The sequence below is a fragment of the Urocitellus parryii genome, chromosome 1 (assembly GCF_045843805.1).
Source record: "Urocitellus parryii isolate mUroPar1 chromosome 1, mUroPar1.hap1, whole genome shotgun sequence".
NCBI lineage: Eukaryota > Metazoa > Chordata > Mammalia > Rodentia > Sciuridae > Urocitellus > Urocitellus parryii.
In genome coordinates this window covers 22210598-22787313 of record NC_135531.1, presented here as the reverse complement: position 1 = coordinate 22787313, position 576716 = coordinate 22210598, and the positions used below count along the sequence as shown (strand labels likewise).

General features: G+C 38.5%; 2 protein-coding genes across 2 annotated transcripts; one reads left to right on the top strand and one right to left on the bottom strand.

Moving 5' to 3' along the window:
- Positions 1–177075: 177075 nt before the first annotated feature.
- Tars1 (threonyl-tRNA synthetase 1) lies at positions 177076–201614 on the top strand. The gene is made up of 19 exons (XM_026390137.2): positions 177076–177263; positions 181015–181095; positions 184413–184603; positions 187741–187864; positions 189281–189402; positions 189900–190017; positions 190278–190342; positions 190418–190496; positions 191381–191527; positions 192518–192616; positions 193488–193654; positions 195388–195550; positions 195674–195811; positions 196145–196222; positions 196392–196492; positions 196587–196691; positions 198827–198899; positions 200490–200604; positions 201108–201614. The coding sequence occupies exons 1-19, from the start codon at positions 177210–177212 to the stop codon at positions 201254–201256; spliced, it is 2169 nt and encodes a 722-aa protein (XP_026245922.1). The 5' UTR covers positions 177076–177209; the 3' UTR covers positions 201257–201614.
- Positions 201615–230598: 28984 nt separating this feature from the next.
- Positions 230599–552019, bottom strand: Adamts12 (ADAM metallopeptidase with thrombospondin type 1 motif 12). Its single transcript, XM_026390159.2, has 24 exons — positions 551893–552019; positions 540498–540859; positions 437942–438083; positions 364575–364771; positions 363739–363822; positions 344401–344525; positions 339451–339600; positions 333132–333275; positions 332438–332582; positions 327963–328055; positions 326491–326636; positions 323245–323414; positions 317898–318031; positions 310399–310519; positions 300535–300779; positions 298994–299132; positions 291398–291524; positions 281432–281642; positions 269082–270200; positions 264447–264599; positions 256170–256349; positions 252771–252914; positions 245568–245718; positions 230599–230880 (listed from the first exon to the last, which is right to left on the bottom strand). Exons 1-24 carry the CDS (start codon positions 552017–552019, stop codon positions 230711–230713), a joined length of 4779 nt encoding a protein of 1592 aa, XP_026245944.2. The 3' UTR covers positions 230599–230710.
- Positions 552020–576716: the final 24697 nt, after the last annotated feature.

Below are 576716 nucleotides of genomic sequence, written 5' to 3'. Positions count from 1 at the left end.
GACAATCTTCCACCCCACAATAACCATTATATCAAAGCTAAATAGGAGCATAATATAATCTTTTTAAGGATATTTAAAGCAATAATTAGGTACCCAAATTTAAGATCATGCCACCATTGACAATGTATTTAACTAAGGTAACAATTGGGTAAAAGTTATCTTCTCTGATCACTCTTCCCTTCCCTATATGAAGGATGCCAAGTTTCTTTTCACACTAATTATAAGACAAATTCTGAATTTTGAAATATTGAAACACAGAAGTAACAATATGCTTTTGTACTAAATAATATATGCATCTTATTTAATATTGCATCTTATTTAACCTTCACAGCAACTCTATAAGTCTGTTATTAATAATACTCCATTTTGGTGAAACACTCAGACTTGTGGGTGGTAAGGAATTGTTTTTAAGGATCATATAATAATTGGTAAACCACAGAGTCAGAATTCAAACAGATCTTCTGTTCATTTTATACCACATTTTGCAATATCTTTCCCCAGTGTAATTTTCCTTAATAGGAGTTTTATAACTCACATACCAAACTTAGAAATTCTAGTATCAACACTACTATGTACCGATAAACAAATTCCTGGAACTATGTTAAACATTCTGAAGGACAGAGAATGATAAAGGCATACCAGCTTTTTTTTTTTTAAGAGAGAGAGAGAGAGAGAATATTTTTAATATTTATTTTTTAGTTTTCGGCGGACACAACATCTTTGGTTTTTTTTTTGTATGTGGTGCTGAGGATCGAACCCGGGCTGCACGCATGCCAGGCGAGTGTGCTACCGCTTGAGCCACATCCCCAGCCCGCATACCAGCTTTTAAGAAATGTGCAATCTTGCCTAAGAAACATTTATAAATGCAACTGAAAAAAAATACAAATCATCATTAAAATACTAAATTGTACATGGCCTCTGTAAAATTTTAGAGAAGGAAACGAGATCTGTAGCTAGAATTATTGAAGACTATCAGCAAATTGTCCCAAACTGCTAATGAGGACAATAATGATAGTATGAAACCAAGAATTCGATTGAGAGAAAAGAGTTAAATTTATTGAACTAAAATTTCCACTTTAGGGAACCTGGACATCTGAAGAGGGAAAGAACATTTAGTCTCAAATTATGGGCTGAATTATGTGACCCCTCACCCCCACTCACTCAATTCATATACTGAAGTTCCGGAAAATGTGATCAGTACCAGAGAATGTGATCATTTCAAGAGATGGGGACTTTAAAGAGGTAATTAGTTAAAATATGTTCACCATATGGATCCTATTCCATAAGACTAGTGTTATGGATACATACATGTACAGAAGGAAAATGATATGAAGACACAGGGATAAGACTGCCACTTTTAAGCCAAGGAAAAAGGTCTGAATATATCTTTCTTTCACCTTAAGAAAAAATTAACCCTGCCTATACTTGACCTTGAACTTCTGAAACCCTCTAGCACTTTAAGACAATATATTTCTTTTGTTTAATCCACCTCATCTGTGATAATCTGGTATGGCAGCCCTTGCAAATACAGTCTCCTCATAAAGTTCAGATTTTGCTAAATAAAATTGTGTATGTGAGGATAGTATAAACAACACTGATAAACTTACTTAAGCATTTTTCCCCAGACAAATTCCAACTAGACAATAACATTTGATACACACTGTCTGGTGAATCAGAAAATCTACTGAATGAAAAAAGTGCCTTCAATAACCAAAAGGGATAAAATGAGTCATCACCACTGCCTATGAATGAAAAATAACTACTCTCAGAAAATGCATGTAAAAAATGACACCATGTGGATTAAACAGGGAAACACAAGTATGCACAGATAAATTGGGTTGTTTCTCCTATATTGATTATACCTGTTCCATAAATCTCAGATTATAAATCTTTATTCTTACTTTTCTCTTAATCTAAGTATATAAACTATAATTCTTATCATTAAATACTATTTAATCTTCTTTCTCATAATTTCATATAGTAATTCCATTCTACATTTAAAAAATCTTTAAGGGCTGGGGTTGTGGCTCAGTGGTAGAGTGCCTGCTTCACATGTGTGAGGCACTGGGTTTGATTCTCAGCACTGCATATAAATAAAGAATAAAATAAGGTCCAACAACTAAAAAAAATCAAATCTTTGAAAGCACTTTTATTGGTGCAAAAAAGGCGTAACCCAACAGAGTTTCAACATCACATTATCAAAATATCAGCTCACCTAAACCTACATTCTATAACCCACCCTTCATTCTAATACAAGTTATTTTTCTAGAATCCAAATCTGATCATTTTCTTTCCCTGTTTAAAGACTAACATCAGTTACCTACCATCTATTAGCTGAAGCCCTCAAAATTGTCAGAATCTTTACAGTCTACACTCAGTTCCAACCTACCTACAGTCACCATCCAACCTTATGACCATATACATTATTTGCTAACAAACCTGACTGTGCTTCACCTTCCAGACTTTGTTGCGATAGCACTGTACGTGTAGCACATACTCAACATGTAATATGTCTGACTACATCCTCAGATTATGATCACTTATGATCAAAGGTCAGGTCTTTCCAACAGTATTCCTGATGGCAGTGGCACGGGGCCAGTAACATTTACTCATGTTTTGCCATCTCAGAGAGGCGTTCACTGACTTCTATTGCTAAGGCAGGAATTGCCTCCTCATGCAGCTTTCTGTTCCCTTACCCTACTTTATTTTCTTCTTAGCACTTACCAACATCAGACATGTAACATATTTATTTACATATTCACATCCTTTATAGTTTAATACTTCTCTTTCCCTACTTGAAAATAAACTCCAAAGCCAGGACTTTGGCCTATTCACTTCTGCTTCCCCAGTGCCCAGACATTTGGCACATTATATGCAAAAGAGCATTTTTAAGTAAGTGAATTCATTCATCAAATTTTTATTGGCAACCTAGTATGTTCCAAGAGATATTCTAAGCTAGGAATCCAAGAGTGAATAGAACAAAGTTCTTTCTCTCATAGAGCTCAGCACTCTGCATAAGAAGGCAATAAGTAAGAAAACAATGATCTTGTTTTATATAACTTCAGATTCTGAGAGTAGGTGCTCAATTACTGTTTCTATAAGCAATATATATATATATAATATATATATATATATTATATATATATAAAACACACACACACACATATATATATGTATTAGTTATAGTTATTTATTTTTTTGTGGTGCTGAGGATCAAACCCAGCACCTCACATGTGCTAGACGAGCACTCTACCACTGAGCCACAATCACAACCCTGATAGAACTTATATTGATTTCAAAATTTATAAATATTTTTGGAGAAAATTTTTTCAGGTGTAGTTATGTTTTACCAAAATGTAATATATGGATTTAAAAACTAAAGTCAATAAGAGATTTTAAAAAACTTATAAAAGAAAGCATCACAACATAATATTCATTTAGTAAAGAAAAATTATGTGTTCTGAAAGATAAAAATTTCAAATGTATTAGATGAAACAAGAGAAGCAAAATAAATTTATTATAAGCATTATATGAGGAAGTATATTATACTTTTATGAAGTATATTATATACACTATAAATATTTGCTCAAAATCAGCTTTGAGCTTTTAATATGACACATAAATCTATCAAATTAGGAAAAATTTCTATAATATATATTATCATTGTTTAACAAAAATGATAGTTGGCTTACATGCTATTTGGAGATCCACTAATGTAAGTGAAATTAACAATTTAAAGAGGCTAAGGATGTAGCACACGCACATACTCACACACACATACACACACAGAGAATTAATTTACTTCTAACCTTGAAAATCCAAGCTCTCCTGTATACTTAATATGCCAATCCTCATATTTGTCAGTTGGAATAGAAAATATGGTCTTTTATGTAGCACAAGGGGAATTAATTACATTATAAGATTTTAAAAATAACCCATAGCTATAATAGGAAAATTTTCTAACATAACCTATTAACTTGAAGCTGTCTGATCAGCTGGTTCAGAGGTTATGTTAGCTTTTCTATGTGTGACCAAAATACCTGACAAGAACAATTTACAGGAGGGGAATTTTATTTTGATTCATAGTTCCAGAGATTTCATCTATGGTCAGCTGAGTCCACTGCTCTGGGCCCATGGTGATTCAGAACATCATAGTGGAAGGGCGTAAAGAAGTGGTGCTCCATTCAAGGCAGCCAGGAAAGAGAGAGAGGGAGGGGCAAGAGGCTACAGGGAAGATAAACCCTTCTAGCGCAAGCCTGAAATGACTCACCTCCTCCATCCATGGTCCATCTGCTTACAATTACCATCAGTCAGTCCTTTCAAACTAGGTTATCTCATTATCCAATCATTTGGCCTCTGGATATTTCTACATTAATATAGTAGTTTGGGGGGGAGGATACCAACAATAACAGGGATAAAGGGATGTGTCCAATGTGGGTGGTAAGAATGGGGTTCCCTTTGGTGGAGAAATAAAATCTAAGAAAAATAAAACAAGGAAAGACCCATAGGACACAGAAAATGTTTTCAAAAGCAGAGGCAGGATGGGCAAGCTGATCATATAGATCGAGCTTCTATACTATGGCAAAATGGAGCCTGCACCTACTTATTTATATATGGGGAACATCAAAGAAGAATATGGATTCATAATTCAGATATGGACCTTATTAAAAAAAGAGAGAGCTTCAGTTTCCTAGGAGGAAATAGACTACTAGAATCTTGAAAGAGGGTTTCTGATGAAATATGATAGGTGAGAAAATTTAAGTGTATTAATCAGTTTTTCATAGCTACAACAAAATACCTGAGGCTGAGTATAAAGAAAAGAGTTTTGTTAAGTTTCCATTTTGAAGGTGGAAAGTCTGAAGTGCATAGTGCCACTGCTGGTGTGTGGGTCCCCCAAGTTGCATCACATCATAATAGAAAGTACCATGGTTAGACTATGGGAGAGAGCAGGGGTTCACATGGAAAGATAGGAAGACAAACTCCAGGATTTTTAAGTTTTAGTTTTATTTCTGAAGAAAGAGGAAAAGAAAAAAATTTATGAGAAAAAAATGTAATGAGTTTCCTCTAATAATAAAAATTTGGCAGAAGGATATAACCTCTACAATCTTTCTTAAATTTTGTCACAAGAAAATCACAGAAGCAGGAAAAACAATATTCTAAGCAATTCAAGAAAATAAACCATTTGAAACACAACTACTTTCAAGGAAAGCCAGGATAAACCAAAATCCATCTTGCATCATGAAAAGAATATCCTTATTTTCAATGTCTATAAATATACATTCAGAGATCTGTTTTCTTTACAAAAATAAAAATGATAAAAAAATATTTCAAATGCAAATAAGTAAATATTTTGAGAACTTTTATTTGGTACTTATGATGCCACCTTTTTGTAATTAACCATTATTTTATCTCTTTCTACTTCCTTCCCCTGCTTTCTTTCTACTCAGAGAAATCAAAACCACTCCAAGTTGGCTAATTTCAAACCTAGGAGATCAATTTGAGGATTGTTTCTAAAAAGAAGAGTTACTTGAAATGAGAGGGTGAAATCCAAAATTAATCAACAAGGTTCCAACATATGGTTGCCTTCTATTATTTATCAATATTGTTTCCATCCCAGAAACACTGTCATTGGCTTGGCATCCATCCTTCAGTGCTCCCCAATTCTGCCACAAGCATCACATATATTGAAAAGTTCTCACCTCTTCCAAAAACCTTAACCAAAAAAATATATTCACAAATATGGACTAATGAGAACTTCATGCTTTATTTTATTTTTCTAGTCCTCCTTGGTACTCTCTACTCCTGCCCCCCATCTAGTCTCCCATCTCCATTATTACTATTGGTATTATGGTTGTTGTTATGAAATAATGGAAAGAAATGATCCAAAGCAAAAAAAAAAAAAGAAAATTTGTTATATGAAAAAGCAGTCATTTTATTCCATATCTGAAATAGTCAGTTTTTATTTTTCTAATGATTCATGCTTCTTTCTTTCTGGCATCTCACTGTGGAAGTGGGGGTGAAGTAGGAAAACAACGTGTTTTGACCAAAAAAAGGAGGCAGAAGAGGAGATGAGGGAGGAGGAGGAGAAGAAGAGGAGAGGAAGGAAGGAAGGAAAGAAGGATATATATAACTTAAAAACTGTGACGATTCTATGGAGACCAAAAGTAAGGTTATGGTCTGAAAATGTAGAATTAGTCTAAGCACTCAGTAACTGGGTGTCTTCAGGCAGTCTCTCTTAACAGAATCTGTTTATATTTTTTAAAATGAAGGATAAAGAAAATATGACTTAAAATTATCAAACAATATACTGCAAAAATAAAAGAAAATTTGGTTGTTTCTTATGCAGAAACAAATATGGACAAGGGATTAATATCCAGAATATATAAAGAACTCAAAACTTTGGATTGTACAGAGGGAAGGGAGGGGATGAGGGGGGTGTAGGTATGAGAAAGATGGTGGAATGAGACAGACATTATTACGCTCATCAAGTTCTACTGATAATATCCTAACAGTTTTTAATGGAAAAACAAGAACTATACCTGTGAAAACTTGTGACCTGATAAACAACTCTAATGGATAGATCAGTATAGGCATGTACAATCATATCTGAGGACTTTTAAAAAACACTTGTATCAGAGAGCAGAGAATAAAATTTTTATTTTGGAAGAGAGGATTTACCATTTGGAGATCATGTGCTCATTCAAAAAATATTTAATGAACTCCTGCACCCCTTATTAGTCCTGAATTTATGGATTCATGTAATTTATGTTACAGATCATAAAAGGAAAAGCATGATCTCTAACTTTTGTCACTGACTTTTTAATAGGGAAGAATAATTATAAATTTTACTGAGAAACCAAGAGGAAAAGAATTATTAATGGAAACTAATAGGAGAGACTTACTTTAGATTGCATAGTGAAGAAGTTCTCTGTGGAAAAAATTATAAACTGAATTGCAAAGAATAATGAGAAAATTAAAAAAGGAGGAGGGAGTTCCGGCACCTCCCCCCGCCCCAATGGCCTTCAAAGAACTAAAATAGGTATGAGCAGATAGTACTAAAGAAGGGGAAAGTTTTAGGAAGTTGGAGAAGCAGTCGATGATTACATCACCTCTCTTGTATACTATGACAAAGAGTTAAAAATCTAAATATGCTTTAAATGATCGGAGATTCAAGAGTTTACAAAGATCTCTGTGGCTACTCATTTCATCCTAATATCTAAGATGTTTGTTTTTCTATTACTCATGTTTTTTTTTTTTCTTTCTGGCATCTTATATAGGACGGGGCAATAAGGGAATACCTTGTGTTTTGATGAGAGAGGTAGAGAGAGGATCAACTGAAGAAAGGAAAAGAGTAGAAGCAGGGAAACTGCAACATATTGAAATCTCTGGGATACTATGAAGGCAGTTCTAAGACGAAACTTCATTGCATGGAGTTCATTCCTTCAAAGAAGGAAAAGTCAACAAATAAATAACCTAACATTATATCTCATAGCCCTAGAAAAAGAACAAATCAACCCGAAAAGGAGTAGAAGACAGAAAATAATTAAAATCAGAGCTGAAATCAATGAAATTGAAACAAAAGAAGCAATTGAAAAAAACTGACAGAACAAAAAGTTGGTTCTTTGAAAAAATAAATAAAACTGACAGACCCTTAGTCACGCTAATAAAGAGAAGGAGAGAGAAAACCCAAATTAATAACATCTGTGATGAAAAGGAAAATATTATGATGGACACTACAGAAATATAGAAGATAATTAAAAATTAATTTGAAAACTTGTACTCCAATAAAATAGAAAATGTTGAAGGCATCGACAAATTTCTAGAGATATATGATATGCCCAAACTAAATCAGGATGATATTCACAATTTAAACTGATGAATTTCAAGCAAGGAAATAGAGGACACCATCAGAAGCCTACCAACCAAGAAAAGCCCAGATCTGGATGGATACAGAAAAGGTTCTATAGGACCTTTAGAGAAGAACACACACCAATATTCCTTAAACTATGTCATGAAAGAGATAAAGAGGGAATACTTCCAAAAACATTCTATGAGGCCAATATCACCCTGATTCCAAAACCAGACAAATACACATCGAAGAAAGAAAACTTAAGACCAATATCTCTAATAAATATAGACGCAAAAATTCTCAATAAAATTCTGGCAAATCAAATACAAAAACATATCAAAAAGATAGTGCACCACAATCAAGTAGGGTTCATCCCAGGGATGCAAGGGTGGTTCAAAATACAGAAATCAACAAATGTAATTCATCACATCAATAGATTCAAAGGTAAAAATCATAATATGATCATCTCAATAGATGCAGAGAAAGCATTTGACAAAATACAGTACCATTTCATGTTCAAAACACTACAAAAACTAGGGATAACAAGAACATATCTCAACATCATAAAAGCTATCTATATTAAGCCCCAGGCCAACATCATTCTAAGTGGAGAAAAATTGAAAGCATTCCCAAGAACTAGAACAAGACAGGAATGTCCTCTTTCACCACTTCTATTTAACATAGTTCTTGAAACTCTAGCCAAAGCAATTAGACAGATGAAAGAAATTAAAGGGTTACAGATAGGAAAAGAAGAACTTAAATTATCACTATTTGCTGATGATTTGATTCTACCTAGAAGACCCAAAAAATGCCACCAGAAATCTCCTAGAACTAAGAAATGAATTCATCAAAGTAGCAGGATACAAAATCAGCACCCATAAATCAAAGACATTTCTGTACATCAGTGAAAAATTCTCAGAAAGAGAAACTAGGAAAATCACCCCATTTACAATAACCTCAAAAATAAATAAATAAATAAATTGAATTCTTGGGAATCAATTTAACAAAGGAGGTGAAAGACCTCTACAATGAAAACTACAGAACACCAAAGAAAGAAATTAAAGAAGACTTTAGAATATGGAAAGATCTTCCTTGTTCTTGGATAGGCAGAATTAATATTGTCAAAATGACCACACTACCAAAAGCACTATACAGATTCAATGCAATCCCCATCAAAATCCCAATGACATTCATCATAGAAATAGAGAAAGCAATCATGAAATTCATCTGGAAAATAGGAAACCCAGAATAGCCAAAGCAATCCTTAGCAAGAAGAATGAAACTGGTGGCATCACTATACCAGACCTTAAACTATACCACAGAGCAATAGTAACAAAAACAGTATGGTATTGGCACCAAAATAGACCTGTAGACCAATGGTACAGAATAGAGAACACAGAGACAAACCCACACATAATTACAGTTATCTCATATTAGACACAGATGCCAAAAACATATATTGGAGAAAAGATAGCCACTTCAACAAATGGTGCTAGGAAAAGTGGAAATCCACATGTAACAAAATGAAATTAAATCTCTATTTCTCACCATGCACAAAACTCAACTCAAAGTGGATCAAGGACCTAGGAATTAAACCAGAGACCTTGTGCCTAATGGAAGAAAAACTAGGCCCAAATCTCCATTGTGTCGTATTAGGCCCTAAATTCCTTAATAAGACTCCTACAGTGCAAGAATTAAAACCAAGAATCAATAAATGGAATGGATTCAAACTAAAAAGCTTCTTTTCAGCAAAAGAAACAATCAGTGAGGTGATTCTAGCCTACAGAATAGGAGCACATCTATACCACAAGTACATCAGATAGAGCACTAATCTCTAGGATTTATAAAGAACTCAAAAACTTTTAACACCAAAAAAAAAAAAAAACCCAATCAATAAATGGGCCAGGGAATTGAACAGACACTTCTCAGAAGAGGGTATAAAATCAATGAACAAATATATAAAAAATGCTCAACATCTCCAGAAATTAGATGCAAATGCAAATCAAAACTACTCTAAGATTTCATTTCATCTCACTCCAGTCAGAATGGCAGCTATCAAGAATACAAACAAGGGCTGGGGATGTGGCTCAAGCTGTAGCATGCGTGTGGCCCGGGTTCGATCCTCAGCACCACATACAAAGATGTTGTGTCTGCCGAAAACTAAAAATTAAAAATTAAAATTAAAAATTCTCTCTCTCTCTTTAAAAAAAAAGAATACAAACCACAATAAGTGTTGGCAAGTGGGGAGAAAGGCACACTCATACACTGCTTGTGGGACTGCAAATTGGTGCAGCCAATATGGAAAGCAGTATAGAGATTCCTTGGAAAACTTGGAATGGAACCACCATTTGACCCAGCTATCGCACTCATCAGTTTATACCTAAAGGAATTAAAAACAATATACTACAGGGACATAGTCACATCAATGTTTATAGCAGCACAATTCACAATAGCTAAATTGTAGAGCCAACTCACTTCAGTAGATAAATGAATAGGGAAACTTTGGTATATATATACAATGTATTATTACTCAGCATTAAAATGAATAAAATCATGGCATTTGGATGTAAAGGGATGGAGTTGAGAATATAATGCTAAGTGAAGTAAGCCTATCCCCCAAAACCAAAGGCTGAATGTTTTCTTTGATATGAGGATGGAAATGCATAATGGCGATGTGGGGGAGGACAAATAGACAAATCCATAATCACAGCAGAATTTCTTCCTTACTTCTTACTAACAGAAAAAGGGCAAACAGGAAGAGAAAAATCTAAACAACTTAATTTAAAACTTGACCTAATACTTATATGAAATACTATTAATAAAAATTCATAATGTAAATGGCATGGTATCAAATTAAAAAGCTTCCACACCACAAAGGAATCAATTGGGAATGTGAAGAGAGAGCCTACGGAATGAGAGAAAATCTTTTTAGCTTTTCTGACAGAGATTTAATTTCTAGAGCATATAAAGAACTCAAAAACTTAACACAAAAGAAACAAATAACCCAATTAATAAATGGGTAAAAAAAAACAGACATTTCCCAAAAGAAGAAATACAAACAGCCAAAATGTATAGAAAATTTTCAACATCATGATCAATTAGAGAAATTTAAATCAAAACTCCACTGAGATTTCACCTCACACCAGTCAGAACAGCAGTCATCAAGAATAAAAGCACTAATCTTGAGGGTATATAAAGAACTCAAAAAAGCTAAGCACCAAAAACAAAACAAAACAAAACAAAACAAAAGAAAAAACAAACAAACAAACAAAACACCAAATAACCCAATCAACAAATGGGCCAAGGACCTAAACAGACACTTCTCAGAAGAGGATATACAATCAATCAACAAATATATGAAAAAAGTGTTCATCATCTCTAGCAATCAGAGAAATGCAAATCAAAACTACTCTAAGATATCATCTCACTCTAGTCAGAATGGCAGCTATTAGGAAGACAAACAACAAGTGTTGGCAAGGATGTGGGGAAAAAGGTACACCCATACATTGCTGGTGGTACTGCAAATTGGTGCAGCCAATATGGAAAGCAGTATGGAGATTACTTGGAAATCTGGGAGTGGAACCACCATTTGACCCAGCTATCCCTCTCCTCAGACTATACCCAAAGGACTTAAAAACAGCATACTACAGGGACATAGCCACATCAATGTTCATAGCAGCACAATTCACAATAGCTAAACTGTGGAGCCAAACTAGATACCTTTCAGCGAATGAATGGATTAAAAAAATGTGTCATATACACAATGGAATTTTACTCAGCATTAAAAGAGAATAAAATCATGACATTTGCGGGTAAATGGATGGAGTTGGAGAAGACAATGCTAAGTGAAGTTAGCCAATCCCCCCAAAATGAAATTATGTTATTTGCAGAAAAATGGATGAAACTAGAGACTGTATGTTAAGTGAAATAAACCAAACTCAGAATATCAAGGATCATGTTTTCACTCATATGTGGAAACTAGAGAGGAAAAAGCAAAAGAAAGTTTGGGGCATGGGGATCTCATGAAAATCAAAGGTAGATCAGTAGAGAAAAGGGACCAGAGAGTTGGAGGAGGGGAGGGAAGGGGAAGTACTGGGAAGTAATATTGACCAAATTATATTATATTGTGTACATGCACAGATGTGTAACAACAAATCTCATCATTATGTACACCTATAATGCATAAATAAAAAACGTGAGGGGAAAAAGTAAAGTACAATAAAAGTATTCTGAACTGGGCTGGGATTGTGGCTCAGAGTAGGGCGCAGGGCCCTAGGTTCGATCCTTAGCACCACATACAAATAAATGAATGGATTAAAGGTATTATATCCAACTACAACTAAAAAATAAATAAATATTAAAAATATTCTAAACTATTCATGCCAATAATTAGAAGTTTAGATGAAATAAATTCCTAGGAAAACAAACTCTTAGAAAATTAAATAACAAAGATAAAAATATGGATAGTCTGGTGTCCTTAAAGGAAATTCAATTCATAAATAAAAATCTTCCTCTCCCTGCACCTTACTGGCTTTACCAGAAAATTCTTCCAAATAATTGAAGATTTTGTAAAAACAGGAACATTTCAACAATTCAATTTTATAAATCCAGCATATTATTCATAAAATTGTTAACAAATTCATCAAGAACACGACAAAAAAGGAAAATAGGATGATTCTAAGTTATAAACATTCATATGAAATTCTTAATAAAAATGTTAGCAAAGATAATTCAGCAACTTGAAAAGAGGATGATAGACAAGAACTAACTGAATTTATTTATTTGAAGAATGCAAATTTGGTTTAAAATTTGAAAAATAATTTTTTTTCATTACTAGGGATTGAATCAAGGGCCTCACACATGCCAGGCAGGCAAGAGTTCTACCACTGAGCCACAATCCTTTGCCCCTAAAACATACTTTCATGTAATTTTCCTCATTAGAGAATAAAGTTCACTCAATAATAATCTTACTGAATGCAGAAAAAGCATATATAAAATTTAATATCTACTTATGATAATAATTTTCACTAACAGAGCAATAGGATACATAGTGCCAATGCTTGTATTTAAGAAACACTTAAATAAATTTTTGTTTCTGTTTAGTTTCATGTCTCTCCTACAGAATTTTTTCTGAAGCACACCAGACTAGCTGGCTGGAATAAAGCAAGGATGGGCCCATTGTTCCCATTACTTCAAAAGTTTCCTTGTGCAGAGTGCTGAAAAGTTAATACCTCTAGAGAAAACTAATCAGAAGCACAGCTGTTCAATAGGAATGAGAGGTTATGGAAAGCAGAGACCAGGAATAACAGCAGCCAGAAAATTATGGATGATTTTCCAATGGAGCACTATGTGAAATCAAGGCCAAGAACATTTGGTGTACTGGTCAAATGAATGTCTCATGTCACGTGTGAGACAGGCTCCTCACAATGATGTAATCACATTGTCGAGGATATAAGACTAGGTCCTAGAGGTAGTGGTTTGTCACTGTGGAATTAAGTGCTGATAAAAAGTAGACCTAGTTGTCACTGTATCTTATTTATAAGAAACAACCGACAGGGATCCTGGACACTAAACTGAGAGCAAAAAATGTTAACACTAAATCATACATTCTTTAACTAACTGACAACATTCTCACTCTCTACCCTAGCCTCATCCAAATCAAGGCTTTATGGCCCACATATAATGGAACATGATAGGGATGGGCCTGGGAGAATGACCCCATGGGACCATTTGGTCAAACACAGCTGCAGGAAACAAACCTCACTGTCTGGAAAAAGTGCTGATGGACAGAGAATTAAAAGAGCTGCTGAGAGAAATGGTGGATTCCTCACTAGAAACACTTGCTGCAGGGGCCATTCCGACACAGAAAGGGTATAACAGGCTTTTCCAGTAATGATTGATGTGACTTGTTCTTTAGGACCTCTCTCATACATTACTATGTGGAAGGTGAATGGTTAAAGCCATATAATTATTTCCATAGATCTATCTCCATACATTTTTTTAAATTAAGATTTTCTGACACAAAATTGGCCTCATGCAATTCCTGTAAATGTCAAAACAATTTGAAAGCTGGAAAGTGTAGGCAGAATAAACTATGGTTTCCAGACAAACCATAGTTTCTTTTTTCCATCAATTTCAAATAAAGGTAAAAGTAAAAACAAAAACAAAATGTCATCATCTTCCTAGCCAAGAGTAAGTGTGAAAAATAGTATACAGTAACTCCAAAGTTGTCACAGGAAGCCCTGAATGTCTGTGACTTATGTTTAAGAAAAGGAAACTGGAAACAAAAGCCAATTATAAAAACAAAGATATAATCTTCTTTTTCAAGACTTTATTTGGAGAAGGAAAAAATAAAAAATATATATAAGGCATAGGTTCTACACAAATGTATTTAAAAAGAACCTTTCCATTCTGTGTAAAAGAGTCTGAGGAGAAGGGAGGAGAGCTGAAGTTCTGAGTTTAGAATCTGCAAGTGAAGTTCTAATGCACATCAACATCTGTAAAGGTAAGAACAGACTGAAACAACTAAATGAAAAGGGTAAAACATGGAAACTCCTGGCCAAGACTTCCATTCATTCAAGGAAAATTTTAGGATATAGACATAAATTCAACTCAGAACAATGACTGGCCACCTACTGAAAGTCTGACATTGTGCTGAGCACTCTTTACGATACAAAGTAACAAAAGTACTTCTAAAAATGTATAAAACTCAGAAAGAAAAATTGTACACTTTATTATAAGATCTAGTCCTATTCACGGTTCACTATAGTAGGGCCTGGTCAAAAGGGCATATGGAAAGGGAAAAATTTGGAGTCACCATATCTGGGGTGAAATCCTAGCTGAACCATTTATATGTAATAGGATTTTACATAATTTCACTCATTATTTATGGTCTTACTTTTCTCACTTATTAAATAGAGCTAACATTGTTCCTTGCGTATAGAATTAAAACGGGGTGAGAACTGCAGAGTTCCTACACATTGTTGCTCATAAATGTGTCTCAATTCTACTACTTAACCATTTTGAATCTACTGTGCCTCTGCTTACAGTACCCTCTAATTTCTCCATTTGCCTTTTCTTCTCTTTGCTTACTTATCCCCTCACTAGCCTTTCCAGAACTCACTGCTCGGGCTACCTATCCATAGTAGTATTCCCTGACCCTAACCTCACCCTTAGAAAAAGATCTGTTTCTATGTGCTCCATGCCTGGTATATACCCTTATTATACCATTTACCACATTACATTGTAATTCTCTGTGTACTTCTCACTCATCGGACTATGAACTCTAATGGTTTAGGAACTGTGTCTTATTATCTTTGAATGCAGTAGTGAAATTTTTCTCTGTTGTGGTGAAGAATTTATTCTTGTTACACACACAAGATAGGAATAAGCTTTGTGACCATAAAAGAGAATAAATGACTTTTCTGCACATCTCTCCTCACCCTCAGGTTATTAGTAATATTGTTATTTAAACTACAGCCTGAGAGAATACAAAAGTGTGGGGGTCATTGTAAACACATAAAAAAGTGATCGCAGGTACCTAAGAGACTTATCTTACTGCTTAAAAACAACTTCTTTATTTGTAAGATAAGCAATATCAGTCTCAGCAAGTCAAATACTGTTAGAGGAATGATGAAGAAGATGCTGATGAGAAAGAATAAAGTCTTGTTCCTTATGAGAGTGCCTTAAGAATATACTCTCAGTGGCTAGCCCCTTGGTAACCTCTATTGTTAAAGTTCATGTTAAATGGAGCAAGTATTATCTAAAACTGAACTTTTTTTGCACTGTAATTTAATTTATAAAATTTCCTCTTCAGCAGAAAGAATTACAAATTGGAGATGATTAGTCATGTAACATACACCTTGATTTGTTACTGAGTATAGTAAAAGGCTGTGTAGTCTACTTCAGAGCTATTATCACTCAGTGCTTGGAATTAGAACAATGTATAATTAAAAGACCAATGGAAATTTGCTGAAATTAACTATCTTTCTGGATAACTAAAAGTACTTTTTTCTCTCCAACTTTAGATCTATAAAATATTTCAAAAATAATGTAGAAGTATGAAAATTGGTAGATGGCTCATTCATAAATTATCAGTATTTGTTTGATGTGTCTGTTTCTTAATCAGTAGACTTTTCTTGAATGAAAAGCAGCTACTACCCAATAATTTATTTAAAAACAAATGGCTTACCTCTTTATAGCTGAAGAAATGTTAAAGAGAAGTTTATTTTCTTGCTATCATGTATTCAGGCAATGTAGAAACTGAGTTCAGTGTTAAAGTGAACAGGATTTGGTTGGCCACGGCCACATTATTGCATGGCTATTCAAATAAAAGTATGGTCAGCACATTGTTACAAAGTGAATTATTTTACAATGTAAAAAAGAATTCACATGGGACATCAGAAAACAGCCATTATAGGGTACTGAGAAAGTCAAATTTAGCAGAAATATTATTTCTCTGAATTTTGAACTCTTGGTAGCATGAAATCTTCTTTTAAAGGGTCATTTGATGGTAAAAAGAGCTTTTAGGGCCATAAGCCTGAGTGTCCTAAAAATGTGAGAATACAAATTTATATGAAATGGAAACTAATATCAAATATTCAAATAAATAATATGTCATCCTGAAATAAAATATCTTAACATACTCTACCAGAATTTAATTGTTTTGTAGACAGGACATTGGAAATACCTTTATAAATAGGAAAATGTGCTAGGTATAAGAAGTAAAAATATTGGATTCTTCTCAATTTATTTATACTAAGGCTGCCTATAAACTGCATAGTATCCTCAAAAATGTTGTTTGGCACTGCTAGTAAAATATCTCTAGCATGTAACAAATCACACCAAACTGCTCTGCTACAGAATTTTAAAAATCAATATTTATTAGTTATTACTAAAAGTTCTATCATGAAAGAAGCATTTTACTCTTTGCCCAGCTAGTACTTTCTAGCAAAATCTTACTGATGTTAACTGAAAACCTTTTGTTTTCTCTTAAAATTCATCTTCAATTTCTTTCCCAAAATGAAAATAGAAAGATGGAACGTCTTTAATATTAGCTCATGAAGGAACCAAGCTGCAGAAAATAGGAATAAATCAATAAATCTTTTCAATAAGAAATGTCATTAAAATAAAATGTAGAATTATTGTTATATGTCACTAGTCAAAGTGAGTTTAAGAGCACTCTGTACTACTTTTGTAACTTCGACTGAATCTGAAATTATTTTAAAATAAAAAACTAAAAAGATACAGAATGATCTTTTTCCTATTTCCTACTTTAAAAATCCTGAGTACTTGTCCTTAGCCCCTTGTCATTCTAGATGTTCACCGAGGGCTTAGAGTTCATACATTTAGGATGCTATAGGGCACGTTGCTTCTGAATAGAAGAGAACAGTACCAGAATGACTAATAGTCATAACAATAATTCTTGTCAATTGCCAAAGGAAAAACTAACTATAAACAGTACTGACAGAATTATTAGTCATCCTCAGAAAATCCATCAGCAGGGTTTCTATGGATAATAAAGGATCATCTCAGGGCCTGTTGGAAGAAACTGGTATAAAGCTTTTGGAATAATGATTCTATCTTACCCATGGGGCAAGTCTAAACTGCTTTTGTTCACTAGTTTATACACCAGTGAATTTACTTTCACCCAAATTTTTAGCTATGTACAAAATTAAGCAAATGCAAGGTTTACTGGGACAGAAAGAAAATAGAAAATTTGTTTGTTCTGGGAGCTTTAATAATATTTTTCATAAGATATCCAGTGATTTTTTATTCTTTAGCCTATTAACAAATTAGTCACTCACAACATTATGGCACACTAAACTCTGTATCTTTGTGTTTTTTTCTTTTTAATAAATCAAGGTAACTACAGGAAATGGATGGCATACTTAGAGCAGGATTATTTGAGGATGATGTATTTACAAAGAGACTATAAACAAAGGTGTGGAAAGATGTGAGAGGAGGCGTAATTTGAAGCTCTTAATATCACAGTATCTGTTAATACTCCCAAACACCAAGGAGTAAGGTTGAGATAACCACAACCCAAGAGGAACTCCATTATGTTAGATGCCATCTGTGAAAAAGGGTCAAGCCATCCAAGGTAAATTTAGGTGGAGTGTACTAAATTCCAGCCAAACCTCCCATTTGTCAAAAGCATCTAGAAACTAGAAAAATCACTCTGTTTACTTGTCTATACCTGTAAAGTTTCCGGAGCCAAGAGCAGGGAGAAGCAGGTATGGATGGGAAGAGACAGATCTGGAGAGATGAATGCAGGCCATCCAGCACAGCTTTGACACAGTATAAGTAGCATTCTAAACCCATTCTTGTTTTCATGGCAGTAGAAATGAAAAGAATAATTTAAAATCACAAATATGAGGAATAACTAATGGAGAATCTATCTCTATTATAATCTACATATGGGCATTATCCAGGATATATTTATGTCTAAGATATTTGTGGAAGATAACTTCCAAGTCATAATTTAATGTGTGGGGAGAATATTTTAACATTATCCTAAATAAAGTAAATTAGTGAAGATATATCTGACTTCATATATATGTATATAATTGATTGTAAAAATTACTAAATGATTTAAATATTTTCTTTCATGTCATCTCATCCATTAAATTCTGATGTTACTATAAAAAATCAGCAATTTCTTTAATATATCCCTTTTTTAAAATCCAGTCTTCCATGTCATATCCTAAAGAAGCAGGAGAATGAGGCAATAAAATGAAAAACCAAGGAACCAAGGGTTGAATTCCACACCATAAACCATTCCTATGAAAGTGAACCAGGCCAACTACTATTGTTTTTCCATTTACAAATATAAACCAGGCCTTTCAGAGAAAGACTTGACAAGATGTGGTAAGAATCATTTTTTTGGTGGGGGGAGGATACTGGGATTGTACTCAGGGGCATTCAACCACCAAACCACATCCTCTACCCTATTTTGTATTTTATTTAGAGACAGGGTCTCAGTGAGTTGCTTAGCAGTACCTCACAGTTGTTGAGGCTGGCTTTGAACTTGCAATCCTCCTCCTGTCTCAGCCTCTCTAGGAATTTTTTGTTTGTTTGTTCTAATCAGTTATACATGATAGCAGAATACATTTTGATTCATTTGTTCACAAATGGAGCACAACTTTTCATTTCTCTGGTTGTACCCAATGTAGAGTCACACCACATATGCAGTAATACATGTACCTAGGGTAATGATATCCATCCCATTCTGCCATCATTCCTGCCCCCATATGCCCTCCCCTTCCCTCCATCCCATTGGTCCAAAGTTCCTCCATTCCTACCCTCCCCCCCCCATGGATCAGTATCCACTTATCAGAGAGGACATTCAGCCTGTGGTTTTGGGGGATTGGTTTACTTCACTTAGTATTATATTCTCCAACTCATCCATTTACCTACAAATGCCATAATTTTATTTTCTTTTAATGCTGAGTAATGTTCCATTGTGTATATGTACCACAGTTTCTTTATCCATTCATCTGTGAAGGATATCTAAGTTGGTTCCACAGTTTACATATTGTGAACTGAGCTTCTATGAACATTGATGTAGCTGTGTCACTACAATATGTGGATTTGAAGTCCTCTGGGTACAATATGTGGATTTGAAGTCCTCTGGGTATAGACCAAGGAGTGGAATAGCTGTGTCAAATGGTGGTTCCATTCCAAGTTTTCTAAGGAATCTCTATACTACTTTCAATAGTGGTTGCACCAATTTGCAGTATTAACAGCAACATATGAGTGTACCTTTTTATTATTATTGCTTTGTATTCTTGATAATTACCATTCTGACTGGTGTGAGATGAAATCTTAGAGTTGTTTTATTTGCATTTCTCTAATTAATAGTGAAATTGAACATTTTTCACATATTTGTCGATCAAAGATATTTGTATATCTTCTTCTGAGAAATATCTATTGAGTTCCTTAGCTCATTCATTGATTGTTGATTGGTTTTTTTTTTGGGGGGGGGTGTTGGTGTTAAGTTTTTTGAGTTCTTTATATATCCTGGAGATTAATGTTCTCTCTGATGTGCATGTAGTAACTTGTTCTCCTACTCTGGGGGCACTCTCTTCACATTATTGATTGTTTTCGTTGCTTTTTATTTTGAATCCATCCCATTTATTAATACTTGATTTTATTTCTTTAGTAATTGTTTAGTAATTGATCTTTTAATGATATATTAAACTCCATATGTATCAATTTGGTCATTTCTCCAAAACAATTATAAACCTCAAAAAAACCCAAGTTCCTTCTTGCATATTTTCTTTGGAACATTTTGCCTTTTGTCAAGATAAAATATTTGAAATAATAGGATCTAGTTCATCACCTAGTCTAGCACTATGCCTCCAAGGAAGTCTTCATAAATATATACTGAATGAATAAAAGAATGCCAGTTGACACAATTACATTTTTTGTGGCCTGCAACCAAGTACTTAACAATTAAATATCTGATATGATTTAAAACACCATCATGAATTCAACCTTCTTGTGCTTTAAAAATAGGAGGGCAGTGGGGAAAAAGATAAAATGCCTGCTAAATGCAAGAAATTTATACCAGGCTATACAAGAGGAAACATCAAAAGCTGTATCAAAAACCATACAGATAAAAACTATGAGACTCCATTTGTTATTACCATTTAATAAGAAAGCAGTAAATTCATTGTGAAAACCACAACTTGTACTGTCTTGTCATGATCTCCTCAAACATATGCAGAAGAGATTGCTAAAATGCTTTCCAGGCAATCCTGGAAAAAGAAAAAACATATCTGGATCATGCTCAAATACAGCAATGAACACACTTGTTCCCCAAACACAGAGATGTGAACCTAGTTTATTGTTGTGATGGTGGCATCAAGTTGGTGTCAAATTTCAAAAAGAGCTAAGGAAGTCCAAATATACTACCAAAATATGCAAAAGAAGACAGGTCGTCTGCTCTGGTTTGAAGCGACCTCATGAGGCTCTTACTGATATCCTATGATCCCCAGGGTTGAGGATTTCAGTATTAATTGCATAGTCATATTGGAGAGACCCTAGATATCTAACCATGTCAAATATATTCAAATTCATAATCACATGTTGGGAAAGTCTAAGTAGAGAACTTAAACAGAGGAGATGACTGAATCACCAAGCAAATAAGTATACAGCTGCCTGTTAAATCAAAATCATTACCCATAAGGAAAGGACACCTGAAATCTGGTAAACAGGAGCTTAAAGTTCTTCATTTTCACATTTTGGCCAGGAAGGACATAGTCATCAACAGGTGAAAGCATAAAGAAAATGAGGTGTGTGTGTTTGTGTGTGTGTGTGTGTGTGTGTGTTTGTGTGTGTGTGTATATATATATATATATATATATATATATATATATATATATATATATATATAAAGTTTTATTCAGTCATAAATAATAATGAAATTTTGGCATTTGATGGTAAATGATGAAACCAGAAAACATCATGCTAAGTGAAATAAGCTAGACTCAAAAAGATAAGGGTCAAATGTTTTTTCTCATATGTAGAAGCTAGAGAGAGAGAAAAGAAATTTAAAAAGGGATCTCATGAAAAAATAAGGGAGACCAACAGAAGAGGATTAAGAGAAAGAGAGAAGAGAAGGGTATGGGGAATGTTTTAGTCAGCTTTTGTGCTGCTGTGTCCAAAAGATCTCACAAGAACAATGGAGAGGAGGAAAAGTTTACTTTGGCTGATAGTTTCGGAGGGTCAGTTCATGGTCAGCCAACTTTATAGCTTTGGGACTGAGGTGAAGAAGAACATCACAGCAGAAGGGCCGAGGAAAGCAGCTGAAGACATGGCAACTGGACACAGACAGCTCCACTCACCACAGACAAAATATAAGCACCAAGGCACCCCTGCTAGTAACCTACCTCCTCCAGTCACACCCTGTCTGCCTACAGTTACTGCCCAGTTCATCCATATCTACTGATTAGGTTAAGGCTCTTGCAACCCAATCATTTCACTTCTGAACATTCTTGCTTTGTCTTACACATGAGTTTTGGGGACACCACATATCCAAACAATGACAGGGAAGTACTAGGGAATGAAATCTAGTAAATTATGCTATGTCGATGTATCACAATGATTTCCACTTCTATATGTAATTATAATGCAGTAATTTAAATAATAACAATAATAATATAAAGAAAACTAGTAGAGGGACTGGGGATGTGGCTCAAGCGGTAGCGAGCCCGCCTGGCATGCGTGCGGCCCAGGTTCGATCCTCAGCACCACATACAAACAAAGATGTTGTGTCCGCCAAAAAAACCTAAAAAATAAATATTAAAAATTCTCTCTCTCTCTCTCTCTCTCTCTCTCTCTCTCTCTCTTTAAAAAAAAAGACTAGTAGAGTAGAGCAAGCAGATTGGGGAAGCAGGAGAGAGGGAAAGGGAAGGTATTGGGGAATGAGATTAAACAAATTGTTATGTGCATGTATAAATATGGTTAATGAATCCTGCTACTATGTATAATTGTAATAAACCAATCAAAAAGAATTCTGAAGCAAAAACAAAATGAAAATGGATTAAGGACCCTTTGATTGTAGAAGTTCTATGATCTATATATATAAGACCTTAGTTAACTAGGTTATCCCATACATTGTGCAGGATATAAAATATGCTAAAATTTCACCACATTCTTTACATTAAAAAAAGAGCAGATAAGATACTGTTTGTCTCTAAACTGATGTACAAGATTCCATTAAAAATAAAATTTAGCAAACATATGGAAATGTTCCATTAAAAATAAAATTTAGCAAACACATAGAAATGTTCTTATCATTGACTCAAAGATTTATGATGACTGCAGTTTGCTATGCTGGAACACAATAGCTTATCATTTTCCCAGAAAGTTCTTAAGAATAGTCAGGTTTTGAACATAAAACTGGCCCACTAAGAAAAATTATAGGATAGTGTACAGTACACCACATTCTTTACATTAAAAAAAAAAAGAGCAGACAAGATAATGTTTGTCTCTAAACTGATGTGCAAGATTCCATTAAAAAATAAAATTTAGCAAACAATATGTATGAAAATACAAGACTTTATTCTTCTTAAGAGCAATGAACCCAAACTAAACTCTATAATCATTATAAATATTCTTCTTTGCTATGTGCTTTATCTTTGCCCTAAAGAAAACCTTCATCTATTTATATTCAGTCTGCTCCTATCATTTTGTTTATTTGGATTTAGATTAAAAAAGTCCTTTGCCTGCTTGTCTCTATCATTGCTCACCAGTTTAAAAGCCAAATTGCTATCAGAAATCCAAATTTCATCCATTCATTAATCTTTTGGCTCTACTTACTGGAAGTTCAATATCTGGTCAGGGACTTCAGTTTCTTGTGATATGCAATATTTGTATCACGTGAATCTGATCTAAATAACACAGTCTGGGAAGTCAGTTGGAGGTCATTTGGCTTACAAAAAATACTACTTGACCTACAGAATAAACACTAACCCAGCACACAGGAACTAACATTGCCTTTCATTTATCTCACGGACCTGACCATGGAAGAAAGTAATAGGTAGCTTTATCACTGCAGTATATTTGAGACTGTAATTTTTTACTCCAAATAGTAATTTTTACCAGTTCTCCCTGCTTGTCACTTTTCTTTTCTGTCTTGCATTCTTTTGTGTCTTGAAGATTTGGGGCTCTTCAGAAATTCTCCTCAAAATTAAAATGCCACAGAGGAACACAAGAATGGGTGGTGGATACATCATTGCAGCAGCTCAAAAGTTGAAGAATTGAAGAATCCAAGAAAGACAGACATATGTTAAAGGAAGATGTGAGAAATCACCCTAAATGAAGATTGCCTATCTCCTAATTTTCCCAAGAAATAAACTAACCCATCTCATGCTACTCATCTTTACAAAGAATTCAAACCTGATTGCCATCAAGAAATAGTAAATTTCTATGTTCAAACTATAAGGTATCTCGAAATTATAAAAGTTGAAGATACATCTTATTTTCTCCAAGCACATTTCTGAGATGACAATAAAAAGCCATTGTATTTGGCCAACCTTTTAGTTTTCCCCAGAAGTGTGACAACTAATACTAATTAGGAAAACTCGAATGGTGGCTGTTTGCAATCATCCTTTTCCTGATCCTGTTTATCATATATTTCATTCAACTCCCACGAGTGGTCTATGATAATTATATTTCAAGGTCTTTAAAAATACACACACACACCACACACACACACACACACTTTTTAGTTGTAGGGGAACACAGTACTTTTATTTTAGTTTTGTCTATGTGGTACTGGGGATCGAACCCAGTGCCTCACACATTCCAGGTGAGGGTTGTACCACTGAGCCACAACTCCAGCCATTTTCCAAGGCCTTTTTACTAAAGCTGATCTTCATGAGAATATGTCTGTATTGCTTTTTTATAATCCCCATCTTGCTCCTTATAAAAGATGAGACAATTAAACCCACCTGGAATCTTATCATGGTTTATGACTCATGCATGTAAAAAATTCTGGGGTACCCAAACAAAAATAACATTTTCAAGTATAAACATCAGTGTTGATAAAATGAATTACTGTAATGGCATGGTAACAAAACCTTTTGTAAATCAGATGGTTTCAAATTCTTTGCTTTTAGTGAAATTGGAGGGCCAAAATAAATTGTCAACTGATAGATCATTAAAATTAATCTTGAGAAAAGTTTACTATGTGAATTTTGGCATTTATTGCAGAAAAAAATCAAAGAATTGAGTAAATACTGTGACAACATCATACTGTATATCACTGCTATAGAAAACTTCTTCCATTCCATTTTCATGTACTTATTTGTATGAATAAAATTTATTAGAATTTATGCACTTAAAAATTAATAGAAATAAAACTGATACTAAGTATTGTTTAATCATAGAAATAAATAATATACTTGGACACATGAAATTGGAAAAGACCTCTCCCATCTATCTCATTTATACAATATATCTAAAATGATTTTTCTTTTTATGGTAATAATTATGAAAATTTATAACACATCTTTGCTTTGAACAATCATAAACTAACACTGTTATAATGATAATGCAATATAAGAAATGTTTTTAAATACTTTCAAGATTTTTAAAAATTTTATAACAATGAATACATGTCTTTTTAAAAGGTATATAACAAGTGATCTATAAAAGCATAAAGCTATTTATGATATGGCTTTTAAAAAGAAAAATGGAATGGAAACTTTCTAGAAGAAAAAGACATAAAATTTCCAAGTGTTATAAAGAGATTGTTCAAGTGTTTTTAACTTGATTGCATTTTTGTGGGTAACTGAATTTGTTTGCCATTGGCAGATTTTAAAATGATACAGTACTTTTATTAATATGTCAATATTCATGACACAATGATAAGTGCATCATTTGCAATAGAAAATTTGGGATGTCAATTTAAAAATGTGTAAACAGGTAAGTCATTTGTCAAAATTCTCTAAGCATTAAAAGAGAACAATTGATACTGCTGCCTTCTCCATGGTGAAGCAATTTGATAGCATGTTGAGCAGGTTATAAACAAGCCTGCAGAGGACAATAAGGTTTTAAGTCTCTGGCCCATTGAAACCATTTATTCTTTCACCACCCACCCTAATTGCCAGCATTGTTTCAGGAGCCTGACTGGAATCTAAAAGATTACATGTGAGTTACCTTTCAAGTACAGTACTGAATTCATATTTTCATTTCATTATCAAAGGATGAACATTATTTCACTAATACCTGAACTTATTTGTTAATTTTAATTTTTAAGCAGTGTTATCATCACTAACAATGTATCATTTAGAGACATGAACTCTAACCAGGAAGAAGAAACTCTCCAAAGAGTTGCTACCCCAACTCTGCCACTACTAGTTGAGTGAGCTTAGATAACTCTGTTAAACTCTACAATCTCAGTATTTCAGTCTGAAAAAGGAAGAAGTGATTTTTTGCCTTGCTATTTCACTGGAGCTTTGTGAAGAAAGATGTTGTATTACTTCTTACTAGACTGTAAAGATCTATGTGAAACTGAAGTACTTTCATCACTATTATTTAATAAAAATGATTATTATTTACTGGGCTTTCAGAAATGTGCCAGACACTACTAGAAAATAAACACAAGATCCCACTTTCATCCTTAAAGAATTTCCAAATTGGTGAGAGAATGTGAGGGTAAGAGTGACCTTGGTAGAGTAAGAATAAAATAGAAAGCGATTCTGCTGATCTGACATTAATATTGTCTATTTTATTCTTCAACAAAAGAGAATATTCTTCGACTGATTAAACCCTAGGAAACACATCCCATGAACTTTTTTTCTTCTTTTCAGCATTAATATGGATTGTAAGAAAAAGAGAGCTACATGATCTCTCACCATCTCAAATTCTTCAAAATTAAAGAGACTTAAATATAACAAGACTTGTGCTTTTCAGCTTGTGCATATTTTTAAATATTGTTTGGATAGTTTAAGATTTTTATGAAGAAAAAAGCTAAATGAAAATGAGGTGTTGTTTACAAAAAGTGTTCCTCTAAGATAAAATGATTTGTAATCCCAGCTACTCCAGAGGTTGAGGCAAGAGGATAACAAGTTTGAGGCCAGTCTGGATAACTTGATGAAACCCTGTCTCAAAATAAAAGGGCTAGGAATGTAGCTCAGTGATAGAGCAGTTGCCTAGCATGAGTGAGGTCCTCAGTTTCATCCCCAGCATCACAAAAAAAAAAAAAAGGAAACTGCAACAAAATGAAAATTTTCTCCATTTATTCATGCAATATATTTTTAGTGAATATAAGATAAGATAAACAATAAAAATAATAAAAACCCAAAATACTTATAGATTGATAGCTAGCAGTGGGTGACAAAGGTCTACTGAAAAAGTCAACAGGCAGAGGAAATACAAAAAGTTCAAAATACACGAGTCAGGAATATACTCAACATGTCCAAATAATAGAGAGAATGGCTGTATATTTAAAGCAGAAGGAGAACCATGGGAGACAGAGTCATAGAACAGATCTGAGCCAAATCAAGTAGACCTTTGCTGGCTGGACATAGAATTTGACTTTTATTCTAATCATACTGGGAAGACATTGAAATGTTTTAAGCAGGGAAAAAATATTATTTGGTCTATGTTTTCAAAAGATCATTTTGGCAACTTTGTATATATGGAAATTGTGAAGATATTCTGATTGATATGTCCTAAATAAAGAACAGCCTCAGCAAAAGGGAAGGCCCAGGTGAGAGATGGGTGGGAGGGTGAAGCAAGGGATTAAGTGCCAAGAGAACTGTGTTGAGATGGGCTACAGAGTGAGTCCATGGAACAATCGAAAAAGCAGTTACAAATGGATCTTCCTCTCTGTAGTACTCTTTCCCCCTTATCCTAGATTCTTTAGAATCTACCACCTAAATCTGTCTTCTAGCTGTCCAAATGTCCCTGCTACTCGTACCCAGTGTGCCAATTTAATCAATGATTCTTTACATAACTCTCATTTTTAAAAAAAATAAAGACTATTCACTCAATGAGACTAGGGTTATAAGGGAAGCAATCTGATTCTCCAAAGACCAAGAAGAGTTTTTATAACTACAGGTATATATACATTTTAAAAAACTTGTTAAAACACATGGATAACAACAAAAAAAGTTTTTACAACTATATAAGGAACTTCAGTCAATTGAATAATGGGAGGAATGGTCAAGAGTATGAGGGGGAGCATTCTCTCTGTATAATTCACCCCTGCAAATTACAGTATCTTAAATAATGCCTTTAATATAGATATTTAGTAACAAATGAATATTACACATAACAGAGTATTTTCTTTTTTGAAAAATAAGATCATTTATTTGTGTTATAATGTAATAAATCAATTCAGTTTATTCTTCTACTTTTGATACCAGATAACAGGTAACAGAAAACTATAATTAAGGAAATTAAATGTTCTACCAAAACAAAAGAAAGCTACCAATGTCTGAGTACCTCACATCAGTTCAATTAGCACTATTCTATGCCATTGAGAGCTAACCATAGTGACTCAATAAATATCAAGTTTAAAATATGAAAGCAAGCTGCAGTGCTACTACTTTTTTAAAAGTGAAGAAATAAATAAGGAGAGGGAGTTGGAATAAAAAAAATTTAATTAAATGATCACAGTAGTCTCCAATGTGCAAGACACTGCAGGGAAAAGAACATACTCCAAATTCATCTGGAGATTAACTGTATATTTAGTCAACACTGATCATCCTGCAATGACCTATTCAGGCAGCATTGAATTCTGAGAGACACGTAGATTCATATAACTATTTATCAGCCAGTTCCTGTCATAATTACAGACTCAAAACCTATACTTGTTATTTCCTACCAAGATGCTTTAAAATGTCACATAGTGCAAATCAATAGGAAACATTAGCTCATATTTGGAAATATTTCCAAAAATAACCACTCCTTATTTTCAGTATCATAAGGCAATAAGGAAAACCATACAAATACATTTTGACATACCTGAACTTGTTTAAATGCCAAAACATGTTTTATTTATTTTGTAAGACACTATAACATTTGACTGATCTCCAACAGAAGATATGATCATAGCTAGAGCTTTTCTTGATTTGAATCATAATTGTGAATATCATTTTTTTTCAGTGTAATATCCTCAGTGATGAAGTACAAGGATCAATTTGTTTCTGTACTCACCAGTACCAAAGTACCTTATCTTCTTATTCAAAATAGTTGTATTTTCCCCACCATTTAATTTGCTGCATTTACTCACCAATAAACTAAGAAACATGTTGCTACTAATATTTTAAGAGAAAATCATAAATACATACCATTATTTCCAATGCAATCTTTAACTTCTTTGGTTTTATGTTTTTCTTTCTCTTATGCTGAAAAAAATAGATTAGTAATAACATAACTTAAGATTTTATTAGTTTTATCCTACTGTATATTAAACACACATATGTGTATTCATATACAATAGGTTAAAAATAACAGTACTAGTGGCTGTGGTTGTAGCTTAGAGGTAGAGTGCTTGCCTAGCACATGTGAGGCACTGGGTTTGATCCTCAGTACCACATAAAAATAAATAAATAAAATGAAGGTATTGTGTATATCTACAACTAAAAAAACTTAAAAATAACAGTACTAATGTTATTAGGATTACTAAAAACAGTGGGAAAATATTTAAAGTGCATTTTTGGCTTTAGGATACATCCTAGTGGGGGCATACAGTTAAATTAACTGTTTTTAAATCACTTGACATATTTATTATTATAATAACTATAGCAGATATAGATATAGACATAGACATAGATATGGATATATCTTTGAGACATGTGAACTATGTAATTACTTATCAGCCAGTTCTTTTCATAATTGTAGACTCAGACTAGACACTTTTAAATAAAGAGATATGATACTTTGGAAGAAATAAGTACAGCGGGAAATCAACCATCATACTTCTTCCCCGAGGATAGTACCCTGAAATAAATGATTCTCATAATCATGATTTGAATCAAGAAAAGCTTTATTTATGACCACATGTTCTGTAGGAGAGCAGATAAATGTTTTTTAATATATTAGAAAATAAATAAAATGTTCCAGCATTTAAAGACAGAGTCAGAGACAGAGAGTCCTAATATTCAATAAACTTTAGTTTCTTGCTTCTCTTATAAAAGCAAATTAACACCGACTGTGGCAGTGCACACTTGTAATCCCAGATACTTAAGAAGTTAAGGTAGAAGGAAGACAAGTGTGAAACCAGTGTGGGCAATGCAGTAAAACTCTTTCTCAAAAATAAAACATACAAAAGAGGGCTGGGGTAATAGCTCAGTGGTAGAGCACTTATCGATCACATGTGAGGCACTAGGTCAATCCTAAGCACCACATAAAAATAAATAAATAAATAAAGATATTATGCCCATCTACAACTAAAAATATTTTTTTGAAAAATAAAAAGTAGCCCAGTGATACATTACTTTACCTAGCATGCGTGATACTCTGGGTTGAATCTTCAGTACCACAAAAACTAAAACACTAACAATATTGGAAATTACTTTCTTTAATTGCTCTTTCCAGAAGTTTTAAACTTGGGATACATAGATGGAATTCAGGAAAATCTGTGAATCTTGGTGGGGGAAAATTACATCTTTGTTTTCATTACCTTTTTAGCTGAAATTTAACATTCACTTTGATTATACTTGTAGGTTACAAATTACAGAAATATTGATAATATCTGCAAGTATACTACAATTATTGAATGTTATATACTCTAAGTTATATATAGAGATATTATGTATATGTATATGTGCAATTTTTATAGCATTGAATCCTTGTAAAACCCAATGAATCTAACAGGTGTAATGTATCTTGTCCATGATCAAACAGTTAATAAAAATATAGGGTCTGAAATCAAGGCCTGTATGATTTCCACTACATCAGGAAGCCAATACAGTAATACACAAGAAATGTATACATTTTAAAAGAGAAAGCTTAGAGAAAGCAATGTTAGTAAGGAGGAAGAGGGGGGAAGGGAAAAGGGGGAAAGGATTCCTTAGTGGTAAAATTTCATACAGAAGAAATGAGCCAGAAAGAATGTTCTTTTGGGGTGAATCTGCTCTTAAAATCCTCCAGCTGACCTTGCTGTTCCATCCATGTCTAAAACCAGCCTCATGTACCACCTCTGGCCAACTTCCAGGAGAATGGCTTGTGGATTGCCAACATTCCAAAAATATTTCAATCAAAAGAATGAAATACATCTTGAATAATGAGGTAGCTCTTGATGTTATCTCTCAATAATCACTGATATTATAATAGCTTTTATATACTAGGTTGTTCTTAACTGCTGTGTGAGTAGGATTATATAGGTAGAACTCAAGAGATCCGAAATGGTGAAACTTCAAGATCCAGCATCATAAAGCATAGACTAGATAAGCAGTGAGTGTTGGTATGCACCCTGTGATTAGTCCCATCCGTCTTTCCTTGTTATAGCTGATTCAGCACACACTCTGTCTCATCAACACAGGCACATCTCTACCCACAGCTCATGTTCCAGAAGTAAATGTCTGACACAAATGTCTCCCCTGGACAATTGAGCCAGCAAACTACTGTATGATGTAACATCACCTTCATCAAGCAATTAACACAAATCCCCCTTAGAACTGGTTTGTAAATTAATGTTGTTAATCCATTGAGCTAAAGCACCAAAGAGATCGTTTATTTTGCAAAACTCTAGTCTTCATTTTTTGTATTGCTTACAACATTATTATAGCAGCCAAAATATTTGCACAATAGCTATTTTTATAGGCTGATTCATTTCATATTTGAATTTTTTAAGTTCATGGGGTGCTTAGGATAGGAAAATCTTTTTTATCCCAGGCTGATTATGTATCCAGATTGAACTGAAGCCTGTTGATTTCAGTCTTTACTTTCAATAAGGGAAAAACTCTAGGGGAAAAAGTCTAGTTCTATCCATTCGCTGAATCAAAATGAGCAGTTCCTAGAGATGTCTAAATTCATCACAGAAGGTCTCCCTGCCAACTGCTTCACACTCTTTTTTTGGCTGCTGTTCACACCTTGCGTTTGTTCCAGGACATAAGACCCTGAGTCAGCAGCTCACCCTACCATTCTTCCTCATCAGCATTTGACTTCAGTCCCTTGTGGTAGGTCAACTGTTTTCAGAGACAGTGACAACTATTTCTCTCATCTCACCTGTTGTTTTCCACTATGACTTTGTATTTCTTCTCATTGAGAGTCTATTTCTCACCCACTTGAATTCAGCCTGGACTTGGGATTTGTAGGAGTAATACCAGGTAACTTCAAATTGGGGGTGGGTGGGTCATAAGAAGCCATATAGTTTACACCTTTCTCTCTTCTGGAATCCTGAGAACACCATGCTGTGAACAAGTCCAGTCTTGCTAAACATAGAATGAGAGGCCATGTGAAAGAGAACCAAGGTTCCCCAACTGACTGCCAGCATCAACTGCCAAAAGTATGAAGAAGGACATCCTGGGCCTCTGACCCCAGGAAAATCATCATTTGATTGTAAATCATGCAATCCCAGGAAAAATCAGCAAAAAATCATTTATAAGCCCAAAGCAGAGAACTGACATATATAATTGTGGTTTTTAAACTACTAACTGTTGGGGTTGTTTGTTACATAGCAATATGTAGCCCCTTTAGCAGCCTTTCCTAAGAATAATTTAGTATTTTATCTCAATCTTTGTTCAAGAGGGGAAAAACGGAAGTCTTTGCCAATACATTTTTTTTCCCAACCAATAAATGGTTGCATTTAATGCCAAATTTCAGTCTCCAAAACATATGGATGTGACCATAATATTATGATAAAACTATGATAAGACTCTTTCAACTGCTATCTGTTAATACACAGATTAGAAAATATTTACTGAGGGACTGGGGTTGTGGCTCAGTAGTAGAGTGTTCGCCTAGCATGCATGAGGCACTGGGTTAGATCCTCAGCACCACATAAAAACAAAATAATGTGTCCACCTAAAACTAAAAAAATACATAAATAAATACATATTTTTTAAAAAAGAAAGAAAATATTTACTGTGTGCTTAGAACAGGGCATCAAAAAATAAGAGTATGAGCCAGGTGTGGTGGCATATAATCCCAGTGACTTGGGAAGCTAAGGCAGGAGGATCACAAGTTCAAAGCCAGCCTCAGAAACTTAGCAAGTTCCTATCTTAAAGTAAAAAATAAAAAATTTTAAAAAAGACTGGGGATGTGGCTCCATGGTTAAGTGCCTCTGGTGTTCAATCCTTAATATCAAAAATAAAAATAAAAAGAGTATGAATACTGAATTAAGAAAGACTAGTTGGAATGGTAGTAGAACTTTTAAGAACTGTATTCCTTGTACCTAAGCTAACCAAATAGACTTTTGTAGAGTTGGGTTGTATGCATTGCTCAGCCTAAGTCATAGAAAGATCCCTGAGTATTGTACTTCCTAATCATTTTTTTTTTTTGGTCTTTTTCCATTCTTGGTGTTTTTTCAGCTTCACAGCTTATAGATTACAAATACTTAGGACAGATATTATTTACCAGAGTCATACATGCTATCTATGAAAACCCTAGACAGTAAGCAAAATTTGGGAGCAGAAGTTATATTGCTTTAATCAAATCACAAAAAGAGAATATGATATACTGATTTATAGTATAAGATGCCTCATGTTAGTACATATATTAATACACCACAGTGAATCCTTACATAAAAGAGAACTCATATAGAAAATAACCACTATACTGTAGCCAAACACCATAGCTACCCTCCAACACAACCATCACCAACAAGTGAGCATCCACCTCCCCAGGCTATAATAAGGTACCCAACATCCTCTACTATAGTAGTATCGGAGAAGTCAAGTAAGGATCACGGATATTCATTCTCACTGGGCAACAATGAGCCACATCTCCACATACCCATGGTGTTTGTGGATAACACGTAGAGAGCACAGACTCCTATCTCACCCATAAGTAATGAGAGTGGAGTCAGAAAAGCCCGAGGAGAGAATCAGGACTTCTGCTGTTCTCCAAGAAAAACAATGTCATTCCTCCTCTCCCTGTGGTGTCAGTAGTGGCAGGCAGAGAGCATTAAGGAGGTTTCCTACCTTTCCCAAGCAGAAAGATATTTGGGGAGACCAGGTGGGAGCTGGAACTCCCATTCGTTCTCAGTAGTAGCAAGAAGTGCCCTGCCTTGGGTATCAGTGGTACCAGACAGAGGCACCTGGATGGACTTCAACCCCCATCTGACAGTAAAAAGTGGCAACCCTTATTCTCTTAATGTTAGAAAAAAGTCATCTCAAAACAGACTAAACAAGATCTGGAGTCTCATAACATGTTCTGGTTAAAGATGTTACTTATTTATCATGCCAAGAAAGAAAATGATATAAAATTGAATGAAAAATTACAGTTAACAGATGCCAATAAGAAGGTGATAGAGAACCTGGAATTATCTAAGTCATCAGGAGAATCCAATTCCCCTTCCTATTTTAAAAAGATTTTAAAATAGTTACAATCAAAAATGTTTCAAGGAGCTAAGATCCCTGAAACAAAATAAAAGTCTCAGCAAAAAAGTTGAAGATATAAACCAAGACCAGATAGAAATTTCCAGACTGAGAAGGCAAACAAACAAAAAAGTAACTGAAATAAGCTCAGGGATAGGCTCCAGAGAATAACAGAGACAAAAGAATGAGTGAACCAGAAGACAGAAAAATAGTAATCACCCAATCTGAAACTGGAGAAAAACTAAATAAAAAAATTTAACAAAGTGTGAGAGACCTGTGGAACTATCACAAAAGATACAACGTTTATGTTTTGGAGTTTCTGAAGGAGTAAAGAAAGAGAATGAGTCTGGAAAATACTCCAAGAAATTATAGATGACCCAAAACCTTCTAAGTTCACAAAATACATAAACCTACAGACTCAAGAAGGTGGGCATAGCCAAAATGGATAAAGCCAAAGAAACCCAAATCATTACACATCTAATCAAATTTCAAAAACTAAAGAAAAAAATCTTGCAAACAGCAGAAGATAAGCACCTTACCTTACCACCAAAGGCAACTGGGTACAAGTCCATAAGATCTCTCTTATGGACTATTGCAGCTATAGTTATTTCAGTTTAATTGTAAAATTTCCACAATGGTGGGGAAAAAATATTTCCTGAAAAGTTACTATGGACTTCTATTTTACTTCTCTGAGCCAGAATTAACTTCACCATGTGAAAAATTCTGAGGTCCACAGAAAGATAATTAGGCTTACTTGACTAGAGTAACGATAAGACAGTAGCAAGCAAATTATAAAAACTCAGAATAAATTCTGTCTCTTCAAAGCTTTTTGAAATTTAAAAAATACTACTCTATTAAAAACAGATATTAGAAGTTTTGCCTCAGAAAGTAGTTCCAAGCACTGTTTTGAGGATTCTGATTAGGACTTTCCCTGTTTATTTGCTATCATAATCTATGTCTGGAAATAGTAAAGTGGTAATTACATTTCAGGCAAGTTATACCTGCCATTCCAACTCTTGGTTCAAGCCCTTTCTACCTCCAGTGAACCCAAAGCCATCAGGTAAATCTGATTTCCTACCTTCAAACTTAGCTACTGGAATTTATATAATATTTTTATTTATTATGCATTCATGAAAACTTTCAACAGCTTTCCACTTCCTACAGGAAAGGTACAAACATCTTAGTCTAGCACATAAGGCCACTACCTAGTCCCCATTCATTTCTCTAATTGATCTACTTCTCACCTAAAGACCATCCACTGTAACTAGGATGGTTTGTTCACTGATCTCAAACTTCTTTTTATCTTCTCGGCTCTATTTTTCTCATACTATTATTTTTTTCCTGGGAAATTTCCTACTCCTCCCTGCTTCCCCAAATTCTATTCTTTGAAGTCCCACCTCCATTCTGAAGCTTACCTTGGAGATGTATCTCTCCACTTCAATTTGATGAGGGGAAATACATTATTGTGATTCACATTAATATCTGAAATTCTTCAAACCAAGCTCAGATCTCTAATCTGCCACTAATCTTTCCTTTCTTCCACCACTCATCTCATTTCCCAACTTAGTATGAGTTATTTGTCATTCATATTTTTTGCCTAAGTCCTAGCTCCCTATTCAGATTACAAGTTATTTAACAGGTCCTTTCTCTCTACAGGTCTCGGCAAAAAGAAAAAAAAAATGTTTGTGTTAATAGTGATAGGGACTTTAACATTAGATCTGGTGTAGCAGTAACTTGTTCTCCCTTCTGTAACCCAAATTCCTCAAATACAAAATAAAAAAGGGGAATTAGATTAATGGTTCTTAACCAGAGATATACATTAAACTCACCTGAGGTCATCTTTAAAATTATGCATATCTATGTCCACCTACTTCCTCTACCTCTATTCAGTAGGTCTGTAATGGATTCTGGGAATTTGAATTTTAAAGCCACTAAATTGGTTCCCCACTCTACTTGAGAATCACAGTATGGGATGTTCTCTGAGGACCCTTCCAGGTTTATTACTATTACAAAACATTTTAGATTTTCCAGGAGCATTAAATTGGTAATCTATCTCTTTTTAGCTCTAATTGTGTGATTGATATAGGCATTAGAATGTGAATTATTGTTTGTGGGTATAATACATCATATTAATTGTGCAAGTGAAAAACAGATTTAAATTTGATGAGGGAAAATACATTATTGTGATTCACATTAATATCTGAAATCTTCAAACCAAGCTCAGATCTCTAATCTGCCACTTATTAGCTGTGTGACCTCAAAAAAGTGACTTAAACCCCCAAGGATTCTCTCTCTGCTTTGATAAAATGTAGACAAAGGTAGTACCTAGCTCATAGGGCTATTGTGAGAATTAGTTAATATGTGTAACACAATTTTGCATAGTGCCTGGACTATACTAGATTCCCAGTGCATTTCAGCTGCTGCTTAATATAAATTGCTAATCCCATGAACTTTTATTCTTCCCTCCCCACCCCTTATTATGTTAGCATCTAAATATCAGAGAGAACATTTGGCCTTTTGTGTTGGGGGACTGGCTAATTTCACTTAGCACGATCTCTCCAGTTCCATCCATTTACCAGCAAATGTCATAATTTCTTTTTTCTTTATGGCTGAGTATATTCCATTGTATATATATACCACATTTTCTTTATCTGTCATTTGTTGAGGCACCTATGCTTGTTCCCATAGCTTTGCTATTGTGAATTGAACTGCTAGAAACATTGAAGTGGCTGTGTCATTGTAGCATGCTGATTTTAAGTCCTTGGGTATATGCTGAAGGGTAGGATAACTGGGTCAAATGGTAGTTCCATTGCAAGTTTTCTGGGGAATCTCCATACTGCTTTCCAGGGTGGTTGAACCAATTTTCTATCTCCCTGGCAATTAGAAAAAGGGGAAAGGGAATGAAAGGAAGGAAGGGAAGATGAGATTAGGAAAGACAGTAGGAAGAATCAGACATAACTTTCCTATGTTCAGATATGAATACATGACCAGTGAAACTCCACATCATGAATAACAACAAATGGGATCCTAATTAGGATAGGTTATAATCCATGTATGTATAATATGTCAAAATACACTCTATTACCATGTATTCCTAAAAAGAACAAATATTTTAATTTTAAAAAAGAAAAAGAAAACACAATACAGTTCCAAGATGGCTTTTCTTTCTCTAATTTAAAGACACATTCAATTCCCTCTACAAAAAATATATATGAATTGTTAAAACTTGATTCATCTGGAGATGTTTATCACCTCCGGGCAATCACGTCCAACATACAGTTTGAGGAAGCTATAGAAAAATTGAGTCTAAATTCCTAGATGCATCTAGTAACTGACAACTAAACAAATCATATATTTTTATCACAAAAGTGTTCCCATTTTAAAAATATGTGTGTATTTTTTGTGACTAATAGCAATTTAGGAACACAGTGTCACTGAATTCATAGTTGCTTTTGTCATTATATATTTTACAGTCAATATATACTATAAATACAACTATTACCATGTAAAGTTTCTTCAATTTATTTTTTTCTCTTTAAAGGATTCAAACAGACTGAGAAATACTAGCCCCAGAATATTAAGTTACTATCAGAATTATTTCCTAAAATTATTTACCATCTTCATCTCAGAGATCTGGGTAAAGTAATTTGCAGTGATGACATAATACACAAGGACTTAAAGTTTTGTAAATAAAACCAAAAAAGGAAAAATACAAACTGCTGAATATTTAAATTTTATTTTGAAAGAGATAGATTTGAAAAATGGAGAGAAAAAAACTATTGCTACTGGATAATGTGCTGGCCAATAAAACTGCTACAGTCTTTGGGTAGATTTCTAAAACTGCTTGGAATTTACAATTCAATAACCAAACTCTTGAAAAAAGAAAAAAAAAACAAAAAAAATAGCAATACATTAGTGTATCACTCTTTCCATAAGTGTTTTATGTGGATATGGAAAAGGCCAAACAAATGACACTTTTTCACTTAAATCAACAAAAATAAATATGAAGAAGGAGGCACTCATTAAGTATGTTCTGCTAGCATTTTTCAAACTGGGGTGTCAGGAGCCATCCATGGGTTCCTTGTGGGGTCACCACACATGGAAGTCCCATGGATACAGACATCTGGTGTCTGGGAATGACCAGTGGACTTTTCCTCTGGTCAATTGCCCAGGGACAATGTGAATCTCTATCATGCTCTACTATGGCTCACATAGCACCTGAGATGAGTATGACCTGTCAAGATGTCAATCAACCTGCTGACTGTAAGACATCACAAAGCTGTAAGATGTCACAAAGCAAGACTCCGCCCTTGAAATCTTATCCCTGCCTTTGATGTACCCCCTTAAATAAACCACCAGAGGCATTATATCTTTGTCTAGTTCCAGAATCCATGCGGACTAGATCTATCAGGGGCTTTACTTTCTGTAAATATATTTCTGAGTATTTGTGCTTTGTTATTTACTAATTATTTGAGATTGTAAGTTTTAGGGTGGCTTGTATTATCCTGGACAGGAAGAAGAACCCCTTCATGAGACACTGGCCATTGCCGCCCCCCCCATACTGGGGGAAACTTTTTTTCTACATAATTAAGACCTAAATTTAAAAGGAGAAAAACTAACTAACTTCTTTGACAGAGAAATAATAACAAAAATGAGCCAGATTCTTATAACATTGTTTTAGAAAACTCCAAATTTTTACTCACATGGTTTTTCATTTCAGTATTGTTAGGCATGCAAAATACTATTTAAAATGCCTGTAAGAAATTGAGAACTTTAATAACAAAGTTCTGATTACACATGATTTCCCTGTTACCCAAATAACCCTTGTTCTAGAGCTCATGGTGATATGAGAGTTAGAAATTGTTTAAAATTCCATCCTGTTTATAGGGTTCAAATAACCTCTTGTGGGTAATTTTTGTTTTGTTTTCATTTTTTGTTTTTGATTTTTATATATGCAAAGCAACCCTGCAAAATTCCATTTAGTTGTAACACCCAAGAGGACGATGTAAATTTGTAGGGAAAAAAAAAAAAACAGCAACAGTACAGTGGAAAATCAAGGAAGGAAGTTTGGAGACTATTATACACTGCTTTTTGAGTAAACATGAACAAATCATTTAACCTCAGAATTTCATGTAGCTAGTTGTAAAATGCAGAAGTTGCCTTGTTCAAAGATTGCTTAAATGATTCTAATTTAGAGATGTGGTGTGTTGAGAAGGTTTTGCTTTTTTAGGGATACTCTGTCTTTACCACGTTATATGATAATAATTAGGCATGTCAGCATATTTTCTGGGGTACAGAAAAAGGCTTTGATGAAATTAGGTCAATTAAGACCTAAAGGATGATTACAATACAGTGGTTCTGTCCTCTACGAAAGACTAGCTTTTGGTTTTCTCAAAGACTTTGTGTTTTTCTGTGATGAATCTTCTATGAAGAGATCCATAGTGTCTCAAAGCAACATAGCTAAATTCATATAAATCTCAAGCCATATAAATGCTATTGTAAAGAAGTAAAGAAACAGCACATTCAATGCCCACTACAATTAATGTTGAATTATTGCAACAGAAATGTTAGAGGTGGTGGTGCCATCTAGCTGCTGCATGGTGAGACATTACTTAGTTTTATAAACTCCTATGATAAAGCAAATATTGTCATCATTTTAATTAGGCAGTGAAAGACGTAAGAGTTCTTTCGTATGTCATATCTCCACATACTGATAAGGAAACAGATGAGTGGTCAACTCATGGTGGTTTGTTTGTTGTAACAATTCAACAAATGAAGAGGTATTCCCAGGTGGGGGGAGATAAGTTTTCCTTCTCAATCCTATTCTCTTGACAAAATCAGTGTTAATAATTTTTTAATATATTTTTTAAAGAGAGAGAGAAAGAGAGAGAGAGAGATAGAGAGATAGAGAGAGAGAGAGAGAGAGAGAGAGAGAGAGAGAATTTTTTTAATATTTTTTTTTTAGTTTTCCGCAGACACAACATCTTTGTTTGTATGTGGTGCTGAGGATCGAACCCAGGTCGCACACATGCCAGGCAAGTGTGCTACCACTTGAGCCACATCCCCAGCCCCAGTGTTAATAATTTGGTATGTAAATTCTTTACAGTTATTTGTAAAGGTTACATATTTAAAGTGCTTTCTTTTTGTGAACATGAAATTAGACTAATTATTTTTCTCTTTAACTTGTTTTTTTTTTCAATTATCAGTATTTCATGTTGGTACATACATCTTTAAACTCAGTTTTAAATTTTTTTAAGTTTATTTTATCTGTCAATGGACCTTTATTTTACTTATTTATATGTGGTGCTGAGAATCAAATCCATTGCCTCACATGTGCTAGACAAGTGCTCTACCACTGAGCTACTAGCCCAGCTCACTTTAATTTTTTGGTGCCACTTTGTTTTTGCTTTGGGGGTGCAATGTAGTTGTACATAATAGTTGGGTTCATTTTGACATGATCACATACGCATGGTATTAATTTATTACATTTAATTCCCCAGTGCCCCTTTTACCATCACTTCCTCTCTCCCCCTATTTCCCTTCCTATTCTACCTTGCACTCATTTATGTATTTTTAATTGATGCTTTATAGAGATCCAAAATGGTGGAATTCACTGTGGTCTATTTATACATGCATATAGTGTCATTTTGTCAAATTAAGTCTGCGTTTCCTCTGCTTTTCCATTCTACTCCCTCTCCCTCAATATCCTTATATTCCACTGATCTTCCCTCTGTCTTTATGACACCCTCATTTTATCTCTTACTTTACATATGAGAGTCTGACCTGTGATTTTCTGTCTGACTTATTTCACTTAACATGATGTTCTCCAGATCCGTATGTTTACTGGTAAATGCCATAATTTTATTCTTCTTTATGGCCAAGTAAAACTCCATTGTGTATAAATACCAAATTTTCTTAATCCATTCATCTATTGACCTGCACCTGGGCTGGCTTTATAGCTTGGCTATTGTGAGTGGCACTTCTATAAACATTGATGTGACTGAATCCCTATAGTATGTTTTAGTTCTTTTAGATAAGAACTAAAATCCCTAAGGGGTGAGATAGTTGGGTAATATGATGGTTCCATTCCTAGTTTTTTTGAGGAATCTCCATACTGCTTTCTAGAGTTGCAGTCCCACCAACAATGTATGAGTGCACCTTTTTCCCTACATCCTCACCAGCATTTAGTATTATTTATATTCTTGATAAGTGCCATTCTGACTAGAGTGAGATAAACTCTGTGTAGCTTTGATTTGCATTTTCCAGATTGCTATGAATGCTGAATATTTTCTCATGAATGTGTTGACCATTTGAGTTTTCTCATTTGAGAAATGTCTGTTTAGTTCTTTTGCCCTTTACTGATTGGATTTTTTGGTTTGTTTGTTTTGTGGTGTAAAGCTTTTTGAGTTCTTTATATATTCTGTGTGTTAATCTCCTGTCAGAGAAGTAGCTGGAAAAAATTTTTCTTCCATTCTGTAGATTCTTTCTTCATTATTGTTTCTTTTGCTATACAAAGGCTTTAAATATATATATATATATATATATGTGTGTGTGTGTGTGTGTGTGTGTGTGTGTGTGTGTGTGTAGTGTCAATGGATCCTTATTTAATTTATTTATTTTTATGTGGTGCTGAGGATCAAACCAGTGCCTCACACATGCTAGTCAAGCACTTTACCACTGAGCTACATCTCCAGCCCCTATGCAAAAGCTTTCTAATTTGAAGCCTTTAATCAATTTAATTTAAACTGGTTCTTGGTTTTATTTCTTACATTTTTTGGAGTCTCTTTAAGGAAGTTGGGGCCTATGTTAACATGTTGGAGTGTTGACTCTGGTTTCTTCTAGCAGTTGCAAAGTTTCTGATCTAATTTCCAAGTCTTCATCAACTTTGATTTGGTTTTTATGCAAGGTAAAAGAAATCTATTTTTATTTTTCTACATATGACTATTTAGTTTTCCCAGCACCATTTGTTAAAAAGGCTATCTTTTCTCTAATGTATGTTTTGTGGCATCTTTGTCAGGTATCAGATAACTAACTATGTGGGTTTGACTCTGATTCTTCTCTTCTGTTCTATTCATTTTCATGTCTATTTTGATTCCAATACTATGATGGTTTTGTTACTATAGCTCTTCAGTATGATATGAGATCAGATTTTGCAATGACTCCAGCACTCTTTTTTTTTTAGTTTATTTTAATTAGGCATATATGACACAGAATGCATTTTGATTCATTGTACACAATTGCAGCACAACTTTTCTTTTCTCTGGTTGTATTCAATGTAGTGTTGCACCATATGTGCAGTCATACATGTGCCAAGGGTAATGATGTCCATCTCATTCCACCATCTTTCCCACCTCCATGACCACTACCCACCTCTCCCTCCCCTTTGCACCATCAAAGTTCCTCCATTTTCCCCATGTCCCCCCATTGTGGATTGGCATCCACTTATCAGAGAGAACATTTGGCCTTTGTTTTTTTAGGATTGACTTACTTTGCTTAGCATGATATTCTCCAATTCCATCCATTTACCTGCAAATGCCATAATTTTATTCTCTTTTAATGCTGAGTAACATTGCACTGTGTATATGTACCCCAGTTTCTTTATCCATTCATCTGTTGAAAGGCATCTAGATTGGTTCCACAGTTTACCAATTGTGAACTGAGCTGCTATGAACATTGATGTGGCTGTGTCACTACAGTATGCTGATTTGAAGTCCTTTGGGTATAGACCAAGGGGTGGAATAGCTGTGTCAAATGGTGGTTCCAAGTTTTCTAAGGAATCTCTATACTGCTTTCCATAGTGGTTGCACCAATTTGCAGTGTCACCAGCAATGTATAAGTGTACCTTTTTCTCCACATACTTGCCAACACTTATTATTGCTTGTATTCTTGATAACTGCCATTCTGACTGGTGTGAGATGAAATCTTAGAGTAGAGTGATTTGCGTTTCTCTAATTATTAGAGATGTTGAACATTTTTTCATATATTTGTAGATCAGATGTATATCTTATTCCGAGAACTGTCTGTTCAGCTCCTTAGTACATTTATTGATTGATTTTGGGGGGGTGTTAAGTTTTTTGAGTTCTTTATATATCCTGGAGGTTAGTGCTCTATCTGATGTGTGTGTGGCAAAAATTTGCTCTCAAAATGTAGGCTCTTTTCACCTCTTTGATTATTTCTTTTGCTGAGAAAAAGCTTTTTAGTTGGAATCCATCCCATTTATTAATTATTGATTTTATTTCTTGCACTGTATGAATCTTGTTAAGGAAATTGGGGCCTAATATGACATGATGACTATTTGGGCCTACTTTTTCCTCTATTAGGTACAGGGTATCTGGTCTAATTCCTAGGTCCTTGATCCACTTTGAGTTTTGTGCTTGATGAGGGATAGGGGTTTATTTTCATTTTTCCAGCATCACTCTTTTTACTCAAGATTGCTTTGGTTATTCTGGATCTCTTATTCTATCAAATAAATTTTAGGACTATTTTTTCTTAATTCTGTGAGAATTTCATTGATATTTTGATGGAGACTGCATTGAATCTATACAACACTTTTGATAGTATAGCCATTACTATATATACCATATAGCTATAATATTTGACAATATTACTTCTGTTTATCTAAGAACTTGGGAGGTTTTCATCTTCTAATGTCTTCTTCAATTTCATTCTTCAGTAAGCCATAATTTTCATTGTGGATGTCTTTCAGCACCTTGGTTAGATTAATTTCCAGGTATTTTCTTTTGTTTAATGCTATTGTGAATGGGATAGTTTTCCTGATTTCTTTCTCAGCAGATTAATTATTGGCATTAGAAAAGTTATTGATTTGTGAGTATTGAGCTTGTTTCCTACTACTTTTCTGAATTTATTTAGCAGTTTTAGAAATCTTTTGGTGGAGATTCTCTTGAGTCTTCTAGACATAGGATCATGTCATCAGAAAATAGAAATAATTTGACTTCTTCCTTTCCTATTTGTGTCCTTTTAATTTCCTTCTCTTGCCTAATTGTTCTAGCTAGAGTTTCAAGAACTGTATTGAATAGGAGTGGTACAAGTGGACATCCTTGTCTTGTTCTGTTTTTAAAGGAAATTCTTTCAGTTTTTCTCCATTCAATATGATGTTGGCTTTGGGTTTGTCATAGATAGCATTTATAATGTTGAGGTAGGTTTCTTCTATACCCATTTTTGAACGTTTTTATCATGAATGGTTGCTAAATATTATCAAAAGCTTTTTCTTCATCTAATGAGATCATGTGATTATTGTCCTTAATTTTATTTTTGTGGTGAATTACATTTATTGATTTGCTTGTGTTAAACCAATCTTGCATTCATGGGATGAAATCCACTTGATTATGGTTTACTATCTTCTTGATGAGTCTTTGAATGTAATTTGCTAATATTTTATTAAGGATTTTTGCATCCATGTTCATCAGAGATATTGATTTCCAGTTTTCTTTCCTTAAATATATTGGGGAGTGTTCCCTCCCTTTCTATTTTAAGGAATAATTTTTAAAAAAAATAGCTTTTGATTCTTGCTTAAATGTCTGGTAGAACTCAGCTGAAAATCTCTCTGATCCTTTTGTTGTAGTTGTCAGAAAGCCATTAATTGCTGTTTCAATTTCAGTTTTGATATTATTCTGTTTAGGTTCAATTTGGGCAGGACATATATATCTAAAATTTGTCAATGTATTCTATATTTTCCAATTTATTGTACTATAAATTTTCAAAATAATTTCTAATAATCCTCTGGATTTCAGATGGGTCTGTGATGATATCTTCTTTGTTACCTCTAATTTTGTTACTGTGAGTTTTTTTTTTCTCAGTCCATGGATGGCTGACTCCATCCCTCAGGGCCTGAGGTGAGGAGTGTGTGGCAAAGGAAAGCATCTGGGAACATGGCATAAGGAAGCCGAGAGAGCTCTCCTCACTTAGGTAATATATAAATCCCAAGGCATGCCTACCTCCTCCTGTCACAGTTTACCTGTTTATTGTTACCACTCAGTTAATCCCTACCAGGGGATTAATTCAATGATATAACCCAATCACCTGTTAACCTTCTTGCATTATCTCACACATGAGACACCACATATCTAAACCATAACAATTATGCAGATGAACTATTCTTTATTACTTATTTTGGGGGGTTCTGTAACCAGTGGGACAAGGTCTGGGGTTTTTAAGTCTCATTTCTTTATGTTTCTCCCCAAGTTGCTAGCCAAGAGCCAAAGCTAGTTGTGCTGGAGTACAGCTTCCCATCTTCCAGTAAAGGATGGGATAGCCTAGAAACTGGTATATTCCCTTAGCAGAGCTGGAGAAGAGTTCAACATTGAAAGTTTTAGTAGTTGGAGTTTGGTCTTGACTAACCTGTGGTTGTACTTAGATTTAGTTCACAACCTGGTATTTCTGGGGAGATGCTGATTTCTGCTGTATGTCTGGGTCTCAGGGGCCTCCTGAAATTTCTCTTTGGGGTGGGGAGTCTAAACCTTGACAGACTTCACATATTTCAACTCCATGGCTGTAAATTACCCAGAATAAGACCTGGAGTACATACATGCCTGTATGATATGCTACTGGCATTTCCCCTGATACTCATATGAGATGCCAGCACCAAAAGGAGCTCTCTCTCCTAGGTCCCCAGCCTATTTCACTATAGGCACCATCCTCTCTGCACATGTTTTAATGGCATTTGCCCAGATATACTCTGGACCCCACAATAGGTAACTACTAGGTCATGCTGGCAACTTACTTTATGAGTTCTCAATATCCAGCCTGTGCTTGCTACCTCAAGGTCACTAAAAAGTGGTTCCTGCCATCATGATGCTGATTCCAGCTGGATGCTTGGCTCCTATGTTGATTTGACTTTAATTGCTTTTCACTCAATAACTTCCTCCACTATTTATGGGTTAGCTAAGGTCAGTCTTGTGTTCCCCAAGCCAATTTTGTTTGCTGCATTTTCCTCTCTTTCTGCCTTTGCCTCCCTTCCCCTCCACAGTGAACCGATAGCCAAGTTGATGCATTTATAATGTATTATCTCTTAAATTATATTCAAAGTTTCTTATTTTCTGTGTCTCAATGATTATTTTGCGGTCTAGTGTTGAATTTTGGTGAATACCCTCAATCACCCACCTTGCTGAGGAGCAGTCTTCCCACTTTTTAAATCTTGAGCTGAGGAACTAATAGGAAGTGTATCCTTCCTCCAGTTCTCCTATTCCTCCATTTTAACTCATTTTTAATAGACAAATAAGTCCACAAGATAGCTATACAATATTTTTAACCATAATGTGCATAATAAACATTCAAGTTATTCCTAGCTTATTTTCTTTCTTCCTCACTTTTTTTTAATCATAAAGAACATTGCTATCAGCATCCCATATACATCTGTTCTTGTGTTCTGGTGTTCTTCTTTTTATAAGATTCATAAAAAGTGATGGTCTTGGTAACCAAATGTTCAGTAACAAATAACCTCCCAAAAGCTCATGAATTTAAAATTTGGGCAGAGATAGCAGAACAATTTATACAGCTTCATCTGGGGTAGTGGGCTGAAGCTTTCACTTTCAGTACAACCCACATAGCTGGCAATTTGTCACTGGGTGTTGGTTGGGGGTTCAGAGAGGGCTGTTAACCAAGAATTTCAATTCCTTCCTACTTAGGTCTACCCATAAACTACTTGGTTTTCTTTACAATGTGGCCGCTGGTCCTACAAGCAAATGTTCAAAAGACAGAAAATGGGAACTACCAGTCTTTTAAGGCTTGGTTTTGGAAACAAGTGTCTTTCCAACCATATTTTATTGATCAGTCAGTCACAAGCCTACCTAAATTCAAGAAGATGGACAAAAATGTCACTTCTCAATAAGTCTAGTAGCAAAAATGCATACAGCCCAATGTAATCTACAAGTATGATTGCTAAGTAAAAGTATACACATTTTTAGTATGAATAAATATTTCTAGATTCTTTTTAAAGGGTTTATTTAAGAATTCAGTAATTATTCAAAGTAGTACATTAATCAGTTCTGCATTGCTGTGACCAAAATTCCTGACAAAAACAAATTAGCAGAGGACAAGTTGATTTTGGACTCACAGTTTCAGAGGTTCAGTCCATGGTCTATCAACTCCATTCCTCTGAGCCCAAGATCAGTCAGAAAATGGCAGCAGAAGGGCATGGTGGAGGAAAACCACTCAGCTCCTAGCAGCCAGGAAGCAGCTGGGGAGATCAAGATACCAGTGATAAAATATACACCGCAAAGGCATACCTCCAGTGACCTACTTCCTCAAACCATACCCTACTGCCTATAGTTATCACCCAGCAGAGTAGATTTTTCAAATTATTTAATCATTCAAATAGATTAATCCACCGATTAGGTTGTATATTTTTTAATATAGTCAGCTCTAAGCATTCCTGCATTATTGCACATGAGTTTTTCAGGGACATCTCATATCCAAAACATAACAGGAATATTAGTTTCCAAGTACTGTTCTAGATAAAGAATAAGAGAAATAATCAAAGTAGATAAATACCTTTATCCTGATAGAGTTTAAGTTTTGTGGTGGTAGAGACAATTAATACCATGTCAAGAAAAGTAGAGCAGGAAGGAAAACTGGGTAGTATCTGGGAAGAGAGGGTGAAACTTTAAATAGAATAGTCAGGGAAGGCTTCACTCTCAACATAATTGAAAATAACAAGTTTAAGAACTGAAGGGAAACATGCCTGAAATGTTCAGAATGGCAGCAAAGCCTTTTGCAAGGAGGAGATTGAGCTTGGGGAAGACTAATCAAGGTCAAAAGGTAAAATTAGGTGGGTTGTATTGTGTTATGGTCATCCACCATCCCATACTCTTGACCTCCTAGTGATATATCCTAGAAACTATATGGGGTGGAGTTGGTTCAAGGACCCCCAACAAAATTTATAATCCCTTACATAATTTATAATTATATAATCCCTTACATAAAAAGCTATAGCACTTGAATATAACCTAGGCACATCATCCTAGTTAGTTTAGCTGGCTGTCTGCCTGCCTGCCTGACTTAGAGTGTATATAGTACTGGGGATCAAACCCAGGGTCTCCTATATGCTAAGAAGGTACATTACCACTGACCTTTATCCCCATCCCTTTATTACTTATACAATGTAATACAATATGAATGCTATGTAAATAGCTGTTTTACTATATTGGGATAATGACTGTAGCTGCTCAGTACAGCTATTTTGACCCTTGTTTGGTTGAATTTGAGTTTGTCGAACCTTTGGGTATAAATGCCAACTATATTTATTAGACATTTACATATTCTGTTTTATGAAATGCCTCTCAGGATGAAGTAAAATATTAAAGATGTGCTTTCAATGGGAATTAGAGAAAATTAATGAAACAATTTCCTATGAGGATGCTGAGAGAATAAGATTTAAAGCAAGCTATTTGAAAAAAGACAGACTGAGATATACCACTCAAAAATTTAGGTTTGGCATATTAATGTTCATGGTGTTGGGGTGAAAGGGCAGCCCTGGACACAGTTCACACTGTTCAGGGGCACACTTAAGGGCATGAGTCATCTGGAGTAAAGATACCAGAAGGTAGAGGGCCACAGAATGGAACAGGGACAGCAGGTCCAGAAGAGACACACTTCATCTTCTTAAAAATGTTTTATTAGGATCAGTTCTAATAAAAATTTTGCCTTTGATGGTTGAAGGTGACTGTTTTATAATTCCATAATAATTGTTTTCCAAAGGAAGTCTTTAAAATTCCCACGGGCCTTCTTCACTCACAGTAAAACTCCTATTCATCTTGCTGTGGTTAAAAAGGTCTTTTGGTTCTACACAACAAACCCTCTTTTGCTCAAGTCCATAACTCAGAAAATATTCACTTTTGTAGGAAAGTCTATAATAAAATCTCTTGTGTCAAAGGCCTCTGCCTACTAGAGTTCTCCAGAATGAAATGCAGTGAAAGTGTATTAGCAACTACCACAGTTTATCTGTAGCTTGCCAATAGTTTTCAGAAAATGGCATTCATGTCTCTTAGTCGGTTTAACAAGTGCTTTATTGTTTGGTGATATTTGGACTTCCGACATCTTCAGACCCTTGAGGTTGAAGTCAAAATGCTTAAAACAAAACAGTATTATTCAACTCATCCAGAGGCTTAAATAGCATTTTTTCTACTACAATAGGAAAATCAGTGGTCCTTTTCCTTGGTCTATTATAAATTACAGCTCGTAAAAGACTGACTAACCAAATACTTTACAATGGACTATTTCTATTGAACTTTTATCAGGAAGCTTCTTTGAGAAATTTTGTAACTCAAAAGTTAGGAATTCTGACAATATTCTTAGTGGTCATTAGGTGGTGGGAAAGCCATCAGATTTTTCTACAGAGAAAACCACTTCCTGGGAATTTTACATCACTCACAGAAGAGAATTAATTCACCCATCTAGACCTCCCAGAATCTTTTACTAAAATATTTCATCTGAGCTCCAAAAGCTTACAAGTTTCAAAGCTGGAAAAGTATGCCTTAGCAACAGCTATCTCCACTATACTCTGTTGAAACTCAATAATTATTGTTCTTATCATACTTAATAATTTTTTTGAATAACCTGATTAAAGACATAGAAAGCAATGTCTAAATCTATGATTCATGAAATTAGAAGGCTTTGAATAAAGGATCAAAATATGATAAACTATGAGCTGAATCTAAGAAGATAATATTAAATATGGTGAATGTAAACACCTGAATTAAAGTCTAAAGTATCAACTACAAATGTGGGGACTAGAAAAGATCTAGTTTAACATGGTTCCTGAGAAAAAAGGCCTAATTCATAAATTACAAACTTACTGTATGAAATAATGTGATATGAATGAGAAGTAAATTCCATCTTAGGCTTAATTAATAAAGAATAATAGTGTCCTGCTCCAAGAAAGTGATTTTCCTACTTGACCAGAATGCATCTATAAAATTTTATCCACTTCTTGGTGTCACATAAATATGATGTTGAAAACAATTACCTATTCAGTTACTGAAATATACAAATTAGTGTTCTCAAACTCTTCTGTATAATTATAATCACTTGGAACTAAATTCTGTTATCCAGGCTGCAACCCATACCACTTTATCAGATCTCAAGTGATGGCCCCAGGCAACAGTTTAAACACACATGCGCGCGCACACACACACACACACACACACACACACACACCTCCCCTGATTCTATGAATCTCCTCTATCTGTTGTCCACAGATAGAGGAGATTTCTCTTTCTCTTTCTCTTCCTCACCCACCACCTTATCAAGTCTATCCCCCCAACGGTTTTTCCTGAATTACTTCAGTAGCCCACATGGTCCAGGTGTGTTTTGCTTTAATGCTCTCCCTTTACCTGCTGCCAAGATAATCTTACTAAAATGCAAATATTATCAAGTTGCTCCCCTACTTATAATATTTCAATGACTGCTCCTAGTATTCAGCATACAGTTCAAACTTCCTCAGGTACACAGGACTCTATGATTCTTGCATATTTAAAACCTCAATAGTTTCCATTTGTGTTGAAAACCTCTATTGACAAGACTGTTGAAATCTAGAGTCTTCTTTCTCTTCTCAGGGAAGAAATACACTCCAACTGTGCTTTAGTAGTTCTGTTGAAAATAAGTTTGGAACTAACTAACCAATATTCCTCTTTCATGGGAATCATGTTAAAATCTCTTCTACTCCTCACATTTGCAATTGATATTTTAGACATAAATACAAGCCTTTACATTAAGTCATAGTTAATATTACCATCTAAGGATTCAGTGCATTGTTTACCAAATCCATCATCATACCTTGCACTACTTTCACTCCTGTCATATTTCACCTGAATGTGTCACAATGCTTCATATTTCTGTGCCTTTACTGTTGTTCAATCTAAATATCTTTTTTCCTTCAGGTCTCAACTTGGGTAACACTTTAAGAAAACAAAATGTCTTTGTTGCCTCTACTATGTACCCTATGGCATCTAGTATAAACTTTTATTTAATACTAATCATGCTGAACTTTTATTCTTGGCTTATTTATCTTTCCCATTATAATCTGAAGTTTTTGACTTTAGTGTCTAATTCTTTCTTACCCACTTTTGTAAACTCAGTGGGTAGTACAAGGCTGAGCACAGAATGGTCCTCAAAATTTTTTTGAGAATTGAAATAAAAAATGAAAAATAATAGACGCAGAACCATGTCATATCAATTGATCCTGAATGTTTCTCTGTGAGAAAACAGCCTTTATGAACCGAATAACCATCTGTAAATGCAAAAGAAACACACATTCCATTTGGTTACAGAATGTTAAGGTCTGTAAATAAGTCAAAAATAACACCTGGTATTTTGCCAGAGAAATGTTAGAGTTTGTAAACAAGTCTGGATGGTGCCTGGCAAAATGTCAGAGGGAGTGGTTTGAAAAGTAACAAAAGCTAGCCATTAAGTGTGGAGATTCCTTATTGGTTGATTGATGTATCTAGTTTATGCTAATTAAGATAAGCTGTGCAAAATGTATAAATAGCTCTGTTGCCCTACAATAAATGGCTCCCATTCCTGCTGTATCAACGTACACAACTTATTCGTCACCCCCCGGCTATTTTGCTGCAGCCGGACCCCGGCAACAGAAGACCATCTAGAATAAATTAATGGAAACTAGAGGGGGTATTTTTCTGCTCACTGTTACAATTAGAACTTTTACAAATGGGATATTTTCCATGAGCTAGGATGTTTGCTTTCAATAGAACTGTTCAATTTTAATGCATTTCTTCACCCACTAGGAGGTAGATAAATATTTCTAAGATTTCTTCCAACTCTAAAAATTCTTTCGTTCTAAAATAACATTTAGTAAACAATTAAATTTACTTTCAGAAGACTTTTTCAGTTAGAGAAACTATTGTCCAAGAAGAATGGAGGCTAACACTCCTAGAAGTCATCCATAAGAAAGCCACTACTGTCTATCTAGCATGAAAATAAAGACATATACATACCTAGTAAAAGATACATTACTATTACTATTTATTAGAATTATGCCACTAAAGTCCCATAATTCTAATAAAAATTCTTAGAGTAAGTGGATAGTAGAAAACAAACATCTAATATTTATACCAACCTCCTATCCTAATCCCGAAAAATGTAAAAAGAGACAATGACTGATTAAGAGGATTAAAATATTAAATCAAATCAATTACATTACAATTTCTTTGCTCACCAAGAATAGCCATCTTTCCCAGTGAAAATTTAATAAACACTTTTATAGACAGCAATTCAATCACACACATAGCTTCTGACTGCCACCAGAAAGATCAGAGGAAGTTATTACTAGAAACTTGGAAAAGGCACATTAGAAACCACATCAAAGGCCTGGATATTTAAAAACTCAAATAGTTTCCATCTGTATTTAAAAATCATATCCAAATTTGACCAAACACTGGACATACTGGGGAAGGAGAAAAATCAGATGCAAGATAAGTAAATAGGACTACATGGAAATAGAGACCTGTAATAAATGTAGATATAGATATTGAGGAATTAAAAGTGGAAGGTCAAGACAAAATTTTTACTAGTGAAACATGAACAGCTCACTTTTTTTCTGGGCAAAGTATGAATGTCTGTACACAGAATTTAAAGAACTTTCCTGTCAAATAAAGTAAAGCAGGAGCTAAAACTCAAAAAGGGCATTTTAAATAAGAAAATTGGAGAAACATCCTCAAAGATCCATGGAATATCTGTCAAAGTGTCTAGATGAGCCTGCATTTCTCCATTTGAGCTTGTTCTTGCCTTCAGTGACATGGCATTATTACCAAAGCCCAGAAGTTCTCTTCCAGGAAGATTTATTTCATAAATGTCAAAATTCTTACCATTTTCTGAGGAGTGTAGCATTCCTGCAACTCATCAAAATGTGCCTATTACAAGCCTAGCACATAGTCTGCTCTCAACAAATGTTGTACAATAAATGGATGAAGGAATAAACTTGCCTGACCTAAATGAATGCAACCAGACTTCAGTGCTCTGTCCTTTTAAACAAATTTGAAATTATTTAGGAACAAATACTTAGAAATTCAAATTGTTGTTCTCTAGCACACAATTATAATACAGTCCCTGGAATGTCACCATTGGCACATCTTTGAAAATTAATTCTTAAATCACTCAAAACAGAAATCATTAAAATATGGAGTTTTTACTCTGTTCTCAAGCTTGTTCTGAATTTTGTCCCAAATTCTATTCTCAACTTTTTGACAAATTCCCTATAACTGTAGATAATGCTACTGAGCCTATGCATGCATGCTTTTCCAAGTTTCCCCGTATTGATATGATGAATTTTCTTAATAAATTCAAACACTTCCCCCAGTAACAGGTCCTTTAATTTATCTGGTTTCTAACTAAGGTCCATGGCTATGAACGGACCTTTCTTCAGATCAATATAACTAACTTTTACAGTAACCAATGTTTTTACTAAATAAGTAGATTTTTTAAAGAAAATCTAGGAACTCCTCCCATAGCAGTATTACCACTAGATAGAAGATTGATTCTCCTTATATATACTGGGTCTCCTGCTTATGCCCTCCCAGTCATATAAACACCTTACTGAACTTCCATCACACCACTACGAAAAGGAAAGATGAGCTAGGTAGAACACATGAAATTCTTTTTAGGCTCATGACCTGGTTCTCATTATCTTCACATAGATTTCTATAAAGGCCTGGCTATTTCAAAGTATTTTGTTATAAAGTTTGGAGTGTGTCTTAAAATATAAATATTTATAGTGAAGAAAAGTCATACAGTTTTACAGTCAAAATTCTTCCCTAGATATTAAGGGTTTATTTGTAGCAAATGGAGTTTTCCTTATGGAAAAGAAAGGCAAAAGGGAATGAAAATATATCAGTAAAATATCTAAGAATAGATAGTCTGCTCTATATTATATTCACAGCACACTAGCACTGCTGCTCAGGGATACTTAACTCTTCACAGGCAGCTTTACCTTCCTATGGTACCTTTTTGTATAAGCTCCAGAACTACAATGGGATCCCAAGTTAGTTGATGATTAGATGGAAACTATAAGCAAATGAACTACAACTGAACTCCAAGAGTAGTAATCCCTTTACTCTGTCCCTCTCTAAGTCATTCTTTAACCACTGCCTTTGGTCATTGCCAAAGCTATTAAGTTAAACTTACACCATCCAGACAACCTCATTCCCTGAGCAACTAGTCTGGACAATTGTGTCCTGTTCTGCTTCAGCAACCTCAGCTCCCAGCATAACTCACTAACCATTAAACTCTTCCTCTAATATCTCTTCAGGGGCCAAGGCCCGGCTGCAAACAGTCTAAAGTCAGTCTACTGGAAGGAGTTGTATATAAGAGAATGCAAACTGGCTCAAGGTCAAGGAAAAAAAAACAAGAGCTATAAAAGACAGACTGAGTTCACTTATCATTTTTACAGTTCTTTTCAGACTTTTTTCCCCCAATTGCAAAGAAATATATTTAAAAACCTTCCAGGTTATGGTTCCCTTCACTTTTTCATTTGGAATCCTAGCTCCCTATGTTCAAAAACTATGATACAGTTATGAAATACACACACACACACACACACACACACACACACACACACACATCTATACATGGATAGCTGTACATATAAGGAGAGGGAGAGAGTATCCCTTATGTGAAATGTTTGGTACAAGAAGTGATTTTTTTTCATTTGAGTTGTAGATGGACACAATACCTTTGTTTATTCCTTTTTGTTGGGTGCTGATGATCAAACCCAGTGCCTCACACATGCTAGGCAAGTGCTCTACCACTGAGCCACATCTCCAGCCCCACAAGAAGTGTTTTGTATTTTGAAATATTTGCTTATACATAATGATTCATGTTGGGAATGAGACCCAAGTCTAATTATGAAATTCATTTATGGTTGATTTATAACTTAATACACATGACTTGAAGGTGATTTTATACAATAAGTTTAATAACTTCGTGAATTTTTATTGCAACCCATTACATGAGGTCAGGTGTGTAATTTGGATTTCAAAGTTTTGGATTAGAGATGCTCACTCTGTATGCTGTATATATAAGTAATATATACATAAAATATATTTTAACCCCAAATACATTTTAAGTAATCCCATAGGCAAAAGACACACTCTATTATGTTTATTGGGGAAAGGAACTTATCCATGATAAAGTGTCAAAGAACCTTTGCCAAAGCTAAAGATATTCTGGCAAACATCAGAGGAAATTTCTCTTATCAAACATACAGATGCCATGCTATCCAGATATGAACTAAAACTGAAAATATGGAATTATGCTTAAAGAACAGAAAAAATGTCTCAGATATATGATAGGAAGCTGGGCTAGAGATGTGACTCAATAGTAGAGACTTTGCCTAACATGTGTAAGGCTCATGGTTTGGGTTCCCAACACTGCTAAAAGAAAAGAAAAGAGACACCTATCATTACTATCTGAATTTTCTATCCCATTCTTCCTTTTATTGAATCAATTTTTGTTCATCACCATTAAGTCCTGATACTGATCAAACTTCTTCCAGAAGGCAATGTTTGACTGGACTGTATATGGCTCTCAGTTTTTGTTACAAACTTTTCCAATGTTTTCTGAGAGAAAAAAATTTCCTTTGTGAACCATCTATTTGTCTAGCACCCCACATCTGAGTTATAGAAGAGGATGCTGGTCCATTCTTATCAGGCTGTGATAAGATTACTTTTCTTTCACTGCTTTTGTGTTGACATCAGGAAACTCATCCCATAAAAGGAGCTGTAAAACATTGCCATGTTTTATTATGAAACAATTTGTAATTATATATAATTATATAAGCATATACTATTTAAGAATTTTTAAGGTTCAAGGAAGTGTTAACATGTAACAATGTAAAGTATACGCTATAGTGAAGAATGCTATGAAGAGTATATTCACTGAACTAGATTAACTGTACAGGCCCTAACCAAAACCAGGACAATGCATAGAAACAAAGAATCTAACCAGAAAATCCTCATATCCCAAGAAAAGGCAGTAGAATTAAATTTCCATTGTCAAAATACTCATTATTCTTCCCAGACACAGTTCCTCTCCAGTCTAAAAGCAAGAGAAGCTGAGAGAAGGCAGGTGGCTCTTCCAGTGTTCGGTTGACACCACACTGGTTTCTCAGAGTACAGTGCCAATGCCCTGGTTTTTGTTCCTATTAAATACAGAGGTTGGATCAGATTACCTCTAAAGTTCCTATTGCCAATTAAAGTCCATGGTATGCCTGTATTCTCTGATCTCTCCCACAGCCTCTCTGAATCCAAGATAGTGGGGATTCTCAGCTTCACCAAACTCATGGCAGAGCTAGAAACCATCTCAAGCAATCTCAGTTGGAACCAAGGTGAACTAAAGGAAAACAATGATGTGGGCTGGGGTTGTGGCTCAGCGGTAGAGTGCTCACCTAGCACATGGGGGCACTGGGTTTGATCTCAGTAACATATAGAAATAAAATAAAGGTATCGTGTCCAACTACAACTAAAAGAAAATATTTTTAAAAAGAAAGAAAAACAGTGATGTAAGCTAAGTCACTAAGAAAAAATTTTCTTAATGTTGGGAAATGAGCAGTTTTGCTTCCTTTATTTTAGCTTCCATTTGGGAAGAGCATACACTCAGTGTCTACTCATCCTTCAAATCTGAGTTGAAGCACCACTTTCTAAAAGGAAGTATCCTAATCTTCCTTAGCTCTGTCCAACTGCAGGCATGAAAAAGAAGGATATAGAGAGATAAAGGCCATACCCTCTCTTACTTTCGACCCTCACAGCTGGAATCTGATAACCAAGGTGCAGAGGTGACCAAGCTAAATCTCTATTAGCTAAATTCTCCCAGTCTGATACCACTCTTACATAGCATTTATTAAACACAGTTACAATTTTACACTTATTTAAATGACTATTCAACTGATATTTGTCTCTCCTTTCTAAATTTTAAGCCCTATTAAAACAAATACCACATTTGCCTTTTAAAGTACCTTATTCCCAATTACAATTAATTTTAAAATATAGCAGTTTCTTATCATTTTAAGTCTTTAAGCTACTTTCTTTCAAAACGATATTACTAATGTGACATAACTGAAATAAATGAACTCATTGGTAAGAAAAATTTGTGATTTTTTCTTTCAAAAGCAACAACAACAAAAACAAAACAAAGCATACCTAACAATGACAGACTCGGTGTCTCTCTTTCTCTCTCTCTCTCTCTCTCTCTCTTTTTCTCTCTCTGCGTGCACACAATATCTTTAATAGAACCTGGGTGTAAAGAATCAGAAAGGATTCCAAATTTGAGTTCAAGCTGCAGTTCCTCCATCACACCACTAGCTATATCCACGTGTATATAACCAAGAAAGCCTTCAGAGTCAGATAGAACTGGTTTTAAGTCCTGACTCCGACAAGTTAGTTGGATAACTTTGAATAAAATCAAGTTGTTTTTGTTTTGTTTGGTTTTGTTTGGTTTTGATTTTGTTTTGTTTTGCGCTGGGGACTGAACCCAGGGTCTTGTACATGATAAGCAAGCACTGAGCTATATATATCCCCAGCTCCAAATCAAGAATTTTGAATATCAGCCTTTTCCCTATAAAATTGAGAAAGTAAATTTTAATCCATTATAGTCTCAGCATGAATGAAATAAAATCCCCAAATAAGGTAAACGAGAATAATTTATTAAAGTTGCTGTTAACAAAGATGCTGGCAGGGTGAGGGACACTGATAAATAATGGTGGAGTATTCTAGAACTCCCCAAACAGGAAGCTATGACTGTCTTCCTCCAGGCTTTCTGTTCCCAGCCCGAAGTCTGATGAAGGATAGGAAGAGGTCACCTGATCACAGAGAGTTAAAGCTAATGCTGTAATCATAGCAAGGGGATCTCAATGTGGAAAGAAGACCTTGAGGGCAAACATAAAAGAGTTAACACAAATCCCTGACAATACTTCAAAAGACCGCAGAGCTGACACAGTGCAATGATATACATGGACATGTACAACACAATGCCTGCCACACAAAAAACACTCAGCATGTGTATCATACTCATTCTACCTAGCCTTTCAGGGCCTACATGTCACCAAGAGAAAAATGAGGATACTGAACTCAAAGGAAGTTCTGCTGTTCCTTCAAATTCTAATTTCTACAACTATGTCCCAACTCTTCTTTTATAAAAGTTAGACCTCATTTTGAGAAAGTTCTTCCTTGTGGCTATACAAGAGTCTTCATTTTGCTATTTAAGAATATTGGAGAAAACATCCTTTAAAGAAGCCCTCTAGTCCTAACAGAAAGCAATTATTTAGAAGTGAATGGAAAAAATAAAGATTGAAATAGAAACACAGATAATTCAGGAAAGATACCTCAGATGAAATGTACTGCTCAGAAAATACCTTTGCCTTTTCTACCTAAGCCTACCTCTCCCTTAACAGTGTGCTTTGACTCTAATGCCCTAGTAGAAGCTGAGTCACACAATGACTAAATCAGAATGGCTCATCTTAAGTGCATCAGCATGTATCAAGAATGACATGATTAGATGTATTCTATTAAAATAGTTTTGAGACCAGAAAAACTAAAAGGATGAGCATATAAGTACAAACTCTCAGGAAAGGATGGAGAGCAGAAGACACAAAGGGAAAAAAAGAATGGGTTTGTTTTGCTTTCATCAATAGAGGATATTTTGCTCCAGGATAAAACAGTTTTTTCCCCCTTTGTATATTTGTACTTAGTTCTTAAATTGTCCTGAGTGTCCTCTTGAGAGGTGACATTTGCTCTCAACAGTTTATGATGTCAGCCAAGCATGCTTCTTTGAAACTGTTGTTTCCACTGGGGAATTCTCTTCTCCCACCAGGGCCACTCTCATGCATATTCACAGAGCTAGTTTTCTTACTTCTTCAAATCTCTGCTCAAACTTCACTTTATCATGTAAGTCTTTCCTGACCGGCTGATCCAAATAGTTTTTCCACCCCAGTGCTATTTCTCTCTGATCTGATTTTTCTCCAAACAATTATTGCTCCATGACATACTATATAAATTTTGTCTGCTTCTACCTACGTAAGTCCCTGTTAAATCAGTCTGTTTCTTTTTCTTTCATGAAACCCTTTATAAGTCCCAATAAATGATGAATATGCAGAAAACTATTTGTATTGGCTGAAGATAGGCAAAGTATACCAAAGACAAAAGATTCTGTCCTTTCACTTGCAGTATATAAAGTATGATAATAAGATATGTGATTTATTTAATTTTATCAAACGTACACCCAAACCTATGCATACAAATGTGCATTGTTCTGTTTGATTCTTCAACTTTGATGCCCATAGACCTATTCTCATTATATTGTCATAATAACCCTAAATCACTCTGAGTAAAGAATGCCAAGTGAAGTAGATAAGAAGGTTTGGTGATACCAATTGTGGGCAAATATTAGGGATGATTATAAAGTAATAAGAGCTCAATTATTCAGAAGCTGAATCTGAAGTCAAACACTGAAAATGTGTTTGCATAGTGATGTATAATAATAACTGCACTGTCTTCAAGTATTCACCTGAGGAAAAACTTTTACTTCAGTGAAAAAAGTCTCAAAAATCAGCTCATAGCCTTCATATCATGAGTCTCAGATTTCTTCTATAAACAGTTAACTAAAATTTAAAACGAACAGTTTACATGAACTTCACTTCATTTGAACTCTTAGAAGTTATATTTTAAAGTGTACATCCTCATACCATTTTTTAAATTTATGGGACATTATTTTCCCTGAAGCCTAGAGTCACGTCAGGGGACTCTTGATTAGGTAATACAGTGAGAACTATCAGAGGAAAACATGTCCAAAAAAATGATCTCTTGTGTTTATAGCAATTCTCAGTTTATACAGGAACTTATAAAATGAAGGGAAAAAAATAAGTTTCCTGACCCTAAAATGTTTCTAGGAAATATCAGCATCTACTTAGATGAACCAAGCCAAAATGAAACATCTCAGCTGGTCAAAAATACACAGTATGTTGACCACAGAGTTGAGACAAAACCTAGGACAGCCTGAAACTTGAAAAGTTCATTCGATTGTGATGTCTTAAATTCCTGCCTTAGTTATTAAATATAGGAAAGAAGTCTAGTAATGTTTCCAGATGTTAGTCTAATGAGATTAAGAGGTCACTTGGTCCTTTTCCCTCAAATTTACTACTAAATGTAAACAACTTATGATAGATATAGCCTGTAAAAACATCTTTTGTAAAGAACACACTTAAAAAATATATAGGCCTTTCGGGTTTGTGGCAGGCTGAGTGATACCCTCAAAGACATCAGGTGCTTATCATTGAAAATTGCAAATGCTACTTTGTAAATGTTAAACAAGCATGAGGCCATTAGACTGATGCTGTTTCTGTGTTTTCAGTTCTTGCAATAAGAAATTACAACCTAATTTAGTAGTAAACAAACCAAAACCTGTAACAAACAACTGAACTTAAGCCAATTATAAACAAACTTCGGCCAGTCACAAGAAGTAGAGTGATCAGAATAAATGCAAATGAGGCAAATGCCTCATAAGGCAAACACAGAGCTGTTAGCCAATCAAGTGGTTTTCCACTTTGCTTCAGACTCACCACTCACATTGCTGTGTGGAATGAGTCTGAATCTCTCTCTGAATTTTTTTCTAAATCTCCTCTGGACCTGAGGACATTCATTATTCATTAATTGTTCAATTTATTAATCGTCCTTTGCTCAAATAAACTTTATTAAATCTGTCTAAATTTTTCTTTGAAAATAAGGAAAAAGGGTCTTTGCAGATGTAGTTATGTTAATAATTTTGAAATGGACTGGTTATCCTAGCCACATGTACCCTTTTAAGCAGAGGGAGATATAGGAAAGACACACACACAAGACGAGGCAATGTAACCATGGAAGCAGAGTTTGGAGTGATACAGCCACAAGCCAAAGGGGGCTAGCACCCACCAGAAGTTGGATGAGAGAAGAACAGATTTTTATCCAGAGCCTCTGAAGAGAGTGCAGCCCTACTAACTCCTTAAATTTCAGCCCAGTAAAACCCATTTTGGGCTTTCTGTTTTTTGAAACTGTGGAAGAGTAAGCCTCTTGGTTTTTTTTTTTTTTTCTGTTTGTTAGTTTTTGTTATAATTAGTTATACATGACAGTAGAATGCATCTGACACACCATACATAGATGGGAGTATAATTTCTCACTCTTCTGGTTGTACATGATGTAGGATCAAACTGGTCATTTAGTCATACATGCACATGGGTTACTAATGTCTGATTCATTCTACTATCCTTCTGACCGCTATACTCTCTCCCCTTCCTTCACTCCTCTCTGCCTAATCCAGAGTACCTCTATTCTTCTGTAGCCCCCCTCCCATTATTGTGAATTAGCATCTGTATATCAGAGAACACATTTGGCCTTTGGTTTTTGGGGACTGGCTTATTTTGCTTATCATTCCTATATTGCTGATGGGACTGCAAATTGGTGCATACTCTAGAAAGCAGTATGCAGATTCCTCAGAAAATTTGTAATGGAACCACCATTTCACCCAGTTATCCCACTGGTCAGCATATACCCAAAGGACTTAAAATCAGCATATTCTAGTGATGCAGCCACATCAATGTTTATCAACAGATGACTGAATAAAGGAACTGTGGTACATATACACAATGGAATATTACTCAGCCTCTTGTTTTAAGTCATCTGATGATTTGTTTCAGGAAACTCTATTTTCAGAATTTTGCAACTATTACCACAATCAATTTTAGAACACTCCATCACTTCAAAACAAAAATAAATGTAAAGAACTTCATAGCCATTAATCAGCTGCCATTTTCCCACAATCTTCAGCCCTATATAACCACGAATTTACTTTTTACCTCTATATGTTGCCTGTTCTAGACACTTACAATAACACAATAATACATATGTGTGGTTTTGTGACCATCTTCTTTCACTTAGCATGATTTTTTTAAGGTCAATTCATGTTGTAGTTCTTAGCAGTATTATACCACTTCTTATTGCCAAGTAATATTTTGTTATATGGATATACCAAACTTGATACATTCATCAATGGATGGATCTTGAGTTGTTATTTTTTAGCTATTATAAGTAATACTAACAATAAACATTCATATACAAGTTTCTATATGGACAATGTTTTCACTCCTCTTGGTTACATTAACATTTACAGAACTGCCAGGGTATTTTATGAAGTATATTCCCTCCAACAATATATGAGTTCCAATTTCTCTAGATTCTTGTCAACAGTTACTTATCTTTTTATTAGAACCATGCTAGTGGGTGGGTATTGTAGTTTCTGTTTGCGTTTTCTTTCTTTGTTTCCTTTTTTTTTTTTTTTTTTTTGGTACCAGGAATTGAACTCAGGGGCAACTAATTACAGAGCCTTATTCCTAGCCCTTTTTATATTTTATTTAGAGACAGGGTCTCACTCAGTTGCTTAGGGCCTCGCTTAGTTGCTGAGGCTGACTTTGAACCTGTGATCCTCCTGCTTCAGCCCCTTGAGCCACTGGGATTACAAGCTTGTGCTACCATACCGGGCTTCTATTTGCATTTTCATGCTGGTTAAGCATGTTAACCATTTTTCATGAGCTTATTGGTATCTGTATTTTGTTGGAGAAATGTCTATTCATATCCTTTGCCCATTTTTTATTTGAATTGTCTTTATTACTGAAGTATAAGAATCCCCTATATATTCTACATCCAACTTTTTTTATTAGATATATGTTTTGCAAATATTTTCTCTCATTCTGTGGGTTGTCTTTTCACATGCTGGAAGGTATCTTTTGAAGCACAAAAGGTTTTAATTTTGATAAAGTTCAATTTATCTGTTTTTCTTTTGTTATTAATGATTTTGTTATATCTAAGTAGGTTTTGCTTAATGAAGAATGCTATATATTTTATATTATAATTAGCACATATTAATTTTAAAAATAATGGGCTTGTGACATTTTCATGCATGCATATAATGTATTTTGATCATATCCACCTTCCTTATTACCTCTTTCCCCCTCTGACCTCCAATCTCCTTCCTTTTTCCTAACTCCAAAACTCCTATTTTTTCTTCTAAGTGTTTAATATGCTTTACAGTTCTCATATTTAGATCTATTATCCATTCTGAATTAATATTTTTTATGGTAAGAAGTAGAGGTCCATTTTTGTTTTGTTGCATATGTATATCTAGTTATCATAGCACCATTTGTTGAAAAGAATGCCCCCACCACCACTGAATTGCTTTGGCATACTTGTCAAAAATCAATTGACCATAGCCAGCTGTAGTGGTGCATTCCTGAAATCATAACAGTTTTGGGAGGCTAAGGCAGGAGGACTGCCAAGTTTAAGGCCAAGCTCAGCAACTTAGTGAGGCCTAAGTCACTTAGCAAGACCCTGTCTCAAACCAAAAAAAATGGAAAAATTAAAAAGGACTGAAGATATCGCTCAGTGATTAAGCATCTCTTCAATCCCCAGTACAAAAAAAAAAAAAAAAGAAAGAAAGAAAGAAAGAAAAGAAATAAATGACCATAAATATGTAATTGTTCATTTTGGCCTCTATTTCATCAACCTATATGTCTATTTTTATAGTGGTAATACCATATCTTAATTACTATAGCTTTTTGGTTAAGTCTTAAGATCAAGAATTTTCAACTCTTCAACTTTGTTAGTTTTCAAACTGTTTAGGTTATTGGGATCCCATGTGAATTTTGGGATAATTATCAATTTCTGAGAAGATGATTTTTGGTAGGGATTGCTCTGAATCTGTAAGTCAATTTGAAGAACATTACCATCTGAACAATATAAAGTCTTCATAACCAAGAATATTCATTTATAATTTAAGTAGATTTTAAAAGCTTATAATTAAATTTTTCCATTTATTTAGGTTTCAAAATTTTCTTTCAATAATGTTTTATAGTTAACAGTAAAATTTCATACTTTTTAAAATGAATTATGATTTTATTCCTTGTGTTGTGAATAGAAATAAAAATGTTTTCTTGATTTGTTTAAAATTTTTTTTCACTGCTATGGTACAGAAATGTAATTGATTTTGTATATTGATTTTGTACCCTGAACTCTTGCTGAACTCATTTTCTAGCTCTTAAAACTTTTTAGTGGATTCCTTGGGAGTTTCTATAAGAACATTTCATCTGCAAATTGAGTAGTTTTCCTTCTATGTTTTCAATCAGGATGTCTTTTATTCTTTCTTAATTAATCTTAAGTAAAATGTTAAATAGAAGTAACAAAACCAAATACTTTTGTCTTGTTTCTTTAGGGAAAATGCATTCAGTTTTTCAATATTAAGGATAATGTCAGCTGTGCATTTTTCATAAGTGCCTATATCAAAATAAGGATGTTCCTATCTATTCCTATTTTGTTGCGCATTTTTAACATGAAAGGCACTGCATTTTGACAAAAAAAAAAATTCTGCATCTATTGAGATAATCATATGATATTTGTCCTTACTCTAATACTATGGTATAGTACATTAATTAATTTTTATGTTAAGTCAACCTTGCATTCCTGGAAAAACATCCCACTTTATCATGATGTGTAATTTCTTATATATTATTGGATTTGACAAAATTTGTGGAGGAGTTTCACATGTATATTCATGAGACATATTGATTTGTAGTTTTCTTTTCTTGTGATGATTTTGTCTGTCCTTCCTTTTTTCTCAATTTTCTAACTACTGCTCTTATTTTTAAGTTCAATAAATATCTAAGTGCTTACTGATAGGACCTCGGTAATTAACAGAATATCCTTTCTTCCTCATTGAGTTATATAACTGATTAAAAATAGACATATAGTATTAGTCAGAAGGAGTTCATAATAGATATAAATTAGATCCTATTTTTATAATAAGTTTTTATTACAAATAAAATGCAATGGTGAGTGTGGTATGAAGCCAAAGGACCTGCTAATACTTCACCCAGAATCTGGCAGATTTACCTGCCTTCATTCCTCATCTTTGAAAAGTATTTCCTTCAGCTGCAGAGGCAGAGTCTCTTTTCCCAAGATAACATTAATTTTGCCCTGAGAAGATCCCAAAGACTAGAGAAAGAGAGCTTAAGACAAAAGATGTAACTTGTATAGCATCTACCATGAAATATTTCAGGTACTATGCCAGGTCCTCGAGGTAAAATAAAATACAAATAAGATAAAGCCTCAACCCTCAAAGAACTTCTGAGTCACAAAGAGTGCCCTACTACAGAAACTTACTTATCAGTTGTGATAAGATTTTATGCACCATGAGTGAGAGTTACATATGCACTGAACCACTGATTCTCCACATTCTCAGTGACAGGTCACATTTGACTGAATCCTGATCTATTGAAGCATCCCTAGTGTCCAAATTAGCTTCAAGAAACACATCAAATGTTCAGAGGTTAGAATAATCTGGTAATTCCCTGGAAGTACTTGGTCTTAATCCTTTAGACCTCAAAAATAACAACAAAAGCTATTTTTCAGATTTAATAAGATGATAGACATGATATTTGTCTCCATGAACAAAGACATGGGCTTATGCTATACTTGACATATTTTACATTAAATATGGGAATGGAGACACTTCTTGAAAGTATAGAGTGTTAATTTTATACTTTAGGACTGATGTTACCATAGATGTAAGCCTAATAAAGCTGATATCTTTCACTGATTAAAGCAAAAATTTGGAAAAAACACAAAAAAGGAAACAATTTAAAACTCTGAAAAGTAAACAAAAATACTTCTAAACAAAAGATGGTGTGTGGACTAGTACAAAAACTTGAAGAATATCCTATATGGGGACTCTGAAATTCCATTTTTTAAAAAAAATTTCTCCACTTATTTATCATGTACATTTAATGTGAAGGTAGAACTAAGTGGAGAAATAGTTTAGCAATGTCACAGAACACAAGTTCAATGAAGAAAATCAGCTGTGTTTCTATATACTTGCAATAGGCCACAGAAAATAAAATTAAAACAGTACCAAAAATTTCCATAAGTATAAACTAAGTATACCCTAACATATTCAGGATCTGTTTGCTGAAGATCATAAAACACTGATGTAAAAAGATCTATTAATGGAGATACATATATAAATTCTATATTCATTGATTGAAAGACTCACTGTTGATAAACTGACATTTTTTTTACCAGAATAAAATATAGATTCAATGTATCTACAATCAACACCATAATAATTTTCTAAAAACCTAGATAATCTGATTTTAAAATTTAGGTATAGCAGCAAAGGATTTGTAATAGGTAAAAAAAAATTTTAAAAGAACAAAGTTGGAAAATTCACATCATTTAATTTTAAAACTTATAAAACTAAAGTAAACATATTGCAATATTTCTGAAAGGAGGAAAACAGATTAATGGAACTCAAAGCCCAGAAATACATATACACAAATATGGTCAATTAAAATTTGACAAATATGTAAAAGCACCTCAATAGAAAAAGCATACATATTTTTCCAACAAATGGTTCTAAAACAACAGGGCATTATATGCAAAAAAAGTTGATGGAAATCTTATTTCTTATACATAAATTAACCCAAAATGTACCATATAACTAAATGTAAAACATGAAACTATTAACTTCTAAAGAAAATATAAAAGAAAACTTTTGTGACCTTAGGTTAAGCAACAAGTTCTTAGACAAAACCAAAAGCAGAATTAATTTTTAAAAGTTGGATAAATTGGACTTCATCAAAATTGAAATATTTTTGTTTCACAAGAGACAAAAAACACAAGCAACAGACTGGCAGACAATATCTTCAGATCATATTTATTTAAAAGCCACAGATGTAGAATATATAAAGAAGTTGCAAGACTCAACAATAAAATAACCCAACTTTTAAAAATGACAACAGAAATTGAACATATGTTTCACAAAAAAATAAATTATGTATAGCAAATACGAATATGAGATGTTCACCATAACTAATTATTAAGGAAATGTAAATAAAAGCTTCAATGTATATCATTATTTGCTTAATACTAAATCTACCACAAAAAAAATCTAATAATATCAATTCTTGACAGAAATAAGGAATGAAAACAACATTTCCAGTGGGTATGCAAAATGATACAACTACTTCAGAGAATAATTTGACCATTTCTTATGAACTGAAATACACACTATATGAGTCAGCATTCTCATCTCTGGATATTCATCCAAATGAAATGAAATCCTATACCAAGTATACGAATTCTTATAGTATAGAATCTCCAAAACCTGGAAACAATTCAAAACAGTTGTCTCTCCATGGCAGGGCTGGATAAATAAGCTGTGATATATCTGTATAATTGAATATTACTAAGCGATGAAAAGGAACAAATTATCAATTCAATAGCATAGATGAATCTCAAGTGCATTTTGTTAAGTGAAATAAGCCAGAATCAGAAAACTATGTACTGTGTGATGATATTTAATGACATTTTGGAAAATAACTATAGGAATACAGAACAGGTCTGTGGTTGCTAGGACCTGTGAAAGCGGAGAGCGAGCACAGCTACAGAGAAGAATGATGGCACTGTTTTGTATCTTTTAGTTACACAACTTTGTGCATTTGCTGAAACAGAACTACACACACACACACACACACATATTTTACTATAAGTAAATTTTAAAAATCTTAAAAAGAATGGGGGGGCAGGAAGATTTATGAAAATGTCATTTATAATGTTTAAGAAGAAAAGGGGTTATTAGCAGTCCTGAATGTTTTATGTAAATTCATGGACCTATGGAACTCTTTAGTTTAGCCCTTTACAATTTTTATGGTGCTTTAAAAACACTAGTTAACAAGAAGGATGTAGCTCTGGTTTTCATTTTATCCGTATTAAAGAGGTTGACAAAGCATTTCGAAAAGCATGTGTTCTTTTGCATTATCTTAAACAAAGCCTGATACAACAAAGCAGTTTCCATAGTAATGGCATTTTTTTATTCAACATCAAGACAAATAATTGTATAAAAAGGCATAGTCAGAATCATGCAGAATGTGTGCTCGCCAGGACCAGATGAGGCTTCTAGCCAAAGAATTTGTCACTTTAAAACATTCTTTTGTTTTTCTAAGAGATTTCAGTGTCTCACTCTTCCTCTTACTTTCCCCAAAGTGGGGAAGAGAAACCTTAAAGCCTTTCTCTATCTCTTATCTATCACTGAACACATATAATGGAGAGGGAGAGAGAGAGGGAGAGAGAGAGAGAGAGAGAGAGAGAGAGAGAGAGAGTCATTCAAACCATCTAGAAGTGAAAGGTTCTAATATCTGGGCATTGAATGTGTATACATATGGTTTTCATGGGGGTTTTTTGTTGGGGGGGGAGGAGAATGGAGAATACTTACAAATGAGTACTAAATGAGTTAGTAAGTACTATTCTGTTTTTGAGAAATCTCAAATGAACTCGGCATTGTACAGGATCTTAGAAACTACTTAATTAAATTGTGTTTCAGAAATGACAAAGAAGTGAGCCAATAACTGATCACAAAACTGAGTTACTGCAAGACCTATAAAATCTCAGAGACCCTGGTGCTTAAAAGGACCCTACTCTTGCCTTAGTGCTTTGCTGTTTCTGTCTTGGAATTCTTAGTAAGCTTTTAAGTTAAGGGCCCCATAATTTTTATTTTTCACTGGCCCCACAAATTATGTGGCTGATTCTGATCCTACCTTCACAAAGACTGTCTCATTGAAGGAAAACTTCATACTGCACCTAACAGAATGAAGAAGAATTCAAGAGACAAGAAATTTTTTAAAGGCAAATTCCATAAAAAAAGAAAAAAGAAAGACTTCTTGGCAAAGAAATCTTAGCACATTTTTGAGAATGTTGCATTAATTACATGAAATTACTACTCAATAAATGCTACTTCCATTTATGTTTCAAGATTTATAAAAGCTTATTTTTAAGTATTTTCTCACTCTTTCAAATGTCTTCCTCTTGATAACTTTTTCTTCCAGAACATACTCTCTGCTTCCTACTTAACCTCATGCTTATTGTTCCCATTTTATTGTTCAATGAAATTGTTCTAGATTTCATTGTGAAAAGAATCAAGATTATCACCTATACTCACTTTGTTAGGATAAATAACAGTGGACAAGTTCAAATTTCAGTTCTAAAATCAGTTTTCCTACTGTATGACTAGGTTTCTAAATTTCTGGGTCTCTCCAAAATAAGTGAAATGGAATGACTATAAGACAAAATAAAATTTTAAATCATTTGAAAACTGAAAGATTTCAGAAATTTCTGGCTTTCAGTCCAGCAATGTAAGGAGCTTAAAGTCATCATTCCCATCCATACAGGAAAAAAAAAAACAGCTGAACAAAGTGAAATCCACGAATTTTCTTAGCTTCATCAGAGAACTGAACATCCAAATTAGAAAGGAAGAAACAAAAAATCTCTATTTCCAGATGACATGATCCTCTGAGTAGAAAACTCCAAATAGTTCACAAAACTGTTATAGCTAATTAATGATTTCAGTTAAGTTACAAGATACAATATCAGTATTAAAAAAATCAGTAGTATTTCTATACACAATTACCTAGCTGAAAAGGAAATCAAGAAAACAATGCATGCATGATAGCATCCCCCTCCAAAAAGAATACTTACAAATAAATTAAATCAAGATAAAAGATTTATACACTGGAAAATATAAAATATTAATAATAAAATTTAAAAATGCGCAAATAAAGGGAAAGATTTTCCATGTTCTTGGATTAGAATCACTAATGTTTTTAAAAATATTCACACTACTCAAAGCAAATACAGAATACAATCCCTATCAAAATCTCAAAGACATTCATCACAAATATAAAAAAAATCTAAAAATGTCATAAAGAACTACAAAACATGCAAATCATCAAAGCCACACTGAGAAAGAAAGCAAAGTTGGAGACATCACAATTCCTAATTTAAAATTCTATGAAAAAGCTATGGTAGTCAAAATGGTATGATTGCTATTACTAACATTAACCAATTAAAATAGTATTGACATAAAATCAGACACACTAATGGACAAAATAGAGGACCTAGAAATAAATTTAAAATACAACTACCATATGACCTAGAAATCTCTCTTCTAGGTTTATAGCAAAAGGAGATAAAATCATTTTAAAGAGATCTGCACTCCCATGATCATTACAGCATTATTAAAACAACCTACATATAAAAACAACTTAAGCATATACCAATAGACAACTGGATAAAGAAAATGTAACACACATGTCTTAAATAACATTATAATAATTATAATATTTAATAATTAATATTTATTTTTTGTTACTACTCTGATTATCATATTATTATTATTATTTTATGGTACCACTGTCATTTATGTGGTCCAAGATTGATCAAAAATTATAAAGTAGAGCATGATATACAATGTAATATTATTAAAATATGTACATACAGTGTAATATTATTCAGTCCTAAATATGGAGGAGATTCTGGCATTGGCTACAATGTGGATAGATGTGGAATACATAGTAGTAAGTGAAATAAATAAGCCAGACACAGTAAGAAAATCATTATATAATCTCACTTATATGTGGAACTTAAAAAAAAGGCAAAAGAAAAACACACAGAGATGGAGGAAGGTAGAAATGTGGGTATGATATAAAGTAGCAGATATGAAGAATGAATAAGTCAAGAGATCTCATGAAGGACATGAAAAAAAGTTTTATTAAACAAATAGATTTTAGCTGTTCTTATCAACAAGAAAAATAACTACAGGAGTCCCCCTCATCTGTGATTTTATTTTCCACAGTTTCAGTTGTCAACTCCATTGAACTGCAGTCCAAAAATATTAAATGAAAAAATTCCAGAAATAATTCCAAGTTTTAAATTACACACTGTTCTGAGTAACATGATGAAATCTCATATCATCAAGCTCTGTCTTGCCCAGAATATAACTCATCACTTTTTCCAGTGTGTTCACACTGTATATTCTACTTGTCCATTAGTTACTTAGTAGCCATCTAGATAATGAGATCAACTGTTGTGGTATAACAGTGCTTTATATAAAATTAGGTACTACTTTTGGTGTTAGGCATTCATTGGGGGATTTTGGAACACATTCCCACAGATAAGGAAGGAGTATGTATGTACAATGAGATACTTTGTTTCCCTCTATTAACCATTTTACTGTCTGTATGTACCCTATAACACCGTGTTAGAAACACCAAACATAGACAAATCATTTGAGAATTATTTAAAATCTGAGAATCAAAAAGAATGAAGGTGAAATCAAAGTGGATCAGTGAACTAGAATCTTATAATATGCATTAGCTTGTTTCAGACTCATATCCTGATTAAAAATAAGTATAAACACCAGAAAAACATTTAAAATAATTATTTGAAGCCAATTGGACAGTGATAAATCAGGTAAAAAAAAAACTATATAGGAAAAAAACCTTTGAAACAAGGAAACACTAGATAAAATTTTTATTTTTATGACTTTTTGTGTGAGGGCACAATTAGAAATCACACAGAAATATAAAGACAGACTGGCAAAGTTTAATGACAAATTTTGAGGGTGCCAGAAGTTATGGTTTGGAATATGGTTTTCCCCAAGTTTTGGATATGAAGTGTCGTCCAAAATCTCCAGTGTTAGTACAGGAAAGTTTAGCAGTGAAATAATTGGATTATGCAAGCTATAACATAATCAACCCATCCTAGTTGAATGGACTGATAGGTGGTAACTGTAGGCATCTGGGGCATGGCTGAAGGAGGTGGGTCACTGAAAGGTTTCCTACTTCCTGGAGGAGCAGTGCTCCTCCAACATTCCCTTCCCTCAGGGGTATGCTGTACTGTGTTCCCCTCTTTCCTCTCTCTGCTTCCTGGCCACTATGTGGTGAGCAGTGCTTCTCCAACATACCCTTCCCTCAGGATGTTTGATTTCACCTTGAACCCAGTGCAGTGGACTCACTCACTATGAACTGAACCTCTGAAACCATAAGCCAAAATAAACTTTTTCTCCTCTAAGTTGTTCTTGTCAGGTATTTTGGCCTCAGTGATGCAAGCTAAAAAATTAGAAAAAAAAAGAATTTAGAAACAGGGGCCTCAAAATCTATGTAAAAACTCTGTCTACATTCTTAGATAATCTCTAAACTGCACATGCTCAGAGCAGATTCCAAGGTTACCAAAGAACAAATAAAAACCGATAGAAGTGAGCAGTTTAATTTGCAATCCATCAAGAAAGGATGGAATTTGAACTTTGATTGCAACTGAATCAACTGCACTTATGCTAGAATAAAAATCAATATTCTTTAGAGAGAGTAATAAGAATCCAGAATCTAAAGATGACATCTACCATATCCAAAATACAATTTTAATATTAGTAGATAAGCAAAAACAAAAACAAGAGGAAAGTGTGATCAATCAGAAAAGCAGCTTGTTAAATTTATACTAAAATAAATTAGAAAATCATAAAGTTATCAACAAATTTCCAAAGACATATGACATACCCAAATTGAACTAAAAGGATATAGAAAATGTAAACACCTCAGTTTCAAGTAATGAAGCTGAAGATGCCATCAAAAGCCTACCTGCTAGGAGCCACAGCAAAAGTATTATGATACGTGGCACCTTTGGTTTAGGTGACTGCCAGCTAGCCATTGAGATGATATGATTATGTTAAGCTTTACATTCATATGGAAATTGGACTCCTGTTGTTCACCTCGGCCTATTATGGGACTCATGTTAAGGGACTCCCGGAGAGTTCCCATTGGTTGGGGGAGGATAGTAGGAGGGTATTTCCGGGGGAGGTCCGGGCCCCCGGTTCCGGGGGGAAGACACAAGTGTGTCCACCGGCTTGCTAGCAGGGCGCACACGGGGACTGGCGGCCTTTTTAAAATAAAAGCTTTGTTCCTGCTTGAGCGGCTTGTGTTTCTGTGCCTAGCCGGGTTGCGGCACTACCAACAAAGAAAATCCCAGGACTGAAATGATTCTTAGACCTTTAAAGAAAAACAATTACCAATCCTCCTCAAATTATCCCATGAAATAGAAAAGGAGGGAATCCTTCCAAACTCATTATATGGAGCTAGTATAACCCTAATTTTAAAAAATCCATACAAAGACATATCAAGGAAAGAAAACTTCAGACCAACATCCCTCATGAACATAGATACAAAAATTCTTTAAAAATATACTGGTAAATAATATACAAGAACACATTAAAAAGATAGTCACCATGATCAAGTAGGTTTCATCCAAGGTACACAAGATTAGTTCAGTATATAGAAATCAATAAATGTAATTCATCATGTTAATAGACTTAAAGATAAGAATCACATGATTATCTCAATAGATACAGAAAAAGCACTTCACAAAATATAGCATGGATTCATGTTTAAAACACTAGAAAAACTTGGGATAGTAGGAACATACCTCAACATTGTAAAAGCTATATATGCTAAACCCAAGGCCAACATCATTCTACACAGAGAAAAACTAAAAGCATTTCCCCTGAAAACTATAACAAGGCAGGGACATCATCTTTCACCACTTCTATTCAACATATTTCTTCAAACTCTAGGCAGAGCAATTAAACAGGAGAAAGAAATTAAAGGAATACAAATAGGAAAAGAACTTGAATTTTCTGTTTGTCCATGACATGATGCTATATTTAGAAGATCCAAAAACCTTAACCAGAAAACTTCTAGAACTAAAAAATGAATTCATCAAATTGGCAAGATACAAAATTAACACCCATAAATCAACTTCATTCCTATACCCCAGTGATAAATCAACTGAAAGAGAAATTAGGACAGTTATCCTTTCACAATAGCCTGAAAAAAATACTTGGGAATCTATAACATATAGATTATATATATTAATATAACAAAAGAAGAGAAATACCTCTACAATGAAAACACTAACAAAAGAAATTGAAGAGAACCTTAGAAGATGGAACCATCACCCGTGTTCTTGGATAGGCAGAATTAATGTTGTCAAAATGACCATACTACCAAAAGCATTATACAGATTTAATGAAATTTATATTAAGGTTCCAATGACATTCTTCATAGAAATAGAAAAAAAAAAGAAATTAAATTCATTTGGAAAAATAAGAGGCCCAGAATAGCCAAAGCAATCCTTGGCCAGAAGAGTGAAGCAGGAGGTATCACAACGCTAGACCTTAAACTATACTACAGAACTATAGTAACAAACATGGCATAGTACTAGCACCAAAACAGACATGAATACCAATGGTACAGAAGAGAAGACAGAGAATCAACCCACATAAATATAGTTATTTCACAGTAGACAAAGGTGCCATAAACATACATTGGAGAAAAGATAGCTTCTTCAACAAATGGTACTGGGAAAACTGGAAAACTATATGTAGAAAAATGAAATGGAACCTCTCTCTCTCACTCTGCACAAAACTCAACTCAAGATGAATCAAAGACCTAGGTATTAGACCGGAGACCCTGTGCCTACTAGAAGAAAAAGCAGACCCAATTCTCCATCACGTGGGCTTAGGAGCTGAATTCCTCAACAAGACTCCTAAAGCACAAGAAGTAAAATAAAAAATCAATAAATGGGAGGATATCAAACTAAAAAGCTTTTTCACAACAAGAGAAATAATGAAGAATATGAAGAAAAAGTCTACAGAATGGGAGAAAATCTTCGTCACTTGTACCTCAGATAGAGCATTAATATCCAGGTTATACAAAAAACTCAAAAACTTAACACCAAAAAAAAAATAATAATAACCCAGTCGATAAACTGGCAAAAGAACTGAACAGACACTTCACAGAAGAAAAAATATGAATGGTCAACAAATATATAAAAAATGCTAGCAATTACAGAAATGCAAATGAAATCTCTATTAAGAGATTTCATCTTTCTCCAATCAGAATGGCATTTATCAAGAATATAAGTAACAATAAATGCTGGAAGGGATGTGAGGAAAAGTGTACAGTCATACATTGTTGGTGGGACTGAAAATTGGTGCATCCACTCTGGAAAGCAGTAGGGAGATTGCTCAAAAAAGTAGGAATGGATCCACCATTTGACCTAGTTATCCCACTCCTTAGTATATATTCATAGGAGTTAAAATCAGCATGCTACAGTGACACAGCCACACCAATGTTTACAGCAGCTCAATTCACAATAACTAAGCTATAGAAACAACATAGATGGTCTAACAACAAATGGATAAAGAAATTGCATTCTTTACACATGGAATATTACTCACCCATAAAGAAGAATGACTTTATGACATTTGCCCATAAATGGATGCATCTGGGACTATCATTCTAAGTGCAATAAGCCAATCCACAAAAATCAAAAGTCAAATGTTCTCTCTGATGTGTGGATGCTAACACATAGGGGAGGGGAGGGAAAGAACAGAAGTTCAGTGGATTAGACAAAGAGGAATAGAAGGAAGGGAGGGGAGATAGTAATAGTAAAGTCAGTGGAATAACTTTCCTATGTATATATATGAATACACCACAGTGAATCTTGTATAAATATATCAAAATACATTCTACTGTTCTATACAACTAAAACAAACAAATAAAAAAATAATAGATTAAAAAATAAAGAAAAGCAGTTCATTAAAAACACAGAACAGCTATACTGTTGCAAAATTCTTACACTTAATGTAACATGTACAGTGTTGAATTTAAGTATACTCGGTTTAAGTCAGAGATGTATATTATGACCCTTAAAAAGAATACTAAGCAAAGCCAAATAAAAACAAAAACAAATAAACAAACAAAACCCAAAAAACATCCAATTAACTGAAATGAATTCCAGAAAGCAGAAAAATACATAGATGAGAAAAATAGAAAACAAACAGAAAAATCATAAACACAAATCTAAGTGTATCGATTAAACTACATTATATAAAAATGGATAAACCCTTGATTAGAAGACAGAGACCATCTGAATGGCTAAACAAGATTTGAATATATGCTGTTCTTCAAGAAGATATACTTTAAAAACATGAATTATTATAAAGAGACTAAAAATAAAGGATAAAAATGTCATATAATCAAGAAACATAAGAAAACTGCTAAGACTATATTAAAGTTATGCTCAAATCATACATTAAATCAATCCTATTTGTATTATGAATCAGAAAGTAAAAGGAAAAACAATTGGGCTTTTAGAAAATAACGTGAATTTGTTCCTGATGTCAAAGTATAAAAAGATTCTAAAATTAAATGAGTTTGTATATGTGTATGCAAACACAAAACACCGTATGCCATCAAAGAAAAGATTAATAGTTTTTTATGGTATTGGAAAAAGGATAGCAAAATAGGTACAAAATGGGAGAAGATATTAGCAACAGGGGAACTCCAAATCAGTAAAAAGACACACTGCTCATCAGAATAGAGAAAAAAATGTGAGAGAAACTAAACAGAAAAATCATGAAAAAAGATATCCAATTGATTAATAAATGCATGTTAATATGTTTATCCACATTTCTAGTGAAACAAATACAAGTTAAAACCACAACTAGATACTATTCTACTCCAAGCCATTTTTTAAAATTGAAAAGTGTTAAAATATCATGTGTTAAGTGAGGAAATGAAGAAAATGGAAACTACTACTGTTTTGCTGGGGGTATAGATTGGTAGAAACACTTTAGAAGAGCAAGTGGGCAGGATCTAAGATTGCATGGTTGGGGGCTTGGGTTGTGGTCAGTGGTATAGTGCTTGCCTCGCATGTGTGAGGCCCTGGGTTCGATCCTCAGCACCACATAAAAGTAAACAAATAAAAATAAAGATATTTTATCCATCTACAACTAAAAAAAATTAAGGAAAAAAGAAGATTGCATGTTTGCACGTCCTATCTATCAAGACTACCCCTGTGTCCATTCCCTAGAGAAATTCTTTCATATTTGCATTGTTACCATATACAAGTGTTTCTTACTATGGTGTCCTTTAACAGTCTAAAATTGAAATTCTTGAAACAACAATGTCCATCAACAATAGAATGGATAAATTTTGGTATATACTTTCAATATAATATTACACAACAATAACTTTGATTGGGCAAGGCGGTGGAGGGTAGAGGAGGGGGTATAGGGGCAAGAAAGGTGGTGAAATGAAATGGACATCATTACCCTAGGTACATTTTTTGTCTACACATATGGTGGGACGCTACATTGTGTACAACCAGAGAAAGGAAAAGTTCTGCTGCAATTGTGTACAATGAATTAAAGTGCATTGTGCTGTCATATATACCTAATTAGAATAAAATAAATAAATAAATAATTTGTTAAAGTATATTATAGGAAATACAAAAAATTACACAGCAATAAACGTGGTTGAAGAAAACTATAAAGATAGCCGGCTCTTACAGACAAACGACTAAGTAAAAGAAGAAAAGATGATAAGAAGATAACTATAATACAAATCCATTTCAACATTAAAAAATGATTGGTAAAAAACACATTGTTTAGTGGCATCTACCATTAAAATGAAGGTTTTCAGAATACTTACAAGTAGTTAACAGACTTTCTTTTTTAAAAATACTTTTACACATTTAGGAAAAGATATCTATAGACCTATTTATTTTTTAAATATTTTTAGTCGTCCATATCTTTATTTTATTTATTTATATGTGGTGTTGAGAATCAAACCCTGTGCCTCACAGGCTAAGCAAGCACTCTACCACTGAGCTACAACCCCAGCTCTCTATACACCTATTTAAATAGTTATTCCTCAGAGGTACACTTAGAAGAAAAAAGAATCATTAGATAGCAATTTTTTGTTTAGATATCCAAAGAATGAGTCTAATTATTGCAACTGAAAGCCAAATTGATGGATGAGTAATTAACATTCAGAAAAAAACTTAATTTCACTCAAATTCATAAAAAAAAATAATTCAGGCACTTTCTTGGGAATGTTAGTCTTGCCTGGTACTGTGGTGTATGTCTGTAATCTCAGGAACTGAGGGTCACAAGTTCAAGACCAGCCTTGTCAACTTTAGCAAGAGACCTTATTTCAAAATGAAAAAAAAATTTATTTTTAAAGGACTGTATGTGTAGCTGAGTGGTAGATCACCTCTGGGTTCAATCCCCAAGAGGACTGACAAGGGGGAAAATGTTAGTCTTATCCGAAAAAGTTGCACATTCTATCACACAGAAAGATTCTATTGTAGATGAGACTTGAACGCCTCGGCTTTTACTACATAGAACACAAAACTAAAAGGAAAAGCAAGGAAAGAAAACTGTGCAGGGCAGTGATTACCTGGCAGTAGGGGGGAGGGGTAGTGCTTGGGAGAAGGAGTTTCTAGAGCACTGTCCAAGTTCTCTTGCATAGTTATGATTATACGTGTGGCTTTCTTCTGTTTATTCATTAAAGTGTGTGTACACTTATTTGAGAGGTAATTAAGTATTCTATTTCTCGATTTAAAAAAAAAAGGTGACAAAGGGTAGACAGATTGATTAAGTGCTTTGTATTTTTCACACTCATGGGAAATATGTTACATTGATGCAAAACTTGATAAGATAGAGTCTTAGGATAGCGCCAAACTCTCTAGTCCTCCAAAAAGCCTTCACAAGCTTCTCCATCCCACAGCAAACGCTTCTTCTTCTGTTCTCACAGAACTTATTGTTTAGAAATCTCACTGGCTGGCAATTCACTGTGAACTGCCTCACAATCATTCCTATACTGTCAGATAATCTTTCACATTTATATACTTTTTCTTCCAGCTCAAGGCTTGGCACACAGTATTTCCTTGATAGATATTAATTGATAAAAACAGTGCAGAGTCTCAGTGTGAACCCTGTACCAGAACACACTAAAACAATGTTCCAGTATTGGTCATCATCATTTCTAAAATACTCCAGTCCAGTCCTAATGTTGGACCTGAAGTCTCACATGCCTCTTCCTTTGTGAAGGATGGACTTAATTCTGACTGTGAAATGCTTTACTAATGTGAATTCACTTTGCAGTTTCCATTGAAACCACAAAATTTAATCATTCTTTCATCAAATATTATTAAGTATTTACCTCATGTGAATCACCATGCCAAAACATAATGATATAAGACATCCTGAGTTTTCTTTTTTCTCCCTGCCAAACACATTGTTTATTTATTGATATCCATTAGCAAGAAAGAAATACACAATTTATCAATTAGCAAAAAGCCCTTCCCTTTGTAACATGATGTTGCAACCAAGGCATCAGAATATAATAGCTATGACACTGCAGGGTGAAGTGCCAGACTAAGACACAAATTTTCAAAGGTGTCACTGTTGAAAACAATGATCACAGAACACCTCACTTGCATCTAGGACATAAAAAATGGAAGACTAGTAGGGCTTGGAGAAAAAGATTTTCTTAGAGAATTCTGAGCTTTCTCCTAACTTTTTTCCTCCAAGAATGAAGTGTGGGAGACATATACAAAAACAGTCTAAGGAGAAGAACTTCAAGGATATTATCTGCACAATTTCTGAAGAGAATTTCTGGGGAGAAAATTCTTGTTGTTCCATAAGTCTCTCTCCCTTAGAAAGGGAAAAGCAAGTGCTTCATTCTTGACCCCAGTCATGAGAAATCACACCACAAAGAGCACTCAGAGAATGGATCATTAATCTCCTTCTGTTAGACTGGAGCTGTGTGAACTGGGGTCTGACTCCTGCCTGGGAACTCCAAAAAGCAAGGACTGCCTTGCAGCTTTGGCAGCCAGAGAAAAGGAGAAGTTGATGGTGCATCTACTCTGCTTACTGAGGCAAAATGAAGGAGGAATTCCATGAACTAGATATGGGGTATATGCTAGCGAGAATCAGAAATTCAGGTCTGGAAAAGAGCTACTGGAAGAAACTGAAAATACACTCTCCAATTCCCAGGTGGCTTGTGAATTTGTCTCCCTGCTTTTGTCCTTGCTGGTTCAATGAATTTCACCACAAAAGTCAAATATTTCTGTTAAAACATAAGTCAGGCCAAGCATAGTGATGCACTCCTGTAATCCCAGCTGAAGCAGAAGGATGGCAAATTTGAGGCCAGCCTGGGCAATTTGGCAAGATCCTATCTCAAAATAAAAATTTTTTAAAGTTTGTAGGTATAGCTCAGAGAATGCTCCTGGATTCAATACCTACTACTAAAACAAAACAATACAAACAAACAAACATAAAATAAAATCTCAAGTCAGATGATACAATGCCTCTCCTCAAAACCTTCCAGTGGCTTTCCATATTACATGAAGAAGAAGCCAAACTTACTATGACTTACAAAATCCTACACAAAGGAACTCCATGATATCTCACCCTTCTATCTCCTTTTTTCTGTTCTTTGTACCTTAAGGACACTGGCTTCCTTCTGCTCATCAAACTCCTCAAGGTCTCTGCATCTGCAATTCCCTGGATGCCTTTAAGTCCTTAGTTACCTTCTTAATAAGGCCTTCCTCTGATCCTCATTTAAAATTAAACACTCCCCCTTTCAACAACTTTTCATTTTTTCTCTTGTGCTTTAACCCTAATTCACATGAATATTATATGTGTATGTATTCTATTCATGCATGCATTATGTATATATGTATATTAAGTATCTATATATATACAGTAGATATCTAGAGTAGAATCATACCTATGCATATGTGTGTGCATACATAGAGATGAGTGTCCATGTATATTTATGTATGTCTCCCTCTTTGGAAACATAATTTCCATAAAGGTAGGAATTTTTGTTTGTTTTGTTCACTGCTATATACTCAGTGCCTGGCACAGAACCACTATTCAACAATTGGGGAAGTCAAAGGGGAAAAAACAGAAAACCCCAAAGAAGGTAGCCAGCAAATCCACATACACATTTGCTGGAAGCAATATGTCTTGGGGCTTTCACAGGCCCAGTGCACAGATTTCATTCAGCATTGATTATGATCTATGCTTTTCCCTCGTTTCCCTTTTGTTCTCGGTGTTTAATAAAGAAATCCGCAACTCCGTCAGTAGAACATCATAAATCATCCATATTACGCAGTCTGCTTAGGCAGCTCTGATAGGAACCTCCTGGGTTGGATGAGAACTCAAACAAGCCAGGAAACGATTCAATGGACATAAAAGCTGAGGAAAAAAAAAAATCCTAGGGCATGAATCATGTGAAATTTCAATTTCCCTGATGCTATGATAACTTTCACGGATTCTAAGCAGTTTTGAGAATACATGGGGGTTTTCTGGACTCTAAAATTTTCTATTGTGTGTCCCCACTTTTAAAAATCCTGGGTCCAGAATTCAAACGTTATAGGAGCAAACTTACCAGGTGGTAAGATAATGAAGAGCAGGAAGACTACAATGTTCATGTTGTCTTCTTACCTCCTCTTCTGCATGATTTCTACATCTCCTTTCAAGATAACCAAGAAATCTCAAGGTTTGAAGTAAAAAGGAGCACAGAACAAAAAGTGAACTGGAGAATAAATAACATCTCACATCCAAATTAACTGCTTACAAATGAATAAACATACACACATGCATACAAATGAACACATATGGCATGCACACACACACACACACATACACAAGAATGGTCTGAGTGTCCCTTATTCCAATAGGCCACAGAGAAACATGGCCCTAAAGCTCTCAAATGATTATGCATTATTATACAATGGAGTTCATTCACTCTGTTATGTTCCCTTCTCAACCCGTTTCTGCACAGTGATGCCAGAAAAAGTTGAAATTAAAAATGAAGATAATGTTGGTATACCCAAGTCCACTGTTCATGTCTTTATCCATGCTGTTCCTTTTACTGATAAATTTCTCCACCCAGCTTCAGCTATGAAAATTCCATCTACCTTACAGATTCTACCTACTTCTCTTTCAATATGCCTTCCATAACTGGTGTGGTTAAGGCTATCCCTTTCTGTTACCCCAGGAAAAAAAAAAAAAAAACTCTGAGATTAGAAAAAAAAAATTCCTTTTGCATAATTACAGAGTTAACTACTCCTGAGTCAATGTTTTACAAACTGTGCTCCACAGAAAAAATGCTTTATGATTTTTCTAAAAGTCAAAACCAAACAAACAAAACAGAGTTCCTGATCCAAATGGGTTAGAAAATCCCATGCACTCACTTTATCCCTTGGAGATCCACAGAGCATATTTGTACAGTAAAGGCTCTGAGAATTCTGCAGTGAAGAAATGTGATAAATTTGATTTAACCTACTATTTTCCAAACTTATTTGACCAAAATTTTCAGTTCACATACATCAATAAACCTTTCTCAGAAAGTTCCTCTTACATGGAACACAGTCTAGGAAATATGGATCTAATAAAACTTCTTCAAGGGAAGAGATGATGCATTTGAGCTGTGCGGAAATAAAATAACTGAAGGAAGTCCACAAGTTAATTTGCTGAAGAGCCAGCAGTACATTCCAGGCTTCCTATCTTCCAACCCAATGCTTCTTCACTGCGGCATTATAATCAAATTATGTTATAGTAAGAAATCGTAGATTTGGAATTTCTGGTTTGTATCTCACCAAATGTGTTAGACACTATAAAACTTCTGGCAGTACTTCTGGCAGAATACATTATCGGCACAAAATAAAGCCTTTCTTCAACCCAATAAAAATCACAATATATAAAAAAAATGGTCAGTGAAGTTAATTTCTGTATATTTCACAAGGATCAGAATTCATAGCAACATAAACTCAAAATTCCAGGATACCCTACAAAGTGTTTAAAAAGACAAGTTCAGTATCACACAATGCAACAGAGACAAAGATTAAAACATAAATAAACAAACTCTTTCCATGGTTTGCTATACAGTATTTATTTCTTTATCACAGGTCTTTGACAAAAGCAAAAACAAAAGGAATATTTTTGTTGAATGAGATCTCAGCTGTGGTTATCACTTATGACAATTATTATTGAGTACCCTTCAACAGCTTCCTCTCTTATTTTTCCTTCCTGATTGAGACAGAGAGTAGGCAATCATGTGCTCAGAAAAGGTAAGCTCCTCTCCTGTGTCCAAAAAGATATCTTGATTATGCTAGCTGCATTTTCCAGTAAATTTAAAAGTGGAACTATGACTGATACATCAGGAAAGTATATAGGGATTTCTGGAAAAGAAGTCCAACCCCAATAAGAAAGAAGGGAATGGACTAAGCCTGCTTTTTATACCTTCCTATAACTCTGCAGTTGAAATGAAGAAGTGATATCTGAAACCACAGAAAACACCCTGACACTAAGGAATAAGCCACAAGAAAAAAGCTAGTAGGATAAGGCTGAAAGGACAGCAGAATGGGAAGGGCTGGCCTGGGCCCTTGAACACATCACTGAGGCAATGAATTAACCTGTGGTATCTCCTACTCCACACTTACAATGTGAGACTGTAGAAAGCCCACTCTGACTGATGCCATTTATAATTATGCTCCCCTTATTCTCCTCACTCCAGTTCAAGACAGAGCTTCATCTTCCTTTCACTTAAGGAGCATCAAGATTTGTTCTTCTTGGTCGCAAATCCATCTGATTTCTTAATTTGGGGGTTGAAATCTCTGTGTTGAAGTTCTGGGCTTTGCAGTCCCCTGGTGCTACATCAAAAACAAGTCCTTTAATTTTTTTTCCTCAGTTATAAACACCTTCTTAGTGTTCCTGTGCTTCCTAGGACTCTCTACACTCACTCAATGCTGTTTTTCTCTCTTTTCTCTTCTTTACATTCCTTCAGAACATGCCTTTCCCCTTTGTTTCACTATGCCTTCACTAAGGAAACCAAGAATTCTAATGCAAGTCCATTGTGTAACCCTAATGAAAATATTTAAACACTTAAGATCACACATCTGCATTAGGCAGGCAGGTAAACACCTGTAATCCCAGCAACTTCAGAAGCTGAGACAGTAAGACTGCAAGTTTTCAACAAGCTTGAGTAACTTAGTGAGACCCTGTATCAAAATTTAAAAAAGAAAAAGAAAAAAACAGGTTGACGATGTAGTTCAGTAGTAGAGCACCATTGGGTTCAACCCTAGTGCTGCAAAGGAAAAAAAGAAATCATGCATTTGTGACATACACCAATAATCACCACTCTTCTCTAGCCTCTCAGGATGGAGAGCTCTCTCTCTCCAGATCAATTCCTTTTGGTAAGAATACTTCAATGAAGCAGCAAAGGCAAATCCACAGCCCAACTCCTTGCCACCCTGCCTTCTTGAGACTCCTTGGTGAAAAACAGTGTTCCAAGATTTCCTTGTATCCACTGGGGTGCTGAGTGGTATATTTATCTAATCAATTTACCAAAAAGTAGGTTAATTTGTTAATTCATTTCAAGAAAAAGAAAAAAAACATCAGGAAGAGTCATTTGGTTAATTGAAAGATATTTGGTTAATTTGCCTAAGTAAAATATCACAGAATTAGATTCTATGGATGCAAAGGTATTTCAACAATGATTTCAGAACCGACTTGTTAAAAACAGGAGGATCTTATTTCTAACAAATAATATTTGTACGATGTTTATGACCTACTAAACAGCCTTTGTGTCTTTTATTTATCCAACATTTCTCATGTGATAGAAATCTTTCTTTTAGTTTGTACAATGACATTGGTAAACAATTTGATAGACAGATCATCAGAAGTTACTCATGAACACATATTTCAAGTATATGTTAATCTGAAGTTAAAAAAAGAAATAAACCAAAAATCTAGATTAAACTCTCAAGAACAGAACTCAATGTATTATTCAGGCCAAATGTAGGTCACTGGACACTGTTTATTTCTGAATGCTGTGTTGTAAAATGGACACTGTCAAAACAATGTATCCAGACAAAGGAACCAAGACATATCTGGAATCCATTTCAATGACAAATGAGAGAACTGAAACTGTTTAGCCTATAAAATAATAAATTTCAAAGATGAATTCACAGATGTCTTTATATTCAAAAGTTCTCAAGTATAAAGGTGGTAGGATTCTTCCTATTGTGCTTCTGATGGCAGAACTAGTGCCAATGAGCAGAAATTGAAGAGGGAAAGAGTCAACATAAGACCACAGAGAATTTCCCAATTCCCACCTCTACCACTGTTCCCCAACCTTCTATGCTTCTCAGTACAATAAAGAAATTTACTAAAAAATTAAAGATAATAACAGACAAGACTCCAAGGGAATTATAAATATCTAAAGTGTTTGATACTCTCCCTTAGAAATGCCGTGAGAGGAAGTCTTACATTGACAAGAATTGGATAACCTCTAGAAACCCTTTCAATTTAGAGACTCAGTGATTTCATGTTTTGAGAACAGCCCAGTAGTCATTGATCAAGTCTAACTCAATTTGTTTGGTAATCAATATTATATTTCAAAGTAGCAAGACAATTAAATATATAGTTTACTGAAATATGAATAGACAAGTAAAACTTAACCTACAATGATTGGCATTGAGTATTCTCAGCACCTAGACCAATAACCAGGCACAACACAGGAGCTCTGACAAATTTCTAAACGCTTTCACATATATCAGCTCTTCCATTTTTAAAACTGAGATTGAACCCAGGGGTACTCAACCACTGAGCCACATCCCCAGCCCATTTTTATTTTTTATTTTGAGACAGGGTCTCACTAAGTTGTTTAGGGCCTCACTAAATTGCTGAGGCTGACATCAATCTTGTGAACCTCCTGCTTCAGCCTGGCAAATCACTGAGATTAAGGTATATACCACCACACCTGGCATACTAGCTCTTTTGAATTTTTAGCAACAACCCAGGAGGAAGGTTAGGCATTTGGTATGCCTGTTTTATACATCGTGTTTTGTTTCCCTCTTCCAAGAATGCTATTCATTTTAACATTTATGGCTTTAAGTTTCATTAGAGGTCATCAGGAAAACTCAATCATAAGAATATCTTAAGTAAAACCATGATTGAAACTATCACTGTCCATGATGTCCCTTATATGAGAAGCATACTAAATTCCTCCTGCACTCAATTCCAGGGGAAAAAATGCTTTTCCATACTCATCTGTCTGCTCTGTCCTCTCTCTCCCCTACTTCTTCCCTTCCTTTCCTGAACAAGATAATAAGAACTCTATAAACACTATAATAAATACATGAAAGAGGTATTTAGATTATCAGGAAATGTAGTTCCTTTTCTGCCTCCAGAAGCTGTTAAGAAATTCAGTCAACCTTGTGGTTCTAACATTGACATCCTGAGTTTCTCACACAAATCTTCCCAACCTTATAACAAATCAAATCTTATAAACATATTTTTGATAAGTAATGGTTTGTAAAACCCAAAGAATTTGAAAAATTATATTACTTTGGAACACTGATATGTATAACAGTTAAAAGTACAGCAATTGAGAATAGAGCTCAGAGCACTTTCAACCAATATCCCTCTGTCACTCAAAAGTAGCCCTAGATCCCTAATGTCCTAGTAATTATCATTGGAAAACTGCTTTATAATATTCTTTAAAATTTAGTCTTTTGCTATATTTTTATTACAGTTTTATAAAATATTTTATTATGAAACTTTTTCAGTGTTAGGCATGTGAAAAATCTGCATTTCCATACATGTCTACATGTGAGAAAAGTAACATCAAGGTCTTGACAAGTAGCAAGTAAGAGGAGTTAAGATTAAAACCCAAAACTGACTTTACATTCAAGCAGTATTTAGGTTAAACTCTCTGAGATGCAATTTATGAATATATACAAATGGTCATAATAGTTATCTGTCTTTGCAACACGTTGCTTTATAAGGTGTAAAAATACTCATATGTAGTACTTGTCACATAGTATATACTTACTATTATGTTCATTAATTTTTTACTTCTCCCATTCTGATTTGACCAATATGTTATTACAAAAATAACTTTTAAAAAAGAGAGAGACACAGTAAGACCTAATCCTGGAAAACAGGGACAATAGAAAACACTGGAAAGCAAATTCAAGATGGCCAGGAGAAGGAGTCAGCCTGTTATTCATCAGTAATGTGGAGACAAAGATAGCACTGTCAAACTCTGCCAACAAAAGAAACTGGGTCATCTTCAAAGCTGAAAATGAGGCACAGACTGAGACTAACAGAAGTAAGTAAAGGTTTATCACTAACCTGATAACCATCAAATCCCACTGATATAAGCAAGTGTTCGTTTTTATTGAGCCATATTACAGCCATTTAACTTCCAAAGAAATATATTAACTCACTTGTATGTGAAGAATTACAACTTTAGCAGAGCCTTTGGGAATAGTGTTGAAGAATATTTAGTGTCCCAGTCCAGAGAAACTGTCCTCCAGCTCTTCTGTCAGATCCTCTAACAGGAAATCTTTCAAGCAATGTTTTAGCTCTACCACTGACATCTCCCTATAAACTATGTGATGTTTGGCACAGAAGCTGTTTATTTAGGTGTGTGAAGGTTCTGGCTGTTAACTTGGGGGAAAAGTTATTTCTTTACCTCCCTTCAGAGACCATCCAAGTACTTGTTTGACAGAGTGAACACCCACTACACATAAAAGAAAGGTTAGGCCTGACTTCTGCAAAACTTAACTTGTGAATTTGTCTGTGACACTTCCCTCCCACATTTTGTGGCCATAAGCCTGTTTCCCTACCACCAGCTGTCCTCCTGAAAATACAGGTATCTACCCTTAGCGCTTTTGTCAATATTTTGCTGTCATCTAATGACCTCTTTGACAGATAACTTTTCTGTTTTTCCCATCCTTTCAAGTAAAGTTAAACCCATAAGTATTCCAAGGAATGTATAAATTTTAATTTATGCATCATTAAGAATGGTGAAACATCTTCAGATTATAAAGGAATGAAACTGAACTGATTAGACTACGAGGTTCTACAATAAATCTGAAGGAAATGTTTATAGGCTCACACATTGGTCAGTCACCCCACAGACCTCACCACCTGCTATCCCTATAATCAAGACTGACCTAGGAGGAGATGGACTTTTCCTCCAGAGGCATCTAGGAGAAGGATTTATAAGATATGTAATATGTTACCTATATAACTGTATATTTATAGGGTGGGTAGGTGACTGGCTAGACAGATAGATAGGATGTGTATGTGCATGTGCATGCATGCATGTGTTTCATGTACACCCAGGCTCAGTAAGTTCTCTTCAAATATTACGAATATGTATTGGGGGTTTTCTTAAGATCAAAATTGCACTTTACTTTCAAGTTAACTTGAATAAAATTTACCTTGTTTTTTGTACAGTTTCATGTTTTAACACATGTAGCAATTTATGACGTGCTTTAACAATCAGGATACATGGCAGCTCTATCTAAGGGGATATATTTTGAAGGTAACACAATGTTTCCATAGTCACATTTTGGCTGGCTATCAAGTCATTCTACATTATTAATTAATACTGTTTATGTACTAATAGTTCATTTCTGATAAGAATCTTCCAGTCATCCAGGGGAACTCTAAAGACCAGATTCTTAGATCCCATGAATCCAGTTCACAAAGATGAATTTTCAGAAACAGCAAGTCCTGAATCTAGGCTGCCCACTTTTCTCTTTATCCTAAGAAGTGTAAGATACCCCATAAGTCACAGTCACAGGTCCAGTTCCCCAGATAAATTCAACATTATAAGTTCAAATCATTCAAGTCCAGTAAAGTAGATATCTTGATGAAGAGAGAGAATAGGTGACATGGAGAAATGGGAAAAAATAAAAGAAAAGATGGAAAATGAAGAGGACTGGATATCAAGCACATAGATGAAAGAGGAGAAGAAAAGATGACATTCAATTTTTTTCATATTTAACTGTCACAAGAAGCTGACTTCTGGTACTTTTGTAAAAGCTTAAAAGTAGAGGATCTTTAAAGCAGAGGATCTTAGGTCAGAATATTTGTAGAACTGAAGAAAAAGGCCAATAATACAGAGACTTAGAATTGTCAATCTCTCTACTCTCCTCCCTTTTCAGCACCAACAATGAGAAATACATGAAAGAGGTATTTAGATTATCAGGAAATGTGACTGATTTTTAAAAATTATGCTGTAAAAGCCTTCTACACACGGGAACAAATACAAATACATCCTTAAAACCAAGTCTGAGTGAAACCCTTGCATTCATTTGACACCCATCAAGGGATAGCCCTGTCTCTACATCAAGACAGGATAAGTAATCTATGTCTTCAAAAAAGTTTTTGGCCTTTCTATGCTCCCTATTCCCTCCAGAACCCATTGGAATCTCATTGAAGACTAAAAAACCCTCACAGTGCAAAATTAATACAAATAATCTATTTATGAGACCAAAAGTGGAATGAAGAAACATGAAAGGCTGGAGGTAAATGTACTCCTGGGACATTATTACATTCAATACTCATAGCTCTTTTTGTATGACAATCAGACCTCAGTAAAGTGTTTGGGGGAAAAAAGAAATATAAAAGCTTAAATTACATGAAACTGAGCATTATGTGATGGAAACAAAGCTGGATAGAGGTAATCCGTCCACAATAAATGGGGCTACGTTTAGGTGCTAGTTTTCCATCCATCAAACTGACTGAGTCAAACTACCATCAAGACAGAAAGTATCATTTTTACTGAATTAGGAAAAGAAAGGCAGGACTTGGAGCCATATGCAGAACTAAAGATCAGGTGTCTTTTAATTTAGTGTGGTTTGCAGATGGTAAAGTGATTACCATTACGTGGTTATGTAATTGTTCATGTAAGGTGAAAGGTCACACTTCAGCCTGTAACTTTATCAGGAATAGAACTGTCAGAAAATGCCATTTTTCTTATAAGGGACAAATGGGCCAGATGTAAGTACAAAGTTGCATAATATAAATTATGAATTGAGATTTTACATTATGTAACTCTATATTATTTGGATCCTCTAAGTCCATTGAATAACTGATCATTTTTGAAGAGCATAAGTTCAGTATAAATGGATTAGTAATTAAATCTAAGCAACATTTCCCAAGGTCTTTTGCAGACATTAAAGTTATTATTTCTAGTCCATATGTTACAGTTTGCAGTTAGTTCAATGATAATTCCTCTGAGATCCTGCATTAAATTGCATGGGAGGAAAAAGTGAAGGAGGGGTTGTATTGTCTTACTACAGTTTGGTTTATTACTTTACTGTTGGAAAGTAAACTGGATAAAAAGAGGCTCTTACCTGAAGGTTTTCTGGGACAGAAAAAATTTATGAAAATTATACCTTGTAGTGGCTTTTCTGTGGGAGAAATGAGACCTCTGAGGGGGAAGGAAACCCTCTATGAATATTTGTACCCTGTGATCTGATTGATTGTTAGGATTAAGGCTTACTTCCAAAATGTAATGGCTGGAATGTGTTCTATCAAAGGCTATTGTTGATCTTCTATACTATTTATTGGATGAATTACACTTGATCAGGACTCCTGTTACCTCAGTTTTTCTTGGAAAAAGAAAAAAGAAAATCATTAAGCATCAGGTTTGGAGTAGTTTCATAAGGGAAAGAAGTAAAAGTATCCTAAGTGTCAAGAAAAAGGTATGTTTGCTCTATTAATTATGCATTAAAAGATAGATATTTCATTATCTGTGTGAACAAACAGAGAAATACCAAGATTACTGCTGTTCAATATGCCTTCTATCATGCTCAAATCTGCCTCCCCAACTGGCCAGTGAAGAAGGTTTTTAAGGTCTTTTGGGAGTTGGTGGATCTGACAGTGTCTTGGGTTTTGATTAGATACAATTGTCTTTCTTGGTTTTTACTCTTTTAATACTAAGTTGTAATTTTATAGTCAGCACTGCTCTTGGTTTTAGTACGTGAAACTTCTGGTTCTAAATCTAAGATTCTGTTTTGAGTCTTTTAGCTCCATTCATCTAGGGTCATCCTTAGATCAAACTTTAAGGTACCTCACAGAACCACTTGTTCTGTGAAACCAAATAGTTATAAATGAAGATATTATCTGTGAAATGTCTAGCAATACAGAAAGGAGCTGAGTTCCACTCTCATTTGGACATCTTAAATGGATAGGAGGTATAGGGGCTCAGTAGAGTCAGAGAAGTAAAAAAGTACAAAAGGTTGGTTAAGGTAACTGAGATAAGGTCAGCTGTGTTTGTTATCTGGCAATGATCAAAGTTAGGATTCTGTCCTTCCATGGAAGGAGGAAGACAAGGTTCTTGTTCTTTAATGATAGCATTCTTGGGAATGGCAGTCAGGGCCTTGAGAGATGCTTCTGGCCTGCAGGAGGCCTATAAGTTATTTTTAATAATGCCTAGCAGGAGAGTATGGCTTAATTACCAAGGGCCTGGTTTCATTATGTTCCCTGTTCTAACTTACTAAGACAGAAAAAGACTTAAAATTTTCCCAACAAATCCAGGCCACATTAATATGTTCCCTGTGACAATAGTCATTTTGCATGTATACATGACATCATCTCTATCCCCTCACTGTACTAGAGCATAAGACACAACTGAAGAAATTCTACTTTCAGAGTTTCCAAAATGGAAATTAAAGCAAAAACCTCCCTACTCTCAAACTCCTGAAAACTCAAAGGCAATTTTATTGTGTCTTATACATAGCCTCAATCCCACAGAAAAGCTAAAGTCAGAGCAAAGGGTTATGTCTAATTCTACTTCCCTCTTCAACTGTTCCTTCCCTTTGTCTTTTACCTAGTCTGGAAACAGAAACAGAAAATCTTTTCAGTCTGTTAGCATTCCCTTCTCAAATCATCTCTACTCTACTCCAGATGAATTCTTTTCAAACTACAAATTTGGCATGTGCTCTTTGCAGCACAAAGGCAACAGGGGATCAAGGTATAACTGCCAAGGAGTATGTGTGCCAGCTAAAGAGTCTTTAAAAAGAACACACTGATTAAACCTTACATTTCATTACATCTAATATTTATATGTTCACTGAAACCACAGTACCCTAAACACAGAATATACCAAATAAAGGTCTATAATTTGTGATTAATGAAAGTATTTTAGATATTTTGCATTAAAGTTGATATGTCAGAGTTATGATTATCAATCTTTCCCACCAAAATAATGCTGCCAGCAGAGACAAGTGGTTCCTCTTTTATTCTTTTTTTTTATTTGTTATTTTTAAAGATGTATGACAGTAGGATATATTTTAACATATTATATATGGAGTATACCTTTCTCTAATTAGGATCCCATTCTTGTGGTTGCACATAATGTGAAGTTACACTGGTCATGTATTCATGTATGAACCTAGAAAAGTTTTGTCCAATTCATTCTACCAAATTTCCTATTCCCTTCTCCCTTCCCTTTCCTTCATTCCATTTTTTCTAATCCAAAGTATTTCTATTCTTCTCTTATCCCCCCCATTGTGAAGTTAGCATCTGCATATCAGAGAAAATATTCAGCCTTTGATTTGGGCGGGGGGTATTGGCTTATTTCACTTAGCATTATATTCTCCAGTTCCAACCATTTATGGGAAAATACCACAATTTCATTCTTTTTTATGGCTAATATTCCATTGTGTCACAATTTCTTTATCCATTCATCTGCAGAAGGGTACCTAGGTTGGTCCCATAGTTTATCTATTGTGAGTTGAGCTGCTATGAACATTGAAGTGGCTGTGTCACTTTGCTGATTTTAAGTCCTTTGGGTACATACCGAGGATAACTGGGTCAAATAGTGGATCCATTCCAAGTTTTCTGAGGAATTTCCATACTGCTTTCCATAATGGTTGAACCAACATGCAGTCCCACCAGCAATGTGGGTATCTTTTCCCCACATCCTTGTCAACATTTATTGGTGCTTGATAATTGCCATTCTGACTAAAGTGAGATAAAATCTCAGTGTACTTTTAATTTGCATTTCTCTAATTGCTAGAGACATTGAACATTTTCTCCTGTGTTTGTTGATTGGTTGCATTTCTTCTGTAAAGTTCCTTAGCCCATTTGTCAATTGGGTTATTTGCTTTTCTGGTGTTAAGTTTTTTGAGTTCTTTGTATATCCTGGATATCAGTGCTCTATCTGAGGTGCCAGTGGCAAAGACTTTCTCCCATTCTGTTGCCTCTATTTTCACATTCTTGATTGTTTCCTTTGCTATGAAGAAGCTTTTTAGTTTGATTCTATTCCATTTATGGATTCTTGATTTTACTTCTGCACTTTAGAAGTCTTGTTGACAAAGTCAGTTCCCACAGTGATGTGATGGAGAGTTTGCCCTACTTTTCTTCTAGTAGGTGCAGGGTTTCTGGCCTAATACCTAGGACCTTGGTCTACTTTGAGTTTTATGCAGGGTGAGAGATAGGGGTTCCATTTCATTTTGCTACAGATAGATTTCCAGTTTTCTCAACACCATTTGTTGAAGAGGCTATCTTTTCTCCAATGTATGAAGACCTTGTCTAGTATAATTGTATTTATGTGGGTTTTTCTCTGTGTCTTCTATTGTGCTCCATTGCTCTACATTTCTGTTTTGGTGCTAATACCATACCTTTTTTTGTTAGTGTAGCTCTGTAGTAGTATAATTTAAGGTCTGGTATTATGATGCTTCCTGATTCACTTTCCTCATTAAGGACTGCTTTGGCTATTCTGGGCCTCTTATTTTTCCAAATGAATTTCATGACTGCTTTTTCTATTTCTATGAATAAAGTCATTGTAATTTTAATAGGAATTGCATTAAACTTGTATAGCAATTTCAGTAGTATGGCCATTTTGACAAGATTAATTCTTCCTATCCAAAAACATTGGGAGATCATTCCACCTTCTAAAGTCTTCTTCAACTTCTTTCTCTAGTGTTCTGTAGATTTCATTGTAGAGGTCTTTCAGTTTCCCTCACTGTAGAAACCATGTCACATGAATGGTTTTTACAGTGAGGGTAACTGTCCTTAAAGATGTGTTTTATGGGGTTGGGGATTTAGTTCAGTGGTACAGTAACTGCCTGTGCAAGGCCCTGAGTTTGGTCCTGAAAAAAAAAAGATGTGTTTTATTTTAAAAATGCATATGTACATCAGTTTGATCTTCATGGCAACAAGCAATATAAGTGATCCAAACACATTCTATCAAGTATCCTATCTGATATTTCCAAACTGAATATCTGTACATAATTTCTGCAAACAAAGCCAACCAGGCTTCTTAAGATATTAAAAGGGAATTATTTGTACCCTCTATCAATACCAAATTAAGAAAAGCACTCTCTTGGTACCTTTGATATGCCAACTTACAGTGCTTTCACCCCTCATTGCAACCTCCACAATCAATAGAGGCTAAATCATTAGAGACAGAAAGTGAAAAATCCACCACACCACGGAAGATACATATCAGCTTGTCTTACTAATACAAAAATGAATAAAAATAACTTTACCTTTTATAGCTAACCTTACCTCCCACTAAAAATTCTCTCAGAGATCAACCTATTTCTGTATAATTTGGGTCAATATTCTAAATTTAAATGCAGCTCACTAATACAAAAATTCTTTTCTCCATCAATAGAAATAGACATTCATTATTCACCTAAGACCAGTAAATAATGCATGACAAACAGATGAAAAAACCACTTGTTTCTTGCCTTCCTCATGGTAGGCATTCATAAGTACTTTTAAAAAATTAATTGATTGATTGAATCTGAGGCAGTCTCCATGAAACAACATATTCTACAAAGAACAACTTTTTTTCTTTTAAAAAAGACCCATGAATCAGGAAATTTTAGTACTCTAAAGAGAAAACTATCTCTATATAGAAATTTGCATAGGGAAAAAATTTTAAGAGTATAAATCCTTCATTGTTATTTATAAACATTATCTGTTTTAATCATAAGTGGCACAGTCTGAGGCTCAACATATAGGATAAAGCATCCAAATTTGCAAATGTTCTAGTAGGGCCCTTCCTAAAGAGTACAAACATATAGAATGAGAGAAATTAAATGTGTACTCATCTTTGTATTTTTATTTTTAGTTAGTTCCAAAAAAAATATGCACAGTGAATAAAGGATTTTTACGAGTAAAACACCACCAATTTTCTCACTAAATGACTCCAAATTACAAACAGGACATACATTTTCATTCCTTGGACTGAAAAACTTTTTCTTTATGCATTACTACTTTTCAGATTATGAATATGATGTTGTATTTAATAAAATACACTTAAATTAAAAGACTTTACTGTAATCATAATAGCTATTTTTCACTGTGGATTTTCTAAAGTAACAGATACTAGAGTGAAACTAATATTATATGTGTGTGTGGAGAAAGGAGGAGAGATGGTGGCATGACATATTTGACAGTTAATTATGGTCCTCATACTCAAAAAGATTTCAGATCATTTCTATGTGATTTATGGCACAATGTCTTGATGGCATTTCACTTCTTTGTGACAGAACTTCTCGTCCATAATAATATCAGCAATTTTCTCCATGATTTCAATAAAATAAAACAGTCAACAGAATATAAAAGGACCTCAAATCAAGAAAATATCAGAACAAACATTTACACTTTTAGGAATAAGAACTTCTTTTCCTTTTAAGTTCTATGTAAATGGGAAGATGCTGGAAATGACTAATAAAGGAGACTAGCACAATCTATTCCACTGATGATTATTAAATGAGAACTAATGAGAGACTATTTAGGTTGTTAGATGGTATAAGGTCACTTAAAACTGAAGGTTGAGAAAAACACAAGTTAATCATTCCATATTCTTCACAGACTACTAATTTCATATTTGGGAAGTTTATGAAACTATGTGAATTTCAAGTAAAGATTTTAATGAGAAAATTTGATTTCAGGGAGTGGGGGGAAATGATGTGTTGTGCTCATTCAAGTAGTTAAAGCAGTGAAGAAAATATTGGCACAGAAAGGTAAGGACTTCTTTCCACTGAATGTTCAAAGCAAGAAGAGCCATCAAAGAATTCGTGAAGAGAAGATTCAATTTTCATTAAGTAATAGCTTTATAGGGAAGAGTGTAGTAGTTTGAAAATCAAGAAAAGTACAAAACAAAAGTAGATTCTCTCTCTTCATATCTTGGGCATATATAAGGGTATACAAATGCTGAAGCCTGAGGAAGGTAATAGAGTCAGAAAAAAATGTTCTGCATTTGTTTCATTTGAATCCATATATTTCACTCAATCAATTCCTTCTCATTTACTAGGCCCCAATTACAGCCCCTTATACAATAGAAACTATAATTAATGTTACCCTTTAAAGGCTCAGTCTCTTGCCTGCTTTATGAAAGGAATAAGCTCAGCTCTCCTCGAGACAGAAGCCATCATATTTTTTAAAAAAAAAAAAGATTAGTACTTATTTATCAACTTTTTCTCCTAAAACATCTGGGTCTTCTGCTATAAATTTGGCTTAGCAAAAATAACACACTGCTATAATCAATGACTTAAATGGAACCGCTGAAAGATTTAAATAGACTTAAAAGTGAAAAATAGGTCATTCTATCTCTTAGCAATACCTAGAGAAGTTATCCAGACCAGTCAACAGAATGTTTGACATCTTCTATTAGTTCAAAAATCAAAGAAACGCTTAACAATCTTGCATTGTTTTAATGTTTTTATTAGTACATTATAGTTATACACACCTAGGGGGGTTCATTTTAACAATATTCATACATGCATGGAATACAATTTGCTCGATTTCTATCCCCAGTACTTCCTCTTCCACTTTCCCTCCTCTACTCCCTGTCCCTGCTCCCCTTCCTCTGCTCTACTGATCCTCTTTTCATTTATTTGTTCTTTATTAATTGGTGCACTATATATAATACATACATATACATATATATAATATAAAATTATATATACATATATACATATATATAATTCACCTTTATATATATATATATATATATATATATACATACACACACATATATACGTGTGTGTATGTATATATATATATATGGAATTCATTGTGATGTATTCATATATGTACATAGCACAGCTTGGTCAATTTTATCCAGCAATTCCTCCCTTTTCCCTTCTTCTTCCCCTTCAATCACCTTCCTCTATTACTCTGATCTCCTATTTTCAGGAGTCCTTATTTCTCTCTAGCTTTTACATATGAGAGAAAACATACTCCCTGGCTTTCTGATTCTGGCTTATTTCACTTGTCAGAATCATGCAGTTTCATCCATTTAGCAGCAAATACCATAATTTCATTCTTGTTTGTGTGTGTGTGTGCGCACGCGCGCATGCACATATCACTTTTTTTTTATCCATTTGTCTGTTGATGGCACCTGAGCTAGTTTCATAATTTGGTTATTGTGAATTGTGCTTCTATAAACATTGATGTTCCTGTATCACTACAGTATGCTGATTTTAGTTATTATTAGTGTGATAACTGAGTCATATGGTGGTTCCATTCCTAGTCTTTTGAGGAATCTCCATACTGTTTTCCCAAGCAGTTGTACTAATTTGCAATCCCACCAACAACATGTGAATGTACTTTTTCCCCACATCTTCACCAATATTATTATTTATATTATTGATGATTGCAATTCTGACTGGAGTAAGATGAAATCTCAATGTAGTTTTGATTTGCATTTCCATGATTGTCAAAAATATTGAACATTTTTTCACATATTGTTGGTCATTTGTATTTCTAATTTTGAAGAAATATCTACTTAGTTCTTTTTAATCATTTACTGATTAGGTTAGTTGTTTGATTTTAGTTTGTTTGTTTGTTTTTGGTGTTAAGTTTTTGAGTTCTTCATATTACCTGGACATGTATCCTCTGTCTGAAGAGTAGGTGACAAAGATTTTCTCCCATTCTGTCAGCTCTATCTTCATGCCCTCGATTGTTTCTTTTGCTGTGCAGAAACTTTTTATTTTGGTTCCATACCATTTGTTGATACATGGCTTTATTTCTTGACCTCCAGAGATCTTGTTAAGAAAGTTGATGCCTGCATTGGAGTGTTGATCCTATGTTTTCTTCTAATAGTTGCAAAGCTTCTGACCTAATTCCTAGGTCTTTGATCCACTTTGAATTGACTTTTGATCAGGATGAAAGACAGTGATCTAGTTCCATTCCTCTACATATGGATATTTGAGGTCCAGTATTGTGATCCCTCAGCATCACTTTTCTTGCTCATTATTGCTTTGGCTATTCTTGAGTCTTTTATTCCTCCAAATGGAGGACTTTTTCTTACAGTTCTGTTAAAAATATCATTGGTATTTTGATGGATATTACATTTAATCTATATAATGCTTTTGGTAGTATGGCAATTTTGACAATATTAATTCTGCTTATCCAAAAACATGGAGGACTTTCCATCTTTTAAGGTCTTCCTCCATTTCTATCATCAGTGTTCTGTCACTTCCACTATAGAGGTCTTTCACATCCTTAGTTAGATTTATTTGCAAGTATTTTATTTTATTTTTGGAGACTGTTGTAAATGGAATAGTTTTCCTGATTTCTTTATCAGCAGATTCTTTATTGGCATATAGGGAAGCTATTGAGTTTTGGATGTTGATCTTGTATCCTGCTGAATTTGCTAAATTTGTTTAGCCACTATAAAAGTCTTTTGGTGGAGTTTGGGTCTTTAAGATATAGAATCATGTCATCAGCAAGCAGATAATTTGCTTTCTTCCTTTCCTATTTGTATTCTTTTAATTTCCTTATTTTACCTTATTGCTCTGGCTTGAGTTTCAAGAACTATATTGTATAGGAATTACCTGGAAGGTTTTTAACATAAATGGGTGCTGGATTTTGTCTAAGGCCTTTTCTGAATCTATTGAGATGATCATGTCATCCTTTTCCTTAATTCTATTTATATAGTGAATTACATTTACAGATTTGTGTATGAAACTCACTTGATCATGGTGAAAAATCTTTAAAATATGTTTTTGAATGCATATTGATAATATTTTATTAAGAATATTTGTATCTATATTCATCAGGGATATTGGTCTGTAGTTTCCTGTTTCCATGGGGTTTTTTTTCTGGTTTTGGTATCAGTGTTATAAAGGCTTCATGAAACATATTGGGGACTGTTCCCTCCCTTTCATGTCATGGAATAATTTGAGAAAGACTAGCACTAGTTATTCTTTAAATGCCTGGTCAAACTCAGCTGAGAATCCATCTGTTTCTAGGCTTTACTTTGTTAGAAAGCTTTTAATCACTATTTCAATCTGATAGATTGGTCTCTTAAGTTTTCTATATTCTCTTGGTTCCATTTCAGAATATCTTATGACAACACTTCATTCTAGTAACTTCTTTGTTCCATGCAATAAAATGTTCAAAACATTGGATGAGGTTAGGTAAAGGATACTACCCTGCTATTTCCATGTGAAAAGATTCATAAGAGAACAAATATAATTGGATAAGAATAATTGACATTTATTAAGAACTCACTATGGGTTTATTAAGAGCTAATAATGCATGATAATTTACTGTACTATGCATTATTTCATTTGTTCCTTACACTAATACCATCACAAAGGTAACACTATTATCCAAATTTCATAAAGAAATTGAGTCACAGAGAAATTGCTTGAGTTTCTATTATAAAAATATCTAATAGTTGTCTTCTTCCAAAATAACACATTTAAGCAAGCGTTATTTCCAAAACTGCTTTTATAAGATGGATGACTTATTAGTACTTCTTGCTGGCAATATTACATGGGTTTAAATAGTGTTTTCAGGCCCAATTTTATAATCAGTTCTAAGGACACAAGTATAAAATATATAGCCAAACAGAATGAGAAAAATGAGACTGAGCAATCCTCATTTAATTTTCCCTTATCCCTACATGAAGGTCAAAGGAGACATGTGTTTTTATATATCCTTACCATGAATTTTTTCTGTAGGATAAACTCTAGTCAGATATAATCCTTGCCATAATTGTTCTGATTTGATCATTTAACAAAGTGCCTGGCTTGTTGAATGAGTGAATTGTTTATCTATCTACTTGAATTGAATTCAAGCCCTGACTTAAGATATGTGGGACCCTTCTCAAATATACTCATTATTTATTACCATATATTCTTAGTGAAAATCCAGTCACCATCAAACTAACCCTTGCATGATATTACTTCTTTCTCAGATTTGTCATCTACTATATTTTAACAGCAGAAATTATATATACTTTTAACTCTCCAGTCTTCCATTTAAACAACACTGGTGGAAAACCAAAGATGAATTCTAACTTTTACACTTCTCTATTGTGAAGCTGATATTTAATACTTCAGATATCTGGGAAGTGAGCATCAAGTTGGCTATTGAACTAAAGAATTCCTTGATTTTATTGTGTATATGAAGGATTCTGCTGCAGTGAAACTTCCATTTATGCATATTAAGCAACAGTTTAACTTTCTGGTTGCTTGCATCATAACCCAGGTTTATTATTTTGAGACCCAGTTAAAAAGAAGGAAAAACCCTTAGAACATATAATCAGGGAAAGTTCATGTCAACTGAATTGGATGTCAGGATACAAGAATGATTAAGAAAAATAAAGTTTGAACAAACAAACTTACCCACATGGGGGATAAAAAATGGGGAAAGTGTAGAAAAACTGTGCACTCATTACAAACTGCTCATGCAAGTGAGGGTGAGCAGGAAGGAGAAAGGGTGGTGGAAATACTAAAAGTACAAGTTTCTACTAATGTAAATAGTGTTTATGACCCTATTCATAAGCCTTTAAAGACAGTTGTTAGCACTGGGCACCCAGTCAGGTTCTAGCCAAGGCCTGGCAGTAGAATAACTCTAACAGTTAATAAAACACACAGTGAGAACAGGATATGAATTTATGCCTCCTGAGAATTACTGTATTCACAAATGGCCATTTCAGCATAGAGGTTTTTGGCCACCTCTAAGGACAGAAAGCACCTGGAGAACAGTTTGAAACAGGGAGGTCGGTGCACCACCATCCAGGTAAATGACAGTCAGGAAGTACTTTCTTGAGAGAGCAAAAGGACCTTAAGAAAACAGATTTTCTAGGGATGCCAGAAAGCAATGTGAAAATGGGAAGAAAAAATAAAAACCCCTTGTAGTTTTAGGTTGTCACAAATATATATATATATATATTATATATATATATATTAAACAAATCCAAAAGAACAATATGGATGAGAGAGTTTAATTGTTCAATGAATGAGTAAAATCATGAACTCTTTCCTATCTTCTTTATAGGCCCAGGAGGTGACAGAGAGGTCAAGAACCACAACTTTTTACATTTCCTTACACTATCTTTACTTCTGGACAAAATCTGTCAGGCATAATCATAAAACTCATTAACTAAAAACTCATAAAATCCAGGGCTATTATTAAAAAGGTGAAAATAGCAAGTGTTTCTGATACCGATGAGGGCTGCAAAATGCAGTATTACTACTACCTTCTGTCTTATAAGGCTAACTTCACATCTCCTGACAAGTACTTTCTAACCATAAAGTGAACTATTGCCTGGCCAACTGGTAAACACAGTCTGAACCCCAACTTGAGCTCAGTGCTGTGTTGGGTATCGTGAGAACTGGCAAAGCAGTACTTGGAGTCTATGTGGTTTCTTTCCTCAAAGAGTTGTAAATAGCTGGAGAATTACAACTACTACACACAAAATAATTTGGCAACAAAGCAAAAACAATGATTAAATACATGTCAAACTAAATAGCACAAAATGAAGATTGTGAAACTTCAGAGTATATTAATTAAGGAAAAATGTTACTGAAGTAGAGATTTTAAAAAAGCAATTACTACAACTTATCAAACATTTACTAGATGTCAGTCCTATTCTAAGTGCAACATCACCAATGAGGATAGTTTATTCCTGCTCTGCATTTGAGGAAACTGAGACACCTAGAAGCTTGGTTTTAAATTGCAGTATCACCTTTGAAATAAATCATAAGTCTATCCTGAAGTGTATTCTGTTGAATATTTGCCTATTCTTTCATTAGTCATACTTATCACTGTTCAAATTTATATACCTAAAAAGCATCAAAGTCAAGATTTTTTTAAAAAGATAATCTGGCTCTAAAATTTCCTCTTTGGATCACTTTTCTACTTGGAAGTTGAGGTAACAAAGAATTTGGAAAAGGGAAAGCAATAAATAAAGACTTATGAGCAAAGTGTGTTTCTCCAAAGAACACTAGGATCAATCGGGTCTACCTCCATTCACATCTACATTCCTCACTTGTAACTTCTGATCAATTTGTTTCTACTCAAGCTCTCTGAATAATAAATACTTATATTTCAGCACTAACCTTTGTTTTCAGAATTTTTCTTAATTGGTAGTAAGCACAAAAGTATGTTTTCAAAAAAGCCTTCCTATGTTCTTCCCCTTTTCTTTTTATCTCAGATCCTAAGGGAAAAGCCAAGGCATTTTAAGGTCCTTTTTCTTTACCAAAGAAAAATTTACCCATTACACAAACAACTGTTTTCAAGCTTTTCAAAGAGGACTGATCTTTCAGGATTGAAGTGCGGTTGGTGGACAGGATGAGAATGCTGTTGACTGCACTGGGTCTGGCGGGGCCCATTTTGGGGCAGGACCCATTTGCACTCTGAAGTCACAATTCCTGTTGTCTACAGCTATGCTCTAGAAGTAACCATGAGGTTAGCATAAAATCAAAGAGCTTAGTAGATGAAGGAAGATCCTAGGAAGCAGAAATGGAATGAGAGACAAAAGAAAAGGGAAGAAGTCTCCATGTCCCTCCCTCTTTTAGCTACCATGTCCTGACACTGGCAATCCTGACCTAGTCTACAATTGCAATCAACATAACAAATAGCTGAGTAGAGAAAGAAGAGCCTAGGCAACATGTTCTCTCTAATGGGAGTAAAGAGAACAGAAGAGGTAAGATGGACACACAAAGACATAAAATAGGATTAAGCCATAGAAGATAGGTTTTATCTAGATTAAAGATTAGAAAATCCTTCTTTGAGGCAATTTACCATCTCAAGAAAGATCCTAAAATGCTCTTAATACTAAAAGTAAAAAAAAAAAAAAAAAGTAATTGAAAAAAGTGGCCAGGTCTTTGCTTATTCATTCTACTATGAAACACACTTTGACAAGCCCATTCCACTTTCACAGTTCTTCCAATCTAGTTTTTAGTACCTCTCAGTAAAATATGATTTAATAGCCAAATATCATGGAACTTAGAAGAAAACTTATCATATGACATACCAAAAAAACAAAGAGGAAAAGGGGAACATATTGGAAACTGACAAAACACAGAGGGCAGAAACTTAAAAATGATTCCCTAATTAATATTTTTAGAGAAATAAAGAAAGCAATTACATACATGAAATAAGAATGAAAGTTTATAAAAAGAAACATTCAAGAATAAAAAAGAGCTCTTGAAAATTTTAAATGCAATCAAAATAAGGTTATTCTTTAGAAGTATTAGAAGATACAGTTAGGAGAAAATCTCCCAGAAGGGAGAAGAAAAATACAAACAAAACAAAACTGAAAACATAAAAACCTAAAGGATCGAACCTAAGGGTTATCAAAAATAACCTAGAGTTCTAGAAAAAAAAAGAACAAAAATAGTGGAGAGAAGAAATAATATAATAAAATTTCTCAGAAGGACATGCATTTGCAGATTGAACAGGCTCAATTTGTATACAATAGAATAATGAAAACAGACCCATTAGAAAGACATATCAACCTGAGTTTCTGAGTATAGCAAATTAAGAAAAGTCATAAAATCTTCCACAAAGAAAACAAGTCTCATACAGAAGACTAGAAATCATATGGTTTCTAACTTTCTAACATGAGACCAAAATTTTAATGAAAATGGTTTAGTGCCTTTAAATTATGAAATAAATTATCTCAAATCTAAAATGTTATAACTGAATGTAAGGGTAGAAAAAAGATATTTCCAGACATACATATTTTCAAAATTGTTACTTTTCCTCTATTCTCTCAGAAGGCTGCTGGAGAATGTACTCTAGCAAAACAAAATTAAAAAGTAAACCATGAAAGTGCTTCCTCTTGCAACTGAAGAAACTGAAAAATCAATGACAGATATGCAGCACTGCTGGAATGATACCAAGTCCAGCCTAGAACAGGAAGATCCAGGAGGAGCTATCCCCAAGAATCATAGATTCCTGATTTATTATAGTCAAATTACTAAGAGTTCAGGTGTTAACATGGATAGTGATGAACTTAGGGATGAATTCAGGATACAGAGGGAGAAAAATAGACAAAAATAACAATTGTTAATTCCAGGGAAAACAAAAAAATGTAAAATGAAGGAAAAAGACGTATTACATAACTCAGGAATAAATAATATTTATATAGAGTAAACTAAATATTGTGTTGCTGGAAATATGAAAAGAATAAGAAAAATTCTCATTTTATTCATATTCCATAGAATAAATGCTGCATGGACTAAAGAAAATTTAAAAAACACCAATATAAATACTTTACTTAGAAATATGGAAAAAAGTTACAAAAACATCTAGAAGACTGGAAAATAGCTGCCAAAGAGAAACAGGAATCAGACATGGACAGGGAGCATAACACAGGATTACTGATATTAATTATAAGCCTTATAGAATAATTTAATTTTTTAAATGATTTTATTTGATCCACAATTTCATAAAGTATTTGATAAAAATTAATTTTAAAAATATAAAAAGGCGGCAAGATTAGCATCCATGAACTAGGACAGATAATTAAGCAAAATATATTACTAAAAAGTATATTCATTGCAATCAAGAGTCAATAATGAGCTAATTATTAGACTAAGCACAACTGAAAATAGAGTTAGGATACTGGAAAATAAATTTCCCAGGATGCAACACAGAGATTTGAAGAACAAAAATGACAAAGGTAAGTAGATATGAAGGCTAGAAGAAAAATCTCTAGTTCCAGAAATGTAAAAGAAGTTCCAGAATTGTTAAAGAGAGAGAGAGAGAGAGAGAGAGAGAGAGAGAGAGAGAGAGAGAAAGAGAGACAATGAAGGACAAATGGAACATTTTCACATCAAGAGAATTTTTAACTACAAATTTCTTGGCTCTACACCAGATATTTGTATCAGAATCTCTACTGCTGGGACCAGTGTCTGTATGTTTCTAGTATTTTACAAGTGATTCAATGAACAGTAAGGATTAAAAAACATGATTTAAGATAGTATACAGCAATCTACCTATTTAATTCCCCTGGGCCTTCCTACAGGGAAAGAGCACCAGACAGAATTAGGAATCTCAAATTGAAATCCCATTCTCAAACATGTTTTTACCATATGACATGAGCACATTAAGTCCCTGTTAATCCTCTTTAAGGTTTAGTTTCCTTACGTGTAACGTGAAAGGAACAAAACACCTCATCTCTCACAGGTTTATAATAAATCAAACAGCTACTTGCAGTGCCAGAGCACAGGGTGCACAACTGCTTGGTTCACAACAATTCCATGAGAGAATATTTTCAGCCCCATTTTGTAAATAAAGAAGTAGAGGTCTAATGCTTTCAATAACTGGCATATGAAAATCACTAATATTAAGTTACCTGGATTTCTCTCTCTAGAAAGTCTTACAGATAATAGTGCTGATAGAAGGAGAAATTCAAATATTTTAATTTTTCCCCATTCTAAAAAGTAGGGTAATCCAGTTACAAATATTAATATAACAACCTCAAATTTAGAAAGGGAAATTAAGAAATGCACACACACACACACACACACACACACACACACACACACATGAATCCCTCTTCTGAAAAAGAAAAAAAAATCTTGAAAACATGCCATCATCACTTTAACACCACTTAGTCAAGGGAGTGCTAGTGAATGTGTGAGTGGAGAGGCCATGTGCAATATGCCCTTTGAGAACTGTTCTAAAGCAAAAAAGCCCTGAACACTTATGGAAATGTTTTGCTCAGTTTGGTAATAAATGTCTGTAATACTGAAGTGTTTGCCAGCATAACTTTCCTCATACAATGACTACATGAACACTTTTAAACCAACTTACAAACTGGCACTGGGGAAGAGCTATAACCATGAAATAAATGCTCAACAATACACTTTCAAGCAAAGGGCTCCATGAGTATTTCCAGATTTGACAGCTATGATTCATAAATTCCTAACGTCTCATGCTTCTCCATATCACAATGTAGTTAGCTTTCACAGGTCCATTGGGAAAGGTAGGAAATTAATTCCTTACAAAACTTAGGAATAAAGCTATCTATCTGCTTGGATTCAATGAAAGATAAAGACAACTTGAGTTAGTAACCAACAAGTGGAAAAGTGAGAAAGGGCTGAATGCAAGTCTGTTATTCCTGTGCACAAATGTGTCTTTGTAGTGATTTTGAAGTACAACATTGCAAAACAGCACATGCATACAATATGATTATCCACATTTTAAATTAACATGTAATTTTTAGAGCCAACTGCTTCCAACAGACTTCTCAGTATAACAGTTCTTCTGGCCAATGCCAAGGAAACAATGAGCCAATAAAAAGCACAAAATTCAATGCTTACTCTAATGTCATTGTTTCTACTTCCTGCCCTCCCCGAAAGAAGTTTAGGTGAGATTTCTTTGAATTTTTTGTAAACAGAACAGTAAGTTAAAAGGATCATCTAAGACTCACCCAGTAGATAACTGTCAAAGAAAAACTAAAAATCCTTCAACTGCTAGGAAAACCTTAAGGAAGGGTACATACACTTGAGTGGGCTTAGGTCATCAAAATATGAAATGTGCACAGTTCAAGAGGAGCAACTGTTCTGAGACCAGTTGGATAGCTAGATACTGCAGTATGATAGGTTTTACCATGTACATATGCAGTGGCAGTCCTACGGGTTATCAGAAACCCTGATTCTAGAAATTTGAGGGTAAGGAAAGTACACTTCTAAAACAGTCATTAAAATCAATGATACTCTTGATCCTGAAATATGAAGTAATTCAAGAGGAAAATGAAAAGGATCTGAAAATAGGAAGCTAAAAGCCATTACTAAGCACCATGTTAACCGTAGTAAAGTAACCATCCCCCAGAAAAAGAAAGAAAGAAACAAACAAACAAATAACAATGATGGCCTAATATTCTGGGTGCCTGCTCTGCTCTGTGCCACTACTGAGAAGTTCTTTAAATGTATTAGCTCAATTAATTTAATTCTCAAAGCAGTTTTATTATCACCATTTGACAAAGACACATATTTATACTCAGAGCCATTAAGTAACTAAATTACCAACCCAGGTCAGTCTGACTCCAACATATGTGTTTTTAATGATTCCTGTAAGACTGTTTCAAAAATTCATTATTTGTCAAAAACATTTTCAAAGATTACTTATCAGTTAAAAAAAAAACTCCAAATAGCCTTTCTACACAAAACATAAATGTAGCCAACTACATAAGAATAAAAATCAGAGGGACAACACTGAGCTCATATTCTATAATAAAACCTGTTCAATTAGAATCTCTCACAGAGATAGGGACCTCACCCTGCAGGCCTTATTTTGTTGGACAGTTCTCATCATTACTAAGTTCTCCACCCTGAGTTAAAATTCTCCTTGCATTTCCATCCATGAATCCCATTCTACCTTCCACAAACATAGGATTTGATTGAATCCCTTCTCCACATTTTTAGAGGCAGCCAGGATATTACTTTTCTGCCTTCTTTTTCTTAAATAAAACAGCCTGTTATATGTTGGCATATCTTTGTCACTGCAGTTCATTTTCATCTAGACTCACTTTACTTTAATAATATCTCTCTTCCAGTACAATACCAAATCTGAGTAGATACTTCTTAAATGGGTCTTACCAGTAAGGAGTAAAATGAGACTATTAGAGACCATTACTTTCTTTTGCTCTGGATGTTATTTCTACAACCTGAAATTGATTAGCTTTTTTTTTTTTAACTGCCTTTTAACCCTGTCAACTCAGTTATATTGAGCCTTTGATCTTTTTTGCATATACTCTCATCCTGGGTAAGTGAATCTGAGGTCCTAAACATAAGACTTTGTGTTTATCTCAATAGAGTTTTATCTTGTGAAACTTGATTAAATCCCACACTGTCAAGAATGACTTTTGTTCCTTCCAAGTCAGAAACTGATAGACGCTAGATCCTAGAGAGGTTTTTGTTTTGCTTTGCTATCCCTTCTGTCACTTTGTTCAGCAATGTTCCAGATAGTGGTTGCTTTGTCAACCTAGATCCCAGAATAGAGACAATAGTGTAGTTCAACAAAACCTCTGGTGACCGATGGTGGACATGTAGTGAGAGCAAGAAATACTACTTTGTTTTTAAGCCCTTCAGATTTTAATATGCCTCATGTCTACTGTCCGGCCTAACCTGAAAAATAAAAGACCTGAAATTTCATGACATAGCAGCTGACTTGCTGGGCCCTAGATGCCATATTGGGCTCTCTCTCTTATATAACTTGAATGGTACATCTTTCTTATATAGATTGAAAACTAAATGACAAAGAGTTTCTCTTCCACTTAATATTATTAGGAAAGAGTTCTTAAAAATCATTGCCTTATCTATAAAATTTGCCACTATATCCACTACGCTACACACACAAACACAAATACTCTTGTGTGGGTACGTGTGTGCATGCATACATGCACCATTCTTGGGGGTTTTTTTCCTTGCAAAAACAGAATTCTGATAAGGGAACTGGTTTTAAAGCCCAAGGATTCCTGCATTCCTGGATTGGTATTGTGACTCGCAAAATAGATGCATGCAATTTTTGTCCAAAGACCATATTACAGCATCAGGCAGATATCTCGATATTCAGTTTAATGGTATGTGTCATGGTCTTTTGTCTTCAAGATGCTATCACCACACAAAAGAATCCTGTGTTGTGTTCTCTCATGAGTGGTTAGACTGGTATTATATTATTGGAAAGGGAGGAAAATGTTCAAATAAAAATTACAGATGGAATTTCTGATATGTGAGAAGAGGGGGAATTTGACCTTTAACCAAATAACTGCTCTAGGAAGATACTGGAATGGTAATTTAATTTAATTACTCTATAAGGAACCTCTCAAGATGGACTATTTCAGTTCATACTAATTGATTCTTTGTTTCTGTATAAAATGGTAAGTCAATTAATCACCACTCACTATCTTCTCATAATTTCATGTGCATTTCTCTTGTTTTCCTGAGATAATAAATAATTAAAGAGCAAAAATATCAGATTTCATTTGAAACCAACTATGTCTCCTGGTAATGTTTACTCTATACAGACAGTGATCAATCAATATCTTTTTAGCCTATTTTAATGATTCTTTTGACACTACCAATTAATTTACAACATAATTAACTAAAACATAATCAAATTAATTAAAGAAAACTCTGCATTTAGACAGCAAAAACAAATTTTAACAAGAAAGCCCTAAAGATGGTTTGTTTTCCTTGTAACCTTTTCAAAGTAGCTGTAAATGCCCCCTTGTATTTTTTTTCTGATACTATTATTTAGTTCAAAGTTCCAATCCACGACTGTCACATATTTAAATGCATGCTTAATTTTCCATTTTTAGAAAAAAAAGTTGTGATACATGTATAATTTAGACTGAACATAGCAGAAATGTTTTTTCTTTTTGTATCCCAAGTAACATCAATGATGCTGCTTTTATTTTCCTGAATACCTAGCTAGAATCCATTTTGAGAAATGTCAAAATATAAAACCTAAACAAGTAATTAGAAAATAATAATGTACTCACATATAAGCCACTTCAATTTTTTAAAATTATTTCCTATATTAAAAACCAGATTTCTACACAGAATAATAATGACAGCTTGGCAAAGTCATTAGCTAGGAATTATCATGTCCATGTTCCTTCCTAATTTCTACCAATGATTCTTAATGTTTTGTGAGATGCAGATTTACTCAAGAATTTGATGGATGCTGGGAGCCAGCCTCTACCTCCAGGAAAATACATACAGATAAATTTTTACAAGAATTTTTTTTAATACAGTAACTCTGAGTTATGAACAGCATTAAACAAATAAAAACCAGCTGAAATCTGAAAGTTAATTTTCAGCTGGATGAAAGTTTGCAGTTTAAAGTGGGATGCCTCATAGGAACCATTTAATAAAATCCCAAGATACACCAAATAATCAATAACTTCATGTGGTTAAAAAACTGTATGCTTGGAAAATTTGAAATGGCAAAATAAATATATAAAATATTTGTTCCTACATAATCAACAGAATAATGTTCAAACAGGAATTGCACAGCACTTTCCTATAAATCACAATATTAAAAGTGAGAAAAGCAATGAATCAAGATTATAAAAATTCATCATAAGTGCTGATGTATGTAAAGATATCTAAGACATTTTTAAAAACATTGATTCCTGGATCCCAATCTAGACTAAACCAGAACATGAGGTTGGGGGGAGGGCCCAGAATCAAAGATCAAAAAATTTCTAGGTGATTCTAATGTGCAGCCAGTTGAGAACCACCACTAGAAGAAACTAAAAAGCAAGTGATGTGTGTAAGTGGAATTTCTAGGTCCCTTCAAGAGCTTCCACAGGTGATTGTACTAGTTTTTAAAACTAGTCATACAATAAAATAACTTTCTTTGGTTGATTTGTTTAACTCAGCTATCATTATACATTCCCTCTTACTTGTCACTTTGGTGATTTTTGAGTGAAACATTCTACTTTCAGTCTGAATACTGAATAATTTCTATAGCTTCCCAAGTTAAATGTTCCTCTTAATAAACCTTTCTCTTAACTTAGTTCTCTAGGTTCCTTTCTCCAGGTTTCTCTGACTCTTTCCATCTTTTCCTCTCTATTGACCTGCCCTCCCCTCCTTCAAACTTCAAGAGGGGTGAGACTCTCATCTCCTCTGTTGATCAAGTTCATGAAAAAGACAATGTCCATAGGGCTGAGTGTAAACAATGAACTGGAAGGCAATGATTGAGACCCAAAGATCCTTAATATTAGTCATTTAATAGTAAAATTGGGCTGGGGTGTAGCTTAGTGTAGAGTTATGTGCCTAGCATCCCTGAGACCCAGGATTTTATCCCCAACACCATAAAAAGAAAAGAAATACAATGAATTATCTTCCTATAATACATATCAGTAGGTACTAACTTTATACTTCAATAATAAACTTTTATTATTTTAAAAAGCCAAAATAGAAATACACACTGAGATAAAGTACACAAGTTAACTTTTAAAAAAAAATTCTTGCTTTAGACTGGGCTTATATCAATTCAGCATGTTAATTTTAGTTATCTAATATGGATCAGTCTCTCTCACTAACATTTACCTTATTTTTAAAAGCAAATTTTAAAAATACTTTTTAAAGGGAATACACCTTTATTTTATTTATTTATAGTGGTGCTGAGAATTGAACCCAGGGCCTCACCCTACTAGGCAAGTGTTCTACCGCTGAGCCACAACCCGGGCCCAATACCTTATTTTTAAAATAGGGAAATGGCTTTTTTATAATAATTTCAATCTGGTTTATATTTCTGTTTTAAATTTTAAGTTTTTAGAAAACATTTTAAAAATGAGGGAAGAGAAATTATAATTAGTCTAAAGAGATTAAAAAACATAAAAATCAAATACAACTTGTAGGCTTTGTGTGAATCCTAGTTGAAATAACCTAATTGTTACAAAACACGTTTAGGGGTTAAAAAAAAATTCTTGCCTTGCATGTTTGAGGACCTGAGTTGGATCTATATCCCTGAAAAAATAAAACAGAGGCAATCAGAGAAATCTCAATATTGATTTGGGCATTAAATGATTAAAAAGGAATTATCATTGATTTTGTTAGACATGATGATTACCTTGTAGTTTTAAGAAAAAGATCCTTTCAGTTGTTCTTACGTACTGAACAATTCACATATGAGATTATATAATTTCTAGGTATTTGTTTTAAAATACCTTGGCCAAAATAAAAGGCAACAGAGGAGATAGATGAAACAAGATTAACAATATATAGCATCTGCTGAAGTTGAGTAATAGATACGTGAATCTTATTATACTATTTTTACTACATTTATCTATGTTTGAAATGAAAAAGATAGCTTTAGAATTATGCTTTTAACCACTGAATTTATGAGGGAAAGAATAATTACTTTCTTGGAAAATATGACCCAGCTGTAGCACTCCTCGGTATTTATTCTGAAGAATTAAAGTCATTTTACTACAGTGATACATGCATACCCATATTGATAGCAGCACAATTTACAATAGCCAAACTATAGAATCAGCCAAGGAGTCCATCAATGGATGAACGGATAAATAAAATGTGGTATACAATACAATGGAATTTTATTCAGCTATAAATTATTATTATGGCATTTGAAGGAAAATGGACAGAACTAGAAACCATCATTTAAATGAAATAAGTCAAACTCAGAAGGTAAAGGGTCCTATGTTTTCTCTCATATGCAGGAGCCAGAGAGGAAGAAGGAAAACAAAAGTAGGGATGGATCACCTAAAAATCAAAGGGAGATCAGTAGAGGAAAAGGACCTAGGGGTAAGAGGTAGGGAGGGAGGCAGGCAATGCTGGGGAATTATATTGTTAAATTGTGTGCATGTATGGATACATAATAATAATCCCATCAATATGTTTAAAAAAGAAATAAAATTGTTCTTTAGCTCATTTGGTATAAGGAATGTATAAAGCAGGAAATTAAGGAGAAAAAGATTGATCTTGTGGAATGGTAAAGATTTCAATGAGGAGGTGAAAATAGAACTTGAACTTAAAGAATCTTAGTGGAAGACACTTGTAAATAAGACAAGTAGATTTTGTTTAGGAGACAATGATCTTTAATGAAAAATAAGAATAACAAATCAACCTCCAGATCATGGTGGAAAATACTTAAATTAATGCTTATGAGAAAATAATGATAAAGGTATTAGGAACAACACAAGTGGCACCAACTGAATGCTCACTACCTACCAGGCACCAAACAAAGGTTCTTTATATAGCTCTATATATACACTTCTCATTTAAGCCTCACAGCAGTCCTATGAAGTATGGGGTATTTTTCTACATATCAGAGGGGCATAAAAGATATTTGGAGCTATAATTCCAGGAATTAGTGATTCCTTATTGTTGCCTAGAGTGTTAGAGGAACAATCTAATAAAGAATGGCTGAGAATGTCTCAGGGAAAGGGAGATAGACAAGAAAAGTATGTGACACAATTTATGAAGTATAACTGTACCTAGTCTTACATCTCTGGAAGAAAGCAAAAAAGGAATTCTATATCTTTCTTATATCCAGAGGGGAGTAAGTTTCAAAAGGACCAGCAAAAGAAACACTAAGTATGTGAGCCACGGTAACATTCTCCTACTGTGGAATCTGTTTCTACTCTAAAAGCAACCCATCTCTTCTTCCAATTGTAGATTCCCAGATTGCCCTATGTTCTCCCCTGTGAATTATTTTTCTCAGGCAACAAACTCATAGTTGCATCTATCTATTAGGGGGAAATAGAATAATTGGTGAGCCTCTCTCAACTGTTTACATTTTAAGCCTTAACACATGTTATAGTTTAGATGTGAAGTGTACCCTAAAAGCTCATGTCAGAGACAATACAAGAAAGTTTAGAGGTGAAATGATTGAGTTATGAGTGTTTTCCCAATCAGTACATTAATCCCCTGAAAGGGATTAACTGCCTGGTAACTGTAGGCAGGTGGGGTGGCTGGAGGAGGCTGGTCATTGAAGATGTGTCTTTGGGGTTTATATTTTGCTGTGGTGAGGAGAGCGCTGTTTTCTCTCTCTCTCTCTCTCTCTCTCTCTCTCTCTCTCTCTCTCTCTCTCTCTCTCTCTCTCCTTCCTGATTATATGAGCTGCTATCCTGCACCACACACTTCCATCCTGATGTTCTGCCTCATCTCAGGCCTTGAGGAATTGAGTCAGCTGTCTATGGACTGAAACCTCTGAAACTATGAGCCTCACAATAAACTCTTCCTCCTCTAATGGTTCTTGTCAGGTCTTTACGTTGCAACCACGAAAAAGCTGACTGAAACAACACGCAGCAGCAATCACAAGAAGCTCCAACACTCCTTAATCAGGCAGGGAGGGCACGTCTACTGGAAAGCCAAGTCCCTAGTCCCTGAAAAGTACACAGTCTGACTGACAGGCTCATCATATTATGATTTTAGGGACTTAGTACCTTGTCTTTTATAGTCCTGAATTAAAAGCCTTATCTGAGAGTATGAAGAACCGCCATTATTTCCCAACCTGCTATATTATCTTCGGCAAGTCACTTTACCTTTGGGCTTCAGATTTCTTATTTGTAACAGGTCAGGGGTACAATAAAGAATTGGTTTTATTATTCATTTTTAGCTGCTAAATCCTTTCATCAAATGATACATTGTCCTTGGTCACAAATAAACTCCCTGTAACCTGAGGAGGAGACAGAGTCCTAAGTGGGTAGCTGCCCAGAAGACCTTCTGTCCCCCAGATGGCTACCCTCTTTTATCAGTGAGTCTCTTCCTAAAGCAAATAAGCAAAGCAAGAAATCCCACAGAAATCAAGTCTGACGTAAGAACTCAGGGAGCCCAGGGAATACTCAACTCCATCCAGACAAACTAAAACACACTCCAAGGAAGAGATAAGGTTTATGAAAAGGAAACCAACACAATCACTTAAAAGAATTTCAACACTAAACCTCAAGCCAGGCCACTGGGAGGATGCAAAACATCCAAGGTCAGACCTGAAAGAAAAGACTTCACAGGGACCATGCCTTGATTTTCCTCTTTTGTTTCTCATTGGCCTTGGAGTCAACCTCTTTCAGGTCACTATGTGTGGGAAGTGGCAGTGGCACTGTACATAGTACACGTTTCTTCTGACACTGAGTCCTAGAGGACCTTAGCACTCTGGGAAAGGGGTTATAGGAGTGACTATAAATTAATAAATCTGGAATAGTATATCAGATAGTCAACTCAGATGAAAAAAAAAATTCTGTTTTTTGAATTTCAGATAAATCTGAGTTTCAGATAAGCAACAAATAATTTTTAGTCTATCCCAAATATTGTGTACTTAAAGAACTTATTTATCTGAAATTCAAGTTTATTTGGGCATCCCATATTTTAATTTGCTAATTGGGCAATCCTATTTTTGATGATGAAAAATATTACAGCCAAACCTCACATGTGCATTTTTAAAAATTCTTCCTTGGCAATGGTTTTTCAAGATGAGAAACACTCCCCCAACTGCCTGCTACAGAGTTAAAAATTCAGCCTTAGAGACTTGATTACATTTCTGAAAACTCCTAAATGTTATGAACAAAATAATGATTAAAATTGTCATGAAGAATGACTCCTTTTGAAGGCTACAACAACAGTAGAGTAATATGTCAATGAAACTAGTTTTCTTGTGACACTCATTATCCTTACTAACTCCTTGTGCCTAAAAATTAAATGCTCAGTTTTGTAATACTGCACACAAAATACTGCATCCATCTAAATCGATATATCTGGCCTTGGTTTTCATGCCAGTTTCTGGCCACACAAGGCTATTTTGTTCAGGGATCCTTTCACACTACTCCTCATGGTTTAGCTGTAACAAGAAAGCCCATCCCAGCCCTATATACCTGATTCTTACACACATACCTCTCAAGATGTGGCTCATATTATACTTTTCAAAAATCATTTTAAATATTTTCTGAAATTTATGGAAGGCAGGCCAGCCATGGTGGTGCACACCCAAAATCCAAAATCCCAATGACTTGGGAAGCTGAGTCAGGGGGATTGCAAGTTCAAGGCCAGCATAGGCAATTTAGCAAAACCTTGTCTCAAAATTAAAAAAAAAAAAGTCCAAGGAATGTAGTCCAGTGGTTGAGAGCCCCTGGGATCAATCCCCAGTACCACAAGCAAAAGAAAAGTAGAAGGAAGGATGAATAGGTGAATGAATGAATAGATAGGAGAACAGAATAATAAAATTTCCCTGTAAAATGTTCTGGCCCCCATTCTCAACCTCCAAGCAGTGGTTTAAAAACATGGGCTTTGGAGTTAGGCACACCCAAAATCAAATCTCAATTCTGTTATTGAGGTACATGTATTAACTTGGACAAAAAGTACAACATCAGTGAACTGTAATCCCCTTATTTACAAAATTAGGATAATATAGTCCATCCCACAAAGCACTTAGTATACTACTTAACTCATAGTGACTATTTGATAAATTGGATCTACTATCTTATTAGTATTACTTATTTCTCTTGTGTACATCTGTTCTCTTCCCACTGCCCCCCCTCCACACACACACACACACACACACACACACACACACACACACACATCATTCCTACTACAGTTTCTGGGGGTACCACAGAACAAGAGATCTAAAAGTAAGGGATCTATATTTTATAAAACTACCTATATGCTAGGTAATGTGCTACACATTTTCAGATACTTCTTAAACTTCAATATAAGATTTACAAAGTCTATAAAATTATATGGGGCTAAGGTGTAACTCAGTAGTACAGTGCAATGCTTAGCATGTCAGAAGCCCTGAGTATTCAATCCCCCGGGACCAAAAGCATGTTTACATATATGAATGTACACATATGTATCTCTGTGTGTTTATGGATATACTGAGGAAGTAAAATGCCAAAAGCTTATTATTTGCTGACAGTTCCTAAGTAGCCAATGAAATGGGCAAGATTTGACTTCAGGCCTGTGTGATAACATGACTGGGAACAATGCACATGCCACAGTGATTACTCTCTTTACCTTTCCATTTACAACTCTTGCCAAGTCAGGGTAAATAACTATGTTTGTGATGAAGAGTGGAATGTTTTCACCTTGTGACAGATAAATCAGTGATTATTCCAGAAGTAAAGGGAAAGCATAAAGGCAACTATGGCAAGAAATGGGGAAAGCTCTCTTACGCCAACCATCTCAATTTGTTTTCTTCCTTCAAACTCTATTTCACATATGATTTAAGGTCCTTAATTCATTATTTTCAGCTAATAATAATATCATGTACAAACATAAAAATTTCCTTAAAGGAAATTAGAACACTATAGATAACAAAGTCCTCTTTGCCCACTTGGTCCCCTCTGCTTCCTTTGGGGTTTTTGATACTAGATTATTTGCCTTTTAAGTACCCTTCAAAACAATTAAAAATACATATATTTATACAGAAAAATATAGCCACATAAGATATATAAAGTTATTTTGTTTTTAGTTAGTGAGTAAATGATTTTTAACACACACACACACCACAAATAAAACCCTGATTACTCTTTGTAGACATTCTTTAACTCCATAATGGGTCTTTCCTGACTTCAGGAACCACCAAAGAGAATGGACTTCCAAAAAGTTATATTATAAGGTCCACAAAAAGGAAGCACCTTATCACAAATTTATTGGTTTTCAATGGCAGTGTGGGAATCATTTCAGTGATTCCTTGGAAGTGATGAAGCAAATTTATTTAGTGTTGGTAAAGTCTACTGAAAATTGGATTCCAATAGAGAGACTGTAAAAGAAAACTGGCTCTTATTAAACCATTTAGAACTGACCACATTTTCTAAATGGAATTCAAACCAGATATTTTCAAGATACTTAAAAGTTGCCTTCATGGATAGAACCCTATGGAACACAGTATGAAAAAAAAAATTGCTTGGCTAGCCTCAAGGTTTTTTCTAGGAATATAGTTCTATAATTATAGTGACTGATTAGTAAAGTGTCTCCATATTTAATCCAGACTGTGACGAGGAAAGACATAGTATTGGAAACCACAGGCCTATGTGCAGAGCCATGTCTGACCTCACAGAGTTCCTCCCTGCAATGTAAACAATCCCATGTTGTTGTTTTCCCTTCCTGCACCAAAAAAAGGACACAAAGATATATCTTCAAGTGACAATTTCCTCATTGAGACCAGGTCCCTGTTACAATGGAAGTGTTTTGCTGAGAACTATTCATAGTGATTTCCTTCAGTAGTGATATATACTCTATTTCTGGTGAGCGCAAGGAAATTCACCAACCACTTTCTGGCAACCCTTTTTTTACTTACATAAGAAAGTGACTTACAGAAACAGGTCATGCCTAAGCCAGTAGGGTGGGCTAGGAGCCCAGGAAATGGAAAAAAAAATTCTTCATTCTCCTGCAACCTATCAGCCTATTTTTATATATGGGAAGCAAAGTAGAGAAGCTTCTCCTTCTTCACAACTATTTAATCTCTCATCTTCGGTGCAGGAGGGCAGATTTAGATTAAAAGAGACATAAAAGACATCCATAAGTAAATATACGAACTTCCACTACCTCCTCTGGTGGTACTGCCCCTCTGCCAGTAAGTCTCAGGCTATTTAAGAGTAAGAATGATATTGTTCTGACTGGCCAGGCCCTTACAGCAGCTGCACACAGTGGACTCCAGCCATACACATTTCAGTGTGCTCTCTGGGCCCTCTAATCCCTCCTTTCAACCCTTTTCCAATGAGATCCCAGGACACCGTTCAATCCCCTTGGGATAAATTCTTAGCCACTTGATATTACTTTTTTCTAAGGCAGAAGCCTTGAAACAGGAGAAGCACAAAATCCCCCAGGCATTCTGTAGGATAGGGTGAGTGTTTAATAGTTAAAATACAAGTCCATTGTGCTTTATCCTTTCCTCCAGATCTTATCTGTATGGAAAATAATGCCCTTTGAGGCAAAGAAAAGCACAATGTGGTCTTTAATCTGTCCTTCAATATTTACATGTGAACTATCTGGCACCCAGTGACCAAACAGGGGTTTTATTAAGAAGGGGGAAAGTTGTCACTTTCACACAATGCATCTGAGCTGGGTCATATGATGTCATTACTGTCTTATGTAGAAATAACCACCCACTAAAGAGTTGTAAACTGCTCCTGCTTTTATTGGCTTGGATAGATTGTGGTTTAACTGCACGTAGCTGAGTGACTCAGTAGTTCACTGATGTACACAATCCTCATGATCTACAATGCACTAGCTTTTATGACTGGAAGTTTCCTTAAAGTTCCAGAGATATGGGTGGGATGTAGGGTGGGGAAGGTACAATGGTGAGTAATAATCCAGTTACATAGAAGATCTGCCAGAGCTTCTAAGCATTCTTTCCTGGAGATTTTAATACATGATTAAATGTTTTTATTATGCTATGGCTTATTAGTCTCTGCTCGATCCCTAGTGGCTCTGCTTTTCTAATTACATAAAAATCTCCCAGGATGAGGCTTTACCATAGTGCTAGGCCCTAACATATGATATCTACATACTTTTCTCATATTAGCTGCCATTTCATAAGATATACAATATATATATACTCTAACAAAAAAAAACTCAAGGCTAACAAACTAGATGTGGAAGAGCTAAGATTTGATCTCACATTAACTTAAAATCCCATGCACTTTTATTACTCCACATATAACTCTCAAATTTCAGTGACTACTTTTTATTAAAGTAAAACTTTCCAGGTGATCCAGTAGTATTATCTGCAATTCTCTCAGAATTGAGAACTGTCCCAATGACAAATAGCTGGATATTTTTAATCTGTCCTGCCAGATCTGTTTTCTACATTTCACACCCAGCTCTGGGTCCTCTGAAGGCCAGCTTTTATGAACTACATCATTCAGTTTCCTACCCTCTTGTTTTCAGTTGAATTTATCCAAAGGCAGGTATTGGACAGATGTCAAAGCTGGAAAGAGAATGTTGGTGATAATGATGTCTTTCTTGTTCTTATAACTCTGGCATAGCTGGACACTGAAGTACTTCTTTAGGTTGGCTGGGTTCCTCCACAAGGGAAACAGCTCTCTTCTAGCATGACAGCTATCCTATTTGGGATGAAACTACTCCATTCATTTGCCATTCAGTTTTAGGGTACCAACTTCTCCCCATTGTTGCTAGTGCCAGGGTACTTCACAATCCCTTGTTACTTTCCCTTAAACCTTGAAGAATTTAAACTCTTAAAGAATTGCTAAGACAAATAATGCTATAAGATAGGTTGGAAAGTTTTAGTTTAATACAAAGGATTCACTAAAGTTTGAGAGTTTATAAAGGTAATGGCAGCTACAAAAATAGTCTCTAAATTATCTTTAACTGCTCCTTTTGGGGATATCATTTATTTCCTACAGGGACTTGAACTGATATAACCTGAGCCCTGAAATCTATGCTTGCAATTACTGCATAAACATGTCTTTTCATGTATACATTTACATATTCATAATGTAAATATTTAGCGAACATCTACTGTGTACCACTCTGCTGAGAGTCATTGCCAAGTAGGAATGACGCATGGCATGACCCAGGTCATTTGCAGTGACATTGCATGTAAAATGACCTTGCTCAAGGACCAGGGCGGATCCGGGTTTAGGGCGCTCCTTGGGTTTAGGGTGGTTCCAGGTTTAAGGTGTATCCTGCTGGGAATAGGGCATATCCTGCTGCCTCCAGGCAACCGCTCCTTGAGTTCCCTTGAGTTCTCCCGGGATTCAGAGAATATTTGGGATTCAGAGCCCAGTGGAGAGTGTGGAGTGGATTTTGCCCATAACGTGTGTGTTAAGTGCCAGTGACAGTTCAAGAATAAAGAGTTGCTGTTTGAATCTGCAAGGTCTGAGTGGCTGGTGATTTTGTGCCCAGCCAGACTGCAGCACCACTCATTGTATTTACAGTGATTAACAGATATGGCCACTGCTCTCCTATAGCATAAAATACAACAGAGTAGACAGATTAAATGGATAATTATATAAACTAACTGGGAAACACAATTGTGGCATATGCTTTAAAGAAGACAATTATGGACCACGGAGAGCTTATGCTAGGAGTTAATCCAGTAAAGAAGATTAGAAAAGTTGTGAATGAAAGAATAAACCTTGAGCAGATATCCAAATGACAAGCAGATTTTTTTTTTTTTTTGTCATAGAAGAAAAGAAAGATCACTCTCCAGGCAGAAACTAATAACATGAGGAGATAGGAGGGAATCTCAAAGGAGGAGTTCAATTGGAATGGCTATTTACCAAATAATACAGAAAGATTTCAATATTTTTATAAGCAGAATATATCAGTATATACTAGACAACTGCCAGCCCTACCTATATTTGCCAAACAGAAAAACAAAGATAAGAGGTTGTTTTAAGACTATTAACCAATAAATTACAGAACTGGGTTTCAAACCTGGTCTTAAAGGATATAAATCCTTTACTGTTTTCTCTCTAGCACCCACTATCAGCTCTTGTGTGTTCTTTTTTTCACATCTTATGGGCCTCCCTAGCCAATTATGTAGACCAAGGAAAAGAGCATCATGGTTTGTGGCAGATTTACATTATTTCTTTATCTGCTATTTATTAATAAATTTATTTTTTATCTGTTACTTGTTATTTATTAATAATTATTTATTATTTATCTGTTACTTATTAATTGTGAGACTTAGGGCAATTTGCCTGATCCTACAAAACTTAGTTTTCTCATTAAGGAAATCATAGTAATCATGTCTACACAGCAGGGAAATTAAAATATTAAATGCTATTCAGATGTTAACCTAGTGGCTCTTCCCAGAACATAGCTTCTGTAGTTCAAGGCATACCTAGCCAATTGCTAGGTCACTCCAGCAGCTCTGGAATTAGAAGTCACTTTAGCTACTCTGGGATTGGGACAGCAGCCAGTGATATTAACAGTGCAATTTCTGCTATAGATACAGCAGACAGAATATAGCAGAGACAGAGACCAGTGCCATACTCTACCGATCTAATTTTCAACCCTTATCTGACACAGGCCAAATGGATTATGCTTCTATGAGTGACAACTGAGTGGGAAGACTTATTCTTAGATTAAGGGTAAAGACAATTCTCAAGAAGGCAATCCTCACTAAAAAATAACAGAAAGTCAAATGATATGGATATTCCTCACTATCAGATCCCTAGGCAAGTTGAGTAAAGCAATGCAGTTTTGTGTAATAATCCTGGCTTTGAAGTCAGATTTTTAGATTCAGAACCCAAGTCTTCCACTAACTAGCTCTGTAGTCATTTGCACAGCTCCAAAACATCAGGTTCAATTCTCCAGACATATGATAGAGCTATACTTCTGGCCCACCCATGGTTAGGTGGAGTAATATGACAAATGCTGGTCAAGGTATTAGGAGAAGAGCATCACTTCTAAATCAAGCATTTATTGCTGGAATGACTCTTCAGAGATGTCTTTTCCTCTGGTACAGCAGTATTTGTGATGGCTGTTGCTCTGAAACCTGGACCTAAGTACAATAGCCAGGGCCCTCCTGCTGGCTCACTATAAATAACAAAAGTAAGAAATAAACCTCTGTGTTTTAAATCACTAAGACTGGATGTTGTTTATTACTACAGAGTATTCTAGCCTATATGAACTGATAGACTAGCTATATGATTTTTAGCAAGTTGGTCTCTCTGTGCATTGGTTTCAAAGGTTTAAAATAGTGATACACACTTTTTCAGAGTTTTGAGAATTAGGTAAAGTACCTCACAGTCCTAGCACATATTTGGTCCTCAAGCAATGTTAGCACTATTATCAAAACAGGCAGTATGGCAGACAGAAGCAGGATATCTTTAACCAAATAAAGTGTTTGCAGATTATACTCAGCCAATTACCTAGATATAGAGCTTTGGCAGTCAGGCCAGCCTACAAAAGAAAGGCCATTGACTATCTTCAGTCATCATTCATTCCTTCATTTTACAAATATATAATAATACCTTCTATATAACAGGCATTGTTCTAAGCACTGTAAATATAATGCAAAATAGTCCTGGCTCTTCAGGACTTTACCTGTACCACCTAACACATTTGAATAGTTGTGTTTTTCAGATTACTTAATTGTAAACATCAAGGAAAAAAAAATTTAGAATGTGATCTTCCTCATTTTAAGTTTTTTTTTAATTCCATGGGAAAAAATTGCATATATTAAAAGATTTAATTCTTTCTATTTAATTTTTCCTATGCTTTTATAAATAGGTGTGGAAGTTATTATTATATATCCATAGATGGTGAACTAAGGCTGGGAAGTTATTTTTGTTTTCATTATTATTCAGCTACTCAGTGGCACTGCTAGATCTAGAATCTTCATTTGCAGATTCTTGGTTCACAGTGTTTTGTTTTTCCCCTAACCCCAGGATGACAATAAAGACCTGAATCAACATTTTGCCTAAGAAATGCTCCTATATAAAAGTGCTACAAGAAACACTTAAGAATGCATTAATTCTGTGATTACTGACATATTAAATCACCATGTACAGTATACTGGACAGAACTACCCATACCAACTTCAACTTACTCATGGATCAAATTCCAGAAAGTTTCTACCACTCTGTGGAAATAGAACTAAGTATGCTTCTAATGCAGGCATTTTTTTAACCACATTTGCACAATGGGCAATAAGACTAAAGCAAGTAACACCTTTCCTGATATCTTTATTAGGGTAAATTTCCTAGAAAGCTGGGTCATACCAAATTCCTCACCAATAGTTCAGTATTTCATTTTAAACTCACGTCTTGAAATTCAACAAACCAAGGAGACTTCAGATGTCTTTTATGAAAATTTCCTTGATTGCCCTATCAAAATTGACTCCTATTATCTTTTTAAATTTTAATGATACTTTATAATTATACATAAGTGGCATTCATTGGGGCATATTAGTACATGTACACAACATAATTTGGTCAATTCCTATTATCTTTTATTTGTTTATTAATCTGGTACATACTATATCCTGAAGTCACGCTAAGATGGCAGAGAAATAGCCAGATTGTGCTGAGACTCCATACATTTGGAAATAAAAGAAAATAAAAGATAAATATATAGACTGGGGTGAACTGTAGAAATTGCTAAATGCCAAATTAAAAAATCAGATTTTCCTTTGTAGGCAAGAATGGGTACTAGCAAACTTGGAGTAATTACAAAATAGAAATATAGTCACTTAGTCAGCTATGCTACTTAAAGAAAGGGAGAAGATAGGGTTTGGTGAATGTGAAATGACAGATAATCTAACCAGTTACTTTTATCTTGGAGAAGCTTTTAGCTCTACATTTGACTAACTAGATTTGCCTCAAATTCAATGAACAAGCGATACTCCAGATGAACACCTGAAAGAAAAGACAGGGGAATTCATCTCTGCAGCACTATCATTTGTAAAATCTTGCAGGAATTCTTCTAAACCACCACTTTCATCGAGGATCGCCCGAGCATTTTTTCAACAGACCAGGGAACTCTGAAATATAAAGTACTTTTTCCACAAAGAAGTTGAATTAGCCAAATATTTATTGACTTTGGAAATTGAGTTTGTATTAACACAGATTCCATTAAAGTTATCAAGAGACCCTGGGCCTCCTCACTCGGCAAACCCACCATCCATCACAACCAGCTAATACGTTATCCCCTCTCCTAAGGGGTGTGTGAAAGTCCTAGGTGCTCGCACTCCTGTGTGTGGGTCAGTGCCTGCTCTGCATGCCTGAAACCAGAGGGGTCGGGAGCGGCCTTTCAACATCCACCAAGCGAAATCATCACGGCTCCTTGTCACCAGCACTGACTCCAACTCACCAGCTGGGCTTGGCTGGAACTTCTGCATACCACCTGGCTGGAAACCTGTTGCCCTAGGCCAACTTGCTGTCGCAAATCGGGTCAGACCTTTGAGGAATCGCACCCACTCGCAGGAAGAGTCGCCATTTTGTTTTTCCCTGAGCTTGATCCAGAGGCACTTCCATCCCGGTTGGGCCCGCCAAAGGCCTCTCTGTCCCTCGGTCTTCCAGCGCCCCTCTATGGTAGCTTTGCAGTACTACATAGACTGGATACTTTTTATCGTATATGAGCTTTTCCTCGCTGCTTCCCATTTCTCCTCAACTGCTACTTACTACCTGCTGTACTTGGAACATGGGCCTTACCCAAACTGCATCTTGCCTGTTATCACAGTGATCTTCAAACTCTGGTTTTGCTTACTCACCCAAAGATTGTAAGCTAAGTACTCATTTATGCATTTTTAAATTGTCATCTAAATTTTTTTATCATGAACTTAATTACAGAGGGTGATAATTCTAATATATTTAAATAATATTTTCAAACAAAATTGTTTACAATCCCCATTGCATCTTTTTATAAATTTCCCAATGAAATATAAACACCCCAGCAATTTGATATCCATTTAAAAAGACACAGAGAGCATTTCTTTAACATACACTCTATGGTTGCTTTTTGCGTGTCATCAAAAAGAATGTCTTCCACAGGATTTTTCCAAATGAAATGTATCTTTATGCTTTTTTGATCACCCTATTATACTTCTTTGCTTCGAGAATATGTGTATTATTTGAGATGTGTATTTGTTTTAATTCCCTGTATACATAATTTTCTCTTGTTTATAGTTTCTCTTAAGATTGATGTAGCCATTGCAATCATTAGCAGTACACAGTGATTCTGAACAACCTATATGTTGCAGAATTTGATAATAAATTATTGAATATAAAAGTAAAATTTTATTGAGCATACATCTGTTAATAAAATAGATTGGGACCCTTCTCAATTAGTTCACCAAATAATAAGTATTATTTTGATGAGATAAAGCCCAGAATTGACTTCACACCTATGTCTTTCATAATTATAAATGCACTGTTTTCTCAGTGCTTTACATAGCAAAAATCACATGAGGATCTTTCCTCAAGTAATTTTTAATAATCTATCAACTGGTTTCTTTAGCTAAAAGCAAGAAATTGGAAACCCTTTGGATTGCAAAAAGATTTGTAATCTGACAGAGTCATCTACTTTCTCAAATCTGGTAAGTAAAAAATAAAAAAAAAAAAAAATAAAAATAAAAAAAAAAAACTTTACCCAAAGTAGTCAAATTATTGATATACTTCTTTCACTTTGTTTGAGGAAATGAGTTTAACCCAATATATGCAAAAAGATTTGAAATCAAAATAATGTTGATTTAAAAATCACATTTTCTATACTTTGTAAATGAAATGCTTTTATCCCCTTTTGTGTTTTAAATGCATTTGAAGATTTCACTTATTCAGCAAGTTGAAAATATCTGTCATAACTGACTTGACAAAGCCAGATCTTATCAAATTAAATCAGTAAGTCAGACATTATCACAGAAAAAGTCTGACTTCTATTTAAGTTGTTAATATTATTACTTATAAATTATATATATAAGACACAAAAAAGGGGGAGGAGGAAGAGAGGGAGGAAGGAAAAAAGAAGCAAGGATGGAAGTAGAATCTTGCTGTGGGAGTTTACCTGGATTCAATGAGGCACTATCATCTTTACATTCAGATGTTCATCAAGTATGTATTAAGCATCTACTTCATACCAGAACCTCATTCCTGGGACTATAAGAATTCTTGAAATAGGTAAAACGTCCTTGATATCACAGAATTACCACTAAAAGATATGTAGATTATAAGTGAAGCAGGTTTTAAGGAAGAGATCAATTCTCTTTTGGATATTTGTTTGAGACGTCTATTAGACATTCAAGAGGAACAATCAAAATGCAATTTGACTCTAGAATTCCAGAAAAAAACTCAGAGTAGAATTATAGATTTGGGGATTTTTCTAGATGAGATCAAGTAGAGTACAAAGGAAAAACTAGAGACTCAATGTTAAGGTATCTAGAAAAATAAGAACCAGAAAAGGAAGTGTGGACATCAAGGTGAATGGAAAACATGAGAGAGTTGTATTCCAGAAGAGAAGGGAATAAGTCATTCTCAGGAAAGTGATGATGCTCAGCAGTGTCACATGGCATTTAAGTCCAAGTGAGATAATGACTAGACAATGACTAGAAGTGTCACATGGCATTTAAGTCCAAGTGAGACAATGACTAGAAATGGGAGTCTCTTGTGACATTGACAAGAGACATTTTAGAAAATGATGCAGGCAATAGTTTCAGGACCTGCTACCCACAAAATGTGGCACCTGGGCCTTTGAAGAAACAACAGAAATAGGAGGTTCTCTCTCACCTTCCCTTACACTTCTCCCCTGAAGTAGGCCACAACAGAATTCTCTGTCCTTCCTCTAAAGGTCATAACACTTTCATTCCAGAGGTGTCCAGAGAAAAGGAGTGTCCTTGTCCTTGAAGACACAGACACTGAGTGGAATCTGAACACACAGACCTTACTAAGTTCCCCGACCCTGAAGTTTATTACGAATAAATCATAACTTTCTGTTCTCAACGCTTACTTCCTCATGACTGCCCACAAAAGTAGACAGGTTTTCCTGTTTCTTTGGGTCTTCATTCCGAAGGTTCTCGTGTCACAGAACCTTGTATTGAATAAATATGTTTGATTTTCTCTTGTTCCTCTGTCCTTTGTGACAGAGGCCTCAATTCTCAGCCAAGAATGGGTAAGGAGAAATATTAATTTTCTTCCTTAAGCAAGGAAAGAGTCAGTGGAATAAATCTGAGAGAGAATGGGATAAAAGAAACTGACGAGGATGAGTAAGTCAACTTTCTAAGGAGTGTTGTAAAAGGGAGCAGAGAAATGGAATAGCACCCGGTACGAGTCCAGGGATTGAGAGAAGTATTTTTGTTGTTGTTGTTGTTGTTGTTTTGTTTTGTTTTGTTTTGTTGCAGAAATGTGGTTTGTTTATATTCGGATAATAGTATTTTGTTTATAAGTGAGAATGATCTTTAGAAATGGGGTCTATCACACAAATGGAAACTTTGGTTCTTCACCTATGCCTGAAGAGTTTAACCACAGTGACAGAGCAGAAGTAAAATAGGCAGATATATAACACCCATAGACAGATTGACAGCAGAATGTTAAGAATTTGAAAATTCTCTTGTGATAATTTGTGTGTGTGTGTGTGTGTGTGTGTGTGTGTGTGTGTGTATTCTGTAGGGGTATTTTTATGAGAATAGGATCTAAAATGGAGTTTAACAGGTTTGAGGAAAGAGAGAAAGCATGCAATAGTTAACCAGGAAAGTGGGACTTTGAAAAGGCTGGAGAAATGTAGGCTATTTGTCAAGAAGCCTTGGGGAACATTTGAGTTCATTGTCATGAAGTTAAAGTGATGTCATTCATCCAGTTGTAACTTTCTCTTGTTGCATGCAGCCAATTTGATTTAGGCACAAAGAAGAGGAGGAATTAGATTTAACCTTAGTCCCAATTCAGTCTTGATGGGCACATCAAAGTGATAGAGGGGGAAATGGGGCTGATAGTATATGAAAGGGGAATAATTATCATGATGATCCAAGAAATTTAAATGGGCCCTCAAAAGGTACCAAGGTCAAGTCTGAAGCTATGGTGCATGTCTGAAATTCCAGCTACTCTAGAGGTTGAGTCAGGAACATCACAAGCACAAAGCCAACTTAGCAAGCCTGTCTCAAAGCACAAAATAAAAAAGGGCTGAGTTTGTAGCTCAGTGGTACTGAAGAAATATAAAAGAAACTGAAACTGGGTTTACTCCTGGGACCAGAAAAAAAAAAAAGCTGCAGTAACATTGAATTTAGGTTGATATTTCCCTGTGGATAGTTTCCTGAGGTGTTCAAATAATTGTACCTAAGAAGATCATTATTATTCCCATCCTCTCTACAGTATATTTGAATGCACATCACCACAAATGAGTTAAAATCTTTCGTTAGGGAGTCAAATTTTATTGATGTATCAGACATAAGATACAGGAAAAAATAAGAAATAAATAAGGACAGAAATCAGATCAGTGGTTGACATGGACTGGAAGACAGGCTTGGTTGCAAAAGAGCAATCAAGCTCTTTTGATATGACTTTTAGACATAATAGAAATGTCCTGTAACTGGTTGTTACCTAAAAATATAAATTTGTTAAAATTCATTGATCTGTACATTAAACATTGTGATATTTGTTATATGCATATTATACCTCCCTGAAACAAAAATAGATTTGCCTGAAAATAAACAATGAACACACACACACACACACACACACACACACACACACCCCTAGAGCTGACACTTGATAATTGCTTAACATAATAAAAAGGAAGACACATAAACAAGAAACTTCCCATGGTTTAAGAAAGCTGTGCAGTCATCCCACTCCTAGGTTGATACTCAAAGGACTTAAAATCAACATACTACAGTGACATAGCCACATCAATATTTATGCAGCTCAATTCACAATAGGTGAACTATGGAACCAACCTAGGTGTCCTTCAACAGATGAATGGATAAAGAAAATGTGGTGTATATAAACAATGGAACATAACCCAGCCTTAAAGAAGAATGAAATTATGGCATTTGCTGGTAAATGGATGGAACTGAAGAATATTATGCTAAGAGAAATAAGCCAATCCCAAAGAACCCAAGGCCAGATGTTTTCTCTGATATGTGGATGCTAATTCACAATAAGGGTTGGGGGAGAATAGAGTTATTTTGGACTAGACAGAGGGCAGCGAAAGGAAGGGAGGGGGCATGAGTGTAGGAATGACAGTAGAATAAATCAGAGATTATTACCCTATATGCATATTTGATTTCCTGTGTAACTCTACATCATGACAACCAGACAAATGAGAAGTAATACTCCATTTATGTATGGTATGTCAAAATGCATTCCACAGTATGACAAATTTTAAAAAGAAAGCTGTGCAGACTCTAATATTTCAAACTGTTCTTTTGCTTGCACCCATAGGGACTTGTTCAGCCTACAGTGTGGTAAGATCAGGAATGCTGGCAAGGACTCCTTTCTTTTGTGAATGGTCAAAAGGTGATTATAAAAGGAAAGTTGAGAAAAGAGAATCTGAATGGCATCCACCTCCAACTGACCGATTTTAGGGAAATATGATGAAGTTTTAAGACATAGAAACTAATTCCCTCTTTCTGAGCCCACTGAACCCCTTGAAGAGTCTTCATGCACACTCGTGGTAATCATTTGTTGATAGCTGGTCTGAAAAGAGTACATGCTCAGGTTTCAAAGGGATCAACTGATTGCCATTTCCTGACTGCAAAGTACAAATAAACAGGCAGAGAACAGAAATAAGCAATTAAAAAGCTCAGACTGTGTCAGGCAACTGCCTAGGTGATATTATATGCACTACTTGACTTTAGTCTTTATGCTAATGCCAACAGAAAAGTGGAGCAGCTGTGAGTATCGTACACAACACAGACATACACTCATTGTCACACTTTCATTTTTTAATTCAAATAAAATTTGACCCAGCCTCACTTGAAATGGATAGAAATCAGCCACCACTTCATTTCTTCTTTCCTTTCCATAGAAATCCTGACTTCCAAAGCTCTGCACAGTGGTGGTCTTCAAGGAGAGAAATGTAACACAGAGTGAAACGTAATTCTTTTAGGGACCAGAAGGTACAGAACACGGTTCCTGGATAAAGGGAGTGGAGAAGTGTGTCAGGGAAAGGGAAGATTATGTTTCAATTTTCCCATCTTTCTGTGGTGCTAAAAATAAGGCAAAATAGCAGTTAACATCTCAGTAAATTTTATAGTGGCATAGATACTCTCATCCACACTTTAGAGGTGAAAAAACTGAAATTCAAAAAGCTTGAACATTTTTTCCTAAGGACATACAACTCACAAATAAATAACAAAATAAGCCCAGGGCTTGTAATAAGGGGCACAAAAACACAGGATGGAGGAATTGAGGTAGGATAGAAGAAATAGGAAGATAGGTAGACAGGAGACAAAAGGAAGGGCAAGGAAATAAAACTTAAAAGCCTTATGTTAAAGTTCCACATACCTTTCTTTCCAAGCCAGTTCTCTCTCCCAGGTTTGTCATTCCTAAATTTCTGGGAAATCCGTAAGTCTTAGAGTCACTATAAATTCACTCACTTATAGAAATTACCTGGTATACTGTTAATTAGTCCATGTAATAAATATAATAAGCAAAGAAAGATACAGTCTTTTAAGAAGCCTATAATCTAAGATACTTTCCAACATCATCTATTCTGGATCCTGATATTTGCCAGACCACCATAAACCATCTGTGCTCACCAAACTGATGTTATCTCCATGTTCCTTCCCAAGCCCACCCATCACTGGGTTTCCTTTAAGGCTTTGAGAACCCTCAAAGTATCTCTCATTCTCAAGCTGGCCTACATTCTCCTTTAAAGTGTATTCTTTGCTTTCCTAAATAAATCTCTGTGCCTCTGACATGTCCCTAAACTCATTTCTCAAACATTTGTCAAAAAAACCCACTCACCCTGCATTGAGGTCCCCCTCTCCGGAACTCCTCAGATCTCTGGTGGCCATTATTTCTGGTTCTTCAGCACAGAGGGTAAACTATTGGTTAAAACCATCTATAACATATTTCAAAGTCCCTAGAACCGTATGAAATGTCTAGCGTTTTTATGAATATAAAAATGATTAATGGTGAAGAGATAGAAATGCTTATTACCCTGATTTGATTATTACACATGTATGCACATACTGAATTACCATAAAGTTCCCCATAAAGATGTACAAATATTGTGTCTCAATAAAAATCATGAATAAATAAAGTGTATGTAAGGACATGTGTTGGTTATATGCAAACACTATCCTGTTTCATATGTAGGACTTGAGCATCAGCAGAATTTGGTGTCTGCAAGGAATCCTGGAATCAATCTCTTGCAGATACTTAGTGATGATTGTACAGGTATTGGCCAGATCTTTGGTGGTCATTTTATTAGAATCATAAAAGAGTTGCCTCATTTAATGAGAACAAAATTTGCATGAATTCCCAGGGGACTAAAAAGCTTTTATTGTATGATTTTTTCATACTCTATTAAAATTTGATTTTTAAAAAAATTGAAAAATGAAGCCCAGAATTTGGGTCTTATTAAAGGAAAAAATTCTTTCAATGACATTTTTTTCAATACTACAAGGAAGACTTTATTCAGGAACATCATTAAAAAGTATAGGGCCACTGAAGTATGGGAAAAACTGACCACAACTCCAAACACAGCATGGGCAAATGGGAATTTATAGCCAATGAGTATGAAGGTCACTAAGAGGATACATCAGTGTAAGGGGGATTCTGACTAAAATGACCTAATAAGATCCTGGCTGAAGCCTGGCCAGGGTGATCTGCCATCATCTGGAGAACAATGAAGGATTCAAGACCTAATCAGACACCAAGGGGTATCAGACATCCAGGGTGGAGTTCTTGCCAAGCTGACTTAACAGGGTTTTTTCCTAAGACTAAATGTTATAAAGAAGTACACAGATAGACTTAGGTGAATGTTCAAGAGCCTAACTAAAGTTTAGACAAGCAAAGTATCTTTGTTAGTCTCTCTTCCTAACGGTACCATTATACAAGCCTAGAAGACCAAAATGCAACCAACAAAGCAGGGTGACACATTAGTAGTGAAGCTTAAAGTCAGAATTATGTGCAAAATTAACTGCCAGCTTGTTTTGTTGTTTGTTCTCTACTGCACAGAAATAAATCAGCCATCATTTAGAGCTGCAGCTTATGAATGTCTTATACAATCATATATTGTTGATTTTTGTTAGGCCACAGGAATAACAGTAAGCTCTAGAATACCATGACAACAGATAGCCAGTATCCACTGTGATTTAGAATGGCTTCACTCCAGTTTTAACGATTTCACTAATTAAACATGAAAATGTCAGCATCCCCCCCCCCCCGATTCTTCAGCAGCTGTAACACTAGATTTAGAAGGGTAAGATAAGCTTTTTCTGTAGTTATTGGTGGCTGTACTTGTAAATAGAACACTGAAGATCTTGGGGGGACTTGCTGCTCAGAGAGATGATATAAATGAGATGTTTGTGTGCTACATTTTATCCATTTTTCCCACTTCCTCCATTGACATCTGTACTTTTGGTTGACTTGGAAATCATTTGATCCTACCCTAGTCATTCCACTGGAAAACTTAAAGCCAAATGACATGTTTATTGGGCATCTCTCAGGACATTCCCCACTTGCTAGTCATGAGGGGAATTTTTGTGAGTTTCTGGTCTGTTATGCTTCCACTCAACAGAAGACATGGAAGAAGGGCAGTCTCAAACTTGAAATATAGACATTGGAGCTGAGAATTAATTGAGATATCCATTTCCTTTTTTAATTAATTTATTGATTGGTTGATTTTTTTTCAAAAGTAAATGACAATGGAATGCATTACAATTCTTATTACACTTATGCAGCAGAATGTTTCATATCTCTGGTTGTATATAAAGTATGTTGGCACCAATTTGTGTCTTCATACATGTATTTTGGATAATGATGTTTATCACATTCCACCATCCTTGCTAATCCCCTGGCTCCTCCCTTTCCCTCCCACCCCTCTGCCCTATCTAGGGTTCCTGTATTCCTCCCATGCTCCCCCTCCCTCCCCCACTATGAGTCAGCCTCCTTATATCAGAGAAAACATTCGGCATTTGTTTTTGGGGGGTTGGCTAACTTCACTTAGCATTATCTTCTCCAACTCCATCCATTTACCTGCAAATGCCATGATTTTATTCTCTTTTATTGCTGAGTAATATTTCATTGTGTATATATGCCACATTTTTTTTTATCCATTCATCCACCGAAAGGCATCTAGGTTGGCTCCATAGTTTAGCTATTGTGAACTGTGATGCTATAAACATTGATGTGGCTGTGTCCCTGTAGTATGCTGTTTTAAATTCCTTTGACTATAGACCGAGGAGAAGGATAGCTGAGTCAAAAGGTGTTTCCATTTCCAGATTTCCAAGGAACCTCAATATTGCTTTTCATTTTGGCTGCACCAATTTGCAGTCCCACCAGCAATGTATGAGTGTACCTTTTTCCCCACATCCTCGCCAACATTTATTGTTGTTTGTCTTCATAATAGCTGCCATCCTGACTAGAGTGAGATGATATCTCAGAAGAGGATATACAATCAGTCAACAAATATACGAAAAAAATTTCATCATCTCTAGCAATTAGAGAAATGCAAATCAAAACTACTCTGAGGTATCCATTTCTTTAAACTCCAAATCCAGAAATTTCCTTTAAGTAACATAATGAACCTTAGCCATGTTCCAAGAGACTCCACAGTCTTGCTCTAATGCATCCTTTGAGCAGCCCCTCCCTCCACAATCATTAATGAAAGAGGTTTTGCCTCTCTGCTTTGCATCTGAGCTCAGTGCAGTCTGAGTTCAATGTTGAGCCAATGCTTGGCTTGACTATCCTCTAATCTGCCTCCTCACCATGGTCAGAAAAAAAAATTCTGAAGTCACGGAATTCAGTTTTTTCTGTTCTAAGAACTTCTATATCTATTTCTTAAGAAAGAATCTCATCAGTGGCTTCCTTCTTAAAACATATTTTCATTTTTCCTGTGTGTGTGTGTGTGTGTGTGTGTGTGTGTGTGTGTGACTTGGGATTGAACTCAGGGGCATTGTACCACTGAGCATCATTTCCAACCTTTTTTTTTTTTTTTTTTTAAGACAAAGTCCACTAAGTTTCCAGAAGCTGGCCTTGAACTTGCAATCCTCCTGCCTCACCCTCTAGAGTAGCTGCAACTGTGTGCATGCACCACCATGCCTGACTTCATTTTTCATACAATTTTTTTAAAGTTTGTTTTATATACTTTATAGGAATATTAATAAAAGACCTCAAATTTGTCTAGGTCTACATTACATGAAAATAAAAAAAAAATATTCACAGAACAAAAATAGAACTTCTTTAAAACAAATCCAGGTAATGAAATGAGAATTTGAATCTCAAATATAGAAGAATACTAGCACAAAATTATGGCTTTAAAAATAAACTAAATCTTAGATTTTGTTTTTTTAAGATATATTTCTCTTAAAATTAAAAATTACTAAGAGCTATCATTATGAATTGAATATAAAAATACAGTTAAGTACATGATAAATAGAACTAAGAAATAGAAGATAAGCTGGAGGACTGGGATTGTGGGTCAGCAGTAGAGCGCTCACCTACCCCAGGGTTCGATCCTCAGTACCAAATTAAAAAAATAAATAAAACAAAGATATTGTGTCCAACTACAACTAAAAAAAATAAATATTAAGAAAGAAAGAAGATCAGCTGGAGACCAAGTTAGGAAGATAGGTCCCCAACACTGAGAGACTGCTCTCATGTGACTGATGGTGTCCTCTCCAAAATATATGCTGAAACTCAATCCTCATTGTGGCGGTATTAAGAGGTTAGATCTCTGAAGTGATTAAGTCGTGAGATCTCCACATTTGTGAACAGATCAGAGCCTCACAAAAAGGGCTAGAAGGCAATAGGGTAGGCATCCCACCATGTGAGGAAGACAGTGGTGTTCGAGATGCCGTTTTGGAAGCAGAGCCTGGAATCTTCATCAGACACCCAACCTGTAAATGCCTTGATTTTTTTATTTCCCAGTCCCCAGAACCATAAGAATTTAATTTTTCTTGCTTATAACTTATCCAGTCTATGAGTTTTTGTTATAGTAGCACAAATGGATCAAGGCAGAGGATATTTCATATAAAACAAAAAGAAATGAACAAAATACATATTAGCTAGATGAAAGTAGTTTATAAGGGAAATGTTAAAAAAAGATTGAAAAAAAATATTTAAGCTCCATTTTGGAGATGTTGGAAAACCTGGTTAAGAGTGAGGTCTTTCTCCTACATGCAATGGAGAGTCTTTGTAGAGAGTAAGGAGATGGCTACTCCCTGCACCTCCTGAGAGGCTCTCACAACTCCCATAGGCTTACTTTGCAACGTTTAATATGAGGCATTTTCAAAACTATGTAATAAGAAATCTTCTCTCACTAAGGCTAGAAGATGGATAAGTATGGTTTTGTATGTGTTTATTTACTTATCAGGGAAGCTTCAAAATTAGGGCAATGAGAGTGGGAAAACATCCTTACACATCAGAGTAGAGCACAAATTTTCAGGATATATAGAGAATGCAAAAAAAGACTCAACATCAAAAGAATAAATAATCCAACCAGTAAATGGGCTAAGGAAATGAATAGGCATTTCATAGAAGAAGATATACAATTGATCAACAAACATATGAAAAAACTTCAGATATTACAACCTCACTAGTAATTACAGACTGGCAAATCATAACTACTCTAAGAGTCCATATCACTCCTGTCAGAATGGCAATTATCAAGAATACAAGCAATAATAAGTGTTATCAAGAATGTGGAGAAAAAGGTACATTCATACATTGCAAATTGATGCAACCACCATGGAAAGCAGTATGGAGATTCCTTAGAAAACTTGGAATAGAACCACCATTTGACCCAGTTATCCCACTCCTCAGTCTAGACCCAAAGGACTTAAAAATCAGCATACTATAGTGATGCAGCTACATCAATGTTTATAGCAGTTCAGATCACAATAGCTAAACTGTGGAACCAATCTAGATGCCCTTCAATAGATAAATGGATAAAGAAACTGTGAGATACCTATACACACACACAATGAAATATTACTCAGCCTTAAAAGATAATAAAACTATAGCATTTGCAGGTAAATGGATGGAGTTGGAGAATATCATGCTAAGCAAACTACGCCAACCCCCAAAAACCAAAGGCCAAATGTTCTCTCTGATAAGTGGGTGCTGATCCATAATGAAGAGAGCATGGGAAGAATGGAGGAACTTTGATTGGGCAAAGTGGGAAAGGGGAGAGAAGAGGACATGGGGGTAGGAAAGATGGTAGAATGAGATGGACATCATTACCCTAGGTATATGTATAACTACACATATGGTGTGACTCTACATAATGTACAACCAGAGAAATGAAAAGTCATGCTTCTTTTGTGACAATGAACTGAAATGCATTCTGCTGTCATGTATAACTAATTAGAACAAATAAAGAAATCTTAGTGCAATGAATCAGAAAACCCATATGTACAAACTTCACTATCTGTAAAATTCGTAAGTAACATTTCCATATAGGTATCTTATTTGTAAAATGTATGTAGATATTGTTTTAAAAAATATATAAATTAATCTAAACACATGGACTGAATTTAGAATAACTTTTTGCTAATAAATATTTAATTAGTGTGATACTAATTAGCTAATTTCATGTAAGACTTTGCCAGTGTTTTATTATTAAAAAGGAGTCTTTATCTCTGGAATCCTGATAACTACTGCATGAAGAAAAATTTTTCTACTTGGAATCCAACAAGTCATCATAATCTTGAGATATGAAAAACTCTGCTGCCAGGCATAGTGGCACAAACTGGTAATCCTAGCAGCTCCGGAGGCTGAGACAGGAGGATTGTAAGTTCCAGACCGGCCTCAGAAACTTAGTGAGGCCCTAAGCAACTTAGAGATATTCTGTCTCAAAATTTAAAAATAAAATAAAAAGGTCTGAAGATGTAGCTCATTGATAAAGTACTTCTGGGTTCAATCCCTAGTACTAAAGTACGAGAGAGAGAGAGAGAGAGAGAGAGAGAGAGAGAGAGAGAGAGAGAAGGAAACTAACTGCTTTCTGAAATTGTTAGTGTGGAAGAATCCTTACAAGAAGAGGTGGCTAGGACATTCAGTTCAAAATCTTCCAGTCCAGGATTTATCTTCTTCTTGAGGAAGGTAAGCAAAGTTTAATTGGATACTTATTAGACAACAATGTCATTAATGAGAGGCACAAAAATGAACAGGGATATGAATCCCATCACTAACATTATATTGAGTTAATGGCCCTGGTTTTCGTCTATGTAATTCCTTTGTCATGTAACTGTCATGCCCTCTTACCCTGGCCATATGGCTTGCTTTTCCCAGTAGGATGTTAGACATGACACATGTATGGCTCTGGTTATTGCTTTTGCCCTCTGCCATACTATGAGATGCACATGCCCAGGCTAGTGTGCAGGAAGATGAGCAGTGGAGCACAGAAAACCTCCTAGTCATTTCAATCAGTGACCAGCCAAGCCCCAAACATGTGAGCAAGCGCATTTGAAATCAACAGAGCTACCTAACCATCCCAAAGTGGCCACAAAGTGAGACCGGTTTTGATAGGCCAAGTCAAGATTATATTAGCTGACCCCACAGACTCTTGTGCAAAACAAATGTTACACTTAACTGAGCATGGTGAACATGCCTGTATCCCCAGTGACTCAAGAGACTGAGGAAGAAGAATGTCAAGTTCAAGGTCAGCCTGGGCAACTTAGCAAGATCTTAGGCCTGGGGATGTAGCTCAATTGTAGAATGCTTGCCTAACATGCCAATGATGTGAGTTCAATACCCCAGTACTCCCTACAAACATACAGTTACTCTTCTAAATTGTTGATTGTGCAGCATTATTGTGGCATAGACAACTGAAATACCACTTACCAGTTTTGTAATCCTCAGCTATAAAGGGAAGGTAATATGGAACCTACTTCAAGAGTTGGCATGAATCTTGAGATAATATACTTAAAGTTCTTGCCACTGTGTATAGAATATAGCTAGCACTCCAAAAGTGTTCAACAGTATTTGGAAAGCAAGAATGTAAGAGTAATATTAGAGAGACGTGGAGAGACAGAACATGTTACTGCTGCCCCCAACATTGTCAGAGGGCATTACTGTTTGGAGATTCAAATGGCATAAGAGAGCTAAGATCAAGTTTAAATGTTCATGTTAAACTATGCTGAAGGGTCTAAGAGCAATATATATATTGCTATGTATGTATGATATATATATAATACATATACACATATGTTCATACATATACACGTATATATATATGCATATATATATATATATAATGAAGTAAGATAATCCGTCTTCCATAATATCTTGAGCTATGTCTTCAAAATATCTTTCTGCATGAGGATGCCTCTTAGTGTGCTACCTGCTCCTATTTATTTTCTCAATCATTCATAGGGTCCTCAAATCCATTTCAAAATCAAAGACTCCCAAAGAGGTGAACCTACGAGACACAGATCTTCTCTTCCCAAGTGCTGCTCTCCACAAATCAGGGAATAAATGTCAGGGCAGAGGAGTGATTCCTTCCATTGTTGATGTACTCACAGACTCACTCCATTTAGAGAGGACTCCATTACCTTCTCACGATGAAGTGACCTTAACAAAACAACATTGCCAGAACACAATACAATAATAGCACCCACACCTGTACAAGGGGTTCAATGAAGCAGAGGGCATTGAGGAGATGAGTCCACTGGCAAAAGATAATTTATCAGTCTTCTATCTGCCATGCCCAGTCCCTGCTCTATACTATCTCTACTGTTCAAATTCCAACTTTTGCTTCAAGCTAATTTTATTTGGATTTCACTTATCTGAATCTTTCTCCAATCATCATCCCAGTTTAAACTCCTATAGGCATTTGTCTATATAATATTCACATGTAAGAGTGGAATAAAACCCAATCTATGCCACCCATCAGTAGTGGAACCTCAGGCAAGTCACATAATCAATCTGAGCCTGTTTCCTCAACTGAAAACAGAGATGATATAAATAATGAAAAAGAAAGTACTTAATATAGACTGAAATATAGTAGGTATTCAAAAATATTAGATACTATCACTATTTTTATTGAGAAATTAATTATTTGGCAGTGTGCAAAAATATCACAGAGTAGAAAATATTATTTTATTACTTATGTATTACTTATATAATTTTATGTTAAATATATTGAATAGGTACATATATTTATATTTACTTTTCTTCTGAGACTCCTTCATTTTTACTGAGACCCCCTTTTGAAATTAGTTACTTACCCATCTTATCTCCCTAGTGGGTTCTAAGTTCCAAAATAACTTGTTTGCAACTATGAATACAGAGAATTTTGAGGTATTTGCAAATTTAGTGCCATTTGCTCTCTGGTCAGGAAATTGCTAACCTCCCTGTGAAAGAAATATCTCCCCTGAATGCAAGCCCAGCTGTACAGCTCTGCAGGGCTGGTGGAATCAGGGAGGACTCAAGGCCTCTGTTGCCCTTGGCAACCAGGAAGGATCTAAATGAATGTATCAAATCCCTTGCTTACAAGATGGGGCTTAGGTAGGCCAGACAGACAGGCAAAGGGAACGTGCTTAAGTAGGTGATGACTCAGAAAACAAGACCTCAAACCCCACACAGCCTGGGTGTCTGTATCCTGGACAGAATTTAGTTTAGGATTTTTTTCCCCCAGTGGGTCATAATTGCCATGATCCTAACACCTGTCACTAGAAAAAGTTAAAACCAATGTAATCATCAGAGCAATTGCCTCGGGAGTACATTCTTTTAGTAATTTGGTTGGAGAAAGTCCAAGAATGAAAGTGATGGATTTCAAATGTGGAGGGACTAGAGTTGTCCTAAGTGCTGAGCTTGCTGAATTTAACGGAGAAGAGAGGATTCATACTATAATTACCGGCATTAGGAAATCAAGTAATTGGAAACTTGTTCAATGATAGATAAAAGCAGCACTGATACCAACCATTATAGTCTGCCTGGAAATATGAAAAAAAAAATCTGAGGTTCTCCAACCAAGGAATTAATGATGAGATTGGCCTGATAATAAAAGAACTGATGGCCTAAAATATAATGGTCAGATATTATACGCACCTTTTAAGATCAAGTCAGATGAAGAAATGATTCAGCAAAAGAGTCTTTGAATTGTAAGATAGTGTTTATAGTTCACAGCTGGCAGTATTTTTTTTTTTTTTTACTCTCCATGTCCTTCAAGTTCTGTAGTCTACCTGGATAAAACTAAAACCACAGACTACCACAATCATCTTATACCTGGACCAACTTTGTAGTTTCTGAAGCTAATGATCCATTTTCTTTGAGAGAACATATAGTTATTGTCTAAGAGTCATAAATTTATTTTTTATATTAAACTAATTGATGGGCTGGGGATGTGGCTCAAGCGGTAGCACGCTCGCCTGGCATGCATGCGACCCAGGTTCGATCCTCAGCACCACATACCAACAAAGATGTTGTGTCCGCCGAGAACCAAAAAATAAATATTAAAAATTCTCTCTCTCTCTCTCTCTCTCTCTCTCTCTCTCTCTCTCTCTCTCTCTCCTCTCTCACTCTCTCTTAAAAAAAATAAAATAAAATAAACTAATTGATTTGATCATTATCTCAAAAACAGAAGTGAATGTCCTTCTCCCAAATACCAATGTCTTTCCTAAAGTCCTATTAGGACTTTAGAGGGGCAATAAAGTGATAACCCATGTAAAACACCTAGCAAACCATAATAAAAACCTAACAAATGCTAGCCATTGTGATTATATATATATATATATATATATATATATATATATATATAATATGCAGTTATTATGCTAGCTTTGTTATAGCTGAAGTTTGCATAAAACTAAGTATGCCAAAAAATTATTACATTATTTTTACAAAATACAACTAACCCCCAGATTACCTTCAAACCAGAATATTGCTTAGTACATAATAACTACTCAAAACAGAGGTGTTAGATAAATAATAAATAAATAAAATTTATTTATTAGCTAAACAGTATGCACTAAAAAAGCTACAAGTTTCAATCAGAGCAAAAGTTAAAATAGATATGGCAGGGATATATTAGAGCAAACAAGAGAATTCTATAAATCTGGTAGTTTCTTTGAGATATTTTACAAAGGACAAAATAAGATGAACAATGAAGGAAAGGAAAGTTACCTAGACTTTCCTACTCCCAATGTGTGCAAACCATGGCTCCCTGACCAAATCTAGCCCACCTCCTATTTTTGTAAATAATGTTTTATTGGAAGATAGCCATACTCATTCATTCATGTATTTTCTCTGGCTGTTTTCATGCTGCAACAGCAGAATTAAAGAATGGCCATATGTGCTAGAAAGTCTAAAGCAGTCACTGATTGTTATAGAAAAACGGTACATTATCTTATGAAAACAAAAGGCTGCACAAGAAGAAGACATTATCATAACAGATTACTTGGATCTCTTATGTATTAAGTTAGCAACATTTACATTCTTATAGTCTACATACTATTCTAGTTTTAAATTTTGGAACCAACTGGCTATAATGGTGCATGCCTATAATTCCAGCTACTCATGAGGCTGAGGTTTGGAGAATCAAAAGTCTGAGGGCAGTCCTGTGAAATGTAGAAAGACCCTGTCGCAAAATAAAATAAAAAGGGATGGAGATGGTACAGCACTTGGTAGCATGTTCAAGACCCTAGATTCAGTCCTCAATAATGCAAAATAATAATAATAATAATAATAACCAAATGGTAGGTAAAACACAGTGTTCTTACTAATAATTATAGAAAAGAATGTAAGTACAAATCTATCAGCCATAAGAGCATAAAAATACAGATGTGAAGTGAGTGAAGATAACCAATGAGAAGATATATTATCTTCATCTCATGAAATGTAGAGTCAGTTGTAGTTCTCAATAAACACTACAACTGCTATCAATTGAATGACTAAAATATTTTAAAAAATAAAATATTTATATTAAGAAAAGATAAAGAAACCAAGGCAATATTGCTGAATTAAATCTTTAATAAAACAGGATAGCAGTAGTATTTCCTAAAATATATAAATCAAATATCAAATTTAGCAATTAAAACAAATTATTTAGCCAGGTGTGGTGGTACATACCTGTAAACCCAGCAACTAGGGTGGCGGAGGTCAAAGGATCTCAAGTTCCAGAGCAGACTGGGTAACTTAGCAAGATCCTGTCTGAAAATAAAACTTTAAAAGGAGATGGGATGTAGCTCAGTGGTAGAGCACTTGCATAGGAGGAAGGAAGGATGGAAGGAAGGGAAGGAGGGAGGGAGGAAGGGAGGGAGAGATCGAGGGAGGAAAGGAAGGACTCCCAAATGCATATGTGGAACTGAAGACTCAAGGTGATGGTATTAAGAGACGAAATCCATAGGGGTAATTAAGCCATGAGGGAGGAACACGCATGACCTAATTAATTTTTCTGGCTTGGTTTATTCTAACATTTAAACATATTTTCTGCTTGGAAGGTAAGCCCCATATATCATTATAGAATCTGGAGTTAGGGAAAAGATTCTCTTCCTCAGCTCCCAGGTCAAGGGGACATAAGCATGAGGGGACCCTAAGCCAGGACAAGAGGAGGCTTCTTTCTTGGACTTTGAATACAGTGAGAGAATGACACAAAGACAGAGGCAGTGCCTCAAAGGCAGGTGGCCCAGAGCTGTAGCTCAGTATGCCCAGTGATGGTCAAGGCACTGGCCATATCCCCACCAGCTGATCCTGGGACATGTTCTTAATTGTGTGCCCTGATGTGTGGGCTCTCTTAGTTTATTTCACTTCTGAACCTAGCAAACTTTCCCTTCTATTCTGTGACTTACCCAGTATATTTTCAGTGAATTCTTTTCCTGGTTAAGATAGATTCAGTTTGTTACACGTAACCAAAACTTGTAATACACAGAACGTTCGGACTAGGGTTTTTTAATCTTAGTATAGTACTATAGTAGCCACTCATCTTTATGCTATAGAACTAGCCATTTTTGAAGAGTGATAAAAAGAGGAAGAAGTTAAATAAATTTAATACGGCAGGATTTTATTGGCTTCTAAGCAACAGAGAGATGGGCAAGGGCACAGATGGCTACCCAAATATGAGGTTCTAAAAATAATGAAGGGGTTTCTCAAACAAGGAATCAAATGGCACAAAATTCAGACCCTGCCTACATTATTGTTTCATGTTAGCAGTACTATTTGTCAAGAAACTCAAAGCCTGTCCCTGAGCTCTTACACCCTGAACTGGTGAGCCCAGTTGGCACTGATAAGGACTAGAAGTTAATACAAAACCTCTTTAAATATATGAAGTAAAAACAAAGAACTGAAAAGAATAGATAAAATCATAACTTTATTCAGATATTTTAATAACTCTCTTTCTCATTAATTGCTAAAACAAGTAATCAGAAAATCAATAAGGGAGTAGAAGACCTGAAAAACACTGTGAACCAATTTTGCAGTGATAGAACATTCCACTCAACAATAGCAGAATACACATTCTTTTCAAGTATACATAGAATAGTGTGCAAGATAGACTATATTTTGTCCCCAAAGATGTCTCAATAAGTTTTAAACATTCAAATTATATAAATTATGTTCTCTAAATAAAGTATAATTTATTTATAAGTTCATAAGAGTTATCTTAAAAATTAAACAATGCAATTCTAAGTAAATAGGGTCCAAAGAAGAAATCACAAGTAAACTCAGAAAGAAATTTCAAGTGAATGCAGATAAAACAAAACATATCACAAATTGTACTATTCTGCTAAAGCAGTAGTTAAAAGAAAATTTATAGCATAAAATATCTTATAACTCATTAAGAAGAAATAAGAAAGCTGGGAGTATAGCTCTGTGGTAGAGTGCTTCCCTAGCATGAATGAAGCCTGGGTTCAGTTATCAGCACTGCTAAAGAGGAGGGAGAAGAAAAGGGTGGGGGAGGGGAGAAATACATAAGAGTGCAGGAGAAGGAGGAGGAGGAGAAAAAGGAGAAGGAAGGAATGCTGAAGGGTTAACAAGGATGTGGAGCAACTAGAACTCAGATAAATTTGTATTTCTTATAAAGTTTAGCATGCATTTACTATATGGCTCAACTTAGGCTCATTCCTAGCAGTTCTATTCTTTTTTAAATATTTTTTTAGTTGTAGATGGACATGATACTTTTATTTTGTGTATCTATTTTTTTTATATGGTGCTGAGGATCGAACCCCGTGCCTCACACATGTTAGGCGAGCGCTCTACCATCGAGCCACAACCCCAGCCCCAGCAGTTTTATTTATTTTTTTTTTACATAAATTCCATCTTTTATTTCAGCAGGGGTTCAAAAGTTTTAGGAGACTAATATTTATAAAGGAAATAGAAACAATCTCTTACTGGCAAGTGTTCTATTAAAATAGGTATTCTTAATAGCCAAAAAGAGAAAGAAAAAAAATATTCATCAATAGGTAAATGGAATCATCATATTGTGGTGTACTTATGCACTATGATACTACTTGATGATAAAAAGACACAAACCACTGATAAATACACAGCATGGATGAATCTCTAAAGCACTATGCTAAGTAACTGAAGCTGGACTAAAATTAATAAGTACATATATACTGTATCATCCCATTTATATAAATTCTAGAAAAGGTGGAGCTATATTGGGGCTAGGGTTGTGGCTCAGTGACAGAGCACTGGCCTTGCACATGTGAGGCACTGGGTTCGATCCTCAGCACCACATAAAAATGAATAAACAAAATAAAGATACTTAAAAAAGAAAGAAAAGGTAGAGCTATAGAAGGCAAATCAGTAGTCAACAGGGAAATCAAGGGATAGGAGTGGGAGTGTATATATTTGTCAAATCTCATCATATTTTAGACTTTATCCCAATTCTAGAAATCTTTTCTGTGGGAAAAATCTTTTCTGAGGGAGAAATCTTTGATATGTGGAAACATTTAGTCGAAATAGTATTTATTGCATTTTAATTAAATAATGGGGAAAATTGGGTAACAATGTACAATTGTAGGAGACTTAATTAAATAAATTATGGAATATTTCCTGGATGGATTGCTATAAGAAAAAACTAAAAATGATGTGATTATCTGGGTGCAGTTATACAATACTATTATCCCAGCTACTTGAAGGCTGAGACAGGAGTATTGCAAGTTCAGTGCCAACTGGGCAACTTAGCAAGACCCTTGTACAAAATAAAATTAAAGGGTGGTTCCATTCCTAGTATTTTGAGGAAACTCCATACTGCTTTCCAATTAAAAACAAATAGATAGAAAGCAGACCAGTAGAGTACAGAAAGAAAGGAGGGAGAAGGGAGGAAAACTGAAAGTACTAGAGATTGAAATAGAACAAATTGTAATTCATGTATGCATGAATATGTCAAAATTTTAAAAAAACAAAATAAATAAAAAGGGCTGGGGATATAAATCAATGGTACAACTTGCTTAGCATGCCTAAAACCCTGAGTTTGAGCCCCAGGATCAAAAAAGAAATTAAATTTTTAGATGAAGTTATTGATGACTATTTAGTGATTCAGAAAGATACATTTTATTTTAGGTACATAACAAACCAGTATATCTATGGTTCATTTTATTATCTATTTAGGATATTGATACATGTGCATGTGAGCATGTGAATGTACATGCATATATACATATATTTAGATCTCTATATGTTATTAAAAGGTCATGCACCACTGTTTTAGTCAGCTTTCTGCCACTGTGACGAATACCTGAAGTAAACAACTTAAAAGGAGGGAAAGGTTTTTTTGATTCACAGTTTCAGAAGTCCATGGTCATTTGGCCCTGTTGCTTTGGGTCTGTGCTGGCATAGTACATATGGCAGGAGCATGCTGTAGAGAGTTCTGTTCACCTCATGGTGACCAGGAAGCAAAGAGAGAGAGTTGGGAGGAACGGGGGGTCTCTGTATCTCCTTCAAGGGCAAGACCCCAATGACCTCACTTCCTTCTACTAGGCCCCAGCTCTTAAATGTTCCACCACCTCCCAGTAGTGTCACAGGCTGACCAGCAGCCTTTAGCATGTGGACCTTTTTAAGATCCAAACCATAACAACCACCGTGGTCACTGGTTATTTCTTCATTTTGCTTATCTTTATTTTTTCTAAGTATCTGATAATAAACATGCATTTCCTTTGAAGTTAGAAATAACTGCAAAAGTTGCAATTTTTAAAAAGACATGGCTTGCCTTTGAGGCTTACAGTCTACTTAGCAAAAAAAAAAAAAAAAAAAAAAAAAAAAGACATGTAAACAACATAATCCATGGTAGAATGAACTAAGCAATCTTGGGAGTAAGGGAAAATTATTTGTGTCATGTGAAGCTTTACACCAAAGCTAGGAATACTACGGTCTCCAACATTCAGACCATAACCAAGTTGTTCTTTCTGAACCTCTGGGCCAAACTTCTCCACCCATAATGACTTTTTCTTATGGGCTCCATGATCTCTGACTCTCCCTCCACCCCTAACTTAGTGTATCAGACAAGGGTATTGATATTTGAACTTCAGTGAACTGAAAAATTTAAGTTCCCTGTCACAAGTCAAAAGGACATACTTAGATACCAGCTACACTGTTCTCAAGTTCCAGAGCTCCCTTGGAGTTCCAAGATGGAATATGACTTACTAGGGGGAAAGGGAGCCTCTAAAAAAATCATTGTATCCCTAATTTCTGGCATGCAGTAGGTGCTTAATAAATATTTTCTACTTGATTAATGGATCTGTTGAGAATAGAAGCATGGGTTTGAGATGGTTCTGGTGAAGTGTTTATTTCTGGGATACTTGTAAATTAAACCTATTTCCAGTGTTTCCCACCAAATATTCCTGTAGTCCTGAGCAAGGCTGAGCAAGCCAAGCAATGAGCAGTTTGGTCCAAAATCTCCAGCTCTTTCCTAATATTCTGGATTCACATTCCCAAGCACATTCCTACCTGGCAGTTTTAGTTTTAATTTTTTTCAACCTCAGTGAGTTTCCAAGAAACTTGAATCCCTATTGCAGCTCTGTTTGTATTCTGCTTCACCCATGTGCCAGAACCATCTAGCATATCTAATTAGAAACCTCAAAACTCTTGTGTTTAATGAAACAATAGTTAAGTAATCCCAATTTATCCTCATATAACATAAAGGCAAAAAAAAAAAAAAACAAGTGTGGATAGAGACTGTGGAAGATAATAAACATGAATCCTAATTGGTGGTATAGGAAAATAAACATTGATTTAGAAGTGAGATGTTGAGTTCAAAACCTGCATTTATTTCTTGATTAGTTAAGGCAGGTAACTTGACCTTCTTGGGCCTCACCGTCTCCTTTCTAACTAAAAGGGCTGGTTTCCTTTTTTAGATCCTAAGTTCCTTTCAACTCCAATGTTCTGTGATTTCTATGCTGTTTCTGTACAGATGCTCGGGGCTCTGTCAGGGCGAGATGTTCCCCTGTCCCTCCTGCCTTATCTCATCGCCTGTCAGTGCGCACAACAACAATGAATACTGATTGCTTGCAAGGAAAGCATGTGTTGGATCAAACTGATGTGTCTGCTCTCTGCCCTCTGGAGAGGACAGAGGAGGCTTTGATGTACAAATGGGTTCCATATTTTGACCTAGGAACCTCTCAATTCCAAGTGAGCTCCATTGCCAAATATGTTAAATAATTATTTGCAATTAAAGAAGCATTCCATACCTCTTTCAAAACTGCCACATGTATTTTATTTAAAAAAGAAACAAGTAAAATCCCACAGTTTAAATTACTAATCCTAAAAATGGGGGAGTATGGTGTTGGGTGGGTGGTGGGCCATTGGAACTTCTTTTCATATACCATTGCTGTTTAATAACACAAAAAGGACAGGGCAAGTAGGGTAGCCAGGCTGCATATTAAGCCAGGGCTCAACAGATCCCTGGTTTATACAGGAAGAGACCATGTGAAACACCTGTATAGCCACAAATGGCACCGAACAGCCTGCTTCACCCTGGCATCCTAACCAAATTTTCCTTGGGTTGAAGTTTTGTGGTGTCCCATGAGAATGGTTATACACAGAACACTTTCTGTCACAGGAGAATTTATCACTTCCCTTCTCCTTCTCCAAAGGTGATGTCGAAGATATCCAAAGGCATATCTTCCTCCACATTCATCCCACTCCTTTAGAGTAGAATAGAATTTTATGGAATTTGTCTAATAGAACTCTAATCCTGACAAATGAATGCCATGATACATATACTAATAAATTTGAAATGTGTTGAATAATCTCTTTTCCTCTTGAGGTTAGTTAGAATACCAAAGAATGTGAAGTTCCTCATATGATAAATGGTGGTTTTGTTATTGGCAAGTGCTATAGTTTGGATGTGGTTTGCCCCCTAAGGACTCATGTGTTGGAGGCTTGGTCTGCAATGTGGTGGCATTAAGAAGTGATAGAGGGCTAGGACTGTAGTTCAGTGGCAGAAGGCTTGCCTAGCATGTGTGAGGCACTGGGTTCAATCTTTAGCATCACATAAAAATAAACAAATACCTTAGAAGAAATTAATATAGTTTTCTCCAGGACTCTGGCTAGTTCTCATGAGAACAAATTGTTATAAAAAGAGCAAACCTGACTCCTGAATCTCTCTGGCTTCCCGCCTCACAGAATGATCTCTCATTCTCACATGTGCTGTCACCATGATGTGATCTACTATAAAGTGTTCCTCACCCCACCCCAAGAGGGACCTCACTAGAGGCCAAACAGATGGAGCTGCTGGATCTTGAACTTTCAGTATTCAAAACTGTGACCTAAATAAACCTATTTTTTTTAATAAGTACCCAGCTTCAGGTATTTTGCTTTAGGCACAGAAAACTAATAGAGACAGGAAAAGCAAAAAGTACTGGCTCAAGGAACACTACATTTCTCTGTATATATTATACCTATTCCATGATCCCAAACTTCTTCCCTGACTATGTCTCCATATCACAACTACCAATGGGAAATAATCTCTCCTCTTTCTCAGAGATAATTCTTTATTTGCATCTGTCTCAAATGTTTAAATTTATTTTTATAGTAAATATATGAACAAATATGTCTTATCTGTCCTAATTGTCTCTATACTCCTAGAGAAAAGAATCCTTATTCATCAATTACTATCTAAAACAGAAGATCTGGTGCAAAAAATATATATACTGTATTCAATGCTAAAATTGGGAAAATAAAAATGTTAACAATGAATGAATGAGCATCATATGTCTCTCCTTTTCCTCTCTTTTCACCCACTAATTCAATTTCTGAAAAAACAGGATATCACTACTTTTTCATCTTCATGTATTCAAATGTGTTTCAGTTACTCGTGTAATTTATTTAATATAATTAAACTTGACTTCAGAGGAAAATTTCATAGATTAAACACAGTGGTATTATATTACTACTTAAGATTAACATTTTTTAGGCTATGGTGCTATTGGCTCTGATGCTGAAACTCATCAGTGAGGTTGTTCTAGTTATTTGAAAGTTCTAATTATTTAAAAATACCAAATAAAAGCTGTACATATATGTTCCGTTTTCGAACAATTTTAATTCTATAAGATATACCTAACATTAACACTCAGCAGAGAAAGGAATTCATCCACTTTTGGGGGATGTGAGAAGCAAGTACCCATCTCTAGAAAGCAAATGTGACTAAGAAAGAATTGCTTCCCTCAGAGGATTACCATATCCTAGCATTTCTCAATCTTGGCAATACAAACATTTTGGCCCATATAATTTTTTCGTTGTGGGAGGCCAACCTGTACATTGTAGAATGCTTAACAGGATCCCTGGTCCCTACCCTCTAGATTTCAGTAGCATTTCCCCAGTTGTGACAATCAGAAATGTCCAGTCATTGCCACATATATCTTCCAGGGGAAAAAATTCCTCAATTGTGAACCTCAGAAGTGAAGGAAGAGCTACTAAAAATGGTATAGTGTTTCAGAGTCATCTTCTGATCACCAATTCTCATTTTACAGTCCCATCAGATGTAGGAAATATAGTAAACTGTGAGTTAATCCTAAAACATGACAAGAAATGTTTAAAATTAATTTCCCTATCCATGGAAAATAAAAGGAAAGTATTTATGCTTTCGGAGGGTTTGGATCAGCCTCTAAGTATTCATGTATTGAGCTCACTTTTTCATCCAGTTCCCAGCTAGATATGAAGAAGAAAGAAAGGTCAGATATGGTCCTGTGTGCAATTCAAATCTACCCAAGCAGCAGAAGCAATGGGATTAAACTAAAAGCCATCTTAAAGATGTTCTACCTACATCTCTACTTCTTATAGGAGAAAAATAAGACCTAGAAAAGTCAGAATGGTGGTAGGACCTAAAGACATCTACCTTATAGATAGAGTTTGGGCTAACACATAAGTATCTTTACTCCCTGCTAATGACTTTCATGGATATCAAATATTGACTAACTGCCAAAGAATGAGACAGATAGCAAGCTCTGGAGCTATTCCTCCGCCCTCCAAGGGCTGGGAGCAACAAGAAAGAGGGATTCCAGCCAGGCTTTGAAGACCACAAGCAGCTTCACAGAAAGGTTGGGAGGAGCATTCTGATTTCTTTCCCTTGGCCACTTTGCCAAATTGGGAATGACACAAAGGGAGACCAAAGAGCAGGAAACTGCCTGATATAAGCCAGGGACTAAGTTTATATGGGAAAATAATAAAAATAGGACATGGGATTATTTTCAAAATCATCCCAAATAATCTCAGATTAATTTCTTTGCTGGTTTCTGTCACTACTTTGTTCTTCAATCTTCAATTCCAGAACATGCCCACTGACCCAGATAGGACCTTTAAGAGCAGCTTTGCTGGAGGTGAAGGACATCCCCAAGTCCTCAGTCACTATAAAGAAGAGCTGTCCATCCTTGGTTGTTGTTGCTGTTGTTGTTGTTTTTACTACTGAGCTATGTCCTCAGCCCATTTTACTTTGAGACAGGGTCTCACTAAATTGCTTAGGTCTTGCTAAATTGCTGAGGCTGCTTTGAACTTGCAATCCTCCTGCCTCAGCCTCCAAAGTCCCTGGGATTACAGGCATGTGCCATCATGCCCGGCAACCTGTTCAGCCTTGAAAGGTATCGTTTTTATGATTCAAATTATGAACTCTCATGTCAAAGTTCTAAGAATAGAAATAATCATTATGTTTCAAAACTGAATATTTCATCACTTCAAGGTCTTTGACCTTGAAATCTGAAATGGACCTGATTCCTTTCATCTTACTCATATTAAATTTTTCCTCTGTGTCAAGGGATAAATCTGGCATCACTGAAGACATTATGTAAATAGATCATAAGACAAGTGAATATGATTATGTAAGTTTAAAAAATTGAATTAAATTCAATTCCAAAATAAGTAAGTAAACTGGAAACATGCAAATTTCATCAAAATCTGAAGAAGATTTGTTAGCAACTCTTCTATAGGAAAGAGCAGAGGAAGTAAACTCAATAATATTGTTAGCTTCTCGAAAGATTGCCTGGAAAAAAAAAGAGAGAGTGATGGAAGTGATCTGTCTGATGTGTGTATGCATGCATAGACCTGGAGGGGAAGAGGGAGATTCTGAAAAGGAGAACAGGCATTGACTTTAGAAGGGAAAAAAAATGAATAAGGAGCTAAATGTCCTTGCTGAAATTAAAAAATAAAATTCACATAGACATATACAGTCATCTTGAATACCTCAGTTACCAACAGTCTCACCACCATTATTTCCCAGACAAATTATGATAGTACTTCCTGCCCCTTTCCCACTTTCTCAGACTTTTTTTCAGGCAAAATACTCATTGAGGCATTGGAATGTTTTGCCCTCTATTCACAGGTTGTAAGAAAAATATCTGCTGAGTACCAACTGTGTAATTGTTGCCCGTTATATCTAAATGTCATCTGTAGGAAAACGTTTGGAGAGGAAGGGGAAAAGAGCACAAAATTGGGGAAGAAGCACAGTATTTGTTTCATATATGGTTCCCCATCCTGTGGATTCATATCTGAGTCCAGTGAAGAGGGGACACACAGAAGTCCAGGGAAAAGTTCTCAGAGGGACTCTGGGAGACCTGAGCACCTGTATAGTGCGCTGATGTTTTGGGCAACAAAGTATGGCCCAGAGCATAGAAAGGAGGCCTTCTCCACACCTCCTTGTGAAGCATCTCCATCACAGTGAGAACATGGAGACTGTACCTCCGTGGGACAATAGTATCTCCAGAAAGAGCACTACAAGTCGGGACACCGTTGGGCATTTTATTTTTATTTGTTGAATACCTCATTAAACATGACTGAGCAGCTCTCTGTGCCAGCCTAGGTGGTGGGTGCTGAGGATAGAGCAGTGAAAAAGGAGCAAATCCAAAAGAAAGCAACAAGAAGAATAGGGAGGAAACTGTTTATGAGCTCTTCCAGAGTATCCCAAGGATTCCCAGAAATAACTGGGATAAAATGAAAGTTAAGGGCTGTAGCTGGAGACTGGAGCTATGCAGATGAGTACATAAACCAGTTGGATTTGGGTTAATATTTTTCCATGACTCCATAGGTAAATGCACGCCAGTGCACACATGCACAGATAAGGGCTGGAGGGAAATATGCCAAAATGGTAATTGTGATTATGGGCTTTAGAATCACAAATGATATTTTTATATAATTTCATAGAATATTACCTATATTTCAAATGTTCTAGAGTGAAACATATTATGCTAATAAGCCTAAAAACACTTTGGGTTTTGGTTGAAGAGGAGAGAAGGTTGTGTTACTTTGTCATTAATTTGATTTGGATAGTATGGTTCCCTAGAGAAACTGCTGGCCTTGCTGTACATTTAAAAGAAATGTGTTTGATGATAAACAGACCAAACCGATAGGTTAAAATGAAACTTGTTTCTAAAACCAATGTAAATAGAAGAATTGACAGATTTCTCTGCTGCTGGCTTGTAATTAAATGTTTAATCTTATTGCTCTTTTACTTTTCCAACAAAGTGAACTTTACCAGAAAGAAGAACACAATTATCTATCTCTCTCTCTCTCTCTCTCTCTCTCTCACTCACTTGCTCGCTCACTCTCTCTGGGAATAGTCATAAAGTCTGTAGTTCCTAGCATATCAATTCTACATCAATGAATAGATAATTAATTGAATTCTCCATAATTCAGGAACTCAATATATCTTTGCTCTGGTGTTTCTACAAAAAGATGAAACGGTTTACATGTGCAGCTTATTCTATTCCCTGTTATCATAAATGTATACTTTCCAGTTCATTTGTAAAGAGTTTCCTGTGAAACATCTGGTCTTCACAAGTTGAACGTTACTCCTTTGTAGCCATGTATCTTAATATTATAAATTAATGGATTTCCTGGAGAATTATAACTCAACTCAATATCTGATACAGTTGGTATTCCTTTGTTGGTTAGAAAAAAAAAGAAAGAAATTTAGTATGACCTCCCCCTTTTTTCATAATTGAAATTTTAAAAGAAAAATTAATTTTCCTCAAAACAATGCAATGAAACAATATTTTACACAAAGTACTTGAGCACACCAGGGTTAGAGAAATGAATAGGACACAAAAATAGTTTGCAAGCCTGGAGAGTTCCAGCTGGGGTGGGATATAAAAATGAGGAATTAGCATGGGGACATGAGAATGTAGGGGTTCCTGGAAGTTGGAGACTCGGGAAGGAGAGGTGAAGGCCACCAATGCCTACTATAGTGTTGTCCTCAGAGAGTCACTAATTACTGCTTGATGATAAATTCTATTGGCAACTAAACACCTGCATCCCTCCCAGAAAATAAACTACAAATGTTGATTTGTTTTAATCAGATCATCAACATAATTAATCCAAAAAGCTTTGTTGTCCACAAAATATGCATGACTCTTATTCAGAAACCGGGGCAGATTCACCAAGCATCAGAAGGTAGAATTGCTCCATCACAAAATTCCCCCCGGTGTCTCAGTCAGAGAGGTTCACATACATAGGTGGATGGATTTGTCCTGTGCCCTTCCAAACCTGATTGGCTAAGAGGTAACCTTTGAAGGGAGAATGTTAACAGTGCCTCGGTCAGTCTCCTTGGGAGTCCTTGGTGCATGGGAATCTATGGTAAGAGTTGTGAAGAGCATCAAAGATCATAGACAAGCTTGACATTGAAAATGTCAAATGTGGGCCACTCTCCAGGTAAAACTCTTGTTGTTTTCCCATTTAGTCCCAGTCTGCCCCGGGAGCCAGGCAAAGCCAGATGTAAGGCATAAAATATAGGTGGGCTTTCCTCTTCCTAATGGAGATAAACCAATTTGGATTCTCAATATGCTTCTAAGTCTCATCATATGAATTGTTCAGCCCTAATCACAATCCAAAAATCTCATTGTAAAAATGCATACGCTTTCCCACATTACAAACACTGTAAGAGATACAATCCCTCTAGAGATTGTCAAATCACATAAGAGGATGGGAATGACATTCATGCTGACTTATAATTCACCATCTCTGCGGTACTTGCCAAGGTTTTTCCTCATTGTTTCCATTTCTAAAACACTGCTTTTGTTTTTACTTCTTGGAGAGAGAAGAAAACAGAAGAAAAAGAAATATGCTTTGGGTTTTTCCTCACTTAAAAAAAAGAGAGAAATGCAGATCTAAATAAATAGTGTATCTTTCTAGTTTTTCTCCTGCTTTTAAATAGAGAAAAACAAATGGAAAAGTTACTAAATACCTTTGGAGAAAAGGGGAATCTTGCCTTAAGCTAAGAATATAGTGGAGTAAGTACAATAACAAATTATTAAAAAGCAAATTATTTTTTAATCCATTTTACCAAGATAAAGTCCAAAAATCATCTGGAAAATATGTTCTGTGACAAACTATTCTGAATACTATTCTATGGCATTTACCCATTGTAGTTATTAAAATCTGTACCACATTTCCTTATAATCATTCTTAGGCTTTGCAAATCTCTCATGGAAATTCTTAGGTAGGAAGACAAGTCTGTTTAAAGAAAAGAGCAAGCAAGGTTGAAGCAGGTGGGCTTGAGTTGATGCCAAAACTCAGCTCTGCCATTTACTAGGTGTCCTTGGGCAAGACTCTTCTGAGCTTTGGTTTCCTCATTGATAAACTGAGGTCAGTAATAGCACCAACCTCATTAGATGTACTAATGCAAGTAAAGCAGTTTATATGGTACCTTACACATAATAAGAAGGCAGGCGTGTAATAAGCCAAGAGTCAGCAAACTATGGCCTGTGAGCTGCCAGTTTTGTAAATAAAGTTTTATTGCAACACAATCAGATCCATTGATTTACACATCATTTATGAATGAATGCTTTTCATGCTACAATGGTAAAGTTGAGTAGTTGGACAGAGATCTTGAGGTCTCCAAATCTAAAAATATTTCTTATCTGCTCCTTTCCAGAAAAACTCTGCCAGTACATGAACTAAGTAATGAAAATACCATTATTATGATAGCACATGTTTTTTTTTTAAAGATATAGGGAAAAAAAAAAACTTCTACAAACTGACTTTCAGAGAAGTACTTAGTGAAAATGACCCAGCAAGGTGGTGATGAGGCTTTTTTCCAATTATTTTAATTCTTCTTTTTAGTTATACATGACCTGTAGAGTTTATTTTGACATATTTACACAAACTTGGAGTATATCTTATTCTAATTAGGATCCCAGTCTTGTGGATATACATGATGTGAAGACTCACCGTGGTGTATTCATATATGTACATGGCAAAATCATGTAAGATTCATGCCATTGTCATTCCCGTTCCTATTCCCCTCCCTTCCCCTCATTCCAATTTGTCTAATCCAATGAATTTCTAATCTCCTCCTACCAACCCCTTGTTGTGTATTAGCATCCACAGATCAGAGAACATTCAAACTTTGGTTTCTTGGGATTGGTTTATTTCACTTAGCATGATAGTCTGTAGATCCATCCATTTGTTGGCAAATGTCATAAAGTCATTCATTTTTATGGCTGAGTAATATTCCATTGTTGCATATGTATCACATTTTCTTTATGCATTTATTTGTTGAAGGGCACCTAGTTTGGTTCCACAGCTTAACTATTGTGAATTGAGCTGCTGTAAACATGGATGTGGCTGTGTCACTGTAGTACACTGATTTTAACTCCTTTGGATATATACTTAGGAGTGATGGGGCTTCTTTACCATCCTATATTCCTTACTATGCTTGTAGAACATATTCCTTACTATGCTTGACCTCAAATGAGGTCATTTTCCCAATATATTTAAACATATTTATTTGAGGAACCCATAACACATCGGCTTTTTTCCTCAACTTTGTCTTTCAATTGCAGTTGAAAAGAAACATTTTTATTTAGAGTTTTGAAGGTGATGAAAAGTTTTGCATAGCTTGGTTCATCCCAAGAATACTAACATAAAATATTCCTAAAAAATATTTGGCTCAATATGTCTATCTCCAATATGTCTCTCTCTCTCTCTCTCTCTCTCTCTCTCTCTCTCTCTCTCTCTCTCTGGGCTTAGTTTCCTTTGAAGTCACTGAGAGCAGGAAACATCCCCAGAGGGGTTGTGTCCCTGACTGGAGCCTTGGTCTCTGAATATAAGTTCAACCAAAGCCTCAGGGTCATCTGAGTTATCGCTAAATGAGTAGATTAAAAATGGAAGAATGCAGACAAACTGGCAGTTAAAGTTTTGAGTTTTCCAGGAAAACAGTTCAACTGAAAGGCATTTTGCTTCCACAACACCCTGGCTCACTTGCTGATAAGCTATAATGAGACACTTTTACAAAGTGAATTTGATGTGTAGCTATGTTCTGTTCACTTCTATTGCCAGAACTCCCTTTCTATTAAAATAAAAAGAATTTGAACTAAAACTTTAGAAAGAGGGAAAAAAACACACAACTTGAGAGAGAAAAATTGAGTAAAGCAGGATTTCTGTGGGTTTATTTCTCAAACTAAAAAAAAGGGCAACACTGGAACAAATTAAGTGATTTCTCCAGGATTTGGCTCTTCTTTCTGCCCTTCCATTGTGTAATCCTTAGAGTCTATTTATTTTTAAATAGAAAACTTTTAAAAATATAATTTTCTCACTCAGTTGTTGTATTGGTTTATTTGCAGAGATAAAATGCCCTTTTCTCATCTAAAGATAAACCACCAAATTCTGTTGTCCAGGTTGAGAAAACTTATTCGAATTCAAAAATTGTGCTTTTAGGTTTAGAGTATTGGAGTTTTTTTTTTTCCATTATTAATTATTTTGATTCTTTAACATTTTATTTAATTTTGATTTTCTTTTCTGTCTCTGAGATTGAGATCAAATCTAAGATTTGAGACAGAATTTGACAGACAAGGAAGAAAAGCCTGACAAAGTTTTTAATGGGTATATTGACACCACCTCTAACACAACACTGTGACTGAAGCCACCATAAAGTGATGAAAATATGTGGGAAATAAGAATTTCCCCACTAATAGACAAATGAATAGCAACTTTAGCACATTTCCTGGTTATTTACTGACTAACATCACTAACAATTTTTCAAAGCATAGGTTGGCTTGAGGAAATGTAGAAATTCAATCAGCACAACCGTGAGAGGTGTGAACACACGCGAGGGTGAACTTGTCTTGATCCCTCTGTGAAACCAACTGAAACCTTCCTATCACAAGCAACATTCATCTCTTAAAGTATAAATTCATTAAGAGGATTAAAAAGAGGCAAAGAAAATATTAATGTGTGACCACACAAAAAACAAACAAACAAACAAAAAACCCAAACACCACAGTTTTCCCTTTTAGAAAGAAGATATGGCTGGGGAAATGGCTCAGTTGGTAGAGTGCTTGCCTCTTATGCACAAGGCCCTGGGTTCAATCCCCAGCACCACCAAAAAAAGAAAGAAGATATAAAACTGAAAATAGCTTAAGGAAGACACTATACAGGTGTTGGCCTTTCTTCATGTGGGAACTGAGCTGGGAAAGCAAGATAAAAATGGAGACAGAGAACACAGGAGCTGGTCCCTTAGGTCGACGGAGAGGCCTAGTTTTACAAGCATTCGTAAATAGAGATTGGTGGCATCTCAGTGTTGATTCAGAGAGTTCCCACTTTCTCCTCTTTGGCAGAATGCCTGATCACTCCTTGTCTTATGGAAGGTGGAAGATCCGTCTGCACCGTCCACAAGAAAAGTCAACTGCTGGATTTCCCTTCTGTTCTTCCTTCTCTGTAATTTTGAGTGTTTCAGTTTCCTCAGCTCATCTCCACAGGGAGAACTTTTCACGGGAGGATGTGCACAGGCACTTTTTCCTGTCATCATCTGACTGCTCCAATTATGTAGCACTTTCTATTTTCCATGATTCCTTCAAACATCCCATAGCACCCCTTACAATGGCATTATTATTCTCAGTTTACTACGGCAACAAAGCCATACTAACATGCATTTAACTTCATGATCAATTCTCATCCATTCGGGAAAATAAAAGGATTTACTGTAAACTCTAACTTATACGCATTGCATAAATAAATGCCCCATATAAGTAGAAATTACTGACCATTTTTTTGGACCATTTTGCATAAAATCTTTCTTTAAAAACACCACACATCACAAAAGATAGCCAATGTAATTTAACTTTTTCTTGACATACAAAGTTGTAATTATAAACATCTCTTATTTATAATGATATTATATGGCTTTGTTTCTTTGAGTCTAGAAGATTTCCCTATTTTTAAGGCTACATATTGTCACTTTAGCCTCTTATACTTCTGTTTTCTTCTCAAATTCCCCCATGCCATTTAACTACTGTGAACTAAAATTAGGGGACCATATTCATTAAGAAATTCTTGTTAGTTCAAGGGACGACATAGAAATTTATGTTAATGAGTTTGATGCAGAAATCTTATAAAAGCTATTTTACTTCTTTAAGAAAGCCCCTTTCAACTCTCCATCAGGGACATGTTAAACAAAAACCTGAGGTTGCCAAAGTCTAAACTTCAGAAAGGCTAGGTGTTTGTGAATTTTAATTTCCACTTTCATTCAGATATACTCAATTTGTTATATCCTCTGTGAATTATTTTCAAGCAGTCTCAAAGGAGAATAGTACCCTATGTGTAATTTCACTTTGGTGTCCAGATCATTAATATCATTTTTAATCACAGAAATTTTCACTCAGTTCCCCCAAGCTTCTATGAGTAGTAATAGTTCAAGAAGATTAAAAAGTAACACTTTCACCAGGCAAGGGGCACAGGCCTGTAATCCCAGGTATGAATAAGACTAAAACAGAAGGATAGCAAATTTGAAGCCAGATTAGGCAATTTATCAAGATCTTGTCTAAAAATAAAATGAAAAGAGCTGGATTGAGAGCTCAATCCCAGAATCACAAACAACCAAACTTCCCCCCAAATAAAACAAGAGCAAAACATCATTTCCAAGAATCATTCATGTTATTAATTAATTGTGATACTGGAGATTGAGCCATAGGTGCTCTACCACTGTGCTACATTCCCAGCCCTGTATTTATTTATTTATTTATTTATTTATTTATAAATAATTTTTTTTTTTTTTGAGACAGGGTTCTCTAAACTGCCAAGGCTGACCTCCAACTTGCTGTTCTCCTACCTCAGCCTCCCGAATAGCTGGGATTATAAGCATGTGTCACTGTCTCTGGAACATTATTCACTTTAAAGAGAGACATATTGACTATGTGATCTTAGCTGAGTCATTTTATTGATATATTCCAAGTAGTCTATTTTCTAAAAATAAACTGACATGATTAAAGAAATACAATTTGTAAGTCCTGTTCAACTCCCAGACATCCTGGTATTTAAAGTAAGAGCTTGAATAGTCAAACCTGGGACAAGGATGACATCTAGTGGTGCCTCATTTTATATATGGCCTGACTAATCATTGTCACCATTGAGTAGTAATCTCATCCATGTAAATATTTAGAATTGAAACATAAAGGAGTCTAGGGTACCATGTAGTTTCAATCTCCTCGTTTGATACTTATGAAAACTGAGAATTAAAGTGTCTATATATCTATACTTAAGGTCACACAGCTAGAGTTTACCCAACGCCTACTGAGTTCAAACCAAGTTCATTGTGTATATTTTTATGCTGCTCACAAAAGTCAAGGGGGGGGGGAGGGGGTAAAAAATAATACCATAAAACAAAGAAGGATTTCATTCTTCTATTCTTTGTTCCTTCTTTGTGCATTATCATTAATCTATATACCAATATACTATTCAACCAATCAGGCAACATGCTCTTTTTAAAGCATACTGGGGATTGTGTAAAAGATTTATAAAAGGAGAATGTAATTATGCATTATATGTGTGGTCAAAATAAAAACACTTTTTAAACTGTTTTTACCTACTCTCCTTTGGAAAACCATCTACCTCCATTCTGTGTGATTTCGGTGGAACTGACCCAGTCTCTCTCAGCCAGAAGCGAGTTTATGACCAAGGCTTGGCTAGTCCGGATCGTTTTCCTTCTGGCCACAGTGAGTGACTCTGGGACATTCATGTTGAAGTCCCTGGAAAAGATTCCTTCTCTTCTTCTGCAATTTTGGATTATCAAGGTACAATGATGAGATAGAACAAGCCCGCAGCCATTTTCTTGCTATGTGGAAGGAGCTTTTCTATGAATGAAGCTGGACCCTGAAGGGAAGCAGATGCAGATTCTAGCCTGACATCCTTAAAACCCCTGGGTCTATTCATGCCATTTTCTTTTTATTTAAACTAACTTGAGTGGGCTTCTGTTCCTTGAAATCCAAAGTTGCTATAAAAATGCATAACTCAAGTGCAATTGTTTGAGGATAAGTCTTCCAAATTTGGTTTCCAACTGTTTGTATAAAACAATGTTACCGTATCAACTTGATGTGAAGACAGAAAGCAATGTGCTAGAACTATAAATTATCTTAGAACCTTCCCTGAATGCTCATAGAATACAGTATCTGATTCAGTACTTCATTTTTTATTTCACTTCTTTGCAATACTGGGGGTCAAACCCAGGGCCTCATACATGCTAGGCAAGTGCCCAACCATTGAGTTATACCCCCAGCTCCAGTAGTTGAATATTTAATGCTACATTTTAATCTTCAGATATTTTATTTCTTCAAGCATATTATAAACTCTCTATAATCATGAATCACAGACCAGGCTAGAAGAAAGTAGACACTAGTAATTATTTGTTAATGGATATAAAATCTAAATTGTACTTGTCTAGAATTACATATATTCAGAAATTTTGTATGAGAATTACTTCAAATGAAGAAAAATAATTTCCTCACTAAATAAAACTTTCAATAAGAATTATGTAATTTGCAGAATAACCTCTTAAGTGGTCCCACATGGCAGTGGTGGCTAGTTTTCCACCAAAACCTACTCTTTCCAACAATGACAAAAATTAAACAAGATGCAGGATCATCCAGCTAAAGACAATATTCCCAAGCCTTCCTACCAGCTACCTAACTATGGATGGGCCAATGAGACATAAATAGAATAAATAGAAATATTTAAATGTCACTTGTGTTTGGGCCTTCAGACACTTGGAGTAAAAAATTCCATGATTCTTTTTTTTTTCTTTTTTTCTTGGTGGGGGGCTGGAAAGTTGAAGTACAAAAATGCTTTAGCAAACAAAGTACAACCATACAGATGAGAATAGCACTCTGTATCAGGGGTCATCCACAAACCAGCCATTCGATTTGTGAATAGTTTTACTGGAACATAGCCACACTCGTTTGTCTACAAACTGTTTATAGCTTCTTTTGCACTACAGCAACAGAGTTCAATAGTTGTAACAGAGTATGGATTGTCCTGCAAACCTAAAATACTTACTATTTGGCCAAAGTCTGCCAACCCCTGTACCCTGAACTTTCCAAACTGCAGATTTTAGGATTTCTCAGCCTCCATAATCCCATGAGACAATTCCTTCCAATAAATCCCTCTCCCTCTCCCCCTCCCTCTCTCCCTCTCTCTCTCTTTCTCTCTCTTTTTCCATACACACGTGTGTGTGTGTGTGTTTATGAGAACAAAATATATTTATATTAACAGTCACAAGTCACCATAATTACATCACTTGGTAGAAAATGTTCCTCAATTGATAAATGAATAAAGAAAATGTGATATATATATACTCAATGGAATATTACTCAGCTTTAAAGAAGAGTGAAATCATGGTATTTGCCAGTGAGTGGTTGGAGTTGAAGAATATCATACTAAGCGAAATAAAACAATCCCACAAAAGCAAAGGCCTAATGTTTTCTCTAATATGCCAATGTTAATTCACAATAAGGTGGGGGGCACTAGGGAAGAATAGTATTACCTTAGATTAGGCAGAGGGAAGTGAAGGGAGGGGAGGAGAGGGGATGTGGGGATAGGAAAGATAGTAGAATGAAACAGACATTATTACTGTATATATATAACTGTATTATCCAATATGATTCTGCAACACGTGCACTCAGAAAAATAAGAAATTCTATCCCATCTATGTATGATATATCAAAGTGCAGAAATGCATTCTACTGTCATGTATAACTAATTAAAACAAATTTAAAAAAAACAATAATATGGAGATATACAGATTTGTTTGTAGGGAAAATTATCTGACCATACAATAATAATCAAGTGGTCCTTTACCAACAAGTACTAGAGGACCATATTCTAAGAAGAATCTTGCAGTTACTTTCCTAATAAACATTTTTCATTTGATGATGCCCAACGATTTTATGTGTGAAACTTAATCCTTTTAGACAAATATTCTCAACTGAGAATAATTTTGACCCTATGGGACATTTGGTGACATCTGGAGAAATTTTTGGTTATCACAGAAGGATACTGCTGACATCTAGTGGGTTCAGGCCAGGGATTCTGCTAAGCATCCAGCAATACCCACCCCCGCAAAAAAAAAAAAAACTACCACAATAAATAACTATTTAGACCATAATGTCAATAGTGCCAAGTTGAGAAAACTTGCTTTAAATAAAGACTTTTGATATCTGGGTGAAACAACATATCAAAGTCTAGCAGTCATTTATATGGTGACAAATTCAGTCTTTCCTGGAAACTGGTTTTCATAGAAAATGGTGGGTAGAGAAGAGTGCGAGTCCCTTCAGTACTTTCAATAAATGAGAGAGAAACTGCTAAGAAACGAGAGTGGAGGGATATCCAATGACAAATACACAGTCTTACAGATATACACCTTACTTTGAAGGAAAGCATGCCCTTGAGTTCAGAACTTTCAAGAAACTATGTTGAATGCATTTCTTATAGGTTAGGGGGCTATTATTTCTTATGAGTATCAAACTAATGCTGTTTCCAAAGAATTAATTAGTTCTTATCTGGCAAAATTAGGCAGAAAACTAAAAAAAGATTTAAAAAAATAAAAACAGGTTGTGCCTCTAGAACAGTTCTTTAAACCCTGGGCCAAACCCCAGACCTTGAAACCTCCAGAGAACACTGCTAACCCATCTTTTAGAACTTGACAGCCAGTTTAACCTAGAGCCTCAAGGATGACCAGTATCCTGGCAGAAACCGCTGGTACCTTCAACTGGGAAATTTGAAGAAACTTAAATAAAAGGATAATTTGCAAAAGTATGGTCATGATATAGGGAAACCACAGGAGATAATACATACCTAGGACTTGTAACAGTATGGTGCCATTATTAACCCTATTTCTGAAAGTGTGATGGGAAGGAACATTTCTTTAGTCACTGGATTCAGATTCAGGGAAATGCTTAGGGAGGACTGTGAATATTGGTCAAGAAATGCAGTCCCACACATGCAAACACACACACACACACACACACACACACACAATGCAGTCAGCCCATGAAGAGCCCATTAGAAGGAATTGGGTAAATAAATATCTCCATCTAACTCTCCTTATACCTTCTGACCTCAAGTGGTCATTGGATGAATCTAATGAGCATTGAGCAGACAAGAGGATCATATGATGCCTCTGAGTCTGACTCAGGGAAAAGTGGAGAGAGGATCTAAAGGAAAAAATCCAAACTCCCCTAACATAGCCCATCCATTCTGACTCTCAGTGTGCATTCATATCCTTAATGCAAGTGAAAACTTCACATCATCAACACATATCTATCACTTTATTCTGGTTGATATCTACTCATGTATCCACTTGTAAACTAATGTTAGATAGTATCAGAATCCTCTGTATAAAGGAAAGAAGGAGAGAAAGAATAACATAAATGCTACCATCTCCACTGCAATAGCTATTCTCTGTCTTTATGCTGGCAATCATATCTCTGTTCTTCCCACACCCATTTCAAATTGACTTTACCATCTGACAGGATCTCAGATGAATTCCAGTAAGAGGATCCAAAATACTTATTCCCTTGGGATATGAGTTTTTTCTGGTTTTGTCTTTATTGGATTGCTATGGTTTTATATTGAACAGGGCTATTGGTATGGGAGTGTTATGAGGTACTCTAATTATGAGGTATGTAATCCACACTCATTGTAGAATAAATTCAATTTTCCACTCATTAACAGGATTAAATATCCTGGGTATTGCATAGTATAAGAGATGGAGAAAGTGTAAGGAGATAAGCTAGATCCCAAATAAAGAAAACCACACCTCTAATCCTCCAACTTCACACAGCTACAGTTCATCCTATATAGTACAGTCAAAATGCCATTCCTAAATAAGTTCAATAGATCACATCCCTTCTTACAATTTTTCATTGATCAGAGAGAGAGAGAGAGAGAGAGAGAGAGAGAGAGAGAGAGCAGTCTAAACACATCTGCCATCATCTCTAAGCCTTGCCTCTCTGTCTGACACTTTATTTTCCTGCTACCCCATTTCTGTGTGGCTCTTTACAGACACACAATCTTAAACATTTTTTTTGTGTGTGTTGTTCTATTTTGTTTTGTTTTACAATACCAGAAATTAAACTCAAAGCCTTACATATGCTAGGGTGAATGCTCTACCATTGATCTACATTCCAGGTCTCTTTTTAAATTTTCATTTTGTGGTAGAGTCTCACTAAGTTGCCCAGGCTGGCCTCGAGCTTGCGATCCTCCAGCCTCAGCTTCCCAAGTCACTGGCATCCCAGGCATGTGCCAACACATTAGCCTGTTTCCGTTTTGTTTTGTTGTTTTTCAGGTGCTGTGTTTACTCTTAACTTGCAGGACTTTCATTCAGGTAAGAAAAAAATTGAATTATGATCCTAGATCCAGGATACAGTAGTCCTCCCTTGTCCAAGAGGGATATGTTCCAAGACCCTCAGTGGTTGCTTAAAATGCAGATAGTACTAAATCACACACACACACACACACACACACACACACACAAATGTTTTCCCTAATAATACACATACTGTGTTAAAGTTTAATTAAAAAATCAGGGCTGGGGATATGGGTCAAGCGGTAATGTGCTTGCCTGACATGCACGAGTTCGATCCTCATGCTGGGTTCGATCCTCAGCACCACATTAAAAAAATAAAAATAAAGATGTTGTGTCCACGAAAACTAAAAAATAAATATTAAAAAATTCTCTCTCTCTCTTAAAAAAAATCAGGCGGGCATAGTAAAAAATTAATAATAGCTAAAAATAAAATAAAACAACTATTACAATATACTATAATAAAAATTATTTAAAATTTATGAATTTTTTTTATTTTTGAAAATTTCTTTTTAATTGTTTTTATTGTTACTATTATTGTTTTGACAGGGAATCTTGCTATATTTCCCAGGCTGGTCTTGAGCTCCTGGGCTCAAGTGAACTTCTCACCTTAGCCTCTGGAGTGTGGGGGTTACAGGTACATTTCACACACCTGGCCTCCATTTAATATTTTGGGCCACAATTGACTATGGGAAAGTGAAATTGTGGATTACGGTTAATTTCTGTACATAAAAAATAAAAGAGGAAAGATAATTGTTTTAGTCAGCTTTTTCACTGTTGTGACTAAAGGACCCAACCAGCACAATTATAAAGGAAGAAAAGTTTATTTGGGGGATCAGAGGTCTCAGTCCAGAGACAGGAGACTTCATTCCTTGGGGCTCAAGGTAAGGCTGAACATTATGGCAGAAGAGTGTGGCATGAAGAAGCAGCTTACATGACGATCAGAAAGCAGAGGGAGAGGTCACCATTTGTGGGATACAAATATATGCCCCAAAGCCACTCCCCCAATGAAACACTTCCTCTAGCTACACCACACCTGCCTCCAGTTACCTTTCAATTAATCCCAACAGGGATTAATTCGCTGCTTGGGTTAAGGTTACAACCCAATCACTTCTCCTCCAAACCTTCTTGCATAGTGTTACACGTGAGATTTGGGGAACAAATCACATCCAGACTATAACATTCTGTCCCTGGACCCAGAAAGCTAACAACCATCCCACAATGCAAAATACCTTTAGTCCATTCCCAAGAGTCCCTATGATCTCAATAGTTCCAAGATTTCTCAAAGTTCAAGTTCAAAGTCTTCTCTGAGGCTCCAGGCAATCTTTCATCCTGAGTTCCTGAAAAATTAAAAGCAATTTACAAGTATCCAATATATAATGATACAGAGTAAACATTTCTGTTCACAAAATTGGGGGCATAGAAAGAGGGAATAGGACTAAAGCGAGATCAGAATCCAGCTGGGTAAACAAGTCCATGTCTGGCATCTGGGGCACATAGCATCATGATATTCCCTCCAAAGGGCTTGTGTAGCTCAGATGCAAGCTTGATTCTCCTTGAACAGGTTCTTTTTTTAAAAAAAATTATTTATTGGGCTGGGGTTGTGGCTCAGCGGCATAGCGCTCGCCTCGCATGTGCCAGACCCTGGGTTCGATCCTCAGTACCACATAAAAATAAATAAGTAAAATAAAGGCGATCCTCAGGGTTATACAAAATGACATATAAGAGGAAAGGAGGGGTAAGACAAGATAATACAAATGGAAGAAATGATTTACAGTAGAAGGGGTAGAGAGAGAAAAGGGGAGGGGAGGGGAGGGGGGATAGTAGAGAATAGGACAGACAGCAGAATACATCAGACACTAGAAAGGCAATATGTCAATCAATGGAAGGGTAACTGATGTGATTCAGCAATCTGTATACGGGGTAAAAATGGGAGTTCATAACCCACTTGAATCAAACCGAGTAATATGATGTATTAAGAACTATGTAATGTTTTGAACGACCAATAATAAAAAAAATAAAAAATAAATAAATTATGCATGGGTATAAAATGTTTTGATGTTTCAAATTTTAGATAGACCTAATGTTCATCACCTTATTAAATAAAACTTTAAAAGTAAAAAAAAATAAATAAAGGTATTGTGTCCAACTACAACTGAAAAATAAATATTAAAAAATTATTTATTTACTGTAGTTTGTTTTACATGACAGCAGATGCATTTAAATTCATAATACACATATAGAGCAAAATTTTTCAAGTCTCTGGTTGTTCATAAAATAGAGTCACACCATTCATGTCTTCATACATGTACTTAGGGTAATGGTGTCCATCTCATTCTACCATCCTTTCTACCCATGCCCCCTTCCTTCCCCTCCCTCCCTTTTGACCTATCTAAAGTTCCTCCATTCCTCCCATGCTCCCCACCCCCCCAACCCCATTATGGATCAGCATCCATATATCAGAGAAAACATTCAGCCTTTGGTTTTTTGAGATTGGCTTACTTCACTTAGTTCAATATTCTCCAACTCCATCCACTTACCTGCAAATTCCATAATTTTGTTCTTTTATTGCTGAGTAATATTCCATTGTGTATATATACCACATTTTCTTTATCCATTCATCTTCTGAAGGGCATCTAGGTTGGTTCCACAATTTAGCTATTGTGAACTGTGCTGCTATTAACATTGATGTGGCTATGTCATTGTAGTATGCTGTTTTAAGTCCTTTGGGTCTTGAACTGGTTCTTGATTGCTGCTGTGATCACCTGAGGACATCAGAGTCTCCTTCACTCTTCCAAAGCAGATTTTGCCATTGATTCTCCAGGGAGTTTCTAGAAGCCTTCAGTCTTGAGCTGGCGTAGCACTGTTAATTCCCCTTGTACTAAAGCTTTAGCCTCTTGGACTATGCAGCTACTGGTTCCTCCAGCTCTCCAGCCTGCAGATGGCCATTGTGCCCAGCTTCTGACTTATATGCCAATCTAATAAAGTCCCTTTTTATAATCATACTTCCTATTGATTCTGTTCCTCTGGAGAACCCTAAAACAATAATATATTCACTCTGAAAAATCCTTCTGGAACAATTAACTAATAAATATATACAGTAAATATAAGCTATATTAAAGCCTTGGTGAAGGTGCAATGATTAATAGTGTGTTATATAAAACAAGGTTTCTGTCTTCAGTTAAAAATACATAGGCAAGCTGGGCACGGTGGCATACGCCTATAATCTCAGTGGCTCAGGAGGCTAAGGCAGGATGATTGCAAGTTCAAAGCCAGCCTCAGCAAAAGTGAAGCAGTGAGCAACTCAGTGAGACCCTGTCTCTAAACAAAATACAAAATAGGGCTGGGGATGTAACTCAGTGACCAAGTGCCCCTGACTTCAATTTCTGTCACCTCCCTCCGCAAAAAAATACATAAGGCAATATTTTTAAACACATAAAGAATTAAAATCAGGGCTGGGGCTGTAGCTCAGTGGTAGAACACTTGCCTAGCATGTGTGAGGCACTGGGTTTGATCCTCAGCACAACATAAAAATAAATAAAATAAAGGTATTGTGTCCATCTACAACTAAAAACATTTTAAAGAGAATTTTAGGACATATTATTAAGGACACATATTATTATGGTCAAAATAACAATAGGAGTGCCTTCATATAATAGTCTGATTGCTAGAAAATAACCTCATGTTGAATAACATGGTTTGGAAGAATAGAAGAAACATAAATTTCAGAGACTAAGAAACCTATGCCACATTCCACACCCTGTTTTACTAACTGCATGACTTTGGCCAAACCACTTAACCTCCTGAAATCTGTTTAGTCAACAGTATGGTAACATGCAGAATAGTTATGGGGACTAAATTAGTGGTTCAAAAGTTATAATTGTCATTAAGAAAAAATTTCCATCTAGAATTCTGGGTGTTTAAATGAAAGGCAGCTATTCCGGAGTTCCTTGAAGTAACAATGACCCTCGTGTGCACAGAGAAACCCTAACTAGTGAGGGACAAAAATCATGCTTCCTGAGCATCAAGCTGAGAGATAAAGGAATAAAGCACAAAGGATCTACAATATAGGTGCAGGATGGAGACTAGTAGACTATTGCAAAATTCATCAAGCCTCCTCTTATTTGGAAGTCCTGTTAGTTCCATCTGCTCTCTACAAAGGCAAATTCAAATGCCTAAACTAGGAAACATTATAGACTTCATTTCAGGGATATATGGGAACAGAGTAGGTGAGAAGTCCCATCAAGGAAGGTGAAAAATCTCTAGAAAGAAAGTGGCTGCTTACAAATTGAAAGGACAGGGAAGTAGGCTAAGTTCTGAAACCCTGCAGAGAAAATGAATGAGTTGAGAAACTTTGAAAACGGGGCTCTTAGTGCTAGGATTGTGGCTCAGCAGTAGTGCGCTCCCCTCGCACGAGCGGGACCCGGGTTCGATTCTCAGCACCACATAAGAAAAAGAAAATGGGGCTCTTAACTGCCATGGGGCATATCTAGAGTCTCAACATTCGATTAGTTTTCAAAGAAAGCATACACCCAGTATGTGCTCTAGTACAAATACTAACTTGGAATTTGCTAAGGTCTTATGCTGGCATTGAGAGACAGAAGATGAAGATGGGCCTGAAGGGTAAATATAGGGGATAATATGACCAAGTGAGCAAGGGCCGAGGGACATCTCATGGGGTACATCTGTTTGGATGGAATTCATGAGAGAGGAGGAGAAAGAAAAAACTGAAAGTGATAAGATCTAAGCTGTGAAGGTCTTTAAAAATTTTTTTTTATATGGCAGCGGACTGCATTACACATATAGAGCACAATTTTTCATATCTCTGGTTGTGTACAAAGTATATTCATGGGCTGGGGCTGTAGCTTAATGGCAGAGCACTTGCCTAGTATGTGTGAGGCACTGGGTTCCATCCTCAGCATCACATAAAAAGAAATAAACAAAATAAAGGCATTCTTTCCATACACAACTACAAAAAATTAAAAAATTTAAGTATATTCACACCAATTTGTGTCTTAATACATGTACATTGAATAATTATGTCCATTACATTCCACCATCATTTCTAACCCCATACCCCTTCCTTTCCCTTCCCACCCCTCTGCCCTATCTAGAGTTCATCTATTCCTTCCATGCTCCCACTCCCTACCTCACTATGAATTAGCCTCCTTGTATCAGAGAAAACATTCAGCATTTTGGGGAGGGGGTTGGCTAACTTCACTTAGCATTATCTTCTCCAAATCCATACAATTACCTGCAAATGCCAGGATTTTATTTTCTTTTATTGCTAAATAATATTCCATTATGTATATATGCCACATTTTTTTTTATCCATTCATCTACTGAAGGGCATCTAAGTTGGTTCCACAGTTAAGCTATTGTGAATTGTGCTGCTATAAACATTGATGTGGCTGTGTCCCTGTTTTTAAGTCCTTTGGGTATAGATCAAGGAGGGGGAAAGCTAGATCAAATGGTGGTTCCATTCCACGTTGTCCAAGGAATCTCCATGCTGCTTTCCATATTGGCTGCGCCAATTTGCAGTTCCACCAGCAATGTATGAGTGTGTCTTTTTCCCCACATCCTTGTCAACACTTATTGTTGTTTGTATTCATAATAGTTGCCATTCTGACCAGAGTGAGATGAAATCTTAGAGTAGTTTTGGTTTGCATTTCTCTAATTGATAGAGATGATGAACACTTTTTCTTTCTTTCTTTTTTTTTTTTAAGAGAGAGTGAGAGAGAGAGAGGGGGGACAGAGAGAGAGAGAGAGAATTTTAACATTTTATTTATTTTTTTCTTAGTTCTCGGCTGACACAACATCTTTTGTATGTGGTGCTGAGGATCGAACCCGGGCCGCACGCATGCCAGGTGAGCGTGCTACCGCTTGAGCCACATCCCCAGCCCTGATGAACACTTTTTCATGTATTTGTTGATTGATTGTATATCCTCTTCTGAGAAATGTCTGTTCAGGCCTTCGGCCCATTTATTGATTGGGTTATTTGGTTTTTTGGTGCTTAGTTTTTTGAGTTCTTTATATACCCTAGAGATTAGTGCTATATTTGTTGTGTGAGGGGTAAAAATTGGCTCCCAAGATGTGGGCTCTCTGTTAACCTCTCAGATTATTTCTTTTGCTGAGAAGAAACTTTTAGTTTGAATTCATCCCATTTATTGTTTCTTGATTTTAATTCTTACACTACTGGAGTCTTGTTAAGGAAGTTGGAGCCTAATTCAACTTCCTTAATAAGTTGGGTTATTTGGGGTTTTTTGGTGCTTAGTTTTTTGAGTTCTTTGTATCCCTAGTGATTAGTGCTCTATCTGATGTGTGAGGGGTAAAAATTGGCTTCCATGATGAAGATTAGGACCTACTTTTTCTTCTATTAGACACCGGGGTCTCTGGTTTAATTCCTAGGTCCTTGATCCACTTTGAGTGGCTGTGTCCCTGTACTATCCTGTTTTTAAGTGCTTTGGGTATAGACCAAGGAGAGGGAAAGCTGGTGAGAAATAGGGCTTAATTTCATTTTGTTGCATATGGATTTCCAGTTTTCTCAGCACCATTTGTTGAAGAGGCTATCTTTTCTCCAATGTATATTTTTGGCACCTTTGTCTAATATAAGATAATTGTGGTTTTGTGGGTTAGTCTCTGTGTCCTCTATTCTGTACCATTGGTCTACCAGTCTGTTTTGGTGCCAATACCATGCTGTTTTTGTTACTATTGCTCGTAGTATAGTTTAAGTTCTGGTATAGTGATGTCACCTGCTTCACTCTTCTTGCTAAGGATTGCTTTAGCTTTAGGGTCTCTTATTTTTACAGATGAATTTCATGATTGCGTTTTCTATTTCTATGAGGAATGTCATTGGGATTTTGATCAGAATTGCATTAAATCTGTATAGTTTAACCGTGAAGGTTTTTAATGTTAGAATAATGTTAACCTTTGTTCTATGCAATGAAAGGCCATTGATAAGTTTTCCCCAAAGAAGAGATAAAACAAAAGTAAAGATTAATTCTGAGAGTTTATTCAGGGTGGGTCCTAATGAACTAGAGTATATTTAGAGGGGGTAATTGGCCAAAATATTAATTTCTCCAAACACAATTAACTTTATAGTTCTTTGGAGTTTGCAAAGTACTTTTTGTATATGTACTTTTGTACATACATATTCTCTCAACAATCTCCAGAAGCATATATTGTTCTTATTCCCATTTTACAGCTGAGAAACGGGAGCATATCACACAGTGCCCCAACAGGAAGCAGATGGCACATTTCAACTAGGATAATTTAAAGAGGGTTTATTTACAGGGAGTGGTGTAGGGAATCAGGAACCTTGGACTAGTAACAGTGGGACATCTGTTGCCAAAGTCTTGGCTGGGCACAGAATCAGGAGGCACTCACACTTTGTAGATTCAAACAGCAATTCTTTATTCCCGAACTCACACCGGCCTCTACAAACACGTTCTGGGGAAATCCAAGTTCTGCCCGCACAATTCACCTACTCCACGAGGCTATTTCCAAATCCCATTAGAATCTCACAAGAACTCAACGGGAACAAGCAGCAGGAACACCCTAATCCCAGCAGCAATAATCTTCAACCTCCAATTTCCCTAAAACCCCTATTGTCTTAAACCGGGAAACGCCTTAAACCGGGAACACCCTAAACCCAAGGACCGGGATACTTCCTCAAACCTGCAGGATACTTCCTCAAACCTGGATCCACCCTGGATCACCTTGAGCAGGGTCATCTTTCAAACACACATGCAAGGTCGCAGCAAATTTCCAAGGCAAGTCCATTAAACATGGGGTACGCTGGCAAGGAAATATCGATGCGTCATTCCTACTTGGCAATGGCCCTCAGCAATCTGTGACCACTCCTATGCTAGGAAGGGTGTGGGGTGCTTGTGTTTATTGAAACCTAGAAAGAAAGAGTTGTGTAGAGAATTGACAAAAGAAAGCAGCAACCTTTGATTGTGAAGCATTAACAATCAAAGGCAAAGAGACAAGGGAATATTCTTATTTTGTTCTCTTCCCTCCATTCTCCTGCTGAGGGTCCCACTGGTTGGGAGTGACTGTAAGCCAGTGACCCAAGATTTCATGATACAGATGACAACTTTGCCCCCTCAACATTCTTTCTTGTCTTTTACCCATGTGTAAAGTTTATATCCCCAACACAAGAAACACACACATCAAGTCCCTTAAGACAGTGTATCATCAGCTGGCCATAGTGGCACACACCTATAATCCCAGTGACTTGGGAGGGTTAGGCAAGAAAATCACAAGTTCAAGGCCAGCCAGGGTAATTTAGTGAGACTGCCTCAAAATTTTTAAAAGTTAAAAAGGTTTGGGGATTTGGCTCAATGGTGAGTACCATGTGGTCCAATCCCCCAATAAAACACTCTCTCCCTCCCGCCCCATCTCCAGGAATTCTAACTGTCTGTGGAATATGAACAAGGGTTCTCAGCTGATAAGGCACAAAGGTATTGAGCACTGATCTATTCAAATCTCTATTCCTTTATACTTTCTTTCTAAAGCTACCTACCCCCCTTAACTCACCCTGAACTGAATACTTTGTTTCATTCTTCATTAATAAATTTGAGGCAATAATATAGGAATCATCTACTCCCTCACTCTTTGCTAAAGAGAAGGAATGAGATCCCTGACTGGTGGGTGATATCTATTGGGTCACATTTTTACCCTACAATGGTTTGTTAATCTAAGATTTAGGCTGCAGGTCTACAGTCATATTATTCAATTGAGGATAATAAAACCAATATTTTGAAATTGCCTTGTGTCTTTTCCTCAGTTAATCAGGAAAGAAAGGGTGTTATGTATTGAAACTAAAATCCCAACATTTTTGTGCATGAGTCAGAAATCTTGGAAAATACAGATGTATTTGGAGGCGAAAATAGCATATGATGTGACTAAGGGGTAAGCACCAAACACAACTCTATGTTTTAGTATTTAGCAAGCTGGGTCTGCGTGGGTTTGCTTCCTTTGGAGGTTTCAGAGCTGTTTATGTTGTAACTAGCAGCTGACTTGACAGTAGTGCAAATGGCATTTAACTGGAGCAGCCCAGCACCTATCCTAGTAGGCAGACTGCGTGGGCCTGAGAGAGTGTCTGCTGCAGGTTTTCCCTGAATTGAACATTAGGCTTCAGCAATGTGTTAAGCATTATCAGAAGAAATGAGATTTTTCTCCTTTACAGTGTTTTTTAGCCAATGTATAGTAAATCACTTCTACTAGGACTAATACTAGTTTTTTTGTACCTGGCCTGGCCAATCTAACTAGATCAGTTACCCCAAATTCCATACCCCTCTGTGTGGTTATTGAATTATAATTAAAGACCAAGGAGGAAGCCTGAAGGGACCAAACTTTTTCATTTTCATGCTTTTACCAACTATGTGGTCTGAAGTACCATCAAGATACATCAAGAAGTACCTTCTTCAGAGTCAATAAAATAGTTTTTAAAAGTCTTATTGACAACAAAAATATAGGTCTTTATTATAAAGGAAATATAATCTTTGGAGGGGGTTGAAGTAGAGACATATTGCAATTAAATTATTGCAAAGCCCAAGGTGAAGTTTATTACATTTTTAAAAAGACCTGTGTCTTAATCCATGAGAATTAAGTATTCTTAGGTGATACAAGATAAACTATAGAGTAGCTTGAGAAATATGCTTCCATTTACCATTAGAAAGGAACTGTGGATGACCGAAAGCAAAAATCAAAGAAGACAGGATGCTAAAGGTAAAGAAAGAGAGATGCTCTATTTTATATATAGATGGACACAATATCTTATTTATTTTTATGAGGTGCTGAGGATCAAACCCAGTGCCTCACATGTGCAAGGCAGGCACTCTACCTCTGAGCTACAGCCTTAGCTCTGAGAGAGGCCCTCCTAAGAAAAAAGATTACAACGTTAGACTAGGAAGGAAATAAAAATTATTTAAGGAAAGGATAGACAGATATGAAAGGTAATAATTCCAAGTACAGATGAATATTCTTCAAAGAGGTAGTAGAAAATGAGAAATATGTTAGATGTTATTAGTCCACTTCTCAAGGCAGAATTATTGCCACTGTCCCTAAAAAAGTATGTAGAGAGGTGAACATAAATTCTAACACTGGAAGTCATCCAACAGTGATTTTGATTGTTAGTGAACACACAAAACTTACATTAACAGCATGTTGTGCTTTGGACCTGAGATCTGAAGTTTTTCTGATCTTTGCTTAGCCCTTAATGCAGGCAGAATGAAAAAGAATCTTTCCTAACACTAGAGGGCACTATGATGATAGGGCTATTTCCCTGAGGGGTTCCCACCCTAGCAAGTGCTAATAACTGATTTTTTAATTAATTTTTTTTCTATTGGTGAATTATAATTGTACATAATAGTGGGCTTCATTATTATCACGTTTGTGCATGTATATAATTGGTCAACTTAATTTCCCATTACTTTCCCTTTCCCTCTCCTCCTCCCTACCCCTGGTCCCTTTCCTCTCCCATTTTCGTGAGATTTTTTACCCCCATTTTTTTTCCTTTTTTTCTCTCTATCCCCCATGTATACAAAACATAGGACCCTTGACTTTCTAAGTTTTATGGCTTCCATATTCCTGCACCAATTCAATCTTTCAGGAAAGACTTCTGCTTTTTCTCTTTGCTATCCTATGACCAGAACTGGTTCTGTGATTAAAAAAGAACAAGGGATTGGTTGGAAGAAAATGCTTAGAAACCATGTATAACAGAACAATCCTGTTAGCCTTCTTTGTTCTGCCTCTAACAAATTTAGTTATCTTGATCTCTCTAGTCCACATTATCCTTATTTAAAATTAAGATACAATTCTGGCAAACATGTCTAACGAGTAAAATTAAATGGTGTCACATTGGAAGGAAAGACTAGATCCTGTTGATTCTCATTCTAACTTAAATGTGAGAGGTCTGATTGGTCTTCTTGAACTTATTACGATTGTATGTAACTCCTGGAACTTTCTAAAACAAACACCCACCAGGTACTATAAATAATCTACTTTTATTATAAACTTCCCCTAGATCTATTTAGCAAATCTTCTTTCCAGAAGGTAATTTTCCAGAAGGTAATTTTTCAAGCAAGGTTTGTTTTGACATTCATTGTCAAAATTTTTAAGATCCGTTGTGTGCTTGACTTATATCTTCTGGGCTGTTAAAATACACGAGTTGTCTTTAGCTTTTTCAATCTAAAAAGATGATAAATATTTTTTTAAAAAAATTACAAAGCCAACTGACAGGTGTGACCAAGAAATCTACATGAAGCCACAGGCGGATTTAACAGGGAGACTTGCTCTATCAGTAAGGGTGGACAAAAATAGCTGCCCTAAGAAAATGATTCTTGAGCCTAACGAAAGTGTAAAACGGGCAAAACGCGTGGGGCATGATGGCTGAGACAATCCTAGTACTTAAAAAAAAAAAAAAAAAAAATCCGTGGTCAAAAACCTAACAGGGGGCAGGCGGGGACCACCAAGGTTAGAATTCAGCGCTGTGGAGGGGGAAAGAGGGAGACCTCGGTGCCATAGAGCCTGAGTAGTTTTATTCTAAGAGCAATGGAAAACCATTAAAGAGTTTTAAGCAAGAAAGTGCCATAATCATATTAATATTTGAACATGACCCTGGCGCCATGTGAATACATGAATGCAGAAAGTCGGATTAGGAGGCTGTTATTCTTTGTGAAAGGAATGATCCCGAAGATGGCAAGTTGTGAGAACACGGACGTTTAGAACGTAAAATGAATAAAACGTGACGATACTAACGTATGCTCCTGGCGCTGCTGATTCGAAATAAGCACCTGCTTTAAAACAGCAAGTAAAATAGGAAAAGGCACATTGGGTCGTGTCAGTGTGGTTATTTCCTTAAGTAAACGTTTGAGTGGATTCTAGCCGGTGCCCCAGTTGCCATTGCACGGGTCTCGGGAAGCCTGGGTTGCCTGGAAGAGGGTCCATTCACCTCTGCGCACTGGCGGAACTTGGCAGTCTGGCAGGTCAGGCCGCCTCGGACTCAACCAAGTAACCCAGAGGATTTACAGGGCGCCCAGGACTTCCCGGATGCTGGGACCAAGTTCCGCCCCGCCGTCATTCGCTACGGTGGCCGAAACGGTCCTTGACTAGTCTTCAGAAAAGCTGAGGGGCCGAAGAGCGCATGTGCGTTGTGCACTCGGCGACTCTCATCCTTCTAGCTCTGGGAGGGACGGAAGTACTATTTAGAGTTTTCAGGTCTTTCTACAGCCACGCCTTGATTTCCTAGAATTGCGCTGTCACATAACAAGCTTTTCCATTGGTGCAAACAAGAGAGGGCCCGCCTCCCCTCGTTGTCAATTGGCTGTCCGTTCCGCCGGCAGGCTGAGGGCGGGGTTTGGGCGCCTTCAGATTGCATCAGCTGATGCTTTCAGGGCCACGAGGTGCATACGCTAGAGACCCCAAGGTCCGGGTCCACGTCTGCCCTGCCTGCTTTCTCCTCCAGACCGTCGCTTTCGGGTTCTATTGCCTCCACGTGGTTCTTTGATGTCTGAGGAGGCCAGGGGCCCTTCAGGGAAGATGGGCAGCGAAGAGAAGCCGGTGAGTTGTCCGAAAGGGGCGGGGAGGCCGGGCTGGGGTTTTCGGTGTCCTTGCTGCTGGATGGGCCTGGGACGCCTAGCAGGAAGCGGCCGTCCAACCGGCGGGGCGCGTTGGAGCTCAGAAGCGAGGTCGAGTAACTTCAGCAGGAATCGTCCGTACTTAAAGCAGGGTGGGACCGTGCAGTGCACCTCCAGGGCCATCCTCATTCTTGCGGCTGAGAAAACAGACTTTGAGGGAGTGACTTATTCAGAGCCACACATCGAATTAGCAGCCCAGATTTAGAATCTAGCACTCAGGACTCCCAGATTTGCGTTTTCCTCCAGCTTGAGGCGGGAAGAACATTGGACAACCTTTCTATGACCCCTTGAAGGTAAGGGGCGCTAGTTTAGGGAGGGAAAGCTGAGTCTCCGAAATTTGATCCAACTTGTCCACGTTTGGGTGATGGTTTAAAGAAAATGGTGGAAACCGGATGATTCCATCTAACAAACTTGCTGGGACTTGCACCGTTCCTTTTGCCAGGGCTGATCACTTTACCTTTAAGCCCCGTTCCTCTTCAGTGTCATCCACTTCTTAGGAACATCTCCAACTCACTTTCACACTGTCAGGTCATATTTTTTTATGATCACCAAGCCGGGCGAGGCAGGTTATAAGATGAATTGGGCCAAATCCTTCTTTTGAGGGCCTCAAACAGTCTGTTGTGTAAACAGGAAAACAGTCAATAGTGCAGTGCAGTCAGTCCACCCTGTGGGATTTCTGAGGAAGCACTCAACTTGGTTTGGCAAGCTCTCTTGGTTTTGAGTGTGGAATAAAGTGTTCATCCGGTAAATCAGGAAAAGGTGAAGATGGACAGAGGATGAACTGTGACTGCAGGGTAGCTTGTAAGAGAAAAACCAAGAAAGAGGTACAGAAGAATATTTGTATCCTCCATACAAAGTATTTCTGGTGGGTTGCATTTGTAAAAACCACTCAGGCGTGTGGGTAGAAGGTGCACTAGAAAGAGGTGAGGCTGTTTGAAGGAGGGTGTTGCACTAGCCCAGGTGAGAAGTGGTAAGGTCTAGTAAAAGAGCTTCCATTCCACTCTGACAGGACAAATCACTTAAAAGTCACAATTTTCAGTGTTGTTCCTTCAGGGAATGAAACGGGAGAAAATGCATATGTGCATATTCTAGACTATGTAAATTTAAGATGATAAATTGTCTATACAAAATGTTTTCAATCTGTTTATTTTTTTACTTAAAAATGGCATCTTTATTGTTTATTGACTTGTTTACTGTTTTTGTTTAATATCCATGAACATCCCCATTACCATTCTTAATTATAAGTGATATATGGCTAACAAATATAATTTTTCCCCTCACTGTACCACTGAACTGCACTCCAACCCTCTTCTGAACAATTATTACACAAGAGCTAATATTTATTGAGTACTAACTATGGTCCTGGCACTGTGTTACAGTGTGTTACCTGTGTTGTCTCCTTTAGCTCTCATGACAACTCCATGACCTGGGTTCTTTTTTTGTCCCAATCATGCAAATGAGGATACAGGAATAGAAACAGTAAATAATTTGCTCAAAAATAATATGTAGCCAGTTCTTGTAAGCCTCCTTCTCATCATCTTCTTGAAAATGAGTCCTGGTTAGATACTTCACCAAATTATTGGAATTCCACATACTTGTTTTAGCTGTCAGTCTCTGGTATTGAATTTACTTAAACAATACACTTTGTATACTTTTCTTTCAAGGCCTAAACATAGCTGAGGAAGGTAATTTTGTAGCTTCCTTTATTGTCAAGTTCTCTATTCTGATTTTTGGGTTGAAATTCATTACCTTTTCTGTTTTAAACCTGCAAATACATCTGCAATTAATTAACTAATTACATCAATTCTGTGGTATAGTGAAGACATATGGGGAGTCCTACAAATCTTTGTTACTACTACTTCACTTGGTTAGATAGATTTAAATTATGTTATTTATCTATTGAATATGAATGGACCTTAAAAGTACTGGGGCTGTAGCTCAGTGGCAGAGTACTTGCCTACTGTGTGTGAGGGTTTGATCCTGAGCACCACATAAAAATAAACAAGTAAAATAAAGGCATGCTGTCCAACTACAAAAAAAATAAATAAATAAATAAAATAAACAAAGTATATTAAATCCATATCCCTGGAGTGGGGGAAGTTTTAGTTCAACATAAAATTAGGAGATATTTGTTAAAAATTCAGATTTTTTTTTTCTAAATTGAATAAGCAATGTGTTATGTAATATTAACTGAAATGTCATAGTTGATAAGTGGACAAATAAACAGTAGAGACTTGGAGTGTAGCTCAGAGGTGAAGACCATTGAAAGAACCTGGGTTTAATCCCCAGCACCAAAAAAGAAAAAAGTGAGAGGAAAATCCAGGACAAACAAAACTCAGGAATATTATATAGTAATAACAAGGAGCAAAGTAGTAATATAGGTTCTAACATTATAATTTTAAAATGATTATGTTAATTGAAAGAAGCCAATCACAAAAGATCCCATATTGTATAATTCCAATATATAAAGTACCCAGAAGAGGAAAATCCACAAAGATTAAAAAAAAATGGGGACTGGACATAAACCTCAATGGAGATAGAGTATATAAGGCTTTGAGTTTGATTTCCTGCACTGCAAAAGCAACAACAAAAAATCCTTTATAAATAGTAGTTGCCAAAAGTTAGGGGGAACAAGGAGTGTTCTACTACTGCTGAGTACAGTGGGGTTTTTTTTGTTTTGTTGTAGTTGTTTGTTTGTTTAGGAAGAAGTCATGAAAATGTTCTAAAATTGATTGTGGTGATAGTTGCACAACTGTGAATCTAGTAAAAACTGTTGAACTGTATACTTTATATGAGTGAATTGTGTGGCATATGAATTATATTTCAATAACACTGTTAAAAAATCAAAAATCACAAATACATAAAAAAATAAAATTCTTCCTTCTCATCTCCCTTACAGGACTTTCTGACTTCACTTCTAATTGAAGTTCACATTCCTCCTGGTAACTTTTTGACTCCTGGTCTGTCTTAACTTGAATTACGTCTGAAAGCAATCCTTCTGCTTTAGTCACCTGGTTTAGTCATTTTTCTTTTTCTCATTTTTAATTTTAGCATTTTGACAAGCCTTTGTGCATATTTAGAACACATCGCTTCCATTCTCACAATCCAACCTGTTGAAATTCTTCCCTCCTTTACAGCACCAGTGCCTACTGTGGTCCTAGGTAATCATAGTGCCGCTGCTATGGTCTTTTCTGTTCTGGGAGTTTCTCACACATGGATGGTGTAGTTTCTCAGGAGAGACTAAGTTTGTACCTGGTAGGGACTGGGTCTTATTTTTGCTTTTTCCACTGTGTAACAAAATAATATGAGCCTAAACATTAATACTTGAGGAAAGGATAAATATATAGCATATCCCATCAATGCTTACTAAATAAAACTATTTAGTGCAAATCCAAAAAACCTGAAATGAGAGTCATCGGAATAGTTAAAATAAGTGAAATTTGAAAAAGTGTGCATTAAGTAACTTCCCTTTACCCTTTTTTAAGACTTCCTTATTTTAAGTTGTTAACTTTTCTTTACCAGTGGTGAAATTTTTGAATCTTTCAGAATCAGGTTTCCTTTTTTTTAAGCAGATGATAAAGTAACATTCTCAAAACTTCTGGGCACATCATAAGGGAAATGTATCAAATTAGATTAAAATATAAAACCTTTTTTTTTGTTGTTGTTGTTGTTAGGTAAATGCTGTTGAAGAGAAGCGAAAAGAAGGAGGCAAAAAGAAGAACAAAGAAGGATCTGGAGATGGAGGTCGAGCAGAGGTAAAAGTTGTCAAAGGCTCTGCTATCAAAGGTTGGCAAGTAGGGAACACTTTCCCAGGCTTATCTTATATGTAAGGATTCGAATAGTTTATGTGTCATTATAAAAAGACCCTTCATTGGAGAGAAGAATTAGGAAAAATTAGTCTGAGAAGAGAAAAAGATTTGCAATTATTTATTATTGCAAAAGGAAGACATTGATTGTAAGATGATCTGACTCTGGGATTATGAGAGAGAGAGAGAGAACACAAAAGTTGGAGAGAATGAGGTTATGGTAGTTTGCCAGATTGGATGCTGGCTTTCTAATCATTTCATTAAATGAGATGTTAAGAGATGGAGACTTAGTATTTGAGTTTTCACTAAATATAACAGAAACCAAAGAAAACCTAATTCCTTGGCCTCTTCACTTTTTTCATGTGGACCTACTCCTGAGGCTATTTGATTGTTTGTTTTGGGGTCTTTTTTGTGGTACTGGGGATTGGATCCAGGGATTCATGCATGCTAGGCCACTGCTCTTCTACTGAGCTACATCTCCCAGATCTTTTTGAAACTTTAATTTGAGATAGGGTCTCACTAAGTTGTCCAGGCTGGCTTTGGACTTCAAATCCTCCTGCTTCAACCTCCTGAATAGTCAGGATATGAGGTGTGTGTCACCCCTTCTGGCTTTAAGACAGGACAAAATCTTTTTGATTTCTCTCAGATCTAGAGAATGCACTTTCTGTTCCCTGGGCTCAAACTAATTGGCATTTCAAAAGCCACCCCAGAACCTACATGGTTCCTGTATGTTTTATTTTAGGAGGCAGTTAAGCTTGTCTTTATACTTTATTTTTGAACTTGAATTGCTATAAACTATGCTTTGCTTTTTGCTTTAGTCATTGCAGCTGTTTTATTGGAGACTTCAGAAAATGACCAAAATATAGAAGCACAAAGGAATAGGATTTTTTAAAGTAGCACAATAAACTGACTTTAAAGAGCTTTTTCTACTTTATAAGTTATCAAGTGTTGTGTTATTTAGAACTTTGCCTAACCATTTCTTCAGTTAATTGTTGACTGAATTTTAAGATTTGCAAGTACATAGTAAAATGAATATTTCCTAATTCTTCTTTATACTTTCAAGTATTTGCACATGCTGTCTTGTCATAGTTTAAGAATTAGCCTAGAAATAGGAAATAAAGAGTACAATTATAGAACATGTATGAATAGAGAATTTTAAATGGACATGCGTCTTTATGTTTTAAATGGTCTTGGATAAAAATGTACAGTGATATGTCCAAGACCTTGTCTTCTCCTCTGTGCTCCCCTCATTTATGTACTTGTCTTATTTCTCTTCTGAGGGCAACATTCAGGTCTTATTATTCATCTCTGTAGTCCCAGAACCTATTACAGAATATGTCTGCTCAATGAATGTTGAGTAACTTAAGTTTGACATTAAGTTCTTTTGATTAGCAAGTGAGTGCCAAGTGGATACAGAGACAGACAGCAGTTAAGAAAGAGGGTCATTTGGGTAGGGAGTACCAAGAAATGTGCATTGGATTGAGAGGTTCAGATTATGGTTGTACAATGATAGGCTCTGAACTATTAGTTAGTTAACTCATTGTTTTCATTGTTTCTTCACTATTAAGAGTTATGAATCCCTGGTATAATTAGATGAAAATCTCCCAAAGAACAACTAAATGACTCAAGAATGGAACTGCAGTAGGAGGGAATTATAAAGATGCTAGGGCTTTGTCTGTTGGAGGAGCACCAGGGATTAATCCCAGGGGTGTTTTACCACTGAGCTACATCTAGGTCCTTTTATTTTGAGCCAGGGTCTTGCTTAGTTGCTGAGGGTCTCACTAAATTATGGAGGCTGCCTTGAACTTAGGATCCTCCTGCCTTAGCCTCCCAAATTGCTGAGATTGTAGGTATGGATTACCGTGCCTGGCTCATTTCAAAAGACGAAGATACAAAAAAGATTATTTAATGAGATGTATATTTTATATCTGGGGAAAAATAAAAGTGCTATTTTGCAATGAAACTAATTGTTTAAGAAGTTGAAAATATAAATTTTTTTAATGTTGTGACGGCTCTCTTTTTTTGCTGTGATATTTAGGTAAATGTTATTAGCCTTTGAGATAGACATAATGGATAATGAATAATCATGACCACCAGGAACCCTAATGTCTAAGCTATACAATGAGTCTGTAGAGCCAGATTGGTTTAAGTCAATCTCTCACAGATGTATTTGCATATAAATAGCATATATTTGAATGTTGTAGCTGATTGATCTAAATACATATGAAGATAGAAAGTAAAATTGAGCCATCTCTTTGCTTTTATATATAGCTATTAATCTCCATGTAAACATCATTTGAAAATGATAAATTCTGTAGGTGTTAATTGTTTGACTCTTTCATGGCTGCAGATTCACTACTTGAGTGAAGTCTCAGACAATAAAGGAAGTCAAATCTTTGATCATCATGTTTTTCTTTCTTTGCCAAACTTTTTGAAACTTCACTGGCTGTTCTATATACAATATTTTGGTTAATTTTATCAATTATATAGACAGTAATGTTGTTTTATTTTCTTTAAATACTATAGGATGGAGTGTTGTGTTCTTTTCTTTAAATACTATAGGATGGTCGTAGCTTCTTTGAACTTGATAAATTTTTCCTTAAATGGAATCCCCTAAGTCAAATAAATTTATAGTTGGTTTTGAGTGGACATACAGGCTGACCAACTGTATTGAATGTCCTCTGAACAAGGTTGAAACAAAACTGAAAAGCCACTTTGTTTTTATTTCCATTATTGCTTATAGTTATAATTTAGTTAAGACCTTCATAGCTGGGCACAGTGGTGCATGCCTGTGATCCCAGCAACTCCAGAGACTAAGGCAGGAGAATTGCAAGTTTGAGGCCAGCCTGCGCAACTTGGCAAGGCCCTAAGCAACTTAGCTTACTAAAATTAAAACAAATAAAAGGGTATGTAGAATCAGTGGAAAAGCACCCTGAGTTCAATTCCAAGTGTCAAAACCAATAAAACCAAAGGCAAAACCAAAAAAACCTTAAGAGGACATCTTAAAAAACAACACTGATGCAAATAATAATATTTTGAAAAATAGTTAATAGTTGTCAATGTTTGCAGACCAGGTTTATTATGTTATTTATGTTTTTCTATTATTTAGAAGTATAAATTATAAGAAGAGGACACTTAGTTTCTTCTTTTATTCTTATTTAGGACCAGATCAGAGTAATGCCCAGTAATTGTTGCAATCTGTTTACCATACTGATGAGTAATAATGGATTTTGTTTTGTCTGATTATTTCATTTGTTGTCTTGCAGTTGAATCCTTGGCCTGAATATATTAACACACGTCTTGAGATGTATAATAAACTAAAAGCAGAGCATGATTCCATTCTAGCAGAAAAGGCAGAAAAAGATAGCAAGCCGATTAAAGTCACTCTACCCGATGGTAAACAGGTCAATGCAGAATCCTGGAAAACTACACCTTATCAGATTGCTTGTGGAATTAGGTAAAAGCTACAGTTCTATAGTTTCTAACCTAACCAAATTTTATTTTATTATCTCAGCAGGTTAATATTTTTATGTTACTTTTTGGTTTTGATGTTTTTAATTTACCCTAATTGAATTTTTTTTTTTAAATCAAAGTGATGTGGAACTTTATAATCAAGATTCAAGGTTAATTTTTGAAGGAATCTACTTAAGTCTTTTCATATGAAGCTTGTATTAGTCTTTCTACATTGATCATAAATGTCACAAAGCCAAGTAGACAGTGTATCACCAATTTTGACTTAAATGTCTGAGTTTTTAAATTAAAAATGAAGGTAGATCTTCTCACGTGAAAGATTGCCATTTGAAAAAAAGCATACTATATTTATAAATCCAAAGAAGGACCAGACCTAATCTTAAGATTTAGTGGATTAGGAAGAAATTATTTCAAGTAATTAAGAATTGCATGCATACTTTATAATAGATCAATGTGATGGATCAGTAATCTAATATGGGATCAATAATTGATCAATTTATCAGAACTTGATAAAGTTGGAAAAGCAACTTAAACCAGGTGTCAGCAAACTGGTCACAGCCTGTTTTTGTACAGCCTGAAATCTAAGAATGTTTGTTCATTTTTAAATGTTTGAAGAAAAATAATGCAACAGAAATTTTGTATGCCTTTTATAGAAAAAGTTTGCCAGCCTGCCTTAAGAGTTACATATTTTAAATGTATAAGACCAATGTTTTTCGGGATAGCAAGTGCTAGTTCTTAGTCGTAACATACTAGAGAAGCAGTCCTGATTGCAGAATTCTTCCAGCTTTCTATGTAGTTGTTTCATCCACAACTAACTTGACAATACTTTTTTTTCATGACTTGCCAACTCTCAATTCCCTCATTGTATTATTTATTCATATTATATTTATATATTTTTAAGTTTATTGATAATAATTATGTATTAAATTGAACCATGTGAAATTGTTGTATGAATTATCAAAAATGGGCATTAATTTCATATTGAAATTTCATAGCATTAAGCCTAAGACATAAAGTAAAAAGCATTTAAACAGGTGTGGGAACCAACTCACCTGATTCTATGTAGGCCCATTATGCAACTGGTGAGTAGAAGCACTTATGCCAGCCTATGAGCCATTAGCCTTCACCGGGCCGTGGACATTACTTAGTACATTTTACAGAGTAAATGGGAGTGTTCAGTTAATTTGACAAGTACTACTACTGTCCTCCAAAGGAAGTTGTCATATCAAGCATGCTTCTTTGTGAACTCATAAAGAATTAGATGAATTAAAATATCAGGTCGTTCTTTGGTTTTAGAGATAATTTTGGAGGTCCAGTTGGTGTAGAGGAGATTCCTTCTGTCACACATTGAGATTGTAACTGTATATTAATATTTGGGCTTGTCTTAGTCTTGAATTTTTTCTTGTACATTCAACAATGTTGTCCTCTAGATTGCATTGTGATTTATTAAGTGATCAACTGGAAAATATTATTGCTAGAACTATAAAATTCAAAGTTGAATTACCTGAACAATGATGGGCTTTAGCGGCTCTGGAGTTAAGTGTGATTTGCAGTGAAATTTTTATAAAATTTCAATAACTTTGTTGTTCTGTGAAAAATTATAGCATGAATATGAATTACTTACAGATTTAGATGATTAGTGGTGAATATGACAGGACTTGTTTCATATGCTTAAAAGTATTTCTTTGAAATTCTCTTTTGTTCTTTCATTGAAAAACTGAAATGATCCAGTATGGTTCATGTGTAATCTCCATTTTCTGAGTGACTATTATTTTCATCTCAGGATACCATTTGAACTATAAAATGATGGTCATTTTCTTCCCAAAGAATCTAGAAAATAGTTATTACCTTTTAATCAGTTAGTTCTATAATCTTTTGGAAACTGTTTTATGCCATTAGAAGAAAGTATGCTTCTCACTGCCAAATCCATGTTAGACTTTGTGAAATGCTTTTACTTTACTCTTTTTATTGGCCCCATTTGATCTTAGCAAGAAAGAAAACACTGGATATAATCTATAGGAAAGCCAATGGGAGCATTGAAACTGGAATAGGAATTTCATGGTTTATTTTGTCATTGTTTTCTCCTGAACCCTATGAGGGGTAGTTGTATATTAGGTTATAACCTTTAAACAGAGCAAGGAGAGAAGCACCAACACAGGGAGCCCAACTACTTTAATGCCTGGAGGTGATACATTTATTTGAGAGTAAGGGTATAAAGGATGCTAACTTTTCCTTTGAATGTTATGTTACGTTTTGTCTGCTTTTGTGGAGATGCACTGATTATGATGGACTGTCATTTTGCTAACTGTGTGTTCCCCTTTGTAATTGGGCAGACCTTACTCAACTCTACTGTGGTCATGAAGCTTTCTGAAACTCTTCACTTACATCTTCACCTGGATCTGTACCCATTCCCTCATCTAGATAGCCATCTCCTCCTTTTCTAAGTGTCCAGACTTTTTGATCCTTCAGCCCCTTGCTGCTTTAGTCTCAGAGCCTTTCCAAAGTAGTCTGACCATGTTGTTTTATCCTCCCCATAAATCCTATGGCTTTTACACCTGGTATAATGGGAAATTTTGTCATTTGATGATAGTTTTATGTTCTGTACTGTGTAATGAGTATCTGACATTTTAAACTGTAATATATGAAGTTTTATTGAACAGTTTTTTATTTTACCTCCATATTTGTTATAAATGCTGATATCACCTTATGTGTTTGTAGAATTTATTCTGAGGTTAGCATTGCCTCTTAAAGAAAGGATCTAGTACACAATTTAAGCAGAAAAGTTTCTTAGTAGCCTTTATTTTTTCCTTTGGAATCTAAGTAGCTTGGCTTTATAGAAAATTTACTTGTGGAAAAGTTAAACCACTGGAAATTATTATTCTTATAAGAAGCATTAAGTGTCAAATAATGGTGTTTTGGAGCTTCAGGGTCTTCCAGTCATATTATATTCTTGGGTATATTTTTTGAAATTTGTTGCTTTTCCCATATATTTCAGAAGATACAAAAATGTATATAGTATTAATATAATACAAATACATTTAGTGTTTATTTTTCTCTTCTTAAATGTTGTGTGAGAAGGAATTATATTTCAGATTCTTGTGTTTTTATGTATATTTTTTCAAGTCAAGGCCTGGCTGACAACACTGTTATTGCTAAAGTGAACAAAGTTGTTTGGGACCTAGACCGCCCACTGGAGGGAGATTGTACTTTGGAGCTTCTCAAATTTGAGGATGAGGAAGCACAAGCAGTAAGTTTATATTTCAGTGTTCATTGAATTTAAGGTGAAGATATGACCATATGCCATTAAAAGGGAAACAAAGCATTTTATTTTATTGACTTATCTGTGTAGGTCAGTGGTTTTCAGATATATCCTGGAGCCTATAGATTGTTTGTGAGACTTTTAAAATATCATTTTGGTACTTTAATCATAAATCCTGAAAACAATACTCATCCAAATGACTATCTTAAAACCACGTATTGCCATTTGGTTTGAGTGTCTACATGTTAGTTCTTGTGTTTTATCATTGGTTGTAGAATCAAGTTGTACCACCTTGTTTTGGGCCAGTGGTATCAACAGATGTAATTCTTTTCAAAGTAGTCCCTCACAATCCACTGTGATATCTGTGGTAATTTCTCCTTTTGCATCTCTAATTTTATTTAATTGGGTCTTCTCTCATTTTGATATTTGGTTAAGGGCTTATAAATCCGATTTCTTTTTAAAGAACCAACTCTTTGCTTCATTGATCCTTTGTGGGGTTTTTTTTTCCTTAAGTTTATTAATTGTGGCTCAGATCTTAATTATTATCCTTCCTTCTACTGATTTTGGAATTGGTTTGTTCTTTTTCAAGGTCTCTTTTTCAAGAGACTCTGCAGAGAATTTATGTCATTTCATTTCTGATCTCAAAATGTTGAAAGAATGGGCCTTGAGATACATTGTGAGGTTGTTTATTTGAGGTATTTCTGATTAGCTATAAACTTTCCTCTAAAAACTGCCTCCCAGAGATTCTGGTATGTTTTATCACCATTCTCATTTGAATTTAAGAATTGTTTAATTTCCCACTTGATTTGCTTCTGTCACCCATTCATCATTCAGAAGTGTATTGTTCAATCTCTACATGTCTATGTATAGTTTCTGTAGGGTTTTATTGTGTTAACTTTTAATTTCATTCTATTAAGATCTGATAAGACACAGGAATTATATCTTTTTTTTTTTTTTTTTGTATTTGTGGCCTGTTGACAGATGTAATTATTAAGTGATGTTCTATAGCCAGCTAAAGGCCATATTATAGCATCTGGGACGTGAGACTATGGGCAGAGTGACTCAAAAAGAACCTGGGCCATTAAACTCAATCAGATAGTCTGCACTGTGAGTGGCAATTTGCTTTAGGGAACAAACTTCATCCTATTTTATGGTGCTAAATTGAATTTGTTTTAAAACAACTAAACCACAGGTTTTCTTCAATACAAATACAGTATCATAATTAGAAGCCTTTTAATTTTGGCTGTGGATAGAATCACACTGTACTTTATAGATATTTAAATTTGTTTTTATGTTTCAGGATATTTTATAGTAAACTGTATCTGTCTCTTTCTATATATTAACAATATTAATTTGCAACTTATATGCAAGATTGAAGCCATCTTGTTTTTCATTAAACTTCAGGTATATTGGCATTCAAGTGCTCACATCATGGGTGAGGCCATGGAAAGAGTCTATGGTGGATGTTTATGTTATGGTCCACCAATAGAGAATGGATTCTATTATGACATGTACCTCGAAGAGGGGTAAGTTATGTCACTGAATAAAGAAAACTAAAATTGGAATGATTGTGGGTCTATAAGTTATTTTTAAAGCTTTTCCAGTGAAGGGGAAAGAAGGATATAAAGCCCATTGCTCCATAGTCATCATGTATTCCTGTTGGCAATCCCTGAATATTGCAATTTATTTGAATAGATTCTTTAATAAGATCTGTTCTAGACTAATGGAGGTAGGGTCCTAAAGTATGGTAGTAAGTAAGATGAAACTGGTCTTCTGGTCTCCTTTAAGCCTGGTGATAGAGGTCGGGGAAGAGGTCACTAAGGGAAAAGATCTTCATGTTGATCCAGGTATAAGCCACTGAAAATATAAAAATGATTTATGAAAAATGCTTATTTTAAAATCCTAATATATGATTCAAGGGTCTAATTTATTATGTTAAAATGCTTAAAGTATTCCTAAGAGACACACTTTTCTAATCTTGTGAATACAATGGAATGTAGAAAGATTATATTCTCTTTTTCAGGGGTGTATCCAGCAATGATTTCTCTTCTTTGGAAACTTTATGTAAGAAAATCATTAAAGAAAAACAAGCTTTTGAAAGATTGGAAGTTAAAAAGGAAACTTTATTGGAAATGTTTAAGGTAAATGGAACTGTAACATGGGGCCTCCACTTTTATTTCACTCACAGATATCGCTTGAAGTTGTAACACTTGGGCTTAATGCTTCAAGTTGAAGCCATTTTTGTTCTTTAGAAGAAATGAAAAGTGTTTGTAAAACAAAATATTGGCATATTTATTTTCATACAGTGCTCTAATAATATGTACTTTGAGTTCTATTTTAGCTGAAGTATTTAGATGTAAAAATTAAGTTTTGTTTTTTTAATCCTTTTTTAAATTTTTAGTACAACAAGTTCAAGTGCCGGATATTGAATGAAAAAGTAAATACTCCAACTACAACGGTTTATAGGTGAGAATATCAAATGTCATGAAAAGCAACTGGTGTATATGTCAGTTTGTTAAAATTGCTTTCATTTTATTGTAGGTGTGGTCCCTTGATAGATCTCTGCCGGGGTCCTCATGTCAGACACACTGGCAAAATTAAGGCTTTAAAAATACACAAAGTAAGCAATGTAACTTTAAACACTGTGTGGGAACTGGGGATGTATTTGTCTATTATAGGTATATGTTTAAACTTTTATCGATTTTTCTACCATTATTTTCTTGAATACAATGAAGATTATTATTATTTTTTTTCTTGCTACCTACTAACTGGGTGCTATATATGTCATCAGTTTTTTAAAAACTCACCATTCATCACTGGAGCCAACATTTTGGAATGGAGGTTTGAGGGATTCACAAGATCATGCAGTTATGGGCCATTGTGGCTATGAAAGCTTTTGAGACTCACTGAAGGAATATGTGCTTTATTCCTTTGTCTAAATTAATAATTGCCCAAGTGTTTCTTTTAATGTAACTAATCCTGTCAGTTTTAAATGTACTTTAGAGCATCAGAATAATTGGGTTATTTCAAAACTTTTTTGTTAGTTCATTTCCGTTTTTGCTTAATTATTTTGTGAGAGATGCCCTTGCAGTAAGAGTAATGTTCATGAAATTGTGTTTTGAACAAGTATTCAAGGGTATTTTTCCCCCACTTTTTTTATTGGTTCATCATAGTTGTACATTATGATGGAATTTGTTGCATATTTATACATGCATACAATGTAATTTGGCCAGTATCACTTCCAAACACTTCACCTTCCATCTCTGCCTCCAGAGTGGGCATATTTGAGGGGAGAAGAAAAGCCAACTTTGGGCTGCAGAATAAGTCCAGCCTCAAAGCAATGGGAGACATTTACTAGGTGTGTACATTTTATGTCATTTTTCTTGTCAAAAGGATTGCTGTGACTTTGACTCAAAGTGATTATGAGAAATAATATCCAATTCCTAAAATAAGTGAGATGTTTATATATTTAAATGTTGTATCATGGTTTATCCTTATTTTCAGAATTCTTCCACATACTGGGAAGGCAAAGCAGATATGGAGACCCTCCAGAGAATTTATGGCATTTCATTCCCTGATCCCAAAATGTTGAAAGAATGGGAGAAGTTCCAAGAGGAGGCTAAAAACCGAGATCATAGAAAAATTGGGAGGGTATGTTAAAGAACAAAGATGTATCTAGGTTGAGTGTTCTAAAATTTCATTTAAAATTCAGCTGTATTGAGTGCTAGGAATTCCATTTTGAAGACATGCTTTAGATTTCAGTTACCTGTCATGCCATGTCCTATCAGAATTGTGAATACTTACTGATTGTTCACATTATCTTTCTATGAAAATCCATTTTAATTACCACTTTGAGAACAATGTTGCTGACCTACATTTTTCTGTAAAAAAAATGTATAACACTCTTTCATAGATCTGGGAGAACTAGTCTCACTAATTCATAAAAGTATGGAAACCATCCTAGAAAAATTAATCATTTTGTGGCCTAAGGTCACCCATGGATTCTATAGTTTTTTTTCTTCTACCCATCATCCCTCTACCTCTGAATTTCCTCTAAACTGCAAGTTAGGTTTCATAAAAACATTTCTCTGTAAATTAGGGCTCATTGCCACATGTCTTTGGCTATTAGATTATGAAGCTTAAGCTAGAGAGAGCATCTACTGCTGTGCTCCCTTGACTGCTGAAATGAATCCCAGCAGTAGTGGGCTCTCCCCAAAGGCTTTGGGCTATTGGTGGTGGATGAGGGAGGCAAGGAGATGAGAGTGAAAGAGTTAACCAGTTTCATCTATTATCGTCTGTTTGCTCATCACTGTCTTTTTCCCAGTTTAAGAGAAAGAGAAAAATAATGAAAAAACACCCAGACCTTAAAACTTTGAGAATTTGGAAATATAAGAACTGTAAAATTGAGAGCCCTGTTCCATGTCACTGTTGATTACACATGCCTGAATTGAGGACTATAGCAAGCAAGGAACAGACTTGTGCTAAGTTGTCAATTAAATTATACACCAGAAAAGTTGACATGTTTATTTAGGATTGGCATTAATTGACATATGGAACATGACCGAATTTTGAGCTGAGGAACATTGGCTTTATGTCAAAGTTGTGTACATATATAAACAATCTTGCTTTTCTTTTACTCAGGATCAAGAACTATATTTCTTCCATGAGCTCAGCCCTGGAAGTTGCTTTTTCCTGCCCAAGGGAGCTTACATTTATAATACACTTGTGGAGTTCATCAGGGTAAATCATATTTGTTTCTGTATTCTGAAGATTTAGAACGTGAAATGATTTTGTTAAATAAGGTCTGCTGAAAGGAAAGATTTATATTTGAAAAGAAACACATAAAATGATAAAAAATTGAAAGTTTGGAGGTCTCATCAATTGTTAAAAAATTCTAATACATGATTTTGTTCGTATACATGAGTATGTACACAGAAGCAGGTGAGCCTGAAATTGTAACTATAGCCATTTACAGAATAGTAATGAATAACCAGGTGTACTTGCCACCCAAATTTAACATTTGCATTGGGTATATCTGTTCCAAATTTTTTGTTCTAAGATGTTAAAAAAACTACAAATATAGCTAAGTAAGCAAACAAAAAATAATCCTCTTTGAGACCCCTTTTTGATCCATTTCCCTCATTTTTTAAAAGAAGCTACTATTTTGGAGTTGGCGTGGATCTGTTTTGTCTGTTATTTATATATATATATATATATAAATAACAGACAATTATATATATAAATATATATAAATATCTCCCAAATATGTATGCCTTTGAATTATTTGTTTCTAATTTATATACATAGTTGTCATATCAGTCTGCAGTATATCTACCTCATTAATATGCTTCTTCCTTTATTAATTCACACTGATATGAATTCTGATTTTTCCATCTTGCTAACAATGCGCATTGTTTACATAAGCATCCTTATGTACCTGTGTGAGAGTTTTCTCTTTGGTATATACCTGCAGGTGGAATTTCTGGGTCATGGCATATGTGTTTCTTGAACTTTATTAAAAATAGTATAAAATTGCTGTTTAAAATTTTACTCCTTCCAGAAAGGTGAGCTTTGATTTGCCTACATGTGTGTTCTGTTTATTCTCTAACAGAGTGAATATAGGAAAAGAGGATTCCAGGAGGTAGTCACCCCAAACATCTTCAATAGCCGACTCTGGATGACCTCAGGCCACTGGCAACACTACAGTGAGAACATGTTCTCCTTTGAGGTGGAGAAGGAGCAATTTGCTCTTAAACCCATGAACTGCCCAGGACACTGGTATTCAGCAGCTTAAGATTTTCATGTGCTATGTTGTTTTACCTTCTTTGAAAGAATTTTTGTTAAAAACATTATGTAATAAGAATAATATTTCAGTACAACATTTTTGTTCTATGCAGTTAGATTCTCAGATATGTTGACGCTCAGGAATAATACTGGTGTTAATAGCAGCTAACAAGGCAGAATATGAACCAAAGAGACTGAATCTGCAGTGTAGCAAATACTCCAAGTTTCCCTTCCTTCTTGCCTTTGTTGCCCCTTTCCCTTGCTTTCATGTTCTATCAAAACCTACTGCTAATGAATTAATGTCCTTGGAAAACTTCTCTTGCCCTAAGGCTGCTCCACTTTCTGTGAAAGACAAATGAAGAACAAATATTGGGAAGACTTGTGAGAACTGTGGATACAGGTAGCTTAGTGTCCACAGCTCTTGGTAGGCAGGGCTCATAGTACAGGAGGCAGGAGAGGAAATGAGAAAGGAAACTCCTAAAGAAGCTGGTGTTTTAGTCAGCTTTTTCACCACAGTGATCAAATGACCTGACAAGAACAGTTTTAGAGGAGGAAAAGTTTATTTGGGGCTTACACTTTCAGAGGTCTTTGTCCAAAAATGGCTGACTTCATTCCTTAGGGCCTGAGGTAAGACAGAACATCATAATGGAAGAGTAAGACAGAGGAAATTAGCTCAAGACACAGCACCAGAAAACAGATAGATTTCTCTCTCCAGGCACAAAATATGTGCCCCCAAAGCATGTTACCTCCTCCCCCATTGACCCAGTCATACCTGCCTGTCTACAGTTACTTCTCAGTTAATCCCTATCAGGGGATTAGTGCACTGATTAAGTTAACTCCTAACCCAATCATTTCACCTCTGAAATTTCTTACATTGTATCACATAGGAGCTTTGGGGGGATGCCTCATATCTAAGCCATAACACTGGGTTAAACATGTCAGGGAGCCAATGAGATATACTTAAGTTTTTCCAGATTCTTCACCTTCTAACAAGGAAATTGAGGCACTTTGGTGCCTGACAAGAACAAGTTTAACTTTAGTTTCAGAGTTTCAAATGGTTTATATCTATGTATTTTTTTTTAAAGAGAGAGAGAGAGAGAGAATTTTAATATTTATTTTTCAGTTATCAGTGGACACAACATCTTTGTTTATATGTGGTGCTGAGGTTTGAACCCGGGCCGCACGCATGCCAGGCGAGCGCGCTACCCCTTGAGCCACATCTCCAGCCCTCTATTTTTTTTAATATGAGTCTTAAGGGCAGTTCTCATATTAACTAATGGAAATATTGAGCACGTGTACTTTAATCCAGGCTTATGGGAATACATGTTTCATTTTCTCAGCAGTGGATAGTTGTATTTTAGTTCATGCTATTTTATTGATTCAAGTGCTTTTACTGCTGTGTGAAACATTATTTGAGAAATGTTATATGAGCAATTAGAAACAAGCTTTTTTCTTCTTGTTTTTATAGTACTAGAGATTAAGCACAGGGATGTGCATGCTAAGCAATAATTCCACACTACATACATCCTATTTTGAAACAGGATCACACTAAATTGTCCAGGCAAACTTTCATTCTGCCTCAGCCTCTTGAGTAGCTGAGATTGCAGGCATGTGCCACTATGCCCAGCCAGATCAGTAACTTTTTGACAGCATTTCATGTATTAAATATATTAGAGAAGCAGTTTTATTCACATGGAATAAACAATCAATTTTACTTTCTTCTTTAGCCTTATGTTTGATCATCGTCCAAGATCCTGGCGAGAGCTGCCTCTGCGGGTAGCTGATTTTGGGGTACTTCATAGGAATGAGCTATCAGGAGCACTCACAGGACTCACCCGGGTACGAAGATTCCAACAGGATGATGCACACATATTCTGTGCCATGGAGCAGGTAGGCAACCTTCTGGGATAAAAATACTTTGAAAGAAGTGTCAGGAAAGCAAAGGAAAATAACTACTATTTTCTTTCTTCTCTCTTTCTCTGTCTCTTTTTTTTTTTTTTTTTTAATTTGAAGATTGAGGATGAAATAAAAGGTTGTTTGGATTTTCTGCGTACAGTATATAATGTATTTGGATTTTCTTTTAAATTGAACCTTTCTACTCGCCCAGAAAAATTCCTTGGAGATATTGAAGTTTGGAATCAAGCTGAGAAGGTCAGTGGTGTTTTTTAAGTGTGCTCACTTACCATTTGGCTGAAATTGGCTTGTTCTATACTGAAAGAAAGCCTTTATAAATGGATAAAAGTAAAAGGAAATTAGAAATAGTTCCTCTATTTGAGTAAGCCTTTTTTTCTGTATGATTTTAAAGTATTTTAGAGTTGCTTGAATGTTTATTTTCAGTTATTAAGCTGAATGCTTTAAAAGGAGGTATGAGTGTATAATGAGGTGTACAAACTTATAAAACAGGGAATTTTATTTCCAGTCTCAGATTAGAAGAAGGAAAGTGTCAGATGAACAAAAATGCAAATCATTTTGCTTTATCCTCAGCAACTTGAAAACAGCCTGAATGAATTTGGTGAAAAGTGGGAGTTAAATCCTGGTGATGGAGCTTTCTATGGTCCAAAGGTAAGTACCAAAGTTTATTAGAATAATGTAGTTTTCTTTTCTGAAAGAAGACAGATTACTGTTAAGTAGTTTGAATAAAAAGAAAAAGGAAAATCAGCACTAATCCAGAGATTGAGCTCAGCTTTAATATCTGTACCATCTAAATAATAACCTAGTTTTTGCTTTGCAGATTGACATACAGATAAAAGATGCAATTGGTCGCTACCACCAGTGTGCAACAATTCAGCTAGATTTTCAGTTGCCCATCAGATTTAATCTTACTTTTGTAAGGTAAGTTTCTAGTATCTGCTCTGAATAGTCTTCTCCAGGGACCTACAAGGAGAAGTATATATAAAAAAGCAAAATAAATTCTTTTTCTTTATAGCCATGATGGTGATGACAAAAAAAGGCCAGTGATTATTCATCGAGCCATCTTGGGGTCAGTGGAAAGAATGATTGCTATCCTCACTGAAAACTATGGGGGCAAATGGTAATTTTTGTCTGTTTTCTTTTGTTTTGTTAAATTGCCTAGAAATAATCTACTTTCCAGTATAGGTATGAAATGGGAAGGGAAAATGATTTGTTTGATCATTTATAGTATAATGACAAGTATTCACTAAAAGTAAGAAATTATAATCATAACTCAAACTTTTTATCATGAAGAATATTTGTTAGGTCTGGAGGTATAGTAACTCGGTGGAAAATCTCGAGTTCAAATTCCACCATAAAACAACAACAACAACAACAAAAACCTTGTTATTAGTATTTATTTTTCAGAACTTGATATGTTTAAATGTTTCTAATAGCAGTTATTCAGTAAAAAGCACACATAGGAATTAGGGGTAGAGCTCAGTGGTAGAAAACTTGTCTCATGCTCAAGGACTGGGTTTGATTCACTGGCACTTGGAGGAAGAAAAGGAGCAGTGGCAGCATACAGAATTTGTTTTTTGAGTAATGTAACTTTGTTTGGGATTTATATGGTTTTACTATTTTGCCTGAGTAAACAGAGAAGCTTTTGGCTTACCTTATTCAGCTTTGTAGATCAGAGTAAGCATGTGTTTTAACATCTTTTAGAAACCAAACACTTTTTAATTAAAAATTATTATGCATGCTAAATGGAACAATGTGTTATGACTCCTTACTATGAAGGATTATTGTTATTTCATTTGACCTACATTTTATTTTATCTGGCCCACAGTGCAGTTGGAAGTAGTACAGGGTTATCAGACACCCATTTATAGGACCTGCAGAATTAGATGTCTTGATTTAAAACTTTTGTATGATGTTATAAATTGGTTTAATCTTATATATTGCTGTCATTTCAGTATAAATTAAATTTGATTAGTTCAGACATTAAGAGGAATTTTTCATACTTGTCAATGAAGTAAGAATTTCTTTTCACTTATATTTCATAAAATATGGGTAACATTTCTCCATGTGACATCTAGAGAATTAGGGGGTACTCAGCCAATTTCTTTGTCAAACCTTTAGTGGATTGGGAAGAGCCCAATGGGTAGGATTTAATGCCTCTTCTAGCCTTTTACCTGATATAAGAAGATGGCTGAAATGGAAGAATGATGGAGAAAACATGGGCCTATTTTGCAGCTGCGGGAGGATTTGATACCTGAAGTGTTCTGATGGGAGAATTGCAGATAGTTGGGTTTTGTTTTTTAGTGTGTATATGGGGAGAATATGTATAAATTTAGATACTACCGAAATGACTAATGCATAGGAATAAAAGAATTTATAACATCTTACAAAAATTGTAAATCAATACAACTAATATATACTGTATACATATGTGTGTGTTACTATACTGTGTATTATTATATATGTGTGTGAATGTACACATATATAGTAATACACATATTTTATAAAATATATATATTATATAAATGAATATGTGTGTATGTATGTGTATATACTTACATACATATATATAAATAAACTCTGCTGGGGATGGAACCCAGGGATGCTGTGTCATTGAGCTACATTCCCAGCCCTTTTAATTTTTTATTTTGAGACAGGATCTTTCTAAGTTTGCTGAGGCTGGCCTCAAATTGTGACCTTCTGTCTCAGTCTGCCAATTCTCTAGAATTTATAGGCATGCACCTCACTCCCAACAGCACGGAATCATCTTTTAGCCAAGTGCCATTATCACTCCTTCTTATCAGTTACAGTTTTATGAATCCTGCAAAAGAATCTTAAATAAACTAGGGTGCTATCTATATCCCCCATGGAAAATAAGTAGTAAGATAATCTGAACAATTAATCTCTCTGCAGTTATTTTAACATTTTGTTAACCCCTCTCACAGCCAGTACATGGTGCTGTATTAAAGTGTGCGGCCCACTCCCTATCAGTTTTCTTTGCTATCTGCTTAACAATGCAAGTCACAGTTACATCTTTTCCTTATTGAGTGTTCATTTTCTTTTCTCAAGTCTCCTCCCCTTAGTCTTTAGTAGAAAACTTAAAAAAGAAAAAGCCAAGTTTTTAAAGTTTTGAAAGTAGACCTTTCATATTTCAAGAAGACATACTAAAGAGTAGACTATTAGAAATATGCCATCCTTGTATAGTGAAATGTGCTGAAATCCACATTAAATATTTTTATTTTCTTCTTCTTCAAGGCCTTTCTGGCTATCTCCTCGCCAGGTAATGGTAGTTCCAGTGGGGCCAACATGTGATGAATATGCCCAACAGGTAATCCTTAAGTATGACTTCTCTTTAAATTTGTTAAGCTTTTCAGATCTCATAAGCCATGTACTTTTTTTTTTTTTTTTTTAAAGTTGGTGCATTATAGTTCTTTATAATAGTGGGATTCATTATTCCATATTTTTATGTGCACATAGTTTTATCAACCTCATTCAGTACCCAGTACCTTCCTTTCCCTGCCTTCCTTCTTCTCTATATCCTCTTGCTCTAATCTCCTGATCTCCCTTCTATCACTATTATTATTATTATTATTTTAATAATACATTATGATTTTGTGGTATTTATGTGGGATATTGTAATTGTGTGTGTGTATGTGTGTAGCATTCATTGTGGCATTTTCTACATGGACATAGCGTAATATGGTAGGTTTTGTTCCACAGTACTTCCTCATGCCCTCCCCTCCTCCTTCCCTCTTGATCCCCTTCCTTGACTCTATTGGACTCCCTTCTATTTTCATAATATCCCTTTTTTAATTTCTTTTTTTGTATAAGCCATAACATTCTTGGTAAATCAAGATCTGAGTACAGTTTCTGTTACGTAAGGAAGATGTTGCTATTTTCCACTGTGATAAACTGAATATGTTATATAATCTCTTTAATGCTTTTCTCAGCTTCATGATCAGAAGACATTCAAGTGTTTTATGTACACTTGTGTATTTCAGTGTTTAATATTTAAAAACAAAAGTGAAATCAAGTACCTTAGCATATATATGTTCAAAAGCAAAATACAGTTATACAGTTTAAGCTATGTTTTGACTCAAAAAGTAATTATTTTCATTTTAATGCAAATTTTAATTATTTGAAAGTTCTTTTCAGCTTAGTGTCATTTGATGAATATGCCCCTCAGTAACAAATGTATAAACAGCCATTTGTACTTCACTTAAAGATTAGAACAGTCTGTTTTGCTATAGTAATAATTTCATACTAAAGAATTTCAAATGATTAATAGTTGATCAGTGAACAATACTATAACATCAAAGTCATCCTGATTCTAGTTTTTCAAAATAAATTGCATTCAATTTTTTAAAAATACTTTTTTGGCCGTAATTGGACATAATACCTTTATTTGTTTATCTTTATGTAGTGCTGAGGATGGAACCCAGTGCCTCACCTGTGCTAGGCAAGGGCTCTACCACTGAGCCACAACCCCAGCTCTCACATATTATTTTCAAGAAATTAATAAACTTACCAGTTGACACAAACCATTCAGGCAAACTGTTTTTACCCCTACACATGGTATTTTTATATGGAGGCTGTTAAATAATTTATTGCCCAGAAACTACATTAGAATTTTGACATATATTTTATGAAAGGATTTCTTTCCCTTTGAAATGTACCTTTCATGAAATTTGATTGTCTTCTGATGTTTAAGGATTTTCTAAAACATCGCAAGAGCAAAATGATTTTTTAAAATGTACACCCAAGTCGTGGTAGTATGTACTTCAGTATACTTATTAGCATCCTTTTTATTTTTAATGCTTTCATGACTATCTAAATCTTATGTTAAATAAATTCACTTAAAGGTCCAAGTAAAAAATTTCTAATTTTAGATCTGATGCAATGTGTGTTTGTTTAACAGGTACGACAACAATTCCATGATGCTAAGTTCATGGCAGACATTGATCTGGATCCAGGCTGTACCTTGAATAAGAAGATCAGAAATGCACAGTTAGCACAGTATAACTTCATCCTAGGTAAGAAAGAAAATTTGCCAAACCTTAGGAAAACATACACAAATCTTGAGACTTAGACTTAAATGAATTGTGGTTAAACATATTTAGCTCCTTCCGGTCCTTTTTTCTTGTGGTCCTGGGGATTGAACTCACAGCTTTGTGCATGCTGGTCTCCTTCTACTTCTGACAAATAATTCAGTACCTTCAATTGGTAACAAAGGGAAATTTTGGTATGGGGAGAAAAAGGTTTGTCTAAAATTTTTTCTCATTCATGTCATGCTGCTTTTATCTGGTATTTTTTTTTAAGTTGACTGACTAGATTAAGGGATTCAGTCAGTGTAGAAGTTACATGTACTGCAAATTTATTTTTTTTTTTTAAGTCAGTTGCCCAGCTATATACATGGTTACCTGTATGTTTTGATATAAAGTTTCAGTGTGGCTTTTGGGTGCTTGGATCATTTCTGTTCATACATTCAAATTTAATCCTTCCAAAGACTCATGAATCTTTATTTCTTCTCTTTTAGTTGTTGGTGAAAAAGAGAAAACCAGTGGCACTGTTAATATCCGTACAAGAGACAATAAGGTCCACGGTGAACGTACTGTTTCTGAAACTATTGATCGGCTGCAGCAACTCAAGCAATCCCGCAGCAAACAGGCAGAAGAAGAATTTTAACATAGAACTTTGTCCACACTGGCTAAGTGGAAATGGAGTCCATCTGGAACACATTAATTCACACTTAGTCTTGGTAGCTCAGCAGAGTCTGCCTAGATGATTGCAAGATCAACCTTTTTTGACCTAAATAGGTTTTTGACAATGAATATTTGATAGAGTTAATTAAGAGACCCATTAAATTATTTTTATTCATTAAATATCTGAGCAATGGTAGAACATGAAGAATCCTTTAGTATAACATGGGAAGATTTTTTTGTAAATTTAATACATTGGAAATTTTTTTTCGGATTCAATTAAGATAAAAGAAAGCCTAGGATTGGATTATGATGTAAAAATAAAAATTATTAACAAACTTCAAGATGGCTTGTCTTTCACGTACATACACATACACCTGGAACGATTTGTATAATTCAGGCTAGGTGCAGTGGCATACATTTGTAATCTTAGCAGTTCAGGTGGCTGAGGCAGGAAAATCAAAGCCAGCCTCAACAACTTAACTAAGATATTATCTCTAAATAAGATATTTTTAAAAGGCCTGGAGATGTAGCTCAGTGGTTGAGCACCCCTAGGTTCAGTCCCCAGTACCCCCCCAAAAAAAAATCTTTTGTGTGGAATTCAGTATTTATTTTGAAAATTCTATAACAAATATGATGCAGACTGAGTAGAGGGGGCAAATTTACAGCATATGCTTTTTTCAGATGGTTGTGAGTTAGGTGCTACCTTCTTATATGTACAGTAAATATCTTGTTTTGGAATGTTGCTTTTGTTTGTCTTTTAGTGGGCATCTTTTAAAAGAACTAAAAATCACCATTAATCTAATAGATTAGATTTACACAAATATTTAAGGTAAAGGATATATCTATGGAGAGACTGTTTCAGGCCATAGAATCTTGTTTAAACAAATTCCCTATTCTCTCAAAAGAGGTAATTTTTTGAAATTTTTACTGGTAAATGGAAATTATGAGAATCCCACAAAATAGGAATTTCTTTGTGGATATATATGAATTTCTCTGTACTAGAATCATTTCTAGAAGTCAACATCTTGTATGATATCTCCAAATTGCATGTTTCCAAGGGTCACTTCAAAGAGATTAATTTGCATAGATTAATCCTCATTTTAATAAAGGAGATAAGATCTTTAATCATAGGGGTTTTTGGAAACCTTCTTAATTAAACTTTTGAATGCCTTAAGATTTAGCCTTTGAAAGGTTTGCTGTATCTTAAGAAAAACGAACCCCATTTTGCATTTCATGATACCCGTTTTCTGATTCATTTTGAAAGTGTATTGATTTTTCTTTCTTTAAAATTCACAATATCCTTGTTTGAATTTTTCTTCAGTATTCAGAAAAAAAAAAGATTACAGGGCCCATACATGCTGCTTTACTACTGAGCTACATCTCCAAGCCTACAGGATCATTTTGAATGGTTTTCACATTATGTGGTCAGAAGACCAAATACTGTTTAGCTGGGTTTTGTTTTCAGTGTGTATTTCACACTTGAAGCAGCAAATACCTTATGTGAGTAATAATTTCCCTTGAAACATTTAGAGATGTTTTAGAAATCTTTCAAGACAAGAAATAAAAGCCTAGTAAGGCAGGTTGGCAGATTCCTCTTTGTCTCATTACCTCTTTGGCTTAGTCCTCACCTCCAGTGGGATTATAGAGGAACACTCTAAGGAAGATCTCTTAATTGTGGGTTTTCCCCTTCAAGAATTGTCTCTGTTGTTTTCTTTTCTCCTGGGAAGCAGAGACTTGTTTTTACTGTTGTATGTATCTGTTCTGTTCTAGTACATAACAAAGAACTGAAGGAAAGAATTGCTGAGCCTTTGTTGAGCATGTGGCCCATTGAGAGTTGTATGGCTTCTTAATCAAATAGGATCGATTTGAAAATAATAACAGGTGTTTATGTCATGTGACAAAATTTGTAAAAAAAGGTTTTATGAAGCAACTCAGAAAGCTAAAACTCAAAGTGAATCATGAAGAAAGTGATGACTAGGGCAGGAAATTTGGAAAATAATTTGAAACACCAGAAAGATTCAGCCTTGTTAGGAGTGCTGAGCAGTGATGGTAAGTTCTGAGTAGTTGAAAAGAGTCACTTACCTGCAACATGAGTGTAGACTCAACTTGGTGTGCCATTCCTCTTACTTCCCTTTCTTCCTTTGTGGCAGCGATGCACAGCTGCTGGAAAAGTGCTTCTGGAGATGGGCACAGAAAACTGTGTTAAAATGCAGACTCTGGTTCATAGTTCTGGGCTGTGTCTTGAAATATTGCACTGCATCTAACAAGCAGAAGACTCGTTTTCCACTCTGACTAGCCTTGTGCTCTTCTGCCTTAAAAAGAAAAAAATTAATCTGGGTGTCATCTTAGGTAATGCCTAGCACATGCAAGGCCCTGAGCTTTTACCCAGTACTGCGCAAGAAAAAAGTCAAATAGTGATAAAAAAAAGGCTCAGAAAGAATCCAGCCTCCTGTCCTTTTGACCCTCACTCCCAACAGGATCACTGTCAGTCATGCCGCTATATATCTGTTTCAGATTCTGAATATTATCTCTTAAGTCCTCACTCTTAGAATTCCTCTATAGGATTCCTGTTTCAGAGAATGAGGTCTTTTCATATCCTTTCATTTCCTCCAACTTTCTGATGTCATATCTCAAATTTTCATTAAATCCATTTTAAATGTCTTATTATGTCCATAACTATGTTCTAATAAATCAGAGTGTTCTATAATTACATTTTTTTTAGAACAACTTTGTGGTTGTAGTTAATGATTATCTTCCTTTTAAAGTATTTTCTTTGATCCTATGGCATCAACCTTTTATACCTTTTGCTACAGGTTGCCCTAGTTCCACTTTCCTTCCAAGACAAATCCTTCCTAGAATCCTCTAGACTCCTGCTTCAATCTGGGCTCATGGCAGCCCTCAGCTCAGCTCACCTTTGTTATTAGGCCTTGCCTCTTCCTTTCTTGGGCCTCTTTCCTGGATCTGTGTCTTCTTTTTATTTTTTTCCTTTCTTGACCAGTAGCTTTTCAAAGGAGTAATTTTTGACACTTAGCTCATATAAATCTATCTTGTTGGATATAGAATTTCTCTGAGCATCTTTCCTTACCCATAAAATGTGGGTACTACTCTTCCATGGAGTTATGAGAAGTCAACAGGTGTAGCGTGAAGAAAGTAATGCTGTTTTTCTCATTGGCTCCTGTCTCTTGCAGGAATTATCTCCTTTACATCCACTCCTCCCCTAATTGCCTTCAACTTCTCAACCTAAAAGTATCAGTGTCTTTTCTGTGCTATTCCGTGTCTCTAAGCATTTGCCAAAGACCACATAGATCCTCTGTGCTTATGTTGCATTTGACAACCCTCTGGGAAGGAATTCACATACTCAGGAAAACAAAACCAAACTAGACCTTAGGATCCAGCAAGAGAACCGAACCGGTGCTTAACCCCACCCTGACTCTGCTTCTAGTTTAACCCCCTCCCTAGCTACTGTCCCTTCATAAATGTTAAAACCTCAGATCAAGATGAGGCAACAGCCTCTGAGGTCGTCCATATTCTCAACCTCAAATCTATAATTTTTCTTCATAAGTGATCTCTTCCTTTGCTACTTTACTGTTAACATGCACTCTAATTATTTTTGTAACATGGTCAAGAGAACTTGAGGTTGCCACTGCTCCTGGAAACCTCCTTGTACCCTTGTGTGATAACAGAAGCACATAAGAGTCTGAAGGATCATGAATGAAGGGCTGTGGAAAATAAAAGGAGTGGCCTGATTGTCTAGAAAGAAGTGCTGAGTTGGGATTGGTGCCACAGGGAAGGTAGTGAGAAGCAGGCGCCAAGTGGAATGACCATGACTGAGGGAAAGAACAAAGGGCTGAGTGGTTGAGGGAAGGGGAACACTAGATCAGATTTGCAATGGCATGTGAGACATGTGAGAAATGACATCTATGTATTTTCTTTAAAAATATGAAGGCATGTGCCTTCTTCCTGTGTGAGTGTGTGTATGTTATAGAAGAGTGAATGCAGGACCTCATGATGCTAAACAAGTGCTCTACCACTGAGTTACATCCTCAGTCCAAGTTATATGCTTCCTGAGAAGTCTTAGGCAAGCCATTTTCTTCAGGATTTGACTTCTTGGGGATTCCAGCATCTCAAAGTGCAGTATGGCTGTCTTGTGACACTAGAACTTATCCAGTGAGGCTTTCCTCTGGCTGCTCTTATAAGGAATTTACTCTTGGTAATAATTATGAAAAATTAAAGGCTATTTTATATCCAGGCAGCAGAGGGCAGTCCTGCCCTCCTTATCCAGATTGATACTAAGGTCAGACGTTGAAGTGAGTTAGTTTAGTGTTAGCTTAAAATTTAAGGGGAGTTTTCTGTTTCCATAAGAATTCACCCAAGTTTATCTTCATTATTGCATTAAAATTAGCCTTTATAGTGTGTCCAGTGTGGTGCCCACTGATGCTAAAACAAACTCATGGAAACATCCTCTGGAGTTGTCCCTCACTGGGGAAGGGCAATAGAATCCAATAGAATTATTACTTTTTTTACGTTAATGTCATGAAACAGGGCTGTATACTGATCATTCTCAGCTGTCATTAAAACTAATAATGGAAAGTGCAGGATAAGAGGCTGGAAAGAGACTAGTAAGGGCAATGGTGTTGCCCCAACTACCTCTGTTGCAGTGAGAAGAAAGAGCGAGAGGTGGATGTGTTGCAGAGGTCTGGGGGGACAGTGAGGAGGCTTCTGGTCTGTAACCAGGGAGAAGCAAACTCATGTGGAAGAAAGACCTGCAAGTAAAGTGTGGGGCAAGGAGCAAAGCTTTAACAGAATATGGGGAAATATCTACCAACAGAGAGACCTGTCAAGAGACTGGATCCCCCACTCAAGTGCTCTGTCACTTGAAGGTGTTTCAGCAGAGATGTAGGTGGGGTCTCCTGTGTTGTGCTCTTAGGATCACTTGGCCTACAGGTGAGTGTGAAATGCAGATGCCAACAGAATGAGAAAGTTTGGTTGCAAGCCGAGAGGTCTCCATTGGAACGAGTTGCCCATGTCAATCTTTGGCACATTGAACTTTGAGAACCACTTTATCACTGGACTACACCCCCAGTCCTTTTTATTTTATTCTAATTTGTAATCCTAATTTCTTGGAAGGTCAGATGAACAGGTTGGTCCCAGTTTGGTGAGGAAGAACTTTGATGTGAGTGACTGCATTTTGATCTCTAGCCTGATCTAATAGAACCTAGTGAAGGAGTTTAGTCCAAAACAGTGTCATTTTTTCTTAACACTTGAAATTTGACGACAAGAGATGGCAGACACATGGATGTGCCTGGATGATGAGTTTGCTATCACGGAAGGTGGCAGTAGATAGTGATGCAGTGTCCCCATCCTTCCTGTCTGGCTGTGATCCCAACAGAGGGAAGTTATCTGCTGGTTTCCTTGTTGGTATGAAGCCAGATTTAAAGATAGGTAGTGAGTGTAGTTAGGTAAATCGGGTCTAATATTGAGTAAAATCCAAAATGAAGGCCATGTTGAGAATGAAGTCTAGGAAAAGCAGAACAACTCTTGGAAGGTTAATGTCCCCAAGGCCCAGAGCCCATCCCGAAGAAATGTTAATGAAACAGCTCCCAGCAAACTTGAAGATGCTGACCCAAAAGTCCTTCCTGCCCAGATTATTCCTTTAGTCCACCTGCGCCCCACCCTTCGGGGCCTTCCCACCTACATTCCATCACTGAAAGATAACAAAGGACAGGAATGGGGGGAAAACTAGATGAAGACCTTAGCTAAAAAAGGGGAATACATTCACCCTTCCGCAGATTCCACCTCTTGGGTCCCCTTCTTCCTCCGGGAGAAGTCTTTTCTGCTGTCCTTTAATAAAGCCTCTATTTTCCACTCTAAACTTGCCTCGGCGTGCTTCTCTGGTGTTATACTTCAACATTGGGGAAGCAAGGACTCGTCACTGGTAAATACGGCAACAGATATGTGCACTTCCATTCAGTCACCCTGCACATCCAGCTTCACCTTGAGCCCCTCCATCATGTGGAAATGTGCCAGGAAAAGGAGCAGTCCCCCTTTACACATGTGGCCAGAAAATGAAAAGTGTCACAAAAAATGTTTATGATCCATGGAATTACTGTTAAAATAACTGATTGGGAGAAAGCACTTTTTAAAAAATGGCATTATTAACTCTTTAGGGAAAGAGTTGCTGTTGTCCCTGTTGCTAGGAGAACTTCTAGAGATATCTTAATGTGTTCACTTTAGTAGAAATGGAATTAGTGATTGGGGTTTAAATAGAGGTGAAACTATAAAGGGAGTATATAAAGATATAAGGACTTTCCTGAGTGTTAAACTAACATATGTACACTCCGGATCCAACTGAGGATCAAAACAATTTGAAAAAAATTGCATCTGGACTGAACATGTACAGACCTTTTGATCTTATCTTTGTCCTTAAAGAGTACAATAACTTCTTACATACCATTTACTTTATATTAAGTATATTAAGTAATCTAGAGATGATTTAAACTGTGCAGTAGGATGTGCATAGATTATATGCAAATACTATGCCATCTTATATAAGGGACTTGGACATCCTTAAAGTTTAGTATCTGCAGGGATTCTAGAACCAATCCCCACATATCCCTAAGGGAGGGCTGGTGGGGTAGGGGTGGGGTGGGGAGGGAGAAAGATAGGGGAAGGGGAAGGAGAAAGCACAGGAGTCCTGTAGTTGAAAAACCAATCATTTCCTTTATTGCTAATACAGCCTTTCAGGGCACACAGCTCTACATCTGTGATGACAGCAGGCTAGCTGTCACTTTCCTGCACAAGTAGAAGTAAATTTCTCCTCCCAGTCTGTAGTGGCACCCCCTTTCTCCACAAAAAAAGTCTTAACTGGGCTTCTCCAGAAATCTTCACCATGGCTGATTTTAGGACTGTCAGCAAAAGGGTCTCTACAAAAGAGTTCAATGTAGATAAACTTCTTATTTTCATGTTGCCCAATTTTACTTTGCTGCTAGCTTGGAAGAAATCAACACTCCAGTTGCTGGACACCCCCTTACTAGCTTTTCACAAACATGTATCCTGTCATAGTAGTAGAAATGTGCAAACAAGGCCTCTGGCCTCCAGCTGGGTCTTCACAGAGATGTCTACATTTCTAAGATAAGAGAAGTTACCAATTGGGCTTTGTGGTGATAGCTGGCAGGGAGAGGAAAGAAAGGGAGAAGTTCTCCGCTTCTCAGGTGTTGTCCCTGAAGGGTTAACTTGCCTAAAACAGTGAAAGAAAATGCTGCTTTTATGAGAACTTCTGAACCCCTTCCTTACATGCTGGGTATAAAATTCTAAAACTACCTGAACTTGAAGTTAAAGGGATTAATTGATTACAGCAAAAGCTGTGCCCTCTGAACCTGGCTGCAGCCAAATAAAACTGTTTACTGCTGTCTTCGGTGCCTTGCCTCATCTGTCCCTGCAACAAGTCCAAACAGCTGCAAACTTTACTGATTAAACATGGATCAGGGACTCCTGCTTCCTGGGCAGACTGGTTCCCAAAAAGAGGGCAGGAGGAGGGACCTGGGCAGGGCTGGCTCTTTCTCCTATTCTTCCAATCAGATATCTTGTCCCCCCATTTAGGGATAGGGGAGGGACTGGTGAAGGGAGGAGCCGTGGGCTGAGAAGCTAAGGACCTGGGAACTAGTAGGTAGTTCTCTCTGTTGTTTAAACTTTCATTTCTATTTAATGATGCTTCTGCCAGTGAGAAGGCCCACACAAATATTGCAGCTACCGAAGTCAAAGCTTCATCCTAGATCTTTACTCTGTGAAGTACAAGTGAAAATTCTTTGAATTTTTCTATAGCTGCTATTTTCCAAATTTTCTACTGTTTGGAACTCTTAATACTCACAATTGACCACATAAACAGAAACCCAAGGACTTTGTTCACGTAATATAGGATGAATAAATTCAAATAAGTCTTGGCATCTGCTCATGCAGTAATGGAAGAAGACAGCACTTGTGTGACACCAAATGCTTAACAATGTCACCTAGACCAGGGCAGGCCAGTGAGCACCAAAATAGAAAGCTGGGGATCCAGCTTCCCAAACCAAGTAGAAATAGTTGGATCCCTTCCCTTTATTGGACTTCAGTTCCATTTTCTGTACAAAATAGGGAGTTTGACTATGGTGGCATCCCCTCCACCTGAACACTGGTTTTACCTTAAATATGCAATAGAAACACTTCTACTAATGATACATTTGTGTTCAAAGAAAACCTCAGCAAAGTGAGTATGTGGACATTTCAGGTAAAGAATAGATGTTTGTTGATGGTGAGATGAACAATGGTCATTCTCTATCAGTATTCTGGGTAGATAACAGACTGTTTCTTCCAGTTTTAGGTGGAAAGGAGATTACTAAAGGATACCAAGAGCTCACAGAATCTCTAGAAAGTGCTTGGAGTCGGAATGTCTGCAGATGGGAACAGCCCCCATGGAGCAGACCAGACCCTCAGCTCATAGGACCTGCTCGATGCCGAGGCTGCCTCTGAAAGCTAGCATGTCTTTGCTGGCTGGATTCTCCTGGTGCCTCCTCTTCACTCTGAAAATCTCACCCCTGTGCTCTGGTTTCAAGGGAAGCTGATGGAGGTATCACCTTGAGGACATACGTAGCATATGTAAGAGGTGAAGTGCTCAAGTGCTCAAGGCTCAAAAAGTACAGTGACAGAAAGCACCATAAGGATCCATGCTCACTTTTATTTATGTCTCTCTGTCTATCCATCTAACTAACTATTCATTTATTTTGTAGTACTGGGGATTAAACCTAGGGGCACTCTACCATTGAGCTACATCCTCAGTCCTTCTTTTATATTTTATTTTGAGACAGTGTCTCACTAAGTTGATGAGGCTGTCTTCAAAGTTGTGATTCTTCTCTCAGCCTCCAGAATAGCTGGGGTTACAGGCATGTGCCACTGCACCTGGCCATGCCCACTTTTATTATGCTGTCCCATAGGCAACACCATGAGATTGAAATTCAACGCACCACTCAATGCATTTGCTTTGCATATATGTGCCTATGTGTCATGGGACCAGAGAGCCACTCCATGCTAATTTACCATCACAGATCATCTTACAATAAATAATTGCTTTCCAAAAATTCATTTCTGGGAGGTGCAAATTATTGCCATAATCATGGCTCTAGAAATGGACATGTCACATTAGTCATTGAATATTAATTCAATTGTAAATATTGTTTGAAGGAATTATTTTTAAAAGTTTTTTTTTTAAAGGGAATGGTTGGGAAGAGGTCAATCTAATTATTATTTATTTATTGTGGTACTGGGGATAGAACCCAGGGCCTCTTACATATTAGGCAAATGTTCTACTACTGAGTTGTATCCTGAGCCCTTTTTATTTTATTTTGATACGGGGTCTTGCTTACATTGCCCAGACTGACCTCAAACCGGGGATCCACCTACCTCAGCTTCCTGAATTTCTGGGGTTATGGGTATGCACCCTTACTCCAAGCTCTAACTATTTTTCAAAGGCTAACCCTTCTATATCACCATTTCTAAATCATCTGGGTTCTTATTAAGTTTCGGATTCTTAACATAATAAGTCAGTCCCTGAAAGAAAAGTCTGGAGTATATATTTTAACAAGTTCCTTACATGACTTCTTTCACCCACCAAAACTACAAAACGTGGGAAATCCCGATAGTTGAGGGAATGTTAGTTTAAAAATATTGAATTAATTAATATAGGAACATGTTGTTTACCTTTACATTATTCACTATAGTCTCTGTTGATTTGTAGCAATGTCTGCTACCTACATGCTAGTCCTCAGATTCTAAAGGGAAAGCATTTTACTTTCATGAGTACATTTGAATTTCATATGCCTAACACTTCCTAGAGTGATTAGTTCTCATTTTTCCAAGCCGATGGTTACAATCAGGGCTCAGCTTCTTGCCTAAGCCATTAAATCATTGCCTTTGATAGTAGAACTGGAAATAAGACTTGTTTTCCCTCCTTCTGAGCTTTGGACTCTAATTGGCATTTATTTCTGGAAATTTAGAAACCATCCTCCTTCAAGGAAAATATTCCACTAACTTTCCCCACTACATAATCTTTTGAAACTAGTGTTTCACAAACTTTAGTGTGTATCCAGAAAATTTTGCATCTGCAAGGTCTCTGATTCAGTGGCCTTGGATAGGGGTGGGAATCTCTTCTTTGCACACTTGTTCCAGTGGATACCACAGCAGGGACCACCCTTCACACTCTGCTTGGACAGTCTTCACTCTTCAAGTTGTGATTACCCATCTACCATCATCATGATAAGGATAATTTAATTGTGTAGGAAAGATTGGAACAAATTAGTCTCAGGCTCATGAAGAATGCAAACAAGTTGGGGTAATCGAAGTGTTGCATCCAGATGCAAAGAAATTTCAGAGTGTGCAATTGTGTCAGCTGAGCCTTTTGAAATGAGGCAGTGACCCATGGAGAGGTAGGAAGTCCTTTCCCATCGTCCAGGTGCCGCCATCATTTCTTAATCTGCAGAGTGACTGCTAAGAACCATGAAATAGGCCTGAGTTTTACATCAGGCTTTAGAGTTAACTAATGGTGCTTATTCCTGACAATGACATTGTGAGGAAGTCATTATTCTCAGCTGCATTTAAAGAAATAAGTCAAAGAGGTTGGTCTGCCTAAGATCGTGACATGAAGAAGTTGCTGACTCCATCATATAGTGGTCACCCTCTTTCTCTGAGAAAGGTCTTTGAAAGTGAGCAAACTTCATCCAATAACCAGGACAGACCACAGGATGCTCTGGGGTAGTTTCTGGAGGGAAGACCCACCCTACTCATAAAACCTTGAGTCTTCCAAGAGGGCAAGCAAAGTACCCTGGAAGCTGTCCAGTCCAGGGCTGCAGGCTCTGGTGAGGATCGCTCTGCGACTGATGGGACCTCTGAGGCTCTGGTCAGACAGGATGAGACTTAGAGCTCCTCACCACAGAGGTCTCCTGAGTGGCCCAGAATGGACTGACTCTGAAGCTAAGGAGGACTAAGCTTCAGGGATGCTTCCCTGGGAGCATCCCAGCAATGCGTTCTTGTGCTCCAACCTCAGTTTATACATAACAATTCTGCATGGTATTTTCCTTGAAGAGTTCACCACAAAGTGTCCATGCCCTGCAACCTGGATTTATCTGAGGAGAACTCCAGGGGACATTTTAAATAAATGCTGTGTATATCAACATTCAAAGTTTTTAATATGACAAATGAACTTTCTTCTTGTTTTATAAACACATCGATCCAGTGAGATTTGATTGACAAGTTTCTAAACAGTAACTATACCCTCCCCACCACCTCGGTTCTAGGGTCTGAACCCAAGACCTCACACATGCTAAAAAAGTACTCCCCAGTCCCCTGATTATATTTTCATGTTTCTCTAGTTGCAGACTGATCACTAGCCATTTCTAACACAATTTTATTTTTGTGACTTAAATAAGACCTTACGGATTTGGAAAGTATCTTCTCTATGATAAACAGATAAAGAAATGAGCCAGTTTATTTCCCAAACTGGCTTATCAAAAACAGCCTGGGCTATAAACAGGAGGTTTATAAGGTTATTAAGTTGGGGAGATGGAAGACCAGGTTGAGTGTGTGTGTTCCCACTCGGGAGTGCTATAGTTTGGATCTAGAATGTTCTCTTCAGGGCCACTTGTTCCTCAGCAGGGTACTATTGGGAAGTGGTGCCTACGTTTTAGAGGTGAGGCCAAGTGGAGCTCTTCTGCCTTTGGGGACACACCCTTGAAGGGAACTGTAGGACTTTGGGGTCTCTTCTGTTCTCTCTCTCTTTGCTTTCCGGCCACTATGGGCGGAGCAGTTTGCTCCACTACCCACTCCTGACATGATGGGTGGCCTTGCTACAGGCCCCAAAGCAACAAGGTCAACTGGGCGTGGACTAAAATCTCCAAAACTGTGAGTCAAAATAAACCCTTCCTCTTTTAAAGTTGATCATTTGAGGTAATCAGTACAGAAATAGAAAGCTAACACACGGAGGAAGTTCTCAGACTTCCTCACAAACTTTCCTAATGAAATCGGACTTCACCGTGAGGTAGAGGTGACTGAGGTTTAGCTGTAGGTAGCAGGACTATCTCACTGATGGTAGACTCTCAGTTTAGGAGAGAGAAGTCTGGGAACTGTGCTACAGGCATCAGCCTTTAGTATGGCACCTACAATTTCTCCTGTTCTCTGCTCTATGCAGGCCTTTCTGCAGGACCTAAGATCAGGCCCAGGCTTGAGTTTCTATTGGCTAGAAGCCAGTCTTTAAAGAAAAAAAAATACCAACATTTATCATGAAATGCAGCCTTTTAGTGCAATCATATCATTCACTTGCTTAAAGCCCTTTAATGTCCCCCTGTTCTCCTTAGGCTAAAGTAAAACTCTTTAACAAGGGTGGTGAAACCATTTGCAACTTCATTTTTTCTGATAGGCAGAATAATGGCCCTTTAAAAATACTTGTGCCCTATCGCTGATCACAGCCTGTGACTATGTTAGACTGCATGAGGAATTAAGGTTGGGATTAAGACTGTAAATCAGGCGGCATTAAGGGAGATTACCTTGGATCTTCCAGATGGGCCCATTGTGATCCGGAAGGTCATTACATCAAAAATCCAAGAGAGAGGAGAAAGAAGAGGACCAAAACGACACACTGTTGAGAAGAACCTGATCAAGTCTTGATGGCTTTGAAGATGGAGAAAGTTCTGCTTCCACACAAGTTGAAATATAGCATTAGAGAAGCACACAGAGGGAAGCGTCTAAAGCAGGGTTTATTTAAAAAGGAGTAACATAGACTTCTCCCGGGAGGGAGAAGGGGGCTATAAGGTCCTTGCTTAACATCTGGATAGCCATCTTAAGTGACAGCTGCCATTTTAAGGAAAAAGTTTTGCTTTCCTGCCCAATGGAGTTTCTGAGAAAAGCTCAGCACTCCCTCATACCAACCCAACCCCTAACTGCCTGCTTTGGGACCCGCTCAGCTCTGAGCCGGGTCCCTTCCTGGAACTCTAGCCTGTTTTGCCTCTCTGTGCTATAGAGAGATGGCCTTTATTTGTCAGCTCTGACAAATAACCTCTCCTGGGTATCTCTGCCTGGTCTCCGTCTTTCATTTCTGCCTTACCGTCTCTCGCTGCTTGCTTTCCCTTCAGGGGCCACAGCTGGCGTCCTGGTATCCCAGGAAGTAGGGCTGTTCTGCCTCTTTCATATATCCTAGATTTTCTTTGTTCTTCTGATTTCTTCTTCCTTACCTCTCTCCTTCCTGCATATGTGACTAGGCCCAGGAGATGCTGGGTGGCGTGGCCAAAAGGTGAGAAGCAGATGGGCTAGAGAGGCCAAGGTGGAGTGATCTGGGTAGGGAGTGGGCACAGGACACATTAATTAACAACTTTTATAACTCCCTGCAGCTCCCTGGGAAAGGTTACCCCAGCAACAGGTTGGAGCAGGGCCAAATTCTTGATAAGAGTGGAGGAAGGGCTCTGAAGGCATTAACGTTTCAATCTCTAAGGGGCGGGTCTCCAACTTCATTCTCTCACCTATCTATACTAAATGCCTGTCTTTATCTGGTTTTCATTTGTTTTTATTTCCACAGAAGAAAGACTGAGTCATAAGCAAAAGGCCTTGATGAACATGGTGGTGGTGGTGGTGGTGGTGGTGGTGTGTGTGTGTGTGTGTGTGTGAGCAATAAGGAGTAGAAGGGGGTGTTAAATGGACTTCATGACTCCCAAGGAAGCAGTCTCTCTGACGGACATCTGAGTGACAATGCATGTCTCTTGGACCTACCATCTTTTCCAGGTTCTTTCCTAGTTATCAGTTTATATAGCAAAGTAGGAGGCTCTCAGGTAGGCCAAATATCATCAACCCCATCTTTCCAATGAAGACAGAGCTAACAGATGTCCTGTGTCTTGGTTCCTGGTCCTGAGCGCTCTCCTTGGCATCTGGTAATTCCTGGTAATCCCCAGATGGGAAGAGCAGATAGCAAATTCCCACATGGTTTACTGATATTTTAATGTCCAAATCTGGACATCATGCCTGATGTCTTGGTAAGCAGCTACTGATTGAATTTGTGTTCCTAGAGTGAAATGTGAAAGCTATTTGTGAAATCCAGCAATTCGAATGATTCAGGTTGACCTGTAATCAGGATGAGAATTAGCTTCTTTGTCTGAGTGTAGAGGAAAGATAATTGGTGCATTTGAAATAGGCCTTGCCCACATAGTCCCCGCTGCCCACTTCTTTCCTTCTTGGACTCCTGTGAGTCACATCCTGGGCAGTGGCAGAGTTGGTAGGCAGGAGTGGAGGCTGAGGGACCCAGAGTTGATTAGGAACACAAGGCAAAGTTTGAACTCTAACTTGCTGCTTGCATTCTGACCAGTCACAAGCATGACTTAGCAGTCCGTCTAGCTGGGTGGACTTTTTAAACGCAAGCTTCTAGGCTGAAGCATGCCAACCTTGTTGGGGTATCATTTTCCAGTTATTTATCTATTCCATTGTCCAAGATAGTCCTGGACCCTGCTTGGCTACAAGTTTTCTCTCCTATGAAAATCTATGCTCACAGTTGGAAGTTCTCACGAGCTATGCTGGAATGGGCAGTGGTACCACAGCGTCCCCTGCTCCGGCTTGCTTTAGAAAGACCAGCATGTTAGAAACAACGAAATGCAAACACTCTGCCTTTGTGGTCTAGTAAGAATTCTGTAACTACTGAGCAAATAAAAATGACCAGAGTTGGGTAAACACACTGGGCTCTCTAAGCCAGAGAAGGTTGTAGGCCTGAAAGCCTTTAGTACATGCTGGAAAGTAAAAATTCAGAGTCTGGATCCAAGGAAACCAGAGAAAGAATTGCTTTTCTCACTTAAAAATGGCCACACCACAGCACCCAAAGTATCTGGGGGCCCTGGCCAGACCAGGTTCCCAGGTAACTCTGTCTCTTTCTCTTTCTCAGTTCATGTGATACAGTTCTAGAGTTTGAGAATGGTGGTAAGATTATGAATTAGATGAGACAGAGAGGTGAGCAACCTATCTGTATAGTCTCCCTAGGGAGGTTGGCCAGGTAAGTTTCCATTATGGATTTGGTCATGGGTGTTCATTTAGTGAATCACCCAAAAGTCCTGATTCTGGACCATCAGGTTCTCTGGGGGACAGGGCTGGCCCAGGGCTGGCTTGTTCAGCCTACTGATCACAAGGGCAATCTTTGGGGAGATAGCTAGGGATGCCAGAATGGGAACAAACCTGGATGTGGGACATACCTTTTTTATGGCTTTTAAACTATTGGATATTTGATACCTTCCTTTGTCCTTTTACCCCAGGCCCCACAAAATGCTAGAGACAGGTCTGGAGCAAGAATCTTTCAGGGCCCAGAACAGGCAGGAGGACACTAACCTCCTGTATAATGGAGGAACTGCAAATAGCTTTAAAGAAGACTAGCAGAGGCCTTCCTCTACTCTCTGGGCTGCAACGGGCTGAGATTAGCAGAAGCAGGAGGAGGGTTCACATTGGTGCAAGCGCAGGGAAGAAGTACCTATGCTGGTCTGCCTGGAGATGGTTCAGCCTTGCCTCCAGCCATGGTGGGTACACAGCGTGGGTCCCTCTGTCTCTGTAGGTTCACAGGGTGGGTTCCTCTATTGCTGCACTTGCACCTCTTGGGCATTGTGCTCCTCAACTTCACCCTTTAACCTTTGCAAAGGAAGGTCAGCAGAATCCAAAACAAATTAATACAGTTGTCTATCCCTTGGTACCTAAGGGTATTGGGTCCAGGACTGCCCCGGTCATATGAAAACCTGTGGATGCTCATGTCTCTTATATAAAATGATGTTGTATTTGCATGTAACCTAGGTACATCTTCTTGAGTACTTTAAATCATCTCCAGATTACTTGCAATACACAATACAATGTAAATGCTAGGCAGATAGTTCTTATGCTGTGTGTAGGGAATGATGACAAGGGGAAAAGAGTCTGTCAGTTTCAGCAACTTTTCCATTCATGGGGGGACACAGAGGCCAACTGTGTGGGGCAACCAATACTAACTTGGAATTCAGAAGTACATGATTCTTCTGCTCAGACACTTGTACACATGGTTATACTTTTAGAGCATGTGTTCTAAGTAATCATCTATTTGATTAACATCCTAAGCCATTAAATAAAGTATAAGTAAACTTATGATCATTTCGCTAAATGATCATTCAAATTGAAAAATAAATATGAATATTTTGTGATGTTTTTCTGAGAGTGAAACAGATTGGGCCCCCTCCCCCATCTGAAGAGAAATTTCTTTTGAGAGAAAGAAGCTACAGGAGCTGCAGTCCCCCCCCCCCCATCACCACCATCCCAAAGAAGATGTGAGCAAAGACTCCCTTCTGCCTTGGCCTAACACAAGCTAACTCACTCTACATACGTACAATTCTTGCTATGTGTTTCACTAAGCTCCTCTCTCCTCTCCCTCGCCTCCTCTCCTCTAAAGTTCTGCTCCTTTTTAGGGATGTCAGAGAAGGAAATTTTGATACAATTATGTTTCTGCCATCTTTCCTACCAATTCGACTCTGAATATTTCTGGAGCAGCTAGCATTATGACTTAGACTCTTTCCTCCCTGGGTGGGTTCTTGTGCAACCTCACAACAAGAGGCCATTATTGCTTCTGCCTTGGCTCCTTGACTGCTACAGAGCCAAGGCAGCTGCAGAAGTCCTGGGTTACGGGTTTTTGCAATCATGCTGCTAAGGAGCTGGGGCCTTCAGAGAGACTGAGGCAGCGTGAAGATCCCCTCTTCAAACCCTGATTCTTTCAATCAAGTCAGAATGTTTTCAGATACGTGGCTCGGAGTAACAGGAATTTTATTGAAGGGCTAGGAAAAGGGAGAGGGGAGATACTCTCAAGGGAGAGAGTGTGCCCTCTCAGAAAGGAGAGGGACAATGTGCCTCTCCTGCACTTATTTTATTGAGAATCCTAGAGAAGTTTCCAGAGACTCCTGCCCAGGTCTGCCACATCTTGACTTTTGACAGCAGGGTGACATTAGACTTTCAAGTCCCCACTGTAATGGCAACTCTAAGTCACCTTGGCTCCTGTTGACCTGTTCTAATTGGATTCTTACTCATACATTCTTGTAGATTTTATGGTTAGGAGGAACTGTCCTTATCTCCCCGAGTTTCATGATCTGGTCACAAAAGTCTCCCCGCTCAGGGTAAGTTGGGTTCTTCTTAACATTATTTTGGGCCTACGTTTCTCCTGCAGTGAACAGGTAGTTTGCTGAGGAATGTGATGTATTGTGTTCATTTAGGCCAGGCAGGACTGCAGGTGAATTGCTCCTTGAGAAAGAAAGCATGTGGGGGTCAGCACAGTGGGCCCATTTTATAGAATCATTCTCTTAACCTTGTGTTCCCACCATCCTCATCTGCCTGACCCATAACAACACTGGAAAGATTTCAGATGTGTTGCTCAAGAGTGTTACCAAAAGCTCAGTCCTTGCCCCGGAGGCTAATCTAATAACAAGGACATGGTTTTGAGAAAAAGGAGAAAGTTTTATTGCTTTGCTAGCAAAGCAGAAACACAGGGGACTTCTGTCCCAGTGGCTGTGATTCTATCCATCAGGGGGAACAGAGGATTTTTAAAGAGGGGATTCAAAGGCTACATTCCTCGTGCTCAGTGTCAGAGTTGTAATCCACTGGTTAATTTGGGAGATAGTCATTTCTGATATCCTTGGATGCCATCCCCAAAGTCTGAATTACTATATTCCTGTGCTGGGTGTGTGCTCAAGAACAGATAACTGATGGGAACAGATAACAGATGGGAAGAAAGGTCATCCTTTTTCCCTAAAATGGGGGTGGGGTGGGGGGGGGAGAGAGATTAGGGAGGAGGAAGGAGAGAGGAAGAAAAATGTCCGTTTTAGAAATAAGTAGCCATGGCAGAGCATCAAGAGCTATATTAAAAGCATAAAGGGGATGATTTACAAGAGTAGCAGACATGAATTTACTAGAAGGGACAGGAAGAGGGGAAAGGGGACACTCCTCAAGGGAGAGAGTTAGCCTCTCAGAGAGGTCACCTCCTGCCCTCGAATTTTATTGGTAGTCCCAAGGAAGTTTCCAGAGAGTCCCACCCAGGTCCACCTCTTGACTCTTGACTGACAGTCAGACTGCATCAGACTTCCATGTCCCCACTGCATGGGGTAAGGACCCAAGGCAGCTGTCGCACGCCTGTAATCTCAAGTGGCTCCCAAGGCAGGAGGATTGCAAGTTCAAAGCCAGCCTCAGCAAAAAGTAAGGTGCTAAGTAACTCAGTGAGACCCTGTCTCTAAATAAAATACAAAATAGGGCTGGGGATGTGGCTCAGGGGTTGAGTTCGATCCCTAGTACCAAAAAAAAAAAAAAAAAAAAAAAAGAAAGAAAAGAAAAAAAAAAAAGAAAGAAAGAAAGAGAAGATCTAAGGCAACTCTGGGTCACTTTGGCCTGTGCTGATCAGTACTAATTATCATCTCCCTGAATTCTGGAACCTGGTCTGTGTAAAGGCCACAAAAATCTTCCTGCCCCTGCCTCAGCCCCACTTCAGGGTAATGAGGAGCCTTTCACAGGGCCTGCATTTCTCCTGCAGATAACAAGTGGTTTACTAAGGAATGTAGCATGTCTTATTGACGTAAGCCAGGCAGGTCTGCAGCTAAATGACTTTTAAAAGAAAGCATGTAGGGATTGACACTGGGCCCGACTTGGAGTGTGCCTTCCACCTGAGCCATCTCATTGCAAATGAAACACGGCCCAGAGGTCATTGTCAAAAACTTGCTAAAGTCCCCAGATGCTCTTTTTTATTTGGCTTTAGTGAGTATTTTCGTTTCCTACCTGGAACCAAAGAGGCCATGATGAGTTGTATAGTAAATGCATCCTGGGAGAAACTGATCCTTGGAATTGTGTTACAAAAAAAATTATATATATATATATATATATATATATATATATATACACACACATTTTTTACACATATATATTTGTATGTATATATGTCTAAGAATTCTATAGTACAAATTAATAGCGAGATTTTAGCTTGACTTTTATCTAAAAAATTTCCTGTGAGGAAGGCACAACACTGTACTACCTTTATTTCTGATTTCCCTTCCCCCAATAATCTGAAAATTTAGTTTAAAAATCACCTTTCTTGCTTCCAGATTTGTATCTCCCTCAATAAGAAGGAGAGAGGAGGCTGGGAAAGTAGCTCAGGGGTAAAGCCTGTGCTGAGCATGCTCGAGACCCTGGGTGGGATCCACAGCACTACGAGGGAGACAGACACAGAGAGAGAAGAAATGCTCTTATGTTTGTGACCTTGTACCCCTGCCATCTCTCTCTCTGACAGTCAGATGTCTGTTCAGGGAAGGTGTCTGTCCCCAACCATCACACAACTGAAGGAGAGTTCTCTTATGTTTAGTTCTTTGGCGGATCATAAAGGCAACGAAAGGGCTACTGATTCCTTAAACTTTCATCCATGTCCAATCCACAAGGGTGAAGTCAAGCTAATTTAATCTCATGATTCATTAGTTCATCCATTGTGTGAAATTGAAAACAGACACAAGGCAATCACCTGAACACAAATTGCCATTGTGTGCAGCCTTAGCTTTACTGCAGTTCCCCATGGCTCTAGCCACCGGACTCCATTTGCAAATTGGAGCAAAGTGTTTCTGCTTATTAGCTGATCAGCACCGCCATTGTCTCCAACTCTTAATTTCTCCTCAAAGGGGCTTCTTTCATACTGAGACTTGGTGCTGATTTTAAGTGAGAAATATCAGCTCTGATTTGACAGTACAGTAGCTTGTCTCTTCCTGAAGGCAGCTACCAAGGGGTAGTCTGTGCATGGCCGGGTCCATGTTTTTTACTAAGGCTGAGGCTATGACCTGGGACCTTATGCAAGCAAGTGGTCTGGCCATGGATGTTCAGATCTGGATGAGGCAAAATTGGAAAAGTTTTGGGAAATAGGGACAACTTAACAGAACAGGAGACATACCCTTTTCTGGGATTATTCCCTGAAATCAGATGCCAGAGGTGTATCATGAATAGACCATGACGGAGGCAGAGGTGACAGCTTGCAGGCTGGCCTCTTGGGATGTGAGATGATGAAGGACACTCAAGCCTGGGCTCCCTGCCTCCCAGAACCTCTCACTGTGGGTGGACAATTCTTCATTCCTGATTCCAGAGCCACTATTTGTGTTCCTGTGAGTACTGATGGTGTATGTTTAGTATTTGGGGATAAGGGTGTATCATAAGGCTGCCTGGCACTGAGAAGGGAGATAGGACAGAGGAGACCACCTATTACTTAGGTCAGACCTAGAAGGCATCAAACTGGACAACTCAAGGCAGGAAAGATTCAGAGTCAAAACCAAAGGATTATGTAAACTCTAATCTTCCAAACTGGTATGGTGAGGGTGGGTTACGGGTGGCCCACATTCAAAGTCAATGTGCATCATCTTTCTCTTCCATGGTAATATCAGATGCTTCCCTTGTAATTGTGCTCTGTGTCCTTTCATTTCCCAATAGCCACCCAATTTTCCTACTTGGGTTCTTCAAAAGCACAGCCTTAGATGAGGACTTGAATACAAATCATTTATGTGGGAGGTGATTTCAGAAAAAAAAAAAAAAAGCAAGAGAGCATGAAGAGTGAGATGTAGAAGAAGAAAAACCTAACCTGGGGATAGAGGTTGCTGCTTTATGGACTGAGGCTCAGCACATTGAGACTCCTACAAGATGTGCAGAATCCCTCACATTCATGCAACTAAGGATGGGAGACCACTGCTCCATCCGCCTTTACCCACAGTTTCATCGTCCATTAGCTGGAGTTGTCCCCAGTGTTTTTATCAATCTTATGTTCAGAGATGAACATATATGAGTGTGTTTTGAAAGAGAAAGAAAACAGATACATGGCATGTGCATGGAGCATGGGGTCTCTGAGCGCACATGGAACTAAAAAGGGCTCTTGGCAATGTGACATGTCTGCTTCATCAAAGACAGGTTTGTGCAGTGGTTCTCAAAGTATGCTTCTCCAGAACAGTTATATCACTGTTAGCTGAGACATTAGAAATGCAAATTCTTTGTCCTGAAATTTTGGGAGTGAAACCCCCCAAAGTCCCTTGTGTCCATTCCTCCTTGATCTTTACTCCTACACAAATCCTGGAGATAACCACTGTTTTAGATTTTTTTTTTTTTTACTGTATGTTTGTTTTGCCAGTTCTCAAAAGAATTTTTTTAATTACATATTATCTACTTTTTTGGGGTAAAGCTTTTTGCACTCAGCATAATGTTTTGAGATCCTTCATGTTGTTACATTATCATCAGTTCATTCCTTTTTATTGCTGAGTAGTATTCCATGGTATGATTATATGACAGTTTATTGTTTTACTGATGGACAACAGAGATGCATATAGCTCTTTGTCATTTTAAATAAAGCTGTTATACACCTTCTTTTTTGTATTTTATTGGTGTATTATGATCATACATCATAGTGGGGTTCATTGTTACACATTTTCATATGGCATAACACAACTTGGCCAAATTTATTCCCTAGTACATTTCCTTTTCTCTTCCCTGGTCCTCCTCCTCTACTCTGCTGGTCACCCTCCTGTTTTCATGAGATTCTCTCTCCTCTTGGTTTTCCTTTTTTCTTTCTAGAAACATGGCTTTCTGAGCCTGGCTTATGTTGCTTAACATAATTATGAGCATTCTTACAAAAAAAATTTGGACAGGTACCATATGTTTTCAGGCTAATGATTGTAGAACATTCTGAATGCTTCAGCCCTAACCCCTATGGTTGCTTAATGCTGTATACTGTGGAGATCATGCTAATCTAATGGCTCTCAAACTTTGGCAAGCACATGGTAGACTTCTTGTGCTTAGGAACACACCAGACACCACTTTAGAACTACATTTGGAGATAATTTGAAATAGAAAAATCATTGTCCAAAATGCCAGAAACATGGCACTAAATAGATCTTGAAAAGGATGTTTGTTTACAGCATGGAACTGAAGCAAAAAGGCAGAGCATCACATAGTTGGAATTCAGCTGACGTTATGACAGGGGTGACTCAAAGCCTTCACCACTCTGCACATGTCTGTGAACCAAGGCTATTATTTATCTTAGGGTTCAAATGAATTTTAGCAAGAAAGTTAATTTCCAAATATGGAATCTGCCAACAACGAGGATCTACTCACTTTTTCCATTGAAGGGTGACGTCTATGGCTGGGGAGACTTTTGAATGCTTTGACCATTGAAATGTGGTAGAAGTGATACTCTGTGACTTCTGAGGTCAGATCATGAAGAGCCCTGCAGCTTCCATCTGATTCCTGTGTTCTCCAAGAACACTTGTTTTTGAGAAGCTTTCTCTTGGGCCCCGATTGCTCTGCTGAAAAGTCCAAGCCCCATGGAGAAGTCGTGTGTGAGTGATCTAGCTGACAGGCACAAGCCCCTGTGAGTAAAGGAAACTCCAGACGATTCTGGCTCCCAGCAGCTTATGTAGACCCCAACCATTTGAGTCTTCCCAGCTGAAAATCAATCACACATTGTGAAAGATAACAAAGTTGGTCACTAAAAAAGAGTGCAAAAACATTTCATTCTAGATTATTGTGATGGAGGAGAGACCCCCGGTGAAATCCGAGTGCAGCTTTGATCTGTGCAGAGCTCACTGGATATTTTAAAGTGAAAATAAGGGAACGAGTGAGGGTTTGAGCAGACTCAGGAAAGGAAAAAGTTACAAAAGGCAGGTGGAGAGTTGGTCCATGTGAATAGGCCCTCTGTGTCGGCTGACTGGCATTTATCAAAGGTAGACTTCTACCCTCCGGTGGAGACTGGGAGCTGTGGGCCCTGTCCTTTCTGATGATCACATTTCAAAGGAGTGGCTTTCAGGTCCCCAAGAAAGACACTTCTGGGTTGGATGACATATGCATTCTCATGCACACAAGCACACACACACACACACACATGCACGCACACACACATTTTATACCACTCAAACGGCAAAGACTACATGTACCTCTCCAAGGGTCAGAGAAAAGATCCACAACTATAAGGTTTTAATGAATGCCCCTACGAAAAGGGAGATCAGGGGCCCCTGTCAGGCGTTGGCTGGAACAGACAGTAAATTCTCGGGCAGTCTTGAGCTTTTCCAAATGGGAACATGGGAGGAGGAGTGGGGTTGGGTCATCAAAGGGGCTCTGCCCTAGGCTGTTAGACATCATGCTAGCGTTCAGCCTGGTCTCTTAGTGTGAGGGTTTGGATGGAATTGTCTGTGCTGAGAATTTTCAGTCCTCAACATCACGGAGCAGAGACAAGCCGTCCTTCTGTGCTCTGTCGGAATCACTGCTCCACAGATGTGAGTTCATGATGACACGGTGACTGTTTTTGCCACAGTGGTGCGGGAGTAATTGGAAGGCAGCCATAGTAACTGGAAGAGTGCCGTTCTCCTGATCCAACAGGAGGAGCCCCTCCGCTTCCTGCCACTGCCCAGTGAAAACCAAGCAGCCTGTTTAAGGGCCTCCTTGGAGTCGGGGTCTGAAGAACACTCAGCAGTCGGTTACCACTGGCTGAAACTGGAAAAGTGCCTTGTTATTCTTGGCATTCTGCCCAGGGAAGAGCTCCAGGGTGCTGTGGAGTGGTGGTGAGGGACAAGTCGCCAGCCTTCAAAGCTTTATCCACTATTACAGGAAAAATTGGACCAGCAACCCTCGAATGAAGGGGTTGTGGTAAGGAACTGTATAGGAAAGGAGGGCCAGGGGGTGTATAGCCGGGTTTTCACTATGGATATATTCTAAGAAGTTACTGTGTCACAGATTCTCAGCCGATCAGACCTCAGAGGACACTGAATTCGGCCTTAATCATTGCCACTAAAGTGCACCTAAGGCAGAGGAGATACCTGTGGGCTAGACCTGAGTGGCCCCCACAATTGATGAAGTTATAGCGCCCCCTAGGCATGAAGTGATAGCTGCTCTACCACTAAAGGGAGGGAGCCTGGCCACTGACCAGGGGGAGTGAACATAGAGGAAATGGCCGCCTCGTTGATGTCTGTGTTTGCTTCTACAGTACTTCCAAGTCTTTTCATTAGGAACTTAAAAAAAAAAATTCACATCATTCTTTAAGAGTTTGTGAGAAAGGAGCCATATTTAGATAAGACATCTCCTTCCCCATTCCTTCCTTTCATTCTAAATTTACCTCCCTTCCATACAGGTAAAAAGACTGCATTTCCAGGGGGAATATTTGGATATCCCTTTGGGGTCTTTACTCCCCTGTCACATGCTCTGTGAGTTGTTGAAGAGTTGTTGATATCGATGGACATGATAACCCAAATGATTAGGTTAGGGGGAGGGGGATGGACCCTGCGCCCCCTCCCCCGTAGGCCTACAGTCTCCCTGCTGTCTGCCATGGTGGAGGTGGGGGGATAAGACATAAAGGTAGGAAACCCTCTTCCATTTACATCCAAGACATACTCCCCAAGCCTGTGTCACCATTAGTAAAGCTGATATTTTAAAAAAATCTTTTTTTTAGTTGCAGATGAACATAATACCTTTATTTTTTTAAATTTATTTTTATGTGGTGCTGAGGATCAAACCCAGTGCCTCACACATTAGGTGAGTGCTCTACCACTGAACCCTAGCCCCAGCCCAATAAAGTTGATATTTTGATCAACTTTATGTCTACTCTTAGTCTAATTTGAAACCTCAGTTGGAAGTGGATGATGAATCCAAACCTATAACATATTACGTTTCCATTTTTCTTGCTTTTCATTTATTGCCCTAAATCTAAGGATGAGAACACTGGAGTCCCCAGCAGCCAGCCTAAGACTTGGGAGCCATGTCACTATCATGCCTCCCCTCAAGGAGGCTTTTACTGAGCCAGTGGGTCTTGAATTCTGTGCATTTCCCCCCTTCTTTTGAGCTTTTCTGACTACATCTCAAGTTCTTTTTTGAGGTTTAAATTTTAGGTTAAGCTCAGTTACTCAACCCAGTACCCCTGCTATTTGTAGTGATAATTTTTTTTAGGATGGGGGTTTTTCAGTTTCAGAACCACTGATATTCTGAGCCAGGTAACGGTCTGGATGTTGTCCTGTAGAACACACAGTGGCATCCTTGGCCTCTGTACTCACTAGAGGCCAGTAGCACTCTCTCCCCCATCTCCAGTTGTGAGAATTCAAAGCATTCCAGACTTGGTCAAATACCTTCTGAAGAACAAATTCACCCCTGATTAATGGTCATCGAATCATTTTTACAGTGCAAACAGGAGGTACTCATAACCTCTGTGATGCCTGCTTGACTTAAAATAGGTTTCCTACCACCCCATTCATATTCTCAAGCATTCTATGAATCAGCTACATGATCCAGCCAGCACCTCTGTCTCTCAATTCTATTACTTAATTCTATATGCCGAGGGAATTCCATCTCTGTACTTACAAATTCTGCCTTTACTGGTGTACTGTGTTTGAAAAATGATCAGGCTCCCAAAGCAAATTTCTCTAGAGGTGTGAGTTATTTTCTCTTAAACATTATGTCTATACTTAGGATAGATGGGAGAATAGGTTATTCTAGGAACTGCATGTCTGAAAACTTAGATTCAGTATTATGAGGAATTGTAGGCATTGCTTCAGATTGTCATATAAAAGACTGTCAGTTGTTGCACATTCATGAGAGGAGACCTAAGTCCTACTTCACCTGGGATATGACTCATCTGGGCTGTGGTAGAAGCAATTCTGAAAGGAAGGGAGAAATTGATAGCATCCTCCTCTGGGTTGCTAAGCTCCAAGGTGAGTGATGGGAGTCTTGCAGTAGGGGGAAATGAATCACATGGAAACACCAATGAGTTTGATCATTTATTGATGCCACACAAAGGCAGGCTATGATTACAGTCTGACTTTAAATACTGAAGCCCCCACCAAAGTACCCCTCAGGGAGGCCAAGACAGAGGGCTGGTGAGGCAGCTTAGAGACACAGGGAGAGCAACAGGTTGGGTCATGGGTGTCATGCAACTACTTTGAAGGACAATGATAAGTAGAAATGTGCTTTCCCACCATGTTATTTTTAATGACATAACTTAATACTCAAAGTAGCAATATAAACAGCAAGAAATATGCTGGCTAGGTTATAGCACCAGGAAGTTCATGTCCTGTGGTCTCTCCTGGGAAAGTGAATCACTGTGGATTGAGCACCAGATAAGCTTTCTCAGAGCTTCATCATCAAGTCACAAAGGATAAAGCTGAGACCTATACTCTCTGGGGTAGCAATTTGTAACTTTCAGAGTTTGGAGGATTATAATCAATTCCATGGTCTAAAATAATATAATCCCTCAGACTGTGTTACTTAATGGAGGGTATCAAAAACATCCCCTTGACTGTCAGAGAGCATCTCACTGGATGCTAGTATAGACTTGGCTGTCTCTGGAAATGGGATGATAATGCACTCTTGTTTAAGAAAAGCTTTCAAAAACAGAGCATCCCTTCACGAGGAGGGAAATCCTTGTACCATGAAGCGATTTTCTGACTTTAAGAAAGTTTCTTAGAATATTGTTCTTTCGTGATGTACTTATATTTTGGTGTTCAAGAATTAAATTGATCCACAACTTTTTAGGGAAGAGCTAACTCTATCACTGTGAAAGGCAATGTAAACCAAACTGTATTTTAGAATCCTAATGTATTTATGCACCACGCCCTGTAGTAGCCCTCTTGGGTTAGATAATGTTTCCAGTGTCTCTTGGCATACTTCTCACCTGCTCGTCCAAGGTGGGGAGAAAGGAGGATCTGGATGAAGTAAAACAATAATTCTGCTTTGTGTTGGCCCCTGTGGGCATCAAAGAAACAAAGACACCATCCAGATTCTTGCCTTCAGAGTCTTCCAGTTGATCTAAGGCCCCTTTACTACTGCAAGCACAGGGATCTGCCTGCAGAACGCTCATGGCTGACCACCCGTAGCTGAGTGACTGAGAATAACTCATGGCAAGGACACATGATGCATGACACACAACTGTCCCACCACGCAGCCTCAGTACAGGAAGTGAATGTCCAAGATTCAGGACCAGGGGCCAAATTTCTGCCCTTGAGAAACTGAAGAAAGATCTAGAAGAGAGCACCTGGCCAGACCCCCTACCCATGCACATGTCTACCATCTTGTTCACACATGGGTCATAAATGACATGGTCCTTTTTGTGTTTTGGGAAATCTGACCTCGTTTGATTTGATGAAGTCAGTAGGAATCTGGGTTTGTTCCTGAGGTTTACAAACTTGGTCATACCCAGGTCTCTGATGACAAGTATCTGATGCTATGATATTACAGTATCAGACTGAGTTAAACTCAATATGGATTACTAAATTAATTCCCTTAAAAACCTATAATACACTTCAGGGACAGTTTTCGTGAATTGCCTCATTAGGAAAAATCAGATTATCCTCCACTCATATCATTAACAATTTAAGTGTCTTCTCTCAAAATTCTTATTTCACCAGAGACTGTCATCGACCAGCAATGTTTAAAATGTTTAAAAGACAGAGAATACAAGAACATAGTATTTACCTAGAAATAAATTCCTTGGCTTTAGGAAAACACTTTTACTTTCCTCCTGGTTCTGTTCTATCCTGAATTTCATCCCAAGTATAGTGTTTTATTTTCCACAGGGGTTTATCAGAATAATGTACACTAATGGCTTGAAGAAAAGTAAAAAGCAAATAGTATAAACTGTGAAGTTCATGGTATCTAAGCAATAGAATTGGCATTGACCAGCAACACCCATTCCACACTTATCAGAAGATGTCCTTGTGGAAGTCTCACATACTCCTATCCGTTTGTACGACTATTTATTTATATTAGTTCTGCCACCATCTAGATATTAGCACCATTTTTCAATAGCACCATTCTGCTGAATGGACAGATAACTAAAGAGAGATAGGGGACTTGTGTCTCATGATTAAGTGTATCTGTGCATGAGTCTGAAAATATACTGCCCTTTACATGAAGGCCACTCCTTCCCCATATCAAGAATTGGTTCTGAGGTCTTCTTCTCTTGGGGCTTATACTCCTCCTTCCACCTTCCTTCTTTCCAAGTTCCTGAAATTGGTTTATGCTCTGGATTCAAGATCACAGCCTATTGTCTTCTGATCACACCTGATGGGAGGTAGGAACATCCAGAATAAGAACTTTAACTTTCATTTCAGTTTTTTGGACTCTCCTGACTTGCCCCTACCCACAAGGTAAATATCGGTATTTTCAATTCTATTTTTTTGGGGGGGAAACTGCTGAGGATCAAACTCAGGACCTCCTGTATGCTAAGTCCTCTGAGCTACATCCCTAGCAGTAAAAGACCTTTAAAAATAAACTTATGGGTACACTGAGGCACAGATAATCATTACATCACTTTGAACAGTTTTCCCCCCTTTCAACTTAAGGGGGGAAAGTTTGCACTAATTTCTTGTACTTAATACGATTTACTTGGTTTTTTGAAATACTGTCAGGCAGGGTTCTTTTTCCTGCCCTAGGGGAGGTGAGGGTAAGTGGCAGCCTCATGCTGGTTGTAGTGATCTTTGTACACCAAGACAATATTGGGACCTGAGCTTGTGACACAGGCAGGCACCAGGAAGAACCAATGAGGCAGGGAACCTCACTTGCTGTTCTGTGAAGGGATGGGTACATGCCAGGAGCGTGGGAGGAATGAAGGGCTCACATTTCCTGTCTTTTGCTAGAAAGACGGACATCAGTTCATTGGCTTTTCAAGATTTTGCATAGAAATTGTCCTCAAGTTGGGAATGTGTTTGTGTGACCAGCCTAAATTCCTTAGGCTGAAGCTGATCTCTGTGTCCTCGTAGTCTATGGTCTTAGGACTGGCACAGGACACTAAACAGTCCAGCTATGGAGTCCTACAGGGATTGAGGGGTAGATTGAGGGATGCGGTCAGCACACTCTCCTCCTGTCCTCAGGAACACTGGGCAAAGAAAGCTGTTCTCTCCTGGACGGATGCATGAAAGGAATGTTCCTAAAAGCTCCCCATGACCTTTTAAACAGCAGCTGCCCCTGGCAGGTGGCGGGGAGAAAATATATTCTTCAAGGTGAATTTAAAAGATTCTTTGTTCCCTGGGTAATTATGGCTCTTTTTCCTGACACTTTTGAGGTAGACTGGGAAAAACCTGGTCTGTTTTCATCTTTAAGGGGGGGAAAAAACAACATCATTTCACACACCTGCCTAATCTTTCACCTTTTGTAGGAGCTGATCCCAGGTGATGTGGGGTTCTCCTAGATATTTTACCTTCCTATCAGGGAGCACCAAGGGTGAAAGTCCCAGGCTTCCTGTGAGGGACATTCTGTGGCTAGAAGAACATAGTTGTTTTGTTTTGTTATGACCCAAAGTTGAACCTGAAATGTGCAAAGCAAAACCTCAATGACGTGGCCCCCAGGACCCAAATATGTCCCGGTCAGCAGGTTGCTGCAGTCTAGGGTGGAGGGTGGCTTCCTTCTGGACTTAGAAGTGCTTTTTGAGTGACTGTTGCCTTCTTTGTCTCTGGGTCTGGACGTGTGCCTGGGGGCATGAGACGCAGCACTGAGCCCTGATGGTGGGCACAGAACATTTCTTCATGCCCTTCAGTGTCTGGCAGAAACTGGCTGACAGCCTGTCATTGGTGCAAAGTAAATCTGTAGGCAAAGAAAAGAGAGAGAGAGAGAGAGAGAGAGAGAGAGAGAGAGAGAGAGAGAGAGAGAGAGAGAGAGGTGAGGGGGGGTAGGGAGAAAAATTAGAAGATTATCCTTTGTAAGTAAATGAGCACAACTTCTACTCATGTCAAACTTTATATGTCTACCAAAAAGGACCTGTAGCTATTCATAACAATAGAAGATGTTCAATGAATATTTGCTGTTTTTCCTTTTCCCATATTTTTTATTGGTGCATTGTAAGCAACAGTGGAGTTTGTCGTTACATGTTTGTATATGCATGTGATATAACAATGTAATTTGGCCAATTCTGTTCCCCAGTATTTCCCCTTTTCCTCCTCTCCTCTCTCCCTGTGGTCTCTTTCCTCTACTTACTGATCTTTCTTTTCTTCTTATGAAATTCCTCCCACCTTTCTTTCCCTTATCCTGTCTAGCTTCCACCCATGAGAGAAAACATACAACCTTTGACTTCCTTTCTCTATTTTCTTGCAATTACTGGTTATTGGCTGAATAAGACTTAATGGCTGATAAAACTCTGTTGGGTTTATATAACACATTTTCTTTATCTTTTCATCCATTGACAGGCACGTAGGCTGGTTCCATAGTTTGATTATTGTGAATTGTACCCCTATACACATGGGTGTACATGTATCACTCTCGCATGATGACTTCAGAGTAAATGCTGAGGAGTGGTAAAGCTGGGTCACCAGGAATGACGGCTCCATTCTTAGTTATTTTAGGTAACTCCGTACTGATTTCCACAGTGGTTGTACTAATGAAGAATCCCACCAACTTTTCTCCTACATCCTCTCCAGCATTTATTATTTTTTTAAATTCTAATTTGTTATATATGACAGCAGAATGTATCACAATTCATATTACACATATAGAACACAATTTCATATCTCTGGTTGTATAGAAAGTACATTCACACCATTCATGTCTTCATACATGTACTTAGGGTAATGATGTCCATCTCATTCCACCATCTTTTTTATCCCCTGGTCCCCTCCGTTTCCTTCCCTCTCTTTTACTCTACCTAGAATTTGTCTAATCCTCCCATGCTCCTCCTCCCAACCCCACTATATCAGAGAAAACATCCCACATTTGGTATTTTGGGATTGGCTAACTTCACTTAGCATTATATTCTCCAACTCCATCCATTTATCTGCAAATGCCATGATTCTATTCTCTTTTTTTGCTGAGTAATATTTCATTGTGTATATATACCATATTTTCTTTATCCATTCATCTACTGAAGGGCATCTTGGTTGGTTCCACAGTTTAGCTATTGTGAATTGTGCAGCTTGGGAGCAAATTTTTACCACTTGCACCTCATAGATAGAGCACTAATCTCTAGAGTATATAAAGAACTCAAAAAGCTAAACACCAAAAATTTAAATAACCCAATCAATAAATAAGCCAAGGAACTGAATAGACACTTCTCAGAAGAGGATATATAATCAATCAACAAATATATGAAAAAAATGTTCAACATCTCTAGCAATTAGAGAAATGCAAATCAAAACTACTCTTAAGATTTCATCTCACTCCAGTCAGAATGGCGGCTATGAAGAATACAAACAATAATAAGTGTTGGCGAGGATGTGGGGAAAAAGGCACATTCATACACTGCTGGTGGGACTGGAAATCAGCATGGAGATTTCTTGAAAAACTTGGAATGGAACCACCTTTTGACTCGGCTATCTCACTCCTCAGTCTATACCCAAAGGACTTAAAAACAGCATACTCCAGGGACACAGCCACATCAATGTTTATTGCAGCATTTATTATTGTTTGTATTCTTGATGACGGCCATTTTGACTAGAATGAGATGAAGTCTCAGTGTAATTTTGATTTACAGTTCCTTAATTGCTAAATATTTTGAACATTTTTCATATATTTGTTGGCTATTTGTTATTTCTCCTTTTGAGAATTGTCTGTTTAGTTTGTTCAATTATTAATTAGGTTATTTGAGGCTTCAGTGGTAAGTTTTTTATATATTCTGGATATTAATCTTCTGTCAGAAAAGTAGATATTAGAGATTTTCTTCCATTTTCTAGGGTCTCTCTTCACATTCTTAATCATTTCTTTTGTTGTGTAGTTTTTAAATTCGATGTCATCTGACTTGTTAATTCTTGGTATTATTTCCTGAGCTTTAGGAGTCTTATTGAGGAAGCCATTGCCTGTGCCTGTATGTTGGAGTGTTGACCCTATGTTTTCTTTGAGGAGTTGCAAAGTTTTTCATCTAATTCCTAGGTCTTTGAAACATTTTGAGTTGATTTTCGTGCAGGGTGAGAGATAGGGATCTAGTCTCATTCTTCTACATACAGATAATCAATAATCCCTATTCTCAGTACCCTTTTTTGTTGTTGTTAACAAATCTGTTCTTTCTTCAGTACATGTTTGTGACGATTTTTCCTTTTTTTAATCTCTGATTTTATTAATTTGGGCTTTCTCTGTTTTTGTGTTAGCAGTTTGGCTAAGGGTTTATCTATCTTGCTTATCTTTTCAAAGAACCACCTCTTTGTTTCATTGATCCTTTGAATTTTTAAAATTATTATTCTCTATTTAATTAATTTCATCTCTGATTTTAATTAATTAATTAACTTATTTGGTACTGGGGATTGAACCCTGGGGTGCTTTAACATGGAGCTAGACCCCCAGCCCTTTTTAATTTTTATTTTTGAGACAGGGTCTCACTAAGTTGCTTATGTTCTTGCTAAATTGCTGAGGTTGGCCTCAAATTTGCAATTCTCCTGCCTCAGCCTCCTGAGCTGCTGGGATTACAGGTGTGCACCAGGGTACCTGGCTCTTGGCTCTGATTTTAATTATTTAATTATTCCTTTTACTGTTTTTGGAATTAAATTATTAAATTAATATTAATTATTAAATTAAATTATTCCAGGGCCTTGAGAATGCATCATTGGGTTCTTTATTGTGATCTTTCTGATTTTCTAATGTAGGCACTAATAGCTATAAACTTTCCTCTTAGAACTGCCTTTATAGTATTGCAAAGGTTCTTTGATATTGCATCTGTATTCTCTTTTAATTCTAAGAATTCTAAAAATTTCTCCCCTGATTTCTTCTATCATCTATTTATCATTCCAAAGTGTCTTGTTCAATCTCCATGGGTTTATGTAGTTACTGTGGGTTTGTTTTTAGTGTTGATTTCTAATTTTATTCCAACATATTCATGTAAGATGAAAGAATTATACAGATTTATTTTTTTATTTGCTAAGAGTTGCTTTATGGCCTAAAATATAATCTATTTTAGAAAAGATTTCATGAGTAGCTGAGAAGAAAGTAAACCCAGCTATTGTTGGATAAAATATTCAATAGATGCCTGTTAAGTCCATTTGATTTATAATATGCTTTAGGTCAGAAGAGGCTTTGCTGAGTTTATGTCTAGATGACCTATCTATTGTTCAGAGAGGTGTGTTGAAATGACTAATATTATTGTGATGGGATTTATCTGAGTCTTTAAGTCAAGTAGTGTCTGTTTTATGTAATTAGATGCACCAATATTGGGGCCATAAGTATATACTATCATTATATCTTCTTGTTGGATTGCTCCCTTTACCTGTAAGAAGTGACCTTCATTGTCTTTTCTGATTAATTTTGGCTTGAAATCTGCTGTGTTGGATATGAGAGTAGCTACCTCTGCTTGTTTGGGGGCTTCATTTGAATTATATGTCAATTTCTATCCTTTCAATTTCAGTCTGTGGCTGTGGTTGTCCTTGTCTATAAGATGAGCTTCTTGCAAACAGCATATAGTTGCATCTTATTTTTTAATCCATTCTGCTAGCCTGTCTTTTAATTGGAGAGTTGACCAATTACATTTAGTGCTATCACAGAGAGATAGTTATTAATTACTGTCATTTTTATTTATTTCTGCTGTTTAATTTGGTTCTGTTTCTCATTTGCTTAACTATTCTTCCAATGTGATTTGCCCATTTGTGAGCTCTGGAGTTGTTTTTGATTTTTCTGTGTGAATATATAAGTATTTTCCATATTGCTGGCTTAGCAGTTATAAATTCTTCCTTACTAAATTTCTCATTCATATCTTATATGACTTCCTTTACAAATTCAATTTTTTTGTGTGTGTTCTTTTGGAATTCATTGATCATTTTTATAATAATTCTTTTGAAATCTTTCTCTGGTATTTTATTGACTTCAGTATCTTTGGGGTCAGTTTTTGATGAGCTATGAATCTTAGGAAGTGTCATGTTACCTTGCTTTTCATATTTCTTGTATTCCTGTGTTGGTTTTTGTGCATCTGTTGTGATAGATTTCTCTTCCATTCTTATGTATCAGCATTTTTAGGGCACAGCCTTCTCTTGACAAAGTGTTTTGGGATACTAAGTTGTTGTGAAATTTTCAATGTATTTCCAATTTGGTTTTGTAGTGTAATTTGCCTGACAGTTCTTTGGTGAAGATTAATGGATTTTGATACAATGTATATTATATCAGAGCTTGAGGATCCCATTTTCCCTGTAGGTCTCAAAAGAGTGAGGTCCTTCTTGTTGATCCAGAATTTGTATTGTATATAATAGGCCATGTGGAATACAACCTCTAGGATTGCTCTTCTTTGTTTAATTGCTCTATATGTTTTTAAAGGGTACGGGAACGACATAGATTGAAACTTTTCATAGGTGGGGTGTTTTTGCGTTAATTCTGTTTTTTTTTTAGGGGTGGATGTCTATGAGTGGGACTTGGTCATGTGGTTTGGAGTTTTTCTCCCCTATTCTTCGTATCACTGAAGTTTGAGCATAGTTTGTGTGTGAAGCAAGGTGTGCTGTCTCTTGGCTGGATTTTGGTTGTAACTCACTAGCAGAGTCTCTACTTTATGAAGTCACAGTGTCCTAGAACATTCTCAGAACCTCACAGAAAAGGCAGAAACAAACCAAAGCAATAACAGCAGTGAACAACAGACAGCATTCAAATAAATACTCAGTGTCTACTATGACATCCACAACACTAATTTACACAAAAACAGGAATGGTGGATCTGCAATTGTTGAAAATCATGCAAAAATCAGTAACCATGAGCTAGATTAAACGTTAAAGTAAACAACAGATGTTGACTATACCTTTCACTGTATTAATAACCACAACAACATTAATTGTGGGAGCAGGAAATCAAATCAAACAATTCTAAAAGATGATAAGCAAAAGGAAATTGTGACAGGTAAAAGAAAATTCATTCAAAATGTGAACAGAGAGAAAGTAGAAGAGATGTAGCAGATGATGGCTACAATGAAGGAGAAAAAAGGTAAATAAAAAAATAGAGAATAAGAGAAAATGGATATTACAGAGAGAGAAAAGGTAAGAAAGTGAAACAAGAGAAACAAAACCCAAAAGGAGATTGTTAAACCCTTCCTCTTCTGGAGTGGGCTGGAAGTTTAGCTGGCTGAAATAACTCTCAGCTTCTCTTCTCATCAGCATAAGATAGGATGGAATGGGAAATACTGTCCATTGGAGTTTTGTCAGACAGAACAGATCCATGCACTGCCAGGGTGGGGTTGCTGCAGAGTTCTAAATGGGACGTTCTGGTAGCTGTGGTTTAGCTCTCATCAGGCCTGTGGGACTCTGTTGGATGGTATCTGCCCTGGAGAAATTAGATTAACACACCCATAGGGTTGGACAGATTCTGATCTCTGCTGTGTGTCTGGATCTCATAGGCCTCCCAAGAATTCTTACTAGTAGTTCAGGGAGTCAGCCCTCCACAGGTTTTACACACGGCCCATGCACACGGCCTTCCCAGGCTCAGTCATCAAATGTAATAATGTCCACCTGTTCAGTATTCCAACCCTCTCCAGCTGGTCACCTCCTGAGCCACAAGACTTAAAGGGAAAGTGAGCTGCACTCCCCCTCACATGTCTGACTTGAATTCCCTTGGGTACAATCTTCTCTGTGCCTGTTTCACTCACAGCTAGATCCATTCTAGGCTCTACAGAGTACTCACAGTGTAGTCTTGCTGGAACAGTATGGCAGTATCTGCTATGATCTAAGGGGGCCCCCCCACAGCAGCAAGCTGTGGTGGCCTCCTCAAGATGGCTCCCCTGCTCAGCTTTCCACTTGCCGATAGAGAGAGTACTTTTCAAATATCAGCTCATGCAGCCTCTGGTTCAGCTAAGTTCAGGCTGATTTTCTGTTATACAGGGTTTTCTGTGCCAAATTTGTGTGTTGTCCTCTCTGTTCTATCCTTTCCCTTTGCTGCAAACCCATGCTGCTGCTGCTGCCACTAACTACTGGATTGGCCAGAGAGAGAGAGAGAGAGGGAGAGAAATTTTTTAATAGTTATTTTTTAGTCTTCGGCGGACACAAAATCTTTATTTTATTTTTATGTGGTGATGAGGATCGAACCCAGTGCCCCGCGCATGCCAGGCAAGCGTCCTACCCCTTGAACCACATCCCCAGCCCTCCAATGTACTCCTTCTTATCCTTTGTTCAGTGTACCAGAATTTCTGTATTTCTAAGAGTCTCTGACTGTCCAGTGTTGGATTTCAGTGAATTTCCTTTTTCACCCACCTCACTGAGAAGCAGTATTTCTGTTGCTTGAAATCTGAGCCACAGAGCAACAAAAATGCAGACTTCCTCTAATCCGCCATCTTGAATCTCCTCCTTGTACCTTTATTGTGTGTCAGACACTGCAGTGTTTGTGTTGAACTGAGTGTTTGTGTTAAACTGACGAATCAATCATAATTCATCATTCTTGTATAGTAATATTATGTATTTCCTCCATACAATGGTTACCTGCTGGGTGAAGAACAGTTCCCTACTACTTGACTGTGGGTTCAGCTCTATGACTGACTTTGGACAATGGGAGTTAGCATCCATGATCTCTGTAGGGCCTTGGAATGAGCAAGAGGATGGGCTTATCCTAAGGAGCTTCAACCATCATCATAAGGAATCTAGCTTGTGGGGCCACCAGAACAAAGGAGATGAGACACACATGGAACAAACCTAGACCCAATCTCTTTTATCAGTTTGCCCAGGCTGCCCTCACACTTGTGATCCTCTTGCCTCACCCTCCCGAGTAGCTGGGATGACAAGTATATGCCACCATACACAGCCTCGACTTTAGTTTTGAACCCTGGAGTAAAGGAACATCTTGTTCTGTGGTGTTGCTATGGCAATAGTTGAATGCAGCATTTTACATTCATCCCTTCATGGAATCCTCACAGCAGTTTTAGCAGATAAATCTTCTTTCCACTTAAAAAATAAGAAAAATAAGGTCTAGAGTAGCTAAGAACTTGTACAGTGTTATCCAGCTGATATGTTGTTGTGGCCAGATGGGAACATAGCTGTTTTGACTCTATAGTTCATGCTTTTATCAATCATGCTACTCACAGTGGCAAGTCATCAACCAGTCAGCCAACTATCCCTGCTTCCTGAGCATGGCTCAGTAGAGTGAAGCATACAGACATATAAATTGTGGATTTTCCCCTCCTGAACTGTGTAATGTGGATGAAGGCATGAGGCATGCACAAGTACTTCCCATAGTTACTATGCAATTAGTCACTCAAGTTTCCTGTTCTTGTTCTTCTTTAACTAGCTCCGGGCCAGTATATCCCTTCATTTTCTTGGCCTTGCTTTCTTCATACAACAATCAAGGAGTTTGAGTGTGTTGCTCAGGGACTGCTCAGGCACACGTTCTTCAAGTGGTATTCCCAATGCACTGGCCCACATTCTACTGATCTAGAAGGAATTCCATAATGCCCAAATCACAGCTTTTTCCTTATAGAAAGCGAAATTGCTTCAAACACCACTTAAGTGCCTCTTGAAACTCTGGTTGAATTTCTTTTTTCTTTGCAGAGAAAAAGATTTTAACAACCCTGAAGGAAAGAATTTTCACAAAAGCACAGGCCACTGTCCTTTGTATACCAAAGGGTCAGTAAAGTAGAAATTGAAGTGATCTCTTCAGGAGTCCAAACCTGTGATTTTTGCCTCTATATTTTTTCACCTTTACATCAAGAGAATAAATATGCTTTTGACCACCTTAGAACTCACCATTGACTGTGCCCTGTTTTTTTTTTTTTTTTTTTTGTGAAGAAATCAATTCATCTGTTAGCAGCCACAATCCCATTTTGCATGCAAGTTTTAAGTGTACTCAGAAATAGGTAGCATATAGTAATTCTAGAACCCCAAACCTCAAACCTCAGTCTTTGTTGTTGATTCTTTTCTTCTTCAGTCCTCTTATTTAAGCCTATTATATTTTAAAAAAATAAGCGTCTCCTAAAATTCCAAAGAAAAATTTCTTACATGCTCTGAAGTTTCAGAGAAAGTATAGTTTTGTTTGTTTGTTTTTTGGAACCAGAAATTGAACTCAGGGGGACACATCCCCAGCCCTATTTTGTATTTTATTTAGAAACAGGGTCTAATTGAGTTATTTAGCTCCTCACTTTTGCTGAGGTTGGCTTTGAACTTGAAATTCTCCTGCCTCAGCCTCCAGAGCTGCTGGGATTGTAGGTGTGTGTCACTACGCCTAGCTAGGGTACAGTTCTGACCAGGCATTCCTACTGTGAAATATTCCTTTGAGCTCTTCATCTCCCATGCTCCCACCAGAGAAGTGGTCATTCATGGGGCATGGACCATGTATCACCTGGGGTGCTGTTCAGAACAAGAACAGGCTTCCTTCCTAGGCGTCTGTCTTTAAAAGAGGGCCCAGCATGGAAACTCATTTAGACAAGACTTAATTACACCAGTTTTCCTTACGATGGTAAAACAATGGAGGCTTGTTGTGTTCATTAGCTAACTGGATCCCAGCCCTGAAGTAGACACAATGCTTGTAATTAGGGGCTACATGGAGAAGAGATCCCAATTTTTCTCTGCCCCAATTTCTTAGCCAGCCTCTCCTAAAGCCCTTGTGGATAGTGGATAGAGAAGGAAGCTATGGCGTAACTGTTTGCCTCACATTGTTCCTGCCTTGATTACATGAAGACTCTGGGGTTGCTGCAAAGAAGGGGGAAGACACAGACAGTGTGAAGGCTTAGCCAGTATTCCAGCTCTCCACCAAGATAATTTGAGCTATGCTGGCTCACATGGTTACCTTGTCTCAGTCTCCCAACCTGGCTACCATTTGCTTAAACATGGCACCACACTCTGTCTGGGACTGTTCTATAGGTGGTACGTAAACTTTTTCGGTTGAGGGCTAAGTATGCCGTTTTTTGAAGGGGTGTCTGCTATCATAAGGAGAAGTTCTCAGAGTCTTCAACCCTGTTGTGTGTTGAACTGTGTCCTCTGAAGTTTAAGTGTCCTCCAAAGTTGAAGTCCTGGCCATTGGTACCTGTCAGTGTGAGCTAATTTGGAGGTAAAACCTTGGTGGATGTAACGATGTAAATGAAGATGAGATCATTCTGGAGTAGGCTGGACCCTTCATGTAGCATGAGTGGTTTGTCCTTGTTAGAAGAAAATAAGAGAAAGAGAAAGACACACAGAGGAGAAACTCATATTAAGTCACAAACACAGAGAAGAAAGATGACATTGTGATAGTGGAGGAATAGATTGAATTGGCCCTGAGCCAAGAAAGTCAAGGATGCTGGAATTTACCAGAAGCTAGAAGAGAAAATCCTTGCCTATAACAGCTTGATTTTGGACTTCTAGACACCATCACTGTGATAGAATGTATTTGTTATTTTAAGCAACTCAATTTATGGTAATTTGATATGGTAACCCTAGGAAAATAAATAAATTAATACATCTTCTTACTCGTGACAATAACAACCATAGCAACACAGGTACCATTTAACAAGCATTTACCACGTAGTAGACAATGGGCTATAGACTATGCCATATATAAACTATACCATTGGATCCTTAGAGAAATTTACTTATAGGTATATCTGTTCTCCTTTTAAAAACGAGTGTTCCAGAGATGTTTAGCAACTGGCCCAACATCACAAAGCTGGTGTGCAGATAGATGGTGCTGCTGAAATACGAATGTTGTCTCAGTGGCTCTAAAGCTTTGCCTCCAGGAGAATGACTCTTTTGTACTGGAGATGGGGGGGATGGATAGGTCCTCTCTGCCCAGAGCAGCTTCATTTGCTCGGCACAGGAGGCCCCCTTATCAGATTACATCAACGCTTAGATGACTGAAAGAGTCTTGACCGAGCCTGGTGATGTTGCCTGATCTTGGGAGCGAGGAGATCACGAGCCTGACTTCCAAAGATCCTCAGAGCCCCAGAAATACGCTGGGCCTTTGCACCCTACTGTTTGAGAGTGGGAACCAGAAGGAAGAGTGGAGGACAGTGGTGGCCTGTGTTGGTAGTTTGTGTTCCAGGCCTTTGTTTAACGGCTCATTTAGACAAGACTTAATTACACCAGTTTTCCTTATGATGGGAAAACAATGGAGGCTTGTTGTGTTCATCAGCTAACTGGATCCCAGCCCTAAGTAGACACAATGCTTGTAATTAGGGGCAGCATGGAGAGGAGATCTCAATTTTCCTCTGCTTGTTCAACAGAAACCATACTTGGAAATTTAAAGAAACAGTGATTTGCCTGTTTCCCTGCTATCAGCTCTAAGTTGAAGGGATTCTATGTTGCCTATGAAAGAAAGTTGAAAAGCAGTTTGAATGCTGTTGACAAATACAGTTTTCATAACACTTTGTGCTCTTTGAGGCCTGGACCCATGTCCTGCTGGTAATGTCCTCAGGTTAGCACTTTCAAAAACTTTTATCTTATGGTCACTCATGTTTGTTGAATATAAATTATGGGTAAGGAAAGTACAGTCTATTGAGAAGAGGTAACTTGGCCAAGGGAGGAAACTAAGGACCCAATGGTATCCTATTAATCTGGGAAGAACAGCCTCCAGTAGAAGATTGAAAGCCTTGAATATTCATTTGCGTCAACACTGGGTCTAAGTACTATTTCTATTTTTTCCTCATCTTTTCTACTAAATTTCTACCAATTCAAAAATAAGAACAAATCAAATAACAACAAAACCTAGGAATGATATGCATGAGTTTTCTTTGTTTCTTCTTTTCGCCCAGGTACTTGAAAAGGGGTTTCAAATTTCTTCTATGGAAATGGTGGTTCTGATTTAGATCTTAAATTATTAAAAATTCAGATGGTAATTAAAAGAAGTGAGATGACCTGTAGAAAACCAAACCTTATATAAATTCATTCCTGATCTTACATGGTGGATATAAGGGTGTGTTTATTGTGATAGCTGGCTCACAAGAATATTGGCATTGAGTGATTTATTTTCAAGGCATTTTAGAGAGTATGGGGTCAGGGTGGGTGGTTGGCTTCTCACAGAGTTTCTGGCAACTGGTCTTTCATGTTGCTTCTGTATGAGTAAGCATGGCTCTGCTTTTAAGAGAAGCTAATAATTAACTTTTGTTGCCCTGATAATTGTCAGTGAGTGGAATTCATTGTTATTTACCTCAATTGCCAGGCAACTGTTAGCCACCATTTATTCAGTATGAAATTTCAAGACAAAAAAAAAATAACCATCTGTATATTTACTTCAGTTTTGGTTATGGAAGATTGTATTTTCCAGCAATAAGACAGTTAAAGATAAATTACATATCATTAAAAACAACAACCATAACACCAGGCATGATCAAACAAGAATAGATGGCTGCTGCAATAATATAGAAAACAGAACATGGAAGGAATTCCATAGCCTCAACATTTTAAAACATGGTATCATGGGAGGTGATAAAATGAGGAGGGTCTCAAATCTGCCCTTTTGTCTGCAACACAGTACTTCTCAGATTTCAATGGGTACCTGAATCTCAAGGGGACTTTGTTTAAATGTAGATTCTGATTCAGTTCTAGGGTGAGGTCTGAGATTCAGCATTTCTAGAAAATTCCTAGGAGATGTGATGTTAATTCAGCTCGTCTAGGAACCACACTTTGAGAAGGAACAGTTTGAAAGCTTAAACATTAATACTACTTCTGAAAAAGAGCCCTTGGTGTTTTTTTTTTTTTTATTTTTTGGAATTTCCCACAAGGACAATTAAAAACACCCTCAAATTCAAAAGGTAGTAAGAAAGAAACTCCACATGATAATCATTTCTAAAGCATTTTTCTGCCTCAGTGTATTTTGGTCAAGATTTCCAACCAAGATTTCTCTCCTGGCCTTCACACCTATGGAGCAAACCATTCACAGGACATTCCTATCTAAATGATTCCCAGGCCTCAACAAACAGGTCCTAGCCAGAACTCATGATCTTACCCCACTCTCCAACCCATACCTGGGTTTTCTCTCTCACTGAATCTTCAAGCTGCCAAAGTCAGAAATATGGTCATTAATCTTCCTTCTCTTTCCCTGGCACGAAGTCCTGCCAAGTTTTTCTTTTAAGCCGCTCTTAATCTTACTTACTTCTCTTTATCTGCATCTCTCTTGCCCCGGTTCATGCCATGTGCATTGTTTGCATAGGTGTCACCTGTGGTATCACCCTGCTGCGGTGTTGTCTTCTTCCTGGTATTCTTGGACTTTTTGCCTGAACTTTCTACTTATCCTGTAGTTCCTCCGGTGTCCATTGCTGCTGCTCTCCCAATTTAAGTTTGATGTCCTCTCCAAATACTCTCATGCACCCCTTCCCTCCTGTGCCATAGTGCCTGCCAATGGTTTATAACTTTGTTTCTCGTTTGGCATTGCATCTGGCATGGAGTATTATATGTTGAATAAATGCATGATTTGGAAATAAACAAATCAATGAAAAATATTTTCAGAATTAACTCTAAGGGCAGTCTCTGTTGGATGCCTTTGTATTTGGAAGGAGGAAAAGCACACATTTCACAGCTTCTTATCTTTAAGGATCTTTGGGGTAAAGATTACCACTCTGTACCGTACTTCTTCAGGAATAAAATGACCTTAGGTGGAGTGTCACAGCCACATCTTTAATTAGGTGCAGAATAAATGCATCCTGATGCTCTAAACCCCAGCTGCGGGGCTACATCTACACGAGGCGTTCTTCGTTTTTTAACTTATATCCTATCATTATCAACAACATCTTTTCTCCCTGCCTGAGAATGTTCTCTCCAGGTTCTTAATTTAGTTTAGAAATCTTGCAACTCATTGGAGTCGAAGGTATCAATGAAATGGACACGTGAGTTCATGGTTGATCCCACTCATTTATGGATAAGGACAGTACAGTCTATTGAGAAGAGGTAACTTGGCCAAGGGAGGAAACTGAGCAGTTTCATGATGAAGCATTTGTCTTTTTAAGCACACTTCATACATATTATTTAAAATATTTGCAACAACTCTGTAACACTCTTCAAAAGAATACAGAGAGTGAAACAACTTGACAAGGTCACAAAGAAAAGGGGATGCAAACCTATTGTTGTCCTTTTCCAAAGCTGGATTCGTGTCACTTCTGAGGAAGTATGGCATGTAAAGAGTGAACCTAAGATCTGGCTTGGCATTCTGGTCCTGATATCACCACATCAATGTATCAAAACATTCTACTTAATGTCTCTAGGCTCCCATAAAGTAACTAAGGTGATCATATAATATATCACAAATTGGATTTTTTTTTTTTTTGCAGTTCTGGGGATTGAATAGGTCCTTGCATGTGTTAGGAAAGTGTTCTACCATTGAGCTAATTGCAATACTTTTTATTTTTCTGAGTTCCAGGGATTGATACCAAGGGCACTCAACCCCTGAGCTACAGTCCTAGCCATTTTTATACTTTATTTTGAGACAGGGTCCTGCTAAGTTGCTGAGGCTAGCTTTGAACTTGCAATCATCCTTCCTCAGTGTTCCAAGAGCTGCTGGGATTACAGGTGTACACAACTGTTCCAGCTCTAATTGGGATACTTTTGAAAATGAAAACTGAATGTAGCAGATGATGCCATTTTTTCCCTGCTCAGCAATCTCTCCTTGGATTTCTTTTGTCCATTTTCATGTGCCACTCCTTCCCCATACCCAACTCCCAGCTTCATTCTCTTTAGTCTCTAATGCCAGATAGCCTGGTTCTTTTGGAGAACTGCTGGAAGCCTATAGGAGCTCCTATGTCTCTCCAGCAGCAACTATTAAATGCCTGCAAACTCACTTCCCTTGGAGTATCCCTTGGTCAATAGTGGAAAAGTACAGAAGTGTGAAAATCCAGCTCAATGGTTCAGGGTAAGATACTTCTTTGGTATAAGAAGTATCAGCATTACACTCTGGAGCTCCTTTGCAGACCAGGCTAAAGCTGGGACTTCAGGTGCATGGAAGGACATCTTGGCTAAGCCTCCTCCCTCTGCTGTCTTGCTTTTCCCACTCCCATGATGGTCTTCCATGGGGGCACTTCCTTAATGAATCCCTTGCATACATCCATCTAGTCACCCCAGAGTCATCTTTGGGGAACCTGATCTAAGCCAGTGGAACTAGATTTATAGAGAAGACCATTCTGTACTTGACTGGGTTCCTGAGAAAGGATGGAACACTTCTCAGACATTTTTGAAAAAAGAGAAGAAATTCCCATTTGTATGGGATGACATCAGTATAAACATGATCTAAGATAAGAAAATGGATGAGATAATCCCTCAAGGAATTAGAGTCAAACCTCACCAAATCAGACAGCTTGCTCCCAGAGTTGCTGGCTAACCTCTTCAGCACTAAAATTCTATGTTCAGCAAAGGAGACACAAAACTATACACAGTGGAATCATGCAGAGTAACTTATGCAAAGTTCTCTCCCACCATCCCACCCCAACAAACCCATTCACTCACCAGCACAGGCTTGTTGATTGCATTTTTGAAATTCTGGGGGTCTGGGTTCATGATCACATAGGCATCCATCTTGGCCTTCAGCTGTATTGTTTTCTGATGGGACACAAAGGACAGTTCTCTTCTTAAAGCCACCTCCACAGGAAGCTGTGCACTGAAAGAGAGGGACACACAGAGAGTTGGACCAGGACCAACCAAGGGAACACTAGCAGAGCACCTCTAACCCCACCATAGTCAAGTATTGGAACATCTCAATTACTACACATTTTTTTTGAAGGAGCTATAGAATAAAGACACTAATAATTTGGAGATGTGATTAGGGAAGTATCCTATATTATAGGCTGTTGGGTAGAATTTGGTTTAGTTTACTGCTGATTCTCTGAAGAACATGTACTTATTTCCCACATTTGAGAATGGTCCATTACTCCTACCACATGACTACCCATGATAATACCACGGATCCCTGTCTACCCAGCCACATATGATTGGCCAATTGGTCGCTGTCTTGAGAATATGGAATTGAGATTTGGCAAAGGATTCCAACTGAGAGTGAACTATGCAAATGTTAGTGTAGTTTGTACCCACATTCCTTACCAAGTAAGAGAGGTAGAGAAAAATATATGACAAAAAATGTGAGTGGCATTAAGTATATACTTAGAGACAATGTTGGAATGAAAGATGGCATGCTTATAGGGTTGGCATGCTTATAGAGTTTATGCCCTTAGTTCTATTGAAAACTCACAACCCAAACACTCATATTGACTTCATGAATGTATGGAGTGAAACACATGGAGAAAGGTAGAATTGCAAACAAAATAGAAGAAAACTTTGTTATCTGGGTCCTGGGGCTTTTCACTTTCCCTGAGAGTAGAGATATGTGGGATATGTGGGAAAGGAAGACCATGGTGGAATGGAGGAAAAAAAGTTTCAAATGGAGTTAGGAACAGGATTGTATATAGAGATTGGGAAGGAAGCTGGGGTCCAAGGGGTCTTTGAGATTGGGTCCAGATGGACCACGTGTGGTCTCAAGCCACTCTCACACATAAGGTTCTGCTGCAATGTCATGATTGGCCATCTGCAGCAGGAGGGAGATTCTCTAACTTGTGGAAGCAATTTCTATTAGGTGATTCCTGGGGATGTAAGAAAATGTTTCTGAATTTATCGGATGCGCACTTTTCTAAACTCTTTTTCTGCTATATAACATATTTTTGTGGTATAAAACCTACAATTTACTATTTTAACCATTTTTAAGTATGCAGTTCAGTAGTCTTAAGGATGTTCACGTTGTGCTCTCACATTTTTCACCATCCATATCTAGAAGCTTTTCACCTTACCAAACCAAAACTCTGTACCATAAACCAAGGACTCACCATTCTCATCTCCACCCCCAGCTCCTGGAAACTACTATTATATATTTTTTTGTCTCTCTAAATTTGACAATTACAGGTAATTTATAAAAGGGGGAATCATATGTTATTTTTCCATTTGTGACTGACTCATTTCAAGTATTATAATGTCTTTAAGTTTCAACCTTGTTGTGACATGTGTCAGAATTTCCTTTTTAAGATAGAATAATGTTACATTCTACACCTGTACCACTAAATTCAAAAAAATTCATTCGGCATTTGAAATATTATAGAAGACCCAACTCACTAGATGAGAGAATTCTCATGCTGGGACACAACTGATTAACTCAGAATAATGCTACCAAAACCTCATTTCTCATAAAGTCCTCCCAAAGGATAAAAGGAGAAAGGTGGCATTTAAAAAAACACATACTGTTTTATTTATTTTGTTCTCTATATAGCTTAGAGCATGGTGATCTGCATGAAACTTCACGTTTGCATTATAAAGTCAGTTTTCTGTGATTAAATCTGAAGGCAATTTTATTCAGTGAATTCATCTCAATTTCTCCATGGACGTGGGCAAGAAGCAAAGAATAAGAAAGAAGTAACTACTCAAATGATCCTCAATCAATGGAAGTCTGCAACAGAGGACAGAAAGAACAATGATGGAAAGTAATCAAGCCAGAATATAATGAAGAGTCCTGCACTAGGATTCAGGAGATTGGGGAATTCATTCCATCTCTTTCTTCCTCCATAAAATACGTCCATTACATCAAGACCAAATGACTTCTTTTCCTATCCTCTGCTTCTAAGAAAGAGACAAAACTGGACTAGTCCTGGGTGCTGAAGCCATGAGGCGCCACTTTGACAGAGCAAATTAGGCTAAAAGAGCTAATTATTAGCCAAGCACAAAAATAAACAGAGACAATCACTGTGCATTTATTAGCTAACTAAAATAGCTTGTGATTAAGATGTATGATTTTTTTTTTTGCATTTAGTTGGGAGATTAAGCAGGAAGCATGGTTGCTGATATTGTGCAGAACTGAGCACCCCAAATAAAGATGGGGCTAAACTCAATCCTCTCATATCAAAGGCTACTGATTATACTGTACTCCAAATTGGCCTCATTCAATCCAAGATGCTCTGTCCATAAGAGATATATGAAGACTGAATTCTGTTTTTGCTGCCACTCAATCAACACAGACCAAATGGAAAAATATGAAGAAGAAAAACCATTTGATGTTTTATAATGAATGCAAACGTGTTTATTAAATGCCTTCCTTGAACTAATTAATATACGGCAGGCCATGTTTTATTGCACATGGGAGGTCTTCTTGAATTCAATCCTGTAACACTCATGTAAAACAAGATTTGTTTTTGGGGTCTACTCATAGAGAAACAGACCTTACTCCTCTGCACAAACTCGTTTCCTTTTAATGATAGTAGTTGTAACTCTTTTGTGGAGACTCATGCCTTCAGATTTGGAAAAAAAATTCTTGTGTTAATTCTTTGATAACGTTCTAACTAATAATCTCAAGTTCTCATCTTTCATCTTTTTTTCCTTTTGTTTTTCTTTTCATTTGCTTGAGAGATGGCCTCAGAGTATTTTCCTAATCTTTCCAATTAATATTTTTACTTTTGCTCATAACTAAATTTTGAAACTTATGACTTATGGCTTGACTATGCTCTCTCCGTCACCACCTTGCTGGTAGAAGTGAATATTAATTAGGTGACTATTTATTAAGTGCCCTTAGTCATGCTAACAAAGGGGCAATGGCTAAGTAAGTTACATTAACTTGGTGGAATATTACTGGGAATCAAGGTTGACATTAGATCTGGTTCAATCTACTTGGGGGAAAATTGACCTTGAAGTATGGTTTCCTTGGAAACTACAGAGTTAAGGTAAACACAGAAAATTGTGACTGCCTTATGGCTGATAGGTTATTCTGGATGTGTAGAGTTGCCCTAGATTGGGAGCCTGGGAGTTGGAATGTGATCTAGGGTATGTGTGATCAAAATGGTTTAAAATACTGACAGGAAACTAAGGCTGAGGCTTCTTTGTGCCAAGTGATCTTTGCACACCTTGGCTTTAATTCCTTGCCAACCACAAATACTCTGTCAGGAACCAAATGAGGTTGTGTCTTGGATAACAGCCTCCTGAGGAGATGAGGCTGCTGTATCTAATATAATCCTGTTTGCATGTTTCTATGAAGCTAAATAAATACAGTGTTAGATTGGACCTACTGTGTTTCATGTGTCTGGCTACTAATGCCCTACTGATTTGAACCAACATTCCAGCTGATCACGGCTGTGCAGGTATATCCCTGTGAATAATGATCATTAATAAGAGTCTATAAAACTAAAAATATCTGGGGACATTGTGTTGGTCAAAATATTGCATTCATCTATGTCATAAGTATAACCACTAATATAGATTCACATAAGAATGGGATATTTTATGAAAATAAGGATTCTCTTCTTGTCCCCTCCTGTCTCCCAGCACCTGGCCCTATGATCTGTCCCAGTGAAGGTAGCAACCAATTTCATAGAAGCATGTGCACTGACCTGCACCTCATGCTTGTGCTATGCCTCTCATCTCCTGACTCTGGGCTTTCTTGTTGCCAAAGAGACAGGTGACATTGTTATAGTTTAAATATGAGGTGTCCTCCAAAAGCTCCTGTGTTAATGTTGGAAAATTCAGAGGTAAAGTGATTGGATTATGAGAGTTATAAGCTAATCAGTCTATCCTAGTTTGAATGGACTGTCTGGGTGGTAACTATAGGCAGGTGGGATGTGACCAGGGACTGAACCTTAGGAACTGTGGGCTGAACTCAACTTTTCCTCCGCTAGGTCATTCTGGTCAGTATTTTAGTCACAGTGTTGTGAAGTTCACTAACACAGAAACAGACCTATTCAGACCTAAATATGGACAACTCAGAAATAGAGGGACATAGGCTCTCTATGGGAAGATTCTTTAACCAAAGGGAGACAGGAACCAAGAGACAACTCTATTTTTTTTTTCTTCCTATCCTTGGGTAAACTGCCACAAGCAGCAGGAGTTCACAGAGGTTTTAGAAGACCTTCACATGACAATAGTCAGTTGCCTCCATCTTGAGTGCTGGTCAGTTAGGTAATGCACTACTTCATATTGGATCCTTCTTCTCTGCCTACTTCCTCTTTCCTATTACTGATGCTTCCTTGGCATTTATTTCCTAATAACATGTTAGATTTTGCCTTAAGACTCTATTTCTGAGATCCAGGGGCTTAAACATGGACGTGCGCCTGAGGAACTTCCAGATGCTGTGGCCTAAACATGGACGCCTGAGGCACTTCCAGATCCTAGAGCTAAACATGGATGCTGAGGAACTTCCGGACCTGGGGGCTTAAACATGGACGTGCACCTGAGGAACCTCCGGATCCGTGGGCCTAAATATGGATGTCTGAGGAACTTCTGGATCCAGGGGCTTAAACATGGACGTGCACCTGAGGAACTTCCGGATCCAAGGGCCTAAACATGGATGCCTGAGGCACTTCCAGATCCTAGAGCCTAAACATGGATGCTGAGGAACTTCTGGACCTGGGGTCTTAAACATGGACGTGCACCTGAGGAACCTCCGGATCCGTGGGCCTAAATACCGACACCTGAGGAACTTCTGGATCCTGCGGCTTAAACATGGACACCTGAGGAACTTCCGGATCCTAGAGCTTAAACATGGATGTGCGCCCGAGGAACTTCTGGATACGGGTGCCTAAACATGGACGTGCACCTTTGAAACTTTTGGATCCGGATCCGGGGGCCTAAACATGGATGTCTGAGGAACTTCCAGATCCGGGGGCCTAAACAAGTTCCCTGGAACTTCTGGGTCCTTGTGCCTATAAAGGGCAGGGCTTGACTCTCAGAAAGGACGTGGCCCATGAAGGGGAGCTGAGTATGGGGCCTGTTGGGGGCAGACTGAGCTGTCGCACTCTGAACTTGAATGTGACGGTGGCCTCACTTCCCGGCCTTCCCCTGGGTGTCACTTCCTCCCCTTCCAGGCGGTGTCCGGGAGGAAGTGAGACTGGGCGCAGGGGCCAGGTCATGAGGAGGGACACCATCTTTCTCCTTGCTTAGCCAAGCGCTCATCCTGGCTGGGGATAGGGACGTCTTATGATGCTAGCTACCTCCTACATCCCTGCCCCAGGACCTCAGGGACCACAGGCGGGGAGTCGTTGACGTGATTCTCCCCTGGCCATTGACCCTCAGCCCCAGGGTCTGCCCAGGGAGAGCTCTGTCTCCCAGAGGGTCAGGGGGCCCCTGTGACCTTCTGCTCCTTACCCACTGTCATCCTGGGCGAGCAAAGTTCAGGACACCAGATGCTACTGAGAGTGACATCTCCTGGATGGGCGCTGGGGACTTTGCCTCTGTCCCCAGGCCTCAGACACCAGATGATCCCTCCCAGAGACAGAAAATAACACCACACTGCCCAAGACTTATTTTTAAGCTTTGGATTCTGAAATTTTCCTGCTGCCACCTTCTTTGTGAAGCTAGTTTTTCAACAGAGACAATATTGCGGGGTAAAAAAACAACAACATGGAGTCAATCAAACCAAGCTGACACATCTGGTCCTCCCAGAGAAATCTAGACTCGGGGGAGAACAGCCATTCTCAACTGGCGAAATAGTGAAGTTCCCTTGTCCTTATTTTGTGTAAGCAAAATAAATAATCTGATGTTAACTCATAATATTATTTTTGAGGAGTGCTTGGCTCATAGGAAAACTGATTCTGTTTTATGGAATGAAGTGTTACCTGATTTTAAAATTAAAAATGAAGCCAATTAGGACTGTTACATTACACTGTCATAATTCTGTTCTTTGATAGCAGAAATAAGTAAACCTTTTTTTTAAAAAAAGTTATTAAAAGTTTAAAACTTGTCTTATTCTGCAATAAGAAATTAGATCTGATTATAAACAAAAATGTAAGAAGTACTTTGACATAAATACTTCATACACACACACACACACACACACACACACACACACACACACATATATATATATATATATATATATATGTTGTAGATGGACACAATACTTTATTTTGTTCATTTACTTTTATGTGGTGCTGAGAGTGGAACCCAATGGCTTGTGGCCAGGTGAGCACTCTACTACTGAGCCCCAGCCCCAGTCCCCACTTTTTTTTTTTAATAAAAATGCAAACAATGGGATTTGATTCAGAAAAAAAAGACTCTATTTCCTAGAGAATCCAAGTAAGACAAATCAGAATGATAGCAAAATCCACCTATGGAAGAATTTTCATTATTTTCAGTATCATTGATACGGTGTTATTTATGCAATAAATAAGATTTAGGAGAATAATAAATATTTTTATCATTTTCAGTTTAATTACTTTGTTTACCTCTCCATTAAATATGCTGGCCATCTGGAAAACTGCTCTGTGGGCAGACAAGAAACCTGACACTAACCAAATTAGACTACATTTGAAGCTTTAGGACATAGGAAAATCCTCCTGGCTCTAGGGGGGAAAAAAAACCAGAGACTCCAAAATAACCTTTCCTTAGGCTTTTTGCTTCTGGAATAATTTTGGTATTTGATTTTTTTCTCTTTTGAAAGCATTTGATCTTTTCTCTTCTGAAGTCTACACAGTGAACATTGACCTGGGGCAGCTGTGAGTCAACTTTCAGCAGACTTTGAAGTATCAGATGGCAGAAGAGTACTAAACTGAAATACATAGAAATGCACCATACATCAATGAATATGCTCACCATTTTAAATAAATATATATTACTTTTATGACCAAAAAAAAAAAAAACAAATACGATTTTCTTTTGTGAAGTTAAACAGAGTCCATAACTAATTCTTACCAGATCCCAGTTCCCAGTGGTCCAGTGACAGCACGGGTGCCTGTTGCAGGGCACAGTTGATGGGGGCCTTTTTGTCCAGTCACAGAGGCCTCCTGGACAGGACACAACTCTCTCCTGAATTCCGCCTCCACAGGACCTGGAACACTGATACACAAAATAGGCATGAGTCAGTAAAATCAGTTGGTGACATTTTCAATGACAAGAACAGTTTTTACTGCTTTTTTTTCATTGTATATTATTAGAAAAATTAGTGTCTGCGTTGGAACTTGGAGCATCCTTGCAAGTTCCTTTCAATGATCACTCCAGTTACTTATTTTTATTTATTTATTTATTTTTTGGTACTGGGGATTGAACACAATGGCACTCAATCACTCAGCCATATCCCCAGCCCTTTTTATATTTTATTTAGAGACAGGGTCTCACTAAGTTTCTTAGGGCCTTGCTAAGTTATTGAGGCTGGCTTTGAACTCAAGATCCTCCTGCCTCAGCCTCCTGAGCAGCTGGGATTACAGGTGTGTGCCAACGTGCCCAGCTGATCACTCCAGTTACTTAAAGACAAAACTAAAGAGAAGGAGGGAGGCTGAAGGGAATCTTGAAGATAAGAGGAAGAGAAAAATCAGAAGATGCCAAGTAGTCTAATGTCAAGCAGTATGCCAAAAAGGAAGAATTTTGGTTAAAAACTTAAATGAGAGATCTTTCCAGAATGGACACTATGCTATCTGTATTTTTCCTTCTGGCCTAAGTGGCTAGAAACCAAAATGTGAAATTTAGATGTTTTTATGATAGTTTACTCTGGCAGCCCAAAAGGTGAGGATATAAAGCCCAAAAGGTGTATAATACAATTCCTCAGTTCACTCTTTGCCCAGTGCCCACTGCACAGGAATTGGGGTCTCCTTGATATTTGAATTACTACTTCCTATCAAAACTGATGCAGTCTTCCTTTTGCACTATATACAGCCTTAGAATTAAATGTCTCCCTATTAGGACTAGTGAAGTTCATGAATTTGTTCAGGATTCTGAAGGCTGGGCTGTAATGCTCACAAAATAAAATCAAGATGGTCAGTTGGATTTCTGAAGGGTTGTGCTTCTGAAACATGTCAGAGTTTTGTTCACTAAAATAATTTGGTAGGACATTTTGTTTATTTTTCATGACATTTCTAAGAGGAAATTAAATAATTCACTAAGAATCTTTGAAAAGTACTTTGAATCACTTAGCTATGGTATGGGTGTAACAATAACCGACAAAAACAAAACTATGGTTGTCTTGTCAACCTCATGCCCATCACAGCAGGTACTATGTGTATGATAATAACAGACAACAAGGAAATTATTTGCAATTAGCCTTCTGTACTCAATATATCGCTTTCACAAAATTCCAACTTCGAGAATCAACCTGGATTTTTCTCCTTTATCCAATCAGTTTTTAACCCTATCAGAGGAGTAAAGGAGAACAATCACACATCTGGGATCACATGTACCTACATATGTGCACATCACCTCAGAGACACCTAGCCAAGTAACCTCCAGAAAAATGGGGCAAAGAAAATGTGGATCAGTGATTCTCCGACCAGCAATTTCAGCATCTTCTGGGTACCTGTTACAAATGCAAACTCTCAGGTTCCATTGAGGTTCCCAAATTGTGCACTTGGGGATGGCACCCTTCCATCTGTGCACTGAAAAGCTTTCCTGGAGATGGTGAAGCATGCCAACATTTGGCTACACTGATGTAGAGATGTTCCCACAGCTAAAGTACATCAACCATGTAGGTAGTCTGCACTGGCTGACCTTTACCAAACAGGTCCTGAACAGTCCACTAGACAGTGCTGTGAGGCAGAACAGCAATTGTGAGGGTCCAGGAAAAGTTTCTAAAAATGCCAAGTCCTAGTACTCCTGGTTCTCAACTGACTTTTAAATTTCACAACCCTTTCTGTTCCTTCGGATAGCTCTTCCAACCTGTGGTTTGCTCAGAACAGAGAAATTTAGAAAGGAGGATGGTAGGAGCCTTCAGGGAACAGACTGATGGTTGCAGCTCCCAGAAGCTTCAAGGAAGAATAAAGAATAGATCTTTTCCATAACCAGAAAGATCTGGTTGCTCATCTTTGATAACCTGAACATGCCATTTCTCTGACCAGGAGATATAAGTTCCTCTGCAAATTCTAGGATCCAGAAGTTTCAACTGAACAGGTCTAGGCCAGCCTCAGCATATATGGAGAGCTTGGAGGTCTGGGTCCAGAGCAGGGGGGAAGCTGCACTCAGGTACTTCAGATTTTGGCAGGGAAGGGGGAAAAGAGGAAACAATGGTGACTACTGCCCCAGAAACACCAGGTAGTAGCCCAGATTCTCAAGAATCAGTAAGGGTGCTTGGCCTGATAGGCGCTAAGTAGCTCCTGGGCACTTACTCTTCCACAACCTTTGACAATAACTCTGTATCCTCAAGTTGTGCTTCTCTACCTCCCCTTTCCATGACATGTGGTAGGTTCCTCTGAAATAGATATAGAGTCCCATTTTCCTCAGTTCACTCTTTGCTCAGTGCCCACTGCACAGGAATTGGAGTCTCCCTGATATTTGAATTACTACTTCATTTATTTTCTAGTTGTATAACCTCAGGTAGATTCCTCAACCTCTCTGAGTCTTAATGTTTTTATCTATATATGGTCATCCAGGTCATTATGAGAATTAAACCAAATAATGTAGGTAATATACAAACCCCATGGACACACTCAATATATGCTCTGCTTTTGTAAAAAAATTTCTTATCTTCTTATCATGTGTGGGTGTAATTGAGTGTATTTTTAAACTATTGGAAAATGAGATCATCATACTTCACCAAAGAATAATAGCCTTGTTCTCACATGCCAAAGTAAAAACCAAGACACAGCAGAGCAAGAGCCCTCATTTAGAAAAAGGATACATGCACTTTTTTTTTATTTGTGCAAATAATGATCTGGGCATTTCACTAAGAGATGAAACTAAAATTATACTTTGGAAAAGATCTGATCATTACTCCCAGCCTGTCTGCAAAGCCTCAGACAGGTATGGGAGGCTCTGTCCTAAATGGCTGTCATCAAAGTGGTCTTTGTTCAAATCGTTCCATTTTGTTAATTCCTAGCAGAGACCCCAGTTACCCAATACATCCACTGAAAGATCAGGTTGTAATAAAATACTGCACTGTCATGGTTGGAACCACACCGTATCATCTCCTCAAAGGAACTCTTTCAGCTCCTGAAAGTGTCTGACCTGCCCGGTTTCCCCCATACAGTGTGGGGTCCCTGAATGGAGGCCAGTCATGGGCATGATGCAGGTGTGGTCTTTCCCCTCCTCTAGACTCACATGGTAGCAGAGATTCATGGTCTGCCAGCTTGCACGATGTATGTCCTTATCTGGGGGTAGGGGTCATACCTGACTCCAGGGTTCCACATGCCACTCCTCACAGGGCTCCAGATTACAGCTCATGCTCTGAGGGGGAGGAATGCCGGCCAGGAACTGGCAGTGAAAGGGTCTCAGGCTCCGGTGATGGTCCCAGCTGTCCACGCACTGAATCTCCCTGATCTTGAAGCCTCCACTGCAGTTTCGGGAACACTGTGGGGAGAGCAAAAAGCACAAATAAGACCACAGTCCTTGGCAACAGGCCTCCATTTCCCTCCATCATGCAGGTTCCAGGCTTCCGATTGTGCAGAGTGCTTAGAACTCTGAACCCTGTTTTCCTTCACATGCCATGTAGAGGGCATCACAGGAGCAGCTCCCGTAGTCAGGGTTCCCAGAGTCAGAAAACACATGCACAGAAGTCTGAGGGTTTAGACGTCTGGCAGGAGTGGGTGAGAATTTCAGTTTTGTGGCTCACTAATTGTGAGCCTTTGGATAAGTCACGGAAATGCTGTGACTCACAGAAATGGAGTGACTCTGCAAACTGGGATTAACACCTAACTGTTACCTCACAGGCTGTTGCAAGATTATGGATATTGGAGTCGGGAGTGCCTGCTGGCATAGTGTGTCTCAGGGGGTTGTCACTCCCACTGGACATCTATATTCATTCCAGGTAAAGGAGTCAGCCACCTAAGCTTTCTGTGGGGGTCGGGGGGAGGGGTGGGGAGATGAAACTCTCCTTTTGGCTATGGTGGTGGAATAGTCATGATTGTAGGATTGTGGTTGGGGAAAGAAAATTCCTCAAGACCTTTCAGGAGAGTAGATTCCCCAATATGACTTCCCCTTCCTCTACTCCCAAAGAGACTGTACCATGTCACCTGACCTCAAATCTTGGTCTGTAACATGGGAAGACATGGCCCATGGGACACAAGGGCACATGCAGGCTCTAATGCTTTCATCAATCAAGTGTTTTTACCTTCTTGGAAATATCAACACTTGCCAGATAGTCCCTAAATACACAAATTAAGAAGTTCATTCTCCTGCCATGCAATAAGCACAAAGAGAATAAAAGCAGCTTCCAATTTAAAATTAGCTGTAAAACAAAAGAGAAAGCATGCTAATAATACCCACCAAAGCAGTCATTTGTCTGACAAAATAGATTCTGGAAAATAGCACATGGTTAAAACAAGAAGCCTCTTTATTAGGAAAAGGGAATTTTACAAGACATTAAGTGTAAAATGGGGTTTGTTTTCTTATTTGTTGCTACAATCTGTTATTCCTAAATTTAATCTTCAAATTAACGTTCTTCTTTTGCCAAAAGCATATTCACACGTAATGGAAAATGAAATACACTAATATGTTGAAGTCAGGATTGGAAGAAACTCACTAAATTGATGACTTCCCTATTCTATTTTCAAAAGAGCCTCTGATTCAGTTAGCAAGAGGGAAATGGTAGCATATTGAATGACTCCACTTCTAATGTTTTTTTTTTGCTCTTTTGTGTTGAATACCAATTGTTATATTCATTTTCTTACTATTCTAGAAGGTCATTGTATTCCTGGTTTCCTAACTAGGACCAGACTGAGCAACCTGAATAATGGGAACAGAAAGATCGGCTTAATACCCTGTTGCAGTAAAAAAAAAAAAAACTGATAGGTTTTCAGTTACCACATCAGTTTTTTAAACTGATATGATTTCTTTGTTTTTGCAAAATACCTAATCTATATTTACATCCACCTATAACTTCAAGCTAAAATATATCATAAATAAAACAAGTATTGACAATTAAAATAAATCAAATGTAATGAAATAAATACATAAACAAAGATTTAATGAATCGGACCTCTATTATATACACTGTTGTTTCAAAAGAAAAAACACATACAAAACCAGTTTATTAGCAGCTCATGGGCTTAGTAATCACAAAATGTTTTATTAAGTAACTGATATGACTTCTAAACCAGATCGACTTAGATTGATAAATACCCTTAGCTTACAGGAGTCACTGACAGAAATAAATCCCAAATGTTACTTTCTTGTAATATGTTTTATTTATGAAGTCATTCTGATACTCTTTCTACATTGGATCCATATAGTGTTCAGATAGGTACCGCAAAGTTAATGAACAGAGGATCAGAAGGTCAACAGATGCCATTCATTTATGGGACCCAAGTGGCAACATGACTGTGGATTAATCACTTCCATTTTTCCACTGGTGTTAAAAGGAGGATGAATTGGTTTCTAAACTATCCCAACCTTCTTGAATGTCATAAGTACACGGGATCAATGGATTTGAATTCTGTTGTAAATTAAGTTACATGCCAAATACTAGGCCAGGATAAAGAAAAAAAAAATTCTCTACGCATTTACTTATGCTACACACATTCATAATATCATTAAAATCAAAGATGCATTCCAAACATTCTAAGTTGAACAGCACCAAATTTAACCACCTTCTCTCCCTCCCTCCCAATTACTGATCACTTACTATGTTCCAAGTTGTGTATCTCTACTTAAGTGGTTTACAATAGAGGGTGGGAGGAGTGACATACATAAGTAGAAGTGATGAAGATTATATCCTACCATGATTAAGTACCCTTGGGGTCAATCTCCAGTCCCCCCAAGTTGTTCCCAGTCTATCCTACAAGTTGTTCATGATCCTGTGAGGATACGTAGTAGGAGGTGCTCAATTTCACCTGACAAAGCCAAGAAAGGGAGTTGGGGCTCAAGCTGAACCTTATAGGATAAGTATATGATAACTGGGCACAGTGCTTTGAAACAACACAGTCTGTCTGGGCACAGCAAGTGGGTCAAATGTGAGTACAGAGGGTAGGGAAGGGCAAAGACGGAGGGATAGAGGCCACCATGAGGGCTTTGTGATTTGGACCTCAGTGGTTTGGGGATCATGCTTCCTGTGATTCTAAAAGCTTCCATTTAATTGCCAATCCTCTAACCATTTCTCCTCAGGGATCCCTTAATCTAAAGTGCTTAGAGGTGTCAAGAGGGTGTGATGGTTTAAACACACAACAACTTATATCAAGAGGAGAGCAAATGCCATGATTTTATCATTCACCTTCCTTCTACTCAGTTTTTGACTTCTGGGGACAGAAGCTCCACTATCCCATGCAATTCTATGTTTTGACCATATTAATATAGTTTCTAGGAACATGCTATGAATAAAATGAGGGGCATCTCTATTTAGGAAGACAAAGCCTATCTCCCCATTTTTAATTTGGAAAAATTCAGATTTATTAATGTAGCACCACCACAGATAATCTGCAAATCAAAGAAACTTGGAGACAAGGATTAGAATAAGTCAGACAAATATACAATACTTTAGGCTATAATCAAAGATTGTTACTTCTAAAGGTAATAAAATCAAACATTAGGAAAATAAAATTGCAATTTGCCTCTTGTCCTTCCTGGGGGAAGGCAGATCATTCCAAGAAAAATGAAAAACTCTTCCTGATTCATTTCAGAAATGACCAAGATCTGTTAGACTTGAATATGCAAAGGGCAGTGCTCATTCTAAGAAAGATAATAAGGGGGCTGTCAAATCAGCAGTTTGCAGGACTTTGGAAAAAAACACCCAAAATGTTCTATCAGGAAGTGGGTAGAACTGGGGATGACACACACTTTTAATGTCAAATCCAAATTAGGATTATTCAAACTTATCTTTGTCACTTACTACATTTTTCCCATCACAAGAATCATACCCCCTCATACAAATCTTCTTGTTCTGAAATTGGCATGTGCCATGCAACTGATGTACATGTTTATTATGCCATATTTCCTTCTAACAAGCTGTAACTAAAGTTGACCATATACCTCCTACCCAATGGTTTCAATAGAATTGAGATTATGCAGCATAAACTTCATAATCAAGTATATGTTAGTGATTTAAACACCCTGAGCTTTAGTTTCCTCAGGGTGAATTATAAAGCCCTATATTGGGGGTCATAATGAAACTGTGTATCTAATGCTTCTGTGCAATGCTAGGCACATGGCACATGCTAGGCACATGAGGAGTGCTGGTATCCACAGGTAGGTAAAGTCCTCTAAAGTTCATGGACACTTTGAACACCTTGTCTGCTTAGTACTGAGGAGCAAACCCTTCCCTGGCCAATGTTCCATTGATAGGACTTACTGTCACTATCACCTGTCTACCAGTCTCCTGTCCCTTCCACTCCTGTCCAAGTAGCCAGAGGTCAGGAAATGCCTAATAGTCAGCTCTAACCTTCAGCTACAGCTCACACACTTGTTCAAGGTTTGCTGGAACCTCTTTTACCATGAACAAAGTTGTTCTATAACTTTCTTTGCTGGTAGGAATGCAGTGACTTTGAGGATTATATTTTAGATATGGAGGTTACCAAACCCAGCAGAATTTGATGATATGGCAAAGAGAACACCTATAAAACCACTTGGAATGTTACAGTTAATCAATATATCTGCAACTGAATAGGCAGAGAGAGGCAGAGGGAGAGGAAAACAAGGGAGGTGCCAGCCAGCAGAACTTTCCTGAGGTGGCCTGACCCCAAAGATAAACTCCCCAATCTCTTGTTTAGGGTTTTACACCAGCTAGAATTCCTTAGGCTGACGTTGATCTTTTCAAAGTGTAAAGTATTTCATGCATCTACTCTTTCTATGGCCCATGTAATTTCTTTTATTTACTTTAAAAAATTTGTTCTAATAAGTAAGTTATATATAATAGTAGAATGTATTTTGACATATGTAGAGTCTAACTTCTCACTATTCTGGTTGTACATGATGTAGAATCATGTTGGTTATATAATCATATATGTACATAGGATATTAATATCTGATCATTCTACATACTTTCTTATTTCCATTCCTCATCCCTTCCTTTCATTCCCCTTTTCTACTCCAAAGTATTTCTATTCTTTCCTACCTTCCCTCCCACTTACTGTGAAGTCAGAATCCACATATAAGAGAGAACATTTAGCCTTTGGTTTTTATGGATTGGCTTATTTCACTTAGCATAAGATTCTCCAGTTCCATCTATTTACTGGCAAATGCCATAATTTTGTTCTTTCTTATGGCTAAGTAATAGTCCATGTGTATATATACCACATTTTCCTTTTCCACTCATCTTTTGAAGGGCACCTAGTTTGGACCCATAGTTTAGCTTTTGTGAGTTGTGCTGCTATAAACATTGATATGGCTATATCACTGTAGTATGCTGATTTTTAAGTCATCTGGGTATAAACTGAGGAGTGGGGTAGCTGGGTCAAATGGTGGCTCCATTCCAAGTTTTCTGAGGAATCTCCGTACTGCTTTCCATAGAGGTTGCACAAATTTGCAGTCCTACCAGCAATGTATGAGTGTACCTTTTCCCCCACGTCCTTGCCAACATTTATTGTTGCTTATATTCTTGATGATGGCCATTCTGATAGAAGTGAGATGAAATATTTACTCTGTTTTAACTTGCATTTCTCTAATTGTTAGAGGTGTTGAACATTTTTCCACATATTTGTTGACTGAGAGCATTTCTTCTTCTGCGAACAGACTGTTCCAGATCCTTAGCTAATTTATTGGTTGGGTTGCTTGTTTTTTGTGGTGTTAAGTGTTTTGAGTTCTTTATATATCCTGGGGATTAATGCTCTATCTGAGGTGCAAGTGGCAAAAATTTTTGCCCATTCTGTAGGTTCTCTCTTAACACTCTTGATTGTTTTATTTGCTGTAAATAAGCATTTTAGTTTGAATCCAACCCATTTATTGATTCTTGATTTAACTTCTTGTACTTTAGGAGTCTTGTTAAGGAAGGCAGTTCTTAAGCAGACATGATGTAAAGTTGGGTCTACTTTTTCTTCTCTTCAGGCACAGGGTCTCTGGTCTAATGCCTATGTACTTGATCCACTTTGAGTTTTGTGCATGGTGAGAGAATGGAATTTAATTTAATTTTGATATACATGGATTTCCAGTTTTCCCAGCCTCATTTGTTGAAGAGGCTATTTTTTCTCCAATGTATCATTTTTGGCATCTTTGTTTAATGTGAGATAACCGTATTTATGTGGGTTTGTCTCTGTGTCTTCTATATTATACCATTGGTCTACATGTCTGTTTTGGTGCCAACACTATGCTGTTTCTGTTACTACAGCTCTGTAGTATAATTTAAAGTCTGATATTGTGATGCCTCCTGCTGTACTTTTGTTGTTAAGGATTGCTTTGGCTACTCTGAGACCCTTATTTTTCCAAATGAATTTCATGATTGCCTTTTCTCTTTCTATGAAGAATGTCATTGGGATTTTAATAAGAATTGCATTAACTCTGTATAGCACTTTTGGTAGTATGGGCCATTTTGACAATATTAATTCTGCCTATCCAAGAGCATGAAAGATGTTTCCATATTCTAAGGTCTTCTTCAATTTCTTTTTTTTTCAGTATTCTGTAGTTTTCACCATAGAGGTCTTTCACCTCTTTTGTTAGATTGATTCCCAAATATTTTATTTTTTGAGGCTATTGTGAATGGGGTAGTTTTTAAAATTTCTCTTTCTGTAGATTCATCACCATGTATAGGAATGTGCTTGATTTGTAGGTGTTAATTTTATATCCTGCTATTTTTCTGAATTCTTTTATGAGTTCTGGAAATTTCCTGGCAGACTTTTTTTTGGTCTTCTAAATGTAGAGTCATATCATCTGCAAATAGGGATAGTTTGAGTTCTTCTTTTACTACTCATATCCCTTTAATTTCTTTTTTCTAATTGCTCTGGATAGAGTTTCAAGGACAATGTTGAATAAAAATGGTGACAGAGGGCATCCTGGCCTTGTTCCAATTTTTAGTGGGAATGCTTTCAATTTTTCTCCATTTAGAATGATGTTTGGCCCATGCAATTTCTAAGGAAATGATTATCCCAGTGAAGCGAGAGTGGAACTTAGGAATTGACCAACATTTTGCAAGGTCAGGGATATAAAACATTTCTTGAGAATTTTCTGGATATGGAAGAGAATCTGTAGGCAAGCATCCAGTCCTTGCTGGATCCTGAGTTTGTTATGATTGGGATGATAAAGGGAAAAGAACCTGCATATTAGTTGTAGATGGACCAATACCTATATTTTATCATTCTTGAGAGAAAAATGGCAAAGAAAGAGGAACAGGGAGGTTGACAGGTTGACAGGTATCAAAGGAGCAAATCAAGACTTTACTGTGCAGGAAGAGTCCTAAAGCAGACCAGTGACATCCCATGTCCCAGGTGAACCAGAGATGTCTGATGAGACACCTCATGGTCCTGTTTGGAGACACAAATAGTCCATTAGATGAAGACATTAACAGAAGATCACTAGCATCCCCAATCTCCCTGGGTAATTTTTCTTCTTCTCTTTTCCTATGTCTCAGATGTCAAGGAGGATTGTTTCCTTAAAGAGTAGACAGGGACCTACAGGGAATCCTATATGGAGGGCATATGCACTGCTCACATTTCTACTCTTCCTGCCTGGCCAGTGTCTGGTAGCCCCAGTGTATCTCTGGGGCCGGCTCAGCTCCAATCCTGAGTGACAGGCAGGTTGGAATTGGTTAGTGCCCCAAATCATCAAGGCTAGATAGTTGGAAAATTGACACATCCTTTTCACAAGAGACCGTGAAAACAGCTAAGTGAATTGAATAATCAAAGTCATTAGCAAAGATGGAAAAAAAGCACACTTCAATACTTTTTAAAAAATATTTGTCATATATATATATGAATAAATATATTAGTTGTACATGGATGGATACCTATATTTTATTTATTTATTTTTATGGGGTGCTGAGGATTGAACCTAGTGCTTCACACAGGCTAGGCAAGTACTTTACCACTGAGCTACAACTCCAGCCCCTTGTGAATATACTTTTAAAGACCAAATTATTCTTTATGCCTTGGCTTTTTTTTTTTTTTCATTTTTAAGTCTGGCAGATTAAACCTGTAGGGTTGTTTTGTGAAGAGGTGCTGAGCCACAGTTTAATTATATATATGATAATATATAATTATTCTTTATACTTTCTAAATTGAAGTAATTTAGCAGTATAATGAAATAGTGCTACGTGCTGGAAAAAGCAATTAATTATACAAATTTAACTTTTAATTCTAGTTTGTTTTGTAAGAGAAAGGACATGCAGGCAAAAACAGGCGAGTTAATAAAAACTGTGTAGTTCTAAGACTTTTGGGTAACTTGAATCAGGCCCATGGTAATCCTATGATTTCATAAAAGAAAAGAGGCAGAGAAGAATGAAAAATGTCGAAAGGGAGGAGAGAAACCAACTTTAGCAAATACTTACAGAAGATTCCTCCATCCACCCCCGGACACAGCCTGGTAGATTACCTTGCTCCAGTTTCCCACTTTCCATCCAGCACATGGGCGAAGGTGGCATTTCTTCGCAGGGTCAGGCCTCTGGATGGCCGCACAGTCAGCGTCTATCTGGGTGCTGCACTCCACACTTCTCCAGTAAGCCCCTAGCCCACAGGTGGTGGAACACTGCAGCAGTGATGGGAAAAGAGAAGACAGGCTGAGGATGGCTTCCTCAGACACACCCAAGACTGGGACCCTGCAGGGAGGGATTCCCTGTTCTAGAGGCTAAGATTGCCCACAGAACGATGCCAATAATGGGCCTCCACACACATGAACCCATCTGAATTTCGGGTCTGAAGCCTTGGGATCAATATTAAAAAAAAAAATTTCCCCCAAACTCAAAGTGGATCAAGGACCTAGGAATTAGACCCAATGCCTAATAGAGGAAAAAGTAGGCCCAAATCTTAATCATGTTGTATTAGGCCCCAACTTCCTTAACAAGACTCCTAAAGCACAAGAAATAAAATCAAGAATTTATAAATGGGATGGATTTAAACTAAAAAGCTTCTTCTCAGCAAAAGAAACAATCAATGAGGTGAAGAGAGAACCATATTTTGGGAGCGAATCTTTACCACATGTACCTCAGATAGAGCATTAATCTCCAGGATATAGAAAAAACTCAAAAAACTTAACACTAAAAAAAAAAAAAACCAAAAATCTAATCAATAAATGGGTTAACGGAGCTGAACAGACACTTCTCAGAAGAAAATATACATTCGATCAACAAATATAATGAAAAATGTTCAACACCTCTAGTTATTAGAGAAATTCAAATCAAAACTACTCTAATATTTTACCTCACTCCAGTCAGAATGGCAGTCATCAAGAGTACAGACAACAATAAGTGCTGGTGAGGATGTGGGGGAAAAGGCACACATGTCTGGTGGGATTGCAAAATGGAAATTACTTCCTTGTTTAGGAATAACACAAGCTTGATCCTGAAGAACAGCTAGGATATGAAGAGGCAGAGGAGGAGGGGGCAGAAATTCCAGCGAGGAAACAGCATGCATAAAAGCACTGTACTGGACAGACAGCAGTTTAAAGGAAACTGAACAGTCTAGATGTGTTGAAGACAGGGAGGAGGCTGTAAGGGGAAAGCTGGATCATGTGAGGCTATGAAGGGTGCTGATGCTAGGCGAGCACGAATTTTATTTGATTTGGTATGTAATAAGGAAACATCAGAGATTTTGTGAGCAGAAGTTCAGAACCATTTGAACAGTCCTTTTAGATTGGCAGTCTTTTATCTCTTGCAATAGGGTGTATGGATAAGACTGGAGAAGGGAGAGTATGGCGGTGCCCAGACCAGCAAGGGTGCAAGGGTCGGTGTCCTAGGCAAAAGTAGGAAATGAGGGTCCTGCATTCTCAAGTATTGGGGCACCACTGGCATTTTAGACTGGATAATTCTTCTTTATAAGGAACTTCCCTGAACATTCTGGGACTTTTCTCATTCTTGACTTTCCAATATTGGAGGCTGGCTGCAGCCTTTCCTTATCATCCTAACCGCATCCCCACTCATATCCATATCCTCCTAACACCCAACTGGAAACCACTGGACCTTCTCCTGACAGAGGCACTAAAGGAGATGACAAATGATGAAGTGACACTGACTTGAAAGACTGTTTGTTTTTGTTGTTGTTGTTTTTAAGCAGGACAGGCAGATTGACACCCAGGGTGATTTTGGCGTTTCTAAAATGTGGTGATTGAAAGAAAGTGATCTGTTATAGAGAGAGACAAAACCCAAAGACACACCTTCAGCAATGAGCAGAAACAAAAATCAGGCACAGCAAGAAACTCAAAACCCAGAGCTGCCAATCTGAGTTCTGACCCTCTCTCTACCCACAAAACAGCTGATCTCAAAACGTGCACGAAGGGAGCAGGCACCAAACGCTGTCACAAGGGAGATTCCCACAAATGTAGAACTTCAATTTCATAATATCCTAATAACTCTGAAAAATTTTACAATAGGCCAATTCCATTTCCCAACCAAACTGCTCAGAGTTATGGCTCCACCGTTATGGCCAACTTTTTGGTGAACTGTGATATTATTATTCAGTAAGACAGTTTACTGCTGTCAAAAATCAAATGATGATATTCAAGACAAAATTATTTCTTTGTATTTTGATTTATTAAAATAAAAATGGACTGGCCTCTGGGCACATAGTCATCATGGTTGATGTCATCATGGTAGCTCAGTTTATATGGATATAGTAATATATTATTAAATCCATTAGTATTTATCAACTAATTAACATATATTAAATAGTATCAGGGTAAAATCCTTATGATACATTTCAGTGAAATAACTCTACAAGTGCTCTGGGATTTGAGGATAAATGAAAAGATAAGAGGATGGGAAAGAAATAAAATTTCTGGGTCTTCCCATAGCTGCCTTTCAGTAAAACCATTGTATTAACTTATGGACTGAGAAGAACTTGTCCAACCTTATAGTCCTAATGGAGAGAAGACCCCCTGAGGAATAACCCAATTACTGATTTGTCTCTTTGTCTAGATTCTGGAGAAACATATTTATACGCTATTCATCCTGTAGGCTCTCTCTTCATTGTGTTGTTTCCTTTGCTGTGCAGGAGTTTTTACATTTGTGCCATCCTATTTATAAATCCTTGCTGTGATTTCCTGATGATTGGAGTCCTACTTAGGAAGTTGTTGCCTGTGCTTATCTATTTTTTTCATTATTTCTTTCCTTCTACTGTTTGATCTTGTTTTTCTAAGAGCTTGAGAGTCAACATTATGGAATAATAAAGGAAAGAAAGAATAAAAGATCAGAGCTGAAATTAATGAAATAGAGACTAAAAGATCCTTCTATACCCAGTTTCTTCAGGGTTTTTAGCCAGAAGGGATGTTAAAAACTTTATGCATCTGTTGAGAAGATCATGTGTTTTTAATCCTTGATTCTGTTTATGTGATGAATTATGTTTATTGGTTTATATATGTAGAACCATCCTTGTATTCTGGGATGAAACCATCTTCATTATTGTATATGATCAGGGAACTGTGCGTTTTGCATCCTGCAGATGACCTCTACAACTCCACTGACCAAAGAGAAGAAAGGGGAGTAATGATATAGAATAGGGTAAAAAATTGGGTATTAATGATAGTATACATGATGCTAAAATATATTGAAAGAATAAAAAGGGGGAGGAACAACAGAAGAGATAAAGAGAGAAAGAAGAAAACAGAAAGGAGGGAAAGGAATAAAAATGAAAAAGAAGAGATAACAAGAAAAAATCCAATTAATTTAGAAGACCCATAAAGTTTGACAGAAATATGAGAAAAATGAGAGAAAACAAAATAAAGCAACACACAACAACAACAACAACAACAACAACAACAAAGAAATAAAGAAAAAGCACAAAACAAACAAAAAGTGATTTAATATTTCTTCTTGTTAAATTAGTTAAAATGAGGACACTTTGTTCTGGGGTTTCTAATTGTAGAACTCACCAGCTATGGAAAGGTTTGTGGGACAGAGCTACAATTTGTTCCCTCTTAACTCCAACCCAAATGGGCCAATTGTGTTGGAGCCTGCAAACTGGGCTCTACCCCTCCTGGCCCACCAGCCAGTGCTGAGGGAAGGTTGTCCACTGAAGAGCTAAATCCACCCTCCAAGACTCTATTTTTTGTACCTGGTGTCAGGTTACTTTAACAAGTTCATATGCTGTACATTCAAAATTCAAATAAGTGAAAAGTGGTTTTCATGCTTCAAAGGATGTCCTTAGTTCTAGAAATGGAAAAACAAATATCTAGCCAAATTTCTGCAGCCTGAAAATAGGGGTCAACATTTTATCATCATGTTTATTTTCTTCTTTTCCTATATTTTAACTCTTCCAACAAGCCAAAGTGAAATGTTTTAATATAAACATTCAGACAAAAAAAGAAAAAAAATCATTTATATAGTAAGTTCTGTAAAATTCTATCAGAGTTTGGTCTTAGAGTTCCATTCTAGATGTGGTTACTTCACAGGTTTAAACCAAGCCTCAGTATTAGCTTTGTGATTGAAGGGCAAAGTTAGGCCCTTTCAGTTGTTCTTCACCCCAGAATCATTGTACATTATAGCTGGAGGAGACATTGGAGGTGATTACACTAGCCCTATCATTCTGTAGATAAAAATCAGGGATATGGGGCTGGGGTTGTGGCTCAGAGGTAGAGCGCTTGCCTAGCAAGTACAAGGCCCTGGGTTCAATCCTTAGGACTACATATAAATAAATGAATAAAATAAAGGTGTTGTGTCCAACTACAACTAAAAAGTAAATATTAAAAAAAATCAGGCATAGAAAGATGAATTTTCCATGATCTTACTACTGCCTGACACAGATCCCCTGACTCAGTCCAGAGTTCTTTTCACTGTATCTCACCACATGTTTCTTTCTCTCTCTCTCTCTCTCTCTCTCTCTCTCTCTCTCTCTCTCTCTCTCTCTGTATTCTGTCTTCCTCCATTTGAGGAGTTGGCATTGACTTGACAGCTTTCAATTTTTTCCACGTTAGACTACATTTTAATGCAAGTTCATTTTAAAATCTGCACAAGAATGCGACATTGCTAGCTATTTTCCATGTGTAATCAGATTAGGGATAGGAAACATCATCTCTTACCTCACTCCAGTTTCCAACAACCCAGTATGCAGGAGTGTGGTCCTTCATGAGCTGCTTATAACTGGAGGCATTCAGCAAAAACCCCTCAGCAATCAGGCTGGACGCGTCTTCCTCCGTCAGGACTGGTTCAGAATCTTGCGTGACATTTGCGTTGCTTGGAAGTTCCAGGTGGTGATTTTTTACAGACTTTTCTGAGAGTATTGGCTGCTGGTCACCTCCTTGAGGGAGTGGAGTGTTACTTGATTTTTCGGTGATCATCCCTTCTGCTCTGAGTGTCCCGTTTTTCAGGATACTGGGTCTTTGGCTAGGTAGTGGTCCTTCAATTACTGTGCTAGAGGGAGGCTGTAAGGACTCCTCCCCCAGGTGAGGTGTGGGTGGAGGTCCAAGTGGCATCTCTGTGCTTTTCTCCATGGGATCATCATTTCTAGGCCCACCGACCTTGCTCCACTTAACAGTATTACTTTCATCTTTGTTCTTGGGCTGTTCACTGTCATCCCCCGAGCCACTGTGGATCTCCGGTTCTGGATCTTTGGTCAAGGTACTGTAGAATGGAGTTACTTGCCAAGTTACAGCATTGCCAGAAGATAAGTCAGAACTACTTGTTGTAGCTACAAAGCCTCCCTCTGCAGTAGGACCAGTATCTGAACTAGAAGCATTTTCAACATGGGGCTGGACACTCAAAGACCAGGAAGGGAGGATGGGCTGGGAAGTGCTTCCAGTGGAAATGAGATCGTGGGAGTCCAGGTCGGTTTGGGTTGAACTATTTGGCCACTGTTTCCCATCCAGGTCTCCCTCTTTGGAGGCTGTGGCAGGAGTAGTGCTATCAATTGCTGGAGTACTGGTGCTCATAGAGTCAGGCACAGTGGGTGTGGCAAGCAGTGTCAGCGTGGGTGTGGGTGGAGGGATGGGCTTTAAGGGGTCTTGCTCAGAGGTTGGTAGATCTTTCCCATTGGAAATGGTGCCTTGGTTGGGTTTCAGAACTCTCCGGCTAGACGGACACTGCTGGAGGCCACACAGGGCTCGGCTGTTGGGTTTCCTCGTCTTGTCGCAAGGTTCATCCAGGTTCTTGGCACACGTGACACTGCGAATCCGCACTCCTCCACCACAGGAAACAGAACACTGGAAAAGAGATACAGCTGTTAGATGTTTTCATTCTCGTGGGCAGGTCTACAGCAGATGAGGACAGGCCCAGCGGTGGGTGGCTGAACTGTGCAGTTAATGTTGTCTTCAATCTCTGCATTTGGTTTCTGTGCTCTTTCAGTTTCCCATGGAAATATCCACTTCCTGAAGACCAGCTGGGGCTCAGGATCTACTATTTACTTACTCTTCACAAACTGAGAACCTAAACCATGACCTAGTCAAACTGAAATCTCTTTGAACAGTGAGTAGTGGGATCTACCAGGAATGCAATGATTTAAAGCTACCTAATTTCTTTAAGAGTGAGTTAGTAATATTATCTCTTTCCTAGGGTTGCAATGCTATTAAATTAATATGACATGGTTACATAGTCTTAGGCATCTATTGTTAGTTATATTGAAACTTTTGCTTTATCTTAGAAAATAGCTATTATCATTCAGCAGTTTCTCCCAAGTATCATAATCATTTGGCTGTGGCAGGTAGAATTAAAAGCTACACAATCCCCACACTCACACACGTTCATGAATCTAAGTCCATTTGTGGAATTTAAAGACGAGTAGTTAATCAAAGGCAGGATATATCCATTCCCGAAGAGTTGGGTCGATCCCTTAGTGTGCTGCTAATGTACACACTGGGGTGGAGGCATATTACTTCCCCAGTGTTTCCCCCAGCTTCTGTAGGGCATGCCAAACACAAGTAGCTAGATGATTGTTTTTTGGGGAATCCTGACAAGACATTCCTTCCTCAGAATACAGGATAAAAAACAAATGTTTACTTTATCAATCTCAGCAGCCATAAGTTGTATATAGTTACTACATAACACCAACATTTAGGTATCCATACTCTGCCTGACCACTCCATTTCCTTTTCAGTGGCATTTTAAGACAACCACCAAAAAGTTGGCATTTAAGCATGGACCACTTTCAGGCCTTTGCTGACCATTTTACATTTGCCTTGTATCCCTGACCTCAAAAAGGTTTATTAAGGATGGGACTGCATAACACTCAAAGGATTTCAAAGGACTACATAGCTATTATTCTATGAGGTACTTGTGATATTCCTGTGAGGTTTACAAGAGAAGAATGATGATTCCAGGTCCCACAAGAGAAAAGTCCAGCAACTTGCTTTGAAAGGTTGCAAGTCAGTCTCAGAGTAAGTAAAAATCAGGTTCATCCTACATCCTCTCTTTCCTGCCAAAACCTAGTGAGACACTCTGAACAAGCAGCTATCCGTGGAGTTAGCTCATTGACTTGACCAAACTTCTGACTTCTGGAAAGTAACTCAAAGGCAGGAACTATTTCTTATTCATAACTGCATTCCAGGATAGTTCTTAAGACACCTGATTACTTTGTATATATTTATTAAGTGATCATTTGGCCTTGGGGGAAAACAATAACAGGAATGGGAAAATTCTTACTCATGAGCTTATGCATTATTTTTAGCTTAAGTTCCTTGCCTTCTAAAGTTCTATTTTCAATTTCCTCTATATAGGAAAATTATATCAATGTAGGAAGCTCCATCTTTATTTTGTTTTAATGGAGCATAATCATTCACTGATATATAACAACTCTTGTGAAATCAACGCCTTTGAAAAGCAGGAGATGGCTCTGAGCACAGAATGGACAGCTGAGGGAGAGGCCAACTGCAGATCAGGGCTCAACCAGCAAAGCAGTGACTTGAAAATACCAACAAACCTGCAGACACCCTGCTCTAAGACTGCCTTCTCAGGACTCTTTGGTGGGAACTGTGCTTTATGAGCAGGAGTGCATACTGATTTTTTTTTTTTTTAGGACCAAAGTTGAGGTTACCAAACAAAGACCTGGGAGCCCACCAGTGAGGATATTTATCTTCCAGCACTTTCCATGATTTACTTGGAGCTGGAAAGTGAGGCTGGAAATGTTTATTTTCCAGTTTTGCCACAATTTTTCCACTCTTGTGTTTCAAGTTCTTTATGCTCCGTCCAGTTTAATCACCGCAAGTCTTTCTCCTCTTATTATATTCTAATCAGAACCCCTTGGATTTTCAAATTTCCACTCTATAAAAATTTACCAGTCCAACCAAAAATCTTCAGTGTCTGTCTGAACACATTTCCATGCTAGTTGCCTCAGGCAGCTTGGTTTGGAGACAGCTTTCTCATGAATGGGAACCTGGTTAATGTCACTTGTCCTTAAGCACCTGGCGACCCCTCTTACAGTTTTTCTTTCCAAGAAGTTATTTGAGTAGATAGCAACATAATAGGAAACTCTTTTGATTTCTCTTTTCTTTCTCTTCTTTTGCTCCCTTTGTTCAACCCCCATCCCCCCCCTTTTTTTCCTTTGTGGAATGAATTGTTTTAATTTGAAATATTTAAATGACCCTCTAGGGATGTGAGAATTTAGTATACTCTTCACAAGCATTTAGAAAAATATGTTTCCTCTGTTCTTACCTTGAACTATAGGGGAAAAAAAAAGAACTGGAAAACTAGTGAAAAATAGCTTAAATTCCCTAATGCTTGTTATGGTTTAGATATGTGGTGTCTCCCAAAAAAGCTCTTATGTGAGACAATGTAAGAATATTCACAGACAAAATGATTATAAGAGCTTTAACTTAAAAATTAATGGATTAATCCACTATTATAGATTAGCTGGGTGGAAGGCAGGGTGAGGTTAGAGGAAGCAGTTCACTGGGGGTGTGCCCTTGGGGTTTATATTTTGTCCCTGGTGAGTGGAGAGCTCTCTGTTTCCTTGTTGCTGTGACTTGAGCTGTTTTATTCCACCATTCCCTTCCACTATGATGTTCTGCCTCCTTGGGCTCAGAGCTATGCAATCAGCCATCTGTGGACTGAGACCTCTGAAACAGAGCTAAAGTACACTTTTCTTCCTTTACTTTGCTTTTGTTGGACTTTAGGTCACAGCAAAGCAAGGGTGAACTAAAACAAAGTCTCAGTATCTTCATCTGGAAATTGAGAGAAATTAGTGCCCACCTTTCAAGGCTGCTGAAAGGATGGTCTGAAAACTGTACATGATTTCTACAAGATGATTGGTAACTGGAAACTATTATTGTAGCTGCTATAATAATGATGCTGATAACAACAGGGATGCTAATAGCAAAGAGGTTGAAGGTTCTCAATCTCTATTGTTCTTTTAGAACATGGCACACAGAACTTCCTGTTGGGTGGTGAAGTAAGGTCAGGCACATGTGTATAGACACTGTGGAGACCCATGTTCCCCTCTGGCTTATTGCTGGATTTATTTATTTATTTTTGATTCATATTTCTCAGGCTAACTGATGGGCATGTGGTCTTTTAACCTGCAGATTTCAAGAGCTAAACAATATTATTAAGTGTGTGACTCTGTTGAACCCCAAAGAACAAAGCAGAAATTACTAATAGCTATCTAGCTGGCTGTTCAGTTGAAATGCATTAAATTTTGGTACAAGTTAACAGGAGTTCCAAAGTGGCAGCCTAAGGACTAAATTTGGCTTATAAACATGTATTCTTTGGCTTGTTGAATCTTAAAACTACACACACACACACAAAAAAGGACAAAAACTGAATTAGTGACCAAAATTTTGAAAACTAGTAATTTCATATTTTAAAAAGCCCCGGATTTTTGGGTTCTCTTAAAAAAGGCAGATACCCTGCATCCATTGGCACAATTTCCCAATGGCAGTTCAAAACTTCATTAATGGAGATCTGGGTCTGGGAGGAGTCTGTATGTTCTCTGACACCCCTATTTCCTTACCCGGGAGATATTGAATCTTCCCAGCCCATGGATGCCATTCTCAGCACTGTGTCATGTTGTGCCCCAGCATTACAGTGCTATCTCCCAGGGACACCGGAACTAAGCACTGGCTTGCCTGAAAAATCACTGAAAAATCAGTGATGCTTTGTATTCAGCCTCACGCTTCTTCAGTACATCTTCCACTGTGTTTATCTCCTTAGGAGCTGTCAAGCCCTTTGGATGAGATAAATGCAGTACACAACAACACCACCTTTGGAACCCATCTCAATTTGTAGTTTCAGAATTCTCCAAACCAATTTCAGCTATGATTATCATATGCTCTTACCTTAAAATTTTGAACCCTAAACCAGGCAAGTAGCTTGTCAATCTGTTCACTCCCTCTCTGGGAGTTGTCTTGCCCTCCCCAGCCATCAATCCTGGATGAAGGCCTCTGGGGGAAGCCTGCTGAGGAAGAGGTCTGCTGCTAAATTGGTCAACTCCACCCACCTGAGGTGCACTGCAGGGAAGGGAAGGGGAAGACTCATAATGGAAGGGGAGGACTCATAATGGGCCCAGAACTGTGGTGCTCAGGGTGAGTTTATTTAAAAAACATGGAGTATATCAGAGGATTTTGGCTAAATGGCTAAGCATAGAAAGAGATAATACTCAGGCATAAAAACATTTAATGTATAGTGTTAGGAATTTATAAATAATGATTAGATCTCATTCTAAAACCTGCTTTAAAATTAATGCTTGTTATGAGTTCAGTTGTGTACTCCTCCTCCCATAAAAAGATATGTGAGGGCTTATAATGCCTACCTCAGAACGTGAGTTTATTTGGATAGGACTTTTAGAGGAAATCAAGTTAAAATGATGTTGTTAAGGTGGGCTCTAATCCAGTGTGACTGGTATTCCTAGAAAAAGGAAAAATTATTCAGGCATGGTGGTATAGGCCTGTGACTCTCAGCAACTCTGGAGGCTAAGGCAGGAGGATCACAAGTTCAAAGCTAATCCTAGCAATTTAGTGAGGCCCTGAGCAACTTAGTGAGACCCTGTCTCAAAGCCAAAAATAAAAATGGCTGGGTATGTAGCTCAGTGGTAAAGTGCCCCTGGGTTCAATCCTCAGTGCCAAAAACTAAAACAAAAAAAGGGGGAAATTTGAAATCAGAGACATATATGTAGGGAGAATATCATGTGTAGATGAAGATGAGGGTTTTGGTTATGCATTTGCAAGCTAAAGAACACAAAGATTCCAGAAATCCACCAGACACCAGGGGAAGGGCATGAAATAATGATTCCTCCTCACAGTTTTCAGAAGGAAGTCACCCTGCTGAGGATTTGATCTAGGATTTCCAGCATTGGGAACTGTGAGATAAGAAATTTCTGTTGTTTAAGCCACATAGTTTCAGTGGTACTTTGTTAGGGCAGCTCTGGGGTAATCTAGTTCAGTATTCTAGATAATTGAAAAAAAAAATCAGACTTGGTGAAGAGAGTCAACATGGCGCCCAACTGGTTTTCTCTGAGCAGTTTCTTCAAACAAGATTATCTTCCACATCTGTTCTCCAGGAGCCCTGGCAGAGCACAGGCTGCTGATGTCTGGAAGATGCTGGCTCTTACAGACATCCCATGCCAAACACAGGCCAATCAAGGTCAGATCACCAGGGTCCAGACCCACACAGTGCCTGGTATCTTCACTGAAACGGGAGTATTAGAGGGCATTTAGTCTCTTTAGTCACCCTCTACCCTAATACCTTTGTGAACAGCTTTCACTAATAAATTCTTAGAAATTTGATTAGCTGATTGCTTTGTTCACTTGTTTATGTGTTTTTGTCAGGCACCAGAAAGGCAGATTAAAGATCTTCCCAGATCCTGATCATGTCCACTTGTGGAGGATCTACCACGTGTCCCATCCAATCTATTCAAGTACATCTGTAGTCTCAAGTAAAATATCATATTTTGCTGTAAAAAAAAGTTGGTAGGTTTTCTTTTATTTTTGTTTTTGAAATTATTTGTTGAGGGTAACTCACTTTTTTTGGGGGGAGAGACTTTGATATCACAGCAATCATTAGGGACAGTTTGGAATTCCAGCAAAGTGAGAAAAGATGGTTTACAAATTATTTACAAACATAATACATTTCCTATGAATATTAAGAGCTGTCATATTGTTGTATTTTGCAGGCATTTGAGATGCAGTGTGGCAGAGTGCTCAGAATAGAAACTTTGTTGCTGTATTCAAATCCTGGCTCTACTACTTAGCAGCTAGGTGACCTTGGGCAAGTTTCCAAACTCTTTATGTCTCAGTTTCTTTGCCTGTGAAGCAGGGATGATAACACTGTTGTAAGGATTAAATGCTGTTATGGTTTGGATCTTGAATATCCCCCAAAAGCTCGAGCATTAAAAGCATGGTCCCTAAATGAAGCAAGGTTCAGGGGTGGGGCTTCGAAGCAATGATTCAATCATGAGGGCTCTGAACTCATCAATGGATGAATCCACTTGTAGCTGGATGTACTACTGGGAGGTGGGAACAGTTAGAGGAAGAAGTTCCAGCATGGAACTGGAAGAGTCCATATTCTGCTGCCACCTCCCTCCTTCTTTCCAGCTGCTATGAGTTGAGCAGCTATCTTCTGGCATGCCCATCTGCCATGATTCTCTGCCTCTTGGCAGGCTCTGAGAAATGGAGCTGGCTTACTGTGCACTGAAACCTTAAGAAGCCAAAATCAATCTTTTCTCCTCTAATTTGTTCTTATCAGGTATTTGGGTCACAGTAAGCAAAATTAACATAAATATATTAACATTCAAAAAGTTTAATATACAAAATAATTGTCTGATAAATATTTTAAATAAATACGTAATTAAATATTGATTGCTGAGTTTTCAGTGTCCCTTTGTTTTAACAAAAGTAATGCATTAGTTTTTTTTTTTTTTCAGGTCTCAGGTATTTGTGTTGGCCCTTGAAAAAACTGACATGCCTATGCACTGTGCAGATAGTGTTTTATGAATAAAATACCCCTGAGCAAAGAAAGGAGTAGGTGGAAAATCAAGGGACCACAGATTAATCCCTTCAGTATGTTTGGATGCCATTGATGGGCAAGGCTTGCAAAATCAAAGTAGCATGGAAAGTTGGCCCTTGTTCACTTGTCTGATAGTAAAGTCATCATTTAGTGAACACTTACTATCTGTCAGGTACTATACCAAGTGCTTACATGGGTTATTTTGTTCAAGTTTTATAATAACCCTCTCTTTATAGATGAGGAAAGGCTGAGAGGGGGTTAACGCTAGCTTGAGGCCACACAGTTAAAGATTGCCAGGGCTAGAAAACCCAGAAAAATGACTATTAAGTTTGTTCATCTATCTGATAGGAGAAGTAACATGAAGTAACATGATGGCTTTGTTGAGAAACTGAGGCCCTGTAAGGTGAAATAATTTTCCTGAGACTGGATGTGAGTTTATGAAGTACAAGATTAGAACCTGGATGGTTCTCTGGGATCTCCGTCCACTTTTCTGCCTGCTAGGATACACAAAGTCAGCTGCAATTATCAACGACACAGTGCCTTTATTAGTTACCCATCCATCCATCATCCACCTAACATAGTGTTTTACAAATAATATGACTGAACCATTTTCTAATTTTATTATTGGAGCCATTATTGAAAACCTCACATACTTTGGCAATTTATTACACTGAGGTATCTCTGGAAGAAGAGGTACCCTTCCATCTCTCGGATAGAAACAATTATAGAACCCACAGTGCTGCCCTGTGGCCTCGATGCACTGGATTAAACTGAAGATTAATCATAGTTACCTTATTATCCTCATGTTTAGATCTTGATCTCTGCTCTCAGCCATGACAATGACTTCTATTTCACCACCTCAATGTCTAGACCCCTTTCACTGCACACTGCCTGAAACACTTTTGGAAAGAGTAGCTGTGTATAAACAATCACACTCAGCCTGACTTCTGAAGGCATGCCACATGCGTATCCAAATCAAATCAAACCAAATTGCACCCATGGCTGCCTGCCAACCAGTGGAAGAAACAGGCCAAATAAACATGTAGGGAAGTGGGGCAAAACAAGCTGATGAAAACTAAAGTCAATGAACGACAGATTAAACTTTCACTTTTAATAAGTGGCAAAGCCAGCATTTGAACCCAGGAGCCATGTTCTAGGGGTTATGCCCTTCACTACTGCATCAGCTGCTTCTCGCAAGACATGCTACTAAAGTGATACACCTAGGAAAAATGGAAACTCCAGAAACTCTAATGCCTTGTTTTTGTTTAAAATAAACAGAGTTTCTCTTCTTTACCCTCTGAACCCCCAAAGTAAGTTGGTCAAAAGCAGATTCTTGGTAAAATTTGAGAATGTGGATGGATGTCTAGAGCATGAGCTTAGGGGTGTGTGTGTGTGTGTGTGTGTGTGTGTGTGTGTGTGTGTGTGAGAGAGAGAGAGAGAGAGAGAGAGAGAGAGAGAGAGAGAGAGAGAGAGAGAGCTGGTCACTGGGGCAGTAAGCCCCTTCCTGGGGGCAGCAGGAGAGAAAATACCCCCTTCTAATCCCTGTTGGGCTAGGGTTGAGTGTCGGCCTGGCATGGCTGAGCCCATCCTCCTCTCATTCCTTGGGTTGGTGGAGATACCTTGATAGGGAGATAGCTGATAAACTTGCCTTTCCTTCTTCTTCCCCTCCTGGTTGGCCAGGGGGGACCATTGTATGGGAATCTAGGAGTATCTCAGCTCTTGGGTCTTTGGCTCAGTTACCTTAGAGCTTTAGGCTCAGGCAGGGTGATCCAATGACCCAGTGCAGACAAACTGAGTATGTATAGTTGGAGTACTCCCCTACTTCAAATAATGTTGGTATCAAGACAAAATTCAAATAATACTTTATATCAAGAATCACTCTGTCATTTCTTTTACAAAATGTATCTGGGGGCACTGGGGTTGTGGCTCAGTGGTAGAGCACTCGCCTTGGATGTGCAAGGCCCTAGGTTTGATCCTCAGCACCACATAGAAAGAAATAAAGTAAAGTTATTGCATCCATCTACAACTCAAAAATAAATATTTTTTTAAAAAGTATCTGGGTATAGTTGCAATAAAAAGATATTTCATTATATTCTAGCAAAGCCCATTAGAGAGAAGCTCAGTGTATAGGGAAGAAAGGAACACCCATTTGGTGAATCTTTTGATGTTGATTTACTAAAAGCATTTCTAATAACATCTCCTGAATGAAGGCACTGGCTTAGGCTTTCTGCTCAGCTTTGTTGAGTGCAAGCTAGAAACTAGAGATTCCATGTGTGCTGTCAAATGACTATGCAATGCCTGCGATTTGGAATCCACAGAGACAAGAACTCGTCACATCATACCAACTTTTTTGTCCCTTGTTCTCCAGGGAAGACAGGTTATTATGCTGTGTATACATGTGAACATAATAAGAAGAACTTCTCAGCCAAATCTGTAATTACAGACCTTTGAGAAAGCATTAAGATTCTGGCAATTAGTAAATTCTACATGACAAGAATTATTAACTGTTTTGGATGCAGCCAACACGTTTTTGGTAAACAGATTTAATGGACCAGTCACAATACCCCATTCAGCCTTATTTTGACAACACTGTAATTTACAGCAATCTAGGGTGGCAGCAGATGAACAGGCCAGGCAAGCCTCATGCTATGATTATTACCTCCCAAGAATAGCAAGGAGAAAGTTCTGGTTTATCACTGATGTGTGCACATGTATACCTGCACAGACCCACAGTGCACCTGTGGTAGTGGTATATTTTCCCTCCCCTTCCTTCCTTCCTTCCTTCCTTCCTTCCTTCCTTCCTTCCTTCCTTCCTTCTTTGTGGTGTGATAGCTTTCCTTTGACAGAAGATCTTACAATCTAGGAACCATGATTTCCATTTTTCATTTTTTTACCTAGATGCCCAATAGTGCATCCTGCAGAGAATTAGAAGCTAAATAAACCTAAACATTGACCATGAGTTAACCAAAGATAGTTTTGTGAAGAAGGTTATTAAAGCTGATGTACTGAAATGAGTGCTCTGCATTTAAACAAGAGAGGGCAACTTTACTACAAAAATTTCAGAAATTCTTTAGATAATACTTTCAGAACACCTTAATAAGCTATAGATGAAAAATGATTTCCTTAGTTTATAATTAAATATAATTTTTTAAAAATATATTTTTAGTTGTTAATAGACCCTTTTTTTAAAAAAAAATTTATTTATATGCAGTGCTGAGAATTGAACCTGGTGCCTCCCACATGCCAAGCAAGTGTGTTACCTCTGAGCAACAGCCCTAGCCCCTCAAATATCAATTTTTTGGGGGGGTGGGTACCAGGTTTTGAACTCAGGGGCGTTCAACCACTGAGTGATATACCAGCCCAATTTTGTATTTTATTAGAGACAGGGTCTCATTGAGTTGTTTAGCACCTCACCGTTGCTGAGACTGGCTTTGAATTCCCGATCCTCCTGTCTCGGCCTCCCGAGCTGCTGGGATTACAGGCAGGTGCCACCGCATTCAGCTTCAAATATCATTTTAAACACAGAAATTTGATCCCATTTGATCACACTGCTCACTTTCTCAAAAGAGTTAGTTTTGACTTTCTGTGGCAGTCCCCTGGATCAAATATTTTCCATTTCCTCTGAAGTTAAGTCCTCAGAGGCTTTCCTGCCTGTGTTCTTATGGGAAGCTTATGGTTTCTCAAGGAAACTCATGAGATGGAGTCAGCACGCATCTCAACTTGCACGCCTATTGATTTTCGGAGATCATTTATTCCTAGTCATTTCATTCCTTGGGCCATTGACTGAAATGCACATAGGCAAGCGAAGATGAAGACCCTGCAGACTCCAGGTGTCATGGGGAAAGAATAGCACTTCCCCTAATCACTCTGGGGCACGATGAGGCCCAACAGAACCGGGCTCTATAATGACTCCCAGGAGATTAAAACTTGGGATTTTCTCATAAACTTCTAGCACTCTGACTTCTACTTACACTCAAAGAATTAGATCAACTTAATTTGGGGACAATGCAATGCTTATTTGAATTTATGTGGCTAATAATAGATGTCCCGAACACATGTTGAATAGATATAGATTTGAACGACTTTCTCTGAGTGTCAAGTATATTCCTCATCATTACAGCAATACTCCTTTGGTTTTAGTTAACTACAATGATTTACTGGCAAATGTTTAACAAATTGGCTCTTGGGGTGATATGGGAGAACCTTGGTTTATTACCAGTGATTTAACCAGCAAAAATCCTGACAATTTATAATTAGCTGTCATGAGCCTATACTAGTGGTATCTACTTCATCTGTGGTGGTTAGTTGACCATGGACAAGAAAGAGAAAGATCCTAAAAAACTGGGTGGTGGGAACTGGAGTAAACAGGCCAGAGGTGATGGATGGTGTCTACTATGCAATTTAACCTTGAGTCACTTTGGATTTGGTGAATGGGGAGGAATGGGTGGGAGGCTGATGAAGCATGAATAATGTCAATTTCCCTCTTAACCCCTGAACTCACCTCACTCCAGTTGCCCACTGTCCAATCCGATGGACACAGGATATCTCTGTTACAGGAAATGACGGCCTTGGGCTTCAGCAGATGCTGGCAGTCTGTAGCTGGGAGAGCTTGCTCATCAGAGCCCATGGTCTGAATGCACAACACTGTACGCTTCTTCTCTCCATAGGGCCCACATGTTGTGGAACATGCTTCCCATTCTCCTGCCCACCACCTGCAGGCAGATATGAACACTTGGGAAGATCATCAGACGTACCTGTACATCCATTTAACCATTAGAAAGAGAAAGCAGATGAGAATCAGAGATTACAGGACTGAGAAGTTCTTAGAATTACTTCAGTCTGCCAGGAGGTGTTCTGCAGACAGAGCCAGGTGATTTGTTCAAGCGTAGCCCCAGAGCCCAGCAGAACACTGGGCATAAGTATTTGTTAAATAGCATGTTTTTGAATGAAAAAAAAAAAAAAGTCCTTTCTTTTCAGTCCAGAAAACTGAAGTTGCTGTGCAACTTCAAACAAATTGAAACCTGACTTCCTCATCTGTTAAAAAAGCGTGATAATATCAACTTTAAATGAGTGATGTGGATTAAATGAAATACCAATTCATGCAAAGTAGTATAGTACAGAACCTGGCATTATAAGAACTCCCATCATTTGTAATAATTTATTGATAATTTTACTGTGGTATTAAAAATTCCAATTAGTCTCCAGGTTCTTAATTGAATACTTTTCTATTTGAATAGGAGGCAGGTACATATACACCAATTCTTGTTTATTTAGGAAATGGTCAGTCAGGGACATTGCCTTCATTTTTGCCCTCCACCTCCTGTAATCTACTTGTCCATATTTTCATTGGTCCCTTTGAGAAGAAAGGAGTAGAAAAGGAAGAAACTTAAGTGAGATAATTTCTTACAGGTCAGCTGTTCTTAACAAGTTCAATAGTTAACAAGTTCAACTGTTGACTAAATTAATTAATATGCTGGATTCCCTGAGGACAAACAAGCCTGTGTGTGTGTGTGTGTGTGTGTGTGTGTGCGTGCGTGTGCATTCTCTATGAGGGAATAGACTCATGATTCCTGGATATGGGCCCACTGGTCACATGAAGTGCTTTTGAAAATGGCAGGCAGTTCTCCTGGGGGCCCTCTCTGTTTTCCCTTCTCTATCATTGTGAGAACTTTTCCCAGTGATGAAGACAGAACAAGTGTAGTCTGGGTCCACCATTGTTTCCATGGGCAGCCTGGTTCTTCATACCTTCATATGTAATGAAGTGGGATATTTCTATTTTTCCTGGGAAAAAAGCACATGGTGAGAAATCTTTCATTCCTGACCTTGAGATAGTATTGAATTTTGTTAATTCAGAAGAAGATAAAATTTTGTACTATTATTTTTGTTTGCTAAATATTCGATTGATTGGGGGAGACTTTTTTTGATTCTCATACTTTTAGTCTCAAGTTAAAAACAATTTAAGAAAGTTAAAATCGATTGATTTTATTATAGTCTTTAGCTAATAAGTAATTAAGATTTCTTATTTATCCTTTGAGATTTAATATTTAGTTGTCTTATGTGGATAAAGAGCTACTAGGGAAGTATGATGTGAAGTAAATAAATGCCCACTGTATTAACCTAATTATTTTGTCTTACCTCTGACATTTCCAAGGGAGGCCAGGCACACTACTGAATATTTAAAATGTCATTCTGGAAAGCTCTTAATCTGAACTGACTGAAAACCCAATTTATCTAATTACTTGCTATAGAGATTTCAGCTGTGTCATCACAAAATGATAATGGATGTTCTTGCTTCTCTCCCCGGAACTCCTCCAAAAGTCCCCTACAGGACATTTTGCATGTGCATATGAATATGTCTCCCCAAATCCATGTGTTGAAAACTTAATCCCCAATGCAACAGTGTTGGGAGGTGGGGCCTAATGGAAGTGTTTAGGAATGGATTAATGCCTCTGTCGACTTTGGGAAAAAGGTTTGCTTTTTTGCTTTTCTGGTATGTGAAGACACAATGCTTGTCCTGTCTTGCCCTTCTGCCTTCTACCATGTGAGGCAAGAACAAGAAGGCTCTCACCAGCTCAAATGCTGATGCCTTGGTCGTGAGCTTCCAGTCTGTAGAATTGTGAGAAATAAATTTCTGTGCTTTGTAAGTTACTCAGTCTACTGGTATTCTGTTATAACTTATAGTAGCCCAAACCACATTAAGATGGTTTGTCAGGTCCTGTCTCAAAGTGAAAAATAAAAAGTGATTCAGTGCTTTAGTGCCTCTCGGTTCAATCCTTGGTACAAAAACAAAACAAAACAATACAAAAAACCAAAAAAAAAAAACAAAAAAAAAAAAAAAAAAAAAAAAACCAGCTCATCAGTGGTTTAAAGTGAAAACCACCTCCTTTTTTTTTTTTTTTTTTTTTTTTCCTGCAAAGGTCTTCCAGGCCCAGGTCTCAGGAGCCATTGTCAAGTTGCTGTCTATTGTCTATCTCATTCTTCTTGATCTCTGCCATAGCCCCACCTCTTCTAGGAGATTAAGAACAAAATTGTATTTTTATGTTTATGGGAGATTTTATATTTATATCTATAGAACATATATGGTTAAAGTACTCAGCAATTGTTGAAATATGCAAAGAATTCAGGGACAAAATACCCAGCAGAAATGTTTATTCTCCCTTAACAAGACAACCCTTCTGGTTTAGTCAACACGGAATTAACAGCAAACTAACCTGACTTTTCTGTTTTTGCCATTCATCTTTCTCTAACCAGAATGCCAATGGTACTGACAAAGAATCTCTTCTTGACTAAACTAGTCAGGCTTCTGGATTCTCTCCTAGGCCCAATATGTGTATTATTTTGTTAAAAACCCACTTTTAGCAGAGAACCCTGCTGAATCAGTTTCATAAGAACCTTCCCCTCTAGATATCTGATCACCTATCATATCTGATTGGGCTCCTCATCCTTCACCATTACAGAAATATCTGATCACTCTGATTTATTTTTGGTAAGAATTATTAGGTCATTTTAGCCCAAATCCCTTCTTATCCCTGATTTTTTTTCTGAATATTTTCCCTTCCACTGATCCCCACCCTGCACCTTGTGGTTCCTGTCTGTCCATGTCCCTGTTCAGGCCAGTCTCTTTCCCACTGCAAAATCCCTATACCTACCACAATGGTCCCAAATAAGTTTTCTTACTATATTTTTACCAAGTATCATTGAATAATTTTTTCTTTAATAATATCCAACACAACTGGACAAATGATCAGACATTGACTATATTGTTCTTTATCCACTGAACACAAGTTGAACTCTTCCCAATTATCATGTAAAAGTCCTAAGAACTGGTACTCTACCACTGATTCTCAGTGTATCAATCTGTGGTCAGCTTTAAAAAGTCATGTCCAGGAATGATTGAAGATTCAGAATCTCTTGAGGCAGGGCATTGGTGCTTTCTTAGAGTTTCCTGATGACTTATTTGAAGTCAGGGTTAGAAACCACTGTTGTTTCGGTACCAAATAAAGGGATTTAGCTGTTTGTCTCTAATTTATATTTCTCCAAAGAATAGACTCTGTCGTTTTATAATGAGTTATGAATAACATAGAAATGTGTATCTGTGCATGTGTGCGTGTGTGTGCACGCGCGCGCGTGTGTGTGTGAGAGAGAGAGAGAGAGAGAGAGAGAGAGAGAGAGACCCTTGAAGAACTTGAAGTTGTCTTGGGAAAGTTCACTTCGGATTGAGTTCCTCCCAAGATGAAGTAGGAGGGCTGGGGTGGAGAACCTCTGACCCTCTCTCTTATCTACCCCTTCTACCCATTCCCATGGCAGTGCTGGCTTGGTAGTTCAGACTGCCAGAGAATCAGGTCACTTCACTCTAACCTTCATTACTCAGATAATTGAAAGGCCAAGTTTGAATTTGTCATATTCTTACTCAGAAAGTAATTTTCTTAAAAAAAAGAAACCTTTAGTAATTGTCATCTTTTTTGTACTATTTTTTCTAATAGCATTTACACTTCAACATCCAATTAATGAACATTCTAAATTCCAACAAAACCACCATTCCTATAATAAGCACCCTCCCCTCCTCACCCCTGCACAGCTTGTCTTCATTTTCTGACAACATCCTGCTCCTCCAACCTCATTTGCCCTAGCTTTCTTGTCCCTAACACATGCCATGTCAGCCCTCCCTTCTCTTTTGTGGGCGTTCCCTGGTCTCAGTGATCCTGTTCATTTATTTAGATCAGAAGTTCTCAACTAGTGGAGAGTCCCATACTCCCTCCCCAGGAGTGGAATGTCTGAAGACATTTTTCATGGTCACAAATGAGGGTGGGGTGCTATTGACATCCGGTGGGTAGAGGCCAGAGGTGCTGCCAAGCCGCCTATAATATACAAGACAGCCCTCCAACAAAAGGAATAATCTAGGCCAAACTAGCAACAGTGCTGAGCTTGACTTAAATCATGTGCCATTCTTTAGTACATTGAAAGCTACATGCAGCTGCCAGAGTTGGATGAATTGCTATCAGATGTTTATTGAACACTTTGGAAACGCTGGATGCTACCACAGCTGTAGAATTTCGGAGGTTTGCTTTGCTGAAAACCAAAGTTCAGAGAGAAGTCAATAGGGAGAAGAGACTCAAATGACCTCTTTCTGCAGTCAGATACACTTTAATTCCAAAGAATTTCTTTCTTGATAGGCTTCTCTATCCTGGAACAGGCTATGCAAGGCTTTTGTCCTGAAAACCATTGGCAGCAGGGTGCATATTTCTTAGGTTTAGATAATCAAAAGCTTTTATTAAATCTTTTTTAAAAATCTGTCTTGAAAATTCCTTTGGGGAACAACATAGTATGTTGAAACTGAATGTAAAAACGAGAATTCTAAATAGGGAAGAGGGGAGGGAGGGCAAGTGAGGAGGCAGGGGATTAGCAAGAATGGTGGAATGTGATGGACATCATTATCCAAAGTACATGTATAAAGACACGAATTGGGTCTCAACCTACTTTATATACAAACAGAGATATGAAAAATTGTGGTATGTATGTGTAATAAGAATTATAATGCAAAAAAACAAGTACATGTATAAAGAATGAATCGGCATGAATACACTTTATACAAAGGTATGAAAAATTGTGCTCTATATGTGTGATAAGAATTATAATACATTCCGCCGTCGTGTATTAAAAAAAAATTAAAAATAAATAAATAAATAAATAAGAATTATAAGAAAAGTGAGAAACAAAAAAAGCCTTGTCCATGAAATCTCTGGGGAGGAGGAGTGACAGCTCTGAGTGGTAAATATGAGCTTTTCAGATACCATGGAAATCAGGTGTCAGAGGAAGATGTTGCCACTTGAAATTTGTATCCAAGGAAACGAACTGCTAGGCTAAGTTTGTAAAAATAAATACTATTAACAGAGCGACCTTCATTTATTATTTATTCTTTAAAAAGCAAATTAATTTTATTTCTTTTATCTAATCTCTTTGTGAATTTACATGCATGGCTTAGTTCTGGGGCCAAATTTTCTGGCTTGTTCACAAATTTTCATTGTGTTTTAATGGGAGAGGAATATTATAAATTTGTGGCGGGTTCATTCTCAACCTTGCTCATCCTGAGATCCTGGGCAGCAGCGTGGTATGGTAACATAAGCAGTGGCTTCTCAGCATGGATGGATCTGGGATCCAATCCAGACTCTACCACTGGTAGCCAAATGACTTTGGAAAACTGGTGAAGGCTTTGTGTGCTCCCTCATTGATACACTGAATGCAAAATATCTATCAATAAGGCTTGCTGGCAGGATTAAATAATATGGAGTATGGAAAGGGTTTAGAAAATATTGTGTATTTAAAAAAAATGGCTAATTTATTCTCAGTCCTTACCCCGAAGGCATGACATCAAATTTCTTTGAAAAGTCATCACCTCATATACCACAGGTGGGTGGGGTAATATTCACCCTCTGTCTCCTGGTTACTACATAAATACCTGGGGAAGCTGAAATCAGCCATAAATAAGAAGGACTTCTGAAAACTAACCATTGTATCTGGCCATTTCATGAAATTTTATTTACCTTATCATATTTTACTGCAGAACACAGTTCTAGAAATCATGCCTGCATGTTTTGTGTTTAATTAACATTCTCAGGAACTGAAATCTTTGACCAAGCATGACAGCCTCACCTTTCAACAAAAATGTTCCACACAATAGAAGCAGGACACAGACTTTCTAATTGATACTCTGCTTAAAGTTTTAGTCCAGATAAATTAATAAAATAATAGGGATTCGGAGACGGGAGTATGAGTATATGCATACAGCATAAAAACAAAATAAATATAGGAAAGATAAAAAGTGAAACACAGGTTATTATATGACCAATATGATTCTGCAACATGTACACTCAGAAAAATAAGAAATTATATCTCATCTTTGTATGATATATCAAAGTGCATAAATGCATTCTACTGTCATGTATAACTAATTAAAACAAATAAAAAATTTTAAAAATAGAATTTCAATACAATTTAGCTGGCTGATGACAAGTAATCCTCTAAACACAGATACCATTGATTTTAAATATAAATGTGTAAGTATGTATGGATGCCTCTCTCTGTTTGTGTGTGTGTACACACCTTGGGTATTAAAAACAAGGGCAAATATTTAACTTTCAGGGTTCCAAAGACACCCCTGGGATCATTAATATCTTTCTGAAAGCTGTGCCTTTAGTTTGAGATGTGAATTGAGTTGATTCAGGCTTGATCTGCTAATTTTGTTGATCCTTAATGACCACCAGCAGAGGCACTGGCATTAATCTTGTGCAAAAATAGCCTCAAAGAAACTCAGACATTGGGAAATAGCTGCAAACAGAAGAAAAGGAACTTAAATCATAGCAAAACAAAACAACAACAACAAAAAAATGCTCCCAAATGGTGAAGATTTAAAGACTTGTCAAATTGCTTCCTCTTTGCTCTTCTTCCTTAAGTATAATCTCTAGCTTGTTTGAAGGGAGTTGGAGGAAATTATGTTTCCAACATGACATCAGAGGCTGGGGAACAGGATGAATTGTTTTCCTTCCCTGCAGCATGATGATGTAGAAGACAGAAGGTGGAGAAATAGTCATCATCTCACCAAGAAAACTTGGCTCTGGATGCTATTTCGGCATGGTTGGGACTGCACAGTGGCTGTCGGTTGCCTGGCTCCCGTGTGTGGCCATCAGCACTTCCATTCTGACTACCTGGGTGTCATGACTAATTTTATGAGAGGAGTCTGCATAAATGGTCTATTTCAAAAGTTTGCTCTGGATCCACAAGCTATATCCATGAGCTCAGCTTAAGAAGCGAAGCTGGAGAAAATGGTATCACTGACCTTGTTCTAAGGGGCTGCTCTTAAAACCAAGAGATGAAGAGATGCCAGTTAGCCACAAAGGCTCAAGGAAGGCTAGATCCTGTGATCAGCAGCAGGAGGCAGGGCCCTGGAGAAAGTACCTGACAGGTCTTACCTTGCCAATGCACGTGTATCTTGTTTTGCCTTCTTGACTGTAAGCTTCATGTTATACAGTTTGTTCATATGCCCAAGAAATTAAATATGAATTTTTCATTTTCTGAAGCATCTCAGCTTATAAGGGAACACTTGAAAACCAAACATGTTTGTATCATTCTAAAAAAAATCCTTTGCTACCCACCCCCAAGAAAAGAGCTTTGGAGCATCTGTGACCCGGTGGTGGGATCTCCTCTGCTCTTCCCCTGCTTTTGTATTACCTTTGCATGAAGTGGCCTTTGTGCCCTGTGGCTGTTGTAGCAAATTGCCACAAACTTGGTGGCTTAAAACAACTGAAATTTAATCTCTTATAGTCCTGGGGTCCAGCTGTCCAAAATCAGTATTACCAGGCTGGAATCCAGGTGTTGGCAGGGCCGTACTCCCCAGAGGAGTACTTTTCTTTGCCTCTCCAGTTTGTGATAGCTGACTGCATACTTGATCATGGCTGCATCACTCCAACCCTCAAGGCCAGCTCTCTCTTCACTTCACCTTTTTTTTTTCTCTCTCTCTCTGTTTGTTGAGTTTCTGTCTGTCTACCTCAAAAGAACTCCTGTGATGGCATTTAGGGCCCTCCTGGATAACTAGGAGGCCCTCTACATCTCAAGATCCTTAACTTAAGCACATCTGAAAAGATCCTTTTCCCTAATAAGGTGACACAGGCTCCAAATACTAGGATGTGGGTGTCTTGGGGCCATTTTTCAGCCTACCACACTATTGCATTGAGGGGCAACTGCCAAGGCACAGGGCTAAGCCTTGTCACTTAGGGATTTCTTTATCTCCTCTATGTCTACCTCTAGGATGGGATTTAGCTTCAGCTCATCTCCTGTCCTCCAGTCTCTGCAGTCTTGTTCCAACAGGTAGCTCCCTCTGGTGCCCCAGCTGTACCTTATCCTGCTACCACCAACTAGAAAGTTCTAGTGATGGGAGGGTAGAGGTAGGAAAAGACAACCATGATTAAGGGAAGTGAATTCTGAAAATACTGAAACCAAGTTTTAGTAACAAGTGAATGATAATATGCCAATGCCTGTCTTGTCCTAAACATGGAGCTGGTTTTGAACCCACAGCCTTTTCATGTGCATAGTTGATATCCCTGCTTTCCTCTCCTCTCTGCATAGAAGGCAAGCACCTGCATCCGGGTCTTTTGGTGCCCACCTCCCTGAGCACAGTGCATGCCTCACTAGAACACAGCCCCAATAAGGGGAGATGTGCATGCCTCTCTTCAGGGGGCCTGTTGTGTATAGCAGACAGCACAGACTCTAGAGACATACAGCTCTGGGTTCAAATCTCTGCCTTCTACTGGTTTTATGCTATTGAGTGAGGAAGAAAAAGTTTCTTCCTCTGGAAAATTGGCATTATTATTATTATTATTATATTAACTATTATTATAGTTAGCTGAGTAGTTGTGAAAGATAAAGAGAATACAAAAGATGTTTCTAACACATGGCCAAGAATAAAGTATGCGCTCAAAAACTGGCAAAAAGTATTTGGTTTATACCACATTGCATCTCTCATGAGAAATAGTAGATGCTCAACAAATATTGGCTGGTAATATAAGAGCCAAGGCAGACTCTATCAAAACATAAAAAAGAATGTAAGCCTCAGGGATAAATTGTTTTCAGGAAAGAAATAGCTTTGATTTTAAGAAGGTGGCCAGTCCAACAAAGAGTGGTTTTGAAAAGTAAGAAAAGATTCCCAGGCATTAGTGCAGTGGGTGCTATCTGATGAGTGTCAAGGGAATTTATTGGTTGGTAGAGGCTCACTAACTTTGAAGGAAAACAAGTACAATGAAAATGCAGAAAACTTTTGGAATAGTGGGCTATCTTGAACCAATGTGTTTAGCAAGTGAATATCTCTATAACAATAGTTCTCAACCAAGGGTGATTTTGCCACCTTGAAGACACTTGGCAATTTCAGCCTGTCTCAACCTGGATTGCATCCCTCTAAGTGGATGCAGGCCAGGGATGTTCATAAGCATTCCTACAATTCACAGGACAGTTCCCACAACAGTCTTTCAGCCCCCAAGGTCAATAATGCCAAGGTAGAGAAAGCCTGCTGTCTAAGTCCTGTCTTCCAGCTCATCTGAAGTATGAGTGGGCATGGTGATCTGAAGGTGCCAGTTCACACTGAAGGCTACATTTGCATGGTAAAGTGCCCTTGGAAAAGCCAAACCCATTAGTTAAAAACTTGTGGGTAAACCACAAAGAATTCTCTTCAGCAAGATTTAGTCTTACCAAACAAACAACCATACATCATCTTTTTAAGAAATACCATTCTCTGGGAAGATAACGTCCTCACAGCTAGCCACAGGCTGCAATAGCACAGCCTCAGAAAATCTCACAGTTTTCCTGTATCTATTCTGACCAGCCCACAGTCCTCTTGTGTCACTGAGCACTGGATTACTGTTTAATTAGAGTCACTGTAAACAGATATGTATTGCTCCAGCTCTGTGTTATCAATGGTTACCTGGGTGGACAATCCTTTTCATAGCACTTCTTTTGTCTCCCATTGGGCTGTTTTTCCGGGTTGCAGAATGTAGCTTTCACCACCCCGTGGCCCTTCTTCACACAATGGGCAGTCTGACGGCGGATACCTGGGGGTCAGACAGAAAGATCCATACATCATATGGAATTCTGAGTGTGCCCTGTCTAAATTTCTAGCCAATAGAAACTGTGAGTATGATAAAGTAAAACTGTCCTAAATTTGGGGTGGTTTGTTACATATGGTAGTAGCTAGAGCAGCACTTGATTAATGTTGACTTTCATCCTTTTCCTAGAGCTACAATTCAGTGTGGTTTGCTAAAGTCAATCCACTATTGATTTCATCAACTTTTAATTCCTTCTCCTGTGCTGTGGTTCTTCTATTTTCCCTCCAGATCTACTTTGCCCCTTTCTTCACTTGGCTCCAAACCTCATGGAACCAGACCTGTGGTTAGTTCAATTAGGACTAACAGTCCAGTTAGGTTTGGGAAATGGAGGCACTATTTCTATTTAAATGCTGTTTCCCTTAATTTTTCAAGCCCAGGGGTGGTAGCCTGGTTTCCCCTAACTGCACTGTTAATGGGCAGGAATAATTACTCACCTTTCTTCGTTTTCCTAAACCCTATCCATTCCCTTAAAAGTAGCTAAGGTAGACAGTTTGGGTGTGCTGTTTCCTCTTGGTGCCCTTATGTGATAACAACATTATAGGAAAAAAACCTCTAACTATTAATTTTCCGTGACATAGTCATTAGATAACTTTGAAAACCAATTACCAGAATAACAATCTTTCTTTAACAGGATATTTTAATAACCTACTATGACTGGGGTTAGAATCGGTCTTCCTTTTAAGGGAAGTTATCATTATATAAAGCTACAAATGCAGAAAGTGTAACAGGCGAGGTTGAATCTATGTGACCTTGATCTTCCCCTGGAAAGTAAAGAAAGAAGAATGATGTTGACTTTTTATTTGCCTTTCCATCTGCCTCTTATTCCTTCAAACAGATAACAGCTCCCAAAGAAACCCTACCTAATTAAGGATGCCAGTCAATCAATATGTTCAGATCTAAGTTAACTGCCTCTCTGAAAGTACTTACTCGAAGAGACATGAAGTAGAAATCAATCACATGGAAAAATATATGAGAATCAAATTCAAAATGCTACTTCCAGAAGTTTAAGCATCCCTTTCTCTATGTGGCAATGAGAATGTGGCTACATGTCTGTAAGAACTTGGTAAGTCCTGCTGGACATCAGCAGTAACAGGTCCAGTAAGTGCCTTGACTTGTAAGAACTGTCTCCTTATACTGTAAACCTGACCATCTTGAGTGGAAATTGTTGTGTTGAAAGAAGTAACAAGTAAAGTTCCTTATGTAAAACAAACAAACAAAAAACCCTCAACAATAACACAGTTCATCATATTTTGAACTTAATATTTAGATGATAAAATAGAGGGAATCTGTTATATGGTTCATTTAGTTTACATGAGCTTTTCTTGATTCGGAAGTTCAATTTAGGAAGGGTATAGATAAAACAGCTTAAGACTTAGGTTATTGTAATGAACTATGGAAAATTCTCCTAACATTGGATATAACATTGCTTTTAATGTGAAATGTCAACAATTTTGTGATTGAATAGAGAGGCTGTCACTTACTACAATCCCCCTAAATGCACAGAATCAACAATAACTTTACAGGACAAAGTCGAAATTATACAACCATCTGTATTGCTGACTAGTGTATCCTCAATCTACCAAATTTCTATTTTAATTACCACTAAACATTTACCTTGTTTTTTTTTTTTCAGGCTCCCTTAGATCCCTCAGCTCTATTTTCCTGGCTCAATGAGTTTGGTTTTATCCTTCATAATGAAACTCAGCCTAGAAAAGCCTGGATGCCATTAATATGAGTTTAAGCATACTGAAGTGTGTGTTCACACGTGTGTGTGTGTGTGTATCTGTCTGTGTGTGTGTGTGATTGATAACAACCACAGCATCAACATCAACAGCAATGCCATGAGAATTAGAACTGGTTTTGAATCCTGCCTTAACACTTCCTTGATGAGTAATCTTGGGTGATCTTCCTTATTTTTGCAAACTTCAGTTTCCAAGATGACAATAAGGTTATAGTGCAGGGTTTTCATGAGGACAAAAATGACATATGCACCCTAATATAAACATGATCAACCCTAAGCCCTGGTACAATGCTAAATGCAAAGTAGGATTTGAAAACAATTCTTGAATATGAATTTGAAGTTTCTTCGTGACCCATTCAACCAAACTCTCTCTGAAACTTCCTGCACATTCATTGTAAAATCAGGATTGGTTTTACACTCTCAGATTAGGGAATAGATTATATTCAGTTTATCCAGAGTACTAAAGCCTTTTTCATATTGCTCTGATGCAACCAAGTTTCTGCAAATAATTCAACCTTTAGTCACACAATCCATTTTTTTTTGTAGCTCAAAAAGGCATTGACACTGATTTAAATAATTACAAACAGTTGGATGGATATGAGTTAATGTGACTTGACTGTATCATTTGTCATCACCAAAACCCATACATCTCACAAGATCAGTAAGACTTAAAGCCAATTTCTCTCCTGAATGCCAATGAACTTATTACACAAATTCATTAATTGACTTTCATGGTAGGGATAACTTATAAAAAATTACATAGAAAGTGCTCAAAGAAAAGCATTGCTTGTATGTAAAGAGTGTTGTGTGGTATTAGAAAAAAGTAGTTCTGCCCTATGAAGGAACAATTTTCAAAATTTTCCACACACTGTCTCCATATTGATTATGACTTCTCTTCCTTAGACTGTGCATGAGTCTGGCAAAGCACGTGAATGAAGAAACTCAGAAGTGTATAAAATCTCATAACACTCGTGAATTGATAAAGCGTACAGCAGCATTTCACAAAGCACACTGTGCAAAGAAAATCTTCACAGAAACCAGTTGAAAAAAATCCCAAGCAACTGAACTATTAGAAAACAAAACTAAGAGCCTGAAAATAAGGGAGGGACTGATCTCTGCTGACTGCAAGGGGTTAAAATGGGATGGAATTTAGAAGACCAGCAGAATGAGAGACCATTAGATTAGTCACCTTGACTAAGGGTTTTCATTTGTTCATTAGTGAAGTACACGAAAAGTTTATAATATCTCCACTGTACATTACTTACAGTTTTTAAAAAATTCTTATGCATATGGCAAACTATGTAATCTTCTATTTTGTGTCATAAGTTTAATCTACCTCAATACATATTCCTATTACCATTATGAAGTCTTACATTAAAAAGTATCTTCCAGGTATTGTTCCAGATTTTTTTGATTTGTCTGGATTTGGTGGATCTTATCTGACAATTATGTTGGGAAGAGTGAGAGGGACTGATACCGAAATGACAGCACTTTGAGAAGGTCAAGGAAATGTCTGACTCTGATTTTCCGAGAAGTGGATTCTGCCTTCTGAACATCAGTATGTGGTCACTCATCAGGGTTATTTATTGTAGTGTGTGTGTGTGTGTGTGTGTGTGTGTGTGTGTGCATGTGCGTGTGTGTTAGTGTGTGTGTGTGTGTGTGTGTGTGTGTGTGTGTGTAGTGCTGGGCTCAAATCCAAAACCTTGTTTATGGTAGGCAAGCACTCCACTGCTGAGCTACACCCCCTCTCCCCTCATCAGGATTGGAGGAAAATATGTGTCCCTATTTATATTCTAATACTTGGTCAAGGATATGTGGACATATCTCAAATGTGGTTATATTTAGCTTTAGTAGGAATACTGTTGGATAAACTTTGTGCAAACTAATTTTAGGATCTGCTGTATGAGTATTTATTTCCATTGAAGGTAATTCCATTGTAGGTCTGTTGGCCTACATAAACAATTTGAGCAGTATCCAGGAACTTTCAAGTGATGTTCATGATCTTGGAGTTTTCAATCTTTGCCTTTTCCTATGAGAACAGTCCTTGAGCAAAGGAACAATGACTAAACTCCAGAAAGAATCCAGCCAAGTAGGGTAAAGGGAAAGCTGAAGATGAGGGAAGGGCAGGGGAAAGAATTCTCCCATTTGTGTAGGCCATTGTAATACCAACAGACCCCAAGCTGCAGAATGGAGGAGACCACAGAGCACAAAATTGGCAAAGGTCAAGTTCGGAAGTGAAGAGCCATTTTCTCACAACAATGCCTTTGCTATGAGTTTTACCAGACACAAGAAGTTTTGGTTAGGTTGTACTACATCTGAGAGAACCCACAGCACTAAGTCTGTAATGGGCAAAAATGTGGTTTTCTATCACTGTGCAAGTGATCCTGGATTTTTGCCAAATTATTCTCTTGTTGAATAAGGAGTCCTGCAGTTTCCTATTGAGACCTGCATTTGATGTTTCTCCATTGATCATGCATCTGTTGTACTTTTACTGGTGATCTTTTATGGGTGACTCAGGTTAATTTCTTTCAGCAAGTTTCTTGTAAGGATGTTATTATTATTCCAATTTCTTCCAATTTTTCCTAAGAAGTAATAGTCCTTATATATGTTATATAATATATATGTTATTATATTATTTATACATATATATATATATATATATATATATATATACACATATATATATACACACATATAGGTGTGTGTATAGATATAGATATAGAGTGTGTTTGTGTGTGTGTGTGTGTGTGTGTGTGTGTGGTTTTTTTGCACAGGTGATTAAATCTAGGGATGCTTTACCACTGAGCCACATTCCTAGCCCTTAATTTTTTTTTTATTTTGAGACAGGTTCTTGATAAGTTGTTTAGGGCCCCCTTAAGTTGCTGAGACTGGCTTTGAACTTGGGATCACCTGCTTCAACCTCCTGTGACACTGGCATATGGCACCATGCCTAGCTAAGATAAAATAATATTTGAATTTCATTTTAAATTAACTTATAAATGAGATTTGTGCAACTATTAGATATGCACAACTTTTCAAATCTTAGAACAAGACTAGATACCATAGTTTCTGTTCCATATTCATTTTCAGGAGGTACGTGATTTTCTTTTTTAAATTACAGCACCCATTGAAAATCCAGTGTCACAAAGTAAGATGTCATTGAAAGGAATGTAATGAGACCCACTCTTGAAACTGCATTGCCTTGAGCTAGTACTTCATGTGATGTGCTAGAGATGTTAAGTATTGTGTGTCTCTTTAAAATTTTCTATTTCCCTGGAAATTTTAAAATATTTCACAGCACCTGATGAGTTCACTGACTCACTCTTGCAATATGAATACACTTTATGACCCAGGAATTCCACTGATAGATAAACAAAGTAAGAAAGCTCAAATATTGAGGTAAGAAGGCAGCAATTATAAGGTGCTCATTATAGCATTGCAGAAATAGTTAGGAAATGCAAAATAGTAGAATTTATAAATAAATTTGGGGGCATTCATATAAGGGAATGATATACAGCTCCTAAAATAAATATGCTACACTACTTTATTCAGTGTGGATTTATCTCAAAAGCATAAATTGAATAAATATAACAAGTAAGGAATGATACCTTGAATATGATACTACTTACAGAAAGCTTAACTGCCTAAGAAATAGGCATCACTGTATACACGTGTAGCAGAAGTGTTCAACGACATATATGAGAATAATAAGCACTGGTTTCATGCCTGTGTTAACTCTGGGGAAAAGAGGATGAATGTGAAGCTGGGGTATGCTCCTTAACCCTAGTTGTGGGATGTTTCTCTTGAAAAATGAAAATTGAAACCAACATGACCCAGTGGTAAGATATGATAAAGTCGAGTGATTGGTGCACAGGATTTGCTATTACATTCTCTATTTTTCTGGTATGTTTGAAATGATTCCCAGGTAAAAACTGTAAAACTAAAATAATCACAACAGACAAAAAAAGGAAGGCTCCCACCTTTTTTTAATCCTTTTTCTTAACATTGTCATAATATTTATGCTCTTTGAGTCTAGAAACTCCACAAAGAAGTTAAAGCTAAGGAGATTATGTTTCATGTGAGCCCCAAAATGCTCTTTTTGTCCCTGATGAGCAGAGCTCTCTCTGTTTTCTTGTTGCCATGTCTTGAGCTCCTTCCTCATCGATCCCTTTGCCATGATGATCTGCCTTTACTTCAGTCCCTGAGCAATAGAGTCAGCCAGCTGTGGACTAGACCTGTGAAACCAGGAGCTCCAAATAAATTTTTCCTCCTCTAATTGTTCTGGTCAGGTCTTTTAGTCAGAGTGATACAAAGGCTGATTAAAACACTATCACCATTGCAAAACCCAGCCACCTATCTCTTTATTCCTAGTGTCTGGAAATATTGCACATGAATCAAAGGGCTCATCCTGCCTTGAAATAGAAGAGGGTGGAGGGGTGGAGGATGGTCTCCTGTTTTGGGAGTCCCTGCCCCGTTAGTATTGGTTAAGTTTTACTCTGTGATGGGCTGGGACAAATGATTTAAACTTAAAGCTTCAACTTGAGCTTCATTGAAAGACAAGAACAAAAAGGATCATAAATTGAAAAAGTACTGGTAACTACATTCACAGTGACTTCCTTTTCCTCACAACTGCTCCTCTGGGGAAGTTTCTTTCATCCACTTATTTTCTGCTTAAATGACCTATGCTTCTCTGGAACCCCTCCCATCACCCTGGGCAATGAGGGTGGGACAGGAGGTCAGTACATTTGGAAATGCTAACACACCAGGGGAAATCACAGGATGGACTCTCCCAGCAACACCACTTATGGCTGCAGCCACAGATAGCACCCTTGTCCCCAACCCATTTCCAGAGGTTTAGCATTTTCAAACCTCATACTTTGTAAAATGAGGTCTTCATCCTTGTGTTTTCTAAAAGCTGACCTTGGTTTCCTGTGATGAATCAGGAAAATAAAGAGAGTAATTATACGAAAATTGTTTATAATGTTGAAGGTGCATGACCCAACGGTCACTGGGAGACCTCCTTCTACAATGTCTCTTGGAGTGGTGAGGCCAGTGAAGGATCCGGCAGAGTCTGAGAATGTGAGAGGGCAGCCCATGGAGAGGCAGCCTGGCCTCCTGACCCATTCACTCCTTCACTTTTTATTCCCTTTGCTGGGTCCCAGACTCTGGCTCTTCACTCTGTAGCTGCCTTAGTTTTATAGGCAGTAGTTATAGGCTGGAGGCAAAAAGTTTTAGAATCAACTTGGACATGATCCAAAAAAGAGAAAAGAAATGGAGACTTCACACATGGTGCTATTACTAGAGCCCTTTAAAAGAAGGAAAGCCCCAAGTACCCACAGGCCCTGAACCTGCCTTCACAGGCCCTGGAGAGTTCGTCTGGCACCATGGTGGACAGCTATGCGCCCCAAACGACCTTGTGCTACGTTCATCTCTCCCAACCTCCCTTTTCAGGTAGATGATGTCCAAGTGACTAAGGCCAACCAATGAGATGTGAGCAGAAGTGCCTCTGCCTTTAAGCCACATCTCTACACTGTCACTGCCCATAGGGTCCCTGGGCCACGTGTTGGCACCCTGCAGATCCGTGCACATGGAGTACAAACCACTGGTTAAGATGCTTCTAAGGACCACTCTAGGACGGTGGCTAGGGTTCCTAGTGACAGTAGCTGTCCCTCACCTGTCCCGCATGTCACACTGCACTCTGTCCAGCGGCCAAACTGCCAGAAGTACACCAATTGCTCCACGTCGTTGTCAAGGCCATCTTTCCGGATTGTGTACTCATACTTGATGCCTGGGTTAGTCACCTGGAATAGGAGCTAAAGGCAAGAAAAGGGTCACATCACACGATGTCATGACTTTAGACTGCAAACCACAGTCAGGTCAAAACTCTACACAAAGGTCCATCATCTGAAAGTAGTTAAGAGAATACACACTGAAACAGATACCATTAAATGGACCTATATCTAGGTCCATATTTATGCCTGTACCTCTACTTTCATACCTCCCTCTACCTCTGTCCATATCTATATGGTCTCCATTCCGTTATTTTTTGGTTGGATTTCCATTTGTGTAAATGGGGATGTCCAATCACATGGACATTACTCTGAGAGAATGTCAGGGAGTGTCCTTTCCAACAACCAGCTGAAAGGTCACTTGTGTCTTATATAATTATTAACTTCGTAAATACAGGTAAGTGCCTTAGTTCCCTCATGTACTAAGTAATAATAGTACTTACTAATGGGGTTATGATGAGGGCTAAATGAGTAAATACACGTAAAGTTATTAGAACATGACACAAGATTAGCACTAAATAAATGTTAACTGTTATCACGCCCTTGCTGTTTGTTGTCTTTTGATGCTCTGTCCAAACTCTCAGCTGGTTAGTTCCTTTAATGCATAGTAATTCTGGGATAAGAATGTCATGGGTTTTTGCTAATGTGTGCTGCTCTTGGGATCGTCCCTTCACTTCCTTGTCCTATAGGCCATCCTACAGCACATTTGAATTAGATTCACCTTAAACTCAGAGGTGGTGAATTATTTGCTCCCTGGAGTTGAGATTCCCATATGTACATCTTTTTGCCCTTCTGACCAGGTCAGAAATAAAGTCTGCTGACATTCATGGACCACAGCTGCCAACCCTGACCTTTAACTTTTGAATGTGGCTAGATTGACTGTCTGGAGTATCTGCTGTTCCCAGTCTGCCTTGCCTCTACCAGTACAGTCATGCCTTTTTTCTTTTCTATAGTTCAACACCAAAATGAACGACAAGTCCTTGTGCCTCTGAAGAGCACATACTGTATCCTATCACCTCCTTCCTCCTAGAGCTTCACAAAGGCAAACCCTCTGCCTGAGGACAAGCGTCTGCCAGCATGTACCTTCTTCCTCAGTGCTGGGAAGCTACCTGGAGACTCACGTCACACTGACAGTAGGCTGCAAGCTCTGTTACATATCTGACGAATAATTACCCTCAGGTAAACCAGCCTGGAAACAACTCAGACTTCCTAATGGGGGATTTGAGAGCCACTGGCATTTTATTATGGAAGTTTTAGCAATTCCTAAGCAATAAAGGATGAGACCCACAAATATACTGCTCCCCTCTCTCTTCTTTGCTAGAAGAAGTTTTAATGATTGTTACTTTATATGCCCCAGCAAATACCTGGAAAAGGAAAAGAGGCTACACCGCATCCACGTCTGCAGTTCCCTTCCCCTCTGCATTACCTGGATCCACACTGACTCATTGGTGGGGCCAGGGGCCAGCAGTTTCTCCAGGTCTCCTTTCCGGTCATACTGAAAGACCGTCCCTGCCAGCTTATAGTTCCCATTCCACTGGATAATAAATCCTCCATTCAGATAGTATTTTTCTGGGTCTTCACTCCTGATGGCCAGGAAGTTTCCTGCTGCTTTGATTTCCATCACCCTTATGTCCCTCGCTCCTTTGGGAATGAGCCCAATGTCAACATAACCTGAGAATTGAAGAGATAATAGTTAAAGAGACACACTAGCTTCCTGGCTGAACACAGTCTGTTTCTGACCCTTCGTTTATCCTCCTCCCTGGGTCCCCATTCTCTTGTACCCTTGCAGGGTGTCCACTGGGATTGGCAGAAGCACCAGTTACTGAGAATTTTAAAGAGCTTGACCAGGAGCAGAATTTTCAGGAGCTTTGCAACTCAATGTGTAAACAGTTTTGTGAGACGAGGTAAAATAAATGCAGATTAGACACTGTAGCTTTTTTTGGTGAATATAGCATCTATTTTTCTGTGATTTTATGTTGCTGATTCAGAATGTTACAACTCCCAGCCAGCTTTCTGCCAGCATTTCTCCTTCTGCCACTCCCTCTGCCACTTGTTGCTGCTGTCAGATGAGTCTTCCTAAACATAGCATTGGATACATACTTCTCCTCCTCCCTATTGCCAGCAAGTTAAAAAAAAAGTGTCTTACAAGTAATTTAATCCTGGCTTCTATTCATTAAGAAAATTCTGGAGGAAATCTTGCGTTGATTGCCACCTGGCTTGTTTGAATGCATGCCCTGATGAGAAACTTAGTTCTGGGTACAGCCTTTGCTGTTGGACAATCCATTCATTAGAAAGCCCCTCCCCTTCCCCCTAATGTCTTGCTAAAATAGGAATTTGTAGTTTATTTTCATGTGTTCTTATCCAGCCTCCTGAAAAAGCATATGTGGATATCCACGTAGAGATGACGAACAGCTCTAACCACAGTCTTCTCGCTTACTGGTTGTCATGGTGGGAGGCGCGCTGGTGAAGAAGGAATTGGCACAGCAGTGTCCTCCATTTTCAGGCTCTACGCCAAGCATGTCATGCTTCAGTGTGATTTAGCCTAAGAGACATCACTTTACAGAATGGAAAGAACCTGGACTTAGAGAAGGTTATATGAAAGGTGCCCTAGGGCACTGGAGTCAGAAGACTTGTCTTCTAGTCTCTACATCATGAATTAGCTCTGTGACTCTCAGTCATTCACTCGACTCCTCTGAATGTTGTCTTAACAAAGCAGGGGACTGAATGATGCCATTTGAGGGCTCTCTTCACTCTAGTGTTCAACAATCTTATTCTCTTCTAAGCTGACTATTGTTTGTTTCTTTAACTTTTTCAAACAAAATGTGGTTTTAAGGCTCTGATCATCCCATTAATTTCCCCATAGATATAACTAGTCTTTTTTAATTGGTGCATTATAATTATACATATGTTATATGTATAATTATTTAATATTATAATTATGCATATGTTATATGTATAATTATTTAATATTATAATTATATAATAGTGGGATCCATTATTCCATAATCATACATGCACACCACCTGATCAACCTCACTCTGCAATACCTTCCCATTCCCTATCCTCCTCTCTCCCCCAATCTGCTTTCTCTTTTGCTCTTCCTTCTATTATTGCTATTGTTTTTGCTGTTATTTTAATTAGTGTGTATATATGTGATTTATTGTGTTTTATTCATACAAGGAAATAGCATAATTTGGTGGATTTCATTCTCCAGTATTTTCCCATTACCTACCCTCCTCCCTTTCTCTGATCCCCTTCCTCTCTGCTATCAATCTTCCTTTCATTTTCACATATACAGGGTTTTTCAGCCTGAGAAGTAAGACCTTCATCTCAGTCATCAGAAAGTGCTTGATTGCTCTTCTCCCCCAGATATGAAAGTAGTATGAGTCCTGGGAGTCAAACACTGGCCTGTTCAGCAGTGATGATTTGCTCAGAAACTGGATATAGGACATAACCTCAGCTTCATTTTTCAAATTGCAAGCTCTCATCCAGAGGAACAAAAGTATGAGTCTTGTAGTATTCAATTAAGTTTCATTTGGCTCCCACACACTTGCCTAAAACAGCTGATTAAAATGACTGATGCAAAACTACCTTGGGGAAGATATTTATCACATGTAATTGAAGCTAATGCAATTTTTAAAACTGCCTTTGGGGTGTTGCTATCTGTAACCATCTTCTGACAGGGTGTTGAATGCCTTCTCATAGCAGAACTCATGCAGGGAAATCAAATCACTTTAAATATTATACCTCCTACTTTGTTCCTTGCTTTAAAAATGAGGGGAATGATATTGACCAAAGTATATTGTTATATTGCGTGCATACACAAATATGTAATAATGAAACCCATCATTATGTACAAGTATAATGTATCAATAAAAATACAGAAAAATGGGTAGAGGGAAGATATGGAGAAAAATTATAAAAACAGTTTACTTTTTATTCTTCCATTTAGAGAATTTTAAAGTTGGAAATATTTATCGTGGGCAGATTGATTTTTCTACTAAAATAAAGCATTCAGCAAATATCAGTTCTGTATCTACATAGATTTTAGATAGAAGAAGGATTGGTAAAAATAATTCAAAAGAGTTAAGAATGATGAACATATTAATCAAGCAAAATCAATTTTCTTGCATCTTCTCTACTGTGAAACATTAGCCACTTCTGCCAGTATTGAAAGGAAAGGGAAAACACTAGGGGAAGAACAGTGTTACCTTAGATTAGGTAGAGGGAAGTGATGGGAGGGGAGGGGAGGAGATGTGGGGATAGGAAAGATAGTAGAATGAAACAGACATTATTACTTTATGTATATATGTGACTGCATGACCAATATGATTCTGCAACATGTACACTCAGAAAAATGAGAAATTATATCTCATCTATGTATAACAAAGTGCATAAATGCATTCTACTCTCATGTATAACTAATTAAAAAATAAAAAAAAAAATTAAAAAGAAGCAGAATAAAACAACAGCAATAAAAAGAAGTTGGATTGACTTGCCCTTGACTTAGAGTTTTAGAATCAATTATTTCAAAAGAGGTTTATCAGGGTAAGAGAATCCTGTTACACATGGTGAGCAAATATAACTGTCTTGCTAGATGCCAGTGGAAGGGAAAGATAAGAGAAGGAACAGATACTAAGGCAGCTTCCTGTCCTAAATGCTTCTAGAACAAAGGATTACAGCCCTAAACCACGGAGAGTCTTTAGTCCTCTTGATAAGAAAATTCTCAAGCAGAGTGTCCAAGCATTCTCTCTCTCCTCCCACCCATTCCAACTTGAGGTTTCCCAGGAAACATGCAGCAGAACAGACTCCATTTTGGCTTTATGACAGCTATGTCCCCTCTTATCATTATGAACCTGGATTCTTTCTGGAATGTTGTCTTATGTGATGCTTATCCTTTCTATATGCACTGCCTTAATCCAGACCTCATCCCCTAAACTTGGATTCATGTTTTAGCTCCTAGCACTGGGTTCTCCCATGCCAGGCAAATTTGTATGTTGCCAGGGAACTCGTCTCTCTAGCACTGACCCTCTCATTTTAGTCACCCACCTAAAATCAAGGAGTGGTCTCTCCTCTCTCTGAAATTAACAGCAAACACATTGAACCTCATGGTATAGTACAGGAGCTACTTTGAGTCTTGAAGCATATAATTTCTTCCTCTTCCCACTAGCCAGTCCTGTGCAGACCTTTCACGCTCCTGCCACAGCTCCTCCTCCTGCCTATGCAGTGGTGGGTTCTACTTCCTCAGAGTTTAGAAGGCCAGGGATTCAGACACCTTGCCCTACAAGAGTCTGTTCTGTAGCATGTTTCCCAGGAAACCTCATGTAACATTATGGGATTAGGCAGGTGGCTGTAACAGAACCTGTGAATGTTGTTAGTTCTTAACTATGTGCATTTTATCTTCCAACCAGCAGATTAGTGCAGAGCCTAGGGAGCCATCACCAGAAGAACCAAGCACATAAACACACAGAATCATTAATAGGTGGGTACCTAGGTGGTCAGGTACACATGTAATTCCAGGCCACTGTTACTTTTACTCCATTCCAAGAATTTCCTTTTCTAAAGCTGCAGATTCTATAGAACAGGGATTTTCTCTGTTCTTTTTCTGTTTTCTAAATCGCAGATTACTATTACTATTACTTTTGTAGTGCTGTGATTGAACCCACAGTGTTCTGCATGCTAAGAAAGTGCTCTACCGTAGGGCCATATCCCTAGCTCCCATTTTTTTTCTTTAATATTCTTAACTATGAAAATGAACTATGTGTATGTTGTTTCAGGAAGAGGAAATTGAATTAAGTATCATGCCAAGAGAGTTATGACTCTGTTATGTGCAACAAATCTGCTAAATATATTTGGGATTTTGTTTATATCCATATTATTAAAGATGAGTTTTGCATGGTAACTATTCTAGTGACATAAAAAGGTTTTGAGATGAATGTCTAAGCTCATTCTGGTTATGATCGGAGTAAGGAGGTAGAAGTTGAGGCTGGTAGTTAGGGCACTGAGTTAAGTAGTCTAGTTAGCCATATGAGAGTTCCCAGGAACTCAGATAATGGGTCCCTGATTCTCAGTAACTGGCAAAGCCGTGTGAACAAGACCAGCTTAGCTTAGTGATCACAGGATCCAGCAAAAACAAAGTCCAGAGAAGCTCACTAAGGCCAGAGAAGCAGGCCACAGTGGTGGTTTTAAGAAGTCCAAGATGCCAAAACATGTCAGGAAAGAGCTAGCTGATGTCTAACACCAAAGCAGGTAAGTAATACAGAATCCAGGGGTGTAAGGAGCAGGAAACAAACCAAGACTGAGGAAACTGGGCTACAAAGGGTCCACGTCTAGGCCAAAAATACGGCTATGAGAGATCAGGATAAAGGTCACAGATCTGAGAAATAAGCCTACTGCATTCTTGGAAAAACCAAGCCTAATGTCCATCAACTTCCTTCTGAACAGGCTCCTTGTTTAATTCCTGCCTAAGGGTCAAGTTTCAGAGCAGGGTCTTGGGCCAGTGACTTCAATGGTATAAGACAGAGAAGGCAGTGGGGAGAGTCCTCCAGGCCAACTGCACAATAGATCCTCAATTAACATTTCTTAATCCATGAGTGAGTGAATGCATGAATAAATGAATGAACGAACAAACAAATCAGGCAGTTGTTAATATCTCTATATAGGATACTGTATTCTGGGTCCAAGTTCTTGCATTTCTGGATACTTTTAATCACAGTAACCATGGAACTATGCCTGATGCCATTTACTTTTTTTTTCCAACAGTAGAAAATGAAAGCTGTTATGGGGAGCCTACTTAAGAGGCTTATGTTTCTCAAGTATGGTACTAATTAAAGAGAACTATGGTACCATCAGGTGCATGGCCTCAAATCTACTAAACAAATCTCTACAGAGAGAGAAGCTCTGTTGGGACATCCATGAAGGCCAGGGAGACAGACACCTTCCCCTTCAAACTCTGCCCAATTTCAACTCTCAGATATCCACAGATATGATCAGTCCTGAGGCTATCAGAAGAGAGACAATTAAAAAAAAAATTCTCACTCAGGGTCAGAAGGAGCCTCAGAAGCTGAAGTCCAAGGGTTAACTTTCCAAGGCTAATGGTCATTTAGAATAGAACCTGCTCACTTGCCTGCCAGCCTATTTTAATTACACATCATATTTTTTCTTAGAGCACCCATAAGAAATAAACCGAAGAATTTGCCTAATATTTCATGCCTTCATAGTCCAGGGCAATAGGGACCCTCCATTCCTAAGGTCTCCTGAGAGAGGGAGGAGGAGGGGGAGGAGGAGCAGTGTTTGACCACCAAGGGCACTTTAATTGCAGACGTTTTCACTTATATTTCTTTTTAAATGACCCTGTTTAAAAGAGCTGTGAGCCAAAGTAAGTATTAAAGGAAAAGAACACAGGGAGAAGCCATGGATCAATCTGGCCAAGCAGGGTTTGAAGGACTGTTAAATTATTTTGAGAAATTTAACATGCATTTCCATGATTTCCCAGTGCCAGTCTCCACCTGTTCTCCAGCTTCACTATTCCTGGTATTGCCTGATGGTTGCTTATTTCCCCCAGAAAAAAACACACTGGGTTCTCTCATGGCCACAGGCGTGAACAGATAGTGAGACTCTGAGGATCTGATGCATAAGCACTGGACTATCAAAGCCATGTCCAAACAATCACAATCCCCTGTGTGACTGGCTGAAAAATCATACTTGTTCTGGAAATAATCCACCACAAGTCAAAGATACCTGAGAGCAAAGGCCATGTTCTTTTGACCAGGGAGATAAGAGTTAAAACATCAAGTTCCTGAAATAATCCACTGCCACCCACCACAGAAACCACAGTTGGGAGAGGAGAGATGACAACAGAATATTTTCAGACATGCGTTACAGGACCCATGATACCAATTTATGGCTTTGGGCCACAGTAGGGAAGGGACCCTGACCCAAAAGGCTGGCTTGTGTTTCCAAGGAGTAACAACACCAGAGCCAAACTGTAGGCAGGACATCAAGGAGGAAAAGTTCTTTCTCAGATATTCCTTTAACATAACTGTAGAACAGTTAATGATTTTTTTCTCCTTTATTACCAAAGGAATATGAAATCAGTCTTTTTAAACTTAAATTTATATGAGTACTTATTGAATACTTACTGTAGATTAAGACAAGTAGTTTGGAATTGAGAAGGGTAATGCAAAGACTAAATGACAATTCTGCTCTCAGTTAACGGCATTAGAGAGAAAATTAAATATAAGGTGAAATAAGGCAGCAATACAAGACAGCATGTAAACAAAAAGAGGGAATTATATACAGGATGTCTTCAAAGAGGGGAACTAAGTTCCTTTTTTTTTTTTTTTTTTTTTTTTTTACTTTGGACTTCACATTAGTTAACTATTCCAATGCAATCTAGTTGCATTTCCCAAAATTTTACCTCACTTCTTGGTGTCATTTAAATAGTGGGCTGGGGATAGCCAGGATTTTATGGTGATATAGCCTCACTAAGCATAGAGCAAAGGTAGGATCTGGCAAATGTCCTGTGGGTCTATGGAGTCAAGACTTCCTTAGTGGATGCTGCAGAGTCCAAAATAAAAATTCAATTTCCACAGTGTGCTGGGGTGGCAGGGTCAGAGAGATCTGAGGAACACGTTGAGGCATAAACAGTTGAAGGCTGACACCATTCTCTGGGTGCCAAGAACCATCAGAATCCCTGTGGGTAGCAAATGGGTAAAGGAGAACGGAAAGCATGAAGGGGCACAGAGAAGTCAAATACTCAGCAGTGGGTCTGTGGCAAGAGGCTCTGAGACTTCCAAATGAGTGCAGGGTGGGGGAGCAAGTTTTGTTACTTGCCTCTTTTTCTCTTCCCCAAGAGACTAGGAAAGAGGGGGGGGGAATCCTCACAATTTTCTAAGTGACTCAAAGGTTAAATGGAAAATATTCAGGGATGACAACTCTGGTTTTCAAAGGAGTTACCATAATGTTAGGAGCACAGCATATCAGAGGCCCAAGTAAGAATCTCTATGGATAAATAAAAATGAGGTTAAATGCAGAAATACGCTTTTTTTTTTTTTTGGCAATGGGGATTGAACTCAGGGGCACTTGACCACTGAGCCACATTCCCAGCCCTATTTTGTATTTTATTTAGAAACAGGGTCTCACTGAGTTGCCTAATGCCTCCACCATTGCTGAGCTGGCTTTGAATTTGCGATCCTCCAGCTTCAGCTTTCCGAGCCGCTGGGATTATGGGTGTGTGCCACCATGCCTGGCTCAGAAATATGTTTTTAAGTGAGTTTTTTAATTTATTTATTTATTTATTTATTTTTTTATTGGTCGTTCATAACATTACATAGTTCTTAATACATCATATTACACAGTTGATTCACGTGGATTATGAACTCCCGCTTTTACCCCGTATACAAATTGCTGTATCACATCAGTATAAGGCCACATCTAAATAATGGAAAACTTGTATAAAACACCTTCGCAAAGATCAAAAGATGTTAGCCATCATAGGGTGCTTAATCATGAGCTTAAAACATATTGTTATTAAATTCACATAAACATATTATTAAATTTACATCCCTAGCAAGTAATCTGAAGGATACCTCTCATCTAAAATAAAGCTATCAATCAAAAACAGGGAATAAAATCTTTCAGTGCTAATTCTAAAAGAGAAGGATCTGAATTACATTTAAAAATTTAGGGCTGGGGATGTGGCTCAAGCGGTAGCGCACTCGCCTGGCCGGGTTCGATCCTCAGCACCACATACAAACAAAGATGTTGTGTCTGCCGAAAACTAGAAAATAAATATTAAAAAAAAATTCTCTCTCTCTCTCTCTCTCTAACTCTCTCTTTAAAAAAATTATTAAAAAAATTTAAACTTAGTAGTTCAGTAGTCAACAATTAAGATACAGGAATAGAATTTAAACAAATTTATGTTTACTAGGGAGCAAGATGCCACATCATCAAATGAAGAACACACTGGATACTCTTGGGATCCTACTTGGTAAGTTCATGGCATCGTCTCTAGGTAGCAGACACTGCCTCTCTCCCTCAGGCCCTCCTGCTGTGGAGCTTGCTGGACTCTCTATTTCCAACATTGACGTCTCCACAAAACCCAGAGATTTAACAACCTAATCCCCACCCCAGGCAGCCTGGACCATGACAGGTGGGACTGGTGATTCTCACCCATTTACCCTTCCGATGGGAAAACTCAGACGTGCAAGTTCTATACCGGCTTCCGACACAATGGCAACAGCTCAATGATACATCCTTTCTCAGCTTCCCCTCTTTCACTTCTCAACTCCTTACTGGTATTTCCCAGGACATCTTATTTCCCAAGTAATTATTTGTTCCTGAATTCTTGTCTCAGGGTACATCTGGGGAAGCTCAAATGAGAAACCCTGAGTTGTCTCCAAGTCTAACCTATTTCCTTCTCCCAAGAAAGCCACACCCAAGCTGGGGTTCATTGATGGGGCCAAAGGACATGAGAACTATTTTCACTGAAAGCAAACCTGCACAGAGTCACAGCTGATTTGGGGTGAGGGTGGATTATCAGAGGTCAAAAGCTGGTAAAAGAAGAAATCTTGTAAATGATAGTTACAGGGAAAGAATAATGAAGTAAGGGTTTTTTAAAAAAAGAGAAAAAAAGGGTGGGGGAGAAGAGTTAGAAGAGTTGCTCTGAGAGTCATAGGGAACATAGAGTGGATCCCCTTTACCCGCTTACAAGGAGCAATTGAGTATGAGGGAGAGCTGAAGCAACCCTAATTTGCTTCTCCTTCTGCCTTAAAGGTATCTTAATTCTTCTGCCTTTGGACCTGTTGCTGGATTCTCTGCTGCTGTCCCAGGCAGAACCTGCCTGTGTCTGCTTTCTTCTTGACCAGTTTTGGTTTCTTTTCTCCCTTAGTTCTTGGTCTGTTTGATGCCATTGACCTTCAGCCCTGATCCTCTTGTGATGCCTGTTTCCAGAGATCACACTCTCATCTCTGTTCCCATGAGCCAACAGCAAGCCCTTCTATGTCTGTCTGTCTGTCTGTCTGTCTCCCTCTCTCTCTCTCTCTCTCTCTCTCTCTCTCTCTCTTTTATGTCTCTGTGATGCCTTCTGTATTTTCTTAGCAATCAACCACCCCTCTTAAAACTGCCCAGGAGCTCTTTCTCCTTTGTACTGAGGGCTAGAGTCTATTTCAAATGCTTTTGAAAATTATAAGCTATTTTTTTAAATATACAAAACCTAGGAATCTGTCAATTATTTTGGGGGCCTCTGTTCCCAGTCTCCTGCCACTTCTATTATTTATTTGTTTATTACCAGATCCTTCTTTCTGCTTGAACATCTTCCTTACAGTCTGGCAGGCAGAGCCGTCTCCCAGACAAACACCACAGCGATCCTCGGTGGCATTGGAATCGATCTCGTAGTCACAGCCAACCATCTGAAGGAAGAGAAGTCAGGATGAATAACACTGGCAGGAGACACAGAGCTGCCCAGACCTTTGACTTCTCTTCCCCTTTGGTTCTTCATAAGCCTGTGTAGCTTTGCAAGGGTACAAAGACAGATGCTTGTTTTCTTCTCCTGACGGAGGTCAGAGGAGGAACCAAATCATTTACCAGTGATAAAGCCAATGGTTAAGGAAGGACAGTCATCCCTCCATACCGACAGCAGATACCAAAATTTGCAGATGCTTAAGTCTTTTATATAAAAGGTATAGCATTTGCATAAACCTATGCATATCATGTACTTCAAATCATCTCTAGGTTACTCACAATATCTAATACAATGTAAATACTATATAAAAATTATTATACTGTATTGTTTAGGGAATAATAACAAGAAAAAAGTCTGTATGTTCAGTATAGCCACAGTCTTTTTTTTTTTTCCAAAAGTTCTCCATTTGAGGTGGGTCGATTCCATGAATATGGAATCTGTGGATACAGAAGGTGACCATCCTTGTTTAGAAGAGAGAGAGGCACACACTGAGTGCGGTCTCTAATTTTTCCTGGGTCAAAGGCAGAACTGAACACAGTTCCAAAAACCTAACTATAAAAACGTCTTGGAATTGGAGTCGGTGGAGCAGCAAGTCTTCACAAGTGCAAACCTTATACTCCCTCCTCTCCACCAAGATTTCCCAGAGGTGATGTAACGACTCCATCTGCAACTTGGTTCTTTAAGGACAGTGGGTTAATCAGCCATCATCAGGAAGAATGTGGCTTAATGATGAGAAGATGCCAGTCCCAGGAGGGAGGAAATCTTAGACTCATCATTAGACCCTCTGGATCTTCCCATGACCCCAGCTCCAGTGCACTTTAAACTTGGCCACAGCCAGCCATCCTGACCTCCCTCCCTCCAGCTGCAGAGGAGGAACAACCAGTTCTTCCTGGACCAAGATGAATTTTGTTTCTATGCTGTGGACACAATCCATTCTCAGTGTTCTGCCCAGCAGTCCTCCTGAACCATCATCTTTCCCTTTAGTCTGTCACCAGGGTTGAGTCTTTTTCATTTTGAAAAGCCCTGCCTACAGAAGGGGAGTAATGAAACCTGCGGTGTCCTGTAGCACAGGTTGCAAATAATCATGACACTTAGACGGAAAGTCATGAAGCACACGGGAGCACCAACTGAACTTCTCTGCTGCCTGCTTTCTTCCACAGCTGCATGGGGAAAGCTGCGCCGTAGCCCTTGATACATAATTGTGCCCCAGGAGGTTCTTTTTCTTCTCAAGAATCATTTTTTTTCCTAATTTTAAAGTCACCTCAATCTTCTGAAAGGGAGATTAGTCGGAGACTTCATACTCTCTACCAGCTAAACAGAATTAATGCCCACTGACAGAAAATAGCTCAATTCCTGAGGTTAACTATCTCTAATTTCCTGTAGGCACAAAGATTGTGCTGCTTGACCCAATCAGGGAAGAAAATAAAGTCCTAAGAGATTTTTTTTTAAATATCAAAACTTAATTATGCTAATCAAATGAAAAGGAAAAAAAAATTCCAGACATATGCCTGGAGTGGTTAGAAGTAAAATGCCAGCCCTTCACCAGTGATAAGTTGATGTCAAGTTTGAGCATCCTCTAATAAGCTGACCTTTACAAATCATATTCCCAATGACTTTCATACCTTCCCTGACTTGGAGTGAGCCAGGGAAACTGACTCTCAGATATATTAATTTTAAAGTGTTTTCTTTAATCTCTACCAAGGAACAATAGATTAAAACATAAAGAATAAAGGCAGGCATACAAAAAGACAAAAAAAAAAAAAAGAACATCCCATAGAATCCACATCTTTCTTTTCTCTCTCTTTTTCTTTTATTTGTTCTTTTTAGTGACGCATGTCAGTAGAATCCATTTTGACATGATTATGCAAGCATGGAGTATATCTTGTTCTAAGACCCCAGGACCTCTCCTTCCTCTTTCCTCTATTGATCTTTCTGCCATTTGCCCTTAGTTATTTTTTCAAATTAATTTCTTGTGGATGTACACAATGGTGAGATTCACTATTATGTATTTACATGTGTACACAGGAAAGTCATGTCAGGCTCAGTCCACTGTCTTTCTTTTCTCATCCCTCTTCCTTTCTCTATCTACTGCACTTAACCATGTCTTTCTCCCTGAGTTCCTCCAGCAATATTATCCTGCACAACTGGGAGGCAAGGGTCGGGGGAAGGGGCCATGCACATGTCCTCAACATGCTATGCCAATGCTTATTGAACGGATTCTGGTGGAAATCTCACCCAATTTGTTTTCCCAGTCAGCTGTGCCTAGTGCAACCAAAAGTGAATTAAGTATATAATGGAAGGTCTGTGAAGGTGTAAACCAGTTTTCCCTGTTGCATGTGAAACATTAGGAAATCTCAGGAGCAAAGAACTAGATTTCACTCTTCTCTTTCAGAGCATGCACTGGCAATAAGGCCACAACCGAATGGTCTTTCTGTCTTCTGTGGAGTTAGGGGTGGCTCTGCTGCTGCTGCTGCCAAATGTGAATAATGACTTCAGCTTAGCTCTTCTCTGATGTGACTCTGGGGATCGGACAGCCCCACAATGGGGAGTGGATAAGTTATATCAATTTCTTTGAATTCTCTCTCTCTGCTTAAGAGTCAACATTGTTTTGTTTTGCAATTCTCAAGGGATTGAACTGAAATAGCAACTAGCCCCATGAACTAATCCACCTGGAATGTCATCCTTTCTAAGTTCCTCAGCAAAGATAGACACTGGAAGGATGCCTAGTTCTATGGTGAGATTTATTCCCAGCCAATGAAACTTTCAAGTGTGAAAACAGGTCAGAACTATGCTTAGTTGGAAAAAACAGGTAAATGCCATTTAGTGAATGGAACAGTAGCATAAGGCTTTCTTCACCACATTTTTTTTTTCAAAGTTGGTACTTGTCCTAGATTAAACTGTGTCCTCCAAAAAGATATTTCAAAGTCCTTAGTACCTGTGAATGTGATCTTATTTGGAGACAGGATCTTTGCAGATATCATCAAATCAGGGTACTAATTGATTGTCACTAGGAAGTCATACTCGATTAGATTAGGGTGATTCTAAATCAAATAACTGGTGTCCTTTAAAGAAAGAGATTTAGAGACAGAGACACACAGAGGGAATATGGCTATTGTAAAGATGAAGAAAGGTATAAACTGGAGTGAGGTAACTACAAGTCAGGAATGACAAAGACTGTCAGAAACCACCAGAAGCTAGGAAGATTTGAGGAAGGATGCTTCCCTAAAGCCTTCAGAGGGAAGAAGAGCCCTTTTGACAACTTGATTTCAGACTTCCAGCTTCCAGACTGGGCATGCAAAACATTTCTTTTATGTCCCTCTATTTGTGGAAATTTGCTATGGCAGTCCTAGGGAACTAGCACATATTATTTTTCCCACTTAAGATGGGAGAACTCATTTAGAGAAGCACAGTGGTTCCCCCAAAGTCATATTCAAAACACCATGTCATCTGCTTAGCTCTGATGAACTCCATTTCCATGAAGGTAGCACCTGAACTCCTTAGTATGGCATCCCAGTCCCCCATGGCATCCATGGCTGCTCCCAGACACACTGGCCTAACCTAACCCTTCTGTGCCTCTCACACTGGATCTCTTTAAGTGGACATCCACCATCTTCTGTTAGTCAGTTTATACGGAATCTTCAAGTCCACTCTCAGGAGTCACCTCCACCAGGGACCTTCCCTGACCCATGCTGGTGGACAGGGCTGCTTAGGGCACCTGACTTGAGAACACTGGCTGAAGGCCTGCAGCCCATCTGCTTGGCTCCTTGCCAGAATCTCCAACCAAACTGTCACCATTTACTCCTGGATGGCCAGTCCGATCTCTGTGTCCCTAGGGATTGAATTTGAGGTCAGGCTCCTTGGATGCTAGATTTCATCTTATGGTTGCAGTGGTTTGTTTGTTTCCTTCCAGGGAGGACAAGGACCTACTTTTGTGTCTGTAGCTTTTGGCTCTTAGCTAATTCAAATGCAAATTGAGATGCTGTTTGGGGGCAAGGAGGCAGGTGCATTCTGTATGGATTTCTCACAGGTGATCTGTTTATGAGGTGTCTCGAAGAAGCCATGGCATACAGAAAGACTAGTGGAATTGGCCTGAGAAACTAAGCTTCTAATTTGAGTTCTTGCCTTCACCAGTCCTAAGCTAAAGATTTTATTCATTCATTCATTCATGGCTCATGAAAGGAGTAGTTAATCACGAGCCATGATTATCATGTTTAGGAGCTTAGACTTCGTGTAGGAGGCTCTTGATAACTGCCTGTGGATTTCAAGGAGAGTTGTAATAATTACAGTTATGTCTCAGAAGGTATTTAGGCCAAAGTCTGAGAGGAGAGCTGGAGGTGTACTTCAGTGGTAGACCACTTGCTTAGCATGAACAAGACCCTGGAAGGATAAGAGAAGTCTAGAAAGCAGATGATTTGACAGACCAGGACATCTGGGCTGTTCACAGGGAAATGAAGGCCAGGATAAGCTGACTGGGAGAAAAGAAGTTGAAGTCAAAGAAAGAAGGGAGAGATCTGGAAGAGGAGCATGGGGCTTGAAACAGTAGGTAATGCAGTGAGATTCAGAGCTGAGAGAGGGGGAGAGAGGGAGCATCTGCTCACATTTTTAAAAGTTTATTCCATGTAATACTTGTGATTATCACAGTAGATATTCTGAAAAATCACAGTGTAAATTTGTGTCTCTGATAAGCAAACTTTGGAGTTGGGGGCATGTTAAAATAAACTGGAGTAGGAGGAGGACAGTTAGTTACTTTCAGAACAGATTCAGTTCTATTCCGGTCGTGGTAAATTTAACTTTATAGTAGAATCTGAAAATCTGATATGCCAACATGTTGGCAAATACCATAATTTCAACATAGATAGTTGAATACATTAATATATGCAAACACTTTTTCATGTTAATGAAGAAGATGGATTAAACATTGCATACATTTTTTTTTCTGAAGACATATCTTTTTTTTTTTTTAAATTTCAATATATGTTCAATTCCTCTCAAGGAAAAAAAAACCCTGAAATAAATGAACAAAAAGACTAACAAGGCTGAAAATACCTACAACCTGGATATTGGGAAGATAAACTATATCTATATGATCAAGTATATTTGATTTGACATCATTTTGGGGATTTAAACACTTAACTCAGTGTAATACAGACAGAAAGTGGGCATTTTTTGCTTATATAATGCTTTAATTGGCTCCAAGTAAAAGGAAGGCAAACTGAAAGAATCTGCCTTAGTCTATTAAATTCAATTAATTGGTTTTAATAGAGATTAAGGATTAATGTGTGCATACATTAATGTATTCATTAATGTATTCATATGTGTTGCATACATTAATGTATTCAGCTGTCTATGTTGAAATTATGGTACATGCCAACATGTTGGCATGTCAGATTTTCAGATTCTACTATAAAGGAAATTTACCAAGACCTAATTAGAACTGAATCTGTTCTGGAAGTAACTAGCTATCCTCCTCTCTCCAATTTATTTTAACCCCACTCTATATTTTGTTCAAAGCATTGTTTTCTAATGCAAACTAAAAATGCTGTCTCTATACATGCAAAATTACTTAGATCTAAATGATAATTTTAGCATCACTTTAATTTCTTGGTATCTATAGTTTTCATCTGTAGCTGGATATGCTACTCACTTGGGGACATTTTAAAATATCTATGTCTGGACCCCAAGTCCCAGAGATTCTGAATTAATAACTTTGACATGGAGCTTAGAAATTAGTAATTTTTAAAAGCTTCCCAGGTGATTCTAAAATATTTCCAGAATCAAGAGCCACTGCTTTAGACAGGGTGGGGCAACTTGTGGTTAAATTATCTGATAATCCTCTTCTCTCACTCTCTGAAATAGACCTAATTCAAATATATTAATTTGGGCTCTTAGTAGCTACAATGGTATTAGTTGGTTTAAAAGAAAACTTCACCTGAGCCTTTCAAATCTGGAGTCTGCTTACAGCTTGCTCTCAGCTCTCCCATGCCTGTTCCCAGGCCTTATCATCTTGCCTTTTATGTTTTGGTCACCATGCTAGTGAACAAAAAAGCACCTTCGAGGAGATAAATGCTTATTCCCAGGATGATGGAGATTTTGGGGTAAGAGGTTTTCACAGGGTCCATTTTCTCCAGTGGGAAAAAATATGATAAATTTTTGCAAAAACAAAATGTACTGAGTTTATTGTATGCTAGGTTGTCTGTTAAGGTGTTAACCTATATAATCATATTTACCCTTTTTGACAATTCCTGTAAAGTAGATACATTAATAGCCCAATTTTATCACAGAAAACTGGGTTTTAGAAAGATGTACAGGGTTGCACAACTGATAAAATGATGGTGTTGAGTTCCTAGTCTAGTACTCCAGTGCTAAACCATTATGGCTTATTTAACAGTTCATTAGGTAACTGTTCTTTTAATGAATTAAAAGACAACTTCTCTTTAAACTGAGATTTATGTTTGGGTATTGGATCACAAGATTTGTTGCTTTATTCCTTGTAGCCAAAACAATTTGCAAGCAATGACAAAGAATCCTTTAATGGTTTTATACTCAAAAGCATTAACAAATCAGGTCTAAAGAATTTATAAAAAGATGGAGTTGATTTATGGTGTGGGTGTGGAAAAAAATTACATAGAATCAAAAGCCTGGATTACAACTACACATTATACGATCTCTCCAAGAAATTCATGTTGACAATAAATGGGGAATTAAATGTTAATATGCTGTATGAAAAGCACTACACAAATGATTAATAATTTCATTTTTTCCCTCAAATTTAATGCTCCTGAAATAATCCATGTTGTCTTTGCTTAATAATTCCTCTTTTAATTTGGTTATTCCACTTGGCTCTACTCAAAACTTAAAATAGTACCAGAGTGAAGATCAATAAATCAAGAAATAAAAGGGATAGCAGAAGGGAAAACTGCTCAGGTGGAAACTTGACTATAGCTGGGTTTGGTGGCGCATGCCTGTAATCCCAACAATTCAGGAGGCTAAGACAGGAGGATGGCAAGTTCAAATCCAGCCTCAGCAAAAGTGAGGCACTAAACAGCTCAGTGAGACCCTGTCTCTAAATTTAAAAAAGTACAAAACAAGACCAGGGATGTGGCTCAGTGTTCGAGTGCCCCTGAGTTCAATCCCTGATACAAAAACAAAAACAAAAAAACTCGACAGTAATGAACACCAGGAAGTCTGTCTTCTTGTGTCTCAGACCATATGTAAAACCAGACCACATGCAAGTGCCACAAAAATTAAGCTTAGAATGTACAACTTTCTGAATTCAAAAGATCATGATTTTATAAAGTTGTAGATTAAGGAAACATACCCAATACCTTACATATGCCATTAATACAGACATTTCTGCTGTTGCCACCTTCAAAGCAAGGGGTACCATCAATGACAGCATCCAGCATTCTCTCAGAAAACTGGCCATCTATGGGTCGGCAGTAGAGCTCACAAGGACGTGCTAAAGTGAGAGAAAGATTAGGTTAGCCTTGTAGTCTGGCATCCTTCCCCCAGGAAATAAAACTGCAAAAACCATACAAACATAACTAAGAGCAAATGTTCTGAACACTGAGACTCTGGATGAACTTGAGATTACACACATGTGTTAAAGCACAAAACAAATAATGAATGCCAACCAATTTTATATAATGTGCAGTGAATTGGTTGTCTGAGAAGGTGGGTGAAGTCAAAATGTGTTGAAGAGACTATTGGACAAAGTGCCAGGGCAAAGGGCCAAAAGACTCTGAGAATAAATTGGAGCACTTCTTTCATGGTAGTGTGATGACCTTGTCACTGCTAAAACTAAACACCTACATGGAGTCACTAGGGAGCAATTCTTCTTCCAGCAATGAGACCATCCATGAGTGTTGAATCCAAGGAATTATTTCATTAAGACTTTGATATAAGCTTCAGAATTCAGATTTAGGAAAGCAGTCTGAATAATTCTGGAGCTTTTCTTTAAAAATTTATCAATTTCAAAACTGTGGGAAGGGCCAGGACTAGGGGGCACTTATACAAAATTTAAGAAGGCACTTGTTCTCAAGAGTGATTATAATTGGATCTTCCGTCCATGCCAGGTACTGCGCCGAATTCCAGAATGATGAAGTTCCCATGTTTGTCTCAGTTTCATGAATTAGTACTGTTTAACCCACTCCCCAAAGTATAAAACTATCCAGAGACTTCAGCTAGTCTTGTTATTACAGTGAATTCAAAGGAATTTGCTTGGTAAAATATAGCCAATATATTATTTGAACATTGTTTCCCAGGTTTTGTTTTGCTCGACACTGATTATCTCACTTTAAGAACCACAACTGTCCTATGCAGTTAGTTTTTTACCTATTTCATAGGTGAGAAAGTTTAGCCATAGATACTAAAATCTTCCCAAGCTCTCCCAGTATGAGTGGCAGAGTAAACCATCATGGTGCTTTGTTTCAGATCCCACACTACAAATCCCTAGTGTACAGACACAACATTTTCTTTAACAACAACAGAAAAATATATTTGATGAGATCATTGAACTGACCACTTTCCACCTCATTAGGCAATGCTGAATTACAACCCCAATACAAAAGGAAACTGGGTAGCACACTAACTGGATAGCTCTGCTTTAATTCAGAGTATATTTTCTCATGGGGGAAAATACTAGACGCTGAAGTGTTCACTTCTACAGAAACAGATTTAAACATTTTAGTTCATGACTATCCCTTGAAGAAGTGACTTTTTCTATGTCTCAGTTTCCTCATCTAAAAAAAACAAGTAATAATATCTGCCTTGCAGGTAAATTGTGAGAAATGAGACAGATATTGTATGTCAAGCACTCAGCATTATGCTATATAGAATAAGTGATCAATAAATGGCAGCTTTGGCTTTACTTGTGCATCATTAACTGGAGGAATTCTAAAGGTAGCCTTGGCATTCTGTGCCTCTGTCTTTCCAATCTTCCCAAGTAGTCAGCAGACTTGTAACCCTGGCTTAATTGTTTACTCCAGCCAAAACAGAAACAAAAGAACTTTCTGAAAAACTCTTTTTCCCTTCCGATTACTCCATTATGTCATTATTAATTAATTCAGCATTAAATTAATACTTTGTTTTACTGTCTTCTAACTAACTGGTATTGTGTCAGTTTATCATAAAGAATTTGAGGTCTTGCTCTGATAGTAGATGGGTCCATAACTTTCTTTTACTATGACTATAGACCTCATTCAAAGGTGTTCCAGTTGTACAATATCTACTGCAGTCCTCTCAGGTCTGCAATTCCAAGACTTCAATTTTACAAACTCCTCAATCATACTGTAATGTCCTCAAGGACACTCAAGTCATTTGAGCATTGATTAGCTACTACCAAACAGCACAGTCTGAGAAGGAAGAGTCGTAACAGGATGGTGAGGACTCAAAAGCTCAGTAGAGGCAGGAAAAAGCACGGAAATTTTCCTCAGAGTGTTGGAGTTAGATACAGAGAAATCCAAATCCATCCCTGACTATTAAACCTTGCCCAAGACTCCCAAGTCTCTAAACTGTGCAAGGGACTGTTGGAAGGTGTTTGGCTGTTACCATTCACCTCTCCCAGGGATTACTAGCAGAACATTTCTCTTAGAGGAGGCTCTTAGTTCATCTTTATGAATTAACTGAGGTGACAATGATCAACACTGATAACAAGAAAATTCTGGATCAAGCAGCAAAGGGATTTTTAAGTTTTGAGAGATTATCAACTCAGGCAGTCAAAAAATGAGCATTAACCTTAGTGATAGAGGTCAAGGACATTCATGGTGACAATGAAATGCTTATCTGGACACAAGTGGACAAATAAATTAATAGAATTCTCTGTGGGCCCTGAAGGCAGTGAGACAAACCCAGTGCCAGGATCTTGCTCAGAGAGGCAAGAAAGATGCAGAATCAGCAAGGAAGATTTTATTCTTGTGCAAAAAAACTGCCGTTAACAACGGTAACCTCTGAAGAATAGGTGAAGTATGGTGGGACAGTAAGAATTCACTTTTATTTTATTCTATTATGTATGTTTGCATTTTTTATAAGACACATATATTCATTTTAAGCATAATGCTGAAGCTCTCAAGCAAGAAAACTAAATAGTCTCCTTTCTGTGATAATGATGACACTTTTTCATAAAGAGAGTCCCGCCCTCCACCCTATTTCTCAAGTATGGGACTAGTACCTCCTTCAAGGCTAACCAGGTTGAAAAAAGCATGCTGCACATAAGAAGCAAAAATGTCAGTTGCATCTAAGTGCAGCGGCTTATGGAATCCTTGAACTATCTGGTAATAATCCCCAGCTGACTGCCTCAGAGCCCAGCTGTGCCTAAGGCCAGAGAGAGCCTTATGCTTAAATAAGGCATTGCAAATTGAAGGTTCAGGGCTACTTAAACATTTTGTAAGGTTGCCTGTCCTGCTACGCCAACCCCTCCTCTGGCCTCTTTCTTTCACGGTGTTGTGAGGAAACTGCAGATATTGTTACGTTGGCCTGTGACGCAGGGTTCTGCAAAAGGAGGTAAGTGTGGCATTTAATTCTCAGTGATCATCATGAGCATCAGAGATTGTGTCTCAAAAGTCAACCTCATAGAATCGAGCATTTCTATAGCTTTGATTATTTTCACTGTCCTCACATTGTTTACCTGACATCCTTTTGTCTGAGCCATGAGGTTTTTTTGTCCCTCTGGTTTTCAAGAGCTTTCACTTCCATGTATAATTAGGTAAAGTGAAAGCACTAAAATCAATTTACTGGTAAACTCTCACCCTCATCCTGTAATTAATCCTTTCAAAGGAAGCTCAGGTAACTGCATGAACTTAATCAAAGGTTTCATTTTCAATTCTGCGCAAACAAGATAGTTCAATATTTTAAAATTAAGAAATGGTCATTAGAAGCAAAAAAATCAAACTTACTAAAGTATATAAAAATATTTGTTTAGTTAAGGAAGAGTTTTGATGCATTTCATGTGTGTTGGTCAAGGTGGTAGGTACTCTTTGTTAGTAGGTAAGTCACCGCACCTGACAATAGCACAGGAGCTGTATGGAAATCACCAGGACAGAGGATGGCTGTTTATACCCTAGAGAGACAGTGAACTCAGTAGGGAGCAAATTAAACCAACCAATCAATCAATCATTCCAAAATGAATGAAGCAGATGTTTACCCTTATGCCTATCATTGCTTAGTACTGACAGCTATACTAGACAGAAAGGTAGGCACATAACAAAACTTGTAAATAAATGAAAAGCAAAGCTGAATGAATTTTTTTTCATTCTAAGTCCAGTTATACTTGAGCCATCAGTCTTAACTGAGTTCACACAAGTTCAACCTTATATCTGTGGTAGGAAAAGACCAAGAATATGGACCTGTTATACCACGGGGGAGGTTATCTATTTTAGTCATGGAAGGCTACTTATTCAGGGTCCCTAAAACCACTAATCCAAATGCTCTACTTTGATTCAACAAAATAGAGAATGTGTAAGATACAGGCATAGATAATACCAACTGAATGCACCTTTCATCATTAGCATGAAATCCACATGAATACACAAATGAGTTTCCTGTGTTCAGATGCCTGGACAAGGAAGTTCAACTCTACCAATAACCAAATGCTGACGGCCACAGAACATGAATGATGCTAAACAGTTAGGGATAAGGAGTAGCTGTTGCCCTTGACAACAATTAGCCATCAGGGTATTTGGGTGATTCATCATGGTCAAAGCGCCACAGCGTCTTCCAAAAGTTACTGACAACATCGTTGTGTTAAAAGGCCAAGATGTTATTCTCCAATCTATGATTTTTCTTATGTCTTATCACAAGACTTTCAGGAGTTAAAAATCATGAAAAATTTAAGTAGTTAATTTTAACCACTTTGCCTGGAATCTCCTTAGCCTCAGAAAGCCTTTTTGTTTCTCACTCAAATCACAACAAAGAGCACTGATAAAATGCCTTCTGATGTAAATCTATAGCTAATCATCATTAACCCTGGTTCATTTTCAGGAAAGAATGGGCAATGGTTCTCACTGGAAGTTTTGCCAAAGCTGCTGTTGTGTTCTCCAACTTGATTCTCCCCATTTCCTGATGTGCATCCTTTAGACATTTGATTTTGCTTTTGACCCTTCTCATACTGCTCTGTGCCTATGAAGCGTTGGTTTCTGGCCCAAGGCTGGGTCTCTCTCATTTCTAATGAAGGCATTCCTGTTATCTTGCCTTTCTTTGTGCTAGTCTCTTCCCATTTTGAATGACTCTATTTTGAATGCCTTCCCTTTTTATTTTTTCAGTAGAAAAATTACTCATGCTAAGAATCATCGACTATTTCCTTGGGAGCCTTCTTTGAAAATACTCCAAACCCACAATGACCTTGTGTTCTGAATTTCTGCTGAAACTACAGTCAGTTTCACATGCCCGTCAATAAGCAATTAGTAGCTGAATGTCCACGTGCCCCACATAGGTGCTCCGATGCACCTCAGCTCTTTTGAAGCGAGTCACTGTGTTTGACAAATGTCTTATTCATCTCCCACAGAGCAGAATTGGACATATACTGAGCCTTTAACATTTACTGATCAATTTCACCAGGTCAGTGTTTCTTCCAAAACACAAAACTCCTGATGGTACATATCTCTTTGTTCAACTTAGAGAAAATGTGAAATAAAAATGTGGCGGTAAGATTTGAGATATACGGTTACAGTTTCTTACCTGAATTAAAAACTGGAAACCAGTGGTAGAATTCATTCTTGTAGGGAACGGTGTCAAATTCACTGCATTGCATCTGCCGAAATGTTGGTGCATCTGGGCGACAGGGGTGAACGTTGCACAAGCGATATCGCTTTCTTTCTCCAGTGCAGTATTTTCCTCCAAACTTTGGTCTACAAGTGAAACAGACAGCTGTTCTTTTAATTTCCCAAAAGGCCAATATTATCCTTTAAAAAAAAAAATTCCCTGCCGTCTGACCATACTTGTTCTTGGCCAAACTATTTCTTTATGTGTGCTAAAAACTCACCTTTTAAAACCCTTCCAAGTTGTGTTTTTGTGTGTGTTGCATTCTATGCTATATACACAGCACTTTAGTGCTATGTGTATAGTTGCCTACTTTGCAATACTTTTTCAACTGTATACCCCCAAGGGAAAATATATGCTGCAAAAGGATACATCATTTTCTTTCCAAAATCTGATCCTTCTCTATTTCCTATTTAGAAAGTTAACAGTGGTCAGAGTATTCAGAATCGTTCAACTGTTGCCTTCCTAGGACAATAGTCAATCAATTGTTTGGGAATCAATTGTATTTATATTTGCTACCTCTTCCTGAATCCCAGTTACCAAACCAGCTGGACTCTTATCTTCATTTATGTCTTCCCTTTCCTCACTTTCTCCTCATTCAATCCACTGTACACACTATTATCTGAAGACACTTTTAGGTCACCTTAATTATCCTAGCTTCCTGTTCAAAAAGCATTCAGTGGACCTTATAGCCTCAGAATCAATTACAATCTTTTGAGCTTGATTATCCAGGCCCTTATGAACCTGCCTCAACTCTATTTAACAACTTTATTTCCTACACTGCTCCAATGGAACAAGCTGTCTTATTTATTATTTTTTTCCTGTGCCTCTGGATAGAATTCCTTTATCTTAAGTCTTTCCATGTCGACATCCTTTCCATTTTTTAGGGACAAATTAAAGGTCACCTCCATCATAAATCCTTCCTGAATTCCAACCAGAATTTCTGTCTCCTCTCTTTAGTGACACTTCATGTACCAACTGTATGCACTTCCTTACCTAAAGGTAATTTTTTAAAATTACTAAACCTAAGTTCTATGTACTGTAAGGTATCTAAACAGTACCTTGAGCATAGTTGAGTTTTTAATAAGCATTCAATAAATGAATTCATTACTCTTACTTTAGAATACATTCTCAATTTTTAAATTTCCTTTTCAATACACTCGAGCATGACAATCTCTCTACTAGGATCACTCAAAAGAGAAGAAGGGGGGAATATCATGGAATTGCTTCCAAAGAACTGGAGGAACCATGTATCCTTCCAGAAGACTCTAAGGTGATCCTCATATACCTTTTTGCCTCCAGGTTTCAGCATCTGAATGAGGAATTGTTACTATTATTGTAGTGCAGCAAAATAGGGCCAACAGCCTGGAGTTGGAATCTGGCTTTACCTTTAGTAGTTAGATAGTCCTAAACAAGTTATTTTATATCTCTGAACTGATTTTTTTTTATAAATTTGTGAAATGAGCATGAAATTTTATATCTCATGAGTTGAAAGGACTGAATGAGACAATACACATAAAGTTACTCTAATAAAGCAACTCTGGTCACAAAGTAAGAACTCAGTAAATGATAGCATTTTTCAGTTATTGTGAATAATAATCTATCAGTATTTATATACTACCATGTGCTCAACATCATGGTTGGGGACAAGAGGGCAGGAAAGAGGACCAAGCCATGTTCTATGGTTCCTGGAAATTTATAATTTTGTTAAGAAAAAAATAACCAAAGAAGTGAGATAATTTAAGGTGGCAACAATGTATCCCTGACTATGAGTATGGTGGGGTTTTTAGAAGAGAGAGCGAGCCATGGAAAGAGAGAGAGAGCCATGGAAAGAGAGAGAGCCATGGAAGTTAAGGCTGGTTGGAAAGTATTAATGAAAGGAGTGTTTCTGAAGATATTCTCAGGACAAAGGCAGTTCAGATGACATCATGATAAAAGCACATAAAAGCAGGACATCTTCCCAAGTGTCCAGTGTAGTGGCAGAGTCAGGATTTGGACCCTTGCTTGATTTAATCCGTAGCCCATGCTCTTATCATGGTCCTGTTCAGGTTGACCATGCAGCCTGCGGGGCGGAGGTCTGGCTGACTCTCAAGTTCTCACTGTGGTTATAATTCTTATGTGGCTCTGCTGTACTTGGCTCTTTTGAATGTTCATGAGATTTTCTATACTGCTCTCCCCACTTTTCTTTTTTTTTTAACTTTATTTTATTTATTTATATTTATGTGGCGCTAAGGATGGAATCCAGGGCCTTGCATGCGCGAGGCGAGCGGTCTACCACTGAGCCACAACCCCAGCCCCCCACTTTTCTTAATGTGACTTAATCTGTTCCTTACATATACTTAGTTTTTGTCCTCATTCATAAACAATGGTCTGTAGGCCATTTTAGGCAATAAGGAAATGAGAGGCACACCCATTACTCAATGCTGAGATTGTCATCCTTATGTGTGGGGCAATATCTATCCATCACATGTTACCCTCCAGTAGGGTAACTGGACCCCACTGCAGATGGAACAAGACATGGTGACAAGAAAATGAGGTGTCAGGCTGTAGCAGAAGGAAGGAAGGAAGGAAGGAGAATGAGGCTTGAAGTTTAAATACATGAAAAATGAAGCAATTCAATTAAAAAAAAAAAGAAAACTGCTGGTGAAGTAATTTCTATGGAATCCTTAACAGGCTCCTATAAAGTTTATAATATCTTTTCATGAAATAATTCACAATGTGTTTACCTATTTTATTAGTTACCTAAGGGAAAAATAATATTTTCATAAAACTGTACATTCATTATGATTGAAAGTAGCTACCATCCTACCATGAATATTATGTATAACTGATCTCTTACTGATAGGGTGGAGTTATCTGGAAGGATTTAATTGCACAATTTCCTAGAGTATGCCACATAGGTTGTGCCTTGAAAAGAAATTTGCTTTATTTCTCCAAATGATGGAATTAGCTGACTTATCTAAGTGTTACTGAGAATCAACTGCCAAGCCCAAACAAAACAGAATCACTCTTTTTTCACCCTCTGTGAATCTTCAGGCTCCATTCGTCTCTGGGAACCCATTTAATTTCCCAAGGAGGCTTGGGGTCACTGAAGTCCTGCCATTCGACACTGGCCTCTCAGTGCTTGTGGAAGGCAGGGAAGGAGGTGGATCTGGCCAGGCTTACTCAGGGTTGTTGCAGAGCCTTTCTGCACTCTGGGCTCCAGCCCCACAGGTTCTGGAACAGTGGGACCAGGGTGACCAGCGGCCCCAGCCTCCAGGGATGCTCTCTGGTTTCTTCCCCACTGTGATGCACTTGCCCGCCATGCACCACTGCAAAGGGAAGAGATGAGATGCAAATGTCAGGAAGGATCTTAGCAAGCCAAGCCCAGAACCCTAGAAGTCTACACCCAATCCTCCCAGAGCAAGTAGGCTTTCTGCAGTCACACTTAAGATAGCAAACAAAGAAGGGCTTATAAAAGAGCTTTCCCAGAGTCTTGGTTTTCAAAACCAGTTTCAGGAATGGAAGGGAACTGTATGGTGCCTTTCAGAGTCACTGCAGCGGTGCTACTCAAAGCCTGGTTGGCCGATTGCATGCTAGAATATAAACCAACATACCACTTCCTCTATGCATCATGTCAATTAGTATGCTAATGACATAGCTGTTGATTTACTTTCTGGTGCAGGTCCTAACAGTTCATGTCTGGCATTAGAGTAGCACTTTGTTACAGATTCTGTGGGTATTTATGCCTGCAGCAGAACACTCCCCAGCATAAAAGTTCACTTCATTTCCCAAAACACAAGTTGTAGGAAGTAATTTCTTAGATCAAGGGGGAAAATAGCTTTTTTTTTTTTTTTTTTCCTAGCCATTGTTGCAATTCTAACCTTTCAAGTGACTTAGAAAATATCTACTCTCTCCCTCGTCAACACAATCTTTCCATAACTCTCAGTTTAGGAGAATGAACACGTACAAATTAAAACAAAAGGAAGTGCAGCTTGGTTGTTAGAAATGGTCATATTTTTGAAGGATGAAGGCATGTTCTATATGCTGGGCTCTTTTTCCCTCATTCTTTCTGATCACTGTGTATTTCAACCAGGTTCTATTTATCTCAGTGATCGGTCGTGCCACACTCAGGCTGCATGAAAGCTAAACTCCTAAGCCCTAAACCCACATCAGATCCAAGTGGTTAACTTGTGCAGCAGGAATTATCCTGTTCTCAGGCAGCCTGGAGAATAGCTAATGATTTCTGAGTTCCTGGATATATGACCTTCCTGCCTAGCAAGGTGGGCAGAACTTCAGGAAAAAATAGTCATGTCAGATAATGTGAAAGAAGATTATAAGTGGACAAAATCTGACATTTTTTTTTTTTGGAAAGAAAAATCCACTGGGCTGTCCTTTCCCATCTTCCATATGGAGGGGGGAAATGTCAAAACAAATGAATGGTTGATAATAGGTTCAGCAGATGCTGTTGTCCAAATCCAGAGGTTTATCAGGGAAAGAAGGGACAGAACCCTTTCCTCTGGCTGGTCTATGTGACCTTCATTCACTGTCCTTCACCCAGAGAGAGCCTCACCCTCTCCAGGGCCTTCTCCCCAGCTTTCTGCAAGAACTCAGGGCCCACTGCCCTCCCACTTTCCTTCCTCAGCCTCACACATCACCTTCTTCTCACCACATCTTGTCCCATCGGCAGCAGCATCCAGTTTAGAGCGACAAAAGCCTTTTACTGAGCACCACAGCGTCTGACAAACGTTCTGGAAAACAAATGTGAGACTGAGCTTTTTTGGTATAGTCAAAATCTACACAACAGCATTTCTACATTGGTGGCAAAATACACGCACTCACAATAAATGCCACTGTGGCTAGTGGATACGAATCAATAAAGCAATCATTAGAGTCTCCGTTCAAACTGTACTTAGTTTTGCCATGGTCTGCAGACCGCACTAGGCAATATCGAAATGAGAGGTAGAGCCCATTTCTTCAGAGTTGAGACGACTATTCTCTATGTGTGGGACAATATCTAGTACTCGTGACCTTGGGCAGGGTAACTGATGATCTCATTTATTACAGGCAAATCCAAGTTTTGGCAGCCGGAGTGGTTATAATTTGAGCCGCTCAAGGAAAGCAATGAAAACTATTCCACTCAGAACACTTCAGCTTATTACTTATTACCCAAAAGGATCAGCCTGTTTTAGCTTCTAGGGAGGGAACTACATGTTCTCTGTCATTTCTACTCTTGTGAGAATGACAGAAGATTGACAGGTGGCTTAAATGTTATCGAAAATGGTTCAGCTACTTCCCATCTCCCATCATTCTATCCACTTTTGTAATCTACATTGAATTGTTCTTCTTCAACATAAGATTTTAGATTTTAAACAATTTCAGAAAATTCTCAATGTTCATCTGCCCCAATTTTGCCTCTCCTCCTGGAACCCATAGTTGTTGTTAATAAAGTTTCCTATTCTGACCTTCTTGTTTCAACTTGATCTTCCTATTTTCTATCTCTTGATTTTATTGTATTCAAAATTTGAAGAACTTTTCTCTCCCATCACTTGCCTCTGAGAAACACTCAAGCAGGATGGGAAGTAATTTTCACAGCTTTGGATTTCAGATAGCCGATTTTCTCTTCAGCTGCCTCAAGCCTGCTGTTTAATCCTATTATTGAATTTTAAAAATAATGACTGTATTTTTCACTTCCAAAAGTTATATTTTTTTCTTCATTTCTGCCTTAAATATATCTTTCAAACACAATTAATTGTTCTTTTATATATTTATTTTATCATTCTTACTTTCAATTAAAATCTGGAAAGTTATTGTAAGTTTATTGCTTTACTTCACTTCTAGTTTTTTTTTCCCTCTCTGAGGATTTCTGTTCTTACTTGTAACTTTATTTTGCATTTATAAAATATGATGTGTTGCGTGAAAGGTACACAGAAACTCTGTACAGTTTTGAAATATTTTTGGAGTTTAAATTGTTTCAAAATGAAAAATTATAATAAAGAAGGATGCTGCTACATTTTGTATTTCAGGCCCTTTAATAAAGGAAATGATTTATTGGCTGTAACATACAGGGATAGGAAGTCTTTATTCATTTACCTATTGAGTGGCTACTATGTGTACTGCTGAGTAAATAAAAATTTCCTCAGAAAGCTTATAATGGAGGAGGGTAGAGGTAAGTAAACAAGAAACTACCATATAATCTTAAAAAGGACTTTGTCACAGAAGAGGATATGAAGTGATATTTAAAATGAAACCTGAATGACAAGTAGGAATGATAAAGCAGGGGAATCACCATGTGAAAAATTCTGGCAGTTAAGGAGAACCCAGGGCTCTCAAGGAATGAAGGTAGTTCTGTAGGATGAACATACAGTTTAAGGAGGACTTGACCAGAAAGAGCTGGAATGATGTTTTCTCAATGCCTAACAGCTGAAAATCCCTTACCTCTATAAAACTTCTAAAACCATGGATAAACTATTTTAAAAAGTTTTAAGTTTATCCTTAAGTTGGCAAGAAGGTAAGGCTAAAAATTACCAAAAATATCAATCTAGATATGGAAATTAAGTCATCTAGATTTTAGGTTTACAGGGCACTTGAATACTGGAGGCAATGCTTAGTTAGGGTGGGCAGTTGGAGATAAAATTTATTACTGGAAACCTCCATATAAGGCCAGAACCCTAAAAGATTGGCTCTTAAGTGAAAGGGTGAACTAAATATATTTGGGTACAAGGTCAGAAAACTTGCCTGCTTTGACTTTCAACTTCAGGCATGGTAAATTATTACTCCTGAGAGTTTATGTCCATACTAGTCCTCATGCTGCCCACATAGTCAAAACAAAACAAAAACCAAACCAATAATTTATTATAAACTGACCCAGCAATGGTCAATTCTCTTAGAATGTGCCAACCTTCTAAGGCCTGAAGAAAACTCCAATGTGAAATTTCATAACCAATATCTTATCATAAAAGTAAAAATCACACAAGGAAATAATATGTAACTAAGAGCTGGAAGGAACCCTACCAATACAGATTCACATAAGACTCAGACTACTGGAATTATCCAGCATAAATTATGAAATAAGTGAGTGATATATGCTTAAAGCAATAAAAGATCACATTAAAAATTTGAATCAGGATTAAGAGATCATAAAATGACAGAAAATTTAGAAAATAGATTGTTAGAAGTAAAAAATATAATAAATGAGATTAAAATACAAATGCACAGGTTTAATAGAAGACATATCTGAAGAGAGAACTGGTAATTCGGAAGACAAAAATAAAGACAGACGTATAAAAAATGGCAAATAGCCAGGCGTGGGGGTGCACATCCTGTAATCCCAGCAGCTTGGGTGGCTGAGGAAGGAGGATCATCAGTTCAAAGCCAGCCTCAGCAATGATGAGCCACTAAGCAACTCAGTGAGACCCCATCTCTAATAAAATACAAAATAGGGCTGGGGATGTGGCTCAGTGGTTGAGTGCCCCTGAGTTCAATACCTGGTACCCCCTAGCCCCCCTCCAAAAAAAAAAAGATGGCAAATAAGGATAGTTTCTAAAATATGAAAGGTCAGTGAAGAAGTCTAATGTACACACAATCAGAGTATTTATTGGTTTAAAGAACATAAGATTAAAACAATATTTTAAGAGTAAGTCCAGATATTAAGAGAACAAAATCCTGAGCATATTTTAAAGCCAATTTAAGGAATTTGAACTTTAAGAGAATGGGAAAGCTGTCAAGTATTTTAATCAGAAGGGAAAACACGCAGATTTCCATTTATAAAGTTGGTTTAGCTATATTTGGGTGGGTGGAGGAAAGCAGAGGGGAGGTAATTGGTTTTAGGGAGGAGACCAATAGATTAACCACTATAGATATAGGATTGGATGGATTTTAGAGATATTTACAATTGGAGTCACTTGGTAACTAGTCAGATGAAAGGGTGTACCGACTTTACCTTCTCTGTTAAGTTTTGCGTGTTTTAAGCAGTTTCTTACTTCCATCTCTAAGTTCTTTCAATGTCTCTTTTTGTATTTATCTTGCTATGTTGAAGTTATTGTTATTTCCTTTGCCACCATGAGCTCCTTGAAGACAGAGACTTTGTCTTATTAATTTTTGAAGGTTTATCTTTTTCATCTTATTCAAAACATAGCACAGAATCTGGCAAGGATTCAGCGAGATCTGTCTTCTCATCTGTCTCAGTATCTGTACTTTTGCAAGAGAAGGGTGAGTTCACAGACCAGGCAGGGTCCAAATGATAGTAGAGTGCCACACATGGAGGTAGGATTTCATCCTGGGGCCCACAGGAGCCTCAGAACCAAGTCGGCCATGGTTCTATATATTATTAATTATTATTATCACCATTATTAATTATTAAAAATTATTAATTATTTATTAATAATTATTAATTATTATAATTATTTTATGGTACTGGGAATTGAAACCAGGTGTATTCTACCATAATCAACCCTTTTTGTTTCTTATTCTGAGACAGGGTCTTGCTAAGGTGCCCAGGATGGCCTCCAACTTTCAATCCTCTTGCCCCAGTCTCCCAGATGGCTGGGATTATAAGCATGTAACACCATGCCTGGCTAGATTTGTGTATTTTTAAAGCACCCAGAGGAACAATTTGAATGGGAGAGAGACTAGGTAGGAGTTATAATAGTGAGGAAAGATAATGAAAGATTGAATCAGTAGCTGGGGTAATCAAGAACTATTTAGAAGGTGAGATATCAAGGCTTGACTTAATATTGAAAACAAAGGAGAAGAATGTATTGGGGATGAATTGGGGATGAATCATACTCCTACCTTGGACAACTTTAGGTATTATGTTGGTTGCTATGAAGTCTGTAGGCATGAATCACTGTGAATCCTGAAAATCACCATGAAACTGTCTCAACCACCATCTGGTTGCAAAAATTGTAGATTCCAGAATTCCAAAGAGGCAGGGTCAAGGAATATAAATGACCACAGATTTAATTCTTCTGCCTTTTATGAACATAGGTATATTTATACCTTGCCATAAATATAAAGCTTCTCTTTCTGGATCTTCCAATTTCCAAATATTTCCCTGGCCCTTTCTTCAGCATGCTGGAGATTTCAAGCTCTACACATACCCATGAGGTGCACCAAGATACCCAATACTTACTTCAACTTCCTGGCAGAAGGTAGCATTGGGACCATACTGGAGCTGGCATTGGTGATGGACATCATAGATCACGCCAGGGGCAATGACCTTGGACTTCAAGCCTTTCTTTTTGGGAATGTCATCAAGACAGAACCCCCAGCCTCGGCTGCAAACAAGTTAACAGAAATGAGAGCAAATGGTTCATGTATTCCCTTCAGTGTTCCATTCAATAAAAACTTCCATTCTTCTAGTTCACTCTTTGTCCTTCAAGACAACTTTATTTTTACATGCCAGAGAACCCTCTGGACCTAAGAAGGGACTTAGTAAAAGGAAATGCAACTCATACCCCATACCACATTTAGGAAATAAAAGAAGTGGGAAAATTGGAAAACCATCATCTTACCCCCAAGAGGGTTTGGCTAAACACTCCTGGTCCTGATTGTTCCTGCCGGTTCCCCAAACTTAATTCTCAGTCCTATCATAAAAAGCCAACTTGGGGCAGGAGCAGCCAGGGAGGGCAGGATGCAGGGCAGAGCTCTAAATCTCAGGGTCAGAAAGCAGAAGTGGACTCCATCCCTGTGGTGCTGCCCTGACACTGTGGTCTGGGGATGGAAACAAGTGTTTCTCGGGAAGCATCTCCGCTGTGGAAAATTCAATGCATCCCCCACCTTAAAGAAACCCAAGTGAGGCTGACGTAAGATGTACTGCCACTTACTCCAAGAAGCGGGTGATATACTCCTTGCTGCACTTGGACCACGTCAGTGGAGTGGGATCGTACTGGAGCTGATGGGACATGATGTACGGGTGCCTGCCCACGGGCTCACAGTCATTTTCTTTCCCATCATGCTGGATGCCAAAGCTGGCACAAAGCACAAGAATATCAAGAGAGCAGGAATTAAACAGGGAGAAAAATCATAGTTTCTCCAAGGTGATAATAACCCAGAGAGACACTTTTGTATAGGAGGAGCTGTTGAAAAGTCAGACTTTGAAGTTGGAGAGGCATAGCCAATTTTGAATTCACAAGAGCAGGAAATGTTGTATGAATGGCTTTACCTCAAATATACAGTTGTGAGAGCCATGTGGCTAGTTCAAAAACTGTTCTTCAGTGGAAGCAGTTTGTTTTTCAATGTGTCAAGTTTTTTAATTTCCTTCTGGAATTCTATTTTCAGTTTTGTAATTTTAGGGACCAACAAAGGTGGCATGACGTTTCAGAGCCGGATGGCTAATATCATCTAGGGCCGTCACAAATGTCCATTTTTAAATTCCCTCTCAAAATAAGTGAAAGCATTCACCTACGCATAGTGAGGTGAGTTAGTTTGCCTTCTCTTTAGCGTTATATATAATCAATGATGAAACAAACAAGTTTCCAAGAAACAGTGAGGTATCTTTGTTAGTAAATCATAATGAGTATCTTCTTAGGATATCAGTTCATTGCATTTTCCTTCTCTGGGTTGTTCTAGACCATTTCATTGATTTTTACAGTATTTTATTTCTCAGTTTGGTCCAGAGCTAATTAGAAGTATATAGCCCCCCAACCCCCAAAAAGAGCTAACTACACAGAAGCATCTTTTGCTACATGCAAAATCTTCTCAGAAAGCTCCTAAAGTCTTTAGTCCATTTGGGGGGGTCTTACTAAAGCATTTTTTCTATTGTTCAAAATCAAGCTCATGAATCTTCTTTCAACTTTTTCTTACTTAGTCAAAACTCTAAACATTTCTGTTTTCCTACTTTCCTTTCCCTTCCCATTGTCTGTTTTTGCCATTAAAAAAAATATTTTAGGTCATCTGCACATGGCCCAATACCATTTTTTAAAATTAACTTTTTAAATTGAGCTGCTATAAACATTAATGTGGCTGTGTCCCTGTAGTATGCTAATTTTAAGTCCTTTGGGTATAGACTGAGGAGTGGGATAGCTGGGTCAAATGGTGGTTCCATTCCACATTTTCTAAGGAATCTCGATACTACTTTCCAAAGTGGTTGCACCAACTTTCAGTCCCATCAGCATTGAATCAGTGCACCTTTTCCCCCTACATCCTCAGTAACACTTATGGTTGCTTAAATTCTTGATAACTGACATTCTGACTAGAGTAAGATGAAATCTTTGAGTAGTTTTGATTTGCATTTCTTTAATTGTTGGAGATGTTGAACATTTTCTCATATATTTGTTGATCAATTGTGTATCTTCTTCTGTGAAGTATCTGCTTATTTCCTTAGCCTATTTATTGATTTTTTTTTTAGTGTAAAGGTTTTTGAGTTCTTTATATATCCTGGAGATTAGTGCTCTATCTGATGTGCATGTGGTAAAGATTTTCTCCCATTCTGTTGGCTCTCTCTTCACATTATTAATAAACTGTGGAAATAACCTAGATGTCTTTTCAATAGATGAATGTATAAAGGAACTATGGCATATATACATAATGGAATATCACTCAGCCTTAAAGAAGAATGAAATTATGGTATTTACAGGTGAATGGACAGAGTTGGAGAAAATCATGCCAAGCGAAGTAAACAACCCCCCCCCAAAAAAAAAAGGCCAAATGTTTTCTCTGATAAGTGGATGTTGATCCATAATGGGGGTGGGGATGGAGAAAGTTTGGATTGAACAGAAGGGTGAGGGGTGTGTGTGCCAGGGAGTGGGGGTGGATGGTGGAATGAGATATACATTATTACCCTATGTATGGGTATGATTGCACAAATGGTGTGACTCTATATCATGTACAACCAGAGAAATAAAAAGTTATGCTCCTTAAATTAATAAGATAAATATAGAAAAAATTACTTTTAAAAAATTTTAGAATAACTGCAAGCTCAGATGAAATTGTGAGAAATAATACAGAAATAATCATATATGTTTTCCCTACCTCCCCACTAAGTAACAGTTTGCAAATCTGTAGTACAATAACACAATTATGATATTGATCTTGGTACAGAAAAGAAACCAAACATTTTCCTCACCACATGATTTCTCATGCTGCACTTCATAGCTGTACGTACTCCCTCCCCTCCCTCAAATCCCACTGTTTTATTTTCTTTTTGGGAGGGGTACTGAAGATTGAACTCTGGGGCACTCAACCATTGAGCCACATCCCCAGCCCTATTTTGTATTTTATTAGAGGCAGGGTCTCACTGAGTTGCTTAGTACCTCTCCTTTTGCTGAGGCTGGCTTTGAACTCATGATCCTCCTGCCTCAGCCTTCCCAGCCGCTGGGATGACAGGCATGCGCCACGGCACCTGGCCCCAGTGTTTTCTATTTCTATAATTTTCTTGTTTCTATAATGCTATGTAAATGGAATCATACAGTAGATCAACTTTGGAGATGGTCTTTTTTCACTAAGCATCATTCTTTGGAAGGGTGTCAAGGCTGTGGCATGTATTAGTAGTTCCTTCCTTTCTCTCGATGACTGGTGTCTCATGATGTGTATCCATCCTGGTTTCCTCAGCCATTTACCCTGATGGGTTGAAACATCCTGGGTTGTTTCCTGGGTTGGGCTATTATGATCAAGCTTCCATAAACATTCATGTAAACATTATGATATGAAAATATATCTTCATTTCTCTGAGATGAAACACAGGAGTGTAATTGCTGGGTCATGTTGTAATTGTGGGTTTAGTTTTAGAAAAGCTACTGAATTGTTTTCCATGGTGCTTGTACCATTCTATATTCTCTCCAGCAATGGAGGTATGATTCAGTTTATTTGCATCCTTGATAGCATTTTGTGTCATAACTGATTTTTATTTCAGTCATTTTTTCTCTTTTTAGTACTGATAACATTATAATTATACTTAACAGTGGGATTTGTTATACCTCATTATTTTAGTCATTCTTGTAGGTGTGTAGTGCTATATCATTAGTGGTTTTAATTTGTATTTCCCTGATAGCTACTGATTTTAAACATTGTTTCATGTACTAAATATATTTGTACATTCTTTTGGAGAGATACTTATTCATGTCTTTTGCACATTTTCTAATTATTTGTTTTTTTTACAGTTGAGTTTTGAAAGTTTTTCATATAGATACTAGTTATTCATTAAATGTATGATATATTATTTTCCTAAGGTTACCATAAAAATTACCATAAACTTGATGGCTTAAAATAACAGGATTTCATTCTATAGCTCTACAAGCTTACAAAGTCCAAAATCAAATTTTGAGTGATTGTAAAAAGTATTGGATTTTAAAAAAATTTGGGGGGGCCTTTATTGGCTCTTTTTAGTTACACATAACAATAATATTTATTTTGACATAATTATAAAAGCATGAAATATAATTTGTTCTAATTCAGTCCCATTTCAGTGTCCATCTATTCATTGCTAGAATACAGAAATACAAATGATTTTATGTGTTTATATTGCGTCCTGTGAGCTTGGTGAACTCATTCTTCTTCTTCTGTTTTTTTTTTTTTTTGTGTGTGTGTGTATGTTTTCGCTAGAGTTTTCCACACATAAGATAATGCTCTCTTCAAATAGGGATACTTTTATTACTTCCTTTCTGATATGTATGCCTCTTGTTTCATTTTCTTGTCTAATTGCACTGGCTGACACTTTTAGTACTACTTTGAATAAGAAGTGATGAGAATGGTATACTTGCCTTGTTTCTGATCCAGGGAATATATTCAGTCTCTCACTATCAAGTATCAAGTTAGCTGTCAATCTTTTGGAAATATTCCTTATCAAATTAAGAAAGTTTCTTTTTATTTCTGAGAGTTTTTAAAATAATAACGAATGGATGCTGAGTTTTGTCAAATGCTTTTTCTACATCAATTGATGTGATCATGTCATTTTTTTAAATACTCTGCCTATATGTTTAAAAGTCATTGGAATGGTTTAATGTAAAAACAAAGACCATTAAAAAATAACATCATTAAGATAAGGGTTCAGAACTGAAATCACAAAATCAGAAGGAAGGAGGAGGGATCTCCTTGGCTTAGAAAACCTGAAAACAAAGAAAGTGCTGGCCATTGAACACAAAAATGAACTCTAAACTCTCTGAATTGCATTATTGAGAAATGAGTATTTCTTCTTTAGCCTGTTACTATGGTGCATTACGCTGATTGATTTTCAAATACTGAACCAGCCTGTACCCTTGAAATAAATCTCACTTGGTCATTGTGTCTGTATCTTTTTTTAATGTACATTGCGGAATTCTATTTGCTAATATTTTAAAATTTTTTGCATTAATACTCATGCAGGATATTATTTTTTAGTTGTTTCCTCAGTACTGTGTTTTTGTCTGATATTGGTATCAGGGTAATACTAGTTTCATAAAATGAATTAAAAATTGTTCCTTCCTCTTTTCCTTTGCTAGGTTTATGATCCTTAGTTGATGACAGGTCTTTTCTTTTAGCATTTGAAAGATATTGTGCCACCTCCTCCAGGCCTCCATGGTCTCTGGTGGGGAATCTATCTTTATTCAAGGTGTGTTCCTCCTACAGATGCAAAGAGATAATTCCCACTGCTTTTAAGATTTCCTGTCTTCAGACTTCAAAGTTTAATTATGACTGATCTCGGCATGAATTTTCTTTAGCTTTAACCCCTTTGGGGCTTCTCCCAGCTTTATAAATCTGTAGGTACCTATGGACTTCCTAGGATGCCTCATTAAATCTGGGGAGTTTTTAGCCATTTGCATTTTAAGTACTTTTTCGATCCCATTCTTGCTCCTTTCCTTCTGATGACCCAAATGTAAGACATTTTGTTATAATCTCATGTGTTTCTAAAATTCTGCTTTGACTTTTAATTGCTGGCAGTCTTTTTTTCTCTTTGTTCTAATCACATAATTTTTATTTCTTTGTTTTCCAGTTCACTGATTCTTTTCTTTGTGCCCTCCATTCTGCTTTTTGAGAACATTCACTGAGATTTTTATTTTTATTTTCATGTTTTTTTTTTCAGTTCCACAAATTCCATTTGATTCTTCTTTATATCTTTTACATTGGAATTACAAGTTCAGGTTTACCAACAAAACCTCTTGATAACTGCGTTGTTAGGGGTGACATAGCTGACTTGTGCTACCGGTTGGAGTGAGTGCATTTCTGACTTCTCACATTGTCTGCACTGGCACAAAAGGTTGGAGTGCTCATAACTGCCCTGCAAAGATGAAAGTCCTTGTGCCTTATGTAACTTTTTAAATGCCCAAGTGGCAGTGCTGGGTGATTCCTTACAGACTGGCATGGATGGAAGTCTCAGCTCCACACTCAGACTTTGCTAGCATGCAGAGGCATGAGCCTACAGAGCTGTTTTGGTTTTGTTCTGTTTTCTTTTTCTTATGCTGTTTGGCTGAAGTAGAACAGTTACTATCTAAAAGTTGAAAACAAAGTTATAAATAAGCTAAGATCTTCCCCCACGGAAACCTTTGATACTTGGCCTATCCAGAATCCTCATTATGCCTTCAATCAAACATTTGGAAACCTGCCTTCAAGAGATTCATAAAATCAAATTCACACATTTATATTTTGCAACAACTTTGGTATCCTGTTAACTGGAGTTCACTTACCGTTCTTTTCAAATTGTTTCAATGTCTTATTTATTCAGTGTTCTCCTTTTTAATACACGTAAGTCAAATGACGCTAACAATAGTAACAATAGAATCTATTTCATTAGTTGGTTGGGAAGATTCAATGACACAATGACAAGCACAATGGCATGCAGGAAGGACACAAAAAACGTTAGGCTTATGACTTTTTAGTGTTATTAATATTACCATGTCCTAAGAACTAATCAGAATTTATTCCTGAATTAAACAACTGAGTTAATTCAGGAGTAACTGGTATCCTTGCCTCTGCTCACCCCATTCTAAGTCAGAGAACTGTGGTGATCTTGTTGATGTATGTGGGCAGAAGTGGTCAGGGCAGAGAAGGCACTGGAGGTTGTGAACTGTGCTCTTTTGGCCCTTCACAGATGGAGAAGTGGAGGTCTAGGAGGATGAGCCTCAAGCCACAGAACAGTTCACACCTCCCAACAGTGTAAGGTAATTTTCATTCCCTCTGCTGATACTGATGCATGAACATGGCAAGCCTGTGTCAACTTGCTCGGCCCTTTACCTGTGTCCAAGCTCATGAGCAATGGTGAAGGCCAGAGGGAGTCCAGAGTCTTCATTGATGTTACAACTGCGGTGAGGCTGACACATTCCTGACAAGTGGGACAGACCCAGGGTCTCACAGGGGCGATTGACACCAGCACAGATGTCTTTTCTGAAAGCAGATAACAGAGATGTTTTAGGGATCCAAAGAAATATCTAGAAGAAACTTGCTTCCTGGAAACTCATCTAGGTGTCAATTTACATCAATATAGTCTGTAGAACATGCTTGAAATTGTGAAAGCCCGTGTGAATGAAGGGGATAATTTTGAATTCACTTTATTCTGATTTTACCTCTTAATTATAGTACTTCCGAAGATTTACATTAACAGGGTTGAGAGGTGGGAGGGAAAGGAAGTGAGAAGGGAAATCGCATGGAAATGGAAGGCGATCCTCAGGGTTATACAAAATGACATATAAGAGGAAAGGAGAGGTAAGACAAGATAATACAAAGGGAAGAAATGATTTACAGTAGAAGGGGTAGAGAGAGAAAAGGGGAGGGGAGGGGAGGGGAGGGGGGATAGTAGAGAATAGGACAGACAGCAGAATACATCAGACACTAGAAAGGCAATATGTCAATCAATGGAAGGGTAACTGATGTGATACAGCAATCTGTATATGGGGTAAAAGCGGGAGTTCATAACCCACTTGAATCAAACTGTGAAATATGATGTATTAAGAACTATGTAATGTTATGAACGACCAACAATAAAAAAAAATTAAAAAAAAAACTGTGGGGGGGGGGATGTGTTAAATATTTATTTTGAGTTCATTTTGCTCTTGATATCAGGAGGCCAAATTAAATGATTTGACCAACAAGAGAAGATTTTATTGAAAATTAAAGTTAATTTGAACTTTTAACTCTGGAAGGGATCATCAGAAGTGACTGGGGTTTTCCCAATAATGGAACTTCTTTTTAGTCTTCCTGAGTTCTCTGCTCAAAACTCATCAGGGAAATTGGAAATCAAAACAACATTGAGATTTCATCTCACTCTAGTCAGAATGGCAATTATCAAGAATACAAACAATAAATAACAAATGCTGGTGAGGATGTGGGGGAAAAGGTAGACTCACATTGTTGGTGGGACTGCAAATTAGTATAACCACTTTGGAAAGCAGTTATGGAAAGTCCTCAAAGACTAAGAATGAAATCACCACTAACCCAGCTATGTGACTCCTTAATATTTATCCAAAAGAACTAAAATCAGCATACTCTAGGGACACAGCCACATCAATGTTTATAGCCGCACAAGTCACAATAGCCAAGCAGCAAACACAATCATGGCATCTGACAGTCTAAGAACAGAACTGGAGAACATCGTGCTACATGAAATAAGCCAGACTCAGGAAGTTAAGGGTTGAATATTCTCTCATATGCAGAGACTAGAGCAAAATAAGGGGAAAATGGGGAGACTCCATGAAATTAGAGGGTAGATCAATGGAGTAGAGGAAGGGGATTAAGGGGGAATGAGGAGAGGTAGGAAAAGAAAGGAACTGAAACCAAATTGACCAGATTATGTTACGTCCATTTATAAATCTGCCACAGTGAACTCCACCTTTGTGTACACCTGTAAAGCATCAACTTAGAGATAACAGTGGAGTGGATGAATGAAGGCAGGACAGTGAAGTAAAGTGCAGGGAGAGGGAGGGAGTCCTGGGGACTGAGGTGGACCGAATTTCATTCCATGCATGGATGATATGTTGGAATGGACCCCACTGTTAGGAGTACCTATGAGACACTAATGGAAACAGTTTAAAAGACCTCATTGAAGAATTTCTTTTATTTATGAAAAAGTTGATTGTTTCTATCATACAAAGATTAAATCAATTGTCTAGCCCCTGCATACTCTCAATACTTCGCACAAGAGGGAGTGCACGCCCTCTACCCCTCACCACACACACAAACTCTCTCGAATCTTGCTGCTTCTTGTAACCAGTAATTCACTATTTACTGACCCTGGAAAAAGAGAGGAAGGTTCCTAGGACCTCATAAAAAATAGTTACAACTTTTAAATATAAAAAATGTGCTCTCATTCTATCACGGATTATTTCAATCACTGACAAGAGTTTTGGAAGAGTAATTCATTGGGCATTTGAGTTTCTTCAGTATAAGAAGAACTCTTGGCCAATACTTCTTGACTAGCATGAATCCAATGAAGTCCTGAGCTTTATATAATTAAGGTTAAGTCCTGCTCTCAATGGCAGCAGCTTCTGGGTGGCTCATTGAGCTATGTCATACAACCCAATAATTTAAATATTTCTATAGGAGAAACAATTGAACATGCTCCTATCTCTTCTGCAGGATGCACTTGTTACTATTTTATTCAAAAAGTGCAGGTCTTCAGGGAGTTTCTAGGGAAGATGCATGGCACTCAGTTCTACTCCACTGACCTTCTCAGGTTGATATGGCAAGAGGTCGTGTCCACTAGGTAATTGTTTATGGAGAGCCTACTAAGTGTTTAGCTTTAAAGGGTGGGGAGAGAAGGTACTAAAACATTGTGGGAATATGGTTCTTTTAGGTAAGGGGCTTCAGCCTCTACGAGGAGATTAGCTCAACTTCCACTGTGCACCAGGGACAGTATATAAGAGAAAATATGCCTTGGAATACCACCACTAGCTGCCAGTGCAAACACATGGACTATGTTCCTAGCCAAATCCACCTTCTCTTGAATACAGCTCTTTAGATAACTCTGTTAATGTGGATCTCAGACTAGTCTGTACTGGCAAAACTCAGTCTCGTATCTCATTTTCTCCCTGATACCACTAATTTTTTTCAGGCCAATGGTTTTCAAAATGGTTTGGGTGGGGCAGGGAGGTGATTTTGCTTTTCATACCTTCCAAAAGGATGTTTGTCAACATCTGGAGACAGTTTGGGTTGTCACAACTTGTATGAGGATGCTATAGGCATCTCATGAGCAGAGGTCAAAGATGCTGCTAAATATACCACAACATAGAAGATAACAACCCACAAAACAGAATTATCCAGCCCCAAATGCCAATATTACTGAGTTTTATTTTAGAACTTGAAAGTTTTTCCACTTCTAAGAAGGCCCTGGGAATGGGTTGTCCTGTGAAGGTCAGGCTTCTTTCGAATACCTTGGCTCTGTCATCATGCAGTACAAAGAATGTCTACAGGAGATGAAAATCAGTCCCCATACTCTCCAAACACCTGCCTTACTCTGATCAGAAACTCCAACCATCAGAATCACTTTTTCAAGTGAAATTATGAAAACCTGGTTAAATGCAAATATGTTCCCAGGGAAATCTTTAGCACAAACCTATAATAGTAGGTTCATTGGGTTCTGTGACACCTTGGGTTGATCAGTAGTTCTCCCGGAAAATAGGTTGGTGTGGATGTGGAATGTAGCACAGGGGCTCTGGTTCTCTGTGGCTGAAGGGCAGGGCCCAGAGGCTTTTTCTACTGTATATTTTTGATTTATGAATGCCTCTGAATCTGCACAGGGTGCCCAGAAAACTAATTTATCCCTTTCAGAATGTAAACTCTTTTATAGTGCCTGGCACACAGTACTGCTAATCCACTGACCTTCTCAGGTTGATATGGCAAGAGGTCGTGTCCACTAAGTACTTGTTTATGGAGAGCCTACTAAGTGTCTAGCTTTAAAGTGGGGGGTGGATGGGGGAAGAAAGTAATAAAAAATTGTAGGAATATGGTTCTTCCAGAGTAGGGGTGGGTGAGTTCAATACATTTATTAGCTCATTTATTAGCTCAATAAATGGTTTAGGCATAAATAAGGAAACAGACTTCAAAGGACCTGGGCTGACCAGGAAAATTCTCTGTCTTTTCACAATTATGAGTCCTGGAAGGCTTGATGGTTTTTATTAGTACCACAGGGTCTATGTGTGATCAGAACAGAACCCTATTGTTATGGGGATAAAAGGGAGAAAGGTATAACCAAACCACTCTGCCAACTCAATGGAGCACCTGTTCCTTATATTCTCAACAACAGTTAGTGTGTGTTTGCTTTGTGCTTTAAAAAAGAAAATAGATTTCTGTAGAAAAAGTTGCATTTTATTAATTGGAGAATTTTTTAAACATAAAAATAAAGAATTGGAAATCCCAGTGATTTAAAGTTGCAGAAGTCTTTAAAACTTCTTATTGATGCATTGCAATTATACGTAATAGTGACATATTTATATAGGCACATAATGTAATTTGATCATTTTCTTCCCCAGTACCTCCCCTTTCCCCTTCACCTTCCTTCCCCTGAAACTCTTCTTTAATTCTACTGGTCTCCGTTCTATTTCCAGGAGATCCCTTTTCCCTCTTTTTTTCTTTCTACTTTCCACACATAAGAGAAAACATACAACCCTTGACTTTCTGAGTTTGGTTTATTTCACTTAACATGATGTTCTTTAGTTCAATCCATTTTCTTGAAATTGGTATAATTTCATTCTTCTTTGTAGCTGAATAAAACTCCACTGAATATTTATACCACATTCTATTTATCCATTTGTTTGTTGATGGACACCTAGGCTGGTTCCGAAGCTTGGCTATTGTGAATTGTACTGCTATAAACCTGGGTAGGCATTGCATTCCTACCATGTGCTGATTTTAATATTTTGGTTAAATACTGAGCAGTGGTGTAGCTGGGTTATATGAATGGGAGTTACAAGAGTCTTTTATGAGGCTCTGGAAACAAGATTCTTGATTGTTTTTAGAGCTGGATGAAGCAGCCAGTTTTAAAGAGGGAATCTTCATTGTGCTGCAGTTTATCATCAAGGAGGGCTCTGTCATATTAGCCAAGTGTGATGGGGTCAGGAGCTGCCTAGGCCACTGATGAACAAAAGCAGCAAAGAACAGTGAGAATCTCATAAACAGAGTAATTGGCAAGCCTTTCTGCTACCAGCTCCATGCAACTTGCTGCCCCCACATTCCTCATAGTCTCTGGCATACCTGGTAATAAGGACAGCCACATCATGATGGACAGGATTGAGGTCACTCTTGGGATTGATGCTCTTCTGCCACTTGCAGAAGCTAGACAGTGTTTTCTCTGCATGGTGGATTATTTTCAGTCCTTGCTGGAAAAAAAAGAAGAGGAAGAGATCAATATGGGTGAGCTCACTGTGGTCAGGGCTCAGTGCATTAGGCTCCAGAAGATGAGATAAGCTCAGGCTGGGTACATCAGACATTTGGCAGGAATCTGGCAGAGGCCAGCTTACTCTTGTGGGCTAACTGTGCTCCAAACACTATTGTGCTCATGACTTCTACTAAAACTGCCTGAAAGGGGGAACTCCAGGAGAGAAATTATCACCAGGTCAAGCAGCCCTTGAAGAGAAATTAAAAATACATATTACCAAAGACCAACAATCATTTAAAGTTCTATTTTGAGTGGCTCTCTGAATCCTAAACCAATACAATTAAAAAGAGGCACTTAAACTTCTAATGGAAAATGAATAGATTTTTTTTTAAAAAAAGCTTCCTTATCTCATAAGTTATCCTTCAAAGCTGGGGCTGTACTGGGTTTTCTTGTCTACGGTTTCCATCTTGATTTGACACCTGTGAGTAGAGGACAGGTGTAATATAATTTTTCTAGGCTCTGATCTATTAGAATAATTGGTCATCTGACAGCAATTAGGATGCTGTAGTTGATGCCCTCAGTCTGCACTTACAAGGGCTCTGAGGTCCAGCACAATCCCTGAGTCATATATTTGGCCCTCAACTTCTATTGGGGATGGGAAGAGGATTGTTACAAATTAACTGGATAAGAATGTGTCAAAGCAGGGAGAAGAAAAAAAAAAAACAGCATAATCAGCTGTAGAAAGACTCCAGTTAAATTTGAGTGTTGTCTAAAGGAAGAATTACTTTCCCTTCCTGCACTTCTTCAAGGCTTCTACATTAATTTATTGAAGGGCATGACTCTACTTTATGTACAACCAGAGAAATGAAAAACTGTGCTCCATTTGTGTACTATGAATTGAAATGCATACTGCTGTCATGTATAACAAATTAGAACAAATTAATTAATTAATTAATTTGTAAAAAAAAAAAAAGGCTTCTACATAAACTGCTCCTGTTTCAGGGCGGATTCTCCTGGGAGGCTGACGATCTTCATTGGCCCACTCTCAGCTGGGACTATTACTATGTGCTCAGGCCAAGAGCTTCAGGAGAGTCTCTGCAACTGCTTGCTTCTCTACTATTCTATACTTTGCTGAGGTCTGCACCCAAATGAAATAAAAACCTGAGGGGCTTCAGTTGCCTGTTAGAGCCTCTCCCATGTTCACCTACTCATGCTACTCAAAGACCACAGACCACCTTCCTTTCATGAAAACATAGGCAGTGGCTCATTGTGCATGAAAACTCACCATACAGCTTAGCATAAAGAATTTTAAATGAAAAAACAAACTGTCACTTAATTATCCTCATCACCAGCCACATGATCCAGCAGAATGAGGCATGGAGGAGGAGGGGGAGGAGTTCCAGGGGACCAGCCGAACATGGGGGAGCCAGCCTCCAAAGCAACCAGCCAGGCTGTGGGAGACCTGTGACCTTACCTAGATGGGAACAGATAGATTGTCCCCATCTACCATAAAGGACTGACAAGGTGTCATAAATCTGAATGGCAAGAAAGAGGAAGGAAGTGAAAGCCGAGAGAGAGAGAGAGAGAGAGAGAGAGAGAGAGAGAGAGAGAGAGAGGAGGGAAAGGAAGGAAACATTTCTTGATTATTTACTATATGCTGGATGCTTTCATATGTTATTTCATTAAATTTAATCACACCTACCCTGCATTGTTTAGCATTATTATGTAATTTCATAAAAAGAGAACATTAAACTTCAGGGGTATGAGGAACTACCTCAAGGTCATTCAGCTCAGATTTTCAATTAAAAATATGAGAACAAAAGTTCATAGATGAAGCCTGTGGCTGTAGTTGGTCCCTGGCTTCACTGGGATGGTAAACCCCCTCAGACAGGAAGGCAGGGCATCATATAAAACATCAGCGATGACCAGACATCTTCAAGGTCTGTTTTTAACCCTACATTTCTTTCTTTGGTGGAGGGAGGGATCTCTGAGAGAACACTCATTAATTTGAAAAATATTATTACCATTTACAATTGTTCCATAGCAATGAAATACTTTTATAAAACTAACAAAACAGGTACAGAATCTGTATCCTGAAAATTACAAAATGCCGTTAAAAGAAAAAAAAAAGACCTAAATAAATAGACAGATTAAAGATTCAACTCAGTAAAGATGTCCATTCTCTCAAAATTAATCTATAGCTTTATTGCAATTCGTATCAGAATCTTGGCAAAGTCTTTTGTAGACATACATAAGGTCATTCTAAAATTTACAGGCAAAAGCACAAGCCTCAGATTAGCTACAACAATTCTGGACAAATAAAAATAAAGTGGGATGAATCACTCATCCTGAAATGAAGATTTACTTAATAGTTATAATAACTAAGATGGCGTTATATAGACACACAGGTGGAAGGAACAGACAGAGAATCCCCAAACTGACCCACATTAGCTTGCATAACAGATTTTTGACACAGGTGAAAAAGCAATGCATTGAAGGGAAGATGGCCTTTTCCATAGTGGTGCTGGATGGCAAGAAATAAATAACCCAGTTAATAATGAGGGAAACCATAAATACACACTTCTCAAAAGAAAAATATACAAATGGCCAATAGGTATCTCAAAAAGTGCTCAAAATCACTATTAGAAAAATGCAAATTAAAAATCACAGAGATATCACCTCAGTTGTTAGAAGGACTATTATCAAAATGATGACAGATGGGAATAGAAAAGATAGTAGAGTGAATTGGACATAACTTTCCTGTGTTCATATATGAATGCACAACCAGTGTAACTCCATATCATGTACAACCACAAGAATGGGAAGTTATATTCCATGTATGTGCAATATGTCAAAATACTGTCATGTATAACTAAAAATAAAAAATTTAAAAATGATGAAAATAAAAAGCATCAGCAAATGTGGAAAAGAAATTGCAAGCTATGGGTGGGAGTGTAATTTGGTTCTAACATTATTAAGAACAGCATGGTAGTTTCTAAAGAAATTAAAAATAGAACTACCTTATGATCCAGCCATCCTGCCACTGAGTAGGTATCCATGGGAAATGAAATTGGTATGATAAAAAGACATCTGCATCCCTAGGTTCACTGAAGCATTATTCATAATAGCCAGACACGGAATCAGCCTAGTCATCTACTAACAGAGGAAAGGAGAAAGGAAATGTGGGATATATGCATAATGAAATACTAGTCAGTCTTGTGAAAGAAGGAAGTTCTGTTACTTGCAACAACATGGATGAACCTGGATGACTTCACATGAGATAAAATGATCCTTGCACAGAAGGACAAATAACATGGGATCTCATGTATGTAGAACTCAGAAGCAGAGAGCACAGGTTGGGGGTAAGAGTGTTGGAAGATGTTGATCAAAGGATTCAAAATTTCAGTTTAGACAAGAGGAGAAAATTCAAGAGATCTACTGTATGATATGGTGACTAGTTGACAGCACTGTTCTGTAGACTTCAGAGTCATCAAGAGCACAAATTTTAAGTGTTCTCACCACACAAACACACAAATTGTATGTAAGGTAATGCATTAGCCTGACTTTGCCATTTCACAGTGTAGACTTATTTCAAAACATCATGCTGTACACAATAAATATAAACAATGTTTATCAACTTAAAAAATATATATATAGAGAAAGGGGATAAAACAGAAACAAAAGTCATGGATATCACTTAAGATGAATCATACCAAATATGAGAGAAAGACTCTAGTGGTAACTGCATATTATCTAGTTTTCTATATATTTGAGTCTCAGTGAGGTTGTACACAATAATGAATCCACATGGCCTGTGCTTATCACATTCATCTTTTAAATAAATTCTGCACACTTCATCTCACTTGATATTGTAAACACTCATGAAGTAGTTGAGAGAGCAATGATTAACTCCCATCTACAGATGAGAAGAATGTTTTCTGTGGCGACTGGAATTGGTATAGTTTGCAAATGGTAAAGCCACAAACAGCACCTAGATCTTAATATTTCTCTTACCAAGACTCACATTTGAAGAATATTCACATGTCATTATTATTTTATTTATTTATTCATGTATCAGAATATTTCTGCATGGATGCAATTAGTTATATAAACGGTTAGATCTGTAATGTCATTTTGCACTTTTAAGTCTTTTATGGGTCCTCCATTATTTTATTAATGCTCCAAAGACTCTATATCCTGTACAACTCCTGACTTTGCTGTGGTGGATGGGTATTCAAGACCTGATAATTAAATAATCTGAAAATTTACCAAACTTTCTTTAGATCCTCAAGAATGCCTAGCATGGCTCTAAACACATGTATCTGATTATGAACTACAACACTCATCAAACCCAAGACATTATATTCTAAAGGTAGTTAGACAGCTAAAGATCTCATCAGCTCTCAAACATATCCTCCTGACAGTTGTCATCTGAACTGGAGTGGCACTTTGCAACAGCTAAAGTCTCACTTAACAGATTAGGCTACCAGAATCAAGGAAGGGAAGCTCAAAGGAAAGAGAAATCACTGAGATTCTAGTAATCCTTTGAAGGATTTCTTAATTTAATGTCGCCATGCTACTGCACCTGTCTGCCATGGCTTTCCATCCCAGTGTCTAGATTTTTGTTCACAGGACGCTAAGAAGCAAGGGCATCATAACAAACTCTCACTCCAGGAACCAAGAATTAAATGGTACTTGTGTTCTGAGATTCTTGGGCTCTCTGTCATGGTTTTGAAATGAGGCCTAGGGCTTTTTTCCTTGGTGATACTGATTTACATCACAGTTATGTCTTCCCTGAAGGACTGTAATAAAGTGGTCTAGTAATGCAGCTATCGAATTTGTTCCTCTCCCTTGATCTGGAAGTCAGTTCCCATTTTTCAGACTTGTAAATTTCCCTTTGATTACACAATGAAGTTCAAGGATAAACATCTTGGTTCAATAGCAATCCAAGTTCTCTTTCTTTGTTTGAAAGGAGGAACTGCAGACAGAATGGGAACAGCTCAAAATAAAAGGTGTTCTGACTAAAAACAGAAACAAAACATACATTTTAGTAAAGAGACACAAAGTAAAAGAAGGAACAGGGGTTTTTGTTCATTTAAAATAAAAGAAATACAGGTAATAGAAAATTTAAATTGTCTGAATCTACTCGTCCCAATTGGTGGTGGACATAAGCTTTTCAATAAACAAAATTGAGCATGCTTATGTTCAGGGAATCACAATACTTTACAGCCTTTCCTGAATTATTATGGCTCTATCTAAAGCTATTTTTCATAAAAAGAATAATCTTTCTTCCAATTTTCTTTCTGTTTTCTACCAAAATGTTTTATTTTATTTGTGGCAATGACCACATTGAACATATAATTACAAAACCACACTCTCATATCAGTGTATTCACATACACCCACACACATATCCCCATACCTACTTTAAAGTTTATAAACTTCCCTACTTAAGTAACCATGAATATAAAAGCTTATTAGAGGGCTCGAATTGTAGCTCAGTGGTAGAATACTTGGCTAGCATCTGTGAGGCACTGGATTCAATTCTTAGTACTTCATGTAAATAAATAATTGACACCTAAAAAATTGACACCTAAAAAAAATTTTAAAGTGAGAAGCAGCCCTAACTTGAGCTGAAGATTCAATATTTTAAAAATAAATAAATAAATAAAAAGCTTGTTAATAATCCTAATGGCTATAGAGGTGGTGGAAGTAGATGGGGCTTAGTTTTACCTTGGCTCACATAATCCCTGGAGGGGGAAACACAGATCTGAGAAGCTCAATTTTCTAATATTGTCCTTTTACATATTAGCTTGAATCAGCATTCTGAAAGAACTTCCATATCATTCATGAGTGTCTCCTTAAGTCAAGTGAATATTTACAAATACCCAGTTTCCCTCATCCAGAGCCAAGTTCAGTGTCAGCAACATGTGTTCCTAATGGAGACACAGAGTCATTTTCCAGATGTTGCAGCATAAACTCAGCATCCAATTTCCCCGTGATGATGAAAAGCCCATCTCCCTGAAGCGCCTTAGGAATCACATATCCCATCATGTATTTAAACAGTGAGGAAATCCAGGCCATTTTGGATGGCACCTGAACCAAGTCACAAAGCAGGTATTGGCAGAGCAGGGTTTAGAATCAATCCATTTGCAGTCACGAGTCCAGGGCTAGTGGTTTCCAAACCACCGAAGACTTCTTTAAACTCATCACTTTGCATAACTTGAAAGACTTGGCAATTGGTAGTGGATGATTATGCCCACCTCCTCCCCATTTCCCCCCAGTGAGAAGGCAGAGACAGACACCTCTATCTCAGGATTCCAAACTGTCAGTCATCGTCTTCCTCTTTGGCCACTTCTCAGGCCTCCCAAGGGCCCTTCTTCTGCCCTTCCATTGGCTCATGGCTTAGTTCACTCTCAATCACAGTTGTGTTTTTGAAAATCATTTTTTTTAAACTTCAAAATTTATAAATCATTCCAAATCTCTCCTGAAGTTCAGATGTACCTAAATCTTCTGATGAGTATCTCCACAGATACCTTCAATTCAGCATCCTGAGAAATGATGATCTTACTGTAAATCCTATCTCAATTGCAAGAACCACCATGTACTAGATTGGCCAACTGAGAAGTGCCGGTATCTTCCTGTTGGACTACTCTCTTGCAGATTCTGCCTCCCAGTCTCTCATGATTTGCTGCTAATTTAGAGGATGGTCTCTCCTCTCCACCTTTGCTACCTACTGCCCTTAGCTCAAACTTTCATTCTAGACATGTTAAACGGAGCATCTCCTATTGTTTTCCTACTTTGTTCCTTGACCTCTTCAAATCTATCACTATTGTCAGATTGAGGTTCATTTTTGTCAAAACAGAAGTCTACCCTTACCAGGACCCATGGCTCAAGAGCCTCTGAAGCCCAACTTCCTTGCAACCTTACAGCTTACATGCCAGCAACATTAGATTGCTTATATCAGCACTCCTCCACCACACACACTGTGCTATTTTTCCCTTCCTTTCTTTAAACTATCTTCTCTTCCTAACATGCTATTTTTCTCCTTTCATCCCTCCATTCATCCTTTTAACACACAAATAGGTCATTTCTAGGAAGTCTTTCACCTCCCCCCCCCCAATTTGGATGAGGTTTCTGCCAATATATCTTGTGCATACTTGGTTCATAGTACTTGCTGCATTTTCTTTTTTTTTTTTTTTGCTAATTATTTATGCTTTAATAAAAATGTCTTTATCCTCCTGTTATTTTTATTTTTTTATTAGTTGCTCAAGACAATACAATGATCTTGACATATCATACATTTGATTCAAATGGAGTGTGAATTCTTATTTTTCCACGTGTACAGATTGCAGAATTACATTGGTTATACAACCACGTTTATACATACAGCAATACTAGTGTCTGTTGTATTCTGCTGCCTTCCCTATCTCCTTCCTATCCCCCTCCCCTCCCTTCCCCTCCCCCAATCTCTCTACCCAATCTACTGTGACACATTTCTCTCTCTTTTTTCTCTTCCCCCTCATACCATCATATATGTAATTTTGTATAACAGTGAGGGTCTCCTTCCATTTATAAAATGATGTACTATTTCCTTTAAATGCCTCCAGGAGAAGGAGTGGAATTTAGTCCTCTCCTCTCTCGGGCACTGCACATACCTCTATACAAAGCAATTTTGACAAAAGTAAGAGTGCACATCCCTCATCAAAAAGTGAAGAAAAGGTGGAAAAAATGTGGGTTTAGCCAGGAAAAAAGTGAAGATCAGGTTTGTGAGAGGTTTTTGTGTTAAGTCGGTAAAACAGGCAAGATCTCCTACTGACTACAGGAATGAAAGGGGAAAGAATCAGAAGTTTGACAACAAAGCAGAAAATCTATAATAATAATAATTCTAGTGCCTGTAAAAACACATTTTTCCACAGGTCTCTCAGATATTTCCCCATCATCACTGACAGCTTTTGTTCTTTTCAAGGATGCTGTACAACAAACAGCCTTGGAAGATAGTCTCTCTGCAGAGAAAAGAGCAGATTTTCTTTTCAGTTCATAATAATAAGGTAATGGCTCCCTCTGGGGCAAAAGTCAGACAAGTTTATTTATGGTCACTTTTACCAAATTGGGGTTTCCTTATCTTAGGGCTTCTTAGCTATAGTAAAACTTACAGTGTGCACAGTATCCAGCTGGGCTGCTTATATCAGCCCTCTGGGGACAAGAGACAGTTGGAAACATGAAGCTCATGTTGTATGTTGAGCCATGAGTAAAAATGTCTTTTGCTTCTAATTCAAGAGTCTCATGTCTTCTCCCAACATCACATTCATTAAATTTGTGGCAAACTAGCATGTTAGCCTGCAAAAAGGGTAGCATCTCACATCCTTCCGAGTTCTTTGCAGGGATGAAGAGGAGAATGGAGGGCAGGCAATCAAGCATTAATGAGAACAAGGCTAGACCATCTAATTATATGGACTAGGTCTGCATCATTGTTGAGGTTTTCTAGCAGTGGGGCTGTTGGGGAAGGATACAGCTACATCAATGTTCATAGTAGCACAATTCACAATAGCTAGACTGTGGAACCAACCTAGATACCCTTCAATAGATGAATGGATAAAAAATGTGGCATTTATACACAATGGAATATTACTCAGCACTAAAAAATAACAAAATCATGGCATTTGCAGGCAAATGGATGGCATTAGAGCAGATTATGCTAAATGAAGCTAGCCAATCCCTAAAAAGCAAATGCCGAATTTCTTCTTTGATATAAAGAGGGCAACTCAAAACAGAGCAGAGAGGAAGAGCATGAGAAGAAGATTACCATTAAAGAGGGACAAGAGGTGGGAGGGAATGGGAGAGAGAAAGGGAATTGCATGGAAATGGAAGGAGACCTTCACTGTTATACAAAATTACATATAGGAGGATGTGAGGGGAAAGGGAATAAAACCAAGAGAGAGAAGTGAATTACAGTAGATGAGGTAGAGAGAGAAGATGGGAGGGGAGGGGAGGGGAGGGAGGATAGGAAAGGTAGCAGAGTACAACAGACACTAGTATGGCAGTATGTATAAACGTGGATGTGTAACCGATGTGATCCTGCAACCTGTACACATGGTAAAAATGGGAGTTCATAACCCACTTGAATCAAATGTATGAAATATGACATGTCAAGATCTTTGTAATGTTTTGAGCAACCAATAAGAAAAAGAAAAAGGAAAGGTGCTGAAAAGAGCTGGCCACAGAGGAATTTTTCATTCATCTCAACCCTCCTACAAGAGCAATTCTGGAAAAACCTGGCAGATAGTCACTAAAGAGAAAAATATATGTATTAGAGTCTGATACTACCTCCAAAATCTTGAGTACTTTCTCTTCCTTGCTTTTGTATGTTCCTGTTATAGACAAAACAAGTGCATAACTGACCACATTGCTGGTTATTTTCAGCTGAGTAGTTTTGCCCGGCATAAAACTCTCATCTGCACTGTGTGGCATTTCACACAAGCTCGGTGACAAGGTCTTCAGGATACTTTCTTCAGGATATTTTCAATTAAATATCACAGCTCTTCCAGGAGGCTTTCTCTGAGCACATCTTCCCTCCCACCCAGTCCCTTCAGCTTCTTATCTGCAAGTCTTACAAATGGTTAAGTCCAAGCAGTACTTGCTGATTGTTTCTTGAGTGCACTTGGTCACAGGACCCTTGGGAAGGATAATTAATGATGCATTTAGACCAAGTAGCCCTAAGCGCACCCAAGACGGAAAAAGGATTTCAGAGAGATTACGCTGGCTCACAATAAAGATGAGAGACTTGTGCTAAATGTTTTCACAAAGCAACCTGGTCATTATTGGAGCTTGTTAAAATAAACCCCCATCTACATGAAATTATTTCCTCTGCAAACAAAAATAGATTTAGCTTTTAGTTCATCTTTTATCACCCCTCACCTCATTTCCTCCAGCTAGTCCAATTTGCTTCCCATACTGTGACCTTTTAGGATAGGGAGCTGACATGGAGGAAATCAGCCTCTATTCACAGAAACAGCCCTAACTGGGAGATCGGAAAGATTTTACAAGAACATGGCTTTTGTTACAAATTGCTCTCTTTTTGTAAGCTTTCTCTATAATGAAAAAAAAAAAAGATCTTGTATCGATTCTCTGTAATTCCTAGTAGCAATTTTCGATTTGGTACACAATCTGACCGCACTCTGCTAGCCAGGCATAAGCTACTGAAAGAGATGATGGACAAGGAAGAGACAAGCAGAAAAACGTAAAATCTGGAAACTTCCCCTGTGCCTAAGGAATAACTCATCTACTATCAATCAGAAAAAAAAATCTTTGATTAAAGAAAAACAAAGGTGAGTCTAAAAACCCTTTGCCAATATTTTTGACGTTTAACCTGAAAAAACAACAATTATATGGACTATTAAAGACCCATGCATCAGGTGGAGGATGAGAGTGGACACAGAAACCATCATCTGAGTTTCTAAGATCAACAGGCTTTTAACTTCAGAGTGAACCTAACACTAAATCTCTCAGAAGAAGAAGAAGAAGAAATTCTCCATGAAGGCAGGCAGATCCTTCCAGCCATCCGGTCTGTGCCTCTCCTTCAGTCCAGCCTGACACCCTCAGGCCCACTCCTGATGGCAGAGCCACCTGAGATCCACTAGGCTACATCTAACTCTCATCCATCCTTGTTTTCATGTTTTTAAAAGAAGTCTCCAGCTTTTTCTGATCCTCATCTTGTCCTTAAGGCTTGTTATTTTCCTAGGACTTGCAAACTGAGTATGAATGCAATAAATACATAGGGTTATTACTGGAACTAAAAGAGAATGACAATAATGATGACAAAAATAATAAGATTGACACTAACAAGTGACATTTATTCACTGGCTTCTATAAGCCATGCATAACACTAAGTATTATATGAACTAATACATTATTTTCTCACAGCAACCCTGTATGGAGTAGATATTATTAATGCCACTTTATCCAGTCAGGAAATGGAGGCACAAACAAACTAAGTGTCCTACCATAGGTTAGACAGCTAGAAAGTAGTGGGGCCAAGTATCATCTTGTTCTCTCCACAACGTCAGGCTGCTCACATGAGCTGGGAGGATGAGTCCAACTCCCTAGCCCCTGACAGAGAGGCCATTGAATCTGGCTGAATAGATCTAAAGTGGAAAGGGCTAGAAGCTGTTTGTGTCCAAGGCCTTGAAGCGAATTAAGCATCAAAATTATAGCACTCGTGTCACAAAATGAAAATAAGAGCTTGATTCAGGGTTGATGGAGGAGGACAGGGGTGAGCAAGTTGGCTCGTAGCTGAAGCTGGTTTGCTTTCTTGGCCTTGGTGACTTAATACTTGTCTTTCAGAGCCTGGTTTGTGTATCAGAGCTTCCACTGCTCTGAAATATGACCACCTAAGTCTTTGAGAAAGCCTCCAAAGTGAGTTGCACATCCAGTCACTCAATTTGTTCTCAAAATGTGGTGACAGTCCTCAGTGGTTTTAACAGGACAGAAAATGCTGGACAGAAGTTGTTACTACTTAACCCTGGACTCTCTTGAACCCACCACTGAAAAATAAAGTCCAAAGCAGTGCTAGCTGTCCTATGAGATTAGAATACCAAAGACCAGAGTGGAGTGGTGGGAAGTCACAGTGACCCCACCTCAGTGTCCCCCACCTCACACAACTTCCCACAGAGCCTCCAAGTGGCTCCTCTAATGCCTTTCTCTGCATTTCATTGGTCAGTATGGGAATCATCCAGAGTCTCCCACAGGATTACATCCAAATCTCTTCATGTGGTCACAGGTTTGTCATGAGTTGGTCACTGTTGCCCCTCATGTTTGTCCAGACTGCTGGCCTCAGTTCACTCATTCATTCCCTTATTTAGTCATTGAAAAATCAGGGGCCTGTTACGTATTAGTAGGGCTGATGGTGAACAATACCAGACCTAACCTCTTCCCTTAGGTTGTATATACTATTGAAGGGAATTCCACCAATCAAATAGACGTAAAATTAGGACAGTGATAGATGATGAGGGAGAAATGCAGTGTTGTGAGAGTGAAAAACCGAGATCTACTGGGCATGGAGGTCAGGGAGGACCGCCATGGTGAAGTAACACTTGAGCTGAAATAATTATGGCATTAATCGAGTGAGAACAAGAAGGAAAACAGTCCAGACAACAAGATCAATGGCAAGAGAAAGCATGATGAGTAGCAGACAGTCACCGTATCCCAAGAGCAAAGGGGGCATAATGGAATGGGGAGGGAGCCAGAAATCCACCAAACTGCTTTAAACCAGGGGTGGAGGTTGGAGAGGTGATGGCAGGAGGGTAGTTATGGTCACATTACTGCATTGAGTTCATCTGGGCTACAGGGAGAAAACGGAATTGAAAAGAATATTACTGGACTTGACTAGCCCAGACAGGATATACCTCCAACCATAGTCCATGAACGGGCTAAGTAGCTTGTATTGAAGAGATGGAGATGGTCGGATAGAGTTAGCAGTACCTGATGGTGGACTGGGTGTGGGAGGGAGAGAAGGAGGTGTCATGGATGCCTTCCAGATCTCTGGCTTATCCGATGTCATATACAGAGGCAGCCAACAGAGGAGCAGGACTGGCTGTGAGTGGAAATGGGAAGGTCTTGATCGACCTTCATCTCTCCTCCCTCCAGCACAATCTCATTGTTTCCTTTCTACCTGAGTTCTCATTCTCCTGTCCTGTTGTCTAATATCAGGGATGTCTTCACTGGCCTCGTTCATTTGCCGAGTGCTAGGCTAAACACCTAAGCCAGTGCTCATGTAGGTCCCTCAACTCAGCATGTCCTTCCTCACTGGCTAATTCCTTCTTATTCTTTAAAACACAGCTTAGACATTCAAGCATCTTTTCCTATCCCAGGTGCATCTTTTTTACACTCATGACAGTCTCAATTTAAAATTTTCTATTTTGTGCTTTTGGCAATAGACCTTAGGTTCCTCAGGGTCAGGAAATGGGACTGATATCCATATTCATTTCCTCAGTGGGCTAGTAGAGCCTCAGTGACTGATGGAATATGGAGCAATGATGTGACCTTCACAGGGCTACATGCTGAAGGATGGCAAAGTCAGAGTGAGCACGCAGGTCTCTGCTCAAAGTGGTGACAGTCTGTGCCTCCCTCTGTACTTCCTGTCTGTGTCTGTCTGTCATCCTGAGGTTAGTTAGGAGCGGAATCATTGCATTTTGCTGTTGTTTCAACTGCTCACTAGTCAACGATGTGAAGAATAGCCTGACTCATATCTGGGAATCAGGAAAACAAGAATTATAAATGTCTATTCTGCTGTCACCCTGTGGACCTTGTACCACTTTATAGATTCTATTTAATAAAAAGCTTGAATGAAGATAATGTTTGCAAGGTGGAGGTAGAAAGCCATGCTGTCTACAGCAAATCATTTGTGTCTCTTTGCACTTGCAAAATCGGGCCAGGAAGAAGAAAAACCAATGTAATTGTGATTGATTGGAGGATGTAGTGATCAATCAAATCCTCCTGAACAACTTCATCAGCAGCAAGAAGCCCGCATTAAGAGGGCATACCTTGGGGCTGGGGTCGTGGCTCAGTGGTAGAGTGCTAGTCTAGCATGTGTGAGGCACCGGGTGTGATCCTCAGCACCACATAAAAATAAATGAATAAAATAAAGGTATTGTGTCCATCTACAACTAAAAAAAATATTTTTAAAAAATATAAAGAGGGCATACATTGTTTCCTGAGAATGAAGAGATGTGGAATCCTAAGGGTCTGGAGGAAGCCACATAGGGAAGTCATGCAAGTGGTATTGCTGGGACTGCAGAGGGCGAAGATTTATCCATTTCATACCCAGAACTTTCCTTTGTTGAGTTTGAAAACCCTAATGCTGGAATGAGATTGTGAAATTAGATGCAATATTCCACAGGCCACAGGCTTGGGGCTATTTTCTTTGTCAGACACAAATCATTTTTATCTCTACTAGACAAACACCAGTTGTGTAGCCTTATCAGTTTTCTATAAGTCAGTACCTAACTTTACTATATCTAGGACCTAACATTGACGAGTAATAACCAGTTCCATTCTCAGAAGTTCAGATAGGTAAGCTAGACATTTAAAAGATACCTCGTTTTTATTTTGCCTGATTTCCAAGTTTTAGATTTTATTTATGTATTTATTTTGGTACTGCAGATTGAACCCAGGGGTGCTTAACCACTTAGCCACACCCCCAGATGCTTCAGTCAGCTTTTTTACTGCTGTGACCAAAAGAATGATAAGATCAATTTTTTAAATTTATTTATTTATTTATTTAAAATATCAGAACATTTGATTTATTTGGGTGCTAAGGATTGAATCCAGGACCTTCCATATGCTAAACCTGTACTCAACCAGTGAGCTACACCCCAGCTCCAGCAAGACATTTTAAACTAAGTTTATCAGTTAATAACAAATTTAGAGAATTGATATATGTGCTAGATTTAAGAAATCCACCCCCCTGCAAAGGTTAGGGTAGTATCCTCTTTATTTTTATTACTATTATTTTTTGCCTATAGTGCTTGGTATACTCTTAGGCAAAGAGAAGACACAAAATATTTAGTGAATAAAACACAACAAAGGCTTTTCAGAAAGAGTAAATGAAAGATTTGGTAATGTGGGCTGCCCTGTCAATCTATTTATAAACAGACCATTTCTATGTAAGTGTGTTTCACAACCAGTTGCACAAAAATATGATTTGATTCTCTCATCCTTAGCCACATTATGGGTTTAGAGACCTCATTTAACAAGGAATAATTTAGCATGATTTTCTAGAGTGAAGAGTTTCTGGAAATGAGTGATAACCTGAGCCATGTTCCAAAAATGGTATAGTATAAGTCTAAATTCTGAAAAAAGGTTCTGTGGTTTCAAGTTTTATGAAAATGACCCATCATTGGTCATCTTTCTTTATTCAATCATTTGGTGAAAAAATCAGATAAATGTTAGGTACTTATAATCACCATTTACAAAGCAGAGACAACAATTTTTTTGCCCTCATAGCATTTACATTAGTATTAATAATATAGTTTAAGGGCTGAAAATGAAATTCATTAAACTGTACTAAAACTCAGTACCAAAAATTAAAACATCATGTTAGAATACAAGGATTCAACTATCAGCAGAAGTTAGAGGCAGATTTTCATAATTCAAATAATCTACTTACATAAAGAATTCATTCTTATGAACACTACTATCCAATATAAAATTGAATTTTTATAAAAGAATTCCATGCTGTTTGCCACAAAACAAAATAAGAAAAAAAGAAAATAGAAGATCTGATGTTAACATCTTTGTGCAAAAAAAAAAAAAAAAAGAAAAGAAAGAAAGAAAATGTGGCAGATGTGGTGGTGTGCATCTGTAATTCCAGTTACTTGGGAGGGTGAGGCAGGAGGATTCCAAGTTTGAGGTCAGCCTGAGCAACTGAGCAAGACTTTGTCTCAAAATAAAACTTAAAAGGCTGTGGGAGAGCTCAGTGCCAGAGTATTGCCTAGCCTGTGTCAGGCCCTGGGTTCCATCTGGGTCTGATTCTGTAGTTCTGCTTCCTGCCTCTGCTGTTCCAGTTCACTCATCCCTTGAGTCTGTTTTCCTCAGGAATTACCAGGTAAAAGCAACTATAATCCCAGGGACTCAGGAGGCTGAGGATCACAAATTTGAGGTCAGCCTGGGCAACATAAGGAGACTGTGGAGGGAGCTGTGGCCCGCACTGGGTCTGCTGTGCACTCTGCTGGCCTTTGAGTGCCGAGTGAACGCCAGTCCCCCACAAGAACAATGTTAGGGGAGGAAAAGTTTATCTGGGGGCTCACAGTCTCAGAGGTCTCAGTCCATAAAAGCTGGCTCTACTCCTTGGGGCTTGAGGTGAAGCAGAACCTCATGTTAGAAGAGCATGGTGGAGGAGAGTGGCTCAGGACATGATCAGGAAGCAGAGAGCTCTGCTCAACAAAGACAAATCAATATCCCAAAGGCCGCCCCCAGCTGCCCACCTCCTCCAACCCACACCTACCTGCCTACAGTCACTACCCAGGTAATCCTTTCAGAGAGTTAACCACCGATTGGGTTAAGGTTCTGATAACCCAATCATTTTATCTCTAAGCTTTCTTGCATTGTCTCCTATATGAGGGGACACCTCATATCTAAACCATAGCACCAGCCTTTTTTATTTTTATTTTGAGACAGGGTCTCGATAAATTGCTTAGAGCATCACTTAATTACTGGGGCTGGTCTTGAACTTACAATCCTCCTGCCTCAGCATCCAGAGCTGCTGGGATTATAGGTATTGTGCTACGACTCCTGGCTTAGGTAGATCTTCTTAATGAGAGGATCACAGGAAGAGAAATACTATACCTGTAGTTATTCCAAGAAACCCCAAATATGTCTTGAATGAAGAAAAGATATAGGGTTGGTGGGGCAGAAAAAGAAAATAGATCCAGGTTCCAGAGATCATATTTAAACTAGCTACTAACTGATTGTGGAGACCCTCTTGTTTAAAAAGCCATATGCCCTGCCTTGATATTCTGACTACAGCTCTCTTGCTGAAACAGATTTGAATGGGTGTCCCATTTCACATATACCAGCCATGAATTAGGATCTATAGATTTCAAAGACATTTTTTTTTCAGGCTGACTGGATTGTTAGTTCATTAAATTTCACTTCATTCATTATTCATGCCCCAGACATGGTATTAGGTGCTGGGGATGTAACAAAATAAAGAAACACATTTTTTTTTGCACTGTGTAATTCATATTCTGATGGTGGCTGAGATAATTAAGGTAAGAGTCAAAAGGTACACAGAATAATAATGTGTTGGGAGAGTGCTATCATTCTGTGATGGAGAACGGTAAGAGGGGCCAACTTTGAGAGAGGTGACTGAGACCTCTCTGAAGAGGCGAGACAGCATTTTAACTGAGGCCTGAGGGATGAGCAGAACCTGGATGGGATATTTCAGACACTGGGAACTACTAGTGCACAGGCCATGAGGCTGCAAAGCACCTAGTGTGTTTGGAACCTGAGTCCAGAGAGCAGGAGGGTAGGAAGCAAGGAAGGAAGTAACACAAGGAAGTCTAGAGAGGTGGATGGAGGCAAAATCACGAAAGCCTCTGCAGGAAGAGAACTTGAATTTGTGCTAAAAAAAAAAAAATAGAGCGTCATTAAAGGGATTTTGGCAGTCGTATTTAAAATGATCAACTGTAGCTGTAGTTAAAATGATGATCTATGCAGAATGGATTATGGAGGCAAGGCTGGAAATGGGAAAACCACTTTGAAGTTCACTCGAGTAGCCCATACCTTGATATGATAAGGCCTAAACCAAAGTGATGACTGGAGAGATGATGAGCAGTGGGTGGCTAGATGTACTTCAGAGGAAGAACCACTAAGGGCCTTGCTGTTGGATTTGGCAGATATGAAAAAGAGAAATCAAGAATGACTCCTACACTTAGCAATTTGGTACATATACAAAGATGGATAGGATCCACAGAGATGGATAAGATGGTGGTTTAGGAAGTGGAGGGAAGAAAAATTGAGGTATTGGGGGCAAGAAATAATCAAAATTTCCATTGTTGACTTATTAAGTTTCCATGATTAAATGGACTAAGGCACATGCAGGTTGAGATGTCAAGTAAGCAATTAGATATGAGTAGGGACCTCAAGGAAGAGCTCTGGACTTCTGGTACCCATTAGGAGTCTCAGCATGTGGATAAGTAAGTTTCTGAGAATAGATGAAAGGTAGAAGTTCAGAAGAGTCCAAATCTGAGAGAATTGTGTTAAAGAGCCACGGTTCATTAATTAGTGGTATAAAAGGCTTAACATTTTCATGTCTCACCTTTTATTGAAACCAATCACCTATATAGTTTGTCCCCCCAGATACATTTTCCCCCTCTGTCCACTGTTTCTTTTTTTATTATTTATTTATTCTAATTTGTTATATATTATGGTAGAGTGCAATTCATTCCATATTACACATATAGAGCACAATTTTTCATATCTCTGGTTGTACATAAAGTAGAGTCACATCCTTCGTGTATTTATACATGTATTTAGGGTAATGATGTCTAACTCATTCCACCATCATTCCAACCCCCTTACCTCTTCCCTTCCCCTCCCTCCCCTTTGCCCTATCTAAAATTTCTCCATTCCTCTCATGATTTCCCCCCATCATCGCCATTATGAATTAGCATCCTTATATCAAAGAAAATATTTAGCCTTTGGTTTTTTGGGGATGTGTTTACTTCACTTTAGCATTATTATTTTTTTTTAAAGAGAGAGAGAGAGAGAGAATTTTAATATTTATTTTTTAGTTTTCGGTGGACACAACATCTTTGTTTGTATGTGGTGCTGAGGATCGAACCCAGGCCGCACGCATGCCAGGCGAGCGTGCTACCGCTTGAGCCACATCCCCAGCCCCTTCACTTTAGCATTATATTCTTCAAATCCATCCATTTACCTGAAAATGCCATGATTTTATTCTCTTTTAATGCTGAGTAATGTTCATTGTGTATATATACCAAAGTTTTCCTATCCATTCATCTACTGAAGGGCATCTAGATTGGTTCCACAATTTAACTATTGTGAACTGTGCTGTTATAAACATTGATGTGGCTGTATTCCTGTAGTATGCTGCTTTTAAGTCCTTTGGGTATAAACCAAGGAGTGGGATAGCTGGGTCAAATGGTGGTTCCATTCCACGTTTTCCAAGGAATCTCTATACTGCTTTCCAGATTGGTTGCATCAATTTTCAGACCCACCAGCAATGTATGAGTGTGCATCTTTCCCCACATCCTCACCAACACTTATTGTTATTTGTATTCTTGATAGCTGCCATTCTGACTGGAGTGAGATGAAATCTTAGAGTAGTTTTGATTTGCATTTCTCTAATTGCTAGAGATGTTGCACATTTTCTTTCATATATTTGTTGATTGATTGTATATCCTCTTCTGAGGAGTATATTCAGTTCCTTGGCTTAGTATGTGCTGTAGGCCTGGTTTGTGTATAACTAAATGTAGTGGCAGTCAGGTGATTCCAACTATGTACATTTTGGAAATGACATCCATCTCGCCTTCAATATTGCTGTACTCAAGAAAATAACACAAAACTATGGTCCTTCTTCTATGAGCTTCCAAACACCTATCTGGAAACCTCTTATTTATCAAGAACCCTTTTGAAAAAGGAGTTAGAAAGTGTACAGTTACAGAGAGGAGTAAAGCGGAAACTATTCCTTACCTCTTCTTCTTCAAGGAGAATGAGCCGAACCACAACGATGTGAACTGCATTACCAATACTTGGATTATGGAACAACCCAGTGACCTGGAGTCAGAAATGGAAAACTGTTAGCTCCACATGGATAGGTAATATGTATCTATGCTGCAGGGGAAAAACATCACTGAAATGCCATTGAATTCACATCATATTATAGGTCACACATTCTTGATATAGAACAAAGAAAAGTAAGATATGCCAACAGTTCCACCCACATTGAGATATTTAAAGATAATCTTTCTGGATGATTGACTGACTATGTGCTTGAGACATTGATCCCTTTCTTTTCTTTGACCATTCCCTTGCCTAGGGTCTTCCCCACTTTCATTAATAGTTACTCAAGCAAATACCTTTACCCTTATTAATAGAAAGGCAGAACACACCCATAAGGCAAAGGGAAGCTTAAAATTAGGAATTGCAGTATAACTTTATTCCAATTCTAGCTATAACTACTTTGAGAAAATCACACTCTAATTCTTTGTTCAATTTACTAATTTATATAACTACATAAATGATGGATAAGACAAAGTCATACCAAAAGGGTTGAAATGCTTGCTATGTACCTAATAAAAATATACAATGATAAATCACATTTTCCCCAGCATATATGCTTTTAAGGGAAACACTAATTTGTCCTAAATCTCCATCTGTATTCACTTAGATAGGGGGGAAACACACACACACACACATCTCCATCTATCTGTGCAGGTTAAAAGGACCTCTTTCTTTGATGGGCAAGAGGGCACTTCTAATGGCATCTCTTCACCAACTGCCCCCCCACCTCATACAGTCAGGTGTACCATGTTCATGATGGTGAGGATGTAGGACTCCACGTTTTCACTCCCATGGTATTCGATCATCTTTGTGTCAGCCACCACCAGTGTCTCCACCCATCTCTCTTTGCTGATGGAGCGTCGAGAGAGGCTTCTGCTTGGCATGTTGTTCCTCTCCCACTTTTCTCGCTGTAGCTCTTGCTTCTCGAAGGTGCCAGGACTGTCTGAACATTAAAAAGAAGATAGTGGGCTAATTCTATGTACATCTCACACATATCCACTTACGTTTGTAAAGACATGAGGCTCTGAGTTTATGTTTAGGATGTGTGAGTACAATGTTCTTAAAGCTACTCCATAAGAGTTGTGGTTTAAAAAAGATTGATTTAAATGAATAGGAAGCAAATAACTCAAACTTGAGTCTTAGAGGGAGGTTTAAAAAGTATTCCTTTGAAAGAATTGACATATTTCATTAAATATGTCTTATAAAATTAAGAAGATATTATAATTAAGATGGGAGCTTTCAGTTTATCTTCCATCTCTTATTCAGCCCCTACTGTATGCAAAGCAGTATGTCGGGCTATTAAGTACTAAACTGTTTGTCTTCATAAATGTTTGGAGGACATGCTTCTCTCTCCATTTTGCAAACATGGAAATTAATGCACAAATGAGCTGGTAAATAACTTCCCCAAAGTCACACAGTCCATCTAGTTGTAGAAGATCTTGGATTTTCTCTGTCCTACATTAATGCAATTTTTAATATTTATTTTTTAGTTGTAGTTGGTTACAATACTTTATTTTGTTTACTTATTTTTTATGTGGTGCTAAGAATTGAAAAAGGGCCTTGCACATGCTAGGCTAGCAAGCTACCACTGAGCCACAACCCCCACCCCATTAATGCATTTTAAAAATATATATTATACTGTTTCCCATAGAGTAAATATGCACACAATTGGGGAATGTGTGAGGTACTAAGCCGCATTCTGCTTCAAGAAGATAAAAAAGAGTTCTAAGAAAGAGACCCAAGGAAGGACAGTAAAATTTATCAAGATGACAAATTAGTTTCAGTATGAAAAAAATGTGGTATGGAAGGATCATAATTGGGAAAGCAAAAATCTAGGAGCTACAGAATCATGAATTAACTTGAAAAGAAGCTGCACAGAATCATTCTCAAAATCTCAGATTACCATGACTAGGTAGTGAAAAAGGCCAGTTGAAAATCAAGATCCAAGTGGTGGTCAGATCTAAGAACTAAGTTTCTGTGCGCTCAGAATGGCTCAGGGAGCTGGGGAAAATGAAGGACCAGGGGAGTGAGACACCTGGGCTGATGGAGGGCAGCAACTTGGACTTTGAAGATCCTCTTAGAAAGACAGCCACACATACATCCCACCTCCCCCTAATCTTCATCCTGCATCCCTGGCAAGGGTAGAACATGGGAGCTGATTGAAAAACCTCACTTTACCTTCCTAATTTTTGCTGATGGCCATCTGGCCTTGATCCGAACACTTCCAGTGGGAATGGTGTGCTTGCCAACCCACAGGGCATCCTGTTCAGCAGAAAGTCCTCTCCTGTCCTGAGCTGAAACTTGCTGGTGTGTAACTCACACTCACTAGTTCTGGTCCTCCTCTCTGAAGCATCTGGAATGAAGCTCCCCCTGAGGCTCTGCCTGAGACACTCCATTGGCACAGCTAAAACCATATCCTTCCCCTTCCCCCCAGTGCTCTTCAAGTTGTGGAACTGGTTTACGCTATTTGCTATGTGACCCTTCTGAGTTCCTCAGTGATGCTGTATGTGAAGTTGGAACACAGGAAGTTATATTGACCAGAGAAAAGAAATATCATCACAGGTCTCAATTCATCCAAAATGTATTACTATGAGCTTTACATAAAAATAAGGAAGTTGTGCTTTGATATAAAACTTTATATCTATTTCTGTGGAGGTTCAGAGGAGATGGTCAGCACCTTGACTGTGGTGGGACAGTTTTCTCTTTTCCTTCTCTGCTTACTTTACATGAAGAGGCATGAATTCTCTAAGAAATCTCGAGATATTTAATCCTTGCTTTCTAACTTTCTGCACCCTTACTTATTCACTATCAGTATCTCATCCCTTCTTTGAAGCTCATGGGACTGTTTTCAAATCTCTGTGTAAGCCAGGCATCCAGCCACATGAGCTGCTGCTTTCTAAAAGGGGCTTTGGCAGATGGTGCTGAGGCAGAGTTTGGGACTACCATCAACATGGGTTGGGGTGATCTCCTTCTGTCAGTCTCTTCTGTCCCTGCCAAGTGAAGGCAGGTCTCCAAAATGCAGGATGATCAGTGCTTTCCACTGAGCTCAGGTCCTGGGGCCACCTGTAGTCATGCTTCTCCCCAAAGCTGGTACCTTGGCCCCCTCTTCTCTGTTGGCCATCACCAGAGGATGTCCCTCTCCTGGGTGCTGGTCCCCTCACAAAGGCTATGCTCACTTCAGGGACAGAGACCATGCAGTGTGCAGCCCTTTCCTTAAAGCAGGCCCCTGAGCGCCAGGCCGCAGCTTCTGGTCTCCACCCAAGATTGCTCTCCATTCTGAAGCCCTCGATAGGTGAGGTTAGGAGCTGCAAGGAGCTGGTATGGGTGAGAAGGTGGTAGAAAAAAGGTTCTTTTTTTTTTTTTTTTTTTTTTCTTTTTTTTTTTTTTATTGGACGTTCATAACATTACATAGTTCTTAATACATCATATTACACGGTTGATTCACGTGGATTATGAACTCCCGCTTTTACCCCGTATACAAATTGCTGTATCACATCAGTTTCCCTTCCATTGATTGACATATTGCCTTTCTAGTGTCTGATGTATTCTGCTGTCTGTCCAATTCTCTACTATCCCCCCTCCCTTCCCCTCCCCTCCCCTCCCCTCCCCTTTTCTCTCTCTACCCCTTCTACTGTAAATCATTACTTCCATTTGTATTATCTTGTCTTGCCCCTCCTTTCCTCTTATATGACATTTTGTATAACCCTGAGGATCGCCTTCCATTTCCATGCAATTTCCCTTCTCACTCCCTTTCCCTCCCACCTCTCATCCCTATTTAATGTAAATCTTATTCTCAAGCTCTTCGTCCCTGCCCTGTCCTTGTTTACTCCCCTTATATCAAAGGAGTCATTTGGTATTTGTTTTTTAAAGATTGACTAGCTTCACTTAGCATAATCTGCTCTAATGCCATCCATTTCCCTCCAAATTCTATGATTTTGTCATTTCTTAATGCAGAGTAATACTCCATAGTATATAAATGCCACATTTTTTTTATCCATTCATCTATTGAAGGGCATCTAGGCTGGTTCCACAGTCTTGCTATCGTGAATTGAGCTGCTATGAACATCGATGTAGCAGTGTCCCTGTAGCATGCTCTTGTTAGGGCTTTAGGGAATAGACCGAGAAGGGGAATAGCTGGGTCAAATGGTGGTTCCATTCCCAGCTTTCCGAGAAATCTCCATACTGCTTTCCAAATTGGCTGCACCAATTTGCAGTCCCACCAGCAATGAACAAGAGTGCCCTTTTCCCCGCATCCTCTCCAGCACTTATTGTTGTTTGACTTCCTAATGGCTGCCAGTCTTACTGGAGTGAGATGGTATCTTAGGGTAGTTTTGATTTGCATTTCTCTGACTGCTAGCGATGGTGAGCATTTTTTCATGTACTTATTGATTGATTGTATGTCCTCCTCTGAGAAGTGTCTGTTCAGGTCCTTTGCCCATTTATTGATTGGGTTATTTGTTATCTTATTGTCTAATTTTTTGAGTTCTTTGTATATTCTGGTTAATAGGGCTCTATCTGAAGTGTGTGGAGTAAAGATTTGTTCCCAGGATGTAGGCTCCCTGTTTATCTCTCTTATTGTTTCTTTTGCTGAGAAAAAACTTTTTAGTTTGAGTAAGTCCCATTTGTTGATTCTATTTGTTAACTCTAGCGCTATGGGTGTCCTATTGAGGAATTTGGAGCCCGATCCCACAGCGTGTAGATCATAACCAACTTTTTCTTCTATAAGATGCCATGTCTCTGATTTAATATCAAGCTCCTTGATCCATTTTGAGTTAACTTTTGTGCACGGCGAGAGATAGGGATTCAGATTCATTTTGGTGCAAATGGATTTCCAGTTTTCCCAGCACCATTTGTTGAAGATGCTATCCTTCCTCCATTGCATGCTTTTAGCCCCTTTATCAAAAATAAGATAGTTGTAGTTTTGTGGATTGGTTATTGTGTCCTCTATTCTGTACCATTGGTCCACCCGCCTGTTTTGGTACCAGTACCATGCTGTTTTTGTTACTATTGCTCTGTAGTATAGTTTGAAGTCTGGTATCTCTATACCGCCTGATTCACACTTCCTGCTTAGTATTGTTTTTGCTATTCTGGGTCTTTTATTATTCCATATGAATTTCATGATTCTTTTATCGATTTCTACAAGATATGCTGTTGGGATTTTGATTGGCATTGCATTGAACTTATATAGGACTTTTGGTAATATCGCCATTTTGATGATGTTGGTTCTGCCTATCCATGAGCAGGGTATATTTTTCCATCTTCTAAGGTCTTCTTCTATGTCTTTCTTTAGGGTTCTGTAATTTTCATTGTATAAATCTTTCACCTCTTTTGTTAGGTTGATTCCCAAGTATTTTATTTTTTGGGGGGATATTGTGAATGGAGTAGTTGTCCTCATTTCCGTTTCAGAGGATTTGTCGCTGATATACAGGAATGCCTTTGATTTATGCGTGTTGATCTTATATCCTGCCACTTTGCTGAATTCATTTATTAGCTCTAATAGCTTCTTTGTAGACCCTTTTGGGTCTGCTAGGTATAGAATCATATCATCTGCAAATAGTGATAATTTAAGTTCTTCTTTTCCTATTTTTATGCCTTTAATTTCTTTCGTCTGCCTAATTGCTCTGGCCAGTGTTTCGAGGACTATGTTGAACAGAAGTGGTGAGAGAGGGCATCCCTGTCTTGTACCAGATCTTAGAGGGAATGCCTTCAATTTTTCTCCATTCAGAATGATGCTGGCCTGTGGCTTATCATAGATTGCTTTTACAATGTTGAGGTATGATCCAGTTATCCCTAATTTTTCTAGAGTTTTGAACATAAAGGGATGCTGTACTTTGTCGAAAGCTTTTTCTGCATCTATCGAGATGATCATATGGTTCTTATTTTTAAGTCTATTGATGTGGTGGATAACATTTATTGATTTCCGTATATTGAACCAACCTTGCATACCAGGGATGAATCCTACTTGATCATGGTGTATAATTTTTTTGATATGTATTTGAATCCGATTCGCCAGAATTTTATTGAGGATTTTTGCATCAAGGTTCATTAGAGATATTGGTCTGTAGTTTTCTTTCTTTGAAGTGTCTTTGTCTGGTTTCGGAATCAGGGTGATGTTGGCCTCGTAGAACGAATTTGGAAGTTCTCCCTCCTTTTCTATTTCCTGAAATAGCTTGAAAAGTATTGGTGTTAGTTCCTCTTTAAAGGTTTTGTAAAACTCTGCTGTATACCCATCCGGTCCTGGGCTTTTCTTAGTTGGTAGTCTTTTGATGGTTTCTTCTATTTCCTCTATTGTTATTGGTCTGTTTAGGTTGTCTACGTCTTCCTGACTCAGTCTTGGCAGATCATAAGACTTAAGGAATTTATCTATGCCTTCACTATCTTCTATTTTATTGGAGTATAAGGATTCAAAATAATTTCTGATTATCATCTGTATTTCTGAAGTGTCTGTTGTGATATTGCCTTTTTCATCCCGTATGCTAGTAATTTGGGTTCTCTCTCTTCTTCTCTTCGTTAGCATGGCTAAGGGTCTGTCAATTTTATTTATTTTTTCAAAAAACCAACTTTTAGTTTTGTCGATTTTTTCAATTGTTTCTTTTGTTTCAATTTCATTAATTTCAGCTCTGATTTTAATTATTTCTTGCCTTCTACTTCTTTTGCTGTTGTTTTGCTCTTCTTTTTCTAGGATTTTGAGATGAAGTATGAGATCATTTATTTGTTGGTTTTTTCTTTTTTTGAGGAATGAACTCCAAGCAATGAATTTTCCTCTTAGAAATGCTTTCAATGTGTCCCATAGATTCCGATAAGTTGTGTCTGTGTTTTCATTTGACTCTAGGAATTTTTTAATTTCCTCCTTAATGTCTTCTAGAACCCATTGATCATTAAGCAACCTATTGTTCATTCTCCAGGTGATGCTTGATTTTTCCTTCCTTCTTTTATCATTGATTTTCAGTTTCATTCCATTATGATCAGATAAGATGCATGGTATTATCTCCACCCCTTTATATTGTCTAAGAGTTGCCCTGTGACATAATATATGGTCTATTTTTGAGAAGGTTCCATGTGCTGCTGAGAAAAAAGTGTAATTACTTGATGTTGGGTGGTATAGTCTATATATGTCAATTAAGTCTAGGTTATTAATTATGTTATTGAGTTCTATAGTTTCCTTATTTAACTTTTGTTTGGAAGATCTGTCCAGTGGTGAGAGAGGTGTATTAAAGTCTCCCATGATTATTGTATGGTGGTCTATTAGACTCTTGAACTTGAGAAGCGTTTGCTTGATGAAAATAGCAGCACCGTTGTTTGGGGCATATATATTTATGATTGTTATGTCTTGTTGGTGTATGGTTCCCTTGAGCAGTATGAAGTGTCCTTCTTTATCCCTTTTGATTAACTTTGGCTTGAAATCTATTTTATTAGATATGAGTATGGACACTCCTGCTTGTTTCCGCAGTCCATATGAGTGGTATGATTTTTCCCACCCTTTCACCTTCAGTCTATGAATATCTTTTCCTATCAGATGCGTCTCCTGTAGGCAGCATATTGTTGGGTCTTGTTTTGTGATCCATTCTGCTAGCCTGTGTCTCTTAATTGGTGAGTTTAAGCCATTAACATTTAAGGTTATTATTGAGATATGATTTGTTCTTCCAGCCATATTTGTTTATTGATGTTACTAAACCTGGTTTGTTATCCTCTTTGACTACTTTCCCCCCTTTACTGTCCTACCTCCCATTGTTGGTTTTCAATGTTATTTTCCATTTCTTCTTCCTGTAATGTTTTGCCAAGGATTTTTTGAAGAGATGGTTTTCTAGCTGCGAATTCTTTTAACTTTTGTTTATCATGGAAGGTTTTAAATTCATCTTCTATCCTGAAGCTTAATTTCACCGGATACACGATTCTTGGTTGGAACCCATTTTCTTTCAGTGTTTGAAATATGTTATTCCAGGATCTTCTAGCTTTCAGAGTCTGTGTCGAGAGATCAGCTGTTATCCTGATTGGTTTACCCCTAAATGTAATCTGCTTTCTTTCTCTTGCAGCTTTTAAAATTCTCTCCTTATTCTGTATGTTGGACATCTTCATTATAATGTGTCTAGGTGTGGATCTCTTATGATTTTGCACCATCGGCGTCCTGTAGGCTTCTAGGATTTGGGATTCTGTCACATTCTTCATGTCTGGGAAGTTTTCTTGTATTATTTCACTGAATAGATTGCTTAATCCTTTGGTTTGGAGCTCTGTGCCTTCCTGTATCCCAATGACTCTTAAGTTTGGTCTTTTGATATTATCCCATAGCTCTTGAATGTTCTGCTCATGGTTTCTTAGTAGACTTGCTGAGCTATCTATGTTCTTTTCAAGTTGAAATACTCTGTCTTCATTGTCTGATGTTCTATCTTCTAAGTGATCCACTCTGCTGGTAGTATTCTCAATTGAGTTTTTAAGTTGGTTTATTGTTTCCTGCATTTCTAGTATTTCTATTTGTTTGTTTTTTATTACCTCTATCTCCCTGTGAAATTGATCTTTTACTTCCTGGATTTGTTTGTCAATGTGATCTTTCATTGTCTGATTTTGCTGTCTCATGTCTTCCTTGAGACTCCAGATCATCTGAAGCATATATATCCTGAACTCTTTATCTGATATTCCATCTGTTGCAGCTATTACCTCTTCTAAAGTTGAGTTGACCTGCATTGCTTGTGATCCTTTCTTTCCTTGTCTTTTCATACTGCACGCGCTTCTTTCTGCTTGGTGCAACTGTTGTGTTTTAGAAATTTACTAGCCTGAAATCACCTCTTCCGTAACTGAATGAGCTGTGATCAGTAGAACATGGGGATGATTACATCATCTCTTTGAAATGGCGGCTGTTGTCCTCCTCTGTGGTCCGACCAGTGTCTGGAACCAAACTGGACCACTTCTCTCCTCTGTCTCAAAGCTGAAACTCCGCCCTAAGCGCTGCCAAAGTCCTAGCGCCAAACCGCTAGAGGCCGTTCACAGACTCAGCCCTGCAGGGCCCAGATCAGCCGCCGCCGTGAGCGGCAGGATTGTGTTCCTGATCCGAGTTGCTCCGAACCGGCTGGAGGGGGGTGGGGTGGTAGGACTGTGGATCCTAGCGCTGAACCACCTGAGGCCAATCCCAGACTCAGCCCTGCAGGGCCCAGATCAGCCGCTGCCGTGACCGGCGAGATTGTGAACCTGATCCGCGTCGCTCCGAACCGGCTGGAGGGGGGTGGGATGGTAGGAGTGTGGATCCTAGCGTTGAACCACCTGAGGCCAATCCCAGACTCAGCCCTGCAGGGCCCAGATCAGCCGCTGCCGTGACCGGCGGGATTGTGAACCTGATCCGCGTCGCTCCGAACCGGCTGGAGGGGGGTGGGGTGGTAGGAGTGTGGGTCCTAGCGCTGAACCGCCTGAGGCCGATCCCAGACTCAGCCCTGCAGGGCCCAGATCAGCCAACTCCGTGACCGGCAGGATTGTGTTCCTGATCCGAGTTGCTCCGAACCGGCTGGAGGGGGGTGGGGTGGTAGGAGTGTGGGTCCTAGCGCTGAACCGCCTGAGGCCAATCCCAGACTCAGTCCTGCAGGGCCCAGATCAGCTGCTGCCGTGACCAGCGGGATTGTGACCCTGATCCGCGTCGCTCCGAACCGGCTGGAGGGGGGTGGGGTGGTAGGAGTGTGGATCCTAGCGCTGAACCGCCTGAGGCCGATCCCAGACTCAGCCCTGCAGGGCCCAGATCAGCCGCCGCCGTGACTGGCAGGATTGTGAACCTGATCTGCGTCGCTCCGAACCGGCTGGAGGGGGGTGGGGTGGTAGGAGTGTGGGTCCTAGCGCTGAACCTTCTGAGGCCGATCCCAGACTCAGTCCTGCAGGGCCCAGATCAACCGCTGCCGTGACCGGCGGGATTGTGAACCTGATCCGCGTCGCTCCGAACCGGCTGGAGGGGGGTGGGGTGGTAGGAGTGTGGGTCCTAGCGCTGAACCGCCTGAGGCCGATCCCAGACTCAGTCCTGCAGGGCCCAGATCAGCCGCTGCTGTGACCGGCGGGATTGTGAACCTGATCCGCGTCGCTCCGAACCGGCTGGAGGGGGGTGGGGTGGTAGGAGTGTGGATCCTAGCGCTGAACCGCCTGAGGCCGATCCCAGGCTCAGCCCTGCAGGGCCCAGATCAGCAAACGCCGTGACCGGCAGGATTGTGTTCCTGATCCGGGTTGCTCCGAACCAGCTGGAGGGGGGTGGGGTGGTAGGAGTGTGGATCCTAGCGCTGAACCGCCTGAGGCCGATCCCAAACTCAGCCCTGCAGGGCCCAGATCAGCCAACTCCGTGACCGGCAGGATTGTGTTCCTGAACCGAGTTGCTCCGAACCGGCTGGAGGGGGGTGGGGTGGTAGGAGTGTGGGTCCTAGCGCTGAACCGTCTGAGGCCGATCCCAGACTCAGTCCTGCAGGGCCCAGATCAGCCAACTCCGTGACCGGCAGGATTGTGTTCCTGAACCGAGTTGCTCCGAACCGGCTGGAGGGGGGTGGGGTGGTAGGAGTGTGGGTCCTAGCGCTGAACCGTCTGAGGCCGATCCCAGACTCAGTCCTGCAGGGCCCAGATCAACCGCTGCCGTGACCGGCGGGATTGTGAACCTGATCCGCGTTGCTCCGAACCGGCTGGAGGGGGGTGGGGTGGTAGGAGTGTGGATCCTAGCGCTGAACCACCTGAGGCCGATCCCAGGCTCAGCCCTGCAGGGCCCAGATCAGCAAACGCCGTGACCGGCAGGATTGTGTTCCTGATCCGGGTTGCTCCGAACCAGCTGGAGGGGGGTGGGGTGGTAGGAGTGTGGATCCTAGCGCTGAACCGCCTGAGGCCGATCCCAAACTCAGCCCTGCAGGGCCCAGATCAGCAAACGCTGTGACCGGCAGGATTGTGTTCCTGATCCGAGTTGCTCCGAACCGGCTGGAGGGGGGTGGGGTGGTAGGAGTGTGGGTCCTAGCGCTGAACCGTCTGAGGCCGATCCCAGACTCAGTCCTGCAGGGCCCAGATCAGCCGCTGCTGTGACCGGCGGGATTGTGAACCTGATCCGCGTCGCTCCGAACCGGCTGGAGGGGGGTGGGGTGGTAGGAGTGTGGGTCCTAGCGCTGAACCGCCTGAGGCCGATCCCAGACTCAGCCCTGCAGGGCCCAGATCAGCCAACTCCGTGACCGGCAGGATTGTGTTCCTGAACCGAGTTGCTCCGAACCGGCTGGAGGGGGGTGGGGTGGTAGGAGTGTGGGTCCTAGCGCTGAACCGTCTGAGGCCGATCCCAGCCTCAGTCCTGCAGGGCCCAGATCAACCGCTGCCGTGACCGGCGGGATTGTGAACCTGATCCGCGTCGCTCCGAACCGGCTGGAGGGGGGTGGGGTGGTAGGAGTGTGGATCCTAGCGCTGAACCGCCTGAGGCCGATCCCAGGCTCAGCCCTGCAGGGCCCAGATCAGCAAACGCCGTGACCGGCAGGATTGTGTTCCTGATCCGGGTTGCTCCGAACCAGCTGGAGGGGGGTGGGGTGGTAGGAGTGTGGGTCCTAGCGCTGAACCGCCTGAGGCCGATCCCAGACTCAGTCCTGCAGGGCCCAGATCAGCCGCCGCCGTGACCGGCAGGAATCTGTCCCTGATCCGAGTTGCGGAGATTCAGTCGCCTGGGACAAACTGACCCCTCACACAGACTTACTAGTTATCGGCAGGTCTCCTTCCCGTGGAATATTGTTAGAAGATCTTCAGCAGGTCCCATGCAAGTGTATTTATGTGTCTCTCTGATCCTGTTACTGCGGAGGTATAGGAAATGCTGCTTGCTCGCCGGCCGCCATGTTGGATCCCAGAAAAAAGGTTCTTGCGTGGTTCCCCTTAGTCCTTTCTTTCCTTTTCTCTCTCTTCTTCCTTCCTTCCTCTTCAAACACTTATTTCTCAATGCTGAGACAGTGTGCTCTGGACTGAATGTTTGTGTCTCAACAAAATCCACAGGTTGAAACCCTAATTCCCAACATCATATTTGGCAAGGGAGGGGGCTGAATGGTAATTAGGTTTAAATGATGCCATGAGGGTGGGGACTATGTCCTGTTTTTTTTTTTTTTTTGGTGGCTTTATAAGAAGAACAGACCCCAGAACTAACTTTCTCCCCCCCACCCCCCACCACATGAGGAGAGAGAGAAGCAAGAAGGTAGCAGAAGAAGGCCCTTACCAGACACCAAATCTGCTCACACTCTGATCTTGGACTTCCAGTCTTTAGAATTGTGAAATAAATTTCTGCTGTGTAAGTGTCTATGACACTTTGCTATAGTAGACAAAACTCACTAAGACAAGAATTTTTAAAGGACATATTTGAAGTCCATCAAGTTATTTTAATTTTCCAGCAAGGAGTCAAGTCAGTTGCTCAGTCTAATAGGAAGAAGTGTGGAAATGGGAAATAAGGTCTTATAAAGGCATAATTTTTAAAAATTTCTAACAAAACCTACATTAAGCACTTGTTGAATTCAAGCCTTATGCTAAGCATGTAGCACAATGCCTCATTTAATTATGCCCATAATCCCATAAGATGAGCCCTAATATGATCACCATTATTTAGATGAAAAAAAATTGAGATTCAAAGAAATTAGATAATTTTCTCAAAGCCACATAGTAAACGAACAAACAAAAAAAAAAATAGATCCAGGCCAAGCCTTTCTGGTTCCACTACAGCCACCCAAAACATCTATGCAAGAGGCTCTATACAAGCCCCACTCTACCCTCCTGTAAAGAGAGGAAAACATCCTTTCCCTTATGCAACAGTGATCTAATTGTGGGTAGTACAATATGAAAAGGGTCCATGTCGGGTTTCAGATAATTCCCAAGGAGAAGGATAGGAGCTCTGTTACTGGCAGGGCCAGAAGCTCAGCAGACAGAGAAGGATTTGAATTATGCCCTGGTAAGACTGAGCTGAGAGATTGTATTGTATTTATTTTGGCTCTCCCTACGAAGTCTTGATGAAGTCATCACAAGTTTGACAGAAGAAATATTTCTGTTCAACATTTCTAGGAATTTCAAGCCAGCCTTACACACTTATCTCCAGAGCTTGATGAATAAGCCTGCTAACTCTTCAGGGCAGGTGAGGTGCCGACAATGGTGGGAAGCTGCCCCAAACACCTGCACCTCCACGTGCACACTGTGAAAGGTTCATCTTCTGGGCTGGCAAGGCTTCTGGGCATACCTTGAGCTGTCTCCACACTGCTGTGGTTTCCTGTGATGAGGGGCTCTGTAATTCAGCTCTAAGCAGCTAAGGAGCCAGAGGGACATTTCCTTTAGCCTTGTCCCCAGCACCTAACACTATGCTTGGCAAACAGTAGCGTCTGATAGGTGTCAAGTGAAAGAAGAAGTGAAGATGAGTCAGAACTGATTTAGAAACCACAAATAAGGAAGAACCACAGAGTTGACCACTTTTCCCCAGGTGATAACATTTCAACTAGAGAATTCTCCATACTGACACTGTGACCTATTTGTTTCAAGGGAAGAAATCCAGCCAAATGGACAGTGTGAGTAAGGCCAATGTCCAGTACTTATTGATAACTAACTTTCCCATACCTGAAGCTAAGGGAGTGCAGACTGGGAAATACAATTAATTGAGTACCTTTTCCTTCCTCAAATGCATTAGATAGCTCTTCGTAAAGCGCTCTCTCTCTCTCTCTCTCTCTCTCTCTCTCTCTCTCTCTCTCTCTCTCCCTTCCTCCCCACCTCATTTAGAGGTTTCTCAATTAGTAGAACTTCTATCTCTACAGTTGAGCTCTCTGACTCAGACACATGTGGATAGCACCTGACAAAGTTGCATGGAGGAGCCTGGGGTAGTACCAGGGAAAATGAACACAAGAAATGGAAGGCCGTGGAAATCACAGAGTCGCCTATATTCATGGTGCTTTTCAGCATGCAAGTACCTTCTAGCATGGGCACTGACTCACTTCTTTTGCTTAAGGAATTGCTCGAGCACTGTCTTCAATCCTAATTCCACTTTTAACCTCATCTGGATTCTCTTCTGCTGCCACATACCAGGTTTCCAGGAAGAGGGAGAATTCTCCCTCTCAAAATGGACCACATATTGGAAATCAGCCACTACTCAGACTTACTACAATTCTGAGGTCCATGGTCCCCCAACATGACCCTCTCAAGGTCATCTTCTCTATCCCACATTCTGCAGCTTCCAGAGAGGCAAGACCCAACATTCATTCTCTCACCTTCCTGCTACCTACATTAGGGATGTTCTCAAAATTCAGTGACTTGGCACCAACATGGCAACACAAACATTGACAGCCACCTGTAATGGAATGCTCATTAAGAACCCAGCCTTACTAAATACTCTTTTGGAGTCAATCATTTATCATTTAATTATAACAAGAATGATGTAAGTTTTATTGTAGCTATTTTAAAATAAAAAACAAAATTCAGAGAGGTTAGTTTATTTTTTCCCCCAGTCTTATAGTTGGTAAGCAGCAAAATCAGCATCTTAGCTGCTCTCCTCCAAATCTCATTTAGCTGATGGAGTCAACATGGGGCGGGGGGGTTCCTGGGCATCACCTGCCTAGAAACCTCAGTGAAAGGAGTATAAAGAATCAGCTCAAGAGGATCCTCTAGGGAAGAACCCAGAGCAAAGCCCAGCTGAGTCCCAGACCTCTAGGTCCCCACAGTCCTAAGTAAAGCCTGAAAGACATTTGACGAAAAGAAGCTCAATAGGTAATGTGGGACCTTTAGATTATAGATTTCTGGAGACAATGTCCTGCTTCTCTTAGATAAAGAGATGAGTGCTACTCAGGGAAGATGTTCTGGACCCAGACTGGGGGCTAGAGAGATGGCCCTCCCAACCTGGAAAAAGGCTGCTGGTTATCTGTCTTGCTCCTCACCCAACCTACTGTCCCTCATTCCCCATCCCCAGAGTCCTGCCCTGAACCACTTGTGAGTTGAGCTACTTGTTAACCCCTCGACCTTGGACAAGTAACCTCTTCCCTGAATTCCTAGTGAGGAAACCAAATTGAATCCTGGTTTTAATATTTATTTCAGTCATGTAACCTGTTCTTCACAATCAAAGAATATGTGAAAAGGTAAGAAAGAACCTCAGAGTTTCTGTGATCATTAGATTAAGGGGAAGGGTCCCAATGGCAATACCAAAAGGTGCAGCTGTGAGTCACCAGATGACACCATCTGAGGGTCTCTCCTGCTCTAGAGTTTAGCAAAGGCCATCCCACAGCTTACGAGTAACTATCAGTCATTTGCTCTTACACACACTGGCAGCCAGACTCCCTTCTTGGCAGGCAGAGCAGTGTGGCCCTTCCTAGCAGCTGAATGTCCATATTGGTATTTATCCATTAGCAACATGGCTGAACACAATCTCTGAAATCAATCTCTTCAGGACATTTTTTTGGGTAGATTTGAAACATCTCAGCTAGAAAGCCCACTACAAATATGTTGCTCCCCAAAAGTTTACTACATTCACTATGAGCCCCAAATACTTTTACACTAAAGTAGTAGACTACCCATTTCTCAAAACCTGCCATTGTTAAAGTGAATACAGATGTCTTTAAAGATAAACAAATGAAGGAACATGAGTCTAAGTGTTGGCAACTAGCTGATGCCAAAAGCAAATACTCTCCAGGCTTAAGGATGTGAACACAAACTATGAGCACCTGAAAAAAAAAATCAAAATGAATTGCATTCCCCAAGGGTGGAGTGGTCTTGTACTCCCCTCACCAAGTTCATAATATATTCAAAAGAAAGAAGGAAATGAGGGATCATTTGAACACATGAAAGTTCCCCAAAAAACAATGCAATTAAACCAAATATAAGCAAATGGGATGTTCTACCATCCTTCCAAAGAGTCAGTAATCAATGAGATGAGAATTTATAGAACAATTAGATTCACTATTGTTTTGTTTTAAATTGTCCATTTCATTCTTTGCTAACACTTGTAACGAAAAGTGATTCCACTGATTTGAGGTCTCACCCTGCCTTTCCCTTCTTACCCTCTGATAGAAATGTGCTGACACATTTCTCACAATGAAGACCAGATGTGCAGGAGGCAGCTGGGGGCAGAAGGAAGACAAACAACAACAACAAAAAAACCCCAGATAATCAACCAAATGGATAATGAGTCCCAGCGTGCTTAAACATTGATAGAACTCTGCTGACACACTGTTCCTCGCTTATGAGTGAGGAACTGGCGAGTAACTCAGACACTTTTACATCATCTCCAAAACACCATGAAAAGCTTATAACAGTCTGTAAGTCCTTAATGGTGAGTTGTCAGTGCTGAACATGCTCAAAAAGAGTTTATTCTTGCACAGGTATGTTTCACGTGTGGAATGGAATTTCTTCCAACCTGTATAAGACCAGTCAGATTGTGAACCTCCAAAAATTGAAGTCTTATGTAAGAGCTACGAGGTGGGAACCAAAATCAAGTATCCTGTTTCTTCAAGCAGTTTATGCTTTTCTTCTTAAGATTCTCTCCAGTCTTACTGAAATTTTCCATCCTGAGGGACAAAAAGGAGCTGTTGCTTCTATAAGTAACAAGTGAGAGAGACAGGAGAAGGGGATTGCTAGAGTTTGGATCTGGGATGTCCTCCAAAGGCCCACGTGTTAAAGAATGGATCCCCAGCCAATGGTGCTATCAGGCAGTGGTGAGATATTTAAAAGGTCAGGCCTCCTGGCAAGTCTCAGGCCACTAAGTGGATGCCCTTGAAGGGGATTGTGGAACATCCACCTCTTCCTCTCTCTTTGCTTCCTGGACACCATGAGGACGCCATGAGCTTCCTCCGCCATGTGTTCCTGTTTTGATACATCTGCTACTACAGGCTCAAAAGCAATAAAGTCCCCTGACCCTGGAATGCAACCTCCAAAACAATGAGCCAAAATAAACCTTCATTCTTTTTTATTCGATCACCATAGGTGTTTATTACCAGAATGGAAAAGTGACTAACACAGGGGTCTCTTGGAGAATGTAGCTCTGTTCCATCTGCGGGGAGACTCAGGGATGCACTAGCATCTGAAGCCACCTTATTAGTTACCTCGTTCCTCAAATTCAGCAGGACCTTGCACCAAAGGCCCATGCTGGAATTCCACATCTCCCACCTTACACATTCCAGCAGATTACTGACCCAGTTCTATGAACATGGTGTGTGCTCAATAAATAGAGTGACATAGTTTATAAATGCTCATATGGACCCAAGGCCAACTGTTCATGCAATAAGGAAAAATGGACCAGTGCTGTCCAAACAGATGTAGGCCACCTATGGTGGGCAACCCAAGGTGGGCAGTCTCTCAGTGTCCCTTCCTCATAGGCCTGGGTCCCTTCTCTGTTGTTTGTATCACATCCTTGAAATTTAACATGTCAAATGTAGAACGTGACTGAGGCAAATTGTGCCCTCCTCTATGATGACTATGTTAATCTGCCACTAGCCTTCATTATTTGTTCTTTCCCTCTTCCTTCTTGGTTTTTGTCTGGGCACATGGCTGTTTAGAATAAAGACTCAATTTCCCAGCCTCCCTTGCTGCTAGATTCTGACCAATGGGACACCAGGTCAAGGATCACATGCAACTTTCAGAAGGTTAAAGGAAGACAGGAGCTCTTTATTTCCTCTTCCTCCTTCCTAATTTGGCTAAGGAGGTGAAAGTCGGATGTGGAAGAGGACACAACAAGATTCAAGACAGACAATAGGAGCCTGAGTTCCTAATGATGATGTTCAAAATAAAACCTTGGACATTTTATCTCCATTATGTGTGAAAAAGATAAAAGTATTATTTTTTCCAACTAGAGTGAAAGTGTTCTTTTGTCTGTATTGTTCACTCCTTTATCTCTGGCACCTAAAAGAGCTCCTTGTGTTCAATAACAGTATTTTAAATAAATCAATCTTATTAGGCGTTTTCTGTCACCACAAATACATACAATCCTAAATGATATAATGACTTCAATTCCCCACTTCCATGTTTGTGGGCACTCTCTCTTCTCACTCATACTCCTCAGGGAAAGATTGCTTTCGTCTCCAAATGGTAGCAGTTTACCCATCTTCTCAGCTCAGCAAGTTGATTAAATGTAAATAAACAGTGACTTCCTTTTTAGTGACTTCACTCTGCCAACACAGGAATAAGATTCATCCCCTGCTAACGATCTCCAGATCATGAGTTCAGAAAGGCCCTATGCTCACTCTGGTTTGGAGACAATGATTCTGAGTCCTATGATGGTCTTAAGAGACCTGAAGGTACTAGGGCTTACTTGAAAGGGGAAGTGAACACTGTCCATGCTTGGAAATCTCAGTTTATATGCACTTTCAGGTGATGCAAGAAAATCCTGGGTGATAGGGACTGTTAGTAAGAGACCTAAAAGCCAAGGTACCCCACCTCCACCCCTGATCACTCACAACTTCTTGGTATCTCATTTCCCCAACTTGGCTCCAGGGCATAAATAGTCTTAATCTTTTCTCATAGTCCCAGAGTCCCTCAGAAAATAAACATCCTGATCAATAAAGGTCAAATTTAATCAAGTCTAATGTACAGAGTAAAGAAATCTTTGAGTGTACTAATCAGAGAAATATCACAGATCTAGATCTTTAGAAACGGTTTGCCTGTCTTTCAGCAGACTGCAACAAAACATTTCCATGCTGATGAGATTCAATCTTTAAAGAGGTGAAAAGAACACATTTACATAAGGGCATATGATATATCTATCCACATATGAGCATATTTATAGTTCTTTACATCTGACCATCTGATTTCAAACAAAAAGAACATGTCACATGCCAATATATTATAAATACAGTACTTATATTCATGCAGGTTTCAAAATGTACTGTTTGTCTTCTGGTACACACAGCATTCCTTTACCTGAACCCAAGCCAATATTGGCATATTCCTTATAATTTTCCTCTGTGGGATATGTTTTGTTGATTGATGGTTTTATTTGATTTCTAGCCCACTCTTTCACTGAGAATTATGCTTTTCAAAGTTTCAACTCCACGTAGATGTCTAGTTCAAACTTTCCACCTTCTGTGGGCTCAAAAATTCGTTTCAAGCCAGGCACAGCGGTGTATGCCTATAACCCCACTGGCTCAGGAGGCTGAAACAGGAGGATCACAAGTTCAAAACCAGCCTTAGCAAAAGTGAGGTGGTGAGCAATTCAGTGAGACCTTATCTCTAAATAAAATACAAAATAGGGCTGGGGATGTCACTCACTGAATGCCCCTGAGTTTAATCCGCATTACCAAAAAAGAAAAAAAAAAGTTCTCCTCAGTGTCTATAATTCTAGAATTCATAGTGCAGGAGGGATTCCGGGTAACCATCTCTTCATCTTAGAGTTACTTCTACTCTCCGCAGTCTGAACATTTTCTCCTCCTTTCCCTTCCTTTTCCTTCCTTCCTTCCTTCCTTCCTTCCTTCCTTCCTTCCTTCCTTCCTTCCTTCCCTAAGAACTTTCTCATATCTTTGCCCTGTTTCACTATCTGTATTATTTTAAAAAAATTAATTTGTTTAAGTTCTTCACTTAAAACTTTAAAGTTTTCCTTACTGGAGACAAAGGGTAGGTGTTTCTGCAAAGTAGTATACACTAATTTTTTGTGTCATTTTTCATAGTGAAATTCATCCTGTGTATATTTCACAAAATAGTGTATTTATGCGGGGAATGCTACAGAGTATACAGTTTCTCAATGTGTTCTAATAATTTATCTTCTGAAGAGTCTCATGGCACTGAACACATAGTTTTTTCTTAGTTCTCTGGGACATCATAGGAGGGAATTCAGGAGACCTGAATAATAATTTAGAGGACTTCATATCATTTTCATTCATTTGTCACTTTTCTTTTGTGGCAAGTGCCAAAAAAGAGAGATTCTGCAGTTTGCATCCTTCTAGTAAAGTTTAGAATATTATTTTTGTTATGAAAAGTTAGGATTTTATCTATTAATGAATGTAGCAAATACAATGAATTTGCCCCTGTTAATTCTATTACCTCAAAGCTCTGTGTTTCATTTAATTTTCTTCTACCTGGGTCAGCCAACTGGTTTGGAGAGCATCTCCCTGAGACAGAAGCTTTTCTATACAGGGGAGAACTGGATCATGTCTCAGTCATTTGTGGAACTCAAGACTCAGCATAGAGCCTGGAGGATTTTCAATATGCAATAAGTATTTGGTGCAGGAGTACATGGATTCCCTCAATAATTGTTTGTAGGGAGGAGGTAGTGAATAAAGCAGTAAATGAAAGAGAAAAAATGATATTCATGTTCTAATAAATCCAACCTGGATCTTGTCATTTATTCATAAACATGAGCTCCTTTGGGCCTGACTTTGGGATCAAAACAGATAATTACTCCATAGAGCTGGAAGTAGATGAAATCACCCAAAGAGTTCATTTGGGCATGATGGGACTCGATAATTTATAAACACTAAACGGGTCTTAAGTGCCTATCTGAAGACAAAGGCAATGTCAAAAGCAGAAGTCCCTGAGCCCAACATAGGGTTACTTCTACTGACATATAGACCTGACACAGACATAAAGATTTATTTTAAAAAGTACTTTCTCATCTAACTTTGATGAATGAACATTTACTATATGACATAGGCTTGACAGCAGGTGTCACAGACACCCCATACCTCCCTCACAACGGATGGGACAAGATGGGGACCAGATGCTGATGGACAGCACTAGGCAGGTCCCTGAGTCTCCATGTTCTACTTCACTCTAAGGACAAGGAAATGTCAGAATTGAAAAGGTTATTTCAAATACTGAAGGTGTCAATGACCAGAAGGAGAGCAACTCTCTGGACAGGTCTAGCAGGGATGTCTGGGGCAGGAGAGTTTCCCACAGAGAAAACTAGCCAGACTGTGCAAGCCAGGGCCACAGCCCAAGACACTCAAGCCTACAAGCTGGCCCTTTGCCATCTACCCCTAAAGGCCCCTTCATTAATTCAAAGGACATGTCATCCAACATTGCAGCTTAATGAGCACAAAGTCAACTCAGTGAGTCATCTGTGTCTGCCTCATAAGCTCTGTGCTTTTCTCAGCACAGTTACCCACCTCCAGCTCCCAGTCCTTAAAGTAAAGTGTTAACGACAAATAACTTCACTTGTCAAAATCTGGCAAATTCTGGTTCCTAAAGGAAACACTGTTCTGTGAGCAAGGTATTCCCTGCCTCAGAAGGAGAGGGGAGTCCAAGAAACTACAAAGCCTTCCTGTTTCAGCTCTGAAATTTCTTGAAAGCTCTTTAAAGAAAGTGAATTGTGGTAATTGTTGTAATTGTTGTATTCTGCTACTTTTCCTATCCCCTACAACAATTACTAATTGGGCATTATGTAAAATTGTGGATGTGTAACCGACGTGATTCTGCAATCTGCATTTGGGGTAAAATTGGGAGTTCATAACCCACTTCAATCTAATGTATGAAATATGATATGTCATGAGCTTTGTAATGTTGTGAACAACCAATAAAAAAAATAATAAAAAAAAGAAAGTGAATTGTGGGAAAGTTTTCTTTTGTGCACGTTATTGTATTTTCTGTATGCATCACTTTTACAGTTAAAAAAAAGGATTGCTTTTATTTCAGAAAACTAAGCTTTAAGCATATAGTAAAGATCATTTATTTTCTTCACCACAATTCTACAATTTAATGGCAGAATTTTTCTGAATTTCTTCTCCAATTCTCTTATTAATGTCTGTTCTTTTGACAAAATAACCAAAAGCTGTTCTCTCCAATCAGACCTAGCAAAGCAAACACAAAACAGTGTATGTAATTATTGGGAAATATAAAAATTCATCTAATTTGAATATCCATTCATTTCCTCATTCTCCAAAAGGATAAAAATAGACCTAAGCCTATAGGCAAAATCAAAGAGTAAAAATGAAATTATTCCCTTTACGTAATAAGTTGGCCATTCTTCTGTGAAGGTATATAACTGGGAAAGAGGTTAGAAATCAAAGCCAGTGTTTCTATTATGGAACTGCAGAATCATAATATGTAAAGGGACTGACTCAACTTAGAGATCCAGATAAACACACTTCCTGGGGCAGGGGCAGAACTGTGAAGGCCAGAGAAGCCCTATCCAGGTCAATATGGTGACCACCAGCCACTTGCAGTGACTCAGCACTTGACATGTGCCACACCTAAACGGAGATGTGCTATCAATGTAAAAATGCCCACTGGATTTCCACTTGGTGTGATTAAAAGAACATCAAGTATCACATCAATCATTGCATTTATTACATGTTAAAATAGTAATTGTCTGTATATCTTAGGCTAAAAAAATTACCCAACTTAATTTCATCTGTTTCTTTTTCCTTTTCTTAACTCAGCTGCTAGAAAAATTGAAAGTTGCATATGTGACTTGCATTTGTGGCTTATGTTATTTTTTTATCACACAGTATTTGTTAAGAGGTTGAGACACTTGAGTATTTAGCCAGAGATTTCTAATTATTCACTGTTTTATCTAAAATCGGACTCACAGAATTGTTGTAAGACAGGAGAAAAGCACATGACAGAATCACATGACAGAATCACAATAAGTATGATTTTGTTTTCCTCAGTTGTGTTTGCAATGAAAAAGATGAAGATCACAATAGCTCAAGGCTCTAGTTCCTCTCATTTTCAGTTAAGGTTTATTTAATTCTGATTAGAGACGGTCATGTCTTTGAGGCTGCTGGCTGCCTCAGCTTCTCCCTGGTGGCTGCTGAGTTCCTCACCCACTAGGACAAAGTGAAAAGGACGCAGTACTCAGAACTGAAGAAGTTTTAATCACTGGTTTTCTGTTTTCTGTTTTCAAGAGTGGCAAGGAGGATCGAGAAAGAGAGAGAGGAAGAGAGACCTGACACAGATATAAAGATTTATTTTAAAAAGTACCTTCCCATCTAAAATTGCTGAATTAATAAATAAATGCAGTATATACATAAGTATGGTTTGAAAGTGTCCTCCCCCAAATTCATGTGTTAGACACTTAACCTCAAAATTAATATGCATTTGACCCAGCTATTCGCCTTCTCGGACTATACCCAAAGGACCTAAAAACAGCATATCAATGTTTATAGCAGCACAATTCACAATAGATAAACTGTGGAGCCAACCTAGATGTCCTTCAGTGGATGAATGGATTAGAAAAATGTGGCATTTATACACAGTGGAATATTACTTAGCAATAAAAAAGAATAAGATCATGGCATTTGCAGGGAATGGATGGCATTAGAGAAGATTATGCTAAGTGAAGTTAGCCAATCCCAAAAAAACAAATGCCGAATGTCTTCTCTGATATAAGAGGGGGGGTGACTCAAAATGGGGTTGGGAGGGAGAGCAAGGGAGGAAGATTACCTCTAGATAGGGAATAGGGGTGGGAAGGAAAGGGAGGGAGAAGGGGAATAGCAAGGATGGTGGAAGGAGACCCTCATCATTATACAAAATACATGGATGAAGATGTGAATTTGGTGTCAACATACTTTATATATAATCAGATATATGATAAACTATGATATAATGGTATATTAAGAATTGTAATACAAAAATAAATGAATAAATATTACAAAAAAATGTTAATGTTAGTTAGAAATGGGGTCTTGGGAGGTAATTAGCATTCGATGAGTTAACCAGGGTGGGGCCCCAGCATGGCCTTAGTGGCTTTGTAAGAAGAGGAGCAGAGCCCTGAGCCAGCCTGCTTGCTCTGTGTCCCCATGCAAGGCCCTCCACCACGTTAGGAGCCAGCCAGAAGCCCCTTTCCAGATGTAGACCATACGCCGGCACCTTGATATTTGACTTCCTGACCTCCACACCCTTAAGAAATGAAGCTGTTCTTCAATGAATCTCCCAGTCTGTGGTGTTCTGATACAGCAACAACACAAAGACTAAGACAACGGAAAGCGGGATGTTACTCAGCCTTCAACATAAAGGGCTTTCTGACTTAGGATACACCATGGAGAACCTTGAGGATGCGACCTTGGCTGACTAGAAACTTCTAACTGTGGAGAACTGAAATATTGTAGAAGAGCCAAAATTATCCTGGAGTACCTTAGGCACTTTAATAGCCACTTCCCTTATTTTTTTAAAAAAAATTTAAGCAGAGTTTTTAATGCAAAAATATACACAAGGGAGCAAAGGGCAAGAATTTAAACTGCGTGTAAAAGCCATTGACCTTAACTTCGTATCTGAGCCATATTCTCATGACTATTATGTAAACTTCTCAGAATGCATCACTGAGCCTAGAAGACCTCCAGCCTCCAAACCCTAAAATTTAGAAAGTCACAAAGAAATACTGAAAACCTATAGAAGAGATTCTCCATCTCTGCTGTGGCCTGACTCCCTGATGCTCCTACCAATGTAATTGATAATGTTTTGATTTATGACTCTCTTTCTTTGGGAGTATAAAAGTTCATGGACCCTCTTCTATAATGGAACAAACATGTCATCTAGGGTAACTTGAACCCAGCAAACCTGAGTTTTAAATGTTCAACACCTCTAGCAATTAGAGAAATGCAAATCAAAACTACACTGAAATTCTATCTCACTCCAGTCAGAATGGCAATTATCAGGAATACAAATAACAATAAATGTTGACAAGAATGTGGGAGAAAAGGTACACCTAATACATTGCTGGTGGGACAGCAAATTGGTGCAACCACTCTGGAAAGTAGTACAGGATTTCTCAGAAAACTTGAAATGGAACTACCATTTGACTCAATTATCCTATTCCTGGGCCTATACCTAAAGGACTTAAAATCAACATACCACAGTGATGCAGCCACTTCAATGTTTATAGCAGCTAAATTCACAATAGCCAAGCTATGGAACCAATCCAGGTGCCCCTCAACAGATGAATGGATAAAGAAACTGTGGCATATATACTCAATGGAATATTACTCAGTCATAAAGAAGAATAAGTTATGGCATTTGCTAATAAATGGACAGAACTGGAGAGTATCATGCTAAGTGAAATAAGCCAGTCCCCAAAAAACAAAAGCAAATGTTCTCTCTGATATGTGGATGCTAACACACAGCAAGGGAGGGGAAGATTAGAAGTTCACTGGATTAGACAATGGGAAATGAAAGAAAGGGAGGGGATGGGATTAAGAAAGACAGTAGAATGAATAGGACATAACTTTCCTCTCTTTATATATGAATACATGACCAATGTAACTCCCCAACATGTACAACCACAATAATGAGATCCTAATTGGAACAAGTTATACTTATTCTATGTATGTACAATGTCAAAATACACTCTTCTATTACGTATATCTAGAAAGAACAAATAAAAGTGAAAAGAAATTCCATGGCAACAAACTGTAGTTTTTTCAAACACAATGAGCTGTGTGTAGTTGCTATAACTCTCACCAGTAGCCTGATGACATGTAATCATGATTGATGGTGATGTTTAGGGAGCCCAACGTTTAAAAGCTAGGCTTATATAAGGCTGAAAGGTTAATAAAATAAGTACTTGTCACTCCGTTTCTCTATATGCTTAACAAAACACTGTTGAAATCTTAAGAACTGTTTGCTAATCTTGTTCCCAGAATGTGCTGTCCCCAACTATGGACTGTCTGCTAATGTTATTCCCAGAAAGAGCTGTCCCCAACTTCCAAACTACAAAATGTAACTTCTCTCCCTGGAAAGTATATAAGCTCTGCTCAAGCTGTTCTCAGGGCTCTATCTCTCTTTGCTATAGAGAGCTCGGGCCCCAGCATGCTGGTCTCCAAATAAACCCACCCTTCTGCTTTTGCATAAGACAGTCTCTTGTGGTCTCTTACTCGACGTTTCGCCGGACCCTTACATTTGGTGCGTTGGCCTGGAACTGCGCATCGCCGGACAGGGAGACCTCAACAAGACTCCTTTAGGGGGGGTAAGTAAGGCGCCTTATCTTCTTCTTCTTCTTCTTCTTCTTCTTCTTCTTCTTCTTCTTCTTCTTCTTCTTCTTCTTCTTCTCCTCCTCCTCCTTCTTCTCCTTCTTGTTTTTCCTTTGCGATCGCTCAGAGTCTGGTTTTTGGCTGGAGAGCGTGAGCTCTCAGGGCCTTCTGGTTTTGGGCTGGAGAGTGTGAGCTCTCAGGGCCTTCTGGTTTGGGGCTGGAGAACGTGAGCTCTCAGAGCCTTCTGGTTTTTCGGTTTTGGGTTGGCAGAGTGTGGTTGTCAGCGGAGAGCGTGAGCTCCCCTGGCGGTGGTGGATAGACGTGTCCCTGAAGCCACAGACCACGTCTCCTCAAGGGACGCTTTGGGAGACTCTGGGGGGGACGGAAGTGCCCCCATCTGGGAGGGACAAGGTGCCCTCATCTGTATTCTGCTGCCAACCCGTCTGGTCTTGCCGGCATCTATTCTTTCTCTCAGGTTGAATTCACTGTCTGTTTTTAATCTTTGCCTCTGAACTTGTGTTACACGTTTACTGTTTACTGTGTGTCCGTGTTTATGTCACGTTTGTATTGTCTCTGTCTTTGTTCAAGTAACTTTCATTATGGGACAGAGTCATTCACTAGACTGAAGTCCGCATAAGGGCTCAGAATCTTTCTTTTTCAGTAAAACACCGGACCTGGAAGACTCTCTGTGCCACAGAATGGCCCGCTTTTGGAGTTGGATGGCCTCCAGAAGGATCTTTCTACTCCCCACTAATTTGAAAAGTCAGAAATATTGTCTTTGTCTTTCAGCCGGGGCCACATAGCCATCCAGATCAACAGCCGTATATCTTAACTTGGTAGGACCTTTGTGAATCTCCTCCTCCACCCTTTGTTCTCCCTGAGTCTCAAGATTTGACTCTGCTGGACTCTCCTCCCTTTCCTTATCCCCTGCCTTCGTTCCCCAACCCCCAACACCCTCTAAGTGATTCCCCTGATGCTGACTCAGGTTCTCCACCATTGAAGGAGGTTAAACAAGCCCAGCACCCTCCAGATGACTTCCCTGAGGCACAAACAGCCCCTCCTCCCCGGAACTTGCCGGCAGCGAATAATTAAAAACCCTAAAGCCCCCGTGATACTTCCTCTCCATCCTTATGGGCCAATGATAGAGGATGGCCATGGTGGAGAAATACAAGCCTACCAGTATTGGCCTTTCTCCTCTTCAGATCTATATAACTGGAAAAATAACAATCCCCCTTTTTCCGAGGACCCCACCCGGCTCACAGGTCTGATCGAGTCATTGATGTTTTCACACCAGCCTACTTGGGATGACTGCCAACAACTCTTAGGTACTCTCTTCACAACAGAGGAACGAGAGAAAATCCTCCTGGAAGCAAGAAAAAATATCCTCGGACCAGATGGGAGACCGACACAACTTCCTAACATAATCGAAGCTGACTTCCCCTTGAACTGATCCAACTGGGACCCCAACACCTTTGAAGGTAGGGAGCATCTGTCCACTTATTGCCGGGGCTCTAATAGCAGGTCTCCGAGCAGCCGCTAGACGGCCAACTAATTTGGCCAAGGTAAGAGAGATTATTCAGGGGCCTAATGAATCACTCTCTATGTTTCTGGAGAAAATTATGGAGACATATAGGAGATATACTCCTTTTGATCCTCAGGCAGAGGATCAAAAGGCATCTGTCACGATGGCCTTTAATGGGCAAGCTGCCCTGGATATTAAAAACAAGTTATAATGCTTAGATGGATTACAAGATATGACTTTAAGAGATTTATTCAGAGAAGCTGAGAAGGTATACTATAAGAGAGAAACTGAGGAAGAGAAGGGAACAAAGGGAGAAAGAAAGTGAGCAAAGGGAGGATGAAAGAAACAAAAGACAAACTGAGGCATTGACTAAGGTCCTGGTCACAACAACAAATAGGCCAGAAGTTAGGAGACAGGGAAACAAAAAGGGATACCTGGGCCCATGCCAAAAGCCACATCTGGCCTCAGATCAATGTGCCTACTGTAGAGAAAAAGGACACTGGGTCAAAGAGTAACCTAGAGAGAAACAGCCACGCCAACCAGCCATTCTAACTTTGGAGGATGACTAGGAAAGTCAGGGCTCGGATCCCCTCCCCGAGCTCAGGGTAACTTTTGAAGTGGAGGGGACCCCAATAAACTTTGAGGTGGATACAGGGGCAATATACTCAGCCCTTAAGGCCCCACTGGGCCCTCTATCAACTAAAAGGTCTCTAGTTCAAGGGGCTAACGGCAGTAAATATCAGGCTTGGACAACTAAGAGGACCATGGACCTGGGAAAAGGAAAAGTCCATCACTCCTTCCTAGTGATCCCAGAATGCCTAGCCCCATTGATAAGAGAAGATCTGCTCACCAAACTCCAGGCCAGAATAACTTTTAACCCTGAAGGCCCCCAAATGGAATTTCTAAATCCTTCAGTAAAAACTCCTATTGTCATGGCTTTAACTATGTCAGTAGAAGATGAACATCAACTCTTCACACCCCCCCAAGACTGATCAAACAGGCAAGCTATCCCAGAAATGGATAACAGATTACCCAGATGCCTGAGCAGAAACTGCTGGGTTAGGCCTCACCGTAAAACAACCTCCAATAATGGTGGAGTTAAAAACCTCAGCCTCCCCAATTAATATTAAACAATATCCTCTGAGCAAAGAAGCTAAAGATGGGATAAGGTCCTATATTCAGAAATATCTGGCCTTAGGGGTCCTAAGGCCCTGTCAATCGGCCTGGAACACTCCCCTGTTACCAGTAAAAAGCCAGGAACTGGGGACTATCGCCCTATTCAAGACCTAAGAGAGATCAACAACAGAGTGCAGGACATTCACCCCACAGTACCTAATCCGTACAATCTGCTTAGCACCCTGAACCCTGAACGAAAATGGTATACTGTCCTGGGCTTAAAAGATGCTTTCTTTTGCTTGCCTCTGCATAAAGATAGTCAATTGCTGTTTGCTTTCAAATGGGTAAACCCAGAAACTGGAACGACTGATCAACTAACTTGGACCAGACTCCCACAGGGGTTCAAAAACTCCCCCACTCTCTTTGATGAAGCCCTCCACAGAGATCTCAACAACTTCAGAACCATGCACCCTGAAGTCACCCTACTCCGATATGTGGATGACCTGCTACTGGCAGCAGACACCAAGGAAAACTGTGAGTCTGGGACCCAAGCACTATTATCTGAGCTTCTGCCAAAAAGGCCCAAATTTGCCAGCAAGAAGTAATCTTCCTGGGCTATTCCCTTAGGGGCGATAAACAATGGCTCACTGAGCCCAGAAAACAAACCGTTGTGCAGATACCACCCCCATCTAACAAGAGGGCAAATGAAGAAGCTAAATTGGCAGCCCTAAACAGAGTAACCATGTTAACATTTTCCATATGGGGGAAATATGAGTCAGGAGATTTAACTACATCAGAGCACCCCGACAACTTAACATCTGAGGACACTGACACTGAACTCCTTGACAACACTGAACCCAACTTGCAATTTCAGAAAGCCCTACACTATGTTAAAAATGTACATCAACTCACTCACCTTGGTTCAAAGAAACTGCAAGCATTCCTGAAGGATCAAGAACAGAGTTTTCCAGTAACCGGCTCACAGCAAAAGGAAATAGCTGAACGGGTAACAAAAGCCTGTCGGGTCTATCAATTGGTTAATGCTTACCCCTCCAAGCTTCCTATAGGAAGGCGTCTTCGAGGAACCAGACCAGGACAATTCTGGGAAGTGGACTTTACTGAAATTAAGCCAGCAAGGAATGGACTTAAATATCTCCTAATCTTTGTAGATACATTTTTCAGGATGGATTGAAGCCTTCCCCGCAAAAAAAAGAAACGGCACAAATGGTGGTCAAGAAGATCCTAGAAGATATTTTTCCAAGATACGGACTGCCTAAGGTAATAGGGTCTGATAATGGACCGGCGTTTGTGGCCCAGGTAAGTCAGGGGTTAACCAGGACCCTGGGGATTAATTGGAGGTTACATTGCACTTATAGACCCCAGAGCTCAGGACAGATAGAAAGAATGAATATAACCATTAAAAAGACCTTGACAAAATTAAGCTTGGAGACCGGCATAAAAGATTGGACTATGCTCCTGCCTTATGCACTGTTTCGTACAAAAAATACTCCCTCTGTTTCTTTGTGTAACCTCACCCCCTATGAAATTCTCTATGGTGCCCCTCCTCCAATAAGGGACCTGACCCCAACTCTAAGACCTAACGATTCCTTTCACACCCCCTTGCTTGACAGACTTAAAACTTTTGAAAAAACTCAGTGATACCTGTGGAAACAGCTGGCCACTGCCTACCAACCTGGGGACAAAGGAACTCCACACCGATATCAAGTGGGAAACTTCATCTATGTAAGACGACATCAGGTGTCATCTCTAGAACCCCGCTGGAAAGGACTACACCAGGTGCTACTTATAACACCTACAGCGGTAAAGGTAGATGAAATCACTTCCTGTGCCCTGTCCGGACTCTGGCTGAGAATTAAAAAAGACTGGTAACCCTCTCAAATTGCATATTCGCCGTATGGATAGGACTATAGACTCTCCCCCTGACCACCAGTAGTCCTAACCCTCATCAGCCCATTCAGCAGCGATGGTTGATCATAAATCCTACTGGACAGAAAGTATGATCTATCTCACATACAGCCCCCTTAGGGACCTGATGGCCATCTCTCCACCCAGACATTTGTCAGTTGGCTATAGGTCTTTCCTATTGAGATATCCCTGATGAAAAAGATCCCACTAAAATTCCATTAAATCCCTTCCATACCAGATAATAGAAGCAAACATTATGGATGTAGAGACACGCGAGCCAGATGTAGGTTGGTTAACCTAGATTACTATGTTTGCTCGGCGGACTATCAAAGCCACAAACAGTCACAGCTATGTTGGGGAAAAACCGACTTCTTCTGTAAGTCATAAGGATGTAAACATACAGGGGCTACCTGATGGAACCCAAACCTCCGCTGGTTCTCAGACCATTGCCCCTTGCTGAAGTAACAGGTACTGAGGTATCTCTCCACCCATTCACTCCTCTCTTCTCCTGTCAGTGTCCACACCGGGTCCCACCAGGTCCTCTTACCAGCTAACCCAAAGCTCAAACCAGCTGAGGAGAGCCCTCAGACCCCTATCCGAGATGTAATGAAAATGGCCTTTAAAGTTGCTTTGTCATCACTGAAAACAGGTTACTAAGAATTTAAAGTCCCTCACAGGCTTTTTGGGATACTCACTCCAGTCTTCCCCTCTGCTCTACCTGTTCTACTACTCGAGTTTTTGTTGCTAGGAAAATCCCAAACCCCTTTCCCATTATTCTTTTACATCTCTCCTTCCTCATTCTCAGATCCACGGAGCTGCTCTCAGCACCGCCTTCCCCGTCCTCCCCCTCTGCACCAGGCCCACAAAACTGACCTTCTCCAGAAGTCTTCACTATGGCTGACTTTAGGACTTTCAGCAAAAGAGTCCCTATAAAAGAGTTCAGTATTGATAAACTTCCTCTTTTCATATTGCCCTGTTCTACTTGGCCACTGACTGGAAAAATCAGCACTCCTAAGCTAGACACCCCCTTACTAGTTTTTCACAAAATATGTGAACAAGGCCTCTGGCCTTGAGCTGGGGCTTCACAGAGATGGCTACATTTCTAAGATAAAAAGTTATCAATTGGGCTCCATGGTAACAGCTGGCAAGGAAAAAAAAAAAGTTCTCCCCCTCCCAGGTGTCCTTGAAAAGTTAACTTGCCCAGAACACAGAAAAAAAAAAAAAAACAGAAACAAAAACTGCTTTTTGTAAACTTCTGCAGACTGGAAACTTCTGAGCCCCTTCCCTTACATGTTGAGTACAAAATTCTAAAACTACCTAAACTTGGGTTTCAAGAGATTAATTGATTACAACAGAAGCAATGCCCTCTGAATCCGGTTGCAACCAAATAGGACTGTTTCCCTGTCTTCAATGCTATCTTAGGTGCCTTGCCTTGTCCATCCCTGCAACAGTATAATTCTATATACTTAAACATTATTTATGTTTTCATAAAATGGTCAACAGATGTGATTAATTATGTAATGGTGCAGATGTTTCCCAGAGTGCTCTATCATGACGCAGGTTCATTTAAAGATCAAATAAGGGGACATACAACCTGGTTCTGCTGGGAACCTGTAGCCCTCACTCTAGCCATCTTATTAGGAATGGGAATTGCTGCAGGGGTGGGCACAAGGACTACTGCCCTGGTCCGTGGGACACAACAAATGACCCAATTAGAAACAGCAATAGACCAAAACTTAAAGATATTAGAAACCTCCATCACAGCTTTACAGGAATCTTTAACCTCTCTCTCTGAAGCTGTTTTACAGAACAGGAGAAGGTTGAACCTCCTCTTCATGAGAGAAGAGGGCCTTTATGTTGCATTAAGAAAAAAATGTTGTTTTTATGTCGACCATACTGGAATTGTTAAAAAATCTATGAGTAAACTAAGAAGACGCCTTGAAGAGCGTCAGAGAGAGAAAAAAAACCAAAAAGGGTGGTATGAGTCTTGGTTCACACAGTCCCCCTGGTTAACTACGCTTGTATCAGCCTTGGCCGGTCCTCTAATAATTCTTATATTATTGCTAACTCTAGAACCCTGTTTGCTCAACCATGTAATTTCCTTTCTCCAATCCCAAATTGGACAAATCAAACTTATGGTAATCAGACAACAATATACCCCACTAGCAGACACGGAATATGACACCCCCCAATGATCACTTTTATGATTAAAAGTAGCCAGAAGAAGAAGTGGGGAATGAAAGGTTAATAAAATAAGTACTTGTCACTCCGTTTCTCTATATGCTTAACAAAACACTGTTGAAATCTTAAGAACTGTTTGCTAATCTTGTTCCCAGAATGTGCTGTCCCCAACTATAGACTGTCTGCTAATGTTATTCCCAGAAAGAGCTGTCCCCAACTTCCAAACTACAAAATGTAACTTCTCTCCCTGGAAAGTATATAAGCTCTGCTCAAGCTGTTCTCAGGGCTCTATCTCTCTTTGCTATAGAGAGCTCGGGCCCCAGCATGCTGGTCTCCAAATAAACCCACCCTTCTGCTTTTGCATAAGACAGTCTCTTGTGGTCTCTTACTCCGACGTTTTGCCGGACCCTTACAAGGCAAGAGGAAGAGATTAATGTATGTAGCCCTCATGACTTTATAAATTCAAACTTTGAGAATATTAATAAAAATATCAAATCATATTTGTGCACTGAGAAAGTTACTATTAAGTAAAAAGAATGAAATAAATAGCAAAGATGCCCTTTCCATAGCTGTATCAACAAATCCTGCAGCAATCTTCAGGTTTCCAGGAGACTCACTCCCCGATCACTCTTTCACAATCACTAAACATGCTTATTAAGGCATTCATAGTTCAACCATTGGAAATGGAGCTTTTCTGACTAAACTTCAAATAACACATTTTAACTAGCCAACAATTCCACCGTCCAAAGCATTCCAGTTAAATGAGATTTGTCAATGACATAAATTAAAACTTCTTTCCCTGGACCCTTCCTGCATCATTGGCTGGAATCTGGCTGGTCCTGTTCTCACCTAATTAGAGGCTGAGGCCAGGGATAGTGTCACAGCTGGTGAGGGCAGTAGAGGTCACCCAGAATCATGCAGTTGGTTTTTTGGATAAAGAAAAATAAATTTGCCCTGGTGAGCTGTTTCTAGGACTATAGAATCTCCAGAAAGACTCAAGTCTGAGTTGATATTTTATGGAATTATTTATTACAACCTTATAACTTCTGTGACCTTCTCCACCGGTCCTAGGACTCTATCCATCTATGAAGTATGCTGCCTCACTCGTGCACTCTGTGAATTTCTCATTTGTCCAAGAAGGCAGCTCTTACCACACATCTGCCATGGATAACTCCTCCCTAAGATATAGTTTGGGCCATCTGGTTTTAAAGACAGGGGATCTGGAATCTTATCTTCTCGAAAATGGGGTAGTGAATTCAGGATACTTATACTGTTGCATTTAATTAAATATGAAGTATTGTGCAATCAGAACCTACCAGGCTTACACTCAGCCCTCTGGGGAATGACAAAGCATAAAATACAGCTCTTGCTTTCAAGATGTTCTCAATTATTGGAGAAATAAAGCCATCAGCAAGAAACAATCACACAAAAGGGCCAGTGAATCAATGACTAAATGTCACTAAAAATGACAAGAGGAGTTTAGAGGGAAAGGGATCAAGAGATGTCGGATGGGCGCTTGCTGCTTTCCTGTCCTGGTGCCAGACACCAAGGAACAGCTTTAAATAAAATGGACTTTCATTGAGGGACTCGCCATCTAGCTGGAGAAGCAGAGGGAACACTTTGACTTCTCAGTGGGAAGCAGGTCTTTCAGGATAGAATGTAACTAATCACAGGAGAACAGATTGGATAAACAGGACCAACCAAAGTGTCAAGAAAAGGAATGTGTGGCCTTCAGGAATTAAGAATGCCCTGGATAATTCCAAACTGCCTAGTCCTAAACTGTTTTCATTTCAGAGTGACAGGGGGACATAGCTCTCCTTTAAATTATGTTACACTTTTCTTATTATAGTCACCTTGTGTATCTGAATCTATTTGAGCCAGGATACTTACAGGAATCCAGAGAGCCTGCAAAGGGGCTTCAGATGGAAAATGGGCAGAGTTCTGATTTTGCAGCAAAGACTACCTAAAGTGGACTGTTCTCATGTTCCTAACTGAGCAATAATGCACCACGGTTCCCAGCAAGTGACTAGGAAAATTTAACAAAGCCAACCAGATAAAAATTTAAAAGGAGAATGAGTGAAATATTACTCTTCCCATATTAAGACATTAAATTCACATACTTTCTTTAAAGTTTACAGAGCTCAAGCCCTTATACAACAGTTGCTTTTCCTAAAAACCTGGAGAAGAGCAGGTCTTACTAATCCCATTTCCCAAACATATTAATTACATTATTAAAACATAAGAAGGATAGACTGTGGACCAATGGAACAGAATAGAGAATCCAGAAGTACCCACTTAAAGATGCCTGATTTTTGACAATGGTGCAAAGCAACTTAATGGAGGGCAGATGGTCTCTTCAGCAATTGGGTATTCACAGGGAGAAAAAGATTTTTTAAAAAAAGCAAAACAATACAATACAAACTCTTTAACCTAACTCTTACTTTACATATAAACATTAATTCAAAATTCATTATGGACTATTTTTTCCCCAGTACTGGGTACTGGGGATTGAACCCACCGATACTCTACTACTGAGCTACATCCCAGCCTTTTTAAAATTTTATTCTGAAACAGGGTATCATTAAATTGTCCAGGCTGGCCTGGAATTTGTGATCCTTCTGCCTCAGCTTCCTGAACGGCTGGTATCACAAACTGCCCCACTATGCCTGGTGTAAATATTCTTGCTTCTACTTCTTCATTAAATATTTTTTTCTGGTATGTAGTTTGTCTTCTCATTCTCTTCAAATGACCTTTTTTTTTTTCTTTTCAATGATAGTTTCAATAAAACCACACATAGCTTTTGTTGAGATACAGTCACATATAATTCTCCCATATAAAGTCTACAAGAATCTCATGGTCTTTAATGTATGCACAAAGTGGCACAAACTGCCACCAAAATCAATTTTGGAGAACTTCAACGCTCCAAAATTAAATTCTATGTTTCACATGGACTTTTGCAGAGCAAAAGTTTTTGATACTGATGAGGTTGAATTGATCAGTTTTTCTTCCTATAGAATGCCTAAGTCTGAGAACTCTTTGCTTATTCCTAAAGCCAGAAGACTTTCTCCTAAATCTAGAACACTTATCATTTTACATTTTTAAAAAATTCCTTCTTTTGCAGTTTCCCTAAAACTCAAAGGCAGTCGCATTGACAACCACCCTGCTTTATCCCAGCATAGCCCCTGGAAACGGCTCTGAAGCAGAAAGAAGCCTCTCATATCTTGATGTCTAGAATCACTGAGAGCTCTCCTCACATATTAAATGTTCAAAATATAACGCAAAATTGTGTTCATTCAGGCCTGGGCAGAGGTGCTTTGAGAGTACCATAAAAAGCAGGAGCAAACCCACGGCTTTCAAATAACCACACTCAGAGCAGGAGATCAGAGCAGGACAGACTAGGCTCAAGTCCTTAGCAAACGGGAGGCTTCATCTGGGGGGACTTGGCTGGAAGATAAAGAGCACACGTGGTCAACAGTGCGACGCCCTTCCCAGAGCCAGCCCTAAGCCATTTCAGATGAAGATGGAAAATCTCCACAGCCACAGATCCTAAAATATCCCTTTTATTTTTCTTTATTCGGGTTTCCTCTTAACGTCAACTTACAGGACAGGGACAACCATCAATAGCAACCTTCAAGGGGCTTTTGTGGCACATATGCTGGCTCAGATGGATTTTCTGGGTATTCACAGATAGCTGAAAAACTAAAATATCTCTACCCACCCCACAGAAGGGGAGCACTGTTAACAAAACACTGAATGACTGTTCACAGAATCTTAAGCATAAAAGTCAATCTAACATTTAACCAGGAAGTCATCTCTCCCGTTAGATGCCCTTTTACAGGAGAGTGAAAATTGAGCAATTTAATTATAAAGGCATTAATATGGGTGATTTATATGAAGCACCTTCCATCATTTCTTCTAAAATCAGCCCAGCTTCTTCATTTTCCTACAATAGCACCTGCGTTGATGGTGGTCATGGGTCTTTGAAGACTTATCCATGCCTTTCCAATCACCAAAATATTTCCATCTGAGTTCTCCCATTGAATACTTTGCATCATCTTCTGGGTTCCCAAGTGTCCCAGATGTAGGACTCTGATGCTCTGGAGTAAGTGGCATCAGACAACGAGAAGTCCTCCTGCAGGGGCTGTGCACAGGACCATCGGTAGATGAGTTGTCCTGCAACCTCTTCACTCTTGGGTGGGGAGCACCTTGATAATGTTTTGCCCAACCCCCATAACTTGAATACCTTTACTTTTACTACCAAGAACCTATTTCTGGTATTTATTCTTCTGACTAGCAAGTCTCTAATTTTTTTTAAAAAAAAATTCTATTTCTGATACTGACTGTGCTAGTTTCAGAACCTCAGGTGATAATTGGAATCTGAAGAGCTGAAGTTTTTCTGACATAATACCTGCAGCCACTCTCCTGCAGGATGAATTTTCTCTTCTTTTTAAAACTGATTTGTTGAAGTAACATTGACATGCCTATGTCTTCATTGGATAAATGTTTATTCAATTCCTTTCTCAGTTTTTAATTGGGTTATTTGGTTTTTATTTGTTTGTTTGGGTTTTGCTTTGTTATTGAATTGAAAGAGTTCCTCAGATATTGTGAACATAGTAACCCCTTACATGGTCTGCAGATATTATCTTCCATTCATCTACTTGTCTTTTATTTTGTTGTTTTCTTTCCTGGGGAGAAGATTTTTTTCTAGATACCTTCTATCTGTCTATTTCTGCTTCTGTTGACTGTGACCTTGGTGTCATATCCTGAGAATTACTGCCCAGTCCAACGTGCAGAAGCTTTGTTGCTATGCTTTCTTCTATAACTTTTATTTTCAGACTTTAAGTATTTGATCAATCTTGAGTTGGCTTTTGTGGATGATGTGAGATAAGGGTTCAATTTCGTTCCTTTGCACAGAGATATTGCTTTTTTGTTTGTTTGTTTGAATCACAGAGTTTAAGACCTTCTCCTGGTACTGGACATTTGGAGAACCTGGTGGTGTTCATGCTGGTCCAGGATGTTAGGAGTAGTTGTTAATGAGGAACGAAATATGAACCTACAACATAACTGGTCATAGGGTTTCTCGGAAATTGCCTTTAATGAACAATCAAGTGACTCACAGAACCACAACAGATGTACTGATCCCGGGAATAAACACAAGGAAACAAGGGAAGTCAAGAAGAAAATATCAATAGGGTAGCTCCTGACAGGATCCACTGAGGTCATTATGAAGTCAGGATTTATGACCATAGGTTTCTTAATTTATTTCAGGAGGGAAATTTCATTACTAGCACAGGTGCACCAAGATGAAGTCTGTCTGATCACTGACCCCAGCACCCTAATTTAACTTAAGATGGATGCGTAGTTAAAGCCTGCCTGAACAGCATGGCTGCCATGACAGTTCCAAAAGGACCAACTGGATCAAAAACACCTCTGCCCAACGTGAAGGAGGAGTTAACATCTGATTGGTGAAGACTGCTGAAGGCGGAACGCAGCTGTCCCAATAAACACCAACAATAATGAATTTGGAAGCAGCGTTGTGTCCTTGTTTTCTGCTCAGATACACCTCTCTCTCTCTCTCTCTCTCTCTCTCTCTCTCTCTCTCTCTCTCTCTCTCTCTCTTTGCTTGAGCCTTTACTCTCACTCATAATCCACTTCTCTACTTGACTTTCCATGTCTGACTTTAAATTTTCTTTTTTTCTGGATATAAGAACCAAGGTTTGGAGCTTCAGCTCCCCACTTTCCTGTGACACAGCACAACCAATGAGCTGGAATCTGCAGTTCCTCAATGACATTGGTATGTGACTTCAGTTTTCTACCCTTAGAGCAAAGTTAACAACAGCCCACTTCCAGGCATGCCTAGCAGAGAATGTGGCATATAGTAAATACCATTATTGATAAATGGTAATATCTGCATCCCTGAACTCCATGTTCTCTTTTAATTCCACCTAATCTGTCTTTTCTTCTGTCTACCTAATTCTTCAGCCTCATGGCTTTCTCTACCCTCAGACTCTTGACTTCATCTCCCATTAGCTTTGTTATACGTGCTGTTTGTTCTGCCTGGAATGTTCTTCCCTTTCCTCTTCCCTCATTAACTCCCAGTCCTTTATCACTTGACTAAGGTGGTGTCTGCCAGATTTCTATACGGTAAGGTTGCTTTTTTTCCCTTTGTAATTTAGATATTAGGTGTCAACCAAAAGCTCACATATGAGGCAATGCAAGAAATATTAGAGATGAAATGACTGACTGGGCTATAAGAATCTGAACCGAATCAGTGTATTAATCTCATGCACTGATTGGTAACTGGGGTGACTGTAGACAGGTAGAGTGTGGCTGGGGAAGCTGAGTCATCGAGAGCGTGCCCTTGGAGTTTCTATTTTGTCCCTGGTCTGCAATGTCTCACTCTCTCTTTTCTGAAGTATTGTTCTGAGCTACTTTTCTGTGTCAGACCCTTCTGCCATGATGTTCTGCCTCACTTCAAGCCCAAAGAAATGGAGCCAGCTGTCTATGGACTGAGACTTCTGAAACCATGAGTGCCCAAATAAACTTTTCCTCCTCTAAAATTTCTTTGTCAGGTCTGTTGATCACAGAAACGAAAAAGCTGACTAAAACAATAAAATTTTATGAGAAGATACTTTGGAATTATGATAAGATCCTGTTTCTCGTTGTATTTTTATCCACTAATGTTAGCAAACATTGGCAATTCTTGCCTTTTGTGGATATCGCTCTGCTAAATAGTGATTTTTCTAGTTCTTTTATTTCTTCTACATATAGTGCAGAAATCAAATTTTATTCTATGGATTATAATCTTATATCACCATTCTTTACTCTGTTGCTTAAATTATCCCAGGTTTGGCCACTCAAGTTGGTTCTGTGTACTTTCAACATGTGCAGCACTTTTGAGCCCTTACTTTCTATTACCACAAGATATTAGAGGTGCATCTTGTACATTTCCTGCCCCATCCATGTATCCCACAAACCCTCCATTTCCATATATATATATATATATATATATATATATATATATGGAAATGGTATAGTGGAAGATGGACACAATACCTTTATTTAATTAATTAATTTATTTTTGTGTGTTTTGAGGATTGAACCCAGTGCTTCACACCTCACATATGCTAGGCAAGTGCTCTACCACTGAGCCACAACCCCATCCCCCTCCTTTTTAATGGAGAATGGGATTAGAAACCAAGGTCTGGGGGGCAGAAATACTCATTGCTATTAGAGTGTTATTGCTTTAGGCCCTCTTGGCAGTGAGAGGTAGGAGATGCATAGATGTACACACATATATGCACACAGCAGATCAATCTCTCTCTCTTATCAACATAAATTTATAGGTGATTACTATCATTAGGGGCTAATACTCCTAATTTTCATCTGACACCACATTATTTTAGTCTTTCTCTTTTCTTTGTAATTCCTTTGTCTGCAATTGAGAAACTGATTCTCATTTATTTTAGATATTTTATATCTATGCTTTATCTCTCATGTCTGTATTTACTGAATTTCTCAGTCCTTTTATAAATTTAGTTTCAGAATTACTAACTGATACCTCCTCAAAAAATACATTTGCTAGCTATAGTATTTATGTATGTTTATTTTGTCTTTGGTCTCACAATGAAAAATAGTTTCCTGAAGTTAGTTATCACTTTGAGTTACTTTCTTCCCCATCCACTGCATTGTGGTAGTTATTCACTTAGACTATAATTAGGTCAATTGATGACAGCTTATATTATTACATTTTGTCTCCCACCTCATCTTGGTTTATTTTTTGCTCACTTTTTTGAAAATGTAAAATGTAACTAAGGTTCTTAAAGTCAGAGCTATACACAAAGGTATACTCAAAAAATGAGAGGTATGGCAGGGTTATATAGCCAAAGTGTGCATAAAAATTTAGAGCCATAATGCACAATCTACCATAAAATATGTAAAAATAAAATAAATATTATCTGGAAAAAAAAAACAAGTAGTAGAATGAGCAAACCATGAGTCCTGGGTTCTAATCCCATCCATCAGACACTAGGAAAGTCCTTTAAACTCTCTGAGGCCACATTATCACCTCTAAAAAGGAATTCATATTATGTATCCTTGTCTTGTCCCAGGGCTGTAATGGTGACCCCAGGACCTAACAGGCATTATCATTCCATGAAAAGTTTCATGTACCTGGTATGCAAAAGGAGATGGTAAATGGTATTAATTCAAATTGTCCTCAAAGATTTGCATTGAAAACTAAAATCTCCCAAAGGCTCAAATAACCTGTTATATTACTGAACAGATCAAACTTCTGCTTCTTAACTCAGGTCAATGGTATAACTATTATCATAAAGAAAATGTGATAATTGGTCCTGAATCCAGTTGGAACGTAATGTTGAAGGAGGATGAGGTCATAAATTTCACCCTCTCACAAACCATTCCAAAAGCTTCCATACTTCTCTTTCCCTTGTGCTGAATCTTGCAGGGATTTATTAAGAATCCATTATGAGCTAATTACTATACTTTAAGTGGAGGGGACATCAATGAAAATCAATGGCATGGTCCCTAGCCTCAAGAAACATACAATCTAATGTTAACCACATATAAATGATAAAAACCTACAAAAAAATTAGAGGTTGCCAACATGTATGGTGAAAGACACAAATAGACTGCTTGGATAAACAACAGTGTGGGGGGAATGGATCTCGAATATGGTGGTCAGGAAATAAACACTATAAGGAGTGGCACTGAAGTTCTTGTCACCTAGGTGACAAGAAGCTCATATGCAAACACAAGAGAGTGTGTTGGAGACATAGAGAAAAGTAGCTATAGAATGTCCAAAGCAGAACAAAGCTTCATGGGTGCTAGAAGCTAACAGAAAGATTGGCTGGCACACAGTGAGTGCGGGCAAGCAGCCTCAGACACTTTTCTGAATAGACAGGCAGAGCCAGGTGACACTCAGCCTAAGAGACGGTAAGGATGGAGAGCACATTAGAAATGATGTGGTCATGGGTGGACACGGTGGCACACCTCTTTAATACCAGAGACTCGAGAGGCTGAGGCAGGAGGATGGCAAGTTTGAGGACAGCCTTAGCAATTTAGTGAAACCCTGTCTCAAAATTAAAAGTTCAAAAAAAGGGGCAGAGGTTGTTGCTAGTGGGTAGAAAGCCCTTGGATGTAATTACCAGTACTGGAAGAAAGAGGGCCTGGGGGTTATTTTTACTTCTTCTCTCATTACCCAAAATTCCAATAACAAGTTTCACTACCACTGTTTTTAAATACCACATCCTGCTCCCAGAGCAGCTTCATCACCAGCTCAGGACTTAAACAACATGCTTCACACCCACATTACAGCCTGGACAATGCTGTCTGCCCCCTCAGTTTTTCCTCCAAACACTGATGCTTTGCTCTGCTTTCAGCCATGGCCCCAATTTTCCCCATCCAAACTAACACGGAACTTTCCAAGGCACTCTGTAACTGATTTCCCCCATGGGTGACAACTTAGAGTGACCCAGCCCTGTTGCTTGATATCAGAATTTTCACAGCTGTCAGGGTGTTTTTGCTGCCCTTTCAATTGTTATTTTGAAACACATATGAAACATTTTGGATCCACAAGTGGCTCAGGAAATTCTAAATTAAAGCCCTTGCTGAGCTGCAGCTGGCCTAGCCAGGGCTCCCGGCCCCAGGGTCTGCGCTGAACAAACAGACTTAGGTGCCTCTCAGGCCCACTGCATGCTCCAAACACCACTCCCTACTGTCACTCTCTTGAAGAAGGACTTAGGTCAACAAACACATAAGCCACATCCTCCCACAGAAGAAAAAAATGAACAATTAATGCCAATAAAATTGACTATTGTCTCCCTCACTACTCTTCCAGCCTCCTTTCCAAAAACTTCTACTGAGTTGGAATTGTATTTACTCTTTCAAACCCAGAGTTATAGAGAGAACATAATGGATCCCAGACAGAGGGAGTAACATGTAAAAGGGAGATTAGTATCTTACTCTTGTTTTTGTTTTATTGAGTATCTTCAGATGTCTTTTTGGCCTCTTAAACTTGATTTAGTAATTTTTTTTTATTTTAGTAATTTAAAAAGACCGTGTTTATGTACTTTCTTAGGATGCTGTTTTAGTTGCCAACTAAAGCAGAAAAGAATGATGTTTAGTTGCAGAGTTTTGAAGCCAGCTTAGTATTATTCCTTAATGAATCTTAATTTGGACTTTATTGTTCTACCTCAGTTTCTTCATATGTAAAATGGGGACATATCAGGCGTTCTCTTTGGAATTTTTACAAGGACTAAATGAATTGAGGCATAGAGCATGTAAAACTAGCTGGAAAACTATAAATATTTAGCACATGTTATCTATTGCTATATGTAATTGATTCAACAAAAAAAGGGAAACCTAAAATGTCACTGAAAATTAATAGCAAAGGAAGCATCACGCAGCTGATCTCAAAAGATCTCCAAATGCACACAATACCCCTCAGAGCTAAAAAGATTTCAAATGCTCTTAAGGGGTAGCCCCAAACATAGACAATCAGAGCTTAAGGAGGGGAAGAAATGCACAGATAGTGGGGGAAGGTAAGTTTTGAGAAGAAAGTTACAAAACCTTGAGCTTTGCAAGTTTGCCCTTTGCAGAGTGGGATGAGTTGGCAACACTAAAATCATGGGTTCTATTGAGTGTGAGTATGAATGAAGCAGTTATTATAGATTTCAGGGATGAAAGAAGTGGCGGAAAGAGTGAAAAGCCTGGACAAAGTCCAAGGAGACAAGGCTGATTTCAGGATCACTGAAGTGGGTGGGTAGCTCTGATTACAAAACACCATGGCAAAGACCAACTAGTTTTCACCTCAGCTCAAACCTCACCCCTACCCCCCAGCTGTCTGCTGAGTCCCTCTTGTATAAAGAGATGAAACCAGTTGAGATATTCTAAATGTCCTTCTGCTGGATAGTGGGACCAAACATCTGGCTTTGGGACCTGCAAAGTTGCCTATGAGCCACTGGCTGGGTTGTGCCTAGACCTATCACCTAGCAAAGCAGGGAGACTTGGCTACACTCCACAGAATTTGGCCTCATTAAAAAAAAAAATGGAGTTTGCTAGATATTTGCATTTTGATTTTAAACAAATACTAGCCAAATATCCAAAATTCCAAACTAGATGTGTAATTGAAGGCCCATAATCTAAAGCAACAATCTCCAAATTGATGCTTCTGGAGCTAAAGAGATGCTTCTCAATCAGTTCCAGTGTCTGATTCATAATATGAAATATAAAGAGAACAATCAGTATTATCAAAGGGGCCAACAAGTGAGCTATACTTACACTCTTCAGCACATATTGTTTTATCAAGACTTATTCGATATAGAGGTCCAGTCAGCAATAACTGTGAGTGTTATTAGTTCATTTCTGAAGAAATCAAGTTCTAGGAAAACAAAATCAGATCTAAGTAAACAGAAACCACCAACATGCAAACTTAGGTTCTTATTAGATCACAAACGTTTTCACAAGAGCTTTTCAAAATACAGATGGTCCCCAGCATATGAGGGTTCAATGAAGATTTTCAGCTACATATACCACTATCCTGTTTCTCACATTCAGTACAGAAGTCAATATATTGTAAGTCAACATATATATGAATATATAAGATATATTCAGCACTTTATTGTATGTTACATAGTTTTTCCCAACTGCAGGCTGATGTAAGTATTCTGAGCAAGTTTAAGGTAGGCTATGCTAGGCTCTGATGTTCAGTAGATTAAGTGTATTAAATGCATTTTCAACTTAAGAGATTTTCAAATAATGACAGGTTCATTGGGACATAACTCCTCCATCATAAGATGAGGAGCATAAGTACAGATTTAAAGCTAAAACGACTTTTAATTGCTGGTTCTAGAGCATTTTTGACCTAAAAATCAGAGGACATCACAAACAGGAATGTGGAATTAGTGGTTGAGAGTATACTAAAAACAACAGTGATGTCCACTTGGGATGCTATAACAAAACAGACTAGGTAATGAAAACACAACAGAAATTTACTTGTTACAGTTCTGGAGGCTGAAAAGTCCAAGATCAAGGGTTGGACATGGCAGGAGAGCACCTACTTCTTTACTGATTACACCTTTTCTCTGTGTCTTCACATAGTGAAGGGGCCAACAAGCTCTGCCAGGCCTCTTTTGTAAGGGCACTAATCCCTCCAGAGTGCTCTCCTTATGATCTAATCTCCTTCCAATGTGTCCACCTCTTAATGAAGTTACCTTAGGGAGTTAGGATTTCAACACATGAGTTTTGTGGGGACACAAGCATTTAGTCCATAGCAAGTGGCAAGTAAATATGTATGTGTGTGCAGAATAAGGGGATGTGATTTTGTTAATAAAAAGACATCATTACCCTAGGTGCATGTATGATTGCACAAATGGTGTGACCCTACATTGGATACAACCAGAGACATCAAAAATTGTGCTCCATTTGTGTATGATGAATCAAAGAGCATTCTGCTGCCATGTACAACTGATTAGAATAAATGAATAAGTAATACTATGCTAGAATGTGAAAGAAGATGGCAAAGTCAAACACTGTATGAACATAGCACCTAGTAGGTTTGAAGAAAAGGAAACTTTATTTGTCTTAGTGTTATGGTTTGGATATAAAGTGCCCCCTCAGAAGCTCATGTATTAGTAACATGATATCCAGAGTAGTAATATTCAGAGGTAAAATGATTAGACTATTAGGGTGGTAACCTAATTGGTGGATTACATAATTTTATTGATTAATCATTTAAATGGATTAGTGGGTAGTAAATGTAGGTAGGTCGGGCATAGCTTGAGGATGTAGATCACTGGGTTCTTACCCTTAGAGATTATATTTTGTCCCAGTTCTCTCTCTCTCTCTCTCTCTCTCTCTCTCTCTCTCTCTCTCTCTCCTTCCAGGCTTCCATAAGCTGAAAAGTTTTCTTCCACCATGACCTTCTTCCATGATGTCCTATATTACTTTAGGCCCAGGGATAGAGTCAGCCAACCATGGACAGAATCTCTGAAACCATGAGCCTCAAATAGAGTCACAACAGTGAAAAGCTGACTAAAATGCTTAGTTTATAAAACCTTCACATTTAAGAATCTGACAAGAAAAAAATCAAATTGGTTAAAAACTGTTTACAAAGTTGGTTCAATATTTTTTAAAGACTTCTAGTAAATTCTTTAGTGCCACACATTACAAAATACAAAACTAGAACATAGATTTTTTTCCATTTAAATGATAAGGTGGTCTTGGTATATTCAATCTGCTCTTAAGAAAATGTAATTAGCAAAGAAGAATTTATACCAATACTCCTCAAATCATTCCATGAAATGAAAAAGGAGGGAACCCTTCCAAACTCATTCTATGAGGTAAGTATCACCCTGATACAAAAACCAGACAGAGACACCTCAAAGAAAATTTCAGACCAATATCAACGATGAACATAGATGCAACAATTCTCAATAAATTTTGGTAAATTGTATATAAAAACATGTTTATAAAATAGTGAATCATAATCAAGTGAGGTTCATTCCAGGGATGCAAGGTTGATTCAAAATATGGAAATCAATAAAGAGAAGAATCATATGATTATATTAATTGATGCAGAGAAATCATGAGACAAAATACAGCACCCTTTCATGTTCAAAATACTAGAAAAACTAGGGATGGTAGGAACATACCTTAACATTATAAAAGCTATCTATGCTAAACCCAAAGCCAACATCATCCTAAATGGAAAAAAAATTGGAAGCATTCCCTCTAAAAATGGTAACAAGACAGGGATGCCCTCTTTCACCACTTCTATTCAACAGAGTCCTTGAAATTATAGCCAGAGCAATTAAACAGATGAAAGAAATTAAAGGGTTACAAATAGAAAAAGAAGAACTCAAAATATCATTATTTGCCAATGACATGATTCCATACTTGGAGGATCCAAAAATTTCCACCAGAAAATTTCTAGAATTAATAAATGAATTCAGCAAAGTAGAAGGATATAAAGTCACTACCCATAAATCAAATGCATTTCTATACATCAATGGTGAATTCTCTGAAAGAGAAATTAGGAAAACTTTCCCATTCACAATAGCCTCAAAAAAAAAAAAAAAAACTTGTGAATCAATCTAACAAAGAGGGAAAAGAACCTCTACAATGAAAACTACAAAACACTAAAGAAAGAAATTGAAGAAGACCTTAGAAGATGGAAAGATCTCCCATGCTTTTGGATAGGCAGAATCAATATTGTCAAAATGGCCATAGTACTCAAAGCACTAAACAGATTCAACACAATTCCAATTAAAATACCATTCCCTATAAAAATAAAGAAAAAGCAATCATGAAAATCATTTGAAAAAATAAGAGACCCAGAATAGCCAAAGCATTCTTTAGTAAGAAGTGTGAAGCAGGAGGCATCAGAATCCCAGACCTTAAACTATACTACAAAGCTATAGTAACAAAAATGGCATGGTATTAGCACCAAAATAGACATGTAGACCAATGGTACAGAATAGAGGACATAGAGACAAACCTACATAAATACAGTTATCTCATACTAGACAAAGTCACCAAAAAGATACTTTGGAGAAAAGATAGCCTCTCCAACAAATGGTGCTGGGAAAACTGGAATTCCATATACAGCAAAATGAAACTAAAGCCCTATATCTCACCAAGCACAAAACTCAACTCAAAGTGGATCAAAGACCTAGGAATTAGACCAGAGCTTTTACGCCTAATAGAAGAAAAAGCAGGCCCAAATCTTCATACTGTCCAATTAAGCCATGACTTCCTTAACAAGACTCCTATAGCACAAGAAATAAAATCAATAATTAATGAATAGGATGGATTCAAACTAAAAAGCTTCTTCTCAGCCCAAAGAAACAATCAATGAGGTGAAGAGACAACCTACATTTTGGGAGCAAATTTTTGCCACATGTACATCAGATAGTGCACTAATTTCCAGAATATATAAAGAACTAAAAAAATTTAATACAAAACAAACAAACGATCCAATCAATAGATGAGCTAAGAAAATGAACAGACACTTCTCAGAAGAAGAAATACAATCAACAAATATATGAGAAAATGTTCATCAGCTCTAGTAATTAGAGAATTGGTAGATGTTAATCCATATGCAGGGAGGTATAAATCAAAACTTCTCTAAGATTTCATCTCACTCCCATCCAAATGGCAGTTTACAAGAATAACAATAAGTGTTGGTGAGGATGTGGGGGAAAAGGTACACTCATACATTGTTGGTAGGACTGCAAATTGGTACAACCAATCTGGAAAGCCGTATGAAGATTCCTTGGAAAACTGGGAATGGAGCCACCATTGGACCCAACTATCTCACTTCTTGGTCTATACCCAAAGGACTTAAAAATAGCATACTACAGTGATGAAGCCACTTCAATGTTTATAGCAGCACAATTCACAATTGCTAAACTGTGGAATCAACTGAGATGCCCTTCAATAGATGAATGGATAAAGAAACTGTGGTACTATATACAATGGAATATTACTCAGCATTAAAAGAGAATAAAATTATGGCATTTGCAAGTAAATGGATGGAACTGGAGAATATCATGCTAGGTGAAATAAGTCAATCTCAAAAAAATCAGGGGCCGAATGTTGTCTCTGATAAGTAGATGCTAATCCATATTGGGGGAGGAGGGTGTATGGGATAAGTGGAGGAAATTTGGATGGGGCAAAGGAGAGGTAGAAGGGAGCAAAGGGGTAAGAAAGACAGTCGAATGAGACAGACATCATTACCCTAGGAACATGTATGATTGCACGCATGGTGTGAGTCTACTTCATGCACAACCAGAGAAGGGAAAAATTCTGCTCCATTTGTGTATGATGAATCAAAGAGCTTTCTACTGTCATGTATAACTGATTAGAACTAATAAATAAATAAATAAGAATTTGTATTCAAAATGATGACATAGTAGTTATCCCTAGAATCCACAAAATCTATTTCCCACCAAAATTAGCAACTTTCCTCAAAGTCATAAAAATGAGTGCAAGAATAACTCATATAGTACACAGTGGTGTCACGGACAGGGGTCTTCATCTATGACAACTGTAAGATAAATTCTCTCTCTTTGCTGAAAAACAAAAAAGTAGAGGTAGTTAAAAGACATTCTGTATCTTCTGTGCAATTTGTCAATACAACAATGTAATTTGTCCAGATAACAGAGATTTTGCTTCTCCCCAGAGTAACTTTTTGTGCTTTGTGTTGACTTTTGTAGGTGTTTGATTTTTGAAAAATAGAACAAAGAGCTCAGAGAGAGCTGAAATTCCTTACAACAATGTTACTTTTGATGTATGACTTTAAAAACATTAGAGTGTCATTCTGATCAATGGGTAGCTAAGCAAAGCCATTCCTGGTTGTTTAGTACTTAGGTTCTATTGGCAAAAAGAGTGTCCTCACTCTTTCCGATGTTGCCTTTTCAAGATAAGACCCTAAATTCAGAAAAGTTTTGGCACTTAGTGTTTGATCAAAATACCAATGTGCTACTTCTTCATCTTGACACCAATGGCACGGGGCACAGGGCTTGCATGCAGGAAGGATGCCAGGAATGATTAGGCTCCTTCAGCTTATTCAGCTCGGTATGTTTTAACTAGGCCACCACTACTGTAAGAGCTTTCCTGACAGTCAAAACATAAAAAGAAGGCAGGCCTCTTTTGCACAGGTGCGACATTTCTAGTGTTATTAGTCATTAGTGTATTAGCATAAATTGTTCTTAGAATAAATGTTCTTGTTATATTATTAGTGCTGATATCTTGGTGTTATCGTGGTATAATAGTATTAGTACTTATTAGTGTGTTATTCATATAAATGTTTCAGAGATTAAATTCTTTATAATATGCACTAGAAGACCCTAGAGATTTTTCTAATGCCTTCATTGTCCATGTTTTACTCTCAGAAGATACCAAAAAAAGTGATGAATTTTTGTGAAATCATATAACAGCAGAAAGCTTTGCTCTTAGGTTGTGATTACCATATCTATTGGGGCTGTCATCCATGGTGGCTTCTGGTTTCCTCTCGTGCTTTCTTGAAGGTTCTATTAGAACCATGAGGCCAGATATTGAGTGTTTAACCAGAAACAATGTCTGTAAGTTTCAGTGGAAACGACTGTACCAGGTATTCTTAATTACTACTACAGCAAGGACCAGATTTCTGCTTCCTGGCATTTGCTGATATTCCTTGGGTAGCAGTCCACTGTACTAGAGGACCACATGTGGGCTTTTCATCTAGAACCATTAAAGTCTTAGAAGCAGACCACTGGCTCAAGGTCCAGAAAACAGCAAAGAATTACCGAGGAATGAATGGAACTAGGAAAGCAACCAATTGTGCCTGTTTTGTAGAAAATATTTTGTTAAATAATATTTTCTGAAATATTATATTTTCTGATGGGCATCTAAGAAATGCTTTTCTTCTTTCTTGATCCATCTCTAACTCTAAATTTGGTAGTTGGTGCTGTTGCAAACTGAAATAATCTGTTTATGGAAATAGTAGCTTATTCTCATTGTTCAGAATTCTGCAATAAATAGTTTTGATGAGTTGCCTTACTTTGTAGGGAAAGACAGTTATTTGCATAGATTTGTTCAGAATCTGTCTTCTTTTTAAGGAACTAAAATAGAACAAATTGATTTCTAAACTTAGGCCCTGGAAGCGTCTTCACTGAGTTCGATCTCCTTTCATACTGTATGATGAGCCCACTACAAACAACAAGGGCTGAGTTTCATATGTGGAACCAATGTCTGCCTGAAAAGCCACGCTGGGGAGTCAGTATGTGTCTCTCCTGTGGCTTACAGGGATGCAGACTTACAGCCAGTAAGGAGAATCACTTCCTGGCAGTCTGAAAACTGAACAATCTGGAGGAAAAATTCACATGTTAATTAAAGTCACTTTTCAGGTTTTTTGCCTCTTTGTCTACTATTACATGTTGGGCAACAAGCTAAGGACTTTCCATGCCTTGCGGTCTTTAATCTTCATCATAGCTCCATGAAAAGGGTATAATTGTGCCCATTTCGTCACAGAAGAAATTGACGTTTTGAGAAGTTAAGGATCCATTTAGAACTTAATTCTTAGATAGGGAGTTAATAGGTTAAATGGTTGGATAGGGTAGATAGATAAATAGATAAACTACAAAGAATATACAAAAGATAAGCTGCAGAGAAGAAAAAGACACTGAGGACATACAGAGAGCATCCAGAAGAAGGGCTCTTAACAGAAGCCAGAGGAACTGGTTTGGGGGACAGGTTTTAGATGAGGCAATAGCAGGCACTCTCACATGCTCTGGACAGAGTGGGAAGCAGTACAGCCTTCTTGGACCTCAATTTGGCAATGTTTTTTTTAAATGTTTACATATACCTATGCTTGTCCTAGATTTTCTATTTCTAGAAATTTAGCTAATCCATAGTTGTATAAATGATTAGCTTGAGCTTCTGGCTGGAAAGCAGCAAGATGACCAGTGGCTGAGCTGTCTGAAGAGTACAGTGATTTTATAACACTTAAACATGTCCAATGAGATGGACATCATATCCTAGGTACACACGTAAAGACACAAATGATGTGACTCTATTTTGTGTACCACCAGAGAAATGAAAAATTGTGCTGTATATGTGTAATATAAATTGTAATGCATTCTGTTGTCATACATAACAAATTTTTAAAGAATTTTAATAAGAAATTGTGCTGTTTGTGTTCTATGAATCGAAATGCAATGTGCCATCATGTGTAACAAGTTAGAACAAATAAACAAATAAATAAATAGATAGTGTCCGTCCTGCAAAGTGGCGCTTCAAACCCCCAGGCCTCATCTGTTTACCACAGTACAAACCTTCCTCAGCTCCTAGCGATTGATGTTAGTCTTCTTAACTAGCTGGAACATGAGTTATTTAGGAGCTTTAAAGTAGAATAAAAAGCAGCAACCTCATTGGTTTCTTAAAAGTGAAAAAGTTATAGCAGATGGATGCTGAATTTTTTTTAAAAATAAGAAGTCTTTTTATCCATATCCCAACAAAACGGAAAAAATATGCTAAAAAACTTCTTGAAAGACACAATCAAAGAGGAATACTTGGGGTTCAGAGATGAGAGGGAGGATTCAAGGTACTCATGCATATCTATGTTAAATATCTAAATACTGTTTGTTCATTGTGTGGTGACCTTATCCCCCTGTATCTGAAACCTCAAACCCAAGAGTTTTATTATACATGTTTGCTAAACATCCCACAAGAAAATATGCTGCTTATAAAGACATCCAAACAAACAGGCATGGTGGGAACTTTCTGGAATATTCTGCAACTGTGAACAATTCTCATTCAATTAGATAATGGAGTTTTTGAGATGAATTTGTAGGTAGGAACAGAAGAGATTTCTGGCATCAATATATAAAATTTTTGAATAGGTTCAACAATTCTCCTGCTACTGCCAAAAATGAATATATATGTATATGAAGGATGACCAATTCTAAAAAGTTGTTTGATTTTCCATTAAGTAATTTTTCCTCCTGTATTCAGAAGCATATGTTCCAAGTTTATTCATAAACAAGTCATGGAGATTCAGAGATTCAGCCTTTCAATGACAACTCCTAACAACAAATATTGAACAGGATTTTTGATGGACATAGGAAAATCAGAACCAATAATTTAATCTGTCTTTGTCAAAAAGGATTTGATGGCTCAAGAATGAGATCAATTTTATTGAGGTGAACAGCAACAATATTAACCCTGCTTTAAAAATAATGTTGCTACCTATTTGCAGTGGAGTTGTATGTGAATATTTAATGTGCAGTCAGTCATCTGGGTCCTAGAACTGAAGGAGATAGAAGTAGAATAGAAAGCAACTGGAACTTTCACATGCAGCTGGTAGGAGTGCAGAACAGTATAATCATTTTATAGAACTGGCAGAATCACCAAAAGCAGAACATAGGCCACTGGTAGAGGCATGTGGATATATCTTCAAAAATGTATGCATGTATTCAACAAAAGGCAAGAACTAGAATGCTGATAACAACACTGGCCATGCAGCCCAAATGGAATCTGTCCAATGCATGCCAGTTGAGGGAAGGAGGGATGGGGGGGGGGGGTGGAGCATAGGTTGTTAGTAAACCTTGAAAGGCCTCGGAGCTCAATTCCCAGTACCACAAAAATAAACAGTAGAATGGACAAATAACTTAAGAAGTGCTCACACGATGGAACTCTATGTAATAAACAATGATCTGCAACAATATCCAACATTCACTATAGTGAATCTCACCAATGTAATGTAAGGAAAAACACAGACTCAAAGGGGTGCATAATGCTGGGTGATGTGGCACATACCTGTAATCCCAGTTCAAAGCCAGCCTCAGAAACTTAGTGAGGCCTTAAGCAACTTAGGGAGACCCTTTCTCAAAATAAAAAAGTGCCCCTGGTTCCTTCAATTCCCAGTACCTTAATAAAAATGGTGCATATTGAATCAATCCACTTGTGTGAAGACCAGAAGGGTGAAACTAATCTATTTTGGTGGAAGTCGGGGTAATGGGTTAGCTCTGGGGAGAAAGATGCCTAGAAGAAAGTGGCATGGGAGAGCTTCTGCAGCCTGGTCAAGTTCTGTTTCTTGATCTGTCAAGTTCATGTTATTTACATGACTGTGTGAAGTTTGGGGAGATGGACAAACTGTGCACGTTATGACATAATAGCTTTTTAAGTTGAATGAATGAAAAGTTAATCAATCTAACATCTAATCAATCAACTAGAATAGGTGATCAGATAAAGAGATGGGACAAATCAAATCATGAGGGAAATCCTTGCCTTTTCCCTTCTCTACAGATCCAACATAGTTGTATAAAAGGGCCCCGTGTTCTCCCAGTATTAGGGGTTTCTTTTTCCTAAATCTGTATTACCACCTGCAACATTTTAAGAGTCAGTATCATGAAAGCTTCAAGTCTGCAAAGATATTGCTGAGACGGCAGAGTGAACACTCATCCCAAGCCATTCTTTCCTGCCAGTGTCAGAGGAAACATTTTAATCTGCATCCTGAGTTGGATGCATTTCAGCTCCCTGGGTGTCTTTCACAACCTCTCCTTTCACCACCTGCTTCTTCCTTTATTTGTTTTCAAAGAGAAGCCCTTGCTGAGAGTGAGCCCAGCAGCTCATCCTGCATCTTACATAAAGGAGGCTGGCTCTCCTTGCAGGGTCCGCCCAGCCTCCACGGGCTCAGATCCAATGTCTCTGCTCACCATGATCTGAGCCCGTGATTTCTTTATATAAACAAGTAACATGTTCAGTATGTGAAGACTTTTCTTCTCATTCTTTTTTAAATACCTTTTACTTGTTGATGTACCTTTATTTCTTATTCATTTTTATATGTATGGTGCTGAGGATCGAACCCAGTGCCTCATACATGCTAGGCAAGTGCTCTGCCACTGAGCCACAACCCCAGTCCCTTATTCTCATTCCGATGGCAGGGTGTCAAGATTTCTCCCCATCCTGCCTTCAGTAAAACTTTCCTTTATGAGATAAAAGCTTTCCACTGGTTGCAGCCCTTCCCTAGGTAAGAGGATCAAACTGCAACGAATATTGCAAACACATTTCCAGCAAACTCGGATAAAACTTTTTATATTGGAAACTAAAGAAATGTTATTATAACCCTAAAAGCCACATGTTCTTCTGATAGTTGTGATCAGAATAAAGTACAGCAGTGATATGAAGCTTTGCAATGGAAAATAATAAGATCATTATTACTATTGGCTTTGTAGGATGTTATTTGTATATTTAATAATGATGATGATGACAGTGATTATTTCCATTGTTCTAAGTGCCTTGGCATATATTAACTCCTTTTAATGCTCAGTTCACCCTATGAGAGAGAAATTTAATATGTCCATGTCGCAGAAGGTGATCATGAGACACTGAGATATTAAGTAATCTGCCTAGTCTCAGCGTTGGTTAGGGGTGTAGCTGGGGGTGAATCCAAGCAGTCGTACTGCCTCTTTTATGAAGGCTGGTCTTCCTCATCTTTTCTTAGATCACAGAAAAATGAGCTTGATTCTTTAAACGTATTCTGACTATGCAGATAAGAAGGACATCATTAGCTGGAAGAGTAAAATGACTACACAGGGGGCAACCATTCCACCAACAAGCCAAGGGGGTAGAGAGGAATTCATCATGAGTAATTCTCAAAGCAGGTGAGTCAAGGCAGGTAATTCAGGGTTCACGGGCAAAGCCATGTTTATGACATGACCTGAAGTCAGAAAGCTGTTCCAGAGAGTGACCACTGGCTGTTACGAAGGCAGGGCAGGGTTCTGGACAGAGGGAAAGTGCCTGACACACAACTATAGAAGCAGGGGTAGAAGAGGAGACCAGACAAGCCAGTGAGAGTGATGACAATGACAAGGAAGGACAGGGTGACATGGGAGCCCCAAATCAAGAATTCAAGTCAGGATAGGGCTGCAGCCTCAATGCTGGCTTTAAGGGTGCAGTCTCTCGTGTCAAGCATGCCTAGACCCTCTAAATGCCTTGCTCTGTCCCTGTCTCCCCATCCCTCCCCTTTTGTCACTGTCATTTGCCATCACAGTCCCAAGTGATGAAAAGACCTTCCTACTGGGCTAAGCTAATGATATTTTGGTGGTGATCTGTGACTGGGTCTCGCACCCTTTCCCTGATGGCACCCGGGCGTAGAAGGAGGTGGAGCTGGAGTGGGTGTGCACCCAGACCCTCTGGTCCTTCCCTTACTTGGGGAAGCAGCTATGGTTTGGATGAGGTCCCCCAGAGGTCCATATGTGATGCCTGATCTCTAGGATGTCAGTACTGGGAGGTGCTACGACCTTTAAGAGGGTGGAGCCTAGGGGGAGGTCCTTGGTTCATTGGGGGAGTGACCTCAAAGGGAATCCTGGGACTCTGGCCTCTCAGGCTTCCTGCTTCCTGGTTCATAAAGTGCAAACTTTTTCTGACACATGCTATCTCACGATGTACCACCCTTGCCAGAGGACCTAGTGGGCTCAGCAAAGAAGGGGTCTCAAAGTGGATCTTGAGTAGCAAACCTTTAAGTGGGGACACCTGGTTTGGACTTGGACCTCTGGAATTATGGGCCAAAATAAACCTTTTTATTGTTTTTTGTTTTGTTTTGTAAGTAACCTGTATCAGGTATTTTGTTTTAGTGATAGAAGACTGAATAATATAGAGGTAAACTATATTTGCCTTTATAGTCCTTGCCTTATAAACTAGTTTCTTCTTATTTTTGGTAAGAGAAATAAAAATAATCCATCTCTTTGCATTTGCTAGCATTTTGCCTATGCTTTCTGTCCTGTTTATCTGGCTAAAATCTTATTAGTCTTCCTTTCAACAACCTACACCTCAACTTCTCCTTTATCTTCTATTCCTGTCCCTCTGCCTCTAAATGTGCCTAGATTTTTCCTACCCCAGAGCAATCTGGCTTGGCTTCATCAGGCTCCACATTGCCCATTCCCTCAGAGGGTAAGAGGGAATCCAAAGCACCAATCATAAATAGGAAGATCGGACTCCTTGCACTGGCACAAGGTATAACACGTGACAGTGGATTAGGGCCAAAGTCTGGTGCATGGACACCCAAAGGCTTCTCAAGCTGACGTAGTTTGGGCCTGTGGTGCCTCTTCCTTCCATCTCTCCCCCCACATTTGGAGACCGCCTGTCAGGTGGGAAAGATGGAAGACGGAGGAAAGCTCCCTGGCCCTTCAATCACAACAGAAGAAAAGACCTTCCTACTGGGCTAAGCCAATGATATTCTGGTGGTGATCTGTGACTGGGTCTCGCACCCTTTCCCTGATGGCACCCAGGCGTAGAAGGGGGTGGAGCTGGAGTGGGTGTGCACCAGACCCTCTGGTCCTGTCCAGTGCTGCTGCCGCCCAACAGTGTGACTGTGGGCAAGTCACAGCACCTCTCTGAGGGAGATTTTTATGTAGTTCTGGATTTTGAACCTATTTAAAGTAAAGCCCTTTCTTACCATGAAATCTGAATTCTCCCTTTTGGAAGACCAGGCCCATCCCTGTTAAGATGAGACCTGTCCTTGGCTTGGGTCTTCTCCACCTGCTGTTTGTCTCTCGGCTCCAGAAGATCCCAGTCTAAGAGAGCCTCTAACCAAGTCAGCTCACCACCTCCAGGAGGCCTCTGAAGACTCCATCCCTCTTCTGCCTCTACTGGGGGGGGGGGGTGAAGCCTTTTCAGCGTAATGCTGCTGCCCCTCCAAGGGACGGGGCCAGAGAGCAGGACAGCAGGCAGGGTTGGTCTGAGCGTGATAAAGTAAGTGGGATGCTGCAGTTCCTTGTATGCAAGTCAAGGTCAGGTCTCAGCCCTGAGAGGTCTGGCTTAAGATAAGAGAGAGGTAGATACCTGCATTTCCAAGAGTTTCCTTCCAGTGATCAAAGAGAGAAGCAGGAAAGCTGTGGCCTCCTTTATTCCTCTTGTCATTGGATATATTTTATAGCTTTGCATATTAAGGAAATAAGATTGCTGTTTTCTGACTGTGAGAAGCTCTGTTTAAAGAGGGAACAAACCCAAGCAAATCTGGCATTCGCTTTATATATTATCCAGAGCTATCCATTTCTTGGGCACTTCTGTTTTCTAGAATTTTCAAGGACTTTAACCATGAGAGACACTTGAGGGTGAGTTCAAGTGGCTCATTCACTGGGGCTCCTGGATCTCTCTTATGCTCCTTCCCTTCATTGCCTCCCAGGCCTCTTTGATTCCTCCTCAAATTTAGCAGTTAGGGCTGGAACCCGTGGGCATTCCGATCCCTGGAACACGTCCCCCCCCCTCTGGATTTTGATTGGGTGGCTGAGTTGATATTTCCATCTGCAGCCTTAAGGTCCTATAAACTCTCCTATGAGCTTTGTCCTCTGCTGTTTCATCCTAATTCTGATCCTGGTATTTACAGGTTCACATGGATTGATGCTTGTTTATTCATGATTATTTATGTGCTTCTCCGCCAGACAGGAAGCTCCTGAGAGCAGGGTGCATATTGTGTTCACACTCTACCTGCTGCCTCTCAAACACAGGCACTCAGGGAGTCTATGCAGATTAGCCACCGCACCAAGACTGCATCTCCTCAGACTTACTGTAGAAAAGAACAAGTAGAGTGAACAAAAACCTGGCCCAAAGTCCTGGCATGCCCCTGACATATGCAGGCATTGGCAGAAGGTGTCTTGGACTCCTCTTCTCCCTCCAGGGCAGCCTGGAGACCACCCTGTCCACAAAGGAGGCCCAAAGTCTTTGTGTGCTGCCAGATTCCCCGAAGCAGAGGAAATTATTCCACTGGAGATGTTTACTGAAATAACAAGTTTCAGCCCCAAATCCAGAGGCTCAAAGAGAAGTGGAAAGCGAGAGGGCAAGAGCAGAGCAAAATGTTGAATATGAAAAGGTCCCTGGGAGAAAACCTGGAGAAGAGCCGGTTCCTGCAATCAAGGTTCTTGCCACAGCTGTCTGATGTGGGATGAGACCATAGACCCAGGCCTTGTTGATGGGTGTGACTCCCCTCCTGTCAGCCAGCCTCCCTTTTGCCCCTGTTCCTTCTGCAGAGTTATGACCTTTAAACTCCAAAGCCTTTACTTGGTGGCCCTCATTGTCCTCTCCAGGTGAGCTCCAGCATAGGTCGTTGGTGGGATCAGCCTGTCCAGGCCCTTCTCTGCAAAGGCCATTTGACCTACAATCTTCTCCTCTCTTCAAGAAAGAGGTCCGGTGGTCACCAGACTCTTCCTCTTAGCTTGGTGTCACCGCAGGCTGAGAAAGGCCAGCTCTTCCTATGGAGAGCTCTGACCCTGGGCAGGAGATAAAAGCCAGGAAGAACAGGCACCCAGAGGAAGGATTTCAGAAACAAATGAGTGGCCAATCATGTCAGGTGTGGTTGAACCAGTCATTTAACATCCCACTGGTGATTTCATTTATAAAACTTCTCATTTTCAAAGTATATATTACATGTATATATGCATGCATGTATGCAAAAGTAAAAGCACATACATACATATGTATAGGTACATGATGTATGTGTATATGGATAGGGAATCTGATGAACACTAAATATGAAGTGTCAATTGTCTTAGGTCTGTGTGATGAGAGTACATGGGTATTTCATGCTGTTTATACTTGCATGAAGTTTCCAAATGTCAGATTATATAGATGGTTTAGAAAGGCCATCTGAGGCACAGTAAAATTTTTAAAGAGTTTATTTGAATAAGCAGAAATTTATGAATCAAGCAGTACCAAACCAAAAGTGATTGGGGAGAGCCAGTGACGAATCAAAAGAGATAGACAGGACATTACTGAGTGAATGTGGAAGTAAAAGAGAGAAAACACCTTAGGGCTGGGGATGTCCTCAGGGGTTAGAGAGCTTGCCTAAAATGTGCATGGCCCTGGATTAGATCTCCAGAACTGAAAAAAAATTTTGAAGGGTTAAAATTTTCAAGTCACCTTATTTGGTCTTTCCTGTTAGAAAGTAAATCAGTTAGCTGCTTCTGACTGGTTGAGCTTAAGTTCTATTTTTCTCTAATACAAGTATTTGTAAGAATGCTCTTGGCCGAGTTTCACTCTTGTTTGCAAATGGTTAAATGACTATGCATACCCATGACATTGTGTCAGTATGAACATTGTACAAGACCACAAGATGGCATCATTATGCCACCAAGTCCCTAGGGGGGCGTGTGTGTGTGTGTGTGTGTGTGTGTGTGTGTGTATGTGTGTGTGTGTGTAAAGCTTAATCCCATCTGGAAGGGAATGGGTAGAGGAAAGGGCAGAGGCAGGAGGGCCAGAGAATTGGTCTTTTCCTTCATTCTTCTTCCTTCCCTGTGTCTTTTATTCTTGTTGTACTTGCTCCTTTAAATGTTTATTTCTTTAGTTGTAGTTGGACATAATACCTTTATTTTATTTATTTACTTTTTTTTTTTTGGTGCTGAGGATCAAACCCAGGGCCTTACACGTGCTAGGCAAGCGCTCTACTGCTGAGCCACAATCCCAGCCCCAGCATTTGCTCCTTTAGTAGGGTTAAAATACAGAATTCAAATGACTAATTTTATTTTTCCTATAGGATTTTAACTCATTATGTTAATTTCTAAGGAAACAAATAAAAAACTATACTTTTATTTTCATTTAAGTAACAAAAATATATACCAAAATTGGTGGTCTTCCAAAAGTGGCTACCCTCCATTGATCTACAGGAAGTAAGTGTCAAAAGATGGAGAGGTCCCTTTTCCACCAAATTACGTAATTTCATTGGAAGCCCCACTTTTTATATTTTTATTAATGCATTATAGTTATACATAATAATGGGGTTCATTTTGACATCATACACGATGAATATAATTTGCTACATTTCAGTGCCCAGTTCTTCCCTTTTCCTTACCCTCCTCCTTCCTCCTTCCTCCTATTCCTCTTCTTCTACTCTATGGTTTTACTTCCACTAACTTATTTTTTTTAATTGGCACTTTATAGATTTACATAAAGGTGGAATTCACTGTGGTAGATTCATATATGTACATTGCATAATTTTGCCAATTTCATTTTGTGATTCCTTTCTCCTGTAACTTCTCCCTCTCCCTCAGTCCTCTTCCTCTATTCCACTGATCTCCCCTCTATTTTCATGGTAGAAACCCAAACTTTACCTACTGTTTCCCACATTGGTGGGATGTCATTAAATCCACTGATGTTTTATCAAATCCCCAACTGTTGCCATGAAGGACAGGCGACTTTTTGGTCCTTTAACTTTGTTTGTGTAGAATAACCTACTTTTCTTTGGAAACTCTTCAGCAGTGGAGAAGTCCAGAGATGGTTGAGGGTCAGGCACTATGATTAATAGCTCAAGAGTCAAACAGACCTGTACAGAAATCCCAACTCCACACTTAGAAGTTGGAAGGTCTCTGACTTGCCTTAGTTTTCTCCTAGGTAAAGAATTTCAAAACATAACTCAAGTATTATTGTGAGTCTTAAATAAATGATTATTTGTAGAGTTTTTTTAGCTCAATGTCATGCATATAATGGCAATTTATTTTTACTCACTGCTATTATGAGTTAATAGGTTCCAGCTCCCCCTCCCCCAACTTGATCTTTCTTTTCCTTCACAGTACAGTGAGGACTGAAGAACTTCCCATGATGCCCCATCACAGCAACCCCAGGGTTCCTACAAATGTGCTTAGTCATGGTCCTTACCAAATGCCTTGGAAAGGTTTGAGTGACAAGGAGGCAGGAGAGGAAAGAGAGGCAACGACATAGAATCAGGCTCCAAAGGATGGAGCAGTAGCATCTCCTCTGATATGAGGTCAAGTCTCAGGAGATCCTGAAGGCATGAAAGAGAAAGCACCTTCTTAGGGACTGTGCTGACAGGATTCAGGAGTGAAGCAATTGGAACAGGCGGCACTAACGACAGGACTAAGATGCTCTGACCCTGGCAGAGGCTGTCCATTAGAAAGATGCCAGAAGTCTACTAATGACTTGTGACCCTGCCTTAGAAATGTTCAGCCTTTATCTTATTAGACTGTGCATGTTGTTATAAACAAGACTATAAATTATCACATAAATATACAGAATACATTGGATAGTTAAGGTTTTAAAACTATTCACCCTTATCATCCATATCATAGATTTTGTTTTTCTGCAGAAATGACAGAAAGGTATAATCTCATGTTCCACTTCTGACCAGGTAGGAGAAGGTAAGGCTGAAACTGCACTGAGAAATGTTCTAAAGCTGCCTCCAGGCTGAGCAGAATAGGGTTCTGTGATCAATTAGTGATGTCTACCAGGCAGCAGGAGCCAGAAGCAGCAAACATGTGCCACATACCCACCATCTTCCTTCCCATTCAAATGCCAACTGCAAACCATACAGAAGGTACCAGAAAAACCAGATATTTGTCTGATACTAGAATGGGAAAGGATTTGTAAGCACAATAAGAATGGAAGAATTATAAGAAAAAAATGTGTAAACAAAAGTCTAAGATATGAGATATCAAAATATTAAAGATGAAAACAAGAAATATTTTTCATAAACATGACAAAGGTATTATAGACTTAATATATAAAGCACTCTGATAAAATTTTAGGAAAATGCTAATAATCTGATAAAAAAATGAGCAAGGAACAAGAGAAGATTATTAAAGAATTATAATGGTTTAGAAGCTTAGGTTACAAGTGTGTACACTTTATTCAAAGAAATAATAGAGTATTCATGAAACAGCATATTTTACACATAAGAGAACATTAAAAGTATATACTCAAATCAGATAAGAGTATAAAAAATGGATACTTTGAGAATATAAAGTGCTACCTTTCGAGAATTTTTGGAAAAATTCACAGAAATTAATTTATAGGAACCTAATCTAAGGTAATATTTTCAACTGTGAGCAAAATATATGGCATAAGCATAATACAGGGATTTATGACAAAATTTGAAAAACCTCTAAATGTGAAACATTAGGAAAATATAGAAATAAAATTTTATATATCCAATAGTAGATAAAGTAGAATTTAAAGCAAGCTTCAAGATGTTTTGAAATAGTCTTATAACTTGGAAAGTGTTCACAACATCATCTGCATGAAGAGTTTACACAGCCCAGTTGTTTGTCTCATTGTACATTCTGTGATTAAAACTGTTATCTAAAGCTTTATTCAAGCAAATTGATAGTAGGAAATAGTCCTAGACTTTGGCAAGAACACAGAGTCTATAGTGAGGTCTATAGTGACACAGACCTTTGTCACTTTTAACAATGTGAGTTTGGGCAAGTCACTTAACCTCTCTAAGCCTGTTTTCTCATCTGTGAAATGGGAATAATCATAGTATCTTCTTTGAGTTTTAAGTAAAAGACATGGTTGGGTGGCTAGTGTCATGCCTGAGACATAGATGGTATTCAGTTGCTACTAACTAGATAGCCAAAGGAGAACTGGCAATCAGCTTTGTATGTATTGGTCTCAGTCAGTGAAAGTGGCCAGGCAACCCTAGTCCTTATATTGCAAAGGCCAATATTGCCATGCTTTGTGCAAGTTCAGCTGGCTTTGCAGTTGGCTGAGAGCATCCTCATGAGCTGGATCTTCCTGAGAAACACCATCAATGCCATTTCCTAAACTATCATTGTACCTGGTCAAGGAGACTGATCAGTGAGACCCAGGGGTCAGCAGCTTTGGCAATATAGGTCAGCACATATTGGCATTTGCACCATTTCCAATTCCTATAGAAACAGCTGAGCAAGCAATTTGTGCATTATACAGGTAGACAATGAGGCTCTGAACTCACCTGAGGTCACAGGACTGTGCAGATTCACACCTAAGACTCACTTCCAGATCCCCCTGATAACAAAGCCTAGACTTCCTCATCACCATTCACACACACATAACACAGACACACACAGACAGACCTCTGAGCCTTGGATGCCACCAGAGGACAGCTGAGCACACAGAGAGGAGGGACACAGACCCCACGTAATTGTCAAGTCCACAGTGGGAGTGGGAAGGCCTTGATTTCCCTCCATTTTGTCTTTGTGCTATAACAAAGGGATATGCTCCCTCCTGTTAGCAATCAGAGACCCAAATGCCCTCTGTCCATTAAGGGAAGTGGCCATCATCCTGTTACCCCTAGTGTTATGGAACTAAAGCTGTCAGTCTGGGCCTGAGAGGAGGACAGGGCTCTGCCCTCAGGGAAAACAGCAGCTGACAAAAGAAGCTTCCAATCCTACAGGAAGGGAGCAGCCTTAGCCAAGAACACAGGCTACAAAAGAATCTTCAGCTTCTCTTTATTTTAACTGACCTGAGACTAAGTTACCAAAAGTTATAATTTACAAATTTAAAAAATTAAAACAAAACCAAAAGAAATAGCTAACATGTGTTATGCATTAGATTTATTGTGCTGAAACATATGCAGTTCTTTAAATTCCTCATAACAACCCAATTATCTGAGAGTGATTTTTATGGCTCCAGTTTCCAGAGTGATTCATGAGTAAGATATGCATCATATGTTTAGTGTCTTTTGCCAGGAAGTGGGGAGCGTTCCAAAGGATGGAACCCCAGAGGCCTGGGCATTAGGGGCCAGAGCCAAAAGTGAGGAGCATACTCGGTGGTTGCTTGTGAGAAAGATCAGCTGGGGTGTCTGGTTGGGGCTTGAGAAAAGCCCGAGAGCCTAGTGGAAGGAGGATCCTGTGGACCATTGAGACAGGGTCTGTAACCCTCTGACTCCCAATTCCTAGACCTGCATTTTTTATTTCCACCTGGGCTTGCATCCCTGCTGTGAAATATCTTGAATTTATCTTGATGATTCCTGTTAAAATCTCAGGTCTCTGACAAAGTCTTGGTTTTTAGCTGAACTGACACCTAATAAAATATTTGATTTTAAAAATTTTAAGTTGACACAAAATAAATTTATGTATTCATGTAATAGACTGTGATATTTCAACATATGCATACAGTCTCCAATGGTCAAATCAGGGTAATCCCATATCTAGTATCTCCAACATTTATCATTTCTTTGCTGTTCCCATACTTGGGGAATCAATGGTCTACACCATAGTTCAGCAAGGTTTTCTTTTGTTTGTTTGTTTATTTGTTAAAGGGCTAAAGAGCAAATATTTTTGCTATCTTTTAGGCTTTGCAGACTGAGTGGCAAAATTGAAAATATCATATAAACATATAACCAGTTAAAATGCAGAATTCATTCTTAGCTATCAGGTAGATAGAACAGGAGTTTGGCTTGTGAACTATACTCACCTGACACCTGGTCTGAACTCTAGAGCAATTCCTGGTCTTGGTCCCAATGGACCTGTTGCCCCACACCTGTTTTCTTGCTCTTCCTGAAGTCCTGGCTCCCTAATAGTCTAATCAAGGAAGTGTACCTTAGCTTCATGCTACTGGTGGGGTCAATGAGTGTCCAATACTAGCCATGACATGTAGAGAGCATGGCAGAGATGCCACCAAGGAAAGAAAACATCTTCTGTAACTGGCCCCAAATCTCGGGAGCTCAGGGGCATCCTGGTCACTATGAATTTAAGTTCCACATTGATGGAAACTGAACATTTGTTTGATTTTTCCAGAACTAAATAACAATAAAAGTTACCTGTGCAGAGTTGTTTTCTTTGAGAATGAGGATTTAAAAAAAATAGTAATGATGACAGTCAAGACATCCAAATGAATGTAATTTTTTTTTCTTTTAAGTTGTTGGTGGACCTATTTATTTATTTATTTATTGTGCTGCTGAGAATCAAACCCAGTGTCTCACACATGATAGGCAAGTGTTCCACCACTGAGCTACAACCCCAGCCCTGTAATTTGTTTTTAAAGCATGTAATTCTTTGCATAGTTCAGATAACACAACAGTGAAAGTGCAGGCAGCAGGATTATTTCATGTTTTTCAGGAGTCATCCATCAGAGTATTTCATGTTCTACCGGACTGTTGTGTTCACAGGCCTATAAGTCTTCAAGCACCCACTTTGGTCCCTGCTAATTACAAATAAGTGAGGAAAGTACAAGTCTCCTACATACAGTAGGCACACCTCAATGCTTCCCCAGGATGTTTAGGAAATGGGGAACTCAGTCCATAAGGATGCTCAACCACTGTCAGGGTTTTCCAGGACGAAGCTGAGTTATCTTTCCACACATACCCTGTCAGGGATCTGTAGAGAACCCCTGTCATATTCCAGTTAAAAAGAAAGCCAGACAAGAATGTGGGGGGAAAGGCACACATTGCTGGTGAGACTGCAAATTAATCAGTGCAACCAATCTGGAAAGCAGAATGGAGTATTCCTTGGAAAACTTGGAATGGAACCACCATTTGACCCAGCTATCCCACTTCTTGGTTTATACCCAAAGGACTTAAAAACAGCATACCACAGGAACCAGCCACATCAATGTTTATAACAGCATGATTCATAATAGCTAAATTGTGGAAGCAACATAGATGCCTTTCAATAGATGAATGAATAAAGAAACTGTGGTATATATACACGACAGAATTACTCAGCATTAAAAAAGAATAAAATCATGGCATTTGCAGGTAAATGGATGGAGTTGGAGAATATCAGGCTAAGTGAAGTAAGCCAATCCCCAAAAGAGAAATGCCAAATGTTTTCTCTGATATGTGGATGCTGACCCATAATGGGGATGGGGGTGCATGGTAGGAATGGAGAAACTTTAGATAGGGCAAAGGGAAGGGAGAGGAAGGGAGGTGGCATGGGGGTAGGAAAGATGGTGGAATGAGATAGACATCATTACCCCAAGTACAAGTATGAAGTCATAAATGGTGTGACTCTACCTTGTGAGCAACCAGTCACGGAAAGTTGTGCTCTATATGTATCCTATGAATTGAAATACATTCTGCTGTCATATATAACAAATTAGAATACATAAATAAATTTAAAGTAAAAAATTAAAAGAGAGAGAACACCAGAGGAATGAGAAGTTATGCAAAAAAATAAAAGATAAAAACTATTCCAAAGGCCCACTTGTTTAACCAAATTTTATCCCAGCTCAGTTCATGTATCAAAGGGGAACACACACCCAGCTAAATCTCAGCTCTGCAACTCACCAAGACTTGGAAGAACTGAATTCACATCAATTTTCTGGCATGGTTTCCACACGCGCAAAATAAAAGAATAATAGGAAGCAGTGCCTGGGGGAGGGGGACTTTGATTTTAATGTAATTCTTTATCTTAATATGTATTCAAAAATACTAATTTTACATTTTGGTTGTGGTCTTTTAAAAATCAATTTATACAAGTTTTACAAGAGTGAATGTTAAAATACTAAGCAAATGTAGTAGAGCTGGAGAGTGGATTTTTATATGTTGATACCTAGGAAGGGAGAATATAAATGACCTTGGTTTAGGAAACCCTGGACTAGATGACCTTTACCTAATGCCCATGTCTGAAATTCCATGGCTATTGTTTACTCATGTGTAAATAAACTAAAATATTATAAGTTCTTCATAGCAAATAACAGGACTAGACAAAAAATAAAAAGTGAACATGACAGAACCGGATGCTGTGCGGGGACCTGCTGGGAAGCAGCAGGGGGAGTGTCACTGAGTCTCACCTCCTCCCTGCAGTTATCCAGTGCTCTGTGGTCTCCAGCAAGTTCTAAAAGGGCCGTCAGCAGCTTCCCCACCAGGTCAGTCTGCATGAAGCTTTTAACACTTTCCCACTGTCAAAGCCTTCCATATCATGCTTCATGAGATGGGAACAAAGTGCCTACCACAACTAGCTATCAATATATGTCCCTCTATTTTCTGAGGGAAAAACAGAAAAGAGAGTACCCATGGCATGCCAGCACCTGTGCTTTGTATTCTAGAGTCAGAATCCAGTCTTTGGTACTTGTTCTTGGTTCTCTGCAGTCTTTTACAAATGGATACACAATGTTGGAGACTGTGCGTGTGGGAGTGGACAGTTAGAGCTTAGACCAAAGAAATGACACTCTCAGGATTGTCATGCAAAGTGGTGACCCTGCCAATTATTAGCCAGTCTTTCTCTAATTAAGGTCCATCATCTCTCTTCTAAAAGCCTCAGGGATTATAATGTTTTGGAATTCAGAACTTCTGTGATTATAAAAATAAGGTGATCCTCAGGGTTATACAAAATTACATACAAGAGGAAGTGAGGGGTAAGGGAAGAATAATACAAGTGGAAGAAATGTTTTACAGTAGAGGGGGTTGAGAGAGAAGAGGGGAGGGGAGGGGAGGGGAGGGGAGGGGGGATAGTAGAGGTTAGGATAGAGAGCAGAATTCATCAGACACTAGAATGGCAATATGTAAATCAATGGAAATGTAATTGATGTAACTGATGTGATTCAGCAATCTGTATACGGGGTAAAAATGGGAGTTCATAACCCTTTTGAATCAAACTGTGAAATATGATATATCAAGTTAGATGTAATGTTTTGAACGACCAACAATAAAAAAAAAAAGAAAAAAAAATAACAGAAAGTCATAGGTGGTTTCCTGAGATTGTAGAAAAGGGAAGACAGGGAGTTGTTTAATGGGTACAGTTTCTAGTTTATAAAAGGAAAAGAGTTTTAGAGATAGCTTGCACAATAATGTGACTGTGGTTGTCACCACTGAGATTCACCCTTAAAAACAGCCAAGATGGCAAATTCTATGAACATACGTTTTTTGCCACAATTTTTAAAAATTCATTAGAGACTGCAGTATTCTTCTGAAATCAAACTCTTACATAATTCTGCAGAAAAATGTACAACCAGTCTTACCAATTGGGATAAATAAAAACATCAAAACCAGCTTCACATCAATTCCAGTCATATTTTGCCACCAAATGAGTTTGCCAAATTCTTGCCTGTAGTGAGACTTTTGGTCTTCAAGGGGCTCTGGAATTTGGGATTGGAGCTCAGAAACCGTGAATCTGTACATCCCGTCCCTCTGACCCAGCCCACTTCACCTTTGTGTGACATTTTCATTATCCACAGTAGGCAGAGGAGAAAACACAAAGAGGAAGTAACAGGAGTAGGAAAACAATCACCCAAGGTCAGCCTGCTAGTCTGGGTTCAAATGAGCCTGAGTCTCCCACAAAGACTTTGCCTTGAGCCCAGGTTAGAGTGGACACAGACATGCTCACACAGCCATGGAATGCTCAAGAGGTCTCTTGTGATTTGAAGAAAGAATCCCAGAGGATTCATCCCAACATGAGCACCAGTGGAAGGTGTGTGGGAAGGGGCCACCAGGGGTTGGAATGATGGACCTGCTGTCTCCTCAGTCCCCAGTGTCATTCTCCAGCAAGGATTGTGTGTAGGAAAACTCACTGCTTTGACCCCATGACAACTGTCCTTTGATCTGCCATGACTCAAGAATAGACCATTTTCAAGCAGGTGGACTTGGGCCCCCTTCTCTCCAAGACTGACAGCAGCTTTTGACTGGGCTTTTCCCCAGAGATGAAGGTATGCAAATGAAGTGTCTCTATTCCTTCTGCACGTGCCCAAGAGATCCAAGGGCAAAAGAGACCGGATAAGGAAAGAACTTATGGCTCTCAGCTCCCACGTCTCCAGTCTTCTGCTCTGTGCTTTGGTGAGGAATGGCCCTGAGATGCAGACAGTATATCAAAAGCTATCTTCATACCTGACGTAGGTCATTTTTCACGTCAGGCACTGACCTGGCTGAGCAAGGATGGAGCCAGTCCTTAGGACCTCTGTGCTGCTGACCCCGCTGGGAAGAAGTGCTCAAGGGCAAAGGCAGAAGCTCCAGAGGAGCAGGTGATGAGGGCTGGCTCCCAGCCAAATGTCTTTGGAGGGGATGGAGTGGGGACGAGGTGGCATCAGACCATGAGCTCCTTCCCTTCTGCTGTTCTCCAGGAGTGTGGTGGGAGGGGTGGCGAGGTGCTGGTCAGCTGCTGGTGGGTTGACAGTGGCACTATCTTAGCACAACTTCTCTAAGGAAAAGTTGTTTTTTTCCTAAAGGATTTGGACGGTCCCTTCTCAGTTAGATTAAACAAAGAATTCCTCTTTCAACTAGAGAATACGTCAGGATCTCAACGTGGTATATATTAAAAGAACAGAAAGAACTTCCATAAACCACCAAGTCATCACAGCTGAGCAAACCTTTGCCTCCTGCAGCCAACAGTGTATGGGTGTTGAAATATGCACGCACACCCCACACACCACACACACACACACACACATGCTGTGCACACACACAAGCACACACATGCAAAAATATGACCACATACATAAACACACACACAGAAACACACACAGATACATAAATACACACACCACACATGTAAACACACACCAAATACATAAGCACACACGCAAACATCCATACACACCACTGGGGCTTAATTTAGTTAAAATACTACTAAAATGACAACCCCACTGTATCTGACTACTCAAAAACCTATACAAAGTCTTTTTAACCAAATAACCAGATTTCAAGAGAAATTGAGTGTGTGTGTGTGTGTGTGTGTGTGTGTGTATGTATGTAACAATCTGACTCCAAGATAAAGATCAGTATACTAGATATAAGTCAGTTTCCACTCTGGCTGCAATGTCATGATCCTCTCCTCCACACCAAGTATTAGGGCTCTGGGGTCCAGACTCAGGCTCTGGAACAGCCAGCCACCTCTTCCCTTTGATGCGCTGACCCATGATAACAGACCAGACACCCCCACTAACTAGTGACCCTGAGGCTCTGCTGCCTCCACTTGAGGTCCTGGTTGGTTCTTCTGGGTCGGGGACACAGTGCAGGGAGCAACAGCCTGTGCTCAACAGTCTTGGGTCCAAATGTTTGGGATGGGGCCAGGGTGCAAAGGGAGCAGAAGGCCAGGGAAATAAGAGCACCTGGGAGTCAGACATAGGGCTCCTGGAACCACGGGTGAGGTCTCTGCCTTTAGGTAAAGATGTCTTAAGAGCATTAGCACGTACAATCCCACGTAACAGTTTTTAAACCACACTAGTATGACTGAAGGATGTCAAGACTGTTTCTAGGTGCTGCAGAGTACAAATAGAAAGAGACTCACAATTTAAATGAGTTAAGAGAATTCACAAAGATCGTCCAAACCCTTCCACAGAATGAGGAGGAAATGGAGACAGGGGCACTTGCCCAAGTTGGGAGTGACAGAGATGGCACTAGACACTGTTCTCCTGATTTCTAGTCCATTTCTCTCTCAACTCCACCGTGGATAAAGGAAAATTTTAAATTCATGTGCCTATATAAGACAGACTAAAAATAATGGTTACATAATTAGAATTGCTTTCCATCTACAGCTAATTAATAGCAATCTCAGGCATATTATTAATACCTGTCACATCACTTAAATTTTTTGCAAGTAAAGCAACTCTAATCCCAGGCCAGCTTCTTAAGCTGTAGAACACGGTACAAAATGAAAATGCCCCTGGACTACCTGCTCTCCTCTCGAAAGAGAGGCCACTCCTTGGCTTACAGAAACCTGCCTCTCTCTGTTCCTCACTGTTCCTCGAATGTTCCTCCAGCAACATAATGCATATGACAGTGTCCAGATTTCCTCCTCTTAGAAGGTCAGGATCACAATGGATTAGGCTTCACCTTCATGACTGCATTTTAATTTAATTATCTTTTTAAGGACTCTATCTTTAAATATAGTCATATTCTAAGGTTCTGGGGGTTAAGACTTTAACGTATGAATTTTGGGGAGGCACAGTTCAGCTCCTAAGAGTCATTATTCCTCAAATCCTGTAAATTCCACAGAAGTGAGCTCAGGAAAAATGACTCCCAAAGAATCTATGCCTCCTTTTAAAAGGCTTCCTACAGGAGAGCCATCCTCAACCCTCCTGGTGTGTCAGGTTCCTCTGTATACACCCACAGCATGTCACAATGTTCATAGATATGATTTTTATAATTTTAAAGTTCTTTTTCCAGTAGACAGCAAGTTCATGAGGGTAAGTTCCAACTTGACATATTTAAAGCTATGTCCCTTGGTTTCTGGCCCATAGAAAGCACCAAGTTAACAATTCTTGAAGGAAGGGAAGGTCAATCTACCATACACAAACCAATGTAAACAAAATTCTAGAACCTTCTAATCTTGGCCCTATTGGCCCAGAAACTACCCTAGGGATCCACTTCTCTGATTTTGCAAGAGAAGATTAAAGGATAAGGTACATTGATAATTTCCTCAAATATTTGATTTTAGATCTAACAAGTAAACTTTCTTCCCCATAAAGAAACAATTTTATGGTTATTTATGAGATTTCCAGCTGCTGCACAGGAATGGGATGTGTGGGGGTGGAAATATTTTCCAAATACTGACATAAATCAAGCTGTGTGACAAATACACAAACATTAATTGCTACCACAAGAACACACTCTCCTTGCCTCCAAGACCCAAAGTGATCTTGCAGCGCTTAGTCCCATGTCCAGGTAAGACCAGTGTCCACTCACATTTGTAGCATCCCGTTGCAAACACAAGTAAATCACTCATTCAATCAACAACATTAACCTGGACTTCATACTTAGAATATGAAGATGAGTCTAATAGCATTATGTTAAAATCTTTAAAAAAAAGAAATTGAGTCATATTAATAAGGGTCATACTGTGAAATTCCTGGAAACTTTCTATGTATCAAATAAAAATAAGGGAAGTGTCAGATTTGGGGATAAAATAATTGAGATATCTTCTTTCTTGAAGTGTACTTCAAAGTAAGAATGCTTTACACATGGTAAAGATGATTTTTTTAAATATAACCACAGTGATTCACACAACATCAATTGACCTAAGCATAAAGTGTACTTTAATTTTGGCAAATGACATAACTGCTGTCAGTCAGTTCCATCGTCTCTGCAGGGTAACATGACAAAGGACGGTGCAATTATCTGGAACAGCAAGACCATGTACAATTCACTCTACCAAGATTTTCAAATTCCAAATGCCACGTATTGTTTCACAAGCATGGTGGAGATTCTTGACTATCTAGCTATCATTTAAGCATTATTCTCTTAGGAAGAAGGATGGTCCCAAACAACTCACACTTCCTCAATATATGGAAAAGACACATTTCTTTTTCCTTTCACTCAGTGCTGGACTAGAAGCCAGTGTACACTAGCTTTATCTTCTTGGCTACCACTCCCGCCATCAGTGTCCTGTCAGTGAGTCACTGAGTTCCTAGTTCCTGCTTTGCACCTAACACTATGCTGTACAGTGTTGGGTTGGAGGGAGCCTCTACTCAGCAGGCTTGTGATGAGGCTGGAGAAACAAGACTTATATTCAAGGAATAAGAAAAGAAGAAATGTAAGGCAGTAAAAAACCTGAGCTCCCATGGAATCCTGGCTTGCTCTGACACAAACTAACTTGATTCCATTGAAAATTCACTGCCTTCCCTAAGTGACAACCACTTCTTTGGTGGAGGAAGACGTCACTAGGTGTTCTGAAAGGTCCTTCCAGCACAGCAGATCAACTCTGACACTGGTTCTGGGAAAGGAGAAGAGAGTATCTTCCAGGAAATGTGTAGAAAAATGCAGAACAAATAGCTCATTGGCAGGTTGGATGAGCCACCGAAAGTTCTGTAGAAGTGCAAAGTCATAAGACTGGCCTAGAAAGCACAATAAGAACTAGTACGACAAGCACAGTAATTGTGGTGTTCTGTGTGAGCTCATAGGGACTGTGGCATTTATGAACCCCACTCTTTCTGTATTCATCCCTTTTTTTTAATAACTAAATATTAGCTAGCCCTAATCCATTTCTAATCACCTTACCTCAACAGGACAGTTACAGGAGAGAGCCGTGTTTAAGGAGGATGGATGAGGAATTAACGCAATTCACAGAGCAACTGTGTAGTCAAATTCTCCCCCAGCCTTAGTAACAGTCACATTGGCAACCTACACCTGAGATGTCCTCTAAAAGATATCGAATCACATGCACAACATGCTCTCCATCACCCCAACGTGTAATATGAATTGGGCAACAATCCAGGTGACAGTGGCAGTGACAGAGAGTCCTAAAATTCCCACGGAGATTATTATCTGTATTGGTTCCTTTGGCAATGAGGTCAGCAGGTGATGAATCTCTTCTTCAAGCACTTGCTAGATGATTTGTACAAGAAATCCTTTAATTTAAAAGGTAGTTTTCATCACTTGCTAATGAATGACAACTGTGTGATTAGGTGCCCAGAAAACACTACAGACATTAGAGGCTCAAGTTTCTTATTGCATACACACACTGCTAAGGTTATAGAAGAATTCCCAGAAAAGTTGCTATCAAGTGTAGGGAAAGTGGGTGATGTTGGTCTGTAGAGCAGTCACTTGTCCCCTTGTCCATCCCTTCTCCTGTTTGCAATGTCATCCTGGCTCCCTCACTCCTCTATCATCTCCCTGTTTTCCCTTTGAAGTCCGTGTTCCAAATTGTTAAGAAATAAAGGGATGTTACTTTATTTCTCTTGTTAACTGTCATTCTGGCATTGTTTACTTTCCCTTCTGAAGAAAGGAAATATGGAATATTTAAAGAAATGTCTCAATTTCCCATAGCCCTTTATTCATAGCTTACTATTTCTTGCACATTAAAGAGAATGTGGGGTTGCAAGGAAATAACTTGGGTCAGTTTATCTCTGAAAGCTCCGTTAACTACTTAGGACAAGACAGAGAAGGGCAGAACAGATCATATCCAGGGCACAAGGGCAGGGGACAGAGCTCAGCAAACACAGAGCAGAACACAACACAACACAGACAGAAGCAGCTCTGCAGAATTCATTATCTAATAATGTGTTGACATGTTTTTCATTGTCCCTCCATTCATCATTCTGAGTATCATCAAACATTTAAATCTGCTTTCCACATGCAGGTGTGATGAGCTGTCTGGTAATATTACCCACTAATGTATTTAATGATGTTAACATTGATTATGGAGTCTTTAAGCTAGATTTCCTCTAAATGTTCAGAAAAGTTGTATTTTTAAAACCAATCTACTATTATGAATGTCTTACATGAGTCTCACCAACTAATGGAAAAAGGATATAGAAGCGCCTTTTTCCTGCTTCCCATTAACAATATAAAGAAACTTGAGCATAGAGAAATGAAATAATTTATACAAGGCTCATACTTTCTGGCAGCAGAATAGAGAGCAGTCAATCAAAAGAGCCAACTCTTCAACCTGTGAAGATGTTTAAGTCACAATACCCTTTAATCCGCAGGCTGCCTCCTTTGTCTCTTGAACTCTCTGCCTCCGGTAAACGATGTGTGGGTGGGCACCCTCAGCCACTGGATGCTTTTTAACAGGCTCAATGAAAAAGTCTCCATGTGGTAGATGGAAAAATCCAGTCTGAAAATATATTCAATAAGAAGATTTAATTGAGACAATTCTAGGCAAAGAAAATTAGTATATTAGGACAGGAAGAACAGGCAAGGCCCACAGTGGTATCAAATAATTCCAATAAAATAGCTGAAAACAGACTGCTTCGGTGCTGAGATTCGGTTCCATTTTGACCGTGAATCAGAGGCCAGGCACAGGAGGAGAATGTGGGCCTGTCACTAATGAGGCTCATTTGTTCCATGGAAACAAAGTGGAAGTCCAGGACTCCTCAGAGATGGCTGGACCTGGGGTCCCTTTTTGTAATGTTATCAACCCAATACTGATGTCTTTGAAGAAAAAATCAACAACAAAACCATCAAGAAAAAGGGCTAATTGGGATTTCTTTAGACTTGAATTTGGGACCCTGGTTGTGCAAAAGAAACAGATGGGACTTCATTTGAGGAAAGAGTTAACGATTTTGTGGATCATATGAAGGAGAATTCCTGAGAGCCAAATATTTTCCTGCAAATGGCTCCCGTCCATCTACACTCCTTCACAGGCTAAGCCTGTGTACACAGGAATCTCTTCAGCCTCAATGTTTCTCAGAAGCTGAATGAGACCTGGGAGAGCTAGCGACCCACCAGTACAGGGCATGCAGGAGACCTGCTCATGTGTAAGTGGGGCTGCTGACCCAGGCCCCCACATGTGCTGAGGAGAAGGGAACCGGCAGGAAAAGACACTGCTGTTGGGGGAAGAGTGTGTGTGTGTGTGGGGGGGGCATTTCCCAGCGAAGCTCTGCACCTCCTCCCTCTTCTAACACATAAAGAGTTCTGTACATCTGGTGCCCAGGTGGCCCTGGTTTATTGGTCTCTTCTCGGCATTCAGGAGCCAGGTCATGCTGGAAGAAATCATCTGTGTTTTGATTACAAAGAAAGGCCTGGCTCCACACTTTCCCTGAAGCACACGGCCCAAGAAAATCACCTTCCTCTGTTACCAGGCCTGGCTCTGAGTAAAAGGAGGCACTTCCCAGCCCAGTTTTTCATGCAATCTGTTCACTTCTCATATACCCTCAAAGAAAAGTGAAATTGAGAAAGTATGAATTCACTGAGGACTTGTACTCTGTATTCAGAAGAACCCAGGCAGAATGAGATCACCTCCTTTATTGTCTACTCTTCTCCCTTCCGGTATCCACTAGTCTTAACAAACTGCTAACTCTCTTTTGGAAATAAAGCCACCTACCTGTTTAAATAAGTTATAAATATCTGTGAATGCTTTCTAAGGCAAGCCTCTAAAAGCTGCTTTAAAGAAATTTTATTTTGTATCATATTGAGAGATATATAAATCATAACTGTAAATACCCATAAGTCTTTCGTGAAGGGAACATGAATGTGAAGAAATGGTATATTACACGAGGTACCATGGTGCACACATGTGATCCCAGCAACTCAGGAGGTTGAAGCAGGATGATTGCAAGTTTGAGACCAGCCTAAGCAACTTAGTAAGACCATGTCTCAAAACTGAAAAAAAAAAAAAAAGAACTGAGAGTGTAGCTCAGTACCCCTGAGTTCAACCCCCTGTCCCCCTGTCAAAAAAGAAAAAGAAATGGAATATCACCAGTAACGAACTGACTCCATGTTCTTCATCCCAATTAAAAATATTCCCCAAGATTAACTATTACCCTGATTTCTAATATTAATATATTAGTTTTAAGCCTCTGCTTATTTTTTTATTTGATGCAAAAGAAAAAAGTCTACTAATTCATTTCAAGTGTGAAGGGCTAGCCAACGGAAAGGATCTTGTTATGGTGCGTAGCTTTCTCAAGGCCTATTAAATCACTCTTGAAATTGCTTCAGTAGATAAATGGCAAACCCAGGGGGTAAGACAGTGCAGAGGTGCCCTGGTGCATGTCAGTTGGCATGTGATCACCACTGCTCTCTCCTAAGGAAGAGTGAGGAGGGACTGTCACATATTCCTCAGGACACTCTCAAGACTGAGAATAAATGCCCACAACCCCTCTTCCCTCCCTTCAACTTGGATCAAAGTGTTAGTCATCTTAATTTCTCTGACATTAAACTTCAGTTAGTAACAGTGATTTGGGGCTCAGGGAGAGACTAGCAATGTCTTAGAAGAAATTACTGAATAGGATGCTTTAAAGTCACAGAGCCTAGAAAAAGGTGACCTAACCCATGCTGTTGTGCCTTCAGGAGTACCACAAGTAAAACCTAGCAGGCTGAAGGTTAAGAACTAGTGCTATTATAGAACTAGTGGTATATATATGTGAACGGCACCCCTTGGAGTTGCACAGTGGAATTATGTTGCCCAAACTCATCACTCTATCCAAGAAAGGAATTCCTTTTTATTTGAAAATATCATAAGTTACCACATCAAATTTTTTTGACTCCCATAGAGATAAGAATGTGATCGACATTCTGATAATCAAGAACTGAAATGAAAAAAAAGGGGGGGGATTGGGATAAGAAAGTACCTAAATTACCTGATTATGGTATATGGAGCACTAGAAAGGTAACACTTGCCCCCTATTTACAGACAGGAAAGGGAATACAAGAGCATACCCCAAACCCTGCTTCTGGAGTATCAGTCTGCATTATTCCATGGCCAGCCTGTGCCAACAGCTCTGATCCCTACCCTCAAGATTCATAGCCTGGCCAGGAAGATAGGCCAATGTTCTTGAAGACAGTGGGAAGGGAATAGCAAAGCTCTAGCATTTTCCAGTTGAAAAGGGTTCAATGTTCTTAGCCCACAGACCAGCCCACTGCCACTGGCAGTGCTGGACCTAGATCTCAGACCTGGAGCCCTGTATGCAGAGCTCTACCCACCTTACAGGGCACCCACAGGACAACCCTTGCCTCGGTGCTATGGACTCCAGTGCTGTGGCTCTCAGGAGGTGGAAGCCAGTGGAAAAGACTAGTTTCAGAGAGCAAAGAAGATTGAATTTCTATAGTCTCCAAAACATTTGGCTCAGTTCTAAAGCCATGCAAGCCTTCCAGAATGATTAACTTTCTTTTTGCTGGTTTGTACGATGCAAACAACTTTTCCTCATTCAATAAGTATCCAGGACCACAAGCCAGTTAAAAATAGAAGTCTCTGGATTACACATACCTTGGAAGATGGAGAGGTGGTGGAGGTAGTGATGTCATCACTGGAAAGATTCCTCTAGCGTGCTCCACTGCCTACTGTGATGCCAAGAGCTCCCTCCTGGCCTCCATGGAGCCCAAGAGGAGAGTGACTGGTAATGCCACTGAGCTCAGGACGTACTGTCTGTGAATCTTGGCAGCCCTAGTGACACATGTAGTTTGAAGAGATATGGGCTGAAGTCAGAAAGGTTCTCTCCATTGTACCCATTTGGCAGTTACCATGAGCCAAGCAGGTATTAGAGATATGGCAATATAGAAGATGGTCCCTGGGAACAGGAATGGTACTGTTGACAGCACTCACTGTAATGGTAAAGATGGTCTGTCTGCACTGTCTGGTTCAGTGGCTGCCAGCCCCATGTGACTATTGAGCACTTGAGATGTGGTTAGTGCAACAGAGGAACTGAATTTTTTATTTCATTTAACTTTATTTTCTTAAATTTAAATAGCTGCAGGCAGTTAGATTTCTTATTTCTAGAACCTGGCTGACTAGGGATGGGGAAAGATCTTATAAGCACATTCAAAGTATAGTGATGAGTGTTGTAAACAAAGAAAGATTTGAGCACTTGCCTTTAAAAAAGAAATAACAGCGAAAATGTGACTATAACAATTTGATTTTCATGAGCAATCAGAAACCAGAGTGGGAACACCAATGCTCCGTAGGCAGACTTCAGAGAATTCATAGAAGCAACTATATATATATATAAATGCAGCATTTGCCAAAATTAAAAAGAGTGTCCAGAAATAAACCTACCAGTGCAAAGACTGTGTGAGGAGGCTGCCACTGTCCTGAAGCCTGAAAAGGAGGCACAAATGTCCCAGCAGAAGAGTGGAACTGGGGTTGTGGCCATAAAGAAATGGATACTAAGCTCAACTTCTCCAAGGAGCTGTCCCTGAGAGGCCTGGAGCGTTAACCTACATGCCCTCACATCTCTCAGCTGCTCTTCAGAGAAGCCTGATGCAACCCTGCTACACAAGACCACTCCCAATGCACTGGCTGCAGGTCCTACTGAGTTCAGAATCTGAAACTGTAAGGGAAAATATTTTTGAAAAAAATGGACAAAATGGGTTCCAAAGGATATGAAATCAAGTTATCACAGGGTTTATTAGAAACAGCATGAGCTGTGTGATCTTGGTCACACTACTTAACACAGGAGCCCACCCAGTTTTCTGACCTATAAAATGGGGCAAAACCTATGGTAACTTGTGACTTTCAGAGACACTATATGTCAAATCCCTACCAGAGGCCTCGGTATATGATAGGTACCCAATAAATGTGTGATAGTCCATTTGATCACAGCATCACCCATAAGAAACAAGTATAAAATGGTGTTTGAAAGTAAGTACTCCAGGTCCAGTTGCTCCGTTTGTCTCTTAGCTGCAAGTGACTTAACTTCTTGGGCCTCAGTTTCCTCATCTGGTAAATACAGTAGTTACAATAATTTATTAGAGATTTCATGTGGATTAAGTCATTTTGTACAAAGTGCAGGATGAGTGTCAGCACATAGTGCCTAGTAAGCATTAGCTATTAGCTATTATGACAGTCAAAGGGACTTTCTCCAGATTGTGGGCCTGAAGTTAAGGGCTTCTGCGAAAACTCACAGAGGCCCTTTTAAAAGCTACCACCTGGGAATCCAACATGGCGGCCGGCGAGGAAGCAGCGTCTCCAACGTCTCCACTTTAACGGGATATGAAAGACTCATCGAAACAGCTGCAGCCTAGCTACGGAGGAACTTCTACCATAACTTCCTTAAGAGGAGAGCTGCCGTGAACTGGTAGGTTTACTCGAAGTGACAGGTTGCCCCAGAGAAGTGGATCTTGGAAGGCCACGCGGGCACAGAGGTCTAGTCCCCCAACCATCAGCCGCTCCGGCAGGCGGCTCCCCCTGGAGGCCTAGCTCTCGCCCTGGGAGAAGCGGCCCCACCCGCCCGCTTCCTAACCTGGCAGCCACAGCTACTCAGCGATAAAGGTGCCCACGTGGCGGGTGCAGAAGTTAAGTCCTGTAGACGCCAGCCACCTTTGCAACCCCCGGGAACCCTGAGTGGCTTGGCCCGCCCCGCCCGAACCGGCAGTCCTCCGCCATACGGGCTCCCCCGGGAGGCCTAGCTCTCGCCCTGGGAGAAGCGGCCCCACCCGCCAGGTTCCTAACCAGGCAGCCACAGCTACTCGGCAATAAAGGTGCCCACGTGGCGAGTGCAGAAGTTAAGTCCTGTAGACGCCAGCCGCCTTTGCAACCCGCGGGAACCCTGAGCGGCTTAGCCCGCCCCGCCCGAACCGGCGGGTGCAGAAGTTAAGTCCTGCGGACGCCAACCGCCTTTGCAACCCGCGGGATCCCTGGGCGGCTTGGCCCGCCCCGCCCGAACCGGCAGTCCTCCGCCATACGGGCTCCCCCGGGAGGCCTAGCTCTCGCCCCGGGAGAAGCGGCCCCACCCGCCCGGTTTCTAACCAGGTGGCCTCAGCTACTTGGAGATAAAGGTGCCCTTGTGGTGGGTGCAGAAGTTAAGTCCTGCAGACGCCAGCCACCTTTGCAACCCGCGGGATCCCTGAGTGGCTTGGCCCGCCCCGCCGGAACCGGCAGTCCTCCGACATACAGGCTCCCCCAGGAGGCCTAGCTCTCGCCCTGGGAAAAGCGGCCCCACCCGCCCGGTTCCTAACCAGGCAGCCACAGCTACTCGGCAATAAAGGTGCCCACGTGGCGGGTGCAGAAGTTAAATCCTGCAGACGCCAGCCGCCTTTGCAACCCGCGGGAACCCTGAGCGGCTTGGCCCGCCCTGCCCAAGCGGCGGCGGGTGCAGAAGTTAAGTCCTGCAGACGCCAACCGCCTTTGCAACCCGCGGGATCCCTGAGCGGCTTGGCCAGCCCCGCCCGAACCGGCAGTCCTCCACCATACGGGCTCCCCCGGGAGGCCTAGCTGTCGCCCAGGGAAAAGCGGCCCCACCCGCCCGGTTCCTAACCAGGCAGCCACAGCTACTCGGCAATAAAGGTGCCCTCGTGGTGGGTGCAGAAGTTAAGTCCTGCAGACGCCAGCCACCTTTGCAACTCGCGGGAACCCTGAGCGGCTTGGCCCGCCCCGCCCGAACCGGCGGCGGGTGCAGAAGTTAAGTCCTGCAGACGCCAGCCACCTTTGCAACCCGCGGGATCCCGGAGCGGCTTGGCCCGCCCCGCCTGAACCGGCAGTCCTCCGCCATACGGGCTCCCCCGGGAGGCCCAGCTCTCGCCCTGGGAGAAGCGGCCCCACCCGCCCGGGTCCCAACCACGCGACCGCAGCTACTCGGCGATAAAGGTGCCCCCGCAGCGGGTGCAGGAGTTAAGTCCTGCTGATACCAGCCGCGTTTGCAAGCCGCCGGCACCCAGTGCGGCTTGGCCCACCCCGCCTGAACCGGCAGTCGGCCTCCACCATCCGGGCTCCCCCGGGAGGCCTAGCTCTCGCTCCGGGAGCAGCCCCCTGCAAGCTAGGGGAACCTTTGACCCATCGGGAGGTTAGGCCCAGCAACCTGCGGAGTGATAGAGGTGCCCCTCGTACCTGCTGGGTAGGCGGACCTTTGACCGACCAGCAGAGCAGACCTAGGGCCTCCCAGCGTGGTAGACGGATCACACCAATTGGAGGAGGATCACAGCCACTACATGCCCTGCAAGGGTGATTATTCAACTATACAAGAGCAATATAAATAAATAGAGGGAAAATTTCAAAACACAACAGTTTCACCAAGCAGAAAGAAACGCCAGCAGTATGAAAAGACAAGGAAAGAAAGGACCACAGGCAATGCAGGTCAACTCAACTTTAGAAGAGGTAATAGGTGCAACAGATGGAATGTCAGATAGAGAGATCAGGATATACATGCTTCAGATGATCTGGAGTCTCAAGGAAGACATGAGACAGCAAAATCAGATAATGAAAGATCACATTGACAAACAAATCCAGGAAGTAAAAGATCAATTTCACAGGGAGATAGAGGAAATAAAAAACAAACAAATAGAAATACTAGAATTGCAGGAAAAAATAAACCAACTTAAAAACTCAATTGAGAATACTACCAGCAGAGTAGATCACTTAGAAGAGAGAACATCAGACAATGAAGACAAAGTATTTCAACTGGAAAAGAACATAGACAGCTCAGCAAGTCTGCTAAGAAACCATGAACAGAACATCCAAGAAATATGGGACAATATCAAAAGACCAAATTTAAGAGTCATTGGGATACAGGAAGGCACAGAGCTCCAAACCAGAGGAATACACAGCCTATTCAATGAAATAATACGAGAAAACTTCCCAGACTTGAAGAATGAGACAGAATCCCAAATCCTAGAAGCCTACAGGACGCCGAATGTACAAAACCATAAGAGATCCACACCTAGACACATTATAGTGAAGATGTCCAACATACAGAATAAGGAAAGAATTTTAAAAGCTACAAGGGAAAGGAAGCAGATTACATTTAGGGGTAAACCAATCAGGATAACAGCTGATCTCTCAACACAGACTCTGAAAGCTAGAAGATCCTGGAATAACATATTTCAAACACTGAAAGAAAATGGGTTCCAACCAAGAATCGTGTATCCGGCAAAATTAAGCTTCAGGTTAGAAGATGAAATTAAAACCTTCCATGATAAACAAAAGTTAAAAGAATTCGCAGCTAGAAAACCATCTCTTCAAAAAATCCTTGGCAAAACATTGCAGGAAGAGGAAATGGAAAATAACATTGAAAACCAACAATGGGAGGTAGGACAGTAAAGGGGGGAAAGTAGTCAAAGAGGATAACAAATCAGGTTTAGTAACATCAACAAACAAATATGGATAGAAGTACAAACCATATCTCAATAATAACCCTAAATGTCAATGGCTTAAACTCACCAATTAAGAGACACAGGCTAGTAGAATGGATCACAAAACAAGACCCAACAATATGCTGTCTACAGGAGACGCATCTGATAGAAAAAGATATCCATAGACTGAAGGTGAAAGGTTGGGAAAAATCATACCACTCATATGGACAGCGGAAACAAGCAGGCGTGTCCATACTCATATCTAATAAAATAGATTTCAAGCCAAAGCTAATCAAAAGGGATAAAGAAGGACACTTCATACTGCTCAAGGGAACCATAAACCAACAAGACATAACAATCATAAATATATATGCCCCAAATAATGGTGCAGCGGTGTTCATCCAGCAAACTCTTCTCAAGTTCAAGAGTCTGATAGACCACCATACAATCATCATGGGAGACTTCAACACACCTCTCTCACCACTGGACAGATCTTCCAAACAAAAGTTAAACAAGGAAACTATAGAACTCAACAACACAATTAATAACCTAGACTTAATTGACATATATAGACTTTACCACCCAACATCAAGTAGTTACACTTTTTTTTCAGCAGCACATGGAACCTTCTCAAAAATAGACCATATATTATGTCACAGGGCAACTCTTAGACAATATAAAGGGGTAGAGATAATACCATGCATCTTATCTGATCATAATGGAATGAAACTGAAAATCAATGATAAAAGAAGAAAGGAAAAATCAAGCATCACTTGGAGAATGAACAACAGGTTGCTGAGTGACATATGGGTTATTGAAGACATCAAGGAGGAAATTAAAAAATTCCTAGAGTTAAATGAAAACACGGACACAACATATCGGAATCTATGGGACACATTGAAAGCAGTCCTAAGAGGAAAATTCATTGCTTGGAGTTCATTCCTCAAAAAAAGAAAAAACCAACAAATAAATGATCTCATACTTCATCTCAAAATCCTAGAAAAAGAGGAGCAAAACAACAGCAAAAGAAGTAGAAGGCAAGAAATAATCAAAATCAGAGCTGAAATTAATGAAATTGAAACAAAAGAAACAATTGAAAAAATTGACAAAACTAAAAGCTGGTTCTTTGAAAAAATAAATAAAATTGACAGACCCTTAGCCATGCTAACGAAGAGAAGAAGAGAGAGAACCCAGATTACTAGCATACGGGATGAAAAAGGCAATATCACAACAGACACTTCAGAAATACAGAAGATAATCAGAGACTATTTTGAAGCCTTATACTCCAATAAAATAGAAGATAGTGAAGGCATAGATAAATTCCTTAAGTCTTACGATCTGCCCAGATTGAACCAGGAGGATATAGACAACCTAAACAGACCAATAACAATAGAAGAAATAGAAGAAACCATCAAAAGACTACCAACTAAGAAAAGCCCAGGACCGGATGGGTATACAGCAGAGTTTTACAAAACCTTTAAAGAGGAACTAACACCAATACTTTTCAAGCTATTTCAGGAAATAGAAAAAGAGGGAGAACTTCCAAATTCATTCTACGAGGCCAACATCACCCTGATTCCGAAACCAGACAAAGACACTTCAAAGAAAGAAAACTACAGACCAATATCTCTAATGAACCTTGACGCAAAAATTCTCAATAAAATTCTGGCGAACCGGATTCAAATACATATCAAAAAAATTATACACCATGATCAAGTAGGATTCATCCATGGGATGCAAGGCTGGTTCAATATACGGAAATCAATAAATGTTATCCACCACATCAATAGACTAAAAAATAAGAACCATATGATAGTCTCGATAGACGCAGAAAAAGCATTCGACAAAGTACAGCATCCCTTTATGTTCAAAACTCTAGAAAAATTAGGGATAACAGGATCATACCTCAACATTGTAAAAGCAATATATGATAAGCCACAGGCCAGCATCATTCTGAATGGAGAAAAATTGAAGGCATTCCCTCTAAGATCTGGTACAAGACAGGGATGCCCTCTCTCACCACTTCTGTTCAACATAGTCCTCGAAACACTGGCAAGAGCAATTAGACAGACGAAAGAAATTAAAGGGATAAAAATTGGAAAAGAAGAACTTAAATTATCACTATTTGCAGATGATATGATTCTATACCTAGCAGACCCAAAAGGGTCTACAGAGAAGCTATTAGAGCTAATAAATGAATTCAGCAAAGTGGCAGGATATAAAATCAACACGCATAAATCAAAGGCATTCCTGTATATCAGCGACAAATCCTCTGAAACGGAAATGAGGACAACTACTCCATTCACAATATCCCCCCAAAAAATAAAATACTTGGGAATCAACCTAACAAAAGAGGTGAAAGATTTATACAATGAAAATTACAAAACCCTAAAGAAAGACATAGAAGAAGACCTTAGAAGATGGAAAAATATACCCTGCTCATGGATAGGCAGATCCAACATCATCAAAATGGCGATATTACCAAAAGTTCTCTATAAGTTCAATGCAATGCCAATCAAAATCCCAGCTGCATTTCTTGTAGAAATAGATAAAAGAATCATGAAATTCATATGGAATAATAAAAGACCCAGAATAGCAAAAACAATACTAAGCAGGAAGTGTGAATCAGGCAGTATAGCGATACCAGACTTCAAACTATACTACAGAGCAATAGTAACGAAAACAGCATGGTACTGGTACCAAAACAGGCGGGTGGACCAATGGTATAGAATAGAGGACACAGTAACCAATCCACAAAACTACAACTATCTTATATTTGATAAAGGGGCTAAAAGCATGCAATGGAGGAAGGATAGCATCTTCAACAAATGGTGCTGGGAAAACTGGAAATCCATTTGCATCAAAATGAATCTGAATCCCTATCTCTCGCCTTGCACAAAAGTTAACTCAAAATGGATCAAGGAGCTTGATATTAAATCAGAGACACGGCATCTGATAGAAGAAAAAGTTGGTTATGATCTACATACTGTGGGAGCAGGCTCCAAATTCCTCAATAGGACACCCATAGCGCAAGAGTTAACAACTAGAATCAACAAATGGGACTTACTCAAACTAAAAAGTTTTTTCTCAGCAAAAGAAACAATAAGAGAGATAAACAGGGAGCCTACATCCTGGGAACAAATCTTTACTCCACACACTTCAGATAGAGCCCTAATAACCAGAATATACAAAGAACTCAAAAAATTAGACAATAAGACAACAAGTAACCCAATCAATAAATGGGCAAAGGACCTGAACAGACACTTCTCAGAAGAGGACATACAATCAATCAATAAGTACATGAAAAAATGCTCACCATCGCTAGCAGTCAGAGAAATGCAAATCAAAACTACCCTAAGATACCATCTCACTCCAGTAAGATTGGCAGCCATTAGGAAGTCAAACAACAATAAGTGCTGGAGAGGATGTGGGGAAAAGGGCACTCTTGTTCATTGCTGGTGGGACTGCAAATTGGTGCAGCCAATTTGGAAAGCAGTATGGAGATTTCTTGGAAAGCTGGGAATGGAACCACCATTTGATCCAGCTATTCCCCTTCTCGGTCTATTCCCTAAAGACCTAATAAGAGCATGCTACAGGGACACTGCTACATCGATGTTCATAGCAGCACAATTCACGATAGCAAGATTGTGGAATCAGCCTAGATGCCCTTCAATAGATGAATGGATTAAAAAAATGTGGCATTTATACACAATGGAGTATTACTCTGCATTTAAAAATGATAAAATCATAGAATTTGGAGGGAAATGGATGGCATTAGAGCAGATTATGCTAAGTGAAGCTAGTCAATCTTTAAAAAACAAATACCAAATGACTCCTCTGATATAAGGGGAGGAAACAAGGACAGGGTAGGGACGAAGAGCTTGAGACGAAGATTTTCATTAACAGGGTTGAGAGGTGGGAGGGAAAGGAAACGAGAAGGGGAATCGCATGGAAATGGAAGGCGATCCTCAGGGTTATACAAAATGACATATAAGAGGAAAGGAGGGGTAAGACAAGATAATTCAAATGGAAGAAGTGATTTACAGTAGAAGGGGTAGAGAGAGAAAAGGGGAGGGGAGGGGAGGGGAGGGGGGATAGTAGAGAATAATACAGACAGCAGAATACATCAGACACTAGAAAGGCAATATGTCAATCAATGGAAGGGTAACTGATGTGATACAGCAATCTGTATACGGGATAAAATTGGGAGTTCATAACTCATTTGAATCAAACTGTGAAATATGATGTATGAGGAACTATGTAATGTTTTGAATGACCAACAATAAAAAAAAAAGAGGTAAAAAAAAAAAAAAAAAAAAAAAAAAAAAAAAAAAAAATAAAAGCTACCACCTGCCGCACTGATAAACCTTATTCTTTGCTTCCACAGACCGAGAGGTGCTACCCTCCAGCCACAAGGGAGGGATGTCAAGGAGTGGTAGTGACCATGAGCCATCTCTGGGCTAGAAGATGGAGCCCATATCTCAACAGCTGGCCTCTCCATATGAGTGGAAGCATTGCTCCCTCAGTGGAAATCTGAAGGGAAGTTGAAGTCAGGCAGGTGATGGAATCAGCTGTTCTCAGAGCAAGAGTGATGATGTGTTTGCCTGGGGGCTTTAGAGAGGGATAACTATTTGTGCAAGGGGGTGGAGGGACCCCACAAATGTAAGCTGAAATTGCCAGAAGTCAGGATCTTTAAGATTCTGAGCAGAAGAACGGAGAGATGAGAGCCCATGGATATTGTAGGCAAGATATGTTGGCAGAAGGGTGGGGAGAAGGAAGCAGGAAGGAACTGTTCAAATCAATGTTTTCAGAAGTACTTGTCAGGTCTGAGCTGAGACCAGCCCAGGAGGTAGGGCCTCACGTAGGAGACTGACTCAAATACACTCAGATCAAGGTCCGGATTCAGACAGTGGTAGAATGAGCAAGAGGATGTGTAGGCCCTCATAGCCTATATCCAAGACTTAGGGCAGAATCACTTCCTCCCCTCTCACCTTACAGCTGCAGAAGTAACTTCCTTCTATGAAGTGTGTGGGTCTCACTAGTGAGCAGGGAATGGGTGAGAATCCTTCACCTCTATGCAGAGCTCTCCTTAGCTGACACCAAGCAGGTCCAACAGATACCATGCTAACTAGTGGATAATTAGTGGTGACTGGGTGTACAGGAAGTTATCTGGAAAAAATCTGAGAGGTGACAGAATTGACAGATTTGTTTCTTTTTTTAAATTTTTTTTTCTTTTGATAGTCTCAGGGCTGGAAGCCAAGGTCAAGGCTTCTAATCAAACCTCCAACAAAGTATAAACATCTTCTCAGCCTGAGAGTTTGGCTTTCGGTGCACCTTTCAGGAAAAGTCAATCAGAATTAGCAAATTGGGATTTCCTCAAATGAATTAAACCAACATCTTCAGTTGATTTAATATCCAAGTCTGTAAGTCACTCAGGGATGCCAAGTCCTGCCTCCTTATTTTCCTGCTAGAAACAGAATCTATAGCAGTTTGTTTTCCTTCAGTGGAAAACACCAGATTGGAGACAAGGCCTGAGTTCAACACCCAGTTCCAGCACTAGCAAGCGATGCAGCTTCATACAAGTAATTTGGTCTTTCTAAGTCTCAGTTTCCTCACTTATAAAATGGTGATGACAACATGTTTTTCTGGTGAGGAGTAATATTAAGAACTGGATGAGGTAATACGCAACAATGACCCCAAGCCAAAAACAAAAACAAAACAAAAAAACGAGAACTTACCCCAAATAAATATTTCTGTACAAACTTCTCACACTGATAGAATCTTCCCTATTAATAATCATTTCCTCATCTTGCAATATGGTTATTACAGTTGTTTATTTCTGGAAACACGCTTTTTTATTTATTCTAGAAGAAAATTTGCTCATATAAGGGTACGGAAGTTGCTTCTTAATTATCTTTGTTTTTCATGTGAGAATACTTAGGACTGAGTGCATTTATTCTCTTCTAATTCCTAAGATCTATTCCCATAGTTCATTAATTATTGTTTTGAGAAGCAAGAGCAGAATCTTAGGGAAGAATCAGACCATTAAAGTATATCTTCAGGCCATTAAAGTGTATCTTCAGAAATCAAAATTGCAACTACCAAAAAAAAAAAGAAATCATCAAATCACTCAATAGTCCAGAGGCTCACTAACTTTAGTGTGCAAAAGAGTTATATGGAGAGCTTATTAAACATCTGTGCTCAAGAGCTTTGCCCAGAGATTCAGTAAGTCTGGTATAATGTCCTAGAATCTGCATTTAATAAGTATCCTGAGGTTTCAGAGACAGATAATCCACATATCACACTTTGAAAAACACTGCACTCCTCCATCATGTGGTGCTTTGTGGTTTTTATCTCCCTAACCTTCCAGTTGGGAAAACACTAAAGATACAAGAAATAGTAGTAATAGCCCCACGTCAGCCCTTAATTTACCTCAATTTAAATACATTTTAACTGTGATGATGGCTACAGGTGGTAAAGAATATGAGGTTGGCAGACAACGTACAAAATATCTTGGCAAGTTGGTGCAATTAAAATGTAACCACCCCAAAATGTTTAAAAACATTCCATAAATAGATAGTTTAGTTGAATGAATGTTTCAGATTTGAAATTTAAGATAAATGTGAAAATGGGCAGTCTGAAAAATGCCAGACTGACGCAAAACTCTTCTTGAAAATTAAGAAAGGAATTTTCATTACATTTCAAACTGTATTCCCACATGAGCCAATAAAATAAGGAGCATCAGCTAAGAGGCAACCAAAATCTCAGCCAAATCTACCTCTCTCTAACAGCACCATACAAAACGATCTAATCTTGAGCAAAAAGAGGGATGTTAGGGAATTGGGGTCATTTCTGACTATACCTCCTTTTCCCAATAGCCTACGGAAAGAATTTTCTTCCTCTCAGAATTTTTCAATGTCCTTGCTTAAAAAAAGGAAAATCCCTCTAAGTAGCAATCTGTGAACCTGTGTTTGCCATATCTTACCAGAAAATGAGAAGTCCAACAAAAGGAGGAAGAAAAAAAATTGCTAGCACATTGTAAACCCAGGAAACATGTGATTAGGGAGAACAACAGGAGACAACTGGCTTCCAGAAGTGAAAGCACTTTCCCTGTGGGGAGCAGAAAACCATTATGGTGGATTTAGCCCCAGGACACAGCACTGTTTCTTCATGATGCCTTAGAAGGTCATCATTTTCAAACCAGAAACCACCCTCCACTCTGAGGACACAAAGCCGTTTCTGGGTTGGGCAGAACACGACCTTGGCTCTGTCCCCTCCCTGGTGGGTAAGGATCCTGTATGGAGTTGGTGTGGCAAACGTTTGGCCTAATAAGAAGGATTTATTTTACCAGGCTCCACAAAAGAATCTGTGGATCAAGGAATTGAGTTTTAGAATTGGGGAAAATAATATTGAACATGAAAGGTCTCTGTGCTCCTTGAAGTTTAATGGAGTTTATTTGCTTCAACAAGGTCCAAACTTGACCAGAGTTCTTCACTAGAGTTCAACTCCCTGCCATTCTTAGTATTCACTCTGCATCCTGGGGCCATTTTGGATATGAACAGATCACACCAAAACCAGACCATGAAAAGAGTCCAGTCCCTCTGCAAATGGGATAGCTTTTTGTGACTGAACCTCAAACGGCAGGAAAAAAGTCAATTTAAAGGGTACATATATGAGTGATGGTTCTTCTTTTTCCAATATTTTATCTTGAAAAATTTCAAAAGTACAGAAAATTCAAATAGTATAGTAGATATCTATATGCCCCCAGTCAGATGTGTCAGTATATATTGTCTGAATACCATTCGTACATTTGCAATTTGCAATATCAAGACAATATTATATTCTATATATATATTGAACCACGTGAAGGAAATCTGCCAACATTGTGGCAATTAAGCCTGAAATACTTCAGTATTCATGTCCTAAGCAGATATTCTCTATTATCTCACTTAAGAAAATTAGTAATCATTCCATTATGCAAGTAACTTAATTTCCTTCTACATTCTAACTCCTTAAATTGTCCCCAGAACATCAATTTAGCTATTTATTTTTTGTTCCTCCCTTTGTTTCTAATTCAGAATCGAATCAAGCTTAATATACTGCCTTTTGCATTTATATGACAATTTCGTACATACTTAAGCACATGATTTAAAACATGAAATATTTCTCAAAAGCCAGTTATCAAAAACAATGGTCCTTTGCTCTATTCCTCCCAATCCAAATAAGTAATACTTCTGATTTTTTAACCTTATTCTGGAAGTTGTCTCCATATTTCTAAATAACATACTACCCTTCCATCATCAGTTTTAGACACATCTAAAATGCTGTGCCTGCTCTAACAGAGGAGGATTTAAGTCCCTTCCACAACCACCCCTTTCTCTCCCAATATCATTACTTCAGTCAAACCAGTTTGTAGGACTGCATTCACATATCTTAATATTGTAAATGCAGGAATAGTATTCAGACAATATGTGATGATACATATGGCTGATCTGTATCTACTGTGTTACTCAGCTTTTCATTGCTGGAACCAAAATACCTGACAAGTAACAACTTAGTATATAAAAAGTTTACTTTGGCTGGTGATTTCAATGATTTAGTCCTTGATGGGCTGATTCCATTGCTCTGTGCCCATGGAGAGGCAAAACATTATGGTGGAAGGGCGTGATAAAAGAGCACTGCTCATCTCATGGTAGCCAGGAAGCAGAGAGAGGGGTAAGGAGCCTCAAGAAAGATGAACTCTTTCAGGACACTCCTCATTTACCCACCTCCTCCAGCCTGGCCCCACCTGCCTCCAGATTTCAGTTCTCACAATCCAATCATTTCACCTCTGAACCCTCCTGCATTAACATAAGGCCTTTTGGGGGGCACCTCATATCCCAACTACGACATTCCACCCCTGGCCCTGAAAAGCTCATCTTACAATACAAAATGCATTTAGTTCATTTCCTAAAGTACTATAATCTTAATGATTCCAGTATTGCCCCAAAGTCCAAGTCTAAAGTCTCCTCTGAGATGCAAGGCAAACTCTTGGCTATGAGCTCCTCTAAAAACCAAAAGCAAGTTACAGGTGGAGAGTGGATGAGCCCCAGTCATCAGCTAATCCTGTGGTGTCAGCAAAAGCCAAGCCTGGGAAACATTCCTTACCAAAGGCTAGGATACTAACAGCCTTGACTCTCGGCTCTGATGCTAACAGTTATCAGACGTCCTAGGACAAGGGGTTTCCTGGGTAAAGCAGAATGAATGTTCTTAGCACTGCAACATTTAGGAGAACTACAAAAAATGTTTCTAGCTTTTAGTGCACAAAGAAGCCTCTGACAACTTACAAGTCAGGAACAATCTACAATGCCTTATAGCTTAGCTTCCTGATTAAGACCCTCTATAAAAAACTTGTAGAGCTACTTCCGGATCTGGGTTCTTCCATCAGAGTGCAGTTTCTACCCGGCCCCAGATTTTTGTGAAATTTTCTCTGTGTCTTCTTTGTTTCTGTGTTTTTCTTCATCTCCTGCAGCCCCTACTCAAGAATCCTTTGTTGATGCTGCGCGGGTCTCAGCAGTTGAATATATCCAATATACAATGGCACAGAGTTAACATTTTGATTCCAAAGGAAGGAATAGGGATATAGAAGGGATGGGATGAAAACAAGACTGAAATCCAGTCAGGACGATGGGTCCTGTAACTCCAACTTTATCATCTAGGACACATGGTAGCATCTGACTGCCCCTGGCAGCCCTTCCCCTATGGCCTTGCAGTTGCAATGCACATGGGGCTTCCCTGAAGTCATGGCTGCAGTGGTTTCTGAGTGTCTGGGTGAATCATTTTAAGGGCTGCACACAACTATAAGCATTTCTGAAGTAATTTCCTCAGTAAGTAGATCAAGATGGATGTATCTGCCTTGTTGGATCTTCTGGAGTGTCCTGTGTGTATACAACACCTGGATGCTTCTGCAAGTCTTGCCTTTCCAACACATTTTGCAAATGATGTTTGCTGGGGATCATAGGTTTCTGGAATGAACTCAGATGTCCCGAGTGCAGGACTCTGTTGGCTCCGGTGTTGAGGAGCTTCTAGTAACATCCTTTTGGTCAGGCTTCTGGATGTCATCAAGCAGACGCCTTAGAAATCTAGCCCTAGTGGGGGTAGTAGGACCAACTGCACAAATGCATTAAGGGTTCAGGTATCACTGTGGCTATGTATACGGAAAGATCTGAAGAGCTCCAGGTGTGGACAGCAGCCTTTCAGGCAAGTCTGGAGCCCTCCAGTGAGGGTGGGTAGACTGAAAAGGCAATTTTAGTGAATAAATGTTGTAATGACCATTAAAAAAAAAAAAAGAAGAAAGGAAAGCAGGTGCCCCATGATCTCTTCTCAAAAAAAAAAAAATTTCCTTTTACATCAGGAGCCTGCAATGGGTGTGGTCTGAGATTCCCCTTGAAGCATCTTTACTACTGTCTCTGCAAAGTTCTTAGCTTCTCTTTAGAGCAGTCATCTCTTTTAACAATTACACTTGCTTTAGCCCCAGTTTTGCATGCACTTTTCTGGTCAAAATGTAAATTTTTAAAATCTTTTAGCTCTGTTTTTTTTCTCAATTCTCACAGTAAACCTGGGTAAAAGCTGACAATATCCACATCACAGACTGCATGGTCTGCTGCCTTGAAATCTCTGCCAGATTAATTAGCCCAACACCTTTAAATTCAACCTCACACAAAAGGTTGTCAACAAAGAACTTGTAGATAAGTTCTTTGCTAAAGTATATTACAAGTGGCCTCTAGTCTAATTCTCAACAGAGTTCTCATTTTCCTCCGAAACCTCAAGAGCACAGTATTTATTGTCTGCTATCTGGTCTTCTCAGCTCCCACCAAAATTGCCCATTTGATGAACTCAGCCTAGCTCCATCTTAAGATTGGGAGTCATCTCGTCACAAAGTCATGAAAAGTTAATTTCGGTTTTACTATAAATTACTGTGATTTCTAAACTTACTTAGAATGCCTGCCCATGCTTTGAACTCATCCATGCCTGGTTTTCCCTGACCAGAAAACAACCCTCTCTGAAACCTTAGTGGCATCTCATAAATTCTGGCTTTCCCTGGCCAGATAACAACCCTCTCTGAAACCCTAATGGTGCCTCATAAATTCTGATGTTGGGATCTAAATTTACTGTCTAAGTGCCGAACCATTTAGATCATTAACCTACTACCTGCCTTTGTATTATGCTTCTCAATATCCTGTTATCCATAAGTTCTCAAGACAACCCCCTTTTGCAACTTTTTGTGCTATAAAACTGCACTCCTAGAGAACTGGAGGACTCTTCTCCAAGGATTTCCAGAGAGACAGTCCTGGCTGGTTAGAATTACAAGCTTGCTTTAATTTGACTTAAAATTGGAATCGGTGGTCTTTTCTTTGCATCATGGTTTAACACATTAAGCTCTGCTTATGACATTCTAAAGCTTTTTTGACCTGCATCTCTAAATTTTTCCATATTTCTGCTGCCCACCATTTCCAAAGGCTTCTGAACAATACAACTAGTCACAGCAATGACCCCTCTTTTGGTCAATTTTTTTTCTCAAAAAAAAAAATTTCCTTTTACATCAGGAGCCTGCAATGGGTGTGGTCTGAGATTCCCCTTGAAGCATCTTTACTACTGTCTCTGCAAAGTTCTTAGCTTCTCTTTGGAGCAGTCATCTCTTTTAACAATTACACTTGCTTTTGCCCCAGTTTTGCTTCATCACTATGTCAGTCAGAGCTTCATCACTATGACCAAAATATCTCATCAGAACAACATAAAGGAATAAAAGTTTATTTTGTATTCTCAGTTACAGAGGTTTGGCCCATTGCTATGGATCCAAGGTGAGGCAGAATATCATGGCAGAAGGGCATGGTGGAAGAGTGTCACTCCATTCATGGCAGCCAAGAAGCAGAGGAGAAGGGGGGAAGGTGCCATAGGGAAGATGCACCCTTCCAGGGCATGTTCCCCAGTAACCCACCTGTTCCAATTACACCCCACTGACCTACAGTTACATCTAGTCCATTCAAACTGGGATGGACTGATTATGTCACAGCTCTCACAGTCCAGTCTTTTCACCTCTGAACATTCCTGCATTAACAGAGCTTTGGGGGTACACCTCACATCCAAACCACAACATCATGTTATTCAGAAATGTCACGATTATATGCTTTTGAGTCAGTCTTCTTTTATTGACTGTGCTAGAAGCTCAATGGACTTTCTCACTTTAGTGCATGTGTCCTTAGTCTTTCACTTGTAAAAAAAAAAAATACTCTTTGATGTTGGATCAAATGGATTCCTCTTCCATTTTCCATGTTTTTTTTTCCCCTTCTCCGTGCCCCCATGCTCCCCATCCATTATATCCAACATCTCTAAGTCTCAAGGCCTCTGCGGTCCCTGGCTCAAAGCAATTTTCTTTTTGTTTACATCACACCTGTGTGCATACTCTGAGCTGTGGCTCACTTGGACACAAAACATTGGTTATTACTTGTCTTACTTTCCATCCTTTTGAACTATGTCAAAATCTCATATTCTGAGACGACTCCTCTCTTAGTTTCTGTTGTTGTTGGGAGGGAGAGGAAATATGTGGTTCCATCTATCATCTTTGAAAACATTTTTGTAGCTCAGCAACATTGTAAATAAAAATAATTAGATAAATTAGACTTTTAATTAATTTAAATAAACAATGAGTGAAATCTTCTCACTGACATCAAAGAGATTATAACATTAAGTTCATTCTTTTTAAACTTAGAAACCTAAGTCTACTTATGTTTTCATTTACCTTTTGAAAGTGCTTATGTGCCAAATAATTCATAAAAGGAAAATGAGATGTGATATGCTCTATTTAAGATAGCTAATAAAAAACAACTATCCTCTAGAATAAATACTGTTTATGTAATAATATAAATAGCACTAATACTTTACTCAGTTCTGCAAAATATGAAGTCAGTTCTACAGAACTTTCTGAAGTACCCTAACTGATGGCTGGTACTCCCTAGTTTTCAGTTACCTTAAACCTGATCAGGGAAGCATTCTTGGAGATCAGTTGAATGAATGCAAATTGCAATCTTTTGACACTTAGTTATGACTCCTCCAACTTGCTAATATAGTATCGCTAAGCTCAGCACAAAGGCATTATCAGAAATTTGGTGTTTTTTGTTGTAGTCAGGTGGCTATTGTCTCTTTCATACTTTTGGAATTCTCAGATGTATTACATTTGACATGTATTTCTCTTACACAAAAAAAATAATTATTTTAAAAAGATTTTCCAGAAGCTTTCTCTATATGACACAATGAATTTCATAAGATTAAAATACAAATATCTCCTTCTAATCTCAGCAACTCAGGAGGCTGAGTCAGGAAGATTGCAAGTTCAAACTCAGCAACTTGGCAATAGTCTACCTCAAGATTAATAATTAAGAAAAGAGGGCTGGAGATGTGGCTCGTGATTAACCCCTGGGTTCAATCCCTGATAAATTCACACACAGACGGACAGACAGACAGACACACACACACATAGACACACACACACACAAATATCTCCAACAAAAGAATTCAAAATAATTTATGTAAATACTCTTCCCTCCAGGAGGTAGAACTTATCTCCCTGTTTTTAGTGTAGCTCTTTGGTAAACTTGATTCCATAGTGTTGAAAGGAAAGAAGAAAAGCATCTTTACAATAGGAGAATATGGCAGAAACTACCTTAATCAGGTGCACACAGCAGAATTAGTGATATGTCACATGGACAGCATGTGCCCTTCAACTAATGGGATAAGAACGACACTTCACCTCTATCGTGTGCTTCTCAAAACCAATAGCCCCAGTCTGCTCAAGAGAAAAACATGAGACCAACCCAAATTTAGGGACATTCTACAAAATACCTAACCAGTGCTCCTCAAATTTTCAAAGCTAAGAAAAGTCTAGAAAAACTGCCACAGCCCAAGGGAGGTTAAGTAGACATGATGGCTAAGAGTTATGTGGTGTCATGGAGGGAATGCTGGAACAGAAAACTGACATTAGGGGAAAACTAGTAAATTCTAGTGCATTGCTTACTTAATGGCAATGTGTCAATGTCGTCCCCTTAGTTGCAATAAATTTGCCCCTAATATTATAAAATGTTAGTATAGAAGAAACTGGAAAGCAAGTATATAAGAATTATGTGTACCATTTTTGCAACTTTTTTTTTGTAAATTTAAAACTAAATAAAGGTATACTTTTAAAAAGTACAATTTACTCTTTATTAAAATTGATGGAAGGTTAATCTTAGTCAAAATCTGAGAGTGAAAATTTAAATTCTTCCACAGTAAAATCATGGTCAATTTGGTCGTGCATAATATCATGTCAGAGAAGTGAGGACACTCTGTAAAAACATCACTCTGTAAAAACATCAAGGAACTACAAGAAAATACATATATTAATGATAATAAAGTCCTTATTGAATGGCTGGGTTGTAGTTAATTTTCTCTTCTATATTTTTGTTAAACATTCTGAATTTGTCACATTGGACATGTATTTTTTTAAATAATAATAAACCCATTTTCAAAACATTTGCTTGTTCTTTTCTTTGTGTGATTACATTATAATCTTTATTTTCCTTTTTGTGCCTATATTTTTCAAATTTCTGCATTTTCATGTGCTATTTTCATAAACAGATAGGCTGTATTAAAATGCTTTATTATGTTTCCATAAATTCAATGGTTTGTATAATAACATATGTTTTAGCTTAAAAAAAAAAGCAAACTTTTTAAGAATATTGAGTGACATACATAGATAGCTTGAATGTTTGGGAGATATTGCTTTATTTTAATTGAAGTGTTTGTCTTTTCATTTTAATTGTCTTTTATTTTTGTTTGTCTTTTATTTAATTGAAGGAGTTTGTCTAATTACATTATTACCTGGAAGTCCTCAGTGAAGTGACTGAGGGCAGGGAAAAGGAGTGAGTGACATTAGAGAAAGATAAGGCAGGGGAGAAAAAGAAAGGAAACTACACTTGGAAACAAAAGAAGGAAAAGGAGAAATAAACAGGAAAAAAAGAAAGAAAATTGAGAGGAAACTATGAAACCGGTGCTTCATCAATCAATAAACCCACAGGGTTAGAAGTAGGCACTTATTTCATTTAAAGACTTTTGGCGGGGGGGGGGGGGGGCGGGTAATGGGGCGCAGAGGTGCTTAACCACTGAGTCACGTCCCCAGCCTCTTTTTTTACACATTTTATTTAGAGACAGGTTCTTACTAAGTTGCTTAGGGCTTCGCTAGTTGCTGAGGCTGGCTTTGAACTTGTGATCCCACTGCCTCAACCTCCTGAGCTGCTGGGATTCCAGGCATGTGCCACTACACCCAGCTGTTTAAAGACTTTTTAAAGCTGTAGTAAAATGTCCTTGGGGGCAGTCACTTATGCATATGCCTGCTGATGAATAAGAGCAAACAAGAGGAGACTCAGGAGGTCTCCGCTGTGTCCAAGTGGACTCTACTGTTAATTAACATTGTTCCAGGCCTTCGATTTCAACTCCACCTCCTTTATTCAGTCATTCACTGTTCATTCCATAGCCAAAGAGGGAGACTAGATATGTAGATAATTTTTGAAAAGCACATCTCTAAAGCTAGAAGGGTGATTTTTAAAATACAATAACTACATATGAGGAAATAATATCACCATTGAAGTTCTGGAGGCTTTATCGTTACCAAAAATCACTATTTTAAAACCCCTCCTGAACCACAAGGCAAATACTATTCTACAGATGTTTGATTTGCTAGGATATTGATTTTCAATCAGATTTTAATGATGCAGGAAAATTGTATTTTGCATGCTTTATAGTTTTAGGTACATGAAAATACAAAATGTAATTATCATACAAAACAGATTTATGCTCATTTTATTGGGTTTATAATTTAACTTTACTGTTCCAAATAATTTAAAAGGACTTTATGTCCATGCCTTTTCTTTTACTGCATATTGTGTGCTTTAACTATAATTTATTTGTTCAAATGTTCCATATGAGAAAATGGGCCTCCATTTATTACCACGTTCAGAAACATGATAAGAATCTGCACAGATTGTTATATAGTAAAAAGCACACTGTTAAAAGGAGACAATTTGAAAATAAGACAACATATGTGTGGTAGGCAAAATAATACCACCCCTGCAAGATGTCCATGCCTACGATTATCCTAACTGGAGGAGGCAGAAGAGAACAGAGAGAAGCAGAGTGATGGCCATCTGAGGAAGACTTGGCTCCGTGCCACCAGATTTGAAAAAGGAGAAAGAGGCTATGAGCTACACCATAAAAAAGATTTCTAGAAACTAGAAAAGGCCAGGAAATAGATTATCCTCAAGAGTCTCCAGAAGGACTGCTTTGATTTTGACTCACTGAAATGTATTTGAACTACTGACTTCCAGAATTATAAGACAGTAAGTTTGGGTAGTTTTAAATCACAGAGCTTGTATTCATATGTCGAATCAGCAACTGGAAACTAATACAACTTGGTTACAGATGTTAAGTGCAAAAGGGGAAAGATCACACCTACCAGAAATGGGTGCCAGCCCTTAATAAAGGGCTGAATAGTTTTAAAAGAACAAGATGTTTGAAAGAACTTAAAATGAAACTATTCTATTCATTTTAACTCAACCCCAAAAGTTTTGCCAAAATCAGCATGAGAACTACTCAGAAGAAGATGCCAAGTCTGTTAAAGTGGAAATAGAGTTCTTTTCCAGGGGGAAAAAATAATTATAAATAGAAAGTCCTGGGATATTTAATTGATTTGGAACACTTTAGTGGAATGTACAGGGTGAGAAGGAATGACAGAAAGGTAACTGGTCAAGCAGTCGGGAGATGCAGTTGACCCCGGTATGGACTTTCCCCAAGTCCCTGGATCCACTGGGTCTTGGGTTTTGCAGCTGAACAATGCAAATTTTAGTACCTGTCCTGCTATCTTCTCATGGATACAGGGAGAAGTTAATATAACAATACACATGAATCTACAAGGAATACCTATGTATATCCCTCTATCATTTTCAGCTTAATAGTCCAATAATTTATTTTACTGCAAACAAAGTTATGTTCTAATAGTTATCTTTTAAATAATCTCATGCCTGGGGATGGTAGGTGATTGCTTCTTAAAAATATGACAGTTAATCTGATAAAGTCTCATCCATGGTCAGCATGAGCTCATGGTTTGAACTGTGTCTTCATTCCAAAGGTTCCAAAGAGACCTTCCCAGAACATTCTGTTTGACCTCAAGGGCATGAAAGAGGAAATAGCCTAATGTTCTAGAGCCTGAATGCTTCCAATTTTGAACTGAGCACAGGAACACTGGAAATCTGAGGGAGCGAGACATCCCTTTGGATAAAGTTGCAACCTTTCTGGAGCCTACTGGAAAACTGGGCCATGTATGATTCATCTCAGTCTTTATTGATTTGTACCTGCACACTGTTAGGAGGAGAGGGAGGAAGGTTCCGTTGCCTGTGACTCAATTTCTCCGCAGGCATGTCAGGAACTGAAAATAAGTCCAATTCTCATCTGGGGTGGAGAGATTTTGGTAATAGAATCTTTTTTAAAAAAAACTCTCAAACCTGTCTAAAAACAGGAGCCTATGCAGAGTGTCAGCTTTGCCTTAGGCCAGGAAAGATGGAAATAGTGTCATTTCTACCTCATCCCCCACCCCTGAGTGCTGGTACACTTCTGATGTCATTTCTAGGAAGTCCTGGCCTGACTATGCAACCAAAATATAAATAACTCCCACCTGGATATTCCCTACCCACGTTTCCTCCTTTATTTTTCCTCTCACAATTTATATGTAGGCTTATATTTATTGATTTAATCTTGGCTAATGTCACTACACTGGAATTTCAGCTCCATGATAAAAGTTTGTGCCTATTTTGTTCAATAGTATATCTACACTGCTTATAATACTGCCAAGCTTGTGGTAGGTGTTCAATGAACACATGCTAAGTGACGAATATTGAATAAATGATGCTTAAAATCCAAAATCAGATCTTTATCCCTTTGGCTTGAAGTAAATAAGGAATCTGAAATATAACTACAATGACTTTGGAAGCAGGATTATATTAACTTTTTAAATCTGTGTAAATGAGTAGGTCTCAGTCCTTGCCTGGGAGCAGATCTTGATAAAAATGAGGTTGAAGCACCCATGAGCAAGCACAGAGGTACTCATCAATAAATCAATAGTCCTACTCTGACTAATGTTTTTCTTCTTTTTAAAATCTCTTAGATGTTCTAAACTACCTAAAAACTTAGTTTATATTATAAGAAACTTTGTTACAAAATATCCACCCAGCAAAATAGGTACAGAGTTTAATAGGTACAGACTCTCAATTTTGGAAGATGAAAAGAAGTTCTGTGGATAGAATGTGGCCAATAATTTGAATGCACATGATATAACTGCATCATAACATCAAAATGGTGCATTTTATAGCATTTCACCACAATACTTAAAAACTGAAAAGTAATAGAGAAAAGAAAGAAAAATTCCATTGTCCAAAAAATAATAATAATAATGAAAAGATAACATGGTGCAGTAAAATTATCTTGCAGACTAGATGAACTCTGTGGTTCTTCGTTACAAGTAAATCCTGTTAAATTTTAATTGTAGACTATCAGCAGCAGTCTCCTTACACAAGCACTACAATAAGTAACTCTCCCAGATCAGAGTGGCAAGAGTGTGGGCCACATGCCGCCCCCTGCCTCATCCACATGGCCCCATACTGCCCTAACTGCAGACACTGCTGGGCACTCTAGGCAATCTTACTGCATCTACACCTTCTATGCACCTCACAGTTCCTCTCAACAAGCAGACCATACATCCTCTACCAGTTGCTCAGACTTGATTATATGAGATGAGACTAACTCACCACTGTGATCTAAACATACATCTTCCTAAGGTGGTGTGCTACTACTCACTTGTGATCTGAGAGGTCAGAGGATTAAGCACGAATAATAATGGAATCAATCTTGATGCCTATCAGTAGATGAATGGTGAAAGAAAGTGTGGTATGTGTGCACAATGGAATATTATTCCTCCATAAAGAAGAATACAATCCTGTCATTTCCTACAAAATTCATAGAATGGGAAGATATTCTGTTATAGGAAATAAGTCAGATGCAGGAAAACAAATATCTCGCATTCTCTGGTATCTGAATGTTTTTTTAAAAGTCTATTAGAATTCATAGTAGTCATTATTAGACAGGGTTGAAAGGGAGTAGGAGAGAGATTGGAGAGAGGGTAAGAGAGGGATGCCCAAATTCCAGTCAGATAGAACTAACAAGTTCTAGTGTTCTTCATAATAGTGGTGAGACTATAGTTCCCAATAAATTATTTTAATTTTTTTGTGGGAATGAGGATAGACCTTAGTGACATTCTACAACTGAGCTATATCCTCAGCCTTTGCATTTTATTTTGAGACAAGTTCTTGCTAAGTTGCTAAGGCTGGCCTTGAAATATTCTTGTTTCAGTCTCTTGAGTCACTGGGATTAAAGGCATGCACTGCCATTTCCAGATAACCCATTATATATTTTATAAATAATAAGAAAAGTGGAGCCTAAATATTCCAAACACAAAATAATAACAAAGAAATAGAAATGTTAATGACCTTGATTTGGCCAGTAGATGTTAAATATACAGATATCTATTAAAATCTATTAAAATATCATACTGTACCACACAAATGAGTAAAATTATATGATAATACAAAAAAATTTTAAATATTAAATGACATGGAAATGTGAAATACCCTGATTTCATCATTACACACTATATACATGTATTTAATTATTACACTGTACCTTATAAATTTGTATAATTAGAATATATTTAAATAGTGAGGAAAAGGGAAATGTAGAGTTCCCATATGTGTCTATATGCATACACAAAAATAATATATGCAGAAATAAAAACTGGAATCTTCCTTCTCCAGGATTCTTGAAAAGAATCCACTGAGCTATTTGCTTCTGGAAGCCTTAGGATAATGAGAGTTCAGTGTTAAAGACAGGCCTGCACTACTCTTAAAGAGTCAAGATCTTAACAGTCACCACATCCTTGCAACTCATTTAGCATCCACTACTTAAAAGCCCATGTGCTGTGCGTGTATAAGGCCTGGATTCTGCCTTTTAGACACAGGCAAGAATAACTCGAATACAAAGTGGGTGGTGAGAAGGAACAGATCCCAAACTAAAATCAATTCCATCTGGGTAGGTTTCATAAAGGAGGTGTTTGTGATCTGGGCCTTGGAGAATGAACAGTACTTCAAAGTTTGGGAATAAAATCTTTTGGACAGCTGGAAGGTCTTGCAAAAAGCCATCGGATGAAAGGTGCAAGGTGTAGTCTGGAGTTCTGAACTCATGAGTCATTGATTAGATCTCTGGTGCCCATTCTTTCTTACTCTCCCAAGGACAGCATTTGCTGCTTATCTTTTTGTTCAAAAATATTTCAGGATCCAGGACTTGCCTGCTCTTGATATTGTGGTTGGAGCTCAATAGAGAATAGCAGAGAAGTTTTCACAGGTTTAAGAGTCGTCTTCCTTTGGTTTCTACTACTCTCACTCAGGAAACACAGCCAAGAAGCAACTGACATCCAGCACTGCCCAAAGATAACAGCTGGCTGCACTTGCTCTGAGTCCACTCTACTGGACTTTGTTTCCCCTTACACTAACATGCTCTGAGTTTACCTCTTGCACCTATTCAGTAAGGAAGCATTTATTAGATGCTTTCTGTGTACTAGCTTCTCTTGCAGAGCCCTGAAAATAAATACAGAGGTTAAAAAAAATTAGACATTCCTGCTTTTGTGGGTTTACAATCCAGTGGAAAACACAGAGAATTAAAACAGCCATGAAAATATTGCAACAGAAGCTCTGGTCAGAAAATTCAAGATTCAGGAAACATACAAGAGGAAACCCTAAGGGTCCTAGGAGGGATCCCTGGAGGAATTAACATCTAGGACAATTTGACATCAAATAACATGTTTAGTTCACAAGGATGTGATTTATACTATTTTTTTCCTAAGCATGGATGTACACGGTGTTATGAAAAAATCATTAGCACATTCTTTTGACTTCATTCTAGAACATTGTCTAACACATTCACTGAAAGGTTGTCTAAGTATCTGAATTATATGCTCTAACCAGAGTTACTATTTACCTCTGAAGAGAACTCTGGAATCTTCCTCCTCCAGGATTCTTGAAAAGAAACTACTGAGCTATTTGAGAGAGAGTCTTGATTGTGAAGTTACAATTGATTTGTGGAAGACTGAAAAAATATTTTTGCCAGGTAGAAATTCAAGTAGTTGCTTTCCAATAGAAAAGAAAACCCTAAATATTAATATTTATTGCTTTGCATGACATTAAGCATTCCTGTGCTAGCATCCTATCTTTCATGAACTATTATACATGCCCTGCTTTGAGCACCTTTATCCTGCGGCTGGTTCACTCTTCAGTGAGTTTACTCAGCTCTCACTGCATATGTGTTCATGTGAAAGGCATGTGTCCAGCTTTTTAAAAATGATACTCTGATGGTGAGACTCACCTAGGGGAAGGAAGGTAGGAATGTTGTAAAAATCCAGATTCCCTGCCTCTATTCAAACTTTATGGCTAAAATAACATATTGGGAAGTGTTTTCTGGGATTAAGTGAGCAGCACGGCCACAGCCACAGATATGAGTTTGGGGACATTTTGTCTGTCAGACCTTATGTTATAAGGTAAGAAGATGGACAACCCCTCTCTCTCTCCACACACACACCCCTGTACATACCTACGCATCCGTATCCTTATTAGGTCTCAAAGTTATTGAATTGAAAGAAATACCAGAGGGTCATCTCACAGTGCTTTTCAAACTTCAATTTCATGAGAATCACCTAAGAATCTTGCTAAATGTCTATTCGGATTCACAATATCTGGATGGGATCCAGGAGTCTACATTTACATTAAGCTCCTAGGGGATGGCCTTATGGCTAGACCAGGGACCACACTGAGTGGCTTGACTCTCACACTGACCAGTCCAGTCCAAAGGAAGGTTCAAAGTAGAGGAAGAGGATTAACTCCCAACAGGCCACTGAAAACACAGGACACTGCAGAACAGCTGCAGTAGCTCCATGTCAGAGAGGAATCAGCTGAGACAGCAAGGGTCACAGACTGCAGCTGAAATGCCACCCAGGAGGTGCGCCTCGATGGCCTCTGAACGCTTCCTTTTCAGCCAAACTACGGCTTCCTATCTTTGTAGGCTAACTTCATCGGCATTGTCTTTGCTTGAATCCACAGCAAGCTATAAAAAGCTGAAATAGTAAATATAAAAGATATAATTTTCTATTTCTTTCTACAAACATAAGATTGAATAATTTTCCCAAGCACATATATGAAAAAAACAAGAGTGAATCCCATTATCATGTCTATCCATAAGAATGGAATCCTAACTAGAATAAGACATATTCCATGCTTGTATAATTATATCAAAATGGATTCTGCTGTCATGAATAAGTAAAAAGAAACAACAAATAAAGAATAATGATATATCATCATTTTAAAGAACATAAGATTGTAAAGGGCAAAATCTTTACAATTTTTAACTCTGTTAGTGAATTTATAATTCCCGTAGAGGTAATATAAGAAATAATCATACAGAGGTAGGGGAGGAAATTGAATTACATTAAGATACAGGTATTATATATTGCTGAACAACCACACCAAAAATAACACAAAAACATAGTTAAAAATCAGCACAGGAAATTAAATGGTACATTAAAAATTGTTTATTATGCAATAAAACCATAAATGAGAAGTGCAGGAACAAAAAAAGACACACAAAATGAAGAAAACAAATAGATGTAAATCCAACCATATCAATAATTATCTTCAAAGTGAACAGAATAAACATCCCAATCAAAACACAGATTTTCATACTGAATGAAAAAGTAAGAACCAACCACAATCTATCCAGAGGAGACTCATTTAGAGTCAAAGACATTGAAAGGTTGAAAGTGAAAAGACTGAAAAAATGATATAGTACCTAGGCTGACTACATCATTAACCTATAGGTACTTAACTACTGAGCCATATCCCCTGCACTTTTATTGTAAATTATTTTATTTTGAGACAGAGTCTCACTGAGTTGCCTGTGACCTCACTAAGTTGCTCAGGCTGGCTTTAAACTCACAATCCTTCTGCTTCAGCCTCCCAAGCTGCTGGGATTATGTGCTGCATCAGTACACCTGGCAAATAAAACACGTTTTAAGGCAAGAAAAGTCCAGACCAAATTGCTTCACTGGTAAACTCTATCAAGTATCTAAGGAGAAAATAAAACTAATCTTACACAAACTCTTTTGAAAAGTAGAATAGAAGGTTAAACATCTCAACCCTGTCTGAAGACCATCTTACCTGATATCAAAATTAACAAACACATAAAGCAGACATCATAAGAAAATTACAAACCAACATCTGTCATGAGTATACCAGCCTAATCTTCAACAAAATATTAACAAAGCATATTTAGCAACATATGAAAATGGAGTATACATCATGACCACATGAGATTTATCTGATGAATAAAAGTTTCCTCCACTTTCTCAAAATCAATTATTTTACTACAAAACATTAAAGTAATAAAATAAAGGACAAAATCAGATGATTATCTCAAAGACATCAAATTCCTGTGGCAAAATTAATCTCCATACATAACCAAAATTCTCAATAAATTAGAAACACAAGACTTCTCCACTTGATAAAAGGTATACAAAAAATAATCAACAACAATGAAAACAAAACAAAAGAAAAACATTATAGCTAAACTTAGTGGAGAAGGACAGAATCCTTCCCCCATAAGACTGAAACAAAGCAGAGATATTTCCTCTTCCCACTTTCATTACACACTGAATTGGTGCCAGTGTAATGTGACAAGAAAAAGAAATCAAAAGCATACGAATTTGAAACAAAGAACTAAGTCTTCTTTTGCAGTTAATGTAATTCTGCATTTAGAAAATCTTGGAAAACTTACTAGATATCATCTTGAACTTAAAAGGGTTATAAGATACAAGGTCAGTATTTTATATAAAATAATTTATATGAAATGAATAAAATAATGCCATTCCCAGTATTTTTAAAAAGAGTAAAATAATTACACATCAATTTTTAAATATAAAATGCAAGCTATATACCCTAAAATGCACAAACAAAGTAGTATTGAAAGAAATTAAAGAATTTCCAAATAGTTGAAGAGACATACCATGTTGAAGGATTGAAGACACCTTTGGAGGAAGATTTCATCTAAGTTAATCTATATATAGATTCAGCACAGTCCCTACAGAAATTCCTGATGTCTTTTTGGTAAAAATCAGTAAGAGGATCTCACAATTTATATTGAAATGAAAAAGGACATGTAATAACTAAACTTTAAACAAAAGAAGAAGAAAATTTGGAGGACCAGCATTATCTAATTTCAAAACTTACTGTAAAATTACAATCATCAAAACTGTGACAGTGTGATCTAGATGTAAGAAAAGATATATGGATCAACAGAAGAGACTAAAAACCCAGAAATCAGCCCTTACTCTTGGGCCAATTTTTGTTGTTGTTGTTACAAAGTCACCTAGGCATTTATGGGGAAAGGATATGAAACACTGAAAAGGAAACGGGGATGAGAAAATTGAGCACACACATGTGAAAGAATGAGGCTGGGAGTTCCTTCCTCACACGGTACAAAAAAACAAACTCAAAGTGGATCACAGACTAAAAAGTAAGAGCTGAAACTGTAAAACCTCTGAAGAGAAACTGTAGGGGAAATCATTGGCAAAATTTTTCATATATATGACACCAAAAGCACAATTCCTAAAAGAGAAAATTAATAAACTGAACTTTAAGAAAAATTAAAATTTTGTCCTTCAAATGATATATTTTAGAAGATGAAAATGCGTGGCAAAGAGAAAAATATTTACAGAACATATACCTGATAATAGACTTGTATTCAGCTCTGAGTTGTGCTCTTACGGTTCAACAACAAGACAAGCCAATTGCAAAATGGGCAAGTTTTGAACTGACACTTCAACAAAGAAAATGTGAGTGAGTGGTTGCTTAGCTCACAAAAACATGTTCCACATCATCATTATTATGGGAATACAAATTAAAGACATCTTTACATACCATTACACATCTATTTAAATGGCAACAATCTAAAAGACTAGTAAGGACAAGTGTAGGCTAGGTTATGGAGAAACTGGAACTGTTATGCGTTGCTGGTGGAACTGTAAAAATGTTACAATTTTTTTGAAAATATTTCATCAGTTTCATATATACTTTTCATAAAACCAAGCAATCCAACTCCTAGTTATCTACTCAAGAGAGACGAGGCACATATTCACACAAAGTCTTGTATGGAAATATTCAGTAAGAAATGATCTCCATGTCCATTGGCCATTGGATGTACAAACAAAATCTACTAATACAATAAAATACTGCTCAGTAATCAAAAGGAATAAACTATTGATAAATGCAATAACAATGAACCTCAAAAATATTATGCTACATAAAAGAAACCAGATCCAAAAGACTATATCATGTATACTCCATTATGTCAAATTTCTTCAAAATGCAAATCTTTGGAGACAGAGAAGAGAACAGTGTTTGCCTGGGCCTTGGATAGGAGTGGGAATTGACTACATATGGGAATGAGTAAATTTTGGGATGATGAAAACACTCTAAAAATGTATTCTAGTGATGCTTCCACACTGTATTAATTTGCCAAAAATCATCAAACTGTACTTTATAGTGAGTGAATTTTATGGTATATAAATGATATTTCAATAAAGCTGTTGAGAAATGGTTCCCCCCAAATAACAATATTTTCCTTTCCTCTGGATTTGTGGTTCTCCAAGAAGGACAGGGAGGAGGACGGGTAAGGAGGAAGATAGGAGGCAGTGTTAGAATTATATAAAATCTTTTCACATACATGTATTTGCTCTTCTCTAGAGTATAATACCAGGTTATGGTTTAGATATTAGGTGTCACCCAAAAGCTCATAGTGTAAGACAATACAAGAATGTTCAGAGGTGAAATGATTAAATTAAGAGAACTGTAACCAAATCAGTGGACTAATCCGCTGATATGGATTAACTGGGCAGCAAGGGCGGGTAGGAGGGGGATATGATTTGTGGGTTTATATTTTGTCCTTGGTGAGTAGAGCCCTCTCTGCTTTGTGCTGCCTCACCTCTGGTCCAAAGCTATGGAGTCGGCTGTCTATGGACTGAGACCTCTGAAACTGTGAGCCAAAATAACTTTTCCTCCTCCAATTGTTCTTGTCAGTTTTTGTTTTTGTTTTTGTCACAGCAACAAAAAAAGCTAACTGAAACATGCCAGAAATCAAAAGAGTCTGTTAAAGAAAGGCTACATATAGTTTGCGAATGTTTGCTCCTTGGATGATTCTGGAATACACTGTCCTGTACATGTATAACCTCTGGGAATCTCTTCTGATCAGACTGAGTACCAGAAGTCTATGTTTTCAGCAAGCAAAGCAGATGATTCTTGCCATCAGAGAAGTTCAGGAAGCACTGCCTGTGTTCTGTAATACGAGGAGTCATCAGCATTGTGTCAAAATGTGATGAACGTTATGCTGGGGAGACAAATTTTCTGACCCTCTTTTAATCACCTTTCCAGTCCTAATAAATTCAATCTACAGAAAAGACTGTCAATTCCCCCACCTCTAATAGGGAATCTGGTCCATCAAAAGGGATTCCTTTGAGGTCGGATTCAAAGGGTCAACCATTTTATTATGATTACTACCTGAACTTACTCACTACGTATGTAAACCATGAAATACTATGCCAAATTTGTGCCTAGGTATGGGTCCTGTATGGTTGAAAATTATGTTAGAGCTTTGAAATTCAGTGGTTAGAAGACAATAATCCTATTTTCAAAAAGTAATAGCTTCTTCTGAAGTGTCTTGTCATTTGTTACTCAGTGGGAATTTTTCCATTCTTGGAAGAATGTAGGAAACATTTAAAAATAGGATTTGTAGGCACCTCCTATTGCTTTGTTTTACTGATTGTTAAGTTTTACTTCCTACCCCAATCAGGTTGCTGAGTTTCCTATTGCTCTCAAATGAAAGGTAGCTTTGTAGGGAAGCAAACACGAGGACTTTAATAAAATTAAGGTGACTGTTTATGAAGAGCCACAGTTCACTCTATGAACATCAAGGAGGCTCCTAAACCTTCCTAAAAAATTGCTCAAAATTCCTGCCATTGTCCAGCATTTGTGGACAAACTTTAGCATTTCCATGAAAGCTGGTTCAAGAATAGAAGAGTTTTCTTAAAAGAGGAAAGCAACTCCTAGCACTTTAGCTACTACCTTTTGGGGGTTGATCTGGCAGAGAACATCTGTAATTTGAACTGTGGCACAGGTTAGAGCCACAGGTGGGCACCAGCGCTATAGGAATTGAATAGCATCAGCTGAACAGGTTTCCTATCCATTGTGGTCCATTTTTAGAGGTCTATTCCTGATTTCCACACAAGCTGCCCACATCCCTCCCTTTGATATCAGGGATTATAGGTACTGAAGACTCTCCCACATGGAAAAAGGGATGATACTTTTTCAACATTTTATATATGCAGAGGGGAGACAATAGGAATGGAGCTACTTTCTCTTGAATCTTCCGCTTGACTTGAACAGGAATTCACTGAGCACCTACCATGTCTGAGGGAGTGTTCTTACTCAACCTGGACCCTGCCACCAAAAAGCTCACAGTCTCACTCAAATGGAAGAGAAAAGGCAACACTTTGTCACCTTTGATGAAGATGACCTCATAAGGATACAATTAGTTCCAGAGCAGATGGCACCCATGCCCCTGCCTTGATTACCAGATAGTGGTGTGGACCACAGCCAGCCCTCTGTGCTGCAGTCTGTTCTGGAACACAGACACCTGTCCTCAGAGGCTACTTCTGAATAGCCCATAGCTGTTCCTGTCAATAACAGATCTTGGAATAATGGTCTAACTGATCCTCTAACTGAAACAAGCAACTTTAGGAATGGACTGGATATTTTTTTTTCTCTATCTGATAAATAAATATCTACCCAAGGTGAGAAATTTAATTGAATTTGATGATGATTCATTAGAATGATATGAAAATGTACCAAGAGAAGAGGGAAAGAAGGAAGGGATGGGGAGGGGAGCAGAGGAGAAGAGAAGAAAAGTAGTACTACTTAGTTACACCAGGCAGAGGTACAAGAGACAGAAAATTGTTGTCTTTCTCTTCTAGATAGTTCCACTGAATTCCATTTTCCAAAGAGTCAAGGTGAGTTGGTGAGAAGAGGAAGGGAGCATGATTAAGAGGAAAGCAGGTGCACCAGGCAGCTATTCTGCATTTCCGCAGTTGTGAGAGGATCCTCAGCTTACAAACTGACAGAAGGGCTACTTCAAAGGCGAGAGAAACTCTGACCAGAAGCAAAGCCATTGTATGAACACCCCATTTACCCCGGATGGGGTAAACTGCAGTTTCTAAGAACAGGTGCACACATTCTCTCTGTAGCTCTGTAGAGAAGCAGGGGAGGTATATCGCACCCATTCAGGTTCAGATACAGAAACTGAGTTTCCTCCAGATCTCCTGACTGCTCCCTCAGCGCCCCCACCCCAGCACAAAAACAGAGGGTTTTTGCCTCATGGGAAATTCCTTCTCTCAAAGAGTAAAGTGCCAGGTGGCCAAAAATGTGATTCAGGACACAGAAATCGGATACACACACACACACACACTCAGGATCACAGAGGTCCAGGAGGTTTAACTGTGTAAATTCCCTACTGGACAGAAAGGCCCCTCACACCCAGCCAAGGGACAGCCTGACAGCTGCTGGGGCTCTGGCCCAGGGTCTCAGCATCCCAGAGAACCAGCTGCAGAGAACAGTCCCACTGTGGGTGTTCATGAAACGGGGACACGGAGACATCTGCCAGCAGAACTCCTGCAGTGTTGCCCACACATGTCCTCCAGGGCCAAGAGGGAGTGACAGCCAAGGAGACGTGAGGACCACACTGAGGCATCCCTGGCCTCAGTGCTCAATATGAATTGAGTAGCTCCCAGGGCTCCCAGCTCCCTCAGAGTCGAAGCAAAGTCCTGACAATGGCGATGAGGCCCTGTGCCATCTGCTCCCCCACCCTGTCAGCCTCTGCCCCTGGCTGCTCAGCAACCTCCTCACTGAGCTCCAACTACATTGGCTTTCTCGCTGTGTGGCCTTCGCTGCATCCTCAGCATCAGGCACACTTCTGTCTCAGGATTGGCAATTATTGCTTCCTGAGTAAGGAGAACCATTTCCCAGACACCTTCATAGCTTGCTCCTGACTCTGTAGGTCTGTATTCAAATGTTATTCTTTTACTCCAGCAGCCACCCTATCCACCACATCCTCCCCAAGCTCTTTCCCTCCTTCCCTGTCGTGCTGTTCTTCTGGGTACTGGTAATCAGAAGACAAAGTAGGTTCTTGATTGATTCTTCATTCTTCTTTCCTGGCTACCCTCTTCACTCTGGGAGCTCTAGGAAACTTCTACTTAATAGATGCTCAATAATTCCTTGTTGAATGAAAGAATCCCTCTTTCCTACCCAACACACCTCTAATGTGTCTCAAATGAAGAGCCAGACAGTCTGTTCACTCTGTTTTTGTGGGTTTTGTTTGTGATTTTTTTTTAAGAGAGAGTGAGAGAGGAGAGAGAGAGAGAGAGAGAGAATTTTTAATATTTATTTTTTAGTTCTCGGCAGACACAACATCTTTGTTGGTATGTGGTGCTGAGGATCGAACCCGGGCCGCACGCATGCCAGGCAAGCGCGCTACCGCTGAGCCACATCTCCAGCCCTTGTTTGTGATTTTTGTTCCTAAATATAAACAAGAAAAAGGAAATATGACTATTTGGGACCAGTAACAGACCTTGTATATGTCAGGGATGAATATCTTAAATCTTGGGTCAAGGTCAGAACCCCCTACAATATGAAAATCTGTTGAAAGGTTTAAGGCAAAATATCGAATGTTTCTATTTGTTTTAACTAGGAATTAAAGTTGTATAAAATAAAGTTTATGGTTTTTAAAATTTCTTAAAAATGATCTTCTGAATAGTTTACAATCCTAAGGAATTTGATGAACATCCAGGAACAGATGTTTTAGGGAGTTGGGGTTTCTTAAAATCTGGATGGTCTGTGCACTGATATAAATGGAAATTTATGTAATCATATTTTTAAAAATTCAATTAGAGATTTTTCAAAATGGGAGACTGGATTGGATGGGATAGGATTTTACCCAAACTTCTTTTCCTTATTGTTGAATACATTTTCACATGAAACTCAATATGATATCCACAAGCTAATTTATTATTTCTCCTGTGAGACTGCTAGATAATATTCTGTTTGCCAAATTGGGTCCTTTGGTAAGTGAATTTCAGTCTAGTATATTGTCAAGATGGTGCAAACAAACATGTCTGCACAATCCTGGCCTCTAAACTAATATAGAAACAGTAGACACAATCTGGAAAGAGAAATCACATGAAAACCAATTAACTAATTGCTACAGTACATACATTATTAGGTTTCAATACTGTTAATATGAGACAAAGTCAGCAACAGAACGCAATAAAACCTAGACAGAGCCTTGAAGAAAGGGCAGAACTTTTTAAAGTCCTGGGGAAAAGTAATATTTTACAAGAAGAATAATTGGATTGAGACCCAGACAAATGAATGGTGAAGAAAAATAAATATCCATGCCTGACTGGAGCAATAGAGGCTTTTTGAGATTTTTAAACAATTTTTAGTTGTAGGTAGACAATATCTGTCTGTCTGTCTATCTATCTATCTATCTATCTATCTGGTGCTGAGGATCGAACCCAGTGTCTCACATGTGCTAAGTTAGCACTCTACTACTGAGTTACAATCTTAGCCCCAGAAAAGATTTTTATAAGGAGACCCTTCAGTCAAGCTCAGCGATTCTCAAACCCAACATATAATGCTTTTCTCTCTCCCCTTCCACCCCCAATCTCAGAGTACATCTTTACTTGAGGAGAAGTAACTACACATGAAATATGATAACCACAGAACACAGCCCATGAACAAGTGTCACAAGAAGAAACAGAGGTGTTTTTCAGAAGAGTTCAGAAAGATTTCCTGGGAGGCAAGGAGACTTCTCATTATCCCAAGAGTAGAGACCAACAGGGGCCAAGCAAGCAGGAGGGTGCTGACCTGGGAGCAGAAGAGCCAGCTGCTGACTGGGAAGGGTGTGGGTCTCTTTGGCTCCAGCCTGGTACAGGGCCTCATTCTCTGTTCTTTGGACCTCTCTGTATAGCTCCCATATTCACTTTAGCAAATCAGATATGTTCTGTCCCTGGCACTGGAGACAGACAAGGAGGGAGTTAGGGGAATGGTGACCCTACAGCCTAGTTAGGGCCCTTCCTCCTTGTTCCTTGGGACCTGCCATCGCAGGTGGCACATCAGCAATAGAACCAGAAATAGTTGCACTAACAGATTTGAGGAATTTCAGCAGCCTCCTCTCTGACAGGCACCGGAGGCACACACCTTTGTATTTTCCTCAGCAGCTGCAAGGAGGAGGGGTGGGAGAAATATCTGACCTCAGGACTTGAGGGAAGAGTAGAAAGTAAGTGAATTTCAATGTATATTATCTGTAAGATTAATTTCAGCAACTTGAAACACTCTTCAAAGGACAGCTCTCTAAAGATGTCCTTTTCTTAACAGAGATACCATTATTTATATCTTTAAAAAATTAATTACAAGGCTGCAAGTGCTTTTTAAAGAGATATTAGGAAAATTAAATTTCAAGCAGCTGGTGGTGAGAACAGACTTATGTGTATAGTAAAGCCTGGGTTTTATTTGGAAACTCTAAATGCATGGCAGGGGAAAACTGGGAAATTTTTTCTTTGGATTTCAGACTCTCAAGCACCACAGGACTCACTGGCAAAAAGATTGCAGTAAGTGAAATCTGAATCCACTAACATCTGCCTTTGCACTCGGGTTGCTTACAGATGGCATTGCCCCAGCAGCAGGGAGAAGGGGACCATTAAGCCAGCAAACTCTTTGATTAGAAATTCCTCAATATGTTACAGTATACCAATCCAACCAGAAATCTCTGCAAGAACAAAAATAAAAGTGTTGCTTTCATCAAATGCTCTCTGATGGAGTATAATAAAAGACAGGAGAGACATCTGGGAGAATTGGTGGAGGAAATTTTATAAATTATTGAACTCCAAAATCCCTAAATCAAATGAAAAAATAAATTTAAAAGTCTACTTACTGTTCATAGCACTGAAATTAGAAACTATTCTCATTTCACACCATTTTGGATCAAATCTAAGGGGACTCCAGGAGCTAAGCCATGCAGAGGGACGGTTATTCAGACTTCTGTAGCCCCTTCAAACAGTCTGGATGTGAAAGGTTCTTATCTCTGAAGCTGAAATGGTGAGGGAGCTTTCACTATCTGCTCATTTCATACACTTTTCTACTTAAAAAAAAAATAAGTGTTAGGGACTGAGCTTGTGGGTCAGTGGTAGAGTGTTCGCTTAGCACATGTGAGGCACTGGGTTCAATCCTCAGCACCACATAAAAATAAATAAATAAATAAAATAAAGGTATACATATGTGTAGTATTACTTTAAAAATAAGTTTTATACTAAATATGGGTCACCTTTGTAGTCATTTTGATGAATACCTGCTGTTTGTTGCTTTGGGGTTTTTTGGTTGTTATTAGGTTTTTCTTTGTTTTGGTTTTGGGTTTGGTTTTGGTCCTAGGGATTGAACCCGGGGTCTCCTGCATGCTAAGCAGGCACTCTAACACACCCCCAGCTGCTTTTGATTTGCCTGTACATAGGGCCAGGTTAATTGAAATGAAATCTTAATTTGTAGATCTCCTTCCATTTCTGACCCTTTATCTCTCGGCATCTGGAAACTTTAGGACCCTAGAACTCATTAAACTGAGTAGATTAGAATAAAAGGGAGGTTTTCTCCCAGGACCCATTCTAGGCAAAACTGAGATCCAAGAGGTCTTTCTCTCATTCAGCTTTCTGTCCTGTGTCCTTTCTCTTCTCTGGCCCGTCCTCTCTCTTTTCCTCAACTTATTATCCCTGCTCATGAGGTACACAAATATCCTGCTTCTTCCCCAACCCCATCAAGACGTCCATCTGCTCTTTCTCTAAGCCACTGATTCTCAGTCTCAGTTGCATATTAGACATTAAATGCATATTAGGTATAAATACCGGGGGGGATATTAAACATCCCAGTGTCCAGGCTGCACCCTCCCCAATTCAATCAGAATTGTCAGTGGTAGGACAAAGGCATCAAATGTTTCCCTGATTCCCCAGATGATTCTTATGTTCAACCAAGGCCAACAACTGACTTAAAGAAAGGAGTTGAAGGAGAACCACTGGTCTTATCAGCTTCATGACTTCTTCTTAAAGGAAGCAGATTTTAATGGGGAACAAAGCCTTAAGCTAATAGGTTAAGCCCCAAAGGGATGACACCTCACAGTTTTGGAGGCTGAAAGTCTGAGATCTGGAGACCACATCTTCTGAGCCTATGGTGAGGGACCCCTTATCTGCATCACATCAGGGCCTCCCAAGAAGCCTCCAGAAACCTCCCTCTGTCCTCAAGGAGAAGGTAGAAGACAAAAAACACTTAAAGATCAGCTCTTATCTCACAGTGTGTATTCAACCATTACAAGGCACCTCAATGAGCCAAACTTTGCTACAAGTTAGAATGCTTTTCATTGTACATCATTAAGTTATGTCTGTTCCAACTTTATGATTGCTAATACCAGAAGTGCTGCTTGCCATTCTAATTCCATTTTAAAACTATGGGCAAAGATCAACTTTGAAAGCCCACCCATACCCAAAATCTCAGTTATATTATTATTGTTATTATTATTATTAATATTATTATTATTATTATTTGAAAGGCTAAACTTATGTAGTTCAAAATCTGAGCTGTAGATCCTCAAAGCCCATACTTTGGAGTCAGAAGACTGGGTGATAAACTCTGTGACTGTAGAGGTTAGAGCTTCTTTCATGGCAGGTGGACCTCTTTTCATCTGCTACTGTATCAAATCACAATCCAAACTGATAAACACAGAATTCTCAAAAGGAAGGATTTTGAATGGAAGAAATCTTCTTCAGTAAGGTGATCGATCTCTAAATGCAGGCATGACAGGGTGACGTCCTGATAAGAGTGTGAACAATAAACCCTTTAGCTAACATCACACTGAGATGCCTTGCCTTCCACAGGCCCAAACCAGTCACTAGCAAGGGGGAATAGACTTCACTTTCATATTTGAAGAGGGGCTAAGGGTCTGAGCCTTCCTGGCCAAGCCTGTTGAGCAGGGTTTCTTCCCTGTGAAACTTAAAGAAATGTCATTCATATTGTTATGTGTGTAAATTCTCTCTCTTGAAGCTACAGGAATTAAAGAAGGTTAGTTAAAAGGGCTGTGAATAGAGCACATAAATATGAGTTCATACATATCTTCATATACACCAATGAACTATTATTTATGTGTATATATTAGTCCATTTTCTGCTGATATAACAAAATACCTAGGATCAGGTAATGTATAAAGAAAACAGGTTTATTTAGCTCATAGTTTTCAAGGCCAAGATCAGGAGACAGCCTCTGACAAGGAACCCCTTAGCTACATCACATTCACAGCAGAGAGCATCTTAGTAGGAGCACATGGGAGAGGAGAGATCATATATCAAGCAGGAAGCCAGAGAGCAGGGAGGATCAAACATACTCTTTTATAACAACTCATTCTTGTAATAACTAACCTCATAAGACCAGTCCTTCTGAGGACAGTGTCCCCAATGACCTAATTACCTCCTACTGAGCTCCACCTCCTAATGGCACCATACCGAGGACAAAGCTTCCAACACATGAAACCTTGGAAGACACATTCAACCCATATCCAAACCACAGCCATATATATGTAACTACTAACACCTAGATAAATCTTATGTCTGAAATAAAAATCTCTTGCAACCAATCTGAAATAGGGTCTTTCAGGAGATAGATTCTTGAACCCAGAGATACACAGCAAGATGGGCCCCTAGGTAACAATGCCAAGCATAGAGGACAAAGTGAACTGTCTTCTAATGCCATAAGTTACTGATGATTGACTGGGGTGGAGGGGAGTCCCCACAAGAGAAATTCAGCATATTCCTAATCACTCTAGACTATGATTGAATGACAACACCTTAATTACCAGGTTGTCATAAGGATTAGTGGAATTTTGGTTGTAATATTTCTAACAGCAAATACTGATATGTTCTCTTCTTTTTCATAAAATTCTTCTTATTAACAATTCTCAAGCTATTTTGGAACAAGTATTTAAATAGAGAGGACAGACCAGTCCACAAATGCATCACACAAATATATAATGTTTCCATGAATAGGTATATTATCTACCTTGCCATTTTCTATGGTTTGTAGCAAAGAACAAATGTAAAAGATGAACATAGAGTCTTGTCACAAAGATAGACTTGGAAAGGTCATTTACTCCATCTGCCTGTCTCTTTTTAGACAGAACATATAAGAAGGCTCTCTCACCAACATGTCCTTCAGGGATTCAAATAATTGACTACCCCTATAATCCCTAAATATGAAGGAAATTTCTGAATATAACATAGTAGTTAGAGTATCTACTAGATGCCTTCTTATGCTTTCAGCTTTATGCACATTTAAAAAAAAAATTCTAATCTATTACTCAGTGAGAGTTACCATAACAAAATGGCAGTAATTAGATGACTCAAAATAACAGAAATTTACTTTTCATAGTCCTGGAGACTGGAAATTCAAGGTCAAGGGTTGGTTTCCTCTTAGGCCTCTCTCTTTGGCTTGCAGATGGTCTTCTTGCTAGGTCCTTACATAGCATTTCCTCTTCATGGAAATACCAGGCTCCTGGTATCTCTTCCTCTTCTTATAGATATCACTCCTTTTGGATTAGAACCTCACTATTATAAACTTATTTAAACTCCTTTAAGGCTGTGCCTGAAAAACAGTCACTTTGGGAGTTAGAGCTTCCACCTATGGATTCTTGGAGTACAGGGTTCAGTCCACAGAAAGCATTGCATTAGATGGGCCCTCTGATGTCTGTAACTTGTTTTTTTCTTGTGTGAGCTTCAAAGAGAGTTAAAGAAAAAGAGAAGATACAACTTTGGCTACCTGGAGCTCACCATCCATCTAATCACCAAGAAGTTGTGTCCCATGAACACAAGGCTCACGGGGCAAAAACACAAGCAATGAGTCCAGGCAGGGCAGAAGGGATACAGCCGTAAGTGCTGTGAGCACAGAGGCAGAAGCTATCATTGTGGGTGCCTGCGTGGGACACCCATGGAGAGGTAGAAAGTTGACGTACTATTCATGAACTATATCCATCAATTTTGCATCTTGGTTAATTCACTGAGTACAAATGCAAAATGTCTATTGCTTCAGCAAACAAAATTCCAACTTTCCAAACCATTTTATTTAAATGATAATTAAACTACTTGTCTGGCTGTGAATCTCATCCAAAATAAAATGGAGATACTACCCCATTGATTAGGTTTCCTTTGTTTCTTTGGACCTCACATCTACTTGTCTTCAGAACTCTCCGGGACTCATTCCACTTCATCCTGTTCCAGAAGCCTCTCAATACTCAGCTCCATCATTCTTCCTCCCATGTGTGCAAGAGCTGTTGGGCACAGTCTCCCTTGCTTTGGGTTCTGCTACTCTATGGAGTGCAGGTTCTTTCCATCTATTTATCAGGAAGGCTTGATTTCCAAACTATTTTATTTAAATGATAATTGAACTACTTCTCTGGCTGTGAATCTCATCAATCATAAAATGGAGACTATCCTATTGATTAGGTTTCCTTTGTTTCTTCTTCTTCCTTCTTTCTTTCCTTCCTTTCTTGTGTGTGTGTGTGTGTGTGTGTGTGTGTGTGTGTTAGTTACTAAGGATTGAACCTAGAAGTTCTACCACTGAGCTACATTCCCAGCCCTTTTTACTTTTTATTTTGAGACAGGGTCTGGATAAGTCACCCAGGCTGTCCTTGAACTTATGATCCTCCTGCCTTAGCCTCCTGAGTAGATGGGATTACAGACATGGGCCACCATGTCTGACATCCATTGCCTGGACTAGGACTAAATAGAAAACCCTATTGTAAATAATCCTGTTCAATGCTGACATACAGTACATGCTTAGTTAATGGATTTCGTGTCTATTTCTTTGCTAGGCCAAACGATTGAGCAGACATCTGAAAGTAGGATCGTGGAAGCTGCTAAGGGGTTTGTTGCCTGGGCCAACTGTGTGGATCCAACCAAAAGAACAGGAAGGGAGCCCAAATGCCTCACCAGCTGCACAGAGTATGCTCCTTTGACATGTGACATTCACCATCTTCTCCTTAATCTAGATAAAGAGGAACTGAGACAAGGTAGTTAAATGAGGGGCAATGGAGAACAAAGACCAGGTGAATTCTGGGTTTAAAGGAATGGGTAACCAACATTCTTGCAAAATCTCCAGGGACCAGTGCTGTGGCCTACTCTCAGGGCTAGGTTGTGCCAATTGAGCACTTAAATGAAAGGAAATACCAGTCCAATACTGGTTTTGGTGCCTTTGGCAAAGCATGTACAGTAGACTTGAAGACACTTCAGTAGTATCTACATACACTTCAGTTTGGCAAATGGCTCAGTCAGTCAATAAATGACAAAATAATTGTGACGGCTTTAATTTCAAGACACCACACTAGCGTCCCACGATTGGAGAAGGGAGAAGGGGAAGGATAATGAGGAGGCATAACACACATCCCAACCCCAAAGAACTTAGTCTACTGAGGCATATGAGTCAAAGCACAGGAAAGATAAAAATCAGAACCAGAAATCCTGATCTGATGGGAACAGTTAGGAAATGAATCATTGCAGACGTGTGGGGTTTCCGAAGAATTCAATACTGTGCCGACTTTGAGTGTGACCCACATTTATGAGGATTTTCTCTCATAAACAAAAGGACTTTGCAGATAACGATTAAGGATCTTGAAATGGGGAGATTATCCAGGTGGACCTTAAATGCAGTCCCCTGTCAACTTCTTACAGGATTCAGAAGATTTGACACTCATGGAAGCAGAGAAGGTTTTGTAACTGTAGAGACAGAATGGGAACTGAAGCAGCCGAAAGCTAAGCAAGACAAAGCCCCCCCAGAAGCTGGAAGAGGCAAGGAACCCCGAGAGCTGGCAAAGAAAGCAGGCTCTCTAACACCTTGATTTCAGCCGGGGTATTCTGATCTCAGACTTTCCGTCTCCAGAACTGAGAGAATACATTTTTGACGTTTTAAGGCACCAACCTGGTCGCAGTTTGCTAAGGAAGCCATAGGAAACTGATACAAGTGGAGGCTGTATAAATAGCCTCGGTGAGAGCACACACACCATAAATTTCCAAATTATATGAGTCAGAGATTTTAATTTCAGAGAGCTGGTTTGTTTACATTATACCCGGGCAGTTCAGCTTTAGACAAACCGAGCACATCACTTCATGATGTGACCTCACATGTGCTGCACTGGAAAACCACTCACTTGTGAGCAGGTCCCTCAATCCAAATCTTACCCAAACAGATTCTATCTGTCTTAGGTAGGTTTCTTTACTTTTCTCTTTGGTTTCCTTCTCAAAACAATAAAGGCCTTGAAAATGCATTAATTTTATGAATATTTCCTAAGCATCTAGTATGTACCAGAAATGTTACTGAAGGTACAAAGATGAGCAAGACAAGTCCTGGCATTGCAGAATGGATGCTCCTTGTGATATCAGATAGCTAAGTGACCTAAAAAAAAAAAAAAGCCAAAATGAGGGTGAAGGTCAAGGGTGACTGCTAGGTATTTCCCGTCTCTGTAATTTCCACCCTGTGCTAAACCTCTGATGTATTTTGTCACTTTGGAGTGAAGTTCTCTGTGGGAAATTGCTATGGTCCGAATATTTGAATCCTCCCAAATTCCTATGTTGAAAATCTAATCACCAAGATTATGAGATTAGGGGGTAGGTGGCTCTTTGAGAAATGATTTTATCATGAGGGTAGAGCCCATATCAATGGGATTAGTGCCCTAAAAAAGCGGTCCCAGAGAGCTGTTTCACCTTTCTACCCTGTGAGGACACTGTAAGAAGGCACCATCTATGAACCTGAAAGCGGGTTTACCGGTCACTAAATCTGCCACACCTTGACATTGGACTTCCTGTCCTCTGGGACCACAAGAAACAAATTTCTGTTGTTTACTAACCACCTACACAGGGTACTTTGTTACAGTGGTCAAAGGACTGACAGATGTTCTCCTGGACTAATCAAAGAACTTCCTCTGAAAAGAGCTGAGTTAGAATTATCAAAATGGCGATATTACCAAAAGTTCTCTATAGGTTTAATGCAATGCCAATCAAAATCCCAACGGCATTTCTTGTAGAAACAGATAAAGCAATCATGAAATCCATATGGAAAAATAAAAGACCCAGAATAGCAAAAGCAATTCTAAGCAGGAAGTGTGAATCAGGCGGTATAGCGATACCAGATTTCAAACTATATTGCAGAGCAATAGTGACACAAACAGCATGGTACTGGTACCAAAACAGGCGGGTGGACCAATGGTATCGAATAGAGGACACAGAGACTAATCCACAAAGTTACAACTATCTTATATTTGATAAAGGGGCTAAAAGCATGCAATGGAGGAAGGATAGCATCTTCAACAAAAGGTGTTGGGAAAACTGGAAATCCATATGCAACAAAATGAAACTGAATCCCTTTCTCTCTCCATGCACAAAAGTTAACTCAAAATGGATCAAGGAGCTTGATATCAAATCAGAGACTCTGCGTCTGATAGAAGAAAAAGTTGGCTCCGATCTACATATTGTGGGGTCAGGCTCCAAATTTCTTAATAGGACACCCATAGCACAAGAGTTAATAACAAGAATCAACAAATGGGACTTACTTAAACTAAAAAGTTTTTTCTCAGCAAGAGAAACAATAAGCGAGGTAAATAGGGAGCCTACATCCTGGGAACAAATTTTTACTCCTCACACTTCAGATAGAGCCCTAATATCCAGAGTATACAAAGAACTCAAAAAATTAGACAATAAGATAATAAATAACCCAATCAACAAATGGGCCAAGGACCTGAACAGACACTTCTCAGAGGAGGACATACAATCAATCAACAAGTACGTGAAAAAATGCTCATCATCTCTAGCAGTCAGAGAAATGCAAATCAAAACCCTTGATATCTAAGATACCATCTCACTCCAGTAAGATTGGCAGCCACTATGAAGTCAAACAACAACAAGTGCTGGCGAGGATGTGGAGAAAAGGGTACTCTTGTACATTGCTGGTGGGACTGCAAATTGGTGCGGCCAATTTGGAAAGCAGTTTGGAGATTCCTGGGAAAGCTGGGAATGGAACCACCATTTGACCCTGCTATTGCCCTTCTTGGACTATTCCCTGAAGATCTTAAAAGAACATGTACAGGGATGCTGCCACATAGATGTTCATAGCAGCACAATTCACAATAGCTAGACTGTGGAACCAACCCAGATGCCCTTCAATAGATGAATGGATAAAAAAAATGTGGCATCTATACACAATGGAGTACTATGCAGCAATAAAAAATGATAAAATCATAGAATTTGCAGGGAATTTGCACTAGAGCAGATTATGCTTAGTGAAGCTAGCCAATCCCTAAAAACCAAATACCAAATGTCTTCTTTGATATAATGAGAGCAACTATGAACAGAGCAGGGAGGAAGAGCAGGAAGAAAAGATTAACATTAAACAGAGACATGAGATGGGAGGGAAAGGGAGAGAAAAGGGAAATTGCATGGAAATGAAGGGAGACCCTCATTGCCATACAAAATTACATATAAGAGGTTGTGAGGGGAATGGGAAAATAAACAAGGAGAGAAATGAATTACCGTAGATGGGGTAGAGAGAGAAGATGGGAGGGGAGGGGAGGGGGGATAGTAGGGGATAGGAAAAGTAGCAGAATACAACAATTACTAATAGGGCATTATGTAAAATTGTGGATGTGTAACCGACGTGATTCTGCAATCTGCATTTGGGGTAAAATTGGGAGTTCATAACCCACTTCAATCTAATGTATGAAATATGATATGTCAAGAGCTTTGTAATGTTGTGAACAACCAATAAAAAAATAAAATTAAAAAAAAAATGAAAAGAGCTGAGTTAGAGAGCTTGTTTCTCTGTTGAGCTCAAGTCCACACTACCATCTCATAGCAAAGCAAAACGGGACCAAAACTGGATTCTCGCTAAAGACAGGTCTCGTTTTTCAGACAAGATGCCACCTTGACAACAACAGATTGTTACTGTGGAGGTAGCACTCAGGAACAAAGACACTGCCACTTCATGGAAGTACCACCCACCCACCGTTGCCATGGTAATGGCAACAGGCAAACTACTGCGATGTGGATCACCTGGCCCCTCGTCTCCGCATTTTCCCGATTATTTCTCTTAAATGTCCTGAGTGCTCTGTTTACTTCTAAGGTTTTAGGGAATATTCCTCTGCCCAAGGGATAGAGGATCCCCAAATTCCCTTCAATCTATAGATGTTGGAAACAACCAGTCAGAATAAGTCCCCCACAAACTGTCCTTTATGGGACAGGCAACATATTTGTTGTTTTGGGGAAGTTTTCACAGGGTAACAAGTTTACTCTTCCAGGTGTTAGACTACGTGTAGGAAAATTCTATTTATTCTTTCATAAATGCTTTTTGAAGAACTCTGAATGCCAGACACTGAACTAGAAACTAGTTACTAGAAACCCAAAGACAGTTAAGAATCAACCTCTGCTCCCAGGACACTTGCCCGTGGGTCCCTGATGCTGTGAGATCAGGAGGTACAGGGTATGGTGGAGCCAAAGGTGCTGTTGACAGTTACTCTAGAGGCTTGGCAAAGGCCCCATAGGTGATAAGGCCCATAGATCTGGGAAGATGGAGGCAGTGGTAGTACTGATTGTGAATCTCCCCACATTCCTCTATAAAAATAGACACCAAACAAAAAAAAACCCACAGTCAAAATGGGAACAGCCTCAGAAACAGAGGATAGGACATGAACTCTGTCCAGGAGCAGCTTACATGTAAATACAATTAAGTACAGGCTATATACAACCTACTGTGTAAATGCTATAAGCAGGGGAAAGGCCTCAGGTGATCTACAAATTTACTCTTTTTACACTGACGTTTGTGTTGTAATCGCTGGAATCATCCTAGTTGACTACTCTTCCTCAGGAGGCCATCAATAAGTATCACTGGGAAACACTCAGCCTCTTTCATATTCTCCAGTAGCAACCCAGAGTGCAAAGAGCTCTATGATTCATTCATGGGAGGTCAGTGGGGGACAGAGATAATGAAGAGGAAGAAGACAGAGTCTAGTTGTGTCACTGATTGGCCGGACATCCTTTATCAAATGTCTTTAACTTATCTAAGGCTTGATTTTCTCAGTAAAAATGGAGACAAACACAATAAGTATGTCATGCAGCTACTGTAAAGGTATGTGTATGTATAGAAGACTTTGCAAACTAGAAACTGCTCCAAAATATTCATTATTTGCATTGTAGCCAGTGGTAGATTGGGTTATTAAATATATTCTCTCCATCTCCTCCAACTTCCCTGTGAATAGTACAGTTCTCTGCTCCTTGAATTTGAGCTCATTAATGTAACTTCTTTGGGTGAACAGGACATCTCAGACCAAGCACAAACTATGCTTGCCCAGTGACGCTCACCTTCTGCACCTCTGCCATTGCTGGAGGAAGTGCTTTCCCCCAGCCTGGCTTTAGAATGCACATACAAGGAATATACCTGAGTTCAACCCTGCATGAGGAAGCAAGCTCAGCCCACTCACAGCTCAAAGCAGAGCCAGCCAGCCAACTCCCAGCTGACCTCTCTTGAGCACAAGCACAGGTATGTGAGGAGGAATAAATGACTCTTGTTTTAAAGCCACTGAGTTTTAGGGGGGCATATTCCCCAGCACAAGCTGACTGATAATAGTCCATCACTTTCCTCCTCAGCCTGTGATGTACTGGGAAGTTGACAGCCCTCTAGAAACCATTTTGATTACATATTCATAATGCCATTCACAAGTGAAAAGCAGAATATTATTATTGCCCCAACCGGGAAATAATGGGTGGATGAGGGGGTAGTATCAGAATCACTTGGAAATTTCAAATTGCACATTCACCAACCTCACACTCCCCTTCATTCCTGTAGATGTTTATCAGCCCAAGATGAAGGAGAGGAGGAGACAGAGAATTGTGTTCCCATAAGTCACATTAGGAAAACTACAGGCTACATAATAGCAAACTATTTGGAAACCAATGGGAGTTAGCAAAGCAAAGATGAAGTCCATAACGTGCTATAAAATATTTCAGTCTAGTTAGTGTGATATTATGTATGCAACAGTTAGTTCAAGCTTAAATTCTGAGATGTACCAAGTTAATGATGTGCTTGATACACTGCCCAAGGGTGGTCAGTTGGCATTATTACAAAAAGAACCACACTCCAGGCATGGTTCCCTCAGATTCTTCTAACTGGGTTGACATCAACAACCCAGCACATAGCTTGACACTTAGCATAATGTATTAAAAAATAAACTGGTGAAATTTGGGTCTTTTAATTAGTATAATGAATATTGGAATCACCAAAGAGATTAAAGCTGTTCAAGACACATGAACTGTGAAAACAACGGAGCAACACTCTACATTGCAGGAACAAGATTTCAGAACACAGCAAGGCTAGAAACCTATGTGGGGCACCTGAGGTTCAACCCTCAACTGGATCCAACCCCAACAGTGATTCAGATTAGGAGAACCATGTGCACAGCATCCTGCCTTGCAATGTAGCTATGTCTGCATTAAATGAGCGGCTTCATACAGAGCAGGGTCAGACCGCCTACAAGGAGAGAGGGGAGGGTTTCACCAGGCTTGTAGAAGAGACTTGTTTACTGTTTTGTGCCAGCATTGCTAATGAATGTTGTTCTAATAAGTATATGAGTAACTGGACTAAAAGAAAATAAAAATCCTTTTGTAATTCAAGAAAATGACTTTATGAAGAACATAAACTGCAGAACATTTAAAATATAATTAAGTATAATTATGTTTAATTAGAGACTATTGCAGTCTAACCAGTAAATAAACATAAATGCCTGAAATTAGGCATTTTTTATAATCTTAAATGAAATAAATAAATATTAAATAATTCATACTTTAGCATCATATAAATCCTAGTTCTAGTCTATCTGCTGTATATCTCTTTGTGAACTTCAGTTTATTTATTTGTAACATACCCCACATGTATCTTAAAGGAATGTTATATTTAATGGGATGATACAGAATTAGAATTCCATGAAAATAGGAAAAACACTGTGTATTTTCAACAGAGGTTGGTTCCTTTTCTCCCCTCATCTCTAGTATGCAGAAGTCACTGTAGAGCCTACACATGCCCTCTGTCCCTACACAAAGGCACAGCATCTAAGATGGAAACACCCCTCCAACGGGTACCTAGCTCAGTGGCCTTTTACAATTGGTCCATAGTATAGAATGGTGCTGGCCAGTTAGCCAGAAAGTGGTTGTAACTTGTTAATATACTTCCATGGAATAGTAGAAATAATAGCAATTTTATTTGAAACTGTTCATTGAAATCTAAATCCATGAATTCTAGCTAGTGATAGAGCTGATGCTAAAACTTCCCTTCTCCATGGTTCCTGCAAAGAGTATATTGCAAGCTTTTTCTGCAAAAATTCAGAGGAAAGTTCACCTTATAACCACTTTTAAAGAGTCTTTTGTTTTTACTCTAGATCCTCTGAATGTACTGGTAGACAGATATAGAATTTAAAGAAGAAAAAGCTCACTTCTATTAAAGTGAATACTATTACATTGTCGATCTCTCTAATGTAACCCACTTACCTGGATTCTACTCTCATAGAAAGAAGCCTCACCTGGGTGTTCTTGGACAAGTCACAACTCCACTAGAATCAGTGCTTCCCTCTATGCATGGGCACAGACAGGAGCTTTGTGGCCAGGTTACACTGCACAAGGAAGGGTGCCTGATTCTGATAACCAGGTTGTGATCTCAGTACCATGCCTGAATTTTTGCTGTGTCACTTTGAGCAACATAACTTTGATATGTAGCTCAATTTCTATGAACCCTGATCCTTAATATCCATCAAAGGAGAAGCTGATCAAAAACATACCCAATGATTCTTCTACCATAGCTATTACATAAGAATAAACTAGTTAAAATAACTATATGCTTCTTATTTTTGTACTTAGTCTGAATAACCATTGTTCATGTTGCCTGTCTTCGAATTCCACACAATTTTCTATTTGGCCTTGTCCTATCATGAATGTAATGACCTTTCATTTAATATAAGTAATTTATTCTTCATTCTTGAAGTGGTTTCATATTACTGGGTGAGTTAATTACATCATCATTTTTATTGCTGAACTAAATTTAAATTCAAAGAATTAAGGCCACTGATAATAACAGGGATGGTAATTAAAACAACAGCATAATACCAGATTTTTATTTAACGCTGATCATGTGCCAGTCTCTAATAAGAATTTCACAAATACATCATCTCAGTTCATCCTCACAGGCACCCAGTGATGGAGGTTCTACCATTATCTCCATTTTATAGATGAAGAAAACACACATCATAGAAGAGTTGGTTACTGGACTAAGCTCACACAGCTTGTAAACGATGGAGATAAAAGTTAAAACTAAATATATTTGATTCTGGAAGCCACAGTCTTCCTCTGTTCACTTAGAGATCCTGGATGTAAGTTCAAAGGCCCAAAGGCAGAGGAAATGTGGAATCCTGAAGGAAATAAAACTGAATATTGTTGAGACAGAAAGAGAAAGGGTAAAAATGAGCTAGGGGAAAAAGAGCCTTCTAAGCTGTGGGAAGAGGTTCAGGTTTTCTTCTGGGAGTGCATAAAGCCATTCACGAGGACAATGGCATGAGTACATGTATGCTTTTAAAACGTCATGGAAGCAGTAGAGTGAAGAACGGATTGCAGGGGCTACAGTACAGGCAGGGAGCAATCTGGCGTCTGCATATGGATAATGGCAACAGGGATGAGTGGCAATAATAGTCAAGAGAAGCCACCAGGATGTGATGACCCATGGGTATGGGAGTTAGCAGAGGCAGGAGTCAGGAGGATGTGCAAGGTTCTGGCTGTGTCACCAGATGATTGTGATGACATCTACTGAGACAGGGATACTGACAGAGAAGGAGGGCTGAGAATGGAAAAGGAATTCAGTTTGGACAAGTGGAGTTCCCCATGCCTGTATGGCACCCAGTGGAGATTATCAGGAAACACTTGTAGCTCAAGGCAAAGATTTGGAGCAAAACTACAAATGTATAAGTTGTTCCACAGAAATAGAAATTGAGAGAGATAAGGTACAGAGAGTGGCATAAAAAGTGAAATTAAAGCCATGGGACTAAAGTCTGAGAAAAAGTAAAATCCAGGAGCAGAGATGGAGATGACATGATTTGAGTATTGGGAAGAATATTTAAAAAGAGGGTAAAGCCATTAGGGAACAGTCTTAGGGAGAAGGCCACATTTAACAGAGCCCAGTGCTACTGAGGATTGAAGAAATTAAACACTGAGTGTGTCTTGGAATTCAACCATCTGGGGTAGTGGAGACCTAGGTGGAACGGCTTTGGTAACAGGGGCAGGTGTGGAAGGCAGAGGGCAATTAGTTCACACAGGGTGGAGGTAGGATGCCAGCCGTACACGTGGGCATCTCCAAACACTAAGAAGTTACACCGTTAAAGAGAAAAGAGAGGTGAGGTGGAGGGGACTGTTTTTCTCAGTTGATTAGAGCATGTTTAGGTGCCCGTGGGACAGAGCTACTACCAGAAGGCAAAGATGAGAATGAAGGACAGAAAGGTGATAACTGATTCTTCAAAGTTCCTGAGAAAGTGAAAATGGCAGGTTGTGAAGCTCAAGGGGACGGGAAGCATGAACCTCAGACAGGAAGAAGGACTCTTTTTGATGTCACAACAAGAATTGAAAAGTGTGTGTTTCCATGCACTAGGGCGGCTTTCTGCAATGGCTGTGCAGAGCCATCAGAAACGCTGAACCTGGGAAAAAGTATTTCCGTTTGCAGAGGTGCCTTAGGCAAGGAGTGTCTCTGTCAGCACTTGTTCTCAAATCTGGCTGAGACTTGGACCACTGGGTCCAAATTCTGATCTCATTTATACTCCATAGTAATTAAATCCATATCCCTGTTGCTGGACACTGGCATCAGTCATTTAAAAACAAAAACAAGTTTGAGAATGAATTATCTAGAGATATTAGATGACTTAATATTTATCATTAATAACTAATTATATATGGTTGCAACCAAGAACTTTAGAGTTTTTATTTTGTCTTTTTCAAATCAGCAGCATACCAGCAAATTTTTAAAGGAAACAGAATAGAAAATGTCAGAGTGCATTGCATATAGAATGGAAAGCATAATTTTGATAAGCTTGTCTGTTTATATAGGTTCCTATGAATGAACTGGATCAAGACATAAAGTGTTTCTTATTGTAAGTCAGGATCAACAAAAGCTGAAAACCACAAATCTAGACAAACTTCTTTCATAGATTAGGAATTTGAGGGCCAAAGAGATTAAAAGCCTTCCTTAAAGTTACACACACACACACACACACACACACACACACACACACACACACAAATGATAGCAAATTCCAGACTAGAATGTAGTTTCTCTGACAACTACTTTCCTGGTACCAAAAGATTTTCTTTCCTGTGTATGTGGCCGTCCTCCTCTCAGCATTATTATAAGCTCCCAGAGGGCAAGGAGTATATCCTCAACTCTTTAGGTTTACTTTGCTTCCCACATTCCATTTCTTTCTTGTGGTCGTGGTTTTATTTCTACTGAATAAATTTTTCTTCAAGGCTCTCTTTAATGAAGTTTTTGAAAATGTTTTGGTTTGGGTCTCACTTTGAATGACAATTTAGCTCAAGATTCTTGAACTATAATGAGCAGATACAACACCTGGAACTCTTGTTAAAATGCAGAGTATTGGGGCTGGGGATGTGGCTCAGGCGGTAGCACACTGGCCTGGCATGTGCGGGACACTGGGTTCAAGCCTCAGCACCACACAAAAATAAAAAAAAATAAAGATGTTGTGTCCACTGAAAACTAAAAAATAAATATTAAAAATTCTCTCTCTCTCTCTCTCTCTCTAAAAAAAAAAAAAAGAAAAGAAAGAAAGAAAGAAAGAATGCAGAGTATTGGTCTAGGCTTGTGGCTCAGCGGTAGAGCACTCGCTTGGCATAGGCAGGACCCGGGTTCAATTCTCAGCACCACATAAAAATAAAGGCATTGTGTTGTGTCCATCTACAAAAAAGATTCATATTCTCTCTCTCTCTCTCTCTCTCTCTCTCTCTCTCTCTCTCTCTCTCTTTCTCTCTCTCTCAAAAAAAATGCAGAGTATTATTCATTAGGTCTGGTTGGGCTATGAATTTTTTACTCATTCCTCTGTGATTCTGGTGCTCCTGGTCCTTTGACCACAGTTAGAGTAGCAAGGGTTCAGCAGATTCAGAATTCTATCTGTAGCTACCTCCTTCCACAACTCTGAAGTGTTTTGTTGTCTTCTGACCTCAACTATTGCTAATAAGAAATTTTTCCATAGCCATCTAATATTTGCTTTTAGGAAACCTCTCATTCCTCTGGTTATTTTTTAAAATTTTTGTCTTTGGTGTGTGTGCACCTATATTTATGTTTATTTATCTTCCTTGAGACTACTTCAATTTGGAGACTGAATCTCTCATTGATTCTGAAAATTATCAGTTCCTCCAATGTGGCCTTGTGATTCTTACATTCTAGCAGAGGAGAAACACAATCAGTGATAGAAATAAATAAGTAAAATGCTAACTTTAGAGGTGGCAGTTGCTATAGGAATGAGCAAAACTTGCCATGTGTAGACAACAGAAGTACAATTTCCAATATGAGGGTCAGGGCTCACTGGAAACATGAAATGTTAGAGAAGACATGGAGGATGTTGGGAAGAGAGAGTTCCAGGCAGAGGGAAGAGACAGTGCAAACCCTCTAGTACAGCTCGGGGGTACAGAATGGAAAAGGAAGAGGGAGAATCTTATAGAGAGAGGAAATAGGAGTAGAAGTCACTCCTATTCTCAAGAAGTTTAACTTTTACTGGGACAAGTAGGTTAGAAGCATTGCAGACAGTGATACACTGGAAAATGTAAAACATGGGGAACAATGGTGCCCCCCAGTGCAAAACTCTCCTCCCAAAGCCCCCATCTAAGCATTCTGCATTTTAATGCCTATAGAACACTATGTGGTAAGCAGAATACTCATCTGGAAGCAGAAAAAAAAATGCTTGAAAACAGGCCTGTAAAAATAAAAAAACTACTAATAAATTTTAATGTCCCTTAAGCAGATTTGTGCATTACATTCCTCTTAGATGTTATCTTCCTAAAAACTTCAAGTCCCATAACAAATCATGGAGCATGTTTGAATTAGGTGATAATAGCTACTTTTCATTTTTTCTTTAGCTTCCTGAATGGTTAGAAGCAAATGTTCCAGCCACAAAAATCTATTAGCAAATCTCTTTTGTTCATTGCATCCCTCACCCCCAAATATGGTATTTATCTTTTATGTTTGTGTTATCGGTCCTATTAAATATGTATCTTTCTTCATAAGCTACCTCAAATCTGTTTGGAAGGTAAGTTGGAAAAAGGGCACAAAAATAAATTGATATTATCTCTAGAAATCTAGGCAGGATTCATATGTGAATGCCTGGAGTGTCTGAGACCCCTAAAAGTTCTCTGGGCATCTATAAAACAAGGAGTATATCATTATAATCCAGAAAGAGGGAGCTAGGCACTAAAAGGTCTGCCTTCCTCTTGCTCACTCCTGGCCTTAGGACATGGAATGATGCTAGGTCTGTCCTTACTTGACACCACAAAGCCCCTGAGGACCATGGGCTAGTTATCCCTTGCCAAGCTCTGTCGTGCACTCTCCACCACCCCTTATCATACTTCATAACTAAATTAAGTCCTGGTCACCCCTTTTGCTCTTTGGCCCATTTCTGTACTGGATCCTCTTCAATATCTCATCTGGCTCTTAGTCACAGCTTTTTGCCAAAGGGGATGACGTGTGTGTGTGGTGGCAGAAAGAGCACCGACCTTGGAGACAATTCCCTGAAGACCAATGTTCTAGTCTGACTCAACCATGACCTTGATCTCTAAGCCTCAGTTTCCCAATCTGTTAAACAATGACAAAAAGGTGAGGACTCATAGCACTTACTCTGCAAACTCATAGTAAAACCAGACTCAATAAATGGGATGTAAAAGCACTTTGTAATCAAGAAGAACAAAACTAGAGTTTTCTAAACCTTAAATTGCTTCAGAATCCCCCAAGGGGGGTTACATAAAGAAGATAATAAACATAATAAAGGAGGAAAAGATACAGTTTGTTAGAAGGTAGTAAGTGCAAGGTGAAATTCAAAGCCTGCCTGGGGTGTGCAGGGGAAGGGAGATATTAACTAGGGTGGTCAGAACTAGTGTCATTGAGAAGGTGATGTCTGCAAACAAAAGAGGTGACTGCATGTATAACTATAATAGAATATATGAAAAAATTGAAAAATAAACATAAAAGAGGCAGTCACCATCCAAGTATCTGTGGGAAAAGTGGTCAGGGATAGGGAAGGAGAGGGGCAAAGGGGAGTATGCAGACAAGGAACAGGACCATAATGGATGGAGAATAAGGGAGGCAAGAGACACAGAAAAGAAGGGCTCCACCCTCAGCCCCTGGTAGCTGCATTAAGGACTGTGCTCACTCTGAGTGAGATGGGGCTACAGAGTGACCTGGACTTTGAGTGAATATCTGACTGCAGTGCTGAGACTGTCCCTGAGGGGATGGTTGGGAGCTGAGAGAAGCATTAAGAAGAGACTATGGCAATAGTCCAGTGAGCAAACAAGGGGGCTTGGACCAGGGTGGCTCAGGGGAGGAGAAGGACAGAATAGTTGGGATCTAGACCTGTACTGACTGAAAATACACCAAATTTGCAGATGAATTTGAGAAGTCAACTCAAAGATAGGAAAGCATCCGCTCAAAGATTTGTGAGTAGTCACTGTGAGTACTGCAGGTTTGGTAGGAGAATTAGAAGTTCAGTCTCAGACAAGTTGGTTTCTGTACTTGAGTGAACATTCAGAAATATGTGCACCTCTTCAGTGGACAGACCAGTGAACTTGTACACAAAGAACATACTAGAGTACTTATCACCAACGTAAAACTAGAATATTTTTGCCAACACAAAAGCTTTCCTCATGCCCCTTCCAGTCACCTACCCTGAAGGTAATTGGTATTATGATGTCCATCATCAGAGATTACTTGTGTCTGTTTCTGAAATTCATGTAGGTAGAATCATGCAATACGAGCTCTTTTGTGTCTGATTCTTTTTATTTAACATTCACTTTTTGAGAATATGCCACATTGCTAAGTATATTAATGGTTCATTTATTTTTCATCATCATGCATTATTCCATTATTTGAATACACAATTTATTTATGCATGCAACTGCAGATGAATATTAACATTGTTTCAGCTTGGCACTAATATTGACACTGCTGCCATGAACATTCTTGTACATAATTCTACAACACATCTATATGCATATCTCTTAGAAGCATGTCCATATGTCCATATACCTGCTGCATCCCTTCATGTGGGCCCTGACCACCATGCTATGAGGAAGCCAAGAAATCATGAGGAAAGGACTACATGAAAGAAAATTACTGTCCTCCAGCAACAGCCCCAGCTGATCTCCAAGTGACAGCCAGACCAATTTGGAGGTGTGTGGATAATCTGTCTTAATTAAGCAACCTCACTTGATGCCATGTGGAACAGATGCATCCTGTCCCCACTGAGCCCTGGACAAATTGCAAAATTGTGAGAAAACATATGATTGTTTTTAAGCACTAAGTGTTGAGGTGTTTTACTATATAGCAATAGTTAAATAAAACAACTTTCTGACTTTTTTATTAATTTGTGAAAAGTTGTTATATATAACATTTAAGAATCTTTTATTAGATGCCTGTTCTATAAAATACCTTTTCCTTCTTTAATGGTGTGTTTTGATGAATAAAAGTTATTAAAATTATACTGTATAATTTATCATTATTTACCTTTATTTTAGTCTTCAAAAGGAGTCATTGCTCACTCCAACATCATGAATATGTATTCTTAAATTATCTTCTAGAAGTTTGATTTTTTTACCTTTCATACTGAAATCTAAATTTCATCTGGAACTGGTTTGGAGTACGATATGAGATTTGGGTTGGGATTCATGTTTTTCCCACAGAAATGTCCAGCTCCAATTATTATGAAGGCCATCCTTTTCCTTCATTGCAATATCCCTTTTGTCATAAATCAAATTATTGCCTATGTGAGAATCTATTACTAGACTTGTTTTATGTTCCAGTTGATTTTAAGTTTTCTATTAGATCGAATTAAATGGATGCTTTGATAAACACTTAGACATATACTTCTGGAATTCAAGAATGAGGCTCAGGACAGAAATACAAATTTTTAAGTCATGCAAAAAGGGTTTTTGTTTTTGCCTTTGTTTTTTAAACTATAAAGCTGGATGAAATCACCAAGGGAATGTAAGTGTAGAGTAGAGGTAAAACCAAGGACTGAACTCTAGGGTCCTCCAACATGAAGCAACCAAGGGAAAAAGGAAGAATTAGCAAAATGGACAGGGAGGTATATAAAAAGCAAAATGAAAAGCATCATTTAAAGTGGAAAAAAATGATCAACTGTCAATGATGCTGAAATCAAGTGACAAGAGGACGGAGAATGTACTACTGGTTTTATCAAAGTATAGTGACCTCCATGAGAGGAACTGACAAGACACTCCTTAGAAATAGGAGTGGTGGAGACAAATACCCAATGGAAGAGTTTAGGAAAGACTGGGGAAGGAATGCTTGAGACAGTGACTTTTGCTGTGAATGTTGTAACCAGAAGTTTTATTGTAAATGAGGAGCACACTTACAGACTGAAAGTATTGGGCTTGTCAAGAAATGTCTTCTGTAGTTGTTATCATCATTATTCTTAAAAAAATAAAATAAACAACAGAAAAATGGTGTGGTGGAGGGGAAAAAAAAGACACAGGGGAGATAACTGCCCTTACACATCAGCATCAATTGCTTTTGGAGGCTAGCATCTTCACTGGGTTCTGAGGGTCCTGGGGCAGAAGCACACAGGTCAGGGAAGTGATATGGACTGAATGCCATGGGTTCCCTCCAGATCCACATGTTGAATCCCTAGCCTTGGTGTGGTGGTACTAAGAGGTAGGGCCTATGGAAGGTAGTTAGGTTTAGATGAGGTCCTCAGTGTTGAGCCCCTAAAATGGTATTAGTGCCCTTATAAGAAGACAGAGACACCAGAATTACCTCTCCCTGCCATGTAAGGACAAGCAAAAGGGGAGCTAACCATCTCCAAGCAAGAAGATCCTCACCAAAACATCAATAATCATGGTACCCTGTTCTCAGATTTCAGTCTCCAGAACTATGAGAAATAAGTGTCTGTTGTTTAAACCAACTAGCCTATAGTATTTTTCTATAGCAGCCTGAGCTAACACAGAAGTTTTCAGAGGATCAAGAAGAACAAGCAGAGATGGGTGGCATCGAATTTGAAGATGTTACACAAAGAGGCAAGGCACACAGCCTGGAGCCCTGGCAAATGGATTAGAGAATAAAGGACAGTACTGAAGACAGAAGAGATGAGTTTAACCCAAGTCATAGATATTTCTAAGACTGGTTACAATTCCAAACTACTCTAAGTATCCAGAAAGGATTTACTCTAAAGTTCCTATGGTACTACTGATGACCCCTATTTCCTCTCTCATTTTACAGGTGCTGCAGACCAGTACCTATCTCTACATACACTAATAGGATATAAAGAGATGGAAGGCCACAAACTTTCCATACAGAAAATCCCCTAATGCCTCAGACTTTCAGATGGCCTGTTTCCTAATATGGATCCTCATCTCAATCTGCATACGCATTGACAACTTTAAGGACTGAGTAAGTAGTATAAGTCTGTGGGAAAATCATGAGCTCTCAAGTCTGAGCTCTGCTCTGGCCCTATCATGTGTGGATTTGAGCAGGTCAGGGGTACCTGCCTGGATTTCAATATGTTTAAATGAAAAATGAGCACTGCCTCTAAGGTCCTATTTTCTGACTCTACTACCTTCAGGATTACACCATTCTCTGTCTCCACTGACACTTTATCTAAAGAATCCAATTTAAAAAGTATTATTAAACACACAGGTACTGGGTGATGTGCTGTGTGCTGAGGTTACAATAAGCAAAGCAGACAAACTGTATGCTAGTGGGAGGATTCCAAAAAGAACACAGAGAATCACAGACCAATGGAAATGTCAGGGGGCAGGAAGCACCCAGGGCAGTCTGGGAGCACTTCAGGTAATAATAGGGAAGTGAATAACAATCTGTTTAGCTGAGCAGGTAGGATTATTCTGCAATCAGTTTTAAATTCAATATCTACTTTTACATCTTTGCCTTGAATACCTGTAACTCTAGCTCCTTATGTGCATATTAGTCTCTGTGGATACTGAAAACTTTCCAAACAGAAAATCCCCTAATTCTTCAGTCTTTCAGATGAGATGTAAAGTTTAAACCTAATTGTTTCCTTCAGTAAGAATAGTTTTCAGCGCTCCCTCTCATGCATGAGAAACAACAGCCACTAACTCTATGAGCGGAGCACTGTGTGTTCATAAACTTAGGATGCATTCTTATTAAAATATTCATTCCGCTTCTACAGAAAACACCTGCTTAGAGGAAAGGAAGGGTTTGATTCTGCCATTTCAGAAAGGCAAGTCACGCACAAGTTCAAAGCATGTGCTATGGTGTTGAAAAAAGTGCTAAGAAACAGCCATCTGGGAACCTGTGCGTGGTTTTTAGTCCATGCTTTACAGGTGCCATTAATTTGAAAGTCAGGAAACTGCCTTGCACTGTGATCAGAAGAGCTAGGCTATTTATTCATTCATATCTGTAACTGATCTCTTAGTCAAGACATATCTACAATTCTATTTTTATTGATTTTTTTTAAAATAAATGACAGTGGAATGCATTACCATTCCTGTAACACATATATAGCACAATTTTTCTTATCTCTGGTTGTATATAAAGTATGTTCACAAAAATTTGTGTTTTTATACATGTACTTTGGATAATGATGTCCATCACATTCCAACATCCTTGCTAACCTCCTGCTCCCTCCCTTTCCCTCCCACCCCTCTACCCTATCTAGAGTTGTCTATTCCTCCCATGCTCCCCCTCCCTAACCCCACTATGAGTCAGCCTCCTTATATCAGAGAAAACATTCCTCATTTGTTTTTTTGGGATTGGCTAACTTCACTTAGCATTATCTTCTCCAACGCCATCCATTTACTTGCAATGTCATGATTTTATTCTCTTTTATTGCTGAGTAATATTCCATTGTGTATATATGCCACATTTTTTTATCCATTCATCTACTAAAGGGCATCTAGGTTGGTTCCACAGTTTAGCTATTGTGAATTGTGCTGCTATAAACTTTGATGTGGCTGTATCCCTGAAGTATGCTGTTTTTAAGTACTTTGGGTAAAGACTGAGGAGAGAATGGAATTCCCTTACCCACTTTATTCCTCCCTCTCCAAGCTCTGGACACTCAAAGAGATGGAGTTCCTGTTTTTAATAGGGAACATCCTAATGGGAGTTCTTTACATTTTTATTATGGAAAGTATCAAACATAACAAAAAGAAAATAAGCACAATGAACCTCTATATTCTCCTCATTACTTTCAATAATTGTCAGTTTTGGACAATCTCTTAATCTGTACCCAACCACTTTCCTGAAATCATGTTCTGGGTTATTTTGTGGCAAATCCCAGATAATTTCATCAGTACATATTTCAGTAGGCATCTCCAAAAATATAGATTCTTTTTTTAAACTGTAACTACAACACTATCTTTGCAACTTAAGAAATTGACCATAATTCTTTAATTTTATCACATATTCAGTTAGTGATCAGATACCCCTGGATGTCTCACTGCTTTTAAAAAACATATCTCTATTGTGTTTTTTTCTCATTCCATAATAGTATACAGAGATATTTAAAAGAGGATTTTAATGTAAATAAAGCATTAAGAATTTCCTGTGTGTGTGTGGGGGGGGTGAAGCTGTTTTAGCAAGACACGTGTTTGCTTATCATAAGAAAGGTCCACTCTGAAGAATTGGAGAGATCAAAACAGAGGAGTCACAATGGTGTCGTGGGTAAAGATTCTCTCTCCTTGAGGCAGGTGGGAAGGCTAGGGGGACAGAAAATAGAAGGAGGGACACGAGAAAAAGAAGTAGCTCTCAGTACCCATGTAGAGCTAAAAGCCTTTTGGCTTGGGAAAAGGAATATTTGTCATTCTCTGGCTGCTATTTTGTATGTGTGATTATCTAATAGTAAGTTCACTTCATTTTCTTACAAACTACAGTGCAAGACCCTCCAGATGTTGTCGAGCAGAGTGGGTGGCTGACATTTCCTTAGGCATCTCTGGCACTGAATAACTGTGATCTTGGAAAAATCATTTTATTTCTCTGAGTTTCAGTTGTATCATTTGTAAATAGACTGGGTTATATAATCTCAAATCATCCTTCAAATTCTAACATCGTTTAGATTTTTTCTTCAAACTAAATGAACTAGAATTATTTGTGAGTACTTGATGGTAAAATATCAAGGCATAACTCTGAGGGAGAATCTTCATCACCTTTTAAACCAAGAGAAGGAGATTTAAATTAAATAGAAGGCAAACCACTAACAATAATTGAGTTGTTATCATGTTGGAATATGTTGAAAGTGTCAAATGTTTTGTTTCCTCATAAGAATGCTTTATGTGTAGTCTGCCCTAGACCTCTTAGAGAAGGTTTTATTAGAGTTTTTTAAATCTCTTCATTATACCGTGAATGTCATTTGCATGAGATCACAAAACAACTTCAAAATAGTTAATTAGCAGAAGAGATGATAAACTGGTCAGTAGCCAGAAGAACTGAAGTTAGTTTTAGCTGAAAGAAGAAACTTCAGTTTGATTGTGTGACTGGGGTTTTTTTTAATTACTAAACTATTTAAATATTTATTGCTAGAGCATAAAGAAAATTTGTAAAATAAAGAAAATAATGGCAAATGATCATAACACCAGTGATGGCCACTGATGCAATCTTAGAGCTTGACCACATTTATATGTACAGTCATACACCTTAAAAGCATAATCAGACTGATTTTAAAATTTGATCGTGTTATTTTGAATTTTTTTGAATTATGAGTTCTTTTATGCATTATGAATACATTTCTTTATCATCATTTAATCTTCCAGAAGTCTGAGAATTGCTGCAACATTTTGCATTGTATCAAAATATTCCAGTTGAGAATTTCCCATCTTCCTGTGGAGCATTTTGTTTCCAACTTACATTTTTTATTTTTATGACTAATGGGTCTATAGACATCTTACTGACTGGATTTTGACAGAAACACCAGGAATGGAATTTCTGTGTCTTAGGCCATACAGATGTTTGAATTTTGATCTGTATTAAAGAGTACCCTCTGAACGCTTGGACCATGACCACTACAACCAGTGTGGGAGTGCCCTCTCCCCCGACTGTCAACACACACCATCAACTTTAAAACAACAAACAACAAAAAGACAACACATACATTTCACTTAAAATTTGAAACAAAATGGTTATCATTTCTTTTTCTTTTTCTTTTTGGCACTTGGGATTGAACCCAGAGGCACTTAACTACTGAGCCATACCCCCAGCCCTTTTTTATATTTTATTTAGAGACAGGGTCTTGCTGAGTCCCTTAGGGCCTTGCTAAATTGCTGAGGCTGATTTGGAACTTACAAGCCTCCTGCCTCAATCCCCCCACCTTCTCCAACTGCTGGGATTACAGGCATGCGACACCATGCCCAGCAAAAAATATCATTTCTATAACTTAGATACTCCAACTCACATTTTTATCAAATATGTGAAAGTGCTCCCTTCTTTTCTCCAGCTTTTACCTCACTCTTTAGATTATAATTACCCAACTTCATCCCTCAATCCCTTCAATGAAGAGGATTCTAGCTCTTCATCTAGAACTGCTGAATTGCCCACTTACTTAACTGTCCACTCTCGGTCTAGACTAATGTAGTGAACCCATTATTCCAAATGTACGAGATCAAGAGTTCTTGAGTTATGTTGTTTGTTTTTTTACAAATGTTCTTGATAATATTGTTTGTGAAAAATAACTATTATATTTTTCCTTACACTTGGTCCCTACCCTCCCATTCTTGGAGTCCATACTTACTATTCCAGAACATTCCATCTCACACAATTACAGAGCTCCTGTCACTTCCATAGCATGCTGGAATAATGCCCTACACCTTGATTTCTCTAATTTTAATACCTGGAAAAGGAAAAGCCACGGGACACTTCATACAGTTTTTAACCATGAGTAGCAAATTCACTTTTAAAAGCTTTGTAAGCGACAAACCTCATCCTAAGGACACACAATTTTACATAAGGAGCCAGAGCATACCAGGCCCTGCCCTGGGAGGTAGATCTGAGTCCCAGTTTGGGTTCTATGACCTTCTCCCTTTTTCACTGAGCCTTATCTGAAAATGAGGGAATTGAGTTATATTTTTATAAGACTTCTTTCATATTCATGAGTCTTCTCCAAAAATTCTTGAATTTCCAGTGAAAAGGAAATTTCTATGTAGCTAGTATTCTTCAACTTAGCTACAAACTTCTGAGTAAGGAGCAGGTTGCAGCAAAATTTATAACAATCTTCAAATCCTTGTACACATATATATTTCCTTAATCTACAAATCAGAAGATGCTAGAATTGTTACTGTTATGCAGGAAGGGTTTGATACTTACAAAGAGTACTCTTACTGAAATTTCTAAATAAATTAAATCATGGTTCTAAAACAAAAACTAACAAATGTTATGGCACAGCTATAAATACAATAGGGAAAAAAATGATGCCCTTCTTTAGATTGTCCAAAATATTGACTACCACCATCTTTTCTGTTAATTCACTTAATTTCATTCAATTTACTTTTCTTAATTATATTCAGTTTAAGAGCTTTTCTCTCCAGGTGACAAGTTCAATTGCTTTCAGGGCCAAACTGGTAACATAAATGGATAAAGCATGCTGGCTTTAATTCTTTTAAAATTGGCACATGCTTTGTACTCAGACACAGGAATGTTCTTCACTTTCATAAAGAATTATGCTTTCTCCCATTTACATGATATATTTAGCATCAGAGGTCTATCCTTTGTCTCTCCTTTTTTATGTAGTTATCTATTAGAGAAACAATATCCCTCAACAATTCGAAAACAGAGGTACAAATATAATGACAAAAGGTGACTGCCTCCTGCTGTCCCTAGGGTTGGAGAAAAGAGAAGAAGTGGAGGGAGTGATAGCAGACTGAAGAGGGCTCACCCCGCAGGGATGGGGAGAGTCAGCCCTTAATGACTCTGGGTTTGCTGGCAGGCAACCCTACTGTTGCTGATTTTCTGGGCTTTATCTTTGAGAAACGAGAAGTTAACATTTTTAGGTGGTAACTCTTAATACTTTACCTCTTGGTTTGGGTTTATTTTCAATAACATGCAAACCAAATAAAATATATTAGATGTCGTTATGAGTCCATTTGGGAGAAAGAATCGTGTAATTCTTTCAATGAGGGGAATGATAACCAATTGTCTGATTGAGATAGGGTCATACCTAAGTGAGGGCAAATTGGGACAAACATGGGGAAAAATAACAATAACATGTTGATTGATTGATTGAATGATTGTGGTAGTCACCACGAAAGCTATCTATATGAAACAACATCTTGAGCACTTTGGATACATATGATTTTTACTTATCAGTTAGTTATATTTCAACAATGCTGGGGAGAAAAGAAAAAAATAGGTTGAAATTTTTAAAGATTCCCAAGTACATAATGGTCATAAGGACAGTCTCTTCCTTCACAACTGTAAGAAACAAGATGTACAAAGAATTTATATTCTAGATATTGTGCTAGTTAAATTTCACTTAACTTTAAGTCACTAAGCATGAGCCTGTCCCTGGACTCAAACCCGAGATCTCTCAGCTACATCTCATGAAGCCTCTTACCAGAGGAAGGGGGCACAGTGGGGCAACTGAGGGTTTGCAGCTGCTCCAATGAAGAACCACAGGCCTCCACTGCCCTCTGAGGTTGTCCCCTTCTCTAGTAAAAGACCATTTGATCAGTCTATTTTAGAAGAAGAAACTGCCACCAGGTAGTACCTGCCTGTAATCCCAGTGACTTTAGAGGCTGAGGCCCTACGCAATTTAGGGAGACTTTGACTCAAAATAAAAAATGTTTAAAAAAAAGGGTCTGGCAATGTGGCTCAGTGGTTAAGCACACCTGGGTTCGATTCCTCTTGGTACCAAAAAAAAAAAAAGAAAGAAAGAAAGAAAGAAAGAAAGAAAGAAAGAAAGAAATTGCCCCCACGTTTACATTTCTACACTAACATAACATAAAATGTATTCTTCCACTCTTAAGTCACTTAGTACTCATCCAGAGCAGGGGTTATGCAGGGATAAAGCCAGAAAGGAGAGTGCCCTGCTGGTTGCCTGAAAAGAACTAGTCAGCTACTCTGAAGAATGGCTAACTGAGGGAGAAGAGGTCCAGGAGGAAGAAAGGCTCTATGATGGATCTGTGGCTGAGACAGCCTACGTGTTCACCAATGACACTTCCTCCTTCTGAGCACAGGAGACAACTTCACTTCTAAGCATCCTTTGCTCCATGAAGTTCTATAGTTCTAGGGCAATACTTCCTGACTTGGCTTCTAAATTCTTCTAGGACATTCTCAACTCACCCCTTGACAGCTTTTCAGCAGAGTAGGAAGTGAAGGAGTCCAAGGAGCATGTCGAAGGAGCTTGAGTTCCCAAGTTAACACTAATGGGAACCATTTCTAGGAGGGTGCTGAGAGCCACAAACAAATCAAGATGGCGCCTGGCAGTATGCTAGGAGGAGTGGTTTGAGAAGTAACACCACCGAGCCAATAAGATGATGTTAATTAAGTTAGGCTATGTATAATTGTTAAGATGATGAGGATTGCTGTATCTGGATGATGTTAATTGAAACAAGCTGTGTATAATCAGTTAAGTGTATATATACCTCTACTGTCCAACAATAGAGCGGCTCCCGCTGTATCAACCTTTACAAGTTGCTTGTCACCCCCCGGTTATTTTTCCAGTCGGACTTCGGCAGGAGAGTAGCCTTCCAGAAGAGAGGCTGGCCCAGACTGAGCTATGATGTAAATAAGCAACATGATTTTTGTGATTAGTCACTTTGATTTGTCAGCTATATGTTATGGTAGTTGGCAGCCACATCCTGTAGGGTTCCCAGGAAAATATAAGAGTGGTTTCTTCTATGTCTCGTTAAATACCCAGTTTGCAAAATCTTGTCTGCTTTTCAAATGATCGAAGAGCTTATTATTAAAGTGCTTCCCAGAGATGATGCCACAAAACCTGCTGAAAATCCCCATTATCTGTCCAAAGAATCAAGTCTCATGAAATTCCAGACAAGTCCTCCTGGCCACAGGCAAGATCACAGAGAATCTGAAAGAACCAGTAAATGATGAGAAGTCTGATGATACATCTGAAAATTGGACACTCAGACTCTTCAAGGAAGGAAAGTGGGCTACATATATCATTTCACTGATCAGAAGTTTTAGATAGTGGCCAAACTTTGATGACTGTAAGTGCATGGATAGCCAGAGCAATGCATGCCACAGAGGTTCCTGCAGAGAGCAAAGTTTGGAGGCTTAAGACTTGTGTCTCAGATACCACACAAACCCCATAGGAGTAAAGCATACCAGGCTTTACACTAGTTATATAAAGCTATTAGATCGAGATGTATTGCTTTGAAAACTTAAAGTGATCGGAATTATTTTTGTTTTTGCAAAGAAAGATCAGATATTTTATAAACTCCAACAAGTATGATTTATACTCAGATAATTGAGTAAGAAGCAAAATTTAATGATAAGAAAACTCCTCAGAAACAGAAGAGAAAGCTGGTGCGGTGGCGCATGCCTGTAATCCCACCAGCTCCAGAGGCTGAGGCAGGAGAATGGTGAGTTCAAAGCCAGTCTCAGCAAAGGAGGCACTCAGCAACTCAGTGAGACCCTGTCTGTAAATAAAACACACACACACACACACACACACACACACACACACACACAAAGGAGAGAAAATAGAACCAGACTATAAGCAACTCTTTCCAGGGGAGCATTTCATTGATTCCTCTGTAGCAATCTTGTGGCAGCATTTTTGCCACGTAGGTGCTCAATTATGTAACCAGAGGAGCATGACTTCAAACTCAAACCTGGCTTAGTCTAAGTTTGTGGCTACACCAGGTCACCTCTGCAAATTGGATTTAGAAAACAGACAGAGACACTGACGCCCTGGCCACAGAAAAATGGGCTGGACATGTCATTTGACTCAGTTGTCTGAAAGACGGTTGGAAGGTGCTAAAAAACAAAGCAACAAAACACATGTCCTCCGAAGAGCAAGGAAGATGAGAATGCACGGTGTTTTCACCTCTATCTTCCTAGGCGATTTGCTGGTGACAAGATTTAGGGACATTTCCAAGGGAAGTCAAGAAATAAATTGGTTTTTTACTTCTCTTTGAAAAGTTTATATTCAATTTGTGCCTTTTGATGAGGTCTCCAATAGTGTGTTTAGGGGGAAAAAAAGCACTTTTCTTCCTGAGCCATGGAACTTAAACTTCTTTTTTAAAATGACAGTCTACTCAGTGGGGAAAAAAAAAATTCACAGCTTATGTAATAGACCTATTTTTAAAAAATAAACTTTTACTGGAAAACAGTGATAATAGTACTAACAAATTTGAGGACAAATATACAAGAAGATTGAGCAATAGGGCATGGGAAATTCAATGAGCACCTCAATATATACATACATGTACATATGTATATATGTATTTATATGTAGGCTTTAAAGTCTAATTGTTTGAAAATGTGTCAAACATATTCCTGACGAAAATGTGTACCACTACATGTTATTTTGTTTAAAATTAAATGAATAATAATAGTAAATCTGAACTAAAATATATTTGTAATTAAAAAGCGATAACAGTAGCAAAATAAAAATGAACAACTAAATACCAACCTGATGGAAAACCAATAAGAAGCTTCTGTTAAAAAATGACTGAATTTCCACTATCTATGAGTCTGGGTGAAAATGAGACCTCTGCTGTGTGGCTTACAGGGCAACTAGGCCTCTTAACAAAATATCAAATTAAAGTCCATTATAAATTCCAGTTATGCACTGATGGAGTTTATGACACTAAAAGTTAATGATCCTTAATAACTCACACAGTTGGTTGCTATTAAACAACTCTAAGTCATCTGCACGAATTAAGTCTGTGGAGTATGTATATCATTTGTCTCACAAAGATCTGGCCCCCCTCAACCGGTCTGAGGCTACTCAAGGCTGATAAGCCAGCAGGGGGACAGCACTTTCACAATCAACCCTGATGAGACAACAAACTTGCCCTCCATCAACCAGGATCAAGTCTTCCAGGGATTCAGGAGAGGGGAAAGGTCAGACTCATCTATATTGAAGAAATGGATCAGAAGTTACAGGTGGAACTTTACACTTGTAGTTCAGGAAGATCATATTTTCTAGTCATCCACAATATTAGAATCCTAAACCCCAGAGGTTTTCCCACCTAATTATTTATTTAGAGATAGTCAAGAACATTTGACTGCTAACAGAATAAGAGCTGGGTTCTGGCATTATACTGGAAAAGTCAATCCTAGTTTTTCTACTTCTTAGCTATATGACTCCACGCAAATTAGTTAACCCTTCTAAATTTTGGTACCCTCACTTGTAAAATGAGGATGATAATAATAGTTTTTACCTATAAGATTCATATAAGGATGAAAATATACAAACCAGTGCTGGCAAACTATGGCCCACGGACTACACCCAGCCCACCTGTTCTTGTAAATAAAGTTCTACGGAGCGGAGTCGCATCCATTCATTATGTCTTATCTGTGGCTGCCTTCACAGCATAGCAGGAGGATTGGGTGTCTATGACAAAGCATCGCCCACAAAGCCTGAAATATTTACCATCTGGCCTTGTACAAAAACAAAAAATAATTTGCCACCCCTGATATCTTCCACATACATCATTTGCACCAATTCCTGGCATGTAAACATTTAGTTATAGTTTCCAATTTAGGATTCTGTAGTTTTTGTAACTTACAAAAACTAACTAGTAAATTGCAAGGAGCTTTAAAGCAGAAAAAGAAAACAAAATTCTTGCACCAGGTCCTCAGAATACTTGGTTTTAAGGAAAAGTGGCCATTTCATGGGTTTATATGAAGTCATGAAGCCATGGTGGGAGGCCTGGAAAAACACTGTGCCATGCATTTACTGTCTCACAGGACTCCTTAAAGCCTGGAAATTAATTGAAAACATGGATTTTTCTTTGTTTCTCATGTTTTTTTTTTTTTTTATTTTCTTGTATTTCTCTAGAAATCCACGAAAGCAACTAATAGCAATAATATAAAATAACTATTTGAGTAAGTGGAAACATACAGATGGATCTTAAGTCACTCTGGCTGCTTGAAGTTTGTCGCTTACCTGTATTTTATCTTCCACACATTTCCAAAAGCACTACTTTGCAGAAAAAGAGATAGGCAAATATAGCATTTGTTTGACAATTCTTGAAAGTGGACTCAGAAGGAAACCTTGATATTCAGGCAGAATCTTTCTTCTGCACAGCCAGATGGTTGCCTCTCTTATGCCAAGCCAAGAGCAGCACTACTAGAAGATGATCCAAAAGAAGGCTAGGAACCCCAAAGGTCAGAAAGACATTCCCAGGATGAAAGGACCTAGGAAACTGTTAACTGAAAGACTGTTCTTCAAGATCATTGGTAAATGACATGAAATCCAGCCTGGGAAAAGGTACTTACTCTATTGGCAGGCTGTGTGGAACAGATGAGGCTGCCTGACAAAGTCAAGTCATCCACAAGAACAGGATGCTTCTGTGGTGTTTGCAACAGTGAGATAAGTCCAAACTGCTTACAAAAACTAACTAGTAAACTGCAATTCCCTCTATTGAGAATTGCCTGCTGCTCATTACATTCATGCCAATATCAGGTTCCCCATGGTGCATACTATGCTACTCCCAGACCAAGTCAAAATTTGAAATGAGGATGAGATCTTGCAGACTAAATAAATGTGATAAAGACTGGAGTCCCTCTCCACTTGGAGGAAGGGTCACACTGACTGTACTATGTAAGTCTAGTTAGTTACATTAGCAGCTGGCATTAACCACACTGCGCTGGGTGTGTTCCTCTCCAGCCCATGCTCACTCCATCTTAGTATCTTTTTCATTACAAAACTGATGTGGAGCAGCAAGATAAACACAGTTCAGTAAGCCGAAGAAGTCCAAGGGTGGGAGAGGAGCTCATTAAAAGGACCACACTCTGGAGCTGTGCCTCCCTCTGCAGACACTGCTTGAGTCTAGAGATGAGGAAAGACTCTGGGGCCTGCTGCAGGACCCAGTGTCAGAGATGAGGCGTCCATCCCGCCCTGATTAGCAAGGCTTGGACTAGATATGATCTTTCACTGCATGCTTTAAGCTCACAACTCTTATTTAAAGGCTTGAGGAAAGGTTTTCTACTCCTCTTCTCACTCAACCAGGCCCTTCCCTACCTACCTTTCCAAAGCAGCACGCCATAGTTGCTTGCTATGACTGATTCCCTTAACTCATAATTAAGCCTAGAAGTTCAGAAATTATTTCCCAGGGACTGCAGAAGAAGGAGGAGCAGCCAATGGCCTTTGGGCTGCCCCTGCCTTTTTTTTAAGTCCATGGGTCATAATAATTAATTCCTCTTGAGGCATGCTGTTCTGAGGACCTCTCTGTTCCCTTGAACTTGCCCACTGCAATAATATCACTTTACAGCCAAGAGCAGATTCCACTCAACTAAGTAGCTATGGTCAGTATGCAAAGCCTCTCTTAAAAATGGCCCTTTCCAGTCCCACTTCAAGATCAACCAGCTTTCTTCAATTCTCAAAGAATTCACACTCTCTTGCACTAAGGAATCCTTTTAGCACCAGTGATGGAAAACCCAGGCCCTTTCAGTGAGGGCGAAAAGCACAAGGCTGCTCAGTGAGATTCCAAGAGCCCTTTCTATAACCTCCTTGGTCAACATATACCTCTGATTCAGGGAAATATTGGAACTCCACACCCTACATAGGAAGGAAGGAAGGGAGGAAGGAAGGAAGGAAGGAAGGAAGGAAGGAAGGAAGGAAGGAAGGAAGGAAGCAACCCAACCAGCCAGCCAGCCAGCCAGGCAAGCAATATAACTCAGACTGGAAGAAAGGTCAGGGTTACTGGACATAAGTCAAATTCGGGGCAGGCATGAGGTAGTTGTTTCTGGCCTCCCTATAGGAATGGGGGCTTGGTGTAATAAAGAAAAAAGAGAGGAGCAACTTTTGGGGAAAATGAAAGATTATAAGGATACTGAAATGATCCTGAGATCCAAGATGCAGCCAGATCCCCTGAGAAGACACAGGGAAGAAGTGATAGGAAGAAATGAGGAACAGAAAGTGGCTATGACAACGAGTCACAAATCTGACCCACGTATAATTTTACACAAGGCTCAATTACATGAGTCAGCTTATATTCATAGAGAAGATAATGAGAAAATGGTCAGCTTACCCAGAAAATAGATGGTTAATATGGAACACAAAAAGTGGTCTGGGGACAGGAAGTCCTAGCAATTTGAAAAACATTTGTTAAATAACTCTGTTCCCCCCCCCCCCAGTTTCTGTAAAAAGCCTATACTATATGTCTTAGCAGTTGCTGATTTGATAACTCTGGTTTCTGATTTAATTCCATTTTCAAAATGATTTCCATCATAGCTGTGCTACAAACTCTTAATTTATGAACTACACACTCTTGCACAAATATACACCATTTGATATGGCTGGCACATCCAGAAGCAGAGTGGGAAAAAGTGCGATGATAATAAAACAATAGAGAATATTTACTATTTTCCAGATATTCTTCTCAGCATGTAACATATATTAACTCACTGAATCCACACCCTATAAAATAACTAATATTTATATCCCCATATCAGAAATGAGGTCACTGAAGCATATAGATTGAAGACTTTGTCCAAGATCATGTCATGAAAGCATAGCAGGAGAGATGGCACAACTTGGATTCCATCCTGGACATTCTGACTCCAGAATCCGTCACTATACCTCTACACTGCCTCTTAAGTGATGGTGGTATACCTACCTGCCCAGCAAAAATAAACAGTGACCTTAAGTCTAGCTTTCCCATGAAAGGTCTTCACTAATTAATCTCAATGGTAGTCTGGCTACTAAAGACAAATATTTTGCTTGGTTTATTTTAAGTACTAATAGCAGGAAGTACATCTTTGTTTCCAATTGAAGGGTCCTGATTTCATTTTCTGGCTGGTCCGTATCCTGGATGACTCCCCACTCTTCAAACCATGTGATAGACAGTGCTCCCAAGTGAAGAGCTTGCAACAGGCCACATTCATGGTGCTGCGTAATGACTGAAAGAATGATAGGTGAAATTAAGTTGCTCTCTTAATTATCTCCTTTCTATTCTAGTACCTTTTGTGATTATTATCCCTCCTACTTTCACAGGAAACAAAATACACTGCCATAGTAAATAATCAGCTCCCCAAGAGTGGACAGTCATGAAAGCCCTGCTCCACAGCCAAGGTCACTGCAGAAGCTAGAAGAGGGCAAGTCCTCTCAAGGACCTCCTGACTGCAGGAAGAGTCCTGTCAGCATGACAAAACAAGGAGCGTTGCCATTAGGAGACAGGATGGATTCACAGGATCCCTCAAAGGTGCTGGTACCAAGCACAATTCTTCCCTTCTGAGGGAGGCAAGGTTTTCTGCAGATTTCAGATTCATAGTTCAAACGATCATGAAGTCTGTCATTCCTGACAGTTGCTAAAACAATTTGGCAAGTTCAAAAGGAAGAGGTGGTCACAGTAACCGCACTTTGCTTTCCAAAGGCAAAATCTGGAAGTCTGGGAAGGTATGAATGTTAGTCATTAGAGTGATTAAACAGGAATAGGTTTTTTGTTTTTTAAAAAATCTATTTCCAAGTTGTGCCCCTGATTCATTGTGTGAGCTTCTTTAAAGTCTGCAAACTTACTGTGCCTTGATTTGCTCATCTGCACTATATGAACAGTTCCTGACTATTTGCTTTTTGCAAGGAGAATAAAAAAAGAAATAGATAAATAATAAACATCTTTATGAGGCACCATATCTATTTTAAAGTTATGGCATGAAAACCAAAAACCATCAATGTAATTGAAATTTTCTCAAACACCAAATAGAATTCCCTCTTTTTGTATTTTCAGGTTTAAATTGATTTCCATTCAATGATATGTACACGCAGATGTGTTAGACATTAAAATCTCTGCAGTGTACATCACGTGTACAATTCCTACCACCTGAAGTGGCACATGCTCAGGAGTATTTCCACTCAGCACTGGGCCAGTGGTGGTGTTTTCCCTGGGCACAGTTTCATTTGAGGACCATGTTACAATATTGGTGTATCTGAAATGATGGTAACAAGAGTTGGATTTCCCCTTCTTTAACTTTGACCCAGACTCTCCCTTCACTTATATCATAAACACAAGACCCATTCCTTCTGACTTACATGTCTACTCCAAACAACCATGGGAGGTGGAGACCAGACTGAAAGTAAGGGAAAAGAAGAAACTTTGTTATTTCCTATCCTTTGAATTTAATTATAAAAAATTTCAATCAACATATTCCCTCTGATGAGCAGATATTTCAGGAATACCCTTGTTTCTCTCTAATAATTGATGTTTCATGAGTGCAAATGAGTGTCACCATGAAATAAAAGTAAAAGCTGGGACTGCCCCCAACATTTCATAAATGCACAAGGGAATCAGCATGAGATGATACAGATGAATGTCTAGCATGGTGGTGTGATGGAGGGCAGGGGCAGGAATAAATTCCTGTTCAACTTCCAGTAAGTTCCAAGTATGCTTCATACTGCAGAGCAGTAGTTGAACTCTTCAGTTCTAAAATTGCTGTGCTAATTGGCTTCCTTGGACTTACACTTAAAAGGCCCAGTTCTGACAGGCATTTCAAAGATGCACCATGTTACAGTCATTGCAATGTGAATTTTCAACAGCTGCCTCTTCATCTTCTCTCTTTTCTTTACAGAAACAAACAAGGATTGATTTGTACCCTTCAAAGACCAATCCAAGGTGTTTATGTCTCTAAAATATCTTCCCAAGAACACATTAGACAAACTATCTCAAAACTCTATTATTTGAATATTCAAAGTGTATTTGATTATATCTATCAGACAATCAAGCACCTTGCTCTGTAGAGTAGATTTAACCCGGGAAGAGAATAAAAAGCTCTCGCTACAATATGCTTTACCTGCAAACACTCCTCCAAAGGAAGCCAAGCCTATGTGAATAGCTGAACAGATGGTGATAAAGCTATTCAATCAAGATTTTTGAAGCCAGAATATGTATACAAAAAAATGAATGAAAGGGAAATTATTTTGATAAGATAAAAAAAATTAAAAACAGGATCCCAAACTACACATATAAATTATGAATCATCACCACATGGAAAAAAATGGAATTATGTTAGTTTTTGTTCACACTGCCATAACAAAGCATCACAGACTGGGTATCTTAAACAATAAAAGTGTATTTTGTCACAGTTTTGGAGACTGCAGGTCAGAGATCAAAGTGTAGGCAGGTCTGGCTATTGAGGACTGGGAGGGAAAGATCTCTTCCAGCCTCTTTCTTTGGCTTGTAGATAGTTGTGTTCCCCCAGATTTCATATCATCTCATATCAAGTCAGTGTCCAAATTTCCTCCTCTTGTAGGAAACGGGGCATGTTGTATTAGGGTCTCATTTTAACTTAATTGCCTCGTCAAAGCCCATATCCCTGTTACGGTCTGAATTACAGGCCCCAACAAATTAATGTTGAAGTCCTAATTCCTAGTACAGTACTTCAGAGTGTGACTAGTTTTGGAGATATGGGCTCCAAAACTCCAGGAAACTGGTGACATCTGTTCACTGATTATATCAGAAGACTAAAAACTGATCAAACCCACTCAATGTCCTTGGAAACAGTGAATTCTTAGTGAAACTTTGGTGGGAGGCAGAACAAAGAGCAGGAAAATCACCCTGCTCTGGAATAGAATATAAATATTAGTACTCTATACAATCCAGGAAAAATCTTAAACTTTTAACAAATAGTCACCCTTTAATCTCTGAACAAGCGGAGAAGTCAATTTTATTAATTTTTTTTTTGCAAATTAAGGATCAAATTTGAAGAAGTTATGTGTCCAAGGTATCCCGTAAGTGGCCCAGACAGGATTGGAGTCCAAGCCCATCTCCACAGCTCCAGTTCATAAACACCCAGGACTTTAAGCTCCCTCCACGGGGCAGAAAGGCCATGCCTACTCTACCTTATCCTCACTGTGACCCGCATATCTGCTGACTAATGAAGAAACAAAACCATATAGCATGACACCCCAAAGAACTCCATTTACTGAGAACCCAGAGTGCTAGACAAAGATAAAGACAGGGATTAAACACACACATATGTTTTATTTGTGTGTTTAAATAAATAAAATTTACTTAGGGATAAGTATTATCCCTAGTCCTTACACTAACTTTGCAAAATTACTCTCTTACATATTCTAGGTTGCTATAATAATAAAATACTACAAACTGGATAGCTTATAAACCACAGAAATTTATTTTTCACCCTTCTGGAGGCTAGGAAGTCCAAATTAAAGAGGTTGGTAGGTTTAATGTTGGGTGAGGGCAAATTCTTTTTTTTCCCCATAAATGGTGCCTTCTTGCTGTGTCCTAACATGGTGGAAGAGGCTAACCAGCTCTAGTCTCTTTTATAAGGTCACTATTCCCATTCATGAAGGCTCTACCTTCATGATAAAATCATCCCCAGGTGTCTCACTTCCTACATCATTGAGTTTAGAATTTTACCATAAGAATTGGGCAGAGAAACACCAACATTCAGACTATAGCAACTATGATTCCCACTTCACAGTTAAGATAAGAAGAACTTAGAGAAATAAAATATGTGCAAGGTCCTCAACACTGGAAGACCCAGAGCAGTATTAAGATTTTATGCCCTCATAGAATTGATGCTGAAACTGAGGATAATTTATGTGTTTACCTGTCTATCTATCTACCTGACTATGCTGAGATCCAAATGAGAAATATAGGTAACATGTGCTGTAGAAGCTTACCACAAACATTCCTGATTTCATTTGTTTTCTTGAAGTCTATATTCTCAACTTTTTGAGTTACCACAAAGCACTCCCTCAAGTGAAAAATCCAAGCGAATGTAGCACAGAATCTGGAAACCGTGTGGCCATGCCTACTGCGCTTTGATTGGGTGGAGGGAGAAGGAAAGGGTGAAAGGTGTTCACCAGTCACAAGAAGAATCCTTCAGTCTAGAGGAGGGGGTGTTGTCAGCTTGGAATCGCTTTAAAGGACCCTGGCAGCCCCTCTACCCCTAGAAAATGTTCCTCCTTCAAAGTCAGGCATTCTCCAATGGATGATTCACTCCCCATGTTGGTGCCAACCTTCAACAAACATCCTGTTCTAAAATGCAAATATTCAGATGGAGTAACACATTGAATTTCTTGGAGAGAAGAATAAAATGCAGCTATTCAACCTGGGAGGCAGGGAACAGATCCATCCAACAAATCTTCATTTAACATTAACTGGATATTAAGTGTAAAGATCAAGAGTAATCAGACTGGAATCCTCTGTGGGAAACACACACACACACACACACACACACACACACACACACACACACACATTCCATTCCGTGGAAAATGCTGGGAAGGAAAGAAATAAGAGAGTGGAGTAGAGAAGATTGAAGGGGCCAAAGAGGAACGGACAGGGCTCAGCAGACTCTCAGAGGAGGTGATGAGTAAGGTTAAGATCTGAAGGACAAGAAGGAACAGGATGCAGGTCAAGAATATTCTGGCTCTAGCTGCAGCATATTCATAGGTTTTGAGGTGGGAAAGCTTGGGAAATCTGTGTCTCTGGTGACAAGTTACATGTCAGTAAGTTATCTCTGGGTAATTAATTCTCACCAGTGTTCTGAACACCTTTCACCCTTTCCTTCTCCCTCTACCCAACCAAACCACAGGCCAGGGTGGCTGAAGCCAGGTAGGCAGGGAAGAACAAGGTCAGTCTGCAGAGAGAGGTATCTGGATTCTAACTGAGAACTATGGAAAATTGCTGGAGTGGCTTAGGCACACCAGACAAGACCCACATACGTTGTTGAAGGTCACTCTGACAGTTCTGTGTAGAGAGCCTCGAATGGAGAAATGAGACCAAGTTAGAGATGGGGGTCTAGGGTAGAGTTGGGGAGTGGACAGACATAGAGGGAAGAAGGACTTGAATGCTGACGACAGAATCAGCAGGACAATAGATGGGCTGATGATACGTTAGAAGGAAGTCATCATGAGAACTCTGTTGGCTGCACCCAGGCATACAAACTCCTTTTGAGATGCACCACTTGGGTCCACCAAGAAATTCTTGAAAAGCATCCACCTCTTGTAGGAAGCTGACCCTGTGGGGTGGGAATGCCTTTTCTCCCCACTGACTGAGACTCCTGGGGTAAGAGCACTTCACAGGACCTTCCCAGCATCTGCAGTGGCTTTGCTCCTGGGTGCTTCCTGAGGCATATGATTATAGTGAAAGAAAATTTAAAAGAATGTGTAGAATATGACAATAACAAAACCAAAGCGCCAGGTCAAGGGCAGTGACTATCTGGATTCAATCACTGAGTCACTCAATAAACACTTTAAACAATCAGAACTGGTGAAAATTAATTACTCAGAGATAGAGAACTTACTGACATGTCACCAGACACACAGATTTCCTCTTGAGGAAAAAACTCACTTTTAAGAAGTTTAAAAGTGGTAGACAAAAAAGAATACAACATAGAAAAATTATAATTTACTAGGAACCTTAAGAGGTCACACTCTGTTTTCGTGAGTCAGCTTGACATCTCTTACACTTTTTAAGTAAGAACACACATCCCCAGGAAAAGGCTCACCCAGAAACTCCCCCCATGCCTCATATGGACCCACATGGATGTCCAGCTTCTCTGAGGAGCAACGTCTACAAAAATTCAGGAACTATGAAGACCTAAGATGAAAGATTCAAAACTACAGCAGTTATTTAATTTCTCAGATTCAACCAGATTGAATGGATTCCAAATTCAGAAACAGGAAATTATAGTGCTAAAGAAGAGGGCGAAGAAACAAAGGGTAAGTAGCATTGTGAATAAAAAGAATTGTAGAACACAACGGTATTTGAGAAAAATGAACAGGAACAAAAGGAAGAAAACAGCAGGTAGAGGATGGAGTGGGAAAAGCAGGGAGATAGTGAACAACGGAAGAGACATGGAGAGCAAAAAGGAGAAGGGGAGCTCACTATAGAATAAGGAAGGTCATTTTCTAAGAGCAAATGTGCCCCTAAGCTGGACAACTGACTAAAACACCTGGAATCCACAACACGGTTACAGTCCCTGTTCCTTCACTGGATGAAGCAATGATTCAAATGTCTTGACTGACATTCACCTGAGGTGCCCCTTCCCCTCTGTGTCCAATATCCCTCTGTCACAGTTTTCTCCTTTATTCAGTGGAGATCTTAAAACAGTTCTTCTCACACCTGACCTTTCCATGATTTAGAAAAGAGGCAGAAGAGCACTGAGGTTAAGACCACTGGAACAGGAGGTCAGTTCCTTTGCTGTCCTCTCCCTTTTAGGACGTTGCTTGACATGTGGTGGCTCGGTTTCCTTGTCTAGAAGTAGGAAGAAATAATAATATCTGTGACATTGGGCTCAAGTAAGGATTGGGAGAGTCAGAGGAGAGAGTGATCATGTAAGCAGTGTGAGCTATCATCAGCAGGGATCTTTGATCCTCAAATCCCACTGTCCTTTATAGGCTAATCAATAAAGAGTGTAGGCTAACCACATTTTAGACCAGATCGTGGCTGTAGGCAATGCCAGAGACCTTCCCACTATGCTAACTGGCCTGTGCTTTGTCCATGTCTACAGATAGTACCGAGTCACACTGAGGCAAGGTGCATTTCCGTCTTTAGGGGAACTCAAGTCGATCTCCTTTCCCATTTGAATGTGTGGTGGCCCCTCTGGCTTCAGCTTGGGAAAGGAGCCAGAGAAAGAGTACCCCACACTGAGGGAAGCAGACAGAGAGAGAAGGGAGGGAACCTGCTTGATCCCCACCAAAGTCAAACAAACGTCCTGCCTCCTGGGCTTGACAGGCCACTCCACACCTCCTGCAAATGTGTCCTCCCAGCCTTTCCCACCACTCCCGCCCAAAGCCTATCCAAGGAAGGCGTTCAGAGCTCTGGAAACAACAATACAAAATGACAAAACTAACTCAGCCCAATTCCCCTGCTTTTGTCCAAGATGTTTTAGTATAGTATTTTGCTTTGTAATGTTATGAAATGAAAAGAAGAAAGTCCTGCCATATTCTTAGAGGGCAGAATCGAGTGACCAGCTTGGGAGGAGGGGACATGGCAAAAGATGGTTTGAGCCACTAAAGAATCCAAAACTAGTCTCCTAAGTGTAGTTTTTGATGAAAAGATGAATATTTTTAAGCAAACTCATGAATTTCCCACTCATTGTCAATCCTCGGCAAAGCTTAAGTGGGTTCACTTTTCATTAAGACACAAAGCCTGGCCACATTTTGATGAAGGAATAAGTGCTCTAGAGGAATGTTTACTTAGATGCAATTTTTTTTTCTAAGGCTTTAGAGAAGCAACATAATCTAGGGCTAGAAGTCAAAGATTAGACTCTCTATTTTATTCCTCTTATAACTTCATCTCCCTTTTGAGCTCTGGCGTTCCACTGCATGCATTCAAATTCTTCTCCCTCACTAGCAAGGCACTGGGCAGGTTTCCCAGCTACCCACTTGTCTTATCTTCATCCCACCCTTGAGCTGGCCAGGCTCCTGTGGCGTGTTGGTGAAGAGATCAGGATCAAGAGTCAGACAGGCTGTGTTAAGTTAATGCTCAGCCACCTACCAGATGCGTAACTGTGATCAACTTGCTTAACATCTCAGTGCCCCTCTTCCTCTTCTGAACAGTAGGATCACAGCACCACCATTGAATAGATTTGTTGTGAAGGTTACATGAAATAAAGAAGTAAAATACAAAAAACTGTCTGACACACACAATTATTCAAGCTAGGAACTGTCAAGGGAGCAGTACTAACAGCATTCTGTTCTATGTCCAAGGCCTGACTGCAGCCCTGGCCTTCTATCATATGAGACCCGGCCAATTAGCAGGGCCTGTCCCAGCCTGTGTATCATTATTAGGCTCCTGCAACTAAGGCTTGCAGTTTGATGCTGTGCTCAAGTCAGAAGAGGGTAGAACCTTCCATGCCTGCTGAACTGAGCTACCCCTACTCTAGCTTGATGCAACCAACCTTCAACACAGCCTGTTGGCTCATCTACCAGCACTGCTGGTGCTGGGTTTTCTCCCTGAACCTCAGGCTATTTAGCCAGGGCCTGATAGCCACAGCCCAGCCCTCACCAGTCCTTGGGATTCAGTGGCTCTGGGAACAAGGGAGTTACCCCCACTTCCTGCCCCAAAACTCAGAGCTCTCTGCAGCTCCCCCCACCTTCATCTTCATCCTCACTGTTGTAGTATAAAAGGATTCTACCCTGTCTAAGCTGAGTCTTCTCACTGTGCTCACCATAAGGCGCTCGCTCTCTCTCTCTCTCTCTCTCTCTCTCTCTCTCTCTCTCTCTCTCTTTCTCTCTCTCTTTACCCTCTGGTTCCCTTGTGGCTTCTAATTGTCTCCCAACTTCCAAAAAGGACAAAAAGCAACTCACACTTAACTTTTATTCTCCTCATCCATTGACCTGTATTTTTTATTCCTTCAAAAATAGTCACCTACATTTGAAGCTTAATCCCTTCTTATTCTTTCTTGTGTGTAATGTATTATGGTTTCTGCTCTCTCTGCATCACTGTGACTGATATTCTAGAAACAATGACAATACAATGCAAAGAGGAAAACTTGAGCTGAGACTTGATGTAACCAAGTGGTCAAGAGCAGAAGCTGGGGCACGGCACCCCCCTAGCACACACACTTACATGGCCTGGGCTTACTCCCCAGCACAAAGGAGAAAGAAAAGAATGGGATAAGATTGCACATGATACCTAAGAAATGGACACAATCTGAGTGTCTTTCAGTGGATGATGCATAAAGAAATGCAACATGGAGTAGTAGTAGCAGCAGTGCTCAGCCTTAAAACGGAGATCAAGCCATTTGTCACAACATGGATGAATGGACAAGAACATTATGCTAAGTGAAATAAGCCAGACACAAAAAAATACTGCAACATCTTGCTTAGATGTGGAATGTAAAAAATTAAATAAAGAAAGTCAAATATACAGAAATAGAGGATAATATGGTAACTTCAACTTGGGAGAGGAGGGAGAGGAAACGGGGACACATAGGCCAGAGGATACAAAGTACCAGATATGAAGGATGAACAAATCTAGAGACCCAGCACACAACTCTGAGGACTACAGTAAATAATACTGTACTCTTTTCAAAGTTTTTTTAAATAAATAGATTTTAGCTGCTCTTATCACAAACACACAAAGTACCTCTGTGAGGTGGTAGATATGGTAATTTGTTCCACAATAATAACCATTTTTCTACCTGTATGTGTCCCATTAGATAATATTGTAAATTTGGAATATAAACAATAAACATTTTTTTAAAGAGTTGGCAGGGTTCTCTGGGAGAAGGGAACCTCTATGCTTTCTTTCCCAGCAGTCTTTCAGCCAGGGCTACAGGAGGCAACAGATTCTGGATCTCCCACTCACTTATATGTTCTTTCTGCTTGTCATGATAGTCCATACCTGACAGCTCCTTCTTTTCCTCTTTTACACCATCCCCTTCTGACTCCATGATCTCTGCATACCTGGAAGCCCAGGTAAATGCCACTAACATCACCAGTGCAATCAGATGACACCTCAGTCTTGTCTCCTTGACCACCTCTTAGTGACACGGTTCCAGTTTGTAGAATAAAAGCATAGTGATTTTACTTTGTCAGGATGTTTAAGTGGAGTGGACCAGCAGGTGCTTGGAAATAGTCATCTTTAACTTATAAGAGGAAGAAAAAAAAATGTGGTGAAGTGCTCTCCCTACACCTTTTCAAGTGCTCCTCTTTGCCAACCCCATTCTTCCTAACTTTTAGATAAATTTAAAAGGTGCTTCACTGAGAGATGTGTCTCAAATTATGTAGCTGAATCAGTGCTAAAACAGAATTTGCTTTGGAGATGCATCTGCTACAAGTATAGTCAACAACAGGAGGATTAACAGAAGTTTAAAGTCCCCATAACCAAAAGCTTTTTAGAAAAAAAAATCTTAAACTGGAATTGTTCACATTGCAACTTTTAAATAGATATTTTATGCTGAAATGAGCACAAAGTTTACTTAATGTCCACACTGCTGCAAGAGGAACTATTGAGAAAACACCAGGGACAGCTGGAAAAACAGGGAAATGGGAGGCAGGCACAGTGCCAGGGGCAGCCTGTCCAACTGAGCCAGCCAACAGCTGGTGCAGAGACCCTGCAGGTGACCCACATAAGGATAGCAGACCCAAGGGCACCAGGACAGTGGCCACTGCACCAAGAGCCAGGGTGACAGCAGGGTGAGAACAAAAAGGCAGGAACCTATGGCGAGTGCGATTATAACAGCAGAGCCAGACTTGCTGAGCACTGAAGGACACCAGGGAAGAGGTGGGACACTAGTTAAGCCAGTGCAAGGGCAAGGAATATATGAAATGGAAGGACCTCTATTGATCACCTGGACAAACATAGTGCTTTCCTTCCCCATCCTTCCCTTCCTCAACAGTTCAGTCCTAAGCATTAAGTAGAGCAAAGAAAACTGAGTGTCTACATGGGGTTGGGATAGGGAGGAGAGCTGGGGTGGAACTAGGCAGAATGTCAGAGCCTGAGGAGACTGACAGCTGCACAGGGGCTACAAGTTTGATATTGTCTTAAAACAATAAATAAATAACTTAAAAAACCACAGATGTGAAAGGGTGTTACTGAAGTCTTGTTTCCTTCAGTGAACATACTGAAATAAACACATAATACCATTTAAGTAAATTAAACGCCTTCCAGCCCACTCCATACAAATAATACAAATGATCACAAAATAATGTTAAGCCAAAAGCCAGGCACAAAATAATACAAACCATATGATTATATTAAGTAAAATTTCAAAAAGGCAAATCTGATTTTTGGTGTTGGAAGTCAGGGAAGAGATTATACTTGGCTGGTACCTAGAAGGGGAATCAATAACACCAAAACAACTTCTACCATTTTAAAATGTTATATACATTGAATTTATTCAGCATAAAATCTTGGGTCTGACTTCCTCCACTTAACATTACATTTGTGGGATTTATCTATATTTTTGCATGTAGCAATTTTTTTTATTCTCAATGCTATGAACTATTCCATTGTGTGAATATACAACATTTTAGGCATCGTTCTACTAACGAGGTTTGGTTTTTCCAGCTGTTGCTATTATGAATAATCCTACAATGGACACTATTTTACAGGTAGTCAATTATGCCAGTTTCCCAATTTGTGAGCTCGACTTAAAATCCCAACTTAAAGAAAAGTTTTCAATTTTTTCCCCTATTTTTATTCCCAGGGTCACATATAATTTCCAATATTTACTGGATGTTTCATGTAGTTGATGAACTGGATTAATCTATTCCTAAAATAAACACCCACCTAAACATCAGGTTTTCATGGTGACTTCTTCCTCTCTCTGTTCCTCCACTCTCAAAATAAAACCAAACATTGAAATATCGTCACAGCCCCAAAGCTAGTGATAGAGTTTTAAAATCTAGTATGTTTTCTCATCTTTCTACTCATTTTCTTAAGTCTATGTCAAATATTCATCTTCTAGGAAGATAGCCCTGCTTCAGGCCCCATGTTTCCCTCCATCCTCTAAGAAGAGCAATCATAAGCACCACAAAGCTCAACAATTCAGAAGTATATTGTGTGAAGGTTTCACAAGCCAGGCCAGGTATCTTTAATGGGGGTATGCAGGAGCTACAACCTACATTTCTGTGTGTCCTCTTATATCCTGCTAACAACAGGCAGAATATGCAATGGGATCCCAATAAATACTTCTCTTTTTTACTTTTTTTTATTAGTTCACTTTAGCTATATACAACATTAGAGTTCATTTTTATATGATTATAAAAACAGGGACTATGGCTCTAATTTAGTTCCTGGTACCTCCTCCTTTTCTCCCTCCCTCCCTCCCACTGTTCCCCTTACTCTACTGATCCTGCTTCCATTTATTTATAATTTTATAAAATTAGTGTGTTATGAATGTACACAGGTGAGATACAGTGTACTCATATATGTACCTGGGAAAGTTTGATCCTTCTATCATTCCTTTGATCATTCCTTCATTCTTCCCTCTTCCCCTCTCTCCTTCCCCATCCTTAATCCTCTTCCTCTAGTCCACTTCTCATTCAGTTTTCATGAAATCCACCCCACCACACACCTCTTTTTCTTTTCTTCTTTTTCTTCCTTCTTTCTTTCTCTTTCTTCCTTTCTTTCTTTCCTTTTTCCTTCCTTCCCTCTTTCCTTTCATCCTTCTTTCCTCCCCCTCCCCCTCCTCCTCCCCCTCCTCCTCCTCCCCCTCCTCCTCCTCTTCCCTCTCTCTCTCTCCTTCCTCTCTCTCTCTCTCTCTCTCTCCCTGTCCCCTCCCCATTCTCCTTCCCCTCCACTTCATTCTCTTTCTCTCTCTTCCTTATTTTGGTCTGGTTTCCACATATCAGAGAAACATCTGACTTTGACTTTCTGGGTCTTTTTTTCACTTAGCTTGGTGATCTCCAGGTCCATCCACAACATAGGCTTGGAAAACTTTAATCTGATTAAGGAAGTATTTACCCACTCAGGTTTGAAGGCTTTGGGACACAATCATAGAAAAATGAGTTGCCACAAAAGATAAAATGGACTTCACAGGGGTTGGCTTGTTTGATGACCAGAGTCCATAGTCTCGGGAGTCACCAAACCAGAGCAAATTTGCCTCTTTCTTCTTAAGTCCTAGATTCCACAGCATGGAAAATGTTACAGTGAAAATATCTACACTACTTACAACTTCAGCTAGAAAACTACTTTTTGCTGTAACATTTTGAGTTCAATTTTCAAAAGGGGTTTTTATCCCCCAACCTGTAAAACAAAAAATAACAACAATATATCAATTTTTCCACACATCACCACATGAAGGTATGTCTTCCATCCAAATTCCTGAGTTCTATGGTATGTTAGAAATCACTCAGGCTTCATTTCCCAGACAAGGAAGTTGAAACCTTGAGGGTTAAGGAACTTCCCTTAGAACTCAGTTATAATAGTTGGGTCTCCCAATTCCAATGCTTCTGAACAACAAAATACTCTTCTAAAATAGTAAGCCTAAATCACAGTGGACTGGGCCTAGAAATTTTTAAAAAAAGTAAGAAAAGCCTACTTATGAAACTAGATTATCTTTATTGAAACAATTAAATTAACAGAATTAACTAGTAAGAGAATCATTTCCAGGGGGAAGATTAAAGCATATATCAATATATCTCAAATCCTTCCCTACCAAGGCAACTGTTATCACAACCCTCCAAACAAAACAGACTACCCACTCAGAAGGGAAACTGGATCAGTGCCCACTTTCCTACCCTATCCATCCTCCAAGTTCAGATGTGGCCTCTGCTCCAATGTAATCTCAAATAAATGATTATCCAGGATGCTTTGACATCTTTCTCAGTAATCCCAACTGGTTCCATCTGTTTATTCTGCATCACAGATTCAGATAAAATCACTCTAAATACAGGAGCTGCAGCTCAATTATTACTGTGTGCATGCTCAGGCATTCACATGCACACATACACAAACACACACACACACACACACACACAGAGAGAGAGAGAGAGAGAGAGAGAGAGAGGCACCACAATCTGCTCCTTTACCTGCAATAAACTCTAGCACATAAGAAATCTTTGCCATGAGTAGCCCATTCCCAATCAAGCTATGTTGAGGTTAAAAAAAAAGGTTAAGAAGCTATTGAGTGTCTCTCAGCCTTATTTTAGCTAACAGCTCAAACTCTCATCTTTTTTCTGCAAATTTTTTAGGGGGCTTGGGTTTTTTTAATATTTTATTAGTTATTGATTGGCCTTTATTTATTTGTTTATATGTGGTGCTGAGAATTGAACCCAGTGCCTCACCCATGAGAGGCAAGTGCTCTACCACTGAGCCACAACCCCAGCCCACGTTTTTTTGTTTGTTTGTTTGGTTTGGTTTGGTATTTAGGGATTGAACTCAGGGGCACTCAACCACTGAACCACATCCCCAGTCCTATTTTTTATTTTATTTATAGACAGGGTCTCACTGAGTTGCTTAGCACCTCACTTTTGCTGAGGCTAACTTTGAACTCACGATCCTCCTGCCTCAGTCTCCCAAGCCCCTGGGATTACAGGTGTACAGAACTGTGGCTGGCAGCAAAGATGTTTTTAAAGATAGTAAAAATAACTATATTGAAGCAAGAAAGAGAAAGGAAAGCCAAAGAGAAAGCCCAGAAACCCACAACCAGGAAAAAAAGTCAGTCCTCAGAAATAAGCTGAAAATACTAAAGGAACAGAAAGAGCAAAATTCAGTTGCAAACTTAACAAAACAGTTTAAAAGACTTGCTAGAAGAAAGAAAAGTACTTGTAAGAAAGACAGTGATATCTGATGATCCAGTAAGAGACTGGAAGTTGTATGCTTTAAAACTGTGTGCCTCATTTCTTGACATCAAAGAAGAAATCAAATGAGGAACAAATTCTGGAGAAAATTTTGCCATAACAGGGTGGAGGGATGTCAGGGAGGGTGGGCCAGTAAAGGAAAGTTGGAAAATCAATGACATCAAAAGAGACAAGTTAGTGTTAAATCTTCTCTCTCTGAAAATTTTGTTTCTCAAAATAGTTTACTGTTCTCCCAGCCAATTTAACTGCACAACTATGAAGGAATATCTACATGGATTGTGCAGTCTGAAGTGAGAGAAACTGGCTTTTGTATGAAACATTAGTGTATGAAAGCCACTCTCTTTAATGTCTGAAATATCTCAAGGAGAGAAATCATCAAATCTGTCACATACACCATTGGGGGAAAAATCCAGAAGGTCAGATCTTTTTGTATTTGTTGAGAGAAACGTTTTTGTTTGATTATTTGAAAGGTGTTGAAAGTGAATAACCAGGCAAAATCAATGAAGGCAGATAGGACAGCTGTGCTATTCACAAATGGCTTATGCAGACATGAGAAGAGGAACATGCAAACCTTCTCAAGTCCACAATTCGTCTGGTCAGGGATACAGAACCTAATAGAAGTAAGGTGGCCACAGCCAGGGGTGAAGGCCACATCTTCGACTCGTGTTGTCTACCAGGTGCCCCGCTGACAGCAGCCCTGTCTGTGTGCATCTCCCCATAACTAAGGAGGAAGGCTGCCTTGTTTTCCCAGTCTCCTTTCATATCCAGACTTTGATTACCATCTTGGAAAACTTCACATTTATAAACTCTTAAAGGAATATTTATAATATGGAGGTGTCCTCATTCTTAACCCAAACTTGGTATCAAGAAGGCCAATCCCCTGGAGGATGGGAGCTGTCATAGTCTGTCCCAGCCCTCCCTAGGCCAAGAAAATCTCTTTTCTCAACAGCTCAGATGAAGACTCCAAAACCACAGATGATATTGTTTTATACACTCACCAGATAGCTGAGAATGAAGAACTGGGGGTGGGGGTCGGGGGGACCCAGCATGTATTCTGGTAAGATTTGTCCACACAAGGACCTGGATCTTAACAATGACTGGGTATGTTGGCCACTAGAAACAATCTTATTTTGGTTTCCAAGGCCCCGTGTTTCTTCTAAGTCTTTTTTCTGAATTGCATTATCTAATCCTCCTCTTTAATCTGGTATGATTTGGATCTTGGATGTCCCACAAAGCCCCATGGGTTGAAGGCTTGGTCACCAGCCTGTGGTGCTGAAGTTAGGGCTAAGAGCCCTCCTGTGAAGGAGACATTGGAACCCCAGCCTCTTTATTGTTCTCTCTTTGCTTCCTGGCCATCCTGCTGTGAGCAGCTTTGCTCTCCCCTGAGCTCCTGCCATGATGTTTTGTCTCACCAAAAAAGGCCCCTCACCAACAACAGAGCCAAGTGACCATAGACTAAGAACACTGGCTTCCTTTTAAGTTTTTCCCTCTGGCATTTGTCACAGTGACAGAGAGCCAAGACATCTCCCTTTGCCCATCAGCTTTGGTGACCATTATAGCACCCTTCTCTACTATTATGTCTAAAGCATCACTAGGCTTTCAGGCAAATAATTTTGTCCCAAGAACACAATTCATAAAAGGATAAAAAGTCAAGTAGAATTAATATGTCTGAGTGTAATGGGTCAATGCTTCACAAGTGTTAATACACAGATTAGCTGGGGATCTTGTTAAAATTTAGGTCAGATTTAGCAGATCAAGGGTAAGATCTAAGAATCTGCATTGATTTTTGTTTTTCTTTTTGTGGTACTAAGGATTGAACCCGGTGGTGCTCCAACACTGAGCAATACTCCTGACCTTTATTTTTTTATTTTGAGGCAAAGTCTTGCTAACTTATCTAGGCTGACCTCAAACTTGTGGTCCTCCTGCCACAGCCTCCCAAACTGCTGGGAACATAGACATATGCCACTGTATCTGGCAGATGCATTTCTAACAGGTTTCCAGCTGATGTCCATCCTCCTGGTCTATGGGTCACAAGAATCCAGCTTGCCAAAGCAATAAACCCAAAGAGGCACAGTCTTGTCTAGGGTCAGAGAATTAATAAGCAATTGAATTAGACCTTGGGCTTAGGTCCTTAGGTCCTTAGGTCCTCAGACTCCCAATCCCGTGGAATTAGTTTGTCTGTTTAAAAATGTACTAGTCAGGGCTGGGGATGTGGCTCAGCGGTAGCGCGCTCGCCTGGCATGCGTGCGGCCCGGGTTCGATCCTCAGCACCACATACCAACAAAGATGTTGTGTCTGCCGAGAACTAAAAAAAAATAAAATTAAAAAAAAAAATGTACTAGTCATGTCATACTGAAAGATCACCTCCAACAATCAAGCAAAACTTTTTTTTTTCCAGTTATAGAAGATAAAGCTCAGGCATCCATCTCCCCATGTTTCAGAGTCCTTTTATTAATATCTGTCAGCCAATGGAGACATTTTCAAAAGGAGCTAATCTCTCTAATATTTAAACTCCCTAGACCCGATTCATGTTGGGTCAAAAAGAACAGAAAATATTAATGCACGAACATCTAGATGGAGATTTTTGCCACCTAGCCTTATGGAAATAGAAATGAGATTCAGAGTAAAGTCTCCGGAGCAGAGATATCATGTCTATGTGTTGCAAGGATGTCAACACCTGACATATAATATAATAGGGTATTTGTTCTCTGTTGCCAATAACAGCAGAGACTCATTCCCCATTCTTTTTCCAGCACCATCCGTGGGCCACAGAGAGGGCTGCTGAATCAAGACCAGCCAAAGGATAAAAGTAATGCTACTTCTGGAAGTATGGGTTCCTCGGTTCTCTCCCTCCCACCTCCAATCCGTCATGGTGGGATCTACAGAATGAACCTGATGAACTGAAAAAAAAAAGTAGGCAAAAAAAAAAAAAAAAAGACATAAAGGGCGGGAGGGAAAAAAACCTCACTCAGATCTGTGAGCCTGCTCACAGAGAGGAATTTCCGCCAGCCAGAGGCCTGCTTCCAAAGTCTCATGTCTGAGTAAGCACAGGGCTGACCAGGCAACTCAAAGGTCAGGGGTCAGGGAGAATTCCTCAGCCTGCAAGCACAGTTAGGGGATAAACAAAGTGCTGTTGCCCTCCCCCTGGGGAGGAACAGCAAACCCTTGACACAGAGGCATCCCACAACCCAGAGTGTTTTCTGCAAAGAGGCCATGACATTCAGAATGGGGAGCAAGGCAAGAAGGCTGGAGGGGCAAGTTTTCCCACACATCTCTGCCAGTGAATTTCATTCCCCAGCTGCATCACCCAGGCTTCAGTAGGAGTTCATGAACAAGAGGACAGAAAGTTACATTATTTGTAATATGGAAAAGGAACCAGTAGGTTCCTTTCTATCTGCCAAGAACTGAACTGCACTTGAAGAACTAATGTGGTCTGAAGCACACCCCTCCCCCAGTCAAGACCTCACTAATCCTCACTTGCAGCATTCACACAACAAAGTACAGAGAATGCCTAAACCTTGCATTTCTAGAAGTTAGCATCTAACAAAATTTAAAGAGTTCAAATTATTGTAACAGCATATTCTTAGACTAAATGAGAGCTTGCCGGTTAGAAGCTAGAAGACTAATTGAAAGTTCCATGACGTCCTGCATTCTAAGAGGAGGAGGATTAAATTTATTTTTTGGAGTAGACATTCTATTCCAAAAGTCCTCTTCAGCTCAATGCAAAGGTAACAAAACAAAGAAATGAAGGGTTGCTTTCACGCATGGCTATCAGTAATGTATTTCAGCAGAAATGTGTCACTGAAGTTTTGGATGCGTGTAAGGGAGAATGTTTTTCTCTATATGAATTTATAAGATCTGTTCCCTTATGTAACATCTTAAGCAGCTGTTTCCTGGGGATCTGAAGTGAAGACCCCAGTGTTTCAGGAAATGGATGTAAACTTGCTTCGTACCTTGAATCAAGGGAGTATTTGGAGGGGGAACCAGTGAGGACTTGTGGCAGTTCAACAGAAAAGGATCTGCTGATTAGTGTGTGCACACACACCAGCTCATGATGTTACTCAACACTGAATAACTAAGGCTTTGGGAAATATGCTGGGGGTGGACTATTGTAGCCTCAGGTGAATGTCATCTGGGGTCCACAAAACTAGGCCAAACTCTCAGAATCGCTGGCCTAGGGGATACTGCAGTCACTAATATTTTTAAAAATTGGAAAAGGGCACACAAGAGAGGCAGATGAAATTTTTCAAGGTGCCCCTCCAGGCAGAGGAATTTTAAAAGTTGCCTCATCAAGGCAGGCAAATTGCAAACGAGTACACAGGCAAAGGGATGATGAAAGGCCTATTTTCCCCCTGTAGCCAGGATGCGGTTTCCATCCTGAATCACATGCCTTGGTTCAGCTTGTAGATCCTCGGCTGGATTTCAGCCTCCACTGGCCCTTTGGTGAAGCTCAAGGTGCACAGAGTGACCGGAGTCTTAGGTTGGGGCTTCCCATGAAGTCCATATTCCTTTTGAGGAATTTTAATTCCCAGGAAGCAAGTAGATATTCCTGGAAAGAAATCAGGCCTGGAAAGAAGGACTAGAAACAGAAAAATGGTCTGATATAGGGAATGAATGGATGGGTAGATGGACAGAGCAACAGATGAGTGGGTGGACAGATAGACAGACAATTAGTCCCTTCTCAGAGACCTCATGATTGGGCCTAGGACTCATGAGAGAAACAAGTCCTGACCAGTCCCCACTCCAACCAAATTTAGGTTATTATTTACATTATATTTCCCTTCTGTTTATGTGCAAATCTTTAAAAAGAAAGAAAGAAAAAAATCTGGCTGAAAATTATAGTTTAGACTCTGAAGTGCCTTGCAGAATGGAGAAAAGGAGTGAACCTTGCTCAGAATTGCCAAAGTCATAGCAATACCTTCTTCTGAAAGTCACCCACTGGTGGCAGTCACAGTGCCTTTGGGGTGATGAACTGAAGAAAGCCATGTGGCAAGTGCAACGTCATGATGCAGTGCCCTGGAGCCCATCAGAAGTGGCTCAGGGACCAGATTGTGTTGTGACAGTCAGTGGGTGGGTGTGAAGCCACTATTCAGGCAGCTGAGGAAATGTAATCCCCTTCTGGAACCACAGGCTGCAAAGGCTGTCAGAACTTGGAGCAGCATAAAGCCTCATCCATCCACCAGTATTTACTGAATGTTTATCATAAACATAATTAAATGTGTGAACAAAACAGGGTGAAGGAAAGAAAAATTAAGCAAAAATAAATTAGACCTTCAGCTGGGATGGAAAGACAAGAGCAGCTATGTGGAAACCTGAGGGAAGAGTGTCCCAGGCAGAGAGAAGAGCATGTACAAAGGCTAAGATACGAGAGTGTGCTTGGTACATCTGAGAAGCAAAGAAAAGGTCGGAGTCGCTGCAGCATGAAACAAGAGTGACACGAAGGAAGTGGGAAGACGGATGGCACCAGATCAGAGGGTGGCCCTGAGCCAGGGCAAGACATTCAGATTTGATCCTGCTTTGATGGGCAACCAGCACAAGACTTGAAGCAGAAGACTGGCACTAGAAATGGGCTTAGAATACAGCCTGGCCGCCACATGAAAGATGATTTGTAAGCAATTAGCAGAAGAGGTAGGGAGATGAATGCAGGGTCCAAATGAGAGAAGATGGTGACCAGGAATAGGACGGGGTCTCTCAACCTCCACACTAATGACAGTTTGGACCATAGGATCCTCGGTTGTGGGAGGCTGTTCTATGCATTAGAGAAAGACTGGCTTAATGGCAAAGTGAGTTCCTCCTCTCCACTTCTGACCATCAAAAATGTCTCCGGACAATGCCAACCCTCCTGTGGAGAGTAAAACGGTCCCTGTTGAAAATAAGTAGAATGCTAGCTGTGTTGGTGACAGGAGTGGTCAGTTCTGCACATATTTTAAAATAGAGCAGACAAGATTTACTGTTAAGAGCAGACACAGAGTAGAAGAAAAAAGGAGCCAACGAGAAGTTAATTCTAAGGGTTTTGAGCTGGACAACTGGAAGAATGGAGCTGACAAGTACAGAGATGGGAAAGACCGAAGGAGGGGGTATCAAGACCGTTGCTTTGAACGAGTGAAATTTGAGATTCTCATTAGGCATCCAGATGGAAAGTGCAGATTCAAGTGAAGATTCAAGGAAATGGATGTGTATATTTAAGAGCTATTTACATAGATACAGAGATAGATGTCATAAATAGAGGATAAATATGAGGAAGACAGATAACTAGATGATTATATAAATAGATGAGTAGATGAATAAATGATCGATCAGTTGATTCAAAGATAGATAGACCAATTGATTTGGGACAGATGGAGGTGTGCAAGATATGAAGCTAGAGAAGAGTAACTATAGATGAAAGCCTAGAACATTCTAATAGTTAACTGTACAGAAAGCAGCAGAGGATCCTGAGACTAAACAGTAGGTTCAATTTAGAGAAAACCCCTGATCATATGGCACCACTAAAGCAAAGAGAAAATGCATTTTAAGTAGGAATAATTAATTGTGTCCAATGGTGCTGAGAATCATCAAATTAGATGAAAAAAAGAGTGTCCATGAGCAATGCACATTTCACTGAAGACTTGAAAGCAGCAGTTTCAGTGAAGTGTCCCAACAACTAGGTAAAGAGACGTGGTTATTCTTGCAAGCCAATAAGAGATTTGAAGTGCCTTTCTATAGCACTCTGAAGCTGTTATCCACAACAACTGTGTGAGGTAAACATGGCTGAGTAGTGTATATTCCAGATGGGAATAATTTGTAAAGGGCTAGTCAGGGATAAGGCTGTGACTGAAAAGATGGGTCTTGCTCCAGCTTTCCAGACAAGTCCCACATTTTAAAGGCAACAAGATGGGAGTCGAACGAAAAAGCCACTGAAGTTCTTCAAACTGAAAAGAAATCATAGATCACACTGAGGCATAGGAACCTGGTTCACATCCAACAGATCCTTCTCCAAACAGGCTCTGAATCAATGAGCCAAATCCCCACCATGAAGAAACATGGTCATTCCAGCAAACCCCATCCTTGCACAATGGGGAAAGCAGTGAGGCCAAGTACGGAAGAAATTGCTATCCTCCTCCCAGAATGATTGAGAATCAGAAAATTCTACAAAAAAAAAAAAAATCTGGAATAAATATGAGTGAAAAAACCATGGGATAAATTTGCAGAGAAGTTTCATTAATTTTTCTCCAAATACATTCTGACCAGGGAAGAGACAAAAAACACAAGGCCGTTATTTTACTCTGCTTGAGAGCCTAATTTTCCATTCAGATTAGCTACCCAACAGGCAGGAAAGGCCCCAGGGCCCACAGAGACAGGCAGCACAGTAGGTGATACAGGTAAAAGCAACTGGCAGGAGACTCCTTGTGAGAAACATCATCAGAGTGAGATTTAGGATCCCTCCCCAGGCAGCTCAAAATCCTCACTATGACAGAGGAGAAAGGACCAAGACCAAGGGTCATGGAGTCTTCATTTTCTCTAGGCCATGAGACTAGTAGGGGCAGAACTGGATGTCCTCAGGCCCACTTTGGACTTGACAGAAGAATACAAAAGAATAGCTCACCCATACGCATTATCTGGGAGAATGAATGAAACTGATGTGCTTAAAAGCTTCTTCTTGACATTGGTTTGGGCAATGACTTTTTTGTTTTTTTTTTTTTAATATGACACCAAAAGCACAGGCAACAAAAGCAAAACAGACTAGTGCATCCAACTAAAAAGATTCTGCAGAAGGAAAGTCAACACAATGAAAGGCAATCTATGAAATGGGAGAAAACATTTCCAAACCACATATTCAATATTAGATTAATATCCAAAATATATAAAGAACTCCTGTAAATCAATAGAACAAAACACACATTAAAACTTAGCAAAGGGGGCTGGGGATGTAGCTCAAGTGGTAGCACGCCCGTCTGGCATGCGTGCGGCCCGGGTTCGATCCTCAGCACTACATACCAACAAAGATGTTGTGTCCACCGAGAACTAAGAAATAAAATATTAAAATTCTCTCTCTCTCTCTCTCTCTCTCTCTCTCTCTCTCTCTCTCTCTCAAAAAACAACAACAAAAAAAAACAAACAAAAAAAAACTTAGCAAAGGACTTGAATAGATACTTCTTCAAAGAAGACATAGAAATGGCCAGCAGATATGAAAAGCACTTAACTTCATTTAATATCACAGAAGTTCACATCAAAATCATAAGGAGATATTTCTGGTGAGGGTTGGGAGTTGAGCCCGCTCCAAAGACTAACTTCCCCATCCCCCGAGAAGAGCCGTCCAATGGTGAGCCCTGCTGGCTCACATGATCCTTACCCACCAATGAGACTAGCCCTGCTGGCTCACTGATTCTTACCCACCAATCAGACTAGCCCTGCTGGCTCACATGATCCTTACCTACCAATCAAACTAGCCCTGCTGGCTCACATGATCCTTACCCACCAATCAGACTAGCCCTGCTGGCTCACTGATTCTTACCCACCAATCAGACTAGCCCTGCTGGCTCACATGATCCTTACCCGCCAATCAGACTAGTCCTTCTGACTCACATGATCCTTACCCACCAATCAGAAAGCACCCCATGCCAACTGTCAAACCATTAAACTGTCATAACTGTCAAACCACCCTGGCTCTATAAATATGCAGAGCTGTTCCTCAATAAATGGGCATTTTCTTCGAGGAGCCCTGTTCGTTCTTTCAGTGAGGATATGGAGAAAAGAGAACCCTTATATACTGTTTGTGGGAATATAAATTAGAATCACCTTTATGGAAAATAGCATGGAGATTACTAACGAAAGCTAAAGGTAGAATTAGTATATGATTCAGCAGTTCAACTTGCACTCCTCTTTTCATTGTAGAAATATTCACAATAGTCAAATTAGAGAAAAAAACTAAATGTCCATAGATATGAGGCATATAATTCCAGAATCCCCTTATATACCCAAACCTAGAGGTGCTCAAGTCCTTTAAATAAAATACTGTAATATTTGCATGTAAGCTATGTACATCTCTTATATACTTTAAATCATTTCTTGATAAAACATACACAGGACTAGCATGCCAAAAGCTACAGAATATTGATAAAATAAATCTAGGAAGATCTAAATAAACCCAGACACAAACATGGTTCATGGATTGCAAGATTCAAAAGTAGCAAAGTTACCAATTCTCCCCATGTTAATATACAGGTTTAATATAATTCCTATCAAAATCTCATCAAGTTGTTTGTATATAAGATCATTTTTAAATTTACACATAAAGACAAAGGAGCTAGAATCTGCCAAACTCTTTTGAAAAAGGAGAATGAAATGAGAGAGTCGAACTAATATCAAGATTATACAGTCAAGTAATGAAGACTGTGGGAAGTTGGTGGAACAGAACCTAAAACTTAGAAATGGACTCACAGAAGTATGTCTGATTGATTTTTACAAAAGTGTGAACGCAATTTAAGGGAGGAAAGACAGCTTTTTGACTAATGGTTCTGGAGCCTTTAGACATCCACGGGTAAAGAAAAGCAGAGGAAGAAAGGGAAGGAGAAAGGGGGCAGGAAGGAGGGAAGGAAGGAAGAAAGGGAAAGGAGGGAGGGAGGAAAAGAGGAAGGTACAGGAAAGGGAAAGAGGCCGAGAAGGAGGGAGGGAGGGGAGTGGAGAAATGAACTCCCACCTAAGTCTCACCTCACATACAAGGATTAACTCAAAGGGGATCACAGACTGACATGTAAAATGTAAACATGGGAGGTGATGGGAGGGAGGAGAGAAATGGGTATGGCTATAAGGACAATATCGAGGGAATCTTGTGATGGAAACATTGACATCTTGACTGCATCCGTATCAAAATCCTGACTGTGATACTGTACAGTAATTTTGCAAAATGTTGCCATTGGAGGAAACTCGTTAAGGGTATGCCAGGTCTTTCTCGACTCGTTCTTAAAACTAAATGTGAGTCTACAACTATCTCAAATTAAGAGTCTGATTTCAAGAAAAAAAAACCCTGAAAATCCCTCATTCAAAATTTTAGTACACATTGGAGTTCAAAACAAGAAAGGAAACCTCAATGAGCCAAACGAGAAAGGAAAACATAGGCCAGAGTGGAGTGGGAGCTGAAGCTGCCTGGTTCTGGAGAGATCCATGACCATTCAGACTAGGAATCAGGATTTAATTTCCCAGGAAGGGCTGGAAATGAGGCAAAGGGTTGTGACACAGTCAAAAACAGTACTCACTTTGATAAAGCTGCAGCTAAGAAATACTATGAGCAGGAATTAAAGAATGTCCTATTAGCAGAAAACAAGTTTTTGTTTACTGTCCCAGATACAGAGTCCAGAGCATAGGTGCCTAAACCAGGCCACTGGTGGAAGTAGAGTTCCCCAAAACATCAAGTCCCAAACAATCCCATGGAGTGTTTCTCGTGAAGTCATTCAGTGACTGGGCTCTAAAATATTCCAAAATCATCTTGGACACCACGTGGTTCTCCTATACTTAGAACAAATCTCAAATCTGAATCTGGAAATGCCCACACGGTGGTTCCCACTGATCCTCTGGGGCTCTGTGCAGTTAAAAAAGTTCCAGCTCTGCATACCCAAGTCTGGAGTAATGTTGAGCAGTATGTCATTTCCTTGGAAAGCAAGGAGAAATTGAGAGCAGTGGTTTGCACCTTTGGCTGCTTGCTATAATCACCTGAAGAAAACAGTTCCTTCTTAGCAATGTTGGATAACACCACTAATAAACACCCACTGTTTCTGTTGGTCCAAAGACCACACTGCTCTAACCCATGAAAAGGCACCTTGGTTTAAAGTTCCTAGGCTCTTAATAGCATGATAATTATTTGCATGCCTAGTGCAGAGAATGAGTTCCCACATTAGTGTTCTCCAGAACAGTGTGGATTCTGCATGCTTGTCTCTTGGATTTTTTAGTTCTATGTGCCCATCCTTCCAGATCAGGGGCTCTTTCTTCTGCTGTGCTGGTGACAGAGGGTAAGGTGATAATGATACTTATTGGTTGGCTTTCATGATTGTGTCACAGAAATGAGAGATCTAGGACTACAAGGCAAGATGTGACATGAAGCTAGGGTGAACCCAGTGAATGAGGATGTCTCCCAGTTCCACCAAGCACTACAAGAAGCTGAAAAGCAGAAGAGGGGCTCATTCATGATTTTTTTAATGTTTATGGTCTAATTAGGGGAAATGCTAAAAAGAAAATCTACATTTGAATATCCAGATGTACACAAAAAGCCATTAAAAAATTCTTTCCATTTACTGTACATAGCAATTCATTCCCAGGGGTCCTTCAGAAGATTTAAACGGTTGTACAATGTTTACAAGAGTTTTCCCACAGTATTCCAGCAAAGCCAAACTCTACAGATACAAGATAAACACAGACCAAAATTTTGAAGAACAAAAATTCTTAGCAAAATGACAGTAATGGTGGAAGGACTTGGGACAAGTGCCTTCTGTATGAATGCAAGGTCACTAGCTGCTTTGCTTGGAAAACCTTGGATACCTGTCACCTTCAGCGCTCTGGAGTGTTCCCCTGAAGTCACCCTCCCCGCCCACGCTGTGAGCACCAGTCACTGTCTCCTACTTCGGCAAGAGGAAAAACCTCAAAAACCATCAGCACGGTCCCTAAGCATGCTGGCCATCGCTTGCTGGCAGGATGTCACTGCAGCCGCTGCCAGAATCAAGGGAGAACAAAGGGATGGAACTCATTTTAAATACAGGTTTAAACTTTGGAAAAGTCACCCTCTGAGAGGTGATGTATAATAGTAGAAAACTCAGGATTAAGTTAACTTGCACAATAAAATTATTTGGTATTTCCAAACGACCTCATCTGCTAAAAAAAAATGGGGAGGAGGACAATGTACGTAAACCTCATCATAAACCACACATTCCAGGGACTGGTGTTCTAGAAACAGGGGTGCATCTGCTTCGGTAAAGTCGTATTTATGAAAAGTCAGTGAGCAGTAGTTTGCCAACCCCTCCTCTGAGGCTGGTTCTGTCATTATATCCATTTATAGATTTACAGATAACAAATAAAAGTGCACAGGGATCCACTCACAGCCTAAGATGCTACGTGAACTCTGATAATGAAGTACATATAGTCAACTATTATATCATAGCAGCTTCTCTTGTCACCATTATTATTAGTAAAACTCTAAAGCAGTTCAAATTTGGATTTTTCTCATTCCAAAGGTGCTGGCCAGCCATCCAATGAACAAAACCCTCAGAGTTGACCCAGAGATTGAAGACCCAACTCATGTCCTCCATTTTCTCCTCCACCTGCCCCTCTGGTTCTCTTGCACTAAAACCCTCAGTGTCCTTACTATCTGCACCTCCCAAATAAATCACGTTCTCTCCACCCCTTTGAAGGTCCAGATCAAGACATCACAAGGGCCCAACTGTCATGCATTGATACAGCTATGAACCTGTGGATAAAGGATCTAACAGGCTGAGGGTCTAAGGGTCTGGAGCAGGGGCAGATGATTAGCCCAAGCACTCACCAGTCCATGGCAGGCGCTGAGGGCTGCAGTCCCAACTGTGGTTCCCTGCTGCAGAACTGTGCCCCTGAGATGGCAGGGAGGCCCCGAGGAGGCCAACATTTTAACATGGGAGAGGTTCCCATATCTCTTCTCCACGATGTAGCTATTGGAAAGAAATCTCTGATTGACTGTCAGGTTGAAGAACAGGTCCTTCTCCTCGTGTGAAATTTGGTAGTAGACCCAGTCCTCTGAGGAACCCAAGTCTCTCTTCCTTCTGCTGCTGGGGACAGGAAGGTGCAAGCTATATGACAGGAAATGCCCACTCTCATCTACTTGGACAGGACCCACCACCTGGTATTCTGGCAGGGTCTTGATAAAATGTTCTGAAAGAAAAAAAGAAGAAACTGAACCAGTTGAGTCCAAAGCAAAACAAATCCACTTCCACTTAGAACTCAGATTATAGTCTGATAACCATATGGATATCATCAATACTGATTTCCCTGAGCAACTCAAATTTGCACAGTGCTTTCTGGTTGGTGACATGGCAGCAGTTGGAGCTGACACTAAAGTGAAGCTCTAGATATCAATAATTTATCAGGGATGATGTAAGATGAGCATGAATTTTGCAGAATACCATTGGAGAAGAGGCAAGATCAGCATGACAAACAGGGACATCATGAGTCTAGAATTCATTGACAAGTCACAGAGCTTCACTGTATGACAAGGTACTTAAAAGACTCAGAAACTTCCTTCTAAGTCAAGTTAGAGGAAAAAGCCTAAAACATGGTGAACCCATCACATACAGATGATCCTCACACCAATGTCAGCTTAAGCGTGATACAGCACAGACCACTTTAAAAATAATTTGGGGTCGGGCATGGTGGTGCACACCTGTAATCCCAGCAACACAGGAGCCTGAGGCAGAAGGATAGCAACTTCAAAGCCAGCCTCAGCAATTTAGTGAGCCCTAGCAACTCAATGAGACCCTGTCTCTAAATAAAATGTTAAAAAATGAAGAAGGGTGGGGGGCTGGGGATGTGTGTGGCTCAGTGGTCAAGAGACACTGGGTTCAATCCCCTGCACAAAAAAAAGAAAAAGAAAAAAAAAGAAATTGAGGTTTTTTTCTTAATGTTTACAAAACACACAAAAGAAGATGCTAAAGGAATATATTAGGGTCTGAAGCAATGGCTTAAAAATAAGATAACTATCACTTTAAAAATGCAAGACAGAATCCGGTGGTTCCAGAGAGTGAGGCAGGAGGATTGCAAGTTCAAAGCCAGTCTCAGCAATTTAGTGAGGCCCTAAGCAATTCAGCAAGACTGTCTCAAAATAAAAGGGCTGGAGATATGGCACAGTGGTTAAGCACCCTTGGCTTCAATCCCAGGGACCAAAAAAGGAAAAAAACATGCAATACACACACAAAGGTAAGCCTTTGACTCACCCAAATTTAAATCCCCACCACTGCCTCCTTATTTTGATGTTTGAGAATAACAATGGAGCTAACTAGCCAGGAATCAATCGTCATACTCTAGATTATAGACTAAGCAAAACAAACCATTAAATGTGTAGTAAAATAACCTAATCTTTTGCTTCAGGGGGGAAAAGGGGGAAATAAAAAGAAAAAATAACATTTTTCACCTCCCAACTAAAACCCCTGGAACCTTCTAACTTGCATTACTTTGCTAATGTTCTTTCCCAAAAGATCTAAATGTGTTTTGCATTATATCAAAATTCTGTTTACACTTTACAGATGCAATTCAGCTTCTTTCTCTTCATTCCCCTGATGACCCTTGAAGTCCTCCCCCTTTGCCTGCACCTTTATTTCTGTACCTCCCAGAACAGCCTTACTTGACATTGCCTTTTGCTATTTAATCCTATTTATCCCTGAATCTTTTGGAGACCAGAATCTTATACATCACAGGTATTTGGTTCATATAAGCGGATGTATCAATAAACAGTTTATAGCCAGTGGGCTAAAAGAATTGAACTTGATGGGAATGCAGTTTAAAGGAGCTCTCCCCTCAGAAAACAATGGCATTCAAATATTGTTTATGAAATCATCCTTCTCCACCTTGGATGAAATATGGGGTGGAGTACAGTGTTTCCATTCTCAGGTACTAATAAATAGTCTCAATTTTTCAAGTATAAAAGTTCAGACCAATTACATCCAACTGGGACTTTTAGGCCCAACTTATCACATAGCAACAAAGACAAATCTTAAAAACAGTGCTCAATAAAATAAGAAACAAGACAAGTTAATACAGAGCTAATTATATTCATGAAATGCCCGTGCACATGAGTACACACACACAATAATAGAAATAATAGGAAATTTTTCAGAACATGTGCAAATAAAAAGTACATATGGAACCTGTTAAAATGGGTTTTCATGGAGAGGAACCAAGTAGGGATGGAGAACAAAAATTTATAAATACATATCACAAAAGAGAGTTGTACAAATTAATGATGCCAGTGTGCCATGAACTAAGGAGTGTAACTGACTCAGTCTGCCCTCTATCTCCCACTCACTGCCCCAGAAATGTCTGGGCACATCTAATATTGGCCCTTCCCTGGCCTTCCAAGTTCAGACCTGAATGAAGAGAGGCGTGGCCAGTTGGGAGCGTGGGTGTGGCCAGCTTCTGCAGTACTCCCCTCCAGTTGCTTTTCTCTTCTGCAGCTCACAACAGTGGGCTGGCTGCTCCAGGTGTTGACCCCCCTTCTCAGGAGTAGCTCTCTGAGCTCTGGGTGACCTCTGTCACTGGGGATTGTCCTCAATGTGGGCAATTCCTCCTCCAACGGACAATCCTTAGACTTTCTATCTGTCACCCCTGTACTATAGCTGATTCACCCCTATAGGATGTCCTCTTTGGCATTTTTCAAGATGATCCAAGTTGCCTCCCATGGGGCCCAAATCAGGCTCACAGGAAATAACCATGATCCGTTCCCAGTCCCACAAAGTCAGGGAAATCACATCATTCCTTTAAGGTCATCCCATTGGTTGGCTCTGTCACCAAATGCCATTCCCACTGGGCTTTTGCCTATCTGCATATTCAAGCTCCTTACTCCCCAGATCCACCTCAAACTCTTTGAGCTCTCTGAAGGCCCCTTCCTTTGCCTTAGATGGGAGCACAGTAGAGGGTAATGCCCCAGTACTCTGGCTTTCTCCTGAGAAAGTCACTCTCCAGTATCTTTCCATTGACCTTTAAGCCTCTCATGTATGCACAAGAAAGGGGAAGGCTTAGAGTCATATCTAAGTCATATCATAGCTATGCTTACATGGTTCAGAATTCTCTTTGTGAATGTGTGGGACATTAACCTCTTTTCTTTTCTCTTTACACTTAAAGTCTCAGCAGAAACTGAGACCAAATTAAACATCTCAGTTTCAAACCATTTTACATATGCAAGTCTCTGCATCTCTGCACCAAAACAGAGAAACAAGTGTCTTTTCTAAAAACTAGTTTTTCCAGAAAGCCATTACTAAGCAGATGAAGGTGAACACAACCAAAATCACCTAAATTAAAAAAAAAAAATTCTGAGTAAAATGTTATACTCTTTGGGCAAAACTAAAAACAATTAAAAATGTTTTATTCAGGAATTTCAAGTTGTCATGAAGTGGAGACTGACAAATGCAATTTTAAATAGATCTCACAATTTTAAAAATGGCCCTAAATAGGACTGGGGTTGTGGCTCAGTGGTAGAGTGCTTGCCTAGCAAGTATGAGGCACTGGGTTCGATTCTCAGCACCACATATAAATAAATTAATAAAATAAAGGTCCATCGACAATTTTAAAAATGTTTTAAAAAATAGTTCTAAGTAGATAATTTTTGTGAATCCCTATGTCAAAACGGCGTTGTACATATTTAACAATCATGGCAATTACGCAGAAATATGAAAATAGTAGGATATAATAACAAAGGGGTAATCAATATATAATTGTGTCTTCATTACAATTGCAACTGTGATACACATACACATGCACACACATGAACCAAGCCTTTCAGATAATGTGTAAAAATGATGGTGATCTTTGGGGTGTGATTTTCCCTTTTGAAATTTGTCTTTCCTATACTGTTTTCCCAATTGCATGTAAATAGTGAAAAGGACCAGGTGCTATGCTGGCTCATGAGAGGATTAGAAAAGTGCCAGGGGAGGGGATAAGGAAGGGATGCCAACACTCCAATGCCTGCACCTGTGCCCATCCCAGCTGGCTGAGTCCCTAGGGAAGAACTAACCTAAGAAGGCATCTCTGCACAGTTCCTGGAGATGAGGAGAGAGTCGCAACAGTTAAGCACAGGGTCCTCTCAAACAGAAGGAGTTTGGTGTAACCGAAAGGGATGTCAGCAGGAGATAAGGATGTAGGGAAAAGTAAGCCAAAGGGTAGAGTGAGCCTTGGACATTCTTTCTGCAGTGTGCAGCCCCCCTGGCCATCCAGCAGAGAAAGGTAATAATCCCAGTTTTGAGTTAGAAAAACAACAACAACAAGAATGAACTTAGTTGAAGAGCTATTTTGACTTTTTGCTGAGAGAAACACATCCAAGTTTCCTGACTTGAAATAAGCCTAAGAGGATCTGCCTCTAAAGATATATCTCAGAGATTTAAATATGATTTTCAAGAGTACAAAATGAAAGAATAAGGCTTGCCTAAGCCCCGAAATCTATTGCCTAAAAGAGTAAAAAAGCAAACAAATTTACAGATTTTTTTTACCCAATTGCTTTTGGTGTAATGAGTTTTTAAAGAGAGCCAACATAAATTGACTGTGTGATAATAATATAATGATGATAATTATAGTAACTTTTTAATGAGCACTTCCCATGAGTCAGGTATAATCAGGCTTCCCTCATTCAATACTCAAAACAACTGTGTGGTATAAAAATCAGTTGTTGTGCCCATTGCACAGATAAGAAAACTGAGTCTAAAAATGCAACATTACTTGGGTCAAAATGCTGAGACTTCTATTTCAAAATTATGCTTTCCATCAAGGAATTGCATATGCATTAAGAGAAACAGATTCCAAGAGAGCAAACAGAGTTAGAGGAAGCAGCACTGCTCCTATGGATGATGACCAGGAAAGAATGGCTTGATCTCTTTATTTCTCAATTCACTAGACAATACGTGGAGATCAGAACTGTCTCTTAATTGACCATGGTAATGGGAGACACAATCAGCTTTCCCTTCTAATTTGCTTGCAAAGGAAGGTAGTTGGGAGGCTCCAATGTACTAATAAATGTAATGGATTTAAAACAATGCTTGACAAGTACCATTGACCAGCCAAACCCTAACATGGTTGGTATTAAAGATAGAAATTTGGTGACCTGGGATCTCAGGGCTCTACATATATGTAACCTCTAGGCAGAGACAGGAGTGAAGCTCATGCTCACCTTGACTTCCTTTGAGTCGGCACTCAGTTTAGATGAGTTACCTATTCCCACAGCCCTCAGCAGGACTCACAGGGGTTGTCATGTGGATGGAGAAAGAGGTGTCAGGAAATAACAGTAGTCCTAATTTTTTTATCATTTTTTATGGTCAAGTATGATATTAAGAGTATACCTGTCTGGTCTTCTCTAATCCTCAAAGTCCCCTGGGGGCAGTACCATTAACTGTGTCCCTCATTGCTATGGTTTATTCCTCTAATGTTCATATGCTGGAATCGTGGTCCCCAGTATGAGAGTGTTGAGATGGTGGAATCTTGGTGGGATGGGGCCTACTGGAAGTGGTTATGGTTAGGTCACTGGGGAGCCATGCTTGGAGAGAATGAATGTACTTCTTAGAGTATTCTGTTTAGTTTCCCTGAGAGCAAATCGTATAAAGAACAAGCCTAGCCCCTGAATCCCTCTTACTTCCTGTCTTCCCATGTGATCTCTCCCTCTCACACTTGATATCATCACGATGCATATGTTGTGACAGAGCCAGAGGCCCTCACCAGAATCTGAACCAATGGGACCCCTCATTTATTGTGTATTACCCAGTATCAGGTACTTTGTTATAGCAACAGAAAGTGAACCAATACACTCACCTTAGCCTCCACTCCTATCTGTGTAAAGAGACAATAAAGAGGGATGAGGGTAATCTGACCCAGAGCCTGTACTTTTAAGTTCTGTCCTTACCACTTCTTTGGGGTCTACTGAAGATGACTTCGTGGGGTGTCAAAAAGCCTGGGGGAAAGGCAGGGGACATCACAACCTGCACTAGGGTTTGTGGAAATAAAGGATAAACCCTTAAAAATTTATTTGCTTTGTTCAAAATCATATTTGGAAACCTAGTTCTTCATGAGAAATTCAGTGAAGCCTGTGGGCACAAGAGCTTTCAAAAATATAAAAACCAAGAGGTCTTTTACCCTTGGCTTGGAAAGGAACGAGAGGAAAGAGAATATTTGTCTGACAGCTTTTTTTCAGATTTAGGTTGCTCTTTTTTATGAAACATTCCACCAATTTCTGTGTCATCCTTATATAGTGGCCATGCTCACCTCTGTATAGTGCCCATTTTGGAACTTTGTTGACGCAGGATCATCTGTACTTATTCTTTATGTTTACTTTTATCTAAAAGATCAATTGGTTTTCTAAGACCCCCCTTGCTAAACAAAGTAATGAAATTCCTGTAACAGAGTGTTATGGGGCAGATGGCTCAGGAAACACACCAAGTCCCAGTTGTCCAAATTGAAGAGTCTTTTATTTAGCAGGCCAGCCAGTGACTGCCGCCCATAGGACCCATAACTGTCTCTAGAGGGAACAGCCCCAAGCCTGAGCATTTTAGGATATTTAAAGGCAAAAACCATATCTGGGTTGCCGTATCTGCAAGCAAGTAGGTAAAGAAGCTGAATTGGGCAGTTAGCGAGACAGTGCAATGGGTACATGGGTATTTCCCACAGGACTTTCCAGGTTGGCATAGCAACAAGCAAGCAGAAGGGAAGGGGGTCAAAACCCTAGTTCAGTACACAGTAGACAATGGTTACTAACATCTACACAATAAATCTCTGAAAAGGTACATTGTCCAAGAAAAATGGAAACCAAAGAGAACAATTTTACATTGTATAAGAATTGCTATTTTGTGTTGCCAGGTATGTTATGCTAGGTAACTACTAATGGGTACAGAGGTGGGCTTTCTGGTAGGAGAAGCATTTCTTATATGATATGAAGTCTCAGAGTAAAATGGGATCTGATTGGTCATTGTCCATATAGCCTGGCCCATAACAAGAGGTTTGTTCTCATAATTATTTTCCATGGGTTTTTATAACCATACAACTGTATTTTTATTATAGAAATTGACTTATGTTGACAAGTTGTAGAGAATCATGTTAGTCCCTTCGAAGTTATAGAATTCTCCACAGAAGATTGGATTTGCCCACCAATCCTATGAAAACTCATATGCCCACCGGACAAGATTACTATAATTAACAAAATGAAACTGCAAAGTCTCTTCTGACATTAAGAAGATATCTAGAATCCTTTGCTTCTTGCAAAAATTTTTTTTGCAAGTAGCATAAATAAATGATTATAGCTCTTGTCTTGAAACACTGCAATACTCCTTCTGTTTTGTGGGGGTTTTTTTTGGGAGGGGGAGTAGGTACCAAGGATTGAACTCAGGGACACTCAACCACTGAGCCACATCCCCAGCCCTATTTTGTATTTTATTTAGAGACAGGGTCTCACTGATTTACTTAGTGCCTCGCTTTTGCTGAGTCTGGCTTTGAACTCGAGATCCTCCTGCCTCAGGTTCCTGGCTCCATCTGTTCTTATGCAAGCCTGTGCACCCTGGAGCACATCTTTAACGTGGGATAAAGTGCCTGCCCTGTTGATGGCATCAAATTGTCAAGAGCAAAACAGACCATGGAAGTGACTGGTGCCTTGTTAACCCTGTAGATGGTCCCTGACTTTCAATGTTCCACTTCATGGTGGTGCAAAAGCAATAAACATTCAGTGGAAACTACTTTGAATTTTTATTTTTTCCAGAGCCAGTGATGTTTGGTATGATACTCTCTTCTGATGATGATGAGCAGCAGCAGCAAGCCCCAACTCCCAGTCAGCCACACAAGTGAAGCCAGAATTAAGACAGGCAGTCAGGATAGATAGGTAAATCAAGGAAGCCAATTTGAGTGAGTCCAGGAAGTCAGAGACTGTCCCCTGAGGGATTGAAATGCCTTCAGAGCCCCTCCTCCACCCTTATCAAGAACCTGTTCCTGTTCCAACCTGTCCCAGTAATTGCCTCTCTCTACATTGAGTAGTAAAAGTTGTTAATTAATGTGTCCTGGGCTGCTCCACCCTGCCCTTGCCCCTTCAGCTACCTGTTTCCCACCTTTTGGTAACCCCACCAAACATCCCCTGGACCTAGTCACTGTGCAGGAAGGAGAAAGATAAGGGGAAGAGAGCAGGAAAACAAAGGAAGTCTAAGACTTATAAAAAGGTGGAACACCCTTGCTTCTTGGGATACCAGGATACCAGCTCTGGCCCCCTTCTCCCTCTGGGAGAAGTTTATGCTACCCTTTTTTAAAATAAACCCTGCTTTATATGCTTGCCTCTGTGCGCTTCTCTAATGTTCAAACTTCAACATGTAGGGAAGCAGGACTCATCACCTGTAACCAGAGGCATCACAACTACAGGCAGAAACAGCCATACCTGGTAATATATTGTGTTTCTAAGCTGGGATGTAGGTGAGGTTTTGGTGCATTAATACATTTTCAACTTAGGATACTTTCAACTTCAATGGGTTCATCAGAATGGAACACCGCTGTATACTGAGAGCATTTGTACAGAAATAAATAAACCTAAGGGGATATTATTGGCTTTAGAACAAAGGCAGTATATTATGCACAAGGTTAATTTTTTCTTTTGTTTTGGTACTTCGTTGTGAATCAAAAAAACCTTGGAAAAGTCATAGTACATTCTTACATCAGAAATGAGTGATGTGGAGAAACTACTGAGCAGACTTAGTGGAATCTGCTGGCTTCTAGTCCCTGAAAGGATTTGCTTTATCTTTGGTCAACCCTGGGAACTAGAAGGACCCTTCAAGATTATCTAATATGTGGATTATCTGGATCTGTTTCCAACTATGAGGCCCTGTGTTGCCTGCTTCAACCCCCTAGTGAAGTGGAATTTGGTAGTTGCTCAAAAACTACATCCTGACTCAGACTAACCACCTAGGCCTCCCATTTCTCATCTGTAAAAATAAAGATGAGAAGGTTAAGTGAGATGATTTCTGAAGTAGCTTGCAAGGTGACATATTCAGGATCTTAATGTAATTAAAAAATGTTGTCAGAGTGGAAATGGAATGTCATTTGGGGGCAAAATCTAGGTCACCCTATTCCCTGGAAACTTTAGAATCCCCTTATAATTATAGAGAAGAGTTCACCCTCTCCTGTCTTCTCCTAAGTCTCTCCTCTTTCTACCCCTTTGTTCTAAATGGAAGTCTGTTTAGAAATTTCTCCTTAGCACCAAGAGTGGACTGTTTGTAAATCCATTAATGAATTAAGATTGGTGAAATGCCTTCTAAAAACAAATTATTTTTAAATTTAAATACATATGCATCACTAATAAACCTGAAGCACTTTATGTTAATTTTCAATATTAAATATCCTCAGGTGACTAAGGAAAAGACTCCCTTCTCACTTTCCAGAGAGGAACCAGTAAGGTTGAGGAGTCCACTCCATACCAGGCTGAATTCCCTTAATAAGATGTGCAGCAAGTGGGGCTGAAACCAGTGCAGGAGAATGTATGTCTTTGAACCAAATCCTCTCCAAATGCCCTGGGAAGTGCTTGCAGGCTTTGTTTGTGCTGCCTCAGAAGAGAGACTTTTCACAAAGGGACTGTTTTTCAAAGAACAACAAGCGCTGCTATTTTAAACTTGGGGGTGGGAGATTATATCTCCACCGTTTACACAAACCACTGCTGGCTGATTGACATCTCACCCCAGTGTTTGCAGGCTCCAGCTTCCAAGTAAAGCAAAGGGAGGGAGGGACTTGCATCAGATAGCTCTCAAAGCTGCAGTTGTCCAGTTCCCCAGCAGAATTTGAACATTGCAACGTGGGCAGAAAACCCAGCCTAGAAACCCCCTAAACTTGAACAAGCTGGCAAAGTTTGTCACCCAAGTGGTTCTGGGAGTTAAAAGGTTGTCAGAAAAGAACCCTTCCCAAGACCTGACCACAGTTAGCAAACACTGGACTTCATGAATGCTAACTGAGTGCTTGGTGGTGGGGGAGGGGTGGTGAGTGTTATTCCTAATATTTCAATGGGGTAGTGCTGCAGCACCGTAGGAATCAGGCTCCAGTTCAAAACCTTGCTCTACCATTAGCAGGGCTCATAAACTCTCCAATCTTCAGCTTCCCCATCAATGAAGTAGGGGCTGAGTGCCGCAAAGGTTTCTGCAGTCTGAAGGCTTCGGCTAGTGGTCAGATGGGCAGATACACACAGGCCCTTGCTGTTGCTCTTTCTTTATCAGAGGCACAATAAACTCTCCAGCAAATAGAAAAAAAAAGTCTCTGACCTTAGGAGTCCAAAGTGTGTGTGGGGGGGGGGGGCGGGGGAGCAGAGGCCACAGTACCACCTTACTCCAAGCTTTAGGTTTAAAAAATAATATTAAAAACAACAAGCTACGGGCTGGGGATGTGTCTCAATGGTAGAGTGCTTGCCTAGCATGTGTGAGTAACTGTTCATTTCTCAGCACCGGCATATAAATAAATAAAATAAAGGTCCATCAACAACTAATAAAAATATATTTTTTAAAAATGACAAACTACCCAGCACACCGCCTCCAATGGTTTCTATAACATGCATTTCACAATCTTCAAAAGGAGAACCAGCCAGCTGCCAGGCAGGACCGGAACAGTGAAGCCCTATGGGGGTAAATTCCCCCCACAAGGGCTGTTATTTTAAAAACACAACCCTAAATCTTTCCAGGAAATCAAAACACAGCCAAGCGTGCTCAGCAGGAGGGCGGAATCACATTTCCCCTTCCCTGACCAGGAGTTTAAGACTAACTAGAAACCCTGCACTGACCGCCGGTGCCCAGTTGGAACTTCTTTAGAAAACGGATTTTTTTTTTTTATGTTCAGAATTTTAAAAATAGGAGGTTGAAACAAAGCAGCAAAGAGAAGACAAGAGAGAGAGAGAGAGAGAGAGAGAGAGAGAGAGAGAGAGAGAGAGAGATCGCCAGCTCACTCTTGAGTCTTTCAAAGCCCGCAGTGTCATCCGTGTGAAAGGGCGCGGGACACTCCCTTTTAGTGGGAATCACCGTCCTCCCCCAAGTGCTGGCTCGGGAGAAAGGCAAGCGCACCCACTGAGCTCCCAACCCACGTTTCCTTAAACTGGGCAGAAAGCGGTGTGCAGGGTGCAGCTCCACCGGGTGGGGGAAGGGAGAAGGGAGCGAGCGAGTTTCCACAGGTCTCACCACCCCCGTTTTAAAAGGAAAGAAGGAAAAGCCACTGACCTTGCCTCGGGTCTGGGAAGCGCACCGGGTCCGGCTGAGGTTGTCTCCCATAGCAAAGCGCCCCAAAGTTAAGGAGCTGGGCCACCACGGACAGGTTTGCAAGCCAGCTCCTCCGGACACATGGCATGATTCAGTTGTTGGGAAGAAGGAGAGTCAAAAGTTTTAGCCCTAGTTCCCCAAATCAAGGGCTCGCCTGTGGCCGCGCAGGAAGATGCAGGGGTGCATGGTCCAGGCGTGGGGAGGGAGCGGCTGCAAAGCTGCTGTGGATCCCCCTTTAGTTTTTTTTTTTTTTTTTTTTTTAAGCAGAAAGGGGCTAGGTACCTTTTTCCCCTCCCTCCTCCTGAAAGGGGAGTGAATCAGCTGACAGTGTCCGCTTTCGGCGGGGTGTGGAGTGGGTGGGAGCGGGAGGGTGCAGCCCACCCCAGATCCCCACCCCTCTGCCTTCGCACCCCGCCCGCGCGGCCTGCAGCCAGCTCCGTGCATCTTCCTCCGGGACTCCCACCCCCGCACTCCTCCCGCCCCTCCCAGAGCCCAGGCGGGCCAAATAGGGGAGACCCGGGAGATCCACCCTGAACCGCACTGGAGGAAGTTGCTCACGGAGGCCCCCAGGCCAGCCCCTCATCGGGTGGAAGGACAGGCGCAAATGCTGAGTATGATCATGAACCACTGGGGACCCAAGTCCCTTGTCTCCCCAGCTCCGCGCTGCTGCCTGCTTTCCTGCCCAGTTCCTTAACTTTTTCTAACATTGCTCTGCCAATGCTCTCTCTGTTCACCAGCACTGACCTCTCCAGAATCCTCTTCCAAGGCACCCACTTGAAAACTAATAGACAGTTTTCCTCTTTGCCAAGTCACACAAAGAGAAATGGTCCCAGCTAATTTGCTAGCTTGACTCTGGACAAGTCCCCATCATCTGCACAGTGAGGTGACTAGGGCAAATGGCTGTGGGACCTGAGTCTGCAGGTCAGCGCATGCTTTTCTACTTTGAAAATCTCATCTTTCCTAGCCCACCTCGGTTCACTCAAAAGGAAACGAAGAAAGTGGTATCTCAGGAAGGTATCTATCCGATCTGCTTGTGAGGCTCAAGCTGTGAGAGAATGCCACAAACCAGGGTGCTTGCCAGGCATCTAGAGAATTTACTAGGATAGTCCAGCCAAGATTTTTCACTTCTGGGCTGAAACAGGCATCCTTACTCCATTCAGGAGGAATTTGGCCTCCATACAGAGGTCTCCCTGGCTGACAGCCAACCACATGAATTCACGAAGAGGTTTGAGACACCAGCTCACCCAATCCTACATAAAGCAGGTGGCCAAGTCAACCACAGTGGCTCAAATGCAAAGTAGCTCCCCCAGGCCTGGGATGAGTGGTTGGAAGAACTTCACAGTGGATAAAAAGAGATCAAGACTTTTGGAGGGGTATGTATTAGCTTCCCACTATTGTTGAAACAAATTACAAACTCAGTGGCTGAAAACACCTATGTGACTCCCGCCACCTAATAAACAAATGTATTGCCTTAAATTCTAGAGATCTGAAATAGCTCCTACTAGCCTAAAATCAAGGAGTTAGCAAAGCTGCATTCCTTTCTGCAGGCTCTTAGGGTGCTCTTTTGCAGCTTCTAGAAGCCACCTGAATTCCTTGACTCAGGGCTCTCTTCTCCCATCTGCAAAGGTAGCATGCCTTGGGTGGAGTCTTTACTCACTCTGATTCTCTTCTCCCTTCCTTTTCCACCTACATGAACCCTTGTAGTCACATTGGTCCCACACTCATTATCCAGAATATCCTCCCCATCTGTTGATGAGCAACCTTACTTCCATTCGCAAATTTCAATCCCGTTGCCATGATACAACACATTCTGTTGTATCATGATGGACAAGTCAAGGAACTACTCTGTCCCCATGAGGTAGAAAGATCACAACTAGAGTCAAAAAACATTTCAACATGACATGCAGGATGCCTTGGTAGAAATGTATTTGCAAGTTCTGGGACCATTTCTTTTCCTTTTTTCTGTTTCTTCTTTTCCCCTCCCCCTTCCCTCTCTTTCCCATTCAAGATTCTTTCCCAGAAGAATCTTGAGCTCATCTTCTCTTTCTTCTTCCTCCTTCTTTTTCTCCTTTTTCTAGCAAACAGGATATCATTTGAAGACCAAGATCCTTCTGGCTTCCATGCCGTGGGTTAGAGATTAGTCTCTCAGACAGGAACTAAAAAATTCTGGGGAACTTCTGAGACAAGAAGAGATAATCCATTCAACACTCTGACTTTGCAGTTCAACCTCTTTAACTCTAGTACTCTTCCCTTATTCTCTCTCCCACCTACTCTTAAGGCCATTCTATTATTTGAATGTGGATAATGTCCCCCAAGGCCCATGTTTTAAAAGCTTGGCCCCCAGGTTGTACCCACTCTCTGACCCAATCTCTTGGTCTCTCTGCTTCTTAGCTTGAGATATGATCTACTTGTGCTGGCCACACACTCCTTGCTTTTGGCATCTGGCAGCCTCACCAGAGGTCCAAAACTATGAGGACACCCAATCTTGGACTGGACCTCCAGAACCATGAGCTAAACAAACCTTCTCTATTTATGAGTGAATTACCTCAGGTATTTCAGTGTAGTAACACCAAGCTGACCACTGTAGATCATAATCATGAATATCTATCATCAGGAAGTCACCCAAGATTAAAATATTAAAATTATAAAACCCCACCAAAGCTTTGTATTATGTTAACCCTTTTGAACCTTTATAGCCAATAATGAGTAATTGGTACTTAAGCCTAATGAGTACTTCCATCTCTTCATCTTTTCATCTTGGGTTTCCTAATAATACATAAACTTTCTTTGCCCTCACCTCCTTTTCTATCTAGCCATACACTATGTTCTATTTCCTCAAACCACTGTCTTCCAGATTTCATATATTCTTTATCAAAATCTGCTTTACCCCAACTACTGAATTCCTCTGCTCTTAGTTTCCAAGTACTGCTAAGAGACTCACATAATTGCACCTAATCGTATAAATATGAATTTGTATCTCCAATGGCAGCAAGTTTTTAACAAGGCTTAGCACAAATATACAGTATGCTACTATTTTTACACAAAAAGTTCCTCTCACTCTTTCCTGATTCAAAATTTCTCTAAATCTTTAAGGCTTCTCTGTACCTAGGGAAATACAAAGTTTCCAAATCTTGGTGATTTAGTAGTTGGCTTTTTTCAATACTATCAGCTGTTAAAATTACCTCTCCTATCCACTATAGAGAGCAGCACTGTGAATCACTGCATAACCTCTAAAGTATCCCTCAGCTGATGTAAATATGCTGCCCTTGAGGAAAGATTATAAAATAAAAAAATAAATAAAGTAAGATTCTTGAATTTAATCTAATAGCTAAGAAGAGCAAGCATTTATTACTTGCTAACTATACTTGGTACTGTGAACCACTATATCTACATTGTTTTATTTAATCTTTATAAAAATTTTATATTCATGACATAGCTGGGGAAATAGACACTGAAAGTTTAAGTAACTTGCTTAAGATCACATCACTATAAAATGAAAATCCAGGAAGAAGAAGTGAGATTCAGAGCTATTAAGATAATTAGCCAGTCACTAAGTAAACTTACAAATAAGTTAGTCTTACTTAGGACTCCTGAAATACCTTCACTCACAAAAAGTAGAAGAGATGATATGGCACCACCAGAATGCCTCAGGTTGTGGTTTAGTTCATTATGGGTTAAGTATTTTCCATGTAAAAATACAAACTGTGACAAAAGTTTAAGATACTTCACAAAGAGTTCTCTCTGTTCATACTTTCCTAGTAGATCCTTAGAGGAAAGGGATAGCTGAAAGTCAAGGTAAATAAGCTCAATACATCTTCCAGAGCTGTCATCCACACTGGAAAGACAAACTGATAGTCACCAAAAAATCAGTGACTTGACCCCAGACATCACAAATAATATGCCACAAAAAGACTTTACTTCACATCTGTTAATCCTTCTTAAATACCATGACCACTGTCTTATAATAAAAATCACAGTTTCACAGCTTCAAGTGTCTAAGGTGCTTTTCCTAAACTGCATCAGAGATTAGAGGGGAGAAAAGTCTTTCTCTGTAGTTTCAAGAATAGTTAACTATTCTTAACTTCACCTGTAAGTGAAAAAAACATTGTGTTCAGAACTCATATATTTAAATATTGTTGTCACATGTACTATTTTTTACTCTCTTTAGTGCTCTTGGAATAAGATGAGGTAGATATTTATAACCTGCAGAAGCATCAATTCACTTTTATTCTTCCAAACAATTGTATTAAATGGGTAACTAGATCAATAATCAACCCAACCCATTCTGTACACCCCCCAACCCCCAGAAAGTTTGCTTTTGTGGCTCAGCTTGAGAACCCTGGGATCTATTCCTTGCAAACTTTACAAAGTCACCTGAATTTGCACTTAAGTGGGTGCCATATTGACAATTCTGATGCTATAATTAATTGATTTAATTAAAGAAACAATGTCGCAGCAATCCCTTTTCAAAATCTATTCTCAAAAGACTGTGGAGCCCCGAATAACGAAACATACTATTGGTTGAAAGCAAGCAGCCTACCTTAGATAGAATGTGTAGTTTAGATCAGAATGTTGCAATAAATTGAGACCAACATCAGTTTGTAGGCCATCTTAAGCAGAATCAAAAGGAAATGTATGCCAGGCCCATGCCTGACAGGAGGATCAGAAGTTCAAAGCCAGACTAAGCAACTCAGTGAGACCCTGTCTCTAAATAAAATATAAAATAGGGCAGAGGGTGTGGTGAGGTGTGAAATAGAGAGGAAGCAGTCTATTACACGTTGTCAGAGCCTGGGCAATGTGAAGCAGGCAGCTGTCAGGACACAGTCCATGGAACTAGAGCCTGAGCAGAGTGAGGAGGGATCCATCTAAGAGAGAATGTTCCAGAGCAGGGCGCTGAAACATGGGCAGGGCAAGGTGGGATGGGGTGGGGTGATGGTGGCAACCGAGGAATGAATACCTATAGGAGATTGATCAAATAAGTACACATAATGGGATAATGGAAGCCAAATTTCTCACCTCCAGTGAAGAGAAGTACTAATAGAAAAAGAAAAAATTAGAATGAAACCCATAATTTTGGATTGAAACTAAAAGCATTGGTATGACCCCATAGCTGTTAATGTATACATAGATGCATATAGAAATAAAAATAGATATGTGCAAAAGTAGTATGTATGTATGTATGTATATGCATACATTCTCTGGGCCTGTTCACTTAAGGACAGTGGGAAAATGACACTCTGAAAGCAATGAGCATGACTGATCCCCAGAGTTTGGATTCTAAATATCCTCTTCTAAAAAAACAGTAAGGCTCCCTAGAGAAACGGCTGAATACAGGGCTTGGAGAATAAAAAGTGAACCTGAAACATTTGCTTTTCGGAAAAAAAAAAAATGAAACAAGGAACTACTGAAAGGCAGATGGGAACATAATGTTAAAAGGGCAGAAGTTTTCACTTAAAAAGAGTGCCTTTGGACAATTATAAAAAGAGTTTCAGCAGAAAATATATAATAATAGTAATAAATTATTAGTCACATAATTTAATAAAATATGAATCTTATTTTAATAAAAATTAGAATCCACAAATCCATACTAATGCAAGTATGTCAATGAATAGAAAGGTAGGGGAGAAATGGAATTTTAAATAGTTCTAAAATACATCCTTCTAAACATTCATTATTTATAAAAGCCCAAAGAATACTGTAGACAAATGGAATTTTAAATAGTTCTAAAATATATCCTTCTAAACATTCATTATTTATAAAAGCCCAAAGAATATTGTAGACTGAAGAAGCCTAGCAGAAATCACCTTAAGCAAATGAACAGCATAAAATTGTTTCCATGGGAAATCCAAACCATGCACTTAGTGAGAACAGTATTACCTCTGTAATATATTTGCCAAAAATTCATAACCTAAGTCTAATAGTGAGGAAGCATCAGACACACCAAAATTGAAGGACATTCTACAAAATAACTGGCTTTTTATTTTGAAAATGCTGTAAGTTAAAGGAAAATTGAAATTTCTCTGATCAAAAGAGACCAAAGAGATATGACAACTAAATGCAACACAATTCTGAATTCTGAATTGTTCTGTTATTACAAAGAACATTGTCAGAACAATTGGAGAAATTTGAAGGATCGAGGGCTGGATGGTGTTTTTTGCATCACTGTTGATTTCCTGCTTGTGGTGATTAGGGTTATGGGAAAAGGTCTTGGTTTGTTGTAGATATGCATTAAAATATTTGGAAGTGATGGAACCACTAGTTGACAACATATTCCCAAATGACTCATCTCACAAAGAATTTTTTTTAAGGACAATTTCAACTTTTAAGTTTGGGATTTTTTCTAAATTAAAAAAAAAAAGAAAGAAATCACAAGTACCAAACTGTTCTCATTCTTTATAATAATTTGGTGTAGTTACCGTGAAATTGGAAATTACAGAATCTTGATAATGAGGCATATAGTTCAGAAGTTAGCCAATTAAATGCCCATGTATAGTGGTCTCTGGACAAAAGCACCCAGTCTGGCTGCTCTGGACCTTATCATCAGACTGGTCCTATATTAGTGCATTACTCAGCTTTTTGTCACTGTGATGAATACCTGAGAAAAACAATTTACAAGAATAAAAATTTGACCCATGTTTCTAGTGCAAGTTAGCTTCCATTCATCCGGGACTGAGTTGAAGCCAAACATCATGATATGGCATCCAGGAAGGAGTGAGAGAGGGAGAGAGAGAGCATGCGCGAGAGCAAAACCAGCAAGAAAGAGAAAGCAAATCCTTCCAGGGGAATGCTCTAGTGACCTACCTTTTCCAACTAGGGCCCACTTCCTACAAGTTCTACCATACCTCCCCATAATGACATCTAATTATTAATCCATCATTGGATTAGTCCACTGATGACATCATGACCTAATCACTTCCCCAAAGTGCCACCTCTGAACATTGCTGCTTTGGGGAATAAGTCTTCAATACAAGAGACTTGGGGGGCACTTCTAAACCATGACAGCCAGTCCGGAACCACATGGGCACCATCCCCTTTCTTTCATTATGTTTTTAAAGATTATTAAGTATGAATTAAAAAATGTTATACCTATTGTTTCAAAGGAGGGGAAGAAATAAGGGATGGTATGTATCAGGGAGCCTTTGAGAGCTACTGCCTTTTTGAAAAGAGAACACCTCATTTATTCATTCAGCAAATTTCATTGACAGCCTATTTTGCCCATGCATCAAGAATATAGCAGTGAATAAAACAGAACTTGTTTCTCATGCTTATAGTTTGAGGTTGTGGGAAGCAGAGTGGTAGAAAATAAACAAATAAGAGGGTAGGCTGTCCCACCATTGGGAGATACCAACTGGAGCTCTGGCACAGGACTACCTCTTCTGACCATCAGACCACCATGGGAGCTCAGGCCCAGCCCAGATCCAACCACCTACATATGTGGGGTCCAGGCCCAGGGTAGGTTCGAGTTTGTACCCCACTCCATCACCTGGGAGCCCAAGCCTAACCCACTTCCATCTTGGAACACTGCAGACATCACATCGCCTTCTGCACGCAGTAGCCTCTACCTTTTTGACAACAGACGGGGCCTAGAAGCAGCCGCATCTCAGAGAAGGCATCCCAAAGGAAGTGTGAGGCCCACTCTTGCAGCCCCATCTCTGTAAAACATTGCTTCCATCTTGGGGCACCTCAACTGTTATCTCGAGTTACCTCTGTTATTGCCGCCACCAACCTTAGATGCAGTAGCATACAATGAGGAAGACTGGCAGGGTCTGGAAGCCCCACAAGGTGAGGTTCAGACAAATTGCATGAGTACTAAAGAATATAGGGAAGAAACTGCAATGTCTCAGATCCACACTGCAAGAAGAAGACACATAGGCAACATGAAAAAACAAGGAGGAAAGTGCTCCGAAGAAACCAGGATACTATAGTAACAGAACCTATGGACATCGAAGTTGATGAAATGTCAGGGAAATAGTTCAGAAGGTCCATAGTTAAAATGATCTGGGAATTAAAGAAAGACTGAAATGAGCAAATACAGGCAAAAATTGATCACTCCAACAATGAGATAATTGAGCAAATACAGGTAGTAAAATATTACTTCAAGAGAGAGAGAGAGAGAGACTCTGAAAAAAACAGAAATTATTGAAATGAAGGATACAATAAATCAAATAAAAAAACTCAATAGGAAGCATAACCAACAGAGTAGATTACTTGGAAGAAAGGACATCAGGTAATGAAGACCAAGTATACAATCTGGAAAATAAAGTGGATCAAACACTGAAGATAGTAAAAAAAAAAAAAAAAAAACCATGAACAGAACATTCAAGAATTATGGGACAGCATCAAAAGATCAAATCTAAGAGTTATTGGGATAGAGGAAGGCACAGAGTTTCAAACCAAAGGAATGTAATGGGATAATATCAGAAAATTTCCCCAGCATGAAGAACAAATTGTGAAATCAAATATAAGAGGCTTACAGTGAACCAAATGTACAAAATTACAACAGATCTACACCAAGGCACATTATAATGAAAATGCCTAGCATACAGAATAAGGGTAGAATCTAAAAAGCTGCAAGAGAGAGGAATCAGATCACATATAGGGAGAGACCAATTCATATGTCAGCAGATTTTTCAACCCAGACCCTCAAGGCCAGGAGATCATGGAACAACATATAGCAAGCTCTGAAAGAAAATGGATGCCAACCAAGAATCTTATATCCAGCAAAACTAAGTTTTTATTTGATGATGAAATTAAAAACCTTCCATGATAAACAAAAGTTAAAAGAATTTACAATTAGAAAGCTTGCACTACAGAACATTCTCAGCAAAATATTCCAAGAAGAGGAAATGAAAAACAATGATGAAATTCAGCAGAGGGAGGTATTACACTAAAGGAAAATCTAATCAGAGGAGAAACCAAGTCATGTTAAATACCAAAAATAAACAAAAATGGCTGGGAATACAAATCATGTCTCAATAATAACCCTGAATGTTAATGGCCTAAACTCACCAATCAAAAAACATAGACTTGCAGATTGGATTAAAAAAAAAAAAAAGACCCAACAATATGCTGCCTCCAAGAGACTCATCATATAGGAAAAGACATCCACAGACTGAAGGTGAAAGGTTGGGAAAAATCATACTACTCACATGGACTGCAGAAGCAAGCAGGGGTTTCCATCCTCATATCAAATAAAGTAGACTTCAAACTAAAGTCAATCAAAAAGGATAAAGAAGGACACTACATACTGCTCAAGGGAACCATACACCAATAAGACTTAAAAATTGTAAATATATATTCTCCAAACAATGGAGCATCTACGTTCATCAAACAAACTCTTCTCAAGTTCAAGAGTCAAATAGACAACAACGAAATAATTTTTTTATCACTAAATAGATCTTCCAAACAAAAGCTGAACAAAGAAACTAGAGAACTCAATAATACAATCAATAACATAGACTTAACTAATATACATAGAATATTTCATCCTTCAACAAGAGAATACACTTTTTTCTCAGCAGCACATCTTCATTTCCTTCTCTAAAATAGACCATATACTATGCCACAAAGCAGCTCTTAGCAATATAAAAAAGTAGAGATGCTACCCTGAATTCTATCATATTATAATGGAATTAAATTAGAAATCAATGATAAAATACAAAATAAAATCTACTCCAACTCCTGGAGACTAAATCATATGCTACTGAATGAACAATGAGTTGCAGAAGACATCAAGGAGGAGATTAAAAATTATTAGAGGTGAATGAAAACACAGATAAACCATATCAAAATCTCTGGGACACAATGAAAGCAGTTCTCAGAGGAAAGTTCATTGCATGGAGTTCATTTCTTAAAAGAAGAAAAAATCAACAAATAAATGACTTAACATTACATCTCAAAGCCCTAGAAAAAGAAGAACAAATAAATATAAAAAACAGCAGAAGACAGGAAATAATTAAAATCAGACCTGAAATCAATGAAATTGAAACAAAAGAAACAATTGAAAAAACTGACAGAACAAAAAGTTGGTTCTTTGAAAAAATAAATAAAATTGACAGATCCTTAGCCAGGCTAATGAAGAGAAGGAGAGAGAAAAATCACTAACATACATGATGAAAAAGGAAATATCACAACAGACACTACAGAAATAAGAAGATAATTAGAAATTATATTGCAAACTCCAATAAAATAGAAAATATCAAAGGCATCAACAAACTTCTAGAGTCATATAATTTGCCCAAATTGAATCAGGATGATGTACACAATTTAAACAGATCAATTTCAAGTGATGAAATAGCAGATGCAATCAAAAGTCTACCAACCAAGAAAACCCGAGGTCCAGATGGATACACAGCCAAGTTCTACAAGAAGAACTAATACCAATACCATTCAATTTATTTCAGGAAATAAACTCATTCTAGGAGGCCAATATCACCCTGATTCCAAAACCAGGCAAAGACACATCCAAAAAAAAAAAAGAAAGAAAGAAAGAAAAGAAAACTTTAGACCAATATCTCTAATGAACATAGATGCAAAAATTCTCAATAAAATTCTGGTAAATCAAATATAAAAACATATCCAAAAGATAGTACATCACAATCAAGTGAGGTTCATCCCAGGGATGTAAGGTTGGCTCAACATAAGGAAATCAATAAATGTAATTCATAACATCAATATACTTAAAGATAAGAACCATATATCATCTCAATAGATGCAGAAATATCATTCAACAAAATATAGCACCCTTTATGTTCAAAACACTAGAAAAACTAGGGATAACAGGAACATATCTTAACATCAAAAAAGCTATCTGTGCTAAGCCCCAGGCCAACATCATTCTAAATGGAGAAATATTGAAAATATTACCTCTAAAAACTGGAAAAATACAGGGATGCCCTCTTTCACCACTTCTATTTAACATAGTTCTGAAAACACTGGCCAGAGCAATTAGACACACACAAAAAAAAATGAAAGGGATACCGATAGGTAAAGAAGTACTATTTGCTGTGGTTCTATACCTAGAAGACCCAAAAAATTTCACCAGAAAACTTCTAGAACTAGTAAATGAATTTAGCAAAGTAGCAGGATACAAAATCAACACTCAAAAATTAAAGGCATTTCTGCATATCAGTGACAAATCCTCTGAAAGGGAAACGAGGAAAACTACTCCATTTACAATAGCCTCAAAAAAGTAAAATACTTGGGAGTCAACAAAAGAGGTGAAATATCTCTATGACAAAAACTACAGAATGCTAAAGAAAGAAATTAGAGAAGACCTTAGAAGATGGAAAGATCTCCCTTGTTCTTGGATAGGCAGAATTAATGTTGTCGAAATGACCATACTACCAAAAGCACTATACAGATTTAATGCAATTCCAAACAAAATTCCAATGACATTCCTCATAGAAATAGAAAAAGCAATCATAAAAATCATCTGGAAAAATAAGAGACCCAGAATAGCTAGAGCAATTCTTAGCAAGAAGAGTGAAGCAGGTAGCATCACTATACCAGACCTTAAACTATACTACAGAGAAATGGTAACAAAAACAGCATGATATTGGCACCAAAATAGACTGGTAGACCAATGGTACAGAATAGAGGACACAGAGACTAACTTACAAAACTACAATTATTCTGTATTAGACAAAGGTGCCAAAAACAGGCATTGGAGAAAAGATAGTCTCTTCAACAAATGGTACTGGGAAAACTGGAAATCCATATGCAATAAAATGAAATTAAACCCCTATCTCTCACCATGCATAAAACTCCACTCAAAGTAGATCAAGGACCTAGGGAAACAACCAGAGACCCTGTGTCTATTAGCAGAAAAAGTAGGCCCAAATCTCCATCAAGTCTAATTAGGCCCCAGCGTCCTTAATAAAACTCCTATAGTGCAAGAATTAAAATCAATAATCAATAAATGGGATGGATTCAAACTGAAAATCTTCTTCTCAGCAAAAGAAACAATCAGTAAGCCTACTAATTGGGAACAAATTCTTACCCCTCACACATCAGATAAAGCACTAATATCTAGAATATATTAAAAACTCAAAAATCTTAACACCAAAATAACAAATAACCCAATCAATAAATGGGCCAAGGAACTGAACAGACACTTTTCAGAAAAAGATGTGCAATTAATCAAAAAATATATGAAAAAAATGTTCAACATCTCTAGTAATTGGAGAAATGCAAATCAAAACCACTCTAAATTTTCATCTCACTCCAGTCAGAATGGCAGCTATTAAGAATACAAGCAATAATAAGCATTGGTGAGGATGTGGGGGGAAAAGTTACACTTATACACTGCTGATGGGACTGCAAATTGGTGTAGTCAATATGGAAAGTAGTATGGAGATTTCTTGGAAAATCTGGAATGGAACCACCATTTGACCTAGTTATCCCTCTCCTCAGTCTATACCCAAAGGACATAAAACAGCATACTACAGGGACACAGCCACATCAATGTTTATAGCAGCACAATTCACAATAGCTAAACTGTGGAACCAACCTAAATGCCCTTCAGTAGATGAATGGATAAAAAATATATGGTATATATACACAATGGAATATTACTCAGCAATAAAAGAGAATAAAACCATGGCATTTGCAGGTAAATGGATGGAGCTGGAGAATATAATGCTAAACAAAATTAGTCACTCCCCCAAAAACCAAATGCTGAATGATTTCTCTGATTTAAGGATTCTGATCCATAATATCCTTCCAGGAGACAGGGGGGGATGGGAGGATTAAATGAGCTCTACGTAGGGCAAAGGCCAAAAGGGGAGGGAGGGTAAGGAAGGGGGGTGGTAGGAAAGATGGTGGAATGCGGTGGTCATCATTACCTTAAGTACATGTAAGAAGACATGAAGGATGTGACTCTACTTTGTGTACAACCAGAGATCTGAAAAATTGTGCTCTGTATGTGTAATATAAATTGCAATGCATTCTGTTGTCATATATAACAAATTAAAAATAAAAAATGAAGAACAAAATAAAATAAACAAGTAAAGATATGCTATGTGAGGTGGTGGTAGCAACAATGGAAAACAATAAGCTGGAGAAAAGGGCAAGGAGTGATTGAAGGAGGAGGTTCTTATTTGATATAGGGAGTGGAGAATGGCCTCTCTGAAAAAATGATGTTAGTAGAAACTTGAAGGAAATAAGAGCCTTAGCAAAGTAGATACCTTGGAGAACATTTCAGGCAGAGAAAACAGAAATAGCAAAGACCCTCAATTGGAAACAAGTAGGAATATGCTTGGAGAGAGAGGTCAAAGATGGAGTCTGTTCAGTAATGAAACCAGTAACTCCACCTATCAGCAAATGTACATTAATCAAAATCCTTGAACTCCAACCAGATTAGAAATTCCATCGCAGAGAGTGGTATCAGGAATGAATGGAGTGCCACGGAATATCCCAAGTCCTAATTGATTTCATTCTTTATGTTCTCTGAACTCACTGATCTTAACAGCCAAGGGTGGAGCTCTCCTCCTTGGAGGAGAGATCAGTTAAGTATCTGGAAGTCCCACTCTGAGATTGCAAGACAATTTTTTTTTAATTTTTAAAAATATTTTTTAGTTGTCAATAGACCTTTATTTTATTTATTTATATGTGGTGCTGAAGATTGAACCCAGCACCTCACACACGCTAGGCAAGTGCTCTTGCACTTAGCCACAACCACAGCCTGCAAAACAAATTTTAAAAAATAAAATAAGTTAAAATAAATTGCAAGTGTTTAAAGTGCACCATTCGGTACGTGTTAAAATATATACATAAAATTGTGAAACCATCATTACAACAATGTTGATATTGTTAGTTATAATAAAGATGTATGTGTCAAATGAAAAGTTTCTTAACTGCTCCTTGTAACACCTTCCTCCTGTCTCTATTTGCATCATTGCCAACCACACTCATCCAGGGTTCTGCTTCCTTTCAGTGGAGATTAGCTTGCGTTTTCTAGAATTTTATGCAAATGGAGTCACACAGAACTTGCTTGCATTCTGTTCCTGAGCAGACTTATTTGAGATCCATGCATGTCATGTGTGCCAATGCTTTGCTCCTTTTTATTTCCAAGTTCCATTATATGGATTACCACAATTTTTGAGGTCCATCCATTCCTTTTACCTCTAAACATCTATTGACCACTAGAAAAATGATGGAAGGAAGACTTGGCCATGGACCTATAGCCTAAAATCAGGCAGATGCACTTATACCACTAGCACATGTTAAAAATCCTTCCCTGGAGCCAAAGAAGCCAGAGCCCTACATGCTGAAATGGTTGCATTTCAATGGATGATGTGTGTTTCTCCTTAGGATAAGGAGACTTTGAAGGATACACATTAAAATAATGAAAATTCAGCTTTGAAGTTAAACCTAGATTAAGATGAAAGATCACTTTATGGTTTCTGTAGAGTCTCAACACAGCTTGCCCACATGCTAGAGAGTGTGGGTTATCTCCACAGTCATGAGTATTTGCGGCACTTTGATTCTTCAGAGCACAGAAAGCCAGACTGTGTGCTCTCAGCCATCCTTTCATGAGGCCAGGAGTCATCTGCCAAGGGTAGAAGCCTCTGCTAACACCTTTATCCATCTTGGCCACAGCCTCCAAACACAACCCACCAGGATAACTTCCTGGCAGCTGGGGTCCTCCTTTGTTGCTTTATGGCCCCTCTGCATGTTTCAGATAACACTCTGACTTACACTATTGGTTTCTTGTTTTCCCCTCAAGCTAAATCTGCACCCAGTCTCCTGAGAGGCCTCCAGAATCAAAGGGTTGTATTGATTCAGCCACTAGCTCCTGGAGTAAAGCTGTGGCCACAATCATCTGAATGTGTTGCTTTTCATATTTTGAAGGTGAAAGGGGTAATCTATCTATGGATAGATTGATGGAGTCTTTGAAACTCAGTGTGAGAAAATTGGGTGGTGGGGTATGATTGCCTGAATAGATGAGTTAGTGTGCAAGTCTGTGAAAGACTCGTAAAAACAAGTGATGTTATCAGTTGTGAATTAGCTGGCAACTGAGCTGCATTTTGTGGAATGAGAATCAAGTTAATTAGATGCTTTGGATTGGTTTTCCACTTGATTATAAACTCCAGATAGTGGGACTATGTTTTATTCATTTATGTGTTTCCCTCAAAGATGAACCTGGTAAATATTTGAGCAGAGGACGTGCGTGTGTGGATGGGTGACTCATTGGGGAATATTCTGAGGAATTTTTGAGGTTCATATAGATACCCCTGTACCAAAAAAATAAATGTTGGATTCCTCTCCTGAGTCCTACCTGACCTTAGAGAATACATTCTGTTGTTAATATTAGATTATTTTCTTCTCTCTTTGACCTCTGGAATAAATATTCTCTTTGGAGATTTACTGAATGCAAAAGTTAGTGTTTAAATCACCAATCACTTAAGAAAAAAGTGGGGGGCTGATCTTTGTTTGTTTTTTGTATTGACCTAAGGGATAAACATTACAATAGAAGCACTAAATGTACCTCAGCAGAAGGTGGGACCTTGGCCCCTGCTCAGGGGAGCTCTGCAGTGCCTCAGAGCATTCCCCCCACCACCCGCCACACACACTCTGTTGTTTCTGCATCAACATCATCATTCTGCTGGTTCAAGCCCTAGCACCTATTCTTGGAGTACAGACAAGAAACCAGAACCCAAGAGCAGCACTCTGCTCATGAAGATTTGGCAACTGAGACCCTAATTCCAAGTCTACCAGCAATTTCTTTGTGGGGGAGGGGGGATGATATCTACTATTTACTTCAAAATATTTTATTATTGATATTAGTATGTGTTATTTACAACCTTGAAAAATGAGCATGAGCATGAACCTTGGGAACAGTTAGATAATATGCTATCAAAAATTTCCACTAATGAGTCAGCAACTTAAAGTACTTCAGCTCTCTTGCTCTGATAACACCAGATGTTTTTTAACTGGAATGTTGAAGATATGTGGCTCAGGAAGGGGTTGTAAAGAGACTGCAACCTTGTACAGAGAGGATATAAGCATTTAGCGAAAGGGATATTCATTTCCAACCTTGATGGAGTAACAGAAATGCAATGGGTAAGATATAGGAAACAATGGGATTTAGAAATGGGGTAACAAGCAGCACAGGGCAAGGATCCCTGAAAGAAGGCAAGCAATGTGAGACCTTCAATTACCCAGCTTACTGTCTAGGGAGATTTCCTGGATTGTAGCTCAGAGGGGGCACTCAGACAGCTCAATGATGTCTCCTAATTAAAGAGACAGTCAAGTATCAGAGGAGGTCAAAGCAGCCAGGAGTTTGCAGGGAGGGCTGCAGAAGAAAAAGAGCCTGTCATAGAGGACAGAGGTGCATGTAGACAGAATTCTAGGAATTTGTAAAGGATCCCTCTCAAGCCTAACTGAGTTCTACCCACTCATGCATGTGAGGAAACTACCTGAGGCAGGAAAAGAAAAAAATACAGAAAAGATACACATGAAACATTCCTAGTGATTACCTAGGATAGGAATAGTTTGCTTTCTCAATGGACAAATTAGAAAAAAAATGTAATATACAGAGCATAAGATAGATAATATCTCATCAGTAGAGCAAAATTAGACTTGGAATAAATGTTGCTGTGGTCTCACCAAGGAACTAAAATGTGACCCAAGACTAAGTGCAAGAATATTGTTTACTTATTTATTCATTTATTTGGGAGGGGTACTGGAGATTGAACCCAGGGGTGCTTAACCACTGAGTCACACCCATTTTGAGACAGGGTCTCATTAAGTTGCTAAGGGTCTCACTAAGTTGCTAAGGGCCTCTCTAAGTTGCTGAGGCTGGCTTTGACCTCCCCCTCCTGCTTCAGCCTCCCGAGTCACTGGAATTACAGGCAAGAATATTTAAAGGAATGCAAGAATATTCAGCACCCAACAAAGAAAAATTCATCATGTGTGTCAACCAAATAAAAAAGAATATATATTATATTTATATAATATATGTGTATGTATAAGAGAAAAGAATATGCAGTTCAAAAATAAGAAAAATCAATCAACAGAAATAGACTTAGAAATGACATTGGTGATAAAATTATCACTAGGTTAGGATATTTTTAACAATTACATATTATAGGTTTAAAGATTAATAAAAAGCATAAACATGTTAAGGAGAAGCATTTATATCCCAATTCAAACTTCTGGAGTTGAAGAAAACAATGTCTGTGGAGAAAACCACTGCATGGGATTATACCCTGATTAGACACTGCAGAAGAAAATATTAGTGAACATGAAGACATAAAAACTATAAAAAATGAACCACCTGGAGAAAAAGACTGAAAGAAAGAAAATAAGAGCACAAGCAGAGTGTATCAGAGAGCTGCAGAACAACTTCAAGCAGCCTAATAGGTATGTATTTGAAGTCCACCAAGTAGACTTTTGAAGAAACAAAGACCAAACTTTTTCTAAAGGTAATAAAGACTATAAACCTGTATATTCAAGTTGTTCAATAAATCCCAAGCATAAGAAGTAAAAAAAATTACTTGAAAACATATCATAATCCAATTACCTAAAATGTGTGCTAAAATAGTAAATTTTAAAAGCACCCAGAAAAAAAATAAGACATATTCCAAGCAGGACAAAAATATGGGTGAAGATAACTTTTTTTGTAAAACAATATAGGCAAGGAAACAATGGAGCAACATATCTGAAGTACTGAAAGAAAAAAAAAAGCAAGTATTTTCCTAGAATTCTATAAGGAGCAAAAATAATCTCAAAATCTAATATGAAGTAAAGATCTTTTTAAGGCACATAAAAGCTGAAATAATTTAAACAAATATATTCACATGTAAATTTTTAATTGATTTTTATATGAAGTGCAAAATCAACTCGATGAAGAAAATAACAAATTGTGCTGAAACAGTTGAATAACATTATGAATAAATTTAACCTTGACTCTGAACTTATACCATATACAAAAGTTAACTTGCAAGAGATCTTATGTTTCTTTTTATGAAAAATTTAACATCTAAATGTATAAAACTTTACAAGAAAACTTAGGAAAAATTCTTAGTAAATTTGGGTTTGTCAAAGATTTCTAAAATATATCTTACCACAAAGTACAAACTCTAAAAGAAAAAAAAAATCAACTAATAGAAATTCATCAAAATTTAAAGCTTTGCTCTTTAAAAGACCCTACTATGAAAATTAAAAGATGAGCAAATAAATAGAAGAGAATATTTGCAAAGCATATTTCTGACAGATGACTTGTATCATGAATATGTAAAAAGATGTCTTACAATTCAATAAGAAAAAGATAAGCAGCTAAAAAAAAAAGATAAACAACCAATTAAAATGGGCAAGATCTTTGAATGGACACTTCACAAAAAAAAAAAAAAAGATAACATGGGTGGTTAACAAGCACATGAAAAGTTTATTAGTATCAGAAGTCATAAGGAAAATTAAAACTATAATGAGATATCTCTCTATGGTAGAATGATTAAAATTAAAAAGACTCATTGCCAAGTACTGAAGTGTTGGTATGGAGAAACTGGAACTCTTACACACTGCTATAACATAATGCCATAAGTCAAGATGCATATAAATAACAGAAATTTGTATTTCACAGTTCTGGAAGCTGGGAAGTCCAAGGATCAAAGCACTGGCTGGTTTGGTGTGTGGTGGGGGTCTGTTTTCTGGTTCATAAAAGCTATCTTCATAGAGCCAGAAGGGATGATGGAACTCTCTGGGGCTTGTCATTCAGTTCCTGAGGATGGAGCATCCGTAAGCCTCCTCATTCTAAAACCATCACCTTAAGAGTCACAATTTTAACATGTACATTTTGGTAGGAAATAAACAATCATATCCTATCAGCTATTTTTGAAAACAGCTTTCCAGTTTCTTAAAACCATATGCCCTAATCATTTCGCTCTTTGGTATTTTCCCAACAGAGATAAAGTGTGTGTGTGTCCATACAAAGATCTGTATGTGAATGTTCATCGTAGTTCTTCACTTATAATAGCCCCAAACTGCAACAATCCACATCTATCATGGATAAAGAAATTGTTACTCTGTGGATAAACAAGTTGGGGTATATCTATACTGTGGAATCATATTCAGCAGAAGAAAGGAGAAAATACATTTGGCAACATGAAGCCAGATACCTGCTTCCCTGATTAAAAAAAAATAGATACACCCTGCCTGATTTCATTTACAGAAAAATTTTGGAAAAGAAGTGAATCTATAGTGACAGAAGACAAATCAGTATGAGTGAGTCAGAAAGAAGGATATATTACAGAGGACAAGAAGAAACTTCTGGGTAGGGTGGAGTCGTATTTTCAGCACGTGCACTTTAGTGCGTACCGATTATACCAACTTTGAACACATTATAGAATCTAGAGAGTAGTCTATCTGTGTAAATGGCACCGTTGTCCCAATTGATGAAAAGATCTACAACCAGTCTCTGGTTTTAGATTGTATTGACTGCCTGACTCCAACCACATCATTAGACATATCCTGCTGATGGAACATCATTGTATTTCCCGAGGTGAAGCCTTTATGCTAGCACCTAGAAAGATTCCGGGAGCCTACAGAACAAACTGTATGATTCTTTTGTTGCTGTTTAGAAGTGTGCGTGACAGAATTTGGTATGAAGGATGCTTTCTTTGAAACCTGGGAAAGAGGTGGTAAAGAGGGGACCGACGTCATCCCTTACTCACTTACAACAATGTACGACGAATGATTTTTATCCCAAAGAACTTAAAATATATACATGAAAAGCCAGCTGGAGTTTGCAAGGATGGAAATGGAAGAGCATAAGGGCTGACATTCAAAAGCAATTTTCAATGCCTTTATAACTGTTAGGGATTTCATAACTGTGTGGTAAAACTGTCCTTGCTCCTCTGATCATAAGTAAGGAAAGAAAAGAACAGAAATGTCATTCTTGACTGAATATGAGGCAACTGTGAGAAACGAGGGCTGGATGTTCTCATCCCATTCATGACTGAGTCACAAGCAAGCCTAGAAGTTAAAAGGGAGTTACGGTTACTTTTTTCATCCTCAAAAAACAACGGAGGATCTGGGACAATGCTTTTTAACCTCAACTTCCCATTAGAACGACCTGCAGAACTTTGCAAAAATAACATCTGGATCTTAGTTGAGATATACTAAATTGGAATTCCTAGGAAAAGGAACCCAGGGATTGGAATGTTTTAAGGAGACAAAAATGCTTCAATAGTGTATTCTGTGTTAGAATAACCAACTGGAAATTTGTTTTGTCTCTCACAGACATTCATAACCTTAGATGGAAAAAAAGTACCAATCCCTGTTCTGTACCTCCCCCCCATTCCTCCTATGCTTTTTGTCTTTTTGTTGAACTTTCTTTAAAAGGAATAATAACTAACAACTTCTTCTCTTCACCCCCTTCTTCCTCTTCTCCCTCCCCTGACCCCACCCTGTTCCTCAATGTGTTTTAGAGTGGGATCTGGGGAAAACATCTTTGCTTTAGAACAGTGATCCTCAAACTTCAATATATCAAAATTGCCTGGTGGTGGTCTTGCTAAACCCTAGATTGCTGGGTCTCAGCCCAAGTTTCAGACTTAGCAGTTATCAGGTGTGGTCAGACAATGTGCTTGTCTAACAATCTCCTTGGTGGTGTTGATGTGTCTGTTGGGAGGATATTGGGAGAACCACTATTTTAGAGGGCTTGCCATGATTAGGTTGAGTTAACAGTGGAAGAGAGTTCGAAAGAAAGAAAGAAAGAAAGAAGGAAAGAAAGAAAGAAAGAAAGGAAGGAAGGAAGGAAGGAAGGAAGGAAGGAAGGAAGGAAGGAAGGAAGGAAGAAGAGGGAGAAGTGTTTAACACCAGAAGGTCCTGAACCTCTAAGATGGTGACAGAAGATAGGTTGGAGATTTCAGCAGGGTCCAAGGTTCAAAACATCCCTGAGTGAGGATGATTGCACAGTACAAGGAAGAGAAGTATCTTCTCTTCTCTTGACCACATGAGTTCTAGGGCATGACCAAATAGGCAGTCACTGAAATTGACCTGTCTTGATGTCTCTTCAGTGTAATCAGGGGAGTTGTAAACCAGGCTTAATTTGAGTTAGGAAAAATCAGTTAAATTAATTTTTGTTTTGCCCTCAGAATACTGTGAAATAATGCAGACATGTTCTCAAATCTTGTGCTGAAACAACTCCCCACTTTCTCTTTAAATGAGAAGCCCCTGGAGCCAAGGTAAAGGTTCAGGGAATGAGTGCCTTCTGTACCTTAGAAATGACAGTCATCTTGTTGGGAGTGTACAACTTGGAAAGAACTGCAAAAGACTTGGAAAGAGAGTTTCCAGATGACTGCAGGGTATTCTAACTGGAAATGGCTTTCTTATTGTTAAACGGATGTTAGTGGTTAGGAAAGAATTAGAATTAATGACTCATTCATGGGTTAAAGCTGCATATGATTTTCCAGGCACTGTGTCAAGAGCTTGGGATACAAAGATGGATTATGCATCACTACAATTCTCAAGCCTTATTCAGTTGCAAGGATGGGGAGTTGTTTATTATTGTGTTTAAGACAGTAATAAGCTCTATAGTAAATGTTCATACAAAATCCTATGGAAATACAGAGTGATTAATTGTCTCTTGATAACACTGGGAATTAAATATCCTTCAAAGATAAAATAATACCTATGTTGAATCTTCAAGAAAACTAATAGTTTAGACAACAGGGACGAGAGGGAAATGTTCATCTGAGCAAAGAGAATGTGATGGACTAAGAGAGAGAGATTGCTTCAGTCATGGGGACTAACTAGTGGGCTAGTGTTGGGGTTGTTATGGTTGGTGGGAAGGGGGTGACAAGAGAGTTCAATAGAGGGTTGGGCCATATTGATAAAATTCCATATTTATCTTCAGCTGGTATGAGCAAGTATAACAAGGTTTTGAAAAATATTTATATGCCTCCATACATACTAACCTCTTCCTTAAGCCCCTTGAGTAACCCTGTCGCCTGCTATTCTGGTCCTCTCTTAAGGCTCCCTCCACCCATATACCTGTGATACAGCAAACAGAAGATTAATTCCTAACATAGCAGGGGCTCTCCACACAACTCTTTGCTCCCGTCTTTAATATTTCCATACTTCTTTTTTGAATGTAATTTATTGACCTTCCTCCAGTAACTTGTAAGAAGTTTATATCATTAAGGTTTAAACTTTCTTCTTTTTTAAAAAATATGCAAATACAGCTCCAAATTTCCTTCTAAGCACTGCTTTGATTGCATCCCACAAATTTTGACTTGTCATATTTTTATTATGATTTAGTCCAAATTTTATTTTCTAATTTCAGTTGTTAATTCTTCTTCAACTCATGGATTGCTCAACACAAGTTGCTTAACTTTAAACCCTTTGGGAACTTTGAGTTATCATTCTTTTATTGATTTCTAGTTTAGTTGAACTGTGTGCAGAGTACATGTACTCTAGGGTTTCAACCCTTTGAAATTTGTTGAAACTTGACATGCTGTCCCTTTGGTGGATGTTCTGCATATACTTGAAGGAATTGTGTGTTTTCTGGTTGCTGAGAATAGAGTGTCAGACTTAGCAATACAATGAGTTCCTTCTGGAGTTTTGACTAAAACCCTGGACTAATTACTTATGCCCTTCCACCTTCCTAAGGTTGGAATTTCAAATTTTTCTGCCCCAGCACTGTGAAGCTGTTGAAATATCTGTTTACCCAATTATTCCTTCAAATTCTGCTTTTTGCTGGCTATTATGACACACTGCCCTTCTGTGCTGGTAGCCTTAAAGTTGGTTCCCAATGTTCCCTGCCACCCAGGAATCAGAATCGTATGTGTCCTCACCTCTTTTTGAGTGTAGGATGAATGTATTCACATTCTATGAAAGAATAAAATGTAAAAGAGGAGAGGATCATTTTGTCATGTATTTTTTAACTGACAGTAATTATATATACTTATGGCGTTCAACATGATATTTCAATACATGTGTATAATGGATAATGATCAGATTAGGGTGATTGCCATATCCATCACCTCAGATGGAATATTCCAGGAATATTCAAAATCTTCTCTACTAGCTATTTTTAAATACAAAATGAGTAGTTAATCATGGTTATCCTTCTGTGCTATAGGACATTAGAAGTCATTCCTCTTATCTCACTGTACCCCCTATGTCCATCAACCATGCTCTCTCCACATAACTTTCATTCTGAACACTCTCTCTCACTCAGATTTTCCACACCTTGGTGGAAATCAGTTGCATGGTGTGAGGTAGCCCTGTAGAGAATCTCTCATGGTACTGAAAGATCAAGATCTGCAGAGACTATGTGGGTCAACTTAGGGAAATGGAGATTAAATAAATAGACTAAAGATTCTTTTGTTTGTTTTCTTGGTTTTTTTTATTTTTTGTGTATGTGTTTTTTAAACGTACTAATAGAACTTACAAACATAATTGGTTAGATTAGATTGGCTGTAAAGGCAAATGAGAAATAAAGAATTATTCTTGAGTTTTTAGCTTGAACTGTTAAGTGAGTAGTAATGCCATTGACTAATATTGAGAAAACTAAAGAGAAATCAGCAACCATATAGATATGTATAATAGTGGTGGAATAGATGGTAGGAGTTCTGAGGCCAAAGACATAGAAAGACAGATTTGGGATAATAAGCACATCAGTTATGCTGGATTGTGAGCATTAGGTGAGCTGGTGCAAATAAATCTCTTTGTGCAGTACATAATCCTTTCTATAGGAGGTAGAATTGTGTCCTCCAAAAAGATACATTTATATCCTACCACGTGGTACTTGTAAATGTGACCTTATTTGAAAATAGAATCTTCACAGATGTAATTAGTTAATATGAGGTAAAACTGGACTAGGGTAGCACCTAATCCAATGGCTTATACCTTCCAAGAAGAGAAAACAGAAACATAGACACATGCACAGGGGCAAGAATGCCCTCTGAGACAGAGACAGAGGTTGGAGTGATGTAGCTACAGACCTAGGCCAACGATGGAAATAGAGCCACCAGAAGCCAGGAGAGAGGCTGGGGATACATTCTCCCCAGAGCCTACAGAAGGAACCAACCCTGCCAACATCTTTATTTCTGACTTCTTGGCTCCAGAACTCTGAGAATGAACTTTTATTGTTTTAACCCACATGAAAATGGTTGTCGTTGTTTCCATTATTATTCATATATAATCATTGTTGTTGTTTTTGTTATATGTCCAAACACCTAACACTTTACTTTGTCTGTAGTAGGAATTCAGTTCACAATTATGGTAGAATAATGAACTTCTGTTCCTCCCCTTCCCTCACTGTGTGTTAGCATCCACATATCAGAGAGAACATTCAGCCTTTGGTTTTGGGGGACTGGATTTTTTTACTTAGCATGATAGTCTTCAGTTCCATCCATTTACTGACAAATGCCATAATTTCATTCTTCTTTATGACTGAGTAATATTCCATTGTGTATATTGCTACATTTTCTTTATCCATTCATCTATTGAAGGGAATCTAGGTTGGTTTCATTGTTTAGCTATTGTGAATTGAGCTGCTATAATCATTGATGTGGCTGCATGAGTATATTATGCTCATTTTAAGTCCTTTGGGTATATTAGGGGTGGTGGGGGTGGATCAAATGGTGGTTCCATTCCAAGTTTTTTGAGGAGTCTTCATACTGCTTTCCGGAGTGGTTGTACCAATTTGCATACCAAAATCTTTCTTTTATGAGTCTTGCTACCACACTAAATTTCCATTGCTACCTAGGATCAAGTCATATTTCAAACCACCCTTTCTCTTCCTTTTCAGGAAGAGAAAGGGTGGTTTCTTCAGC

Bases quoted from the DNA above. Each gene is read 5' to 3' on its own strand.
- Tars1 (XM_026390137.2), top strand. From the start codon at position 177,210: ATGTCTGAGGAGGCCAGGGGCCCTTCAGGGAAGATGGGCAGCGAAGAG. The intron at 190,497-191,380 runs GTAAGCAATGTA...CCTTATTTTCAG, and splicing joins AGGCTTTAAAAATACACAAA to AATTCTTCCACATACTGGGA. The intron at 193,655-195,387 runs GTATTCAGCAGC...TTTCTTCTTTAG, and splicing joins ATGAACTGCCCAGGACACTG to CCTTATGTTTGATCATCGTC.
- Adamts12 (XM_026390159.2), bottom strand. From the start codon at position 552,019: ATGCCATGTGTCCGGAGGAGCTGGCTTGCAAACCTGTCCGTGGTGGCC. The intron at 328,056-332,437 runs GTAAGTATTGGG...TTTGTTTTCCAG, and splicing joins CCTTCTGCCAGGAAGTTGAA to AACGTTTGTCAGACGCTGTG. The intron at 245,719-252,770 runs GTAAGAATTAGT...CCTCTCTTTCAG, and splicing joins CCACTGGGAACTGGGATCTG to TGCACAGCTTCCTGTGGAGG.